Here is a 545,818-nt window from a genome sequence, read left to right as displayed (position 1 = left end):
GGCATCTGCCATTGCTGAGGCATGAGAAGGAAAACAAAGCAGCCAGGGAAGCTCAAACTGGGTGGGCCCACTGCAGCTCACCAAGGCCTGCTGCCTCTGTAGACTCCAGCTCTGGGGGCAGGGCATAGCTGAACAAAAGGCAGCGGAAACTTCTGCAGACTTAAACGTCCCTGCATGACAGCTTTGAAGAGAGCAGTGGTTCTCCCAGCATGGTGTTTGAGCTCTGAGAATAGACAGACTGACTCCTCAAGTGAGTTCCTGACCCCCGTGTAGCCTAACTGGGAGACACCTCCCAGTAGGGGCCGACTGACACCTCGTACATGTGGGTGCCCCTCTGGGACGATGTTTCCAGAGGAAGGATCAGGCAGCAATATTTGCTGTTCTGCAATATTTGCTGTTCTGCAGCCTCCACTGGCAAACAGGATCTGAAGTGGACTTCCAGCCAAATCCAACAGACCTCCAACTGAAGGACCTGACTGATAGAAGGAAAACTAACAAACAGAAAAAAATAGCATCAACATCAACAAAAAGGATATCCACACCAAAACCTCATCTGTAGGTCACCAACATCAAAGACCAAATGCAGATAAAATGACAAAGATGGAGAGAAACCAGAGCAGAAATGCTGAAAATTCTAAAAATCAGAATGCCTCTTCTCCTCCAAAGGATCACAGCTCCTCACCAGCAACAGAACAAAGCTGGACGGAGAATGACTTTGATGAGTTGACACAAATAGGCTTCAGAAGGTCAGTGATAACAAACTTCTCCGAGCCAAAGGAGGATGTTTGAACCCATCATAAGGAAGCTAAAAACCTTGAAAAAAAGATTAGATGAATGGCTAACTAGAATAAACAGTGTAGAGAAGACCTTAAATGATGTGATGCAGCTGAAAACCATGGCACAAGAACTACGTGATGCATGCACAAACTTCAATAGCCAATTTGATCAAGTGGAAGAAATGGTATCAGTAATTGAAGATCAAATTAATGAAAAAGAGTGAGAAGAGGACTTCAGAGAAAAAAGAGTAAAAAGACACAAACAAAGTCTCCAAGAAATAGGGGACTATGTGATATGTTTGATTGATGTACCTGAAAGTGACGGGGAAAATGGAACCAAGTTGGAAAACAGTCTGCAGGATATTATCCAGGAGAACTTCCCCAACGTAGCAAGGCAGGGCAATGTTCAAATTCAGGAAATACACAGAACACCACAAAGATACTCCTCAGGAAGAGCAACCCCAAGACACGTAACTCTCAGATTCACCAAGGTTGAAACGTAGGAAAAAATGTTAAGGGCAACCAGAGAGGAAGGTCGGGGTACCCAAAAAGGGAAGCCCATCAGACTAACAGCGGATCTCTCAGCAGAAACTCTACAAGCCAGAAGAGAGTGGGGCCAATATTTAACATTCTTAAAGAAAAGAATTTTCAACCCAGAATTTCATATCCAGCCAAACTAAGCTTCATAAGTGAAGGAGAAATAAAATCCTTTACAGACAAGCAAATGCTGAGAGATTTTTGTCACCACCAGGCCTGCCTTGCAAGAGCTCCTGAAGGAAGCACTAAACATGGAAAGGAACAACCAGTACCAGCCACTGCAAAAACATGCCAAATTGTAAAGAACATACATGCTAGGAAGAAACTGTATCAAATAAGGGGCAAAATAACCAGCTAACATCATAATGACAGGATCAAACTCACACATAACAATATTAACTTAAATGTAAATAGGCTAAATACCCCAATTAAAAGGCACAGACTGGCAAATTGGATGAAGAGTCAAGACCTATCAGGGTGCTGTATTCAGAAGACCCATCTCACATGCAGAGACACATATTGGCTCAAGATAAAGGAAGGGAGGAAGACCTACCAAGCAAATGGAAAGCAAAAAAAGCAGGGGTTGCAATCCTAGTCTCTGATAAAACAGACTTTAAACCAACAAAGATTAAAAGAGACAAAGAAGGCCATTACATAATGGTAAAGGGATCAATTCAACAAGAAGAGCTAACTATCCTAAATATATATGCACCCAATACAGAAGCACTCAGATTCATAAAGCAAGTCCGTAGTGACCGACAAAGAGATTTAGACTCCCACACAATAATAATGGGAGACTTTAACACCCACTATCAATATTAGACAGACCAACGAGACAGAAAGTAAACAAGAATATCCAGGACTTGAACTCAGCTCTGCACCAAGTGGACCTAATAGACATCTACAGAACTCTCCACCCCAAAACAACAGACTGTACATTCTTCTTAGCATCACATCACACTTATTCCAAAATTGACCACATAGTTGGAAGTAAAGCACTCCTCGGCAAATGTAAAAGAACAGAAATCACCACAAACTGTCTCTCAGAACACAGTGCAAACAAATTAGAACCCAGGATTGAGAAATTAACTCAAAACTGCACAACTACATGGAAACTGAACAACCTGATTCTGAGTGACTACTGGGTAAATAACGAAATGAAGGCAGAAATAAAGATGTTCTTTGAAACCAATAAGAACAAAGACACAACATACCAGAATTTCTGGGACACATTTAAAGCAGTGTGTAGAGGGAAATGCATAGCACTAAATGCCCACAAGAGAAAGGAGGAAAGATCTAAAATCAACACCCTAACATCACAACTAAAAGAACTAGAGAAACAAGAGCAAACACATTCAAAAGCTAGCACAAGGCAAGAAATAACTAAGATCAGAGCAGAACTGAAGGAAATAGAGACACAGAAAACCCTTTAAAAAATCAATGAATCCAGGAGCTGGTTTTTTGAAAAGATCAACAAAATTGATAGACCACTAGCAAGACTAATAAAGAAGAAAAGAGAGAAGAATCAAATAGATGCAATAAAAAATGATAAAGGGGATATCACCACTGATCCAACAGAAATACAAACTACCATCAGAGAATATTATAAATACCTCTACGCAAATAAACTAGACAATCTAGAAGAAATGGATAAATTCCTGGACAAATACACCCTCTCAAGACTAAACCAGGAAGAAATTGAATCTCTGAATAGACCAATAACAGGCTCTGAAATTGAGGCAATAATTAATAGCCTACCAACGAAAAATAGTCCAGGACCAGATGGATTCACAGCCAAATTCTACCAGAGGTACAAAAAGGAGCTGGTACCATTCCTTCTGAAACTATTCCAATCAATAGAAAAAGAGGGAATCCTCCCTAACTCATTTTATGAGGCCAGAATCATTCTGATACCAAAGCCTGGCAGAGACACAACAAAAAAAGAGAATTTTAGACCAATATCCCTGATGAACATTGATGCAAAAATGTTCAATAAAATACTGGCAAACCGAATCCAGCAGCACATCAAAGAGCTTATCCACCACGATCAAGTGGGCTTCATCCCTGGGATGCATGGCTGGTTCAACATATGCAAATCAATAAACATAATCCATCGCATAAACAGAACCAATGACAAAAACCACATGATTATCTCAATAGATGCAGAAAAGTCATTCGACAAAATTCAACAGCCTTCATGCTAAAAATTCTCAATAAATTAGGTATTGATGGGACATATCTCAAAATAATAAGAGCTATTTATGGCAAACCCACAGCCAATATCATACTGATGGGCAAAAAGTGGAAGCATTCCATTTGAAAACTGGCACAAGATAGGGATGCCCTCTCTCACCACTCCTATTCAACGTAGTATTGGAAGTTCTGGCCAGCGTAATCAGGCAAGAGAAAAAAATAAAGTATATTCAATTAGGAAAAGAGGAAGTCAAATTGTCCCTGTTTTCAGATGACATGATTCTATATTTAGAAAATCCCATTGTCTAAGCCCAAAATCTCCTTAAGCTGATAAGCAACTTCAGCAAAGTCTCAGGATACAAAATCAATGTGCAAAAATCACAAGCGTTCCTATACACCAATAACAGACAAACAGAGAGCCAAATCATGAGTGAACTCCCATTCACAATTGCTACAAACAGAATAAAATACTTACAAATTCAACTTACAAGGGATGTGAAGGACCTCTTCAAGGAGAACTACAAAACACTGCTCAAGGAAATAAAAGAGGACACAAACAAATGGAAAAACATTCCGTGCTCATGGATAGGAAGAATCAACATCATGAAAATGGCCATACTGCCCAAAGTAATTAATAGATTCAATGCTATCCCCATCAAGTTACCATTAACTTTCTTCACAGAATTAGGAAAAACTACTTTAAATTTCATATGGAACCCAAAAAGAGCCCATATAGTCAAAGCAATCCTAGGCAAAAAGAACAAAGCTGGAGGCATCACACTACCTGCCCTCAACCTATACTACAAGGCTACAGTAACCAGCATGGTACCGGTATCAAAACAAATATATAGACCAATGGAACAGAACAGAGACCTCAGAAATAACATCACACATCTACAACCATCTGATCTTTGACTAACCTGACAAAAACAAGAAATGGAAAAAGGATTCCCTATTTAATAAATGGTGCTGGGAAAACTGGCTAGCCATATGCAGAAAACTGAAACTGAACCCCTTCCTTACACCTTATACAAAAATTAACTCAAGGTGGATTAAGGATTTAAACATAAGACCTAAAACCATAAAAACCCTAGAAGAAAACCTAGGCAACACCATTCAGGACATAGGCATGGGCAAATACTTCATGACTAAAACACCAAAAGCAATGGCAACAAAAGCCAAAATTGACAAATGGGATCTAATCAAGCTAAAGAGCTTCTGCACAGCAAAAGAAACTATCATCAAAGTGAACAGGTAACCTACAGATTAGGAGAAAATGTTTGCAATCTATTCATCTGACAAAGGGCTAATATCCAGAATCTACAAGGGACTCAAACAAATTTACAAGAAAAAAACAAACATCCCCAACAAAAGTGGGCAAACAATATGAAGAGACACTTCTCAAAAGAGGACATTTATGCAGCCAAAAATCATGTGAAAAAAGTTCATCATCAGTGGGTCATCAGAGAAATGCAAATCAAAACCACGATGAGATACCATCTCATGCCAGTTAGAATGGTGATCATTAAAATGTCAGGAAACAACAGATGCTGGTAAGGGTGTGGAGAAATAGGAATGCTTTTACACTGTTGGTGGGAGTGTAAATTAGTTCAAGCATTGTGGAAGACAGTGTGGCGATTCCTCAAGGATCTAGAACCAGAAATACCATTTGACCCAGCAATCCCATTACTGGATATATACCCAAAGGATTATAAATCATTAACTATAAAGACATATGCCCACGTATGTTTTTTGCAGCACTGTTCACAATAGCAAAGACTTGGACCCAACCCAAATGACCATCAGTGATAGACTGGATAAAGAAAGTGTGGCACATATACACCATGGAATACTATGCAGCCATAAAAGAGGATGAGTTCATGTCCTTTGCAGGGACATGGATGAAGCTGGAAACCATCATTCTCAGCAAACTAACACAGGAACAGAAAACGAAACACTGCATGTTCTCAGTCATAAGTGAGAGTTGAACAATGAGAACACATGGACACAGGGAGGGGAACGTCACACACCGGGGCCTGTTGGGGGTGGCGGGCTAGGGGAAGGATAGCTTTATGAGAAATACCTAATGTAGATGATGGGTTGATGGGTGCAGCAAACCACCATGGCACGTGTATACCTATGTAACAAATCTGCACATTCTGCACATGGATCCCAGAACTTAAAGTATATAAAAATAAAAAGATACATACCTTATAAACATTTTCATTAGTGAGTGGTGATGGTGATTTCTTTTAGGCAAGCCTTGATTTCTCTTCCTATGTGATTTTTGCCTTCATCTTGACATTGCAGAAAATCATTAGTCTAATCTAAAATTATTCTTCCAATATGAATAATAGTATTCAGGTCTACTGCTCCCTCAATAGCTGAAGGACTTGGGATTTCCTAAATAATGACTTACAATGAAGGCTTTAAAGCTCAGAATATGTACTTAACAACTTTACATGAGTTTAACATGTACTGGATAGACTTACAGAGATGACATTATTCAACTGTGTTCTGAATACAGCTTGTGACTTTTATCCAAAAGATATTTTCAGAATTCAATGTCCTTCATAAAAACTGTGGTGAGAAACAAATCAGATAATCTGTGCAAGATAGACTAGAAATCATACTATAATGAAGTTGTTGATACTGTGGAAATATTAAATACAACAGTAGGCTTCACCATCAATAGTAGTAGTGGCGATACTTTTGTATTCCTATTGTTAATAATAATAACATGGCTACTTACTGAGCACTTACCGTGGACTGGGACTATGCTAAATTCATGACAGGAATTAATACAATTAATACTCACAACAACTTTTTAAGTAGGTAATACTATTATACCCATTTTAGAGGCAAAGAAACTAATGCAGAGAAAGGTTACATAACTTTCCGATTAAGGGTCATAGTGGTAAAAAATAAAGTAATATGCCATGAGAAAAGATACCTGGGTAAAGGGGCACATCAGGGAACTACTGCTGTGGGATTAGACTGTACCAGACATAACTGGTACCTGCATCAATTTCCCCTCTGCTACTCTGTGTTCAGGAAGCCATTATGCATTCTATGTGGGTTTAGACTAAGCTCTACTGCCAGCATCCTGCTTCAAACCTGGGCTTCTTATCTTTTTGCATTCTGCCCCAGCACCTTCTCCCAGGCTGTCTGAGGTCACTAGGTTCTCTTCCTAGGGCAGCAGAGAAGGTAACACTCTCAGGGGGAAACCTGCAACCAGTGGAAGATGGAACTAGTGGACAAATGCTCTGGCTGCCAGCTTTCAGGTGGCCAGAAGGCTTTCTGTACATCCCAGAGGTCCCAGGAGGATCAAGCCTTGTGGCCTACCACAGAGAGAGGTAAGATACCATAACTGGCTATTCCTCCTTCCCTGCCTCACTCTGCCTACTCTCTTACTCCTGTTTTCTGAAATACCTCCCAAATAAACTATCTCTCCTACAGGTGCTTATCCCAGGCTCTGCTTTGGAGGATCCCAAACTATGAAACATTTAACCCTTTTAACTAAATGACGTAGGATACCCAAACATACAGGTTTAATCCTTGCACTTTATCAAAATTAGGTGGCATTCTCATTATATGGTGCTGATAATTTTTAATAATTTGTTTTCTAAATCCTAGGAATGAGCAAGAGATAAGGGAATATATTGTGAGGCTCTTAAAAAAACTATTTTTAGTACTTGCTGAAATGTTTCACACTACAGAGAAAATCCTTTCACTCAACAAGATACTGATTAGATCTTCAGGTAACTGTTTCTATAGCAACACTTTACTCTGCAATACACTATTATTTTTCCAGCCCACCTTCTCAACCAGAGACTAGAGTTCATTACACATAGCCGTCTTTTCCAACTCTGCCACTCAGTGACATGCTTCCCATTTTTTAGCTGATTTCCTCAAGTTTTCTTTACTTCTTCTGTTATTTCAATCATAAATTTAATTGAAAACAATTCACTAAAGCTAGTCTGTATATTCTGTATATTGGTATAAAATGTTTAATGACATAAAAATAATAATAGCAATTTCTTAGAAACCAAATATTCAACAAATATTCTACAAATGTGTTCCAACCTACCTTTACTAGCAGAGAGGGTGAAGAATGTGACAACTCACAGGAGTGGAAGGCTCTCTAGCCAGGATGATCAATTCATACATTCATTTATTCAGTAAATATTCCTAAGCACCAAGTATATTCCAATCAAAGTGGTAACATCCAATAGGACGTTGAATATATAGGTCTAATGCTTTAGTTTCTCTTTAGAACAAATAAATAAATATTTCACCTTTTACTAAAGACATATAGGTCTGGAGCTCAGAGGAGAAATCTGGGCCAAAGATGCAAATTGTGAAAGCGACAATATATAGATGCCAACTACAGCCATAGAAAGGAGTGGCACACTGAGGGAAGTGCATAACATGAGTCAGAGCTCACAGAAAAATAAACACTTAAGGCATAGGAAACATGTTCTCCTCTTTCAGCCCTCAGTTTCTCCACCTACAAAATGGAGAAAATAATACTCCCTAGCTGATAAAGTATTCTAAGAATTAAATTAGATTATTCAATTTAAACATTCATGTAAATATTTAGCACACTGTCTAGTATAGAGAAAGGGATAAGTAAATGTTTTCTGTTCTCATCAACCTTGGGGTTGAAAACAGCATGTGTCATTATGCACAGTGGCTAATGCCTGTAATCCCAAAACTTTGGAAGGCCAAGGCAGGTGGATCAGTTCAGCTCAGGAGTTGGAGAGCAGTCTGGCCACATGACAAAACCCCATCGCTATAAAAAAGTTCAAAAATTATCTAGGCATAATGGCCTGAACCTCTAGTCCCAGCTACCTGGGAGGCTGAGGTGGGAGAATGGCTTGAGCCCAGGAGGCAGAGGCTGCAGCGAACCAAGATCATGCACTGCACTCCAGCCTGGGAGACAGAGTGAGATTCTGTCTCAAAAATAAATAAATAAATAAATAAATAAATAAATAAAAAACAGCATGTGACATCATGAAAACTAAGGAAAGAGAACATTTCAAGAAGAGAGGTGTTATTTACAATGTCAAATGTGGCTAATAATTAAGGTTCTGCATGAGTCCTGCAAGAACCTCAAAGAAACAGATTTTGTCTCCCTTAATGCCTTCCTTTAGTCCTCTGTCAATGCTGGATGCTCCTGACAACACCACTGGTACTGTGTTTCCTGGGCAGTGCAGTATCCTGACTGTAAGTGGAAAGGCAGAAGTGGAAACAGCCTCAGAATATTTACTTGGCTGATTTGACTGCCTAGTTTGCAAGGATTTCCCCTCCTCTTGCAAGTACCTTTCTCCCAGCATGTGAAATAATCCAATTAAAAGGGCCCAGAATCTAATTAAAGTGATGCACTTTAAAGTAAAGGCACTCCCATGGCCTTGTGATTGCCACAACCAGCGAGCAACTGACCCCATGTTTGACCAATAAGTGTCCTATTCCCAACAACTTAAAACTGAAGTGAGAAAGAGGAGCAGCTGCTCTTTCTGGAGGCAGGAAACTTGAGCTGTAAGATATACTTGTGTACTGTTAGCAGCTGTGAACCCTGAAAATTTGAGACCAGTCTCAGTTAATTTAGAAAGTTTATTTTGCCAAGGTTGAGGATGCACACCTGTGACACAGCATCAGGAAGTTATGACGACATGTAACCAAGGTGGTTGGGGCATGGCTCTCTTTTATACATTTTAGGGAGACATGAGACATCAACCAATATATATAATAAGTACATTAGTTTCATCCAGAAATGTGGCGGCAACTCAAAGAAAGCCCCCACCGGGGGGCTTCCAGGTCACAGGTAGGTGAGAGACAAATGTTTGCATTCTTTTGAGTCTCTGATAAGCCTTTCCAAAGGAGGCAATCAGACTATGCATCTATCTCTGTGAGCAGAGGGATGACTTTGAACAGAATGGGAGGCAGGTTTGCCTTCAGCAATTTTCAGCTTGAATTTTAGCTTCATGATTTTGGGGCCCAAGATATTTTCCTTTCACATACCCACCCCCCGACCTTTTCTTTTTTAAAAGGTTTTGGAGAAAGCATTTTAGAAGAAAATGAGTCTCTGGTCTCAGGTTTTATCTGATCTATCATGGTTACGATGGTTTATTCCTAGATGGGTTAGGTCCCAAGGTTTTTAGCAGGTTGTGAAGTCTTATGTCATATGAAGAGAAAATAGGGGGAGGAAGGGAGAAAAACAACAACAAACAAAAGAACAGTCCTACAAAAACTGATACAGGCCACATTACTCTGAAGTCCATACATTAATAGGCAAATATGAAAGTGGCATATGTATGTAAATAGGTTGCTGTTATTTTCTTCTGAAGTTTAAGTTGTCTGGCTTCAGTTCACAGGAATATAAGAAAGCACAGCTTAGTTGTGACTCCAAATTAGGAAAAATGGGTAAAAAAAGAAGGAAAAAAACATTATTTTGAAGATGTGTAGCCAAGAAAAATTAGAATTTGCTCCAAAATATAGAAAATAATAAAAACTGAAAAAAATTAGGCAAGAATAGAATCTACCAACAGGTGTACTATATTTTGAAACATAATTTTTCTCTCTCCAGTTTCCCATTTTTACTAAAGACAAATTATGATAGGACTGGTTTCCTTTATTATACTTGGCCTAATTATTTTTATACAGTGCAGCAAGAAACATAGCTTCCAAATTGGCTTTGATGGAACTTGTTCCATAAGAGGAATCTCAGATAAGACTTAAAGCTGAGCCCAACCATGGATTTGTGTCATCAAATATCTATAAGTTGGGTGAATTTCTTCTCCTCTTGAGGTTTCAAGATAAGCCTGGGGCTTCTCGGCCTATCAGAAAGTGACATTCTTTACTTACTGCATGTCAGAAACCCTGTACAGGGACTGTGCACACAAAATATGAGGCCAGTTTTTCCAAGGGCTTTATTGGCTACATAAGTCAAGTTTGATTCCTTAAATGAAAGCACACCATGTCAGTCAAAGCCTTGGTAAAATAACCAATTTATCTGAGTGTATCCTGTTACAAATGGAAACATTCTTACTGCATTTATGCAAATAACTGTATTGCCATAAGTTAAGAATATCCACAGATTGTTTCCAAATTCTGGAGAAATCAGGTAGAGAGAAAAAAATCTGCTCCAAATTTTGTTCATAGGAGTATACTAAATTGTTAAAAGCTGTGAATAGCTCAAAAGAAGTTTCAAGACTCAAAAACAACAAAACAAAGGATTAGCAATGTTTACAGCAAAAGTCAAAAAGATTGCTTTAGTCTTCTATCAGTTCAGTTTAGGCAGTTAACTCCTATTCTGTTTGATGTTCATAAACATTTCAGCTCTCCATGAGTCCTGAAAGTTTTTTTCCTCTATTCTCATGTCACCATCTCCAAAGTTATCAGAAACTTGCATTTAAGAACACTTGTTAGAGTTCTGTAGCTGATTATAGAACCATCTCATAAAGAGGACCAAAACAAGACAACAATTGTCCATGGATGATAAAAAGTTTTAGGGCAGCCATAGTCAAAGACACAATTGACAAGGAAATTTGTTACTTCTGTGGCACACAATAATTTATCATAACAATTATAATTATTACTAATAATGTAAACTAAGTTATATCAGAATTATAGGAGTTTTCCATAATTCTGGAACACATACTAATGACATTTGTACAAATACAACCCAAAGAAAACCAAACACAATTTTATATTTGACAGTGCTTCCTGTAAAATTTTTGTACCAAAAACTGCCAACTTATGTCATTTTTGGACTTTAGGGAATGTAATATCTTAAAACATTAATTAGGTCAGAAAATAATTTATAATTTAATTTTGGAAAGTTTCTCAAATATCAAAGACTTAACACATGATATCACAAAATAGGATCACAGGTCACTGTAAAATAAGTCATTCATTTAACCAATGTGATAACTCAAGGATTTAAAAAATAATGTGAAAACCTTCATTCTTTGAGAGAGGAGACTTCATTTTCCAAACAATAAGCCCTAATAAAAACAGCATGAAGGCAATTAAATTTGTTATTCAAAATTTTATGAACAATCTATAAACTTTTAATCTTGACCATAAGATGCAGCTTCCATTATATAAAATTTTTGTGTTTTTGGGGGGTGGAGACAAGATGGCCGAATAGAAACAGCTCCAGTCTACAACTCCCAGTGTAAATGACACAGAAGATGGGTGATTTCTGCATTTCCAACTAAGGTTCTGGGTTCATCTCACTGGGGAGTGTCAGAAAGTGGGTGCAGGACAGTGGGTGCAGTGCACCAAACGTGAGCTGAAGCAGGGCGAGGCATTGCCTCACCTGGGTAGTGCAAGGGGTCAGGTAATTCCCTTTCCTAGTCAAAGAAAGGGGTGACAGAGAGCACCTGGAAAATTAGGTCACTCCCACCCTAATACTGCACTTTTCCAATGGTCTTAGCAAATGGCACACCAGGAGATTATATCCCATGCCTGGCTTGGAGGGTCCTACACCAATGGAGCCTCGCTCATTGCTAGCACAGCAGTCTGAGATAAAACTGCAAGGTGGCAGCGAGGCTGTGGGAGGGGTGCCCACCATTGCTGAGGCTTGAGTAGGTAAACAAAGTGGCCAGGAAGCTCAAACTGGGTGCAGCCCACCGCAGCTCAAGGATGCCTGTAGACTCCACCTCTGGGGCAGGGCATTGCCAAACCAAAGGCAGCAGAATCCTTTGCAGACTTAAATGTTCCTGTCTGACAGCTTTGAAGAGAGTAGTGGTTCTCCCAACACGCAGCTGGAGATCTGAGAACAGGCAGACTGCCTCCTCAAGTGGGTCCCAGACCCCCGAGTAGCCTAACTGGGAGGCAACGCCCAGTAGGGGCAGACTGACACCTCACACGGCCGGGTACTCCTCTGAGACGAAAATTCCAGAGGAACGATCAGGCAGCAACATTTGCTATTCACCAATATCCGCTGTTCTTCAGCATCCGCTGCTGATACCCAGGCAAACAGGGTCTGGAGTGGACCTCCAGCAAACTCCAACAGACCTGCAGCTGAGGGTCCTGATTGTTAGAAGGAAAACTAACAAACACAAAGGACATCCACACCAAAAACCCATCTGTATGTCACCATCATCAAAGACCAAAGGTAGATAAAACCACAAAGATGGGGAAAAAATAGAGCAGAAAAACTGGAAACTCTAAAAATCAGAATGCCTCTCCTCCTCCAAAGGAACACAGCTCCTCACCAGCAATGGAACAAAGCTGGATGGAGAATGACTTTGATGAGTTGAGAGAAGAAGGCTTCAGACAATCAAACTCCTCGGAGCTAAAGGAGGAAGTTCAAACCCATGGCAAAGAAGTTAAAAACCTTGAAAAAAAATTAGATGAATGGCTAACTAGAATAACCAATGCAGAGAAGTCCTTAAAGGACCTGATGGAGCTGAAAACCAAGGCACGAGAACTATGTGATGAATGAACAAGCCTCAGTAGCCAATTCGATCAATTGGAGGAAAGGGTATCAGTTATGGAAGATCAAATGAATGAAATGAAGTGAGAAGAGAAGTTTAGAGAAAAAAGACCAAAAAGAAATGAACACAGCCTCCAAGAAAGATGGGACTATGTGAAAAGACCAAATCTACATCTGATTGGTATACCTGAAAGTGACAGAGAGAATGGAACCAAGTTGGAAAACACTCTGCAGGATATTTCCCAGGAGAACTTCCCCAATCTAGCAAGGCAGGCCAACATTCAGATTCAGAAACTACAGAGAATGCAACAAAGATACTCCTCAAGAAGAGCAACTCCAAGACACAAAATTGTCAGTTTCACCAAAGTTGAAATGAAGGAAAAAATGTTAAAGGCAGCCAGAGAGAAAGGTCAGGTTACCTACAAAGGGAAGCTCATCAGACTAACAGCTGATAACTCGGCAGAAACTCTACAAGACAGAAGAGAGTGGGGACTAATATTCAACATTCTTAAAGAAAAGAAATTTCAACACAGAATTTCATATCCAGCCAAAATAAGCTTCATAAGTGAAGGAGAAATAAAACCCTTTATGGAACAGAACAGAGCCCTCAGAAATAATGCCGCATATCTACAACTATCTGATCTTTGACAAACCTGACAAAAACAAGAAATGGGGAAAGGATTCCCTATTTAATAAATGGTGCTGGGAAAACTGGCTAGCCATATGTAGAAAGCTGAAACTGGATCCCTTCCTTACACCTTATACAAAAATCAATTCAAGATGGATTAAAGACTCAAACGTTAGACCTAAAACCATAAAAACCCTAGAAGAAAACCTAGGCATTACCATTCAGGACATAGGCATAGGCAAGGACTTCATGTCTAAAACACCAAAAGCAATGGCAACAAAAGCCAAAATTGACAATTGGGATCTAATTAAACTAAAGAGCTTCTGCACAGCAAAAGAAACTACCAACAGAGTGAACAGGAAACCTACAAAATGGGAGAAAATTTTCACAACCTACTCATCTGACAAAGGGCTAATATCCAGAATCTACAATGAACTCCAACAAATTTACAAGAAAAAAACAAACAACCCCATCAAAAAGTGGGCGAAGGATATGAACAGACACTTCTCAAAAGAAAACATTTTGCAGCCAAAAGACACATGAAAAAATGCTCACCATCACTGGCCATCAGAGAAATGCAAATCAAAACCACAATGAGATACCATCTCACACCAGTTAGAATGGCAATCATTAAAAATTCAGGAAACAACAAGTGCTGGAGAAGATGTGGAGAAATAGGAACACTTTTACACTGTTGGTGGGACTGTAAACTAGTTCAACCCTTGTGGAAGTCAGTGTGGCGATTCCTCAGGGATCTAGAACTAGAAATACCATTTGACCCAACCATCCCATTACTGGGTATATATCCAAAGGACTATAAATCATGCTGCTCTAAAAACACATGCACACATATGTTTATTGTGGCACTATTCACAATAGCAAAGACTTGGAACCAAGCCAAATGTCCAACAATGATAGACTGGATTAAGAAAATGTGGCACATATACACCATGGAATACTATGCAGCCATAAAAAATGATGAGTTCATATCCTTTGTAGGGACATGGATGAAGCTGGAAACCATCATTCTCAGCAAACTATCGCAAGGACAAAAAACCAAACACTGAATGTTCTCACTCATAGGTGGGAATTGAACAGTAAGAACACATGGACACAGGAAGGGGAACATCACACACTGGGGACTGTTGTGGGGTGGGGGGAGGGGGAGGGATAGCACTAGGAGATATACCTAATGCTAAATGATGAGTTAATGGGTGCAGCACACCAACATGGCACATGTATACATATGTAACAAACATGCACATTGTGTACATGTACCCTAAAACTTAAAGTATAATAATAATAAAATAATAATAATAATAATAAAACCTGAAACTATAAACCTACTAGAAGAAAACATAGGGGGAAAGCCTCTTGACATTGGCCTGGGCAAGTATTTTATAGATATGACATCAAAAGCACATGCAATAAAGCAAAAATAGACAAGTAGGACTTCATCAAACTAAAAATCTTCTGCATGGCAAAAGAGACAATTACCAGAGTGAAAAGGCAACCTACAGAATAGATGAAAATGTTTGCAAGCCATGTATCTGATAAGGGGTTAATATCCAAAATATACAAAAATCTCCTACATTCCAATAGTAAAAAAAAATAAATAAAGTTGACAAAGGATCTGAAGATACATTTCTCAAAAGAATACATACAAATGGCCAACAAATATATGTAAAGGTGCTTAGCTTCAATAATCATCAGATAAACGCAAATCAAAACCACAATTGTATGCTTGTTAGAATGGCTGTTATCAAAAAGACAAAAGATAAGATACTGTTGGTGAGAACATAAGTTAGCTCAGCAAATTTAGGATGCTCCTCTAATATAAGAGGAGTCTATTCTTTCAGTAGAGTAGGTTCCTCCAAAAATTAAAAATAGAACTATCTATGATAGAACAATCTCAGTTCTTCATATATATCCAAAAAAATAAAATTACTATTTCAAAGAAATATCTGCGCATTCATTGCAGCATTTTTTACAATAGCAAAAATATGGAAACAACCTAAATGTCTGTCAACATATAAATGAATAAAGAAGATGAGATTGCTGGTAACATTGACAAATAGGAACAGCCCTGTTCTTCAGCTCCCAGTGAGATCAATGAAGAAGGAAGATTATTTGTGTGCATTTCCAACTGATGTACATGGTTCATCTCATTGGGATTCATTGGACAGTGAGTGCACCCCATGGAGGGCAAGCCGAAGCAGAGTGGGACATCACTTCACCCAGGAAGTGCAAGGGGTCAGACAATTTTCTCCCCTACCCAAGAGAAGTCATGAGGGACTGAGCCTGAGGAACCATGCACTCTGGCCCAGAAACTGCACTTTTCCCATGGTCTTTCCAACCCACAGACCAGGAGATTCCCTCCAGTGTCTATCCTGCCAGGAACCTGGGTTTCAAGCACAAAACTGGGCAGCCATTTGGGCAGACACTGAACTAGATGCAGGAGTTTGTTTTTTTTTTTTTCCAAACCCCAGTGGTGCCTGGAATGCCAGTGAGACAGAACCATTCACTCCCCTAGAAAGGGGTGCTGAAGCCAGACAGTCAAGTGGTCTGGCATGATGGGTTCCACCCCCACAGAGCCCAGCAAACAAAGATACACTGGCTTGAAATTCTCGCTGCCAGCACAGCAGCAGTCCAAGACTAACCTGGGATGCTAGAGCTTGGTGGGGGGAGGGGCGTCCTCCATTGCTAAGGCTTGAGTAGGTGGTTTTACCCTCACAGTGTAAACAAAGCCACTGGGAAGTTTGAACTGGGCAGAGCCCACTGAAGCTCAGCAACGCTGCTGTGGATAGACTGCCAGATTTCTCCTCTGTGGGCAGGGCATCTCTGAAAAAAAGACAGCAGCCCCAGTCAGGGGCTTATAGATAAAACTCCCATATCCCCGGGATGGAGCACTAGGGGGAAGGGATGGCTGTGGCCACAGATTCAGCAGACTTAAACGTCCCTGCCTGATGGCCTGGAAGAGAGCAGTGGGCATCCCAGCACAGCGTTGAGCTCTGCTAAGGATCAGACTTCCTCTTCAAGTGGGTCCCTGACCCCTGTGTATCCTGACTGGGAGACACCTCCCAGCAGGGGCCAACAGACACCTCATAGAGAAGAGCACTGGCTGGCATCTGGCAGGTGCCCCTCTTAGACAAAGCTTCCAGAGGAAGGAACAGGCAGCAATCTTTGTTGTTCTGCAGCCTCCGCTGGTGATACCCAGGTGAACAGGGTCTGCAGTAGAACTCCAGCAAACTCCAGCAGACTTGCAGGAGAGGGGCCTGACTGTTAGAAGGAAAACTAAGAAAAAGAAAGGAATAGAATGTTCACTTAAAGACCCCATCCAAAGGTCACCAACATCAAAGACAAAGGCTGCAAAGGGTGCAAAAAGGCTGAAAATTCCAAAAACCAGAATGCTTCTTCTCCAAAGGATCACAACTCCTCACCAGCAAGGAAGAAAACTGGATAGAGAATGAGTTTGACAAATTGACAGAAGTAGGCTTCAGAAGGTAAGTAATAACAAACTCCTCTGAACTAAAGGAGCACGTTCTAACCCAATGCAAGGAAGCTAAGAACCTTGAACAAAGGTTAGATGAATTGCAAACTAGAATAACCAGTTTAGAGAAGAATACAAATGACCTGATGGAGCTGAAAAACACAGCATGAGAACTTCATGAAGCACACACAAGTATCAATAGCCAAATCAATAAAGTGGAAGAAAGGATATCAGAGATTGAAGACCAACTGAATAAAATAAAGCAAGAACACAAGATTAGAGAAAAAAGAATAAAAAGGGACGAACAAAGCTGCCAAGAAATATGGGACTATGTGAAAAGACCAAACCTACATTTGATTCATGTACATGAAAGTGATGGGGAGAAAGAAAACAAGTTAGAAAACACTCTTCAGGGCATTATCCAGGAAAACTTCCCCAACTTAGCAAGACAGGCCAACATTCAAATTCAGGAAATACAGAGAACACCACAAAGATAATTCTCAAGAAGAGCAACCCCAAGACACGTAATCATCAGAATCACCAAGGATGAAAGGAAGGAAAAATGTTAAGCACAGCCAGAGAGAAAGATCAGGTTACCAACAAAGCAAAGCCCATGAGACTGACAGCAGATCTCTCTGAAGGAACACTACGGGCCAGAAGAGAGTGGTGGCCAATATTCAACATTCATAAAGAAAAATGTTTTCAACCCAGAATCTCAATGTAGTGAATAGTTGGAAGTTCTGGCCAGGGCAATTAGGCAGGAGAAGGAAATAAAGGGTATTCGATTAGGAAAAGAGGAAGTCAAATTGTCTCTGTTTGCAGATGACATAATTGTATATTTAGAAAACCCCATCATCTCAGCCAAAAACTTCTGTAAGCTGATAAGAAACTTCAGCAAAGTCTCAGGATACAAAATCAATATGCAAAAATCACAAACACTCCTATACACCAATAACACACAAACAGAGAGCCAAATCATGAGTGAATTCCCATTCACAATTGCTGCTAAGAGAAGAAAATGCCTAGGAGTACAACTTACAAGGGATGTGAAGGACCTCTTCAAGTAGAACTACAAACCACCTCTCAAGGAATAAGACAGGACACAAACAAATGGAAAAACATTCCATGCTCATAGATAGGAAGAATCAATATCATGAAAATGGCCATACTGCCCAAAGTAATTAATAGATTCAATGCTATCCTCATCAAGTTACCATTGACTTTCTTCACAAAATTGGAAAAAACTACTTTAAACTTCATATGGAACCAAAAATGAGCCTGCATAGCCAAGAAAATCCTAAGCAAAAAGAACAAAGCTGAAGGCATAAGGCTACCTGACTTCAAATTATACTACAAGGCTATGGTAACCAAAACAGTATGGTACTGGTACCAAAACAGATATATAAACCAATGGAACACAACGGATACTTCAGAAATAACACCACAGATCTACAACCATCTGATCTTTGACCTACCTGACACAAACAACAGTGGGAAAAAGACTCCCTATTTAATAAATGATGTTGGGAAAATGGCTAGCCATAGACAGGAAACTGAAACTGGACCCCTTCCTTACACTTTATACAAAAATCAAATAAAGATGGATTAAAGACTTTAACGTAAGACGTAAGCCATTAAAATCCTAAAAGAAAACCTGGGCAATACCATTCAGGACATAGGCATGGGCAAAGACTTCATGTCTAAAAAACCAGAAGCAATGGCAACAGAAGGCAAAATTGGCAATGGGATCTAATTAAACTAAAGAGCTTCTGCACAGCAAAATAAACCATCCTCAGAGTGAACAGGCAACATAGAGAATGGGAGATATTTTTTGTAATCTATCCATCTGACAAAGGGCTAATATCCAGAATCTACAAAGAACTTAAATAGATTTATAAGAAGAAAAAAAACCATCAAAAAAGTGGGCAGAGTATATGAACAGATACTTCTCAAAAGAAGACACTTATGCGACCAACAATTATATGAAAAAATGCTCATCATCATTGGTCATCAGAGAAATGCAAATGAAAACCACAATGAGATACCATCTCACGCCAGTTAGAATGGCAATCATTAAAAAGTCAGGAAACAACAGATGCTGGAGGAAACGTAGAGAAACAGGAATGCCTTTACACTGTTGGTGGGAGTGTAAATTAGTTCAAGCATTGTGGAAGACAGTGTGGCGATTCCTCAAGGATCTAGAACTAGAAATACCGTTTGACCCAGCAATCCCATTACTAGGTATATACCCAAAGGATTATAAATTATTCTACTATAAAGACACATGGACACATATGTTTATTGTAGCACTATTCACAATAGCAAAGACTTGGAACCACCCCAAATGTCAATCAATAATAGGCTGGATAAAGAAAATGTGGCACATATACACCCTGGAATACTATGCAGCCAAAAAAAGGATGAGTTTATGTCCTTTGCAGGGACATGGATGAAGCCGGAAACCGTCATTCTCTGCAAACTATCACAAGAACAGAATGCCAAACATCACATGTTCTCACTCATAAGTGGGAGTTGAACAATGGAAACACATGGACACATGTAGGGGAACATCACACACCAGGGCTTGTCATGGGTTGGGAGGCTAGGGGAGGGATAGCATTAGTAGAAATGCCTAATGTAGGTGACAGGTTGATGGGTGCAGCAAACCATCATGGCACGTTGTGTACATATGTAACACAACTACACTTTCTGGACATGTACCCCAGAACTTAAAGTATAATAAACAATAAAAATAAATGGATAAAGAAAATGTGGTGGGTGTATACACACACACACACATATACACAATGAAATATTATTCATCTTTTTTTGTGACAACATGGATGAGCCTAGAGGACCTTATACTGAATAAATTAAGCCAGGCACAGAAAGAAAAATACTATATGATCTCACTTATACGTGGAATTTTAAATAATCAATCTCACATAAGCAGAGAGTAGAATAGTGGTTGCCAAGGGCTAGAGGAGGGAGTAATAAGGTGATATTGGTCAAAGGGAACTAAGTTTCAGTTATGCCAGTTGAATAATTTCTGGAGATCTAATGTACAGCATGGTGACTGTAGTCAACAATACAGTGTTGTATATTTGAAATTCACTAAGAGGGTAGATCTTAAGTGTTCTCTTCCAATAAAAAAGAAGAAAAGAAAATCTTAGCTATGTGAGGTGATTGTACTAGATTGTATTAGTCCATTTTGCATTGTGATAAAGGAATACCTGAAGCTAAGTAATTTATATTATTTAAAAAAGAGGCTTATTTGGCTTACAGCTCTGCCAACTGCATAAAAAGCACCACCATCTGCCTCTGGTGAGGGCCTCAGGAGCTTACAATCATGATAGAAGGTGATGGGGCAACAGGCATGTCACATGGTGACAGAGGGAGCAAGAGAGATGCCATACTCTTTTAAACGGCCAGCTCTTGAGTGAACTAATAGAATCAGAACTCACTCATTATCATGGGAAGGGCACCAAGCCATTCATGAGGGATCCACCCTCATAATCCAAACACCTCCCACTAGGCCCCACCTCCAACAATGGGGATCACATCTAAACATGAGATTTGGAGGGGGACAAACATGCAAGCTACATCAGTGATGCATATGTTAATTAGCTTATGATCATTTCACAATGTACACATATATCAAAATTTCAAGTTGCATACCTTAAATATATACCATTTTATTTGTCAATTATACCTCAAAATCTGGGGGGGAAAAGCATCTTAGATTTGATAAATAATGTAGTAATTAATCCTGCTTGGACCTACACCCAAAATAAGGGTTTTTAACCACCGCATCTCAAGTTTATATCTTAGAAATTCACATGAAGAGTTGAGAGTATGGAGCAGACCCATTCTCAGCCACCTAGAAGTTGTGGTCCATCTTACACAAGGAGGAAAGAGCCTCCCAAAGACTCTCTAGGCCCATCTTCTAATGCAGCAGCTTCCTCCCACATGTGAGTTCCAGTGATTTACAGGTTCTCCCATTTCACCAACCAGATGAATCACTGCCCTCAAGGAGTGAGGCAAGCCAAGGGGTGAAGAGAATGAAGAAGGATACCTCCCTAAAACATTCTAAAAGATAAAATCAAAAGAAAAACATTTCCATTCCATGCTATAAAGTAGGTATTGCTGAGAGAAAAGAAATAGCACTCACTGTAAAGATCATACTCAACATCAAGAAATTATTTCCTTGGAGTTCCTAATTGAGATGAGTGACAGGAAATGATCCCAGTGTAAAGAAGTCATATTTAATCAGAAAAAAATATTGGAAAAGGGCAAAGAATAACAAGAACCTGGGCAGGAGTCATTGTCAAACTGCCCTTTATGGGTCAGATGATTAATTGCCAAATATTTATGTAGCAAATTCTGAGCATTCAGGTGTTCTGAAAGCCCATAGAATACAAAATTAAAGACATATTCACTATGGGAAAAGCATAAAGAAGTCACGGATTAAGGCAAGTATTTCCCATTTAAAGAAGTATAAATAAAAAAGTATAAAGAAAGTGTTTAATAGCACAATATTGATAGTATGATACCAAACAAAATTTTGCCCTTAAGGGATATCATTCATCATGTTATTATTTTTAAAGTTATTTTTATTTAGTTTGTACATTAATACATATATTTTAGGAATAATTTGTGATATGACTCCATTTGTTTAGTCTTTAAAGTCACATTTTAATAAGGTATCACTGTACTGCACAGATCATCTTTTAACTAAGATCTAAACGTTCATCTTTGCTTATCAAATTAATTATGGTATAAAAATAAACTCCTTATTGTTGAAATATATGTGCATAAGGACTTGATATGATCTTTTAAGAAGTAAAGTAACTACTTCAAGGTAAAAATACACAAAGTAGTCAGATAGTAAGTTCTTAATAAGTAACTGTTGAGTTGAATACATCTACCATGAAAACATTGATAAGATTTATGATCACCTAAGACATATGAATAAAAATTGAAGCATTATAACAAAAATTGACAGCCAAAATGTTTGGGTGCCTCTTAAATCTGATTCTCAGGCCAACAATTATATTAAAATGGCTCTTGCAGAAGAGAGCAAAGGACTCTTTATACATCTTTTTAATATATAAATAGCCTGCTATTGACAGCTCTGTATTACTGAAACTCTCCTCCTCTGCTTTCTCCAATTACTGTCTCCTAGTTCCTCTCCTATTTTACAAATAATTTGCAATTTTGTCTTAGGCCAACTTCTATATATTACTCTACAAACTCTTTCTGAGCCACTTCTTCATTCTTCAAGGTTTCAATGCTCTCCTACATGATAATGACTCTCAAAGACCAACCTCTTTCCCAAGCCCTCCATATCTCCAACTACCTATCAGATGTCTTACATACATAGTAACACATCTAAAACACAGTGTCTTGCTGTCTAGTCTGCTCCTCTCCCCACCTGTATCATCCACTGGCTCTTTATTCTGTTTAGCAAAAACTAAAGATGACCTTTACTTCTCCCATTTTAACCCCTAGAAAAAAACTTTTTCATTCTCTGAGTTTAGAAAAGGGAAAGATAGAGTATATTTTGGTCAAAGGAAGAAGTAATATTAGAATCAGTTTTAAACTCATTCCAATCAATCAGTGACAACCTTACTTCAGAAACCACACTTCCAAAAGTAGGGCATTCAGTGACAGCTTCTCAAAGTCACCAATCAATGACAGCTTCACTCCAGTAACCATGCCTACCTGGCTAACAGTCAACCAATCTCAAAAATTCCTACCAATAAGAAGTTCACAATTCATGCTCTCCATGCTTCCTTAAAAGCCATTTGCTTGCTTAGAAAGACTGTATACAAGCACAGCAACCTCTTCTTTAACAAGTAACAAATTAATCTTTTTGTTTTAAGTACTAAATGGTGGATTCTTCCTTTGACCCCCCAATTCAGTCTCTAACCTCCATTAATTCTACTCACAAACTATTTCTCAGTTTCTTCTCCATTACTCCCCATTTATTGTTCAGTCTATATGCTATCCAATCTCCCTCCCAATATTTACCTTAAATACAATTTGTGAATGTGGTTCCTTTCCTTAAATTCACTCAGTGTTCTGTTATTGTATATATAAAACACTCACCTCCTTTCTAATATCACCATCTCTTTTTACTTTTTAATGTCACTTACAGTTACAGTCTCTGCCTCTCCAAAATGCCCTTCTCCATTTAGGTAAATTATTTTCATCATCCAAAATCCATTCATTTTTTTCACTTCTATGGATGTTTTAACCCCCTAGACAAACAATTTCCCTACATCTGTGCTCCCATTCTTCTATATGTCTTTGTTTCTTTTTGTTTGTTTGTTTGACCCAGTCTATATTTCTTTGTTTCTTTTTGGTTGGTCTGTTGTTGGTTTATTTGAACCAGTATCTCCCCATGCCTCTACCCTCCAGCCTCTGGCAACTATCATTGTACTCTTTGCTTCTATGCTTTTGACTTCCTCCGTGTCTCCATTAAAGCACTTGTCACATTGGTTTGAAGTAACTTGTTGATAAAACTGTCTCTTCCACATTCTCCATTGCTTCAGAATCCAGCCCAGAATAGGCTCTCAGTAAATGAATGACTAAGCTAGAACTGAAAAATTAATTTTTATAAGTGTAGCCTCTTGATTTTCCTTCTTTCATAAGAAACTTCCTTCTTTTCATAAGAACTTTTTGAAACTATGGGAATATTCAAGAAAAGCTATTTAAGGCTATTTAAATATTCAAGAAAGACTATTTAAGGATATTTAAATTAAATCTATAAAATCTTTTTTGAATCTTACAATTTTAACTATCACTTTGATGACAGAAGTCTTCCATTTAAGGAAAAAATTATTTTACCGATAATGTAACATGAATTCAATGAATAAAAATAGTTTACTTCATTTGAAAGCCTGGGTCATCTAAATGTAAGTCCAGAAGCTCTTTGAATCATGAGAAGGCTACATTTAAAGTTCTTTTTCATCAATTCTTAATTTGAGAATTTTTGTTTGTTTATTGGCTGTTTTTTTTCCCCCAATATGGAGTTTTGCTCTGTTGCCCAGGCTAGAGTCCAGTGCCACAATCTTGGCTCAATGCAACCTCCAGCTTCCAGGTTCAAGTGATTCTCCTGACTCAGACTCCCAAGTGGCTGGGATTACAGGTGCCCTCAACCATGCCTAGCTAGCTTTTGTATTTTTATTAGAGATGAGGCTTCACCATGTCAACCAGCCTGGTCTTGAACTCCTAGCCTCAAATGATCCACCTGCCTCAACCTCCCAAAGTGCTGGGATTACAGGAGTAAGCCACCATGCCCGATGAGAATGTTTTTAATATAGTCTGAGTGCAAATTAATTATCAACTAAAATTTCAAGTATTTAAGTTTTTTACCTTATTTTTTTGTCAGATTTTTTTATAAGATTTTGTTTTCGCAAAACAGCCTTAACACTCCAAGTTAGCCACCTGATTGTTTACTCTAATTCTAAAGCCAACTTCATCTATTCATGATTTGGAAACAACACTGTTGAATAAATAATTCAGGGTTGGTTCTTCCTAAAGATAAAGGGTGACATTGTCATCACAGACCTGCCAGCCTGGGAAAGCTCAACTTAATTTTTGGAAAAAATAGAGATCCCATTGTGCAGGCACACAAAAGTGGCTCAACAATTTAACAACAACTAAAACAATTCAGTAGAGACAAACCAAGTTGTAAGATTGCATGTCCCTCATAGCTCAGAGAAAAATAATTTTATGAGAGAAATGAGAACAATTAGTCCTGAATATATAGTGTTCAAGGATCCCTGCTGTCATACCAGTCAATACCCTCAAACTAAAGGAAAAAAAAAACTTAATAAGAAAAAGATAAAAAGAAAATAAATAGCCAAAATGACTAGAGTCTAAATTTACCAATATTGTATTTAAAAAGGTAGCAATAATTGAAAGTGGGGGAAAAGAGGGAGGTGGAGGATAGAATGGAAACTTTTCTTTTTAATTATTATGAAGGTAGTACTGATTTTAATTTTTAAATATAAAAGCTGAGATCCTCCAACATGTAAATGTTGGCCCCAATGACATAAAGTTAAATTTGAGTCCTAATCAAATGTTTCACTACAGATTCTGTGTTGTATATTGTGTTTTCAAAAATGGCCACAGCAATATTTCCAAGGCTACATGCTGTCTCAGAACATTGCTACTTTCCCTGAATCTGGGTAGAAATTTGTAATTGCCTCAATGAATAGGATGCAACAAAAATGATGCAGCATGACTCTTGAGGCCTAGCTATTGTAAGGAACCCCAAACTAGCACCACAGAGAGATCACATGAAGAGGCACACATGGAGAGGAGCTGAGGTCCCAGGACAACAGCCAGCATTAAATATGAAAATTGGAATATCAAGCACAGTCATATTAGTTCTCTACTGCTGCACAAGAAACTATCCCCAAATTTTATTTCATACAGCTTCTATGGTTCAGGAATCCAGGGATGCCTTAGCTGGGTGGTTCTAGTTCAGAGTCTGTCTTGAAGTTGCAATCAAGATGTCAGTTGGGGTTCAATCATCTGAACTCTTGACTGGAGCTGAAGGATTTTCTTCCAATGTGGCATACTCACATGCCTAACAAATTAGTGCTAGATGTGGCAGGGGGCTTTTAATTCCTTACATGTGTATCTCTCTCCACAGAACTTCTTGTGTATCCTCACAACACCACATTTGACTTGCTCTGGGTAAATGATTCAAGAAGGAGCAAGGTGGAAGTTTCGATGTCTTTATGAATTATCCTCAGAAGGCATGCTTTGTCATTTTTACAATATCTTGTTAATTAAACTGGCCTTCCTATTCAGTGTTGGAGGGAACTGCCCAAGGACATGAATATCAAGACTCAAGAATCGTGGGGGGTCATTTCAGAAACTGGCTATGACAGAGGTTTAACATCCGAGTAATAGGAATCCTTGCAAAAGAGACAAGAGGAAGTAAATAGTCAGAGAAATAATACAAGAAAACAAAATACAAGGAAATTTTCCAAAACTGAAAACAAAGACTTTACAGATTGAAATGACCCACCAACCACCCAAAATAATAGAGGGAAAATTTTAGAACACTGAAAACAAAAACAAGCTTTCAGGGGAAGGAAAAAATATCACCTACAAAGGATCAGGAAACACAACAGCTTCATATTGATCAATGGCAACACCGAAAACTAAAAGGAATTGTGATCAAAATTATCAAGGAAAATTATTTCAACCTGTAATCCTATACCTAGTCAAACTGTCAAAATAAATGTAAAGTAAAATAAAGGCATTCAAATTCTTTAAAAAATTGTCTCCATTGCACTCTTTCTCAGAAAACTACCGCAAGAGGTATCTCTACTAAAATGAGGGATTAAAATAGGAAAGAGCATTGTGGAGATACACAAAATAATAGCAAAACAAGCAAAAGGATTCCCAAGGACAATGGCAAAAGAAGATCTCAGATGAAACTCTATCAGACATAGAGGAGATGTGAATTGGGGGAGAGACGGGGAGAAGAGCATTAAAGCTTCATTTTCTACTGTGAGAAACCAATAGATAGTGTCTAAAAAGTTAAAGAAGTAGTAATATAAATATGTTTCTTAGATACATGGAGGTAAATAGTAAAATAAGAATCATCTTAAGGAGGTGAAAAGTATAGTAGCTTTTGAAGAAAGGGAATAATGGGGAGGAAATGAGCTTGCTGTTACTTATAAGAATTGTGAAATTATTTGATTCTTTAAATTACGAATATACAGTCATGCACTACATAATAACATTTCAGTCAACAACAGATGACATATACAGCAGGGGCCTCATAAGATGATAGTGGAGCATATATAAAAACCTGATCTATTGCACTTGATTTTGGCATCACATATCAAGTAGGGGAAATGATTGATATTTAGTAATGATGCTGGAAATTTGGTTTTCCAGATAAAAATATATGTATAAATAAAAATATATATACCACCTAGGCTAATGTAAGTACATTCTATCATGTTCAACAATGACAAAATCTCCACGTGACACATTTCTCAGAATGTAGCCTCATTGTTAAGCAATTCAAAACAGTATAAAACTGATAATGTTCTTAATAACTGGTAATTTTAAGAGACAGAGATATTAAGAAGAGATGGCCCCTTTTCTATCTCTAGTTATCTTGGATTTTAAGCATACATGTAAAGATATAACATATACTATGCCAAAGATTCTAGACTTCTTTTTTAAAAATTATAATGGGATGAAGACTTGATGGACTGGTAGAGAAAGGAAAGGGGGAAAAAAAAGTTCAAAATCCTAACTTTAAAAGGTCTGTTATTCACAAGATAAACATGTCAAGCTATTTATCCAGAAGGAAAGAAAAGCAATTTATGTTTGTAATTATAGCTATAAACTTAGCTATTCCCTTAGCCAATGAAAATCACAGTGTTCAGATATTAATTAAAATTCTTTTAAATTTCTTCATGAATGATTTTGCATATCTAAAAGTATAATTTAAATATTTCTCACTGCACCATTCTGTTCTTCATTGACTTGAAATTATTTAAGTACAACTCAATTTTCCACTGCTACATTTTTCCACTGCATGGAAGGTAAGGCCAGAAGACAATTAATCAAAGCTGGTAAATTAATGCCTTGCCATCAGATTCACTTTAACTATACTAAATGTTTCACATATTATAATATTCCATTATTACTTTATGTACTCACTAGTTTCCTGGTTCTCTAATTAGTGAAATATCAGCCAGGTTTTTATTTTGCCATCAAAATGTTTGCCTATTTAGTTCATAATCTTGTTACTTTGCACACAAAGCTAACAAATAGGTATAGTTCATATTTTTCTCTCAAATTTCTGGCGAAAAAAGTGTGCTTTTATTAGAATTGTTAGCAAGGCGAATTTTCTTTTAGTTGATTTTGTGTCTTTTGACAGTTTAATGTGAAATCAGTCTTCTCAGAATGGAGGACAGAATAAATCTGAAGAGATTCATTGAAAATATTTGGTTAATTTTTAATTAACTACTATATCTATCACATCATACATACCAAATGTATCAGTCAAGTTGGATTCCACTTGTAATACTGGTGTAAGAAATAATGACAGTTAATCATCTAACATATAATAATCTGGAGACAGTTGGTTCTAGATTTAGTACAATGGTTCAGCAATGTCATTAAGGGACTTTCACTGTGGTATCTTCGATGTGTTGGTTTTTAGGCTTTTAGACTTTAACACCTGTAGACTGTCAACTCAGAGTTCCAAAATTGCTGCTACAGATTGAAACATCACATTCTTAAACCAACATCATGAGCAGGAGATAAAGGATAAATGGATGAATCATAAAAGAAAATTTTTTCTCAACAACCCCAAGCTGACTTTCCTTCATGCCAAGTCACATGACAACACAGCTTCAAGGAAAGCTTGGCATATGTCAGTGGAATTTCCACAATTGTTTAGATGAATTGTGATTTATCTTCTAGGGCTATGCATTAGTTTCCTATTGCTAGTGTAACAAATTACCATGAATGTAGTGAACTAAAACAACACAAAGTTATTGGCTGACAATTTTGGAAGTCAAAGTCCAAAATGAGTTTCACAGGACTGAAATCAAGGTGTTGCAAGGGCTGAGTTTCTTCCGAAGGCTCTAGTGGAGAATTTCCTTGTGTGTTCCATCTTTTAGAGGCTGCCTGCATTTCTAGGCTCATGATCCCTTTTTCACTTTGCTCTAACCTCTGCTTCCATCATCATATCTCCTCTGACTCTCTTGCCTCCTGTTTTCTCTTAAAAAGACTTTTGCAATTACATTGGGTCTACCCAGATAATCCACAATTATCTCCCAATTTCAAGATCCTTAATCACATCTGTAAAGACCCTTTTGTCATAAACAAAAACATATTCACAAGTTCCCAGGACTAGAAAGTGGTGGTCTTGATGGGGGATGTGGGGGTGGGGAGAGGCAAGTGAGCATTATTCTGCCTACCACAAGCTGATCACATTGCAAATCAAAAAAATAAAGATATTCTGTTATCAAGGCAAAAGACTATTGGATAAAAAACTATCAGTGTCTGCAACCCTTCACCTATACTATACTCATCCCTTATCATGATCATTTCTCTCCTCTACAACAGTGTTAGATAGAAAAGAATAATAAGCATTCCGCTTGTATTTAGTTATGAATAAATATTATCTTCCAGATGCTATCATGGAATATAATTTCATTGCAGCACAGCTACAAGTCAAAAGTCAGACTTTCAAATGTGTTATTTGATAGTGCTATCATAAATGTATTAAAATGTATAGAAGCACATTGGCTAGCAAGATGGCTGAATGGAAACAGCTCCAGTCTGCAGCTCCCAGTGAGATCAACGCAGAAGGTGGGTGATTTCTGCATTTCCAACTGAGGTACCCAGCTCATCTTATTGGGACTGGTTAGAGAGTGGGTGCAACCCACAGAGGGCAAGCGGAAGTAGGGTGGGGCATGACCTCACCCATGAAGTTCAAGACATCAGGGAACTCCCTCCCCTAGCCAAGAAAATCCATGAAGGACTATGCTGTAAGAAACAGTACACTCTGGCCCAGATACTACACTTTTCCCAAGGTCTTCAAAACCCGCAGACCAGGAGATTCCCTTGGGTGCCTGTGCCACCAGCCCCTGAGTTTCAAGCAAAAAACTGGGTGGCTTTTTGGGCAGATACTGAGCTAGCTGCATGAGTTCTTTTCATACCCCAGTGGCACCTGGAATGCCAGCAGGAGAGAACTGTTCATTCCCCTGGAAAGGGGGCTGAAGCCAGGGAGCCAAGAGGTCTAGCTCAGTGGATCCCACCCCCTTGGAGCCCAGCAAGCTAAGATCCACTGACTTGAAATTCTCACTGCCAGCACAGCAGTCTGAAATTGACCTGGGACACTTGAGCTTGGTTGGGGGAGTAGTGTCCACCATTACTGAGGCTTGAGTAGGGGGCTGTCCTTTCACAGTGTAAACAAATTCCCTGGGAATTTTGACTCAGGTTGAGGCCACCGCAGCTAAGCAAAGCCACTGTAGCCAGACTGCCTCTCTAGATTCCTCCTCTCTGGGCAGGGGATTTCTGAAAAAAGAGGTAGCAGCCCCAGTCAGAGGCTTATAGATAAAACCCCATCTGTCTGGGACAGAGCACCTGGGGGAAGTGATGGCTGTGGGCACAGCTTCAGCAAACTTGAATGCCCCTGTCTGCTGGCTCTGAAGAGAGCAGCAAACCTCCCAGCACAGCATTCAACCTCTGCTATGAAACAGATGGACTCCTCAAGTGGATCCCTGACCCCTACACCTCCTAACTGGGAGACACCTCCCAGCAGGGGTCAACAGACACCTCATACAGGAGAACTCCAGCTGGCATCTGGCAGGTGCCCATCTGAGACAAAGCTTCCAGAGGGAGGAACAGGCATTGCTGATCTGCAGCCTCTGCTGGTGATACCCAGGCAAACAGCGTCTGGAGTGGACCTCCAGCAAACTCCAGCAGACCTGCAGCAGAGGGTCCTGACTGTTAGAAGGAAAACTAACAAAAAGAAAAGAATAGCATTAACATAAGCAAAAAGGACATCCACTCAGAAGCCCCATTCGATGATCACCAACATCAAAGACCAAAGGTACATAAATCCATGAAGATGAGAAAAAACCAGAGCAAAAAGGCTGAAAATTCCAAAAACAAGAACACCTCTTCTCTTCCTAAGGATCACAACTCCTCGCCAGCAAGAAAACAAAACTGGACAGAGAATGAGTTTGATGAATTGAAAGAAGTAGGCTTCAGAGGGTGGGTAATAACAAACTCTTTATTCTTCTTTAGAACAAGCTAAAGAAGCATGTTCTAACCTAATGCAAGGAAGCTAAGAACCTTGAAAAAAAGTTATGTGAATTGCTAACTAGAATAACCATTTTAGAGAAGAACATAAATGACCTGATGGAGCTGACAAACACAGCACGAGAACTTTGTGAAGTGTACACAAGTATCAACAGCCAAATCAATCAAGTGGAAGAAAGGATATCAGAGATTGAAAATCAACTTAATGAAAAAAAGTGTGAAGACAAGATTAGAGAAAAGAGAATGAAAGAACAAACAAAGCCTCCAAAAAATATGGGACTATGTAAAAAGACCAAACCTACATTTGATTGTTATACCTGAAAGTAAGGGGGAGAATGGACAAAGTTGGAAGACACTCTTCAGGATATTATCCAGGAGAACTTCACCAACCTAGCAAGACAGACCAACATTCAAATTCAGGAAATACAGAGAACACCACAAAGATACTCCTCAAGAAGAGCAACCCCAAGACACATAATTGTCCAATTAACCAATGTTGAAATGAAGGAAAAAATGTTAAGGGCAGTCAGAGAGAAAGGTTGGGTTGTCCACAAAAGGAAGCCCATCAGACTAACAGCGGATCTTTTGGCAGAAGAATACAAGCAAGAACACAGCGGGGGACAATATTCAACATCCTTAAAGAAAAGAATTTTCAACCCAGAATTTCATATCCAGACAAACTAAGCTTCATAAAGGAAGGAGAAATAAAATCCTTTACAGACAAGCAAATGCTGAGAGATTTTGTCACCACCAGGCCCATCTTACAAGAGCCCCTGAAGGAAGCACTAAACATGGAAAGAAACAATCGGTACCAGCCACTGCAAAAACATACCAAATTGTAAAGACCATTGACACTATGAAGAAACTGCATCAACTAATGGGCAAAATAACCAGCTAGCATCATAATGACAGGATCAAACACACACATAACAATATTAACCTTAAATGTAAATGTGCTAAATGCCCCAATTAAAAGACACAGACTAGAAAATTAGACAGAGTCAAGACCCATCCATGTGCTGTATTCAGGAGACACATCTCATGTGCAAAGACACACATAGGCTTAAAATGAAGGAATGGAGGAATATTTATGAGGCAAATGGAAATAAAAAAAAAGCAGGGGTTGCAATCCTAGTCTCTGATAAAACAGACTTTAAACAAACAAAGATCAAAAGAAACAAAGAAGAGCATTATATAATGGTAAAGGGATTAGTGCAACAAGAAAAGCTAACTATCCAAAAAATATGTGTACCCAATACAGAAGCACCCAGATTCATAAAGAAAGTTCTTAGAAACCTAAAAAGAGACTTAGACTCCCACACAATAACAGTGGGAGACCTTAACACCCCACTGTCAATATTAGACAGATCGACGAGACAGAATATTAACAGAATGTTCAGGATTTGAACTGAGCTCTGGACCAAGCAGACCTAATAGACATCTACAGAACTCTCCACCTGAATTCAACAGAATATGCATTGTTCTCAGCACCACATTGCACTTATTCTAAAATTGACCACATAATTGAAATAAAAAAACACCTCAGCAAATGCAAAAGAATGAAAATCATAACAGTCTCTCAGACCACAGTGCAATCAAATTAGTACTCAGAATTAAGAAACTCACAACTGCATGGAAACTGAACAGCCTGCTCCTGAATCACTACTGGGTAAATAATGAAATTAAGGCATAAATAAAGATGTTCTTTGAAACCAATGAAAACACAGACAAAACATACCAGAATCTCTGGGAAACAGCTAAAGCAGTGTTTAGAGAGAAATTTATAGCACTAAACGCCCACAGGGGAAAGCAGAAAAAATCTAAAATTGACACCCTAACATCACAACTGAAAGAACTAGAGAAGCAAATGCAAACAAATTCAAAAGCTAGCAGAATACAAAAAATAACTAAGATCAGAGTAGAACTAAAGGAGACAGAGACATGAAAAACCCTTCAAAAGAAATCAATGAATCCAGCAGTTGGTGTTTTGAAAAGATCAACAAAATAGATAGACCAGCCTAATAAAGAAGGATGGAGAGAAGAATCAAATACACACAATAAAAAATGACATAGGGAATATCACCACTGATCCTACAGAAATACAAACCTCCCATCAGAGAATACTATAAACACCTCTATGCAAATAAACTAAAAAATCTAGAAGAAATGGATAAACTCCTGGACACACACCCGCTCCCAAGTCTAAACCAGGAATAAGTCAAATCCGTGAATAGGCCAATAGCAAGTTCTGAAATTGAGGAAGCAATTAATAGCCTAACAACAAAAAAAAAGTCTGAGACCAGAGAGATTAACAGCTGAATTCTACCAGCAGTACAGAGAGGAGCTGGTACCACTCCTTCTAAAACTATTCCAAAAAAATAGAAAAAAAATAGACTCCTCCATAACTGATTTTATGAGGCCAGCATCATCCAGACACAAAAACCTGGCAGAGATATGAAAACAACAAGGAAATTTCAGGCCAATATACCTGATGAATATTGATGTGAAAATCCTTAATAAAATATTGGCAAACTGAATCGACTAGCATATTGAAAAGCTTATGCACAACGATCAAGTTCGCTTCATTGCTGGGATGCAAGTCTGGTTCAACATATGCAAATCAAAAAATGTAATCCATCACATAAACAGAACCAATGACAAAAACCACATGATTATCTCAGTAGATGCAGAAAAGACGTTCCATAAAATTCAACACCCCTTCATGCTAAAAATCCTCAATAAACTGGGTATGTATGAAATGTATCTCAAAAAAATAAAAGCTATTTATGACAAACTCACAGCCAATATTATACTGAATGGACAAAAGCTGGAAGCATTCCCTTTGAAAACTGGCACAACACAAGGATGCCCTCTTTCACCACTCCTATTCAACATAGTATTGGAAGTTCTGGCCAGGGCAATCAGGCAAGAAAAAGAAATAAAGGGTATTCAAATAGAAAGAAAGGAAGTCAAATTGTCTCTGTTTACATTACAGATGACAGGATTGTATATTTAGAAAACCCCATCATCTCAGCCCAGAATCTCCTTAAGCAGATAAGCAACTTCAACAAAGTCTCAGAATACAAAATCAATATGCAAAAATTACAAGCATTCCTATACACCAATAATAGACAAACAGCCAAATCATGAGTGAACCCCCATTCACAATTGCTACAAACAGAATAAAATACCTAGGAATACAACTTACAAAAGATGTGAAGGACCTCTTCAAGGAGAACTACAAACCACTGCTCAAGGAAATAAGAGAGAACACAAACAAATGGAAAAATATTCCATGCTCATGGATAGGAAAAATCAATATCCTGAAAATGGCCATAATGCCCAAAGTAATTTATAGATTCAGTGCTATCCCCATCAAGCTACCATTGACTTTCTTCACAGAATTAGAAGAAACTAATTTAAAGTTCATATGGAACCAAAAAAGAGTCCTCATAGCCAAGACAATCCTAAGCAAAAAGATCAAAGCTGGAGGCATCATGCTACCTGACTTCAAATTATACTACAAGGCTACAGTAACCAGAACAGCATGGCACTGGTGCCAAAACAGATATAAGACCAATGGAACAGAACGGATACCCCAGAAATAACATCACACATCTACAACTATCTGATCTTTGACAAACTTGACAAAAACATTCAATGGGGAAATTATTCCCTATTAATAAATGGTGTTGGGAGAACTGGCTATCCATATGCAGAAAACTGAAACTGGACACCTTCCTTACATCTTATACAAAAATCAACTGTAGATGGATTAAAGACTTAAATGTCAAACCTAAAACCATAAAAACCCTAGAAGAAAATCTAAGCAATACCATTCAGGGCATAGGCATGGGCAAAGACTTCAAGACTAAAACACCAAAAGCAATGGCAACAGAGGCAAAATTGACAAATGGGATCTAATTAAACTGAAGAGCATCTGCACAGCAAAAGAAACTATCATCAGAGTGAACACGCAACCTACAGAATGGGAGAAAAGTTTTGCAATCTATCCATCTGACAAAGGGCTAATATCCAGAATCTAGAAAGAAGTTAAACAGATTTACAAGAGAAAAACAAATATCCTCTTTAAAAAGTGGGCAGAGTATATGAACAGACACTTCTCAAAAGAAGACATTTATGTGGCCAACAAATATACGAAAAAAAGCTCATTATCACTGGTCATTAGAGAAATGTAAATCAAAACCACAATGAGATACTATTTCACATCAGTTAGAATGTCAATCATTAAAAAGTCAGGAAACAACAGATGCTGGAGAGGATGTGGAGAAATAGGCATGCTTTTACACTGTTGGTGAGAGTGTAAATTGGTTCAACCATTTTGGAAGACAGTGTGGCAATTCCTCAAGGATCTAGAACCAGATATACCATTTGACCCAGCAATCCCATTACTGGGTATATATTCAAAGGATTATAAATCATTCTACTATAAAGGTACATGCACATGTATGTTTATTGTGGCACTGTTCACAATAGCAAAGACTTGGTACCAACCCAAATGCCCATTACTGATAGACTGGATAAAGAAAATGTGGCACATATACACTATGGAATACTATGCAGCCATAAAAAGGATGAGCTCATGTTCTTTGCAGGGACATGGATGAAGATAGAAAACATCATTTTTTGCAAACTAACACAAGAACAGAAAACCAAACACCGCCTTGTTTTCACTCACAGGTGGGAGTTGAACAATGAGTACACATGAACACAGGGAGGGGAACATCACACACTGGGGCTTGTCAGAGGGTGTGGGGCTAGGGGAGGGATAACATTAGGAGAAATTCCTAACGTAGATGATAGGTTGATGGGTGCAGCAAACCACCATGGCACGTGTATACCTATGTAACAAACCTGCACGTTCTGCACATGTGTCCCAGAACTTAAAGTTATATGTATATATATACATATACATATATACATATATATATGTATATATATATATGTGAGCTGAGATCATGCCACTGCACTGTAGCCTGGGTGACAAAGTGACACTGTCTCAAAAAAAGAAAAAAAATTACAAAATTTAACACCCTTTTTATGATAGAAACACTCAACAAACTAGGAATAGAAGGAAGCTATCTCAATATAATACAAGCCTATGTGTGTATATATATATATATATATATATATATAGAGAGAGAGAGAGAGAGAGAGAGAGAGAGATAAATGAAAATAAAGAAAACAAGCCAGGTGCAGTGACTCATGCCTGTAATCCCAGCACTTTGGGAGTCCAAGGCAGGTGGTTTGCTTAAGCCCAGGAGTTCAAGACCAGCCTGGGCAACGTGACAAAAGGCCTTCTCTACAAAAACATACAAAAATTAGTTGGGTGTGGTGGAACATGCCTGTAGTCCCAGCTAGTTGGAAGGCTGAGGCGGCATGATCACCAAAGCCCAGTGAGTTTGAGGCTGCAGTGAGCAGTGATTGCACCACTGCACTCCAGTTTGGAAAGAAAAGAAAGGAAGGAAGGAAGGAAGGAAGGAAGGAAGGAAGGAAGGAAGGAAGGAAGGAAGGAAGGAAGGGAGAGAGAGAGAGAGAGAGAAAGAAAAGAAAAGAGAAAAGAAAAGAAAGAGAGAGAAGAAGGAAGGAAGGGAGGGAGGGAGGGAGAGAGGGAGGGAGGAAAGAAGGAAGGACCAAAACTTATGTAACACAGCAAAAACAGTGCTAAAAGAGGAATTTATGACTATAAATGCTTACATTAAAAAAGAAAGATCTGAAATAAAAAACCTAACTTTACAATTTAAGAGACCAGAAAAAGAAGAAAAAGTAAACTCAAAGCTATCAGAAGGAAGGTAATAATAAAGAATAGAGCATAGATAAACAAAATAGAGAATGGAAAAATAATTGAAAATCAACAAAACTGAAAGTTGGCTCTTTAAAAAAAAAAAAAAGACAAAACTTTCACTGTATGGACTAGAAAAAAAAAGTAAGCCAAAATTACTAAAATAAGAAATGATAGAAAGGAGATTACTATTCATTCTACAGAAATAAAATGGAATATGAGAGTACTATGGACAACTGTATGAGAACAAATTGGATAACCTAAATGAAATGAACAAGTCCCTGGAAACAAAACCTACCAACTAAGCAATGAAGAAACAAAAAAATCTGAATAGCTCTATAAATAGTAAGAAAATTGAATCAGTAATCAATTACCTCTTAACAAAGAAAGGTCATGAACCTAATGGCTTCACTGGTAAATTATAGCAAACATTAAAGAACTGATGCCAGTCTTTCTCAAGATTTTTCAAAAAAATTGAAGAGAAGAAAATAATCCTCTTTTTAAGAGGCCAGCATTAATCTAACACCAAAGCCAGACAAAGACACTATAAGAAAACTACAGATATCCCATGTAAACATTGATGCAAAAATCACCAACAAAATGCTAGCAAACCAAATTGAGCATATTAAAAGGATTGTACACTCTAATCAAGCGAAATTTATTTCTTGAACGAAAGGATGGTTCAACATATGAAAATTGATCAGTGTAATAATCACATCAACAAAAAGAAGGGAAAAAAACACATAATCTCAAAGCAGAAAAATTACAAAATTGGCCAGGTGCAGTAGTTCACGCCTGTAATCCCAGCACTTTGGGAGGCCGAAACAGGTGGATCACGAAGTCAGGAGATCAAGACCATCCTGGCTAACATGGTGAAACCCCGTCTCTACAAAAATTACAAAAAATTTCCCCGGGCGTGCTGGCGGGCGCCTGTAGTCCCAGCTACTCTGGAGGCTGAGGCAGGAGAATGGTGTGAACCTGGGAGGCGGAGCTTGCAGTGAGCCGAGATCACACCACTGCACTGTAGCCTGGGCGACAAAGTGACACTCTGTCTCAAAAAAAGAAAGAAAATTACAAAATTTAACACCCTTTTTATGATAGAAACACTCAACAAACTAGGAATAGAAGGAAGCTATCTCAATATAATACAAGCCTATGTTAAAAACATACAGCAAAGCAAGGGTGTCACTTTCACCACTTCTTCAACATAACAATGGAAGTCCTAGCCAGAGCAAGTAAGCAAGATAAATAAAAGTCATCCAAATCAGAAAGGAAACAAAATTATCTCTGTTCATGGATGATAGAATCTTACATGTAGAAAGACCCAAAGATTCAACAAAAAAATTTTAGAACTAATTAAATTAATTCAGCAAAGTAGTAGAATACAGAGAGAACACACCAAAATCTGTGTGTTACAAATTCTATACAGTAACAATGAACAATTTGAAAAGGAAATTAAGAAAACAATTCTATTTCCAGTAGCATCAAAAAGAATAAAGTACTTCAAAATTAACTTAACCAAGAAAGTCAAGGACTGTAAAATATTTCCAAAGAAATTAAAGGAAATATAAATAAATGGAACAACATCCTATGTTCATGAATTGGAAGACTAAATATTGTTAAGATCTCAATACTACCATAGCAATCTACAATTTTAGTACAATCTCTATCAAAATCCCAATGACTTTTTGGCAGAAATAGAAAAATCCATTCTAAAATTTATGAATAATTTCAAGGGGCTGTGAATAGCCTAAACAATCATGTAGAAGAACAAACCCAGAGGATTTACCTGAGTTCAAAACTTACTACAAAGCTACGGTAATTAAAAGTGTATGTCTACCAATGGGTCAGTAAAAAAAGAAAAGAAAAAGAAAAAAGAAACAATGTAATATTGGCATAAAGATAGATATGTAGACCAATCAAATAGAAGAGGATACCCAGAAATAAACTCTCACATTTAAGGTCTAATGATTTTCACAAGGGTGCCAAGACCATTCAAGAGAGAAAAGACATTCTTTTCAACAAACGCTGCTTAGAAAACTGGATATCCACTTGCAAAAGAATGAGGTTGCACTTTTACCTAATATCATATACAAAAAATAACTCAAAATTGATCAAAGACTGAAATGTAACACCTAAAACTATAAACTCTTAGAAAAAACCATAAGACAAAAGCTTCATGGCATTGGATTTGGCAACAATTTCTTGGATATGACACCAAAAGCACAGGAAACTAAAGAAAAAATAGGCAAAACTCTTGAACTTTTTTTTCAATTTTAGGACTACATTTTAATAGAATGTGAATCTAAACTCCACATTTACAACAAGAAAACCCTTAAAATTATTGATTGATTCAAAATGCTTTTATGGAAAAAATGATTTGTAACAAAAACTCGGTACTGGGTGCAAAGGCTCCACAGGTTTTTTTGTGCTTTGGGGTTTTTAGTTGTTGTTTTGTTTTGTTTTTTATTTTGTTTTGTTTTGCTGTTTTTTAACAAAAGTTCCAGTGACAGGACCAAGAACAAGGGGCTCGGATATCGACAAGAGCAGGCATTTTCTCTTCCTCTACTTCAAGGGAGGTCAGGAGAAAACGGCTTGCATAGCTTCGTCAAACACTATTTTGAGGCCTGGTTGAACACTCCAGGTATTTTACAGTACCTAAACCCTGCCGTTAGGTGATGGAAGTCTGCTTCTTCTTCTTCAGTGTTTCAGTCTTGTATTTCTCTCACTAAGATCAAGTTTAGTTCCCACAAGGATGATGGGAGTGTTGTGACAATGGTGCTGCACTTCAGGACACCACTTGGCATGGACATTTTCTAATGACGCAGGACTCACAAGGGAAAAGCAAATTAAGAATTCATCTGTTTGTGGATAGGAACGGGGGTGGGGGTCATAATCTGTCCACCTGTGTAATCTTCTTGTCCACTTGTATCTCATACACCCAGATTCACCGGTTTCCCATTTAACATAACACTGGCATAGTGATTGTCAAAGACAATAGGGATATATTCTCCAGGTTGTATAGCTGATCACTGATGAGTTGGTAAGTTTTCCCTACAGCTCCATCTCCCACCACCACATACTTGATGGCCTACATCTCGGCCGCTGGTTGGGCTGCCTACGGCAGAAATAGTGGGCTCAGGGTGCTGCGGGTGGGGCACAGATGCAGGCTACCAGCACTGGATGCCTGGCCACTATTGGCAATGCCTCACCCTCCACCAGCTGGAAGCAGAAGCCCAGCAGCTTCCGTCAGACAAAGCTGAGGGAAACTGCCCAAGAATAATTTTAAATGTCTTTAAATCAAAAGACTATATTAACAAAGTAAAAGGGCAATGTACACAATGAGAGGAAATATTTGCAACTCGTGTATCTAATATGAGATTAATATCCAGAATATATAGAGAACTCCTAAAACTCAACAGCAATAAAAGAAAACAAATAACCTTATTCAAAAATAGACAAAGGATTTGCATGGACATTTCTCCAAAGGAGACACACAAATAGCAAAGATATTCAACGTCATTAATCATTAGGGAAATGCAAGTCAAAACTGCAAGATAACACTTCACTTCCATTAGGGTTGTTAATATTAAAAAGAAAAAGAAAATAACAAATATTAGTAAGGAAGTGGAAAAGTTGAAACCCTTGTGCGCTGCTGCTCAGAAAGTAAAATAGTACAGCCACTGTGGAAAACAGCATGGCAATAACTTTGAAAAATCAAAAACAGAGTTACCATGTAATCCAGTGAATCCATTTCTGGCTATATACTCAAAAAAATGAAAGCAGGGACTTTGAGAGATATTTGTACCCCCATGTTAATAGCAGCATTATTCTAAATAGCTAAAACATAGAAATGACCCAAGTGTTTATTGAGTACTAAATGGATAAGCAAAATGTGGTACATGCATACAATTGAATATTATTCAGCCTCAAGGAGGTAAATGCTAATACATGCTACAACTTGGATGCACCTTGAGGACATTATGCTATGTGAAATAAGCCAGATACAAAGAGACAAATACTTTATGATTCCCCTTATAGGAGGTGTCTAGAGTAGTCAAATTCATAGATACAGAAAAAATAGTAGTTGCCATGAGGCAGAAATTTAAAATAATAATAATAATAAGTACTGCATTTATTCACTCCAAGAAAAGTAAAAGCTAAGGCCCAGAATGTGGCAAGGCAAAGGTTAAAAAAAAAGAACAAGTTTTCCTTCACCTAGCAGCTCATTTCAAGGACAGTTAGATGATAACTCTGTTGGAATAGCCAAGGCCAAAAAAATAGGCTGCAGACACACCCCCTCCCTTCCAGAGCAAGGCTGAAAGAAAATAAAGAGAAAGGTTCTTTTATGGTACTCTTTTTCCAGGCTTCTTAAGCATGAATAGCATGATTAGGTTTTACAAATATCTGTATTTAGCCAGCTCTTGTTTTTCTTTTAATGCAGCTACAAGGCCACAGGCTAGGTCACAAGTTAATGTTATGCTATAGATTATGTGACCTATTACTGTATGATTAACTGCTTTTATTTTGCTACTGCTTTTATTTTGCTTCTGTAAGGCTGCTTATAAAAACCCCACTCTGTCTTTGTTCAGGGATCAGCTTTTGGACGTGAATCCTCTGAGCCAGTGTGTGCCTAAAATAAACAAATCCTCCTGTACTCGGTATTGGTCTCACCATTCCTCAGTTTACAACATTTTTGGTGACCACGAAGTGAATGGAGACAGCAGGCTTACTGTCTCCTTTGCCTCTGGGGTTGGAGCACGGGCCTCAGGAAACCTGTGACCCCAGGCACCACCGGGAGGACTTCAGCCCAGAAGGGAGATCAGCTCTCCCCTGACCCAGTGCCCCTACCCAGCAGCACCATGGAACCTAAAGAGAGACTACAGGATGAATTCAAAAACAGCGTGCTTCAGGAACTGCGGTAAGGTTTTGGAGGCCTAAGGCAGGACCCATCCCTTGGACAGAAGGGGAGCCTGATCACCTCCTGGGGTGTGCTGAATAGTTTGACCCACAGGGGCTGGGGGTGATGAGAGTGACTCACCAATTCAGATGAAACTCACACCCCACCGACACAGGACACGAGAGTGGCTCACTAAGTCAGCTAGTAATCTGGAGGTGGTGAGAGTGGCGTGCCACCCCAACTGGGAACTAGAGGTGGCAAGAGTGGCTCTCCACCCCAACTGGGAACTGGAGGTGGCAAGAGTGGCTTGCCACCCCAACTGCAAAACTAGAGGGGGCAAGAGTGGCTCACCACCCCGATTGCAAACATGAGAACTAAAAGTGTGTGAAAGTGTGTGAATGCAGGGACCTAATTAGGCTCATCAGCTGCAAAGTGGGGAGTCACAGATCTTAATGTGGACTGTGTGCTCCAAGAAAGTGTGGGGCTGACTAAGACTAGTGGAAATCTGCATACAGCTAATAGGAGCTGCCCTACAGGTCAGAGTTGTAGTAGGAATAAGAACCTCTCCAAAGTCAAGCAGCATCTGAAAAATCCCATAATAGGAGACGGTGTAACCGGCCAAAACGAGAGGGTGAGTGTGCAAGAGTGAATGTGCTGTGTCGTAAAAGGAGGAATGGGAGGAAAGTCATCAAAACATCAAAACTTACTCTACTAGAGTGCATGTTACGGAACCTTAAGAAAGGTTTTGCAGGGGATTATACAGTTAAGTTAACCCCTAAGAGGTTGAGAACTCTCTGTGAATTAGAATGGCCCACTTTTGGTGTTGGATGGCCGACCGAAGGAACTATAGACAAGGAACAATTGGCCATGTATTTAAGGTGGTGGCAGGGGTCAGAGGACAGCCAGTGTACCCAGATAAATTCCTTTATGTTGACTCATGGTTAAATACAATACAGACAAAACTGGCATAGATCCAGCCCTGTTTAATGGCTTATAGCAAAAAAGCCAAAAGTGAAAGTAAGAGCAGCTTTGCCAGCAGACACAGAGTTAAAGGGAGAATCCTAGAGAGAGCAAGAGAAGCCAGTTTTACAGGAGCCTCCAGAGGTAACAGAAATTCTTTCTCCATACGTCCCAGCCTACCCCCCTTTTACCAAGACCAACAGCCCCCCAGGAAACAGATTCAGGAGCTAACACCCCCCAGATCTCACCTCGAAAGGGAGGATCAGAGCCCCGAGAGGCCACGGAAAGAAGTCAAGAGAGTCAAGTGGGCCGTCTCAGATCTGGCTGTGCTCAAGCTATGCAAATGCCTCTCAGGAAGATGCAAGGACTTATCTGTTATGATGACCAGGATCCCACCTGGGACCCAGAGGATGCAACTCAGCTCCAGCATTTGCAGAGTTAGCTAGAGGCACTTCTGCAGGGGCTAAGAGTTGGTAGAAGGAAAGCAATTAATATAAGGAAGATTTCAGAAGTGCTTCAGGGAGCTGACGAGAGCCTAAGTCAGTTTTATGAGGTATTCTGTGAAGCATTCTGGCTTTACACCCCATTTAACTCTGCTGAACATCAGCATATGGTAAATACTTCATTTGTAGGGCAAGCCCAGGGTGACATCAAGCAGAAGTTGCAGGCATGAATACCACCCAGTCTATAAAAGTGGCCACAAAGGTGTATGTTAACTGTGACCAGGGAACAAAATGGGAAAGAGCAAAAGCAACAAGCACAGCAGCTAGGCATGCCAAGGGTTAAGTCCCTCTCCCCAGCCCAGCTTTATCTGGAAAAAGAGGGGCCTGGGAACCGACGCCAGGAGAAGAGCAAGGAAGAAGGAAAGGAGAAAGTAAGAGTAAGTGTGAGAAAGGAAAGAAGAAAGTAAAAGGGAAATCAGAAAGAAACAGGAGAGACAGATGGCAGTGTGCAGGGGCAGGGCCCGTGCCAATGCCCAGCCCCACTGGCTGGCTGCAGGAGCAGGAGAACTCAGGAAGGAAAAAGGAAAGTAAATTGAAGGCTTAAGAAAAAGGTCAATTGTTGGCAACAGCTATTATAGAAAGAGAGATTAGCAATGTGAAAGAACACAGTGGACACAGACATAGAGGTGGAAGAAGTCAAGTTAGGCAAGGATTCAAGAGCAGGACAAGGCTAGAAAGAGATTAATGTGTGAGATGAAAAAAGAAAGGACACTGGAAGGATGAATGTTCAGAAGGCAATGAGGGAAATGGCCAAGGCCACGAGACAAAGAGGCCATTGGCCAAGGGCTGCCACACCTTGGAGAAACCAAATACTGATCTGATCAGGCTGGCAGAAGCTGAAGGATGTAAGGACTTGGACAGACCGAGCACCTTCTCATTAGGCTTTCAGGAGCCCACAGTCACATTAGAAGTTAAAAGCAGCAGGATTCTGCTATATCTGGATTCCAGTTTCTCACTGATGGCTAAGCCACTAGATGGAGTTACAAAAGAGGAGAAAAAGAACCCCTCCTCTGGGAAACTGAACAGGAGGAGGAGCCATGCCTTGTGAAAACTTGCTTATAGACTTTACAGAACTGCCCCGTGCCAGCTACTGGTACATGCTAGTGCTTGATTGCACCTTTTCAGGGCAGGTTGAAGCTTTCCCCACCAGGACAGAAAAAGTACAAGAAGTGACTAAAGTACGGTTAAAAAACATTATCCCCAGGTTTGGACTGCCTCTAACTTTATATTCAGACAATGGGCCAGCATTTGTAGCTGAAATAGTGCAAAATTTAACAAGACTGTTAAAAATAAAATGAAAGTTACATACAGCGTATCAGCTGCAAAGTTCAGGAAAAGGTAGAACGTATGAACTGGACACTCAAGCAGCTACTGAAGAAATATTGCCAGGAAATTCATTAGAGATAGCATCAGGTTTTTGCCTATGGTCCTCCTCCGAGTCAGGTGCACCCCCACCAAATAAACTGGGTATTTGCTCTATAAGATTTTGTTTGGTCAGCCACCCCCAAATCATAGCTCAAATTAAAGGTGACCCCCAGGAACTAGGGAAATTAGCCTTAAGAAAGCAAATGCAGGCTTTAGGAATAACCATACAAAGTGTTCATAATTAGGTACATGAAAATGCGTGTAAGCCTCACATCCCTTTAAATCTGGTGACTCTGTTCAGGTTAAAAAGTAGAATCTAATTTCTCTACAATCCACATAGGATGGGCCCTATATTTTAACCTTGTCCACTCCCCACTCCCACTGCTGTTAAAGTTGCAGGTGTTGTGTCTTGGATCCACCACAGTCAGCTAAAACCAGCAGCTCAGGACAAGTGAACCAGCTAGCAGGACCCAGATCACCCAACCTGGCTGATCCTGAGATGAGACCAAGCTGCTGCTGAGGGTGAAAGCCCTGCTCTGGTCACTCCGGAGGCTGACCAGTCTATACACAGCTGAAACTTAAGGAAACAACAAGCTCTGTTGTAGACACACACCAGAAGCTGACTAGTCTATGCACAGCCGAAGCTTAAGGACTCATCAAGCAAGTAATGTAGTTAGAAATCTTCTTAGGACTAGTGGTATTCCCGTATACTAACTGTTTTACTAATGTTCTGTCACTATGCTCAACCTTTATCCCAGGTAAGGACCTCTTTTGTCCTTGCTGGATATGAATATAGTGTACATTGTTTTGTCATTGTCACCCCACTTAACCATGCTAGAAGAAACACCTACAGAAGGGTGTCCCCAACAGAATCAGGGGGATGGAGCCAAGATGGTCGAATAGGAACAGCTCCAGTCTACAGCTCCCAGCATGAGCGATGCAGAAAACGGGTGAGTTCTGCATTTCCATCTGAAGTACTGGGTTCATCTCACTAGGGAGTGCCAGACAGTGGGCGCAGGACAGTGGGTGCAGTGCAGCACGTGCGAGCTGAAGGAGGGCGAGGCATTGCCTCACTCGGGAAGTGCAAGGGGTCAGGGAGTTCCCTTTCCTAGTCAAAGAAAGGGGTGACAGACAGCACCTGGAAAATCAGGTCACTCCCACCCCAATACTGCCCTTTTCCGATGGGCTTATAAAACGGCGCACCAGGAGATTATATCCCGCAACTGGCTTAGAGGGTCCTATGCCCACAGAGTCTCGCTGATTGCTAGCACAGCAGTCTGAGATCAAACTGCAAGGTGGCAGTGAGGCCGGGGGAGAGGTGCCCGCCATTGCCCAGGCTTGCTTAGGTAAACAAAGCAGCTGGGAAGCTCGAACTGGGTGGAGCCCACCACAGCTCAAGGAGGCCTGCCTGCATCTGTAGGCTGCACCTCTGGGGGCAGGGCACAAACAAAAAGACAGCAGTAACCGCCGCAGACTTAAATGTCCCTGTCTGACAGCTTTGAACAGAGCAGTGGTTTTCCCAGCACGCAGCTGGAGATCTGAGAATGGGCAGACTGCCTCCTTAAGTGGGTCCCTGACCCCTGACCCCCGAGCAGCCTAAATGGGAGGCACCCCCCAGTAGGGGCAGACTGACACCTCACACGGCCGGGTACTCCTCCGAGACAAAATTTCCAGAGGAACAATCAAACAGCAGCATTCTCGGTTCACGAAAATCTGCTGTTCTGCAGCCACCTCTGCTGGTACCCAGGCAAACAGGGTCTAGAGTGGACCTCTAGAAAACGCCAACAGACCTGCAGCTGGGGGTCCTGTCTGTTAGAAGGAAAAATAAGAAACAGAAAGGACATCCACACTAAAAACCCATCTGCACATCACCATCATCAAAGACCAAAACTAGACAAAACCACAAAGATGGGGAAAAAACAGAGCAGAAAAACTGGAAACTCTAAAAAGCAGAGTGCCTCTCCTCCTCCAAAGGAACGAAGCTCCTCACCAGCAACGGAACAAAGCTGGATGGAGAATGACTTTGACGAGTTGAGAGAAGAAGGCTTCAGACAATCAAACTACTCTCAGCTACAAGAGGAAATTCAAACCAAAGGCAAAGAAGTTGAAAACATTGAAAAAATTTAGAAGAACTTATAACTACAATAACCAATACAGAGAAGGACTTAAAGGAGCTGATGGAGCTGAAAGCCAAGGCTCGAGAACTACGTGAAGAATGCTGAAGCCTCAGGAGCCAATGCGATCAACTGGAAGAAAGCATATCAGTGATGGAAGATGAAATGAAGTGAGAAGGGAAGTTTAGAGAAAAAAGAATTAAAAAAATGAACAAAGCCTCCAAGAAATAGGGGACTACGTGAAAAGACCAAATCTACGTCTGACTGGTGTACCTGAAAGTGACAGGGAGAATGGAACCAAGTTGGAAAACACTCTGCAGGATATTATCCAGGAGAACTTCCCCAATCTAGCAAGGCAGGCCAACGTTTAGATTCAGGAAATACGGAGAACGCCACAAAGATACTCCTCGAAAAGAGCAACACCAAGACACATAATTGTCAGATTCACCAAAGTTGAAATGAAGGAAAAAATATTAAGGGCAGCCAGAGAGAAAGGTCGGGTTACCCACAAAGGGAAATCCATCAGACTAAGAGCGGATCTCTCGGCAGAAACTCTACAAACCAGAAGAGAGTGGGGGCCAATATTCAACATTCTTAATCAAAAGAATTTTCAACCCAGAATGTCATATCCAGCCAAACTCAGCTTCATAAGTGAAAGAGAAATAAAATACTTTACAGACAAGCAAATGCTGAGAGATTTTGTCACAACCAGGCCTGCCCTAAAAGAGCTCCTGAAGGAAGCACTAAACATGGAAAGGAACAACCAGCACCAGCCACTGGAAAATCATAGCAAATTGTAAAGACCAGCGAGGCTAGGAAGAAACTGCATCAATTATTGAGCAAAATAACCAGCTAACATCATAATGACAGGATCAAATTCATACATAACAATATTAACTTTAAATGTAAATGGACTAAAGGCTCCAATTAAAAGACACAGAATGGCAAATTGGATAAAGAATCAAGACCCATCAGTGTGCTGTATTCAGGAAACCCATCTCACATGCAGAGACACACATAGGCTCAAAATAAAAGTATGGAGGCAGATCTACCAAGCAAATCGAAAACAAAAAAAGGCAGGGGTTGCAATCCTACTCTCGGATAAAACAGACTTTAAACCAACAAAGATCAAAAGAGACAAAGAAGGCCATTACATAATGGTAAAGGGATCAATTCAACAAGAAGAGCTAACTATCCTAAATATATATGCAGCCAATACAGGAGCACCCAGATTCATAAAGCAAGTCCTGAGTGACCTACAAAGAGACTTAGACTCCCACACAATAATATTGGGAGACTTTAACACCCCACTGTCAGCATTAGACAGAACAACGAGACAGAAAGTTAACAAGGATACCCAGGAATTCAATGCAGCTCTGCACCAAGCAGACCTAATAGACATCAACAGAACTCTCCACCCCAAATCAACAGAATATACATTTTTTTCAGCACCACATCACACCTATTCCAAAATTGACCACATAGTTGGAAGTAAAGCACTCCTCAGCAAATGTAAAAGATCAGAAATTATAACAAACCGTCTCTCAGACCACAGTGCAATCAAACTAGAACTCAGGATTAAGAAACTCACTCAAAACCGCTCAACTACATGGAAACTGAACAACCTGCACCTGAATGACTACTGGGTATATAACGAAATGAAGGCAAAAATACAGATGTTCTTTGAAACCAACGAGAACAAAGACACAACATACCAGAATCTCTGGGACACATTCAAAGCAGTGTGTAGAGGGAAATTTATAGCACTAAATGCCCACAAGAGAAAGCAGGAAAGATCCAAAATTGACACCCTAACATCACAATTAAAAGAACTAGAAAAGCAAGAGCAAACACAATCCGAAGCTAGCAGAAGGCAAGAAATAACTAAAATCAGAGCAGAACTGAAGGACATAGAAACACAAAAAAACTCTTCAAAAAATTAATGAATCCAGCAGCTGGTTTTGTGAAAGTATCAACAAAATTGATAGACTGCTAGCAAGACAAATAAAGAAGAAAAGAGAGAAGAATCAAATACACGCAATAAAAAATGATAAAGGGGATATCACCACCAATCCCCCAGAAATACAAACTACCATCAGAGAATAATATAAAGACCTCTACTCAAATAAACTAGAAAATCTAGAAGAAATGGATAAATTCCTCGACACATACAACCTCCCAAGACTAAATCAGGAAGAAGTTGAATCTCTGAAAAGACCAATAATGGGATCTGAAATTGTGGCAATAATCAATAGCTTACCAACCAAAAAGAATCCAGGACCAGATGGATTCACAGCCGAATTCTACGAGAGGTACAAGGAGGAACTGGTACCATTCCTTCTGAAACTATTCCACTGAATAGAAAAAGAGGGAATCCTCCCTAACTCATTTTATGAGGCCAGCATCATCCTGATACCAAAGCCTGGCAGAGACACAACCAAAAAAGGGAATTTTAGACCAATATCCTTGATGAACATTGATGCAAAAATCCTCAATAAAATACTGGCAAACCAAATCTAGCAGCACATCAAAAAGCTTATCCACCATGATCAAGTGGGCTTCATCCCTGGGATGCAAGGCTGGTTCAATATAGGCAAATCAACAAATGTAATCCAGCATATAAACAGAACCAAAGATGAAAACCACATGATTATCTCAATAGAAGAAGAAAAGGCCTTTGACAAAATTCAGCAACCCTTCATGCTAAAGACTCTCAATAAACTAAGCATTGATGGAACATATCTGAAAATAATAAGAGCTATCTATGACAAACCCACAGCCAATGTCATACTGAATGGGCAAAAACTGGAAGCATTCCCTTTGAAAACTGGCACAAGGCAGGGATGCCCTCTCTCACCACTCCTATTCAACATAGTGTTGGAAGTTCTGGCCAGGGCAATTAGGCAGGAGAAGGAAATAAAGGGTATTCAATTAGGAAAAGGGGAAGTCAAATTGTCCCTGTTTGCAGATGACATGATTGTATATCTAGAAAACCCCATTGTCTCAGCCCAAAATCTCCTTAAGCTGCTAAGCAACTTCAGCAAAGTCTCAGGATACAAAATCAATGTACAAAAATCACAAGCATTCTTATACACCAATAACAGACAAACAAAGAGCCAAATCATGAGTGAAATTCCATTCACAATTGCTTCAAAGAAAATAAAATACCTAGGAATCCAACTTACAAGGGATGTGAAGGACCTCTCCAAGGAGAACTACAGACTACTGCTCAATGAAATAAAAGAGGAGACAAACAAATGGAAGAACATTCCATGCTCATGGGTAGGAAGAATCAATATCGTGAAAATGGCCATACTGCCCAAGGTACTTTACAGATTCAATGCCATCCCCATCAAGCTACCAATGACTTTCTTCACAGAATTGGAAAAAACTACTTAAAAGTTCATATGGAACCAAAAAAGAGCCCGCATCACCAAGTCACTCCTAAGCCAAAAGAAAAAAGCTGGAGGCATCATGCTACCTGACTTCGAACTATACTACAAGACTACAGTAACCAAAACAGCATGGTACTGGTACCAAAACAGAGCTATAGATCAATGGAACAGAACAGAGACCTCAGAAATAATGCTGCATGTCTACAACTATCTGATCTTTGACAAACCTGAGAAAAACAAGCAATCGGGAAAGGATTCCCTATTTAATAAATGGTGCTGGGAAAACTGGCTAGCCATACGTAGAAAGCTGAAACTGGATCCCTTCCTTACACCTTATACAAAAATTAATTCAAGATGGATTAAACACTTAAACATTAGACCTAAAACCATAAAAACCCTAGAAGAAAACCTAGGCATTACCATTCAGGACATAGGCATGGGCAAGGACTTCATGTCTAAAACACCAAAAGCAATGGCAACAAAAGCCAAAATTGACAAATGGGATCTCATTAAACTAAAGAGCTTCTGCACAGCAAAAGAAACTACCATCAGAGTCAACAGGAAACCTACAAAATGGGAGAAAATTTTTGCAACCTACTCATCTGACAAAGGGCTAATATCCAGAATCTACAATGAACTCCAACAAATTTACAAGAAAAAAACAAACAACCCCATCAAAAAGTAGGTGAAGGACATGAACAGACACTTCTCAAAAGAAGACATTTATGCAGCCAAAAGACACATGAAAAAATGCTCACCATCACTGGCCATCAGAGAAATGCAAATCAAAGCCACAATGAGATACCATCTCACACCAGTTACAATGGCAATCATTAAAAAGTCAGGAAACAACAGGTGCTGGAGAGGATATGGAGAAATAGGAACACTTTTACACTGTTGGTGGGACTGTAAACTAGTTCAACCATTGTGGAAGTCAGTGTGGTGATTGCTCAAGGATCTAGAACTAGAAATACCATTTGACCCAGCCATCCCATTACTGGGTATATACCCAAAGGACTATAAATCATGCTGCTATAAAGACACATGCACATGTATGTTTATTGTGGCACTATTCACAATAGCAAATACTTGGAACCAACCCAAAAGTCCATCAATGATAGACTGGATTAAGAAAATGTGGCACATATACACCATGGAATACTATGCAGCCATAAAAAATAATGAGTTCATGTCCTTTGTAGGGACATGGATGAAATTGGAAATCATCATTCTCAGTAAACTATCGCAAGAACAAAAAACCAAACACCGTATATTCTCACTCATAGGTGGGAATTGAACAATGAGAACACATGGACACAGGAAGGGGAACATCACACTCTGGGGACTGTTGTGGGGTGGGGGGAGGGGTGAGGGATAGCTTTAGGAGATATACCTAATGCTAAATGACGAGTTAATGGGTGCAGCACACCAGCATGACACATGTATACATATGTAACTAACCTGCACATTGTGCACATGTATCCTAAAACTTAAAGTATAATAATAATAATAGTAATATAAAACCATTAAATAAAAAAAAGAAAAAGAGGAAAAAAGAAAAAAAAAAGAAGGGTGTCCCCACTGTAACATACTACTTGGTCAGGGAACAATATAACTAGAACCCTATTGTACTATACTTATTATGAGTGTACAAGGACTCACTTAGGAGCTTGTACTTATAATCAGACCACCTATTCAATTTGTGACCCAGGAAATGGCCAGCCTTATATATGTTATGACCCTAAGTCTTTACCTGGGACTTAATTTGAGATTCATACCAAGTCAAAAGAAGGAAGTCTTGTAAGTCAAACCCAAGCCTCTCTTTCCAGAGTGGGGAGCTATATCCATATACTTTGATATTTGTCAGTTAACATCCATGAACCAAACGCATCTCACAATCTCTGGTCCTACAAGGTATTATACAAATTGCCAGTACAAAATTGTATGTGCACCCCCTGTTTATCCTTCCAAGGCCCTAGCAATAGCTTACCCGAACTGCACAACGCAGTTCACTGACACATCATCACCAAGGCCAAGCCAATCTTGCTCATCAGAGTAGCAGCAAAACCGAATTGTAAGACAAGCACTTGCAATCCTGTAAATCTTACTATCTTAAAGCCAGATGTACCTATATGGACTACAGGTTACTTCATGGCATTACAAAGCTATGGTCAAAAAGCTAAAATAACTATATATTCTAAACAGGACTCAAACCAACCAGTCAGCCCAGCAACAATTATGGGTCTTTAAGTCATTCTTTGAGCATATAAACCAGAAGTTACCAGAGCCTCCTCCTTTAGCCAAAAACCTATTTATTCAGCTGGTTGAAAACATTGTCAGCAGCCTAGGCATTTGCTCATGTTATGTTTGTGGAAGGACTAACATAGGAGACCAATGGCCTTGGGAAGCAAAAAAGTTAATGCCTCAAGATAACTTTACTCTGAGTGACTCTTTCCCCAAACAGATGCCCACAAGTTCAAGCGTCTGGCTCTTAAAAACTTCTATTATTAGAAGATACTTTGTTGCTCGCTGAGGAAAGGCTTTTACAGACCCAGTAGGAGAAATAACCTGCTTAGGATGGCAATATTACAATGAAACATTAAGGAAAACTTTGTGGCAGGGCACAGATGACTACAGAGCACCTTATCCAAATCTGTTCTCCCGTTTCTCTTCTCTAAACCACACTTGGTATCAACTTGAATCTCCAAATACTTGGCAAGCAACCCCCAGTCTTTATTGGATCTGTGGGCTATGGGCATATCAACAGTTGCCAGTTAAATGGGCAGGGGCCTGTGTGCTTAGAACAATTAGACCATCTTTATTCCTACTCCCACTGCAATAGAGAAAAACTTTAGGGGATCCTGTGTATGATGAACTTAGAAGAAGAAACAAAAGAGATGCAGACATAAAGAGAGATATAAAAATAGGATATTAAAAAGACACAGATGAGCCCCCTGAAAAAATAATTCAATACTATGGGCCAGCTACCTGGGCACAAGATGGATCATAGGGATACCGCACTCCTATTTACATGCTTCACCACGTCATAAGGTTGCAGGCAGTACTTGAAATAATCACTAATGAAGCAGCAAATGCATTAGATTTACTGGCCCAGCAAACCACAAAAATGAGAAACACTATCTATCAGAACAGATTAGCTTTATAGACTACATCCTAGCCCAGGAAGGAGGAGTATGTGGAAAGTTCAATCTAACTAATTGTTGTCTGGAAATCAATGACAATGGAAAAGCAATTATGTAAATAACTGCAAGAATGAGAAAATTAGCCCATGTTCCAGTTCAAACCTGGAAAATGTGGTCCCCAGATTCTCTCTTTGTAGGCCAGTTTTCATTTTTCAGAAGGTCCAAGACTTTAATAGGAGTGGTTCTGGCCATACTAGGAAGTTGCCTAATACTCCCTTGTCTCTTCCTTCTCTTTGTTAGAAGCATTCAATCAACTATAGAGACAATAGTAGCTAGGCAAACTACCACTCAGCTAATGGCTCTGCTTAAATATCAACCTTTGTCTAAAGAAGAAAACTTGTCTCTTCAGGCAGAACTAAGTAATAGTGATACCTCCTATTAAACTTCTTTTATAAAAGGCACCAAAGAGGGGAAACTGAGGCAGATATTTAAAATAATAATAAGTACTGCATTTATTCACTCCAAGAAAAGTAAAAGCTAAGGCCCAGAATGTGGCAAAGCAAAGGTTAAAAAGAAAAGAACAAGTTTTTCTCTGCCTAGCAGCTCACTTCAAGGACAGTTAGAAGATAATGCAGTCCAAATAGCCAAGGCCAAAAAAGTAGGCTCCAGACACACTCCTCCCTTCCAGAGCAAGGTTGAAAGAAAATAAAGAGAAAGACAGGTTCTTTTACTGTTACTCTTTTCCCAGGCTTCTTAAGCATGATTAGCATGATTATGTTTTACAAATGTCTGTATTTAGCCAGTTCTTGTTTTTCTTTTAATGCAGCTACAAGGCCACAGTCTAGGTCACAAGTTAATGTTATGCTATAGATTATGTGACCTATTACTGTATGATTAACTGCTTTTATTTTGCTACTGCTTTTATTTTGCTTCTGTAAGGCCGCTTATAAAAACCCCACTCTGTCTTTGTTCAGGGATCAGCTTTTGGATGTGAATCCTCTGAGCTGATGCATACCTAAAATAAACAAATCCTCCTATACTCTGTATTGGTCTCTCTATTCCTCAGTTTACCACAACAGCCATGACCTGGGGGAAGGGTAAATGGGGAGTTATTGTTAAATAAATGTATTGTTTTAGTTTTGTAAGATGAAAAGCATTCTGGAAATGGATCATGGTGATGAAGGTTGTACAAAAATATGAATGTACTTAATACCACCGAATGTACACTTAAAATGATTAACAAAATACATACTGTGTAATACATATTTTACCACAACAAAAACTTGGAAACAAAGGTGGCTGGCAAGATGGCCAACTAGGAACAGCTCCAGTCTGCAGCTCCCAGTGAGATCAATGCAGAAGGTGGGTGACTTCTGCATTTCCAACGGAGAAATCCAGCTCATCTCATTGCGACTGGTTAGACAATGGGTGCAGCCCACGGAGGGTGAGCAGAAACAGGGTGGGTTGTCACCTCACCCAGGAAGCACAAGTGGTTGGGGAACTCCCTCCCTTAGCCAAGGGGAGCTGTCAGGGACTGTACCACGAGGAACGGTGCACTCTGGCCCAGATACTACAATTTTCCCATGATCTTTGCAACCCGTAGACCAGAAGATTCCCTTGGGTGCCTATGCCACCAGGGCCCAGGGTTTCAAGTACAAAATTGGGTGGCCATTTGGACAGACACCAAGCTAGCTGCAGGAGTTTGTTTATTTTTTTCTCATATCCCAGTAGCACTTGGAACACTAGTGAGACAGAACTGTTCACTCCCCTGCAAAGGAGGCTGAAGCCAGAGAGCCAAGTGGTCTAGCTAAGTGGATCCCAGCCTCATGGAGCCTACCAACATAAGATCCACTGGCTTGAAATTCTCACTGACAGCACAGCAGTCTGTCAGTGAAGTCGAACTGGGATACTCAAGCTTGGTGGGGGAAGGGGCATCCACCATTAATGAGGCTTCAGTAGGCATTTCTTCCTCTCCCATTATAAACAAAGACTCCCGAAAGTTCAAACTGGGCAGAGCCCACCACAGCTTGGCAAAGTTGCTGTAGCCAGACTGCTTCTCTAGATTGCTCCTCTCTGGGAAGAGCATCTCTGAAAAAAAAGGTGGCAGCCCCAGTCAAAGGCTTATAGATCAAACTCCCAACTCTCTGGGAATGAGCAGCTTGGGGAAGGGGTGGATGTGGGCACAGTTTCAGCAGACTTAAACATCCCTGCCCGCTGGCTCTGAAGAGAACAGCAGAGCTCCTAGCACAGTCCTTGAGCTCTGCTAAGGGACAGACTGCCTCCTCAAGTAGGTCCCTGACCCATCTGCCTCCTGACTGGGAGACACCTCCAAGCAGGGGTCGACAGGCACCTCATACAGGAGAGCTCCAGCTGGCATCTGGCAATTGCCCCTCTGGGCACAAAGCTTTCAGAGGAAGAAACAGGCAGAAAGCTTTGCTATTCTGCCGCCTCTGCTGGTGATACCCAGGAAAACAGAATCTGGAATGGACCTCCAGCAACCTACAGCAGATATGCAACACAGGGGTCTGACTGTTAGAAGAAAACCAAAAAACAGAAAGGTATAGCATCAACATCAACAAAGAGGATATCCACACAGAAACCCCATCCAAAAGTCAGCAACATCAAAGACCAAAGGTAGATAAATGCATGAAGATGAGGAAAAACCAACGCAAAAGGACGGAAATTTTCAAAAATCAGATTTCCTCTTCTCTTCCAAAGGATCACAACTCCTCACCAGAAAGGAAACAAAACTGGACAGAGAACGAGTTTGATAAATTGAAATATGTAGGCTTCAGAAGGTGGAAAATAACAAATTCCTCCGAGTTAAAGAAACATGTTCTAAGCCAATGCAAGGAAGCTAAGAACCTTGAAAAAAAGTGACAGGAATTGCTAACTATAACACCCAGTTTAGAGAAGAACATAAATGACCCCATGGAAATGAAAAACACAGCATGAGAACTTCGTGAAGCATACACAAGTATCAATAGCTGAATCAATCCAGCAAAAAAAAAAAAGATATCAGAGATTGAAGACCAACTTAATGAAATAAAGTGTGAAGACAAGATTAGGGAAAAAAGAATAAAAAGGAACGAACAAAGCCTCCAAGAAATATGGAATGATGTGACAAGACCAAACCTACATTTGATTGGTGTACCTGAAAGTGACAGACAGAAGAAAACCAAGTTGGAAAACACTCTTCAAGATGTTATCCAGGAGAACTTCCCCAACCTAGTAAGAAAGGCCAACATTCAAATTCAGGAAATACAGAGAGCACTACAAAGATACTCCTCAAGCGAGCAAACCCAAGACACATAATTATCAGATTCACCAAGGTTGAAATGAAGAAAATAATGTTAAGGGCAGCCAGAGAGAAAGGTCGAGTTACCCACAAAGGGAAGCCCATCAAACAAAGGGGGATCTCTGCAGAAATGCTGCAAGCCAGAACACAGTGGGGGCCAATATTCAACAACCTTAAAGAAAAGAATTTTCAACCCAGAATTTCATATCCAGACAAACTAAACTTCATAAGAAAAGGAGAAATGAAATCCTTTACAGAGAAGCAAATGCTGAGAGATTTTGTCATAAGCATCCCTGCCATACAAGAGCTCCTGAAGGAAGCACTAATGTGGAAAAGAAAAACCAGTACTAGCCCCTGCAAAAACATGCCAAATTGTAAACACCACCGACACTATGAAGAAACTGCATCAACTAACAGGCAAAATAACCAGCTAGCATCATAATGACAGGTCAAATTCACATATAACAATATTAACCTTAAATGTAAATGGACTAAATGCTCCAATTAAAAGACACAGAATGGCAAATTGGATAAAGAGTCAAGACCCATCAGTGTGCTGTATTCAGGAAACCCATCTCACGTGCAGAGACACACATAGGCTCAAAATAAAGGGATGGAGGAAGATCTACAAATGGAAAACAAAGAAAAGGGAGGGTTGCAATCTCAGTCTCAGATAAAAAAGACTTTAAACCAACAAAGATCAAAAGAGACAAAGAAGGCCATTACATAATGGTAAAGGGATCAATTCAACAAGAAGAGTTAACTATCCTAAATATATATGCACACAATACAGGAGCAACCAGATTCATAAAGCAAGTCCTTAGAGACCTACAAAGAGACTTAGACTCCCACACAATAATAATGGGACACTTTAAAACCCCACTATCAACATTAGACAGATCAACGAGACAGAAAGTTAGCAAGGATATCCAGGAATTGAATTCAGATCTGCACCAAGCAGACCTAATAGACATCTACAGAACTCTCCACCCCAAATCAACAGAATATACATTCTTCTCAGCACCACACCACACTTATTCCAAAATTGACCACATAGTTGGAAGTAAAGCACTCTTCAGCAAATGTAAAAGAACAGAAATTATAACAAACTGTCTCTCAGATCACAGAGCAATCAAACTAGAATTCAGGATCAAGAAACTCACTCAAAACCACTCAACTAATGGAAAGTCAACAACCTGCTCCTGAATGACTACTGGGTACATAACAAAATGAAGGCAGAAATAAAGACGTTCTTTGAAACCAATGAGAACAAAGACACAACATACCAGAATCTCTGGGACACATTCAAAGCAGTGTGTAGAGGGAAATTTATAGCACTAAATGCCCACAAGAGAAAGCAGGAAAGATCCAAAATTGACACCCTAACATCACAATTAAAAGAACTAGAGAAGCAAGAGTAAGCACATTCCAAAGCTAGCAGAAGGCAAGAAATAACCAAGATCAGAGCAGAACTGAAGGAAATAGAGACACAAAAAAACCTTCAAAAAATCAATGAATCCAGGAGCTGGTTTTTTAAAATGATCAATAAAATTGATAGACCACTAGCAAGACTAATAAAGAATAAAAGACAAGAGAATCAAATAGATGCAATAAAATATGATAAAGAAGATATCACCACCAATCCCCCAGAAATACAAACTACCATCAGAGAACACTACAAACACCTCTATGCAAATAAACTAGAAAATCTAGAAGAAATGGATAGATTCCTCAACACATACAACCTCCCAAGACTAAACCAGGAAGTTGAATCTCTGAATAGACCAATAACAGGCTCTGAAATTGAAGCAATAATTAATAGCTTACCAACCAAAAAAAGTCCAGGACCAAATGGATTCACAGCCGAATTCTACAAGAGGTACAAGGAGGAGCTGGTACCACTCCTTCTGAAACTATTCCAATCAATAGAAAAAGAGGGAATCCTCCGTAACTCATTTTATGAGGCCAGCATCATCCTGATACCAAAGCCTGGCACAGAAACAACAAAAAAAGAGAATTTTAGACCAATATCCTTGATGAACATTGATGCAAAAAACCTCAGTAAAATACTGGCAAACCAAATCCAGCAGCACATCAAAAAGCTTATCCACCATGATCAAGTGGGCTTCATCCCTGGGATGCAAGGATGGTTCAACATACGAAAATCAATAAACGTAATCCAGCATAGAAACAGAACCAAAGATAAAAACCACATGATTATCTCAACAGATGAAGAAAAGGCCTTCGACAAAAACTCAACAACTCTTCATGCTAAAAACTCTTAATAAATTAGGTATTGATGGGATGCATCTCAAAATAATAAGAGCTATCTATGACAACCCCACAGCCAATATCATACTGAATGGGCAAAAACTGGAAGCATTCCCTTTGAAAACTGGCACAAGGCAGGGATGCCCTCTCTCACCACTCCTATTCAACATAGGAAGTTCTGGCCAGGGCAATCAGGCAGGAGAAGGAAATAAAGGTATTCAATTAGGAAAAGAGGAAGTCAAATTGTCCCTGTTTACAGATGACATGATTGTATATCTAGAAAACCCCATCTTCTCAGCCCAAAATATCCTTAAGCTGATAAGCAACTTCAGCAAAGTCTCAGGATACAAAATCAATGTACAAAAATCACAAGCATTCTTACACACCAATAACAGACAAACAGAGAGCAAAATCATGAGTGAACTCCCATTCACAATTGCTTCAAAGAGAATAAAATACCTAGGAATCCAACTTACAAGGGATGTGAAGGACCTCTTCAAGGAGAATTACAAACCACTGCTCAATGAAATAAAAGAGGATACAAACAAATGGAAGAACATTCCATGCTCATGGGTAGGAAGAATCAATATCGTGAAAATGGCCATACTGCTCAAGGTAATTCACAGATTCAATGCCATCCCCATCAAGCTACTGATGACTTTCTTCACAGAATTGGAAAAAACTACTTTAAAGTTCATATGGAACCAAAAAAGAGCCCGCATTGCCAAGTCAATTCTAAGCCAAAAGAACAAAGCTGGAGGCACCACAATACCAGATTTCAAACTATACTACAAGGCTACAGTAATCAAAACAACATGATACTGGTACGAAAACAGAGATATAGATCAATGGAACAGAACAGAGACCTCAGAAAGAATGCCACATATTTACAACCATCTGATCTTTGACAAACCTGAGAAAAACAAGCAATGGGGAAAGGATTCTCTATTTAATAAATGGTGCTGGGAAAACTGGCTAGCCATATGTAGAAAGCTGAAACTGGTTCCCTTCCTTACACCTTATACAAAAATTAATTCAAGATGGATTAAAGACTTACATGTTAGACCTAAAACCATAAAAACCCTAGAAGAAAACCTAGGCAATACCATTCAATCAGGACATAGGCATGGGCAAGGACTTCATGTCTAAAACACCAAAAGCAATGGCAACAAAAGACAAAATTGACAAATGGGATCTAATTAAACTAAAGAGCTTCTGCACAGCAAAACAAACTACCATCAGAGTGAGCAGGCAACCTACAGAATGGAGGAAAATTTTTGCAATCTACTCATCTGACAAAGGGCTAATATCCAGAATCTATGATGAACTCCAACAAATTTACAAGAAAAAAACAAACAACACATCAAAAAGTGGGCGAAGGACATGAACAGACACTTCTCAAAAGAAGACATTTATGCAGCCAAAAAACACATGAAAAAATACTCACCATCACTGGCCATCAGAGAAATGTAAATCAAAACCACAGTGAGATACCATCTCATACCAGTTAGAATGGCAATCATTAAAAAGTCAGGAAACAACAGGTGCTGGAGAGGATGTGGAGAAATAGGAACACTTTTACACTGTTGGTGGGACTGTAAACTAGTTCAACCATTGTGGAAGTTGGTGTGGCAATACCTCAGGGATCTAGAACTAGAAATACCATGTGACCCAGCCATCCCATTACTGGATATATACCCAAAGGATTATAAATCATGCTGCTATAAAGACACATACACATGTATGTTTATTGCAGAACTATTTACAGTAGCAAAGACTTGGAACCAACCCAAATGTCCAACAATGATAGACTGGATTAAGAAAATGTGGCACATATACACCATGGAATACTATGCAGCCATAAAAAATAATGAGTTCGTGTCCTTTGTAGGGACATGGATGAAGCTGGAAACCATTCTAAGCAAACTATCACAAGGATAAAAAACCAAACACCACATGTTCTCACTCATAGGTGGTAACTGAACAATGAGAACACATGGACACAGGAAAGGGAACATCACACACCGAGGCCTGTTGTGGGGTGGTGGTATGGGGGAGGGATAGCATTAGGAGATATGCCTAATATTAAATGATGAGTTAATGGGTGCAGCACACCAACATGGCACAAGTATACATATGTTACTAACCTGCACATTGTGCACATGTACCCTAAAACTTAAAGTATAATTAAAAAAAAAAGAATAAGTCTGGCCATATGATATGATTTGGCTATGTCCCCATCCAAATCTCATCTTGAAATTCCACATATTGTGGGAGGATCCAGGTGGGAGGTAATTGAATCATGGGGGAAGGCCTCTCCCATCCTGTTCTCATGATAGTAAGTCTCTCGAGATCTGATGATTATTATAAGTGGGAGTTTCCCTGCACAATCTCTCTTGTCTTCTGCCATGTGAGAGGTGCCTTTCATCTTCCACCATGATTGTGAGGCTTCCCCAGCCATGTGGAACTGTAAGTCCAATAAACCTCTTTCTTGGAGCTGCTTCAGAGATGGCAAAATAGGAATAGCTCCAGTCTACAGCTCCCAGCAAAATCAATGCAGAAGATTGGTGATTTCTGCATTTCCAACCGAGTTACCTGGTTCATCTCATTGGAACTGGTTGGACAGTGGGTGCAGCCCACAGAGAGTGAGCTGAAGAAGGGTGGGGTGTTGCCTCATCCAAGAAGTGCAAGGGATTGGGGGATTTCATTTTCCTAGCCAAAGGAAGCCGTGAGTGACTGTACCTGGAGGAATGGTAAACTCCTGCCCAAATACTGCACCTTTTCCACAGTCTTCACAACCAGCAGACCAGGAGATTCCCTCCCATGCCTGGTGTGGCAGGTCCCATGCCCATGGAACCTTGCCCCTTGCTTGCGCAGCACTCTGAGTTTGACCTACGATTCTGGAGCTTGGTGAGGAAAGGGGCGTCCACTATTGCTGAGGCTTGGGTAGGCAGTTTTATGCTCCCAGTGTAAAAAAAGCAGCAGGAAAGCTTGAACTGGGCGGAACCCACCACAGTTCAGCAAGGCCTACTTCCTCTCGAGATTCCACCTCTGGGGGCAGGGCATATTGGAACAAATGGCAGCAGACAGTTTCTGCAGACTTAAACTTCCCTGCCTGACAGCTCTGAAGAAAGCAGTTGTTCTCCCAGCATGGCGTTCAAGACCCGATAATGGACAGACTGCCACCTCAAATGGATCCCTGACACCTGTGTAGCCTGATTGGAGGACACCTCCCAGTAGGGGCCAACAGACACCTCATACAGGTGGGTGCCCCTCTAGGACAAAGCTTCCAGAGGAAAGATCAGGCAGCAATATTTGCTGTTCTGCAGCCTCCGTTGGTGATACCCAGACAAACAGGGTCTGGAGTGGACCTCCAGCAAACTCCAACAGATCTGCAGCTGAGAGTCCTGTCTGTTAGAAGGAAAACCAACAAACAGAAAGGAATAGTATCAACATCAACAAAAAGGACATCCAAACGAAAACACCCTCCATAGGTCACCAACATCAAAGACCAAAGGTAGACAAAAGCACAAAGATGAGGAGAAACCAGAGCAGAAAGGCTGAAAATTCCAAAAACCAGAACACCTCTTCTCCTCCAAAGAAACACAACACCTTGCCAGCAATGGAACAAAACTGGATGGAATATGAGTTTGACGAGTTGACAGAAGTAGGCTTCAGAAGGTTGGTAATAACAAATTTCTCCAGGATAAAGGAGCATGTTCTAACCCATCATAATGAAGCTAAAAACCTTGGAAAAAGGTTAAAGGAATAACTAACCAGAATAACCAGTTTAGAAGAGCTTAAATGAACAATGGAGATGAAAACCACAGTAGGAGAACTTCTTAAAGCATACAGAAGCTTCAATAGCCAATTCGATCAAGCAGAAGAAAGGATATCAGTGATTGAAGATCAACTTGATGAAATAAAGTAAGAAGACAAGATTAGAGAAAAAAAGAGTGAAAAGACATGAACAAAACCTTCAAAAAATAGGGGACTATGTGAAAAGACCAAATCTACATTTGATTGGTGTACCTGAAAGTTAAGGGGAGCATAGAACCAAGTTACAAAATGCTCTTCAATATATTATCCAGGAGAACTTCCCAACCTAGCTAGGCAGGCCAACATTCAAATTCAGGAAATACAGAGAACACCACAAAGATACTCCTCAAAAAGAGTAACCCCAACATACATAATCATCAGATTCACCAAGGTTGAAGTGAAGGAAAAAATATTAAGGGCAGCCAGAGAGAAAGGTAGGATTACCCACAAAGGGAAGCCCATCAGACTAACAGTGGATCTCTCTGCAGAAACCCTACAAGCCAGAACACAGTGGAGGCCAATATTCAACATTAAAAAAGAAAACAATTTTCAACCCAGAATTTTATATCCAGCCAAACAAAGCTTCATAAGTGAAAGAGAAATACATTATTTACAGACAAGCAAATGCTGAGAGATTTTGTCACCACCAAGCCTGCCTTACAAGAGCTCCTGAAGGAAGCACTAAACATGGAAAGAAACAACTGGTACCAGCCAATACAAAAACATGCCAAGTTGTAAAGACCATTAATGCTATGAAGAAACTGCATCAACTAATGGGCAAAATAACCAGATAGCATCATAATGACAGAACCTAATTCACACATAACAATATTAACCTTAAATGCAAATTGGCTAAATGCCCCAATTGAAAGACACAGACTGGCAAATTGTATAAAGAGTCAAGACCTATCAGAGTGCTGTATTCAAGAGACCCATCTGTGCAAAGACACACGTAGGCTCAAAATAAAGGGATGGAAGATCTACCAAGCAAATGGAGAGCAAACAAAAGCAGGGTTTGCAATCCTGGTGTCTGATAAAACAGACTTCAAACCAAAAAGATCAAAAGAGAAAAAAAAAAGGCCATTACATATTGGTAAATGGATCAATTCAACAAGAAGAGTTAACTATCCTAAATATATATGCACAAAATACAGGAGCACCCAGATTCATAAAGCAAGTTCTTAGAGACCTACAAAGAGACTTAAACTCCCACCCAATAATAATGGGAGACTTTAACACTCCACTGTCAATATTAGACAGATCAATGAGACAGAATATTAACAAAGATATCCAGGACTTGAACTCAGCTCTGGACCAAGTGGACCTAATAGACATCTACAGAACTCTCCACCCCAAATCAATAGAATATAAATTCTAATCAGCAGCCCATCATATTTATTCTAAAATTGACCACATAATGGGAAGTAAAACACTCCTCAGCAAATGTAAAAGAACAGAAATAACAACGAACTGTCTCTAAGACCACAGTGCAATCAAACTAGAACTCAGGATTAAGAAACTCACTCAAAACCACACCACTACATGGAAACTGAACAACCTGCTCCTGAATGACTACTGGGTAAATAACGAAATGAAGGCAGAAATAAAGATGTTCTTTGAAACCAACAAGAACAAAGACACAACATACCAGAATCTCTGGGACACATTTAAAGCAGTGTGTAGAGGGAAATTTATAGCACTAAATGCCCACAAGAGAAGGCAGGAAAGATCTAAAATTGATATCCTAACATCACTATTAAAAGAACTACAGAAGCAAGACCAAACATATTCAAAAGCTAGCAGAAGGCAAGAAATAACTAAGATCAGAGCAGAACTGAAGGAGATAGAGACACAAAGAAAAAACCCTTCAAAAAATCAATGAATCCAGGAGCTGGTTTTTTGAAAAGATCAACAAAATAGATAGTCTGCTAGCAAAACTAATAAAGAAGAGAAGAGAGAAGAATCAAATAGATGTAATAAAATATAATAAAGGGGATATCACCACTGATCCCACAGAAATACAAACACACATCAGAGAATACTATAAACACCTCCACAAAAATAAACTAGAAAATCTAGAAGAAATGGATAAATTCCTCCCAAGGCTAAACCACCCACCCAAGATTAAACCAGGTACAAAGAGGAGCCGGTACCACTCCTTCTGAAAGTATTCTAATCAATAGAAAAAGAGGGTATCCTCCCTATCTCATTTTATGAGGTCAGCATCATCCTGATACAAAAGCCTGGCAGAGACACCACAAAAAAAGAGAATTTTAGGCCAATATCCTTGATGAACCTTGATGCAAAAAGCTCAATAAAATACTGCAAACCAAATCCAGCAGGACATCAAAAAGCTTATCCACCATGATCAAGTTGGCTTCATCCCTGGGATGCAAGGCTGGTTCAACATATGAAAATCAATAAATGTAACCCATCACATAAACAGAACCAATGGCAAAAACCATGATTATCTCAATAGATGCAGAAAAGGCCTTTGACAAAATTCAACAGCCTTTCATGCTAAAAACTCTCCATAAACTGGGTATTGATGGAACGTATCTCAAAATAATAAGAGCTATTTATGACAAACCCACAGCCAATATCATACTGAATGGGCAAAAACTGGAAGCATTCCCTTTGAAAACTGGCACAACACAAGGATGTACCCTCTCACCACTCCTACTCAATGTAGTGAATAGTTGGAAGTTCTGGCCAGGGCAATCAGGCAAGAGAAAGAAATAAGGGGTATTAATAAGGAAAAGAAGAAGTTAAATTGTCTCTGTTTGCAGATGACATGACTGTATATTTAGAAAACCCCATTGTCTCAGCCCAAAATCTCCTTAAGCTGATAAGCAATTTCAGCAAAGTCCCAAGATACAAAATCAATGTGCAAAAATTACAAGCATTCCTATACACCAAGAACAGAGAGCCAAATCATGAGTGAACTCCCATTCACAATTACTACAAATAGAAGAAAACACCTAGGGATCCAACTTAAAAGAGATGTGAAGGATCTCTTCTAGGAGAACTACAAACCACTGCTAAACTAAATAAAAAGAGGACACATACAAACGGAAAAACATTCCATGCTCATGGATAGGAAGAATCAATATTGTGAAAATGGCCAAACTGCCCAAGGTAATCTAGAGATTCAATGCTATCCCCATTAAGCTACCACTGACTCTTCACAGAATTGGAAAAAACTACTTTAAATTTCATATGGAACCAAAAAAAGAGCCTGCATAGCCACGACAATCCTAAGCAAAAAGAAAAAAGCTGGAAGCATCATGCTACCTGACTTCAAACTATACTACAAGGCTACAGTAACCAAAACAGCACGATAATGGCACCAAAACAGATATATAGACAAATGGAACAGAACAGAGACCTCAGAAATGACACTACACATCTAAAAGTATCTCATCTTTGACAAACCTGACAAAAACAAGCAATGGGGAAAGGATTCCCTATTTAATAAATGGTGCTGGGAAAACGGGTTAGCCATATGTAGAAAGCTGAAACTGGATCCCTTCCTTACACCTTACACAAAAATTAACTCACAATGGATTAAAGATTTAAATGTTAGACCTAAAACCATAAAAACCCTAGAAGAAAACCTGGGCAATACCATTCAGGACATAGGCATTGGCAAAGACTTCATGACTAAAACACCAAAAGCAATGGCAACAAAAGCCAAAATTGACAAACGGGATCTAATTAAGTTAAAGAGATTCTGCACAGTAAAAGAATATATCTTCAGAGTGAACAGGCCACCTACATAATGGGAGAAAATGTTTGCAATCTATCCATCTGACAAAGGGCTGATATCCAGAATCTACAAAGAACTTAAACAAATTTACAAGAAAAAAATCAAACAACAGGCAACCTACATAATGGGAGAAAATGTTTGCAATCTATCCATCTGACAAAGGGCTAATATCCAGAATCTACAAAGAACTTAAAAAGATTTACAAGAAACAAACAACCCCATCAAAATGTGGGCAAAGGATAAGAACAGACACTTCTCAAAAGAAGACATTTATGCAGCCAACAGACATTTGAAAAAATGCTCATCATCACTGGCGATCAGAGAAATGCAAACAAAACCACAATGAGATACCATCTCATGCCAGTTAGAATGGCGATCATTAAAAAGTCAGGAAACAACAGATGCTAGAGAGGATGTGGAGAAATAGGAATGCTTTTACACTGTTGGTGGGAGTGTAAATTAGTTCAAGCACTGTGGAAGACAGTGTGGTGATTCCTCAAGGATCTAGAGCCAGAAATACCATTTGACCCAGCAATCCCATTACTGGGTTTATACCCAAAGGATTATAAATCATGCTACTATAAAGACACATGCACACGTACGTTTATTGTGGCACTATTCACAATAGCAAAGATTTGGAACCTACCCAAATGTCTATCAATGATAGACTGGATAAAGAAAATGTGGCACATTTACACCATGAAATACTATGCAGCCATAAAAAAGGATGAGTTCACGTCCTTTGTAGGGACCCGGGTGAATCTGGAAACCATCATTCTCAGCAAAATATCACAAGGACAGAAAACCAAACACTGCATGTTCTCAGTCATAAGTGGGAGTTGAACAATGAGAACACATGGGTATAGGGAAAGGAACATCACACACTGGGGCCTGTTGGAGGGTGGGGGGCTGGGGGAGGGATAGCATTAGGAGAAATACCTAATGTAAATGATGAGTTGATGGGGGCAGCAAACCAACATGGCACATGTATACTTATGTAACAAACCAGCACTTTGTGCACATGTACCCTAGAACTTAAAGTATAATAATAATAATAATAATAAAAGCTCTTTCTTTTGTAAATTGCCCAATCTCAGGCATATCTTTATCAGCAGCATGAAAAGGGACTAATACACCATGTTTTGGTAGAGAAGCTGTGTTGTGCTGGGGCATCATTTTTGCCCCTGATCAGCTCAGCCTCTCCAATGCCCAAAGGCTGGAACAGCTAAGTCACCCAAATAGCAAAGATGGCGGCCTACCCCCCCCACCCCCACCCCACAGGGAGCACTGTCCCAGGGAGAATTCAGCTCTCTGTTGACTGAAGAACACACATGGAGGTGGCTGGAGGCCCTGGTTGGGAGGACCCCACCCAGTGGGACTGGGGACCCACTTAAAGAAGGAGTCTGGCCACATTTTGGTTGAGGAGCTGTGCTGTGTTGAGGGATCCATTCAGCCCTGGATTGACTTGAACTTTCCAGAGCCCAATGGCTGAAACAACTAAGTTGCTCAAACAACAAACAAGGCAGCCCGTCTCTCCCTCTGGGAGTGCCATCCCAGTAGCGATTCAAATCTCTGTCAGCTGGAGATCATGAGTGCAATTGGCTGGAGGCCCAAGTTCAAAATTCCCCCCCACCCAGTGAGGAGGGACAGTATATCTGCTTTAAGTATCTGCCTAAAGCAGCAGTCTGGCCATGTTTTAGTAGAGAAACTGTCCTGTGCTGGGGGATCCCTTCTGCCCTCAGTCAGCTTGGACTCTCCAAAGCCTGAAGGGTGGAATGGCTAAGGTGGCCAAATGGCAAAGATGGCAGCCTGCCCCACACCCTGGTAGCTTATTCTTAGGGAGCTGCAATGCTGCTACAATTGGCTGGTTGAAATTGCAAGCCTGTAGGCCTTATCTTGTGAGGTGCTGTGGAACTGGTGCCTGCAGGCTGTCACTGCTCAGCCTCCTGGATTCAGCCTCTTTCCTAGGGGTATGTATGGGGGTGTAATCTCCCATTTTGCCAAAGCTGCAGCTACTTTTGACAGAAATCCCGAGTATCTAAGTCTCCAGGATCTCCACGCATGCCTGGGTGCCTGCTCTGCTGAGAATCCACGTAGCTCTGTCTGTCAGACTGGAGGCTCTGATGGAGTGGGTTCGCAAGATCTCCTGTTACAAAGATTCATGGGAGAAGCATGGTTTCCTGAGGTTGCACATTCACTCACCACTTTCCTGGTTGGTGGAGGTTCCCCGGCTTCATGTTGCTCTCAGGTGAGCCATTGTTCTGTCTTGCTTTTCTATGTTTCCCGTGGGTCAAGTTGTTTCCTTGATTAGTCCCAATGCGAGTACCTGGATGTTTCAGTTGAAGGTGTTGTATTTACTCACCCTTTCTGTTCCTCTCTGTGAGAGCCACACACTAGCTGCTTCTAGTCAGCCATCTTGGCCACTTCCTTCGTGTCTCCTTTTTTCTTTCTGATTTTCTTTATTTGAGTCTTCTCTCTTTTTTCTTAATCTAGCTAATGGTTTGTCAATTTTGTTTATCTTTTCAAACATCCAACATTTTTTCTAATTTTTTGTATTATTTTATTCTCAATTTCATTTATTTATTCTCTAATCTTTATTATTTTTGCCTTCTCCTAATTTGGGTTTTGGTTTGTTCTTGCTTTTCTAGTTCTTTGAGATGCATCATTAGGCCGTTTATTTAAAATCTTTCTACTTTTTTGATGTAGGTATTTCTTTTTTATTTATTTATTTATTTATTTATTTATTTCTGTACCTTAACTGATTTTGGAGATCATTTCTATCTGCACATATAGAGATTATCTTTTTTTTATTTTATTTTTTTTACTGATCATTCTTGGGTGTTTCTCCCAGAGGGGGATTTGGCAGGGTCATAGGACAATAGTGGAGGGAAGATCAGCAGATAAACAAGTGAACAAAGGTCTCTGGTTTTCCTAGGCAGAGGACCCTGCGGCCTACCGCAGTGTTTGTGTCCCTGGGTACTTGAGATTAGGGAGTGGTGATGACTCTTAACGAGCATGCTGCCTTCAAGCATCTGTTTAACAAAGCACATCTTGCACCGCCCTTAATCCATTTAACCCTGAGTGGACACAGCACATGTTTCAGAGAGCACAGGGTTGGGGGTAAGGTCATAGATCAACAGGATCCCAAGGCAGACGAATTTTTCTTAGTACAGAACAAAATGAAAAGTCTCCCATGTCTACTTCTTTCTACACAGACACAGCAACCATCCGATTTCTCAATCTTTTCTGCACCTTTCCCCCTTTTCTATTCCACAAAACCGCCATTGTCATCATGGCCCGTTCTCAATGAGCTGTTGGGTACACCTCCCAGACGGGGTGGTGGCAGGGCAGAGGGGCTCCTCACTTCCCAGTAGGGGCGGCTGGGCAGAGGTGCCCCTCACCTCCCAGATGGGGTGGCTGGCCGGGCGGGGGGCTGACCCCCCCACCTCCCTCCCAGACGGGGCGGCTGGCCGGACGGGGGGCTGACCCCCCCACCTCCCTCCCGGACGGAGCAGCTGGCCGGGCGGGGGACTGACCCCCCACCTCCCTCCCAGATGGGGCGGCTTGCCGGGGGGGGGGTATTGACCCCCCATCTCCCTCCCGGATGGGGTGGCTGGCTGGGTGGGGGGCTGACCCTCCCACCTCCCTCCCAGACGGGGCAGCTGGCCAGGTGGGGGCTGACCCCCACCTCCCTCCCAGACGGGGTGGCTGCCGGGCGGAGACGCTCCTCACTTCCCAAATGGGGTGGCTGCCAGGCGGAGGGGCTCCTCACTTCTCAGATGGGGTGGCTGCCGGGCGGAGGGGCTCCTCACTTCTCAGATGGGGTGGTTGCCAGGCGGAGGGTCTCCTCACTTCTCAGACGGGGCAGCCGGGCAGAGACGCTCCTCATCTCACAGACGGGGTCGCGGCCGGGCAGAGGTGCTCCTCACATCCCAGATGGGGCGGGGGGCAGAGGCACTCCCCACATCTCAGACAATGGGCGGTGGGGCGGAGACGCTCCTCACTTCCTACATGGGATGGCAGCCGGGAAGAGGTGCTCCTCACTTCCTAGATGGGATGGCGGCTGGGCAGAGATGCTCCTCACTTTCCAGACTGGGCAGCCAGGCAGAGGGGCTCCTCACATCCCAGACGGGGTGGTGGCCGGGCAGAGGCTGCAATCTCGGCACTTTGGGAGGCCAAGGCAGGCGGCTGGGAGGTGGAGGTTGTAGCGAGCCGAGATCACGCCACTGCACTCCAGCCTGGGCACAATTGAGCACTGAGTGAACAAGACTCCATCTGCAATCCCGGCACCTCAGGAGGCTGAGGCTGGCGGATCACTCACGGTTAGGAGCTGGAGACCAGCCCAGCCAACCCAGCGAAACCCTGTCTCCACCAAAAAAATACAAAAACCAGTCAGTCGTGGTGGCGCGCGCCTGCAATCGCAGGCACTCGGCAGACTGAGGCAGGAGAATCAGGCAGGGAGGTTGCAGTGAGCCGAGACGGCAGCAGTACAGTCCAGCTTCCGCTCGGCATCAGAGGGAGACTGTGGAAAGAGAGGGAGAGGGAGACTGTGGGGAGAGGGAGAGGGAGAGGGAGAGGGAGAGGGAGAGGGAGAGCTGATGTAGGTATTTCTTGTTATGCACTTCTCTCTTAGTACTACTTTTGCTGTATCCCATAGCTTTTAATATGTTATATTTTCATTTTCATTTCTTTCAAAATTTTTTAATTTCCTTCTTAATTTCTTCATTGGCCCAGTGGTCATTCAGGAGCACATTGTTTATTCTCCATGTATTTGTACAGTTTCCATAGTTTTTCTTGTTACTGATTTCTAGTTTTATGCCCCTGTGATCTGAGAAGATACTTGATAGAATTTTGATATTTTAAAATGTGTTAAGGCCACTTATTTGTTTTTATTTTATTTTAGGTTCAAGGGTACATGTCCAGGTTTGTTATATAGGTAAATTGCATGTCATGGGGGTTTGGTGTACAGATTGTTTCATCACCCAGGTAATAAACATAGTACCTGATAGGTACTTGTTCAGTTCTCATCCTTCTCCCACCCTCCACTCTCACATAAGCCCCAGTGTCTGTTGTTCCCTTCTTTGTGTCCATATATACTCAATGGTTAGCTCCTACTATAAGTGAAAACAGGCAGTATCTTTGTTTTCTGTTCGTGTGTTAGTTTGCTTAGGATAATGGCCTCCAGCTCCATCCATGTTGTTGCAAAGGACATGATCTCATTCTTTTTGATGACTGCATAGTATTCTGGGGTGTGTATGTACCACATTTTCTTTATCCAGTCAATTGTTGATGGACATTTAGGTTGATCTTATGTCTTTGGAATTGTGAATAGTGCTGTGATGGATATATACATGCATGTATCTTTATGGTATAGCAATTTATATTTCTTTAGGTATATACCCAATAATGGGATCACTGAGTCAAATGGTAATACTGCTTTGAGTTCTTTGAAAAATCACCAAACTAAAAAAGAAAAAAAGAAAAAAGAAAAATCACCAAACTTCCTTCCTCAGTGGCTGAACTGACTTACATTTCCACCAGCATTGTATAAGTGTTCCTGTTTCTCTGCAACCTCACCAGTATCTGTTGTTTTTTGACTTTTTGATAATAGCCATTCTGATTGATGTGAGATGGTATCTCATTGTGGTTTGATTTGCATTCCTCTAATGATTAGTGATGCTGAGAATTTTTCCATATGCTTGTTGAAGCTACTTGTTTGGTGGCCTTACATATAATCTATCCTTGAGAATGTTCTATATGCTGCTGAGCAGAATGTGTTCTGCAGCCATTGGATGAAATGTTTGTAAATATCTATTGGGTCTATTTGGCCTGAAGTGCAGTTTAAATCCAATATTTTTTTGTTGATTTTCTAGATGATCTGTCCACTGCTGATAATGGGGTACTGAAGTCCCCAACTAGTATTATTTTGGAGTCTACTGCTCTTCTTAGATATGCTTGTTTTATCTATCTGAGTGTTCTCATGTGGATACATACATATTTAAAATTATTATATCCTCTTGCTGAAGTTATCCCTTTATCAATATATAATATTCTTGTCCTTTTTACTATTTTTGACCTAAATTCTGTTTTATCTGCTACAAATATAGCTACTGCTACTCACTTTTGGTTTCTGTTTGCATGGAATCTTTTTCTATCCCTTCATATTCAGCCTATATGTGTCTTTAAAGGTGAAGTGATATAGGCAGCATATAGTTAGGTTTTTTAATTATTTCAGCCTGTCTATATCTTGTAAGTGAGGAATTTATTCCATTTTCATTCAAAGTTACTATTGATAGATAAGGACTTATTTCTGTCATTTTGTTAACTGTTTTTCACTGTTTTATATATCTTTTGCTTCTTTCATCCTCTTTTATAGTTTATCACTGTCATTGGATGGTTCTCTATAGTGGTAACCTTTGGCTACTTTCTCTTTCTCATCTGTGTATCTGCTCTAAGAGTGAGTATTTTTGTGTGTGTGTTTGCATCATGGTAGATATTGTCCTTTTGCTCCCCCAATTAGAATTCTGTATTAGAGTTATCTAGAGGGACAGAACTAATGGAATACATACATATATATATGAGCTTATTAAGTATTAACTCACATGATCACAAGGTCCCAAAATAGGCCATCTGCAGGTGGAGGAGCAAGGAGAGCCAGTCTGAGATCCAAAACTGAAGAACTTGGAGTTCAATGTTCAAGAGCAGGAAGCATCCAGCACAGCAGAAGGGTGTAGGCTGGGAGGGTAGGCCAGCCTCTCTTTTCACATTTTTCTGCCTGATTCTTATATTGTAGCCATGCTGGCAGCTGATTAGATGGTGTCCACCCAGATTAAGGATGGGTCTGGCTTTCCCAGCCCACTAACACAAATGTTAATCTCCTTTAGCAACACCCTCACAAACACACCCAGGATCAATAATTTGTATTTTTCAATCCAGTCAAGTTGACACTCAGTATTGACCGTCACAGATTCTCTTAAGAATTCCTGGGGGGTGGAGCCAAGATGGTCAAATAGGAAAAGCTCCAGTCTACAGCTCCCAGAGTGAGCGACCCAGAAGATGGGTGATTTCTGCATTTCCAACTGAGGTACCAGGTTCATCTCACTAGGGAGTGCTGGACAGTGGGTGCAGGATAGTGGGTGCAGTGCACTGTGCATGACCCAAAGCAGGGTGAGGCATCACCTCACCCGGGAAGTGCAAGGGGTCAAGGAATTCTCTTTCCTAGTCAAAGAAAAGGGTGACAGATGGCACCTGGAAAATCGGGTCACTCCCACCCTATTACTGTGCTTTTCCAATGGATTTAACAAATGCATACCAGGAGATTATATACCGCCCCTGGCTTGGAGGGTGCTACACCCACAGAGACTCGCTCATTGCTAGCACAGCAGTCTGAGATCAAATGGCAAGGCAGCAGCGAGGCTGGGGGAGGGGCACCCACCATTGCTGAGGCTTGGGTAGGTAAACAAAGCAGCCTGGAGGCTCAAACTGGGTGGAGCCCACCACAGCTCAAGGAGGCCTGCCTGCCTCTGTAGGCTCCACCTCTGGGGGCAGGGCACAAACAGAAGGCAGCAGTAACCTCTGCAGACTTAAATGTCCCTGTCTGACAGCTTTGAAGAGACTAGTGGTTCTCCCAGCATGCAGCTTGAGATCTGAGAATGGAAAGACTGCCTCCTCAAGTGGGTCCCTGACCCCCGAGGAGCCTAACTGGGAGACAAACTCTAGTAGGGGCGGACTGACACCACACGGCCGGGTAATCCTCTGACACAAAACTTCCAGAGGAACGATCAGTCAGCAGCATTTTCAGTTCACCAATATCCGCTGTTCTGCAGCCACCGCTGCTGATACTGAGGCAGATAGGGTCTGAAGTGGACCTCCAGCAAACTCCAACAGACCTGCAGCTGAGGGTCCTGACCGTTAGAAGGAAATCTAACAAACAGAAAGGACATCCACACCAACAACCCATCTGTACGTCACCATCTTCAAACACCAAAGGTAGAGAAAACCACAAAGATGGGGAAAAAACAGAGCAGAAAAACCAGAAACTCTAAAAATCAGAGTGTCTCTCCTCCTGCAAAGGAACACAGCTCCTCAGCAGCAATGGAACAAAGCTGGATGGAGAATGACTTTGAGGAGTTGAGAGAAGAAGGCTTCAGAAGACCAACTACGCCGAGCTAAAGGAGGAAGTTCAAACCAATGACAAAGAAGTTAAAAACTTTGAAAAAAAGTTAGACGAATGGCTAACTAGAATAACCAATGCAGAGAAGTCCTTAAAGGACCTCATGGAGCTGAAAACCACAGCACGAGAACTACATGACAAATGCACAAGCCTCAGTAGCCGATGCGATAAACTGAAAGAAAGGGTATTAGCGATGGAAGATGAAATGAATGAAATGAAGTCAGAAGAGAAGTTTAGAGAAAAAAGAAAAAAAAGAAACCAACAAAGCCTCCAAGAGATAAGTGACTATGTGAAAAGACCAAATCTACGTCTGACTAGTGTACCTGAAAGTGACGGGCAGAATGGAACCAAGTTGGAAAACAGTCTGCAGGATATTATCCAAGAGAACTTTCCCAATCTAGCAAGGCGGGCCAATATTCAAATTCAAGAAATACAGAGAACGCCACAAAGATAATCCTCAAGAAGAGCAACTCCAAGACACATAATTGTCAGATTCATCAAAGTTGAAATGAAGGAAAAAATGATAAGGGCAGCCAGAGAGAAGGATCGGGTTACCCACAAAGGGAAGCCAATCAGACTAACAGCTGATCTCTCAGAAGAAACTCTACAAGCCAGAAGAGAGTGGGGACCAACATTCAACATTCTTAAAGAAAAGAATTTTCAAACCAGGATTTCATATCCAGCCAAACTATGATTCATAAGTGAAGGAGAAGTAAAATCCTTTACAGACAAGCAAATGCTGAGAGATTTTTGTCACCACCAGGCCTGCCCTGAAAGAGCTCCTAAAGGAAGCACTACACAAGTAAAGGAACAACCGGTACCAGCCACTGCAAAAACATGCCAAATTGTAAAGACCATCAAGGCTAGGAAGAAACTGCATTAACTAACGAGCAAAATAACTAGCTAACATCATAATGATAGGATCAAATTCACATATAACAATATTAACCTTAAATGTAAGTAAGCTAAATGCTCCAATTAAAAGACACAGAATGGCAAATTGGATAAAGAGTCAAGACCCACCAGTGTGCTGTATTCAGGAAACCCATCTCACATGCAGAGACACACATAGGCTCAAAATAAAGGGATGGAGGAAGATCTACCAAGCAAATGGAAAACAAAAAAAGGCAGAGGTTGCAATCCTACTCTCAGATAAAACAGACTTTAAACCAACAAAGATCAAAAGAGACAAAGAAGGCCATTACATAATGGTAAAGGGATAAATTCAACGAGATGAGCTACCTATCCTAAATATATATGCACCCAATACAGGAGCACCCAGATTCATAAAACAAGTCCTTAGTGACCTACAAAGAGACTTAGACTCCCACACAATAATGATGGGAGACTTTAACACCCCACTGTCAACATTAGACAGACCAACGAGACAGATATTTAACAAGGATATCCAGGAATTGAATTCAGCTCTGCACCAAGCAGACCTAATAGACATCTACAGAACTCTCCACCCCAAAACAACAGAATATACACTTTTTTCAGCACCACACCACACCTATTCGAAAACTGACCACATAGTTGGAAATGAAGCACTCTTCAGCAAATGTAAAAAACAGAAATTACAACAAACTGTCTCTCAGACCACAGTGCAATCAAACTAGAATTCAGGATTAAGAAACTCACTCAAAACCGCTCAACTACACGGAAACTGAACAACCTGCTCCTGAATGACTACTGGGTACATAATGAACTAAAGGTAGAAATAAAGATGTTCTTTGAAACCAATGAGAACAAAGACACAACATACCAGAATCTCTGGGACACATTCAAAGCAGTGTGTAGAGGGAAATTTATGGCACTAAATGCCCACAGGAGAAAGCAGAAAAGATCCAAAATTGACACCCTAACATCACAATTAAAAGAACTAGAAAAGCAAGAGCAAACACATTCAAAAGCTAGCAGAAGGCAAGAAATAACTAAGATCAGAGCAGAACTGAAGGAAATAGAGACACAAAAAACCCTTCAAAAAATCAATGAATCCATGAGCTGGTTTCTTGAAAAGAGCAACAAAATTCATAGACCGCTAGCAAGACTAATAAAGAGGAAAAGAGAGAAGAATCAAATAGACACGATAAAAAATGACAAAGGGGATATCACCACCGATCCCACAGAAATACAAACTACCATCAGAGAATACTATAAACACCTCTATGCAAATAAACTAGATATTCTAGAAGAAATGGATAAATTCCTGGACATATACACCCTCCCAAGACTAAACCAGGAAGAAGTTGAATCTCTGAATAGACCAATAACAGGATCTGAAATTGTGGCAATAATCAATAGCTTACCAACCAAAAAAAGTCCAGGAACAGGCGGATTCACAGCCTAATTCTACCAGAGGTACAAGGGGTAACTGGTACCATTCCTTCTGAAACTATTTCAATCAATAGAAAAAAAGGGAATCCTCCCTAACTCATTTTATGAGGCCAGCATCATCCTGATACCAAAGCCTGGCAGAGACACAACAAAAAAAAGAGAATTTTAGACCAATATCCTTGATGAACAGTGATGCAAAAAAACTCAGTAAAATACTGGCAAACCAAATCCAGCAGCACATCAAAAAGCTTATCCACCATGATCAAATGGGCTTCATCCCTGGGATGCATGGCTGGTTCAACATACAAAAATCAATAAACGTAATCCAGCATATAAATGGAACCAAAGACAAAAACCACATGATTATCTCAATAGAGGAAGAAAAGTCCTTTGAAAAAATTCAACAACGCTTCATGCTAAAAACTCTCAAAAAATTAGGTATTGATGGGACGTATCTGAAAATAATAAGAGCTATCTATGACAAACCCACAGCCAATATCATAATGAATGGACAAAAACTGGAAGCATTCCCTTTGAAAACTGGCACAAGACAGGGATGCCCCCTCTCACCACTCCTATTCAACATAGCGTTGGAAGTTCTGGCCAGGTAAATCAGGCAGGAGAAGGAAATAAAGGGCATTCAATTAGGAAAAAAGGAAGTCAAATTGTCCCTGTTTGCAGATGACATGATTGTATATCTAGAAAACCCCATTGTCTCAGCCCAAAAATCTCCTTAAGCTGATAAGCAACTTCAGCAAAGTCTCAGGATACAAAATCAATGTGCAAAAATCACAAGCATTCTTATACACCAAAAACACACAGAGAGCCAAATCATGAGTGAACTCCCATTCACAATTGCTTCAAAGAGAATAAAATACCTAGGAATCCAACTTACAAGGGATGTGAAGGACTTCTTCAAGGAGAACTACAAACCACTGCTCAGTGAAATAAAAGAGGATACAAATAAATGGAAGAACATTCCATGCTCATGGGTAGGAAGAATCAATATCGTGAAAATGGCCATACTGCCCAAGGTAATTTATACATTCAATGCCATCCCCATCAAGCTACCAATGACTTTCCTCACAGAATTGGAAAAAGTACTTTAAAGTTCATATGGAACCAAAAAGGAACCCGCATTGCCAAGTCAATCCTAAGCCAAAAGAACAAAGCTGGAGGCATCACGCTACCTGACTTCAAAGTACACTACAAGGCTACAGTAACCAAAACAGCATGGTACTAGTACCAAAACAGAGATATAGATCAATGGAACAGAACAGAGCCCTCAGAAATAATGCTGCATATCTACAACTATCTGATCTTTGACAAACCTGAGAAAAACAAGCAATTGGGAAAGGATTCCCTATTTAATAAATGGTGCTGGGAAAACTGGCTAGCCATATGTAGAAAGCTGAAACTGGAGCCCTTCCTTACAGCTTATACAAAAATTAATTCAAGATGGATTAAAGACTTACATGTTAGACCTAAAACCATAAAAACCCTAGAAGAAAACCTAGGCAATACCATTCAGGACATAGGCATGGGCAAGGACTTCATGTCTAAAACACCAAAAACAATGGCAACAAAAGCCAAAATTGACAAATGGGATCTCATTAAACTAAAGAGCTTCTGCACAGGAAAAGAAACTACCATCAGAGTGAACAGGCAACGTACAGAATGGGAGAAAATTTTTGGCATGTTCTCATCTGACAAAGGGCTAGTATCCAGAATCTACAATGCACTCCAACAAATTTACAAGAAAAAAACAAACAACCCCATCAAAAAATGGGCAAAGGATATGAACAGACACTTCTCAAAAGAAGACATTTATGAAGCCAAAAAGCACATGAAAAAATGCTCATCATCACTGGCCATCGGAGAAATGCAAATCAAAACCACAATGAGATACCATCTCACACCAGTTAGAATGGTGATCATTAAAAAGTCAGGAAACAACAGATGCTGGAGAGGATGTGGAGAAATAGGAACACTTTTACACTGTTGGTTGGACTCTAAACTCGTTCAACCATTGTGGAAGTCAGTTTGGTGATTCCTCAGGGATCTAGAACTAGAAATACCATTTGACCCAGCCATCCCATTACTGGGTATATACCCAAAGGATTATAAATCATGTTGCTGTAAAGACACATGCACATGTATGTTTATTGTGGCACTATTCACAATAGCAAAGACTTGGAACCAACCCAAATATCCATCAATGATAGACTGGATTAAGAAAATGTGGCACATATACACCATGGAATACTATGCAGCCATAAAAAATGATGAGTTCATGTCCTTTGTAGGGACATGGATGAAGCTGGAAACCATCATTCTCAGCAAACTATCGCAAGGACAAAAAACCAAACACCGCATGTTCTCACTCATAGGTAGGAATTGAACAATGAGAACACATGGACACAGGAAGGGGAACATCACACAGCAGGGACAGTTGTGGGGTGGGGGGAGTGGGGAGGGATAGTATTAGGAGAGATACCTAATGGTAAATGACGAGTTAATGGGTGCAGCACACCAACATGGCACATGTATGCATATGTAACAAACCTGCACATTGTGCACATGTACCCTAAAACTTAAAGTATAACAATAATAAAATTAAGAAAAAAAAGAATTCCTTATAAGACCAGTCAAGTAGTAACAAATTCTCTTCATTTTTGCTTGTCTAGAAAAGACTTTATTTCCCTTCTTTTATGAAGGATAACTGTTCTGGGCATAGTATTTTTGCTGGAAGTTTCTTTCAGCACTTTGAATATATCATACCATTCCTTACAGAACTAAAATGTTTCTGCTGAGAAATTCACTGCTAGTCTAATAGAGATTCCCTTATATGTGATTGAACACTTTTCTTTTGCTATGTTTAGAACTGTCTCTTTGTCTATGATTTTTGCCAGTTTGACTACAATGTACCTTAGAGAAGACTTCTAGGATTTGAACTAATTGAAGTTTTTTCAGCTTGCTGTATCTAGATGTCTATATCTCTTTAAGACTTGGGAAGTGTTCAGCTATTTTTTTTTTTTTTGAGACAGTCTCACTCTGTTGCCTGGGCTGGTGTGCAGTGGCATGTTCTCTGCTCACTGCAACCTCCACCTCCTGGGTTCAAGCGATTGTCCTGCCTCAGCCTCCCAACTAGCTGGGATTGCAGGTGCCCGCCACCATGCCTGGCTAATTTTTGTATTTTTAGTAGAGATGGGTTTTCACCATGTTGGCCAGGCTGGTCTCAAACTCCTGGCCTCAAGTGATCTGCCTGCCTCAGTCTCCCAATGTGCTGGTATTACAGGCATGAGCCACTGTGACCAGCCAGCTATTATTTTTTAAAGAGTGTTTTTTATATCTTTGCCCATCTTGCCTTCCAGAACGCCCTGAATTCAAAAATGTGGTCACTTTATGGTATCCTATATGTTATGTAAGCTTTCTTCATTCTTTTTTATGGGTTTTTTTTTTTTTTTTTGTCTAACTGGGTTATTTCAGAATACATCTTAAAGTTCAGAAATTTTTCTGCTGAAGCTCTTGATATATTATTTTAATTTTGTTCATTGAATTCTTCATTTTCAGGATCTCTGTCTTGTTCTTTTTTATTATATCTATTTCTTGTTGAATTTCTCATTCAGATCATCAATTCTGTTTCTGCTTTGTATTATTTATCTGTGTTTTCTTGTATCTCACTGAGTTTCTTTAATATCATTATTATTTTTCAGGTATTTTATAGATTTCCTTTTCCTTAAGATTTCTTTCTTTGGAATAATTGCATTCTTTGGAGGTATGATCTTTCCTTGCTTTTTCATGGTTTTTGTGTGTCATTACATTGATATCTATGCATATTGTGTGACAGTTGTTTCTTTCCTTTTTGTTTTTTGTTTTTGTTTTTGTTTTACTTTTGAGACAGTATCTCACTCTGTGCCCCAGGCTGGAGTGCAGTGGCACAATATCAGCTCAGCGCTACCTCCACCTCCCAGTCTCAAGCAAATCTCCCACCTGAGCCTCACAAGTAGCTGGGACTATAGGCATGGGCCATCACACCCAGCTAATTTTTATATTTTTTCATAGAGATGGGGCTTTGCCATGTCATTCAGGCTGGTCTCGAGCTTCTGAACTCAAGTGATCCACCTGTCTCAACCTCCCAAACTGCTGAAATTAGAGGCATGAGCCATCATGCCCAGTCCTGTTTCTTCCACTTTTATGTAATAGCCTTTGTAGGGAAAGACTTTTTCCTATAGATGTAATTATAGTGTTGGGTGGATAGAGTGCTTTGGCTTTGATTCTGGATGGATGCAGTTTAGTCTCTGTATTATTTCATTGGCTATAATCAGCCTCAGTGGTGTCCATGAGATCTCCAGTGGCTTAGGCTGCAGCTGTTAGTGGAGACTGTAATAAGGTTTTGCTAGGGAGAGGGATTCCAGACAGGCCAGCCCTTGGGCAGCAGTGATGGCAACAATGGTCTGGTCGTGCCATTCCTTGGACCTCCTGTGCAGTGTACATGGGAACTAGTGGTAGTTAATCCAGGCAGGCCAGTCCCTGGGCCTCAAGGCAGTTTGCTTGTGTATTGACCATTGCAGTGATGGGCAGAATGAGCAGGTGGATCCTAAAGCCCCTGGATGATATTCATAGCATCAATAGTAGTAGTAGGGGCATCAGGCAAACCCTTGGATCCTTGAGTGGCACATGTGAGCACCAGCAGTGGCAGCTGTGGACTGGATAGGCCAATCTCCAGGACCCCAGGAATCATATGCAGGTGGGTACCAGCAGCAGTGACAGTGGCAAGCTGGGTGGGTCAGTCCCCAGGCCCTCAGGAAATGCATGCGGCCAGTGGTAGAAGATGTTACATGACCATCCTCAGGCCCCCAGAAGGCATGTGCAGGCCCTGGCACCAACAGGTGGAGTGGATTCTCCCCAGGTCCCTGGATGGCACACTTGAATATCAGTGGCAGTGATGGTGGTGGGGTAGGCCTGTCCTCAGGCCTCTGGATGACACATGTATATACTGGCAGTGGCAGTATATGGGGTGGACATGCCCTTAGGACCCCCAATGGTGCACGTGGATACCAGCTGCAGCAGGCAGGGTAGGCGAATCCCCATCCCTGGAAAATATTCTCAGGAACTAGCAATAGTGACATTGAGGGGACAAGCCTTTCCTCAGGCCACCAGGTGGTGTGCGCAAGAGCTAGTACACCTCACACGGGCCTGTGGTAGGCCCTGGGACAGTTCCTGGGAGGGCTGTTCCCCAGGAACCCTGAAGGACCATGCAGGTGCACAGTGGCCCTTCTGCTGGAGGGAGTCTAGTTTCTATCAGAGTCCACAGCCCAGGCAGGCAGCACTCAGACTCTTAGGAGCACACACCTTTGCTCCCTTAGTCCCAGGGTTGGCATCTCTGGTGCACTGCGCCACCCATTTCCTGGGATGTAGAATACTGCATAGGCTAGAGTGCTGGGAATCCAGCCGCATCACTGAGTCCAGCCAATGTCATGACACTTCAGCCCTCTGGGTGGACATGGGTTGGGGGTGGTCAGCATGGTTCCAGGGATGTGGCAATATCAGAACTATTGGGACTCGGGAGAATGCAGTCTGGTGAGGGCTGGGCTCCTAAAATGGCTCTGTGCTGTAGCTGCTTGTGTCTCAGGGGATGTGTGGGACCCAGGGCAAACTCCCTCTCTGGAACAATGCCATCACATGGACTCCAGGCAGTTCCCCATACTAGTTTCAGGGCCTGTAAGGGCCAAGGGTATCTCCCATGGCTAGGATTTCAGGAGTCTACCTACAGTGGGGATGTGGACTGTTGGGAATCTCTAGCTTACCTTTCCCCACAATGGGGAGTCCCTCCTGGCTTCAAGCCAATCTCAGCCAGGCCAGCTGCTTTGCTTTTTTCTCCTTCCATGCCTCAGAGGGTCCCTGTCCCTTCCCTCCTGAATTCCAGTATTCTTCAATGCTCTATTGGACATGTGATTATCTATTCATGCTTAATTTCTCTTTGTGGAGGAGGCAAGTGCCAGGCATCTCTAGTAAGCCATCTTGAAGCCCCCATCTCGTCTTCTACTTTTGACATAAATAAAGAAGTAACTTGTCAGATAAAATGACTGATTTTTAAGAAAGAACAATAATACAACTATTTCTTAAAGAACTACCTTGATTGAATAATGAATATTCCTGCTTGAGTCCAACACTGTTTATTCCATTATCAAAAATAAAGTTATACATAGGGAATGTCACTTTTACCACAGCATAGAAAGTTTATCACTACCATAATTTGTGACAAGAAATAGTGACTCAACTTCTCTTCAACTTAAAATCTGGGCCTGAACACAGGGTCAGATGCATAACAGATATCAAGTAATATATATGGAATGTTTTAGTTTCCAAGATGGCTGACTGGAAGCATTTCCAGCATGCCTCATCCACTTAGATGAACCAAAATAATGTGTAGACAATCATATTTTGAATATATTATTCAAGATAAAACATAGGAGTTAAACAGAAAAGTGAAAGGAAACTTTAAAATCTAGGAAAAAGAAGGAAAACAGACAGCCCACATGGCTAGGAAAATCTAGGAACCAGAAGTGAATGCCAATACAGGACAGGGTAAGTGCTTTCTGCAATCTACTTTTCCATGAATCCAGGCCACAGGAGAGTACCTTGACTCACCCAGTCCCTGAATCTAAGTTAGGAAGCAGAAGGGAGATTACCAGAGGGAACTGCACAGGAAGTGTCACATGCCTTTTTGAGACCTAACCAGCTACTGTAAGATGTCATTCCTGACCCTAGCTCTTCACAAATTGCACATGGTCCTGGGATCCTGGGAGCCAGTGGTATCACTGTTAGCTGTTAAAAAAAAATCTGGAAGCATTTGCAGAACTGTGGCTTCAGTGGGAGTTGGGATCCCACAACAAGGTCTGAAAAGGGAACATGGGGTGGGCTCCAGCTACTGGTGCTGGAACCAGGCAACTCGCCCCCTGGGACCTATGCAGGAGGACAGTCTCTGCATAGGCTTGGTGTTGGGCTGGGCAGCAGCTCCTATGGTGCAAACTCCTGGGATTAACTGAATAGCTGTGTTGGCTGAGACAACCAATATGGGGAAGGGAAATTCACCAGGACTAAGGCATGAGGGTGACACAAGTCCCACTTCTGCCAATCAAAGCTTTGGCTGCTGGGACCACACTCCCCCTCCCCATGCTAAGACCTCAGTACAGCAGCTATGGTCCCTCACCCAAGCATTTCATCAAGGCTGATGTATACACTCACTACTGAAGGGCCTGAGCACAACATTGCCCACTTCATTGTCCAGCCTTGCCATGCCCTTCACAAGACAGAGCACGGAATCCAGGCTTCTAGATGTTCCACAACACAATTTGCCACCTGGGATGCCCAAGCACTTTTCCTGAGGAACAAAAATGAGCATAAACATTATACCACTACCACCACAGCTGGATCTTGCCTAAAAGTGCCATCTACTGGTCTGGAGATCAACTCATACAGTCCATTGCAATCACTGCTGCTAACACAAGAGCACAGCACTCAAGACTTTGAGGAACACATCACAATCACTGCTACTGCCATTGCCCATAAACAGGCTGCTCAGAAGCCTATGGTTGATTTTCTGCTGTCCCATCCCATATACTGCTAACAACTGACATCAGAGAAAGTCATCCAGAGGCCCAACCACAGCCTGCTTGAATTGCAAACACACATGCCAGCATATGCTGCTCCAGGTAGTAAGGATAAACACATTAACCCACCACTCCTACCACTAAAACCTGAAGATGGACACATCTAGCATTCCAGTCCCTGATAATTTTACCACAGCCCCACAAACAAATATACTGTAACACATAAAGGAAAACACAGATTGGACTAACACTATTTATAGCCTAAGAAATCATACAGACTCTTCACCACTGTATGCACTCAGAAGAAAAATCAAAGACTTCCACCAAACAAACCCTATAGTCACAAGTTTAAGAAAAAAAGTCTCCTTCCCAAAAAAAGTAAATTCAAAAATAAGAAGAAGCTACTTTTTCTCCTAATGCACAAAAATCAATGTTAAAAAAAACAGGAAACATGCAAAAGCAAGGTAATATAACATCTTCAAAGAAACACAATAATTCTTCCACACCATATCCTAACCCAAAAGAAATCCTCAGTATGCCACATAAAGAATTCAAAATCTTTTTCTTTTTTTCTTTTTTTGTTAATAATTCAAAATACTGATTTTAAAGAAGCTCATTGAGATGCAAGACAAACCTGAAAAACAAAGAACTCAAAAAATCAGTCTAGGAAGTGAACAAGAAATTTACCAAGGAGATAGATTTTTTTTTTTAAAGAACCAAACAAAAACAGTGGAACTGAAAAACTCACTGAAGGAAATACCAAATACATTATTTAAAAGCTTTAATGATAATAGGCTAAATCAAGCAGAAAAAAACTTTTTCAGAAGTTAAACATAGGTCTTTTTAAAAAAACTTTTATTTTAGATTTAGGGATACATGTACAGATTTGTCATATAAGTAAATCACATGTCATAGGTGCTTGGTGTACAGATTATTTTGTCAACCAGGTAAGAGATATAGTACTCAATAGGTAGTTTTTTTTTATCTTCACTCTCCTCCGACTCTTCACCCTCAAGTAGGCCCCAGTGTCTTTTGTTCCCTTCTTCATGCCCATGTGTACTCAATATTTATCCCACTTATAAGTGAGAACATGTAGTATTTTGTTTTCCGTTCCTGTGTTAGTTTGCTTAGGATAATGGTCTCCAGCTTTATCCATGTTGCTGCAAAGAACATGATTTTATTCCTTTTTGTAACTGCAGAGTATTCAGTGGTATATATGTACCACATTTTCTTTATCTAGTCTACCATTGATGAGAATTTACATTGACTCCAAAAAAAAAAAAAAACAGATCTTTCGAAAAAAATCAAGTGAGACAAAAATAAAAAAGAAGAAAGAATAAGCAAAGACTACCCAAGAAAAGAGGAGAGAAGACCCAAGTAAAACTAGAGATGAAAAAGGAGACATTACAATTGATACCTATGCCAAAACCAGACAAGGACACAACAAAAAAAAATCCAGACCAATATCCCTGATGAATATATAAGCATAAATATTCAACAAAATACTAGCAAACTAAATTCAATAGCACATCAAGAAGATAATACACTACAATCAAGTGGGTTTTATATTATGGATGCAAGGATAGTTATGCATATGCAAATAAACAAATGTAATACATCTCAATATGATCATTTCAATAGATGCATAAAAAGCTTATGATAAAACTCAACGTACATTTATAATAAATACCCTCAACAAACTAGGAATAGAATGAACATACCTCAAGATATTAAAGGCTATAAAATCACAAAACCTCAGTTAGCATCATACTGAAAGGGAGAAAGCTGAAGGCATTTTCTCTAAGAACCAGAAGAAGACAAGGACACCCACGCTTATTCAACATAGTAGTAGAAGAACTTAGATAAGCAATTAGGCAAAAGAAAGAAATAAAAGGCACCCAAATTGGAAATTAGGAGGTCAAATTATCACTGTTCGCTGATGATACAATCTTATAGCTACAAAAAGCTAAGGACTCCACCAAAAATATTTTGGACTTGATGAATGAATTCAGTAAAGTTTCAGGATAAAAAATTGATGTACAAAAATAGTAGTGCTTTTATGCACCAATAATAATCTAGACAATAATGAAATTAAGAAGGCAATCCCATTTACATAACAAAAAAAATACCTAGGAATACATTTAATCAAAGAGGCAAAAGATCTCTACAAGGAAAACTACAAAATACTGATGAAATAAATTGTAGACGACACAAAGAAATGAGAAAAAATCCCATGCTAATTAATTGAAAGAATTAATATTATTAAAATGACAATACTTCCCAAAGCAATCCTTTTTTATTATTATTACTGTTATGCTTTAAGTTTTAGGGTACATGTGCATAATGTGCAGGTTGGTTACATATGTATACATGTGCCATGTTGGTGTGCTGCACCCATTAACTCATCATTTACCATTAGGTATCTCTCCTAATGCTATCCCTCCCTGCTCCTCCCAACCCACAACAGTCCCCGGTGTGTGATGTTCCCCTTCCAGTGTCCGTGTGTTCTCATTGTTCAATTTCCACTTATGAGTGAGAACATGTGGTGTTTGGTTTTTGTCCTTGCGATAGTTTGCTGAGAATGATGGTTTCCAGCTTCATCCATGTCCCTACAAAGGACATGAACTCATCATTTTTTATGGCTGCATAGTATTCCATGGTGTATATCTGCCACATTTTCTTAATCCAGTCTATCACTGGTGGACATTTGGGTTGGTTCCAAGTCTTTGCTATTGTGAATAGTGCCACAATAAACATACCTGTGCATGTGTCTTTACAGCAGCATGATTTATAATCCTTTGGGTATATACCCAGTAATGGGATGACTGGGTCAAATGGTATTTCTAGTTCTAGATCTGTGAGGAATTTCCACACTGACTTCCACAATGCTTGAACTAGTTTACAATCCAATCAACAGTGCAAAAGTGTTCCTATTTCTCCACATTCTCTCCAGCACCTATTGTTTCCTGACTTTTTAATGATCACCATTCTAACTGGTGTGAGATGGTATCTCATTGTGGTTTTGATTTGCATTTCTCTGATGGCCAGTGATGATGAGCATTTTTTCATGTGTTTTTCGGCTGCATAAATGTCTTCTTTTGAGAAGTGTTTGTTCATATCCTTCGCCCACTTTTTGATGGGGTTGTTTGTTTTTTTCTTGTAAATTTGTTGGAGTTCATTGTAGATTCTGGATACTAGCCCTTTGTCAGATGAGTATGTGGCAAAAATTTTCTCCCATTCTATAGGTTCCCTGTCCACTCTGATGGTAGTTTCCTTTGCTGTGCAGAAGCTCTTTAGTTTAATGAGATCCCATTTGTCAATTTTGGCTTTTGTTGCCATTGCTTTTGGTGTTTTAGACATGAAGTCCTTGCCCATGCCTATGTCCTGAATGGTATTGCATAGGTTTTCTTCTAGGGTTTTTATGGTTTTAGGTGTAACATGTAAGTCTTTAATCCATCTCGAATTAGTTTTTGTATAAGCTGTAAGGAAGGGATCCAGTTTCAGCTTTCTACATATGGCTAGTCAGTTTTCCCAGCAGCATTTATTAAATAGGGAATCCTTTCCCAATTGCTTGTTTTTGTCAGGTTTGTCAAAGATCAGATAGTTTTAGATATGCAGCATTATTTCTGAGGTCTCTGTTCTGTTCCATTGGTCTATAGCTCTCTTTTGGTACAAGTACCATGCTGTTTTGGTTACTGCAGCCTTGTAGTATAGTTTGAAGTCAGGTAGTGTGGTGCCTCCAGCTTTTTTCTTTTGGCTTAGGATTGACTTGGCAATGCAGGCTCTTTTTGGTTCCACATGAACTTTAAAGTAGTTTTTTCCAATTCTGTGAAGAAAGTCATTGGTAGCTTGATGTGGATGGCATTGACTCTATAAATTACCTTGGGCAGTATGGCCATTTTCACAATATTGATTCTTCCTACCCATGAGCATGGAATGTTCTTCCATTTGTTTGTATCCTCTTTTATTTCATTGAGCAGTGGTTTTTAGTTCTTGAAGAGGTCCTTCACATCTCTGGTAAGTTGGATTCCTAGGTATTTTATTCTCTTTGAAGCAATTGGGAATGGGAGTTCACTCATGATTTGGCTGTTTGTATGTTATTGGTGTATAAGAATGCTTGTGATTTTTGCACATTGATTTTGTATCCTGAGACTTTGCTGAAGTTGCTTATCAGCTTAAGGAGATTTTGGGCTGAGACAATGGGGTTTTCTAGATACGCAATCATGTCATCTGCAAACAGGGACAATTTGCCTTCCTCTTTTCCTAATTGAATGCCCTTTATTTCCTTCTCCTGCCTGATTGCCCTGGTCAGAACTTCCAACACTATGTTGAATAGGAGTGGTGAGAGAGGACATCCCTGTCTTGTGCCAGTCTTCAAAGGGAATGCTTCCAGTTTTTGCCCATTCAGTATGATATTGGCTGTGGGTTTGTCATAGATAGCTCTTATTATTTTCAGATACGTCCCATCAATACCTAATTTATTGAGAGTTTTTAGCATGAAGGTTTCTGAATTTTGTCAAAGGACTTTTCTGCATCTATTGAGATAATCATGCGGTTTTTGTCTTTGGTTCTGTTTATATGCTGGATTATGTTTATTGATTTTCATATGTTGAACCAGCCTTGCATCCCAGGGATGAAGCCCACTTGATCACGGTGGATAAGCTTTTTGATGTGCTGCTGGATTTGGTTTGCCGGTATTTTATTGAGGATTTTTGCATCAATGTTCATCAAGGATATTGGTCTAAAATTCTTTTTTGTTGTTGTTGTGTCTCTGCCAGGCTTTGGTATCAGGATGATGCTGGCCTTATAAAATGAGTTGGGGAGGATTCCCTCTTTTTCTATTGATTGGAATAGTTTCAGAAGGAGTGGTACCAGCTCCTCCTTGTACCTCTGGTAGAATTCAGCTGTGAATCCATCAGGTCCTGGACTTTTTTTGGTTGGTAAGCTATTAATTATTGCCTCAATTTCAGAGCCTGTAATTCGTTTATTCAGAGATTCAACTTCTTGCTGGATTAGTCTTGGGAGGGTGTATGTGTCGAGGAATTTATCCATTTCTTCTAGATTTTCTAGTTTATTTGTGTAGAGGTGTTTATAGTATTCTCTGATGGTAGTTTGTATTTCCATGGGATCGATGGTGATATCCCCTTTGTCATTTTTTATTGCATCTATTTGATTCTTCTCTCTTTTCTTCTTTATTAGTCTTGCTAGCAGTCTATCAATTTTGTTGCTCTTTTCAAGAAACCAGCTCATGGATTCATTGATTTTTTTGAAGGGTTTTTTCATCTCTATTTCCTTCAGTTCTGCTCTGATCTTAGTTATTTCTTGCCTTCTGCTAGCTTTTGAATGTGTTTGCTCTTGCTTCTCTAGTTCTTTTAACTGTGATGTTAGCATGTCCATTTTAGATCTTTCCTGCTTTCTCTAGTGGGCATTTAGTGCTATAAATTTCCCTCTACATACTGCATTGAATGTGTCCCAGAGATTCTGGTATGCTGTGTCTTTGTTCTCGTTGGTTTCGAAGAACATCCTTATTTCTGCCTTCTTTTCGTTATGTACCCAGTAGTCACTCAGGAGCAGGTTGTTTAGTTTCCATGTAGTTGAGCAGTTTTGAATGAGTTTCTTAATCCTGAATTCTAGTTTGATTGCACTGTGGTCTGAGAGACAGTTTGTTATAATTTCTGTTCTTTACATTTGCTGAGGAGTGCTTTACTTCCAACTGTGTGGTCAATTTTGGAATAGGTGTGATATGGTGCTGAAAAGAATGTATATTCTGTTGATTTGGGGTGGAGAGTTCTGTAGATGTCTATTAGGTCTGCTTGGTGCAGAGCTGAGTTCAATTCCTGGATATCCTTGTTAACTTTCTGTCTCGGTGATCTGTCTAATGTTGACAGTGGGGTGTTAAAGTCTTCCATTATTATTGTATGGGAGTCTAAGTCTCTTTGTAGGTCACTAAAGACTTGTTTTGTGAATCTGGGTGCTCCTGTATTGGGTGCATATATATTTAGGATAGTTAGCTCTTCTTGTTGTACTGATCCCTTTACCATTATGTAATGGTGTTGTCTCTTTTGATGTTTGTTGGTTTAAAGTCTGTTTTATCCGAGAGTAGGATTGCAACTCCTGCCTTTTTTTGTTTTCCATTTGCTTGGTAGATCTGCCTCCATCCCTTTATTTTGAGCCTATGTGTGTCTCTGCATGTGAGATGGGTTTCCTGAATACAGCACACTGATGGGTCTTGACTCTTTATCCAATTTGCCATTCTGGGTCTTTTAACTGGAGGATTTAGCCCAATTACACTTAAGGTTAATATTGTTATGTGTGAAATTGATCCTGTCACTATGAGGTTAGCTGGTTATTTTGCTCATTAGTTGATGCAGTTTATTCCTAGGCTTGATGGTCTTTACAATTTGGTATGTTTTTGTAGTGGCTGGTACCGGTTGTTTCTTTCCATGTTTAGTGCTTCCTTCAGGAGCTCTTTTAGGGCAGGCTTGGTTGTGCCAAAATCTGTCAGCATTTGCTTGTCTGCAAATTATTTTATTTCTCCTTCACTTATGAAGCTTAGTTTGGCTGTATATGAAATTCTGGGTTGAAAATTCTTTTCTTTAAGAATGTTGAATATTGGCCTTCACTCTCTTCTGGCTAGTAGAGTTTCTTCTGAGAGATCAGCTGTTAATCTGATGGGCTTCCCCTTGTGGGTAACCCGACCCTTCTCTCTGGATGCCCTTAACATTTTTTCCTTCATTTCAACTTTGGTGAATCTGACAATTATGTGTTTTTGGAGTTGCTCTTCTCGAGGATTATCTTTGTGGCGTTCTCTGTATTTCCTGAATTTGAATGTTGGCCTGCCTTGCTAGATTGGGGAAGTTCTCCTAGATAATATCCTGCAGACTGTTTTCCTACTTGTTTCCATTCTCCCTGTCACTTTCAGGTACACCAATCAGACGTGGATTTGGTCTTTTCACATAGTCCCATATTTCTTGGAGGCTTTGTTGGTTTCTTTATATTTTTTTGCTCTAAACTTCTCTTCTCACTTCATTTCATTCCTTTCATCTTCCATCACTGATACCCTTTCTTCCAGTTTATCGCATCAGCTATTGAGCCTTCTGCATTTGTCATGTAGTTCTCATGCTGTGGTTTTCAGCTCCATGAGGTTCTTTAAGGACTTCTCTGCATCGGTTATTCTAGTTAGCCATTCGTCTAATTTTTTTTCAAGGTTTTTAACTTCTTTGTCATTGGTTTGAACTTCCTCCTTTAGCTCAGAGTAGTTTGGTCTTCTGAAACCTTCTTCTCTCAACTCCTCAAAGTCATTCTCCATCCAGCTTTGTTCCATTGCTGCTGAGGAGCTGCGTTCCTTTGCAGGAGGAGAGGCACTCTGATTTTTAGAGTTTCTGGTTTTTCTGCTCTGTTTTTTCCCCATCTTTGTGGTTTTCTCTACCTTTGGTCTTTGAAGATGGTGACGTACAGATGGGTTGTTGGTGTGGATGTCCTTTCTGTTTCTTAGATTTCCTTCTAACGGTCAGGACCTTCAGCTGCAGGTCTGTTGGAGTTTGCTGGAAGTCCACTCCAGACCCTATTTGCCTCAGTATCAGCAGCGGTGGCTGCAGTACAGCAGATATTGGTGAACCGCAAATGCTGCTGCCTGATCATTCCTCTGGAAGTTTTGTGTCAGAGGAGTACCCAGTCGTGTGAAGTGTCAGTCTGCCCCTACTGGGCAGTGTCTCCCAGTTAGGCTACTCGGGGGTCAGGGACCCACTTGAGGAGGCAGTCTGCCCATTCTCAGATCTCAAGCTGTGTGCTGGGAGAACCGCTACTCTCTTCAAAGCTGTCAGAGACAGACATTTAAGTCTGCAGAGGTTACTGCTGCCTTTTGTTTGTCTGTGCCCTGCCCCCAGAGGTGGAGCCTACAGAGGCAGGCAGGCCTCCTTGAGCTGTGGTGGGCTCCACTGAGTTCGAGCTTCCAGGCTGCTTTGTTTACCTACTCAAGCCTCAGCAATGGTGGGTGCCCCTCCCCCAGCCTCACTGCTGCCTTGCAGTTTGATTTCAGACTGCTGTGCTAGCAATGAGCGAGCCTCTGTTGGCATAGGGCTCTCCGAGCCAGGTGCAGGATATAATCTCCTGGTGTGCCGTTTGTTAAGCCCATTGGAAGAGCACAGTATTAGTGTGGGAGTGCCCCAATTTTCCAAGTGCCGTCTGTCACCCCTTTCTTTGACTAGGAAAGGGAATTCCCTGACCCCTTGCACTTCCTGGGTGAGGCGATGCCTCACCCTGCTGTGGCTCATGCATGGTGCGCTGCACCCAGTGTCCTGCACCCACTGTCCAGCACTCCCCAGTGATATGAACCTGGTACCTCAGTTGGAAATACATAAATCACCTGTCTTCTGCATCGCTCACCTGCCCAAAGCAATCTACAGATTAAATGCAGTTCCTATCAGAACATCAACCTCATTTGTCATATAATCAGAAAAAACCATCTTAAAATGTATATGGAACACAAAATGAACCCAAATAACCCAAGCAATCCTAAGCAAGAACAAAGCTGGGGGCATCACAATACCTCACTTCAAATTATATCATAAGGCCATAGTAACCAAAACAACATGATGCTGGTATAAAAATAGACACATAGATCACTGCAACAGAATGAAGAACCCAGAAACAAAACCACATATTTATAGCCAACTGACCATTGACAAAGCTGACAAGAACATACATTATGAAAAGATCTCCTTTTTAATTTTAATAAATAGTGCTATCAAAATGGTATTGCCATATGCAGAAAAATGAAATTAGACCTGTATCTGTCATTATTTACAAAAATTAACTCAAGGTGAATTAAAGTCTTAAATATAATAATGAAAGCTATAAAAGTACAAGAAGAAAACCTAGGCAAAGCTCTTCTGGACATTAGCCTAGGCAAAGAATTTATGACTAAAACCTTAAAAGCACAGACAATAAAAACAAAAGAAACAAATGGAACATAATTAAACTAAAAACTTCTGCACAGCAAAAGATATAATCAACAGAGGGAGCAGACAACATGCAAAATAGAAGAAAATATTTGCAAACTATGCATCCAACAAGAAACTGATACACATAATTTACAAAGCTCTCAAACAACTACAAAAACAACCACCAAAAAAACACCAATTAATCCCATTAAAAAGTGGGCAAAAGACATGAATAGACATTTTTCAAAAGAAGACATACAAATGGTCAGAAGGTGTATGAAAAAATTCCCAGCATCACTAATTATCAGAGAAATGCAAACCAAAACCACAGTGTATTATCATCTTAGCCCAGTGAGAATGGCTATTACTTTTTTAACTTTTATTTTAGGTTTGCAATACATGTGAAGCTTTGTTGCACAGGTAAACTCACGTCATGGTGGTTTGTTATACAGACTATTTTAGCACCTGAGTATTAAGCCCAGTACCCAATAGTCATATTTTCTGCTCCTCTCCCTTCTCCCACCCTCTACCCTCAAGTAAACCACAGTATCTGTTGTTTCCTTCTTTGTGTTCATGGGTTATTATCTAGCTCCCACTTATAAGTGAGAACATGTGGTATTTGGTTTTCTGATCCTGACTTAGTTTGCTAAGGATAATAGCCTCCAGCTCCAACCATGTTCCCACACAAAAAAAATTCTTTCTTTTTTATGGCTGCATAGTATTCCATGGTGTGTATATACTACATTTTCTTCATCAAATCTGTCATTGATGGGCATTTAGGTTGATTCCATGTATTTGCTATTGTGAATAGTGCTGCAATGAACAGTCATGTGCATGTGTCTTTGTGGTAGAATTGTTTATATTCCTCTGGATATATACCCAGTAATGGAATTGCAGAGTCAAATGACAGTTCTGCTTTAACTCTTTTAGGAATCATCACACTGCTTTCCACAGTGGCTGAACTAATTTACATTCCCACCAACAGTGTATGAAAATTCCCTTTTCTCTGAAACATTGCTAGCATCTGTTATTTTTTGACTTTTTAATAATAGCCATTCTGACTGATGTAAGATGGTATCTCATTGTTGCTTTGATTTGCATCAGAATGGCTATTACTAAAAAGATAGAAAATAACAGACATTGACAAGGGTGCAGAGAAAAGGAAATTCTTGTACACTGTTGGTAGGAGTGTAGATTACTACAATCTTTATGGAAATATGTAGATTAGTATAATCTCTATGGAAAACAGTATGGATATTTTGCAAGAATTAAAAATAGAATTACCATTCAATTCAGGAATCTCACTACTGAATATCTACCCAAAGGAAAAGAAATCAATTTATCAATAAGATACCTGCACCTGTATGTTTATCACAGCACTATTCACAATAACAAAGATATGTAATCAACCTAAGTGTCCATCAACAAATGGATAAAGAAAATGTGGTGTATATATACATAATGAAATACTATTTGGTAATAAAAAAGAATGAAATCATGTCATTTGCAGCAACACGGATGGAATTGGAGGTCATTATCTTAAGTAAAACTAGCCAGACACAATATCATGTGTTCTCACTCATAAATGGCTGCTAAAAAATGTGTACACATGGATGTAGAGAGTGGAATGATAGAAAATGGAGACTCAGAAGGGTGAGGTGGGAGTGAGGCAGAGGATGAGAAATTACTTAATGGATACAATGTATATTATTCAGATAATGGATACCCAAAAAGCCCTGACCTGACCATTATGTGATCTATGTATGCAAAGAAATTGCACTTGTACTTTATAAATTTAATAAATTTTTTGAAAACACATAAAAAATTAATACATATTAAAGTAAATAATAAATGGACAAACACATTTAGATCAAAACACTAAAGTTTTAATACCATATAAGCTTCCTGGCCTGTTAGCTAAGATCAAGTGTAGTATCTGTTCTTATCAGTTTAAATACCATATAAGATTATATATAATGGTGTCAAGTAGTTGGTGATAATTCCTTATAGTTACATAGTGCCTTATCACTAATATAAGTATTTCACAAATACTCAAATACTGTTTGATACATTCAATGAAGCATATTATGCTCACAGATGAGAAAATGGAGGACTTGAAAAATTAACCCTATCAACCCAGGACACACAGTTAACAAATTACAAGCCAGGAGTCTCATTAATTAAAGTGACTGTGCATCCTGGTTTGCCTTGAAGATTTTCAGTTTATGCCTATTACTGCAAAATAATTAACAAACTCATTTTTCCATTCAAAAGTGTCCAACATGGACAATAACTTAAGTGGCCATCCTATACTTTGATCATCTCCTAGTAAGTCTACCAGACTTTCTTCTACAGGAGCTCAGAAAAGAGAGTGATGCCTGTGAGTAGAGATGGCCAAAGAAGACTTTACCAAGGAAGAACTCAAGAAGGAACCTGGGAAACAATAAAAATTAAGAAAAATGGAGAACAATGAGGAAGGCATATCAGAAAGAAGAACTGGAGTGAACAAAAACTATAAGCTAAGAGTCTTAAATGTACTATGAAATCCACAGAAGAATTTCAAGCAAGAAAGCAATATAAGCAGATTTGTGTTTTTTTAAAAACATCCTAGCAGCAACATAGAGAATGAAATCAAAGATGTAAAAATGGAGACAAAGTAACCCAGATATAATGGGAAGAACGTCTGGAGTATCTTCAGATGTATTTTCTCAGCTATATATTCCCACCTTTAGAATTACTGACATCCATTTTTCCATGGGGTAAGGAGATACCAGTTAGGGCAAAGGGACACTATTCAACTTTGTTGAGTCTCAAAGCTGTCTTCTTTTCTTAGTTCTCACAAAATAATAGTATTTACTTAAAAATAGAAGGTTTCTAAATTTAAACACAAAATAAAAATATCCTTTTACATAGGTAAACCAAAATCTACAAGTCTGAACATTGAGGTTTACAATAAGAGACAGGAAATAGGAATTCAGTATATGAAATACATGAAGGCTTGGTCAGGCAGGAAGAAGTAGAAAGGCATATACAAAAAAAAGTGGAAGAAGAAAGAGATATGCAAAAGTTGAATGCTTAGAGAGAAGGATGCCATAAGGAAGAATTTAAGTACCTTGGAGCTAATGGCCTGTTTTGCAGGTTTAGCCTAGAAGAGTCTGTAAGACCATCAGAGAAAATCCCACATCCAGCACCAAACCATATCTACCAAGCCTAGGGATAATTTGCATAGTATGGCCAAAGGAGAGGATCCAGACTGATAGCTAGGGCTGTTATTGCTGGTTCTCTACAGCTTGGCTGTGGTGGGGGAAGATCCAGAAGTTCCCACGAGTCCCCAAGAGAACAAACAGCCAAAATAATAATAATAATAATAATAATAATAATAATAATAATAATAATGAAGAAGCACAGGCTGAAGCTTGGAAGTAGGTGGCTAATCCTGATGCCTGAGGCAATATCCAGAGCTGTAAGCAATGAATGCCAGTACACAAAGACAAAGTGGGATAATTTGCTCAAGAAAACTCAGTGAGGTCAGAAGACAATCTGTATCAGACAAAGAACAACACAACTCAACCAAAGCCAGTAATGATCCAGAGGAAGTTTTGAACCTTTGTGCATAGATCCAAGTTTCTCTTTCTTTTACCTTTACATGGTCATAAAAAATCCACCATATGCACTGATATGGTTAGGCTTTGTGTTCCCACTCAAATCTCATCTTCAATTGTAATCCCCAGGTGTTGAGGAAGGAATCTGGTGGGAGGTGATTGAATAATGTAGGTAGTTTCCTCCATGCTGTTCTTCTGATAGTGAGTGGGTTCTCTCTCTCTCTCTCTCTCCCACCTGCCACCATGTAAGATGTGTCTGCTTTCCCTTCCACCATGATTGTAAGTTTCCTGAGGCCTCCCCAGCCATGCAGAACTGTGAATCAATTAAACCTCCTTCCTTTATAAACTACCCAGCCTCAGGGAAGTTCTTTATAGCAGTGTGAGAATGGGATAATACAGAGAATTAGTACTGATATAGACATGAGGCAGAGAAATTATGGGCAGAAGAGGGCGGATCCCTGATAAAGGCCCCACCATCAAGTCAAAAAGCCTGAGACTGTGGCCCAAAGTGAGAACTTGGATCTCTGTTTTCCTGCTTGAATGTTACCTTTTCCAAAACCTCTCATGGCCCCACTCCATCCCATTCTGTGCCTATAAAAACCCCAGACCCAGCCAGCAGAGGTAGGAGAAGCAGCTGGACATTGGAGACTACAGCTGAACATCAGACAGAAGTGGAACATCAGACCAGAGGGACAGCTTGATGGCATAACTTCAAAGAAGGATCCAGCCAAAGTGGGTGAGGCTTCAGGAGATTACCTTCCCACCTCCTCCCCTTTTCAGCTCCCCTTCCTGCTGAGAGCCACTTTCCTTAACAATAAAATCCCCCACATTTACCAATCTTCAATTTATTCATGTGCCCTCCTTTCTCCTGGATTCTGAGCAAGATCTCAGGAACCACAAGTGTAGACACAAAAACACTGTCACACTTGCCTTTTGCCTTCCCTTGCAGAAGGCAGCTACCTCATGCAAAATGGCAGAGGGCCCACTGAGCCATTAACTCTTAAGCTGTCTGCAGACAGCAGAGCTAAAAAAAGCATGTAACACTTCCTCTGCGGTTTCAGGCACCCCCACTGTAGATGCTGCAGTGGGGCCAGCATGAATTTGGCTCCTGCCAGTGCCTAAAAGCACTCACTCCAGCTCTGCACTCACTTACCTGCATGCCCCTTCCCACAAGGGGCAGAACACAGCAGGTTCAAGTGAATGAAGTTTGCTCCTGCCAGTGTCAGAGTGTCTGGCTAACTTCAGCTCTCATGTACTCCAGTTCCTGCCTCATTTGCTCATGTGCTCCCTCCTGAGAAGAGTTTAGAGCTATGGACTGAGTAAATGGGATGCCCTTGTCATGAGTCCCATGAAGGGGTCAGAAAAATATCCTGCTTCAGTACCAGTAGAGTGGGGTACCACTAAAGATAGCATGAAAATGTGGAAGCGACTTTGGAAGTGGGTAACAGGCAGATGTTGGAACAGTATGGAGGGCTCAGGAGACGACAGAAAAATGTGGGAAAGTCTCGAACTTCTTAGAGACTTGTTGAATGGTTTTGACCAAATTGCTGATCGCGATATGGACAATTAGGTCCAGGCTGAGGTAGTCTCAAATGGAGATGAGGAACTCATTGGGAACTAGAGCAAAGGTTACTCTTGCTATGCTTTAGCAAAGAGACTGGTGGCATTCTGCCCCTGCCCTAGAGATCTGTGGAACTTTGAACTTGAGAGAGATTGTTACCAGTGGAAGAAATCCGAGTTACCCCAGGTTACCAGTGGCCTGCCCACGTGGGTCTGTAGCAACTTCAGTCCTTAACACCTCAGAAGAAACAATTCAACTGAGATGCATAAAGCAGAAAAAGAGACTGAGGCAAGTTCCAGAGCAGGAATGGAAGTTTATTTTAAAAGGCCTTGGAATAGAAAGAAAGGAAAATTCACTTGAAAGAGACCCAAGCAGTTGCCTGAAGCTCCAAGAGAGAAAAGAGAGCAAAAGAAGACAGCCAAAAAAAGGGCCTTTAGCCTTAATCCTAGGACTTCATAGGCTCACCACTTTCCCATGATTCTTCCCTTAGGGTGGGCTTTCTGCATGCCCAGTACTTTCCTTACCCTTTGGAACTGAGCACACACAATGTGTTTACAGAGTTATACTCATGCCCATCTGAGGATTTCTTCCCTTTTCTGGTGGAATGTGCCCCTGGAAGACCATACTTCACCATTTTGTCCCTTAACACGCATGCCCAGGAACTTGCTTCTCCCTGGGGGCCAGCATTCTATTAACATTTTGATGTTAACAGGTGCGGGCCATCAAGAAATGGCTTCTCCCTGGTGCTGCCAAAGTATCATTTTTAGAGTGGAAATGTGGTAATTTCTGAACCATCACCTGACATTTCTAGTGGGTAGGGGGAGAGCCCTCCCTGCCCCACTCATCCCTAACTACCTGTAAAAAGATGGTCTAAAATTGGAACTTATGTTTAAAAGGGAAGCAGAGCATAAAAGTTTGGAAAATTTGCAGTCTGATCACATGGTAGAAAATAAAAACCCATCTTCTGGGGAGAAATTGGTATTAGTCAGGGTTCTCTAGAGGGACAGAACTAATAGGATACATATACATATATAGGGAAGTTTATTAAGTATTAACTCACATGATCACAAGGTCCCACAATAGGTCGTCTGCAAGCTGAGGAGCAAGGAGAGTCAAGGAGTGGTAACATTTGGCTACTTTCTCTTTCTCATCTGTGTATCTGCTCTAATAGTATATGCTTTTGTGTGTTTGCATCACGGTAGATATTATCCTTTTGCTTCCTCAATTAGGACTCCCTATTAGGGTTCTCTAGAGGGACAGAACTAAAGGAATATATATGTGTGTGTGTGTGTGTGTGTGTGTGTGTGTGTGTGTGTGTAAAGTATTAACTCACACAATCATGAGGTCCCACAATAGGCCATCTGCAGGCTGAGGAGCAAGTAGAGCAAGTCTGAGTTCCAAAACTGAAGAATTTGGAGTTCAATGTTCGAAGGTAGGAAGCATCCAGCATGGGAGAAAGATGTAAGCTGGGAGGCTAGGCCAGTCTCATTTTTCTGCCTGCTTATATTCTAGCCACACTGGCAGCTGACTAGATGGTGCCCACCCAGATTAAGGGTGGGCCTGCCTTTCCCAGCCCACTGGCTCAAATATTAATCTCCTTTGGCAGCACCCTCACAGACAGACCCAGGATCAATACTTTGCATCCTTCAATCCAATCAAGTTGACACTCAGTATTAACCATCACAGAATTCAAGCTGACTGCAGAAATTTGCCTGAGTAATGAGTTAATAGCCAAGACAATGGAGAAAATGTCTCCAGGGCATGACAGAGACCTTCACAGCAGCCCCTCCCATCACAGATCTGGAGGCCTAGAAGGAAAAAATGGTTTCATGGGCTGGGCCCAGGGCCCCACTGCTGTGTGCAACCTCAAGACTTAGTACCCTGCCTCCCTGCATCCCAGCTTCTCCAGCTCCAGCCATGGCTAAAAGGATCCATGGTACAGCTCAGGCTGTTGCTTCAGAGGGTGCAAGCCCCTAGCCTTGGAAGGTTCAACAGTTGAGCCTGCAGGTACACAGACGTCAAGAATTCAGGTTTGGGAAGCTCTGCCTGGATTTTAAAGGATGTATGGAAACACTTGATGTCCAGGCAGAAGTCTGCTGCAGGGGTGGAGCCCTCATTGAGGACCTCTGCTAGGGCAGTTTGGAAGGGAAATGTGGCATTGGAGCCCCCACACAGGGTCCCCACTGGGACACTGCCTAGTGGAACTGTAAGAAGAGGGCCACTGTCCTCCAGACCCCAGAAAGGTAGATCCACTGACACCTTACACTGTATATTTGGAAAAGCCACAGGCACTCAACAGCCCGTGAGGGACCTGCCGAAGGCCATGGGAGTCCACCCCTTGCATCAGTGTGCCCCAGATTTGAGACATATAGTCAAAGGAGATAATTTCAGAGCTTTAGGGCTTAATGACTGCCTTCTGGATTTCAGACTTGCATGAGGTCTGTGGCCCCTTTGTTTTGGCCAATTTCTCTCATTTGGAATGGGAACATTTACCCAATGCCTGTACCCACATTGTATCTAGAAGTAACTAACTTGCTTTTGATTTTACAGGATCATAGGTAAAATGAACTTGCCTTGTCTCAGATAAGTCTTTGGACTTGGACTTTTGGGTTAATGTTGGAATGAATTAAGACTTTGGGGGACTGTTGAGGAGGCTTGAAATGTAAAAGGAACATGGGGCCGGGTGTGGTGGCTCATGCCTGTAATCCCAGCACTTTGGGAGGTTGAGGTAGCTGGATCACGAGGTCAGGAGTTCAAGACCAGCAGCCTGGCCAACACAGTGAAATCTCGTCTCTACTAAAAATACAAAAAATTAGCCAGGCATAGTGGTGTGTCCCTGTAATCTCAGCTACTCAGGAGGCTGAGGCAGGAGAATCACTTGAACCCAGGAGGAAGAGGTTGCAGTGAGCCAAGATTGTACCACTGCACTCCAGCCTGGGTGACAGAGTGAGACTCTATCTCAAAAAAAAAAAAAAAAAAGAAGAAGAAAAAAGAAAAAGGGACATGGGATTTGGGAGGGCCAAAGGGTGGAATGATATGGTTAGGCTCTATGTCTCCACCCAAATCTCATATTGAATTGTAATCCCCAGGTGTTGAGGGAAGAACTTGGTGTGAGGTGATTGGATCATGAGGGCAGTTTCCCTCATGCTGTTCTCATAATAGTGAGTGATTTCTCATGAGATCTGGTGGTTTTATAAGGGGCTCTTCCCCTTTCTCTCTCTCTCTCTCTCTCTCTCTCTGTGTCTCTCTCATCTATCACCATGTAAGACCTCCTTCTTCTTCCACCATGATTATAAGTTTCCTGAGGCCTCTCAAGCCATGTGTAACTGTGAGTCAATTAAACCTCTTTATAAATTACCCAGTCTCAGGGAAGTTCTTTATAGGAGTGCGAAAATGGGCTAATACATATACATACACCAGTTTAGCAAGGAATAAGGGAAAAAAGAAAGAACCCAGAAAGTCTAATGACTTACCTAAAAGAGACTATTTTAAAACCCTTCCCCCCTCCAAAACTTTTTTAAACAAGAAGAAACTGAATCACCTTTAACTGAGAAGTTTAAGTTATAATTTCCATATTAGTGGGATAGAGGCTTAATAGAAATAACTGTTACACTATCTGATACACATAAAGTCCTGTTCATTTTAACCCCAAACTCTGGTAGAATGAAGAATATTCAAGAATTTAATTGGATACAGGAAATGTGGAAAAGAGAGAATTCTAGATGGTTTCAAGGTTTCAAACGTGTATTTTTTACTTGATACTGGTTTACTGTGTTAATCACTGCGTGCCCTGACCTCTATCAGAGCTCACCATTCAGTGGAGCTGCTATATATGAATCTCCAGATAGGCTGCGAAGGAAGTGGGGAAGGCATATAATTTATGTTCCCCCACCAAATTTACCATCTCTTTGAGGGTTACTCCCCACATAAAACTCTTGCCCAAGGTGGACACTATAGGTTAATTGGGAAAAATCTGGAATGAGGCTTCAGTAATGAATCAGATATAACAATAACTAAACTAAAAAATCTAACTACAAGAGGCAAGTGAATATCTAGAACTGGGAGAATTCAATGCGTTCTGAGTCTATGTGGTAGATGCCAGCTTGGTGACCCTCTCTACCTTCATCCCTTCAACAAAAAAGTTTTTGCCTAAATATCTACTGTCCTTGAATTCTCAAAACTCCCTTTTTTACCTGCTGTAGGTTTGCCTTGCATGCACTGACTTTCTATTAAGGACCCACTACCTGTCTTTACAACGTTAATGGGAGATCTTACCTACAGGGGTGTGTCCATACTTTATAATCTCGACCAGCTAATTAATGTCAGAATATATCACAATCCACCTTATATCTATACAAGCCATAGATGCATACAATACCAAAGAACAGAAATAGTTTCTTTATAGTGTGCTGATTCAAAGCAGAGAAAAGGAAGCATAAATTTTTGCTGTTTTTGAGACAGTCTCACTTTGTAATCCAAGCTGGAGTGCAGGGTGCAATCATGGCTCACTGCAGCCTCAATCTCCCAGGCTCAAGCAATCCGCCCACCTTAGCCATCCAAGTAGCTGGGACTACAGGTACTTACCACCACATCCAGCTAATTTTTTTCATTTTCTGCAGAGACAGGGTCTCACTATGTTGCCCAGGCTGGTTTCAAACTCCTGGACTTAAGTAATCCTCCTGCTGTGCCTTTCCAAAGTGCTGGGATTATAGGCATGAGCCACTGCACCCACCCTGGGAAAGATAGCTCTTCTCAGGCATGTTAAGAAGAATAAGACACAAAGACGGCTGGGCGCGGTGGCTCACGCCTGTAATCTTAGCAGTTTGGGAGGCCAAGGCGGGCGGATCACGAGGTCAGGAAATCGAGACCATCCTGGCTAGCACGGTGAAACCCCATCTCTACTAAAAATACAAAAAATTAGCCGGGCCTGGTGGCGGGCGCCTGTAGTCCCAGCTACTGCGGAGGCTGAGGTGAGAGAATGGCGTGAACCCGAAAGGCGGAGCTTGCAGTGAGCCGAGATCACGCCACTGCACTCCAGCCTGGGCAACAGAGTGAGACTACGTCTCAAAAAGAAAAAAAAGGAAGAAAGAGAAGAAGAAGAAGAAGAAGGAGAAGGAGAAGGAGAAGGAGAAGGAGAAGAAGAAGAAGAAACAAAGACTTGAGACACCAATTGAGGTAAAAGACGATCCAAGTTCATGAAGAAAAATGTGACCAAATTTTGAAATAGAACTAGGTATTTATTAAGGTGGTGTCAAGTTGAACATGCTAACCAGGTTTCTTATTCATGTGTTTGATCAAGCAAACTGGAATCACTGTGAACTGAGAGAAGTAGGTGTAGGTATGTGAGGTGGTGCACTTCTGACTGTCTTATTCTGCATCTTCCCAAACACACAGCTGTGGCCTGAGAGCAGATGGAGAACTTCAGAACGTAATATTCATTATAAAAGGTTGATCTGTGCCCTCTTCATTTTTTCTGCCTTCAAACAAGAATCACAATATAATGCCCCACAGACCTTAAGAGAAGAAAATCACAGACAATAACTGCATTCAGGTTGATCATAGGAACAGAGGCAAATTCCACCACATTTACATTAGACATTAATCATTTTAACTGCATAATGTCATTTGATGTAATTTTTCTTGTATGGTGGTCTGTTTGCCATTCAACCAAAAGATAATTTACATTAAATTACCCCCTAGAGGTGGTCAGAAAAAGAAACTGAGTTGTCAAGAAATAGTAAAGTCCAAATGAAACACTAGTAAATAGAAAATGCAGAAATGGATAATATAATCTTTACTATTTACATATTCCCCTTTTTCTGAGCCAAGAATGAATGTAGGATTTTCTAATCATCTATTCTAAGTGTCTACTCAAATTGCTGAAATACAGTTTTTTTTTAACCTGTACAAAAAAAAGAATTTCCTTCTGGTAAATGTATATGGCTTAGCAATTCCCTACAAATGAGATCACAGAGCATAAATACAGACAAAAATACTTTTAAGAACGTTTGATTTTCCCAGAAATAACTAACAATTTCTAAATGTGCATTTGATTTAACAACCTGTTATATTGGTTTGATTTTTTTTTATTGCAATGAGGATATCAAACATGGTTTGATTTTGTTGATGTTGTTGTTACAGGTTTTAAAATTCTGTTTCTATATCATTAAGAAACTTTCTTGTGTCACTTGACTATACCCACTGACCTCATTAAAAAAAATGGCTTTAAATCAAGGAAAACAGGAAAGATCCAGAAAAGGTGTTGATGCCCTGCTTTGTATGACATGCATAATGCAGCTGGAATTTTCCATTCCCATATAAAAGCCCAATGCTATCCTCACACCCTAGTGAGAGTTCTAAGGGAAAGGAAAGAACCAGTTTAATAATTACTGAAAGCAGTGAGCCCACCATGCTGTTCATGACAATTGAGTACAGGAAGTAGCCTGCAGAGGAAAATGGGTTTGGCTCGATTGCCTTTATCAATATTTTCAATCAAACAGCAGTTTCATGTTCTTAGATAGATAGATAGATAGATAGACAGACAGACAGACAGACAGACAGACAGACAGATGCCGGGTATGAAACAGGAGTTTGAAAGCTCAAACTAAAATAAAAAGTGATTCAGAGAAAGCAGCACAAAGCTGATTTGAACATGATGAATATTTAGAATCTAGAAAAAAAAATAAGCCTCAGAGTTAATGAGCTGGGAAAAAGGAACAAACTGGTAATTGACCATCGTTGGGATAATGATTAATGTATATAAAAATGTGAATAAGAGAAAACTATTCTCTTCTTTTAAGGCAAAATGATTTCCTTATGCTTAAAATGAGGCCCCTAAAATTAACCACTTAAGGAACAACACTTTTTTTTGAGACAGAGTCTCACTGTGTCACCCAGGCTGTAGTACAGTGGCATGATCATAGCTCATTGCAGCCTCCAAAACCCAGGCTCCAGCCATTCTCCCACCTCTACCTCCCAAGTAGCAGAACCACAGGCCCATGCCACCACATCTAGCTAATTTTTTATTTGTTTGTGGAGTTGGGGGTCTCTTTATGTTGCCCAAGATGGTCTCAAGTTCCTGGACTCAAGTGATCCTCCCACCTCGGCCTCCCAAAGTGCTGGGTTTATAGGTGCAAGCCACCACACCTAGCCACAACACTTCTTTAAACATAAAAAACTCCTACACATTAATTAAGGTTTGTATTCTATTGTGTTTCTACACAAGTATGTCAGACACCTTAATAAATTTGTAAGATCAATTGCTTACCTGCATAGTCTGAATCTGTCAGTTGGTGTCACATGACTAACACACATCATTTAGTACAACTATAAGAAACATGCAAGTAAAACACCATGAATAATTTTAAATGAAAGGTACATTCTGAAAATAATTATTCAATTTAGATAACTTCAAATTACAAAGAACACAAATTAATGCATTTTCTTACATCTTTTCAACTTCTAGATTTTGCTCAGATTAGGATTTGATAAACTGCAAAAGCTTTCAGTACTCCTATTTTATCTGAGGCCTTATTAATAGCCTAATTGTGAATTGTTTAAGGGATACCTGGAAACCCATCCTAATAAAGATTTCTTTGCAAATTTCTTCCATTATTCCTGAGAACTCCTCAATACGAAGCTGCTACTTTGACTTTACAAAGGTTTTTTGAGCTTCACTACAATGACAAAATATTTGTGGTTTTTTTAAAAACAAAGGATCATTTTACACTCATGCTACATGTCAGTGGCAGTTTTGACCTGGTATTCTATTCCATATCATGTCTGACCCGGGCTAATGGAACAGTTTTCATCTCAAACATTGCCAGTTACTGTGGCAGAGAAGAAAAAGTTCTAGAGGGCCCCACCCTGCCTATTAAATGCCCTGACCTCAAAATGAGACACATATTTCTGTTCACAACTCATCACATGGCCCTATCCAGCCATAAAAGAGTCAAGAAAGGCAATCCCACCCAGGGGGGAAGAAATGTAAATATTTGAGGAAAAACATTTATGACTCCTAGAGATGCATCATCAGTTTTTTGCTATTACAAACAATTCTGCAAAGAATAACCTTGTACATCTATCATTTTGCAAGTATATCTGTAAAATGAATTCCTAAAAACGGGATTGACCCACCTAATGCTGTACCTACTTGTAATTTTGTCGAAGTTGCTATATATAGAAATCTCAACAATCTATTTAAAATTTGACTTGTAAAACTTCAAATTATGCACGAAATTTTTTGAATAACTTAAATAAATCTCAATTTATAAGCTGTATACAGAAATAACTGTATTATGTTGCCATTTATGAAAAATATCACAGGAGTACTGGAATGGACACTATGAGTTAGAGTTGTTCAGAGCTGGGAGGGATTACATCCAGCTAAAATTATTCAACAAGGATTCATGCAGGAAGTCAGGCCTTAAGGGATACATCATTCTCTACCTTACATCCCCTGATATTCCTTTCCCTAAATACCTATACCTATTAAGAACAAGGACTTTAAAGCCAGAGCACCTGAATTTAAATCTCAGCTCCACCACTTACTAGACTCATCTTTGGCAATTTACTTATACTCTGATTTACCACCATATTCTTTCATAAATCCTTGAAATTTTTCTTTGGTAATCTTAAATTATTGCTTTCTATGCCATCTTGTAATGGAAACCAGTGTTACAAATAGCCGTAGCCAATCTCTGACTTTCTCAGCTACCTGAAGTCCAACAAATAGCTGACTTCATGGTCACCCCCTTACTTGCTTATGATTGGAAGGGTGATTATTTCACAGGCTTGGAATGACTAGTGAATAAATAGCCAGAGTCATTTTTAATGAAGGGCTTCCAGTTCTGCAGAAACTATAAAATTAAACTTCCATCCTCTCAAAAATAAACTATTTAACTTGTAAGGTCCAGGACCTCAGCCCCGAAAGCCATTTTTTGGCCACAGTGCAAAAGTCAGATGTTAGAGCTATCAGTAACTTTACACCTGATATCAAAAGATAGGCTGTGTAGGGTAAAACACCGACAGTCTGTTAAAGCCTACGAGCTGATACATGTTGTATAACTCAGATACTTCACTTTATGTTAAGAACAAATATGTTTTTACTTAAAGGATTGATATTGGAACTTGGTGTTTTCTTCATTTTATATGGGTGTGTGCACAGATGTGTGTGTACATATGTGTGTATACATATATATGTCTTTTTAAAATATATGCATATAAAACATGTCTTTTTTAATATGTTTCTCCTTTTGAGAGTCTAAAAAGTGATTTAATTAAATTGAATTTCTTACTGACATAAAGAAATTTATTTATCAAATTTCATAGATATAGAGCACATAAAATTACCCTTAAACAGATTGATACATAGAAATAATCACTTTAGTTTGGTGCTATTTTATCTGAACTCATAAATAATATCAATATTCCAACTTAAAGTAGTTTGAGATTTTTCCTCCTAGTAAACCTTATTATTATTTTTAAAATTTCTTTTATGTTTATTTCCATGTTTATGTCAGTCAGGAAACAGAAAGCAAACCAGCAATTTGAACAGGAAAAATATACAGAATTGTTAACTAGTATGTATTGGTTATCTATCGCTGTTACAAATTGTCCCAAAATTAAGCAGCCTAAAACAACAGACATTTATTTATCTCACACTTTCTGTCTGTCAGGACCCTGGGAGAGGCTCAGCTAAGTGGATCTGGATCAGAGTCTCTCATGAGGTTACCTCATGAGGTGAACTTGTTCAAGGAAAACAAACCCACATAGTCTACAGAAGAGGCACAAGATCAGTGGTTGCTTCCTAGTTCCTCAACAGCTGGGCCACACACAGAGCCAGGCTTCATAGGCCCCAGTTCCCCAGATGTGACCTTTCTGCCATATATAACCCTGCAGGGAGAGAAGTCGAATCCAGTCTTTGCTCCCATCACCTTTTCCTCAGAACACAACCCCTTCCAGGTGATGTGCCTTACCCAGGCAGCACACAATTTAAGTGAGCAAGCTTTCATCCACAAAAGAATGTAAATTAGTACAATGTCTATGGAAAACAGCATGGAAATTTCACAAGGAACTAAAAATAGAACTATCATTCAACCCAGCAATCCCAGTGCTGGGTATCTACCCAAAGGAAAAAAAATCAGTGTATCAGAAAGCTACCTGCACTCATTGTTTGTCACAGCACTATTCACAATAGCAAAGATACAGGATCAACTTAAGTGTCCATCAATGGATGATTAGAAAAGAAAATGTGGTATATACACACAATGGAATATTATTCAGCCAAAAAAAATGAAACCATGTTTTTTGTAGCAACATGGATAGAACTATTAATAAAAGTAATTGTGTTAAGTGAAACAAGCTAGACACAGAAAGTGCAATATCACATGTTCTCACTCATGAGTGGGTACTAAAAATGTGTATATGTGGATGTAGAAAGTGAAATGACAGACAACGGAGACTTGGAAAGGGGAGGGAGTGGGCTGGGGGTAGATGATGGGAAATTACTTAATGGGTACAATATATGTTATTCAGGTGATGGATATTCTAAAAGTCCTTACTTGACCACTACACAATCTATGCATGTAACAAAATTGCATTTGTACCCCATAAATTTGTGCAAATTTTAACAAGTTATGTGAATGCAGGCAATTCTCTTTTTTTCTTATTTTCATCGGTGTAAACATCTGGAGAGACAATCCTTTATTGTATGATACTGTTCTTGAATTACATGACATTAGCATACTGGTCCCTCCTCCACAAAATTCCAGTAACACCCTCAATCATTGTGTTAAGCACAAAAGTCTCCATTAATTTTCAGTCTATCCCCCACAGGAGGCAGTACTGCCTCACTGAGAGCCATTATTCCAGAGTTTAGTAAGAGGGAACCCAATACAGCCTTAGGGGCTTAAGAAAGACTGGTGTATAGTTATATCTAAACTGAGCCAGTAGGAATTGAGCATGTGCTAACAGGACCAAATGGTACAAAGGGTTGAAGATAAAAGATTGCACAGCATATTCATGGTGCTGCATATATTTCAGTATCGCTGGGACATTAAGTCATAGTAATATTTACTCTGCTACAAAAAAAAAAAAAATGTAGAAAAAGAATCAGGCCAGAAAGTCAAGTTTGACTGGTACATAAGGAAGAAGTTTCCGACCGCCTTCCAAAAATTGGCACATAATATTAAGCCATAAAAAGCAATGTTGCACAATTCTCAACTTTAAAATTTTATAAGAGGACATCAACAAGAAACTGACCTTTCAGATTTAAAAATTATTTGAGCTTCTCATTGAATTAAAACAGCAGAGAGTGGCCAGTCAAAGTTAATATTAGCATCTTTCTTCCTATCTCAGATGGCATTAGACTCACCACCTCTCTCATCTCTAGGGTGAAAGTTCTCTGCTCTTTTCATTAAGGCTGCTCTCTGAACCTCAGACTGTAGACAAGAGTTCACAAACTGTCAGCTTGCTGCATCTGACCCACAGACAGTTTTGCTCTCCCCATAGTGTTACCTACTCTGTGCAGGTTTTTAAACTTTAATTAGTTGCCAACACATAAAAAGCTGGATTTCCAGCTTCTGGGGATATCAGAAGATCTGGCAACAGTAGGTCTGCATGTCAGCAGTCAGCCAGAGCTGAGGAGGAGCTGGACATGTTAGACAGGGCACACGCACTCCAGCATTCCACACACCAGCCCCCAACCTCCCACTAATACTCAACACTAGATCTGGTATAGGTTGTCATTCCTCATCTGATTATGCAGTGTTTTTCTTACACCTTGTGTAGTGGGTTGAATAGTAGCCCTCAAAAAGATATGTCCATGTCCAGTTTCTAGAACTTGCAGATTATCCTCTTTGGTAAAAGAATCTCTGCATATGTAACTTAAGTGAGAGCTCAATCTTGAGATGAAGAGATAGCCTGAATTATCCAGGTGAGCCCTAAATTCAATGTTGAATGTCCTTATAAAAGAGAGACACACAGAAGAGACAGGCAGAAAAGGAGAAGACAGACAGAGGACCAGTGATATGAAGACAGGGGCAGAGACCGGAGTAAGGTGGCCGCATGCCAAGGAAGGCAGGAACTGGCTGTAAGCCACCAGAAGTGGAAGAGACAAGGAAGGATTTTTCCCCTAGAGCCTTGGAAGCCTGTGAGGGAGTACAGCCCTGCTGACACATTTATTTTGGACTTCTGGCCTCCAGAATTGTCAGAGTACATTTCTATTATTTTAAGTCATTTAACATGTGGTGCTTTGTTATAGCATCCCCAGGATGTCTCATAGATAATGGCAGAAGTTAGAACTAATGATAAAAAATGTGAATGACAAGCACCTAATTGAAATTTAAAAGTATAGATAATACATCCAAAAGAATTAATTTAGTAAGAGAAAAAATGGAAGAGATGTGACCCAAGTGATAGGCATAAGGAATATCCATTACTAGGAAATATAGGAAGATAATGAGGATATGGCCAAGGACTGGGGAAATAAGAGAATACAGTCATTTTTGTTGAGTGCTGACACAGTACAGAATGGGAATGAAAACAGCATGTAAATGTGTTCCAGTGTGATCAATATGTTCAAGATGTATTAACTACTCATCTCAAGAATTTGCCACCAAAAGGAAAAAAAAAACTCAAGATGTCTGAAAATGGCAGTAGTTTAGCAGGGATGAGTGGTATGTTTGCTTTGGCTTCTTGTTTTGTTTTGAAATTTCTCTTTCTTTTTTAAATATAGGGAAAATATGGTTGAAGGGAGCAAAAAAATTTTCCTGCCTCTCTATTCTATTTTTTATTATGAGAGTTTACGATAAATATTGATAAATGTAAGACTAATAATTGAATTATGACTATAAAAATAATAGATTTTATTATACCTTTCAAATTATTGGTATACAGTTAGTGCAATTGGTAATAGTTATTAGCAAATGTGTCACTGAATTGAATGTGTCATTATTTACCAATTCAACATTATATATTATTTGCCTATTACATTCACTGATATAAATGCCAATAGACATTCAAAGGCAGTTAAACTGAGCTGTATAATTTTTACTTACTACCTATAATTAGGGAAAATATCCACATAGTACATAATATCCTTTGTTCCTCAAGGCAGAAAATACTATGGAAAGATTTGGAAAAGAACTATCACTTCTAGCTAGTACTGAAGTTATAAAAGTACATTAATCACTGAATCATAATTTAGCATTTACAGGTATTAACTTTAATTTTAATAGCAATGCATGTATATTTGACATCAGTAATAATAGCTAACACCTACTAAGTTTTCACTACGTGTTGGGCCACACACAAATTAAATCATTTAATCCTTCATAATAATTCTGACAGGTAGGTATAATTATCATTCCCATTTTACAGATGAGGAACTTAAAGCACAGAGAAGTCAGGTGTATTACCTAAGTCAGAAAGCTAAATCCAGGCAGTCTGGCTACAGAGTCTGCACAAACAGCCACAAATATCTAAAATGCAAATCTTAAATGGAAATATAATAACTTTCATTTACTCAAATACAACAGCTGTATATAGATCCAGGCACTGGAATTTCCATGTTATCTGATATGACCAAGTGACTGGGATATCAGAATTAAAATATGCATTGAAATTAGAATACATGAAATGAAGTCACAGTTATTTTAATGTGTTTATAATTCATTACTTTTTTAATATGTTGACAACTCACATTTTTATATAAAGAAACCAAGAAGAGTTTCAAAGAAATAGAACCCCCATGAATATAGTGTATTAAGACATGTATTTAATTACACTGTAGATTCAACACTCAATGCCCAGCAATAATATATTATCAGAATTTACCGTACATGGGTTACCCGTAAAATGGGTTCCTGTTCATTGGTGACAGTAAACATATCACTGCATCCAAATACACACACACGGAGAGAGAAAGATAGAAATCTATTGATCTTGCATAATTATATAAATTTATTTCTCATGGAGGAAAATATAGTGTGCATGGAAAGGCTTCCACTGTATTTGATGAGATTTAAATTCTGCCAACTGACAAGCATTCACAGTTCAGGAGACTCATTAATTCAGCCTGAGGGTAGGATTTGGCTCTGTGTATTTTAAATAGCATCCCAAGGGATTATTGTCCTCATAAATGTACAGTGTGAGAGCAATTTTAACTTTGTAATTGTATCTAGCATGTGGTGATCCATTATTATCCTCTGAAAGCAGGCATCTGCTACTTAGCTTTTAAGACTTTTGACAAAACTGATTACAAAATTGTGAACATTAATATAATAGCTTTTATCAAACATTCAAATAATTGCAATTACTAAGATTAATGCTACAGCTAATAGCAATTAGCAGTAAAATAAATACTAAAACAGAAAGAGGAGGAATGTCACAGTTTGTAAGACCAATTAGCTGTCAAGTCTACTGATTCTGCTTTTACCACCTCTATCACAATCCTGCTTCCCTCTCCATTCCCTCTGCCACCTCTCTCACTCAGAGTCCAGCACCTCAAAACTGCCCATTTGGAAAAGTATACTGGTCACATAATTAACTCCTGTAACATACCACCTACATACCACCTCTCCTTGCTGCAATCCATTCATACATAATTCCCAGTGACCTTCCAGACCCCCCCTGCTCCAATTATGTTACTCTCCTACATAAACCCTTCCCCATTGCTTACAGAATGAACACCATGTTCTCCAGTAATCGTACAAGTACTCCAAAGACTGACCCTAATAGAAATCACAACCTTGTTTTCCACACTTGCTCTTCCCTTGTCCTTCAATTAAAACAACTTCCTCTTCTCCACATGCACTCTAAGCTTTCCATCTCTAAATCTTGCTTATAATAACATATTATTCAGAATGTCTTTTCCTCTCCATCTCTGAAGTGCCTCCTTTGTATAAACCCAACTCAAATTTGACCTTCTGAAAGACTTCCTTGAGATCACCATATAATACTATTTTTTGCCCCTAAACACTCATAGCATTTTACATCTGGCTTTCCTACAAAAATTTGCCACTTTCTATTTTGTATTATTATTTACATATAAAAATAACCTACTCCAAAGATGAGAAATTTTATCTTATACATGCCTTAACCCCATAAATGTTTATTGAGTACCAACTATCTCTCTGACAGACACAGTTATTGGTGCTGAAGACACTATAACAAAACATACAATTTCCAACCTATGGAGCTTAGAGATGAGTACTATGAAAAAATTAAAACAAGGTAATTGGATAGAGAGTTAGCTGGGTAATTACATGTCTATTTTAAATAGGAGAACAGAATGCAGAAACCTCAAAAACGAGGGGACCCTGAATGCAAACATCTGAGGTCTGAGAAGAGAGAATCAGAATCACAGAAGTCTCTGAGGCAGAATTAAGCTTGGCATGTTTGAGAATGGAAGAGTGTCAGTGTGGCTGGACTACAGTGAGCAAAGGGAAGAGTGGTGGGGATGAAGACTAAGGTGAGCAAGGGCAAGTCACAGAGGCCATAGAGAGGATTTGGGATGTTATTCAAAGCATGATGGAAGCCAATTAAGGCTTTAGCTGAAGAGTGATATAATCTGGTTTAGATACTTTATTTATTACTTCCATTTGTCCTGTGTGCAAAACTGTGTGCACACAAGACTAGGGAGAAACCCAGTCTCTGGCTTGGCCAAGGTTTAAATTAATAAAAATGAAGATGAAAATAAGTTGTCAGATTTAGGATGTATTTTAGAAACCCAACTGATAATTTGCCAACTAATTGGATGCAGAGAGTAAGAGGGAGACTCAAGAACACCTCTAAGATTTTTACCCTGATCAATGGGATAGGTGAAAGTACATTAATGGAGATTGAGAATCCTGGTGGAGGTACAAGTTTAGGGGTACTGAAGAGTGCTTTTGGACATGTGAATTCTTAGAAGCCTACTAGATTCTCCAAATGGAGACATAAAACATAATTGAATACAAAAGTCAGGAGTTCAGGAGAGGGCTGAGCTAAAGATACAAATTTGATAGACATGAGCATTTAAAAAAAACTGCATGAAAATACTAAAGATAGGCTGTCCTGCCTATGGAATAGCCATTCTTTGATCCCTTTACTTTCTTAATAAACTTGGTTTCACCTTACTCTATGGACTTCCCCCAAATTCTTTCTTGTGTGAGGTCCAAAAACTCTCTGTTGGGGTCTAGATCAGACCCTTTTCCAGTAACATCTTCCTGATGAACCACAAAGGGATTATACTAAAGAGACCCCCCAACCCCAAGGAAATTGACTGCAGCACCAATTAGCCAACAATTGGTGACACTTTGGGACACAATTTGAGACACTGGTTTTCCTACCAAGGCTTTTAGATAAAAACACACTTTTAAGGAATCAAATTTTACTCATAGAGCCGATCAAATCCTGTTTGGAAAACTGGCCTCATATTTTGTCTACATAGTCCCTGTACAGCAGTGGTCACCAACAATTTTGGCACCAGTGATCGGTTTCATGGAAGACTACTTTTTCACTGGGGTGGGGTGTGGGGGTTCACGATGATTCAAGCACATTAAATTTTTTGTGCAATTTATTTCTATTGTTATTACATTGTAACATATAATATCATGAAATAATTATACAACTCACCATAATGTAGAATCAGTGGGAGCCCTGAGCTTGTTTTCCTGCAACCAGACAGTCTCATCTAGGGATGATGGGAGACACTGACAGATCATCAGGCATTGGATTCTCATAAGGAGCATGCAACCTAGATCCCTCATATGTGCAGTTCACAATAAGGCTCACAATTCTATGAGAGTCTAATGCCACCACTCGTCTGACAAGAGGCAGAGCTCAGGCAGTAATGCAAGTGATGGGGAGCAACAGTAAATAAACATGAAGCTTTGCACACATGCTCACCACTCACCACCTACTGTGCAGCCCAATTCCTAACAGTCCACAGACTGGTATCAGTCCATGGCCCAGGGGTTGGGAACCCCAGCTGTATAGAGTTCTTGACCTGCAACTGACCCTGCTTATTCCTTTGAACCAACCAGTGAACTTTGGTTTCAGCTCAGAACAAACAAGAGGGATGGATATCACCTTTGGTCAGAACTCAGAGTTATAGATGGCCCTCACCATATTGATGCTTTCAGAATGAGCTCCTCTCTACACTGAATACAAGATACCCTAATAGGCAGAAATATCATCACCTCTATTCAGTCTGAAGAAGTTATAGAAGATGGATCTTCATCCTTCTGCAACCCTTAGAATTAAGGGTCCCCTTGTAAAAGGGAGGGGGGAATATGTCCGAGGCATTCCATCCAGAGTGACTCCATCTTGAATAGGGGCTGTGTTTTAGTCGAGTCTCACACTGCTATAAAGACATACCTGAAACTGGGTCATTTATAAAGAAAAGAGATTTAATTGACTCACAGTTCTGCATGGCTGGGGAGGCCTCAGGAAAATTACAATCATGGTGGAAGGTGAAGGGGAAGAAAGGCACGTCTTCACATGGCCAGAGCAGGAGGAAGAGAGAGTGAAGGGGAAAGTTCTACACACTTTCAAACAACCATATCTCATGAGCGCTCACTCACTATCATAAAAACAGCAAGGGGAAAATCCACCCCCAAAATCCAGTCACCTCCCACCAGGTACCTCCCCCAACATTGAAAATTACAATTTGACATGAAATTTGGGTGGGGATACAGAGCCAAACCATATTAGTCTGGATAAAATAAGCCTGAGACCTACTGGGCTGCATTCCCAGGAGGTTAGGCATTCTTAGTCACAGAATGAAATAGGAGGTCAGTACAAGATATAAGTCACAAAGACTTTGCTGACAAAACAGGATGTAGTAAAGAAGCCTGCCAAAACCCGCCAAAACTAAGATGTCAATGAAAGTGACCTAGTCATCCTCACTACTCATTATATGCTAATTATAATGCATTAGCATGCTAAAAGACACTCCCACCCACACTATGACAGTTTACAAATTCCATGGAAATGTCAGGAAGTTAACCTTTATGGTCTAAAAAGAAGAGGAACCCTCAGTTCTAGGAATTACCCACACTTTTCCTGGAAAACTCATGAATAATCCACCACTATGATCAAAAAATAAGTATACCCAGTCAAGCCGCCCATGCTGCTGCTCTGGCTATGGAGTACCCATTCTTTTATTTCTTTACTTTCTTAATAAACTTGCTTTCATTTTAAAAATAAAAAGAAAGAAAGAAGGAGGCTGGGCACGATAGCTCATACCTGTAATCCCAGCACTTTGAGAGGCCAAGGCAGGCGAATCACCTCCAGGTCAGGTGTTTGAGACCAGCCTGGCCAACATGGTGAAACCTCGTCTCTACTAAAAATACAGAAATTAGCCAGGTATGGTGACACATGCCTGTAATTCCAGCTACACAAGAGGCTGAGGCAGGAGAATCACTTGAACACAGGAGGTTCAGGAGGTTGAGGTTGCAGTGAGCCAACATCATGCCACTACACTCCATTCTGGGCAAGAGAATGAGACCCTGTCTAAAAAAAAAAAAAAGGGAGAGAGAAAAGAGAATACTAAAGATAGAGTATAGCTACATAAAGAAGGTAGGGCACTCCAACATTTAAAGAAGAACAACCAGCAAAGAAAACTGAAAAGAGTGGCCAAGAAGGTGGCAATAACACTAGGAGAGTGAGAGACCGCAGGCACCAAATGAGAAAAGTGTTTCAGAGAACAGAGGAGGAGATAGTGATTAACTGAATAAAATGCTGCTAAGAAGTTAAATAACCTAGACAGAAAGAGACCATTAGCAGTACCACCTTGTATTCATCAGGGTTTTCTAGAGAAACAGAGCCAATATGACATATATAGATATACAGAAATAGATTTATAATGAGGGATTGGCTCAAATGATTATGGAGGCTGAGAAGTCCCACAATCTGCTATCAACACACTGGAGGCCCAGGAAAGCCAGTTCTACTCAAAGCCAAAAGGCTGAAGAACCAATGGAGCCAATAATATAAATCCCAGTATGAGTCTGAAGGCCCATAAACCAGAAGCATCTATGTCTGAGAATTGGAAAAAATGAATGGTTCAGCTCAAACAGAAAGGGTAAATTTGTCCTTCCTCCACATTTTGTTCTAGGCAGGCCCTTAATGGATTGGATGATGACCAACCATATTTGTGAGGGTAGATCTGCTTTACTTATTAGACTAATTTAAATGCTAATCTCTTCTGGAAACATCTTTGCAGACATGCCCAGAAATAATTTTCTGCCAGCTATCTGGGTATTCCTTAGCCCAGTCAAGTTGACATATAAAATTAACCAACACACACTCTTAGAACTAAGCAAGGAGCTTTTGGCAAGTTCCACTCTGATACTCCTTCAGCTGTCTATGGGGCAAGGATTCCACAAGGCCAAAGGGAGGTATCAATCAGAACCTACATCCTTCAAGATTATATATGCATACCCAGAACTCCCTGTCTCAACAACCTCAAGCCACTTTCAAGCCGGCTTGAGCCTTGTTATTGTCTGAATGTTTGTGTCCCCCAAAATTCATATGTTAAAACCTAATTCCTAATGCAGTAGTATTAAGAAATGAGGTCTTTGGAAGGTGATTAAGCCACATGGATGGAGCCCTCATGAATGGGATGAATTCCCTTAGAAAAAAGACCCATGGTTTCTTGTTCATCCCTTCTGTCATATGAGTACATAGCAAGAAGGAACAATCTTAGAAGCAGAGAGGGCTATTTCTTACCAGACATCAATCTGCTAGTGTCTTGATTTTGGACTTCACAGCCTCCAGAACTGTGAGCAATAAATTTCTGTTATTTATAAATTAAGTAGATTAAGAACATTTGTTATAGCAGCCTGAAAGGACCAAAATGGGCCTCATCCTCAGGTCTGTTTTGACAGGTGACTGAGCTGGTGTACACATCTGTTGGCTTAAGGGGTAACCAAAGGACAATTGATTTCATGGGGTGAGGTCACAGTTGTGATGCCTGAGCTGGGGAGTCCATTCTTGTGCATGCAAGGCTGTTTCAAGATTGTCTCTTTTCCCCAGGGCTTCCATAACAAATTACCACAAACTTGGTGGCTTACAACAACAAAAATTTATTTTCTCAAATTTCTGGAGACCAAAAGTTCAAAATTAGGGTATTGGCAGGGTTGATTCCTTCTGAAGGCTCTGAGGGAAGATCTATTTGCTATGTTTTAAATATCTGTGCCATGCAAAACTCACATTGAAACTTACTCTCCACCAGGCATGGTAGCTTATGCCTGTAATCCCAGCACTTTGGGAGCCTGTGGCAAGAGGGCCACTTGAGATAAGCAGTTCAAGACCAGACTGGCAATATAGTGAGACCCCATCTCTACAAAAAAAATTAAATGGCCAAGTGTGGTGGCCTACACCTGTAGTTCCAGCTACTCAGGAGGTTGAGGTGGGATGATTGCTTAAGCTTTGGAGATAAAGATTTCAGTGAACCATGATCATGGCACTGCACTCCAGCCTGGGTTACAAAGCAAGACCCTTACTCAAAGAAAAGGAAAGGAAAAAGAGAAGAAAAGGAAGAGAAAAGAAAAGAAACTTAATCCCCAGTGTTGCATTTTTGAGAAGTGAACATTTAAGTGGTTGGGTCATGAAGGCTCTGCCCACATGAGTGGATTAATTCATTCGTGGATTACTGGGTGTATTCATTTGTTTTCACACTGCTATAAAGATCCTACCTGAGACTGGGTAATTTATTTTTAAAAAGAGGTTTAATTGACTCACAGTTCCACATGACTGGAGAGGTCTCAGAAAACTGACAATTATGGCAGGAGGCAAGGAGGAAGCAAGGCATGTCTTACACAGCTGCAGGCAAGAGAAAGAGAGAGAGAGAGAGGGCAAAAGAAACATACCACACTTTAAAGCCATCTGCTCTTGTGAGAACTCACTGACTATCATGAGAACAGCATGGAGGGAAACACCCCAATAATCCAATTACCTCCCACCATGTTCTTCCCTCAACATGTGGAAATTACAATTTGATATGAGATTTTGGTGGGAACACAGAGCCAAACCATATCAATGGGTTAATGGATTAATGGATTATCATAGCAATGGGACTGATGGCTTCATTTTTAAAAGCAAGAGAGACCTGAACTATCACACTTAGCCCCCTTACCATGTGATGTCCTGCACCATCTCTGGACACTGAAGAGATTCCCCATCAACCAGAAGGACATCAACAGAGATGGCCACTCAACTTTAGACTTCTCTGCCTCTATAACTGTAAGAGATGAATTCCTCTTTATAAATTACCCAGTTTCCAGTAGTCTGTTATAAGCAATAGAAAATGAACTAAGACACTGTTCTATGGCTATGTCCCAGCTTCTGATGCTTCCAGCAATCCTCAGCATTTCTTGTATAATAGATACATAACCCCAATTTCTGCCTCTGCCTTCACATGTCCTTCTTGCCATGTCACTGTGTCATATCTCCCTCTCTTTCTCTTGTAAGAACAGCAGTCATTGGATTTATGGCCCACCCATGATCCAGGATGATCTCATCTAAGATCCTTAATTTACTTACATCCACAAAGACCCTAATCCCAAATAAGATCACATTCACAAGTGCCAAGAGCTAAGACTTGGACATATCTTTTGAAGGAATACCATTCAACCTAATACAAAGTGCAAGATACAGATACAAAATACAAGATATCAAGAGAAGAGAATAAATTATAGGCCAGGTGTCAGGAGATATTTGTCTTATGCTGCCACATTGTAGCAAGAAACTCTGAAGAGTTTGAGATTTCAAAATTCAAACCTGACCATCTAGGTCATTGTGATATTGTGGCATATGCTTATTTGGTCTTCGTGCCTGGGCATATATCTTCTAAAATCCTTGAACCCCCTGAAAAATGAGAGTGTGTTTTTTATGTTCATGAGGTGGTTAGTGCCAGTGGGAAGGGAGCATATAACCTCAGAATGAAGGTCAATGGCTAAAAAGATCGAGGCTTGATTAGGCATAACAACTTTCATGCCCCCCTAAAACCTTAGGGGAGGTGAGAAGGGATAAAAGTTGAGCTGGTCAACACAGAGGGACTGAATAGAAACAGCCCCGTTCTGCAGCTCCCAGCATGATTGATGCAGAAGACGGTTGATTTCTGCATTTCCAACTGAGGTACCTGATTCATCTCACTGGGACTTGTTGGACAGTGGGTGCAGCCCATAGAGGGCAAGCCGAAGCAGGGCAGGGTGGCGCCTCACCTGGGAAGCACAAGGGGTTTGGGGATTTCCCTATCCTAGCAAAGGGAAGCTGACGGACTACCTGGAAAAACAGGACACTCCTGCCCAAATGCTATGCTTTTCCCAAGGTCATAGGAACTGGCAGACAAGGTGATTCTCTACTGTGCCTGGCTTCATGGCTCCCACACCCACGGACCCTTGTTCACTGTTAGTGCAGCAGTCTGAGATCGATCTGCAAGATGGCAGCCTGGCTGGGGGTGGGGCATCCACCATTGCTGAGGCTTGAGTAGGTAAACAAAGCAGCCTGGAAGCTCGAACTGGGCAGAGCCCACCGCAGCTCAACAAGGCCTACTGCCTCTAGATTCCACCTCTGTGGGCAGGGCATAGCTGAACAAAAGGCAGCAGACAACTTCTGCAGACTTAAACATCCCTGTCTGACAGCTCTGAAGAGAGCAGTGGTTCTCCCAGCATGGGGTTTGAGCTCTGAGAATGGACAGACTTCCTCCAAGTGGGTCCCTGGCCCCAGTGTAGCCTAACTGGGAGACACCTCCCAGTAGGGCCCAACAGACACCTCATATAGGCAGCTGCCCCTCTGGGATGAAGCTTCCAGAGGAAGGATCAGGCAGCAATATTTGCTGTTCTGTAGTATTTGCTGTTCTGCAGCCTCCACTGGTGATAGCCAGGCAAACAGGGTCTGGATTGGAACTCCAGCAAACTCCAACAGACCTGCAGCTGAGGGACCTGACTGTTAGAATAAAAACTAACAAACGGAAAGGAATAGCATCAACATCAACAAAAAGGTCATCTACACCAAAACCCCATCTGTAGGTCACCAACGTCAAAGATCTCAGATAGATAAAACCACGAAGATGGGGAGAAAACAGAGCAGAAAAGCTGAAAATTCTAAATATCAGAGCACCTCCTCTCCTCCAAAGGATCGCAGCTCCTCACCAGCAACGGAACAAAGCTGGATGGAGAATGACCTTGACAAGTTGACAGAAGTAGGCTTCAGAAGGTTGGTAATCACAAACTTCTCTGAGCTAAAGGAGCATGTTCCAACCCAATACAAGGAAGCTAAAAACCTTGAAAAAAGATTAGACGAATGGCTAACTAGAATAAACAGTGTAGAGAAGAACTTAAATGATGTGATGGAGCTGAAAATCATGGCACAAAAACTTCGTGATGCATGCACAAGCTTCAGTAGCCAATTTGGTCAAGTGGAAGAAAGGGTATCAGTGATGGAAGATCAAATTAATGAAATAAAGCAAGAAAACAAGATTAGAGAAAAAAGAGTAAAAAGAAATAAATAAGGCCTCCAAAAAATATGGGACTATGTGAAAAGACCAAATCTACATTTGATCGGTGTACCTGAAAGTGATAGGGAGAATGGAAACGGGTTGAAAAACAGTCTTCAGGATATTACCCAGGAGAACATCCCCAAATTACCAAGGCAGGCCAACATTCAAATTTAGGAAATACACAGAACACCAAAAAGATACTACTCAAGAAGAGCAATCCCAAGACACATAATTGTCAGATTCACCAAGGTTGAAATGAAGAAAAAGTGTTAAGGGCAGTGAGAGAGACAGGTAGAGTTACCCACAAAAGGAAGCCCATCAGACTAACAGCAGATCTCTCTGCAGAAACCCCACAAGCCAGAAGAGAGTGGGGGCCAATATTCAACATTCTGAAAGAAAACAATTTTCAACCCAGAATTTCATATCCAGTTAAACTAAGCTTCATAAGTGAAGGAGAAATAAAGTCCTTTACAGACAAGAAAATGCTGAGGGATTTTTGTCATCACCAGGCCAGCCTTACAAGAGCTCCTGAAGGAAGCACTAAACATGAAAAAGAAACAACTGCTACCAGCCACTGCAAAAACAAGCCAAATTGTAAAGAGCATCGATGCTATGAAGAAACTGGATAAATTAACGGGAAAAATAACCAGCGAACATCACAATGACAGGATCAAATTCACACATAACAATATTAACGTTAAATGTAATGGGTTAAATGACCCAATTAAAAGACACAGACTGGCAAATTGGATAAAGACTCAAGACCCATCAGTGTGCTGTATTCAGGAGACCCATCTCACGTGCAAAGATGCACATAGGTTCAAAATAAGGGGATGGAGGAAGATCTACCAAGAAAATGGAAAGCAAAAAAAAGAAGGGGTTGCAATCCTAGTCTCTGATAAAACAGATCTTAAACCAACAAAGATCAAAAGAGACAAAGAAGGCCATTACATAATGGTGAAGGGATCAATTCAACAAGAAGAGCTAACTATCCTAAATATACATGCAACCAATACAGGAGCACCCAGATTCATAAAGCAAGCTCTTAGAGACCTAGAAACAGCCTTAGACTCACACACAATAATAGTGGGAGACTTTAACACCCCACTGTCAACATTAGACAGATCAATGAGACAGAAGTTTAACAAGGATATCCAGGACCTGAACTCAGCTCTGCACAAAGCAGACCTAATAGACATTTACAGAACTCTCCACCCAAAATCAACAGAATATACACTCTAATCAGCATCACATCACACTTATTCAAAATTGACCACATAATTGGAAGTAAAGCACTCCTCAGCAAATGTAAAAGAACAGAAATCACAACAAACTGTCTCTCAGACCACAGTGATATCAAATTAGAACTCACGATCAAGAAACTCACTCAAAACCACACACAACTACATGAAAACTGAACAACTTGCTCCTGAGTGACCACCGGGTAAATAACGAAATTAAGGCAGAAATAAAGATGTTCTTTGAAAGCAAAGAGAACAAGACACAACGTACCAGAATCTCTGGGACACATTTAAAGCAGTGTGTAGCGGGAAATTTATAGCATTAAATGCCCACAAGAGAAAGCAGAAAAGATCTAAAATTGACACCCTAACATCATAATTAAACGAACTACAGAAGCAAGAGCAAACAAATTCAAAAGCAGGCAGAAGGCAAGACATAACTAAGATCAGAGCAGAACTGAAAGAGATAGAGATGCAAAAAACCCTTCAAAAAATAAATGAATCTAGGAGCTGGGTTTTTGAAAAAATCAACAAAATTGATAGGCTGCTAGCAAGACTAATAAAGAAGAATAGAGAGAAGAATCAAATGGATGCAATAAAAAATGATAAAGGGGATATCACCACCGATCCCACAGAAATACAAACTACCATCAGAGAATAATATAAACACCTCTATGCAAATAAACTAGAAAATCTAGCAGAAATGGATAAATTCCTGGACATGTACACCCTCTCAAGACTAAACCAGGATGAAGTTGAATCTCTGAATAGACCAATAACAGGCTCTGAAATTGAGGCAATAATTAATAGCCTACCAACCAAAAAAAGTCCAGGACCAGATGGATTCACAGCCGAATTCTACCAGAGGTAGAAAGAGGAGCTGGTGCCATTCCTTCTGAAACTATTCCAATCAATAGAAAAAGAGGGAATCCTCCCTAACTCATTTTTTGAGGCCAGCATCATCCTGATACCAAAGTCTGGCAGAGACACACACAAAAAGAGAATTTTAGAACAATATCCCTGATGAACATCGATGTGAAAATCCTCAATAAAATACTGGCAAACCCAATAAAGCAGCACATCAAAAAGCTTATCCAACATGATCAAGTCAGCTTCATCTCTGGGATGCAAGGCTGGTTCAACATATGCAAATTAATAAATGTAATCCATCACATAAACAGAACCAATCATAAAAACCACAACATTATCTCAATAGATGCAGAAAAGGCATTTGATAAAATTCAACAGCCCTTCATGCTAAAAACTCTCAATAAACTAGGTATTGATGGAATGTATCTCAAAATAATAAAAGCTATTAATGACAAACCCACAGCCAATATCACACTGAATGGGCAAAAACTGGAAGCATTCCCTTTGATAACCAGCACAAGAGAGGGATGCCCTCTGTCACCAATCCTATTCAACATAGTGTTGGAAGTTCTGGCCAGGGCAATCAGGCAAGAAAGAAAAAAAGGGTATTCAATTAGGAAAAGAGGAAGTCAAATTGTCCCTGTTTGCAGATGACATGATTGTATATTTAGAAAACCCCATCATCTCAGCCTAAAATCTCCTTAAGCTGATAAAAACTTCAGTAAAGTCTCAGGATACAAAATCAATGTGCAAAAATCACAAGCATTCCTATACATTAACAGACAAACAGAGAACCAAATTATGAGTGAACTCCATTCACAGAAACTGCTACAAAGAGAATAAAATACCTACGAATCCAGCTTACAAGGGATGTGAAGGACCTCTTCAAGGAGAACTACAAACCACTCCTCAATGAAATAAAAGAGGACACAAACAAATGTAAGAACATTCTATGCTCATGGATAGGAAGAATCAGTATCATGAAAATGGCCATACTGTCCAAAGTAATTTATAGATTCAATGCTATCCCCATCAAGCTACCAATGACTTTCTTCACAGAATTGGAAAAAGCTACTTTATAGCTCATATGGAACCAAAAATGAGCCTGCATTGCCAAGACAATTCTAAGCCAAAAGAACACAGCTGGAGGCATCACACTACCTGACTTCAAACTATACTACAAGCCTACAGTAACCAAAACGGCATGGTACTGGTACCAAAACAGATATATAGACCAATGGAACAGAACAGAAGCCTCAGAAATAACACCACACATCTACAACCATCTGATCTTCAACAAACCTGACAAAAATAAGAAATGGGGAAAGGATTCCCTATTTAATAAATGGTGCTGGGAAAACTGGCTAGCCATATGTAGAAAGCTGAAATTGTATCCCTTCCTTACACCTTATACAAAAATTAATTCAAGATGGATTAAAGACGTAAATGTTAGACCTAAAACCATAAAAACCCTAGAAGAAAACCTATGCAATACCATTCAGGACATAGGCATGGGCAAGGACTTCATGACTAAAACACCAAAAGCAATGGCAACAAAAGCCAAAATAGACAAATGGGATCTAATTAAACTAAAGAGCTTCTGCATGGCAAAAGAAACTACCATGAGAGTGAACAGGCAAGCTACAGAATGGGAAAAAAAATTTGCAATCTACCCATCTGACAAAGGGCTAATATGCAGAATCTACAAAGAACACACACAAATTTACAAGAAAAAAACAAACAACCCCATCAAAAAGTGGGCAGAGGATATGAACAGACACCTCTCAAAAGAAGACATCTATGCAGCCAACAGACACATGAAAAAATACTCATCATCACTGGTCAATCCCATTACTGGGTATAAACCCATAGGATTATAAATCATGCTACTATGAAAACACATGCACATATGTTTATTGTGGCACTATTCACAATAGCAAAGACTTGGAACCAACCCAAATGTCCATCAATGATAGACTGGATAAAGAAAATATGGCACATATACACCATGGAATACTATTCAGCCATAAAAAAGGATGAGTTCATTTCCTTTGCAGGGACATGGATAAAGCTGGAAACCACCATTGTCAGCAAACTATCACAAGGACAGAAAACCAAACACTCCATGTTCTTACTCATAGGTGGGAAAGGAACAATGAGATCACGTGGACACAGGGTGGGGAACATCACACACTAGGGCCTGTCAGGGTGTGGGGGGTTGGGGGAGAGATAGCATTAGAGAAATCCCTAATCTAAATGATCAGTTGATGGTTGCAGCAAACCAACATGGCACAGGTATACCTATGTATCAAACCTGCACATTTTACACATGTACCCTAGAACTTAGAGTATAATAACAATAATAAAAAAGTTGAGCTGATCACCAATAGCCAATGATTTAATCAATCTTACCTGCATAATAAAGTCTCCATAAAAACCCTAAAAAACTGAGTTTGGATGAGCTTCCAGATAGCTGGCACCCAGAAAAAGGATGAAAGCTCTGGGCTCCTTTCCTCATGATTTGTCCTATTTATCTCCTCTGGATATTCATCTGGATCATTTATTAATAACCATGTAAACATAAGTAAAGTGTTTCCCTGAGTTCTGTAAGCCACTCTAGCAAATTAATCAAACCTGAGGAGGGGGGTCTTTGGAACGCCAATCTACAGCCAGTCTGGTAGAAGTATGGGTGACAACCTACTACAGTTGTCCCTTGGCATTCAAAGGAGATAGGTTTCAGGACACCCACGGATGCCAAAATCCAAATCCAAGGAAGCTTAAGCTTCTTTTTTTTTTTTTTTTTTTTTTTTTTTAGAGGACTAGTTTTACCTGATGAATGGGACACAAAGTAGTTTTTTTGGGTTTTTGTTTTGTTTTGTTTTGTTTTTGTATTTATTGATCATTCTTGGGTGTTTCTCACAGAGGGGGATTTGGCAGGGTCATAGGACAATAGCGGAGGGAAGGTCAACAGATAAACAAGTGAACAAGGGTCTCTGGTTTTCCTAGGCAGAGGACCCTGCGGCTTTCCGCAGTGTTTGTGTCCCTGGGTACTTGAGATTAGGGAGTGGTGATGACTCTTAACGAGCATGCTGCCTTCAAGCATCTGTTTAACAAAGCACATCTTGCACCGCCCTTAATCCATTTAACCCTGAGTGGACACAGCACATGTTTCAGAGAGCACGGGGTTGGGGGTAAGGTTATAGATTGACAGCATCCCAAGGCAGAAGAATTTTTCTTAGTACAGAACAAAATGGAGTCTCCTATGTCTACTTCTTTCTACACAGACACAGCAACAATCTGATTTCTCTATCTTTTCCCCACATTTCCCCCTTTTCTATTCGACAAAACCGCCACCATCATCATGGCCCGTTCTCAATGAGCTGTTGGGTACACCTCCCAGACGGGGTGGCGGCCAGGCAGAGGGGCTCCTCACTTCCCAGAAGGGGCGGCCGGGCAGAGGCGCCCCCCACCTCCCGGACGGGGAGGCTGGCCGGGCGTGGGCTGCCCCCCACCTCCCTCCTGGATGGGGCGGCTGGCCAGGTGAGCTTAAGTTTCTTATATAAAATTGTGGAGTATTTGCATATAAACTATACACATCCTCCCATATACTGTAAATCATCTCTAGACAAATCTAGAGATGATCATCTCTACACTAATAGTAATAGTAATAGCAATCTAGAGAGATTGTATAATATCTAATACAATATAAATACTAGGTTAATAACTGTTTACTGTGTTGGTTTTTATTTGTATTTTTATTATTGTGTTTTGTATGCTTTTATTGTTTTTTTTTTAATATTTTTGACCCCTGGTTGATTGAACCCTCAGACGTGGAACCTGAGATATGGAAGGCCAATTGTACTTGCAATTGACATCTGAAGCGAGAGCAGTCTTGTGGAACTGAGCCCCTAACCTCTGGGATTTAACATTATCCACAAATAATGTCAGAATTGAATTGAATTATAGAGCACCCAGCTGGTGTCCACTGGAGAACTAGTTGGTCTGCAGGGAAAGACCCCACACACATCTGGTGTTAGAAGTGTTGTGTTAAGTGGAGCATGAGTAAAAGTAGGAAAAACACTTCGAGCTTTTTTTCAATACCATATAGTGAACATAAAGTTATGTTTGTTAAGGTAAAAAAATTGACACATTTTATTAAACAGTCTAAAAGCTTGATTTCTAACTTCTAAACACTTGGTAACATGTTTTATAGCTCTCCATTTGAACTCTTGCCTTAAGCACTGCAAAAAGTTAGGGGTGGGTGTAACCATTCAGAAATATGAAAGTTATCAGTGACCTGAAAAACAGCAGTCCAACTTGAGTGGGTTGGTGAAAGGCGGTAAGGTGAGAAAGTACAGGATCTGACCAGAAACTGTGTTTTCATATAGCTAACCATGAAAGAGAGAAGATAGATAAGAAGTTAGTAGGAAGGGGATGTAAAGACAAGAAAGGTATTTTGTTTTGTTTTGTTTTGAAATGTTTGGTTTTAGATGGGAAATGTAATATATTTTTATATTTATGAGGATAATCTGGTAGAGAGAAACAAATTCATGATGAATGGGAGAATAATTACGAAGTCCTTGGAGGGTGGAGCAAGATGGTCAAATAGAAGCTTTCACTGATAATCCTCCTTGCAGGAACACCAAATTTAACAACTATCTACACAAAAAAGCACCTTCATAAGAACCAAAAGTCAAGTGACCACTCATACTACATGGTGTCAATTTCATATTGCTGAAAGAGGCACAGAAGAGGGTAGGAAAGACGGTCTTGGATCACTGATGCCACCCCTCCCCCATCCCATGACAGCAGCCACCTAACACAGGGAGATAGCTTGAATGCTTAGGGGACAGAGAGCACAGCAACTGTGGATCTTTGTGTTCAAATCAGTGCTGCCCTCACATAGCAGAAAGAAAAACCATGGGGTGGTGGGGGGCGGGGGGCAGAGACCACAAAAAAGACAAAGAAAAATAAACAAAAAAGAAAAAATAAACAGAAAAAACATGCTGAACTCAGCCAATGCTTGCTCATGGAGAGAGTATTTAGGCCAGCCCTAGCCAAAGGTGAATTGTCCATCCCAGCTGCTGGAACCTGAGTTTCAGCAAGCCTCAACACCATGGGCTAAAGGGCTCTGGGTTACTAAACAAACTTCAAAGGAAATCTAGGACACAAGAACTGCAATTCCTAGGCAAGTCCTAGTATTCTGCTGGGCTTGATGCAAGTAGACTTGGGGGACACATGAACTAGTGAGATACCAGTGGGGGAAACTAAGGGAATGCTTGCACTATCCCATCCCAAACCCCAGGCAGTGTGACTCACAGCAATGAAAGTGACTTCTTCCTTCTGCTTGAGGAGAGCAGAGGAAAGAGTAAAGAAGACTTTGTCTTGTATATTATACACCAGCTCAGCCACAGTAGAATAGGGCATTGAACAGAATCATGAGGCCTCCCATTCCAGGCCCTGGGTCCTGAATGACTTGTCTAGACACAGCCTGCACAAGAAGGGAACTCACTGCCTTGAAGGGAAGAACCAAGTCCTGGCAGAATTTTTCACCTGCTGAATAAGGAGCCCTTGGACCCTGAATAACCAGCAGTGATACCCAGATGGTACATGTAACGAGCCTTGAGTGAGACTCTGAGACATGCTGGCTTCAGGTGAGACCCAACACATTCCCAGCTGTGATGGCTATGGTGAAAGACTCCTAATTGAGAACAGCAGAGGGAAAAGTAAAGGAGATTTTGTCTTGCCATTTAGGTACCTGCTCATCCACAGTGGGAAAGAACACCAAGCAGGCTCTTGGGGTCCTTGGTTCCAGGCCTTGGCTCTTGGATGGCATTTCTGGACTTACTGTAGGCCAAAGTGGGGACCACTTCTCTGAAGCGTAAGTCCTAGGCCTGGCAACATTCACCACAAGCTGACTGAAGAGCCCTTGAGCCTTAAGTGAACATCAGCGATAGCCTGGCAGTACTCTCCATGGCCATGTCATTGTGGTTGCCATGAAGACAGGTTCCCCTGCCTATGGAAAAAGAAGGGAATATTGGGAAGGACTTTGTCTTGTGGCTTGAGTGACAGCTTAGTCACAGTATAATAGAGCATCAGGTAGATTTCTAAGGCTTTTGAATCCAGTCCCTGGCTCCTGAATGGCACTTCTGAACCTGCCTGGGTCCTAGGGAACTTGCCACTCTGAAGGGAAAGACACAAGCCTGGATGATCTCACCACCTGCTGATAGTAGAGTGCTAGGGCCCTGAGCAAACATAGGCAATAACCAGGTAGTGGTTACAACAGGCCTTGGGTGGCACCCAGTGCAGTCCCAGTGGTAGTGGCCACAGGAGTGCTAACTTTCTTCCCCAGCTCCAGGTGGCTCAGCAGAGAGAGAGACTCTGTTTGCTTGGGAGAAAGTAAGAGAAGAGAACAAGAGTTTCTGCCTGGTAATCCAGAGAGTTCTTTCAGATCTTCTCTAAGGCCACCAAGGTGGTACCTCTACGAAACTACAAGAACCAAAGTATTACTAGGCTTTGGGTACCCAACTAACATAGATACGACTTAGAGCTCAACACCTGAGTCTGTTTGAATACTTGGAAAGCCTTCCCAAGAAGGATGGATACAAAGAAGCCCAGACTGCAAAGACTACAATAAATACCTAATTATTCCATGCTTATACAGCAACAAACATTCACAAGCATCACAATCATCCAGAAAAACCATAACTTCATCAAATGTACTAAATAAGGCACCAGAGACCAATCCTGGAAAAACAGAAATATGCGAACTTTCAGACAAGGAATTTAAAATAGCTATTTTGAGGAAACTCAAAGAAATTCAAGATAACACAGAGAAGGAATTCAGAATTATATCAAATAAATTTAACAAATAGATTGATATAATTAAAAAGAATCAAGCAGAAACTCTGGAGTTGAGGCTAGTCCAAAGGTAGTAAGTTATCTAAATTGTTCACAGTTATACAACTGTTCACAGATTGAATTCCCTGTTCTGCTCTTTCCTGCCTTCTCACTACTGTACTTGCCTAGGCTTTAAAAATTAATCTTAAAAAGTGGATCCTGGAGTTGAAAAATTCAACTGATATACTGAAGAATGCATCAGAGTCTCTTAGTAAAAGACTAGATCAAGCAGAAATAAGAATTAGTGAGCTTGAAGGTAGGCTATTTGAAAATATACAGTAAGAGGAGACAAAAGAAAAAGAATAAAAAAGAATAAAGCATGTCTACAAAATCTAGAAAACAGACTGAAAGGCCAAATATAAGAGTTATTGGTCTTAAAGAGGAAGTAGAGAGAGAGAGATCAGGTGGAAAGTTTATTCAAAGGGATAATAACACAGAAGTTTCCAAACCTAGAGAAAGATATCAATATCTAAGTACGAGAAGGTTTTAGAACACAAAAATAGATCAAATCCAAACAACATTACCCCAAGACATTTAATAATCAAACTCACAAAGGCCAAAGATAGAGAAAGGATGCAAAAAGTAGTGAGGGAAAAGAAAGAAATAACATACAAAGGAGCTCCAGTACATCTGGCAGCAGACTTTTCAGTGGAAACCTTACAGGAGAGAGTGGCATGGTGTATATAAAGTGCTAAAGGAAAAAAAATTTACCCTAGGGGAGTATATCCAGCGAAAATATCCTTCAAACATGAAGTAGAAATAAAAACTCTCCAAACCAAAGCTGAGAGATGTCATCAACACCAGGCCTGTCCCTCAAGAGATGTTAAGGGGAGTATTTCAATCAGAAAGAAAAGAAGGTTAATAAGGAATAAAAAAAAATCATCTGAAGGTACAAAATTCACTGGTAATAGTAAGTTCACAGAAAAACACAGAATATTATAACACTGTAATTGTGGTGTGTGAACTACTCTTATCCTAAGTAGAAGGACTAAAAAATAAACCAATTGAAAACAGTAACTACAATAAATTTTCAAGAAATAGTACAATAAGATATAAATAGAAACAACAAAAAGTTAAACAGAAGAGGACAAAGTTTAAGTACAGAGGTTTTCTTTTATTGCTGTTGTTGTTGTTTGGAGATGGAGTCTCACTCTGTCACCCAGGCTGGAATGCAGTGACCCCATCCCAGCTCACTGCAACCTCCACCTCCCAGCTTCAAGTGATTCTCCTGCCTCAGCCTCCCAAGTAGCTAGGATTACAGGCATGTGCCACCATGCCCAGCTAATTTTTGCATTTTTTTAATAGAGACGGGGTTTCACCATGTTGTCCAGGCTGGTCTCAAACTCCTTACCTCGGGTGATCCACTCGCCTCGGCCTCCCAAAATTCTGGAATTGCAGGCATGAGCCACTGTGCCCAGCCAAAATGCAAAGTTTTTATTCATTTTCTTTTTGTGTGTATGCAGTGTAAAGTAGTCATCAGTTTGAAGTAATGGGTTATAAGATAGTACATGCAAGCCTCACGGTAAGCTCAAATCAAAAAAATATGCAATGGATACACAAAAACTAAAAAGCAAGAAATTAAATCATACCACCTGATACGGTTAGGCTTTGTGTCACCATCCAAATCTCATCTTGAATTATAATTCCTATAATCCCCACATGACAAGGGAGACACCACGTGGACACAATTGGATCATGAGGGAGGTTTTGCCCATGCTGTTCTCGATAGTGAGTGCATTTTCACCAGATATGATGATTTTATAGTGTTTGATAGTTCCTCCTGCATTCATTTTCCTTCCTACCACCTTGTGAAAAAGGTGTCTTGCTTCCCCTTCACCTTCTGCCATGACTGTAAGTTTCCTGAGGTCTCCCCAGCCATACTGAACTGTGAGTCAATTAAAACTCTTTCCTTTATAAATTTCCCAGTCTTGGGCAGTTCTTAACAGCAGTGTGAAAACAGACTAATACACCACCAGAGAAAATCATCTTAACTAAAAGGAAGACAAGAAGAAAGAAAAGAAGGAAGAGAAGACCACAAAACAACCAGAAAATAACAAAATGACAAAAGTATATCCTTACTTATAAATAATAATATTGAATGCAGTAGAGTAAACTCTACAATCAAAAGGCACAAAGTGGCTAAATGGATTTTAAAAATACCCAACAATCTGCTGCTGAAAAGAAATACATTTCACCAATAAAGGCACACATAGACTAAAAATAAAAAGATGAAAAAAAGATATTCCATGCCAATGGAAACAAAAAGAGGCAGGAGTAGCTATATTTATATCAGACAAAAATAGATTTAGAGACAAAAACTATAAGAAAAAACAAAGAAGGTCATTATATAATGATAAAGGGGTCAATTTAGCAAGAGGATATAACAATTGTAACTATATATGGACCAGATATATAAAGGAAATATTATTAGAGCTAAAGAGAGAAATAGACTCCCATACAATACTAGCAGGAGACTTCAACACCACATTTTCAGCATTGGATAGATCTTTCAGGCAGAAAATCAACAAAGAAACATGAAACATTCTGCACTATAGACCAAATGAACCTAGTAGATATTTACAGAACATTTTCTCCCATTGCTGCAGAATACCACATTCTTCTCACCACATGTATCATTCTCCAGGATAAGCCATAGGTTAGATCACAAAACAAGTCTTAATAAAAGAAAAGAAATAATATCAAGTATCTTCTGACCACAATGGAATAAAACTAGACATTAATAGCAAGAGGAATGTTAGAAACTATACAAACACATAGAAATTAAACAACATGCTCCTGAATGAACAGTGGGTCAATGAAGAAATTAAAAAGGAGATTTTAAAATTTCTTGAAAGAAATGATGGTGGAAACACAGCATACCAAAACCTGTGAGATTAGTACAGCAAAAGCAGCACCAAGAGGGAAGTTTATAGCAATAAGCAACCTATATAAAAAAAAACACTACAAATAAGTAACCTAATGATGCATCTTAAAAAACAATAAAAGAACCAAACCTAAAATTAGCAGAAAAAATAATATGACAGCAGAAATAAATAAAATTGAAATGAAGCAAACAATACAAAGATCAATGAACCAAAAAGCCATTTTTTTGAAAATATAAAACAAAATTGATAAGCCTTTAGATAGACTAAGAAAAAGAGAGACAAGATCCAAATAAATTAAATCAGAAATAAAAAAGAGACATTGTATCTGATACCACAGAAATTCAAGGGATCATTAGTGATTTTTATGAGTAGCCATTGGCTAATAAATTGGAAAATCAAGAAGAAATTAATAAATCTCTAGATACATACAATCCCGATTGAGCCATTAAGAAATCCAAAGCCTGAACAGACCAATAACAAGTAACAGGATGAAAGCCATAATAAAAAGTCTCCCAGCAAAGAAAAGCCTGGAACCCAGTGGCTTCACTGCTGAATTCTACAAAACATTTGATGAAGAATTAATGTCAATCCTATTCAAACTGTTCTGAAAAACAGAGGAAGAGGAAATATATCTAAACTCATTCTAAGAGGCCAGTATTACCCTGATACTAAAACCAGACAAAGAACAACAACAAAAAAAACACTACAGGCCAATATCCCTGATGAACATTGATGCAAAAATCCTCAACAAAATACTAGCAAACTGAATTCAACAACACATTAAGAAGAGCATTCATCATGATCATGTGGGATTTATCCCAGGGATGCGAGGATGGTTCAACATATGCAAATCAACCAATGTGATACATCATATCAACAGAATGAAGGACAAAAGATGTATGATCATTACAATTGATGCTGAAAAGGCATTTGATAAAATTCAACATCCCTTTATGATAAACCCTCAAAAATCTGGTATGGAAAGAACAGGCCGGGCACAGTGGCTCATGCCTGTAATCCCAGCACTTTGGGAGGCCAAGGTGGGCAGATGACAAGGTCAGAAGACCGAGACCATCCTGGCCAACATGGTGAAACCCCATCTCTACTAAAGATACAAAAATTAGCCAGGCGTGGTGGCATGCACCTGTAGTCCCAGCTACTCTGGAGGCTGAGGCAAGAGAATCACTTGACCCCGGGAGGTGGAGGCTGCGATGAGCCAAGATCATGCCACTGCACTCCAGCGTGGGCGACAGAGCAAGACTCTGTCTCAAAAAAGAAAAAAAAGAAAGAACATATGTGAACATAATAAAAACCATATATGACAGACCCACAGCTAGTATCATACTCAATGGGGGAAAACTGAAAGCCTTTCCTCTAAGATCTGGAGTCCAAAAAGAATGCCCACTTTCAACACTGTTATTCAACATAGTACTGGAAGTCCTAGCTAAAGCAACAGACAAAATAAAGAAATAAAGTGCATTCACATTGTAAAGAAGGAAGTCAAATTATCCTTGTTTGCAGATGATATGATCTTCTATTTGAAAAAACCCAAAGACTCCACCAAAAAGCTATTAGAACTGACAGAGGACAGAACAATATGGCTGACTAGATGCAGCCAGGCAGAACAACTGCCACTGAGAACTGAGATTACTGGTGCACTTGTAACAGATCTTCAGAGGGAAGGCACCAAGAGTAGATGAAGGGAAGACATAGAAGCTGAAATGGAAGGGGAGGAACTGGGAACCATGCACAGGGCTACTGAGCATGAGGACTTTTTCCAGGCCCCCAGTGACTCTAGGGAAATGGGAGCATTGAACTGGCAAAGAGCAATGTGCTCTCACAAAGGGCATCTGGAAGCCCAGCAGGAGGCAACCCTTGACCACCACAAACACTCAAGCTGGCAGGGAGAGCTGTTTAGAGAAGTGGTAGCACAGCAAGCCAGCTAATGTGTAGCCCAAAGAGTTTGGTGTAGGAGTGTCTGCAGTGGAGCATGGCCAGAAACAGCCATCTCCCTAGGTTCAGCTTGCTCCCATAGGAGACTTTAGCCCTCGAAAAACTGTAGGGCCTGAACTTTGCATGGCAGTCTTGCCTGTCAGACTGGGCCAGTCCAACCTGAGCCCCCCTTGGTCTGCTGTCCTCCCCCAGGACTTCAGCCCGGCAACACCTGCTTGCAGTGCAGCCTTGGATGCCCTGGAGATCTGCATCATAGCTTCTGCACTGGCAGACCATGCTTGACCAGCAGAAAGCTCCAGCAGAGCAGCCCCCGCAGCCATGCACAGACTGCCCACCCCCTCCCCACACTGCAGGTTCCCCTGATCCCAGAGCAATCTTGCACATCACTTTGCCAGCACATGTGTGTATAGGCAGATTTTGCTTTCCTTGACCCACTAAGACACACGTGTGCATACAACATGCCCTGCCACTGCTGCAGCAGAAGTGCAACCTCATTCCCCCTTGCCCACCAAGCACCATTACAGTCAGAGCCTTAGTGGGCCCTGAATCTGCCAGCACCTAGTCCTTGTATCAACACTACTGCAGGAGTGAAATTAGGCATGAAGAACAGTGAACCCTCCCTCACCCTGTGCAATCATCCCTTACTGCAGTGCACAGAGAATGCACACAGACTTGCACCCACCACCGTCCTGCCTCCATGCAAACACCACCACCAGTGTGACCATACACATGGTTGCACTCCCCAACCCCTCTGAGCCTTATTGCCTCAACCACTGTGGTGAATGCCCATATAAAGGCAGGCATCTCAGCATGTACTAGCACCCTGCTACAGCAGATGAATGTGCACCCCGCCGTGCTGCCACTGCTGCTGCTGCTGGCATGCATAAATGAGGACAGATCCTGCTCTCACTGCACTATAAAATGCTTTGGCTGACACCACACCATCACCTCAGCCCAAAATTAATGTGCAAAAATCACAAGCATTCCTACACACCAATAACAGACAAACAGAGAGCCAAATCATGAGTGGATTCCCATTCACAATTTCTACAAAGAGATTAAAATAGCTAGAAATACAATCCAAAAGCTTTTTAATAAACTTTTACTCCTGCTTTAAAACTTGTGTCCACCTCTCCTTTCACCTTATGCTCCTCAGTCGAATTATTTCTTCTGAGAAGCCAAGAATTGAGGTTGCTGCACACCGTGTGGATAACTACCACCACTAACAAGGGTACTCCTGTTGAGGAGGTGAAGAAGACTGAAATCTAACTCAAATTCCAGACACCAAACCCTGCAGGAAGTGCCCAGAGGGAGGGGCTAGCACTGTAGGGGATAATGGTAGCATATTAAAAGAGGTTTTTTCACTAGAAAAAAAAAATTAAAATTTATGTGGAACCAAAAAAGAGCCCACATAGCCAAAGTAAAACTAAGCAAAAAAAAAAAAAAAAAAAAAATCTGGAGGCATCACATTACCTGACTTCAAACTATACTATAAATCTATAGTCACCAAAACAGCATGGTACTGGTATAAAAAAAGACACATAGAACAATGGAAGAGAATAGAGAACCCAGAAAATAAGCCAAATACTTACAGCCAAATGATCTTCAACAAAGCAAACAAAAACATAAAGTGAGGAAAGGACACCCTATTCAACAAATGCCCTATTCAACAAATGGTGCTAGGATATTGGCAAGCCACATGTAGAAGAATGCACCTGGACTGTCATCTCTCACCTTATACAAAAATCAACTCAAGATGAATCAAGGATTTAAATCTAAGATCTGAAACCATAAAAACTGTAGAAGATAACATTGGAAAAACACTTCTAGACATTAGCTTAGGCAAAGACTTCATGACCAAGAACCCAAAAGCAAATGCAGCAAAAGCCAAGATAAATAGATAGGATTTAATTAAACTTAAAAGCTTCTGCACAGCAAAAGAAACAATCAGCAGAGTAAACAGACAACACACAGAGTGGGAGAAAATTTTCACAATCTATGCATCTAACAAAGGACTAATATCCAGAATCTGTAATACAAGGAACTCCAACAAATTAGCAAGAAATAAAAAACAAAAATCCCATCAAAAAGTGGGCTAAGGACATAAATAAACAATTCTCAAAAGAAGATATACAAATGGCCAACAAACATATGAAAAATGCTCAACATCAGTAATAATCAGGGAAATGCAAATCAAAACCACAATGTGATACCATCTTACTCCCATAAAAATGTCCATAATCAAAAAGTAATAGATGTTGGCAGGGATGTGGTGAAAAAGAAACACTTTTACACTGCTGGTGGGAATGTAAACCAGTACAACCACTATGGGAAACACTGTGGAGATTCCTTAAAGAACTAAAAATAGAACTACCATTTGATCCAGCAATCCCACTACTGGTTATACACCCAGAGGAAAAGAAGTCATTATAAAAAAAAGTACTTGCACACACATGTTTACAACAGCAGAATTTAACAATTGCAAAAATCTGAAACCAGCCCAAATGCCCATCAAGCAAGTGGATAAAGAAACTGTGGTATATACATACCATGGAATACTATTCACCCACAAAAATGAATGAAATAATGGCATTTGCAGCAACCCGGATGGAATTGGAAGTAATTTGGGAATGGAAAACCAAACATCATATGCTCTCACTCATAAGTGGGAGCTAAGCTATGAGGATCCAAAGGCATAAGAATGATGCAATGGACTTTGGGGACTCAGGGGAAAAGATAGGAAGGGGATAAGGGATAAAAGGCTACCAGCTGGGTACTGTGTATACTGCCCAGGCGATGGGTGCACCAAAATCTCAGAAATCACCACTAAATAACTTATTCATGTAAGAAAACACCACCCATTCCCCCCAAAACCTATGAAAATAAAAAAAATTTAAAAAAGTTTTAAAAAGAGGTTCTTTCAACATAGACATCCAGAGGATTAACTTTCTATAGACTTTCTATCCAGCCCAATGAGAAAAATTTGAAAACAGATGTGACCAGAGAAGAGAATACACCTGAGGTTTATCTATCAGCTTTCCATTCCGTAGACCCAGGACAACCCACTTCCTGCAGGCTGATAAGCTGGTGAAGTTCAACCTTATAATATTAGGAGACTCAGAGAAGTAGCACTTTTGAATGTCAAGGTTGATTTCCCTCCAGTTACTTCTCAATCCATATGGGGACAACCATGTACTTATCAGATATGTAAATGTTTATTTTATCAAATAACTATTCCTAGAGCAATTGTAATGGAATACAGTTAATAATCCTTACAATATCCACTACAAAATGGAAAAGAAGGAATAAAGGAAAAAAAAGTTATTACCACCAAAAGAATATTGATCATATTTTAATTTTATGGGAGAAAATATTTGCAAACTACCCATCTGACAAGGGATTAATAATCAGAATATATAAGGAGCTCAAACCACTCTATAGGAAAAAATCAAATAACGGGATCAAAAAATAGGGAAAAGATTTGAACAGACATTTCTCAAAAGAAGATATACAAATGGCAAACAGGCATATGAAAAGGTGTTCAACATAATTGATAGTTAACGGAGTTTAAATGTGCTCACATAGCACGGTCCACCCTGACAGTCATGAATTATATGTACTTACAAAGGCATCTGATTTCTACTTATCTTATTTTCTTCTCACTTTTTCTTTTTTTATTATATTTTAAGTTCTGGGGTACATGTGCAGAAGGTACAGTTTTATTACATAGGTATACGTGGGTCACGGTGCTTTGCTGCACCCATCAACCCATCACCTACATTAGGTATGTCTCCTAATGTTATCCTCTCCTCACTTTTTCTAATGGAATCTTAGATCCAACAGAAAAAAAAAAAAAAACAGCTACTTCATAAGGCAAAAGAGAATTTGTCTAGTATGTTCTGAAATAATGCGTGCCCTTAAATTTAGGGTCTAGAACAGTAGGACTCCGTAGCCCAGAAATTCCCTAATTCCTCTATGATCAACACCACAGAAAGGTGAGAAGGAAAGGGAGTTGCTACTCTGCCATATCATTCTTTCATAAGATTGTACAGGGCCCCAAGGGTCAGACTGGGCCTTTTGCTGATAGCAATGTGAGTCAGGCCACAACAAAACCAATGTGTGCATGTATATTCAAATTGGAGTTCTTTTGTTTTGGGGTTTCAGGTTTTTTTTGTAGAGACAGGGTCTCCCTATGTTGCCCAGGCTGCTCTTGAACTCCTGGCCTCAAGCAATCCTCCCACCTCACCCATCCAAAGTGATTATAGGCATGAGTCCATGAGCACATACTGAAATTATCAATCAATCCAAAAAAAAATCATCACTATCTCTCTGTTTTATACAAAAAGGAAATGATGCTTCCACTGTGCTCTCCCTGCAAAATTATACCTATGTTCTTGCCTTTTAGCAGGATGTTGAGAGGTCCCAGAGAAAAATTACACTTCGCTGAGGACTGCTCCAACTCCATAATCTCACCACCAATCTCCTACTATCTTTCAGCACCTTTCCATACTTCTCTTGGGAGCTAATCCAAAACTTCTCTACTTTTACCAAACCTTCTTTCCCTTCATTCTTAGGTAATCAGTTTACTTTCTACCCAGAAAAAAAAAAAAAAAAAGAAGGAAATTCCATTAAGTATTCCTTCCATCTCCCATTGTCATTTATTCCCACACCCATTTTCCTTCTTAATTCACTAGAAGGTTCCCTCCTACAGCCCAGAGATAATCTCATCGCCTTTGTTCTAGATGAGATTGAGTTCTTCCTACCTCTATAGATATAAGGAGGAAGCTATGGAATAATTTCCGTAACTCTCTCCTCTACTACATTCCTACCTCTCCCTTCTACTGGCTCTGTCACTTAAGCATATAAATATACTCAAGTCTCTCACCTCCTTCCCACCCACTCAGGAACTCATCACATATCCAATGGGAAAAGAAAAAAATTCCTCTACCCCAGAATTTGCAGATTAGAGTCCATAGTCTTCAGAGGCTTCCTGAAATTATATTTAAAGTTATATTATTATATGTATGCATTCTATAGAAAAAGAACTTAACGGCTTTTCTCAGAGTCTCAAAGTCTCAAATGAGCTAGTAATCTAAAAATGGTAATGAGCTGTGCTAGATCTCTCTAAAATGCAAACCTGCTTGTATCACTCCCCCAATTAAAATAATTCAATATCAGCTTTAAGTTACAATCCAAACACTTGATCTGACACCTGCCCAACTTTCTCAAACATTTATGATGTGCCCAAATTTCACTACTAGTAAATGGCAGAACCAGAATTCAAACCTCTCTGCAAATCCAAAGCCCATGTCTTAAGTAAAGTGACTTACAGAAAACCTGACTTACATTTGTTTGAAATCATCCACTAAATAGAATTGATTCTTCAGAAATAAACAGAAGACATTTCATCAGCCTCATCAGGGATGGGAAGTCAAAGCTTTGACTATGAAGTCAGGCACCTTCTATCCCCAGGGGGCTAGACAGGCTGATTTGTGTTTCTAAATATAAGTCTTTTTCTGAATTTTGAAGTGTTTTTTGATGAGCCCTCAAAATCTGTTGTAGGAGAAGGTGGAGAATGAACACTTGGCACTTTGAGGGATTAAAAAAGAAAATTTCTTGCATAAAACTAAATACGCATACACACACATGCACACACACACACTAATATAAGAAAAACTGGTGAAGTCTGAATATGATAGGTTAATTGTATCAATGTCAATATCATGGTTGTGATATTATACTATAGTTTTACAGGAAGTTACCATAGGGAGAAAGCAGGGAATGGTACACGAGATCTCCTTCTCATATATTTCAACTGCCTGTGAATCTAAAATTATCTCAAAATACAAAGTATAATTAAAAAGAAAAGGGAAGGCAGTCTCCCAACACCAATACCCAGGGTAGATCTCAGGGAACATAAATGGGAATTATGTTCTCAGATTCTCCACCAAGCAAGGGTTGGAACCTGCTCTAGCATCATACCTCTTATGTAACAAGACCTTAGAAAGAAATAGCTCTGTGAGGTGCCTGAAATCGGTAGGCACCAAGAGGTGTGATCTTGAGCACCAGGGTGTAGACCCCTGCAGCATGGAGTTTTATTTGATCTGCCTCGTTTGAGGAGCTCTCCACATCAGATTATAAGCTGATGTGAAAGGTATATAGGAACTCCCTGTGCTCTTTGCGATGATAGTGGTTTGAATACAGTCACCCAAGAGTTCCTGTCCATCCAGAACCTCAAAACTTGGCCTTATTTGGGAATAAATTAAGGATGTTAAGACAAGATCATCCTGAATTTAGGAATCATCTAAATCTAATGACGGATATCCTTATAAGAAGAGGAGACCACACCACGAAACACAAAGAGAAGGCACCTGCTGTGGTATGAATGTTCATGTCTGCCCAACATTTATATGTTGAAACACAATCCCCAGTACAATATTATTAAGTGGAGCCTTTTGGAGGTGATTAGGGAATGAGGGTAGAGCCACCATGAATGGAATTAGTGTTCTTAAAAAGAGGCTGGAGGGAACATGTTCACCCCTTCTACCATGTGAGGACCCAGCAAGAAGTGGCCATTCATGAGGATGGGACCTCAACAGCCACTATCTGCTGGCACCTTGATGTTGGATTTCCCAGCCTCCAGAACCATAAGCAATAAATTCCTGTTATTTATAAGTTACCCAGTCTAAAGCATTTTGTTATAGCAGCCCAAACATACTAACATAGTGGCTATGTAAAGTTGGAGAGAGAGATTGGAGTTATATTGTCACAAGCTGAGGAACACCAGGAGGCACTAGAAACTGGAAGAAGAAAGAAACAATTCTCCCCGAGAGCCTTCAGAGGAAGCATAGTGCTGGCAACACCTTGATTTAGGACATCTGGCCTCCAAAACGATGAAAAGAATAAATTCTTTTCATCGTTGTTTTGTGGTGGTGGTGTTGTTTTCTGAGATGGAGTCTTGCTCTGTCGCCCAGGCTGGAGTGCAGTGGTACCATCTCGGTTCCTTGCTACCTCTGCCTCCCAGGTTCAGCAATTCTCCTGCCTCAGCCTCTGGCTCACTGCTACCTCTGCCTCCCAGGTTCAGCAATTCTCCTGCTTCAGCCTCCCAAGTAGCTGGGATTAAAAACTCATGCCACCACACAGGGCTAATTTTTGTATTTTTAGTACAGACAGGGTTTCACCATCTTGGCCAGGCTGTCTTGAACTCCTGACCTTGTGATCCACAGGCTTTGGCCTCCCAAAGTGCTGGGATTAGAGGTGTGAGCCACTGCACCAGGCCTAAATTCCTGTTTTTTTAAGCCACCAAGTTTGTGGTAATTTGTTGAGATTGTCCCAGAAAACTAATACAACTTTTTTATAAATCTAAAATTATTTCAAAATAAACAGTTTTTTAAAAACCTAATGTAAGGTCTGATAAGGCATCAGCACAAAGGGCAAGTCCTGCAGAGATGAACGTCAGAGCAGAAGGAGGCCTTACATTATGGGTGTGGTAACAAAAAAAGATAGAGGCAGGACCTGACCCAGCTACACAGATGGACCCTGCGAAGAAGGTGTGGAGTGTCACAAGTCCAGTTGTGCTCCCAGAAGCAGTGGAACTAGATGGTTTGAGCTAGTGAGACTAGAACTCAGGGACTAAAAACTCAGGAGGTGGACAAGGCTTTGGTAGCAGGAGATGCCAACATTCATTACATGATGCCCACCCAATGTCAGACTCCGAACAGTTTACCTGTGATATATCAATACTCTGGAGTGTCTGTAAGAATAAGGCCCAGGCTGATGAGGGGCTGACTGGACCTAGAGTCTTCTCAAGGCCCAGAAGCAGTCCAGTTGAGCAGGGATTCAGGACAGAGCTCCAGACAGACCAAAGGAAAGGAAACAATTGCGAAGGCAAAATCAGCAGAAAGGCACGCTTGGAATCTGGACCAAAGGCCTTGGGAAGGGGCACAGGAGTAGAGAGGGGAGTTTGGAAATACTGTACCTCTTGGGCTACACATTTCTTTAACAAATACTTACTGAGTACCTTTTTCTGTGTGTTTTGTATGCCAAACTAAATAAGATACAGTTCTTGCCCCCAAGGATTTCAGACACTCAGTTCAATCTCAAGTTTCAGGGTTGTGGGAAAATACATCAGACTTTCAGTCTTTCTGCAGTTTGGTTACTCCAAATGCAAACCCACTGATATTTGTAACACAATTTTTCTTAACTGAGAAACAATTCCCTCCCCTGTTCATATTCTCTCTGTTAAGTGATAGAGAGACTTTGTAAATGAGAAGGAAAAAACAATCTTGTATCATTCAAATGTGTGACTTGCACATTTTGCAGTATTTTTTCTCTCTCTTTCTCTCTCTCTCTCTCTCTTTCCCTCTCCCTCTCTCTCTTTTTTCTTCTCTCTCACACACACACACGTACACACACACACACACACAGAGTCAGGCAGAAATAATATGCTATTGCCAAAAACGTACAATAGATTTATCTAATCTTTAAAACACTACAGAAAGAAAAATATTCACTGCCAATAATCTTTTTATTAGTCAAATCCAGGTTTTCTATTTAGAGGTATTTTTCATTTGCAAGTCATCTCTATTTAAGGAATGTTCCCAATAAAGAAATGTGTCCCTTAGTCCCATGTGCTGATTCTGAGTTCCTTGAGATCAGAGATTACAGCTTATTTTTAATGACTAGACCTAGACTCTTAACCAAAGAAATCTTTGAATCCTTTGAACTTCTGAAAGTGTGTGCAAATGTTTGAATGAATGTTCATTTTTCTGGCAGAAGGGTCTGTAACTTTCATCATATTCTCAAAGACTTTAATTAAAAACATTCAAGTAGCTTGGAATCCCATACTACAATTTAATGAATGTTTGCTGAGCCAACTAATTACTAATTTATTTATGTATTCTGTCAATGCCCTCTACCTAGGAACCACCAGCAACACACTTTTAGCTGAACAAGTTGGGTTTATTATTTGTGGCAGAGAGGGGGAATATATACCCTGGGTAACTGAAAGATGTCTAAGAGAGGGGTAGAAAGAACAAATTATATATTTGGACTTTGCTGGGGTGACAAGAGAGAGTCAATGATTGAGTATATCAATCTTAGACTATGGGAAAGAAGACTAGCACAAAGAAAAAACTGTAACTGGCATAGAAATAGCATTTAATTTTTGAGAAAGGAGTGTTTTGTGGATATTTGTGGGTGGCACAATGACCTTGTTTTTGCCTCTACTTAGACAATATTATGATAGTATTATGAAGTGGCCTTGTTTTGTCTCATTTTACCATGGTTTCAGCATAACTTGTCTGAGATTAGTGTTCTGTGAGACTGATTATGTCTAATAGGAGGCTAACATGGCCTCCCTGTGAGTGCAAGTCCAGCATCTGGATGTCAGGGGCTGCTCTTTTTTTTTTCTCAATTCCCAACAGTGGGAAGATTTTCTGCAAGGTAAAGTACTCAGTATGGTGTTAGTAAAGCTTATAAATTTACTGATTTAAACATTGCTATTGAAATCTAGGGTAGATCTTACTCCTGCAAGAATGCCCATAATTTAAAAGTCAAAAAACAGATGTTGGCATGGATGTGGTGAAAAGGGAACAATTTTACACTACTGGTGGGAATGTAAACTAGTAAAATCACTATGAAAAACAGTATGGAGATTCCTTAAAGAACTAAAACTAGAACTACCATTTGATCCAGCCATCCCACCACTGTGTATCTACCCAAAGGAAAAGAAGTTATTATATGAAAAGGACACATGCACACACATGTTATAGCAGCACAATTCACAATGGCAAAAATATGGAACCAACCTAAGTGCCCATCAACCAACAAGTGGATAAAGAAAATGTTGTGTATATATACATCATAGAATACAACTCAGCCACAAAAAGGAATGAAATAATGTCTTTTGCAGCAACTTGGCTAGAGCTGGAGGCCATTATTCTAAGTGAACTAACTCAGGAATGGAAAACCAAATATTACATATTCTGACTTATAAGTGGGAGCTAAGCTATGAGCACACAAAGGCATAAAAATAATATGAAATTTGAGGACTCCAGGGGAAAGGGTGGGAGGTTGGATAAGGGATAAAAGACAATATATTGAATACAGTTTGCACGGCTTGCATGATGGATGCACCAAACTCTCAGAAATGACCACTAAAGAACTTATCCATATACCCAAAAATCACTTGTATCCCAAAAACTATTGAAATAAAATAAAAATGTAGGGGCAGACTGACACCTCACACGGCCGGGTACTCCTCTGAGACAAAACTTCCAGAGGAACGATCAGAGAGCAGCATTCGCGGTTCACGAAAATCCGTGATTCTGCAGACACCGCTGCTGATACCCAGGCAAACAGGGTCTGGAGTGGACCTCTAGCAAACTCCAACAGACCTGCAGCTGAGGGTCCTGTCTGTTAGAAGGAAAACTAACAAACAGAAAGGACATCCACAAAAAACCCATCTGTACATCACGATCATCAAAAGTAGATAAAACCACAAAGATGGGGAAAAAACACAGCAGAAGAACTGGGAACTCTAAAAAGCAGAGAGCCTCTCCTCCTCCAATGGAACACAGCTCCTCACCAGCAATGGAACAAAGCTGGACAGAGAATGACTTTGACGAGTTGAGAGAAGAAGGCTTCAGACGATCAAACTACTCCAAGCTACAGGAGGAAATTCAAACCAAAGGCAAAGAAGTTGAAAACTTTGAAACAAATTTAGACGAATGTATAACTAGAATAACCAATACAGAGAGGTGCTTAAAGGAGCTGATGGATCTGAAAGCCAAGGCTCGAGAACTACGTGAAGAATACAGAAGCCTCAGGAGCCGATGCAATCAACTGGAAGAAAGGGTATCAGTGATGGAAGATGAAATGAATGAAATGAAGTGAGAAGGGAAGTTTAGAGAAAAAAAATAAAAAGAAATGAGCAAAGCCTCCAAGAAATATGGGACTATGTGAAAAGACCAAATCTGCTCTGACTGGTATATCTGAAAGTGACGGGGAGAATGGAACCAAATTGGAAAACACTCTCCAGGATATTATCCAGGAGAACTTCCCCAATCTAGCAAGGCAGGCCAAAATTCAAATTCAGCAAATACAGAGAACGCCACAAAGATATTCCTCGAGAAGAGCAACTCCAAGAAACATAATTGTCAGATTCACCAAAGTAGAAATGAAGGAAAAAATGTTAAGGGCAGCCAGAGAGAAAGGTCGGGTTACCCACAAATGGAAGCCCATCAGACTAACAGCGGAACTCTCAGCAGAAACTCTACTATCCAGAAGAGTGTGGGGGCCAATATTCAGCATTATTAAAGAAAAGAATTTTTCAACCCAGAATTTCATATCCAGCCAAACTAGGCTTCATAAGTGAAGGAGAAATAAAATACTTTACAAACAAGCAAATGCTGAGAGATTTCATCACCACCAGGCCTGCCCTAAAAGAGCTCCTGAAGGAAGCACTAAACATGGAAAGGAACAACTGCTACCAGCCGCTGCAAAATCATGCCAAAATGTAAACACCATCGAGACTACGAAGAAACTGCATCAACTAACAAGCAAAATAACCAGCTAACATCATCATGACAGGATCAAATTCACACATAACAATATTAACTTTAAATGTAAATGGACTAAATGCTCCAATTAGAAGACACAGACTGGCAAATTGGATAAAGAGTCAAGACCCATCAGTGTGCTGTATCCAGGAGACCCATCTCACATGCAGAGACACACATAGGCTCAAAATAAAAGGATGGAGGAAAATCTACCAAGCAAATGGGAACCAAAAAAAGGCAGGGGTTGCAATCCTAGTCTCTGATAAAACAGACTTTAAACGAACAAAGATCAAAAGAGACAAAGAAGGCCATTACATAATGGTAAAGGGATCAATACAACAAGAAGAGCTAACTATCCTAAATATATATGCGCCCAATACAGGAGCACCCAGATTCATAAAGCAAGTCCTGATGACCTACAAAGAGACTTAGACTCCCACACAATAATAATGGGAGACTTTAACACCTCACTGTCAACATTAGACAGATCAACGAGACAGAAAGTTAACAAGGATATCCAGGAATTGAACTCAGCTCTGCACCAAGTGGACCTAATAGACATCTGCAGAACTCTCCACCCCAAATCAACAGAATATACATTCTTTTCAGCACCACATCACACCTATTACAAAATTGACCACATAATTGGAAGTAAAGCTCTCCTCAGCAAATGTAAAAGATCAGAAATTATAACAAACTGTCTCTCAGACCACAGTGCAATCAAACTAGAACTCAGGATTAAGAAACTAACTCAAAACCACTCAACTACATGGAAACTGAACAACCTGCTCCTGAATGACTCCTGGGTACATAACAAAATGAGGGCAGAAATAAAGATGTTCTTTGAAACCAATGAGAACAAAGACACAACATACCAGAATCTCTGGGACATATTCAAAGCAGTGTGTAGAGGGAAATTTACAGCACTAAATGCCCACAAGAGAAAGCAGGAAAGATCTAAAATTGACACCCTAACATCACAATTAAAAGAACTAGAAAAGCAAGAGCAAACACATTCAAAAGCTAGCAGAAGGCAAGAAATAACTAAAATCAGAGCAGAACTGAAGGAAATAGACACACAAAAAACCCTTCAAAAAATTAATGAATCCACGAGCTGGTTTTTTGAAGGGATCAACAAAATTGATAGACTGCTAGCAAGACTAATAAAGAAGAAAAGAGAGAAGAATCAAATAGATGCAATAAAAAATGATAAAGGGGATATCACCACCGATCCCACAGAAATACAAACTACCATCAGAGAATACTACAAACACCTCTACACAAATAAACTAAAAAATCTAGAAGAAATGGATAAATTCCTCGACACATACACCCTCCCAAGACTAAACCAGGAAGAAGTTGAATCTCTGAATACACCAATAACAGGATTTGAAATTGTGGCAATAATCAATAGCTTACCAACCAAAAAGAGTCCAGGACCAGATGGATTCACAGCCAAATTCTACGAGAGGTACAAGGAGGAACTGGTACCATTCCTTCTGAAACTATTCCAATCAATAGAAAAAGAGGGAATCCTCCCTAACTCATTTTATGAGGCCAGCATCATCCTGATAACAAAGCCTGGCAGAGACACAACCAAAAAAGAGAATTTTAGACCAATATCCTTGATGAACATTGATGCAAAAATCCTCAATAAAATACTGGCAAACCAAATCCAGCAGCACATCAAAAAGCTTACCCACCATGATCAAGTGGGCTTCATCCCTGGGATGCAAGGCTGGTTCAATATATGCAAATCAATAAATGTAATCCAGCATATAAACAGAACCAAAGACAAAAACCACATGATTATCTCAATAGATGCAGAAAAGGCCATTGACAAAATTCAGCAACACTTCATGCTAAAAACTCTCAATAAATTAGGTATTGATGGGACGTATGTCAAAATAATAAGAGCTATCTATGACAAACCCACAGCCAATGTCATACTGAATGGGCAAAAACTGGAAGCATTCCCTTTGAAAACTGGCACAAGACAGGGATGCCCTCTCTCACCACTCTTATTCAACATAGTGTTGGAAGTTCTGGCCAGGGCAATTAGGCAGGAGAAGGAAATAAAGGGTATTCAATTAGGAAAAGAGGAAGGCAAATTGTCCCTGTTTGCAGATGACATGATTGTATATTTAGAAAACCCCATTGTCTCAGCCCAAAATCTCCTTAAGCTGATAAGCAACTTCAGCAAAGTCTCAGGATACAAAATCAATGTACAAAAATCACAAGCATTCATATACACCAATAACAGACAGAGAGCCAAATCATGAGTGAACTCCCATTCACAATTGCTTCAAAGAAAATAAAATACCTAGGAATGCAACTTACAAGGGACGTGAAGGACCTCTTCAAGAAGAACTACAACCACTGCTCAATGAAATAAAAGAGGACACAAAGAAATGGAAGAATATTCCATGCTCATGGGTAGGAAGAATCAATATCATGAAAATGGCCATACTGCCCAAGGTAATTTATAGATTCAATGCCATCCCCATCAAGCTACCAATGACTTTCTTCACAGAATTGGAAAAAAATACTTTAAAGTTCATATGGAACCAAAAAAGAGCCTGCATGGCCAAGTCAACCCTAAGCCAAAAGAACAAAGCTGGAAGCATCACACTACCTGACTTCAAACTATACTACAAGGCTACAGTAACCAAAACAGCATGGTACTGGTACCAAAACAGAGATATAGATCAATGGAACAGAACAGAGCCCTCAGAAATAATGCCACATATCTACAACTATCTGATCTTTGACAAACCTGAGAAAAACAAGCAATGTGGAAAGGATTCCCTATTTAATAAATGGTGCTGGGAAAACTGGCTAGCCACATGTAGAAAGCTGAAACTGGATCCCTTCCTTACACCTTATACAAAAATTAATTCAAGGTGGATTAAAGACTTACATGTTAGACCTAAAATCATAAAAACCCTGGAAGAAAACCTAGGCATTACCATTCAGGACATAGGCATGGGCAAGGACTTCATGTCTGAAACACCAAAAGCAATGGCAACAAAAGCCAAAATTGACAAATGGGATCTCATTAAACTAAAGAGCTTCTGCACAGGAAAAGAAACTACCATCAGAGTGAACAGGCACCCTACAAAATGGGAGAAAATTTTCACAACCTCCTCATCTGACAAAGGGCTAATATCCAGAATCTACAATGAACTCAAACAAATTTACAAGAAAAAAACTAACAACCCCATCAAAAAGTGGGCAAAGCATATGAACAGACACCTCTCAAAAGAAGACATTTATGCAGCCAAAAGACACATGAAAAAATGCTCATCATCACTGGCCATCAGAGAAATGCAAATCAAAACCACAATGAGATACCATCTCACACCAGTTAGAATGGCAATCATTAAAAAGTCAGGAAACAACAGGTGCTCGAGAGGATGTGGAGAAATAGAAGCACTTTTACACTGTTGGTGGGACTGTAAACTAGTTCAACCATTGTGGAAGTCAGTGTGGCGATTCCTCAGGGATCTAGAACTAGAAATACCATTTGACCCAGCCATCCCATTACTGGGATGAATTATAATACCCAAAGGATTATAAATCATGCTGCTCTAAAGACACATGCACACGTATGTTTATTGCGGCACTATTCACAATAGCAAAGACTTGGAACCAACCCAAATGTCCAACAATGATAGACTGGATTAAGAAAATGTGGCACATATACACCATGGAATACTATGCAGACATAAAAAATGATGAGTTCCCGTCCTTTGTAGGGACATGGATGAAATTGGAAATCATCATTCTCAATAAACTATCCCAAGGACAAAAAACCAAACACCACGTGTTCTCACTCATAGGTGGGAATTGAACAATGAGAACACATGGACACAGGAAGGGGAATATCACACTCTGGGGACTGTTGTGGGGTGGGGGGAGGGGGGAGGGATAGCATTAGGAGATATGCTAAATGACGAGTTAATGGGTGCGGCACACCAGCATGGCACACGTATACATATGTAACTAACCTGCACATTGTGCACATGTACCCTAAAACTTAAAGTATAGTAATAATAAAATTTAAAAAAACAGTTTACTGAAGTTGAAATTCAATGTGTAGGTCTAAATTTTATTTCAATTTTAATTCCTCCAGAATTGATGCCTGAAATAAAACTTGCTTTGAAAATGGAGCTTGAGTGCCCTCTTGTGATGGAATAGGCACTTAAATTTATTGGTAAATATTTTTCAGTTGCATATGAAATAATTTGAACCAAATCATTTAGCAAACACAAAATGCCCTCTATTGCTAGGCCAATTTATGTCAGTACATTTTAGTGAGGGAAAGACAAGTACCTGAAAACTTGGTTAGTATTAATAGACAATATGAATAATTCACAATAAAATGCTGTTCCTTTTACGGTACTGGTAACTCAAACAAAAACTTTGTAAAATAGAGTCTCTTTCAACTCATCATCAATTAATTGTCTAGCAAGTGCTCTCCATTCCTGCTTTGAAACATAGACTCACAAAACAAGAGGAAGTCTTGGGACCAAGCAGGTAGGCTCTGATGTGCTTCCACTCCCTAGCTCCCACTGAATGAAGTGCCCGTTTTCGAAGCATCAATCGTTTGATCCTGAACTATTTATGTCAATTGTACTTGTTTTAAATTTGTCTAATTAAATAACATACAGATGAATTATTCATTGAAAAAGAAAGAAAATGTTGTTAAAGAAAACTAAGTTGGATTCTTTGGGATGACTTCAGGAAAAGATAATTGGAGAAAAAGACTTTCTTTTGAAACTACACAGACAAGAAAACTATAAAATATAGAAAATAAAGTAATAAAAACTTCAAAAAATTCTAAACCTAAAAGCCTCACATCAGCAAACTGCTTAAAAATAATTTTTAATAAAAGCCTTCACCGGCCGGTCAAGGTGGCTCACGCCTGTAATCCCAGCAATTTGGGAGGCCGAGGCAGGTGGATCACCCGGGGTCAGGAGTTTGAGACTAGCCTGACCAACATAGTGAAACCCCATCTCTATTAAAAATACAAAATTAGCCGGGCATGATGTCACATGACTGTAATCACAGCTGCTTGGAAAGTGGAGGCAGGAGAATCGCTTGAACCCTGGAGGTGAAAGTTGCAGTAAGCCAAGATCACATCATTGCACTCCAGCCTGGGCAACAAGAGCAAAACTCCATCTAAGAAAAAAAAAAAGGCTTCACTCTCTATCAAAAGATTGGTAAAATATTCATTTATATATTTTATTCTAAAGTAAAACATTTTAGGTACTTATTGTCTTTTGAAGGATTCTCCACTTAATGAACTTTTTTGATTCACTAACACTAAAGGGTTTTTTCTTTAGATGCTCATTTTTTATATACATGTATATTTAGATAAAAACTTCTGTGGAATGTATATATGGTCTGATTCTAAAATGAACTTGGGTCTATATGACCTGAAATACAAAGTCTGTCTGTGGTTAAAAATCAAATCATAACATCTGGCATTATCTGGGAATATTTGTGTAAACTTTTGACCCTTAAAAGTACACTGCTCTTACACTGCTGACCTCAATATATGGTATAAAAGCTTTATTCTGACAACTGCCTGGAATTCTCACAAAAGGAGGGCAGAAAATTTGGGTATATTAATCTTTAAGTAAACCCAAATGACTTATCTGCAAGTCTGAGCATAGTTTTTCATGGTGACAAGACCAAATATAGAATCAGATAAGAGGGCTTCTACTTCACTTTTTACATTGTTTTTAATTATCCAGAAAATGATGAATATAATAAGCCCAAATTGCTGTAAATGGCCAATATTTCTCTGAAATACATTTATTTTAAAATTTTTGAGCACCTACAATGTACTCCTTCTGTTTTTCCCTTGAATTTACACATGAGCCTCAGTAACAGTCACATCTATTATCAGATTTTAGTAAACAAATTTCCTACTTTGGACTTCATAAGAATTGTTAAAAGATAAAATTACAACAAATATGGTTTTATAGATCCTATGGCTTTTATTTGTGATTCTAGAATCAGGCAGCAGTCTGGACAAAAATGGTTCAAACTGTTCTGCCCCATCACATGTGCAGGTTATATTTACAGCCATAGAAAAGTAAGTGATATACAGAAAATGAAAATGAGGTACAGTGACATCTAGATTAGTTAGAATTCAGTGTTCACCTGAATTCAACTTCATTTTTACAGATGGCTGCCTATGATTGACTGAAACTCAACTGCTGTGATTGGCTGAGACTCAGCTACTTTTTACAAGAGTGGATTACAGTCTGTTGACACAAGTTAGATTGCAGTTTACTCTATATGGAGAAACCTTTAGGACAAACGTAAAATATGCACAGAGGCAGTTTATTTGCATAGAGGTGTTTATAGTATTCTCTGACGGTAGTTTGTATTTCTGTGGGATCAGTGGTGATATCCCCTTTATCATTTTTTATTGCATCTGTTTGATTCTTCTCTCTTTTCTTCTTAATTAGTCTTGCTAGCAGTCTATCAATTTTGTTGATCTTTTCAAAAAACCAGCTCCTGGATTCATTGATTTTTTGAAGGGTTTTTTGTGTCTCTATCTCCTTCAGTTCTGCTCTGTTCTTAGTTATTTCTTGCCTTCTGCTAGCTTTTGAATGTGTTTGCTCTTGCTTCTCTAGTTCTTTTAATTGTGATGTTAGGGTGTCAATTTTAGATCTTTCCTGCTTTCTCTTGTGGGCATTTAGTGCTGTAAATTTCCCTCTACACACTGCTATAAATGTGTCCCAGAGATTCTGGTATGTTGTGTCTTTGTTCTCGTTGGTTTCAAAGAACATGTTTATTTCTGCCTTCATTTTGTTATGTACCCAGTAGTCATTCGGGAGCAGGTTGTTCAGTTTCCATGTAGTCGAGTGGTTTTGAGTGAGTTTCTTAATCCTGAGTTCTAGTTTGATTGCACTGTGGTCTGAGAGACAGTTTGTTATAATTTCTGATCTTTTACATTTGCTGAGGAGAGCTTTACTTCCAACTATGTGGTCAATTTTGGAATAAGTGCGATGTGGTGCTGAGAAGAATGTATATTCTGTTGATTTGGGGTGGAGAGTTCCATAGATGTCTATTAGGTCCACTTGGTGCTGAGTTCAATTCCTGGATATCCTTTTTAACTTTCTGTCTCATTGATCTGTCCCATGTTGACAGTGGGGTGTTAAAGTCTCCCATTATTATTGGGTGGGAGTCTAATTCTCTTTGTAGGTCTCTAAGGACTTGCTTTATGTATCTGGGTGCTCCTGTATTAGGTGCATATATATTTAGGATAGTTAGCTCTTCTTGTTGAATTGATCCCTTTACCATTATGTAATGGCCTTCTTTGTCTCTTTTGATCTTTGTTTGTTTAAAGTCTGTTTTATCCGAGAGTAGGATTGCAACCCCTGCCTTTTTTTGGTTTTCCATTTGCTTGACAGATCTTCCTCCATCCCTTTATTTTGAGCCTATGTGTGTCTCTGCACATGAGATGGGTCTCCTGAATACAGCACACTGATGGGTCTTGATCCTTCATCCAATTTGCCAGACTGTGTCTTTTAATTGGAGCATTTAGCCCATTTACATTTAAGGTCAATATTGTTACGTGTGAATTTGATCCTGTCATTATGATGTTAGCTGGTTATTTTGCTCATTAGTTGATGCAGTTTCTTCCTAGCATCGATGGTCTTTACAATTTGGCATGATTTTGCAGTGGCCGGTACCAGTTGTTCCTTTCCATGTTTAGTGCTTCCTTCAGGAGCTCTTTTAGGGCAGGCCTGGTTGTGACAAAATCTCTCAGCATTTGCTTGTCTGTAAAGAATTTTATTTCTCCTTCACTTATGAAGCTTAGTTTGGCTGGATATGAAATTCTGGGTTGAAAATTCTTTTCTTTAAGAATGTTGAATATTGGCCCCCACTCTCTTCTGGCTTGTAGAGTTTCTGCCAAGAGATCTGCTGTTAGGCTGCTGGGCCTCCCTTTGTGGGTAACCCGACCTTTCTCTCTCACTGACCTTAACATTTTTTCCTTCATTTCACCCTTGGTGAATCTGACAATTATGTGTCTTGGAGTTGCTGTTTTCGAGGACTATCTTTGTGGACTTCTGTGTGTTTCCTGAATTTGAATGTTGGCCTGCGTTGCTAGGTTGGGGAAGTTCTGGATAATATCCTGCAGAATGTTTTCCAACTTGGTTCCATTCTTCCCATCACTTTCAGGTACACCAATCAAACATAGGTTTGGTCTTTTCACATAGTCCCATATTTCTTGGGGCTTTGTTCATTTCTTTTTACTCTTTTTTCTCTAAACTTGTCTTCTCGCTTTTTTCATTAATTTGACCCGCAATCACTGATATCCTTTCTTCCACTTGATTGAATTGGCTATTGAAGCTTGTGCATGTGTCACGAAGTTCTCATGCCATGGTTATCAGCTCCATCAGGTAATTTAAGGTTATCTCTACACTGTTTATTCTAGTTAGCCATTAGTCTAACCTTTTTTCAAGGTTTTTACCTTCCTTGCGACAGTTAGAACATGCTCCTTTAGTTTGGAGAAGTGTGTTATTACCGACCTTCTGAAGCCTACTTCTGTCAACTCATCAAAATCATTCCCCATCCAGCTTTGTTCCACTGCTGGCGAGGAGCTATGATCCTTTGGAGGAGAAGAGGCACTCGGTTTTTAGAATTTTCAGCTTTTCTGCTCTGGTTTCTCCCCATATTTGTGGTTTTATCTACTTTTGGTCTTTGATGTTGGTGATCTACACATGGGGTTTTGTTGCAGATGTCCTTTTTGTTGATGTTGATACTATTCCTTTCTGTTTGTTAGTTTTTCTTCTAACAGTCAGGTCCCTCAGCTGCAGGTCTGTTGGAGTTTGCTGGTAGTCCACTCCAGACCTTGTTTGCCTGGGTATCACCAGCGGAGGCTGCAGAACAGCAAATATTGCTGCCTGATCCTTCCTCTGGAAGCTTCATCCCAGAGGGGCACCCACCTGTATGAGGTGTCTGTCGGCCCCTACTGGGAAGTGTTTCCCAGTTAGGCTACAATGGGGTCAGGGACCCACTTGAGGAGGCAGTCTGTCTGTTCCCAAAGCTCAAACACCATGCTGGGAGAACCACTGCTCTCTTCAGAGCTGTCACACAGGGGCGTTTAAGTCTGCAGAAGTTTCTGCTGCCTTTTGTTCAGGTATGCCCTGCCCATGGATGTAGAGTCTATAGAGGCAGTAGGCCTTGCTGAGCTGCGGTGGGCTCCATCTAGTTCAAGCTTCCTGGCCGCTTTGTTTACCTGCTCAAGCCTCAGTAATGGCAGACATGCCTCCCTCCGCCAGGCTGCAGCCTCACAAGTTGATCTCAGACTGCTGCACTAGCAGTGAGCAAGCCTCCATGGGCATGGGACCCACTGAGCCAGGCACAGGAAAGAATCTCCTGGTCTGCTGGTTGCTAAGACCATAGGAAAAGTGCAGTATTTGTGCAGGAGTGTCCCGTTTTCCCAGGTACAGTCTGTCACGGGTTCCCTTGGCTAGGAAATGGTAATCCCCTGACCCCTTGCACTTCCCAGGTAGGCGATGCCCCACCCTGCTTTGGCTCACCCTCCATGGGCTACACCCACTATCCAACCAGTCCCAATGAGATGAACCAGGTACCTCAGTTGGAAATGCAGAAATCACCCATCTTCTTCATCGATCTTGCTGGGAGCTGTAGACCAGAGCTGTTCCTATTCAGCCATCTTGGAATGGTGACAAAAAGTTTTTAATTAGCAATAACTGCACCTCGGATAAACCTCACTAGCTACACTACTGCCACTGTGCAAAGCTAATGACTCATTCATAATAACTATGCTTGAATTGCTCCTTAAAACTAGCCAAGGACAGGATTTATAGCTTTATGATCTCATATATCTAGGAGATAACAAGCTCATTTGATATTAAATCTAGGTTTAAAAATGCACACTTATAATGTAAATGCTGACAATTTTGAAGACATTTCTGTTTTTATTTTATCAACATTTTTAAAAACTAGCTTTACTTACTGAAGGTTATCTCAGCTCACAAGAACTAAAAGCCATTTGAGTTAGTTTTTATTTTTGTGAGAGAATATTTTATATTAGCACTTTTTTTACTTTAAGCTGAATAGAACTCTTTATAAATTTTGGCAATATCATCTGAGGTGGAAAAATATCACACAAATACAACATACACACACATACAGACATATATAAAAATACAGGCAGAAGCAGATCATATAGCCTTCATTAAAACTTTTCATTTTCCCAGTTTCCAAATAGTTTACCTTCCCCTTTCAGACTGTAAGTCTTTTAGTTACATCTTCCATTGCCCTAAGCAATCGCTATCCCAACAACCCAAAATTTTTACTTCCAAAGGGATGACTCTTAGGTGAAACAAGGTAGGAAATTTACATCTTAAAGGCACAGAACTTAAACACCATTATTTGCCGGCACAAAGATCTAAGTAGGAAACCTTGTTAAGACAAAATTGTCAAAGGTGAGACTTGTTATATAAACTTAAGCCAATGCCTTTTCCATTGTAAGCGTTTCTAGTGACATTCTCTCCTTTCTAGCTCTCTCTCTCTTCCTGGTGCAGAGAGGGACACAGTCCTACAAAGGGAGATTTCTTTTATAGTTGTAAATTTCTTACAAAGAATTTCAAAATAGCTAGCTAAATTCCCATAAAGGTGTATTTTGGAGACTGGTTTAGTTTGATAGGTGGTCTTTAAACTTAGCTTTGTTTCTTAACTAGATAACTGACTCCAGGGCCAAGAATACATTCCCTATGCCTAGAGTTAGCATGGATAACTCTGAAAAAGAAGCCAATTCACTTGATTTGTCCTTCATAAATACTTTATCCAGCTTTCTTTTTGACTTCATGGTGGGAGAGTAACCAGGAGAAAAAGTTGGCAGATTTAATATTTCTTTTCTTTTTTTTTTTTTTTTTTTTTGAGATGGAGTTTCACTCTCTCACCCAGCTGGAGTACAGTGACATGATCTTGGCTCACTGAAGCCTCCGCCTCCTGGGTTCAAGTGATTCTCCTGCCTCGCCTCCTGAGTAGCTGAGACTACAGGAGTGTGCCACCATGCCTGGCTGATTTTGTTTTTTGTTTTTTTTGTTTTTGTTTTTTTTAGTAGAAATGGAGTTTCACCATGTTGGCCAGGCTGGTCTCAAACTTTTGACCTCAAGTGATCTCAGCCTCCCAAAGTGCTGGGATTACAGGAGTGAGGCACCACACCCAACAAAAGAGAGTAATTTTTGTCATAAAGTAGAGTAGTTGTTTCGAGATGAAAAATAAGAAAATATAGGGCAAAAATTGAATGGATAAGAAAGTTGTAAAACATTTGTGAAAAATGAATCTTGTGAAAGAATTTTTATGTGCAATCAAACTGGCTAAGATTATGAAAAAAGTTCTAAGTTTTTTCTAAAAAATGAGAATTAATATCAAAAGTACACTGATGCAAAACTAGAATTTGGTTCTGTATGTTAAAACAAGGTTTTCTTGGAATATTGATCTGCTCTTAATAGAAAATAGTGAAAGGTTTTTCTTTACCTTTTAGGTAATTGGCTAGGAAAAAAAGATTTTGTGTTTTATCAAGATAATTTCTTGTGCTTTGTGCTGTCTTTTATCAGTTCTTTGATATTTGTTTAAAAAGTGAGTCTTCTCAATATCAAAAGAATGAGGTTTTTGCTCACAACTCTGTAACTATTACTGGTGGAAGGTATCTGTGTTACTGGTGGTAAATCCATATGGGTCTGCAGCAACCTCAATTCTTGCCTCCTTAGAAGAAAGAATTCGACTGAAGGCCATAAGGCAAAAAAAGAGAGCAAGGTGTGGATGTTTTGTTTTAAAAAGCTTTAGAACAGGAAAGAAAGGAAAGTACGCTTGGAAGAGACCCAAGAGGGCAACTTGAAGGACAAGTGCCCTGTTTATCTGTGATCCTAGGATTTTACAGGCTGTCCTTTCCCATGAGTCTTCCCTTAGCGGGGGCTGCCCTCATGCACAGTGCCCTATTTAGCCTTGGAAAGTGAGCACATGCAGTGTGCTTAGGAAGTTTTATGCATGCCCATCTCAGGGTTTCCTCCTTTTTCTGGTGTCGTACCCTTGAAAGGTCATAATCCACCATTTGTCTTTTAATGTGCATGCCCAGGAAGTTGCTTCTCTGTGGCACTTGCATTCAATTAATACTTTAGCACAACAGGTGTAAACCATCAGAAAATGGCCTCTCCCTGGTGCCAGCTGCCAGTTTATCACTTTTAGACAGACAATGTGATAATTGTCAAACCATCACCCAAAATTCCTAGTGAGTGGGAAAGCCCTGTCTGCCTAACTACCTGTAACATAAACTTCTATATTTGCCATAAAAATCTGATAGTGTCACTCTGATTAAATAAACAACTATAATAAATGTTTTTCAACTTTTAACATTTTGGACAAACTTCCCAAAATTAAATCCTAAATTAAGTCTTTTTTGACCTGAAATTAACTTCAGGACTTTCCAGTTCAGCCCCCGGAAAACACTGAACATTTACAATTTTAAAAGAGCATGTTAATCCGTCTTGTTTGATATGTTATATGAGAAGTATTGTCAAAAAAAAAAAGTGATGCACTTGTAGTCCTGATACTCAGAAGTCTGAGGCAGAAGGATCACTTGAGCCCAGAAGTTCAAAGCTGCCGTGAGCTATTCACAATAGCAAAGACTTGGAACCAACCTAAATGTCCATCAATGATAGACTAGATTAAGAAAATGTGGCACATATACACCATGGAATACTATGCGGCCACAAAAAAGGATGAATTCACGTCATTTGCAGGGACATGGATGAAGCTCGAAACCATCATTCTCAGCAAACTATCACAAGGACAGAAAACCAAACACTGCATGTTCTCACTCATAGGTGGAAATTGAACAATGAGATCACTTGGACACAGGACGGGGAACATCACACACCAGGGCCTGTCGGGGGTGGGGGGTGCTGGGGGAGGGATAGCACTAGGAGAAATACCTAATGTAATGTAAATGACGAGTTGATGGGTGCAGCAAACCAACATGGCACATGTATACCTATGTATCAAAACTGTACATTGTGCACATGTACCCTAGAACTTAAAGTATAATAAAAAAATAAAATAAAATAAAAAGAAGAATTATGGATTTTTCTGAGTTTTTTATTTGAAATTTTGCTGGTTCTTTGGTTTTCCAGGAAACATTTTTCCTTTTAAGCTATCTATAGATCACAGCTATATGGTAAAGTATAAGTATACTCTTGTGAATAAAATTGAAATATTTACTTTTTCTCTCGACATGATCCCTCCAGAATTCAGAAACTACTCATGAATGTTCTTATTTTTATGGCAATACAGTTATTTGTACAAGTTCAAAAAGAACTCATTCTCTTTATAACAGGATACAACTGGAAATATTGGTTTGGTTTCCTATCCTTGAGAGGCTTTTGCAAGTTCTCTCTGAAATTTCTTATCCAAAGTTCCAGCAAAGCAAACTTTAAAAGAGCCTATGTGGTGAATCACTATTCCGGCTGTACTTAAGTAAATAATCAGGCCAAGTTTGATTCAGCTCAAACAAATTAGTTTTACTTTGATTATCTTTGGTAGAAATGGGGGTGACTGCTAAGAGAAAAATTATGTTTCAGAAAAAAAACTAGCCTGACCAACATGGAGAAACCTCATCTCTACTAAAAATAAAAAATTAGCCAGGTGTGGTGGTGCACACCTGTAGTCCCAGCTACTTAGGAGGCTAAGGCTGGAGAATCGTTTGAATCCTGAAGGCAAAAGCTGCGGTGAGCCAAGATGTGCCATTGCACTCCACCCTGGGCAACAAAAGTGAAACTGTGTCTCAAAAAAAATTTAAAAAGAAAAGAAAAAAGAAAAACTATACTATACCTTTTATTGGACTGTAGACCTGTCCATTGTTTCTGAGTTTTTATCATCTACCTGTAGACTAAACTGGATCCTAAATTTTTCTAGTTTCCTTTAATATCTGGCTACAACTCTTAAGTTTTCCTTGCTGTGCCTAGCTTTTTCTCTTGGCAGAATAATGCTGTAGTTGAAATTTTGCAATCTGTGGGTAACTTGACAAAAATGTTGGATTTGTCATGCCAAATTAAGTTAGGGAATATTAGATAACAGAATTGCAACCTACTAGCTGAACAGAGAAGAATCTGTGCAGTTGCTAACATTTCTTGCTGCATATGAATAAATAGAACAAACAGGCTACTTGCCTAAAATAGGTAGATTTCCTATCTGGTTCATTCTTTGATCTATTTGATTGCAGTTAGCTTGATTCATGTGGACCCTGACTAAGGGGCATACTCTAAACTCTTAGTATTATCCTCCTTATAGTCATATAGTAGTATCCCTGATGCACTATATCCTCTCTAAAAGTCTTAAACATCTATGTGCAACCATTTGTTCAATACTAAATGGTCTCTTTCCAGCTGGAATAATGAAAACTCCAAAAAAATGCACAATAATAAGGACATCATAACCTACGAATGATGTGCTAGGACTGAAAACCAAAAATGATTGTGACTAAGAGTATCACTGGTACCTTAAGTTTTTGTCACACTCTCACCTTGGTGACCAAAAGGGGGAACTATTAAATAAAAGTTACAGGAGGCCATTGGATTGGACTGAGCTCATACACTATGCCCAGTAGACAAAACCAAAATGGGGTTACTTATGCTTAAGTTCCGTGCCACAAAGACACTTAGATCTTTATATGAGCTTTGAAGAAATCAGAAGAGAGAGAGATAATAGCCAAATCTCCAAACAGGCCCATTTTAGCCAGCATATTAAGGAAGTCTTCTTTGCTTTAACCTTTACAGGAAAAGTAACTTTGAAATGACCAGTCCACTTTTTGTTTTCTGTTTCTGCTTTTCTCCATTCTTTTCTGTCTATAAGACCAACCTCTTCTGTTAGGCTATCAGAATACTCATCCTAATTTATAAAATAAGGTGTTGTCCAATTCTAGAATCACAAATAAAACAAATTAAGATATTTAAATTTGTTATAATTTTGTCTTTTGATAGTGTCTGTACATATAAATGCTCAAATTATATTCAGTGTATTTTTTAAAAAAGAAGACTTGTTCTAGAAAACTCCACTCTCCACATCCAATTGACTCCCAGTGAAAAATCTAGCGCCCTCAAACCAGATTTTTTAACATAGCTAGCATAATAATTACATAATCATTCTCTGTTCCTATCAAATGGTCCTAATGGGTGTGAATATTTGAATTAGTCTGTATTAGTTCATTCTCACATTGCTATAAAGGGAGCCTCTAGATTTTTAGAATATCCATTTGTTTTCTGAACATCAACATTTCTCAGAAGAAAAATCTGAGAAAACATAGTAAACCACAGAGGAAATCTCAATACAGAATCACCATACTGAGAGAGAAACACTGTTCACTCTTGGATGATGTATTAGTTAGGGTTCTCCAGAGGGCCAGAACTAATAGGATATATGCATTTATGAAAGGGAGTTTACTAAGAATAATAGGCTGACAGTTCTACAAGCTTAAGAAACATGACCAGGAGTCCTCAGGAAACTTACAATGATGGCAGAAGGGGAAGGGGAGGCAAGTACATCTTACCATGGTGGAGCAGAAGAGAGAGCAAAAGGAGAAGCGCAACACACTTTTAAACCATCAGATCACATGAGAATTCACTCAATCTTATGAGAACAACAAGGGAGAAATCCGCCCCCATGATTCTATCACCTTCCACCAGGCCCCTCCTCCAATTTGACATGAGATTTGGGCAGGGACCCAAATTCAAACCATATCATTCTGCCCCAGACCCTCCCGAATCTCATGTCTTTCTGACATTGCAAAATACAATTATCCCTTCTCAATAGGCCCCCAGTTTTAACTCATTTCAGCATTTACTCACAAGTTCACAGTCCAAAGTCTCATCTGAGACAAAGTAAGTCCCTTCTGCCTATGAGCCTGTAAAATCAAAAACAAGTTAGTTACTTCAAATATACAATGGGGATACAGGAATTGGGTAAATGCTCCTGTTCCAAATGGGAGAAATTTGCCAAAACAAAGGGGTTACAGGCCCCATGAAAGTCCAAAATCCTGCAGGCCAATCATTTAATCTTAAAGTTTCAAAATGATCTCCTTTGATGCCATGTCTCACCTCCAGGGCATGCTGATGCAAGGGGTGGGCTCCCATGGCCTTGGGCAGCTCTGATCCTGTGGCTCTGCAGGGTACAGTCCTCCCAGCTGCTTTCACAGGCTGGGGTTGAGTTCTTGTAGCTTTTCCAGGCACATGGTGCAAGCTGTCAATGGATCTAACATTTTGGGCCTGAAGGACAGTGCCCTCTTCTCACAGCTCCACTAGGCAGTGCCCCAGTGGGGACTCTGTGTGGAGGCTCCAACTCCATATTTCCTCTCCACACTGCCCTAGTAGAGGTCATCCCTGAGGGCCTCACCCCTGCAGCAGACTTCTGCCTCGACATCCAGGTGTTTCCATAAAACCTCTAAAATCTAGGTGGTGGCTTCCAAACCTCAACTCCTGCCTTCTGCGCAACCACAGGCCCAACACCACGTGGAAGCCACCAAGGCTTGAGGCTAGCACCCTCTGAAGCAATGGCCTGAGTTGTACCTTGACCCCTTTTCACCACAGCTGGAGCAGGAGCAGCTGACATGCAGGATGCCATGTCCCAAGGCTGCATAGAGCAGCTGGACCATGGGCCTGGCCCACAAAACCATTTTTTCCTACTAGCCTCAGGGTTTATGATAGGAGAGGCTGCCACTAAAGTTCTCCGGCATGCCCTGGAGACATTTTCCTCATTGTCTTGGTTACTAACATTGGCTTCTTTTTACATATGCAAATTTCTATAGCCAGCTTAAATTTCTCCCCAGAAAATGGATTTTTTCTTCTCCACCACATTGCCAGGCTGCAAATTTTCCAAACTTTTATGCTCTGCTTCCCTTGTAAATATAAGTTCCAGTTTCAGAAAATCTCTCTGATTATGCTTATGGGCATACACTTTTAGAAACAACCAGGTCTCATCTTGAAAGCTGTGATGTTTAGAAATTTCTTCTGCCAGGTGCCCCGAATCATCTGTCTCAAGTATAAAGTTCCACAGTCTCTAGGGCAGGAGCAAAATGCCACCAGTGTCTTTGCTAAAGCATAGCAAGAGTAAACTCCAGTTCCAAGTAAGTTCCTCATCTCCATCTGAGACTATCTCAGTCAGAACTTCATTGTCCATATCACTGTCAGCATTTTGGTCAAAACCATGCAACAAGTCCCTAGGAAGTTCCAAACTTTTCCTCATCTTCCTGCCTTCTTCTGAGCTGTCCATACTGTTCCAACCTCTGCCCGTTACTCAATCCCAAAGTTGCTTTCACATTTTCAGGTATCTTTATAGCAATGCCCCACTTTCCTGGTACCAATTTTCTGTATTAGTTAGTTTTCACAATGCTATAAAGAACTACATGAGACTGGGTAATTTATGAAGAAAATAGGTTTAATTGACTCACACTTCCACAGGCTTAACAGGAAGCATGACTGGGAGGCCTTGGGAAATGTACAATCATGGCAGAAGGTGAAGGGGAAGCAACCATGTCTTACCATGGTGGAGCAGGAGAATGAAGGTGAAGTGCCACACACTTTTAAATCATCAAATCTCATGAGAATTCACTCACTATCAAGACAACAGCAAGGGGAAAATCCTCCCCCATGATCCAATCACCTCCTACCAGGCTGTTCCTCCAATTCAACATGAGATTTGGGCAGGGTCACAAATCCAAACCTTATCAGAGCCTGTGAGGAGCCTTTTGCCCTGGCAACAAGATTGGTATAAAACTTTAATGTTGCGGCTGGGTGCAGTAGCTTATGCCTGTAATCCCAGCACTTTGGGAGGCTAAGGTGAGTAGATCACTTGAGGTCAGGAGTTTGAGACCAGCCTGGCCAACATGGTGAAACCCCATCTCTACTAAAAATACAAAAATTAGCTGGGAATGGTGGACCACATCTGTAGTCCAAGCTACTTGACAGTCTGAGGCGAGAGAATCACTTGAACCCAGGAAGTGGAGGTTGCAGTGAGCCGAGATCATGCACTGCACTCCAGCCTTGGTGACAGAGCAAGGCTCTGTCTCCATCTATGACAAAACCAAGGCCAACACAATACTGAATGGGGAAAAGTTGAAAGCATTCCCCCTGAGAATGGGAACAGGACAAGGATGCCCACTCTCACTACTCCTTTTCAACATAGTACTGGAAGTCTTAGCCGGAACAATCAGACAACAGAAAGAAATAAAGGGCATCCAAATTGGTAAAGAGAAAGTCAAACTGTCAATTTTTGCTGACAATATGATTGTTTACCTCGAAAACCCTAAGGGCTCCTCCAGAAATCTCCTAGAACTGCCAAACGAATTCAGCAAAGTTTCCAGATAGAAGATTAATGTACACAAATCAGTAGTTCTCCTATACCCCAACAGCGACCAAGCAGACAATCAAATCAAGAATTCAACCCCTTTTACAATAGCTGTAAAAAAAGTAAAATACTTAAGAATATACCTAACAAAAGAGTTGAAAGACATCTACAAGAAAAACTACAAAATACTGCTGAAAGAAATCATAGATGACACAAAAAATGGAAACACATCCCATACTTATGGATGGGTAGAATCAATATTGTGAAAATAACCAAACTGCCAAAAGCAATCTACAAAGTCAACACAATCCCCATCAAAATACCACCATCATTTTTCACAGAGTTAGAAAAAACAATTCTAAAATTCATATGGAACCAAAAAGGAGCCCACACAGCCAAGGCAAGACTAAGCAAAAAGAACAAATCTGGAGGCATCACACTACCTGATTTCAAACTATACTATAAGGCCATCATCACCAAAACAGCATGGTACTGGAATAAAAATAGGCACATAGGCCAATGGAACAGAATAGAGAACCCAGAAATAAACCCAAATACTTACAGCCAACTGATCGTTGACAAAGCAAACAAAAACAAAGTGGGAAAGGACACCTATTTCAACAAACAGTGTTGGGATAATTGGCTAGCCACATGTGGGAGAATTAAACTGGATTCTCTTCTCTCACCTTATGCAAAAATCAACTCAAGATGGATTAAGGACTTAAACCTAAGATCTGAAACTATAAAAGTTATAGAAGATAACATTGGAAAAACCCTTCTAGACATTGGCTTAGGCAAAGATTTCATGACCAAAAACTCAAAACCAATCACAATAAAAACAAAGATAAATAGCTGGGACCTAATTAAACTGAAGAGATTTTGCATGGCAGAAAAAACAGCAGAGTAAACAGACAACCCACAGAGTGGGAGAAAAACTTCACAATCTATATATCTGACAACAGACTAATATCCAGAATCTACAATGAACTCAAATAAATCAGTAAGAAAAAAAATAATCAATCCCATCAAAAAGTGGGCTAAGGACATGAATAGACAATTCTCAAAAGAAGATATACAAATGGCCAACAAACATATGAAAAAATGCTCAACATCACTAATGATTAAGGAAATACAAATCAAGACCACAATGCAGTACCACCATACTCCTGTAAGAATGACCATAATCAAAGAATTAAAAAACAGTAGATGTTGGCATGGAATGGCCATAATCAAAGAATTAAAAAACAGTAGATGTTGGCATGGATGCAATCAGGGAACACTTCTACACTGGTAGTGGGAACGTAAACTAGTACAGCTGCTATGGAAATCAGTGTGGAGATTCCTTAAAGAACTAAAAGTAGAACTACCATTTGATCCACTAATCCCACTACTGGGTATCTATCCAGAGGAAAAGAAATCATTATTTGAAAAAGATACTTGCACACACATGTTTATAGCAGCACCATTCACAATAGCAAAATCGTGGAACCAACCCAAATGCCCATCAATCAGCAAGTGGATGAAGAAATGTGAAATACACACACACACACACACACACACACACACACACACACACACGCTGGAATACTACTCAGCCATAAAAAGGAATGAACTAACAGCATTTGCAATGACCCGGATCAGATTAGAGACTATTATTCTAAGTGAAGTAACTCAGGAATGGAAAACCAAACAACGTATGTTCTCACTGATATGTGGGAGCTAAGCTATGAGGACACAAAGGCATAAGAATGATATAGTAGACTTTGGGGATTTGGGGGAAAGAGAGGGAGTGGGGGCAAGGGATAAAAGACAACAAATAGGGTGCAGCATATACTGCTCGGGTGATGGGTACACCAGAATCTCACAAATCTCCACTAAATAACTTAATCATGTAACCAAATACCACCTGTACCCCAATAACTTATGGAAAAATAAAATTAAAAAAATTTTTAATGTTGCTCCTAACAATTTTTATAAGTTTTTTTTATCATAACCCTTTGACTCTCATTAAATTTTTCCAACCCCTGGGCTTTGTTAACTTCCTAGCACTGATATTTTTACATTAGCATATTCTATATATTCTGATACTGCCATAAAATAGCCTCCCAGTAGTTAACCCAGCTGGAAAGACAGAATTGCACAGGCTGTTATTAGAATAGAGCAGAGAATTTGAGGAGCACTGCATTGCCCTCTAAGGGGTGAGAATTCAAGACCAGGGGCTATGGCTTACGGAGACCTTAAAGAAAAACAATAGTCTTGCTTGACTATTCCAGGAATCCAGACACTAGAAACCAATATAAACCAGAGAGAGAAAAAAAAATGTAGGAGGACCTTTCTAAAAGGATACCAAACACACATCAGGGAATTGATCCAAGCCGTTATAAAGAACAAAGTGGAGTTCTCAAAAGTGAGAATAGAAGATTAGAGTTGAACAAGTAAAGTTAATTGGATCAATGGAATATCTGTGGCCTGAAGCCACCTTATTAAATTTAAAGGGGCTTCACCCTAGGGAGCAGTTCTGGGCCTGACAAAATAGTGCTAAGCTTGAGGGTGTTTATACATATCAGTAATTGGTCTGGATTGGCTTTGATTTTCCTGCTTCTCCTTTCGTTTATCTCTGTAGTTGAAATGTCTGCATTCCTTTATTCTCACTTAATTAAGAGGGATTAATTTGGTCATTTTACCAGGCCCAGTTTCATTTTAAACAGGCTTTGATCTAATGGGCTCAGTCTTGGCTTAAAGTTGTTACAGAAGTGGAGTAAGGCACAGCACAGCAGAAATTAGAGACCAAGATGGCAGCCTAACAGAGAAACACAGCCAGGGAAACAGATGAGAAGCAGCCTAGAAAAAGAGATTGAAACAAAGGCCTAAGGAGTCGGAAAAACAATATTCAGTCCTCTTCATCATACTCATCCTAGCATCCAGAGTGGGAAGCCAGGGAGCTAGGTGAAAATGGAAGGTCAGTGGGACCATGGTAGAGAAAACAGATTCAAGCAACAGACGCCAAAGAGCTCTCCAATAACCCAAGCATTGGAATCACTGAAAAATGTCTCAAACAGTGTTATCTGCCATCTGCCCAGAATGTTTTTACCCCCACAAATCCATAGGACTTACCCTCCCACTTCCTTCAGACCTTGACTAAATATGTCCTTCACAGCAAAGACTTCCCTGGTCATCCTATCTAAAATGTAAACACTTTCACACAAACACAAAAACACTCCCTATTCTCTTTCCCAACTTTCTTTTCTTCTTAGTTCTCATCAGTATCTAACATACCTTATATTTCCCTTTATCCTTTGTTCTTGCCCATTAAAATGTAAATTCTATGACAGAGATTTTTGTCTGTTCATTGCTGTGTTTCCAACACCTAGAACAGTGTTAGACATATATTGTTAGTTGATATTTAATAAATATTTGTTAAATAAATGTTGAAGACTTTGTAAGCTAATCATGGCAATAACATCTTAAAAATTATTAGAATTACCAGAACACAATTTATGCATTTTGACAAAAACTCTCCCTTTTGACCAAAACTTTAGTCAGTCTCTTTTGTGTCCTCTGACCATGCCTGATCTTGGGCTACCCTCTCTGTCCTTGTTGAATTCAGTTTGAGCAGGAATACTACTAAGTCAGTTTTTGTATCTGACCACCCTCTATATCTTGTAATACAGGCCTGCCTCCAGCCATAATCCCTATCAAGTCAGTTTAGCCAAAAACCTCTTATCCTTGATGTTTCCTCTGAGTAATTTTCCAATCCCTGACCCCCCAACTCTGCTTCTTAGTTATGAAACTCCACCTGTTCTTGTTGAAGTCAGAGTTGAGTCAAATCTCTTCCCCTCACTGCAAGACCCCATTGGCATGTTCCCTACACCTATCTCCATGGCCCCCTTGAATAAAGTCCTCCTTGCCATCTCTGTTTTTTTTTTTTTCTTTAACAGAGTCTCACTCTGTCACCCAGGCTGGAGTACAGCGGCATGATCTCAGCTCATTGCAACCTCCACCTCTCAGGTTCAAGCGATTCTCATGCCTCAGCCTCCCAAGTATCTGGGACTGCAGGTGTGTGCCACCATCCTGGCTAATTTTTGTATTTTTTAGTAGAGACGGGGTTTCACCATGCTGGTCAGGCCAGTCGTGAACTCCTAACCTCAAGTGATCCACCCGCCTCAGCTTCCCAAAGTGCTGAGATTATAGGTGTGAGCCGCTGCACCCAGCCCACCTTAACAATCTTTAACAAGTATCATAAATAATTTTTAGCACTCCTTTTTGGGGGAAGAAAAGGAAGGGATAGTTCTGAAAATACTCATTTGATAGAGGGTATTATGAATCTTCGAATTTGAAAGAGACTTTGGAAATCAACCAGTTGGAAATTATGCCAACTATCCTAATTATATCAATAGGAAACTGGTTAAATAAATTACAGTATATCCTTATAACCAAATACTGTGTAGCTATTGAATTTAAAAATGAGGAAGCTATACACTGTTACAAAAAAAAACTTGAGGTATGCTATTAAGAGAAAACAGCAAAGTGCAGAAAAATATGTATTATCTTAGTCAATTTGGGCTGCTATAACAGAATACCACAGATTGGGTGACTTCAATAATAAACACTTACTTCTCACAGCTCTGCAGGTGGAGAAGTACAAGAGGAAGGCTCCAGCAGATGCAGTGTCTAGTGAGAGCACTCGTCCTGTTTGCAGATGGCTCTTTCTCTCTCTCTCTCTCTCTCTCTCCCCCTCTCTCCCTCCCTCCCTCTCTCTCTCTCATCTTTCCACCAACCATGTGAAGATACAATGAGAAGATACCAAGGATAAGGGATTTTCCCTAAACTGACTGTCCAAACTGGATTCCACAAGGACCAAGAGGGAAGATCAAGGCTGGACCTAATCAAGCAGAGGACCTGTAAGAAATAAATGTTTGTTGTTTAAAACACCCAGTCTATGGTATTCTGTTATAGCAACCCAAACTGACATAGATACCTCCCAATGGCCTCACCTACTAATACTATTATATAAGGGGTTAGGATTTCAACAAATGGATTTGGGGGAAGTCAAACATTTAGCTTATAATATACATATAAATATTACTTTTGTGTAAAATGGAGTGAAAACAAGCATGTGTATTTGTATATGCTTGTACAGGCATAAACAAACTTAAAAATATTTTCACACGTGGTAAAATATAGATCTAAATAAAGAAACTTTATTAAATATAGATCTAAATAAAGAAACTTTTGAGGATACATAAGAAACTAAGAAGGAAGGGAGTAAAGTAGGAACTAGAGAAATGAGAGACAAACATAGAAAAAGACTTTGAATTTTATGATATTTTACTTTTTGATGTTTGAAACATGTGAACAAATTACCTTTTTCTAAAACATGTAAAGCCCTAACTTCTCTGTGGCATTCAAGACTACTTGCCCAACATCTCCATTGAGATTTCTAATAGGCTTCCCAAAGATGACATGTTCAAAACAGAATATTTGAGATCTCCCCTCAAAGCTGCTTCTCTCCTGGTCTTCTATAACACAGTAAACACCACTACCAACTACTTTGTTGCTCAAGTTCAAACTCTGAGAATTATCCTTAATCCCTCTTTCTCCTACCTCCATGAATTTTTAAGCAAATCCTTCTGTTTCTACCATCACGATAGAGCCCTAATATATCCACTTCTTACCATCTCTACTATTATTGCTTCAGTCCCAGTCACTGTCATCTCTAACTATTGCAATAATCTAAGAAGTGTTACTCAAAGTGAGACCCACAGACAAGAACTGTTTGTTTCTAGTCCATGACAACATAAGAAACTTGAAAATCAACTACTTTGCTAAGCGCAATGTTTAGGTCAGCTGAAATTTATTTTCCTTTTCTTTTTCTTTTCTTTTCCCTTTTTTTCTTTTCTTTTTGAGACAGATTCTCACTCTGTAGCCCAGGCTGGAGTGCAGTGGCATGATCTTGGCTCACTACAGCCTCTGCCTCCCGGGTTCTGGCAATTCTCCTGCCTCAGCCTCCCGGGTAGATTACATGCATGCACCACTACGCGGGGCTAATTTTTGTATTTTTAGTAGAGACATGGTTTCACCATGTTGGCCATGCTGGTCTTGAGCTCCGGACCTCAGGTGATCCTCCCGCATTGGCCTCCCAAAGTGCTAGGATTACAGGGGTGAGCCACCATGCCCAGCCTTTTCTTTTTTTTTTCTTTTTTTTTCTTTTAAACAGGATCTTGTTCTGTCACCCAGGCTGGAGTACAGTGGCATGATCATAGCTCACTGCAACCTTGAACTCCTGGACTCAAGCAATCATCCTCCCTCAGCCTCCCAAGTAACTAGAACTATAGGCAAGTGCCATGACACCTGGCTATTTTTCTAATTTTTTGTAGAGATGGGAACTTGCTATGTTGCCCAGGTTAGTCTTGAACTCCTGGCCTAAAGCAATCTTCCCATTTTGGTCTCCAAAGGTGCTTGGATTACAAGCATGAGCCACTGCACCCAGCCCAGCTAACATACTTTTTTCATAGCAAGCTTTCTTGATGAAACAAGGAATAAATCCTTTTGTATTCTGAGAAAGCTCTTTATCTCTTTGCAGACCAGCACTTTAAGTAGCACCATTACCGGTCTCACTGTTTCCATTCTCACTGATTTATACATATAACCATTCTTTATATGATAGTCAAAAAATATGTTTAAAATTAGTCACATCATGGCTGGTCATAAACTATGTTAACAGTTTTAGAATAGTAACAACACCAATATTTTCTCACAATTTGGATCATTTTACCTCTTTCATTATAAGTCATGGAGTGCAAAGCTTTTTAACAATGGGAGTTTTAATGACTCAGGAAGGAAAACTCATAGGAAAACTCTATCTGTCCATATTTACCATTGGATTTACATCCTCTTAAATATCAGTTTTGGATGGTTTGTGTGCGGCCAGGCACAGGAGGCTCTGCCGTTGGGAGCAATGAGACCTTCCAGCTCCCTGGGGCTGACCTTCCCGCCGCCTCTCATGTACTTGTCTGGTGGGGGTTTGTGTTGATCAGAAGTGAATTCATAGTTGGTCTACCATGAATTGGAAGGTTCTCGAACACGTGCACCTGCTGCTGTATATCTTGGCAGCAAAAACATTAATTCTCTGCCTGGCATTTGCTGGAGTGAAAATATACCAAAGAAAAAGGTTGGAAGCAAAACAGCAAAAACTGGAGGCTGAAAGGAAGAAGCAATCAGAGAAAAAAGATAACTGAATATTCTGCAATGTAAATGTCAGCTTGAGTGGACTCCGGCTGAGAAGAAAGAGAAGAAATACTTAATTATTGAATAATGTGTCAGAGGATAAAGTCCCAACCTAGACATTTCACTTAAAATACTGTGAATTTATATGTGCTTTTAAAAGAACCAGTATTGGCTAGGCATGGTGGCTCACGCCTGTAATCCCAGCACTTTGGGAGGCTGAGGAGGGCAGAACGCTTGAGGTCGGGAGCTCGAGACCAGCTTGGCCAACATGGTGAAACCCCGTATCTACTAAAAATACAAAAATTAGCCAGTGTAGTGGTGCACGTCTGTAATCCCAGCTACTCAGGAGGCTGAGGCAGGAGAATTGCTTGAACCCAGGAGGTGGAGGTTGCAGTGAGCCTAGATCATGCCACTGGCCTGTTACTCCAGCCTGGGCAGCAGAGCAAGACTCTGTCTCAAAAAACATTTTTTTAATTTAAATTTTAAAAAATAATAATAAAAGAATCAGTATTTTGTTTACTAAAATAAAATACCTTTGTAAAAAAAAATATCAATTTTGTTTCTCTAATTAAGGTGCATGGTACTATGCTTCAGTGATTTGATTTGGGTCATGGACTTCATTCAAATTGTGTATCTTAATAATAATTTCAGTACTGACTCATTTAGAATGAAAATCTGCCACTACCAAATATTTCCTTGGTATATAATCCTTGTTCTGCTTGATGTTGAGTTAGCAGTTTTATAAAACAGTCAGTTTTTTAGAGTTCTTAGAAATCTTACCCAGTTCAATGGCATAACATTAAGGTTATTCAAAAACTGTATTTATCAGAATTCTTTCCATCCTTACTTGTCATGAGTTTCCTTGAAGAAGAAGCAACTTTGGACTATAGTTGATTGCAAATGCTTTTAGAGAAGAATCAAAACCACTCTCTATGGATGACAAAGACTTAGGATGACCATGGTTAAAATATGATGAGTTCATTATAATCAGCAATTGGTCAGAAAATTTAGTTATTTCTGTGTCATACAACATTTCAACATAATAACCAATATTGTGATTGACAACATATCAGATTTCTAGGAATCCCATACGATTTTTAGAACATTCATATAAATAATACACCCATAGATATAACTCAAAAAGTCCAGTATCACTTATTATTTGACAATGCTTCCCCTATAACACAACACTTAATATAAGCCTAATTAATATCTTTACAAGATGAGAGACACTTCCTTTGTAGCTTTTCATGGGCCCAACTGAAAAATCCCAAAGTTAATTTCAGGTAATTTTTTTTTTTTTTTTTTTTTTTTTTTTGAGACAGAGCCTTGCTTAGCCACCCAGGCTGGAGTTCAGTGACGCAATCTTGGCTCACTGCAACCACCATCTCCCAGGTTCAAGTGATTCTTCTGTCTCAGCCTCCTGAGTAGCTGGCATTACAGGCACCCGCCATCATGCTTGGCTAATTTTTGTATTTTAGTACAGATGGGGTACAGGTAAATGTTTAAAAAGACTTAAGAGTTTGCTCTTAAAAAGCTTGTCAAAATATCAAAGTTTAAGACACCTGATAAAAATAGAATTACAGGTTGGTCAAGCACAGTGGCTCACGCCTATAACCCCAGCACTTTGGGAGGCCGAGGTGGGTGGATCATCTGAGGTCAGGAGTTCGAGACCAGCCTGGCCAACATGGTGAAACCCCATCTCTACTAAAAATACAAAAAAATTAGCCAGGCATGGTGGTGGGCGTCTGTAATCCCAGCTACTTGGGAGGCTGAGGCAGGAGAATCGCTTGAACCCGGGAGGCAGAGGTTGCAGTGAGCCAAGATCACACTATTATACTCCAGCCTGGGCGACAAGAGCAAAACTCCATCTCAAAAAAAAAAAAAATAGAATTACAGGTCACTGTGAAATAATAGTTACTCATTTAACCAGAGTGATAATGAAAAGACTTTAAAAGGCAAACACTCTGTAATCCCAGTGCCTTGGTGGGCTGAGGTGGGAGAATCCCTTGAGGCCAGGAGTTCAAGACCAGCCTAAGCAATATGGCAACATGCTGTCTCTAAAAAAAAAAAAGAAAAGAAAAAAAAAAAAGAAAAATTAGCCATGCACAGTGGCATATCCCTGTAGTCCTAAATACTTGGGAGGCAGGAGAATTGCTTGTGCCTAGGAGTTCAAGGCTGCACTTAACTATGATCACACCACTGTGCTCTAGCCTGGGCAACAGAGAAAGACCCTATCACTAAAAACAAACAAAAAAACAAACCAGGGCAACATGGCAAAACCTCATCTCTACAAAAAAATTAAAAATTATCCAGGCATGGTGGCACACACCTGTAGTCTTAGCTAGATGGGAGGTTAAGGTGAAAAGATCACCTGAGCCCAGGAGGTTGAGGCTGCTAGTGAGCCATGATCATGCCACTGCAATCCAGCCTAGGTGACAGAGCAAGACTCTGTCTCAAAAAGAAAAGAAAAAGGCAAACACAGGGTTATATATTTCTTTTAAAAAATGCCTACTTGTAGAAAAACGTGAGCTCTTTAATAGAGAGGACTCAATTTTCTTAAGTAATCAAAGGCTTAATAAAGGCAACATAAAACACAGGAACTATTATGATAAAACACATACTTTTTTCCTAGACCAATTACCTGAAAGGTAAAGAAAAACCTTTCATTATTTGCCATTAAGAGCAGCTCAATACTCCAAGAAAAATCTTGTTTTAATAGAGAGAACCAAATTCTAGTTTTGTATCAATGTATACCTTTGAAATTAATGTTCAATTTAAGGAAAACTTAGAAAACTTCTCTTCTAACTTTAGCCAATGTGATCACACTTAAAATTTATTTTATAAGATTAACCTTCCACAAGCCTTCTACAGTCTTTTTTCTTTCTAGTTTTGGAACAGCCAGTCATTCTACTTTGGTACAAAAATTACCTTTTTTTCCCTTAACCAAAAACACATCTTACTTTCATCACCTAAGGAGTTATTTTATTTTATTTTATTTTATTTTCTAATTCTTTTTCTTTTTTTTTTATTATACTTTAAGTTTTAGGGTACATGTGCACATTGTGCAGGTTAGTTACATACGTATACATGTGCCATGCTGGTGCGCTGCACCCACTAACTCGTCATCTAGCATTAGGTATATCTCCCAATGCTATCCCTCCCCCCTCCCCCCACCCCACCACAGTCCCCAGCGTGTGATATTCCCCTTCCTGTGTCCATGTGATCTCATTGTTCAATTCCCACCTATGAGTGAGAATATGCGGTGTTTGGTTTTTTGTTCTTGCGATAGTTTACTGAGAATGATGATTTCCAATTTCATCCATGTCCACCAGCTAACATCATAATGACAGGATCAAATTCACACATAACAATAGGAGTTATTTTAATTGCCATATGTTAATTAGAAATTTTTCAATTTTGCTAACCTTTTGCAGCATTTTTTTTGGAGTCTCACTCTGTTGCCCAGGCTAGAGTACAGCGGCATGATCTCGGCTCACTACAACCTCCACCTCCCAGGTTCAAGTGATTCTCCTGCATCAGCTACCCGAGTAGCTGGGACTACAGGTGTTGGCCACCATGTCCAGCTAATTTTCATATTTTTAGTAGAGATGGGGTTTCACCATGTTGGCCAGGCTGGTCTTGAACTCCTGACCTCAAGGGATCCACCTACCTCGACCTCCCAAAGTGCTGGGGTTACAGACATGAGCCACTGCAACCAGCCTTGATTTTCTTTTTCTTATCCATACCACTGTCATCCTCTTCATCTGAAGCCATATCTTCAATCTTGGGCTTTTCTTCATCATCTTTTTCTTTTTCTTTCTCACCTTTCTCTTCCTCAACCTCATCATTAGTGATTTATTTCTCTTATTCCTTTTCCAAATAAAAGGTAATAGAATAGCCTATGAACTTCAAGTCCTTCTTTACTATTTCTTTGACGCAACTCTCTTATAAGTACTCTGTCTGGTCTTCTTTAAGGCAGAGGATCACTTTGGTACCACTACCAATGAGCTCAACATGGTCAGCATATACAGTAAAGGAATACCTGGCAGAAGATTCCCAGGCTTACTGTTCATCATCATTGTGCTTTATGATCACAACCACTCTATCAGTCACCAGATAGGCAGAATAAAAGTAAACACCAAACTATTTGCCTAATCATGAAGATGTCTGCACCAGCCTGAAGAGCCTCCATAAATGCTTTATGACAGAACTTGTTAATAGTTCCCAAATTATTTGTGAGATCAGCCTTGGTCATGCCAATGCCTCATCATTGGTGATTTCCTTCTCTTGTTCAAAGTCAGGCTGTTTTCATGAGGGTTGGGGGGATGTCCATGTTCAGCTGTTTACCACTGTCTAACTTGAAGAATTCTGTCATACTCTCAGAAAATCTTGTCTAAGGTATCAGAAGCATTAGGATCAACTTTCAAAGGAAAATCTTCTTACAGGTATAGAAGGTATTCTGCTCTGGGGAGTTTTCTGTTTTTTGCATAGGAATACCATAGCTTTACCAATGTACAGCTATTAAGGCCACAGTTCTAAATAAATAAATGAAACACATGATAAATTTCACAAAACTACAGTGAGGTCTTGTCAAGATAGCAGAGTCCAGTAGGTTCTTTGAGAAACAATTCTGTAGGTGTGGGAAGACTCACCTCCACCACAGATTTCTTAGATAAACTTAAATAAGCTATTTGCCTTTTCCATGCCTATCTTCCCATTTTTAATGGAAAAAAAAAACTATGCATTTTTCACTGTACAATATTAATCATCCCCATCAGCCTGCTTTTCCCCTTTAAATGTTGAAGGCTTCACAATCATCTTTGGAGAAAGGCACGGAACACAGACTATTCCTGTCATTCCATGTTCTTTTTCCTGAACGTTGTTCTTAATTAATCTTGGCAAAATAAACTTCTAAATTGACTGAGACTTGGCTTAGATACTTCTTGGTTTACAAACTCGTGACCACAAAGGGACTATGAGTAGAGGTGACCCTGACTTTTGACAAATCTCATATCAGTACTTGGTACCAGATTGAGCTATCTTTATTGTTCAAATCAATAGGACAATTTGCTGAAGTCCAGGAGCACTCCCTCCAGAGAATCCCTGATCTCCCAAAATTTTGAGTCTAAAGTTCATTTTGCCATACAATTCCTTTTCTGGAGTTTTACTCACTTCCAACAAGGCAGGTGAGTTTTCTTGCTTCCATGAAGAGGGAAAGCAGGCAACTCTTATTTGGAGTTTCAGCTCACTTCTAACAGGGAAGACAAGTTTTAGTTTTTTCTTGCTTCTAGGATGGTAGAGAGTAGTCTTCAGCTTGAGCTCCATTCCTAGGTAAGTAGCTGAATTGGAGTTTTGTCTTGGGAATTCTCCTTAATGACTAAAATTTACGATTAACAAACAGCTGGTCTTAATTTCTTCTTACCATTAGAAAGCCCAGTAATTTTATAAATTGTGCAATTGTTTGTTTTGCTTAACTTTTTTGGTTTTTTTTTTGTTCCTGTTTTTGTTGTTTTTGTTGTTTTGATCTTTTTCCCCTTAGGTTTGATTAACTATACCTGACTTGGTCAAATCTGAAGGAAAGTTCCAAATTATGGGGAACAAGGCCTCAATTGTAGAGACATGGTTTCAGTATGCTGCCCAGGCTGACTCAAACTCCTGGGCTCAAGCAATCCACCCACTTCAGCCTCTCAAAGTGCCGGGATTCTAGACAATTCCCAAAGAAGATATACAAATGGCCAACAAGCATATGGAGAAATGCTCAACATCACTAATTACCAGGGAAATGCAGATCAAAACCACAATGCGATACCATGTTATACCTGCAAGAATGACCATAATCAAAAAATTAATAGACATTGTCATGGATGTGGTGAAAAGGGAACATTTTCACACTGCTGGTCAGAATGGAAACTGCTACAACCACTGTGGAAAACAGCATGGAGATTCCTTAAAGAACTAAAAGTAGATCTATTATTTGTTCCAGCAATTCCACTATTGGGTATCTACCCAGAGGAAAAGAAGTCACTATATAAAAAGGACACTTGCACACGCATGTTTATAGCAGCACAATTCACAACTGCAAAAATATGAAACCAATTCAAATGTCCGTCAAGCAACGAGTCTGTAAAGAAAATGTGGTTATATATATATATATATACACACACACACACACACACACACACACACACACACCATGGAATACTACTCAGCCATAAAAAAGAATGAAATAATGGCATTCACAGCAACCTGGATGGAATTGGAGGCCATTATTCTAAATTAAGTCATTCAGGAAAGGAAAATCAAGCATCATATGTTCTCACTTATAAGTGGAAGCTAAGCTATGAGGATATAAAGGCATAAGAATGACACAACGGACTTTGGAGACTCAGGTGAAAGGGTGGGAGGGGGGTGAGAAATAAAAGACTATACATTAAGTACAGTGTACACTGCTCAGGTGATGCGTGCACCAAAATCTCAGAAATCACCACTAAAGAACTTATCCATGTAACAAAAAACCACCTGTATCCCCAAAACTATTGAAATTTTAAAAAAAGAAAAAGAAAAAAAGCTTAATGGTTAAAAGCTTACGAGTTAATGGGTGCAGCACACCAACATGGCACATGTATGCATATGTAACAAACCTGCACGTTGTGCACATGTACCCTAGAACTTAAAGTATAATAAAAATATATATAAAATAAAAATAAAAAAATTTAAAAAGCTAATATCCAAGATGTATACACATATATGTATACATGTCATACATATATACATGTATATAAAAATATATATATTTATAAATATATGTATACATATATAGACATATATGCATATATAAATATATATATAAGAGCCCTCTATGCTTTCCTTCACTCCTAGAATCTTTTTTTTCTGAGAAAGTTTTTTTTTCTTCTCCAGTCAATTGAATTCTGTTTTCTCCATTTACTTATGCCTGTCTCTCTTTTCTTTTGCCATTCTCTGCTGCATGAGGGACCTAAAGTTTCTAACAGCCTAGGATTCCTTAAAGAAAACAGAGATGGTAACAGATTCCTTTTTGAAAAGAAACCTCCGTTTTTCCTTATAGAACCCCAAGAGTATAAACAGACAAGTTGCTCTTAGATCTTAAACTTCTTGCTTTTGTACTCTGTTACCTGATTTCTTTTTTTCTTTTTTTTTTTTTTTTTTTTTTTGCAATGGAGTTTCACTTTATCGCCCAGGCTGGAGTACAATGGAGTGATCTCAGCTCACTGCAACTTCCGCCTCCCAGGTTCAAGCGATTATCCTACTTCAGACTCCCGAGTAGCTGGGATTACAGGCATGTACCACCACACCTGGCTAATTTTTGTATTTTTAGTAGAGATGTGGTTTCACCATGTTAGCCAGGTTGGTCTCAAACTCCTGACCTCAGGTGATCCACCTACCTTGGCCTCCCAAAGTACCGGGATTACAGGTGTGAGCCACCACACCAGGCCCTGATTTCTTTTTTGAATGAAATAATTATTACAACAGGAGCTACTCTTAAGTGTTTAAGATAAGGGTGGGGTTTAGACAGATAAAAAAGTCTTTGTAACAAAGTTCACTATAAAATCATTACATGACCTAATTCCATGTTATCGCTATCATTTTGGATAATCAGGATTCAGTGTTAGCTCTGCCGAGAGCTCAAAGATGCATCTAAAAGATAGAGGCTAAAGGCTAAATTTAAAACTACCCATGTAAATACAGTTGGTCTCCTTATGCAATCCTATGGTAGATTTCTATAATTTTATGATTGACTTGGCATCCATTTTTAATCTCCACTGGCATACCAGACTCTCTCTCTCTATCTCTTTCTCTCTGTCTCTGTATCTTGAGAAGTAAATTTTGCCGTGATCTTCACCAAGGACTTATTCATTTAGTATACAAACTTAGGGATATCTAGATGACAATTGCCTAGGGTAATGAAAGAGGTTATCAAGAAATTGGAAATCTAAAATAGGAAAAAAAAAGGAAGTCTTATAAGTCTATAAGATTGGCTTCTATCTGCATGTCTAATGTGTATATGAATTTATGTGTCATGTATATAATGTTTCACTACCAAAAATATATAAAAGAGTTCTGATTAATTGGCATTAAAAAACTTAAATAAACTCTGTATCAGAAAAATAGAAATTTTGAGCCCAAACGCTTTTTCAAGTTCATGTGACTTAAGTAAATTCTTAATAAATAAGCTGGTTTGGGCCAGCAGCAGTGGCTAATGACTGCAATCCCAGCACTTTGGGAGGCTGAAGTGGGCAGGTCACCTCAGGTCAGGAGTTTGAGACCAGCCTGGCCAACATGGTGAAAGCTTGTCTCTACTAAAAAATACAAAAACTAGCCAGGCGTGGTGGCATGTGCCTGTAGTCCCAGCTACTCAGGAGGCTGAGGCAGGAGAATCACTTGAACCTGGGAGGCAGAAGTTGCAGTGAGCCAAGATCGTGCCACTGCACCCCAGACTGGGTGGCAGAGGGAGACTCTGTCTCAATAAATAAATAAATAAACAAATAAATAAGCTGGTTTGAAATTATTGGTAAAATAAAATTAGAAATGGCTTCAGAATAGTCAACATATGTTATTGTTTAGATTTACTGGTCAAGCAGTCTAATATTTATCTCTGCTAGACATTATAAGTGTCAGAATTTAGCATGAGGGTTATAAAGCTTGCAGCCCAAGAGAAAATTATCTTTGTGTATTTTTAATAAATAAGAAATTTAATATTGTTGATTTACTAGAAACAACTAAATCCTGAGTTACTGACAAAAAAAAAAATTCACTTAATCTTAAAGTTCTTATTTAAGAAAAAGCCTGATATTCACCAGCTATTAAAATGGTTAACAGGGAAATAACTTCAAATGATGACTATCACAATTTTCATAAGTAATCTAGTTAAACTATTTTTAATTAATTAGATAAATGTAATGGAATAAATTCTTGTAAATAAACTTGCCATATAAGTTAGAATCTAGTTATATTGAATTAAACAACTGACATTCATTAAATATCTGCATTATTTTAAATTTTTAAAATGACTTTATAGGAAAACATTTTCTTTAAAAAAAGTGTTCTTATTTAAAGAAAAATTATTTTTGTCTAATTCAAAGGTTATTTAAAGCTTATTTATGAAAATGTGCAAAAGAAACTAGTAAATAAGAGTGATGTAAAGGAAGTTATAAATATAAAGAGATTTTTTTGGTAAGAAAAGTTAAAAGGAAAATAATTTTATACAAAAAAGAATCTTGCAAATTTTTGCCCTAAAATAAAATGACTGGTTATTTAGAAAAGAGGGATGTTTAGAATAAAACAGGCAAGTCCAAGCACATTGTAAATGGTTTGTGTAAGTTGTAATAAAGTTTGTAAAAAGAGAACTTGTGATTTAAAAAACTTGATCAAGTTGCTTATAATTAAAAGGAAATTATTTATAATATTTATATAAATTTATGCAAATAAATTTGTATGAATTATTTGTAATAGTCCTTCTAGAGATTGGACTTAGATATTAAAAATACACTAATACACTAAGAATTGGTTAGAACAACAAAATTTTCTTAAGGTATTAATTTACTCTTAATAAAATTAGAAGAGATTTTAATTTTGTACTTGTTTTTCTTTTTTGAGGCAGGGTTTCACTCAGTCACCCAGGCTGGAGTTCAGTGGCACAATCTCAGCTCACAACAGCCTTGACCTCCGGGCTTATGTGATTCTCTCACCTCAGCCACCTGAGTCGCTGGGACTACAGGCATGTGCCACCACACTCAGCTAATTTTTTGTATTTTTAGTAGAGAGGGCATTTGCCATGTTGCCCAGGATGGTCTTGAACTCCTGGACTCAAGTGATCCACCCAACTTAGCCTCCGAAAGTGCTGGGATTACAGGCGTGAGCAACTGTGCCTGGCCTTAATTTTGTTTTTAACCCAAAAGTTCAACTTTTATTGTGCCTCACTGTTTTCAGCTTTATGTCCCCTTTGAGAAGGCCTGAAGTAATACCTCTTTCTTCAACTTCTTCATCAGCTGTTGTAACTTTTTTCCTCAGGTTCCAACTGCTGTTGTTGCCTGATGCTAAAAATGTTTTACATTAAAAGTCTAAAGAAAATGTTTTCTTCCAATATAAAATTCTGTGCTTTGGCTTTCAACTTTTCTATAAAACTGAAAAATTTCACTTATGACCCAGAGTACATTCTTCCTATGTCTAACTAATTCAAGTACTATTTTCATTAGTTTTGACTTCCAAGTTATCTAAATGGACTCCTCATAGGGAAAACCAATCATATTTCAGAAGGACTTTTTTGCCTTTTGGTAACTGACCTAACAAACGGATTTTATGTTTTATCAAAATAATTCCTGTGTAATTGTGATTGTTTTGGTTTGTTTACGAAAATTGAAATTAAAATTTTTTAAAGTAAGATTATTACATATATGTAACTTTTAAAGTCCTTGTGGTGATAAGTTACAGGGCTTTGACTCTTGGATCTAAAAACAGTACCAAGTTCTGCTGAATCTTAAACATTGACAGTAGTTAAAGCCTCATCTTCTGACCCAGGAGAAGTTGACAGTCAGAATAAACTGTGTACATGAGACACAGGGCCAGAAATTAAAACTATTCAGCCCCTCTAGGCCAGGGACTATCAGGGAAGAGGTGAACACAGGAGATTGTAAGGGCCAATTTTGAGAGATAAATTAGTTCAGAGTCTATCTATAAATTAAGTATTAATATCAAAGGCACACTGATGCAAGACTAGTATCTGAGCTCCTGTGTGAGCTTAAAAAGGGTTTCTTGGAATATTAACACATTTTTTAATTATAAAAGTTTATAAAAAGGTTTATGGCTGGGCACAGTGGCTCACATCTGTAATCCCAGCACTTTGGGAAGGCAACAAAGGTGGGAGGATCACTTGAGCCCACGAGTTCAAGACCAGCCTGGGCAACATGACAAAACCCCATCTCTACAAAACAAAAAACAAAAAACAAAAAAATTTATCTAGGTGTGGTGGCACATGCCTGTAGTCCCAGCTACCCAGGAGGCTGAGGCAGGGGTATCACTTTAGCCTGGGAGGATGAGGCTGCAGTGAGCCATGATCATGCCACTGCACTCCAATCTGGGCAATAGAGACTCTATCTCAAAATAAAATTTAAAAAAAATTAAAAATTAAAAAAGTAAAGGTTTATTAAAATTAAATCCTGGGGCTGGGTGCAGTGGCTCATGCCTGTAATCCCAGCACTTTGAGAGGCCGAGGCGGGTGGATTACCTGAGGTCAGGAGTTCGAGACCAGCCTGGCCAACGTGGTGAAACCCCATCTACTAAAAATACAAAAATTAGCCAGGTGTGGTGGCGGGCGTCTGTAATCCCAGCTACTCAGAAGGCTGAGGCAGGAGAATCGCTTGAACCCGGGAGGCAGAGGTTGCAGTGAGCCAAGATTATGCCATTGCACTCCAGCCTAGGGGACAAGAGGGAGACTTCATCTCAAAAAAAAAAATTAAATCCTATGATCAAGATGCTCACAATTTTATAGATTTGTTTATCAGATTTGAGAGGCAGATTTAATTGGCCTCATGCTGTCTTAATCAGGCTTATGATTTGGGAAATTAAGTCTCCTCTCTGAAGAATAAAAGTTTTTGCCTTTGTTAAATCTTTGAGTTTTCATTTTGGCTAACTAAATGATAACTTGAAATATCATTATAGTGATGTGGATTCTATTTTGTAATATCAAGTGTTTTAAACCTTTGACATTTAACAAACTTTCCAAAATCAAATTCAAAATAAGTTTGTTTTACCTGATTAACCCTTTTAGATATTAGATCCTCCAATGTCCAAAAGAGACATATTTGGCTGTTTGATATATTAAAATCATGTAAGAAGCATTGCCAAATGTAAAATGACATTTAGCTTTCTCTGAGTTATATTCATTTAAAAATTTTATTAGTATGTTACAAAATTATATAAAATTTGTATAATTCTGATATGTCTCAGTATATATTATCAGTAATAATTATAATTGGTATGTTAAATTGTTGTGTGCCACAGAGATGACCAGATTTCCTTGTCAATTGTGTCTTTAACTGTGGCTGTCCAAAAACTTTTGTCATTCACAGACAATTGTCTTGTTTCAATCCTTTTCAAAAAGCAGTTTATAATCAGCCATGGGACTCCAATGGGTACTCTTAAATGCAGATCTCTGGTACTTTGAAAATTGTGCCATTAAAATAGAAAAGGACAAAACAAAAACAATTTCCAGGACTCTCATAGAAAGCTAATATATTCATAAAAACTGCTGGCCCAATATTGGGGAAAACAAAAATAGCATGGACTAAACTAACAAAAGACCAAGAGAGTATTTTTATAATTTTTTTCTTAAAATGCTGCTGATCCTTTCTTTTCTGTTTTCTAAAGTCAAGAAAACTTTTTACTTTTGAGACATTTATAGCTTTTAGCAATTGGGTAAAGTAATACTCTTGTGAGAAGAATCTGGATCATATTTCTTTCTCTCTACCTGATTTCTTTAGAATTTGGAAGCCATTTGTGATTATCCTTAACTTATGGCATTATAGTTATTTGCATACGTGCAATAAGAATCTGTTTTGTTTTGTTTTGTTTTGTTTTGTTTTTTTGTAACAGGACACAATTGGAGGCTATTTTACCAAGGCTTTCACTGCAATGGCATGTTTTCAAATATAAACAGACTGCTTTAAGGAATCAAAATTGATTTATAGAGCCAATGAAACACCCCTGGGAAAACTGGCCTCATACTTTGTCTACACAGTCCCTATATAGGGTTCCTAGCCTGTAGCAAGTAAAGAATGTCACTTTCTGACAGGCCCAAGCACCCCAAGTTATCTTGGGACCTTGAGAGAAGAATTTACCCAACTCATACAGGTATTTTCAGGCACAAATAAATCTGTGGCTTGGCTCAAAGCTTTAAAAAATCTAATTTGAGATTTCTGTAAAGTTCCATCAAAGCCAATTTAAAAAGAGCCTATGTGACAAATAATTGTTCTTGCTACACCTTATGCAAATAATCAGGCCAAGTATAATAAGACTAAAACTTATACTGCAACAAATTGGTTCTACTGTAATTTTGTCTTAAAATAGGGATGGAGAGAGAAAAATCATGATTCAAACTATAGTATGACTTATTAGATTCTAGCCTTGAGTAAATTTTTTTATTTTTATTATTATTTAGAATTGAGACCAAATTCTAAAGTTTTTCCTGGCTCTGAGACTCCAAAATAATGGGGTTTTTTTCTTTTTTCTTTTCCCTTTTTTTCCTATTTTTTTTCCTCATCTCAAATTACTAAAAATTAAGCTATGCTTTCCTTAAAGCCTTGTAAACTGAAGCTGGACAATTTAAACTTCAGAAGAAAATAACAGCAACCTATTTTTACACATAAACCATTTTTATGCCTGCCTATTGATGTATGAGCTTCCGAGTAATATGACCTATATCACTTTTCCAGGATTGTTCTTCCTTTTTTTGTTTGTTTACAGTTGTCTTTCTCTCTTCCTGTCCCTATTTTTTTCTTCATAAGACATGAGGCTTCATAACCTGCTAAAAATGAGCTTTCCTAACAGTGTGGGACCTATTTGTCTGGGAATAAACTGTCCTAGCCACAAGAGATCAGACAAAACCCAAGACCAGAAACTCATTTTCTTCTAAAATACTGCCTCTGAAAGATTTCTAAAAAGAAGAGGAGGAAGAAATATAAAAGAAAAATAAAAACTTGGGATTCCAATTTTCTATGCCAAAAGGAAAAAAATGATCTGAAAGCTGACTCATGCCAGAAGCTGCCTTTCCTTTTGTTCTTAAGCAGATATCTACAGATAAAAGGTTTTAAAATTTTTCCACAGGTAGCTATTCTATGTTCACTTTATCTTAGGTAAAGTGCCTGGGCATGAGATGAAAACTTGACTATTCCCCTACCTAATCCTTTTCTCTTGCAACAGGTGGATTCAGTAATGTGATCATACCTTCCATTTTTACCCACCAACCTGTTTTACCCCTTTAAATACGAAAGCCCTCAAAATCATCTTTGGAGAAAGGCACAGGCCACAGACTGTTTCTCTCATTTCATGTTTTCTCCCAGTCATTGTCCTTATCCTTGGCGAAATAAATGTCTAAATTGATTGAGACCTGTCTCAGATACTTTTTGGGTTACATTGTAAAAGTGTTAATCGTTTTAAAAATTTTCCTGAAATACCTGGGTAAAATGAAGTGATATTAAAATAATTGTTTAGTTGTAACTTCCCAATGTATATTGTGTCAACAGGTAGATTATTATAGACTTCTCTTTCCTTCCACACATTTATAAACGTCAAGCCACAGCCCTTTTCATGGAGCTGGAAGATTTTAGTGAGACACAGTTTACCATTGTACCTCCAGCTCTGTTCACTCTTCTTTCTGGACTTTACCCCATCTGGCCATGCTTTTTTCTTCCAGATGTTCATTTTAGCTTTCATCTCACCACTTATTTTGTACTGCATATGTTATCCCTTGCTTTTCCAAATCTGCTGCCACTGAAAAGAATTGTTCTAAATCTGGCCTGGGACAGAACTTTTTACGTGATGTAATTGACAACTTATTTCTGGGAAGAAATGACAATGCCTGATAAAATGATTAAGCAATTTTCAGATAAAGTTTAATGAAATTAAGACTTATTCTAGGAAAGTCAGGTTAGGTAAGAGTGGATATGAATACAAACAGGAAGTTATTGGTGAAGAGCAGTTCTGTGATGACATAAAGCAGCAGCCAAAATACAGTGGGTTGAGAAATTCAAAATAAGTAAGGAATTGGAGACCATGAAGGTAGGTTTCTGTTTCAAGAATCTTGGTTGGGAAAGGCAGGAGAAAGGGAAGGGATAGCCATTTTATAAGGATGATGAACACTTGATCATGTTTATATGTAGAAGGAATGGAGAGTTGTAACTATCTGTTAGATAAAAGCTTTTGCCTCTCATTACATGTAAGATGGCATGTTCTGATTTGGTTTCACTTCTTTAGGTAAGCAATATAAATTTAGGAATGGAGAAAAGCTTATTTTCGTTACCTAATATTAGAGAGTATAGTATATAGCAAGATCTCCTATATTCATTTACCCAGTAGACTAAACTATGGATCTTGATAAAAATTAAGATTTCAGGACTTTGTGCCAGACCCACTAACCCAAAATGTCTAAGAAAGAGGCCTAGACACATGTATACATATGTAACTAACCTGCACATTGTGCACATGTACCCTAAAACTTAAAGTATAATAATAATAATAATTAATTAATTAATTAATTAAAAAAAAGAAAGAGGCCTAGAAATCTGCATAACATGTACCTTATGAGCAAACAAAGTTGGGAAAAAAATGTTGCACTGATGAAAAGCACAGGCTCTGTAATCAGAAAAATCTTGGTTGAAAATCTTCTCCATCACTATATGACCTTGTATAAATTATTCTATCCCCTCAGTGGTTGTTGAATGAACAAGATGATATAATACAAGTAAAGTGTTGTTAAATAAATGTTATAGGAGGCCATTGGTTTGGACTAAGCTCCTACACTACGCCCAACAAACCAAACCAAACCAAAATGGGATTACTTATGCTGAAGTTTCATGCCACCAAGCTACTAAGAGTTTTATATGACCTTCCAAGACATCGAGAGAGAGATAATAGCCAAATCTCCAAGCAGGACTGTTTTAGCCAGTATGATAAGGAACTCCCCTTTGCTTTAACCTTTACAAGAAAAGTAACTTTGAAATGACCGATCACTTTTTGTTTTCTGTTTCTGCTTTCTTCAATTTATTTCTACCTATAAAACCAGCCTCTTCTGCTCAGCTCATCGGAACTCTCATCCTATTTTACAGAATAAAATATTGCCCAATTCTAGAATTACAGATAAAAACCAAGAAAGATATTTGAGTTTGTTGCAGTTTTGTCTTTTGACAGTCCTGGTAGCTATAAAAAGGGACCTTAAGAACATAGTTGGCAACTCACAAGACCTCTTGAGAGATGCAGGAAAGACACTGTTTACCCCTTTTGAGGTCCCCTGTCTTCCTCACGGAGTCCTTAGGGCTGTAAGTTCCTGTAAGGTTGGACTCTGCTCTTTTTGGATTCAGCTCCCTGATATTATTGGCTTTTGAATACAGGGTTAGTTTGTCCTGTAAGAGAGCATTTGACCTTGGGGTAACAAGTATTAGTTTGTGCTCTAAGAGGCAACTTGACTTTTGGGTTTCTGGTGGCCAATGAGATACCAGCCCAGGCTAGTCTCAAACTCCTGGACTCAGGTGATCCACCCTTCTCAACCTCCCAATGTTCTGGGATTGCAGACATGAGCCACTACCACTGGCCTCAGTTTTTCTTTTTGTTGTTGTTGTTTTTTTTTGTTTTGAGACGGAGTCTCGCTCTGTTGCCCAAGCTGGCGTGCAGTGGCGCAATCTCGGCTCACTGCAAGCTCCGCCTGCCGGGTTCACGCCATTCTCCTGCCTCTGCCTCCGGAGTAGCTGGGACTACAGGCGCCTGCCACCACGCCCGGCTAATTTTTTGTATTTTTAGTAGAGACGGGGTTTCACCATGTTAGCCAGGATGGTCTCGATCTCCTGACCTTGTGATCTGCCCGCCTCGGCCCCCAAAAGTGCTGGGATTACAGGCGTGAGCCACCACGCCCGGCCCAGTTTTTCTTATCAATTAGTCACTTAAGCTTTTCATTTGTGTTTTGTAGTCTTTTGAAAGAGACAATAAAAACATTTTTGAAATATTTTAGAAGCTTCTGCACAATAATGGGCATCTCTGGGTGGGCCTAATCCAGGAGCCCTCATTTTATTTTAGGTTTTTTTTTTTAGAGAGAGGGTCTTACTCTGTTACCCAGGCTGGAGTGCAGTGGCATGATCATAGCTCACTGTAATCTTGAACTCCTGGGCTCAAGTGATCCTTCTGCCTCAGCCTCCCAAGTAGAGATAATTTTTTGTAGAGAAGGGGTCTTGCTATGTTGCCCAGTCCTGGCCTCAAGTGATCCTCTTGCTTTGGCCTCCAAAAGCATTGAAATTAGAGGTGTGAACTACCATGCCCAGCCAGGAGCCTCCATTTTTAAATGTACATCTTAAAGTGTAGTGTTGTTAAATGGCCATGATAATTCTAAATTATATTTAGTAAGATTTCACCATTTTTGTAAGTGTATGTAGCTTCTGGGAGCTAATATTCGTAGATGTAAAAGGCAGGCATAGACAGAGTACTTAGTTTAGAAATTAATGATTCATTTTTTTACCTTGAATCTTGGATCTCTCAGAGCTGAAATAAAAGCCTAAGAGGGAAATGCCATAGGGTTGGGTTGTATAATGCTTTCACAGCGTACCTTGCTACACAGACATTTTCTCGAGACTGGGAGCTTAATGTCAACTAGCCCATTCTGTGAACACCTTATCCTTTCACAGAAGCCTTGTTTTTTTTTTTCAGTAGCAACACTCTGGAAGCTCTTAACTGCCTTACCAGTGCCCACTAGACAAGCCTTGGCTTTGGCTCTAACATCCCCTTGAACAACTTAGCCAATGGCTTTACAGTTTCTGTCTGACTCAGTCAGACATCTGAGACCTCTCTTACCTAAATGCCCAAGGAGAAATGAAGAGGGTAGAACCCAATTACCTGTGATTCTGAAAGCTCACAGTTCATCCCTTGCAGTAATAACCACTTACTGCCACTGCTATCATTTTTTTTTTATTACACTTTAAGTTTTAGGGTACATGTGCACAATGTGCAGGTTAGTTACATATGTATACATGTGCCATGCTGGTGTGCTGCACCCATTAACTTGTCATTTAGCATTAGGTATATCTCCTAATGCTATCCCTCCCCCCTCCCCCCACCCCCCAACAGTCCCCGGAGTGTGATGTTCCCCTTCCTGTGTCCATGTGTTCTCATTGTTCAATTCCCACCTATGAGTGAGAACATGCAGTGTTTGGTTTTTTGTCCTTGCAATAGTTTACTGAGAATGATGATTTCCAATTTCATCCATGTTCCTACAAAGGACATGAACTCATCATTTTTTAGGGCTGCATAGTATTCCATGGTGTATATGTGCCACAATTTCTTAATCCAGTCTATCATTGTTGGACATTTGGGTTGCTTCCAAGTCTTTGCTATTGTGAATAGTGCATTTTAAAAACTGTAGCTCTTGACTGGGTAAGGTGGCTCAAGCCTGTAATCACAGCACTTTCAGAGGCTGAGGCAGGCAGATGGCTTGAGCCAGGGAGTTCGAGATCAGTTTAGGCAACATGACGAAACCCTGTTTCTACAAAAAATACAAAAACTGGCCGAGTGTAGTGGCTTACCCCTGTAGTCCCAGCTACTCAGGAGGCTGAGGCTGGAGAATCCCTTGAGCCTGGGAAGCAGAGGTTGCAATGAGCCCAGATTGCACCACTGCACTCCAGCCTGAGTGACAGAGTGAGACCCTTTCTCAAACAACAGCAACAACGATGACAACAACAACAACAAACCAATAAAACACTTTAGCTATTGCCAGTATCTACAAAGAACTCAAACACTTCTCAAAAGAAGACATTTACGCAGCCAAAAGACACATGAAAAAATGCTCATCATCACTGGCCATCAGAGAAATTCAAATCAAAACCACAATGAGATGCCATCTCACACCAGTTAGAATGGCAATCATTAAAAAGTCAGGAAACAACAGGTGCTGGAGAGGATGTGGAGAAATAGGAACACTTTTACACTGTTGGTGGGACTGTAAACTAGTTCAACCATTGTGGAAGACAGTGTGGCGATTCTTCAAGGATCTAGAACTAGAAATACCATTTGACCCAGCCATCCCATTACTGGGTATATACCCAAAGGATTATAAATCATGCTGCTATAAAGACACAATGCACACGTGTGTTTATTGTGGCACTATTCACAATAGCAAAGATTTGGAACCAACCCAAATGTCCATCAATGATAGACTGGATTAAGAAAATGTGGCACAAATACACCATGGAATACTGTGCAGCCATAAAAAGTGATGAGTTCATGTCATTTGTAGGGACATGGATGAAGCTGGAAACCATCATTCTCAGCAAACTATCGCAAGGACAAAAAACCAAACACCGCATGTTCTCACTCATAGGTGGGAATTGAACAATGAGAACACTTGGACACAGGAAGGAGAACATCACACACCGGGGCCTGTCGTGGGGTGGGGGGAGGGGGGAGGGATAGCATTAGGAGATATACCTAATGTAAATGACGAGTTAATGGGTGCAGCACACCAACATGGCACATGTATACATATGTAACAAACCTGCATGTTGTGCACATGTACCCTAGAACTTAAAGTATAATTAAAAAATTAAATAAGAAAAAAAAAGGTGCTCAACATCACTGATCATCAGAGAAATGCAAATCAAAACTAAAATGAGATGTCATCTCACCCCAGTTAAAATGGCTTATATCCAAAAGACAGGCAGTAACAAATGCTGGCAAGGATGAGGAGAAAAGGGTACTCTTGTACACTGTTAGTGAGAATGTAAATTAGCACAACTATGGAGAACAGTTTAGTGGTTCCCCAAAAGACTAAAAATTTAGCTACCATATGATTCAGCAATCCCACTGCTGGGTATATATCCAAAAGAAAGGAAGTCAGTATATCAGAGAGACATCTCCACTCCTATGTTTGTTGCAGCACTGTTTACAATACCTAAGATCTGGAAGCAAGCTAAGTGTCCATCAACAGATGAATGGATAAAGAAATGTGGTACATATATACAATGGAGTACTATACAGCCATAAAAAAGAATGAGATCCTGTCATTTGCAACTGATAGTGACAGAAGAGAGACAAATTATTAGGCAGACAAGAATGGGTCTGGTGAAACCTGACCTTCAAGTCAAAGACAGCCTGAAGCCTGAAAACCAAGCTGCTAGTTCCAGGTGGAGTCCATGACCAGAGTAAGAACTTCCTCAATGCCTTTTAGTCAATCAAATGGTGCTTTTTCCACGTCCACCCATGGATCAATCAGCATGTACTCCCCCATTCTGAGCCCATAAAAACTCCAGACTCAGCCTCACAGAGGGCTACTGGCTTTCAGCTCCCCTCTCACACGGAGGGCTACCAACTTCAGGTCCCCTCTCATTGACGAGAGCTTTTCTGTCACTCAGTACAATTATTCTTTTCCTTGTTCACTCTCCATTGTCTGTGTACCTCATTCCTTTTGGTCTCAGGACAAGAACCCAGAAGGACTGGGTGCAAAAAGAGCTATAACACTGTAACCCTCCCTCCTGCTCACTGAGCAATGAGGAAGAAAAAAAACACTGGGAATCACATGCCCTGCTTGCCGAGCTGCTGGTGATGGAACCGAAAAAGCTGTGACACGCCCCCATACACTGAAGCTGTGGGTGGCAGGAACAAACGAGAGCTGTACCACTTCCTGGGGGTCTGAACTCTAAAGCTCCCTGGGGGCTCAGACCTTGGGACTCCCTGAGCAAAACCTGTAACACCACTTGGGGCTCCACAGTTGCTGACATCTCTGAGTTTTTGGGCAATGCCACATCCCCCTTGTCCGGACACTGGCAAGCAAGGCGGAAGCCAGTCGTGGCACACCAGACCAGTTCAAAGCTGCGGCAGGTGCAAGATCCAGGCTGGTAGTGCAGCCTGAGTGCAGCCTGCCAGGCTGAGCGGGAAGGGTGAGCCCAGCAGGCCCCAGTAAAGTTCTGGCAGGGGTGCCACCAGCCACAGAGATTTCCAGCTGGTGAAGCAGCACTGAAAGAATCCTGTGTCACAACAACATGGATGGAACTAGAGATCATCATGTTACATTAAATAAGACAAACATTGCATGTTCTCACTTATTTGTGGGATCTAAAAATCAAAACATTTGAACTCATGGATTTAGAGAATAGAAGGTTGGTTACCAGAGCCTGGGAAGGGTAGTGGGGGTTGCAGGGGGGTGGGGATGTTTAATGGGTACAAAAAAATAGAAAGAATAAATAAGACCTAGTATTTAATAGCACAACAGGATGACTATAGTCAATAATAACTTAATTGTACAGTTTAAAAATAAAGAGTGAAACTGGATGTTTGTAACTCAAAGGATAAATGCTTGAGGAAATGGATACCCCATTCTCCATGATGTGCTTATTTCACATTCCACTACTGTATCAAAACATCTCATGTACCCCATAAATGTATACACTTACTATGTACCCACAAAATTTAAAATAAATAAAACAATGTTTTTAAAAACCACATTGAGGCCAGGCATGGTGGCTCACGCCTATAATCCCAGCACTTTGGGAGGCCGAGGCGGGTGGATCACCTGAGGTCAGGAGTTCAAGACCAGCCTGGCCAACATGGTGAAATCCTGTCAATACTAAAAATACAAAAATTAGCTGGGAGTGGTGACGGGCGCGTATAATCCCAGCTACTCAGGAGGCTGACACAGGAGAATCACTTGAACCTGGGAGGCAGAGGTTGCAGTGAGCCAAGATCGCACCACTGTACTCCAGCCTGGGCAACAAGAGCAAAACTCTGTCTCAAACACACACACACACATTGAGCAGCACAGTCACAACAGAGACAAAGGAAAGAGAAAAGTGAAAATAGGGGAAGGAAGCAGAACTTAGGGAGCTCAAGAAATAACCCATTATATTTTTAACACTTTGCAAACATAATAAAAGAAGGAACTGCTGAGCTAAGAATTTAGAAAACCCATCCTGCAACAGCCTCCTTTTAAAAGTCAGGTAAATTAATTTTATATAAAAATGAGCAACGTAAAAGTGATCAAAGACAAATTCCACACATGCAAATTACTATAAGAAGAAACGAAAAGGCTGAGTGCGGTGGCTCATGCCTGTAATCCTAGCACTTTGGGAGGCCGAGGCAGGTGGATTGCTTGAGTCCAGGAGTTTGAGACCAGCCTGGCCAACATGGGGAAACTCGTCTCTACAAAACAATACAAAAATTAGCCAGGCATGGTGGTGTGCACCTGTAAGTCCCAGTTACTTGGGGGGCTGAGGTAGGAGGATCACTTGAACTTGGGAGGTTGGGGCTGCAGTGAGTCAAGATCGCATCACTGCACTCCAGCCTGGGTGACAAAATGAGACCCTGTCTCAAAAGAAAAGAAGTAGAATACCGCACCTATAAATGTTGGAAACACACAAAACAGTTAAAAACTATAGATTAGTATTTCAAAATGAGCTAAAATATAGTACAGTATGAAAAAACAATGGGTTAAAAAAAGCTCATAAATGAGATGATAAAACTCTGGAGAGAATTACAAATTAAAAAAAAAATTCAGAAACAAAGACCAAACTAGAAGGAACACAAGAGTGAACAAAAATCAGATTGTGACTTTAGACAAATAAGTGGATAGGATAGCATTTTTTTAAATAAAAAAGATATTAACAATGAAATAAAAATGATTCCATATAAAGTGACATGTAGATAATAGTAACAGCATCCATTATACCTATAAGAAGGAATTACCAAAGAACAAAACTGAAACAGAGAACAGAAAAAAATAACAAAATCTACCATTTGAGAAAACTTTCTTGAAATAGAAAAAAGATTTGGAATACATAATGAGGGGGCATAATAGCTGAGAAAAATCGACCCTGAATTTCTAGTATCAAGAAGTACTCTAGTAAAATTATTAGGTTGTTAAAAAAGATGAAAAAAAATTATTTAGGCACCTAAGACAAAAATAAAAAGTAACTCATAGGCCAGGCATGGTGGCTCACACCTGTAATCCTAGCACTTTGGGAGGCCGAGGCGGGCAGATCACCTGACGTCAGGAGTTCGAGACCAGCCTCACCAACATTGAGAAACCCCTCTCTACTAAAAATACAAAAATTAGTCAACCCCGTCTCTACTAAAAATACAAAAATTAGCCAGGCATAGTGGCACATGCCTATGATCCCAGCTACTTGGTAGGCTGAGGCAGGAGAATGGCTTGAACCTGGGAGGTGGAGGTTGCGGTGAGCTGAGATAGCACCATTGCACTCCAGCCTGGGCAATAAGAGCAAAACTCCATCTCAAAAAAAAAAAAAAAAAAAGTAATTCACATGGGGAAAAAATTCAGATCGTCATTATACTTATCTTTTTAGAGTTTTTTTGTTTGTTTGTTTGCTTAGAGACAGGGTCTCGCTATGTTCCCCAGGCTGGAATGTTGTGGTGTAATCATGGCTCACTGCAGCCTCCAGCTCCTGGGCTCAAGCAGTCCTCCCACCTTGGCCTCCTAAGGCACTGGGATTACAGACTTCACTAGGAATGCTTTATTCCAGAAGAAAACAAAGTAGCATGATTAAGAAGGAAGGAAAATATGACCCAAGGACTTTATACACATCCAAATTGACTTTCAAAAGTAAATGCCATAGGTAAACTATCATAAAAATGCAAGAATTCACAGAATATTGTTCACATGCATCTGTCCTGTGGAATCTACTACAGAATGAGCTCCAGATAACATAACGACTAGAGAAATATTGACATAATTGTTGGTCAACATTAAATATTTATGTACTTGTAGAACTAAGATTAGATGAGAATTATAAAAGCATATTGTATGCAAGGATTATATATGCATTAACATTGTTGATACAGTGCAATTGTGCTATACATCTATTTTTTAAAAGTGGGGAAGATGAAGAAAGTATATACAAAAATGATTTAGCTGTTTTCAGTAATTACATGAGCGGTGGTGGTATTGGCATTATTGTTCTGAGACTGTTGTATGTATAATGTGGAATAAAACAAATGTGTAATTATGAGATATTATAATTATGTCATTCCCAATACTCTTGAGAACGAAGATTATTCTTGCTGTGGAAAGGAGATACAGATGCAAAGTAAAAAAGGTAAAAATCATGTAATCCTGAATTTAAATTGGAAGTATCAATATAATCTCATGAGGTAGTTTATTATGTGTGTATACACACACACATATACATATATACATATTATATTAGTTGGCTTTGGCTGCTATAACTAAATACCATAGACTGGGTGGCTTAAACAGGAGAAATTTATTTCAGGAGCCAGGTGTGGTGGCTCACACTTGTAATCCCAGTACTTTGGGAAGCCAAGGCAGGATGATCGCTTGAAGCCAGGAATTTGAGACCAGCCTGGGCAACATAGCAAGACCCTGTCTCTACAAAAAAAATTCATTTCTCACAGTTCTGGAGGCTGACATCCAAGATAAAAATGCCATCAGGGTTGGTTTCTCGTGAGTCTTGTCTCCTTGGCTTGTAGACAGTGCCTCCTCCACTCTGTGTCCTCACATGGCCTCCTCTCTGTGTGTGCAAATGAAGAGAGAGAACTCTGGTGTCTCTTCCTCTTCTTATAAGTACACTAGTTCAATTAGACTAGAGTCCCACACTTATGACCTCCTTAAAGGCCCTGTCTCCAAATATTGCCACATTGGGGGTTAGGTTTTCAGCATATGAATTCGTGGGGGGACATAACTCAGCTCATAACATGTATGTGTGTGTGTGTGTGTGTGTGTGTATCCTAGTTCTGTCCATAGAAAATAGCTAGAAACAAAAACTAGCCTAGTAGCATCTGGGTTGTAACCTTGAAGCACCATGTTCCACTAAAAGAAAGCAGGATTTCTTAGAGAACTACTAACTTTAGTTCTGGGCAGGAAATGAGGAGCCCAGAACATCTTGTCAGACCCAATAGCCATAAAACTACAAAGACTACTATGGTGTGGAAAAATGATTCAGAAGCCAACTTGAAGAGGCTCCCTTGGCCATAGGTGGGCATCTATGAATTATAACTGTGTGGATGGAGGCACATGAAAATATACTTAAATCCATTATTTCATAGTAATACTAAAAACAAAAATTATGATAGGGAACCAGCTAATTGTTCTGAAAACTGGTAAACATAGGAAAAGGATTGAGTACAGTATTTACTCTGCTTTCCTGTACCAATTTTGCCACAGGATAACCAAACTAAGATTAAAGAAAATACTTTATTGAAGTATTGCAGCAAATAAATTAAGAAGAAATAATTGATTTAGAGATCATAGTTTTGAAATTCCTAAAGAATTAAATTCATAGACATTGAGATTCAAAGTCAGCTAGAATCAAGAAAGACAGCCAGAAGAGAGGACACAAACAAATGGAAAAACATTCCATGCTCATGGATAGGAAGAATCAATATTGTAAAAATGGCCATACTGCCCAAAGTAATTTATAGATTCAATGCTATCCCCATCAAGCTACCACTGATTTTCTTCACAGGATTGGAAAAAACTCCTTTAAAAGTTATATGGAATCAAAAAAGAGCCCACATAGCCAAGACAATCCTAAGCAAAAAGAACAAAGCTGGAGCCATCATGCTACCTGACTTCAAACTATACTACAAGGCTACAGTAACCAAAACAGCATGGTACCAGTACCAACACAGATATATAGACAATAGGAACAGAACAGAGGCCTCAGAAATAACACCACACATCTACATCTACAACCATCTGATCTTTAACAAACCTGACAAAAACAAGAAATGGAGAAAAGATTCCTATTTAATAAATGGTGTTGGGAAAACTGGCTAGCCATATGCAGAAAACTGAAACTGGACCCCTTCCTTACACCTTATACAAAAATTAACTCAAGGTAGATTAGAGACCTAAATGTAAGACCTAAAACCATAAAAAAGCTAGAAAAAAAACCTAGGCAATACCATTTAGGATATAGGCATGGGCAAAGACTTTATGTCTAGAACACCAAAAGCAATGGCAACAAAAGCCAAAATTGACAAATGGGATCTAATTAAACTACAGAGCTTCTGCACAGCAAAATAAACTATCTTCAGAGTGAAAAGGCCACCTACAGAATGGGAGAAAATGTTTGCAATCTATCCATCTGATAAAGGGCTAATATCCAGAATCTACAATGAACTCAAACAAATTTACAAGAAAAAAACAAAAAAACCCATCAAAAAGTGGGCAAAGGTTATGAACAGACACTTCTCAAAAGAAGACATTGATGCAGCCAACAAACATGAAAAAAAGCTTATCATCACTGGTCACTAGAGAAATGCAAATCAAAACCACAATGAGATACAATCTCATGCCAGTTAGAATTAAGATCATTAAAAAGTCAGGAAACAACAGGTGCTGGAGAGGATGTGGAGAAATAGGAACACTCTTACACTGTTGGTGGGAGTGTAAATTAGTTCAACCATTGTGGAAGACAGTGTGGTGATTCCTCAAGGATCTAAAACTAAAAATACCATTAGACCCAGCAATCCCATTACTTGTTATATACCCAAAGGATTATAAATCATTATACTATAAAGACACATGTACACGTATGTTTATTGCTGCACTATTCACAATAGCAAAGACTTGGAACCAACCCAAATGTCCATCAATGATAGACTGGATTAAGAAAATGTGGCACATATACACGATGGAATACTATGCAACCATAAAAAGGATGAGTTCGTGTCCTTTGCAGGCACATGGATAGAGCTGGAAACCATCATTCTCAGCAAACTAACACAGGAACAGAAAACCAAACACTGCATGTTCTCACTCATAAGTAGGAGCTGAACAATGCGAACACATGGACACAGGGAGGGGAATATCACACACCGGGGCCAGTTGCGGGGTGGGGGGCTAGGGGAGGGATAGCATTAGGAGAAATACCTAATGTAGATGACGGGTTGATGGGTGCAGCAAACCACCATGGCCCGTGCATGCCTATGTAACAAAACTGCACATTCTGCACATGTACCGCAGAACTTAAAGTATAATAAAAAAAACAAAGACAGCCAGATATTATGTGTCTCCTGAATCACAGTTAGATTATATAATCAATGTACTGAAAGTATAGAAGATTGAAGAATGTGTTAAAATATTATAAGGCTCGGTATGGTGGCTCAGAATTAAATTCATAGGCATTGAGTTTCAAGTCAGCTAGCATCAATAGACAGCCAGACATTATGTGTCTCCTGAATCACAATAAGATTATAGATTCAGTGCACTGAAAGTACAGAAGACTGAAGAATGTGTTAAAATATTACGAGGCTGGGCATGGTGGCTCACACCTGTAATCCCAGCACTTCAGGAGGCTGAGGTGGGCAGATCACTTGAGTCCAGAAGTTCGAGACCAGCCTGGCTAACATGGCAGTAGGGACAGTAGCCTGTCCCTACTAAAATACAAAAATTAGCCAGGCGTGGGTGGTGCAAACCTGTAATTGCCATTACTTTGGAGGCTGAGGCACCAGATTCACTTGAACCCAGGAGGCAGAGGTTGCAGTAAACCAAGATTGCACCACTGCACTCCAGCCGGCGTGACAGAGCGATTCTATCTCAAAAAAAATATATAGGCTGGGTGCAGTGGCTCACTCCTGTAATCCCAGCACTTTGGGAGGCCAAGGCAGGTGGATCAATTGAGGTCAGGAGTTCGAGACCAGCCTGGCCAATATGGTGAAACCCCATCTCTACTAAAAATACAAAAATTAGCCAGAAGTGGTGGCACACACCTATAGTCCCAGCTACTTGGTAGGCTGAGGCACAAGAATCACTTGAACCCGGGAGGCAGAGGTTGCAGTGAGCCAAGATTGTGCCACTACACTCCAGCCTGGGTGACAAAGCAAGACTCTGTCTCAAAAATAAATAAATACATATTTAAATAAATATTATGAACATAAAATCTGTAAACTCAAAACTGTAAGAAGCAATAAATCAAATGACTCAATTTCTTCAACAGATAAAATATGAGGGGAAACAAAAAAAGAAGATGAAGGAGGCAGAGCCCTCATGGCTTAGTCACTTCCCCCAAGTCTCCACCTCTTAACATACCACATTAGGGATTAAGTTTCAACACATGAATTTTGGGGAGTGATACAGCTTGGCTGTGTCCCCACCCAAATCTCAACTTGAATTGTATCTCCCAGAATTCCCACATGTTGTGGGAGGGACCCAAGGACTCAGAGGGAGGTAATTGAATCATGGGGGCTGGTCTTTCCCATGCTATTCTTGTGATAGTGAATAAGTCTCATGAGATCTGATGGGTTTATCAGGAGGTTCCGCTTTTTCTTCTTCCTCATTTTCTCTTGCTGCTGCCATGTAAGAAGTGCCTTTCACCTCCCACCATGATTCTGAGGCCTCCCCAGCCATGTGGAACTGTAAGTCCAATTAAACCTCTTTTTCTTCCTAGTCTCAGGTGTGTCTTTATCAGCAGGATGAAAACAGACTAATACAGGGGGACACCAACATTCAAACCACAGCAGGCAGGAAAGGGTTTGTGATTGCACTGAGGTACACAGAGAGCACCTCGGCTGCCTGCCAAATTATTTATCTCGGCCTAGGTAGGAGTCACAAGAATGCTCAACTTTTAATAATTCATTAATGCATACATTGATTGTATACAATTTTCTGTCTCTAATATGTTAGGCAATAAAAAAGATTTAAAATAAAAATAAATGTTTAAATGTAAATCATATTAGGCTGTTCCTGTGCCTGAAACTTTCCAATAACTTTCCATCACAATCTGAACAAAATCAAAATTCCTTCCTTCCAGCTGGACACGGTGGCTCACGCCTATAATCCTAGCACTTTGGGAGGCTGAGGCAGGTAGATCACCTGAGGTCGAGAGTTTCAGACCAGCCTGACCAACATGGAGAAACCCCGTCTCTAATAAAAATACAAGCCTGCAGTCCTAGCTACACGGGAGGTTGAGGCAGGAGAACTGCTTGAACCTGGGAGACAGAGGCTGCAGTGAGCCAAGATCGCACCACTGCACTCCAGCCTGGGCGACAGAGTGAGGTTCCATCTCAAAAAAAAAAAAATTCCTTTCTTCCAATCTCATATTCTTCCATTCTCCGTTTTGTTTTGTTTTGTTTTGTTTTGTTTTAATAGAAAGAGGGTCTCACTGTGTTGCCCAGGCTGGTCTTGAACTCCTGGTGATGGCAGCAGTGACCCATCTGGAGTGGCTGCTGTGAAGATGCCTCTGCAGCAGGGGAGGCATGACCAGGACTGCACACTCCACAGAACCGGCAGGTGCCAGGAAAAGACAAGAGCCCTGCCCCCTAACAAGTTGGCAGGATGGGAGCCCCTCGCTCCTGGGTGCAGCTGTGGCTGCCCAGTGATGGCTCCAGACCTGAGCATCCCTGCACTCAAGGGCTCAGGAAACCCACCTGCCCCCACAGGCTCGGAAGTGCCTGCTCCTGCTCTCTGGCCTCTCCCACTCCCTGTACCTGCTCCAGAGCAGAGCTAAGTGTGACTGAGCCCAGGTGCTGTCACAACCTGGCTGGGTGTGCACACTCAGGGCCAGGCTGACACACCAGCTCCCTGCCACCTAGGTCCCCTCCTGACTTTGGGCACTGACGTGCACAGGAGGGAGGCTGAGTGGGGGCTGAGGGCAGCTCAGTGTGGGCCTGCAAGTGCCCCTTGGCACGAATGGCCTGGGCACAGTGGATGGCATGTTGATGGCAGCAGGAGGCAGACAGGCTCCTAAGCAGAAAGGGGTAGATCCCCAGTGAAACCCCACCTTCAAGCCAGGAACAAAGTGGTGCTTTTTCTGGGCCTGCCCATGGCTGCCCATGGACCAATCAGCATGCACGTCTTCCCTTCTGAGCCCATAAAAACCACAGACTCTTCCAGATTTAAGTAGACATTGGGACTACCAGCAGCAGGAAGGAGCTGCAGGTCTCCTCAACCCATCGGGACAACCTACCTGAAGAAAGGAGCTACCCAGTGTGGGTCTCCTCTCTGCTGAGAGCTGGACACTTGTCAGGACAACTTGCCTGTACAAAGGAGCTACCCACTGTGGGCCTCCTCTCCACTCAGAGCTGGACACTCATCAGGACAACCTGCCTGCGGAAAGGAGCTACCCATCTTGGGTCTCCTGAGAGCTGTTCTGTCACTCAATGAAGCTTCTCTCCACCTTGCTCACCCTCCAGTTGTCCACATACCTCATTCTTCCTGGAGTTGGGACAAGAACTCAGGACCAGCCAAATGGTGGGACTGAAAGAGCTGTAACACAAACAGGGCTGAAACATGTACCCTCATTTGCCACGTTGCAGGTGACAAGAAGGAAAGAAAAGCTGCAGCCCCTCAGGGAGCTCAGACCTAGGGGCTCCCCAGGCCGGAACTGTGACATCCTCTTTTGGGCTTTGCAGCTCCTGGCATCTCCAAGCTTCTGAGCACCACCATGTTCCCCTCATCCAGGCGTGGTGCCTGCAGTGGAAGCTGCATGCAGTAGTCTGGTCCAGATGCAGACTCACACGGAGTCGGCACCATGTCAGTGCCTGGAACTGCCTGCCCCACCGCAGCAGCCAGCATGCCTGGCTGTGTGCAGTGGCTGGACCCCATGCTCACCGGCCCACACCTCCCTGGCTGCTCCGTGCCTGGCTCACCCTTGGCAGGTGTGGGATCCGGGCCAATAGCACAAGCCAAGCACAAACTGCCAGGCCAAGTGGGCCAAAAGAGCCCAGCGGGCACAAGCAATACTCAGGCAGAAGGCACTGCCAGCCACAGAGGTTTCCAGCTGGCAAAGCAACACCCCAAGGATCCCATGACACTGGCCTCAAGCAATCCTCCTGCCTCAGCCTCCCAAATTGCTGGGATTATAGGCATGAGGACTGTACCTGGCCATTCTTTGCCTTTTTAAAGGTACTGCAGTCACATTAGCTTTCTTTCTGTTTCTTGAGTAAGCTAACTTTATTTTACATTAACTCTTCCCTCTGTCTGGGGACTTCACATGTGTCTTTTGTTTAGAGCAATTTTACCCCACATCTTATAAGAAGAGGGCTTCTGTGCTCCCTCGAATCCATTATCTGTTATATCTTCCTATTTTATATTTTTCGTAGTACTTATCATTATCTGAAATTACCTTCCTTAATTATTTACTTTTTCTGTCTTCCACTAAAACAAAAGCATTATGAGAGCAACGACTTGTCTGACCAACTCACTGTTGTAACCCCTGCTCCTAGAACAGTGCCTGGCACACAAAAGGTACTCAGTGAATTAAATCACTCAGAGACAGTGTGTACTATAAGAAGAGAAAAGAACCAAGAACATACCATAGGAAATGCCTACATTTAAGAAAGAGATAGACAAAGAGAAGGAAGCTAAGAGACCATCCAAACCAAGAGGTGGCCCAGGAGCCAGAGAGTAAACTGATGATTCCTTATATTATTTACTGTTAATAATGAACTTGTCCCTTGGACCATGTATTAGTCCATTCTCACACTGCTATTAAAAAATACCTGAGACTGGGTAATTTATTTTTTAAAATAAGTTTTTTTGTTTTGTTTTGTTTTTCTGAGACAGGGCCTCCCTCTGTCGCCCAGGCTGGAGTGCAGTGGTGCAATCTTGGCTCACTGCAACCTCCACCTCACAGGTTCAAGTGATTCTCCTGCCTCGGCCTCCCAAGTAGCTGGGATTACAGGTGCCCACCACCATGCCTGGTTAATTTTTTGTGTGTGTATTTTTTAGCAGAGACGGGGTTTCACCATGTTGGCCAGGCTGGTCTCAAACTCCCAACCTCAAGTGACCCACCCACCTCGACCTCCCAAAGTGCTAGGATTACAAGCGTGAGCCACCACACCCAGCCTGAAAAATAAGTTTAATTGGCTATTAGTTCTTCAGGCTGTACAGGAAGCAAAGCAGCTTCTACCCCTGGGGAGGCCTCAGGGTGCAAGGTGAAGGGGAAATAGTCATGTGTTACATGGATGGAGCAGGAAGAGAGAGAAGAGGGAGGGGCTGCACACTTTTAAATAACCAGATTTCCCAAGAACTCACTATCATGATGACAGGCCCAAGGGGGATAGTGTTAAACCATGAGAAACTGCCTCCATGATCCAATAACCTCCCACCAGGCCCCACCTCCAACACTGAGGATTACAAATGAACATGAAATTTGGATGGGGACACAGATCCAAACCATATCAGACCTGATGTTTGATATTTGTCCAATGCTACTGACTTCTGGACTTCCCCTTCCCCAATTACCTCTTGAACTGAGAGGTTTCCAGCTGTCCAGGAAAAGCTGATTCAGCCCATCTCCCTCAGAACCCACCTTTGGGTCAACCCTTAGGACAAAGTTGACAGCAACAGAAAAGTCTATTCAAGAAAACTTATGGTCATTGTGAAATGCACCTGACTCATCTCAAAGAACACATGACTTAAGATAGAGGACCAGCTTCAGAAAAGCTGCATCAGGTAGCAGAAGTTTCAGTAATGCTAGCAATCACCTTGGATTAACAACCTAATCTCTTCCCTAGTGTTCTGATAAGACTGACATTCTTGTATAAACAAATAGAATGGGTAAGGAGATCCCCCAGCTGAGTGCTATGTTACAGGAGGAGGCTTAAAGCAGATTTGATTATTAAAGAAATGAAACAATGTGACACTCTTTGTATGCCAACATTTTGGACTAAAATTCCTAACCATCACAGACATTAGATAAAAGAATTTAAAGGAACTCAATAAGAATACAACACTTGATTTCCAGAGTTTTGAAAGAGTTAAGAATAACAGACAAAGGCTAAATTTCCCAGTAGAGGCAAGTAATTGAAGAAAGAATAGCAAATAGCAATAAAATAAATCATATGTATTGATTAAGGCTCTTCAGAGAAACAGAACTAACAAAAGTATGTGTGTGTGTGTGTGTGTGTGTGTGTGTGTGTGTGTGTGTGTAGGAGGGAAGAGAGAACATGGTAAAATACATACATATATGTCAGTGTGCCTACACAGATACACACATGTACATTGCTGAACCATTTCCCACATATTATACATAGAAATAAAACAAATATATGATAAGTATATATATTTGTTTGAACCATTTGAAAGTGAGATACAGACATCATGAAGTGAGGTTTAGACATCACCTCTAAATATTTCTTTTTCTTTTTTGAGATGGAGTCTCACTCTGTTACAAGGCTGGAGTGCAGTGGCACGATCTCAGCTCACTGCAACCTCCACCTCCCTGGTTCAAGTGATTCTCTTGCCTCAGCCTCCCAAGTAACTGGGACTACAGGCACATGCCACCACGCCCAGCTAATTTTTGTATTTTTAGCAGAGACAGGATTTCACCATGTAGGCCAGGATGGTCTTGATCTCTTGACCTTGTGATCCACCCACCTTGGCCTCCCAAAGTGCTGGGATTACAGGCGTGAGCACCGCGCCCGGCCAACATCACCTCTAAATATTTCAACATATATGTTCTAACATTCTCCACTAGGCTGGGTGAGGTGGCTCAGGCCTCTAATCCCAGCACTTTGCAGGGCTGAGGCGGGCAGATCACTTGAGCTCAGGTGTTCAAGACCAGCCTGGGCAACATGGCAAAACCCTGTCTCTACAGAAAATACAAAAATTAGCCAAGTATGGTGGTTTATGCCTGTGGTCCCTGCTACTCAGGAGGTTGAGGTGGGAGGATCACTTGAGCCCAGGAGGTCGAGGTTGCAGTGGGCATGATGACACCACTCAGTGCACTTCAGCCTAGGCAACAGAGTGAGACCCTGTTTCAAAAAGGAAGGAAGAAGGAAGGAAGGAAGGAAGGAAGGGGGGGAGGGAGGGAGGGAGGGAGGGAGGCAGGGAGGCAGGCAGGAGGGAAAATACACTGTAAAACAACTTATTTGGAAAAGAGTTTCAGTAAATCCAAAGATTCATTAACAATACCAACAGACTTTATGTACACACTGCATTCCTGGGGGGATCAAATATCAGCTATAATTTATACTTTTGAGGCCATTAGAAAGCCTCTGTGAATTAAGATAGACTAAAGAGACACAACAACAAAATACAGTGAATGAAGCTTGGTAAATTCTGGCCAAAAAACATTAGTTAAAAAGACATTTTGTAGACAATTGAGAAACATGAATTTGAACGAGATATTATACAGTATTATAATTTTCTTAAATGTGTTAATATTATTGTTTATAGAGGAGAATCTTGTTTTCTTTTTTTTTTCTTTTTTTAAGAGAAGGCAAAGTTGCACTGGCATGATCTCAGCTCACTGCAGCCTCGAACTCCTGGGCTCAGGCGATCCTCCTGCTTCAGCCTCTTAATTAACTGGGATTACAGGTGTGAGCCACCATGTCCAGCTCACATGTTCTGTTCTTATACATAAGCATCTTCTAGAAAGAAATTCTGAGTTTCCTTCTATTTAACAACCCTCGTTGTATAATCATTTGACAAAGTTGACAAGCTCTAATCATTCACACAACATAAGCTAGGAAAATTCTCTTAATGACAGGCCATTAAGTCACATTTCTGAGCTGAAGGCTCCTTGATCCATTGCCTTGACATAGTACATACAAGTTCCTCCATGTACCTGAAATAAGCCATCCAGAACATAACAGGAAAATAAGCACCAGTGTGACAAGTGTAAAGTGAAAAATATATCTTTAGGAAGCCACACACTATAACCCATTCCCAACTCTATTGTAAATTTTGTAAAGAAATTAACTATCCACAGTCAGGCGTGGTGGCTCACGCCTGTAATCCTTGTACTTTGGGAGGCCGAGGCAGGTGGATCACGAGGTCAGGAAATCTAGATCATCTTGGCTAACATGGTGAAATCCCATCTTTACTAAAAATGCAAAAAATTAGCTGGGCATGGTGGCACGCGCCTGTAGTCCCAGCTACTTGGGAGGCTGAGGCAAGAGAATTGCTTGAACCCAGGAGGCAGAGGTTGCAGTGAGCCAAGATCACACCACTGCACTCCAGCCTGGGTGACAGAGCAAGGCTCCATCGCAAAAAACAAACAAGCAAAAAAAGGAAATTAACTAAACATTCATGACATTTGGTACATGATAGCTTATAATTCTTTTTAATTATAAAGTACTTACAAAATATAGATAGTCATCACAATGGCTGCATGATAAAAATGGCTGGCAAAACTTTTAACTGTATTGAAAAATTACTGAAGATGGCCAAATAGGAACAGCTCCAGTCTACAGCTCTCAGCGTGAGCAACGCAGAAGACGGGTGATTTCTGCATTTCCAACTGAGGTACTGGGGTTCATCTCACTGGGGCTTGTTGGACAGTGGGTGCAGGACAGTGGCTGCAGCCCACCGAACGTGAGCCAAAGCAGGGTGAGGCATCGCCTCACCCGGGAAGCACAAGGGGTCAGGGAATTCCCCTTCCTAGCCAAGGCAAGCTGTGACAGACGGCACCTGGAAAATCAGGTCACTCCCACCCTAATACTGCACTTTTCCTATGGTCTTAGCAAACGGCACACCAGGAGATTATATTCCGTGCATGGCTTGGAGGGTCCCAAGCCCACAGAGTCTCGCTCATTGCTAGCACAGCAGACTGAGATCGAACTGCAAGGCTGCAGCAAGGCTGGCAGAGGGGTGCCCGCCATTGCTGACACTTGAGTAGGTAAACAAAGCGGCTGGGAAGCTTGAACTGGGTGGATCCCACCGCAGCTCAAGGAGGCCTGCCTGCCTCTGCAGACTCCACCTTTGTGGGCAGGGCAGCAGAAACCTCTGCAGACTTAAATGTCCCTGTCTGACAGCTTTGAAGAGAGTAGTGGTTCTCCCAGCACAGAGTTTGAGAACTGAGAATGGACAGACTGCCTCCTCAAGTGGGTCCCTGACCCCTGAGTAGCCTAACTGGAAGGCACCCCCCAGTAGGGGCATACTGACACCTCACACGGCCAGGTACCCCTCTGAGATGAAGCTTCCAGAGGAATGATCAGGCAGCAACATTTGCTGTTCAGCAATATTCGCTGTTCTGAAGCCTCCACAGCTGATTCCCAGGCAAACAGGGTCTGGAGTGGACCTCCAGCAAACTCCAACAGACCTGCAGCTGAGGGTCCTGACTGTTACAAGGAAAACTAACAAGCACAAAGGACATCCACACCAAAACCCCATCTGTACGTCACCATCATCAAAGACCAAAGGAAAATAAAACCACAAAGATGGGGAAAAAGCAGAGGAGAAAAGCTGAAAATTCCAAAAATCAGAGCACTTCTCCTCCTCCAAAGGAAACTAGCTCCTTGCCAGCAACAGAACAAAGCTGGATGGAGAATGACTTTGACAAGTTGAGAGAAGAAGGCTTCAGATGCTCAAACTTCTCCGAGCTAAAGGAGGAAGTTTGAACCCATCACAAAGAAGCTAAAAACCTTGAAAAAAGATTAGATGAATGGCTAACTAGAATAAACAGTGTAGAGAAGTCCTTAAATGACCTGATGGAGCTGAAAACCATGGCACAAGAAGTACGTGACGAATGCACAAGCTTCAGTAGCCAATTCAATCAACTGGAAGAAAGGCTATCAGTGATTGAAGATCAAATGAATGAAATGAAGCGAGAAGAGAAGTTTAGAGAAAAAAGAGTAAAAAGAAATGAACAAAGCCTCCAAGAAATATGGGACTATGTGAAGAGACCAAATCTATGTCTGATTGGTGTACCTGAAAGTGATGGGGAGAATGGAACCAAGATGGAAAACACTCTGCAGCATATTATCAGAATATTCAGAACTTCCCCAACCTAGCAAGGCAGGCCAACATTCAAATTCAGGAAATACAAAGAATGCCACAAAGATGCTCCTCGAGAAGAGCAACTCCAAGACACATAATTTTCAAATTCACCAAAGTTGAAATGAAGGAAAAAATATTAAGGCAGCCAGAGAGAAAGGTCAGGTTACCCACAAAGGGAAGCCCATCAGACTAACAGCAGATCTCTCAGCAGAAACTCTACAAGCCAGAAGAGAGTGGGGGCCAATATTCAACATTCTTAAAGAAAAGAATTTTCAACCCAGAATTTCATATCCAGCCAAACTAAGCTTCATAAGTGAAGGAGAAATAAAATTCTTTACAGACAAGCAAATGCTGAGAGATTTTTTCACCACCAAGCCTGCCCTACAAGAGCTCCTGAAGGAAGCACTAAACATGGAAAGGAACAACTGGTACCAGCCACTGCCAAATTGTAAAGACCATCAAGGCTAGGAAGAAACCGCATCAACTAACGAGCAAAATAACCAGCTAACATCATAATGACAGGATCAAATTCACACTTAACAATATTAACCTTAAATGTAAATAGGCTAAATGCTCCAATTAAAACACACAGGCTGGCAAATTGGATAAAGAGCCAAGACCCATCTGTGTGCTGTATTCAGGAGACCCATCTCACATGCAGAGACACACAAAGGCTCAAAATAAAGGGATGGAGGAAGATCTATCAAGCAAATGGAAAACAAAAAAAGGCAGGGGTTGCAATCCTAGTCTCTGATAAAACAGACTTTAAACGAACAAAGATCAAAAGAGACAAAGAAGGCCATTACATAATGGTAAAGGGATCAATTCAACAAGAACAGCTACCTATCCTACATATATATGCACCCAATACAGGAGCACCCAGATTCATAAAGCAAGTCCTTAGACACTTACAAAGAGACTTAGACTCCCATACAATAATAATGGGAGACTTTAACACCCCACTGTCAATATTAGACAGATCGAGACAGAAAGTTAACAAGGATATCCAGGAATTGAACTCAGCTCTGCACCAAGCAGACCTAATAGACATCTACAGAACTCTCCACCCCAAATCAACAGAATATACATTCTTCTCAGCTCCACACCGCACTTATACCAAAATTGACCACATAGTTGGAAGTAAAGCTCTCCTCAGCAAATGTAAAAGAACAAAAATCATAACAAACTGTCTCTCAGACCACAGTGCAATCAAACTAGAACTCAAGATTAAGAAACTCACTCAAAACCGCTCAACTACATGGAAACTGAACAACCTGCTCCTGAATAACTACTGGGTACATAACGAAATGAAGGCAGAAATAAAGATGTTCTTTGAAACAAACAAGAACAAAGACACAACATACCAGAACCTCTGGGACACATTCAAAGCAGTGTGTAGAGGGAAATTTATAACACTAAATGCCCACAAGAGAAAGCAGGGAAGATCTAAAATTGACACCCTAACATCACAATTAAAAGAACTAGAGAAGCAAAAGCAAACACATTCAAAAGCTAGCAGAAGTCAAAAAATAACTAAGATCAGAGCAGAACTGAAGGAGAACCTTCAAAAAATCAATGAATCCAGGAGCTGGTATCTTGAAAAGATCAACAAAATTGATAGACTGCTAGCAAGACTAATAAAGAAGAAAAGAGAGAAGAATCAAATAGGTGCAATAAAAAATGATAAAGGGGATATCATCACCGATCCCACAGAAATACAAACTACCATCAGAGGATACTATAAACACCTCTACACAAATAAACTAGAAAATCTAGAAGAAATGGATAAATTCCTCGACACATACACCCTCCCAAGACTAAACCAGGAAGAAGTTGAATCCCTGAATAGACAAACAACAGGCTCTAAAATTGAGGCAATAATTAATAGCCTACCAACCAAAAAGAGTCCAGGACCAGACAGATTCACAGCTGAATTCTACCAGAGGTACAAGGAGGATCTGGTACCATTCCTTCTGAAACTATTCCAATCAATAGAAAAAGAGGGAATCCACCCTAACTCATTTTATGAGGCCAGCATCATCCTGATAACAAAGGCTGACAGAGACACAACAAAAAAAGAGAATTTTAGACCAATATCCCTGATGAACATCGATGTAAAAATCCTCAATAAAATACTGGCAAACCGAACCCAGCACCACATCAAAAAGCTAATCCACCATGATCAAGTGGCCTTTATCCCTGGGATGCAAGGATGGTTCAACATATGCAAATTGATAAATGTAATCCAGCATATAAACAGAACCAAAGACAAAAAACACATGGTTATCTCAATAGATGCAGAAAAGGCCTTTGAAAAAATTCAGCAACCCTTCATGCTAAAAACTCTCAATAAATTAGGTATTGATATAACATATCTCAAAATAATAAGCTATTTATGACAAACCCACAGCCATTATCATACTGAATGGGCAAAAACTGGAAGCATTCCCTTTGAAAACTGGCACAAGACAGGGATGCCCTCTCTCACCACTCCTATTCAACATAGTGTTGGAAGTTCTGGCCAAGGAAATCAGGCAGGAGAAAGAAATAAAGGATAATCAATCAGGAAAAGAGGAAGTGAAATTGTCCCTGTTTGCAGATGACATGATTGTATATTTAGAAAACCCCATCATCTCAGCCCAAAATATCCTTAAGCTGATAAGCAACTTCAGCAAAGTCTCAGGATACAAAATCAATGTACAAAAATCACAAGCATTCTTGTACACCAATAACAGACAAACAGAGAGCCAAATCATGAGTGAAATCCCATTCACAATTGCTTCAAAGAGAATAAAATACCTAGGAATCCAACTTACAAGGGACGTGAAGGACCTCTTCAAGGAGAACTACAAACCACCACTCAATGAAACAAAAGAGGATACAAACAAATGGAAGAACATTCCATGCTCATGGGTAGGAAGAATCAATATTGTGAAAATCGCCATACTGCCCAAGGTAATTTATAGATTCAATGCCATCCCCATCAAGCTACTGATGACTTTCTTCACAGAATTGGAAAAAACTACTTTATAGCTCATATGGAACCAAAAAAGAGCCCGCATTGCCAAGACAAGCCAAAAGAACAAAGCTGGTGGCATCAGGCTACCTGACTTCAAACTATACTACAAGGCTACAGTAACCAAAACAGCATGGTACAGGTACCAAAACAGAGATATAGACCAATGGAACAGAACAGAGCCCTCAGAAATAATACCACACATCTACAACCATCTGATCTTTGACAAACCTGACAAAAACAAGAAATGGGGAAATGATTCCCTATTTAATAAATGGTGCTGGGAAAACAGGCTAGCCATATGTAGAAAGCTGAAACTGGATCCCTTCCTTACACCTTATACAAAAATTAATTCGAGATGGATTAAAGACTTATATGTTAGACCTAAAACCACAAAAACCCTAGAAGAAAACCTATGCAATACCATTCAGAACATAGGCATGGGCAAGGACTTCATGTCTAAAACACCAAAAGCTATAGCAACAGAAGCCAAAATTGACAAATGGGATCTAATTAAACTAAAGAGCTTCTGCACAGCAAAAGAAACTACCATCAGAGTGAACAGGCAACCTACAGAATGGGAGAAAATTTTGGCAATCTACTCATCTGACAAAGGGCTAATATCCAGAATCTACAAAGAACTCAAACAAATTTACAAGAAAAAAACAACCCCATCAAAAAGTGGGCGAAGGATATGAACAGACACTTCTCAAAAGACATTTATGCAGCCAAAAAACACATGAAAAAATGCTCATCATCACTGGCCATCAGAGAAGTGCAAATCAAAACCACAGTGAGATACCATCTCACACCAGTTAGAATGGCAATCATTAAAAAATCAGGAAACAACAGATGCTGGAGAGGATGTGGAGAAATAGGAACACTTTCACACTGTTGGTGAGACTGTAAAGTAGTTCAACCATTGTGGAAGACAGTGTGGTGATTCCTCAAGGTTCTAGAACTAGAAATACCATTTGACCCAGCCATCCCATTACTGGGTATATACCCAAAGGATTATAAATCATGCTGCTATAAAGACACATGGACACATATGTTTATTGCGGCACTATTCACAATAGCAAAGATTTGGAACCAACCCAAATGTCCATCAAAGATTGACTGGATTAAGAAAATGTGGCACATATACACCATGGAATACTATGCAGCCATAAAAAAGGATGAGTTCATGTCCTTTGTAGGGACATGGATGAAGCTGGAAACCATCATTCTCAGCAAACTATCACAAGAACAAGAAACCAAACACCGCATGCTCTCACTCATAGGTGGGAATTGAACAATGAGAACACTTGGACACAGGAGGGGGAACATAACCCACCGGGGCCTGTCATGGGGTAGGGGGAGGGGGGAGGGATAGCATTAGGAGATATACCTAATGTAAATGACGAGTTAATGGGTGCAGCACACCAACATGGCACATGTATACATATGTAACAAACCTGCACATTGTGCACATGTACCCTAGAACTTAAAGTATAATAATAAAAAAAAGGAAAGAAAGGTAAAACCAGAAAAAAAGAAAGAAAAAAAAGATAAATTACTTTAATAAAATACATAACTATGGCCGTGACTTCCTCTTAAAACATCTTTGAGCAATCTATAATAACTGTTTGTTATCTGTTTGTCTTTTAAAGAATTGTGAAACTATCTAAACCAGAGCTCAGCTCAAAATACATAACACATGGTCATATATTGTAAAGCTAAGGGGTGAAAGGGTCAATGTAACATCATTTGCAAACCTTATTTCAGGGATTTAAAATTCTAGGATGTATGTCACAGAAGTTAGAAACAACATCTAACAGCAATTGTATAAAATTTACCAACAAGTTATAGAATTCAACAAGGTATAAAATTGGATTACTATAAGCATTCTCAGCCAGTTTCTAAGCAAGCATTTGCTTGCAGCCGTTCTAATCAGTGCTTAAGAATGATCTGAACATTTTATTTAACACTGCCTATAATTGACTTGTGAGAAGCTGCAGTAGAATGGACAGATGTAAGGTGCTACCCAAGGACATACTGAAAGATAGCTTTCCTTCAGACAATGTTGCATAACACTGGAGGATGGGGTTAAAAATATATGTATCAACCATGAGGTCAAGCTGGTATACAGAAACCGAAAAGATTAACTCAAATTGGCCAAGGTGACAAGACAAGAATATTCTTTATTATGTATATGAGTGCATGTATGCTTTTAAGGGTACTTAAAACTAGTTCATCAGGTAAATATTAGTTAGATTCCCAACAGAAAACATGGATAATTTGAGAAAAGTTCAATAAAGAGGCTATTTACAAGGTGAGTAAGGTGTAGGGAAAAAAGAGAATAGTATCTCTGTTAGCCTTTACTTTCTGTCTTAAAGAAATATTTAGTAATAGTATCCTGGGCCTCGGTGAGCTTTACTTCTGGGCCTGAAGGTGCAAGGGAAAGGGGGAAAGGTATGAGATGGCCACCTTGACAGAAACTTCCCTTCAATGGATGTCAACAGCAACTCCCTCCTCCCTCTAATCTCCTGCTGCGGCTCCCTATTAGCCCAAACCAATGGGAAGCCAGAGGACAAGGGAACTCATTAGTGCTGTTCATCTAGGTCAGCTTCCTGTAGCATAAAACACTGTGGAAAATGTTGAGGAGTTGATCTTGAATGAGAAATGTAAGATAATTAGCATAGCTGATTTTTTTTTTCTTGTATGGGGTAAAGTGGGATTAATTTATCCCTTTGCACCACGGATGAGCTTCAAGGGGTCTAAGAATTAGTAGAAACAGATTGTCAGAGACTGTTATAGTAATGGCTCTGATGCATTATACCTTTCAGTATTCACACCATTCAGTATCCATATCCTGTGTATCCCTCTTCCATACTGACTGATTTCTGGGGGAACCTGATTTCTACTAAGGAATGGCTAAATGCCAGTGCCACAGGAATCAATCAAGTTCAAATGCTATGCCTACAACCTTGTTCTCTCCACCTCACAGCTCAGCTGTTCTCTCTTCCTCTCAGAGTGTTGACTTAATTCTCAAATGGAATAGATTCTTCTCTCATGGTTACAAGAAGGTTGCAGCACTCTCAGATTTCACATCCTCCATGTTTAATGCACAATAGGAAAAAGAAAGTTTCTTTTTTCCAATAATTAGGCAAAAATGTCCAGTCTAACTCTCACAGTGAGTTGTGTTCATCACAGCAGACCAATTACTGTAGCCAAGTGGTGGGGTTTGTTGAGTGGTTAAGTCAATCAGGGCCTACCTGAGGGATTAGGGTAAGTAGATCCAAATAATATAAGCTGAGAATAAATGAAGGGTAAATCCACACTAAAAAAAAAAAAAAAATGAGACAATTTGAAAGAAGGGAGAATCACTGTGTAAGCTAGGTGACCAAAAATGATGAATTTCTACTACAAATCCCAAATTTGTTCACCCTTCACCTTTCTTCCAAATTCCAGGCTTGTATATTCAACGGCATATTTGGTATTTAATATTGGATATCTCCAGACATTTCAAACTTTAAATGTCCCAAAATGAATCACCCACGGAACTCAGATCTGGAGGTGGAGAAGTGCTTCTTTTGCTTTTTATTGTGGCTCCCAAACCTTATCCTAACTCTCCTCCTATAAAGCCCCATAATCTTTTATGCAGACCAGGATATTTTAGCACTAGCTTCTTCTCATTGCTGTCATCTGCCAACTCCCTAGGCTATAATCTTCACAGTGCTGATGACTCTAGCACCTGTCTTATAGTCTACTTGTACCAATACTCCTATCAACATAAGTATGTTGTCAACATTCAGTGATGATCCACCTAACAACTTGACTCTCAGTTTCTCAACCTCCAATGATTCTTCCTTCCAATGATCGATTTACCACTCTATCTCAACCATCCACTCACTCCCATGGTAATACTTTGATTCTTGTCTTTAACAACTATACTACCTCCAAAATCCCAAATTCCAGAACCTTATTCTCTAGCCCGCCCATGTCCTATCACTTCTAGTCTTTGCACAGAAGCTCTTCTTTGATCTTAATAAAATTTTCAGTCCAGGAACACCATCCCTTTTTCACTATAAAGCATTCCCTTACCCACCTTATATTTTTGTTCACCGCTAAAATCATTTCCTTGCAAAAGCCGTTAACTCCTCCAGCCCTTTCTTTCTTCCTTTTCTTACCTGACAAAGCTTTGACCCTAATTAATCCCACATACTCCACACCTGCACCCAAGTGTCTGAATACCTCTAGAAAAAGAAAGCTTACAATTTTACTCACATTACATTTATGGCCATAAATCTCATGGGCACTCCAGACTGCCCGTCAATCCTACTTTACTTCCCTAGTCTGCCTGCTTTTCTCTTCTGCATAATAACAATTTCACATTTCTTTTCTCTTTCCTTTCTTTTGCCAACTTTCCTTTCTCAGTTGATGACCTTGCCTCATAATCATTTAAGAAAATACAAATGATTGAGGACCTCTATTTTCTGTACTTATAAATCCTGCTATCAAGCAACACTTGTTGCCTACCATCAGGAGCAGCAGCATCAGGATGTCAACCCACTATGTGATTTGCAGGTATTGGAGTCACTAAGAAAGACATGACTCACACAGGCACTGAAAGGAACAATGCTTTACTCACCTAGAGAAGAGAGCAAGATGAGTTTCAATAGTGTGCATTGGTCCGCCATGGCAGCAGGTCTTGCCTGACAGCTGACATAGGGTAATAGTCTTCACACATCCCTCTTGTGCTACAGGCAAAGGACCCTGTTCCCTTCTCACTGGGAACAGATAGAGCAGTAGGGCTGGCCAGGTGTCATATAATGTACATTCTTTAAGTAGGATAAAGAAGTACAGATGACACCCAGAATAGGGAAAGATACTCCCAAATAAGGAGATATGCCCAGCATAGGTCCTAGGGCCCCTTATCTCCATATAAAAATATCTTCCAGACCTGAGGCATACTTTCATGCAGCCATGCAAGGGTCAACAGGCTGTGCACAACTGTCTTTCCCAACAGTCCAACCCCTAATCCATACTTGGATGCTGACATAGCAGGTAACGCACATCAAATTTGGTAGGACCACTAACCTGGCCAGGATTTGGAGGTGAAGTTGGTTCTTGTGGGGCCTCTGGACAACTCATTATGGGTGTAGTTTATCTCAGAGACTCCCTGTCATTTTGAGACAGCATTCCATCTGGGTTACTACAGAAACAGGCACTTGGGCTTAACCAGGCACTTACCCAGGAACCCCAAGTGCCTGGATCAAGCCAAATAAAGAGATTAAAACGAGTCCAAGGAAACTGTGAGTGTATAGATGTTAACTGTCTTCCTGAGTGTGGATCTTCTCCAGCTCAGTTTTTACCCTCCCTGAATTATTGATACATACACAGCAAGACGTGTTGGCAATAACATAAAAACACCCTATTCTGCCAGCAAATAATCAAGGATATTCAGTTGCCCATCACCACCTTGGCTAGTGAATTCAGTGAGTTTTGTTGGTCTTGGATGGCTTGGAGAAGGTTCGAGTCACTGTGCACTGGCCAGGCCACTACAATGGGAGTGTGGGATGAAAGGGATTTCATCGTGGGGTGGCAAATCCTGCATACTTTGAGCTCACCACTTCTCACCACAACTGTGCTGATTCTCATCAGTGTTGTCATGCCAGGCAAAGCAGGAATGAGAAGAGGAAAGATTAATATTCCTAACCCATCCCCTCTGCATAAACCTCCTGAGGCCAAAGACACTCTTTTTCAATGACCTGGGATGACACTTACTCAAATATAGCTACCAAGGCTCTTTGTGTCCTGAGGCTACAATTTTCATGAGGATCCACTATCCCATTGCTTAACCCTAACCTTTCAGCCCTAATCATCCAACTCAGGGAAGAAGGTCACATCCTGAACAAATTTGACATGCCCTAAAATACTGTCCACCTATATGGAGGAATTGGGAGTTCCAAACACAACCAGGGGAATCCTAGTGTCCTGACAGTCTATCACTCCTTCCCTCATCTCCACAGAATCCACAAGAGGGAGGCACCTGAAGGTAGCATTGCCTTCAGGTCTGAATCAGAGACCCTACTGGTGGTGCCACTGCAACACAGACCACAAACCACCCCTGAGTAGTGTGTTCCAGTGGGAAAAAAGAAAAAGAATGGTTGGGTATACTGAGATTGGGATTTCAGAGGCACAGCCTAATCAGGCATCTGCCTAGTTCTCCACCCACTCCAAACTCAGTATTTTCTGAGACAGGGTCTCACTCTGTCACCAAGGCTGGAGTGCAGTGGCATGATCATGGCTCACTGCAGCCTCCACCTCCTGGGTTCAAGCGATCCTCCCCCTCAGCCTCCTGAGTAGTTGGAACCACAGGTGTTAGCAACTGCATCTGACCTCAGTATTTTCTAATATGCATTGAAGTGCCATGTTTCATTGGCATTATTTGAGTCACCCACGTTATCATTTTACTATCCTACATTTTGCTTGAGAGTGATAGGGAGCATAAAAGGTTCATCTCTCCTTTCTAGTTTGCAAACTGTTACCACAGTTTTTGTTTCCACATAGGGGAGCCTTTTGTGGTCTAATTCTTCATCCATTAGGCACTGGACTCTATGATTAGCCCATTTGTGAGGCCCATGAGTCTGCAAATACATAGGAGGGATTTGCTGTTGGAATGGCCTGTACAGACATCATTGTTGTATAAAGTTCAACCCATTAGACAGTGTTCTTATCTGGTCTCAGAAGGTGGCCATCCTTGAGGCAGATAGCCACAGTGTCCCATTGGACTTCAGTTTCAAGGATCTATCTGTGAACCAAGCCATACCATCTGCTGGAACATCTTTTAACTGTGAGACCCATTTAGTTAAGATTGGGAAGGAAGGATCCCCTTTGGGTCATTAGTCTCCTCCAGCAAAATAGATATTTGTTTATGGAGTTGATTAACCCTTTGGGCCCCCAATCAGGCTCCCTCTTAGATATATCATTTTTATCTAATGACAGAGCTTTGCTGAGCTTGTTTTATTAACAGAATTAGTGAGTACCCATATAAGGATGGGCAGCTTAGGTTTTAAGGTCACATACAGCACTTCAATGGTCAGATTATTTGTTTCCATCAGGTCCCAAAAGCAGGCTAATAGATGCCATTTAAAGGGGGTGTAACTGGCTGCCTCAGGTAATTTATAAGTTTAAAACCCAAGAGATCAATACATCCAAGTAACAGTATCTTGTTATCACAGGTTCAATCTCAGTAGGAGTAAGTGAGATCTGTAGTTCTGACAGGCTTCCTTGGCCCTACTGGCAGGACCCATATCATTGCATGTTGTATGACCTTTAGAGCCTGTTGTTATTGGGGGCTCTAAAGCCACCTTTAAATGATCCACGGATCATTTAAAGGTGGCCACTTTTTGAGTAATCTTGATTAAAGGGACCAAAAGAATACCCAGACATGGTACATGCTGTTTCTAATATCCAAACAGGCCCATTAGCTTTTGAGCTCCTTTCTTATTTATGAGTGCTATCAAGGACAGTAATTTTTTTTTTTACTTAAAAAGAATACTCTGATTACCAGCCAGGTGGCTCCTAGGAACTCCAATTGTTGAGCCTTGGACTTGAGGGCTCAGTCTACATGCCATGGTGTCTATGAGCTTAGGTAGGGCCTGGTCAACCTGTTTGTTTCAGTCAGGCCAGCAATGAAGATGTCATTATCACAGTGAATGACAAATATATCTGAGGGTAACTGTGCTTGTTACAGATCTAGCCCTACCTATTGGTGGCATTTTGCAGGAAAATTGATGTATCCCTGTGGAACTACAGTGAAAGTGTATTGTAGGTCATTTATGTGAATACAAATTGGTCCTGATATTTATCCTACAAAGGAATCCAGAAGGCGGCCTTGGCCAGATCAATAATGTGTTGGTCTCTGTGTAGGCCACCATTGCCTAAGTGATAGTAATGATGTCAGGTAACACAGGAGCCAAGGGTGGCACCTAAGCATATAATCTTTGGTAGTCTACTGTCAACCTCCAGGATCCTGAGGCCTTTTGTACAGTCCAGACTTGGCTGTTACAGTGAAATAAAGTGATGCATAACTTCTGCCTGCAGCAAGTTTTATATCAACAGGGTCATGTCCCTTCATTTACCTGTTATGTAGTACTGTTTTTGTAGAATAACCTGCTGGGGCTTGGATAACTTTGGTTGTAGGTGGGAGCTGACATATCTCACTGTTATGGCTTAAATCCTTTGTTGTGAGGGAGCATATCTCCTGAAGTGGCAGCGATGCTGCAAGTAACCAAAACGTCAATACCTGTAATACATTGTGCCCAAAATGGCCCAAAGGGCCCTACCCAAAAGCATATGAATCTGTCTCCATCAGTTTACCCTTACTCCTTCAGAGTCCCAGGATTATTGCCATCTGGGAAAAGTTTGGATTTGCAGCCAGGTGTGGTGGTTCAGGTCTGTAATCCCAGCACTTTAGGAGGCCGAGGCAGGTGCATCACCTGAGGTCAAGAGTTCAAGACCAGCCTGACCAATATGGTGAAACCCTGTCTCTACTAAAAATATAAAAATTAGCCGGGCATGGTGGCATGCACCTGTAGTCCCAGCTACTCAGGAGGCTGAGACAGGAGAATTGCTTGAACCGGGAGGCAGAGGTTGCAGTGAGCAGAGATCGCACCACTGCACTCCAGCCTGAGTGACAGAGCAAGACTCCATATCAAAAAAAAAAGTTTAGATTTGCTTTTTATTTTTTATTTTTTTTAATCTTGGCAGGAGCATAGGGCTCTGGTCCCCAGTGGGGACCTAGAGACCTTAGTTTTATCCCCCTTAGTTCTATTTTTGTTGAAAAAATTAAGGTCAGGGTCAGGTGCAATGGCTCACTCCTGTAATCCCAGCACTTTGGGAGGCCAAGGTGGGTGGATCACTTGAGGTCAGGAGTTCAAGACAAGGCTGGCCAGCATGGTGAAACCCCAACTCTACTAAAAATACAAAATCAGCCAGGCATGGTGGCGGGCACCTGTAATCCCAGCTACTTGGGAGGCTGAGGCAGGAGAATCTCTTGAACCTGGGAGGTGGAGGTTGCAGTGAGCCAATATCATGCCACTGCACTTCAGCCTGGGTGACACAGGGAGACTCCATCTCAAAAAGTTAATTAATTAATTAAGGTCAGGGTATAGGTGAGTACAATCATACCTACTCCCTGTCTGACTCACTCTATTCACTGTCAACATTGTCTTCCTGATTGTCCTGTTCAGGGCACAGAGAAGTCATAGTCCCCATATTCAGGGACTTGACACTATACAGGATTCTAAATCTTTTCAATCTCATGAGCCCACACTTTTGTTTTTATGGCTAAGATTAGGATCCTAACCTCTAATTTAGTGACACTTCTCTCCGCCTGATAGCATTGGCCAAGATCTTCTACAGGGATCCCATCAATCTTTCTTTCATCTATCCCCCGGGCTTTTTTTTTGTTTTGAGATGGAGTTTCACTCAGGTTGGAGTGCAATGCCGCAATCTCGTTTCACTCCAACCTCCACCTCCCAGGTGCAAGTGATTCTCCTGCCTCAGCCTCTGGAGTTGCTGGGATTACAGGCATGCGCCACCACACCCGGCTAATTTTGTATGTTTAGTAAAGATGGGGTTTTGCCATGTTGGTCGGGCTGGTCTCGAACTCCTGACCTCAGATGATCCGCCCATCTCGGTCTCCTAAAGTGCTGGGATTACAGGCATGAGCCACCGCTCCCAGCCTTGTCTATCCCTCGTTTTAACAATGAAAGCCATATTATTCTGTGGGTCAGCCCTGTTCTCTCTGTTTTTTCCCTTTGACATCCATTGGTTTCCTCTTTTGGTCCTCTGGACATTGCTTCCTATTGTTGAGAACTCCATTCAGCTCAAGTTGTTGGAAACCACCGAAACCATTTTGTTTTTATCCCAAAGCTGGACACTCAGTGGAGTTTTTCCATTGCTTCCCCATGATCATTTCAGGAAACAACAGTAGGGATAATGGGGTCTTCAGGTTTGGGGAGACCTCTGTCACATGAAGGCTTCCACTGCATCATCCATATGCTGGGAGCAGGGTCACACAGTCAGGTATGACTTTTTCCTTAAGAGTGATTTTGGCTTTATGGATGGCTTTCGAGTGGATTTTAGGAAGTCCCCCACAGTTGGGAAGACCATTATCAAGATCTTTTCAACCTAGATCAAGAGCAGCTAGGACTCATCTCTATCCCTGTCCTGTTGGTTGTCCTGTTCAATGTAAGCAAAATAATGTTGCAGCAGGGGGTCAGTGGTTAGCTTACCTATACTGAGCCACTCAGTATGAGACACTAAAGCGTACAACACCACCTCATCAAACAAGTAACTACCAAAGCCACCTAGGACTCCCCTGGCCTCTGCCCATGTCTGTTTTTCAGTCTTATTTCATTTTCAAGGAAGGTACTCATTTTAAGTTTCATTTTCAGCAACACCATCGATGATTACGTGATACTGAAAACAGGTCTTACTTGGGACTTGTAAGTGACCAGAGCAGGAGGAGTTTCCTGTGTGGGGGCCTTTGATTCCCCTCAGGCATTTTCTGCAACCCCTGGGACACAGTGAGAGTCGGCAGATGGTTTGGGAGTGTAAAGTTGGCTAGCCAGAGCCAAGGTATAGTTATCCTATATTTTTCATAGGGCCCACCTCTTGCATTTCTACCCTCATCCATTGTACCAGTTTATTCTTGTTAACAGGGAGAATGTCAACTCCCATGTACCCCCCCATGCAACCAGAGGGAAGCCAGCAGCTCAGTCAGCCCATCATCCCCTCAGGGAGCTGGCACCATCCTGAGATGGCTGGACTGGCAGACCCTGCTTGCTGTGCCAAATTGTCGAGCAAGTAACACCTGTTGTCTACCGTAAGGAGGAGCAGTCCGAGGATGTCATCCCACTGCATGGTTTGCAGGTGACAGGATCACCAGGAAAGACAATTCACAGAGGTACTGGATAGAACAACACTTTACTCACATAGAGAAGAGACAGAGCAAGATTAGCTTCGATTTGAGTATGGTACCCCGCAGTGGGTCTTGCCAGGCAGCTGACACAGCATAATGGTCTCTATGCATCCTACCTGGGCTGTGGGCAAAGAAACCCCTTCCTTTCCAACTAGGAATAGGTAATAGTACTGGGATTGGCCAGGTGCTGTGTGCTGCACATACTTTAAGCAGAACAAAGAACAAAGAAGTACACATCAAGCCCGGAACATGGAAAGATACTACCAAATAAGGTGACATGTCCAACTCAGGATGTAAGGACTCCTTATCTCAACGAAAAAAAGTCTTCTAGGCCCATGTCACAAGGCACACTCATGTGGCCATGCATGGGTGGACAGGCTGCACATGATAGCCTTTCCCAATACCTGCCTTCTCTTTCAACAAATGAAACAGATGAAGTGTCCCTATTCCAATCAAAGATCTCCATTTGTATTCTGGAAAGGATCTCCTCTTGGCTTCTCAAGGGCTTGGCTCCTATAACTTTTGCCTCTTTGTCCTGCATCATAAATACTGTCCCTCTATTAAATAACTCCCATGAACATATATACTCTAGTATTTCCTATTTACAAAGGAGTGCCTTGTCCTTACATCCCTCTCTACCTAGTGACCTATTTCTGCCTTCTTACCTCAATCTCTTCAAGTAGACTTCCATCATCATGATTCCACTGAGACTGTGTTTACAAGATCACCAGTGATCTTCATGTTGCCAAATCCAGTGGTCATTTCTGTTCTTACTTGATCTTTCAGAAACATTGAACCCAATTCACCTACCTCTTCCTAAAATTTTTTACTTCATTTGTGAGGTATCATATTCTCCAGTTTTCCCAAGGCGTCTCCTTTGTTTGCTCTTCCTTTTCTACTAGAACTCTAAACTTTGCAGTGTTTCAGTGTCCTGTCCTGGGCTTCTTCCTCTTCTGTATTTATATTTTCTCTGATGATCTCACTCATGTCAGGCTTTAAATTCCTTATTCATGCCAATGACACTCAAGCCCTGACCTCTCTTCTGAACTTCAGACTCAAGAACCAACCTGCCTCCTTAATGTTTCCACATACACAAGATATTTTCCCTAATTTAACTCTTTAACTTTACTATTTCTTGGAGTATTCGTAAGATTTACAGTTGGCTGTCCTACCATGGAACCTAGAATTTACTGGCCAGATCAGATATTGGGGAAAAATTTAAAAAGAATATTAGACTAAGAGATACAATTCCTTTGTTTCTCAATTGTCATATAATTTGTTAATTCTTTTTTAAGGCTATTTTTCTGTTTTGGAATAAGGTAATTATGCCTGCAATACTTAACTTCTTATACATGTTTCTCCCATGATTTAACCAAAATCTTTGTGTACTTTTTTCTTATAATTTTGTAACCAGATCTTTATATTGACTATCTTTTTAAGGCTGTCTACTGTAAGCTACTTGCACACACTATAGTACTAATTCTAATTCTAGGCCACCACCATTGGCTCTTTTTTCCTTTTCTCTCCACACTCATCTGTTCACATAGCTTCAATCATCCCTTCTACATTAGTGTTTGCCAATGGTCCTCCTCTAGTGCTGATTCTTCTCTGCCTTCAGGTCCACATTTCTGATGGTCCATTGGACAACCATAACCAACCAATGTTCCACCCAAAAATTAACACAACCAAAATGGAATTATCTTATTTTCCTTGCTCCCAAACCAGTAACTAGCTGCCATTCTCTAAGCCACCTGGGCTCCACTCCACTTCCTCTCTTCTCCTCTCTTCTTCACTCCTCTCTTCTCTCTTCCTCTCATCATCACATCCTTCATTTCTTACTTCAGCACAGCTACATAATGCCGTGGTGACATGATTATGCATTTAAGGTCAGAAACACTTGGGAACATTAGTTAACTGAGATCTCCATGCCTCACTTTGCTCATTTCTAATATAAAGTTAAAAATACACACCAGAATTGTCTTGAAGAGTACATGATCTAACACATACAAGAACCTAACAGCATATAACAAGTGCTCACCATATGTTGTACCCTTCCCTACCTTGCATTTTCATGGTCAAAATTATAATGGTGTCCCTCACAATATCTCATTTCTAAACTTTGTAAAAAGTTGGGTGGACACTTTTACTTTTTACTAAACTACAAATTCCTTCAAGGTTGATTTTTGTATATTCACATTAGATTTATCTGAAGCACAGTGCATGCACCAGGGGTTCAGTGAACATTTCTTCAAAAAAATGACTGAAGTGATTATCTTATCAGGAAGTTTGTTATAGAATATAAGAATTTATTTTCAGTATAATGAAGACTTCCAAGACACTTTTAATTTCAGTATTGATATTTATTAAGCCACTTCAAATATTTGGTAGTAATTCGCTTGACTGTTTTAGGTATGGGAGCAATAACTGATGGCTTCATCCCTCAGTTCATCTTTGTTTCCTGAAGAGATAAACATCTTAAAGGAGTTGTGTACTGACTTTATAGTCATTGACCACGTTCACAGGAAGGCACTGTTGTCAATTATCAGGCTCTGAGTTAATTTCATTTTTGCATTGCCCTTGTTACAGTTATTAGTTTTTGAATCAAAAGTAATTCGGGGCTCAGCAAGATGGCCCATGTCTGTAATCCCAACACTTTGGGAGGTCCAGGTGGAAGGATTGCTTGAGGCCAGGAGTTTGAGACCAGCCTGGTCAACAGAGCAAGACCCTGTTTCAACCAAAAAAAAAAAAAATTGGTCAGGTGTGGTAGTACACACCTGTAGTCCCAGCTACTTGGGAGGCTGAGGCAGAAGGATCACTTGAGCTAAGGAGTTCCAGGCTGCAGTGAGCTGTGATCACACTACTACACTCCAGCCTGAGTGAGCAAGACCCTGTCCGTATAAAAAAGAATAATAATAACATGGAAGGTTTTTTTTAAAAAAGGATTGGACTGTATATCACATATGTAGTACCTCTCTTACCCTAAGACTGTGGTTCTCAAACATCTATATGAATCACCCTACACGTGTGCTGTCCAATGCAGCGGCCAGCCACATGTGACAACTGAGCACTTGAAAAGTACAGACCACGCATGCACGTAAATGTTCATTGCAGCACTATCCACAATAGCAAAGATATGAAATCAACCTAAATGCCCATCAATGACAGATTGAATAAAGAAAATGTGGTACATATATACCATGGAATACTATACAGCCATAAAAAAGAATGAGATCATGTCTTTTGCAGGAACATGGATGGACCTGCAGCCATCATCCTTAGCAAACTAATCCAGGAATAGAAAACCAAATACTGCGTGTTCTCACTTATAAGTGGGAGCTAAATGATGGGAACTCATGAATACAAAAAAGGGAACTACAGACACTAGGGCCTCCTTGAGGGTGGAGGGTTGGAGGATGGAAGGGAGCAGAAAAAATAACTACTGGGTACTAGGCATAATACGTGGGTGACAAAATAATCTGTATAAAAAAATCCCTGTGATACGAGTTTACCTATATATAGCAAACCTGTGCATGTGTCCGCGAACCTAAAAGTTAAAAAGTAATAAATGTACAGACCAAATTGAGATGTAAGTAAAAAATACACACCTGATTTCATTTACTGCATACAAAAAACAAATGGAAAATATTTCAATGATTTTTACATTGTTTCTATGTCAAAATAAAAAACTTTGATTATATTTGGGTTAAATAAAATAGATTAGAACTAATTTCATTTTTCTTTCCTTTTTTCTTTTTTTTTTTTTTTTGAGACAGGGTCTGGCTCTGTTACCAAGGCTGGAAGGCAGAGGCACAATCTCAGTGCACAAGCTCACTGCAACCTCTGCCTCCTGGGCTCAAGCTATGTTCTCACCTCAGCCACCACACCCGGCTAATTTTTTATTTTTGATTTTTTTTTTTGTAGAGACAGAGTTTTGCCATGTTGCCCAGGCTGGTCCCAAATTCCTGAGCTCAAGCAATCCACCCGTTTTGGCTTCCCAAAGTGCTGGGCTTACAGGCATGAACCACCACGCCCGGCCCATCTGATCCTTTTTACATTTTAAAAATGTGTGGCCTGGCGTGGTGGTTCACGCCTGTAATCTCAACACTTTGGGAGGCCGAGGCGGGCGGACTACGAGGTCAGGATATCGAGACCATCCTGGTTAACATGGTGAAACCCCGACTCTACTAAAAATGCAAAAAAAAAAAATTAGCCGGGCGTGGTGGCGGGCGCCTGTAGTCCCAGTTACTCAGGAGGCTGAGGCAGGAGAATGGCGTGAACCCGGGAGGCAGAGCTTGCAGTGAACCGAAATCGAGCCACTGCACTCCAGCCTGGGTGACAGAGTGAGACTCTCAAAAAAAAAAAAAAAAAAAAAAATATATATATATATATATATGGCTACTAGTACATTTTTAATTACGTGTGTAGCTTGCATTTGTGGTTCATATTATATTCCAATTGGACAGTATTGCCTCTAATGCTTGTTTAAAATGTGGATTTTTGGGTCCCACTTTTGAACATTATGCTTTCAAGGTTCCAGGTTCGGGCCCAGAAATTTGATATTTTTTAACTTACCAGATTTTAACTGGTAAGTCAGGGTAAGGAATCACTGTTTTATATGGCTTTTGACCAGGTGATGTTTGTGGTCTTCAGAATGGCAGAAACTCTATCTCTACGAAAAATACAGAAAAATTACAGGGCGTGATGGCGCGTGCTTGTAGTCCCACATGGTTGGTGGGCTGAGGCAGAAGGATCACTTGATCCCGAGATTGCAGTGAACAGAGATAGAGCCACTGCACTCCAGCCTGGGTCACAAAGTGAGACCTTGTCTGGAAAAAAAAAGTCATCTATATGTACTGATATGGAAAGATGTTTATGATATTTACAAGACGGACAAACAAGTTGCAGAACATATAGATCCCATTTGTATGTGAAAAACGAAGTACATATATTTGCATTTGCATAGGAAGTCTCAAAAACTGTTAACAGTGGTATTGCTGAAGAGTACAACTAGGGAGAAGATTCCCAGGCATGTGGAAAGATACTTTCACTTTGCTTTTTTTGTTAACTCTTTTTAAAAATTTTTTTAATACAATAGAGACAGGGTCTTGGGCTCAATCCTCCCACCTCAGCCTCCAAAAGTGCTCTAATTACAGACATAAGCCACCACACCCGGCCTACTTTGCTTCTTATATCCTTTTGTACTGTATTGTTTGTTTTACTATTTACTATGAGCAATATGCAAATTTATGTAAGACATTACAAAGTAATACAAAAACCGACAAAATGCCCGGCCCAGTCAATACTTCATCATATAGGTTCCTGTTAGAGAAAAGTGCTTTTCACTACTATCTTTGAATGTGAAGTTTGATCTTCATTCTAATTTTCTAAAAAGCCACCGAATGTATTTGTTCATTCATTCATTCATTTAACCATTACCGACAACCTACTTAATGCTAGGCACTGTTCTAAGAAAAAATAAACAGCAGAGCACGAAATCAGATGTGTTGCTCCCACACTCTAGCAGAATCGGACCGTAATCAAATGCACACATAAACAACTTTAATAAGTAGTGCTTTGAAATATAGAAGTGAAGAACGACCTGAATTTTCAAATACTGAAATGTTCAAATGTCGTGTGCACACACACACACGCAGACATATTCACTCGAACATGCTAATTAATCAAAGCACTGCTTTTGAATTTTGTGTTTGTCGTCTGGATAAAGTATTCAGGGATACTTCTCAAATTAATCTTTCTCTCGTTTTCAATATAACTAATTGAGTACAAAGAAGTTAAAAATTAGCAAAGCATTTCAGCTGTGTGACCTTAGGCAAATTACCTGGCTGTTTTAAGCCTCAGTTTTCTCCTCTGCGAAATGGAGTATTGAACCTCACGTTCGCTGTTTGAGGGAGACTTGTATGGTCACGTTTAGTGTAACCGGATGCCTGGCACGAGGAAGCGTGAGGAGGAATGGATCCCCATGGGGCCTTGATGCCCGCCCTGAGGCCCTGCAGGGCCGCACGCCGGGGCTGTTCTCACGTGGCGCTTTCCGCTTTTTCACCCAAGCGTTTCTGCCAGCCAACTGCCCTTTCCCGGAGTGCTGCGGCCAGGGCTCGCCCGCTCCTCCGGCGGCCTCCGCTGGGGGCCCACTACAGCCCAGCGCCAGCCAGCCAGCCAGCCCAGCTTCTCGAATCGGTCCTAAGCTGAGGCCGCCCTGCGCTGCAAAACTTGTGTCCACTCTCGGACCCAATCTGTCCTGGACGGACTTGGCTCGTGGCAGGCGAAAGCGTCGTTTCCAACTGCAGCTGTTTGAATTCTGGCGCCACACCCGCGCCACGTAGGGCCAAGTCGGCCGCCAGACTCGTAAGAGACGCTTCGCAGTGCGCCTGCGGGCGCGCGCCGGGAAATGGCCGGGCGCGCGGCCGGCCTGCGGCGCGCTCCACAACGCGGAACGGGCCTCAGAAGAGCCACCGCGCGCGCTCCCGCTAATTCGCGACCACACCCCTGTCTACTTCCATGTCCAATAGGTGCGAGAGGGCGGGACGGCCTCGTTCTGACTCCGGGAGGCTATATAAGGAGCTACTGGCTGCGCACTTCGGTCTTTTACGTCGGCCTTCGCGAGCGTCTGGGCGGGTGGTAGGTGAGTGGGTATTGCGGGCTAGTATCCGAGCAAAAGATGGTGGCGCAGGCCGAGTTAAGAGCTTTAATCCTGTGAAGACATCTTAGTGAAGAGTTTAGAGTGCTGAGAGTTGAAAGCTTGCACGTGGGAAACGTGCGGCCGGACTGCCACATGTACTGAGGTTGAGTCGTGACGGCCACAGGCTCCGAGTTTTGGCGTGAGGAACCGCTGATCGGCCACGGGCGCCGAACTTGCTGGCCTCCGGCATGTGCCTGAGCGGCGGCGGAAAAACCACCTTAATTGGGGCGGAGGGTTAGTTTTAACAGCAAAGGGCCTTTACTAAAATGGCGAAGGCCTTCCGTCGGCGTTGTTTTAAAATGGGAAGCCTCGACCCTGTATTGAAACTGAGCTGTTCGAAGGCGGCGTTGTGTGCAATTCGGATTAATGAAGGGGAAGGGTTTTGTGTGGAAAAACGCCTTGGAGTGTGACATTTCTGCGAGAATGCTTAAATACCGATTTCCCGCAGGAACAATGGCGCTGTCTTCAGTGGCACAGTGGAGCAGCTCTGAAGATGCAAAGGTAAGAGCTTAGTTAAGCTTAGTTTCCAAACTAAAGGAGTAAACCTGTTGATTTACAGGAATAGGAACTGTTGCATCGTTTGAAATTTACTTTTTTTTGTTAGATACACGAAAAAACTTCCAGAACATCTGGGAGAATATTTAATGGAAAATCGCTTGGTTAAAACCTGACACTTTTAACAGGTATGTGTTGTTTTAGTACTTTATGATTGAGCATAGCATTTAATCCACACCTAGACTAAATCAAATTTTTTTTGTCAGTGAACAGCGTTCTGAGTGTGGACGAGTAGCCAGTGAAGATAATGAATGTCGAATGTGACTGACTAGCAGCTTCATTTTGAAGTAGGTTGTATGGCTTAAAAGTTCTGTAGTATTTGTACTATAATACTTGCCTTTTAGCATTACCTTGGTTTGTAGTCAGTGTCACAGAAGTGCAGTTTAATGTATTATGTGTACATATACAAGGTCTGATTGGTCTAATCAATGATGAAACCTATCCCGAAGCTGATAACCTGAAGAAAAATAAGTACGGATTCGGCTTCTGAGATTAAGACCAGTAATTCAGAGGTGGAGTAAATTTTGTTGCCGTGATTTTATAACAGTTGTGTTATAAAATCCTGGGTTTTTTTTTTTTCTGCCAACAGTGAGGGTCGCTGTCTGCCCATTGATAGAGGCCAGATTGTCTTGGAAGTTCCAAAGTTGCAACGATTTCTGTAAGTGGAGTTTTTCTGTTTGCTTAGAGATCAGTGAATATTGTGTCCTTGGTCTTATCTGTGATGATCTTATCCCGAACCTGAACTTCTGTTGAAAAAAAAAAACTTTTACGGATCTGGCTTCTGAGATGGACCGTTATAAGGACAATATTTTTTTTTAATACTTTTAATGCTTTTACATATGTTGTAATGTTTGTAGTCTTGTAAGAATCTCGTGTTTTTCCTTTTCTAGGGCTAGTGCCACGAGGTTTACTTGACTGTTGTGTGAAAAGCTGATAAGAAAACCATCCAGAAAAAAGCTCTTCGTTTTACAAACATGAAAATAAAACATGTAATTTTGGATTATGTTCCTTTTTGTTATTACTTTTAAATAGGTCCTGAAATAACATGGGGAGCATTAAATGGAAAATCCACTAACCAGCCTTGTAATCAAATTACTGTGAGTGAATGTTTCGGGTTTGTGCAGGGTACAATGTAAGGGTTTTTGGATCAGTGTAAGAGTGGAGAGACAGGAATTAGAAGTAATTGTTACTAAGCAAATCATGGAATATTTAGTTTTGATGTAACTATAATTTTGAAAGCCTGGATGCTTAAGTTGAGAAATGGGGGAATGAGATACAGAAAATAAGGAGCACAATAGAATAATAATAGCAGTTTATTAAGTATGGTCATGAGGGAAGGTTACTGATAAAACAATCTGGTAAAGACATTCAGGCTTGCTAAAATCTAGGAAGAGGTCATTTGGCAGGATGGGTTACATAATGCTATCTGATACTACCAAATAAAATGAGAGAGAAGCCTTAGGCATGTAACGTTTGGAGATAGAAAATGTACCTTCACTATGAAGGTAGTGTGTGTAAGATGGCAGTTGAAAGCATTGCTTGTGTTTATGTTTATACCCTTGATCTCTGATGCCCTTACCTACCGTACTTAAAACTCTGTTAATCATTGTCTTTCTCCCCCTCCCACAACTTCTGCATAAAATTTTAAGATCTGTGTTTCATTAGTTCAAGAGTGCCTAGAATAGGGCCAGGCACTGTTATACAGTATGTGGTAAAAGACTATTGAGATTCCAGTTTTCAAGGAAGAGTGCCATTACCGTTTTGTTAAAGCTGGCAAACAAGACAAAGTTGTGAAATAGACTGGTTGCTTTGGAGCCCTCTGACCGCTTTTCCTGTAGCTCCTTCTACCTCCCTTGCCTCCCAATAGATTTTTTAATATGTCACATTATCTATCGAAATTAGTACTCCACATTTATATGCACTGGCTTGTGCTAGGCTCTGCCAAGACTCCTGAAATAAAACCGTTTTGTCAACAGTGGCACAAGATGCCAAGGAAAAGTCAAGCTATGAAGGATTCTTGAAAATAGAACAAGTGGATTTGAGTCTAAACCAGCACAGATGTTGGGACAATAGGCCTAAGAAATAACTGAGCAAAGACAGTATGGTTCAGAGTCTGAGACAAATATTGAGGATTTGGGTACCAACAGGGTGGATAGGTGTAGGACAGAAAACTGATGTTATAAATACCCTTAAGATTCTTGAGCAAGGAAGTTACAAATGTAAGACTATTCCTGTAATGAGAGTCAGATCCAAAAAGGTTTAATTTGAATGGAATTGAACTTGAAAGTTCAGTTTCAATTACTGACTCCTTGATGGCAATTTCTAATCACACAGGAGGCTGTTAGTCTGTCATAGCCTCCTAAAATCTCAGGCGATATTGGTTAAGATCAGTTTCCTAAGTTTACCCTCCAGAGCATAGCTGCTGCTTGGGACCAGGTGCAGTGACTCATGCCTGTAATCCCAGCACTCTGCTTGAGCCCAGGAAGAGACCAGCCTGGAAACAGCAAGTTGTCATCTCTATAAATAAGTAAAACTGGGTGTGGTAACATGCGCTTGTTCCAGCTACTCGGGAGGCTGAGATAGGAGGATCACTTGAACCTAGGAGGTTGAAGCTACAATCAGCCATGATTGCACCTCTGTCTTCTATCCTGGGCAACAGACCAGGCTAAAAAAAAAAAAAATCCTTAAGGAGCTTGACTATAATAGACTGGGATATGCTTGATTCTGATTGGTTTCAGAAGTTGAAAGATAATTTACGTGTCTGACTTTAGTGACTTCAGCCAACAGGAATTTTTCCTCTGCCTTACACCAGGCTTCCAGGTAATCTTAAAATACAGTAAGCTCAAACCTACCATTTGGTGCTTTCTAAAATTAGTTCTATTGCCAGAAACCCAATATCCACTGTGCTTGGCTCCCCAGTCAAGTGTCCTGTGAACTAACATCAATCCTCACTGCCCTGTGTATATGAAAGAGCTTTCAGCTGTTTTCATGGTTTTTCTAACAGTTCCCCAGTTGGGATTAGAGCCTTTGTTTGAATCAGCCTACTAGAATAACCTGCTTATCTTTTGCCAGTCCTTTAATAGGAGTGGGACCCTCCTTCCTGCCTTTTCAAAAGCTTGGTTCTGGATCCAAACAATACTTATAGTACTTAGTTATAGGTATATATTAGTATACATGACTTAACTGTCTGAATATTGCCACTGCCTCTGATCTTACTCCATCCTGTAGAGTAACATCTTGTAGAGAGCATCTTGGGGCAGAAGAGGATACATTTTCAGTATGAGAACCAGACTCCTTGTCTTACTCTCATGAGTCCTGGTCTCCTCCTGGTACTACTATTCCACTGCTGAGGTCTCAGCATGCCATATAGCTGAGTTTGTCAGAGTTAATGAGGGTTTAATCAGAATCCCAAATCAAGTACAGTCCAGTCCAACCTATTTGAGAACTTTATCTTTCTTGTTACTTCATTTATTATAGTTCACTTCAAAAGAGCAATGGAAAAGGCACTTCAGAATATGCAAAAAATGTATCATTTGAAGGCAATAATTTACAAATATGCATTACTTCACTGAGATCAGGAAACTTTTGTCCTTGCCTCCTGTAGTGAATATAACTGATGTACAAAAATGTGTACATTTAAAAAGTATACAATTTGATGGGTTTTTCATAGGAATATACTCATGAAACCATCAACATAATCAAGATAATGACTATATCCATCACTCCCAAAAATATTCTATTGTTGGCTTGATTTTGAACATGTTAAGTTTAAATAGCACATGTTATTCAAATTGGGATTTTTGAGTAGGCAGTTAGATATAGAGGTCCACAGTTCAGAGGAGAGGTCTGACTAAAATAAAATTGGGAGTTAACATATGGAAGGCATATTTAAAGCCATAAGATTAGATGAGATCACCAATAGAGAAAAAAGTCCAAGAGTTGAACCCTGTGGCCTTTCAGGATTAGGACATTCCAGGTTTATTCAAATCCTAGAGAATAATTTGTGCCAAGGGACAAAAATCAGGACGCAGGAATCTGCTGCCAAGTTCAAGGGCCATATTTGTTAGGAACAGAAACTAAGTAGAAAACCAAGGATGCCTGGAATGAAATGAGCCAAGAAAAAAGGATAAGAACCAAGCAAAACTTGCTGGAAATTGCCTTGGATTTAATATAGACCATTGGTCAACATGAAAACTGAAGATAGTGTCTGATCATGACTTTGCAAAGTAACAGACGAAGTGATCTTCAGGAGAGAATAAGATGAGGAATTTAGGAAGTATGATAAGGCTTTTTCATCAGACACTGCAGATTGGGAGAAAATGGAGCTGACCATGGACAAGTTATAAATTTGCCTAGCATTGATAAAGTATCAGCTGAGGCTGAAAACCACCAATTTTAACAAAAATCAGCATATTTCTTCAGTATTGTGTGGTGCTTATCTCCTTGGGAGCAGAAAGCAGAGACTGGATTAATCCAAAATCAGGGATAAACTGACCAGGAGGAGCAGAGGAATAATGGGCCAAGAGTACTGAGGATGCAAGTAAAAGTGCTCAAATTACTGTATTGACCTTGTAATCCCAAGCTGATCGGGGAAGGAAAAAAAAAAAACAGGAGAGGGCTGGAAAATTGTCACAGGTAATGACAGAGGATCAGATGTGCTATAGAAATGTGCTGTTGAAAATGGTAGACTAAGCCCCTCTCCAATTATACTGTGGAATGAGCCGTATAACATGTTGTGATTATTGGTTTCTCCCTTCTGGACCTGGAGTGTCAGTTCTTCTAAAGCAGAGACTTCCCTTTAATCTCTGTTTAAACTTGGTGCCTAGGACAATGTAATGGCATCCATAAAATATCTAATGGAATGGAGTTTAACATGTTTTTTAGGGTGGAACTGGTGGTGTGATTTAAATTCTCCAAAAGAGAAATGAGAAAAGTTGGAAGCTGTTGTGGCCTGACTTTATACCCCCAAAATTCATATTTTGAATACCCCAAAAAGAAGTATAATGTAAGTCCAGAATCATTACTGGTGATGACGTTCAAAAGTCAGAATTGAGATATACCCCAAAGAACACACCTTGCTATTGCCCTAGAGAAGTTTAATGTGTTTTATGCCTATGTTCCTATTGATGCAGTTAAAGTGACCAACTATTAGCAACAAACCCCAAATTGTCCTTTGTACAAAAATAGTTGATTAGGCCAGGTGCAGTAGCTCATACCTGTAAACTCCCAGTACTTTGGGAGGCCAAAGTGGGAAGTTCGCTTGAAGCCAGGAATTTGAGACCAGTGGGCAACATAGCAAGCCCGTCTCTACAAAGTGTTAAAAAATTAGCTGGGCTACTTGGAGGATCTGGCTACGTGGTGGCTGAGATGGGAGGATTGCTTGAGCCCAGGAGTTCAAGACCGCAGTGAGCTATGATTGTGCCACTGCACTCTAGCTGGGCAAGAGTGAGACCCTTTCTCAAAAAAAAAAAAAGAAAAAGTTATTTAAAGTTATTTGCACTGTGTCTTTATTATGCTTATATCCATATTTTTCATAACTGAAGGCCATACCATCAATAAAAACACATTGAGTACATTAAAAATATGGATATGAGCAGTAACAAAAATATAGGCCAAATAACATCATTATTATTATCATCATTAATTATTTTAGAGACAGGTTCTCACTCTGTCACCCAGGCTGGAATGCAGTGGCCTAATCATAGCTCACTGCCACCTTGAACTCTTGGGCTCAAGGGATCCTCCCACTCAGCCTCCCAAATAACCAGGAGATCCTCTAGCATGTGCCACCAAGCTCAGCTGATTTGTATTACTTTTTATAGGGATGGGGTGTCACTATGTTTCCCAGGCTGCTCTTAAACTCCTGACCTCAAGTGATCCTTCCACCTTGGCCTCCAAAAGTGCTGAGATTACAAATGTGAGTCTCCTCACCAAGATGCTTTTTTTTTTTTTTTTAAGCAGTGAAATGAGAGCTCACTGTGTAGCCCAAGCTGGTCTTGAACTCCAGACCTCAAGTGGTCTTCCTGCCTCAGCCTCCTGAGTAGCTGGGATTATTGATGTGAGTGGCCACACCTATACCAAATAATTTTAATCAACCACTTTTTTTTTTTTTTTTAAGACAGAGTCGTGCTCTGTCGCCAGGCTGGAGTGCAGTGGTGCCATCTCAGCTCACTGCAACCTCTGCCTCCCGGGTTCAAGTGATTCTCCTGCCTCAGCCTCCTGAGTAGCTGGGACTACAGGCGCATGCCACTACGCCCAACTAATTTTTGTATTTTTAGTAGAGACAGGGTTTCACCATGTTGGCCAGGATGGTCTTGATCTCTTGACCTCGTGATCTGCCCACCTCAGGCTCCCAAAGTGTTGGGATTACAGGCGTGAGCCACCGCACCCGGCCCTAACCTGTACTTTTGTATAAAAGTAGTTGATTAAGGCCGGGCACGGTGGTTCACACCTGTAATCCCAGCACTTTGGGAGGCCAAGGTGGGCAGATCACTTGAGGTCAGGAGTTCGAGACCAACTTGGCCAACATGGTGAAACCCCGTCTCTACTAAAAACACAAAAATTAGTCGGGTGTGGTGGCACGCACCTGTAATCCCAGCTACTTGGGAGGCTGAAGCAGGAGAATTGCTTGAACCCAGGAGGCAGATGTTGCAGTGAGCCAAGATTGTGCCACTGGACTCCAGCCTGGGTGACAGAGCAAGACTCCGTCTCAAAAAACAAAATAAATAACAAAAGTACAGTTTGGGAATTGTTGCTAATAGTTGATTAGTTTAATTGCTTCAATGAGAACATAAAGCATTAAACACAGTAAACTACTCTGGAGCAATAGTAAGGTGTACTCCTTGAGATACATCGTAATTCTGACTTGAATTTCATTGCTGATGGAGATTCTGAGTTTATGTTACATTTCTTTTTCGAAAGTGAATGTACACTGACTAGCCCTTAAAAAAAAGAAAAAAAGCAGCCGGGCGTGGTGGCACACGCCTGTAATCCCAGCACTTTGGGAGGCCAAGGCGGGCATTATCACTTGAGGTCAGGAGTTCAAGACCAGCTTGGCCAACATGGTGAAACCCCATCTCTACTAAAAATACAAAAATTAGTCTGGCTTGATGGTACACACCTGTAATCCCAGCTACTCCGGAGGCTGAGGCAGGAGAATCGCTTGAGCCCAGGAGTTGAAGACCAGCCTAGGCACAGCAAGACCCCATCTCAAGAGAAAGAAAGAGAGAGAGAGAGAAAGGGAGGAAGGGAGAGAAAAAGAGAAAGGAAGGAAGAGAGGGAAGGAGGGAAGGAGGGAGGGAGGGACACAAACATTGTTCTGAGTTTGGCCTCATGCCCAGAAACGTCAGGATAGTTTTGAAATTCATGGACTTGTCCCCACATATTGATGTAGCTCACTTTCTTGAAGGATATTGCTTGCTTTCAATTCAATCTGTTCCTCAGGAGATTGAACCATACTGATAGACTAAGTGTGTGATGATTCAGAAATATACCAAGGTTTGCATTCATTTGTTCATTGAGCAAATATCCTGAATGCCTACCATGTATAGGTACTATCCTAGGCACTAAAGATACAGTAGTGAACCAAACAAAAACCTCTGCCCTTGTGGAGCTTACATTGTAGGAAGAGGAGAAGGACATTATATAATAAATAAATTATAAGCTATGTTAAAAAATGAGAAATGACACAGAAAAAATAGAATATGAGACATTGGGAGTGGGTTTGGGGAGATAATTAGTGTTGCAGTTTCAAATGGGGATTCTCTCATCTGAGAGGCAATTGAAGTAAATGGGGTTGACAGAATAGGCTTCAATGAAAAGTTGAGATTAATTAAGCAGAGATTTAGATATGTGCATAGCTCAATCTCTCACCTAACAGAGGGTGAGAGATTGATCTGTGCATATATCTGGGAAAAGGGCATTTCCATAGCAGTGGCCCATAGGAAGGAGCATGCATAGTGAGAAAGGAAGCAAGGCCTGCAGCTTATGTAGGGCTTAATGGGTCATTGAAAGGATTTCATTCTTAGTCAAATGGGAACCACTGTGAAAGAAAACACAGAAACTCCAAGTATGATTCATACACATCAAAATCTATGAACCCTACCCCTAGGGCCCAGATTGTGGCCTCTAAATACCACTTACCACTAAAAGGAAACAGATCTGAGACAGGAAATGTACAAGATGAGCTTGTTGTACGTTGCTATAACAGGTAGCAAGACTGCTGGAGTTGTGTTAGAAGAACTCAGGAGGCCAAGCACGGTGGCTCACGCCTGTAATCCCAGCAAGGATTACAAAACAGGCAGATCACTTCAGGTCAGGAGTTTGAGACCAGCCTGGCCAACGTGGTGAAACCCCATCTCTACTAAAAATACAAAAATTAGCTGGGCATGGCGACGGGTGCCTGTAATCCCAGCTACTCAGGAGGCTGAGACAGGAGAATTGCTTGAACCCGGGAAGCGGAGGTTGCAGTGAGCTGAGATCTCGCCACTGCACTCCAGCCTGGGTGACAGAGGGAGATCCATCTCAAAAAAAAAAGGAACTCAGGAGTAAACTTGGAGAGTCTCTCACTTTCCAAAGATAGAAAATTTGACTATTATTGAGGTGTAATAGAGAAAAAATAGAGAAAAAGACATGTCTTCAAATCTATGAATTCAGAATGATACTTTAAAAAACTGAATTTAATATAAGTGTTAAAGGATGCTAATCATCAGTTTCAGAACTGCAAATAAAGGGACTTTCCAATACCAACTGTACTGACATAACCAAATAAAAGGTGATAAAAAGTTTGTCTTTATTGATATATTCCAGTTAACAATGAAAAAAGATTGGCATAATTAGAAGATCATCATTTTGCAACATTCTAATGAATTAATGTATAGGCAATAAATATCAATGACTGCTAACATCCAAAAAAGAGGTGATAAGATATTATATGTCCCTGAAGAAAGAATTTGCCTCTGCCTATTTCAGACTCTTGTCTGAAAACAACAAAAATGAATATGAATTTGATAAAGCCTCTGGATATAATTACTAATTTATAGATTACAAAGACATATGTTAAACTACATTACAAAGATACAATCAGCAAAATCCAGACTATGGAAAACTCTACAAATGATTTCTATAACAAATAAATTGCAAGGAAAGAAACCAACCAAACGAGATGAATGGGTAACCTACAAATCAAGAAACTGAAAAGATATATCAACATTCTCAATGTTTGCATCCCAGTTGGATTCTCATTCAATATTGTTTTAAAAAATGAATTTATGAGATATATGTTTAAACACAGGCTATTTCATGTATTAAAAAATAATTGGGACTTTGTTAGATGTGATAATGGCATTGTGGCTCTTTTTGTTGTTCAAGAGGCTGTATCTTTTAGACAAATATACTGAGTTATTTATGGATGAAATGATTTGATGTCTGAGATTTGTTGCAAAATAATACAGAAAACAAAGGAAGTGGTTGAAGGGTAGAGATGAAACAAGATTAGCCTGAAGTTGATAATTGTTAATGTTGGATGATGGGCTCTTTGGAGTTTATTATACTCTTTCTCTATTTTTGTACATGTTTGAAATTTATAGAATAAAATTTTTTTAATCTGTGAATTTTTTAAGTTGATTTAATTTCTAACAAAAGATATTGTGTTTCTTCATAATTTGGTTTTATTGTGTTGTGGCTAGTGCTGTAACAGAACAGGGCCGTTTCCTGCTGCCAGAAACGTAGCCCACCTGTCCATATAGATATATAATGTCTTCATGATTCCACAGTGCTCTCATATGTTCTCTTTGTGATTAAATTCAGGGTATTCCAGTCAGAGCATATGCTTTAGAGATACTTTACATGCATTAAATGAAATAATGCAGGCCAGATGAGGTGGCTCATGCCTATAATTCCAGCACTCTGGGAGGCCGAGGTGGGCAGATCACCAAATGTCAGGAGTTCAAGTCCAGCCTGGCCAACATGGTGAAACCCCATCTCTACTAAAAATCTAAAAATACAAAAAATAGCCAGGCGTGGTGGCAGGTGCCAGTAATCCCAGCTACTCGGGAGGCTGAGGCAGGAGAAACACTTGAACCCAGGAGGTGGAGGTTGCAGTGAGCCTAGATCGCGCCATTGCACTTCAATCTGGGTGACAGATGGAGACTACATATATAAAAAAAAAAAAAAGGAAGAACAAGAAAAGAAATGATGCATATAAAATGTTTAATATAGCGCTTGTCATTATGCATTAGCTATAACTGTTAATAAAATTGGGTGTTTCTATGCATATCAGTAAACACAACATTGTGAGCCACTACGTTCGAATAAGTTAAGTCTATCAGATACCTTCAGTTAAAAAAATATGTGACCTGCAAAGTCAGGAGTTTGAGACCAGCCTGACCAACATGGTGAAACCCCATCTCTACTAAAAATACAAAAATTAGCCAGGCTTTGTGGCAGGCTTCTATAATCCCAGCTACTCAGGAGGCTGAGGAAGGAGAATCGCTCGAACCCAGGAGGCGGAGGTTGCAGTGAGTGAAGATTGCACCACTGCACTCCAGCCTGGGCCACAGAGTGAAGACTCCATCTCAAAAAAAACAAAATACAAACAAACAAAAACAACAAAAAAACCAGCACGGCAGGGAGTGGTGGCTCACACTTATAATTCCAGCACTTTGGGAGGCCAAGACACACAGATGACTTGAGCCCAGGAGCCTCCCAAGTAGCTGCAACTAGCAGGTGCATGCCACCACACACAACTGGCTTTTTTTTTTTTTTCCTTTTTTTGTGGAGACAGGGTCTCTCTCTATTACCCAGATTGGTCTCAAATTCCTGGACTCAAGTGATCCTCTCACCTCAGCCTCCCAAAGTGCTGGAGTGCTCCCACTGCACTTGACAAGGTGAAGAACTTACAGCTGGAGAGTTTAATGCCAGCAAAGGATGGTTTGAGATATATGTGTATATATATGTGTCTATATATATACGTACAAGCCTGTACAGTATGTTATTGTACTGAATACTATGACAAGTGTAAAACAATAGTAACTATATATGTATCTAAACATAAAAAAGATACAGTAAAAATAGTGCATTGTAATCTTATGGAACCGCTATCATGTATGAAGTCCATCTTTGGCCAGAAAAGGTAATTATACTGTGCATGATTGTAATTTAAGTAATTTTCATCTCTAGATTACTTATAATACCTAATACAATGTGGCCAGGCACGGTGGCTCACGCCTGTAATCCCACTACTTTGGGAGGCCAAGGCAGACAAATTGCTTGAGTCCGGAAGTTCGAGACTAGCTTGGGCGACATGGTGAAACCCCATCTCTACAAATATAAAAATAAGGCCGGTGCAGTGGCTCATGCCTGTAATCCCAGCACTTTGGGAGGCCAACGATGTCAGGAGTGTGAGACCAGCCTCGCTGACGTGGTAAAACCCTGTCTCTACTAAAAATACAACGAATAGCTGGGCATGGTGGCGGGCACCTGTAATCCCAGCTACTCGGGAGGCTGAGGCAGGAGAATTGTTTGAACCCAGGAGTCAGAGGTTGCAGTGAGCTGAGACTGCACCATTGCACTATAGCCTGGGTGACAGGGCGAGACTCTGTCTCAAATAAAATAAAAATAAAAAATTAGCCAGGCATGGTGGCATGCACCTGTAATCCCAGCTACTCAGGAGGCTGATGTGGGAGAATCGCTTGAGCCCTGGAGGCAGAGGTTGCAGTGATCCAAGATCACACCACTCCACTGCAGCTGCTGGGTGATAGAGCAAGACCTGGTCTCTGGTCTCAAAAAAAAAAAAAAAAAAAAAAAAAAAAAAAAAAAACTAATACATACAATGTAAATGCTATGTTGTAAATAGTTGCTGTATTTTTATTTGTCATTTCTTATTGTTGTACTGTTATTTTTAATTGTTCTTTTCCTAATATTTTTGTTTTGCAGTTAGTTGAATCCATGGACATGAAACCCACAGATATAGAGGGTTGGCCCGGTGCAGTGGCTCACGCCTGTAATCCCAGCACTTTGGGAGGCCAAGGCGGGTGGATCACCTGAGGTCAGAAGCTTGAGACCAGCCTGGCCAACATGGTAAAACCCCATCTCTACTAATAATACAAAACAATTTGCTGGGCATGGTGGTGCACGCTTGTAATCCAAGCTACTCCAGAGGCTGAGGCAGAAGAATCGCTTGAATCCGAGAGGCAAAGGTTGCAGTGAGCCCAGATCACACCACTGCTCTCCAACCTGGGCAACAAGAGCAAAACTCCGTCAAAAAAAAAAGATACAGGGTCAACTGTACACATTAAACACTTCTATCAACTAGTGATGTCAGTCTTGTCCATTGTATTATTGCCTATCTTACTAAACAGTCATATTTCAGGAAGTACAATATACTCAAAAACTAAGTTAATGTTCTTTGTAGATTTATGGTTAATGGATGATTCATATAATAGAAACTTAAATTTATTTGACCATTCTATTTAATATAGAATAAATACAACTAGCCAGGCATGGTGGCTCATGTCTATAATGCCAGCACTTGGGGAGGCCAAGGTGGGAGGCTCACTTGAGCATAGGAATTCAAGGCCAGCCTGGGCAACACAATGTGAGACCCGTCTCTATGAAAATTTTAAAAATTAGCCAAGCATGGTAACACAAGTCTGTGGTCCCAGCTACTTGGGAGGCTGAGGCGCGAGAAGTCCAGGAGGTCAACGCTGCAGTGAGCTGTGTGTGTGCCACTGCATCCTAGCCTGGGCAACAGAGCAAGACCCTGTCTCAAAAATAAAGAATAAATACAACCTATTAAGCTTGAGAGATCCAGTGAAATCCAAATAAGAGAAACTGTGTCCTACACAGTTTTCTGTTAACCATTTTCTTGGTATTTAAATTATTTATCAAATTTTAACTTCAATAAAAAATTATTCTGGAGAACACATACCTCTAGAGTAAGTAAAGTATACACTTTCAATTTTTAGACATGAGGTTTTGAGGTGTTTGACTGTATCTAATTTCCTAAAGGCTCTATTTTTTAACCTACAAAAATTATAAAAAGATATATAAAAGATATGAAATGTAAAAATAAGGAAGATATGAAGATTAAAATAACCTATAATCCCACCACTCAGAGGTAACTGTTATACAATTTTTGATGTATTATTCTATGCAGATATAAATTTTAATAAAATTTGAATTATATACAGTTTGTCATCCTGATTCCTTTCATTTAATATTCTTTTTTAAAAAATATTTATTTATTTTAGACACAGGATCTTGCTATGTAACCCAGGCTGGCCTCGAACTCCAGTGTTCAAGCAATTCTTGGCTTCAACCTCCCCAATAAATCGGACTACAGGCGAGGGCCACCACACCCAGCTCATTTAATTTCTATCATGACAATTTTCAACATTATTAAAAATTCTACTCATTCTTTTCATTGGCAATATTGAGAGCATTTTTTTTTATTCTTTTTTTTTTTTTTTTTTGAGACAGAGTCTCACTCTGTTGCCAGGCTGGAGTGCAGTGGCGCGATCTCGGCTCACTGCAACCTGTACCTCCCGGGTTCAAGCAATTCTCCTGTCTCAGCTTCCCGAGTAGCTGGGACTACAGGCACGCGCCACTATGCCCAGCTAATTTTTGTATTTTTGGTAGAGACAGGGTTTCACTATGTTGGCCAGGATAGTCTCAATCTTTTGACCTTGAGATCTGCCTACCTTGGCCTCCCAAAGTGCTGGGATTACAGGCATGAGCCACTGTGCCTGGATTATTTTTTAATTTTTTTTTTTTGAGACAGAGTCTCACTTGGTTGCCCAGGCTGCAGTGCGCACTACCACGCCCAGCTAATTTTTGTATTTTTAGTAGAAATGGGGTTTCACCATGTTGGCCAGACTGGTCTCGAACTCCTGACCTCAAGTGATCCACCTGCCTTGGCCTCCCAAAGTGCTACAATTACAGGTGTGAGCCACTGCGCCTGGCTGCATTTTATTTTTGTAGATATTAAACGGTTATTTAATCAATTTTAGAAATTTAGGTTGCCTTTAATTTTATCCTGATGACAAAGTTTATAGCAATAAATAGTCCAAATGTTTAATGGTACACTGGTTATCTCTGGACAGTAGAATAATCTCTAGCTAGTGGGTTTATATTACCATTAAAAAATTAAACCTCTCTGGTAATCTATCCTCTCATATCCATTTGCAGCCATTCTAGTCTACACTACCCCCCAACATGGCCCTCTCTCTCTCAATCCTTCCATTGCACAGTCTACAGGGATAAGAAACTACCCCTATATCCTCCACCATTTTTTTTGGGTGCATGCATTTCTTCCACGTCCTTGCCCTAATTAAAATCTGATTCTTCCTTCCTTAGGGTACTGCTTTCTCTTGCTGCAGCTTGCTTCCTCCCTCAGGTATGAAGTTAAGGTTAGTATCTTCCTTGCTCCGTACTGCCACTTTTTTTTTTTTTTTTTTGAGACAGAGTCTCACTCTGTCACCCAGGCTGGAGGGCAGTGTCACAATCTCGGCTCACTGCAACGTCCGGCTCCCAGGTTCAAGCGATTCTTATGCCTCAGCCTCCCTAGTAGCTGGGATTACAGATGCATGTCACCACACCCAGCCAATGTATGTATTTTTATTTATTTTTTATTTTATTTTATTTTTTTGAGATGGAGTCTTGCCCTGTTGCCCAGGCTGGAGTGCAGTGGAACGCTCTCGGCTCACTGCAGCCTCCACCTCCCAGGTTCAAGCGATTCTCTGCCTTAGCATCCCAAGTAGCTGGGATTACAGGCGTGTGCCACCACGCCCAGCTAATTTTTGTATTTTTAGTAGAAATGGGGTTTCACCATGTTGGCTAGGCTGGTCTTGAACTCCTGACCTCAAGCGATCCACCTGCCTCTGCCTCCCAAAGTGCTGCAATTACAGGCGTGAGACACCATGCCCAGCCTAATTTATATACTTTTAGTAGAGACAAGGTTTCACCATGTTGGCCAGGCTAGTGTTGAACTCCTGGCCTCAAGTGATCTGCCCGCCTCAGCCTCCCAAAGTGCTGGGATTACAGGCGTGAGCCACCGTGTCCGGCCTCCCTACTGCCACTTCTTAACAATTACTCCTCCATCTTTATGTAAAACCCCCTGATCTTTTCATGTTCATGGCCACTTGGCCTGTCACCTTTTGTCTTACTTCGAGGCTATCATTTTCTTACTTTGTGGTTACTGCCCCTTATTAATTTTGAAGAGTTTGGGACCAGGTTCATGGCTCTATTCTGTAATATCTATTTCTAATATTTACATGTCAATGTCCATACAATTTGGTTTATCAGTTCTTTGACTTCCTCCACTTTCTCCCTCCACTTCAGTCCTTTTTACCTGGGATTCCACTGTCCCATAGAGAACCATGGATAAAATTCAAGAAGTCTATGAACTTGGACAGGGGAAAATATGTATACTTTTACTAAACACTAACTGAAATTTAGCATTTCTTTCAATAACAAATGTAAACTGTACACCACAATAGTACTAGCAATATCTATGGGTTTGTCACCAATAGAAAGCACAGCTATTTTTTTTTCCAAAGAGTCATCTGCATCCCCATGTTTATTGCAGCACTATTCACAATAGCTAAGATATGAAATCATCCTAGGTGTCCAACAACAGATAAATGGGTAAATAAAATTTAGGCTGGACACAGTGACTCACACTTGCAATCCCAGCACTTTGGGAAGCTGAAGCAGGAGAATTGCTTGAGCCAAGGAGTTCAAAACCAGCCTGGGCAACATAGAAAGATTCCATCTCTATGAAAAATTTAAAAAATTAGCTAAGTACAGTAGTGTGTGCCTGTAGTCCCAGTTCCTTGGGAGGCTGAGGTGGGAGGATCACTTGAGCCCAGGAGATTGAGGCTGCAATGAGCCATGCAGTGAGCCATGATAGCACCACTGCACTCCAACCTGAGCAACAGAGCAAGACCCTGTCTCAAAAAGAAAAAAAATGGAAAATGTGGTGTGTATATATACACAATGGGCTACTATTCAGTCATAAAAAAGATGACATCATGTCATTTGCAGTAACATGAATGGAACTGGAAGACACTATGTTAAGTGAAATAAGCCAGGAACAGAAAGTTAAACACCACATGTTCTCACTCATGTGGAAACTAAAAAAAGTTGATCTTGCCAGGCATGGTGGCTCACGCCTGTAATCCCAGCACTTTGGGAGGCCGAGGTGGGTAGAACACCTGAGGTCAGGAGTTCGAGACCAGCCTGGCCAACATGGTGAAACCCTGTCTCTACTAAAAACACGAAAATTAGCTGGATGTGGTGGTGGGTGCCTGTAATCCCAGCTACTCAAGAGGCTGAGGCAGGAGAATTGCTTGAACCCAGGAGGCGGAGGTTGCAGTGAGCCAAGATTGCGCCATTGTACTCCAGCCAGGGGGACAAGAGTGAGACTTTGTCTCAAAAAAAAAAAAAAAAAAAGTTGATCTCATAGAAGTAAAATGTAGAACGAAGGATACTAGAGATTAGCAGGGGTATGGGAGATGGGAAGGTAGGGAGAGATTTGTTAAAGGATTTAAAATTAAGGCCAGGTGTGGTGGCTTATGCCTATAATCCCAGCACTTTGGGAGGCCGAGGTGGGCGGATCACCTGAGGTCAGGAGTTCAAGACCAGACTGACCAACATGGAGAAACCCCGTCTCTCCTAAAAATACAAAAAACTAACTGGGCATGGTGGTGCATGCCTGTAATTCCAGCTACTCGGGAGGCTGAGGCAGGAGAATCGCTTGAACCCGGGAGGCGGAGGTTGCCATGAGCCGAGATTGCGCCACTACACTCCAGCCTGGGCAACAAAAGCGAAACTCCATCTCAAAAAAAAAAAAAAGGCATATAAAATTATAGCTGGGTAGGAGGAATAAGTTCTAGTGTTCTACACCACTGTGGGATGACTATAGTTAACAATAATACATACTTTCAGGTAACATGAAGGAGGATATTGAATGTTCCTAACACAAAGAAATGATAAATGTTTGAGATGGTGGATGTACTAATTGCCCTGATCTGATGACTATACATTATATATATTGAAACATCAGTATGTACCCCATGAATATGTACAATTATATGTCAACTTAAACACATTTAAAAGTAAAAAAAAAAAAATCCAAAACACGCAAGGAACTGAGCCAGCACGAATAAGAATTAGCAAAATCTTCAAACCTCAAGACCAGACTCACAAGGACTTCAGATACAGAAATTTTAAATAAAAATTATAAAATGAGTATGTTAAAATGTTTAAAGAAATAAAGGAAGGCATTGGTATATGATACAGAAATAAAAGACCATCAAAAATAATTTGGATGACATGAAAACAATCAAATAGACATTCTGGAAATAAAACATATATAATGGACAGGAGTGAATGTCCCTAGGCTCCTGACCTCTCTGCATTTGCAAGTAGTCTGAGCCAGAAAACGCTGAAAGACCTCAGAAGCCAAGTGGAAGCCCCACAGTGAAGCCAGGAGGGCCTTCATTTCAGACTCAGCAGCTGCCCACGGTGGTGGCTGACACACTGCTGTAGCATGTGTGCTGCCTGAACACTCACTGGCCACCCCCACAGCCCAGAGCACTGGCATCATCTGTACTATCGGCCTAGTTTCCTGATTGGTGGAAATGTTGATGATTAAGTCTGGAATTAATATGGCTTGTCTGAACTTACGAGTACCACGCAGAGACCATCAGGAATGTGTGCACAACTATGGAAAGCCTTGCTTCTGACCCCAATCTCTAGCGGCTAGTTGCTGTGGCTCTGGACACTAACGGGCCTGAGATCTGAACTGGGCTCACACAGAGCAGTGTCCCCATGGAGGTGGAGCTGAAGAAGGGAGCCACCTTCAGATCACACTGGATAATGCCTACATGGAAAACTTATGATGAGAACTTCCTGTAGCTGGACTACAAGAACATTTGTAAGGTAGTGGAAAGGGGCAGCAAGATCTATAGATTTAATAACTTATTTCTCTGCAGTTGGAGCAGAAAGGTACTGACCTCCTGGTGATAGCAATGGAAAATTATGGCTCCTTGGGCAGCAAAAAGGGTGTAGACCTTCCTGGTGACTGTGGACCTGCTTGCCATGTCAGAAAAGGACATCCAGGATCTGAAGTTTGGGGTAGAATGGGATGTGGATATGGTGTTTGCCTCTTTCATCCATGTGGCATCTAATGTCCATGAAATTAGAAAGGCAATTATTGCAAACTGGAGCAAGGTGCCCACTTGCCCACCAGAGTTAGGCTCTTACCTTCCCAGAGGAACTGAGACCCACAGCTATTTTTATATATCTTACAGTTCAGATCAGATACAAATATGTAAACCTCTACATTATTTCTATGTAGAAATTATGATACTCTTTAAGCCTGTCACAGATTTTGTTATTTAATGCAAAGAAGCACATATATTACTATGGGACACTTTTGGTTTGTTTAAATATTTTGATAGTTGTATTTTAATGTAAAGGGTTTCATTTGTAATCTTATACAGATGGTCCCCAACTTACAATGGTTCAACTTATGATTTTTCATCTTTACAACGGCATGAAAGCAATACATTTTCAGTAGAAACTGTAGGTCAAATACTCATACAACCATTCTGTTTTTCACTTTACTGCAGTATTTAATAAACATATGAGATATTCAAGATTTTAACTTTGCGTTAGATGATTCTGTCTAATTATAAGATAAAGTAAGTGTTCTGAGCACATTTAAGGTAGACTAAGAAAACTATGATGTTCAGTAGGTTAGTTATATTAAATGCATTTTCAACTTACAGTATTTTCAATGGGGTTTATTGGAACGTAACCTCATTGTAAATTGAAGAGCATCTTTTATGCATTTTTAAATATGTTTTGAGAAGGGGTCAATAGGCTTCACCAGACTGGCAAAGTGTCTATGGCATGAAAAGTTAAGGACCTCTGCATTTCATATCAAATCCTACTTGTTTTTAACTTCCCTTCCTATCCAGCCTAATTTCGAGGTTTATTGGTGGCCCTCTCGTGCAATATTCCCAACTTCCTTACCCTGTCTTCTTTCCTGGGCAACTACTGAAATCACTTTTGCAAAAATTATAACAATGAGAGAAATCTAACATAACTGACTCTATCTTGCTTCTAACTTCACAAGGCCTAACTACTCTTGCTCATTCCCAGGCATAGTTCAAGCTAACTATGGGAAGACTTTAGTTTATAGTTTAAAGCAAGGATGACAGCAGTCCCTTCTTAAAACTAACCCTTATTGTTCAGGAACCAAAACTACCTCCCTAAAGCTAATGAAAGTCCACAAGGTTAGAATTATGGGAGTGGCCTGAATTCTGTGAAGATGTAGATACAGTTAAACGATAACAAGCCATTGTTCCCTAGCTTGCTTTTCTATAATTGTTTACTCTTCAGGAGTTACAGAGCTGGAGGTCACAAGATTTGTAACCCTAATTGCTCCTATAAATAACATTACTATTGTAAAATCTAAGACTGGTCTTTGAGATATTTTTCAGACTTTGGCATCCTGGCAGATGCTAACTGTACCTGTGACCCATGCCAAAGAACTGACTCTGTGGGTCCTGTGATTCCCTGACACCCCCCATGCAGAAACTGATTCAGGGCACAAAGACAATTTCAATGTCCCTATGATTTCATCCCTAACCAATCAGCAGTATTCATTCCCTAAACCCAGTCCACCAAATTATCTTTCAAAACCCTAGCCTCTGAGTTCTCGGGGAGTCAGATTTGAGAAATATCTCCTATCCTTCCATTCAGTTGCCTTGCTATAATTAAACTCTCTGCTGCAACACTGCTATCTCATTGTATTGGCTTTTCTGTGCAGTGGGCAAGAAGAACCCATTAGTCTGTAACACTACCTGGAAAAACCCCAGCTATGGATTGATTCAACCAGTTGCCTTTCCCAATAACATGCCAGTATTACTGAGCCTTGCTGCCTAAATCACATGGCAGCACAGACTTATGCCACCATAAATTTATAGTCTCCAACTCAACCGGGCTCTCAATACTACAGGCAATTCTTATTTCCCTTATCAGTTTTCTTTTTTTTTCTTTTTTCTTTTTTTTTTTTTTGAGACGGAGTATCACTCTGTCACCCAGGCTGGAGTGCAATGGCATGGTCTCGGCTCACTGCAACCTCCACCTCCCAGGTTCAGTGATTCTCCCACCTCAGCCTCCTGAGTAGCTGGGACTACAGGCACGTGCCAACACACCTGGCTAATTTTTGTATTTTTAGTAGAGACAGGGTTTCACCATGTTGGTCAGGCTGGTCTAGAACTCCTGACCTCGTGATACATCTGTGTCAGCCTCCTAAAGTGCTGGGATTACAAGCATGAGCCACCGTGCCCAGCCACTTTGTCAGTTTTCGTTCCTCAGACTTCCTTTCTCCTCCACATCTCTTCACTCCTTTCTCCCCTATCCCAATTCTTTCCTCACCTAAAAATATGATTTTACCTCCTTCATGGAGAATTTTGATGTTGTCAGATGACACAATTTCCTTACACCAGCTTTCATTTGTATCCACTGTTTTTCATTCCCTCTCACTACAATAGTATGGTGTCCTCTGGAGTAAGGCAAATTTCTCCTCCAGCGTTCTGAATCACATTCATTCATTCAACAAATACAGAATTTACTAGTTTGTTATAGGTTGAATTATGTCTTCCCAAAAAAGATATGTTGAAGTCTTAATCCCTAGTACCACAGAATGGAAATAGGATCATTGCAGATGTAGTGAGTTAAAATGAGGTGATGCTGGAGTAGGGTGGGTCCTAATCCAATATGACTGCAGTCTTTATAACAGAGGGCCATAAAAAAGACAGAGACACAGAAAGAATATCATGTGATGATAAAGGTGGAGGTTGGAGTTATGCAGCTGCAAGCCAAGGAATGCCATGGATTGCCTGAATACCACCAGAAGCTGAGAAGAGACAAGAAAGGTTTCAGAGGGAGCATGGCTCTACCAACTTTGATTTCAGACTTCTACTCTCCAGGACTGTGAGATTAGTAGGACAGAGTGTTCAGATGTAAATGGACAAAAAGCCCTTTTTGGATAGGGTGGAATTCAGGGTGGGAAAAGAAGGGGAGCAGGCTTGAAGTTATGTGCCTACATTGAATTCTGAGTCCAAGAATTCTAAATTGGAACCTGAATCTTTGAGGTCACTATGAAGTTATATAAGTTGAGGTAGAAGGGTAGAAACCTTTTTTTTTTTTTTTTTTGAGACGGAATCTCTCTGTCATCCAGGCTGGAGTGCAACGGTGCCATCTCGGCTCACTGCAACCTCCCCCTCCCAGGTTCAAGCAATTCTCCCACCTCAGCCTACTGAGTAGCTGGGATTACAAGCACCTGCCATAATGCCCAGCAAATATTTTGTATTTTTGTAGAGATGGGGTTTCACCATGTTAGCCAGGCTGGTCTTGAACTCCTGACTCAGGTGAACCACCTTACTCGGCCTCCCAAAGTGCTAGGATTACTGCTGTGAGCCACCACGCCCGGCCAGAACACATTTTATTTATTGGTTTGTTAGATTGGTCTACGGTTTTAAATAGACTTAAGGGTATGTAGGCTTCCATTTGCACTCTTGCCCCACGCTCTCCAAATGTTGGGGGCAAATATGTGGAGCTTCATCCAACTTGAGGAAGGGGCATCTTTTTTGGATAAAGTCACTTTCCACTGCCCCTTCCAGCCTTCAAGGCCTGGTCTTCACAATCTCTAAGCTATATCTGCCTAAAGAGAATACTTATTTCTAATTCACACAAAGGCTCAGTGTAGTCTAGTAGAAGACAGACAGAATTTTTTAAAAGTAAAAGTGAACATGCAATAGAAAATACAAAAGAGCTTTGGACATAGTAAAAGTATTCGCATGAAATATAGTTCTTATATACATATACATGAAATGTGTAAGCTGGTGGTATTATGAAATATATCTTTTTCTTTTAGTCATGGTCAAAAAAGTGCGAAAGCCTCAGCTCCAGGTGGTGTGCAAGGGTTTCCTAATATGACGGTATATTACCTCTCCAATATCACATCTTGCAAGAAGTTCTCCTTCCCCAGCCCTGCCTTTTGCCCACTCTGCATTCTGACTACAATGAACGTTTTTCCATTTCTAGAAGCCCCCATATTTATCTTACCCCTCTGCTTTGACACATGTTGTTCCTTCAGCCTGGATTCCTCTTTCCCTACCTCTTCACCTAGATAATGCCTATTCAGACTTGAGGTCCCAGTACAGACTGCCTTAATTGAAAGCAAACATCTGTTTGGTATGGCAAACATGCAGCAGATTTCTGCAGGAGGAGTCTAGCAGGTAACAGTGCTGAGAAATTTGTGTTCCTCTATGCTAGTCTTAGGCATTTATAATTTGATGATAGAATTGCAATAATAATTAAATTGTTTTTAGAGATGGAACTCACTCTTTTCCCCAGGCTAGAGTGCAGTTCGAGATCATAGCTCACTGCAGCCTGGAATTTCTGGGCTCCAGAGACCCTCCTGTCTCAGCCTTCCGAGTAGCTGAGATTATAGGTGCTAGCCACTGTTCCTGGCAATAATTTAAGTTAAAAAAATAAAATATCAGGTTTTATTTTTGTGTTCTAGAAGTTTATTTTATCATTATGATACTCATATTTGGCCTTGGTCTTGTTGAATGTTGATTTTAATGCTCAGCTTTTGTTATTCAGCCCAAATAAATGTTTATTGCAATTCTATTTTGATCTTTAATTTTTTGTTTAATCCAAAATATACTTAGAATAATTTATTTTAATTTTTGTTTTAAAATCAAATTGGGCCCGGCTCAGTGGCTCACGCCTGTAATCTCAGAACTCTGAGAGGCCGCGGCGGGCAGGTCATGAAGTCAAGAGATGGAGACCATCCTGGCCAACATGGCGAAACCCCATCTCTACTAAAAAATACAAAAATTAGCTGGGCGTGGTGGCACGTGCCTGTAGTCCCAGCTACTTGGGAGGCTGAAAAGAATCACTTGAACCCGGAGGCGGAGGTTGAAGTGAGCCGAGATCCAGCCACTGCACTCCAGCCTGACGACAGAGCGAGATTCCGTCTCAAATAAATAAATAAATACATAAATAAATAAATAAAATCCAATTAAATATTCTAACTGGGGCATAGTTTTTGACTAACCTTTTGTGGTTAATTTGTAGAGGTATGAAATTGAATTCAGAAGATTTAGGCTATTCAATTTTGCATTTTAAAATTTGTTGGCTGCGAGCGGTGGCTCACGCCTGTAATCCCAGCACTTTGAGAGGCCGAGGCGGGTGGATCACCTGAGGTAAGGAGTTCAAGACCAGCCTGACCAACATGGTGAATCCCCGTCTCTACTAAAAATACACAGAATTAGCCGGGTGTGGTGGCGGGCGCCTATAATCCCAGCTGCTCGAGAGGCTGAGGCAGGAAAATCGCTTGAACCCGGGAGGCGGAGGTTGCAGTGAGCCAAGATGGCGCCATTGCACTCCAGCCTGGGCAACAACAGCAAAACTCCATCTCAAAAAAAAAAAAAGAAAAAAAAATTTGTTGCAGGTTTTTTTTGTGACCTAGAGCATGATTTTTGTCAGTATTCTTTTTTTTTTTTTTTTTTTTTGAGACAGCGTCTCGCTCTGTCACCCAGGCTGGAGTGCAATGGCGTGATCTCGGCTCACTGCAACCTCCGCCTCCCAGGTTCAAGGGATTCTCCCGCCTCAGCCTCCCGAGTAGCTGGGACAACAGGCACCCGCCACCATGCTCAGGTAATTTTTATACTTTTAATAGAGACGGGGTTTCACCATGTTGGCCAGGATGGTCTCGATCTCTTGACCTTGTGATCCACCCGCCTTGGCCTCCCAGAGTGCTGGGATTACAGGCGTGAGCCACCGCGCCCGGCCTTTTGTCAGTATTCTTTAAATGCTTGAAAAGTTGTACTTTCTGTAAAGTACCAAGTTCAACATATATATAAAATACTACTTTAAACTAATTAAATTACTTAATATTATTGTCCTTCTTTATTTATTGTCAGCCTTAGCCTAGTAAAATGCAGTATTAAAATCTCCTATGGCACTTTTATTTCCTTTTCATGCAGTTTTATTTCTTCCCATCCCTAAGGCTATATTTTCCTTCTGCCCAGTAACTACCCTTTCTGTACTTTAACACTTGTACGTCTTTTCCAGTTATAGAGTGGGTTTTGAGCATTTTTAGACTTTGGGGTTTGTATTTGTACTCTTTTCCCTAACCAACATTTACACAAAGTAAATACACACACGATTGAATCAGTTTAGCAACTGATTTAATATTGTAAAAGTTCTATTCATTTATTTATATGAAAATTCCTCTATATAAAATTGCCAATTTAACAATAAATTTAAATAATTGTCAAGATCATGAAAAAGGAGGTAGATCAAAATATGCTTATATAACAGAAATACTCAAAGACTTTTATTATGGAATTGTTTCTAATGGATTAAAAAAAAAACCAATCCAACCAGTAATAGTATGGCTATAGAAATTATGAAACTTCTATAAAGTAAAATTCTATGCAACTATTGAAAATTGAAGTATATGAAGTATGAAGTATACTGACAAGAGAACGTGCCCAAATATACATATTAGGTGAAAAAGCTAGTTATAGTCATAAGATGACATGTATGATATGAAACCATTCTTGTTAAACATGTGAAAATAATATTAATATCTAGAGAGAAAGAAACTGAAAGAAATACACATATTTTTATATAGTAGCTCTATTTGGCAATGAGATTACAGGACATTTTTACTTCTATTTTATATGTTTATATAATGGTTGAATTTTTTATTGGAGCATGTATTATCTTTTATAACAAAAAATATAGAAAATAAAAGTAGGACTACAGATATACAAGTTAGTAATCTGATAAACTATATGATTGTCCTTGTCTTCTTGGAGAAATCTGTGATTGAGTTATCTAGAACTTTTATTTCCTCATATGCTTCTTGCTGGCTTTTCATCTCTTCACTAATCTCTATGCAAATACAGGGAGAGAAGAACTAGTCACATTTTATCAGCTGAGTTGAAAAAATAGACACAATAATGCAATTAATTTATATAAGTGGTTAAGTCTCAAGTGGCTCTATTCTAATTGGGTCCTTTTGTGCTAGATTAAAGACCTCAATCTAGCCAAATAAAGGGAGGGAGTATTATTTATTTTAAGGAAACATGTTAAGTAGAACTTTCTGCAAAGATTGGAAAAGTTCTACATTGATGTGTTCATCTCAAGTCACATGTAGCTACTGGGCACTTGACATGTAGCTAGTGTGGCTGAGGAACTGAATTTTAGACTTTGTTTTATGTTATTTCTTTAAGGCGGAGGCTCGCCCTGTTGCCCAGGCTGGAGTGCAGTGGCTCGATTTCGGCTCACTGCAAGCTCTGCCTCCCGGGTTCACGCCATTCTCCTGCCTCAGCCTCGTGAGTAGCTGGGACTACAGGCGCCTACCACCACGACTGGCTAATTTTTGTATTTTTAGTAGAGATGGGATTTCACCGTGTTAGCCAGGATGATCTCGATCTCCTGACCTCGTGATCCACCCGCCTCGGCCTCCCAAAGAGCTGGGATTACAGGCGTGAGCCACCATGCCTGGCCGACTTTATTCTATTTTAATTAATGTAAGTGGCCACATGTAGCTAGTTGCTATGGTTTTGGACATTTTCATTCTAGTTTAGAAGAAACTGAAGAAACAACAAAATGCAATGTGTGAACTTGGTTAAATGTAGTGAGAAGCACATGCAGAAGTGCTGGTAGGTTTTCATCTTCATCTTGCTCTCCCCTGGTCTGTAGCCAGTTCTTTTACCCAATTGTGAACCAACAGCGACCACAGGCCTGCCACCAGCCACAAAACAGCCTTTTTTTTTTTTTTTTTTTTTTTTGAGACAAAAATCTCGTCCTGGAGTGCAGTGGTACAATCTCAGCTCACGGCAGATTTGACCTCCTGGGCTCAAGTGATCCTACCTCAGCCTCCCAAGTAGCTGAGACTACAGGTGCGCACCACTTTGCCCTGCTAATTTTTGTAGAGATGGGGGTTTCACCATGTTGCCTAGGCTGGTCTTGAACTCCTGGGCTCAAGCGATCTGCTGGCCTCAGCCTTCCAAAGTCCCAGGATTACAGGTGTGAGCCACCATGCCTGGCGAAGAACAGCCTTCTAGATAGTTCCTTTTCATGGTCTCACTCCAGGAACGAGACATGGCTGGCTTCCAGATTGTCCTGTAAGCTCTCCCCATTCACCCAGCCTTGTGAAGGACTGGTTAGTGACACTGCTCATTCTCCAAGTCTCCCTTTTGGATCATTACTTTCTCAGCTTCTCTCATCTCATATAAATTCTTATTCCTGTAATAAAACCTTTATTTCATAATACTTATAGTGATTTTGCTTCCCTGATTGTTTCCTCACTGACACAAACTTGAAATCTGTTACTCTCCCTTCCTTTCCAGCTCAGTCAGTGTTACAAACAACCACCCAATTGCTCCCTTACTCCCTACTTTCAGTCCATCATTAAATCTTTGGCAAACTATATTTGAAAATACACTGTGAATATGCCCACTTCTATTTCCTTCACAACACCTTTAGTCCAAGTAACTGCCACCCCTCATCTGGTGCCACTTCTGTCCTCAACCTCCAATAACTATTCAGTTTCTAAAGTTCTAAATACTAATTTTATTTCATCTTATGTTTATTTATTTATTTTTTGAGATGAAGTCTCACTCTTATTGCACAGGCTGGAGTGCAGTGGCACAATCTCGGCTCACTGCAACCTCTGCCTCCCTAGTTCAAGTGGTTCTCATGACTCAGCCTCTCCTGTAGCTGGGATTACAGGCGCACACTACCGTACCCGGCTAATTTTTGTAGTTTTAGTAGAGACGAGGTTTCCCCATGGCTGGTCTTGAACTCCTTGCCTCAAGTGATCCATCTGCCTCAGCCACCCAAAGTGCTGGGATTACAGGTGTGAGCCACCACACCTTGCCCTAAACACTAATTTTAAATATTTGAAATCTTTCAATGACTTCCCTGTATAATCTGGCTTCCTGCTAACTTCTCCAAATTCATCCTGGGCCCTGCTTATTTATAGTTTCTGTTGTCTTATAACTTAGTTTGACATGACCTCTCATAGCCCCAGCTCTAACTCCCTCCTCATGACACTGATTCTACCTTTGGTTTTTTTTCTATAGGAATCTTCTGGTGCCAGATGCTGGTCCAATTAGTTGTGGCAAGGCAAGGATGAGTGGGTGTTGCAGAGTAAGACAGCCTAGGCTGCTCCCTTAGCAGGAGCTTTGGGTGGAGTCACCCTGGAAAAGAGCTTTCAGATACACCATGATGGACATGTTCAGTGAAAACAACTATCACAATAGTTTTCTTTTTTTGTGCAATGAATCATCTTGAAATCTGAACAACGAAAGATTGCTCTTATTCTGGAACTCCATTCAGATTAGGATGGGAATACCTGGATAAAAACCATTGTTTGGGTTTACATTATCCCTGTTCTTTTTGTAGTTACTGGTATATACTCTGTGGCTTCTGGTAATTTAATCCATCACCTTCTATCATAAAAGTGAAAAGTAAAAAAGCTAAAATGACACTGGGTTTCTAATCTTTACAAAAAAAAAAAAAAAAAGCTAAAACCAATACCAAGAATGTTTAACATTTCTAGTATATTTAAAACATCAGGCCCGGCGTGGTGGCTCACGCCTGTAATCCCAACACTTTGGGAGGCCGAGGCGGGTGTATCACCTGAGGTTGGGAGTTCGAGGCTAGCCTGACCAACATGGAGAAACCCTGTCTCTACTAAAAATACAAAAAAATCAGCCAGATGTGGTGGTGCATGCCTGTAATCCCATCTACTCGGGAGGCTGAGGCAGGAGAATCACTTGAACCCAGGAGGCAGAGGTTGTGGCGGGCCAAGATCGTGCCATTGCACTCCAGCCTGGGCAACGAGTGAAATTCCATCTCCCAAAAAAAAAAAAAATCAGCCTTCTTTTAATGAATAAACAATTATTTTAGTTCACTGTTAGATTTACAGAAAAATAAGAAGGTACAGAATTTCCGTTTACCCTCTCACCAACACCTCCTCCACCCCCTAATTTCCTCTATTATTAACAAATTGCATTAGTCCTGTATATTTCTTCATTTGTTACAATTGACAAATCAATACTAACACATTATTATTAACTAAAGTGTATAGTTTACATTAAGGTTCACTATTTGTGTTTTACATTTTATGGGTTTTGACAAATATATAATGACATGTCTTCATCATTACGGCATCAAATAGAGTAATTTCACAACCCTAAAAATCCCATGTTCAATGTATTCATTTCTCCTTCCCTTCCCCCGAGCTCCTGGCAATCACTGATTTTTTTTTTTTTTTTTTCTGAGACGGAGTCTCACTCTGTTGCCCAGGCTGGAGTACAGTGGCACGATCTCGGCTCATGGCAACCTCCGCCTCCCGGGTTCATGCCATTCTCCTGCCTCAGCCTCCCGAGTAGCTGCGACTACAGGCGCCAGCCACCACGCCCGGCTAATTTTTTGTATTTTTTAGTAGAGATGGGGTTTCACCACGTTAGCCAGGATGGTCTCGATCTCCTGACCTCGTTATTACCCCGCCTCGGCCTCCCAAAGTGCTGGGATTACAAGCATGAGCCACCATGCCCAGCCTAACCACTGATCTTTTTACTGTCTCTATAGTTTTTGTCTTTTCCAGAATGTCATATAATTGTAATCATATAGTATGTAGCCTTTTCTGATTGGCTTCTTTCACTTAGCAATAAGTACTTAAGATTCCTCCATGTCTTTTTGTGGCTTTGTAGGTCATTTCTTTAGAGTGCCAAATAATATTCCATTCTATAAACTTCTGAGTCCGACTTAATAGGGCAGAGATGGACCTAGGCACAAGGGTCTTTAAAGAATTATTTAGGTGATTTTAATGTGTGGACCAAAACAAAAACCACCGATCTATCAATACAATACTGAGTTCTTAAACCTAAACATTTTTACACGATGTCTTATCTACGTTAATAATACAAACAAAAAAAGGGTTTATTTAAAGACAGCTGCCACATTTGTGTAACACTTCAAAAGGATCTATAACACTTCAAAAGGAACACTTCAAATGGAATAATACTCCATTTACTAAACAACAATAATATTTTGTTTATTAAAATAAAACAAACTAATAAAAAATATTAGTTTGTTTATTCATTCACCTATTGAAGGACATCTTGGTTGCTTCCAAGTTTTAGCAACTGTGAATAAAGCTACTGTAAACATTGGTGTGCAGGTTTTGGGATAGACATGTTTTTAACACATTTGAGTAAATACCAAAGAGTGTGATTGCTGGATTGTATGACAAAAGTATGTTTAGTTTTGCAAAAAGCTGCCAAACTGTCTTCCAAAGTGACTGTATCATTTTGCATTCCCACCAGCAAAGAATGTGAGTTCCTGTTGCTCCACATCCTCATCAGCATTTAGTGTTGTCAGTGGTTTGGATTTTGGCCGTTCTAATAGGTATATAATAGTATCTCACTGTTTTTTTAAAAAATTCATATATAATATTTGTACATATTTATAGGGTACATGTGGTATTTTGATACATGCTACAATGTGTAATGATCAACTCAGGGTATTTAGGATATCCATCACCTTGAACATTTATCATTTATTTGTGTTGGGAACATTTCAAATCCAGTAATTTTGAGATATACAACATATTGTTAACTATAGTCACCCTCCTGTGCTATTGAACCCTAGAATTTATTCCATCTAACTGTATGTTTGTACCAATTAATGAACCTCTCTTCAACACGCCTCCTTCCCCTCAGACTTTGGTAACTATCACTCTGTTCTCTACCTTCACGAGATGAACTTTTTAAACTCCCACATATGAATGAGAACATATGATATTTCTCTTTCTGTGTCTGGCTTATTTCACTTAGCATAACGGTCTCCAGATTCCATTTATCTTGCTGCAAATGACAGAATTTCGTTCTTTTTTATGTCTGAATAATATTCCATTGTGATATATACCACATTTTCTGTTATCCATTCATCCATCAATGAACACTTGGGTTAATTTCATATCTTGGCTATTTTCTCACTGTTTTAATTTGCAAGTCCCTGATGACATATGATATTCAGCATGTTTTCATATGCTTATTTACCATTTGTACATCCTCTTTGGTGGGCTATGTGTTTAGATTTTTTGCCCATTAAATTTTTTTTTTTGCCAGGCATGGTGGCTCATGCTTTTAATCCCAGCATTTTGGGAGGCTGAGGCGGGTGGATCACTGAGGTCAGGAGTTCTAGACCAGCCTGTCCAAAATGGTGAAACTCTGTCTCTACTGAAAATACAAAAATTAGCCAGACCTGGTGGCAGAAGCCTGTAATCCCAGCTACTCAGGAGGCTGAGGCACGAGAATTGCTTGAACCCAGGAGGTGGAGGTTGCAGTGAGCCAAGATTATGCCACTGCATGCCAGCCTGGGTGACAGAGCAAGACTCCTTCTCAAAACAAAACAAAACAAAACAAAAAAAACAAAACATTTTTTTTTTGTTTTTTATTTGCCTAACACTTGATATCAACGTTTTTGCCAATTTTTCAATTAGGTTGTGTGTTTTCTTATTGTTGAGTTTTAAGAATTCTTTGTATATTTTATTGAATAACAGCCTTTTATCAGATATGTGTTTTGCAAAGATTATTTTTTTTCCCTAGTCTGCGGCTTGTCTTTTCATTCTCTAGACAGTGTCTTTCTTGGAACAAAAGTTTTTAATTTTTGATAGGGCAGGCTTTTTATTACTATGAAAATAAGATGTGAGAGATAGTGCCGCCGGGCGCGGTGGCTCACGCCTATAATCCCAGCACTTTGGGAGGCTGCGACGGGCGGATCATGAGGTCAGGAGATTGAGACCATCCTGGCTAACACGGTGAAACCCCGTCTCTACTAAAAATACAAAAAAATTAGCTGGGCGTGGTGGCGGGCACCTGTAGTCCCAGCTACTCCGGAGGCTGAGGCAGGAGAATGGCGTGAACCTGGGAGGCGGAGCTTGCAGTGAGCCGAGATTGCACCACCGTACTCTAGCCTGGGCAACAGAGCAAGACTCCATCTCAAAAAAAAAGATGTGAGAGATAGTGCAAAAATTTTCTTGATTACTAGAAAGATTAGGTTGAATGGCTTCCATGGTCTCTTTCAACACTAGCTTTTTATGGTTCTATGGAAAAAGTAATGGTGTGCTGTGAATTTTTACCCTGTGAATTGAAGGGTTCCCTGGCCCATTATAAAATTAATATATGTTAATGGCAGGAAGTTTAGAAAATGCAGTAAAGAAGAGAAGAAAATATGCAAAAAACAAAACAAAACAAACAAACAAACAAAAAACAGTGTGGCAGTGTGGCATTGACTGGGTGGAAGAATTTTGGATAAGTAAAAAATCCAAACAGGCCTGCCTACATTCCTCTCTTTCATTAGTTGCCAACTCAACAGGGCTGCATCTTCTCACTGTTTCAAAGCTTACATGGACGAAAAGACAGCAATGAAACTAATGAATACTCTGTCGGGAGCAGTGGGTCACGCCTGTAATCCCAGCACTTTGGGAGGCCGAGGAGGGTGGATTACCTGAGGTCAGGAGTTCGAGACCAGCCTGGCCAACATGGTGAAACTCTGTCTCTACTAAAAACACAAAAATTAGCTTGGTGTGGTGGTGGGTGCTTGTAATCCCAGCTACTCGTGAGGCTGAGGCAGGAGACTCGCTTGAATCCAGGAGGTGGAGGTTGCAGTGTGCTGAGATCCCGCCACTGCACTCCAGCCCGGGCAACAGTGTGAGACTCCGTCTCAAAAACAAAAAACCAAAAAACGAGCCCTGGCGCAGTGGCTCACGCCTGTAATCCCAGCACTTTGGGAGGCTGAGGCGGGCTGATCATGAGGTCAGGAGTTCGAGACCAGCCTGGCAAACATAGTGAAACTCCCAACTCTACTAAAAATACAAAAGAATTAGCCGGCCATGGTGGCGGGCGCCTGTAATCCCAGGTATTTGGGAGGCTGAGGCAAGGAGAATCACTTGAACCTGGGAGGCGGAGGTTGCAGTGAGCCGAGATCACGTACTGCATTCCAGCCCGGGCGACAGTGCGAGACTCCGTCTCAAATAAAAAGAAATGCCAGAATCAAGGGAAGGCCAGGCTGAAGCCATAAAGTGGCTGAGATGAGCTGGGGAGACAGGTGGGACAGATCTTAGAGAGCTTTGTTGATCTAGTTAAGGATTTTGGCTGTTGTTCTAAGTGTAATTGGAAGCTAATGAAGGGTTTTAAGCAGACACGCCATAGGATCTTACTTGCAATTAAGATAGAGAAGGTCAAGGGAGGGAGAGAGCCTACACAGGAGACAGAGAGTCATACAGAAAGACAGATGACTTGGGCTTTGAACAGATTAGGACAGCTGTAAGAGTGGATGAATCAGGAGGCTATGCCATTAGTACAGGTGGTAGATGATGGTGGCTTTGCCTGGGTGGTTGCAACATAGAGATAAATGGAGATATATTTGGGAGACAGAATTGATAGGACTTGATTAACTGATATGGCAGTGTAGAGAAGGAAGTGCCTTGAATGATCCGCTCCAGCAATTCATGTGGGGGATGTTAATTGAGATGGGAACTCTGTAGACGGAAGACTGGGGGAAGATCACGTGCTCAGTTTCTTGAAATGCCCATCTGGAGTGCCAGAAAGCCCACATAAACATTGAGGGCGTGGCTAGAGAAAGGAATTAGATGTCAGAGAACAGCTAGAGATTTTAATTTGGGAGCTTTGCCCAGGTTAAGGCACTTTAAAAAATTTTTTTTAATACCCAGGAAGGTCTAAACAAAGTGTTACATGTTTCAGACTCATTTTTATTCTTTTTTTTTTTGAGACGGAGTCTCGCTCTGTCGTCCTGGCTGGAGTGCAGTGGCGCGATCTCCGCTCACTGCAAGCTCCGCCTCCCGGGTTAACGCCATTCTCCTGCCTCAGCCTCCAGGGTAGCTGGGACTACAGGCGCCCGCCACCACGCCTGGCTAATTTTTTTGTATTTTTAGTAGAGACGGGGTTTCACCGTGTTAGCCAGGATGGTCTCGATCTCCTGACCTTGTGATCCGCCCGCCTCGGCCTTCCAAAGTGCTGGGATTACAGGCGTGAGCCACCGCGCCCGGCCAATTTTTATTCTTGTTTAATCCATGGTATGACTCTTATTTTCATAGTTTTCTATTAAACATTTTGTTTTTCATGTATATCATTAACCACGACCTCTGCATTGTGAACAAAAATCCCTATGGCTGAAGCAGCTGAATATCACATATGTTTGATAGTAAGGAATCTGGGGTGGTGGAGATCTCAAATCCTTACTAAACAGGTTGGCTATGTGGTGCTTTGGCTAAAACATACTTCATATCTGATCCAAGTAGCTATGAAAATAATCTAGCATTTTATGTGCTTGTGCACTTTGAAGAGTGTTTATCTAACTTTTCCTCAAACCACTGATTTGTTATCATAGCACAGAGCTCATCTGGGGAACCAGTAAGCTCTTAAAAATAAGCTTTTTAATCAAAAGGACATTGTTTCTATTTTTCATTACAGCTGCCCTGGATAAAATTAGTATCCATATCGCGTCTGTAATTCAAATGCCTTTGTCTTGTCTTTCTTGTACCTAGTAAACGATTATAAAGGAAACGTCATTTCACAGAAGATTTAGTTGCCAAGGTTTTTTTTAAAAGAAACACAGACATTTTTCTCAAAGTTGTTCTAACCACGCAGCTTTGTGCTGTTTCAAGTTGCTCAAACTGTGCCAGGAGGAAGCCCTTAACTGCTTAAAAGGCCAGGGACTGAAACGGAGTATTGCACAACCCTTCACCACCGGGCGGTTTCGCTTCCAAATCTGGCCTTCGTGTCATCCCAAGGCAGGAGCCGCTCCTCGCTCCACTGGAGCCAGCCCCGTTCCCCCTTCAAAAGCAGCCGGGGTTTCCGCGTCCAAGCCTGGGGCGCCCCTCCCTTCGCCGAAGGTTCCCGTGAAAGCGGAGCCGCGCGGCTGCGAGGAGGGCCCACTGTCCAGTTGGGGAGATCGAGTCTCCAAGGGCGACTCTCGCACTCGAGTACCGCCAGTCCGGCGGACCAAAGGTCCGCGGGTCTCCGCGCCGCTCCCCTCCCCCTTGGCCCCATTGTCTGCCTCGCCCCGCCCCGGGGGACACGTGCGCCTGCAGCTTCCCGAGGAGGAGAGCGCGGGGCGGTGGCAGCGGCGTGGACACCGCCTGGAACGGCTACGCGGCCGCGGAGCCGGGGGCGGGGGCCGGGCGCGCACAGACCGGTGGGTGCCCTCCGGGAAGCGGCAGTCGCACTCAGCGCCCACAGCACTCTGCCCCGCCAGCCCCGGACCGGGCAGGGATGGGGCGGGCGGGAGCTCGGTGGGGGTGGCGTGCGCATGGTGTCGCGGGGAGGGGGTGGGGTGGGGCGGGGTGGGGAGATGCCAGTCTCCTGACAAAGGAAAACGAGTGGGACACGCTGAGCCGGCCCGCCCCGCCTGGAGGGGAGAGGGAGGGGGAGTGTCGGGAGGGGAAGGGGCGGGCCTTTCATTCAGTCTCGGCCCCTCGGCCGCCACCGTCGGAGCGGAAGGGCGGGGTCTTGTGCCTCCCCCACCCCCAACCCAAGGGGTGAGGAGCGGGGAAGGCGGCGCGGCGTGGGGGCGGAGCCCGCGGGCGCGCGTCCCGAGGCGTAGGCTACGTTGTCACGTCAGCGCGGGAGAGAGAAAGAGAGGAGCCGACTCGGCAGGGACTGGGGGACCGGGCCGAGAGTGCGAGCGAGCGAGGGAGGGAGTGAGGGAGCGTGCGAGCCAGAAGGGGAAAGGCGGCCACTCGTGCCTGAGCGACCGCAGAGGGGAGTGGGAGCAGTGGGGTAAAGGAGCGGGGGGCGGGAATAAGAAAGGCCGAGAGAAGGCGGACAGAGGCTAGTGGTGGTGGTGGTGGTAGGGGGAGAAGGAGGAGCTGGAGGAGGGCAGGGGCTGAGGGAGTGAGTGAAGCGGACGCGCGAGGGAGGGGAGGGAAGGGAAGGGAAGGGAAGGGGGGGTCACGCGGGGGCGCGCGCGCGCACCGGGAGCGCGCTCGGAGGCGAGTGGAACTGGATCGGGTTTGCTGCCAGCGGCGTGAGCTTCGGCCGCCATTTTACAACAGCTCCACTCGCGCCGGACACAGGGAGCAGCGAGCACGCGTTTCCCGCAACCCGATACCATCGGACAGGATTTCTCCGCCTCAGCCCAACGGGGAGGTAACGACTGCCAGAACCTGGGTGTGGGAGGGGAGCTCCATGACATTGTGGAGTGAGCTGGGGGAGGGTGGCGCGGGTAGAAACCGGCTTTTCTGGAAAATGGATTCCAATGGGGAGAAGAGCACGTTGACTGGGGCTGCCTGGGAGTAGGCCGCGGCCCGCGCCGCCACTTCCTCCTTTCCATGTGCTGCTGCGGTTCGGGCTTTGTCTGCGGCGCTTTGGGAGGAGGCGCCTCCACGGTCCCGTGGCCCGCACGGACCGCGAGCGGCTTCAGAGTTGGTGCTGTCGTGGCGGTCGCCGCGGCGCGGGAGTGGGCGGAGAGGAGTGGGTCTTGTCCTGCAGCCGTGCGGCGAGCTTGGGCGGTGCTCACGGTCCCGCGGGCGTTGAGCCGTCCGCTGAACGCCCTCACGCTGCTGGGTTGCCGGGCAGGCGTCGCAGTCACTGCACGGAAGGGTAAGGGGTGGGGACCTGCACAGCGCGCCACGGGTCACGTCTCGGCCGGGCGGGCGGCCGGGGGTCGTCGGCGCCCGGGGAGCGCCAGGGGCGGAGAGCCATGTGTCACGGCGGAGACGGCGGCGCTGGGGGGCGGGGAGAGCCTGTGGCCTGGCGCCGCCGGTGCCTCGGTGTTCAGGGGAGAGATTGTGCTGCTGCAGCTTTCTGGGGGCTCCGACCGCGGCTTCGGGTTGATGTTGGGAACCAGTGATGGTCGTCTTGGTTTGGGATTCGTTGGGTTGCCGTTGAAGGAAGTTGTAGGACATTGGAAGGCGCAGAGCACGTGTTTCTAATGGGCTCCTGGCGGCCGCAGTGGTGAGACTGCCGCTCTGGGTGCGGAGTCAGGGGCGGGCTTTGGGGTGCGGGGTTAAAGGGTGGAGAAATTGGGTGGTGGGAAGGTGGCTTGTATGAGCGCTTTGTTCTTCGCTGGCTGTTGTTACCGATCTATAAGCGGCAGGCGGGAAAAGCGCGCACTTTGGGGGTTTATCTTTGAGAGAGAGGAGCCCAGTTTTGCTTTCTCCACACACACCTCATTTTCCGAACGGGCACAGCTGCATGTGGCACGCTGGCTCGTACCCGTGCTGATTGGGCTCTATTTGTAATATGGTTTTTCCTAGGGAGTGTTAGCAGGTGAGTCAGGGGTGGTGCTGAGGAAGAATATGGTGAATCGGTCCTTCTGTGCCCTGTGCTCCAAATCTGGCTTGTCAGGCGATAGTGACTGTAAGGCTTTTTTAAAGGGAGGTATAGGCTAGCTGGTGTAGTAAATGGTAGAGAAAGTAAAGATGGGGCTCTCATATTGTCTTGTATTCTTTTTGAAGATCCTAGTTTAATTTTGCTTATTGCGTTTGAACAGATCTCTGGAAACATGGCTACAGAACATGTTAATGGAAATGGTACTGAAGAGCCCATGGATACTACTTCTGCAGTTATCCATTCAGAAAATTTTCAGACATTGCTTGATGCTGGTTTACCACAGAAAGTTGCTGAAAAACTAGATGAAATTTACGTTGCAGGTAAGAACTAACACTTGCAAAATTACATTATGAAATTTTTCTATTGGATTTCTGGCTTTGAGCTAAAATAGCAACTTTTTGTGGTTTCCAATAAGTGTGGGTACTGGAGTTTTGCTTGTTGTGATAGTTGGTTAATTTAAGTTTGAAGTAGAGGTTAAGATGTATAGAGGGAGGGAAGAAGAGAAGGTTAGGAGCTAAAGGCTGGCTTGCATGCTGGCCTGATGGATAAGTATATGATAGTAGCAACAGCTGCTAAATGTTGGGAACAGGCCATGTGACTTTTTTGAGTATTTTTATAGTAGGATTCTTCTTAAATAACTTGGTAACTGTAGACTTGTTTTCTTGTCTTTCTGGTGCGGCTGTTAACTTTTTCTGGTGGTATTTGAAATTGAGTAGAGGTTCAGTTGTCATGCTTGGTACTTTGTTGGTTGATTCTAGGATTCGTAAGTCTGTATACTGTAAAAATACCGTAGTGTTCAGAGTTATCAGACTTTGGAGATAAAAGATGTAAAAGAAGTTAGCTGATTATTGTAAGTGTGGTTGGTAGGGCATATTTAGTTCAGGATTCAGTTCAGAGTGGCTGAAGTGTGTGTTTTTTTTTTTTCAGGTATAGATGAGGGGAGTAGAAGAATTGTAAAGGCACACATGTACCTGTATTGCCAACATAGTCTTCTCTAAAAAATCTTTTCTAAAAATATTAAAAGCTGATAACTTTTATTTTTTTCAGGGCTAGTTGCACATAGTGATTTAGATGAAAGAGCTATTGAAGCTTTAAAAGAATTCAATGAAGACGGTGCATTGGCAGTTCTTCAACAGTTTAAAGACAGTGATCTCTCTCATGTTCAGGTAATGTTAATGTCAATGTGAAAATTAAAAAATTTGAGTAGTTTTGATACTATCTGCTGAATTTTATTAGACTCAGATATGGTTATTGTTAAATATTAATGGAACATTTTTTTGCAGAACAAAAGTGCCTTTTTATGTGGAGTCATGAAGACTTACAGGCAGAGAGAAAAACAAGGGACCAAAGTAGCAGATTCTAGTAAAGGACCAGATGAGGCAAAAATTAAGGTATGTCTTTCTATACTCCCTTTAGTTTTAAAGTCATTTTAACTGTTTCCTAATTTTGGTAAATATTCCTTGGGTATGAAATGGATGTATGTTAGATGTTGAGATAATTCATCAATCTTTCCTAATTCCTTTTTTTAAGTTTTTTTAAACTATTTGTTTCTAAAGCAATTTGCTGTGAAGTTTATCATGTTATCCAGCTACTGATGTTTAAATCTGTTCTATTGGTAGTCCTAGTATAAAGAAACACACCCATGATACCTCTAGAATATTTTTTGAAAAGCTGCAAAGCCAGCTTATTGACAGTTGAAATACTGATGGAGAATGTACATTTGGCAACTGGCTTTTTTTTTTAGGAGTCTCAAACCCCAATGAATTTAGAATGTTAACCCTGCTGCCCTCCACTTCCATCAGTATGGATTATTAGACTATTTCTCAAAGCAGCTTTGACAATAAGATTGTTTAGTGTGGGTATGTAGATGAGAAACTGAGGCTAGGAGGAGGAGGCTTTTTTTTTGGTTTAAAATCATGGTGAATGGCTTCAAATTCAGCTTGGTTTTGATATTTATATTGGTGAGTTTTCTAATTTATAGACAATGTGGTGATTGTATTACTTTTTAACCTGGTGTGCTTTGTAGTGTGCCAGTGCTCTTGAGCCAAGCGTATGGTTTAAGAAAATCAGTTAAGGGTATAGGCCTTGAGCATTGTTGTAGTGGTGTGGAAACAGGGAAAGCCTAGAATATGGAAAAGGTTGGTATATGGAGTTAGCTGTTTAAGACAACCATGAATTGGAGGCTTTCACAGATCTAGCTGTGAGTGAATTGAGTTTGATCTGTAAATCTAGTTTTTCCATAAAAGTGGAGTATAGTTGTCTCCATTGTAATTCAGTTGTAATCAAGTTTGCATTGGTGAGCTAGAACTAAAGTTTTTAAACTTTTAGTTTGTGACTTTTAGCTTTCAGTTTTTTTTGCAAGGGGGTGGCTTAATTTTTTGTTTGTTTGTTTGTTTGTTTTTGGGAGACAGAGTCTTACTCTGTCACCCAGGCTGGAGTGCAGTGGCGTGATCTTGGCTCACTGCAACCTCCACCTCGCGGGTTCGAGCAATTCTCCTGCCTCAGCCTCCCGAGTAGCTGGGACTACCGGTGGGTGCCACCAGGCCCAGCTGATTTTTGTATTTTTAGCAGAGGTGAGGTTTCACCATGTTGACCGGGATGGTCTCAATCTCTTGACCTCGTGACCCACCCACCTTGGCCTCCCAAAGTCCTGAGATTACAGGTGTGAGCCACCATGCCTGGCTGCTTACAGTTTCAATGAGAGCTAAGTTGTGGTAAAAAGGCATAGAGACATTTTTAGAGGAAGTTTGACAGAGGGAATAAGTTTTTCCTTTTTGTTTTTATGGATTGACAAAAAGTGTTATTTGGGTCTTAACTATTAAGGTTAAAAAATCCGTTTATAGCATAGGGATTACATGTGAGAAAATGGAAAGATGAGCTATTACTCATTTAGTTTATGTTATAGATGTGAGCAAGTTTATGAATGTTTTTATTAATTACAGTATTTTTCATAAACAGTTAGTGTCCTTTGAGTAGAAAATGTTAAAAATCTGTCCAGTAATTTTCAGAGACTGAGGTGACCCTAGATTATGCATTTTGATAAATTTTGTCAGATAGCTAGGATTAGTCTGTTTTTATTTCAGAATGTCCTAGCTAATAAAATTGGTTTTGTTTAGAAAACCACTTTTGTGCTTTGTGGTTGAGACAGTGGAGAAGGGGAATAATTCTTGACTTTTTCCTTCAGATAATGGAGGAGTGTACCTTTTTTTTTTTTTTTTTTTTTTTTTTTTTGAGATGGGGTCTTGCTCTGTCATCCAGGCTGGAGTGCAGTGGCGCGATCTCCGCTCACTGCAACCTCCGCCCCTCCAGGTTTAAGCGTTTAAGCAGTTCTCTGCCTCAGCCTCCTGAGTAGCTGGCATTACAGGCGCGTGCCACCACGCCTGGCTAATTTTTTGTATTTTTAGTAGAGACAGGGTTTCACCATCTTGGCCAGGCTGGTCTTGAGCTCCTGATGTCCTGATCCACCCGCCTTGGCCTCCCAAAGTGCTGGGATTACAGGTGTGAGCCACTGCACCCAGCCTATACTTCTTTCTATACTTTGCCTAGAATAAGGAATAAACACCTAATGCTCTGAGTAAATATGAGTTGTGTAAATTTTAACAGTTACTTTTTGGGAGTTAAAATGTAGAGGTTATGTAACGTTGCAGTTTCATAAAGTTTTTAAAAGTCGTTTTGGCTGTTACTTTTTTCTGAAGGACCCATGCTATCCCATGAAATATGGCACGTAAATGTCAAATAATAATAGGAGATTTTTTTTCCCTGTAGCTCCCAAGTTTCTAGACTTGGTATGGGAAGTGTAATTTCTTCTGAGGTTGGCACAATGCCCAGAATGGCAGTATGTACCTAGGAGTGGGGTTTATAGGGAATTTATTGGGTGAGAGATCCAGATTTGAAAGATGCTCAACCAAATTAGGTACAATCATTTTTTAAGATGGTATTAACATAGTAATACATCCTGTCTTGAAAGTTGCTGATGGATTGGTCTTAACTTTTTGTTGTCCATTAAGCACACTATTCAGTAATTAAGTGGAGACTAGAAAGTAATTTGAACAGGACCCTGGACTTCTGATAATAATTTAGGAGTATAACAAGTACACATTTAAGGGGAAATTTTAAAACAGACATCACAAACCTGTTTTTATAAGGGAACATGCCAAGATAATTGGAAAGATTTGAGCAAGATGGATGTTAACTGCTAAATATATGGGTGTGGTCTAGTGAATTAAATGTATTAATGACGTTTGAACTTTTCAAGGCACTCTTGGAAAGAACAGGCTACACACTTGATGTGACCACTGGACAGAGGAAGTATGGAGGACCACCTCCAGATTCCGTTTATTCAGGTCAGCAGCCTTCTGTTGGCACTGAGGTAAAGCAACTAAAAACTTGTACCTTTTGTAGTAAAAGCACAGGTATCTGGTTTCCTAAAGCAATTCTCCATGGTTTTTACTTAATATTTAATTTACAGATATTTGTGGGAAAGATCCCAAGAGATCTATTTGAGGATGAACTTGTTCCATTATTTGAGAAAGCTGGACCTATATGGGATCTTCGTCTAATGATGGATCCACTCACTGGTCTCAATAGAGGTTATGCGTTTGTCACTTTTTGTACAAAAGAAGCAGCTCAGGAGGCTGTTAAACTGGTAAGTTGTCCTTTTTTCCCCTTCAGTTTTCACGTTCACTGTCTTTAATATCAAGTTTTTTTCTTAGTGTGCCTAAGAGTTTACCAAACATTTTTTGAAGTACTGATTTAGGCAGGTTTTTTTTTTCCCACATCACTGTGCAAGCATTGTAGTGTTATTCTTTGCATGTATAGTTGATAGGATTCAGCATCTAAAAGGCGGCATGGTAGAATTCCTAGCAATTGGTTCTTATAAACATCTGGCTTAGTGACGTTTTTGTGTGTTTGTTTAAATTTATAGGAATGTGAAAAGATTAAGAAAAGTAACTGTGGTAAGAGCTCTCATACTTCCTGGCCATACCTGAGCCATCTCTTTTTCTTAAATAATTCACAAAAGACATTGTGATACATTTCTAGTTGATGAAACAAAAGATTTTATGGTGAGTGGCAATGTTTGATTTAAAAATACCAGATGTTAGGTAAGGACCTGGTAATCTTTCCAACTTTTTTAAAAAGGAAATTTTTCTTTTTTCTTTTCTTTTTTTTTTGAGACCAAGTTTCTCTCTCTTGCCCAGGCTGAAGTGGCATGATTTCGGCTCACTGCAACCTCCACCCCTCAGGTTCAAGTGATTCTCCTGCCTCAGCCTCCCGAGTAGCTAGGATTATAGGCGCCTGCCACCACGCTCAGGCTAATTTTTATATTTTTAGTAGAGATGGGGTTTCGCCATGTTGGCCAGGCTGGTCTCGAACTCCTGACCTCCGGTGATCCACTCGCTTCGGCCTCCCAAAGTCCTGGGATTTTAGACGTGAGCCACCACGCCTGGCTAGAAAGAAATTTTAATATTTTAAATTATAGTTTATGTAAGTCCTTTAAACTAGTTTTATTAAGTTCTGTGACAGAAGTGGTTTCTGCATTTTATAGTTGAAGAGTTGGGGGCTAATTTAAACCCATAGAATGTATCAAGCAACACGACTGGGGAGAACTTTTGTACAAGATAGCTCACTATGCCATGTTTGTTAAATTTGCTTTATCTGGCTTACGTATCCTGTGGGTAATTCCAGACAAACTTAAAATCTTCAGACTCATTTTTTTTTCCCTCCCTCCTGAGTTTTACCCCTTCCTTTACCATGAGGTTTATCACTTTAAGCAAGCCTTAAAGAGAAAAATAAAACTCATAAGTCTTCCTTTTCTTTTTTTTTTTTTTTTTTTTTTTGGGAGATAGAATCTCACTCTGTCACCTAGACAGCAGGAGTGCCATGGTGCGATCTTGGCTCACTGCAACCTCCGCCTCCCAGGTTCAAGCGATTCTCCTGCCTCAGCCTCTCCGGTAGCTGGGATTACAGGCATTTATCACCACACCTGGCTAAATTTTGTATTTTTAGTAGAGACAGGGTTTCACCATGTTGGCCAGGCTGGTCATGAACTCTTGACCTCAGAAGATATGCCTGCCTCAGCCCCGCAAAGTGCTGGGATTGCAGACGTGTGCCACTGCACCCGGCCAAGTCTTCCTTTTCTATGTTGTGTGAATATTCCCCACTGGTTTGCATAATTGAGTATGATGGAAGTTAAACAGTACAAAATTATGTTACTTGAAAGAATATAAGCCTTTACAAAGAGAATTTGAGAATTTAGATATTTTCAAATCATGTCTGATTTTTCTCTTCATAAAAGAGTGCTTTGTGTTTTAGAGGGAATTCAGATTTACTGGTAACCTTTGAGTTGTCAAAATTTTAGTTTCAGCAGTTCAATTTGAGGGGAGGGGCATTTTAGAGCTCTAGAAAGAGGTACCTTAGAAATCCTTTAGTTTGTTTTTATGATTTGTTTTTTGAGACAAAGTCTCTGTCACCCACGCTGGAGTGTGTGGGCATGATCTTGGCTCACTGTAATCTCTGCCTCCTGGGCTCAGGCAATTCTCCTGCCTCAGCCACCCGAGTAGCTGGGATAATAGGCGCGTACCACCACACCTGACTAATTTTTGTATATTTGGTAGAGATGGGGTTATGTTGGCCAGGCCGGTCTTGAACTCCAGACCTCAAGTAATCTGCCCGCCTTGGCCTCCCAAAGTGCTGGGATGACAGGCATGAGCCACTGTGCCTGGCAGGTTGGTCTTGAACTCATGGTCTCAAGCAGTCCTCCTACCTCGGCTTCCCAAAGTGCAAGGATTACTGGCATGAGCCACCTTGCCTGTCCCAAAATCCTTTAATCTCCTATAAAAGAGTAGAATATTTTTGCCAAGTAGCAATAAAGTAGCAGTAAGTGAAAATGCAGAATGATCCAGTAAGCAATGAGGTATCATAACTACAGAAAGCTAATACAGTGGGCTCTCTCTACTGTGGGTCCTGCATTCACAGTTTCAGCTAGCTGAGGATTGAAGATACTCCCAAAAAACCCAATAAAAAAAAAAAACAACACACCAGTGTATGAGAGAATGTTCGTAGGTTATGTGCAAACACTATGCTATTTAAGAGAGTTGAGCATTCATGGATTTTGGTATGGGTTCCTGGAATCAGTCCCCCGTATGTGCTGAGGGACCACTGCAGAATTTAGCTAGTGGTGTCATCCATTTTTTAACATTATGAAAAAGAATCATTAAACTGACATCGTAGGTTACCTAATTCTTGCCGTCAAAATGTACCAATTATGGTAGGTGACCACTATAACTTATTTATAGATGTTTTCCAGAAACTTTACAGTAAAGATACATCATTAGAGGAAGATGGTTTATAATCCATTAGTAACAGTGATTTCGAGTGCCAGTAGACACTAGGAAATGTTTCCATTTGTACAATTGCCTTGTTTAATAAATACGTTAAATTATAAAATTGCATTGCTGTAGGTTGCTTAGAATATAGTCTTATTAATATAGTTTTTAAATATAATGGAGAAACTTCTATAGATAAGCATTCTTTTTGATTGGCGTAGGAATTAACCCTTGTCCTAAAACTTTCTACATTTCTTTCTGGGTTTCTCTGTTGTGATTTGAATCCTTTTCTGGGGGCATAATTATTTTGTACTATCTAATTAATAGGAGACTTTGCATTTTGTTGTCTTTTAAAAGATACTTTTGGCAGGGTGTGGTTGCTCACACCTGTAGTCCCAGCACTTTGGTAGGCTGAGGTGCAAGGATTGATTGAAACCAGCCTGGGAAACATAGACCCCATCTGTACCAAAAAGTAACAGATTAGCCAGGCAGCGTGCACCTGTGGTCCCAGGAGGTCAAGGCTGCAATGACCTGTGATCATGCCACTGCACTCCAGCCTGGGCAACAGAGACCCTGTCTCAAAAAACCAAAAAGGGGGAAAAAAAAAATTTCCAATGGTAGGTATTGGTATACAGCCAGTAGGATATATTGGTCATACCATCATTTGCTTTTTTTGACTTTTTAGTAAGTTTTTTTGAAACGGAGTCTCCCTCTGTTGCCCAGGCTGGGGTGCAGTGGTGTGATCTCAACTCACTGCAACCTCTGCCTTCTGGGTTCAAGTGATTCTTCTGTTTCAGCCCCCTGAGTAGCTGGGATTACAGGTGCACACCACCATGCCCTACTGATTTTTGTATTTTTAGTAGAGATGGGGTTTCACCCTGTTGGCCAGGCTGGTCTCAAACTCCTGACCCCAGTCTCGGCCTCGGCTTCCCAAAGTGCTGGGAGTACAGGTGTGAGCCACCACACCCAGCCTACTTTTAAGTAAATTGTTTATTTTATTTATTTATTTATTTATTTATTTATTTGTTTTTGAGATGGAGTCTCACTCTGTTGCCCAGGCTGGAGTGCAGTGGTGCAATCTCGGCTCACTGCAAGCTCTGCCTCCCGGGTTCACGCCATTCTCCTGCCTCAGCCTCCTGAGTAGCTGGTACTACAGGCACCCACCACCACACCCAGCTAATTTTTTTTGTATTTTTTTAGTAGAGACAGGGTTTCACCGTGTTAGCCAGGATGGTCTCGATCTCTTGACCTTGTGATTCACCCGCCTTGGCTTCCCAAAGTGCTGGGATTACAGGTGTGAGCCACCGCGCCCGGCCTTAAGTAAACGGTTTTAATTATTATTACTGTTTTCGGAGACAGGTTGTCACTCTGTTGCCCTTGCTGGAGTGCAGTGTCATGATCAATGCTCACTAACCTTGAACTCCCGGGCTTACGTGATCCTCCTGCCTCAGCTTCCTCAGCAGCTAGGACTATGAGGGCACCACCTTGCTAGGCTAATTTTTAAACTTGTAGAGGTGGTGTCTCACTATGTTGTCCAGGCTAGTCTTGAACTCTTGGCCTCAAGCAGTCTTACTGCCTTGGCTTCCCAAATTGCTGGGATTACAGGCATGAGCCACTGCGCCTGGCCATTGTTTACTTTTTTTTTAAAAGGATGCTTTACTGTGGGTAGGATCTGGTAGATTTGCTTTAGCACAACAAAGAACTAGATTTTAGAGAAAGTGAAGTAATTGAAACATTCTAGAGAAAATACAAATCTCAAGTTTTTTTGGATGTTTTTTGCCACTTTGTATTCATTTGCGGACATGAATACCCCTTTCCTAAGTATGTTCCTCAAGGGCGCATACTTTGGAAGCTATCTCTACTGTGTTACATTTTGAGATTCTACTTGTTACAGTTCTATCCAAAGTGAGTTTTTAATTGAAGTGTCATTCTAGTTATATATAACTAAATGTTGGGAAAGTGCCTCATGCCTCCTTTGCATTATTTATAGATCAGACAAGATTGAAGCACCTCTGTTTCTCTTTTGAGTGTCTGGAGGAATACCTTAGGTTGAAATAGTTTTAGGTATTTGGCATTGTCTTTTAATACTGATACAGCAATGAATAGTTTCTCTAGGTTAAATAGTACTGTAGACTTTATATTTGTATGTGGACTTATAAAAATGGGTTAATTGATGTTAACAGTTGAAGAGGCATGAAGTTAATTGAAAGCAACTTCAAGTTTCTTAAATGACCCTGATTCTAGCCAACATCTACCTTCATTTTGGGGAATGAAAAAAATCCATTTGTAAATGATGATAATCTAGCTAGGGAAGCATGATCTAAACTTGTGAAAAGGTGATTAATAGCTACTACTTGAGTGCTTGTTAAGGGACAGGAGCTTTGTTAGATGCTACGTTATCACCTTTAAATTCAGCCTCAACAACCCTTTCTGCCAGGTAGTAGAAAGAAATAGACTTGCCTGAGGCCATACAGCTAAACATCCCAGCCCTAGTTTGATGCCAGGTTTCTTTAGCTGAGGTCCCTATTGTTAGACATAACAATTTAAGCCAACTGTACAAGTTACGTCACCAGGTAGCCTGATAACTTTAAATTATGTAGTGGTTTAGGTAGTGTTAAAAGAGTTAAGGAAGTAGGTCCTATCTGTTGCCAAAATATTTTAGCATCTAACACTTTTTATCTTCTTCGCTGCTACTACCCTAGTTAGTCTAAGGTACCATTTGTACCATTCAGACTACTGAAGAAACTTAGCTAGTCTCACTGCCTTCTGTTGCCCTTTATATTTGGCAACATCAATTAGATCACAGCATTCCTGTGCTGAAAAATGACTTACAAACAAGGCCCTATCCAGACAAGTTCCTTCTTACCTCTTTCCCCACTCTTCCTTTTAATTACCCTTTTAGCCATGTTTCGCCTTCTTTAAGCCATGGCCTTTTTTTTTTTTTTTTGGAGACACAGTCATGCTTTGTCACCCAGGCTGGAGGGCAGTGGTGCGATCACAGCTCACTGCACCCTCTGCCTCCTGGGTTCAAGCAGTTCTGCCTCAGCCACTGAGTAGCTGGGATTACAGGTGTGTGCCACCACGCCTGGCTGATTTTTGTATTTTTAGTAGAGATGGCGTTTTGCCATGTTGGCCAGGCTGGTCTCGAACTCCTGACCCCAAGTGATTTGCCCGCCTCAGCCTCCCAAAGTACTGGGATTACAGGCGTGAGCCACCGTGCCCAGCCAAGCCATGGCCATTATCATTTTAAGGCTGCCTTCTGCTGTTCTGCTTTCGTAGGGGTTGAAAGCAGCCCATTTATGACTGATGCTTTCTTTTCAGGTAGGGTGACATTGAGCACCTTACCACCCAGTTGCCCCCATGACAGTATTCTAAGAATGATAAAATAGATTTTGCTTGGATGAGCTTGTAATTATTTTTTGACTTTGTAAATTATTTACATGTCTTTTCCCATTAGAATATGTATATATTTTTCCTTTTTCCCTAACATTTAGAACTGTGCCCCATTATGTAGTAGGTGTTGGATAAATAACCTGACTTGCTGACCAGTGCTCTCTAATATTCTTATGTAACTCATGGACCATTTGCTGTTTTAATAGCCTCCATTTACAATTCTGTGCTACTTACTGCCCTGTGATTAAGGTAAATTAGTAGGTGATGATGCTTTCTTCCCTTACCTACCTAGGGGTTGTTTGGAAATAGACATGTTGATTTAAAGACCATGAAGAAGGGCAGGCAGGTGTGTTTATGTATTTGTGTGGTATGTTGCTGGAATTGGAGCCCAAGGCTGGTGATGCTGCAATTCCATGACAATCTTAAATAACGGAAATATCCTGATGAAATGCTAATAATGTCTATGTACAAGCATTGGAATAGATGAAATCTGTTTGCACGTTACGATTTTTTTTGTTTGTTTGTTTGTTTTTGAGATGGAGTCTCGCTCTGTTGCCCAGGCTGGAGTGCAGTGGCACGATCTCGGCTCATTGCAAGCTCCACCTCCTGGGTTCACGCCATTCTCCTGACTCAGCCTCCGAGTAGCTGGGACTACAGGCGCCTGCCACCACACCCGGCTAATTTTTTTGTATTTTTAGTAGAGACGGGGTTTCACCGTGTTAGCCAGGATGGTCTCTATCTCCTGACCTCGTGATCCGCCTGTCTCAGCCTCCCAAAGTGCTGGGATTACAGACGTGAGCCACAGTGCCCGGCCCACAAGTTATTTTAATAGCTCTGATGGTTCTGATGGTTTTAGTCACCAGATTGGTTATGTATACTGTCATGATGTGTATACAGCTTTTTTTTTTTTTTGAGACAAATCCTCACTCTCAACGAGGCTGGAGCACAGCGGCGCTATCTCAGCTCACTGCAACCTCTGTCTCCTGGGTTCAGGAGATTCTGCTGCCTCGGCCTCCCGAGTAGCTGGGACTACAGGAGCCCGCCACCATGCCTGACTAATTTTGTTTTGTTTTGATATGAATCTCGCCTTGTTGCCCAGGCTGGATTGCAGTGGCATGATCTCGGCTCACTGCAGCCTCCGCCTCCCAGGTTCAAGCGATTCTTCTGCCTCAGCCTCCCGAGTAGCTGGGACTACAGGTGAGCACCACCACGCCTGGCTAATTTTTGTGTTTTTAGTAGAGATGGGGTTTCACCATATTGGCCAGGCTGGTCTCAAATTCTTGACCTCGTGATCCGCCCACATCGGCCTCCCAAAATGCTGGGATTACAGGCATGAGCCACCGCACCCGGCCCTTTTTTTTTTTTTTTTTTTTTTTTGTATTTTTAGTTTGTTGACCAGGCTGGTCTCAAACTCCAAACCTTCAGTGATCCATTTGCTTCGGCCTCATGAACAGCCATTTTGATGAATGTAGTTGACAAGGTAGGTTCAGAGATATTTTAATAATAATTTAGCAAATAGTGTGTTTAGCATGAAAACTTTTACTTCAGATATACAGGTTCTTAGAGAGTTTATAGAACATGAAAGACTACTGTTACAGTGGAATCCAGTGGTGCAAAGCGTAAAGGAAGGATGAAGGGAGACTGGATTAGGGTTGTCAGAGAAGGCTTTGCAATAAAGAGGTTTGAGCAGCACAGTGAAGAAAAAAGGTGAATCTAGTTGAAGCAGTGTTTTGTGGAAATAAAACTTGTAATAAAGTCAGTGCCAGGAGTTAGTTCATACTGGGCTAAGCTGCATAGCACCCCCCACCCCCTTTTTGAGCCCTGATGTGGGTGGCATGTTGTAAGTGGCTGAATAATGAAGATTATTTGAATAAAGACAATAAAGGCCAGGAGGAGGGTGGCAGCAATAGAAAGGAGAAAGATCGGAGATTTTGGAAAGAGAAATGAAAGGCCATAGTGGTATGCTGTAGGTTGTATTCTAGTTTTTATCAAGAATTGAAAGTGTAGTTGGACTGTTCATGATACGTTTGGTAACTTGAATCTCCATTCAGTGATAAATGCCTTGGATGACCGTCAGGATCTGAAAAACTTTTGATAGCCTGAGATAGAAAGTTTATATCTACCAAGATGGAATTGACTAAAGTTAAGTATTTACACTAGTTTAACAAGCTGTGGTGTCAGTAATGTGTGGTTGCCAAATAACCTAGGGTAACACAGACAATATGTAAGAGTGGTATGGTGTCTAGAAGTGGAAAATTAGTAATAAGCTCCAGTTTATTCTAGACTCCTGTTTCAGTCTGCGTTTACAGTATTGTGTTAGAATGTCACTCTTCAGTGACACTTGTCAGTATTTCTTGGAGGTACTTTAGTTTGCCATTATCAGGGAAGCAATGATTAGCCAAGCATAGAAAACAACTGAGTCATGTGCTTGTGTGCCAGGTATATGAAATGCTGTCATTTGGGGGAAAGAAATAGGTTTATTTAAGGAAGTAGATTTTGGCTTATTGTAAAGAAGACTTTATAATTAAGAAATCTTTAGGCCAGGTGCGGTGGATCATGCCTGTGATCCCAGCATTTTGGGAGGCTGAGGCGGGCGGATCACCCGAGGCCAGGAGTTCGAGACCAGCCTGGCCAACATGGTGAAACCCTGTCTCTACTAAAAATACAAAAATTAGCCGGGTGTGGTGGCACACGCCTGTGGTCCCAGCTACTAGGGAGGCTGAGGCAGGAGAATCACTTGAAACCGGGAGGTGGAGGTTGCAGTTAGCTGAAGTCGCGTCACTGTACTCCATCCTGGGTGTCAGAGTGAGACTCGGTCTCAAAAAGAAAAAAAAAAGAAATCTTCAATGTGGAAGGCTTTGGAGGTAGGGGCTTTGCTGAGAAGAGTTAGGACTAAGCAGCCTCTTCTGGATCAGATTCCAAATTTGACATTGCTGAATTTCTGGGAATTTGGTGACTATGAGGGAAGGACTTAAAAGTGACTTAAAATTTTGAGACTTGATGACAGGAACGTTCCAGACTGTACTACTGTTTTGGTGTTCTTAAAAACTGAAACCTCACATTGATTAATGATCATAATTAATCTTCATTTTCTATTTGGTTCATCTCAGCTGTGGTACTGAGCTTGAAGGCTAGATTTTTACAACTAACAAGATTCAGGGCCAACCTTTCTAGAGTAGGAAAGATAAGACTTTTTGTGTGTGTGTGCTCGTTTTTTTATACCACTGTAGTGTCCTGATACACTTCTTGAGTTAGGGTTTACTAGTATTAAATTAGAATCTCTTATTCACATTTGTTTTTTGTATTACACCATTCACCATATAACTCACTGTTACCCATCTTGCTGGGATAAGTGTTTTTTTGTTTTTGTTTTTTTTTAGGTGATAGAGTGGCATTAGTGTAAGAAAGGTTAAGCAATTCAAATACACGTACAAAAAAAGCATGCGTAATCCGTAGATGGGGTGTTGCTTCCGGAAATGTTAATTTCTAGGTACTACTTTTGTTATAGTTGTACCCAGAGTCTCCTTACTTTGTTCGCTTAATGACTTATTTTCATTGGAGAGCCAGTTGACTCTCTGTGTTACCTGTAATACAATTGTTCCAAGTTTTTTTTTTTTTTTTTTGTAGAGATGGAGTCTTGCTCTGTTGCCCAGGCTGGAGTGCAGTGGCGCGATCTGGGCTCACTGCAACCCCTGCCGCCCAGTTTCAAGTGATTCTCCTGCCTCAGCCTCCCGAGTAGCTGGGATTACAGGTGCCTGCCACCACTCCCGGCTAATTTCTTTTGTGTTTTAGTAGAGACGGCGTTTCACTGTGTTGCCCAGGCTGGTCTCGAACTCCTGAGCTTAGGCAATTCGCCCGCCTCAGCCTCCCAAAATGCTAGGAGTACAGGCATGAGCCACCGCGCCTGGCCCAAGTTTTTTAATTGAAAAAATGTGGGTAGGGAGGAATCAGCAGTTTATTTTATAGATCCTGCTAAATCTTTGTGTTATTTATGTTGTTCAGAGACCACATCCATCCTTTGTACTTTCTACCTACCATGCCTTGGCTAACTTGATTAGCATCAGGGCTAGTGATGATGGGTAAGAAGGAAAAAAATGGTGTTTCTGTAGATAATAATGGAAACAGTTATTAATAATTTGAAGCAGCATTGTTAATGTTGATGGTTAATGGAAGTGTTGCCTATGTTACAGATTAGCTGTCTTCTCTATATTTCTTTGATTATTGTTGCCTTGATGGAATGTTTCCATTCTCTGTTGTCTTGCCTTTGCCTCCTACATTTCTTATAAGGATTTTGGTTCCTCTCAATGGTGTATTTTCTTGGTAGAACTAAGAATTCAAGTTTCTGTTAGAAGTTTTTTTAGAATTAGGTATTTTCTTATAGTTAATAGCTCCTGATTTTAGAACATTTGGAAAATACCAGTTCCCCCCCTCATTATACCAAAATCTGTCACCCCCAAAATCACTCCTGTTTTTGCCTTTACACACTTGGTATTTCTTTCCACCTTTTTCTGGTATTTTAATTGTTTTTGTTAATTACTAGAATTACTGATTGCATGACCAATTTGAAAACCACTGATTTGTTGCTAAGGCTGGCTACTTGATGCTAGATTATAAGAATCCAGGGAATGTACATATTTTAAAGTAATTTATTGTGTTCTTAGTTTAATTTTACTTGCAAAATAAGGCATTATAATCTACTTGTCCATAATTCTGTGCAATGATGGATTCAGCCATAGCTCTGCTACATTCAGGTAACATGTTTCTGCTGTTAAAAGATTATTAGTCTGGTAGAAGAGAAAGACATGAATGCTATATGAGAAAACAAAGTATATGGCAGGAGTTTTTAACCTCAGCACTGCTGATCTTTTAGACTAGATAATTCTTTGTGACAGGCTGTCTTCTGAATTGTTAGATGTGTATCAGCATCCTTCTGTCTACCCAGTAGATACCAGCAGCAAGTCCCCACTTCTTTCCAAGTTGTGACAATCAAGAATGTCAAATGACTTCTGGGGGGCAAAATCACTCCTGTTGAGAACTGTTGGTCTGTGTTAACATGGAGGAGTATTTTGTTGACCCTTTTAGGATTTATGTATTGTAGTATTGGGTGGTTGAACTTAATTTACAGGTATCCAGAGGAGCTTGTATGGTAGAAGTTTCAGGGAAGGAAGGCAATTTCTTCAGAGCCATAGGAGTATAAAAATTGCATGTGGCCCAGCATGGTGGGTCACACCTGTAATCCCAGCACTTTGGGAGGCCGAGGCGAGTGGATCACAAGATCAGGAGTTTGAGACCAGCCTGGCCAACATGGTGAAACCCCGTCTCTACTAAAAATACAAAAAATAGCCGGGCATGGTGGCAGGCGCCTGTAATCACAGCTACTCGGGAGGTAGAGGGAGGAGAATTGCTTGAACCCAGGAGGCGGAGGTTGCAGTGAGCCGAGATAGTGCCACTGCTGCACTCCTGCCTGGGGGACAGAGCAAGACTCTGTCTCAGAAAAGACAAAAAAAAAAAAACCCTGTATGTTTAAGAGTTGATATAAAAAGGTATTTGAGAGAGAGAGGAGAAAGTAGCAGGAGTCATCTTTTTACTTTTTTTAATGTTGTGTCTCTGGCATAAATGTAGAGAAATAGAAGTAAACCTGGGATCAGGAGGGCCACACACTTGAATAGCCTGTACAGAATAGTGGGGTAGAAAGCAATAAATTTTTCTGAACTGGAGGTATGGTATTTGAACTTTATTAAATTTTGATTTTCTGGAGATGGGGAAGGGACAGGGAGGACTCAACTTTCTGACTTACATGTTTTCTTCTGTTATACCCGGTGTACCTAGCAAGGATGGGCATAATAGAAGAATGGTTTCTTTTGCTGTAAGGTATTTCTATAAAGTTGTATGGAAATTGATGTTGGTTCTTTAGTTTGTGTAGCTCCACGTGTAGAATAGATTTTGAGGTTAGGTGTGGGAGGATTAATCAATAATTATTGCCGCTGCTGCCGCCATTATTAGTAACAAATTTTGAGGTGTGGTTTTAACTAACCCATATAATCCACTTTTCTAGATTACTTGGATACTTTTGCACTTGGGTTTGTAAATAATACTAATTGGTGGATTTGTCACTTTGACATGTTGCTTTTTGCCTCTGCTTTCTGATAATCTGGGATATGGTTACTCGAAAATTCAATTTACTTTTTACTGTAGTTTTAAAGTTGTTTCTGTATATTTTTGCCATGACAAATCTACTTCTCTTTCTCCTTCATAATTTGTTATATGCATAATGAAAATGAAATGGGGAAAAAGTACAGTTGGATTTAGAAATAAAAGCTGTTTTTTTAGGCTTAAATATTTGAAGCCTGAAATTTCTTATTACAACTTTTGATAAGAGGAAGGGAAGATGGAAAAATAGATTTAGGTGCTGGTTAACAGAACGGCAGAGATCTTGCTGATCTTGGGATCAGTTTTCCTTGTATGAGAATAACTGGTTGATGGGATGAACTTAAGTAAAAGTTAAGTTTTTGAGGAACTGGCAGTTTTTGAATTTAAGCTGCTGCAGATCTGATTTCTAATTAATCAAGTAAAGGATTTAATAACCTTTTATTTGCATTAAATTGGTTCATGAACTTGTCCAATGGGTCTTGTTAATATAATCTGTTCCTCATAATTCCCTTGTATGGGAATTAAGGTAAACTACTTTTTAAAGGATGATTTGCTCTTGTGTATCTTTTATAATTAACTGTTCTAGTTGTATAAGTAATTTAAAAACATGATGCACTTTTTCCCCTTTCAGTATAATAATCATGAAATTCGTTCTGGAAAACATATTGGTGTCTGCATCTCAGTTGCCAACAATAGGCTTTTTGTGGGCTCTATTCCTAAGAGTAAAACCAAGGAACAGATTCTTGAAGAATTTAGCAAAGTAACAGGTAAGTTGGATTTATTTGGAATGAGGTGCAGCTTTTAATAATGAAGATTAATAGCATATTTCTGTGCGTCATGCATTGTTCTAAATACATTTATTGACTCATCGAATCCTCACTACAACTTTTGAAGTGTAGGTAACCCCATTTTTCAGATAAGAAGAACAGGCATTCAGGGATTTGGGAAATAACTTGCCAAACGTTGTACAAGTTAGTAGGGAATACAGCTAGGGTTTGAATTCATTCTGCAAAATCATTGTTCTTCCTATGTTTTGGAAGATCGTATTTCTTTGTGTGTTCTTTCTCTAGGTGTTAGTTGATGTTCTTAGTAGAATTGTTTGAATAATGATTTGATGTTCTTGAAATTACAGGAGTAGTAAGTATTGCCGTAGCAGAGTGTTTTTTTTTTTTTTTTTTTTTGGAGACAGTCTTGCTTTGTTGCCCAGGCTGGAGTGTGCTGGTGTGATCTTGGCTCCCTGCAGCCTCTGCCTCCCAGATTCAAGGGATTCTCTTGCCTCAGCCTCCTGAGTAGCTGGGATTACAGGCGCGCACCACCACACCTGGCTAATTTTTGCGTCTTTTGTAGAGGTGGGGTTTCACCATATTGGCCAGGCTGGTCTTGTACTCCTGACCTCAAGTGATCTGCTTGCCTCGGCCTCCCAGAGTGTTGCGATTACAGGTATGAGCCACCGTGCCTGGCCCATAAACAGAGTTTATATATTGTCAACATGGTAAAAAAATTTTTTGAACTGTAACAACTTTTAAGTGACAGGTTGCTTTTAGAAAATATTTTGGTCTGCCAACAGTGTCTAACAAATTATCAGCCTGTTATCAACTTTCAGGACATTGGAAATTTTTATGCAGTACTTATAACTTCTATTTTATTTGAAATAAAGCCATTGATATCTAAGGCCAGAAAAGTGCCATTAAAAATAATTTTAGTGTTTGCATAATAAGAAAAATAGCCATATTTGATCTATACTGCCATTTTCTTAGAACAATTATATGAAAATTTTTATCTGCCTCTCTGATCTAATTAGTGAAAACAAAAGTAGTCCTTACCTCTAAAAAGAGCACATGTTCTTTTCTGGAGATTTCTGTGTTGAAAAACTTGGAAACAGATTAGGAAAATAATCCGGACCTAGTTTTTGATAGTCTTTTATAAAGATGTCTAGTGAAGGAAAGAGATGATTTTTCATTTTGATATTTAAGTAGTATCTTAGATAAATCCTTTGATCCACTTGTATTTGCTAGTTATTTCATCTAATTTTCCTGGAATGGTTGCTTACTTGCAGAGGGTCTTACAGACGTCATTTTATACCACCAACCGGATGACAAGAAAAAAAACAGAGGCTTTTGCTTTCTTGAATATGAAGATCACAAAACAGCTGCCCAGGCAAGGCGTAGGTTAATGAGTGGTAAAGTCAAGGTCTGGGGGAATGTTGGAACTGTTGAATGGGCTGATCCTATAGAAGATCCTGATCCTGAGGTTATGGCAAAGGTAATGATAGTCAAGTTAAAAATATTTTTTGAGGGATTAATGGGAGAAGGGCCGGGGTTGGGGTGGGGGGAACATAAAATGAACAGTATACATTTTTTTATTTTTTGAGACAAGAGTCTCTTGTTTCCCATGTTTCCCAGGCTGGAGTGCCATGGTGCCATCTTGGTTCACTGCAACCTCCGCCTCCCGGGTTCAAGTGATTCTCCTGCCTCCCAAGTAGCTGGAATTACAGGCTCCCACCACCACACCTGGCTAATTTTTGTGTTTTTTTTAGTAGAGCTGGGGTTTCACCATGTTGGTCAGACTGGTCTCGAACTCCTGACCTCGGGATCCACCTACCTCGGCCTTCCAAAGTGCTGGGATTTAGAGGCGTGAGGCTATTGCACCTGGCCCTGGACACATTTTTTTTTAAACCATATTTTTAGAGTTGGGAGAAATGTTCTTTACTACGGGACTAGGCAGTGCGCACTGGAAATACCATGTGCCTGCAAAGTGAAAATAGAAATTGATGCGTGGATACTTAGCCATAATTGTATAGCCATCACAATCTTGTAATGAAGTCGCCTACATGCTGTAGACAGTTGACTTCCATTTTGTGTGTTTTTTAAGAGCAATTTGAGTTTTTGAGAATGGCACCATTAGTTTACATGGTTTTGGGGTTAAAAGTCTTACTACTAAAAACAGTAAATTATACTGGCCGCAGCAGAGGTGCTTGCAGTTACATTTAGCCATTATTAGGTATCCTGACTTCAGCAGTCAGTGGAGACATTGTATAAGAATAAACATCCCTTGAGTCAACACTTTATTACACACTGGTGCAGTAATTTGCAGTTATTTGTTCTATCCTTTGTTCTCTTTTTTTTTTTTTTTTTTTAAGTGACAGGGTCTAGATCTGTGGCCCAGGGCTAGAGTTCAGGGGCATGATCATAGCTGACTGTAGCCCCAAGCTCAAGAGATCTTCTCACCTCAGCCTCCCAAGTAGCTAGAACTACAGGTGTGTACTACCACACCTGGCTAATTTTTTTAAAAAATTTTGTAGAGGCAGAGTTAATCTCCCTGTGCTGCCCAGGCCGGTCTTACAATTCTTAGCCTTAAGCAATCCTGCTTCCCAAAATGCTGGGATTACAGGCATGAGCCACCATGCCCCAGTTATCCTTTGTCTTTTAAGAATTCCCTCTTTGTTACTTACAGGTTAGGTGTCAGACACCACTAGTTGAGTTAAATTGAGGGTAATATGAACTGCCAGGGAGCTATGAATATTATTGAAGGATAAGTGGTCTTAGAGAAGAGAAAATAGTTAGGATTCATTTTTCCTCTGGCCTATAAATTCTCATTGGGTTAGCACTTTAGATTAACACATTCAGATGGTATTCAAGTTATTTTAGGAGGAAGTGATAATGTTAGTGAAGAGGTTAAATTTTGTAATTTTACTTTGAGAAGCTTTCAGGATTGAGAACAGTTTGTCTTACTAATATTTTGAACAGTCCTTCCCCCTTTAAGATTTCAAAAGCAGGTCCTAATTAGTTTTGGCCACTCTTGTTAAGTGTTAAACATTCAATAACTCTCTTAGAGGGCATGGTATTTACTTTGTTAGGAAAAATTATCTTTTTTATTGCAAAATAATTACTAATTGGTAATTATTACTGATGTAGCCTGTAGTCTGCATTTTCTTTTTCATAGACTTCATTAGAGCAGTTTTAGGTTTACAGCAGAAAGCACAGAATTGCCATATGACTTCTGCCCCCTACACAGGCACAGCCTTCCTCACTACCAGTATCCTGCACTGGAATAGTACATTTGTTAAAATTGATGGACGTAGATTGATTACCTAAAGTCCATAGTTTACATGAGGTCTCACTCTAGATGTATGTTCTGTGGGTTTGGAGAAATGTATAACCGTGTTTCCATCATAGTATTATACAGAATAGTTTCACTGCCCTAAAAATCCTCTGTCCTGTGCTTAGTCATCCCTCCCCATTCAACCACTGGCAGTCACTGTCTCCATAGTTTTGCCTTCTCAGAATGTTACATAGTTGGAACCATACATTATGTAACCTTCACATTGGCTTCTTTCTCTTAGTAATACATATTTAAAGTTCTTCTATGTCATTTTGTGGCTTTTAACTAGTTTCTATCAGTTATAATATTCCTTCTGTATGTGCCACAATTGTCCATTCTCCCATTGAAGAACATCTTGGTTTCTTCCAATTTTTGGAAATTTTTTTGTTTTTCTTTTGAGACAGAGTCTCGCTGTGTTACCCAGGATGGAGTGCAGTGGCACGATCTCGGCTTACTGCAACCTCTGCCTCTTGGGTTCAACCATTTCTCATGCTTCAGCCTCCCGAGTAGCTGGAACCATAGTTGCGTACCATCGCACCCGGCTAATCTTTGTATTTTTGTAGAGACGGGGTGTTACTGTGTTGGCCAGGCTGGTCTCGAGCTCCTGACCTCAGGTGATCTGCCCGCCTCAGCCTCCCAAATTGCTGGGATTACGGGTGTGAGCCACTGCGTCTGGCAAATTTTTGGCAGTTACAAATAAAGCTGCTATTAACATCTCTCTCTAAGTTTTTGTGTGCATGTAAGTTTTCAACTCTGGGTAAATAAGGAGCAGGATTGCTGGGTCATATGGAAGTGTGTGTTTAGTTTTGTAAGAAATCGCCAAACTGTCTTTCAAAGGGGCTATACCCTTTTGCATTCCCACCAGCAATGAATGAGAGTTTCTATTGCTCTGCATTCTTACCTGCATTTATAGTGTGTTGGATTTTGGCCATTCTAATAGTTTTGACTTGCGGTTTCCGAATGACAGATTATATTGAGCATCTTCATGAGATTCTTTGCCATCTGTATATCTTTTTTGGCAAAGCATCTATTTCAGGTCTTTCAACATGATCCAGCAGTTCTGCTGCTTGATATTTACCCAAGGAGTTGAAAACTTTTTTTTTTTTTATATTCTGACATTCTTCTAATGGATTGTGATTTGAGTTAACTTTGTAGGGTGGGGTGGTGGTATCTTAGAAATGGAACTCTTTGGAAATAATACAGGGGGGTATTTTCTTCCCCCTAGGTAAAAGTGCTGTTTGTACGCAACCTTGCCAATACTGTAACAGAAGAGATTTTAGAAAAGGCATTTAGTCAGTTTGGGAAACTGGAACGAGTGAAGAAGTTAAAAGATTATGCGTTCATTCATTTTGATGAGCGAGATGGTGCTGTCAAGGTAAATATGGTGGAATTACAGGCATCTAAATCAGACTAACAAATTTAGTCATTTTAGAATCTCAAAATAGTTTTACAAATTGGAGGAGACTTTGGAAGTCCATGGAATCCATTCAAACTAAAACCTTTTGGTTTTAGTGATGTTGGCAGTTTTCTAAGTAAAAATGAAAAATAATTGAATATCTGCATCTTTAAATAAAATTATTTGACTGCCTGCATGGGGCTTTCTCTTGTCCTTCCCACATTAATGATAAATGATATTCCAACTTTAAATGAATCATAATTGTATGAAAGTCCTATTTTTATATTGACTTATCTAATTTTTTAAGGCTATGGAAGAAATGAATGGCAAAGACTTGGAGGGAGAAAATATTGAAATTGTTTTTGCCAAGCCACCAGATCAGAAAAGGAAAGAAAGAAAAGCTCAGAGGCAAGCAGCAAAAAATCAAATGTGAGTGAAATTTGTATACTTAAAAATTGTATAAATTTTAATATTTATACACTAATTGGAAAATAACAGGTGTTGATCAGACTTGTTAAATGCATAACATCTCTTTAAAGAAGACTTGAACGTTTGAGAGTCATAGGGAAACACCAGTGATCTAAGTGTTTATTGAACTCTTACTATGAACCATATTTGTGAAAATAATCAGAATTGTAAATAACTGGAATTTTGGTAAATTGGCAAGATGAAAAATCTGTCTAGCTTTTTTTTTGTTTTGTATTGGGTGACAGAGTCTCACTTTGTCACTCAGGCTGGAGTGCAGTGGCACTCTTTCGGCTCACTGGAACCTCCACCTCCCGGGTTCAAGAGATTCTCCTGCCTCAGTCTTCTGAGTAGCTGGGTTACAGGCGCCACCATGCCTGGTAATTTTTGTGTTTTTTTTTTTAGTAGGGGTGGGGTTTCGTCATGTTGGCCAGGTTGGTCTCAAACTCCTGACCTCAGGTGATCCGCCCACCTCTGCCTCCCAAAGTGCTGGGATTACAGCTGTGAGCCACCATGCCTGGCCTATCTCACATATTTTCTTTGTATTTTACAGAATGTTCTTCTGAAAATGTCTTAAATATTAGCTGTCCAAATATCTTAATACATTTTGTTAAAGGGTGGAGAGTTTTTTCTCTGAGAGATAGGAAATACTAAATCTCTATTCATGATAGACTGTTTCTTCACCAGTAGTGCTCATTGCCACCCCAAAAATTTCATGTTCGATGGATGGATTTTGAAAATGAAATGAGTATTAAAATTATAACACAGTAGTGCAATAAGAAAACAAGTAGGTGTGTAATGAGTTATACTAATTAGGGAGACCTTTTTAGAGAATCTGTAAATAGGTATCTGCTTAAGACTGAAGGAAACTTAGTTGGGTAAGAATTGAAGTTAGCTCCTAAAAAGTTAGTTACTGATTTCCTAGAAGAGGGGTAATTGTTCTTGAATGTGAGAGCAATAATCACTGTCAATACTATTCAAGGTTAATTTTCTGTTGATTGCCCTGTTTGGAATTTAAAGGAAGAGGATGCTTCTACATATTTCTGTTACTTCATAATCAGGGAATTGATCAAGTTCTAGTTTCTGCAGTTAATTGTCCAGTTGGACAAGTTGGCAAGCTCTGAACCTCAATTTCTTCAGTTCTAAAATGGGATCAGACAAAATTATGTAATAGCTCTGGATTATGTGATTATCCAAGTGACCCATGCTTGTTCTGGGACCAAAGAAAATATACTTTGTAGGTTTGATGATAGTGTAAATGAAGGAAGACTACAAAAAGAGTTAGTTTTAATGCTCTATATTTCAAACACCTGGATATACTAAACAGTGTAAAATAACTTCTTTTTATTTCTTTCAGAAGACGATATATGGTTAATTTATTAAAGTAGAATGTAAGTATAGGAGATTATATTAGATAATGTGATTAGAGCAGTTACATTTGGTACTTGATAGAGGGAGATACTAAATAGAAGGTGGAGGATGTCAGTATATCTGTTAATATTTGAAAAGGAGTACAAACTAAAAGGGATGATTGCATGTTACTTTCGTACTTTAACTTGCTACAGTCTTTTTTTTTTTTTTTTTAAGTTTTAACTAAGCACGTATTCCTACATAATTCTCACTGTATTCCTGTGAGTTAGGTACTCTATCCCTTAGTTTGAAATGAGGAAACTGAGGCTCAGAAGTCAACTTCCTTGGGGTCATTCACATAGTAAGTAGTGGAGTTGGATTTGAACTAAGGTAGTCTAGTCTCCCATAATTTTCCCTCTTAACCACTATACCAGGATTTCTCATCTCTGTCCTCCTGACATTTTGGGCTGGATAATTCTTGGTCTTGGGGGCTGCCCTGTGCGTTGTAGGACTTTTAGCAGCATCCTTGGCCTCTTCCTGCTAGATGCCAGTAGCACCCCCTTTCTCAGTTATGACCGTCTAAAATGTCCCCCTGGAAAGAGGTGGTGGCAAAATTATCCCTGGTGAGAACTATTTAGAAATAGAAAAGGATGATCTTTCCATCATTTCCTCAAAACAATAAACCAGCAGAGCACATAAAAGGTCTAAGGACCTAGTGAACCGGAATAACATTTTTACGTTAGTCAGTTGGAACAGGGGCCTTTAATAATTCAGGATAAAATAAGGCCGGGCGTGGTGGCTCATGCCTGTAATCCCACCACTTTGGGAGGCTGAGGTGGGCAGATCACTCTAGGCCGAGGTGGGTGGATCATTCGAGGTTAGGAGTTCGAGACCAGCCTGGCCAACATGGTGAAACCCCATCTCTACTAAAAATAAAAATTGGCTAGGTATGGTGGCACATGCCTATAGTCCCAGCTACTCGAGAGGCTGTGGCAGGAGAATCACTTGAACCCAGGAGGTGGAGGTTGCAGTGAGGTGAGATTGCGCCACTGCATTGCAGCCTGGGTGACAGAGCAAGACTGTGTCTCAAATAAATAAATAAATAAAATAACATAACAGGTACGGAATAAAAAACACGAGTAAATTATTCCTTCAAGAGGGATTAATTTCCATATTTCATGGGATTATTGGGCTCAAAATAATCACTAAGTTTTAAGGAATTGTATAAAATTGTACTGTAGGGAACATGAGTTGGAATATTGTAACTTCGTTTAGTCCTTTTACATAGTATGTAAGCATATGCTGATTTGTGTGGTTGCTTTCTAATCACTTTGACAACTAAAGTTATACCTGTTTAGTGGTTAAAGTTCAGCACTATAGTTACGGTGTAGTTTATTTTTGGGAAAGTAGCAGATCTTTTAAATTTTACTTGGATAGCATTATTGTAGAAACAGGAAAACTTTAAGGTCTTTATGCTAATTTACTGTAGTAAACTTTGAACTTCACACATTTTGGTTGTGTGCTTGTCCTACTTGCCATTTTGCTTTTGTAATAAATGTTCTTCAAGTATATTGGAATAGAATCTTAGCAGAAATGCAATTCAAAGTGACAAATTTTTTTTTGAGTCAGAGTCTCGCTCTGTCACCCAGGCTGGAGTGCAGTGATGTGACCTTGGCTTACTGCAGCCTCCGCCACCTGGGTTCAAGCGATTCACCTGCTTCACTCAGCCTCCCGCATAGCTGGGATTACAGGCATGACCGCTCCCAGCCCTAAAGTGGCAAATTTGACAGCTAAATCAATTGTAAAAATTCTGTAACAGGTTTATTGGGAGATTTTGAAGATCATGAAGAAATAAATAAGGTTCATAACTAGAGATTTGTGGTATTTTGGGATGCCTATATTGTCATCCTGATCCTCTGATCATTACTACTACTAAAACTTAATCTAGTACAAATAATTCTGTATTAAAGTTATGTGAATTATGCGAAGTAAACTCTGGATTTAAACTGTTACAAATGGCTAAATGCCTACTTGTTAACTAAGTAATTTGATTTAAACTCTAATCTCTGTCTCTTTTTTAATAGGTATGACGATTACTACTATTATGGTCCACCTCATATGCCCCCTCCAACAAGAGGTCGAGGGCGTGGAGGTAGAGGTGGTTATGGATATCCTCCAGATTATTATGGATATGAAGATTATTATGATTATTATGGTTATGATTACCATAACTATCGTGGTGGATATGAAGATCCATACTATGGTTATGAAGATTTTCAAGTTGGAGCTAGAGGAAGGGGTGGTAGAGGAGCAAGGGGTGCTGCTCCATCCAGAGGTCGTGGGGCTGCTCCTCCCCGCGGTAGAGCCGGTTATTCACAGAGAGGAGGTCCTGGATCAGCAAGAGGCGTTCGAGGTGCGAGAGGAGGTGCCCAACAACAAAGAGGCCGCGGGGTACGTGGTGCGAGGGGTGGCCGCGGTGGAAATGTAGGAGGAAAGCGCAAAGCTGATGGGTACAACCAGCCAGATTCCAAGCGGCGCCAGACCAATAATCAGAACTGGGGCTCCCAACCCATTGCTCAGCAACCGCTCCAAGGTGGTGATCATTCTGGTAACTATGGTTACAAATCTGAAAACCAGGAGTTTTATCAGGATACTTTTGGGCAACAGTGGAAGTAGAAACAGTAGGGCCTCTGTAAAATTGGAGACTGATAGGTTGATCAGAAACTCACCCTAAATCTGAACGGGTGCCGCTATAATTTGTGACATCTGGCAAGATTTCCCTTTATGTATATATTTTAACAATCCGCTTGGACACGAACAAAGCCACACTTCTAACTGCTTCTGGCGAACTGATTTTATTTTTAATTTTTTTCAATAAAGATATTCTTAGATACTGAAAGAAATAGTTAATGAGTTTGCATTTGTGCTTGAGAAAATTTGGCTCAAGTCCATTTGGCTGTAGTGTCAACGATGTTTCCAGTAGTGTTTAGATTTGGTGTCTTCAAAGGTAGTTGATTAAAACCAAGTGTGTCTTTAATATCTTGTATCAGAATAACTTTGTATGTTACCAACTTAAATTGCTAGAATAAGGTAAATTGATACACAACTGCTATTTTTAATTTAGAACTTTGACCTAATTTGGGTTTTCAAAACCATTTTGGCTACTTGTATTCTTTATGCTGTTGTTTATTTCAATAAAAAATTCACACCTAAATGTATACTTACTAAAATTGTGTTTACAATTCGTTTTTCACAAAATTTCCTGCAAATTTGGTTCAAATTGTATAGCATGTCAAGGCCAATTAAAGGGTTTTGTGCCTTGTTAATTCTTGTGTGGAATATGTCTGCACATTACACAACACTGATTTATTGCAGTTTTCTGCTTCTGGTTTAAAGTGCTATTTTACAACAGACTTCATGTTCCCATCAAAAATAAAAAGATAATACATGTAGTAAGTTTAAGTTGGTAAGTATTTTAGAGTTCTTAATTGTGATGAATGAACTGTATAAAAGGACAAATTCAGGTAGTCTCAAAGGGTTTGCAGGTCACACTGACAAGTCCACTTTCAGTTGCCTAAAGTTTATCCTAACTAACCTAAAACTCAGATTGAGTATATTGCCCTCTTGACTGTTTTGCACACCATGGGACTAGAAAGCAGCAAAGAAACTCTAGTGTGAAAACAATGGGAATAGGTTTGGGTAATTTGTGAGTTGCACTCTAAATAATCACTGTACTTACCTAATTAAAAATAAAACAGCTTTACAGTTAGTTTTGGGTAAGCAAATATATATCTGAAGGATAAAATTTACCTCACAGACTGGTTTGTATTAAAGATCTAATAGTTTGGATTTTTGTTTCACATTTTAGTCTTGTTTTGGCCATATGGTCTATACTTCTAACAGTAATGATGGGAAAATGTTAGAGTTTTGGGGGACAGACTCTAGGTCAACAGTGAAAAGGTTTAACAGCCACTCCCCACTTCTGAACCTCCATCACCCTTGAATTTAAAGGTATTATACCTGACAATAAAGTTACATGTGAAAAATACATGACTTGAAAGACAAACTTTCTTAAAAATGTCACTAAATTTCAAATCTCAAGGTCAAACAAGTCTGAGATGTTTGCTTTCAGCATATTTTATGATTACTTCATGTCTCAAAAATGGGAATTACTTGCAAGTTAATGGGTAACTTTAAGGTGTGACTTCATTTAGGTTTCCTGTTAGTCTTTTTTTTTTTTTAAATAAAATCAGTTTGTGAACAAAATGGGGTTTTCAAACCTCAGTCCAGCCTCCTCACTCAAAGGGGCAAAAAAGCAACCAAAAACCTCAAAGCAAGTAAAAAACAAGCAAAAAGAAGTTCATAGTTATTAAAGGCAACTTTTTTGGCTAGACAGTATATTTAGAATTACCATGTTAAGGCTTGTCTTTTTAATGTTATCATTATGTATGTACACATTATTAATTTAAGATGATTTATCTAACTGATTCCTTTTGTTACCTGGCTAGCAGGGAAAAGGGGTCGAGGCCGGTCCTGACCTGTTACAATGAAGACTGACTTGCTATGTGGGATTACACCAGAAGCTTGCAGTGGAGTAATGGTAAGGAAATCAAGCAACCTTAAATATGTCGGCTGTATAGGAGCATATTCTATTGCAGAAGACCTTCCTATGAAGATCATGGAATCAAATACGGGACATTGAACTAATACTTGGACTTTGATATGAATTTCTTTAACAATTTTCTCTGCAGTGCAAGTTATTAAACTAAAGCTACTCTATTTTCAAAATGTGTTCCAACAGAAATCCTTCATAACTCCTAGCATGGTATCTTAATAAAGAATAAAGTTCTTTTAAAAATCTGCTCTAAGTAGATTTTTCCCCTTTTTTAAATTAAGGATCCCAACAGTGGTATTTTGAAATATTCTCTTGAATTTGTGCATTTAAATTTTATTGCAGTGGTATAGATGAATGCCACTGATGGTATCCTTAAATTTTATTTCTGCTCACCAAGGTTAATCATGATTGTCTATATCTTTTTTATAGTGATCACTTTTGAATTGTGTTCAGATATGCAGTTTCAGGTGTAATCATCAGAGCTGGTTAGTCAGGCATTCCAGATAGTGGTTCTTTTCAGAACCTTTTTAAAAGGGTTGGTTAACTACCTCAGTAGCAGAGGATTGAACTATACCCTGTCTGTACTGTACATAGAAAATCTTTGTAGATAAAAGCAAGGCTTGTTAAATATGATATGAGGGTAAGATTTTAATATACCAAATGTAACATTCTTAGTTGCCTTTAGTTTCAGAGGCTTGTAAGACTTCCTCATGACCATCATAACAGGCCTTGCTTTTGTCGTATTTTGTGGCTGAAAAAGCAGCCTTGCTTCTTCAGATATTGTAGTTATTTGGATGTATAATAGTTTAGCAAGATGTTACTTTTGTAAGACATCAGATGTTCAAAAAAGTGCATCCGAACTTGTACTAAATACTGCAGTGTCCCTTTATAAAAAGTCAGACTAAAACTGACAATTGTACAGCGAAGCCTGACATTTGGATATTTTGAAGTTTTTTCATAAATCATAGAAATTAGTATATGGCTGTAGTTTAGCTTTTTAGGTAAAAGGTATGTTTCATTAGTGCATTTCTTCCTGCTGATCACTGTAAACATGTGAATCAGCTTTCCATTTCTTATGCAGGTCATGATAACTTGTAGAGTAGAGTACAATCATTTGTGCTATGTTTTTAATTTTCTAAAGCACCTTGATGACAGTGAGTGTCCAGTGGTGAAGCATCCTCTATTGAACCACCCTCAAAAATTTTTTTGCCAAGTCCTAAGTTGATAGCTTAAAGTAAAAAGTGAAAATTATAGTTTCATTAGGACTTGGTGTAAAGAAATCCCCTCCCCCCTTCCCCAAAGGGATACTGCAGTTATATCACATACCCAATAGGCACCACGATGAAGATCAGAGCTTATACTTAATTAAGGTTTTATACACACCAGTTCCCCAGTAAATGCAAATTTAACAAGAAAATCAGACATGTCATATGTTCAAAATGCTCATGGCAAACAATCATTTTGCATTCCTGCAAATAAAATTGTTTTATACTGTAAGCTGGAGGCGAGTGTAACTTATTTTTGTAATAAAGTTTTTATTTTTTTTATGTGTCATTAATATAAATGTGTGTTAGTGTAGAAATCTTCTGGTTTAAAAACTTAGAATTGCACACATTTCAGTATGTTTATTTGTACTTACATAATTTTAGAATAGTGGTTGCCAATAGCCTGTATGTTTCACATTAATTGGTTTTTTGTTATCTAAATAAATCATTTTAGTATGTTGTATGTCAGTTACTGGGATAGCTGGGACATAGAGTGTAATTTAAAATTTGTCAATAAGTATTCATTGGAATATATGTAAATGTGCCTTGCCGGTTATTGAAACTTATCTACAAAATGAGTATGGGGTGACAAAAATTAGTTCCTGGTGCTTAATGAAACTTTCTGCCACTGATTTTATATATTACCCCGTGCTTTTTTAAAGTACATCTCTCTCAAAACTTAGTGTAAGTTTGAGGGCTACACAAAACATTTACATTTCATTCTAACATAATGAATATAATAGGTTGTGGAAAGTGGGTAAACTAAATGTAGCCTTCAGTAAAATTGAATCTCAGTGTAATCCTTGGTGCTGGCATTTCTCAGTTCCGAGGAGTTAAATGATCCCATCTAAGAGGTCATTGCCATGCCTATTGGCACTTTACTGTCATAGCATTTTTAAGGGACACTGTCAAGGTGTTTAAGTTCTCAGAATTACTTGTTGGGATTTTAGGACAGGTTTGTTTACTTAAAGTAAGAACTGCATTGTCAAAGTTGAAAGAGGAACACTTTTGTGAGTTCACAAATGTGTTCTTAAGAAAACATTAAAATATGGAGCTCTGGGTTTTCAAGACTATTTGGCATTCTTAATTTGGGGACTTGGGAGGGAAACTGATAAAAAGAAATTGAAGAATTGATGGTTATACTTAAAGAAGGGTAATGTAAACAGTGGTGATGAAATATATACACATCAAGTGAAATTACTTGACAGTGTTCATTTGAATGACTTTGAATTCAAGCCATTATAATTACTTTTAAAATTAAATATCATTTGCACTGTTCTGATAATGGGTGCAGTTTTTGAGCAATATAATCAGAGCTAAATATGCATGTAGTGATTAGTGATGTGAACAATTAACGTTCTGAGAAGAAATACTAACTGTGGTATTTTCAAACTTAAATTTCTGTAGTAAAATCAGTATCAAAGTCTTATCAGATCAAGGAAAAACAGGCAATGCATATAAACATACTTTTGAATGTTGTGTGGCCTATAAAGCAATAATGCAATTTATATGGAATGTCATGGGATATGAGAAATGGAAATGCAAAAATAACTAATCCTTTAGTAAAAATGTCAACATGTTAAAGGGGGAATGTTAACTAATGTAGGTTATTGCTATTTGTGATTTGTTTATGGGTTCTTGGCTTTGACAGCTTCAAAGAATGGACAGTGATAAGTTAAAAGAAATTTTGTATATTGTCAAGGAAAGGGTCTTAAATCCGAGTCAAGTCCCTTCCTTGGGGTAAAAAATGTATTCTTAAAGCATTCTGATGTTAAAAAGAAAACTTAAGTTATCTAACCAAAACAGACGCAAGATTTTGTTTCTGCAGACTACTTGGCAATCAAAAGTGATCATAAATTTAGGTTATCAGTTTTCAGAAAGTTGCTTTGTGAGAAAATTTTGTTAGATATATTCTCCCAAGCATGCTTTTTGTGGAAGGTTTTCAGCCATTGCCACTGAATCAGATGTTAAAAATGAAGGGAAAATTGAGTGTGCACACACACAACTGTTGTACACTCATGATTGCAGTTTTTAGCTTAAGAAACTTTTCTACCAGTTACTGTGAATCTGACTTAAAATGTAAAGTTTCCTCATGATAAAATAGGAACAACATAGAAATGGATTGATGGGGTGATCTGAGTTATTGTATATAAAAGTTTTTAAAGAATAGAATGAACATCAAGCTAGATAGGCAAAAATTGACACATTCAGAACAGCTTTTTTGACTGCGAAGCCAAAAGTTGTCAGAAACAGCAAAAGATCCCTTATTATTACAGAGTATTTTACGTAGTCTCTATTTTAAGGAGAGAAATTAAATAGAAGGGCTTCATGCATTTAGGGGAGGGTGCTAAAACTTCTCAAGTTCGTCAAACTTACAGGAATACCCACCATGATCATTTTCTCTCTAATTATGTATACCACAAAATTTTCATCTGGCCATAGGAATTCACTGGTGGGTGTAAAATTAATGACTAAAGAAATTAAGTGACAAATACATAAAAGAAACAGACTTGTGGGGATATTGTTTTAAGGTGTATTAATTACTCAGTGATGATACCACTCAATAGGGCATGCCACTACTTTTCTTAAGATGCTAATTATGAAGCAGTGCTCACAGGCATTTTTTAACTAGCAAATTAGTAGATGGACTTTTGGGGTCTGTCACTTTTTAAAAGTATTTAAGACTTAAATTCTATTAGCACCACAGTCTGCCTTCAGTAATACACCTAAAATATTTTTCAGGACCAGAAGCATTCAGTTTGAAAATTTGCAGATGCAAACCAGTATTATTACTAACGCTCTGGGTCAAAGATTAGGTTTTTAATATTAACAGTAGTCTGGTAAATATTTAGAAGTCTGGCATTGAGAAACAAAAGCTTGTACCTGACTAGTATTTTTATTTAAAAAAATTAGTTCTGTTAGCTTATTTAAATTGTGTTTTATTTATCCGTAGAATTTATATTTATTTCATTCCTTTCATCTCACTGAAAACTGTCTGCAGGCCCTTTGATTTGGATTAGATGTGTGAAGTACTGTCTTTTGCCAAAAACCTCAAATTACCTGTTCTTTTCAACGTAGTGGGTTTGTGCTTGTTTGGAGATCAGTTCAAAAACTATCTGTACTATCTGTACTGCCTCTGATGTTAAGATTTTATGTATAGCATAAGGAAGCTAGCTCTGACTATATTTTCCTAAGAATAAAGACCTATTTTTGTAGCATGTCTTAGGATCTCCAGGAGTCCAAGAATTATTGTGGGTGTCCTCCAATTCATCACTCTTCACTTAACAGCTTTTAAGTAGACACTTGGAATCTTTAGAGGTCTGTCGCCCTTTGATTATCCATACATTCGAAGTAACTAGCCAATGGTGAAAAATTCCTCAAGATATCCTCAGTTGCAATCACATTACTGGAAGATGAATAGAATAAATGTATTAGGCTGGTCTTAATTTTTGATGGAAATATTCTGTTGTCCCGTACTTGCCATTGGATTTGATAAAGTTAGTGGTAATTTGGAAAGAATCGGGGACTTGCCAATATATTTGTGGGTTTTAGCTTATACCCCTAGGATTTCTTGGTTGCGGGACGAGCAGTTTTGGCCACTTCCATCAGGACAAGACTTTTTAGGTCACTTAGTGCAGGTTTTAGTTTCTATTTTGGATTAACAACATTTATATTGATTATCGAAAAGAAGCTTTCATCATTTCAGAACAGTCCTGGAAGTTTGACTTTGAGTGTGGGAGAAGTCCTAATAAACCATTTTGGAAATTAGTGTCTCCAAGTGTTACAGCTTCCTAAAATGGGTTTCTAACACAGTGGGATCAAAATAAGGTTATTTTAGGATAATATACTGTAAACTTAATTGACTGTCTGATTTTCTACTTTGTCTATAAAGTGGCTTACAACAGGTTCTAATCTAGAAAGGAGTTATAAAGGTTATCTGTAATGTTTATGAATTGTCATTTCTTGCCTTCTTTTAGGCTTTCAGCTGTATTCTGAAAAGGAGATTGTTGTGACAAACTCAACTTGTTTTGGAGAGAATTTTAGGAAACCTAAGGGATTTGGCGTTTTATATCATTTTTGATGTGCAGTTTTTGAGTTTTCAGGGCAGAAGGGCAAAGTATTTGGTGTGGACAAGTTGTTACCACAGATTAAAGAATAAGACCAGGGCTTGCTGACAATAAGAAATTTGTTAAAGAGTTTTGTAGGTTCCATATGGTAAAATTAGGTCTTGTAATTATAGAAACACCATGATATACAAGAAGAGTTCCAGCATACCTGTTATGGCTCGTTAATAGTGTTAACTTTAAGTTGAAATGTGAATAACATGGCATTTGTGTTACATGAGTACTGCATCATTTAAACACAAATTTGCTAAAGCTAGGTGCATCTGTATACTAAAACCCTTATGACATCATTTTTAAGAGAATATCTTTAATATGTCAGTATTTATGTTAATTGGTTGCTTTAATTGGAAGACTCAGGAATTAGGCCTCCAGTTGCTTTTAGTTTAACACGTCATGAAAAATTAGAAAAGCATATGTACAAATTGTATTTCTCAGTTTTATTTAATATTTGGAATATACTTAGAGGAAAACCAGAAATAAACAATGTTAAAGGTCATCTATAAAAATGGCAGAATACACTTTTCATTTCCACTCTAGAGCCACATGTATACAGTGTAGTTTTGGCAAATTTCATTCATACCTCTACCTCCTTTGCTGTTTTCCTTGAAATAGTAAAAATTCACATGAATTTGCAGAAATTAAGTTCTTAGGAGTTCTTCAACAGTATTAAAGACAGGTTCTGTTCCCTTTTGGTTTCCTGCCTAACTACAGGTACAGTTAAACATGGAATTAAAAGACAGCCTTTATTGTAAAATTGTCATGTAACAGATCCTAGTTGATCTCTGGTTTCCTGGAGATTTATTTAGCATTTGGGAGAGGATCAACAAAGGGGCACAGCAAGCAGATACTGTAGTTAGTATTATTTTTCCCTTTTTTGCTTACTGTCTATCGATTAGTCTTTAAATTACTAGTACATTTTATGATAAATTTCTTTGATTTATTTTACCTCCTTTTAGAATGGAAGCTCCTCGAAGGGCAGGGAAATCTGAGTAGGCAGGCATTTAAAAATATTTAAAATGTTCAGTTGGGTGGAAGTTTAGTTTTATTTGCCAAATTAGGCTTGTGACATGAGAATTTGACAAAGGGGATCAAATATTTCGAACCATTTAATTTATGGCATGGAAAGCTTTTAAAAATGATCACAAAGTGCTAATGATTTAAGTAAATTAAGATGAAGATCCACATTTAAATTATCAACGTGACACTTTAAAAAATTATAAAATTGTCTTAAGTTGAGGGAACAGTTGGCCTAGTGACTTACAGATTTTTTTATATGTTAAAATAACCCTATGTGTAAGTGACTGTTTTCCTTATTTGAAATTAAGAGGAAAAGGGTGCTCATAAGTCATCTTTAGCAGTGAACTTAACAGAATCCAGTGGATCAGTTTTCCTTTATGCTGATGTGTAGTTTAATTTGTGCTGCTGAACAAGACAGTATCAATTTATAAGCCCCCTATCTATAAGTTCTTTATGAGGTGAGGAGGGGGTACTTCAAGATGGAACTGTTTTGCTAATGAGGGTCTGGTTGGTTTTGAGTCTAAAGTTTTTATAAGGTTCTTTTGCATAGCAATTTGAAGGTGAGGGAATAATGATACTTGAGAAAAAGCATGAAGCCTAGATAACTAAAAATGAGGTGTTGAAAGCACCTGTTTCCGAGGGTAGTGTATATTGCTTACTCTATCTTAAAGTAACTTAGAGAAATGGTTACATACATATGAATAGCCTTATATTTACCTACCAATTGATAGGTAGCTGAAATTCAATAACCTGAATAGTGAGGCTCTGAATTTAACGTATTATTTCACTATACTATATATACCTCCTAATATCAGTAGTGTGAGTAAAAGTGGTATTTATGTTATGCTTAGTTGATGTTTTAACTTGATTTTTTAAAATCTAGAAGGACCTTTCCATGGAGTCCACTCCCAGATATCTCCTCCTCTCTTTAGTTCTCTCTTAAAATTTATTTTATTTTTTTAAGAGATAACGGTTGGCCGGGCATGGTGGCTCATGCCTGTAATCCCAGCACTTTGGGAGGCCCAGGGAACGGATCACCTGAGGTCAGGAGTTTCAGACCAGCCTGGTGTCTGGCCAACATAGTGAAACCCTCTCTCTACTAAAAATAATAATAAAAAAAAAGTCCGGAGAGTCAGGAGAATTGCTTGAACCTGGGAGGCAGGTTCAACCTGGGAGGCAGAGGCTGAGATGGCGCCACTGCACTCCAGCCTGGGCAACAGAGTAAGACTCCGTCTCAAAGGAAAAAAAAAAAAAAAGGTCTTGCTCTGTTATCCAGGCTGGAAATCTGTGGCACTGTCATTCATAGCTCACTGCAGCCTCAAACTCCTGGGCTCAAGCAGTCCTCCTGCCTCAGCCTCCCAAAGTCCTGGGATTACAGGCATGAGCCACTGTGCCTGGTCTCTTGGTTACGTTTATTACTTGAAATACACTTAAGTCTCTACTTATATGAATTTTAGAATCTGATTCTCATAAGATAAGGAAATAGTACACTGAGTAGTTTTCTTTTCCTTCATTTTCCACTTCCTGTTAGGTATCCTTCCTTTCTTACAGTCAGGATTATAAGATTTTACAACTGATTACCTTATACTTGCCTCTAGACTGAAGAGAGGCAAAACAACATATATAATGTACTTGCCCATCCTTGTCCATCACAGCAGTTTATTTTATATATGCACAGTCTTGCTCACTCTTGAATGCTAGAAAATTTTAAGTTACCAGTTTCTTATATGGTGCATTGAAATATTAGTTCACATCAGTTTTCTCTTTGTGCTTCTGATTTCCTCAGACGTTTGGTGATTCTTCATATTTATCAAAGAAGGATATTAGGAAAACTGGTGTTGACTTGTCTCCTGACATGGCTTACTGCACGTTCTGTGTGTGTGAGAAAATGAGGACTAATAGCCTTTATTTTTAGCTTTCGTGGGAGTAGTGAGGCAAGTAGGGTACCCTCTCCAGTGTCAGAAGAGTTTTCAATTGCAGGAATTTTGACTGCTCTCAGGTTACTCAGGAAAAGAAAACTTTGAGAGGGAGGTAGACCCTAAAAGCAATTTTACCACTGTCAAGTCTCAGCCCTTTCACTCCTACAAACTAGGAGGTCTTGCTTTTTCCTTCCCACTCATCCCCCCCCCATGGAAAGTGGCTCCTGCTGTTTGTAGCAAAATTAATATGAGCCTCATTTCTTCATCTTTTGTATGAAGGAATATGAATTTATCTTTTGTATCTAAATTGTGCAACTTAGTATAAAAGGTGCTAGTTTTAAAATAGAACTGGTAGTAAAACACAGTAGCATGGTGCCACCTCCTGAATTAGGAGAAATCTTAATCTGTATTATCACTTCCATATCACTGCTCATTTAAAATATATTGTCTTGGAAAAGTAAGTCTTACTTGGAAAGAGAACAGGTACATAGAGGACATTTTGTGACTAAGGATGCAAATTTAGTGACATTCTTAATTGGGAAAAGCATATTATTTTGGAAGACCTTTTTTGTTTTGTTGTTTTTGAGACAGGGTCTCTGTTGCCCAGGCTGGAGGGCAGTGGTGCAATCATGGCTCACTGCAGCCTTAACCTCCCCGGCTCAAGCACTCCTTCCACTTCAGTCTCCTAGTAGCTGGGACCATGGATGTGTGCCACCATCCCTGGCTAATTTTTATTTCTTTCGAGACGGGAGTTTCGCTCTTGTTTCCTAGGCTGGAGTGCAATGGCATGATCTCAGCTCACTGCAACCTCTGCCTCCTGGGTTCAAGTGATTCTCCCAACTCAGCCTCCTGAGGAGCTGGGATTAGAGGCGCCTGCCAACCATACCCAGCTAATTTTTTTATTTTTAGTAGAGTTGGGGTTTCACCATGTTGGCCAGGCTGGTCTTGAACTCCTGATCTCAGGTGATCCACCCGCCTCTGCCTCCCAGAGTGCTGGGATTATAGGTGTGAGCCACCGTGCCCGGCCAATTTTTTTATTTTTTGGAGAGATGAAGTCTCCCTATGTTGCTGAGGCTGGCCTCAAACTAGGCTCAAGTGATCCTCCTGCCTTGCCTCCCAGTGTGTTGGGGTTACAGGTGTGAGCCACTGTTAACCTGGCCTGAAAGGCCTTTTTGGAAATAGGTTCAGAAAATGTTTTCACATTTAGTTTCTGAACATTTAAAACTAAACCAATGAGAATTTTTTCCCCCATTATATTTAACAGTTTGTCTTTCTGTCTTGTTATTTTCAGCAAGGCAAAATTTTTGGCAGGTAATGAAACTTCATTCCTTATTGTGGCAGGGATCTCAAACCTACTTTCCAGATTTGATGTTCTGGGGTTTGATGAAAATCCATGTTAATTTACTTCTGGAATATATTCTATACTTCTGTCAACTCTGGTGATTAGGGAGTTTGATTTTCTACATAAAGACAAATCAAACTTCTTGAGTCACTTTGGCTTCAAGGTATCAAAACAGTTCTTAATTAGGTTTTGTGATATTAAATATTGGCTGATACCAAGGAAGAAACTGACTTGAAAGGTTTCTGGTACCAACAATCTTGGCTAATTTTTTTTTTTTTTTTTTTTTTTGAGACGGAGTCTCGCTCTGTCAACAGACTGGGGTGCAATGGTGAGATCTCGCCTCATTGCAGCCTCTGCCTCCTGGGTTCAAGTGATTCTCTTGCCTCAGCCTCCCAAGTAGCTGGACTACTGCTCAGCTAATTTTTGTATTTTTAGTAGAGATGGGGTTTCACCATGTTGGCCAGGCTGGTCTCGAATTCCTGACCTCAGGCCATCAGCCTGCCTCAGCCTTCCAAAGTGCTGGGATTACAGGCATGAACCACTGTGCCCAGCCTAATTTTGGCTAATTTTTCAGTGGTAACAGTATCTGGCCAGTCACACATAAAAATGTACATACATTCATATATATATATACACACATAATAGGAAACTAAAGAGGGAAATAAATCTTCAGTAGACCTAGATCTTTTAGTTAAAATTTATGGACATAAAATGCTCTTAATTTCTTAACCTTCGTGTCTTTTATTCATACGGCTTTCCCATTCTAACAAGCCTCATCTGGCTTGTATATTTATTTTCCACATATACTTACAAAGGTATAGGTTGGTGAAGTAAAATGCTGTCTGTGCATTAATGTAGTTTCCTCATTTCAACGACTTAGGTAGTCTTTTCAGGAGTTCTGGATGAGACACTGAAAATCTGTTAGTCATTGGGCCATTTAATGGAAGCAGCTACGTATAAACATTTAGCCTCTCTGAGCCTGAGTTTTCTTGTAAAAAGATATTTTTCCAGCTCTCAATTATATCCTATGAATACAGGATTTATAGGATCGTGTCTTTTTTTTTTTTTTTTTTTTTTTTTTTGGGAAAATTCTGCCTAGAGGACTTTTGACGTTATTTCATTCATGCTTTTATGTGGAGATTTATTTTCACAAAAGAATAAATGTTGCATTAAAAAGTAGACTTACTTCACCCTGTAATACCTTACATGTATGAACATTTGGTACATTATTTTTGTGATAGCTCTTTGAGGGAAAGACGGTAAATATGACTCTTGAAAGTTGAGGAAGCTAACACTGAAGCATATATTTTCTTATATTCTGAGGAGGAAAACTATCAAGCTCTCATTAGTCCACAAAGCATTATTCCAAGTTATTCCCAAATTTCCCTAAATTACCATGTTAATGCATGAATTGGGAGTTAACCTGAATCACATAGATGTTAGCTAATACATGAATCTACTTTTGTGGGAGTAACTCCATTTTAAAAAGTTTTAGAATAGGTGTTCATTTATTCTAAGTTTCTTAGTTTTGAAATTCTAGTCAAAATTCTCAATGCTAATAGATGAATGAACCTGATAAGTAAATACAAAACAGTCTAACTGCTAAACCAACCTCCTAGATTTTATTTATGTTAATAATTGTTCTCTAACAATTACAGGACCACCATATAGTCCAAAATAGCATCGGTGTTCTGATTACCAGTGACTCCCCAAGTAAACTGTCTTTAGGCTGAAAGTCCACATATTTAATTATCAGTAAAGCATCTTATTGCACCTTTTCTAGTGAGCTTGGTGGTTTTGGAATGATACCTCTTTTAAGTACAGTCTCTGTTGTACTCAGGCTGGAGTGCAGTGGCGCTATCTTGGCTCACTGCAACCTCCGCCTCCCGGTTTCAGGTGATTCTCCCACCTTAGTCTCCCAAGTAGCTGGGATTACAGCCACCACGCCTGGCTAATTTTTCGTATTTTAAATAGAAACTAGGTTTCACCATATTGGCCAGGCTGGTCTCAACTCCCGCCTCAGGTGATCACCTGCCCGCCTCGGCCTCCTAAAGTGCTGTGATTACAGGCATGAGCCACTGCGCCCGGCCTCCTCTCTTTTCAAGAGTTGTTCACAGGATACCAGTGTCCCCATATGAAAATTATATATTTTAAAGATTTAACCCCTATGGCATTTATTACATTCACTTAACCTTGAAAAATCTTGGCAATTTGCCAAGTTATCTCATCATCTATCCTTACCTATTCTTATTTTCCTTTTTCCCTGTATACGTGTTTCCTTGATCACATCTACATTACAGTCCCATATCACATCTGTGTGGACTCCTCTTTTAGTGTCAGGGCTTGCTTGATGTCTGTTACTTGCAGTTCTGCATTTCAGCTGTCTCCTGAACACATTCAAGTGCTCTTCTCCATCAGCAACTGTCTCATTAATTTCTCACTTCATATCCAGTCACATTTGATCATTTACTTGAAGAGGCCTGAAATATCCTCTCTATCCAGGTACTACCAGTCCTTTAGGAAGTTCAGATCGATCTGGCATAACTCCTTATAAATAAGTTAAACTACTAAGTGGCACATTTAATTTTGCTGGTTCTCTACATCTAGCTCCAGAGTCTACGACAGTATTGAATGAAATGAAATGCAAACCACATATGTAATTTAAAGTTTTATAGTTTGGCCCCAGTTCATCCTTCTAGTGTAATTTTCCATTAATACTGTCTAAAGAAACTGCCCGCCTTGTGTTTCTTTGGCTCATCTCACAGCTTCTGATGTCTTGAATTCTGCCCCATTTTCTTCAACCAAAATAGGTTAAAATCATCTTACTATAGGCACATTAGAACTACCAACATCTTATCCCTGAGGAACAAGTACAGTTTGGAGAACATTAAGATAAAAGTCTTGGCTTTGCCTTCTGGGGCAAATAAGGTTATTAGCTGATTTTTCTTCTTTTCTTGGTTTTGTTTTTTTGAGACGGAGTCTGGCTCTGTCACCCAGACTGGAGTGCAATGGTGCAATCTCGGCAGACTGCAACCTCTGCCTCCTGGGTTCAAGCGATCTTCAGCCTCAGCCTCATGAGTAGCTGGGATTATAGGCACGTGCCACCATGCCCGGCTAATTTTTGCATTTTTTAGTAGAGACAGTTTTGCCATGTTGGCCAGGCTGGTCTGAAACGCCTGACCTCAAGTGATCCGCTCGCCTCAGCCTTCCAAAGTGCTGTGATTACAGGCATGTGCCACTGTGCCCAGCCTTTATTGTGGTATAGGTTTGTGATACAAAAAATTTATCAGCCTCTGCTTAAAGGTAACTTCAGGAGCAAAAGTATACTTTTATTATTTTTTTTGAGACAGGTCTTGCTCTGTTGCCCAGGCTGGGTTGAAGTGGCACCATCTCGGCTCTCTGCAGCCTCGACCTCTGGGGCTCAAGGGATCCTCCCACCTCAGCCTGGGACCACAGGTGTTTGCCACCACACCCGGCTAATTTTTTTTTTGTTTTTGTGAGGCGGAGTCTTGCTCTGTCGCCCAGGCTGAAGTGCAGTGGCATGATATTAGCTCACTGCAACCTCCGCCTCCTGAGTTAAAATGATTCTCCTGCCTCAGCCTCTCGAGTAGCTGGGAATGTAGGCACGCACCAGCATGCCTGGCTAATTTTTGTATTTTTAGGAAAGATGAGGTTTCACCATGTTGCCCAGGCTGGTCTGGAACTCCTGACCTCAAGTGATCTGCCCGTCTCAGCCTCCCAAAATGCTGGGATTACAGGCATGCGCCACTGTGCTTGGCCCCTAATTTTTGTTGTTGATTTTTTTCATGTAGAGAGGTTTCACCATGTTGCCTAGGCTGAAAGCCACAGTTTTAAAACATCTGATGTCATTTGAAAATCTGATATTTCTATGCTTTGCAATAGCAGGAACCTTCAGAATCATTTAAATTATTGCTGCTACCCTTACAATTTTTTTGGCAGTGTGTATCTGGTAATTACAATCTTCTTTCCTCCACCATGGTAAGTAATAGTTTCTTATGTTGCTTTACATAGTAGAAAACACGATGGAACTTGGCAGAGGCTGAAGAGTAAATAGATTTAAACCAATTTAAAAAATAATTATGTTAACATTTGAAAACTCAGTACTTGCAAGGGACTATCTAGATAGGGATAATTTGTCCTAGGTGTCTTAACTGTGAAGCAGCTTAAATGCCCCACAAAAATTGCTCTAGTTCTGCCATCAGTGTTTCTGTGAGCATTCTTAAAGCTTTCTTTTTAGCCACAAGAAATAACTGAAAGCTGATGTTTTTAACTATAAGCATTTTTTGTTGTTTTTAACTAAAAATAGAAGTGATAGAACTGTTCTCTGAACATCTGGGGACAGCAGAGTTCTTAATTGTCTTGAGTACTTAAGAATATATCTTGAATTGTTTCACAAAATTGACTAGGACATAATGCTAAAAATTCAGACTGTTTTAGAATCTTGTGTTCATATGAGTTAAAGAAAAATTCAAATAGTAACTGTCTTTGAATATATAAGGGAAATTTTACAATAAAAATTTTCAAAATTATTATTCAAGATTTATACTTAGATATATTACGTTGAGTTTATTTTCTGGAATCAGCTTGCCAAAAGAGGAAAAGTTTATTTTTAGTGAAGGTAAAAATTGATTTTAATTATTTGGTAGCAACCCTTACTAGTAGAATAAGAGCTGAAGTACCAATATTAGTGATTTTCACTGTTCTGAACCAAGCCTGGTTGCATGGTGGTTTTTAGGACAACAGTGAAGAGCTTTAATTTTTATGTTTTGGGAAATAGCTTGTGAGAGGTAAGAAGGATTGCAAAGTTTTTCCAAAATATTTTATGAAGTTAGTGAAGTCAGTTGAAATGTGTATTTAAACATTTGAAGGGATACAGTTAACATTTTTTTAATGAGAGGAAACCATTGTCTGTAGTTCAGAAATAAGATGGAGTGTTTTACTTATTTAAGGGGTAATTTAAAAAGTAAACAAAAGCATTGGCCTACAAGAGAAAGGTGATGTTGGATTATAAGTGCTTTTTCTAATCGTTAATATTAATCAACAGGTGAGTATATTTTCCGTTTCCAAGCAGTTATTAATTTACATTTTCTCAAATTATAAGTAGCTTCCTGCTTCTCCAAAAGTGAGGCTTAAGAGGATGGCTATTTCATCATAAATTAGAAAAACGACTACAAATATGAAATGGTTAATTTTTTGGTACTAAGATAATGAGACCATCCAGAATTTTATGATCAAAACATGGCTTTTACCCAGGGAGTATCTGTAGTTGAGCCACTGGCTCTATAACATTGTTAGTTCTTTGTATTTTCCCAATGGAGGTTTTACCTCATGGCCATAAAAATAAAAGAGGGTTGAATGTGAAAATAACTGCATTTTGAACATCTCAGACCCTCCACTCATAAAAATTACTTAATGTTCCTCTTCCTTGAATTACATATTTTCCATTGTAATAAATTCCTGTTTTGAAAACCAAGGAAAGGAACATTTTTTGAAGAAAGCAGTTCAGTGGCCTCTTTAACAGGTTTATCAAGAGGTTGATATGTAGGGATAGGTTGTGGGGGAGAAGAGGGTGCTATGAAATGTAAAATTAAGGATGTAAAAATAACATTAGGGATGCCACAAAAGGTGAAATATAAACCATGATCATTTGAGACAAGGGAAAAACAGGGCTTTGAAAATGCCTGTCATGTGATAGGAGGCATCTGTAAGGGAGAGACTGAAATGGCTCCCAGGGGTAGTATATCCATCCTCTTCCCGATATACCTGTGCCATACAAATAATGACCCTCAACACGTTAAAATGTGGTTTACATTAAGGGTCATCAGAGTTTAGGCCTAATTTCTGCAATTCAGGTATTCATCATTACCTTGCAAACTTACTGTACCAACATAAAAAGCATTTTGCTGGTGTGGCGGGGAGAATCAGGTTAAATTAAGTAGAAGCATTTTGGAAACTTTGCCTAGTACTTCATGACTTTTGAAAATTATAAGTGAAAACAGAGATAAGTCCTATTCTTCGCTCACATTATTTCCCACAGGCCTTTCCAGATCCTTATAGCTAAAAATTTCCCTTTTGCCATTAACTGTCATTAAAAAAAAAAAAAAAGATTACAGTCTTTATGTATAAAACCGCTGCCCTTTATAACATTTTATGTGACTTGTTTGCTTCACTAGATTGTAAGCCTTTGGAGGTCAGAAAAAAATGCATCTAAATGTATCTGCCACCACATCTAGCACAGTGCCTTACACTTATTTGCTATTCAATAAATATATTCATTAAAATAATGGACATATTACTGGATTGCAGTTTAATGTCTATGAGCCCTTTAAATGCATTATCAAATTTTTAACTTTTTATAGTTTGTCAGTGTACACCTAGCACATATGTGACCTTTGTAGCATTTATAAAAGATTTACACATTTAATTGTACTGGCTCTCCACAGCTAGCAGAGTCTATAACAGTACAGTGTAGTAGAAATATAATGCAAGCTACATATGTAATTTTAAGGTTTCTAGCTACATTAAAGTAAAAATACTTTAAGGCAATTATTTCCAAAACATTTAATATGTAATTGCCTTAAAACTAATTTTAATTTACATTTAATACAGTTTTCATGGTAAGTCTTTGAAATGTGACAGGTACTTTACACATCACAACAAACCACATTTCAAGTGCTCCCTGGCCACATGTGGCTACTGACTATTGTATTGGACAGTGCAGATGTAGAACTTTAGCGTAGGCAGTCAGCCTTTCTGGACCTCAGTTTTCCTAGAAATCAGGTATTTAATATGTCATTTTCATTTTAGATTGTCGTAATCCAAATAAAAGCTAATTGGTTTAGCTCATTATTGTCATGTTCATAAAGCCATAAAATTTGAAAAAAAAATTTTGTCTTAAGCATTGTACAGAGATATTTAAGAGGCACTTTCCAACTTTCCACCCATTTTAGCCCCCACCCCCCACCTGTTTTATGAAAATAGCTCTGTTTTAGAGTTGAGGTAGGAGTGAGATAGATCAAGTTAATCTTGCTAACATGTTGCTAGTAGGAGATAGAGCTAGTTTCAGAACCAGGGTTGGTTGATTGTGGATATTCCATATAACCTCTCCAAAGTTCAGAACTTAACAAGGTTGGGGAAAAAATTTCGAGCTCTGTGCGTGTAAAGGTGGGTTCTAGACCATAGGCTAAAGACATGTAATGAAATAAAGGTTATTTCCTTAGATGAGGTCCGTAGTGACAGAAATTGAATTATGTTTCATGCTTTAGGTGTGGAAATTCTCTGCCATAAAGAATTTCCTTATGGCTGAAGTTTATTATATTTTTTTTCCTTTTCTAATCATAAGAGCAATTTGGAAATTTAAATTATCTATTGTCCAGTTAACTTATTCTAATTGCCTCTAAGAAATCAGATGGGAAAGAAGTCTTTTAATTGGATGTTGTAGTGATGTCTGTTTTGAACAGAACTCAAAACATTTTGTCTTTAAAATATACTGGCTCTTGGTGAAAAGAGTAATTTCAAAATAAGGCTTTAAAAGGAAGCAAAAGTTTTAAACAAAAGGCAACATAATTTACCAGGCAGGTTAATAACTTACATTATTTGTCATGAGATTAGTTTTTTAAAAGGTAATTTACAAAAGTGTAAAGCACTCAAGTCCATAGGAGGCACTTGATACATGTAGATCCACTCAACATACACCTATTTTAGTATTAACAGATAAAGATACTTAAAAACTGCCAAAGTGAAATTAATAAATGTTTAAATATGTACCTAGAAATATTAAAAAATGGTAAGCTTTCCAATGATGTTACACTGTAGTCTTTTAAATGGTTTAGTCACAAACAGAAAAGTGTATTTGTGATGTTTAGACAATAATAGCTAATCGTGAGGATCAGTGAAATTGTTTACTTTTATACACCACTGTGGAGTTGGTACCACCATTCTACAAAGCAGTTTGACTGTATCAAGAATGTTTGTTTTTACCCTTTGACCCAGTAATTGTATTAAAGTTGATTCTAAATAATTAGAAATGTGCATAGGTTTATCATCAAGGATGGTAATATCAATGGACTTTAGTGGTTAGCAATAATGGAACAGGATGGTACATTCTGATAAAGGATAATAATGCATCATTAAAGATCCATGTTTTTGTAATACGGGAAAATATTCATGAAACTACATACATCATTAAAAAACATTTGTTTCCCCACTTTGAAGGATAAGATCCTAGGAAAGAGAGATGACAGGCACAGGCTCTGTCTTTAGAACGTGTTCAAATTCCGGCTTTGTTAGTTTTATGATCCTAAGTTCCTTTCTGTCTCAGTAATTTGCCTGTATAATGATTGAAACTATAGTACTGTACCTACACCATGGGGTGAATGCATGAAGGTCAAATGAAAGTGCTTAGTGTCTGTACCGCCTAAGTAAATTTTCGCGATAATAGTCTTCCTGCATCTCTCACTGTAGCGGACAATACAGAAAAAAAAATTTAGAAATGTGATGAATTAGTAAAGGGAAAACCCCATGAGACTCTATAAGAGGGATTTTACCTAATCTGCCAACCTGCCTCTTCCAAGCACTCGGATTTTGGTTGGGCTCCCGGAGCCGGCGTGAATTGAGCTCTACCCTTGCCCGTGAGCGCGCAAAAGAGATTTTGTTGGTGGGGTGGCGGCCTGATGAGTTGTAGTCTTTATTCTAGGGCTGTTTTACTCGCCACCCCCCCAGCCCCCAACACACCCCTTTTAAAATACCGACTCAAAGGCGTCCTCCTATCCCCCTCTCCCTTAGGCGTCACGCAAAGCTCGGACCTGCTCCCACCCGGAGCCGAGTGTACGGTGAGGCGCGGAGCGTTGCGGGGTCGGGGAAGCGCTACCACCCGCTCCATCCCTCTGCGGGTTCGTGTCACGAAGACTACAGTTCCCAGCGGGCTCCACGAGCTCCGGTTGCCCCTCAGGCAGCGCCCGGCGGCTACGGGGGTGCTGTAGTTTCTTCCGGGCTCCCTACAACCTTCTTCCCTCTCCTCCGCAATACAGGCAGTTACTGGGTGCTGGGGCTGTCCTTTGATTTCCGGAAATGGCCGGTCGCCAGTGTTGTCAGAGTTTCCACGGAAGACTGCGCGCTACTCCGGCCAGGAGGGCGGAGCGGCGAGACGCTAGAGGCTTTGCGCTGGGTGACGACTTCGGGCACGTTCTACGGCCGTTCCTCTGGTCGGCTGGGGACCGCGGCCGCGCACGCGCGGCGGGGGGCGTGGGGCTGGGCCCAGCCGGACGCGACCTCAGCCTGCGGCGGCTAACTGCCGGTAGGCGTCTGTGTGCGCCGCCAAGTCGGTGGGGCGGGGACGCGAGGTGTGGATGGGGGGTCGCCTTGACCTCTGCCTCAGCCAGTAGCGCAGTCTCGGCCTCGCCGTTACGGAGATGGTGCCCTGGGTGCGGACGATGGGGCAGAAGCTGAAGCAGCGGCTGCGACTGGACGTGGGACGCGAGATCTGCCGCCAGTACCCGCTGTTCTGCTTCCTGCTGCTCTGTCTCAGCGCCGCCTCCCTGCTTCTTAACAGGTAACGCCGCAGCGCGGAGCCTGGGCGGCGGCTTTTCTCCGAAGGTGCAGACGCCCGGCCCGTGCTGCTTAACCGTGCGGAGGCCGCGTAGCTGCGGGACTGGGGACCAGTGGGGAGAGCGAGCTCCGCAGAGGAGCGGCCTCGGGGAGCACGGCGGAGCGTCGAGGCCGGAAGCACAGGCCGGTGGGGTGGGGTTGATTGCCTCCTTTCCCGAGGCTTCGTCTCCTGAGCTACCTTTTTCTCATCCATTTCTCAAAACGAGTTCTTCATCTTCGTTGCTTTTCAAAAGTGAAATCCGTGTGTCGGCTCAAATTGAGACTGTACACAGGCAGTCAAGTCAGCTGACGGAGGAGTGTTCAAGGTCCAGTTCGTAGCCGCAATTTTAGGCAGAATCCGCACACCTGCAGCGCGTTCTTCCATCTCCCCACCTCCCACCCCCTCAGCTTGCAGCTGAAGCTTTTCCCGCAGTATTGTTGAATAAAACAGACGATCATAAAGATTTGTTGGACAGAAATCAGAAAGCAAAGTGGTACCCGTCCCAACATCCTTAGAATTTTTTATTTTTGAGACGGAGTCTCGCTCTGTCACCCAGGCTGGAGTGCAGTGGTGCGGTCTCGGCTCACCGCAAGCTCCTCCTCCCGGGTTCACGCCATTCTCCTGCCTCAGCCTCCCGAGTAGCTGGGGCTACAGGCGCCCGCCACCACGCCACCACGCTACCACGCTAATTTTTTTGTATTTTTTTTTTTTTTTTTTAGTAGAGACGGGGTTTCACCGTTTTAGCCAGGATGGTCTCGATCTCCTGACCTCGTGAGCCGCCTGCCTCGGCCTCCCGAAGTGCTGGGATTACAGGCGTGAGCCACCGCACCCGGCCACATCCCTATAATATTCTTAAGAGGACTTGATGCCACCCTCCCCAAAAAAACCTGAAATATTCCGAAAGGTTAAAATTGATAAATTCAATTGACATTTTGAAATCAGAAGATTCTGCCCCCGAAATAAACTTGTTTTACTTCATTTTACTATTTCAAGAAATTGTTGCGATGCAATAGGTAGTAGAGGAGACTTTTCCATTAAAATTAACACCAGATTTGCTTTTGGTGGAAAGAAATCTGAGATAGTTCTCATTGACAGCATCCGCAAGCTGTTTTCTCTGATGTTTTGAACAGGCAACCATTCTTACTCTTTATCTTAAGGTAGTTGATTCCCAAGGATAGCAACAGGGAGGAATGCGCAAGGAATTTGGTAACTTCATTTTTCTCTGGTGTAACCATTATTTGTGACTATGTTGAAGTTAGATTTCTTCCCTAAAAGTGGCCTTGCTTTCTTGTTGATTCTTGGTTTAAATATTATTGAGCTTAAATAGTAGTTGATGTTTTACTGAGAAGTGTGCTCTGTGATGGTGAGATGTTTGAACTGTAGGAGTGTGGGAGAAGTGGGATCCTTAACAGAGGGAACACTAATTATTATTTGCTTTCTGTCATCTGGAAGGTATTCCAAGCTAGACTAACAGGTTTAGTATGAAAGAAATGTAAGCTTCATATGATTTTTATTTTTATTTTTATTTTTGAGACGGAGTCTCACTCTCTTGCCCAGGCTGGAGTGCAGTGATGCGGTCTCGGCTCACTGCAACAGCCACCTTCCAGGTTCAAGTGATTCTCATGCCTCAGCCTGCAGAATAGCTGGGACTACAGGTGGGCACCACCATGCCCGGCTACTTTTTTTACATTTTTAATAGAGACGGGGGTTTCACCATGTTGGCCAGGCTGGTCTCGAACTCCTGATCTCAAGTGATCCACCTACCTCAGCCTCCCAAAGTGCTGGGATTACAGGCGTGAGCGACTGCACGCAGCCCATATGATTAACTTTTGTCCATGGATTCTTACCTACCTCTTTTGGGAACTGGGTCAGTTTAGGTTTCTAAGGTAGGAGAGCCATCTAGTAGGAGCAGGTTAAACTAGATTTCTGAGGTCATCTACTTATGGTCATAACATTTAGTGTTGTGTGTTATTAAAAAGTCATAGGATGCCATCTGATCTGTATACCATCTAACCTGTACCCTGTATTTCTTTTATGCAGAGAAGGTAGGAAATACAGGTAAATGTTACCTGAGTGGTTGGGTTTATGAGTGAAGCTGTTTTTGCATATGTTTTGGTGTTTTCCATTTGTTACTGCTGTAGTCAGCAAAAGTGATTTTAAACACTAGAACTGTCTTGAATAAAACCATGATTATGTATCCCTTTTCCAGGAAAAATCTTTTGGAAGGTGCCAGATGGTGTATGTAGCATGCTTTTCAGTGTATATGTGTGATTAAAAAAAAAAAAACTTATGTGTGTATTCACGTACACACACACACACACAGATGATAAGAGTATCTCTGAAATGTTGTTATACAAGAAAACATGGGCCCTTCTGAGATGGGGTATACTAGGTACATCTATTCTGAAATAAAAAATAATTTTATATGAAGTTGATCCTTGAACAGTGCAGAGATTAGGGCCACTGACCCCTATGAAGTCAGAAATCCGAGTGGAATACCATGGGATCCATACAAAGTACCACTAATGATACTGGGAGTACTCCCAAGAAGCAGAGAAAAGTAATGACATTACAGAAAAAGTGAAATGCTTGGTATGTACTATGGATTGAGGTTTGCAGCTGTGATTGCCTGCCATTTCAAGATAAATAAATTGAGTGTAAGGACCATTGTGAAAAAAGAAAAGGAAATTCATGAAGCTGTTGCTGCAGCTATGCCAGCAGGTGTGAAAACTTCGTACTTTTTGCAAAGTACCTTTTCATGTTTTATTGAAAATTTAGCTTTTATGTGGGGGCAGAATTGCTATGAGAAAGGCATACATATAAACTAATGCTATTCAAAAACAAGTGAAGTCATTGTATAACAGCTTAAAGCAGAAGGAAGGAGAAGGATCTAAAACTGGGTAATTTAATGCCAGCAAAGGATAGTTTGATAATTTTAGGAAGAGATCTGGCTTAAAAAATGTCAAGAGAACCGGAGAAAAAGCCTCTGCTGACCAACAGGCAGAAGATGAGTTCCCAAACACCATTCAGAAAATCATTGAGGAGAAAGTATTAAATATATCTTCCTGAGTGGGTGTTTTTTTGTAAAAGCAAGTTTATTAAGAAAGCAAAAGAATAAAAGAATGGCTACACCATAGGCAGAGCAGCCCTGAACAAGCTTTTAATGCTGATGAAAGTGACCTGTTTTGGAAAAAATGTCACAAAGGACATTTATTAGTAAGGAAGAGAAATGAGCACCAGGATTTAAGGCAGGAAGGTGTACGCAAATTCTTCTATTTTATGGATATGCAGTTGGGTTCCTTGTCTATGAAGTGTCTAACCCCCGAGCTTTGAAGGAAAAAGATAAGTACCAGCTGCTAGTCTTGTGGTTGTATAAGGAGGCCTGGACAACAAGAATCATTCTTTCTGGATTAATTTCATTGATGCTTTGTCCCTGAAGTCAGAAAGTACCTTGCCAGCAGGGATTGCCTTTAAAAATTCTTTTGATACTGGACTATGCCCCTGGCCACCCAGAACCCCATGAGTTCAACATCGAAGCTGTGGAAGTGGTCTACTTGTCCCCAGACATAATGTCTCTAATTCAGCCTCTAAATCCAGGGGTTCATAAAGAACTTTAAGGCATTACACATGGTACTCTATGGAAAGGATTGTCAGTGCTGTGGAAGAGAACTCCAATAGAGAGAACATCATGAAAGTTTGGAAGGATTACACCATTGAAGATGCAGTCATTGTTATAGAAAAAGCCGTAAAAGCCATCAGACTTGAAACAATAAATTACTAGTGGAGAAACTATGCCCAGGTGTTGTGCGTGACCTCACAGGATTTACACCAGAGCCAATCAAGGAAATCATGAAAGAGATTGTGGATATGACAAAAAAGGTCTTTCAGCATAAGGATCTTACAGAAATTCAAGAGCCAGTAGACATCACACCAGAGGAATTAACATAATATAACTTGATAAAGATGAGTGCTTTGGAACCAGTGCTAGACAGTGAGGAAGAAGACTTTGAAGAAACAGTGCCAGGGGCCAAATGCAGTGGCTCATGCCTGTAATGCCAGCATTTTGGGAGGCCAAGGTGGATGGCTCACTTGAGCCCAGGAGTTCAAGCCTGGGTAACACGGTGAAACCCTGTCTCTACAAAAAATACAAAAAATTTAGCTGGATGTGGAGGTACACGTCTGTAGTCCCAGCTACATGGGGGGCTGAGGTGGGGAAGATCAGTTGAGCCTGGGATGCAGTGAGCCATGATGGCACCACTGCACTCCAGCTGGGATGACAGAGTGAGACTCTATCTCAAAAAAAAAAAAAAAAAAAAAGTGGTGCCAGAACACAAATTGACAGTAGACAATATGGCAGAAGGTTTTCAATTATCAAGACTGCTTTTCACTTCTTTTATCACATGGACCCTTCTTTGATACTGGCACTGAATCTAAAGCAAATGGTAGAAGAAAGATCAGTACTATATAAAAATGTTTTTAGAGAAATGAAACGGCAAAAAGTCGGGCAGAAATCATGATGTACTTCTATAAAGTCGAGTGTGCCTGCCACTTCTGCATCCCCTTCTACCTCTTTCACCCCTGCAATTCCTCAGACAGCAAGACCAACCCCTCCTCTTCAGCCTACCCAGTGTGAAGACAATGAAGATGAAGACCTTTGTGATAATCCACTTCCACTTAATAGTAAATATATTTTCTCTTCCTTATGATATTCTTAATAGCATGTTGTTTTCTCTAGCTTACATCATTGTAAGAATACAGTATATAATACATATACAAAATAAGTACTAACCAACTATTACTGTATTGGTAAGGCTTTTGGTCAACAGTAAACTATTAGGAGTTAAGTTTTGGGGGAGTAAAAAGTTGTATGTGAATTGTTGACTGCGGGGAGACCAATGTATATTGTCTTTATCTGATTTAGGAATTAAAATTATATTAGCCCATTTATTTATTTATTTATTTATTTAGAGACGGAGTCTCGCTCTTTGCTCAGGCCAGACTGCAGTGGCGCTATCTTGGCTCACTGCAAGCTCCGCCTCCCGGGTTCATGCCATTCTCCTGCCTCAGCCTCCCAAGTAGCTGGGACTACAGGCGCCCGCCACCGCGCCCGGCTAATTTTTTTTTTGTATTTTTAGTAGAGACGGGGTTTCACCGTGTTAGTCAGGATGGTCTCGGTCTCCTGACCTTGTGATCTGCCTGCCTCGGCCTCCCAAAGTGCTGGGATTACAGGCGTGAGCCACCGAGCCTGGCCTTATTTATTTTTTTGAGACAGTCTCAGTCCATCACCCAGGCTAGACAGTGGCATGATCTTGGCTCACTGCAACCTCCACCTCATGGGCTCAAGCAGTCCTCCCACTTCAGCCTCCCAGTAGCTGGGACTATATATAGGCTGAGCTAATTTTTTAAGTTTTTTTGTGTACAGACGAGGTTTCACTATATTGCCTAGGCTGGTCTCAAACTCCTGACCTCAGGAGATCCACTTGCCTCTGCCTCCTAAAGTGCTGGGATTACAGGTGTGAGCTGTTGTGCCTGGCCTAGCCCTTTAAATGAGCAGTTTCCACACACACCCTGCCCCCCGCTCCTCCCCTGCTGAAGCAGTTTGTATAAGGTATGTATCTGTTTCATGAAAGTTTGGTAAAACCATTTGGGCCAGGGGCCTTTTATTGGCAACCAGGATTCTAATTACTATTTTAATTTCTTTAATGATAATTGCTCTATTCAAATTCTCTAATTTTTCACTTACTAGTTGTTGCATTTTTATCTTTTAAACAATTTATTTAAGGCGGGGTTTGGTGGCTCACGCCTGTAATTCTAGCACTTTGGGAGGCCAAGGTGGGAGGATCACTTGAGCCCAGAAGTTCGAGACCAGCCTGGGCAACATGGCGGAACCCCGTCTCTCCAAACAAGTAGTTGGTCATGGTGGTGTGTGCCTGTAGTCCCAGCTACCCAGGAGGCTGAGGTGGGAGGATCACTTACTTGTGCCTAAGAGGTTGAGGCTGCAGTAAGCTCTGATCATGCTACTACATTCCAGCCTGGGATGACAGAGCGAGACTCTGTCTCAAAAAAATTTTTTAAAAGTTATTTTATATAGATTTTCCATGTATTAATATATAGTTGTTCATAGTCTTATTTTTTATTTCAGTATAGCTATGGTTACTTTTTTCATTCTGTGTTTTGTATATTTGTATCCTTGATCTGTCTTGCTAGAGGTTTGTCTTTTTAATTAACTTTTGATATTGAAAATTTCCAAGCATACATAAGAGAGTGTAAAAAACTTGCAAGCACCCATTACTCAACTTTAACAACTATCCATATTTTGCCATATTTTTTTTTTTGCCTTATCTTTTTAAGAAATGTCTTATAGAGTGGGTGAGGTGGCCCATGCCTGTAATTCTTGCTCTCTGGGAGGTGGAGGTGGGAGGATCACTTGAGGCCAGGAGTTGGAGATGAACCTGGGCAACATAGAAAAACACTGTCTCTCTCTCTTTCTTTTTTTTGAGATGGAGTCTCACTTTGTCACCTAGGCTGGAGTGCAGTGGCGTGATCTTGGCTCATTGCAATCTCCACTTCTTCAGTTCAAGGAATTCTTGTGCCTCATCCTCCCAGGTAGCTGGGATTACAGGCATCCACCATCATGCCTGGCTAATTTTTGTGTTTTTAGTGGAGACTCCCAACATGGGGTTTTGCCATGTTGGCCAGGCTGGTCTCAAACTCCTGACCTCAAGTGATCTGCCCACCTCGGCCTCCCAAATTGCTGAAATTATGCACCTGGCCAGAAAGACCCTGTCTGTACCAAAAAAAGAAAAAAAAGTAGCGAGCCTATGGTCCTAGCTAACTCGGGAGGCTGAGGTGGGAGGATTCCTGGAGCCAAGAGTTCAAGGCTACAGTGAAATATGATTGTGCCCCGACACTCCAGCCTGGGTGACAGTGCAAGACCATGTCTCTATAAAAGATAGAAATAAAAAAAAAATCACTTCCATACAAAACTATAATATTACAAAATTAACAATAATTGGTTAATATCATCTAATAACTACTCCATAATAAAAATTTTCCCTATTGGGTAAAAATATATAGTGCAGTTGTTCTAATTGGTATCTAAACAAGTTGTACTCCTATTTGGTTCCTACATCTCAAGCTTTTCTAAATGTCTTGTAATCTAGAATAAGGGTTGACACATTTTTTTCTGTAAAGTGTTAGGTAGTAAATATTTTAGGCTTTGTATACCATGCTAAGTCTCTGTTGCTTATTCTTCTTTCTAAAAAACCCTTTAAAAATGTAAAACCTTTCTTAGTATGAGGGGCATACAAAAACAGGTATACTTTTGTCCACAGGCCATCATTTGTCAACTGCTGATCTGGAAGATCCCTCCTCACCATTTTTTTCTCCTTGCCATTGACTTGTTGAGGAAACTGGATCATTTGTTCACATTCTGGATTTTGTTGTGGTTTCCTTGTAGTGTCTTGTATTTTAATCCTCACATTTGTATTTTTGGTAGTCACAGTGTTTGATCTATAGGCTCAATTAGATTTAGTTTTTTTTTTTTTTTTTTCCTGTTGCGGGGAGTGGTGCAAGAAGACTTTAGTGATGCCATGTACATTCCATTGCATCACATCAGTGGATATGTAAGATAGGATTGCTTCACTTTTAATGGGTTCAGTTAATGTCCACCGATACTGTGTCCAACAAACTTACTCTTTGGTTTTACCATTTATTTATTTCTTGAATCAGTTACTTAATTATGGGTTACAACATGGTTATTCTCGAATTCTCTCATTTCTTCTGTATTTTTAAGTTTGATTCTTTTTTGTAGAATTGCTTTACTCCATCCGTTAGGTCTATTTAGTTATTCTGATAGATAGTTCAAATTGGAAAAGTAGGATAAATGCTTACTCTTTATCAATTTTTAGAGTAATAATTGGTACCCTACTAACCTCCATTAGTATCCAGTTAGAAGTTTGGTTGTTTTATTAATTTTTTCAAAGAACTAGCTTATATTTTGTTAATTTGTCATTGTTGTCTATTTTGTTGATTTCTGCTCTTGACTATTTCCTTCCTTTTCATGTGTTTGGATTTATTGTTTTTCCCCCCAAGTTTCTGAATGCTTAGCTTATTGGTTTTCAGTGTTTTTGTTGTTGTTGTTGTTTGTTTTTTTTTAATTATACTTTAAGTTCTGGGATACATGTGCAGAACATGTGGGTTTGTTACATAGGTATACATGTGCCATGGTGGTTTGCTGCACCCTCAATCCATCATCTACATTAGGTATTTCTCCTAATGCTATCCCTCCCCCAGTCCCCCACTCCCCAGCAGGTCCTGGTTTGTGATATTCCCCTCCCCTGTGTCTATGTGTTCTCATTGTTCAACTCCCACTTATGAGTAAGAACATGCAGTGTTTGGTTTTCTGTTCCTGTGTTAGTTTGCTGAAAATGATGGTTTCCAGCTTCATCCATGTTCCTGAAAAGGACATGAACTCATCCTTTTTTATGGCTGCCTAGTATTTCATGGTGATAGTATTTCCAGTCTATCACTGATGGGCATTTCGGTTGGTTCCAAGTCTCTGCTATTGTGTATAGTGCTGCAATACACAAACGTGTGCATGTGTCTTTATAGCAGAATGATTTATAATTCTTTGGGTATATACCCAGTAATGGGATTGCTGGGTCAAATGGTATTTCTGGTTCTAGATCCTTAAGGAATCACCACACTGTCTTCCACAATGGTGGAACTAATTTACACTCCCACCAACAGTGTAAAAGTGTTCCTGTTTCTCCACATCCTCTCCAGCACCTGTTGTTTCCTGACTTTTTAATGATCACCATTCTAACTAGCATGAAATGGTATCTCATTGTGGTTTTGATTTGCATTTCTCTAATGACCCGTGATGATGAGCTTTTTTTCATATGTTTGTTGGCTGCATAAATGTCTTCTTTTGAGAAGGATCTGTTTGTATCCTTCGCCCACTTTTTGATGGGGTTGTTTGTTTTTTTCTTGTAAATTTGTTTAACTTCCTTGTAGATTCTGGATATTAGCCCTTTCTCAGATGGATAGATTGCAGAAATTTTCTCCCATGCTGTAGGTTGCCTGTTCACTCTGATGATAGTTTCTTTTGCTGTGCAGAAGCTCTTTAGTTTAACTAGATCCCATTTGTCAATTTTGGCTTTGTTGCCATTGCTTTTGGTGTTTTAGTCGTGAAGTCTTTGCCCATGCCTGTGTCCTAAATGGTATTGCCTAGGTTTTATTCTAGGGTTTTTATGGTTTTGGGTCTTACGTTTAAGTGTTTAATCCATCTTTATTTGATTTTTGTATAAGGTGTAAGGAGGGGGTCCAGTTTCAGTTTTCTGCATATGGCTAGCCAGTTTTCCCAACACCATTTATTAAATAGGGAATCCTTTCTTCATTGCTTGTTTTTGTCAGGTTTGTCAAAGATCAGATGGTTGTAGATGTGTGGTGTTATTTCTGAGGCTTCTGTTCTGTTCCATTGGTCTATATATCTGTTTTGGTACCAGTACCTTGCTGTTTTGGTTACTGTAGCCTTGTAGTATAGTTTGAAGCCAGGCAGTTTGATGCCTCCAACTGTGTTCTTTTAGCTTAGGATTGTCTGGCTATATAGGCTCTTTTTTGTTTCCATATGAAATTTAAAGTATTTTTTTTTCTAATTCTGTTAAGAAAGTCAATGGTAGCTTGATGGGGATAGGACTGAATCTATAAATTACTTTGGGCAGTATGGCCATTTTCACGATATTGATTCTTCCTATCCATGAGCATGGAATGTTTTTGCATTTGTTTGTGTCCTCTCGTATTTCCTTGAGCAGTGGTTTGTAGTTCTCTTTGAAGAGGTACTTCACATCCCTTGTAAATTGTATTCCTAGGTATTTTATTCTCTTTGTAGCAGTTGTGAATGGGAGTTCACTCATGATTTGACTGTTAGTCTGTTATTGGTGTATAGTAATGCTTGTGATTTTTGCCATTGATTTTGTATCCTGAGACTTTGCTGAAGTTGCTTATCAGCTTAAGTTGATTTTGGGCTGAGATGATGGGGTTTTCTAAATATACAATCATGTCATCTGCAAACAGAGACAGTTTGACTTCCTCTCTTCCTATTTGAATACGCTTTATTTCTTTCTTTTGCCTGATTGCCCTGGCCAGAACTTACAATACTGTGTTGAATAGGAGTGGTGAGAGAGGGGATCCTTGTGTTGTGTCAGTTTTCAAAGGGAATGCTTTTTGCCCATTCAGTATGATAATGGCTGTGGGTTTGTCATAAATAACTCTTATTATTTTGAGATAGATTCCATGAATACCTAGTTTATTGATAGTTTTTAGCATGAAGGGGTGTTGAATTTTATTGAAGGCCTTTTCTGCATCTATTGAGATAATCATGTGGTTTTTGTGATTGGTTCTGTTTATGTGATGGATTATGTTTATTGATTTGTGTATGTTGAACCAGCCTTGCATTCCAGGGATGAAGCCGACTTGATCATGGTGGATGTGCTGGATTCGGTTTGCCAGTATTTTTTTGAGGATTTTCGCATCGATGTTCATCAGGGATATTGGCCTGAAATTTTCTTTTTTTGTTGTGTCTCTGCCAGGTTTTGGTGTCAGGATGATGCTGGACTCATAAAATGAGTTTGGGAGGAGTTCCTCTTTTTCTGTTGTTTGGAATAGTTTCAGAAGGAATGGTACCAGCTCCTCTTTGTACCTTTGGTAGAATTTGGCTGTGAATCCTTCTGGTCCTGGGCTTTTTTTGGTTGGTAGGCTATTAATTACTGCCTCAATTTCAGAACTTGTTATTGGCCTATTCAGGGATTCAACTTCTTCCTGGTTTAGTCTTGAGAGGGTGTCCAGGAATTTATCCATTTCTTCTAGATTTTCTAGTTTATTTCAGTAGATGTGTTTATAGTATTCTCTGATAGTAGTTTGTGTTTTTGTGAGATCAGTGATGATATCCCCTTTATCATTTTTTATTGTGTCTATTTGATTCTTCTCTCTCTTCTTTATTAGTCTGGCTAGTGGTCTATTTTGCTAATCTTTTCAAAAAAAAAAATCGGCTCCTGGATCCATTGCTTTTTTGAAGGTTTTTTTTGTGTGTGTCTCTATCTCCTTCAGTTCTCGTTTTCAGTGTTCTTTATGTCTGATGAATATAGGGTTTTTCCTTTTTCTTTCAGATTGAAGAACTACCTTTAACATTTCTTGTACAGTAGGTCTGGTGTTCATGAAATCCCTCAGCTTTTGTTTGCCTGGGAAAGTCCTTATTTCTCCTTCATGTTTGAAGGGTATTTTTGCTGGATATACTACTCTAGGGTGAAAGTTTTTTTCCTTCAGCGCTTTAAATATGTCATGCACTTTATATCCTATGTCTCTCCTGACCTGTAAGGTTTCCACTGAAAAATCTGGTGCCAGATGCGTTGGAGCTCCATTGTATGTCATTTGTTTCTTTTTTCTTGGTGCTTTTAGGATCCTTTCTTGGTATCCTTGACCTTTGGGAGTTTAATTATTACATTTCTTCAGGTAGTCATCCTTAGGTTAAATCTGCTTGGTGTTCCTAATCTTCTTGTACTTGAACATTGATACCTTTCTCTAGGTTTGGGATGTTCTCTGTTATTATCCCTTTGAATAAACTTTCTATCCTGATCTGTCTCTCTGCCTCCTCTTTAAGGCCAGTAACTCTTAGATTTGCCCTTTCAAGGCTATTTTTTCAATCTTTTAGTTGTGTTTTGTTATTTTGTTCTTTTGTCTTTTCTGTGTATTTTCAAATAGCCTGTCTTCAAGCTTAGTAATTCTTTCTATTACTTGATCACTTCTACTATTAAGAGACTCTAATGCATTCTTCTATATGTCAGTTGCATTTTTGAACTCCAGAATTTTTGCTTAATTCTTTTAATTATTTCAGCTTCTTTGTTAAATTTATCTGATAGGATTCTTTATTCCTTCTCTGTGTTATCTTGAATTTCTTTGAGTTTTCTTAATACAGCTATTTTGAATTCTCCATCTGAAAGGTCACATATCTTTGTTTCTCCAGGATTGGTCCCTCGTGCTTTATTTAGTTTGTTTGGTGAGCCATGTTTCCCTTCATGGTCTTGATGCTTGTGGATGTTTTTCAGTGTCTGGGTATTGAAGAGTTATTTATTGTAGTGTTTGCATTCTGGGCTTGTTTGTTTCCTGTCCTTGGGAAGCCTTTCCTGGTATTCGAAGGGATTTGGGTATCATCTATGTTTTTGGTCAATGCAGCCATATTTGCATTAAGGGGTACTGCAAGCCTAGTAACGCTGTGGTTCTTGCAGACTTACAGAGGTACCTCCTTGGTGGTGTTGGATAAAATCTGGAAGAATTCTCTGGATTACCAGGTAGAGTCTCCTGTTCTCTTCTCCCACTTTCCTCCAATCAAATGGAGTCTCTCTCTGTGCTGAGCTTCCTGGAGCTGGGGGAGGGGTGACACAAATAACCCTTTGGCCACCAGGAGTAGGAGTGTGCTGAGTCAGACCTGAAGCCAGCACAGGCGCTGGGTCTCATCCAAGGCCCACTGTAACCACTATCTGGCTACTGACTATGTTAGGGCTCTATAATCAGCAGGTGGTGAAGCCAGCCAGGCTTGTGTCCTTCCCTTCAGGGTGGCAAGTTCCCCTGGATATGGGGTGGTTCCAGAGATGCCATCCAGGAGCCAGGACCAGGAGTTGGAAACCTTAGAAATCTACCTGGTGTTTTATTCTACTGTGGCTGAGCTGGCACCTATACCACAAGACAAAATCCTTACCACTCTTCCTTTTCCCCAGGCAAAAGAGCCTCTCTCCGTGTCAACTACCACCATAAGCCCATGGGAGTGCTGCTAGACTCTATCAATCTAACTACTACTGTCAATGTTTACTTAAGCCCAAGGCCTCCTTAGTCAGCTTGTGGTGAATGGTGCCAGGCCTGCAACTCACCTTTCAGGGCAATGCACTCCCCTTTGGCCCAGGGTAGGTCTAGAAATGGCATCTAAGAGCCAAGGCCTGGAATTGGGGACCCCAAAAGCCCTCTTGGTCCTCTACCCCACTGGCCAAGCCGGTACCTGAGCTGTAAGACGACATCCCCTTTACCTTTTCTTCTGCTTTTTTGAAGCAGAAGAAGTCTCTCTTTGTAGCCATCAGAGCAGTGAATGTGCTAGACACACCTGAGGCCGGCATACCTCAGTCTTACCCAAGACCTACTGTGTGAATACCTGGTTACTGCTGCTGTTTTATTCAGTCCAAAGTCTCTTTAGTCAGCAGACGATGAATCCTGCCAGGATGGGTCCTTCCTTTAAAGGCAGTGGGTTTCCTTCTGGCCCAGGGTGTGTCTAGAAATGTTGTCTGGGAGCTAGGGCCTGGAATGAGGGCCTCATTACTCTGCCCAGTTCCCTGTCTTCCTGTCCCTGAGATGGTATCTAAGTTGAAAGACAGAGTTATCTTTACTTTCCCCTCTCCTCTCCTCAAGCAGAGGGAAAGGGTCTCTTTCGGACCTGCAAGCTGCACTGCCTGGGACTTGGAGAGGGGTTTCACAAGCCTTCCCTTAGCTGCCTTGGTAAACAAAATAACCATAAGGAGAGAGAGAGGCAGAACAAGATCGCCAGATAGAAGGCTCTCATCATCCTCCCCACAGGATGTCTCACTAGTTCACATGCCCTCCAAGTCCACTGGCTTTGAGCCCCAGCACAGTAGTAGGACTTGCCTAGGCGTTACAGTCCTTGTGGCCTAGACTGCCTTTCAAGTTTACTTAAGACCTTTCAAGTTTATTTAAGAACTCAGAGCACTTTAACCTGTGGTGTCAAGGATTGCTGAAACTCAGGTTTGGACTACTGGGATGAGCAGTTGCCCTCTGGCCAGGACATGTGTAAATGACCTCTTTTTGGGCATCGGCTAAGTTCTTCCTGGTGTTGGCAGCACTGAGTTTCAGTGCAAATTCTCACAATCACTGTGTTGTCCCTCTCTCAAGCCGTGTGCTTTCCTTTGACATGTGGCCACTTCTGGGGGCTGCAGAAAGGGTATTGGCAATTTCAGAATTGCCTTTGCTACCCTCTTCCATGCCTCTTTCAGCAATATGAAGTTAAAATCATGTACTGTGATCAGTCACCTGGTTTTTGATTCTTATGAAGGTTTTTTTTGTTTAGATAGTTGTTAAATTTGGTGTTCCTGTGGGGAGGATGATGAGAGCCTTCTATTTGGCTATCTTGTTCTGCCTCTCTCTCTCCTTATGGTTCTTTTGTTTACTTTTTTTGCTTTTTGCTTGGCTGTCATTTCAGTTATCTCTGTAGTGAACAGGTATTTTTCTTGCCCATGCCCGGCACCTGGCTCTTGTCTTCTTTGGGGTTGGTCACTTGGGTGATGATGGCCAGGCCATCCTTGGGTATGTGGCATGCCAGCTGTTTACCTCTGAAATCTTTTTTTTTTTAGACGGAGTCCCATTCTGTCACCCAGGCTGGAGTATAGTGGCGTGATCTCGGCTCACTGCAACTTCTGCCTCCTGGGTTCAAATGATTCTTCTGCCTCAGCCTCCTGAGTAGCTGGGATTACAGGCACACACCACCATGCCCGGCTAATTTTTTTGTACTTTTAGTAGAGACGTGGTTTCATCATGTTGGCCAGGCTGGTCTCGAACTCCTGAGCTCAGGTGATCCGCCCGCCTCAGCCTTCCAAAGTGCTAAGATTACAGGCGTGACCCACTGCGCCCGGCTACCTCTGAAATCTTAAGAATCAAATATGTCACTTACTCACCAGTGTCAACTTCTTTCATTTAGTCAGTCACACTGTCCCTGCTTCTTGACATTTCAGTCTCCTGACCCTGCTTTCTTTCTGTATGTTGTCCCTCTTCTGTTGTTAGTTTACTTTCTGATGCAGTTTAGAGCCAGTCTAGCTTAGACAGATAGCTTGGTCCATCAGTCATTTCATGCAGTCTATTTCTAGTATCTTTAACTCCATCCCTTCCATTCTACTCGCCTGTCAGAATCCAAATCTGGGATCATTGATGCTGTTTGCTTTTTTTAGGTTCATATTCTGAAAACTGAATGCTGCTGGAAAAGATCCCACAACTGAAAGTTCATTGTCTTCAGCCTCAGTAATGTCCAGCAGTTCCCCAGGATACCCCCCTCTTCCCTTCTCTGTGGCAACTGTGTCAGAATTTCCCCAGTCTTCTAGAACCTCTGTTATTTACTCTCTGTCATGCTACCTTTGTCATTTACTCTCAGGATCTCCTGTTCTATATAAAAGCCATTATATGGCTTTTAATTCTTGTTACCAAATCTACAAATGTAACTGCATATTCATCCTTCTATGCATCCTGTGTGGTGTTGGGAAAGAGACATTTCTCTCATTTATAACTGTTTCTTCCATGTAGATTCTGAATCCTAACAACTCCTACCTTCTGTAAGATAGTATTTACGCATTATTTCTTTTTTTGTACTTCTTTCCCTCTTGCCTCCTTTTCTCCTATATCACCATTTAAATGTGATCAGGTTTTTAATCAAAAACCTTAACTTACTCTCCCCCTCCAGTTACTGTGTTAGCTCTCCTTTTATTTAGAAAGAGAATTATCTACATTTACCAATCCCACTTCCTCACCTCCATCTCACTCCTCAATCCGTTGTAGCCTTTTGCCATTCTAAAATTGTTTTTGCCTGGTTAATCAGTGCCTCTTTTATTGTGAAAACTAATGGACACCTCTCAATTTTTATTTTACAAACATTTGGTCATGTTGTCCACTTCATTTCTGTAGTATTTTTTTTTCTGTTTGTTTGTTCGTTTGTGTTTGACCTTGCCAGTTTTTATGACTCGACCCTTGGTTTTCTTTCCAATTCTTCTAATTACTTGATTCCTTTATAGATTTCTTTTCCTCTGCCTGGTTCTTAAATATCTTATGCTCATTTCTTTTTTAACTCTGTAGATTCTCCCTGGGTCATGTCATTTATTCCTATGGCTTCAGTGATATTTATGTTGATAATTTCTAAACCTTTATCCTTAGCCCATATTCTCTCCAGAGATTGAGACTACCCAATATTTAGGTGCTTGTGGAACATTTCTGTGTAGCGTGTTTTAAAATATCTGAAACTTAACATGCCCAAAGAGAACTGATTTTTTATTTTTCTCTTCTGCTTGCTTTTATGTATTTATTTATTTAGACGGAGTCTCGCTCTGTCACCCAGCCGGAGTGCAGTGGCGTGATCTCAGCTTACTGCAGCCTCCACCTCCCAGGTTCAAGCAATTCTCCTGCCTCACCTTCCCTAGTAGCTGGGATTACAGGCATGCGCCACCATGCCCAGCCAATTTTTATTTTTATTTTTAGTAGAGATGCGGTTTCACCATGTTGGCCAGGCTGGTCTCAAACTCCTGACCTCAAGTGATCTGCCTGCCTTGGCCTCCCAGAGTGTTAGGATTACAGTTATGAGCTACTGTACCTGGCTCCTTCTGCTCACATCTAATCAACTACTTAATCCTCTTGATTTTTCCTCCCAGTGTCTCACAAAATAATTCACTTTTTAAGATCTCTAAGTCTCTTCCCTAGTTTAGGCCATCACTGACTCTCATAGATTACTGCAACAGTTTTCTAACTAGGCTGTGTGTTTCCAGTCTAGGCCATTCTCCATATTTCATCCAGAATGGTCTTCCTATTATTTAATCTAATGATATCCTTCTGAAAACTCTTGAAAATTTTTTAAAATCTTCTTAAATCTCTTAATTGTCTCATAGGTATTACTCAGGACTCTTGATGGTAGATAACAGAAACTCAGCTCACACTAGGTTTAACAAAGGGCAAGCCTTGGAAGGTTTTGTAAGTGCAGAAATAACTGGAGTGTAGCTGGGCCCCAGAAACACATGGAAGCAGGATTTGGAATACTGCCAATACTTTCTTCCCCTTCCTTTTTCTCCTCTCTGAATTCTGGCATCATTCTCTTCTCACTCCGCTTTCCTTTAAGTGACAAAGCATATGGCTGTCAGTTTTATTACAGCTTCACATTTCTACTATCATGAGATGAATGAGACTGGTTGGACCCCAGTTCATGCAGTTTACTCTGTCAGTTCGTGCAATTTACTGTGTTTCAAATGCCTGTTACTCACTAGGTTGTCTCAGATGGTGTCCATCCCTGAACCAGTCAGCTGTAGGTAGGGAAGAAGATGCTATGATTGGCCTATTTTGTTGTTGTTGTCATCGTTTTGTCTATTCTTAATCCAGTCTTGAGTGAGGGAGATAGAATCTTAGGGAGATAAAAGCTCTTATTCCCATTTGAACTTCATGAATAGAGTGTAAAGAAAGAACACTTTGCAGAAGGGATTGTAGTCTCTACTGAGTCTACAAATTATTAGATCCCTACAGTGCATTTTCTTGTAAGATAATACGGGCAGTCCCTGGTTTCTCTGGTAGTGAGGGTCTGTAAAAATGATTGTGCAAGCAGAAACTGTGCAAAATGGTTTCAGTCAATGGGAAAATTACGATTGAGTTTTAAAAAATTTTGTCAAGACATTGAAAACTCTCATTGTCAGTTATAATAGTATAGGGAAATGAAAAAAATAGTAAAGTGAGTAGTACACTGTAATTTTAAACATTAGAAACATTGAGAATTAAAGTGTTATATTTCTTTGTAAAAAACATATTAAGAGTAACTTAAACAGTGTTTGTCTTCTTCTCATCCGATAACATGGGATATGGAGCGAATATCTTTTTCATGCATAGGTGAATTACCATACTCCTAAGTTTGGATCAACTTTCAATGTTTTATCCAATGTTGTGAAATCTCCAAAAGTTCCTTTGCTGGTGTCACTTCTTCTGGGACATTTTCATCCTTGTGCCATAACCACTCTTCTCATTGTTGTCAAAAAGTTCACTACCTTTGTCTGGCTGCATAGAATCTGTTGAACAGCAGCATTGTCATCATTCCCACAGTCAGCTATTTCTTCTGTACTTCATTTACATTTGATTTGAATTTTACTTCTTGCATTACCACTGTTCATTTCTTTGTTTCTCTTTAATATTTGTGGGCCAAAGTCCATGTTTGTAAAGTGTATTGCAGATTTATTATTGGGAGACAGGGAGGTAACACAACTCCATGGTTTCCTGTCTGTGCATGCACTAAAGAATAACAATGTGCAGTGAGTGACCAGTCACTGACAGAACTGATGTGATTGGTCCCTGATCATGATGCACATCTGTTATTTATATAGTGATTTGTGGACTGATGAGTTAGCAGAGTTTGTACTTTATACAGTTACTCACAGTTAATAAATAATACTGTGGTCATTGGCATTTGAACTGTGTTGTGGGGGACTGGTGTTATTTAGCACAATCATGGTATCTGAAATTTTTGCATATCAGAACTGTGCAATGTGAGGACTACCTGTATTAAGACACACATTGCCCATTATATCACACTATATTATTTGGCTTCTGCTTTTGCTTTTAGATTCATCTTAAGGCCTTCTTCCTTGGAAGTGTGCTCACACAGACCTAAGCCCATGTGTTTCTCTCAAGTTTGAATTCCCCTGCCTCTTCTCCAGTCTCCCATACCTCTATCCTATCCTCTTCTGTTTATTTGTTCCTACTTACCCTTTAAGTTTTTCTGTAGATATTGCTTTCTCTGAAAAAACTTTTCTGTTCTTTTCAAATTTGGGTTAATCAGCCTGTGGTATTCCCATATCACACAGACTTTCTGTCGTAATATCACATGTGTGATCACATAGTATTGTGCTTATTTTTACTTACGTATCACCACTACTAGACTGTGTTTTCCATGCAGGTAGAGACTATGCAGTGCAGTTCCTCACTGTATTCCCAGGGCCTACCTCTGTCTATAACAAAATAGGTACTTAGTAAAATTTTTTTGATGTAGTGAAAAATAATCAGAATTTTGTTGGGATATGAATACTACAATATCATCAGAAGGTATTCTGGAAGAATGTAGTATAGACTAGTTAAACATAGGTACCAATTATGAAATATTGATCATTTATGCTTCCTTATCCTTTAAATGAAATATGTATTTGATAGCATACATCTTATGATTCTTGTATTTAATACATTACAAAAAATTAATCATAATTTGAAAAATTGCTTCAATCTGATATTGTAGGTGCTTAATGAATGCTTGTTAAGTCAGTGAAGCGGTAACTTAGAATTAGGCATTTTCTTTGGTTGTAATAATTATTTTCATTTATTTTTAAGGTATATTCATATTTTAATGATCTTCTGGTCATTTGTTGCTGGAGTTGTCACATTCTACTGCTCACTAGGACCTGATTCTCTCTTACCAAATATATTCTTCACAATAAAATACAAACCCAAGGTAAAATTATGTGTTCTTATTGTTAAGAATCAATGTATATGAGCCTAAGCTGTTTATTATTTGAAAGCCTGCTAAAGCAGTATATTTTTTTAATTTACAAAATTTGTTTTCTTTCAATTTCTTCTCTTTTTTTTTTTTGTTTTTTTTAGGTACTCTGCTAAAAGCAGTGATTTTATTATAAAATGATTTTATTATTATAAAAAAATCCATCCAATTTTATTTAATAATGGAAGTCTATTAGAAAATTTTCAAAATAAGATTTGTATATGTGTATGCTTTTAAGGTATACAATTCTCTTAGAGGAGCTATAAAAAGAAAATATGGTACAAAAGTTTCAGAAAGTTGGAATCCACAATTTTAGGGTGTCCTCTATTAACCGTGAGGACAATAAATTAAATCACAGGTTCTCAAAGCTGGTTGTACAGTAAATCTCCTGGGGAATTAAAAAATACAGATTCCTGGGGTGTACTACCAGATTTTGATTGAATAGTTCTGGGTTAGAGCCTTGTAATCAGTACTTGTTAGAAGCTTTCCAGCTGATTCTGAGGCACAGACTGAGGAAGTTCTGGGTTAAATGATCTAATCCTATTAAATTCTTAAATGTTTGTGTGCTTCATAGAAACAGAGATATAATTAGGCAGTTTATATAACCAAAGTAATTTATTTCTGAAATTTAATGAAGGGTGGTAATGTGGTGAGTCTATCTCTGTAAAGCAAGGTTCTGGTCTGTAGATTAGGGTTTAGTGGGATATCTTTTCCTTTTCCTTTTTATTTTTTTGACATGGAGTCTTGCTCTGTCACCCAGGTTGGAGTGCGGTGGCGCCATTTTGGTTCACTGCAACCTCTGCCTCTCAGGTTCAAGTGATTCTTCTGCCTCAGCCTTCCATGTAACTGAGATTACAGGCACACGCCACCAGGCCCAGCTAATTTTTGTATTTTTAGTAGAGACGGGGTTTTGCTGTGTTGGCCAGGCTGGTCTCGAACTCCTGACCTCAGGTGATCCACTTGCCTCGGCCTACCAAAGTGTTAGGATTACAGGCGTGAGCCACTGCGCCTGGCCTAGTGGGATATCTTTAAGGCTTAATAATTCTTTAAGTTGGTGTAGTATCTTGTCTTGGGTTTGTTGGTATTTCTACTCAGAGGAAACACAACTGAACGTGGTGCCCCATATTTGATCAGGAACTGTAATAGTTACCTCGTACCTTTGTCATTGAATTCAAGATTTTGGAGAAAGAGAAAATAGTTTTTTCTTATTATGCCTTTGCAGTAGAGTGTCACTTTCTTTTTTCTTTCTTCCTTTTTTTGAGACAGGCTAGAGTTGCACAGGCTAGAGTGCAGTGGCAGGATCACGGCTTACTGCAGCCTCAAACTCCTGAGCTCAGGTGATCCTCCCACCTCAGCCTCCTGGGTAGCTGGGATTATAGGCATGTGCCACCACACCTGTCTAATTTTTGAATTTTTTTTGTAGAGACAGGGTTTTACCATGTTTCCCAGGCTGGCCTCAAACTCCTGGGCTCAAGCCATCCACTCACCGCGGTCTCCCAGAGTGCTAGGATTATAGGTGTGAGCCACTGTGCTTGGCCAAATTATCACTTTCAAATATAGACTGAATTTTTTTTAAGTGATCATAACAATTGATTTTAACTTTAAGCTTGGAAATTTGGCTTAGGTATTATAAGGCATTTCATGTGGTATTTTTTTCTCTGATGGTTTAGTTTAGCCAGTATTATGTATTACAAAGAAAGATTTCACTGTTAAAGTAGACAAAAAATGTTCTTTGAATTTATACATTGATTTTAAAAACTTCTGAAAAGTTGATTCTTTTAAATAAAGATGTTATGTAAAGATGGATCTCCCCACCACCTCTCATTTTCCTTTTTTAGCAGTTAGGACTTCAGGAATTATTTCCTCAAGGTCATAGCTGTGCTGTTTGTGGTAAAGTGAAATGTAAACGACATAGGTAAGTTAAATATTTTTTTATTTGTTGATCCTTCTAATTACATTTGGATTTCAAGTGATTTAGTTGTATAATTTTTCTTTAGGCCTTCTTTGCTACTTGAAAACTACCAGCCATGGCTAGACCTGAAAATTTCTTCCAAGGTTGATGCATCTCTCTCAGAGGTAACTGATTTAATTAATATTATTAACAGAAAATGTTAAATGCCTGTGGAAAAATTTTCCAGAATTTTTAATCAAAAAATTTAATCATGGAGCATCTTAATACATGTCACTTAAATCAGTTCTGAGGCAGTTGATTATTGCAGACTAAACAACTTGAGTAGTAAGCTAGAAATGTTTTTGAATCTCATGTTTAATTTAGACATTTTCAGCTAAGGAAAGCACTGGTTTACCCGAAACAGTCATAAAGATGAAAACAGTCATCTTTATGATAGCGCAGCAGAAATATCATTTTGTAATTCCAAAAGGAACCCTGGACTGCAAGGAGCAAATCAATATATAGCTTACTGAATTATGACCCCAGTTTTGACACTAACTGAAGGGTAGAGTAGGGAATGGGATATTTTTCAGTATTTCTGCATAATACAGGAATGGAAAGCATGTTCTCTTATCTTTGTTATAGTCAGATTTCATGTGTATCTTTTTGGTAACATGTTTTAGTTGTTTTAAAGACTTGTCTTCTCAGTGGATTTGACAAAACACTCAAGTCCTTGAAGGCAAGGAATGGAGTCTCATTTGTTCCTAGCACCAAGTATCAGGTCACGTATATTGTTGGTAGCTGATCAAAGTGTATTGAATCAAATTGGATGTTAATTAGTTGAAGAATAGCATCTGAATCCCGCTTAATTGTTCTTTATCCCATTTTGTATCCTGCATAAAAGCCCATTAAAATTTGGCATTTTTTTCTTTGCCTCTCTAAGGCCTTTTTTTTTTTTTTTTGAGATGGAGTCTTGCTCTGCCACCCAGGCCGGAGTGCAGTGGTGCGATCTCACCTCATTGCAACCTCTGCCTCCCGGGTTCAAGCGATTCTCCTGCGTCAGCCTCCCGAGTAGCTGGGACTGCAGGCGTGCACCACCACGCCCGCCTAATTTTTTTTCTTTTGTCATTTTAGTAGAGACGGGGTTTCACATGTTAGCCAGGACGTGGTCTTGATCTCCTGACCTCGTGATCCACCCACGTCGGCCTCCCAAAGTGCTGGGTTTACAGGCGTGAGCCACCATGCCGGGCCTCTAAGGCCTTTTTCATCTTCAAGATACCCTGATTTAAGACTTCTGTCTAATATGGTAGCTCCTAGCCACATGTGGCTATTAATAAACACTTGAAATGTGCTAGTCCAAGTTGACATGTGTTCTGTGTATAAAATATATAGTGGATTTTGAAGATTTTGTAAGAAGACTTAGTAAGAAAAGACTTAGAAAAAAGGAATGTAAAGTTTCTTTTTTTTTTGAGACGGAATCTCGCTCTGTCACCCAGGCTGGAGTGCAGTGGCATAATCTTGGCTCACTGCAACCTCCGCCTCCCGAGTTCAAACGATTCTCTTGCCTCAGCCTCCCAAGTAGCTGGGACTACAAGCGCACACCACCACGCCCAGCTAATTTTTGTATTTTTAGTAGAGACAGGGTTTCACCATATTGGCCAGGCTGGTCTCGAACTCCTGACCTTGTGATCCACCTGCCTCGACCTCCCAAAGTGTTGGTAGTATAGGAGTCAGCCACTGCGCCTGGACAAGTATCTCATTTTTTATATTGATTACATGTTGAAATGATAATATTTTGGATGTGTTGGGTTAAATAAAATATAAAATTAATTTCACCTGTTTCTTTTTACTTTGTAAAAAATGTAGCTACTAGAAAATTTAAAATTAATGGGTAACTTACATTATATTTCTGTTGGAGAGTGCGAAGTTGAGGTCTGTTGAAGAAAACTTCTAACAAGAGTATTATTTGTGTCTTTGACATGTCATTCATTCATAAAAATGAAAGGACTTGTATAAAACCCTTGGTCCAGTACCTGGCACATACTGGTGCTCAGTAAATATTAGCTCTCACATTTAAAAACATATTTTGATATCTTATAGGTAGGAACTGGGCTAGGCCCTAGTGATTAAAAGTGAAGATATGGTCCCTTTCTACCAGGAACTTTAGTCTAGAAGTAGAGGCAGGCATATAAACAGGTAATCACAATATAATTTAATGCAGGCAATAATGGAAAAAAATTAAGGTATATAGAATTAGTATAGAGGAGAAGTTCATAACTATTGAGAGGGAAATCAGATCGGAGAACTAGAGGTTTGCCAGACTAATAGTGTGGGAAAGGGTATTTCAGGATTTGAGTAGAGCTTTCAAAAGGAAAGAGAGGCTTGAAACAAGGTGGGATGTTCAGCAAACTGGAGAGTAAAATGTGAGGGAGGATGTGGGCAATGAGGAAACAATATTCTAGTAGCTAATATTTAATGATTTACTTACTGTATATTAGGCATTGTGCTAAGCTCATTCTTTATTTCATGTAATCTATGTATAACCTATGAAGTGGGTACTATTATTGATAATTTTACCAAAGGTAAATGAAATTTAGAATTTTAATAATTTTCTCAAGTTTCATATTTGGTTGATTACAGAACTCAATAAAAAACTCAGGTCTGGTTAAGTTCTTAATCAGGATTTTATGTGGCCCTTTAGAAATGAGACTATCAAATGACTTTAAGGGCTATGCTGATGGAGCTTAGATTAATTGATTCTGGAAGTCAGTGATTTTCTTGAATTTTCACATGTGACTCATAGGGTACACTGGGAGTGAAAAGGAAGTGATGCAGCTGCTGCATGCCAGCAGGTCCCCTTCAAAATCAGTGCAATTTATACCTTTCTTATTTTCATATATTCAGGTTTGATATGTTGAGGATTTCATGCAAGAGGATGATGTGGTCAAATGTATGTTTTAGGTTACTTTGGCAACTCTATTTAGGATGGAAGGGAGTGAGCTTGGAAGCAGGGAGTTGAGAGGCCATTGCTGCAGTATAAGGGGTAAGAAAATGAGTACCCGCTGGGCGTGTTGGCTCACGCCTGTAATCCCAGCACTTTGGGAGGCCGAGGTGGGCGGATCACCTAAGGTCGGGAGTTCGAGACCAGCCTGACCAACATGGAGAAACCCCATCTCTAGTAAAAATGCAAAATTAGCTGGTTGTGGTGGCACATGCCTATAATCCCAGCTACTTGGGAGGCTGAGGCAGAATTGCTTAAACCCTGGAGGTGGAGGTTGAGGTGAGCCAAGATTGCGCTATTGCACTCCAGCCCGGGCAAGAAGAGTGAAACTCCGCCTCAAAAAAAAAAAAAAAAGAAAAGAAAAGCACTACTTAGGATATAAAATCAGTAGGACTTGGTGATTGGCTGGATGTGGGAAATAAAGGAAGAAGAAATGTTTAATGATAACTCGTTCTAGTCTGTTCTCTCTATCCTATTCATTGTTATCCCTGTTTATATGTATTTTCATTTCCCAACACATATAAACAATGCTTAGTTTTTGTACTAAAATGTCTAAATTATTGTTCACTTAATATTTAAACTAGAGAATTCACAAACTTTATTATTGCTGCCAGAGAAAATATATGATCTGATTTTGGAAGCATTAGATTAGATATGTCGTTTTGTTCCCTCCCTACTGCATTTGTAAGTTACTGCCCAATGTTGCAACTCCTTGTAAAAATTATGACATACTGCGACACCCAAATCCAAGAAATGGAAGATTTAACACCCAGGGTTTGTTTTATTTTGTTTTGTTACTTTTTCACTTATATAACTTATGTACTGATTTGAGTGTACAGGTAAAATTTTCGCAAAGCGAACATATGTGTGTAACCAGCATTCAGATCAGGAAACAAAACGTTACCGGCATCCCAGAACTCCCCTTTATGTTCCTCTCTAGCCACTATACTCCCTTCAGAGGTAACCACTAACACCTAATTTTGACCCCTTACATAAATCTTAGCTGCTTGTTTCTTCACTGTATTCTGAAAATACTGACTTATAAAGTTAGGAATGGAAAGGACTAACTTGCTCTGTTTCTTCTTTCCATAGCACGTTTTTGGTTCAGTTAAGCTTCAGAGTCAGGAACAATTTATTTAACTTTTTGTTTGATTATGGGAATATTTAGAAATATGTGCATGTCATTCTAATAATAAGTTTTTCTATTTGTGGAATTTTTATGATTTTCCAAGTGTTTTCTCATATGTTTTCTTTGATCCTCATTCACATAAGGATGAAATATACATTTTGTCATGTGAAAGTATTATATTACTGTCGTTATTTGTTTTTTGTTTTTTTGAGACAGAGTCTCACTCTGTCGCCCAGGCTGGTGTACAGTGGCAACATCTTGGCTCACTGTAACCTCTGCCTCTCAGGCTCAAGCGATACTCCTGCCTCAGCCCCCCAAATAGCTGGGAATACAGGTACACGTCACTACACCCAGCTTATTGTTCTGTTTTTTGTAGATACAGGGTTTCATCATGTTACCCAGGCTGGTCTCAAACTCGTGAGCTAAAGCCATCCACCTGCCTTGACCTCCCAAAGTGCTGGGATTACAGGTGTGAGCCACTGCTCACCGCCTACTGTCACTATTTGTGATAATAAAATTGTTTCTTGGTAATGTTACATATTCCCAAATGGTACCATTTATTTTCCAAAAACTAATTAATTTTATTTTTCTTTAAAAAATAATTGTTTATGCAGGTTCTTGAATTAGTGTTGGAAAACTTTGTTTATCCGTGGTACAGGTATGTTCTTTCTATAAGATCTTTTTTTCTGTGATACAGTGAATACTATTAAGTTAAGCATGCTAATGACATGTTTTTCATGTAGACCAGGATTTCTCAACTTTGTCATTGTTGACCTTTTAGCCAAAATAATTATTTGTTTTGGGGGCAGTACTGTGCATTACATGATAATTAGCACCCCTGACCTCTCCCATTAGATACTAGTAACAGACATCTCTGCCACCAGTTGTGACCAATAAAAATGTCTTCAGAGGTTGCCAGATATGACCTGGAAGGCATAATTGGCCCTAGTTAAGAACCACTGATGTAGGCATCAGTCAATTAATAATTTGGTGATAGTAAAGAGGAAGAAAACTTAGGCTGTGTTTTGAAAGAAAAGTAACTTGTAGAATTCCTTATCACTCCTAAATGTAGTGATTTAATAATTTTGTATACAGTTTTCACATTTGAAATAATTGTACCTTTTGGAGGGGAATCTGTATTCACATATTTCATTAAATTGAAAGATAGCTTCAGTACTTTTCCTGGAGAATTAATGGTTTTTTTTTCCCCAAGTACCTTTGTTTTTGGTGTATGCCATGTACGTGCAAGGGCCTTGTGCTTTTGAAGATACAGAAAATACTTTAGATTTGACAGAAATCTATTTTGAAATTAGAGAGATCCAACTTATATCATTTAATAAATACATATTTTCTTAAATAAGCATCATGTGTTTAATATATATTTGAACACTTATACCTCCATGGCTTATACATATGATGTTTAATGACATCTACCCTGATTTTATATTGATTCAGTATATTTTGAATTTTCTTTTCTTTCTTTTTTTTTTCTTTGAGATGGAGTCTTACTCTGTTGCCTAGGCTGGAGTGCAGTGGCGCGACCTCAGCTCACTGCAACCTCCACCTCCCAGGTTCAAGCAATCCTCCCACCTCAGCCTCCCAAGAAGCTGGGATTACAGGCGTGCACCACAATGCTTGGCTAATTTTTGTATTTTTAGTAGAGATGGGGTTTCCCCATGTTGGTCAGGCTGGTCTCAAACTCCCGACTTCAAGTGATCCACCCACCTCGGCCTCCCAAAGTGTTGGGATTATAGGTGTGAGCCACCATGCCTGGCCGAATTTCTAATTAAAAAAAAAAAAATGCTACTAGTTGAATTCACCCAGAGTGTTTAAGACAAATTTAATATCGTTTCTATGCCATATTTTCCTGGAGAGCTATGTAAATTTACATTTGGTTCTGTGTTAAATATCTGGCATTTGCCATTTAACTAAAGCTGATGGTGAGGCCTTTTGTAAAATGAATCCTTTTGTGAAGACTCCCTTACCTTCTCCCATCTCTCATTACGACACTTTCGACATAAAATCTAGTTGTATTTCTAAGTGTGAAAGTATACTTTCTTCTCAGTTGTAGCTATTGATGCTGTAATATCCCCTTCTGTAGGGTTAACAGTGGGAAGCATGGTTGATACAATTATCTTTCCTATTCTGCCAAGAAAGTTAACAACACCGTCTTTGAGTTCAAGATATCATCATTCTTTCTTTTCTTGCCTTTGATTAGGGAAGTGTTCTAATTCTAGGGCCCTCCAAACATCAGGAAAATGAAAGTAACTCCTCAGTTGAAGGTTGTCAGAATTTCTGTTTTACAAAATGTCTGAGTTTCAGTTCATTTAATTTCTTTTTCAAATAGAGCACACATTTTTTTGTTTTAACTTTTAGAATTTATTTTATAAGTATTTTAAACTATTTAAAAATTTTGTATTAATTCTATTGCTTCTCCAAAATTATTCATTGTTTTATTTCTTTGAACTTTCTTTGGTGTTGCTTAGAACATAATCTCAGTATTGTAAAAATAAGACTGTAGTCGTGTATGTCTGCAAGGAAATATATGTTACAATTTAGTTAATAGTGATTATGTCTTGATGCTAGAATTATGGTAGATGTTTGTTTTATTTTTTGTACATGTCTTTTTTTCTGCAATGAAATGTATTATTTGTAAATGAAAAAAGAAAGTAGCTTAAGTAAACAGAAAAAAGGAAAATTTTCCCTTGGATTGTAGAAGGTGAAACTGTATTTCTCTGAACTTCTGAATATTTGTTTTTCTCCTTATTGAAGGGATGTGACAGATGATGAATCCTTTGTTGATGAACTGAGAATAACATTACGTTTTTTTGCATCTGTCTTAATAAGAAGGATTCACAAGGTATATATTTTTAATGAGAAATTTGGGAATTTGGGGCTTTATCATTTAATGAAAGAGATTTAAAACAATTTTTTGTGAGTACATGGCAAATGTACATATTTGTGGGGTACATGAGATACTTTGATACAGGCATGTAGTAAGTAATAATCACATCATGGAAAATGGGGTATCTATCCCTCAAGCATTTATCATTTGTGTTACAAACAATCCAAATATACTCAGTTACTTTTAAATGTACAATTAAATTTTTGACTATACTCACCCTGCTCTATCAAATATTAGGTCTTACTCTTTCTAAGTGTATCTTTTAGAAGATTATTTGAAACAATTTTTTTTTTTTTTTTAGACAGAGTTTTGCTCTGTCGCCCAGGCTGGAGTACAGTGGCATGATCTCAGCTCACTGCAACCTCCGCCTCCCAGGTTCAAGTGATTCTCCTGCCTCAGCCTCTCGAGTAGCTGGGACTACAGGAATATGCCACCACGCCCGGCTAATTTTTTGTATTTTTAGTAGAGACAGGGTTTCACCGTGTTAGCCAGGATGGTCTCGATCTCCTGACATTGTGATCCGCCCACCTCTTCCTCCCAAAGTGCTAGGATTACAGGTGTGAGCCACTGCGCCCGGCCTTAAACCTTATTTTTACTTTATCCTATACCATGTGTATTTGCTTTGTCTTCATTTTTTTAGGTTAAAAAATTAGTGAATAATTTTTGATCCATCGATCAGTTTTGCTTTCTTTCATTTTAATGCTTAGTTATCTTGGTTTGTAGAAATTAGAAATGAAAAGACAGCTATAGAAAAAAGTCATGTTCTGGCCATCAGAGAAATGCAAATCAAAACAACAATGAGGTACCATCTCACACCAGTTAGAATGGCAATTATTAAAAAGTCAGGCAACAACAGGTGCTGGAGAGGATGTGGAGAAATAGAAACACTTTTACACTGCTGGTGGGACTGTAAACTAGTTCAACCATTGTGGAAGACAGTGTGGCGATTCCTCAAGGATCTAGAACTAGAAATACCATTTGACCCAGCCATCCCATTACTGGGTATATACCCAAAGGATTATAAATCATGCTGCTCTAAAGACACATGCACACATATGTTTATTGCGGCACTATTCACAATAGCAAAGACTTGGAACCAACCCAAATGTCCATCAGTGATAGACTGGATTAAGAAAATGTGGCACAAATACACCATGGAATACTATGCAGCCATAAAAAAGGATGAGTTCATGTCCTTTGTAGGGACATGGATGAAGCTGGAAACCATCATTCTCAGCAAACTATCATGAGGACAGATAACCAAACACCGCATGTTCTTACTCATAGGTGGGAATTGAAGAATGAGAACATTTGGACACAGGGTGGGGAACATCACACACCAGGACCTGTCATGGGGTGGGGGAAGGGGGGAGGGATAGTATTAGGAGATATACCTAATGTAAATGACTAGTTAACGGGTGCAGCACACCAACATGGCACATGTATACATATGTAACAAACCTGCACATTGTGCACATGTACCCTAGAACTTTAAGTATAATAATAATAAAAAAGAAAAAAGTCATGTTCCAGTTAGATGGATTTATTGAGTAAATGGCAATGATTATGATCTACTTTAAAAAATATTTTTCTCAGCCAGGCGCGGTGGCTCACGCCTGTAATCCCAGCACTTTGGGAGGCCTAGGTGGGCGGACCACTCGAGGTCAGGAGTTCAAGACCAGCCTGGCCAACATGGTGAAACTCTGTCTCTACTAAAAATACAAAAAATTAGCCAGGCATGGGGGCGGGCATCTGTAATACCAGCTACTCAGGAGGCCAAGGCAGGAGAATTGCTTTAACCTGGGAGGTGGAGGTTGTAATGAGCCGAGATCGTGCCATTGCATTCCAGCCTGGGCAACAAGAGCGAAACTCTATCTCAAAAAGCAAAAAAACAAATATTTTTCTCGAGCTGTATTTTGTGCATATTTGTATCATTGCCTATATATATTTGTAGTATATTGTCTGTAGACACACACACTTTTCTACTGCTTTGTCAGTTCAGTATTGACATATTGAACGTATTGAGAATTTATTAATATATAATATCTCTGCCACTAGTAATAAAATAAAGATTAATCTTGTTAAATTACTCTATACCTATCTGAGAAGTGAACAATATAGTCAACTGCTAGAGAAAAGATATGCAAAAAACGTACAGTAGTTCACAAAAAAAAGATACAAAATGGCCAATGAACACTTGAAAGTATGTTGTCTCACAGCAAATAAATATGTTTTTAATGAGATATTATTCTTTTACTTATCAGACTGGGAAAGGTAAAAAAGAGTGTTAATATCTAGTAATGGTGATGTATGGAAAACAAGTTCAAATTCAAATTGGTATAGTTCTCACATTTGAGGGCAGTTTGGTAATCTTTATTAAGACTTAAAAAAATCTATACTCCAGGCCATGCACCGTGGCTCATGCCTGTAATCTGAGGTGGCTGAGATGGGCAGATCACTGGAGGTCGGGAGTTCGAGATCAGCCTGGCCAACATGGTGAAACCTCATCTCTACTAAAACTACAAAGAAATTAGCCTGGTGTAATCGTGCACACCTGTAATCCCAGCTACTTGAGAGGCTGAGGCAGGAGAATCGCTTGAACCTGGGCGGTGGAAGTTACAGTGAGCCGAGATCACACCACTGCACTTCAAGTGCTTGGGCAACAGAGCGAGACTCTGTCTCAAAAAAAAAAAAAAAAAAAAAAGCCCAAAAAGTATGTTCAAAGATTTATTGCAGTATAATTTATAAAAAGTAAAACTGAAAAGAAAAATTGATGTCTACTAAGATTGTTAATTGAGTAAATATAATACATCCTAATTACAGAATTCTACACGGCCATGAACAATCATTTTGTAGAATAATACTTATTTTCAAGGGAAAATATTTATCTTAAATAGTCAAGTAAAGGGGATGCTCATATGCTGCTGGTGGGAATGCAAATGAGTTGAGCCACTGTGGAAAGCAGTTTGGAGATTTCTGAAAGAACTTAGAACAGAATTCAAAGGAATATAAATTGTAGACATGGAATCAACCTAGATACCCAGCAGTAGTGGACTGGATAAAGAAAATGTGGTACATATACTCCATGGAATACCACGCAGCCATAAAAAAGAATGAAATCATGTTCTTTGCAGCAACATGGATGTAGCTGGTCCTAAGTGAATTAACACAGGAACATAAAATCAAATATTGCATGTTCTCATTTATAAGTAGGAGCTAAACATTGGGTACACGTGGACATAAAGAAGGAAGCAATAGACATGGTGACCTACTTGAGGGTGGAGAGTGGGAGGAGGATTAGGATAAAAAAACTGCTTATGGGTACTGTGCTCATTACTTGGGTGACGAAATAATTTGTACACCAAACCCCCATGACATGCAGTTTACTCATGTAATGAGCCTGCACATGTACTTCCTGAACCTAACATAAAAGTTGGAAAGAAAAAGGAAAAAAAAAAAAACAAAAAAGAAACAGGCAAATGAACAGGCTGGAAACTAATATGTGTGGTATTTTTCTACTTTGAAAACAAAGTTCATATATTAAAGCTTGCTAATACATATATTAAGGACATATACCTCCTTATCACTGTTAACTCTTAGTGTGGTGGTGGGCTGATGCTGATTTTTTTTCCCATGCACTTCTTTATATTTGTCTTTTTCTATTGCATGTAGCTTTTGTCACTTTTGAAAATAGTTGATAAACAGTCACCACATTGTTTAACAGACAGTCTAGGGAAATTGACTCATAATATTTAAGTGGAATGAAAGAGTAAGAAATATCAATTGGTTGATGACAAACCATTTAAGTTATACTTTGGAATAAGTAAAAATTGATTTATCAAAATTAATTTTGATTGCCATATTACGGTTAGCTAATAAACGTTAGTTAATTGAACAGTTCTTCTGTGTTAACCTTTTCCCTTTTCTTTTTTTTTTTTTGAGACAGGGTTTCACTTTATTGCCCAGACTGGAGTGCAGTGGTGTGATCTCGGCTCACTGCAACCTGTGCCTTCCAGGCTCAAGCGATTCTCCTACCTCAGCCTCCCGAGTAGCTGGGATTACAGGCTTATAGGCGTGTGCCACTACCGCCTCACTAATTCTTTTTTTGTATTTTTAGTAGAGATGGGATTTCACCATGTTGGCCAGGCTGGTCTCGAACTCCTGACCTCAAATGATTCCCCTGCTTCAGCTTCCCAAAATGCTGGGATTACAGATGTGAGCCACCGTGCCCAGCCTTTTTTTTTTTTTTTTTTAAGATGGAGTCTCACTGTGTCACCCAGGCTGGAGTGCAGTGGTGCCATCTCGGCTCACTGCAATCTCCACCTCCCAGGTTCAAGCGATTCTCCTGCCTCAGCCTCTGGAGTAGCTAGGATTACAGGTGCCCGCCACCATGCCTGGCTAATTTTTGTATTTTTAGTAGAGACAGAGTTTCACTATGTTGGCCAGCCTGGTCTCGAACTCCTGACTTCAAGTGATTCACCCACCTCGGTCTCCCAAAGTGCTGGGATTACAGGTGTGAGCCACTGTGCCAGGCCTATGTTAGGCTTTGGATTAGCTTAGTGGATTCTAAATTAATAGCACCTCATACTTGGAGTGGTTTATAGATATATATGTATGTAGTTTGTTAATAGTTTTATTGAGATATAATTTACATACCATGTAATTCACCCATTTGAAGTATATGATTTGATGGTTTTTAGCATATTCAGTTGTACAACCATCCCCATAGTCAATTTTAGAACATTTTCATCACCCAGAAAGAGACCTTGTACCCTCTAGCCATAAACATCACCTCTTCTATCCCTTCATCCATAGCCAACCACAAATCTACTTTGTATATCTATGGATTTGGATGTCTATTCTGAACATTTCATATACATGGAATCATACAATATGTGGCCTTTTGTGACTGGTTTCTTTTACTCAGCATAATGTTCTCAAGGTTTATCCATATTATGTTGTAGCATGTATCAATATTTCATTCTTTTTATGGCTAATATTCCATTGTGTGAATGTACTACATTTTGTTTATCCATTCATCAGTTGATGGATATTTGTATTGTTTCTACCTTTTGTCTGTTATGTACCTGTTAGCATTTGTATACAAGTTTTTTTTTGTCGGATATATATTTTCACTTATCTTGGGTATATACATAGGAGTACAATTGCTGGATCAAAAACTCTATGTCTAACACTTTGAGTAACTGCCAGACTATTTTCCAAAGTGGCTCCACCATTTACATTCCCATCAGCAGTGTATGAGGATCTCAATTTCTCCACATCCTTGCCAGAACTATTTATAATCTCACTCTTTTATTCTAACCATCCTAGTATATGTGACATGATATTCCATGGTGGCTTTGAATTGCATATCCCTGATGCCAATAATGTTGAGAACTTTTATGCTTATTTGCCATTTGTCTGCCTTCTTTGAAGAAATGTCCATTCAAATTCCTTACCTGCATTTTAACTGGGTTATTTTTTTATTACTGAGTTGTAAAAGTTACTTATATGGATACATGTCCTTTATCAGATAAATGATTTGCAAAATATTTTCTTCAATTTTCTGAATTATACTGTGGCTCTTATCTGCGTCACTATCCTGGAAGATAAATGGGTCATTATTATATTCATTTTATAGAAAGGTATTAACTTTGTCAAAGTGTTAGCAAATGTTAATGGGCAAAAGATTAGGCCTTGGTCATCTTATTCCTTCTACAATGTTCTGTTCATGATTCTGTTGCCTGCATAATGTAAATTGGAAGTTTGGGAATAATGAAAACAAAGAATCATTTAGGGTCTACAATTTTTTAAAAATCAAAGTTTAGTGACAAACCCATTATTTTACCATTTTAATTCTGACCTGAATTCCCTAAAGTGGAACTTACAAATAAAAATCTTACTGAGTATTCTCAGAAAACAAGATTTTACAAAATGTTTGAAAACTATAACATCTTGTTTATTTGATAAATATGAGAGTAATTTATAAGCGAGTACCAAGTGGCCAAGGGCAAATGAAGAGTGATGTTATTTTCAATGAGGTATAATACTAGCAAAAATATCGCCTCTTACTGAACATGTTTGATCTGGGTTTTATCAGCAAATCATTAAAATTTGGGGGTTTATGATCCATCATACTTACTAGATTTATCACCCTGGGATTTTGTTCCCTTAATATGGAATTTAAAAAGAATTGAAAAATTAACACTGTTGTGATGGAATTTTCTCATGCCTTTGATAAAGGAAATATATAATATATTAAGTTTTATGGTGGAAGACGGGCCTGTTGAAGTCTAATAAATATGCTTTTTGTTGATTTATTTATAATTTATTTTTAGTTTTTTTTTTTTCCTGTTTTCTGCATGTGCATATAAGCCCTCAGCCCTCCCTCACTAACCTACCATGATCACTGCAGCTTCTAGCCTTTAGGTTGAAAAATCTTGGTGGGGAATGATGAAACTTAATTTTATTCTAAAATAGGGTGTTTCCATATATCTTGAAACCAGGATTCATGCTGGGCATGGTGGCTAATGCCTTTAATCCCAGCACTTTGGGAGGCTGTTGGGAGGCTGAGGTGGGTGGATTACTTGAGTCCAGGTGTTGGAGACCAGCCTGGGCAACATGGCGAAACCCCGTTTCTACTAAAAACTACAAAAAACTAGCTGGGCGTGGTGGCATGCGCCTGTATTCCCAGCTACCCAGGAGGCTGAGGTGGGAGAATCACCTGAGCCCGGGAGACTGAGACTGCAGTGAGATGGTGCCACTGCTCTCCAGGCTGGGCAGCTGCTGTGAGACCCTGTCTCAAAAAACAACAAAAACCCAAAAAACAAACCAGGATTTATCTCATAAGCTGAATGAAGAAGTTCATTTTCAACTAATTTCTTACTAATCACAAATGTACAGCATCAAAGGGATAATAAGTTACTGGAGTTTTCCTTGAACGCATTTAATACAAAGAACACGTAAAGAAGCTAGGAGTAAAGATACTATTTTGTGGGAAAGATTTAGTATTTAAGGTATACATATTAAGATTAATTTTCAGTACTGTGGGTAAAAAAATTATCTAATGTTACAGTTAGTATGATGCAGGAATATAAAGTGTTATTTTTGAAAGATTCTGAATACTTCTAATTTTTAAGATATATTCCAATATCATAATTGTAGTGTACCTGCCATTGTAACTTAGTGATAATTATTTTAAAAGTTTTAATCTTGAATTTTTCTAGGTGGATATTCCATCTATTATAACCAAGAAACTATTAAAAGCAGCAATGAAGCATATAGAAGTGATAGTTAAAGCCAGACAGAAAGGTAATACAGTTTTCTACTACAGTTTGAGTAATTTTGTTTTTATACACCAATTTTCACCCGAAATATCTAAATATGAGTACTGATTAATTAACTTACATATTCACAGTTGATGCGAGAGTATTCTCTTAAACTGAAATGTCTTTCAGTAGTTTGTTAATGTGTGAAAACTTGAGAGCCTTTAAAAATTAAAATAAAAGTTAACTTTACTGCTGACACTCTTAATCAGTTTTGAATGGTAATCTATTTCTCTGAAGTATCTTTCATTTCTCTTCACCCTTTCTCCTTAATGGTTTCAATGGTTTTGACCTATTCTAGCCCATCCTTTATATTGCTACAAGGTTGCTTTTATGATATGACAAGTCTCATGTTGTCTTTCTACTAAAAAAAACAAATTTAGTGACTGTCATAGCATCTAAACTGTGTATTTAAATCCTTTTCTATCTAGTCAGATATTAGATCTAGTCTTGTCTTTCACTATATTATGCTTTGGCCAGGATGACCTGCTTGCTGCTTCTCATGTATGTTCTGTCCTTTTTCCTGTCATGATTTGCACATAGCATATGTTCATTAAATGTTTTCCCTTCTTTCCTTTCCTCCTTTCCTTCTTACCATATCCTGCAGGATCTTTTCTGAGTGAATGAGTGGAATCCTCATTTGAGACTTTTCATGCTCTAAGATCAAGCTCTAAAATGTTTCTTTTTAACAAAACTACTTCTATGCGCTGTACTTAGTTCATGAAACTGAGATTTTCCTTGTATTCGCATTTGGTATTCTTTTTTGTCAGTGGTTTCTGAAGTATGTTCTGCAGAGTACCACTCTACACACATGACCATATGACCAGAAGAGGTTTCACGGTCATATTTTTTGTTTATTGTATTCCCCTTGTAGAAATTCCCATAGGTAGGAGTACACCAAAAGCTTTGGGTAGTCCTACAGCAGTGAAATAGCTTTAACTTTAACCTATCATGTTCCAAATTCATTTGAGCATGGAACCATTTTTTCCCCCCACATAGTATCAATTATTTTAATCAAAAAGCATTTTGGGAAATTATGCTATAGGTAGATTTGAAGTTAAATGAAATTATTAGTTTATTTGCCCTTTGATATGAATAGTTCCTCAGATATGAGAATTATTTTAAATTATATATTTAAAAATTATTCTGTGTTCATCTTATAACAAGTAAAAATAATTTTACTTTCAACATAGTTTAAAAAAAGGTTGAGGGTGAGCATGGTGGCTCATGCCTGTAATCCCAGCACTTTGGGAGGCTGAGGTGGGCAGCTCACTTGAGGTCAGGAGTTCGAGACCAGCCTGGCCAACATGGTGAAACCCATGTCTACTAAAAATACAAAAATTAGCCAGGTGTGGTGGTGCTACTCAGGAGGCTGAGGCCGGAGAATGACTTGAACCCAGGAGGCGGAGGTTGTGGTGGGCAGAAATCATGCCACTGCACTCCAGCCTGGGTGATAGAGCAAGACTCCATCTCAAAAAAAAAAAAAAAAGATGAATGTGAAAGAGTTTGAGTACGCATAACTTTCTTTTTCTTTTTAAATTAAAAACAAATTTTTTTTCTTTCAGAGATGAGGTCTCACTGTGTTGCTCAGGCTGGTTTCAACATCTTGGGCACAAGCAATCTGCCTGCCTCGGCCTCCCAAAGTGCTGAGATTACAGGTGTGAGCCACTGTGCCTAGCCAAGTACACATAACTTAATTGTTGTGTTGTAAAGGCTACTTTACTGTCAGAAGAACGTATAGGAAAAGTATTTTTCTTTAAATCAGTAGATTTTATGTTTTAGAGCAATTTTGCATTCACAGAAGAATTATTGAGCAGAAAGTACAGTGAGTTCTCATGTACTCTCACCTTTTCCTAGTATTAACATCTTACATTACTTGATACATTTGTTATAATCAATGTACCAATATTGATACATCATTATTAACTAAAGTCTGTAGTTTAGATTTTTGGTGTTTTTTTTTTTTATTTTTTGAGACGCAGTTTCGCTCTAGTTGCCCAGTCTGGAGACCAATGGCACAATCTCAGCTCACTGCAACCTCCACTTCCCAGGTTCAAGTGAGTCTCCTGCCTCAGCCTCCCGAGTAGCTGGGATTACAGGCATGCACCACCACGCTTGGCTATTTTGTATTTTTAGTAGAGATGAGGTTTCACCATGTTGACCAGGCTGGTCTCGAATTCCTGACCTCAGCTGATCCACACGCCTTGGCCTCCCAAAATGCTGAGATTACAGGCATGAGCCACCGTGCCTGGCCTCGTTAGGTTTTACTCTTTACATTGTGCATTCTATGGATTTTGACAAATGTATAATCATGTATTCATCATTACAGTAGCATACTGAATAGTTTCACTGCCCTAAAAATCCCCTGTGCTTTCTCTGTTCATCCTTCTTTCCTCTGGGAATCCCTGGCAACCACTGATCTTTTTACTGTCTCTACAGTTTTGACGTTTCCAGAATGTTATATAGTTGGAATCATACAGTATGTTTCAGATGGATTTCTTTCACTTAGCAATATACATTTAACCTCTATCTTTTCATAGCTTGATAACCCATTTCTTTTTACTACTCAGTTATTTTCCATTGTACGGATATACCGCACTTTGTTTATCCATTCACCAATTGAAGGACATCTTGGTCCAATTTTTGGCAATTATAAATAATGCTGTTATAAGCATTTGTAGGTTTTTGTGCGGGGGAAGTATTTTTAATACAGTTTTAATTTTGTTCTAAAGACAAAGACAAGAAGCCTCTCAGACTATGAATAAATGGAATCATCTTTTAACTTTTAGTAGAATTGATGAGTTTAGTAAAATCCCCAAATTGCTTTGTCTCTATGAGAGTGACGTTGTATATATATCACATTGGTAATCCCAGCACTTCGGAAGGCTGAAGCTGGAGGATCACTTGAGCCTAGGAGTTTGACACAAGCCTGGGCAACATAGTGATACCCTGTCTCTACAAAAAAATAAAAAAATTAGCCGAGTGTGGTGGCATGTGCCTGTAAGTCCTAGCTACTTGGGAGGCTGAAGCAGGAGGATTTCTAGAGCCCAGGAGTTTGAGACTGCAGTGAGCTATGATCACCCAATTACACTCCAGCCTGGGCAACAGAGCAAGACCCTGTCTGAAAAAAAGAAGAAAGAAAAAAGGAGAATGATATATATATAAACAAATTTGATTAAAATTTATCATTGAATTTTTGTGAGAGGGGTTGCTTATTTGCTACTATTCATGTAAAAAATCATCCTCAATTATAAAGTCACCCTAAAATGCTAGATTGCATTCATTAATAACATTGTAATCATCATAATTAATGAAGTCCATAGAAGTAAAGGCTCAGAGAATTAGGAGGGCTCTTATTTTATCCCAAGATCCCAGTGTTCTAAATATCATGATAGTAAATTAGACTTATAAAAAAAGTTTTCAAATTTTTGATTTTTCATTTAATGTATAAATTTGTTTTCTAAGTTCTTTGGCTCTACATGTGAGCATAATTCAGGAAGTAAAGTTTCATTTCTTCATCCATAGTTGTCTTTACTGTCTTGGCATTCTCTGCTTAATCTTCTTGAGAATAGGCGTTATATAGAAGTTGTCTATGTAAGTACTTCCATGGCTCTTAGAAATGTTGAATATATATATGTGTGTGTATATATATACACATGTGTGTATATGAAATATATGAATATATGTGTATATTCAACATTTATATACATATGTATAGCTACATATATATATATATATAAACTTAAATTGGATAATGATTGTGTGGGATCTTACTCCAGACTTTCAACCTGAAGATATCTCTTTATCATGGATTTTGTGGACCTTTCCTTTTGTGTTCTGAAAACTGCCAACTGATTAGGCATTAAATATACTGGTGATCAGTGGAGATTAATCCATGCTCTGTATTCCAGCACTCTGTTTTGCTTATATTCCCCGTTAAGGTGTTTTCCCCCACTTTAAAATATTTTGCCTGCTTCCTTTAATTTCTTATCACCTTGGATTTTAAAAATCCCTTATGTCTGACAGGTGCTGAGTAGATTCCAATCTGGTGATTTAATTTATATATTATGTGTGAATGCTTAATCACACCAAATATTGTAATTACTTTTCTATATTACATTATGACTTTTCAGTGTTAATAACTGTTTACTGATACAGATTCTTTTTTTTTTTTTGGAGACGGAGTCTTGCTCTGTCGCCGAGGCTGGAGTGCAGTGGCGCGATTTCGGCTCACTGCAAGCTCCGCCTCCCGGGTTCACGCCATTCTCCTGCCTCAGCCTCCCGAGTAGCTGGGACTACAGGCGCCTGCCATCACGCCTGGCTAATTTTTTTTGTATTTTTAGTAGAGACGGGGTTTCACCGTGTTAGCCAGGATGGTCTCGATCTCCTGACCTCATGATCCGTCCGCCTCGGCCTCCTAAGGTGCTGGGATTACAGGCGTGAGCCACGGGCGCCTGGCCTGATACAGATTCTAAGGCTGAAAGGGATTGTTTCATTTGTTCAAAATCTTATCAATAAAGAAGCAGAGCTGGGACTTAGCACAGCTTACTGTGCTAAGATACTGTGCAGAGATTTCTGACTTTTATGCTCACGATAGAAATTTCTAAAAGACCCATGCCCCAAATTCTAATGGAGAAAAGCTTGGCAAATAATTTAAAATGCGTTTTTTATAAAAACTATGTTCTTTGCTAATCCCGCTTTAAACCCACAAATGCAGATAGCCTTGATTTACCTTCTTAGTACTGTTGCCAAACTGAACTCGGGTCTGCTTGCCCAGTGTGCAGAAAAAAAGCAAGCACTGACACTGGGATTTTCAGCAAGGGAACGTGAGGCATTTATTGCTAACAAGGAGAACAGGCAGCTAATGCTTACGACCTGAATTCCCCAGTGGCATACAAGCAAGGGTTTTTAGACTTGGGGTAAATTTCATGAAAGCAAAATTACATGTAAAATTGTAAGTCAGTACATGAAGGGTTATACATGGGTTGACTCAGAAAGCGGGGATATCTTGAAGTGAGTGAGGGCTTACAAGTGACAGGTGGATTCAAAGAGTCTTTGGTTTGCATTGGTTAAGAAAGCAAGGCTTTGTCTAAAAACCTGGGGTTAGCAGAAAGGAATGTTAAGGCTTGGCCTGTGGGTGTAACTCTCTCCAGGCCCCTCAGGAAGAAATTTAGAACAAAGAACGGTGGTTAGAGTTCAGTCCTCAATTCCTCCTTGAGGTCTACGTGACAGTGGTTGGCATTTTCTATCTAATGGGGGTCCAGGTTTCTGAAAAATAATTCAAAGATATATGTTATAATTTTATCTTTAGTTTCTGTAGGGAACCAAACATCTTGTGACTCTGGCTTACTTGGGGCAATTGTTTATGTTATTATTTTCTTGTTTAGCAGGTTATTCACTCACTTTCCTAATTGCTGGTTGTAGGGCTAGCTTAGGTGCCTGCAATTTCCCTTGGGACTCATAAGTTTTTTCTTTATTTTCATGCTGGGGGTCCTAGCAGGCCCCTAAGAGGGATTGCTGCTCCATCTCAGTACTCACACTGTTGCAATGCATATAATGCCTTTTTTTGTGTATGAATATGCTTGCATTCTATTTCAATAAAAACAGAAGGAAATAGTTCTAAAATAAATGCTATTGAATTAGGGTTAAGATTCCCCCAGCACTTTGGGAGGCCGAGGCGGGCGGATCACGAGGTCAGGAGATCGAGACCATCCCGGCTAAAACGGTGAAACCCCGTCTCTACTAAAAATACAAAAAATTAGCCGGGTGTAGTGGCGGGCGCCTGTAGTCCCAGCTACTTGGGAGGCTGAGGCAGGAGAATGGCGTGAACCCGGGAGGCGGAGCTTGCAGTGAGCCGAGATCCCGCCACTGCACTCCAGCCTGGGCGACAGAGCGAGACTCCGTCTCAAAAAAAAAAAAAAAAAAAAAAGATTCCCAACACAGACTCCATGATTTGAAAACTCTGCACAGAATGCAGAAAGGGAAAAGCATCACTTGCCTTTCCACTTAGTCTTTTGAGGTCTATAAAAAGGAGACAATACTATTAATTTTACATTTGAAAATACTAGTTATTGCCAGGTCTAAAAGAAAACTTTGCTAACATAACTTTTGTCATCAGTATTTATTAAGAAATCTATCCTTTCATGGGTTTCTACTTTAAATAGTTTTATATTTCCTATGTCCTCTGCATGGGGCAGAAGATCCAGAGCTTAACCAGTGAAGCCATATTCTATTGTGAACACAAGTTCTCTGAAAAGGAATTTGAGAGTAAAGAGACTTTGTTTCAGGGAACAGTTTGCAAACCAGGAAAACATAGCCTTCAGTGTGAAACAAGGCTGCATTCCAGAGAACAAAGAGAGAGTTCTGGTTTCATAGCAAAAGTTCCTTCCCAGGTTCTCAATCAGGCCTGTTTATGCAGATGAAGGATTAAAATCTGATTGGTCAGTGCAGCTGAGTTCTGATTGGTTGATACAGCTGAATGCTGATTGGCTGGGACAGGTGAGCTTATATTGGTTGGTTTAGGTGAGCCCTGATTGGTTGGTTTCCAGGCCCCAAACCAGGAATCTGACAGATGTTTCTTTAAATGGCTTCTAGTGGGAGGGAGTTTCCAGCCACAGTTCATCTTGGCTCCCAACAGCAGGAACTGGTTTTGCTTGATTGTAGAAAGGGAGGTCGTATGAAAAAGTTTCATAGCATCTTTCTGAGAACACAGAGTATATAACTGCTTCCTCACGAGCTATGGTGGCCTGGATCTATTTTAAATTTCAGTTTCTCAGCTAGGGGGAGTCCATTTTGTCTGAGGGCTGAGGGCATATTTTGATAGTGTACGTGCTTTAAAAGGTTACTTGGATGTGAAAGCAGATGCAATTAAAGAATTCTGAGGCCAGGCGCAGTGGCTCATGCCTGTAATCCCAGCACTTTGCGAGGCCGAAGTGGGTGGATCACATGAAGTCAGGAGTTCCAGACCAGCCTGGCCAACATGGTGAAACCCTGTCTCTACAAAAAATATAAAAATTAGCTGGAGGTGGTGGCCGGTGCCTGTAATCCCAGCTACTTGGGAGGCTGAGGCAGAATTGCTTGAACCTGGGAGGTGGAGGTAGCAGTGAACTGAGATCATGCCATTGCGTTCCAGCCTGGGGGATAAGAGAGAAACTCTGCCTCAAAAAAAAAAAAGAATTTTGAGGCCTATAATCCCAGCAATTTGGGAGGCCGGAGTGAGCAGATTGCTTCAGTTCAGAAGTTTGAGACCAGCCTGGGCAACATGACAAAACCCCATCTCCACAAAAAATACAAAAATTAGCCGGGCACAGGAGTACCCGCCTGTGGGCCCAGCTACTCTGGAGGCTCAAGTCGGAGGATCACTTGAGCCAAGGAGGTCGAGGCTACAGTGAGCTGAGATCACACCAGTGCATATCTCCAGCCTGGGTGACGGAGCGAGACCTTGTCTCAAAATAATAATGATAATAATAATAATTTTGAGTAAGATAGTTTTTGCTTTTGGAGAGGAGAAAGAAGATACAGGATTTGGCAACAAAAGCCTTATGTGTGCTAGAAGTTGTAAAAGTTGTTTTCTCTAATTTTTTCCACTTAATCATTTGCTATTATTTTATATAACTTGTAGAGGCGTAAGTTTAAATTCTTGTTTGCAAAGGGTCCATTTATCAATTTATTGCAAACTAAGCAGGCTTCTAATAAAGAATGCACATTGAAAAGAGGCTAGGAAAGGAATGACTTCGTTACATATTTTTTTGGGAAACATCTCCATTCACTGCAACCTTGCAACCTCCGCCTCCTGGGTTCAAGCAATTCTGCCTCAGCCTCTTGAGTAGCTGGGACTACAGTCGTGTGCCCCCATGCCTGGCTAATTTTATATTTTTTGTAGAGATGGGATTGTGCCATGTTGGCCAGGCTGGTCTTGAACTCCTGGCCTCAAGCGATTTGCCTGCCTCGGCCTCACAAAATGCTGGGATTACAGGCATGAGCCACCACGCCCAGCCCATGCTCTTCTATTTGTTAGTGGAAATGACCGAAATTATTTAATGTCACTTAACTTGTTTCAATATTTATCTTTAATCTCTATAGTAAAAAATACAGAGTTTTTACAGCAAGCTGCTTTAGAAGAATATGGTCCAGAGCTTCATGTTGCTTTGAGAAGTCGAAGAGATGAATTGCACTATTTAAGGAAACTTACTGAACTGCTTTTTCCTTATATTTTGCCTCCTAAAGCAACAGACTGCAGGTATAAAAAGACTAGACAATATAATAGTATTTGCATAACATGCCATATGTATATTGCTATTTTTGGTTATGATAGGCATATGCTAAAATTTGAGGTTAGCCTATGAATAGCTTTTCATTTGAAAAAATTTATTAAGTTATTAATATATAATTTATTAATTATGGTCTTAAAATGCCAATTTAAGTGCTATTTGTGGTGTGTTGTGTAGCTTAGAATTTTTCTTTAAAACTGATCTTGGACATAAAATATAAATATGAATAAAATTAATTTTTTATGCCATTATATTTTATTTCATTGGTGTTCCCCTTTAAAGACATGCACATTATAACTATAATAGGCAGAAACATTTGAACAAACTATATAGATGAGTTTATGTTTCAAGGTATCCAGCTGGGAAAAAGAATTGGAGGTCATCTAGTCTGTTCTCCCTTTTTCTGGCTGGAGCATGTTTAGATTATTCCATAAGTTACCTTGTTACTCTTACCCTAATAACCCTTAGAGGAGTAACCATGGCTTATTTTTAGTGATATTTAAAGTGATGTACTTTAAATACTACTTTTTGTTTAAAATTTTTATGTGGTTCTTAAAAATATTTTAATATTTTGATTACATGATTTTTATACTAGACTAGTTTATAATAGTAAATATGATTATAAGGTAATTACATTAAACATTAATTTAAATATATAATAAACATTTAAGTATTCTTAGATAGAAAGTATTTTCTTTCTTTCTTTTTTTTTTTTAATTATTTTTGAGACAGAGTCTTGCTCTGTTGCCCAGGCTAGAGTTCAGTGGTGTGATCTCGGCTCACTGCAACCTCTGCCTGCCGGATTCAAGCGATTCTCCTGCATCAGCCTCCCTATTAGCTGGGATTACAGGCATGCACCATCATGCCCAGCTAATTTTTGTATTTTTAGTAGAGACGGGGTTTCATCATGTTGGCCAGGCTGGTCTTGAACTCCTGACCTTGTGATCCCCCTGCCTCGGCCACCCAAAGTTCTGAGATTACAGGCGTGAGCCACCCCACCCGGCCGATAGAGAGTTTTTCCTAATGTCCCCCAAGTTCCTCCTGTTAAGGGAATACTTTTTCTTCTCTTAAGTAATATTCTATTTTAGCCAAGTAAGAACTCTAACTCTTTGCTATTCAACGTGTGTTCTGCAAACCAGTAGCATGAACATTGGTTGAGAGTTTGTTAGAAATGCAGACTTTTAGGGCCTAACCAAGACCTACTGAATTATAGTCTCCATTTTAACAAGATCCTTACGTAATTCACATGCACTTGAAAGTTAAGAACTAATATAAATCACTAAATATAAACAATTATTATTATTTCTTTTTCCAGATCTCTGACCTTACTTATAAGAGAGATTCTGTCTGGCTCTGTGTTCCTTCCTTCTTTGGATTTCCTAGCTGATCCAGTAAGACTTAAGATTTTTTTTTAAATTGTTACAAATTACACTTAATATAACATTTAGTATCTTAAACATTTTTATGTATATAGTCAGTGATACTGAAAACATTCATATTGTTGTGCAACCATCCCCATTCCCCATCTCCAGAACTCTTCATCTTATGAAATTGAAACTCTGCATCTGTTAACAATAACTCCTCATTCCTTCCTCCCTCCAGCCCCCCCTGGCAACCACCATTCTGCTTTCTGTCTCCATGAATTTGACTACTCTGGGTACCACATATAAGTGGAATCATAAGTATTAGTCTTTTTGTGACTGGCTTATTTCACTTAGCATAGTGTCTTCAAGGTTCATCCATGTTGTAGCATGTGTCAGAATTTCCTTCCTTTTCAAGGCTGAGTAATATTTCATTGTATGTGTATAACATGTTTTGCTTATCTGTTCATCCATTGATGGACACTTTGGATGCTTCTACCTTTGATCCAGTGAGATTTTGAAGAAACAAGAATGATTTAGAAATATTTTAAATGCCAAAATCAGAATAGCTTTTATTTGCCCATTTTCACAAAGGTTAAGAACCTGTTTTGTAGATGTAAAAAAACTCCTGCTGTAATACATATGTGCAGATTTTTTGCTACTGCTCCATTTATTTTTTCATTTTTCTAGAAACTTACATAATATGATACAAGTTATGAGAATTCTGGGGAGAATACAGTAGTGGAATTATTTTGACTTATGTTTATTATTTTCCACTAGGATACTGTGAATCATTTGCTTATCATCTTCATAGATGACAGTCCAGTGAGTATTGAATATATTAGAAAACACTTCAGATTGCATTGAATTTTGATTTTGTATGTCAAATCAAGTGGGAATTTTACTGAGTTAATAATTCTCTTTCTTTCAAAGCCTGAAAAAGCAACTGAACCGGCTTCTCCTTTGGTTCCATTCTTGCAGAAATTTGCAGAACCTAGAAATAAAAAGCCATCTGTAAGAATTTTCAGCAATAACACCTTTTTGATATAAACAATTTTAGAACTCATTTATATAGCTTAAACTTAATCTTTCTCTTATATCAAGGTGCTGAAGTTAGAATTGAAGCAAATCAGAGAGCAACAAGATCTTTTATTTCGTTTTATGAACTTTCTGAAACAAGAAGGCGCAGTGCACGTGTTGCAGTTTTGTTTGACTGTGGGTGAGGCTTACCTGTGTATTTTACGAAAGTAATTTTTAAACCTTTTAATGTATTTGAATATTTTAAATCAGATCTGATGTTGTGGTACCCATCTATCATTGTACTAAATTTCATATACTCGATTTCCTTTTTTTTTTTTTTTTTTTGTTTGAGGCGGAATTTCACTCTCGTTGCCCAGGCTGGAGTGCAATGGTGTGATCTTGGCTCACTGCAACCTCCGCCTCCTGGGTTCAAGCGATTCTCCTGCCTCAGTCTCCCAAGTAGCTGGGATTACAGGCATGTGCCAGCACCCCAGCTAATTTTGTATTTTTAGTAGAGATGGGGTTTCTCCATGTTGGTCAGGCTGGTCTTGAATTCCCGACCTCAGGTGATCCACCCACCTCGGCCTCCCAAAGTGCTGGGGTTACAGGCGTGAGCCACCGCGCCCGGCCATATACTTGATTTTCTAAGAGCATATGTGGGTTTCTCTCAAGTGCCCACTTCTTTCCAGATTGGGAAATAATCTGTCACTAACTTCATTCAAATCCTAGTAGCAGAAAAAAAAAATACTAAAAGTACAGTATAATGAAAATATATTAAAAACCCAAACTGTAGCCCATGTCAATATCACTTTTTCACAGTTTTTGTAAAGGATTGTTTTGACTAAATTATCAAATATAAGAATACCTCATTTTAATTATAAGCTCTGTAGCATTATAGATTATTGGATTTATAAGAAACTTTATAGACTGAAAATATTGTTTTTAATGCATTTAATTTCTTTTTAAAATATAACTTTAAAAATGAGGTATAATTTATATAGTGAAACACATGGAATTTAAATGTATAGTTTGATCAGTTTTGCATGTGTGTACATCCACGTAACCTGCATCTTTATCAAGATCTAGAACATTTATTTCCATCAGCCCAGAAAATTCCCTTAGGATCCTTCCCAAGAGATCCACTCTTTCCCCTACTCCTGCCAAAGCAATCACTGGTCTCATTTCTCTCAGCACAGATTAGTTTTGCCTGTATAATTTTTTTTATATAAATTGAATCACATAATATGTACTCCTTTGTGCCTAGCTTCCTTCACTCAGGATAATGCTTTTTAAAGTTCATGTATGTTTTTGTCTAAATAAGTAGTTTGGGCAAGGCGCAGTGGCTCATGCTTACAATCCCAGCACTTCGGGAGGCCGAGGCAGGTGGATCACTTGAAGTCAGGAGTTCGAGACCAACCTGGGCAACATAGTGAAACCCTGTCTCGACAAAAATACAAAAATTAGCTGGGCGTGTTGGCTCATGCCTGTAATCGCAGCTACTCAGGAGGCTGAGGCAGGAGAATTGTTTGAACTTGAGAGGTGGAGGTTGCAGTGAGCCGAGATCATGCCACTGCACTCCAGCCTGGGTGACAGAGTGAGACTCTGTCTCAAAAATAAATAAATAAATATGTAGTTTGTTCTTTGCTGAGTGGTATTCCATTGTATGAATGCATATATCTTTTAAACTTCATTATTAGGTGCAGACACATTTAAGATTGTTATATCTTCTTAATGAATTTATTCTTTTATCATTATAAAATGCTCCTCTTTTATCTTTGGTAATTTTTAGTCTTGAAGTCTGCTTTGTCTGATGTTAATATAGCCACATCATCTTTCTTTATATTTGAGTGTTCATTTGTATATCTTTTTCTATCTGATTGAAATGTTTAATGTATTTCTAGTAAGCAGCACATAGTTTCTCTCACTTTAAAAAAACCTAATTTAGTAATCTTTGCTTTTTAATTGGTATCTGTAGTACATTTACACGTGATATATTTATTATGTGTTTATTGTTAGGCCTTACATCTTGGTGTTTGTTTTATATTTGTCCTGTATATTCTTTGCCTTTCTTTTTCTCCTTTGCTGCCTTTCTTGAGGTTATTTTTTAGTATTTTATCTTTCCTATTTTTTTGAGTGTGTTCTGTTACTTTTTTGATTGATCAGAGATTTTCTTTTTCATTTATCATAGTCCTAATTTAAAAACATTTTACTGCTTCAGGAGCAGTGTAAGAACCTCAGTGTACCTCAGAGCATCCTCTCCTGCCTATTGTGCTCCTGTTGTCATGTATTTTAATTCTGCATAGGCTATAAAACCACAGTACATTATTTCTTCACTAGTCATCAGGCTTCTACACATGTGTGGAATGCACACACACATTCATTTTTAAAGGTTCTTACAATTATTGGCATATTTACTGTCCCGGTGCTCTTCATTTCTTTCTGCAGAACCAGGTTTCTAATATTGTTTCTTTCTGCTGAAAGAAATCATTTTCACAGTTCTTAAAATACAAATATGCTGGAGATAAATTTTCTTAGCTTTTGTGTGTCTGAAAAGATGGCATGATCATGGCTCACGAAATACAGCCTCAACTTCCTGAGCTCATTCATCCTCTTGCCTCAGCCTCCGAAGTAGCTGGGACTACAGGTGAACACCACCATGCCTGGCTAATTTCTTTGTAGAGACTGAGTCTCACTATGTTCCCTAGGCTGGTCTTGAACTCCTGGGCTCAAGCGATCCTCCTGCCTCAGCCTCCCAAAGTGCTGGGATTACAGGCATGAGCCACCACACCTGACCTTTAATCAATTTTGAAAATTCCTGGCTGTCTTTTCAAATATCCTGCCCCATTTTCTCTTCTTTAACAACTCCAGTTATATGCATGTTAACTCATACAGGAATGGCAATTATATTCTGTTGCCTCACAAATCTTATATCCTGTATTCCAGCTTTTTTTTTTTAACTCCCTTTTTTCCCCTTTATGTTTCAGTTTGAATGATTAAGAAGTAAAAGGTAAACTCCTTATTAACACATCCTGAAATAAAAAGAAAAAGCAATTGGTATTTTGGCTATCATAATACTACCATCTTTTATTTTGGAATAAACATTCATTTGTTCAAACTCAGTTCTGCCACTAGTTTGCAGCGTTCATGATAGAAATATTGTTTAAAAACATTGATTGGGACTAAAAAAAGTCTTCATTTTTATTTTTATTTAGTAAATCAGATCTCAAAATAATAAAAGACTTTTGGTATAATAAATTCAATATTCTTTAAGGAAACTATTAGAAGTGTGTTTAGTGTTTTGAATTTTAGCAAAATTTGTATTGGTATTTATGTATTTACATATTTTCTATTAATGTATAAAAACTGGTTGATTGCATTTCTCTTTTATTGAGTAGTTATTTTATTCTCAAATATTTTTTAAAAACTTAGATGAATTAGATTGCTTCTAATTGCTGCTGTTAGTATTGGCTACAATTAGAATGGGACTGAAGCTTTTATGAATAATTATATATTAAAATTATTTTTTCTTATTCATTCCCTCATTTGTTAGAGGAATTTAATGATAGAATTTTACGACCAGAATTATCAAATGATGAAATGCTGTCTCTTCATGAAGAATTGCAGAAGATTTATAAAACATACTGTTTGGATGAAAGTATTGACAAAATTAGATTTGATCCCTTCATTGTAGAAGAGATTCAAAGAAGTAAGTCAAAGACGATAAGAATGACTTATTTAGCACTCTTACAGTTTTTCCATTTATTTTCTGTTTATTATTGCAGTGGCTAGCTGCAGTACATGGGCAGCTATTATTCTATTTTACTAATGAGATGAAAGCTTTAAAGAAAAAACTTATTTATACTTTATGTATTTGTCAGAACTAGAGCTTGGTTGGTCTAATTTCTCAATCTAGTGTGTTTCAGTGGAGTTTCAGTAAAACGTTTTAGAACTGTATATATTTATGCTATTTATAAATAATTTCTACAGTAGAATTTTTTTAATAGTTGCTGAAGGCCCATACATAGATGTTGTGAAACTTCAAACTATGAGATGTCTTTTTGAAGCATATGAACATGTTCTTTCCCTTTTGGAGAATGTATTTACTCCTATGTTCTGCCATAGTGATGAGGTAAGTCAAAATATTAACCTTGTTTGAGGATTTTTATACATAATTTAATAGTAGCTTTGATATCATTAGATGAGTGATTCAAATAACAAAATAAATAGAAAAATAAGACAAGATTACTGGGCACAGTTGCTCACGCCTATAATCCCAGCACTTTGGAAGGCTGAGATGGCTGAATCAATTGAGTTCAGGCATTCAAGACCAACCTGGCCAACATGGTGAAACTCCATCTCTACTAAAAATAGAAAAAATTAGCTGGGTGTGGTGGCACATGCCTGTAATCTCAGTTACTCAGGAGGCTGAGGCAGGAGAATAGCTTGAACCCAGAAGGCCAAGGTTGCAGTAAGCTGAGATCACACCACTACAACTCAAGCCTGGGCCATAGAGCAAGACTCCGTCTCAGTAGAAAACAGAACAAAAAAACCAAGATTAAGAAAGTAAATATTCTTTTTCGCTATGTAATTAAGTGAAGATTAAAAAATAATTGCAAAGGCCGGGTGTGGTGGCTCAGGCCTATAATCCCAGCACTTTGGGAGGCCGAGGCGGGCGGATCACAAGGTCAGGAGATCAAGACTGTCCCGGCTAACACATTGAAACCCCTTCTCTACTAAAAATACAAAAAACTAGCTGGGCGTGGTGGCGGGCACCTGTAGTCCCAGCTACTTGGGAGGCTGAGGCAGGAGAATGGCATCAACCCGGGAGGCGGAGCTTGCAGTGAGCCGAGATCGCACCACTGCACTCCAGCCTGGGCAACAAAGCGAGACTCTGTCTCAAAATAAATAAATAAATGAATAAATAAAATAATAATTGCAAAAACAATTATCAATACCAAAACCTGTTTATATTTGTGTAAGTAGATAGATTGGGACCAAATAGGTCTGCCTGGTTTGCCATATGCCTGAGTGGCTTTGTAGTACTGCAGTGACGCAGAAATCTCATTGTATACACGTTATTTACAAACCTGTGGAAATCATCTGCATTTGCAATATTTTCATCCTTACCCTAGTTGACCATGTCTGTATTCACTTGATTGAGATAGCTTTTTTTTTTTCCCAAAACTGGAAAGTAGTAAACTAAGGTAACATGTTTTAATGTTAATTGTAAGTGTAATAAATGATAATTATTATTTGTTATTTTAAAGTATTTCAGACAACTTTTAAGAGGTGCAGAATCACCAACACGCAATTCAAAATTGAACAGGTAGGTTGTATGTTTTGTTTTTGAACTTGCTGATGCCAGTCATTCTATGATAGCATCATTGTCTTTATTAGCTATTTTTCTGAATGAATATGTGGTTCCATTGTTATATGAGTTCACAAGGCATTTTACTAGTGAATTGTAGAACTGTATTCTATATGGTGATCTGAAAATGCCTGAAATTCTTTTAGAAAAATTTTAACAAGATACATAATGTGGCCTTGTTAATCTCATAATGAATATATATTAGTTTTGATTACCAGCTTTATTGGAGACTAGGGACTGAATGCATAAGTGGCATCCACAGATAACTCAGAATTAAACGTTTTAGAGAAAACTTTTTTTTAAGAGTGCTTACTGGGTACAAAAGTGGAGGGATGTTTATTTCTTTCTTTTTTTTGGCTCTGGAAATCTAAGTGTACAGTTAAATGACCTAAAGAAAGGTAATAGAAGAGAAAATCTTTATCCATTTATAAACTGGATAATTAGTGTTCTAATTTGTGTTTGCAAGGTTACATGTACAAAATTGATACAGACATCAAATCTATAAATCTATTCTGTAGATTTATAGATTTGCTCTCAACACCTTCCAATAATAAAATGTAGACATAAAATATATGAATAAATATATGTTTTAAGTCACTTAATAGCAAATCAACAAAGCTATTCTGAATTTCCAATGAAAGAATGTTAATGGCCGGGCACGGTGGCTCACGCCTGTAATCCCAGCACTTTGTGAGGCCGAGACGTGGGGATCACTTGAGGTCAGGAGTTTGAGACCAGTCTGGCCAACGTGGTGAAACCCCATCTCTAATAAAAATACAAAAATTAGCTGGGCGTGGTGGCACATGCCTGTAATTCCAGCTACTTGGGAGGCGAAGCAGAAGAATTGTTCGAGCCCAGGAGGTGGAGGTTGCAATGAGCCAAGATCGTGCTACTGCACTCCAGCCTGGGTGACAGAGCCAGACTGTTTCAAAAAAAAAAAAAAAAAGTTAAGAAACTCTTTTAACTTATTATATATAAGGTAAATGAATCATTTCATTTACCTTTCATTTTCATTTCTGATCATTTCATTTACCTAATATGTGTACAAAATTGACACAAACATCTAGACACCTTCCAATTTGAGCAAGTATCTAATAAACATAAATAAATTGGATATGTACTACAAAGAGAAAAGTAGATAAGTCAAGAAATGGGGCAATGTTTTAGATAGTTAGTACAAGGGAAAATGTGAAAACCTTAGCCACGAGGAGAATATATTGTATTTCTTGACGTAACCAAGTGTTATGGGAATAGATGTTTTTTTGAATGTTGAATATTAATTCTGATTTAATGCCTCAGTAGAAGTAGTATACATGTAATAACTTTTCTGAAAGGTAGAAATGCCTTTAGGATTATTTGCAAAAATACCACTTTGTAACTTTTTCCTAAAAATTTATGTTACAGCCGTGAAACTTAGACGTTATTTAACAAAAATCATATTCATGCTATTTAAAATAGCGTTCTTTGCCCAGGCCACATGCCTTTTCTTGCATTTGAATTCTTTTCCAAGGAGTTTCCTCAAATGTACTGGCATACTTGAGAAGCAGGTAGAATTTATCCCTGTTTATAGACATAAGATGTTTGGAGTTTCATACCAGGACGTGGAGCTAATGACATGCCCTTTTCTAGGACCATTTAAGGGGAAGTGGTTCTGTGACCTTAAAAGCCTGCTTTGGTAGATGGCCGGGCGTGATGGCTCACGCCTGTAATCCCAACAATTTGGGAGGCCGAGGCAGGCAGATCACCTCAGGTCAGGAGTTCAACACCAGCCTGGCCAACATGGTGAAACCCTGTCTCTGCTAAAAATACAAAAATTAGTCAAGTGCGATGGAACACACCTGTGATCCCAGCTACTTGGGAGACTGAGGCAGGAGAATCACTTAAACCCAGGAGGCAGAGGTTACAGTGAGCTGAGACTGCACCACTGCACTCCAGCCTGGGCAACTAAGACTCCGCCTCAATTAAAATAAAATAAAATAAAATAAAATAAAATAAAATAAAATAAAAAGCTTGCTTCGTGGTTAAATCTAAGTCAAGGTCATAACTTCAGAGATGAAAAGCCTTCTTGGCTACTTTTAGAACACTTGATTATTTTCAGCATATTAAGGTACTAATTTTGTTGGCTTTAAAATATAAAAAAGACAGGTTATATGGGTTCTTTTCATTCTGGATACTGATTATGACTTTTTAAAGTATGTTTTTCTTTATGGTGATCTGATTTTAATAGTTAACTATCAGTCTTGTCAGGACTCTGCTTCTGTGATACTTAATGATTTATTTACCTATATATAATAAGTTAAAAGAGTTTCTTAACATTCTTTCATTGGAAATTTAGAATAGCTTTGTTAATTTGCTATTACATGACTTAAATTACATAAAATATGTATTCATATATTTTATGTCTACATTTTATATTTTCAAAGTAAAATTCTAATGCATATTATTTATCATGTTCTCTGTTTCATTGTATACTTAAAGTACAACTTTTGTTTTTTAATATTTAGAGATCTTTTGTTAACTGTGCTTCTTAGCTTAAAACATATTTTTTTACTCAACCTAAAAACGTGAAGCATAAATGATTCTGTCTAACATGAACACAAGTTTAATGTTGGAAAATATGGGTTTGTTTTTTGTGCCATGCCAGGTTTTTGGTGGCTCAGTCTCTGCATACTTTCCACTGCATGAAAGAAATGGTATGCCTAAGGACAAAGAAAAGACAGAATTATTTCTGGATATTTAATTTCTAAGAACCTTTTTTAATTATGTAGAAAAAAGTCAGTTATTTCCTGATATATTTAATTTTTTTCCATGTCACCCAAGAGAAAACATATTTAATTTTTAAGAACCGTTTTTAGTAATGTAGACTTCATCCAAACACAAAAGACAGCTATGTGCGTTTATCTTACCTTTATCACCTTATTCATGAAGATTTCTTCCCTTTGCAAAAATGAATGTTATACACCTGTGTAACTTCTGAAGCTTTTAAATTTTGTTTTGTGTTCTAAAATGAAGTTTATATAATATCTGGGCTTTCTTTCTTTCCTCTCCTTATATTATTTCACATACCTGTTATTGCAGAGGTAGCCTAAGTTTGGATGATTTTCGGTAAGTCTTGAGCATGTGATTCTTTTCAGTATTAAATGTTTTTAGAAAGTACATTGTGAACAACCTAATACAAATAAAAAGGAAAAAAATGGAACACTGTGGTATTAACTGCCATTATATCCTAGTTATTTAGGATAATCTTTTAAAATGAATACCTACTTTTATTCTACATACCTCCTTTTTGAAATAGCATGATATGCCATCATAAAATAAAAATGTCCTGATACTTTAAAGATATTTTCATTGTTTAATTTGTCAGTATCTTGTATTTTAAGGCTGTTGACTCATTTTTGTTCTTGTTGATTTTGCTAAATTAATTTTAGAACTATGTTTAAAGAACTTTTTTTAAAATAAGTATGATGTTTCTGTATTTCTGGGCATAATAATCATAAGTGAGAGTTTTTAGATTTCAACAACCCCCATTGTTTTATAGTATCCATGTTGTAGAGACTGGAATAAACTATCTAGAGTCTAGAGATTTTAAAAATATTTTGTTAACATTTTTATGTCTTGGGAAATGTTTTTTAAATCAAGGACAATTGTGTCTACAATTCTGGATTAAAAAAAACCCTAATTGTATGTTTGTTTAGATAAAATAATCTAGTTTAAGTACCCCTTTTACTGCTTACTACTTATTATTAGTGTTTTTCCAGAAGTTTGATTTACTTCTTGGATGTGTGTAAAATACACATTACTACATATTGGTGTATTTGAAACTTGATTAATTTTCTTTCTGTAATTGTATTATTTCAGTAGATAACTTAATTTTTCTCATAGGAGTAATAGCTATACACTTAAGCATTCAAAACAAACTTTCTCAGGTTTTAAAGTAGTTATTTTTATTTGGATATCGGTTGTAAGAGCAGTATTACATAGTGAACGTGACTTTATTTTATTTTATATATATTTTCTTGATGGAGCCTCACTCTGTTGCCCAGGCTGGAGTGCAGTGGTGCAATCTTGCGGGTCCAAGTGATTCTTCTGTGTCAGCCTTCCTAGTAGCTGGGATTACAGGTGCCTGCCACCTCGCCCGGCTAATTTTTGTATTTTTAGTACAGACGCAGTTTCGCCATGTTGGCCAGGCTGGTCTCGAACTCTTGACCTCAGGTCATCTGCCTGCCTTGGCCTTCCAAAGTGCTGGGATTACAAGTGTGAGCCACTGTGCCTGGCCTTGAGCATGACTTTTAAATTGGATAAAAGTTACGGTTTTAATTGCTGAAACATTGGGTAGCAGGCTAACGGACATTTTTGCTACTTTTGGCTTATTTGTCTTGTTGCTTTTCAGCTATTTCTGCTTTCAGAAATTCAGCTTAAAAAAATGGCAAAACCAACATTTAATATTTATGGCAGAGCAGACTGCTTCCTTGGGCTACATTTGCTTTTATCCCTGTGCTCATTGCTAACCTTTCCCTTTGGCACTATTCTTTTTCTTAAAGTTCCATCTGAAAATGAAGTACTGAGAAAGTAATAGTTTAATGTTTTTTTTTTCTGTCGCATAATTTTAGTCCAGTTACTCTAAAGGGATGTTTTTGGTTTTGAACAGATCTTAAGCATTTTTTAATCTATTTTGAAATATTGCAATAAGAACTATATTCCACTAGGGGGCTCTCATCTTTTAAAAATTCTAATCCTGTTAATATTTTGAAGTTAATACTAGGTAAATTTTGAGTGTTTATAAATAAATATTGTCCCATTTATTCATCCACCAAATTTAAACTTTAAATACTGTGTCATTTTTGACTTCTGAGATGTTGATACTTAATCCGTGTATGAAAACTCCAAAAGTTATGTTAGCTATACCTTTAGTTTATCATTTTCAAAACTGTTTTTCTTTTTTTTAATAATGGTTTTCAATAAACTAGACTGTTGTGATAATTTGCTATGTACTTGATACATTTTTGTTTAATATTCAGGAACACACAGAAAAGGGGAGAATCATTTGGAATCAGCAGAATAGGTAGCAAAATTAAAGGAGTATTCAAAAGTACCACAATGGAGGGAGCTATGTTGCCTAATTATGGTGTAGCTGAAGGTGAAGATGATTTTGTAAGTAAAATGTATCAATTTGATTTATTTATAACTTCAGACTTACTATGACATAAAAATTAGATATACTCATTATTTTCCTTTTTTTGGAGAATCTGTGTATTCTGTTTAATACTTTACCTTTATCTTCTTACTTCAGACTTCCTTTGTATTTCTCATTCTTTCATTAGTTGTGATAGTTTCATGACGTGAATCTAATTTTTAAAATTCCTGAGAACTGTGTTATTGCTTATTAAGGCAGAATAGTTCCTGTTAAGCTGAGATACTTCTAATAGTCAAGCAGTTTACCGTCTTTTGGTTAAGCTTCAAATTCTGATGTTACCTTTTTCCCACCATGTACTCCAGGTATACAGAGTTGCTAATAGATGCTCTAACTCCTTGCTTACTTAAACTACAGTCTGTTGACAAGCAGCATTGGCATTACCTGGAAGCTTGTATAAATACAGAATCTCAGGCACTATCCTAGACTTACTGAATCAATTTGCATTTTAACAAGATTTCCAGTTGACTTATATAAACATTTTACTTACCATCCTATTTTATTTCTCTGTATTTTTGTCCTGCTTGAAATGCCCTTCATTTGTGTATTGACCTAGAAAATTCATAGGCATCCTTCAAAATGCAACTGTTCCCCATAAACCTTTACCCAAATCCCCAAGTTGAACTGAACATTTCCTCCTTTTGTGTCCCTATTATATCGTATGTTAAAGCTTATACCATAATGTATTTCAAGTTACGTGTTATGATTGTCTTTCCTATCACATAGTCCCATAAAGGCAAGTATTGTCTCATTTGTACTTTTTATTTTTATTGAATAGAGATCTTGGATTCTCATTTTGCCTTTTAATGACCCTGGGCACTGGGGATGAAAAGATGATTAAGACGTAGACCTCGGCTTTAAGAAATTCACTAACGTGGGTATAAAAGGGGTGTTTAGTACTGATTGGATTGATGATGACCAAGAAGGAGGAAAGGTGGGGTGACAGGAGTAAACCCTTTTCTTTACCCCTTCCTTTTGACCTTTGTCCCATTGCCTTCATGTAAGGGTCACTGATTCTTCATAATAATTTAAATGGAATAAAATCTTATTTAAACCTTTTTTTATTAATTCAAATAAAGCCGTTTTTTTATGCCTTTATTTTTTCCCTGTAAGTGTGGGTAGTAATTTTTTTTTTTTTTTTTTTTTTGAGACGGAGTCTTGCTCTGTCACCCAGGCTGGAGTGCAATGGCACGATCTCAGCTCACTGCAACCTCCGCCTCCCGGGCTCCTGCCTCAGCCTCCTGAGTAGCTGGGGTTGCAGGCGCCCGCCACCATGCCCAGCTAATTTTTGTGGTTTTTTTTGGTAAGGATGGGGTTTCACCATGTTGGCCAGGCTGGTCTTGAACTCCTGACCTCGTGATCCACCCACCTGTAGTCCCAAAGTGTTGAGACTACAGGCGTGAACCACTGCACCCAGCCTTGGTGTGGGTAGTTTTATGCTGGGTGTGGTGGCTCATATTTGTAATCTCAGTACTTTGGGAAACTGAGGCAGGAGGATTGCTTGAGCCAAGGAGTTCAAGACCAGCCTGGGCAACATGGTGAGACCCTGTCTTTACAAAAATTAAAAAATTAGCTGGGTGTGATGGTGCCCAACTGTAGTCGTAGCTACTTGGGAGGATTAGTTGAGCTCAGGAGGTCAAGGCTGCAGTGAGCCATGTTTGTGTCACTGTACTACAGCCTGGGTAACAGAATAAAAGCCTGTCTCAAAAAAAAAAAAAAAAAAGTATGGATAGAAGAAAGTAGATCAGAGAAAGTCTTTTTCAAAATAATGTTTATGTTTTCTAATTTTAAGCATATTCTCAGTTTTTTAATAATATAGAACAGTGGAAAAAATTTAAATGCCACGTACGTGCATATCTACCACCCAGAAACCGCTTCTATTAATAGTTTGGTGATTTTCTTTAAAAAAAAAAAAAAAAACTTTCCCTTTTCACCCCTGTAGACTACATTTTATATATAGTTTGCTATCTTTTCTCTATTCGATATTATAACAAAAGTATTTAACCGTGTTATTATGAACTTTTAAAACATAATTTTTTGTGGAAGAAGATGTATTTTTTATTTTTTGCCTTCCCAATTGCTTGATACACAAGTTGTACTTTAGCTTTAGGAATAGGAGGCTATCTTTAAAAAGCTGAGAGAGTTTGCTTTGTTTTATAGTGACCCAAGGAAGAAGGAAATTCTTGATTGGGATTAAAGATAGTAGTAACAGAAAGTTGGAGAAGCAGGCAAACTAATGTTTAATACTATCAAGGGAAAACTCAGGGACAGTAAGGTGCTAACGCAGACTAAGATGATGCCATTTAGAATTTAGAAGACACTGTGCTAGTTCTAAGCCGTGGGACCTTGGGGAATCCTCTTTGTCTTGTTTAGGAAGTTGAGGGAAAAGAGAAGTTTCCAGTTTCACTGCCGAGTGATCCTAAATTGGTTTGTGATCCTAAGATGGACATTTAGGATGTCTTATTGGAGACTTAGGAGACATTATCTTGAACTCCTGACCTCAGGTGATCCACCCACCTTGGCCTCCCAAAGTGCTGGGATTACAGGTGAAAGCCAATGCGCCCAGCCTGACATTATCTTTCAGAACCCTTGTTGTGATCATTTGGCAGCAGTGCCTACTTGCTCTGTGTTTCCCAGGCTAGTCTCAAACTCCTGGGCCCAAGCAATCCTCCCACCTCAGCTTCTGAAAGTGTTGGGATTATAGGCGCTGTCCCCGGCCTATTATATTTTCATATACAGATGATGTAAGAAAACTTGGAGTTGATGCTAGTAACTTGTTAGTTTTTAACTTTTTACCTTTACTTTTTCAGTAGAAAATTTAATATCACCTAGCTTTCAGGGTCTTAAAAATTATCAATTGATATGGGCATATTACTTTATACTTGTATCTCATATGCTGTAGTTCTAAAGGTATTGGGAATATTAAATTCATCCTGGTAATTTTTTTCCAGATTGAAGAAGGTATTGTTGTAATGGAAGATGATTCTCCAGTGGAGGCTGTGAGCACACCTAATACTCCCCGAAACCTTGCTGCATGGAAAATTAGCATTCCATATGTAGACTTTTTTGAGGATCCCTCCTCTGAAAGGAAGGAGAAAAAAGAAAGAATTCCTGTGTTTTGTATTGATGTTGAAAGAAATGATAGAAGAGCAGGTAGGAAGCTTTCTGAGCACCTTTCTTAAAAGATGCCCATGAATGAGTCTGTTGTTATCAGGTATGATAAACATTTTGCCACTTCTAACTAACAAATATGGCTGCATATCCAAAAGAGAAGTGTCCAGAACAGAAAATTGAAAGAAAGCTTAGGATGTCCTAGGTTATCTTCATAGCAGTAACTAATTAACTAATTCAATCAACACTTATTGAGTGATGCCTGCTAGACACCTGACAGTCCATCAGGCATTCAATGCAATGTTCTTTTAATGGTTTTGTTGCCATCATTAGCCATTGCACTTACTTAATTATCATTAATCCATATAGCACTGTATCAGGTATTATTCTAGTTTAATTAAGACAGCGTTTTCTCTCACCCATTTTGTGGGCTAATTAGAATTGATGAAAATATGGCCAGGCATGGTGGCTCACGCCTGTAATCTCAGTACTTTGGGAGGCCAAGGCAGGTGGATTACCTGAGGTCAGGAGTTTGAGACCCGCCTGGCCCACATGGCGAAACCCTATATCTACTAAAAATACAAAAATTAGCCACACGTCTTGGTGCGTGCCTGTAGTCCCGGCTACTCTGGAGGCTGAGGCATGAAGATCGCTTCAACCTGGGAGGCGGAGGTTGCAGTGAGTCGAGATCGTGTGACTGCACTCCAGCCTGGGAGAAAGAGTGAAACCCTGTCTCCAAAAAAAAAAGAACTGATGAAAATATGGTTAAAACTTTACAAGCTTCTTCATGTTTTGACATATTTTTTCTTTCGGTTATGTCAGGTATAGACTGTAATAGAGACCGGGTTTAACAGTATCTGTATGTAGCAGGATAAACAGTCACCACTTTAAAGTCCTACTTGTAACTTGATAAAAAGAAATCAAATTAAAAAATAAAATAGTCACCACTTTGCACTTTTTCCAAGAAGTGGGGCAGTGAGTGTAACGAAAAGCACCACATTTAGAGAATGATGAGCAGAAAATAAAGTTGAGCTCAGGAAGAGGGAGTTATGAGGAAAGAAGGAAAAAAAGTGGCAATGTTAGAAAGTGGTTTTGAGAGGATAACTAAGTAGTAGTGTGAAGATCAGTGCTAATTATTCTTACTTATTTTTCAAAAAGTATTAGGTTTTCTGATTTTCCTCAGAAGTTGATCCTGTTTCAAGAACATGAGACATAGGAATTGGGAGGGAAGAATGCCCAGAGTAGCTAGTTATAATTTTTCCTGTCATAATTAAATATCAGGCAGCATCTTCTGTCCAGGTCTTAGACCATACTGCCTGATTTTGCTGGAGTTGCTGTTCAGTCTTAGTAGTTGCTGTTCTTTCAGCATTCTGACAGGTGGACAGCTAAACCATTGTCAATAATAGAGTCAGATTTCCATATCAAACTTAGTTTTGTTTGGAATATACTTTTGTTTTTGCTTTAAGACAACTATTTTTAATTTTTATGCTTTATCTTAAAAGGTTAATCATTTAACATAAATTATAATAGTTCATGGCTCAGTAATTCAAAAATAAAAACCAAAAAATCTTAAAACTTTTATTTTATTTTTTAATTTAATTTTTTTTCTTTTTGAGAGAGGGTCTTGCTTTGTTGCCCAAGCTGGTGTGCAGTGGCATGACTGTGGCTCACTACAGCCTCAACTTCCCGGGTTCAAGTGATCCTCCCACTTCAGCCTCCTGAGTAGCTGGGACTATAGGTGCATGTCACCACGCCCAGCTAATTTTAAAATTTTTTTGTAGAGAAAAGGTCTCACTATGTTGCTGAGGCTGGTCTCAAACTCCTGGGCTCAAAGCGGTCTTCCTGCCTTGGCCTCCTAGAGTACTAGGATTACAGGTGTGAGTCACTGTGCTGGGCCAAAAGCTTGTATTTTAAAGATAATTTTTGTCAACAGTGCTGCAGACTTCTACTGTCAATGTAATGTGCTCTTAGAAACCATGATTATGAGGGAGAAAAAAAGTATATCATTTAGTATATTGATTTTATACGGATAACAAAATAACAATTTCAGCATTAAAAACCTAGCCTAAATATGCTATGGATCTTTTAAGACCAGTGTTGAAGAAAACTACGATTTGCTTTATATGTTGTGATCAGGTTGGTTTTTTCTAAATAGAAAGAAGTGTTGTTTTGGATGATTGTGGTATTGGTTCACTCGATCTACTGCATTCTCAAATCTATGGTAGATTGATGTTAGATGTTAACAATAACAGTTAACATTTATGAGGTATTTACTCTGTGCTATGCACTGTACAGAAGTGCTTTATGTGGATTATTTTATGTGATAGACACAATTATTGTTATTCTACATCTAAGCACTGTAAGATACAGTGGTGTTATTTGTTCAAGGCCACATGGTAAATGGGGGTGGGGTTAACTGGGATTAGAACAGGCAGTCTGATTCCAGACTTACTCTTTAAACCATTACTATGTGCTGCCCAATTTAGTAGCCACTAGCTGCATGTGGTAATTAAAATCAAATTAAATTGTATTAAAATTTCAGTTCTTTAGTTGCATTAGCTGCCTCTCAAGTACTCAGTGGCAACATGTGGCTAGTAGCTACTATATTAATGCAGATCCATGGAGCATCTTCGTAACTGCAGAAAGTTCTATTGGATAGTACTGCTCTATACTATATTAAATTAGGACAATATGGTAAATATTTGAGAAACCCCAAATCAATAAAAAAAACTTATGAAATACATCATTTTGGTGATATTTTAAAAATAATCATAATTGCATGATATTTTAAAGTTTCTGTCAGCTCTGATTCTGTTATAGAAAAAGTATATTTGAGATAACTTCATAAATAGATGAAATTTATCAGTCACTTCTAGGTAACTAAAATATGGGATAAAATGTGTTAATAATGTTATGCCAAAAATAACAAATTACAACTGTGGAATAATGTCCAGCTTTGTATTCTTTTTTCTTTTTCTTTCTTTTTTTTTTTTTTTGAGACAGAGTCTCGCTCTGTTGCCCAGGCTGGAGTGCAATGGCGCAATCTCGGCTCGCTGCAACCTCTGCCTCTTGGGTTCAAGCGATTCTCCTGCCTTAGCCTCCTGAGTAGCTGGGACTACAGGTGCCTGCCACCACACCTGGCTAATTTTTGTATTTTTAGTAGAAGCGGGATTTCACCATGTTGGCAAGACTGGCCTCGAACTCCTGACCTCAAATGATCCACCCACCTTGGCCTCCCAAAGTGCTGGGATTATAGGCGTGAGCCACCGTGTCTAGCCAGCTTTGTATTCTTAATGTTTTAAATATGGCATTCTTTTAGGTTTTGAAATTATTTGTTACTCAGTGTGTGTGTACTCAATTTACAGTTGGACACGAGCCTGAACATTGGTCTGTCTATAGAAGATATCTTGAATTCTATGTACTTGAATCAAAACTAACAGAATTTCATGGTATGTTATTCTTTTTGGATAAAACATTACATTTCAGCATTAGCATTCTTTAAAACTATGACACCAGATTAATTTTTTTATTTTAAGTAATTGAAATACAAGAAATACAACATTGATGCTTGTGTATACTTTCATTGATAACGGAAATGTACTGTTTATCTTATTTTTATTTATCTGTATATTTAAAGTTCTTGCAATGTACATTTATGCTTTTTTTAAATAAAATCAAAATTTAAAAATAGCTATTTTAAAACTATATTTTAGAAAGGGTTCTCTATTTACTCTTTTTCGTTCTTCCTGTCTCATCAATGTATTTATTTTGGTTAATATCAAGGATATAGTTATAAAGAATTTCCAGCTATTTTTTTTTGTATTTAGCTTGGTGAATTTTATTTGTGTGTTCTAAATCTTTTTATTTTAGAAAAGCTCTGTAGAGTGTCCCCTGATCCAAATTCAGGTTGGTTTTTATTGAGAAGGGTAAGGAACGTTCCTGTCCCTGCTGTAAGAGCAAAGCCTGTGATAAGGATGATTATTATAGGAAGATAAAGAATATAAGGTCCCACTCCATATTTTTGCATAGATTTTGAGTTTGTACTTGTGTTCAAATGGTTTTATCTTTCTCTCTACCAATCTGGTGCAGTACCATCCTCGTTCTTTCTCTGAAAACTACTTTTTTTGTTTAAGGCTGAGAGAAGACAATTTATCTCCATACTTTTCTTTTTTGATGCTAAAATTTCTAAAGCCAGCCCTATCTGAGAAAGCACATTCATGCTTGCTTCCTTCCTTCCTTCCTTCCCTTGTTTCCTTCCTTCATTTCCTTGTTTCCTTCCTTTCTTTCTTCCTTCGTTTCCTTGTTTCCTTCCTTTCTTCTTCGTTTCCTTGTTTCCTTCCTTCATTTCCTTATTTCCTTCCTTCCTTCATTTCCTTGTTTCCCTCTTGTTGCTCAGGCTGCAGTGCAGTGGCACGATGTTGGCTCACCACAGAGATCTTGGCAACCTCTGCCTCCTGGGTTCAAGTGATTCTCCTGCCTCAGACTCCCGAGTAGCTGGGATTATAGGCATGTGCCACCACACCTAGCTAATTTTGTATTTTTAGTAGAGACAGGGTTTCATCATGTTGGTGGCCTTTTTTTTTTTTTTCTGAGGTGAGTCTCACTCTGTCACCCAGGCTATAGTGCAGTGGTGTGCTCTCAACTCCCAGCAACCTCCACCTCTCAGGTTCCAGCGATTCTCCTGCCTCAGCCTCCTAAGTAGCTGGGATTACAGGCATTTACCACCACGCCTGGCTAATTTTTTTGTATTTTTAGTAGAGATGGGGTTTTATATCACGTTAGTCTTGAACTTCTGACCTCAAGTGATCTGCTCGCTGTGGCCTCTCAAAGTGCTGGGCTTACAGGTGTGAACCACTGCACCCAGCCTACATTGTGATTTTAAGCCATTTATATAGCATTGACAAGATGCTATCTTTTTTCCCTGTGAGAAATTAGTTATTTCTTTAGTAAGGTTTTGTCTAGTAGAATCTCACCAATTTCAAAAAAATCTCATAATAATTTTTTGAAGCTGTTTTACTAGGATAGAAAGCCAAAAAATCTGTGTCAAACAGTGATTGTTACAAGAGTAATATTTTGTTTATCAGTAGACTCAAGTTCTTTGGTCTGGACTTCTGACTTGAAGCTCTCTGGTTTTGTGAAGATTTTCAAAGAGTAATGTCACATCTGTACAAGGCAGTATTGCTAATCTGAATGTGCCATAGTAAATTTTAAAACCTAATTTAAGGTTTTAAAAATAGTAGCAGAACACAGTAATAACTATAATATATACTAATTTCAGGTGCATTTCCTGATGCCCAGCTTCCTTCTAAGAGGATCATTGGCCCCAAAAATTATGAATTCTTAAAGTCAAAGAGGGAAGAGTTCCAAGAATATCTACAGGTATAACATCAACTGTATTAATTCCAAATGTTGCTAATCATAGCATTCTCTAATTTGTCTCTTTTTCTCTTGTGTATATGTTCTTTGGTTTATAAATACCTGTCCATGTAGATTTTAATTTAGAAAATATTTTTCCTTGTGAATTTTAGAATGAATTTTTGTCAAAAGTATATTACTTACCCTCCCTCCAAATTGAATGAAATGCAAGATATTTTCTTAGGGGAAGAAAAATCTTTACTTAGTTTTAGGCTAGTTACAACTTTGTATAGGACATTAAAAAAAGGAACTTGGTGTAAAAGATTAGATGCATTTGAAGAATACTGGATAGTATTCTTAGAATATTTGTTACTGTTTGTTCTGTTTTCTGTTTGATTTTTGTGTTTAGCTTTTTCTGAACTTTGGAGTCTTCTCTCCTATGTTATTCCTCAGTCCCTTTTCTTTTGGGTTTATAGATATTTTTCCAATTTCCTGGGATCAACTCTACTATTTGCTACGTGGAGTTGAATTCCATTTTTCTCAGTGTGTGCACGTTACATTATGTTAAAATGTATGGGTGTATTATTTAAATACATGGTACAGTCATCATAAAAGTTACTTGAGACATCAGGCTCTCCAAGACTAATAAACATCTTTCTTTATCAAGTGCTTACAAGGGAGGATACTTTCAATTTGTTAAAAAAATACTTTATTTGGGCATGGAATTTTATATTTTTTAAGAATTTTTCATTCAGTTAAATTTGGATGCTTCCTAGCCAAAAAGAAAGACTTTTAAATTAAAAATACTCAGCAGTATAAAGGAGTATTTACACTTTATTTCCTGTCTCTGAACTGTTGAATGCTTTCAACCCTAAGTTGAAAAAAAAATATATATATATAGGTATCTTCTGTATAAATTTTTGGTGATATGAAAATTGAAATATGAAATAATAATTAACTACTGCAAGGATGTTTGGTTAAAACACAAAGCTATGTTTTTGTTGATACTATTAACTCATTATTTGAACCAGCTAATTATTTCTACAAACTAGAGTACTTCACTCTGGAAGAAATATTTTCTTGTAATATGGATTTAAATTAAATTTTTAATGTAGATTTCTGCTTATAAAGTTTTGTGACTTTCATAGTTAGGAAACTATTAAGACTGGGTTAATTTTGGCTTTTAAAAGTCTTTTTTTAATTTTTTTTATTTTTTGAGACAGAGTTTTGCTCTTGTCATCTAGGCTGGAGCGCAACGGCACGATCTCAGCTCACTGCAACCTCCACCTCCCGAGTTCAACCGATTCTCCAGCCTCGGCCTCCCAAGTAGCTGGGATTACAGGCACCCACTGCCACTCCTGGCTAATTTTTGTATTTTTAGTACAGACGGGGTTTTGCCATGTTGGCTAGGCTGGTCTCGAACTCCTGACCTCAGGTGATCCACTGTATCAGCTTCCCAAAGTGCTGGGATTACAGGCATGAGCCACCGCACCCAGCCCATGTTATCTTATTAGAAAACAGTGTTGCAGGAAGAACAGACAACAGATTTTTCAAGTTATTTCACATTTCCCCATCTAGTTTTCTGCAAAACCCTTTATGCCGACTTTTAAAAATTTATCAGGACAGCTGTATCATGCTATCATTTTTTTCTATAGTTGAGAAACTGGAAATAATAGTAGCTAATGTTTAGTTTTACTTCCTGTGTGTCAGATACTGTGCTAAATGCTTTATATAACAATACTATAGGTAGTGTCATTATTCTCATTTTATAAGTTAGGAAACTGACTCTTGGGCAATTTAGGAACTTTTCTAGTGGCACTTAGCTAGCATGTGGAAGAGCCAGGATTCGAACCCATTCATATCTGACTATAAAGGCCAAGGTCTTACCTACTATCCTATATTCTTCCCTCTAAAAATGCAGTTGCTTTGTTATTATTTTAAATATAAAGTAGCTTTTGGGGATTTAAAATTTAAAGAAATTAAAATACAGTTTTGACTACTCCTCTAGATTTCTAAACTGTGTTTTCCGTTTTTTTTGTTCATTCAAGAAACTTCTGCAGCATCCAGAACTGAGTAATAGTCAACTTCTGGCAGACTTTCTTTCCCCTAATGGTGGGGAAACACAATTTCTTGATAAGATACTACCAGATGTAAATCTTGGTAAGTCAATTTAAAGAATCATTATAAGATAATAAGCTGAAAAGAATCAGCATTTTCAGATTAACTTAGAAAAATATATAGTATAGCCTATGGTAAACTCCGAGGGCCCTTATTTCTGCATTTAGAGATAAATTGTCAGATGCTGACCTTAATCTGTCCATTTTGAGTTCTGATTATTTAAGCAGTCACTTCTAGCCATTTGTCATCACAGAAAATTACATTAGTCAATGTATTTATAAATTTATTTTGTTAAATTTAAATATAAGAAAAGTAGAGATGGTATTTTTAGCATATGCGAATCAGTGTTTTCATCATACAGTATATGAATAGCTGTGTTATTTGAAATTTGTCATTAAATATCTCAAAAAGACTAGATCTGTTAACATTTAACTTAGTTTAAGACAGTTGCATTTTTCCACGTCTTTAAGTTATATCATGCTCTTCCTCATTTTGTATTATAAAGCATTACAAATATTCCTTAAAACCTAATTTTTGGGTCACTTGTAGTAGTTATTTAGGTAAGTAAACTTTGTATAAACTAGCTTTTAATTAACTTGAATTAATCTGTCATTCTGAGCAAATTTCATTTCATGGTACTTCTGTACATGAATTTTATTTAAAGTTTAATTGTTGGCTATAAAACTGGCATAGAATGTACACATGAGATTGTGGAAATATTTCTGCTTTGAATATCATTGTTAATTTGTTTTGAATTTTTCATTAGTAACAGAAAAATAATTTAGTTTCTTGATCTTTAATTTCAAAGTAACTTTATAATTAGTAAAACCATTTTGCAGTTAGTAGATTGCCTTATTTCTACTAGTACTATTGTAAAGGAAATTAAGATGTGTGAGAAAGCTTATATTTGGTCTATTTTTTAAAATATTAATTTTTATTATGACAGATATAGAATCTGTAGTCAAAGCACAGTCTGCTGGGATACTGAAGACCTTATTATATTTTTACTATTAGAGATTGAAGTTAGTATTTCCTGAAGATCATGTTTCAGAAAGTGTTTTTGTGTTGTAATACTTGAGCACTTAATTTCAGCTATCACTTTTGGATGAATTATTTATTATAGTTTGTCTAAATAGCAACAAGTTCAGCAGAAATCCAGATAGATCATCTTCTCTAACCACTAATATAGTACATACATTACAAGTACATGTATAAAAAATAGAAATATAACAAAGGATTCAATTAAATAAATGGTAGTCTGAAATTTTCCAAAGAATCATCCCATAAACCCCTGGCATGCCTCCATTCTGTTTTAAAAACTGTTCCTTAATTACTGTTCCACCTGCTGGTTATCAGTGACTGGATTTTTTTTTTTTTTTTTTCTGTGATGGAATCTTGCTCTGTCACCCAGGCTGGAGTGCAGTGGTGTGATTTTGGCTCACTGCAGCCTCCACCTCCCAGGTTCAAGCGATTCTCCTGCCTTAGCCTCCCAAGTAGCTGGGATTACAGGTGCCCACCATGACACCCAGCTAATTTTTTTGTAGTTTTAGTAGAGATGGGGTTTCACCACGTTGGCCAGGCTGGTCTTGAGCTCCTGACCTCAGGTAATCCATCTGCCTTGGCCTCCCAAAGTGCTGAGATTACAGGCGTGAGTGAGCACCATGCCTGGCCAGTGATCTCATTGTTAACAGAGACATCTCACTCCTCAGTCTTCTTGACCTCCTCTGCAGCATTCTTCCCTTTAGAAATTCTTTGCCTTTGGCATTCATTATTGCATATTATTCTCTTAACTGTTTCAGTCCTATCACTACATTTTCATCCTACACAATCCTCCTTTATCTCTATACACATAAATATAGGTGTTTTCTAAGCTCTGTCCTCAATTTTCCTCTTGCCAGTCTCCACAGAACCTATTATTTTAATCTTTACCTATATATAAATGTTTCTCTTTTTCTTTCTTTCTTTCTTTCTTTCTTTTTTGAGATGGAGTCTTGGTCTGTCGCTGTCGCCCAGGCTGGAGTGCAGTGGTGCCATCTTGGCTCACTGCAACCTCCGCCTCCCGGGTTCAAGCAGTTCTCCTGCCTCAGCCTCCCTAGTAGCTGGGACTACAGGCACACGCCACCTAGCCCAGCTAGTTTTTGTATTTTTAGTAGAGACTGGTTTCACCATGTTGGCTAGGATGGTCTCGATCTCTTGACCTCGTGATCTGCCTGCCTAAATGTAGTCTGACCTTTAGTTGTACCTTTCTAATACCCAGTTGGACGTCACCATCTGATCTATCATCTTTTCAGAACCAACGTGTAATTCTGTTAATGATACTACAGTCATTTCAGCCATGCTTGAAATTTTACCATTACCTCTTAGATTTTCTCTCCCATGCTCTCACTACACATCTTTTTTTTTTGGAGATGGAGTCTCTCTGTCACCCAGGCTGGAGTGCGGTGGCGTGATCTCAGCTCACTGCAACTTCTGCCTTCTGGGCTCAGGCATTCCTCCCACCTCAGCCTCCTGAGAACTACAGGTGTGCACCACCACACCCAGATAATTTTTGTATTTTTAGTAGAGATGGGGTTTCACCGTGTTGCTCACGCTGGTCTTGAACTAAGTTCAAGTGATCCGTCTGCCTCAGCCTCCCAAAGTGCTGGGATTACAGGTGTGAGTCACCATGCCCTGCCTTACACATGTTTTTAGTTCCCAGATTCTGTACGTTTTTCCTATTTGGTGTCTAACTCATGTCTTCCTCTTCATTCCCTTTACTGTTTCCTTAGTTCAGTTTTCATTGCCTCTTATTTGAACTGTACTAAGTTTCCTATCTAGTCTCCTGGATTCCCATCCTCCTCCTGCTCTCTATCAGTTTATCTTATGTAACATAGCCACGTTAATCTTCCTAAAGTACACGTTTGACCATATCTAAAATCCTTTGGTTTTTCTGTCTTTGTTAACTTAGGAAATCTTTATTGTTTAATATGGAACCCTCTGAAAATCACTGTGTGCTTTGATACCAATATAACTTACCGGTATTATTTCTTACTACTTCCTTTCATACTTTAGCAAAATTGAATCCCCTATATTCTTTTGCTCCAATGCCTTTGTTTATACTCTTTTCTTCTACTTTAAATGCCCTTCCATATTACCCATTTTTGAAGATCCAGCTGAAAGAAAGGGACGGCTGGTTCTTCTTAGGGAAACAGGGAAGCCTTTCTTAGGAAGGTATCATTTGTCTAATCTTGAAAGATTAATAGAAATCGGCAGGAGATAGATAAGGAGATCATTCCAGTTGGAGGGACTGGCATGTACAAGAGGCATGAAAGAGGGAATCAGCTGGTAATGTTTGGAGTATCTTGAAGGTACAGTACATGCAAGAGAGTGAGACTAGAAAGATAAGTTATGGCCGAATGTGTCATGATAAGGAATTTGGACTTGATCATCTAAGCAGGGGGAAAGAGACACTGATAGATTTTAAACAATGAAACCTAATCAGATTTAGGTTTCAGAAATCCAACTCTAGCAGCAGTTTAAAGGATGATGCTAAAGGTACTTAGAATCAGTATCTGGGAATAAACCTAGTAGAGTATGTGTATGCATGACCATTATAGAGAAAATTGTAAACTTTTATTGAGAGATATTAAAGAAGACCCAAGAAAATAGAAATCGTATTCATTGTTTAGAAACCGCAATATTGTAAAGATGTAAATTTATCCCCAAGTTGATTTCTAGCTATAATACAGTCCCAATCCAAATCAAACAGGTTGTGTATGTGTGTATACCTTGAAGCTGAATCTATAATTTATATAAACACGCATAGGACCAAGTAGGTAACACACTTTAGAAGAAGAACAAGGTTGGAGAGCCCTATCATATGTCTTGACTTATAACACCAAATCAGTAGACCCATGGAACAGAACAGAGATCCCCAAACTGATCTATACGTCTGTGGACACTTGATTTGTGAGCATGGCTCTGCAGAATGGGGAAGGAGTCAGCTTTTCAAGAAATGCTACTGGGACATTGGGTATACATTTGAACTCCTACGAAGTAGCCACATTTAAGTAGACTAAAGTCCTATATAGAAACCTGTAAAGGTATTAGAAAATAGCAGAGATAAATCCATGTGTTCATAGTCAACTAAATTTGACAGAGGTGTCAAGAACCTACATGGGGGAAAGGACACCTGTTTCAATAAATAGTGCTGGGAAAACTGGATATCCATATGCAGAAGAATGAAACTAGACCACTATCAATCACATAATAAAAAAATCAAACTCATAGTGGATTAAAGACTTAAATGTAAGACCCCAAATTATAAAACTACTAGAAGAAAATGAGGGGAGGATGCTTCTCGACTTTAGTCTAGGCAAAGATCTTATGGCTAAGACTTCAAAAGCATAGGCAACAAAACAAAAATAGACAAATGGGGCTAGATTAAACTGTTAGGTTGGTGCAAAAGTAATTGTGGCTTTTGCCTTTTTTTCTTTTAAACAGCAAAAATCTCTCTTTTGCACCAATCTAATAAAAGGCTTCTACACAGCAAAGGAAACAAGCAGCAGAGTGAAGAGACAACCTGTAGAATGGGAGGAAATATTTATGGATATTTTACCTGTATGTTTTGCAACTATTTAACCTGTACAAGGGGAGAGAATATTTGCAAATATTGCAAATTCAGTTAGAAGACAATACAGTAGAAAAATGGACAGAAGAAAAATAATTTCACCAGCCTGGGCAACGTAAGTGAGACTCTGTCTCTACGAAAAAAAAACAACAAAAAAGTAGCTGGGTATGGTGGTGTGCATGTGTAATCCTGGTTGTTCCAGAAGCTGAGGCGGGAGGATCACTTGAGCCCAGAAAGTTCGAGGTTACAGTGAGCTATGAGCACACCACTGTGCTCCATCCTGAGTGACAGAGTGAGACCCTTTCTCTAAAAACAAAAGAAAAAACACTTCACAAAAGAGGAAATCAATATATGGTCAATAAATACATGGAAAGGTGCCTAATTTTATTAATAGGGAAACTCAAATTAGAATCATGTTTGGGAAACACCGCATTCACCAAAGTTTTTAAAAGTCTGATTATACTAAGTGCTAAATATTGGTGCAGATGTAAAGGAACAGGAACTCTTACACACTGTTAGTAGGACTATAAATTGAAAAACTACTTGGAAAAATTGTTTGGTATAAAAACTGAAGGACCCAGCAGTTCCTCTCTCAGATATATACTTTGGAGAATCTATCCATGTTTAAGAACGTTCATAGTAGAGTTCTTTGTATAGCCCAAACTAGAAACAGCACAAATGTTCATCAGCAATTGAATGGACAGATAAACTGTGGTAAAGTCATAACGTTGAATACCCATATCATGAGGCTACTAGCAACAATGTGGATGAACTTTTAAAAATGTTGAATGAAAGAAACAAAACATGAAAGAATATATACAGTCTGATTCTTTTTACATAAACATCAAAACAGACCAAACTAGTGTAAGCTGGAAAAGTTTGAATAAAATTGTTAAAAAATCGTTGGGCGTGGTGGCTCACACCTGTAGTCCCAGCAATTTGGGAGGCTGAGGCAGATGGATCACTTGAACTTAGAAGTTCAAGACCAGTGTGAGCAACATGGTGAAACCCTGTCTCTACTAAAAACACAAAAATTAGCTGGGCATGGTGGTGGGCGCCTGTAGTCCCAGCTACTCAAGAGGCTGAGGCAGGAGAATTGCTTGAACCTGGGAAGTGGAGGTTACAGTGAGCCGAGATTGCACCACTGCACTCCAGCCTGGGCAACAGAGCAAAACTCCATCTAAAAAAAAAAAAAGGTAAAAAATAATATAGCATTGACTAGTTGCAGTGGCTCACACCTGTAATCCCAGCATTTTAGGAGGCCGAGGTGGGTGGATCACTTGAGGTCAGGAGTTCAAGACCAGCCTGGCCAACATGGTGAATCCTTGTCTCTACTAAAAATACAAAAATTAGCTGGGCGTGGTGGCGTGCACCTATAATCCCAGCTACTTGGGTGGCCTAGGCAGGAGAATTGCTTGAAACTGGCAAGTGGAGGGAGCCGAGATCATGCCACTGCACTCCAGCCTGGGCGACAGAGTGAGACTACATCTCTACTACTATTACTACTACTACTACTGCTACTACTACTACTACTACTACTACTGTATAAAAGCAATATTTCTAAATATATTTTATTTTTTATTCATTTGTATTCATTATGGTTTTTAGAGACAGAGTCTCACACTATTGCCTAGGCTGGAGTGCAGTGGCACAATCATAGTTTTTTTTTGTTTTGTTTTGTTTTGTTTTTTGAGACGGAGTCTCACTCTGTCACCCAGCTGGAGTTCAGTGGCACGATCTCAGTTCACTGCAACCTCCATCTCCCGGGTTCAAGCGATTCTCCTGCCTTGGTCTCCTTAGTAGCTGGGATAACAGGCGTGTGCCACCACGTCCGGCTAATTTTTGTATTTTTAGAAGAGACGGGGTTTCACCATGTTGGTCAGGCTGGTCTCGAACTCCTGACCTCGGGATCCGCCCGCCTCGGCCTCCCAAAGTGCTGGGATTACAGGCGTGAGCCACCACGCCCAGCCAACACAATCATAGTTCACTGCAGCCTCAAATCCTGGGCTCAAGTGATCCTTCCTGCCTCAGCCTCCCAAAGTAGCTAAGACTACAGGTACACACCAGCACACCTGGCTAATTTTTAAATATCTGTAGAGATGGGATCTCGCTTTGTTGCCCAAGCTGGTCTTGAACTCCTCAATTGATCTTTCCACCTTAGGTTCCCAAATTGTTGGACTTACAGGCGTGGAGCCACCCTGACTAGCCTCTAAATATATTTTATATGATGTAATCTGAAGTAATGTATATGGAACTAAATCAGTGAGTTAAATAATGCAAGTAGACATTTGGCTTCTGTCTATACCCACACCCCCACCCAAATCAATACATTTATTTGAGTCAAAATATTTAGTGTTTGTGTATCTTTTTATTGGGGGAAAAAAGTGAGGACAAAATATTTGGTTATATATGGCATTTAGGAGATTGGGTATTCCTGGTTACTGACTAGGTTTGATTGAAGAAGAAATGATCAGGGATGATCCAAGTTTCTATTTAAATAACTGGATGAATGCTGTTACTTGTTGGAATAGGGGATACATTAAGAGCAGTTTTGAACTTACTGAGTTTATAGAATCCAGTTGAAGTTTTATAAAGCAGGAGAGTCCAGGAGACAGGCAGAGATTAGAGATTTGAATTTTATTTGAAATCAGATTGAGCAAATAATTTGGCTCAGTAAGAACACATAGAAGACAGAAAAGCATAGGATGAAACCATATAATTTAAAGAACTTGGGAACATTCTAAGGAGGGGGTGTTATGAGAACCAGAAATACCAGAAATAGCCAAATGGGAAGGTTGGGTGGTTTGCCTGTCACAAAACAGTATTTTTATTCTTTATTATTAATGTCCCCTTCTATTGCCATAAATCTACTTTTTTCTGATTTGTTCAGAAAGCAGTTTAAGTTGTATTTATCAATTTTGATTGATTTTTAAGTCATTTCTAAATGCTGGAGAAAATCTCAAGATGTTTGATGTTTCAAATTAAGGGAAGCTGGAGATCAAGAAGTAATTTTGGCAAACATAGGATTTAGAATAGAAATTCTTAATCTAAAATTCAGAATATAAACTACTGAAATAGTTTTAAATATTGAGGCAGTTCTTAAAACTTTTTTTTGACTGACCTTTGCATATCTTTAGATACCATTATATATTCACTGTTACTGAAAACCCTTTGAAAATATTTCTTATAGAAATTTTCACAAAAGTAGACAAAATTATGTAATAAACTTCTTACTCAACGTTGTTATCAACCCTTGGCTTGTTCCATCCCTTCTCCCACCACTTACCTCACTGGATTTTTTTAAAGTAAATCCCAAATATTCTATCTATAAATATTTCAGAATACCATATTTATTGAAAATTTCCATGGAGTGTGAAATGGTCAATCATAAATACTTTTACAGTTTTAACTTGGCTATTTCGTATTTAAAATTACCTGGTTAAGTATTCATGTGAGCAATTATGAAGAGTTTTATGCCTTCCTAAAATAATGTTTTACTTTTAATTGCAGGGAAAATTATAAAATCTGTTCCTGGAAAACTAATGAAAGAGGTGAGTAACTGATTTATGTGTGTTCTATAACATGATAATCATAAACATATTTAAATATTGATAAATTTTGCTGGATTATGTACTAAAAATTACCTTTATTTTTTATTTTCTTACAATAATCTATCACCACAGAAAGGTCAGCATTTGGAACCTTTTATCATGAATTTCATTAATTCTTGTGAGTCTCCAAAGCCTAAACCAAGTAGACCAGAACTGACCATTCTCAGCCCTACTTCAGAAAACAACAAGAAGGTACTGCACATTGCATTAAAGAACTATTAAGTTTTAAGTTGCCCTACTTGAGATTACTTTTTCATTGTCGAGAGAATGAATACTTTGTTAATGAAATGGATTGAGCTATACATTTCCTTTATGTGGAAATCAGTTGAACGGTATACAGAGGGTATTGTGTGTAATTACTTGGTTCTTTGCTTTAATGTGGTAAATGTTTCTCTGGATACTATATTTGCAAACTGATGCCACTTCTGTATTTGGGGATTTTTAAAAGTGGTTTTCTTAGGTTATATGTCACCAACTTTCAATAATAAGAAATTAATTGCTATACTGTGTTTATGTTTATTGGATGGCATTACCTAACTTTCATGGCTTATAAAGTATTTTATCCATTCATTAAACAAACATTTTATTACATGCCTACGATTGAGTGCTAGGCACTGGGAATATAAGGATACATTCCTTGTCCTCAAGAAGGTGTTTAGTGCCAAGGTGTAGTGCCCAGCATGGGGAGCTATGGAAGCTCAGAGGACCTCTATCTTTTATTTTTGTTAATACTCTGAATGGTATCTTTAATATTATTAATGTTTTCATTTTATAACTTGTATATATAGATAGAAAATTTTTATTTAGTCGTCTTGCTAGACTTAACATTAGTTTTAGTAATATCTGGTAATTCTTTTATATTGACACAATTGTTGCAGATGATTGCAGTTTTGTTTTATTCCTGACTAGGACTGCTATATAGAAAGGAAATTGTTTAATTATTTCACCATCGAATAGTGTGGTGTAGCTCTTTTTGTATTAATAGATAACCTTTATAAGATTAAGGAAGTTGCCAGGTGCAGTGGCTCACATCTGTAATCCCAGCACTTCGGGAGGCCAAGGTGGATGGATCACTTGAGGTCAGGAGTTTGAGACCAGCCTGGCCACCTTGGTGAAACCCTGCCTCTACTGAAAATACAAAAATTAGTCAAGCGTGGTGGTGGGTGCCTGTAATCCTAGCTACTCGGGAGGCCGAGGCAGGAGAGTCGCTTGAACCTGGGAGGTGGAGGTTGCAGTGAGCTGAGATCGCGCCACTGCACTTCAGCCTGGGGGACAGAGCAAGACTCTGTCTCCAAAAAAAAAAAAAAAAAAAAAAGATTAAGGAAGTTTACATTCATGTTTATGGGTAGAATATAGCCTATAATTTTTCTTTCTCATTCTGTCCTTGTTAGGTTTTGGTATCAAAGTTTTATTAGCATTTTTTATTTTTGGTAGACTTTTTATAAATATTTGATAGAGTTGGTAAAGTCATCTAGGCCTCCAGTTTTGTTTGTAGGAAGATTTTTTATAACCAATTTAATTTCTTTAACAATTACAAAATTCTTCAGGTTTATTACTTCATGAGTCATGAAGGTTACAAAATATAACCTATTGAACTCATGCTAGGAATGCTAGGAATTTGTCAGGGAGAAAAATAAGAGAAGAGCTTATAACATGTAAAGGTGTTTATTAAAATATTGTTTACATAAGTGAAAAATTGGAAACAACATGAAATTCTAACATTGTAGGAATGATTATTTTAAGGAACATCTATTCAAGGAGTGTTTTGCAGCAGATGAAATTGTGCTTATGAAAACTATAAAGCAACATAAAGATATTTGATATGGTGCTAAATGAAAAAGTAGGATGTGATATTTTTTGAACCTCATTGATTTGTGGCTATGTATATAGAGAGTACAAGTTAATATACAAAAGTTTAATAGTAACACTATTAGGTGGTTGAGTTTTAATTTAAAAGTTTAAATGCCCCTTTGCTCTGTGTCACTTTATTTAGCCTTAGTGATTATTGTCAACAGATGTAATAAACTGTATATCTCTTTATTATTTCAACTTTTATTTTAGATTTCTGCTTAAAAATAATGCAAACCGTGCTGAAAATACAGAGGGAAAACAAAATTGAGTTGTTTTTCCCGTTTTCCAGACTTACTATATAATATCACTGTTTTTTAGTGAAAAAAAAAATTACACTGAAAATTTAAAAGAGTAGAGGGAATAATATATCAGAAGGGAGAGCCCTTTTCCTATTTTTTGGGTTGGGGAAAAATGTTTTAAGTATGTGTCTGTGTTAATAATATCTGACATAAGAGCCAATAGAATATATGGTCTTTGTTCTCAGGATACTTTTCTAGGAGGCTTTTAAAAAATTCATCTTCAGGTAAAATCGAATATACTTTCCTCCACAGTCTCCTTACTTCTCTTCCCTCTCCCCTCCCCTCTTTCTCCCTTTTCACAGAGTCTCACTCTGTCACCCAGGCTGGAGTGCAGTGGTGCAATCTCTGGCTCACTGCAACCATTAATTCTTAATATCTTGTTTTAGTTCCCCCCCACCCCAACATTGATTAGGCCTTTGTGGGCTTTGAATATTGTCCAAATAAATTTCACCTAACGCTGGATTTTTACCTCTACTTATAGTGATTTATAATCTTTAAATCATGTTAGTGTTTTTTTTTTTTTTTTTTTTTTTTTGACGGTCTTGCTCTGTCACCCAGGCTGGAGTGCAGTGGCACGATTTCGGCTCACTGTTACCTCTGGCTCCCAGGTTCAAACTATTCTCCTGCCTCAGTCTCCCAAGTAGCTGGGACTACAGGCACGCATCACTACACCTGGCTAATTTTTTTGTATTTTTAGTAGAGATGGGGTTTCACCATGTTGGACAAGCCGATTTCAAACTTGCGAGCTCAGGTGATCTGCCTGCCTCCGTCTTCCAAAGTGCTGAGATTACAGGCGTGAGCCACTGCGCCTGGCCTAAATCATGTTAGTTTTAAAGTTAGCTATCAATAATATATTTGTACATCTTTTTATGTTACTTTGCTTTTGTGGTATGTAAAAACAAAGGGGTCTTTAATGGATAATGAATTATCTACTGTAACTAAAATGAATATTTTAGTTTTTATGTAATATTTTTGGGGAACATGTATTTTTTATTGCAATTCGGGGCATAAATGGGGAATTTTAGAAGCATATATTAACCTATCTAATATTCTGTTTTGATTGGAAAAAGTTTAAATGCCTTTGCTGTGTGACACTTAATCCTTATTGATTATCGTCAGCAGATGTAATAAACTATATATCTCTTTATTATTCCAACTTTTATTTTAGCTTTTCAATGATCTGTTTAAAAATAATGCAAACCGTGCTGAAAATACAGAGAGAAAGCAAAATCAGAATTATTTTATGGAGGTGATGACTGTAGAAGGAGTCTATGATTACCTGATGTATGTAGGTAAGATCTAAGTGGTTTAAGACTTGTTTTTCATTCATCTTACTTCTTCTGTGATGCAAATAATGATCTTGAGTATTGCCCCATCATAACTGTCTTTTTAATTGAAGATACCTTTTATAATAATTCAATACGATTGGCCTTGATCATATTAAAGTTGCTAGTGTTTACAAATAAAATATTGACCATGGTCATTTGTGTTTTCTACATTGGCAAATTTCAAAAATACCAATTCATCTGGAACAATGAGGTATCCCATTTGATCCTTTCTCAGGACGGGTAGTTTTCCAGGTTCCTGACTGGCTTCATCATCTCTTAATGGGAACTCGAATCCTCTTTAAAAACACCCTGGAAATGTATACTGATTACTATCTTCAGTGTAAACTAGAACAGCTATTTCAGGAGCACCGTTTGGTCTCACTCATAACACTTCTCAGAGGTTTGTATTTTCTAATGTGTTTGTTTCATATTTTGTGTACTCTATGATTTTAATTGAATCTAAAGAGGAAGAAATCTTGTTTTGCTTTGGTTTATTAGTATTTCTACTATGAGGAAATCCTTTGTGTATAAATAGATGAAAATTCCAGAAATATTTCTTTTTACTCTTTTTTAGATGCTATATTCTGTGAAAACACTGAACCTCGCTCTCTCCAAGATAAGCAAAAAGGAGCAAAACAGACTTTTGAAGAAATGATGAATTACATTCCAGGTGTAATATTTAAGAAGTAACTTAATTTCATATAGATTAGCAGTCCGTTGAGGTCACAATGTATAGTAATTATTGAAGCTAATTTTTTACTGTGAGTTTTCATTTTACAAATAGTTGCAAAGATCAGTTAAAATTAACACACTAGTTAAATAATTCTTTCAGATGTTAGCACTAAGACTAAGATATTAGGACTTTAAGGCAAGGCTGTTTCTACTCACATAATAGCCAGATTCATTCAAAAATAACTTATAGTCAGACTGGTCAAAGTGACATGTGGGACAATTGAAGGCCTGTGTCCACGACACCATAAGAATAGCTCACTAGTGTGTATGATAAAAGATCAGAATTCATTCATTCCAAATTTATTGAGCACCTTCCATATTCCAGGCACTATGCAAAATGCAAGGCATATAAAAAATGCACTTGAGTAGGTCAGTCTAGCAGGAAGACAGGCATATAGACAAAACATACATGTGATAATAGAGGCATTTTCAAGTTACAGAGATATCACAAAGGAGGAGGATGGTCACCTCCTCTGTAAAGTTGGTAGGTTTGGGCCACTAAGGAAATGAGTGGTAGTAACCTCTTAACTGTGACGGGAAATAACAAGGAAGAAATGTCAAGGGATCAAAGCAGGTGATTCTTAGTTTAGAACATTTTGAATGAGAAGTGCCTATAAATTACTCAGGAGGAAGTGTCTGTTAAACACTTAGACACCGAGGTTCAAAAGTTGGAGAAAAGGTGGTATAGGATAGATTAGTAGAGATATGGGAGCCATGTGTGAGTAGATACTAAAGCATAGGGAGAAAGTATGGAGTAAGAAGAGAAAAGGGTGACTTCCAGTTTCTGGTCTGGCACATAAGAACCTGGCCATCATCACTCCATCCTAGTAACAAGCAAAAACCTGAATGAACTAAAAAAACTAAACAACTCTTAGATTCACCAGAGAGTGAGGTCATACGGCAAGCCACTGCCCCCCAAGGTTGGAGAGAATCATAGCTAGCTGCAGCAGAAACCCGTGAACTCAAAACCCCTGGAGAAGCCAGTGCTGAGCTAGGGAAACCTGAACTATAACTGACAAATTGCTACAGCCTTTTAAATCTCTTTTTAAGAGATTAAAAACTCCAGGGGAACCAAGTCATGGGGTTACCCATCCACATTTTTTTTTTTTTTTTTTTGAGACAGAGCCCCACTGTGTCACCAAGGCTGGAGTGAAATGACACGATCTCTGCTCACTGCAACCTCCGCCTCCTGGGTTCAAGCAATTCTACTGTCTCAGCCTCCCGAGTAGCTGGGACTACAGTCCTGCACCACCACGCCTGGCTAATTTTTGTATTTTTAGTGGAGATGGGGTTTCCCCTTGTTGGTCAGGCTGGTCTCGAACTCCTGACCTCAGGTGATCCACCCGCCTCGGCCTTCAAAAGTGCTGGGGTTACAGGCGTGAGCCACCGTGCCCAGCCCATCCACACTTTTTTTGTGAGTTTTACCTCCAGGGCCTTGACCAAGATCCCACAGTGAATATTGGAGAAAAATCCCCATGTGCTTCTGGCAAGGGGGCCAGAAGGGAACCATTTTGAAATACATCAGTCAGGGCATTCTGTTCTTGACAAGGCCCTACCCTCAGTAGAAAGTGACCAGAGCCTGACTGACCTGATGGAAGGGAAAGAACCAACTCTAGCCAGCCCTGGCCTTCCACATGGAAGAAGGGAAATACCCAACTCCAATACACTCTAGCCATCTTGTCCTGTGCAAGGGGGTCAGGGGGGCCTGAGAAGCATGTGTGAAGTTCACAGTTCAGTGGTACAAGCTCACTAAAAGATTGAGACCCCCTCCTAGGACTATAGAACCCTTCCTCTCCCTCCATATTTTATCACCACATTACTAAAGGCCTGTTTGCAGCAGTTCCTCTTAACTTGTGTGTCATGTCCAGTTATCAAGAAAAAAATTACAAGACATATTAAAGGCAAGAAAAAACAGTTTGACGAGAAAGAGCAAGTATCAGAACCAGAGTCAGATATGGCAGGGATGTTAGAATTATACACCAAGTGGGATTTATCCCAGGTATTCAAGGCTGGTTCAGCATTCATTCAAAAGTCAATTAAGGTAGTCCATCATCACATCAGCAGGCTAAAGAAGAAAAATCATGATCATAGCAGTAGATGCAGAAAAAGCATTTGACAAAATCTAACACCCACTTATGATCTCAGCAAACTAGGAAGAGAGGGGAACATCCTCAACTTGATAAAGAATATCTACAAAAACACCTATAGCTAACATCACACTTGATGAAAAACTTAAAAGCTATCCCACTAAGATGAGGAACAAGGCATGCTCTCACTACTGCTTTCAACATTGTACTCGAAGTCCTAGTTAGTGCAGTAAGACAAGAAAAGGAAATAAAGAGCATAGTGATTGGGAAGAAAGAAATAAAACTGTCTTTGTTCACAGATGACATGATTGTCTATGTAGAATATCCAAAAATTGACAAAAATGCTCCTGGAAATAATAAGCAATTTTACCAGGGTGGTAGGATATAAGGTTAATACACAAAATTCAGTTACTTTTCGTGTATATCATCAGTGAGCAAGTGGTATTTGAAATTAAAAAAAATACTATTTGCATTAGCACCCCCAAAAGTGGAATACTTGGGTAGTAATCTAACAAAACATGCACAAGATTTATATGAGAAAAATTGTAAAACTTTAATTAAAGAAATCAAAGAACTAAATAAATGGAGAGAGATTTTATGTGGATAGAAATATTCTGTTTTCAAGATGTCCGTTCTTCTGAACTTCGTCTATAGATTCAATGCAGTCCCAATCCAAATCCCAGTAAGTTGTTTTGTGGGTATTGACAAACATTTTAAAGTTTATATGGAGAGGCAAAAAGACCCAGAATAGCCAACTCAATATTGATTGAGAACAACAAAGTCACAGGATTGACACTACCTTTCTTCAAGGCATACTATAAAGCTACAGTAATCAAGAAAGTGTGATATTAGCAAAAGAACAGACTTACAGCAACTGTTCTTATTAGCAAAGGAACAGTTTACAGCAAAACTGTAAAACTTAGAGGATAACATGGGAGAAAATGTAGATGACCTTCTGTTTGGCGATGACTTCTTAGTTGCAACACCAAAGGCATGAACCATAGACGAAATAATTGATAATCTTTACTTCATTAAAATTAAAAATTTTGCTTTGTGAAAGACACTATAAAGAATGAAAAGAGAAGCCACAGACTGGGAGAAAATATTTGCAAAAGACGTATCAGATAAAGGACTGTTACCAAAAATGTACAAAGAAATCCTGAAACTCAACAATAAGAACACAAACAACCTGATTTTAAAATTGGCCAAATATCTTGACACCTTACCAAAGAAGATTACACACAAGCATATGAAAAGATGTTCTACATCATATGTCATCAAGGAAATGCACATTTAAAACAATGAGATACCACCACACACCTGTTAGAATGGCCCAGATCCAGAACACCAACACCACCATTTGCTGGTGAACATGTGGAATTCTCATTCATTGCTGGTGGGCATGCAAAATGGTGTAGCCACTTTGGAAGACAGGTGAGCAGTTTCTTACAAAACTAAGCACACTCTTACCATGAGATCTGGCAATTATGTTTCTTGATATTTACCCAAAGCAGTTGAAAACATGTCCACCCAGAAACCTGCACATGAATGTTTATAGCAACTTCAGAATTGCCAAAACTTGGAAGCAACCAAGGTGTTCTTTATTTAGGTGAATGGATAAATAAACTCATACTTCTAGACAATGGGATATTATTCAGTGCTATAAAGGAATGAGCTGTCACATCATGAAAAGTCATGGAGGAGCCTGAAATTCATCTTACTAAGAGAAAGAAGCCAATCTGAAAAGACTGCATACTGTATATTTTCAACTATCTGCTGTTTTGGAAAAGGCAAAACTAAGAAGACAGTGGATTGGAGGGGAGGGAGGGATGAATAGGCAGAGCAGAGAGGATTTTTTGGGGCAGTGAAACTACTCTATAATGATGGTTACATATCATCATCTATTTGTCCAGACCCACAGAACGTACAACACCAAGAACGAACTCCAATGTAAATTATGGACTCTGGGTAATAATGATGTACCAATGTGTGTTATCAGTTGTAACAAATGTACACTCTTGTTGGGGATGTTGATAGTCGGGGAGACAAGACAGGGAACATATGCGAAATCTCTTCCTTCTGCTCAGTTTCATTGTGAACACAAAACTACTTTAAAAAGTAAAGTTTATTTTAAAAAGAGGAGGTCTTAGGACAGAACCTTAGAGAATTCTTAATATTGAGGAACTAGCCTTAGAATAGTTCTGCTCTTCCTTGTGAAAATAATTAACTTAAATATCTGCTCTGAATATAAAACTGAACATAAGCTGTTTTTGAGTAAATTTTCTGTAGGCAAATGATGAAATAATTTTTTTTTACCTGTTTTCTGATATAATGACCCTTAGCATTCATACTTTCAACAGTCTCAGCTTTGATACTCAGAAACAACATGGAGAGCCAGAGAATATAGTAATTTGTTATTTTGCTGAGGCACAAATTCAAACCACATTCACTTTAAGACTCCCGTTTGGGAGAGTAACTTAGCTCTTGAGCAAGCTTACCATTCCTTTGTGTTATCCTCTGCTCCTCATCTCTTACTTAGTGACACCTGAAGGATGTGAAAGAATTACGTATATTTGTTCATTAGTTTCATGCATATTAATTGGGAAATTCCATGTAGTATTGGTGAGTTTGAGGATTAACAAAGATTTGTATTGGGCCACATATCTTGAAAATACCAAGGATGTACTATGCCTATTGTAAATTAAATTTGGCTTTGTCTCCTAGCATTAGAATTTTTTATGACCAACACTAGGAGTTTAGTTATGATAGGGGAAAAAGGATAAATATTTGAGTACCTTGTTTATATAAGAATAACTTCTTTTTTTTCTGCTTAGGGAAGCATTCAGTGGAGATCTTAATAAGGATTGACTTTTCTTGGTAACAGAATTGATATCAGTGGTACATGACATCTATGCAGCCAGACACAAATCTGAACTCGTTGGACCCTAAATAAGTGTTTAAATATTTGTTATATTTCCCAAAATGATTGGTTTGTAAGATGGTTAATAGTAACTTATGCAAAAGTCCAGAAATTAGGTGTTCTTATTCACTGAGAAAAGTCTGCCTTAAAAATTAAACTTTTTTTTTCTGATATTAAGAGCACTATGAAAATATATAGAATAAAAAGTAGAAGCTATCTTCTGCCCACTGGGTAGAAGTCGGCTTATCCTACATTGGGTGTTAATCCTTACATTTTTCCATGCATTTCTATACATGTATGTACAGATGTACAAACATCATTTTAGGGTTTAATTTGTTTTGTTTTCCCTTAGTGGGGTAATACAATAAGTATTATTTTCCAACTAGCAGATTTTTTTTTTTTTTTTTTTTACTGCAGCATTTCTCAGAGTTTGCATTATGCCTTGTGCATTGTGAATCTCCAAAAATGGGATACATGATACTGCATTTGTCAACTTGACCATAGAAACCTCTTATCCAGGAGCCTCTTATAGAAACACTGGTTTGGGGAGTATTGATTTGCAGTTTTTGCCTAGTATCTGGGAAACAGGGTGGTGATTTTGCTTTATGATCCAGTTAATGGTGAGTCACTTTATAATATAAAATTATTTCACATTTGGCCTTTTTGTTTAGATCTGTTAGTCAAGTGTATTGGTGAAGAAACCAAGTATGAAAGCATCAGACTTCTGTTTGATGGCTTACAGCAACCAGTACTCAACAAGCAGGTAAAGCTCATTAAAGCTCGTAAACTCATGCTGGCTAGGTTTGGTGAACGACGTAGTAAGGTGTCTGGTAACTCATTAGTTGTATAAATGACACTATACTAAACCAAGGCAATATAATTTTAAACATTCAGATAGAAAAAAAGTTTTATTTGAGTTACTCTTTTTGTTTCAGTTTTTTCTAAATAAGATGAATTATTTTGATTTAAAATTAATATATAGTAATTGTAGAAAATTTGGCATAGAAAATTCATGAAATACAGTAAAAAATTAAAAATGGATAATTCCATTATTCAAGTCACATAGAATAACCAGTTAACATTTTTATGTTTATGGTTTATGTAAACTATGTATAAGCTTTATATATTCTGTTGAGATCTCAATACAGTTGTGATTTTGTGTTCTTGTTTTTCTAAAAATTCAAATATTTAACATAAAAATGAATTAATGAGGCATAATGAAAGTGTCCTCATGCAAACACATGTGTACTTATTACCTATTTTGAGAATAGAACATTATTGATACTACTGAGGCTACTTTTGTGCTTGTTTTATATTATCAGTCCCATTCCCTGCCTTCCCACTTAGAGGTAACCACAATCTTTAATTTTGTGTGTATCATTTTTATGGTTTTTGTGTTTAGTGCCTTAACATTTATTATTATTATTTTTTGGTGCTTTAGCTGACTTATGTTTTATTGGACATTGTGATACAGGAACTGTTTCCAGAGCTCAATAAGGTAACTGAAAAGCAGTAATTTTATTCATGATTTTCTTAATGGTATGCTGACATTTATTTTAATTAGGGACATAAATGTAAGAAAACCCTTGTCTCTGTTCTCTGTGGTTCTTTAAAAAATTAACCTCAGCAAATTGCCTTTTGTATTTTCTTTATTAAACATGCCCAAACAATTCTGGGGGACAGCTATTGAATAGCTTCTGCTTTGACTTCATCCCTTTTTAATTACAAGCAGATAGGGACCCTATATAGTCTTTCCAGGGGAAGAAGTGAGTGTAAGTCCTAGCACTAGAATAGGCCAAGCTCAGTGTTATCGTCTGCACCATTGTATGCTGTGTAAGTCAGAAACTAGAGTATTTTTGAAGCAAGTTTTATGTAAACCCAAGCACAAAATGAACTAAAATTAGAGCATGGTCATATTATTACTATGTTGAATCTTGAGGATTTTGAGTTTTGAGCAAAGGTTTAAGTCATTATTTTCTGTCTTATTTTTTGACTAATCCTTTTGGTTGGATGAAACAACTGTTGTTCAGTGCTGTGGTATTGAAATGAAGTGTGACTTTTGTAGAGTAGAGGAAACCAGATTTGGGCTATTTACTTATTATAAACTTTCAAGTTGACTGGGCACGGTGGCTCACGCCTGTAATCCCAGCACCTTGGGAGGCCAAGGCGGGGGGATCACGAGGTCAGGGGATCAAGACTATCCTAGCTAACACGGTGAAACCCTGTCTCTACTAAAAATAGAAAAAGTTATCTCGGTTTGGTGGCAAGTGCCTGTAATCCCACCTACTCGGGAGGCTGACACAGGAGAATCGCTTAAACCTGGGAGGAGGAGGTTGCAGTGAGCCGAGATCATGCCATTAGACTCCAGCCTGGGTGACAGAGTGAGACTCCATCTAAAAAAAAAAAAAAATTTTCAAGTTATTGTGATATTAAGTGCATATTAAAACAGAGTGGCAGTTACAGACTTTGTATCTTTAATTTTCATGGGAATCAACAACAGGAAACCTTTAGCTCTGTTTGAGACTTCATAACAGAGCTGTCATTAAACGTTGCCTTTTTTCTCATATCTAGAACATAGATATTTCTCACTCCATATGCCAGCCAATTTATTTTGGTTTACAATATATATGTCTTAGGTTAGAATTTTAATACACTAGAGCTGTTAGGCAATTTACAAATGAACCTGTGTCTTGTCTTCTATTAAATGGATTTATTTTTACTTTAGGTACAAAAGGAAGTTACCTCTGTGACATCTTGGATGTAAACACTTGGATTTGGTATAGAATAACCCATTGAAATTTCTGCTGTGCGAGGGTGGTAGAAATTTACTTTTTTGGGTATATTCTTATATATATTATGTACATCGCTGTCTGAAATTTTAGTTATTTTTTGTTTTTAATAAAGACTAACACAAACTTAATGATTAAAAGTGATTGAGTCTCATAGTCTTTCATTTGCTAGCTGTGATCCAAATTTTATTAGAACATAAGTCACTTGTTATTGCCATTTTTAAAAGAGAAAATTCATAATGATGTTATGGCAAACAGATAAGACTGATAAACTTCGTATTGTATAGCTTTGAAAATAATTATGCCTAGTATGGAGAAACAGGAATAAGATCTGATTTTCTTAGAGTTAATATATTTTAGTAGATTGGTTTTCCTTTTTTTTATTTTGTACATAGTTAACTGTGTATCTATAAATAAAGCATCCTATATGAGTTTTTAATAATAAACAAGGGATTTGTCCTTATTCTTTCTGGGTGTCTGACGGGTTGTAGCCCTGTTCAGTTTGAAAACTGAATACTTACAGATACTCGTGATTGTGTGGTTGCCTCTAAGTTTCACTGAATTGTCTGTAACTATCAATATATTCCCAAAGCTCATACAAACAATTTAGGCAAGTAGATTTTTGGTTTTTGTTGTCTGTTATCTCTTCAAAAGAAAAATGTAGAATTACTTATACTTCTTGAAAGTTAACTTAAAAGATTATTTTTAAAGAATCAGTGTTTCAAAATTTTTGCAATTCCTTACCATGTCGTGCAGTTATCCTTGAAACAAGTTTGTCAAGATTGAGCATTTTGCATTAGGTTATTGGCTCTAGTGTTTATTCAGAGTATTTATTGAGCATCATCCATGTATTAGACACTAAGCTGGGTAATGTGAGAACACTGAATATAATTTAGAAAACTAACAAATTTAATTATACCATTCATTAATTTTTCTGAAGATTTCAAAAAATGATTGTTAGGTGTTACAAATTTTTTTGAAAGATTTTCTTAGCAGTTCTATTATATTTTTAAATACTTGAAAGTTCTAGGATATGTGAGTTTCCATGAATCAATGGTTTAATACCAAGCCCTAATAAACAGTTACTGATTTCTCAGGGGCAGGTGGGAAATTGATCAAACGATTCACATTTAAATCCATAGCATTTTGAATGTTATTATTTAAAATGTTATAGGTAAACTGGAAAAATAAAATACTTTACAGACTTTTTTATGTCATCCTTACCTATTCTCCTTTAAATTGTGATATTCTCTTTATTAAGATAAGAAAAAATTTGTGGGTGTATCATGTCTACTCGAGTTGCCATAACAAAACACTACGCAATGGGTGGCTTACACCACAGAAATGTGCTTCTCACAGTTACGGAGGCTGGGAAGTCTAAGATCAAGGTGCCAGCAAATTAGGTTCCATACTGAGGCCTATTCTCTTGGCTTGTAGGTGGCTGGCTTCTCGATATGTGCTCACATGACCTCTTGTGCACATGTGGAGAGGTAAAAATAAATCTCATTCTTTCTTCCTCTTCTTAAAAGGCCACCAATCCTGTTGAATTACGGTCTGACTCTTCAGACTTCATTTAACCTAAATTACCTCCTAAAGGCTCTATCTTCAAATATAGTCATATTGGGATTTATGGTTTCAGCATATGAATTTTAGGAGGATATAGTTCAATCCATAACAGTAGGTGAGCTCTATTTAAAGAAGATGTTATGTATAAAAGACTGAAGAAACAAATGAGTCTGTACATATAAAATTAATAAATCACATTGTGAAAGGGGAAAGGAATTAAAATACAATCCCTATTTAATTTGCCAGGCATTTTATATATATCATCACAGCAACTCTGAGGTAGTGTTTCTTCTATTTTATAGGTGAGGACATGGGGGCTTGAAAGAGTGGTAAAATTAGAATTTGAACTTAATATCTCTAGTCTGCATGTTCTTGTCAATGTTGCACCATGAAAGGAACTTGTTTTCAGATGTAGTCACTCTCTGGATCCCTTTAAAAAGTATGCTTCCTGATTTATTTCAAAAATTTACTTTGCACATTCCTTTCTATTCATTTTTGTGTGTGTCCTCTAGTGTATGAGCTTCATGAAGAACACATTTTTAAATGTGTTTACATAAACAGAGCTGTCAGTTTTTCTGGTTAGGGGAGATACAATGCAGTTAAATATATGAGAAAACACTTTGAAATTTATAAAGAACATTGTAAGATTGTGTTAAAACTATTAAATTTTTTTTTCTTCAACTTTTAAGTTCTGCGGTACATGTGCAGGATGTTTGGGTTTGTTACATAGGTAAACGTGTGCCATGGTGGTTTGCGGCACAGATCAACCCATCACCTAGGTATTAAGCCCAGCATCCATTAGCTATTCTTCCTGATGCTCTCCCTTTCCCTGCCACCTCCTGGCCCCCAACCACAGGCCCCGGTGTATGTTTTCCCTGCCATGTGTCCATGTGTTTTCCTTGTTCAGCTCCCACTTGTGAGAACATGCAGTATTTGGTTTTTTCTTCCTGCGTTAGTTTGCTGAGGATAATAGTTGCATATTAGAAGATTCTGTGAAGTGATTGAAAGCATTTAAATTACCATTTATTGACTTCCTAAAAAATGTTATATTTTTACAATAGAAGTATAAACAGAAGTCTAATTTGCCCACTGTTGTTCTTAGCAGACTGTATAATGACATAGGTACCAGTTATAATTTCAGATACAATCAACATGAGAGTAAAAAATGACTGACTGAATGAAGAAACAAATGAGTATGTCTTCTTAGTCCACTGTACAATAGTACTCCTTTATTTTTCCTGATGCTCTCCCTTCCCCTGCAGTTTTGCTTTCCAAGGTTTCAGTTACCCAAGGTCAACCAAGGTCTGAAAATAGGTGAGTACAGTATAAATATTTTGAAAGACCCCACTCACATAACTTTTGTTACAGTATGTCATTGTAATCGTTCTATTTTGTTAATCTCTTACTGTGCCTAATTTTACATGAAATTTTATAGGTATGTATAGGAAAAAACAGTATAGTCATGCGCTTCATAATGATGTTTTAGTCAATGATGGATTGCATATATGACAGTGGCCCCATAAGATTGTAATGGAGCTGGAAAATTCCTGTTGCTTGGTGATGTAGCCAACTAAATGTCATAGCACAACATTTGTGGTGATGCTAGTGCAAACTAAACCTACCATATTTCCAGTCACATAAAATTCATAATAAACCACTGTGTTACTGGCTTATATATTTACTGTACTTTTTAGCATTACTTTAGAGTGTACTCCTTCTACTTATAAAAAAAGAGTTGACTATAAAACAGCTCGAGATAGGTTTTTCAGGAGGAATTCCAGAAGAAAGCATTGTTATCTTAAGAGAGGACAGCCCCATGCACGTTACTGCCCCTGAATACCTTCAGTGGCATAAGATGTGGAGGTGGAAGACAGTGATATTGATGATCCTGTCCCTTTGTAGGCTTACGCTAGTGTGTATGTGTCTTAGTTTTTTGTTTTTTAAACTTTTATGAGACAGGGTCTCTCTTTGTTATCCAGGCTGGAGTGCAGAGGCGTGATTGCAGCTCACTGCAGCCTCAAACTCCTGGGCTCAAGGGATCTTCCTGCCTCAACCTCCCAAGTAGGCAGATTCCCAGGTGTGAGGCTGAGGTGGGAAGATCCCTTGAACTCAGGAGTTTGAAACCAGCCTGGGAAACACAGTGACACCCTTTCTCTGCAAAAAAAGAGGAAAATTAACCGGACATGGTGCCACATCGCTGTAGTCCCAGCTACTCATGAGGCTGAGGTGAGAGGATTACTTGAGCCTGGGAGGTCGAGGCTTCAGTGAGCAGTGATTGTGCCATTGCACTCTACCTTGGGCAACAGAGTGAGACCCTCTCTCTAAAGAAATTAATTAAAGAAAAATAAATTTAAAATTAGAAAAAAAGCTTATAGTATAAAATATAGTAAAAGAAAATACTTTTGTACAGCTGTACAATGTGTTTGTGTTTCAGGCTAGGTATTATTACAAAAGCGTCAAAAAGTTAATGCTACTCTCACTCATTTGCATGTTGTGGGCTTTCCTGAATAGGATGGGGATGGGTAGAATTTTAAGCAGTGATCAGATAATCAAGGGACCAGCAGCCTGCGTTATCAGTGCTGTAGTTCTAGAGAACAGCAGTTACTGAAGTTACATTACTAGTTTGTTCCTTATCACTTCTATTCTCCAGTAGTAGATGGGATCTCTTTCACAAAGAGATAGTTTTACCTAGAGATAGATTTTTCTTTTTTTTTTTCTTTTGAGACAGTCTCACTCTGTTGCTCAGGCTGGAGTGCAGTGGCATGATCTCGGCTCACTGCAGCCTCTGCCTCCTGGGTTCAAGCGATTCTCCTGCCTCAGCCCTCTGAGTAGCTGGGACTACAGGCACCCGCTACCACCCATGGGTAATTTTTGTATTTTTAGTAGAGACAGGGATTCACCATGTTGGTCAGGATGGTCTCAAACTCCTGACCTTGTGATCTGCTCATCTCGGCCTCCCAAAGTGCTGGGATTATAGGCATGAGCCACCCTGCCTGGCCTCAGAGATAGATTTTCATTGAGGAATAAGGCAAGGCTAGATGAAGAAGACTTAAGCAGATTAATGGTACATCTATGTTGTAAATGAGCAGGAATGATGCTATTTGTATTTCTTAGTGTGACACAAAATTTGTGATCACATAATCACAGTTTCACAATGTGATGAGTTATTGAAATTTTCAGGAGCACTGTTTGTATTAATGCTAATAATATAAAGTCTGTGCATTGTGATTTTACCAGTAAAATAAAACATATGTTTATCCTTCAAATGTATAGCCTTCCTTACTTCATCTGTGGAGTTTAGAGCTGAACAAAGAATCAACATCCAATTAAGAACATCAAGCTCAGTTAAAAATTTGATTAGTCATATTTATTTATTGCTATAAAATAATACTTTGAAATATTTTAGGGGCTGATTTCATTACTCACATGCTTACAGATTATTTAATGATTTGTCTTACCGAAAAAAAGGTTATTTTGTTTACTTCTCTGGCATTTTTGACTTTCATGGAAGTCTGGATATCTCACAAGTGAATATACATTATTGGAGGGGGAAGGTTAAAGTGTAGTTTTTAAGAAAGACTTAGAAGGTACTTTTTTTTGTTTTTAACGTTATTTTTTTACATGTTTTTGTACATGAATTCATATTCATTTTCATAGGGGCCGTTTTTGGGTAATTTATAAAGAAAAGGGGTTTAGTTGGCTCATGATTATGCAGACGGTTCAGGAAGTATGGTGATGGCATCTGCTTTGCTTCTGGGGAGGTCTCAAGAAACTTATAATCATGACTGAAGGCAAAGGGGGAGCAGACACATCACATGGCCAGAGCAGGAGCAAGAGAGAGAGAGCAGGGAGTTGCCACACACTTTGAAAAGACCAGTTTTTATGAGAACTTACTGTCACTAGAACAGTACCAAGGGGATGGTACTAAACCGTTTATGAGAAATCTACCTCCATAATCTAGTGACCTCCTACTAGGCCCCACCTCCAATGCTCAGGATTATAATTCAACATGAGATTTGGGTGGGGACACATATCCAAACTGTATCAGAAACCAAAAGGCTGGAGTTCATTCCTCAGTCAGCCTTCTATCTTTATAAATTTGGACTTGAACCAGGCTCAGCAATTTAGATGTTCCCATCTCTATGTAGGCAACAAACCAAGGCACAAGAATAGTCTAATGTCCTGGGTTTTAGCTGTGAACCCAGCAGCTCTCCAGCCTTAGTCTGGGACCTGCAGCAACAGGGCTGTGTACTAAGACTGTTCTTGTGGTGGGATTTTAGCCATGCCTCACTTACCTTGCTGTCCATTTTCTGGGATAGCTTTCCAAGTTGCTTGATTTGGGGAGCAAGCTAATACCCTTCTGATAATGTCTCTGTTTACAGAATATATTTTTTTCCAACCAAGTATCCTAATGAATAATGAGCCTAGTATAATTTTCACTGTTGTAACTAATATGCCAGCCATCCTTGTCATGGATTAGAGTTAATTATTTTTAGATTCTAGCTAGCTTATTTGTTAACAATGTCTTTCATGATGTATTTAATTTAGGTTCTTAGAGGCCTCAGAGGCACTACTCACTAGAAATTTGAGATCCTCCCAATTTATTATAAAACTCCAAAGCTCCTTTTTGATTGCATTGGATAACAAAACTGGTTCCTTTTGCTGTATAGGAGCTAAAGGAGCTTAAAATGTCTTCTATTTTATCAGCAAAAAACAAAAAAAAAACAACACCATGAATTATAACCTCTCATTTACAAAGTATATAGGACACAGAGCTGCAGGTTGCCCCAGGGCTGCTGCAGCTGATTATGGAGTTGTACTGAGGACTGGTAATCAGTTGAATTGTGTCCTCCAAAGAGATCTTGAAGTCCTGTCGGGGGGACTTCCATCCTAACCCCCCAGTAACTAAGAATGTGACCTTATCTGGAAAGAGGTTTTTGCAGACAATTAAGATGAAGTCATTATAGAGCGGGCACTAATCCTGTATTATTGATGGCCTTATAAAAGGGAGATTTGGACACAAATATAATCATGTAAAAAAAGAGGATGTAAAGACATGGAGAGAATACCATATATAAGCCAAGGATGCCTTAGGCTAGAGGCTACCTGGTGCTAGGAAAGAGGCATGGAAGAGTTTCTCTGTCACTGCCCTCAGAAGAAACCAACACTGCCAGCTTGACCACAGACTTCTAGCCTCCAGAACTGTTAGATTATACATTTCTGTCATTTAAGCCAACCAGTTTGTGGTACTTTATTGTGGTGGCCCCAGGAAACGAATACAGGAACATTTACCTAATCTTGGCAAGCAGTTATGGCTTCTTGCCAAACCAAACATCCATAGGACTACATACTCACAGAGGTAGCAACTTCTTCTGAAGGACACCTATTAGCAGCCTAAACTTTCCTCTAAGAAACCCAGCCTACTCTTGTGTCAGACTGCTGAAGGCAGCTACTTATATAGCCTGAATGTTTATTTTCCCCCAAACTCTGTATGTTGAAACCTGATCATGAATGTGATGATGTTGGAGTTTGGGCCTTTGGGAGGTGATTGAATCATGAGGGTGCTGAATGGGGTTAGTGCTTCCTATAAATGAGGCCCCAAAGTCACCTGGCCTCTTCCATCTTCTGATGACACAGTCAGTTGGTGCCGTCTATGAATCAGGAGGCAGGCCCTCACCAGACACCTGCTAGTGCCTTGCTTTTGGATTCCCCAGCCTCCACAACTGTGAGAAATAAAATTTCTGTTATTTATAAGCTACCCATTCTATTGTATTTTGCTATAGCAGCCTGATATCGTTTGGCTGTATCCCCACCCAAATCTCATCTTGAATTGTAGCTCCCATAATCCCCATGTGTCTTGGGAGGGATCCGGTGGGAGGTAATTGAATCATGGGGGTGGGTTTTTCCCATGCTGTTCTTGTGATAGTGAAAGTCTCATGAGACCTCACGGTTAAATAAAGGGCAGTTCCCCTGCATATGCTCTCTTCTCTGCTGTTATGTAAGATGTGCCTTGGCCCCTCCTTCACCTCCTGCCATGATAGGCCTTCTCAGCCACATGGAACTGTGAGTCCATTAAACCTCTTTTTCTTTACAAATTACCCAGTCTTGGGTATGTCTTTATTAGCACCGTGAGAATGGACTAATACAGTAAATTGGTACCAGTAGAGTGGGTTACTGCTATTAAGATACCTGAAAATGTGGAAGTGACTTTGGAACTGGGTAACAGGCAGAGGTTGGAACAGTCTGGAGGGCTCAGAAGAAGACAGGAAGATGTGGGAAAGTTTGGAGCTTTCTAGAGACTTGTTGAATGGTTTTCACCAAAAAGTCCAGGCTGAGGAGGTCTCAGATAGAGATGAGGAACTTACTGGGAACCAGAGCAAAGGTGATTCTAGCTATGCTTTAGCAAAGAGACTGGTGGCATTTTGCCCCTGCCCTAAAGATCTGTGGAACTTTGGACTTGAGAGAGATGATTTACGATATCTGGCAAAAGAAATTTCTAGATGGTAAAGCATTCAAGAAGAAGCAGAACATAAAAGTTTGGAAGATTTGTGCTCACTTCAGTGGCACATATACAAAAAAAAAAAATTGAAAGATTTGTAGCCTGACGATGCAATAGAAAAGAAAAACCCATTTTTGCGGGGAGAAGTTCAGGCCTGCTGCTGAAATGCACATAGGTAAGGAGAAGCCAAATGCTGATCATCAAGACAATGGGGAAAATGTCTCCAGGGCATGTCAGAGACCTTCATGGCAGCCCCTCCCATCATAGGCCCAGAGGCCTAGAAGGGAAAAATAGCTCCCTGGGCAAGGTCCAGGCACCCCCTGCTGTGTCCAGCCTAGGGACTTGGTGCCCTGCATCCCAGCTGCTTTAGCTCCAACCGTGGCTAAAGGGGGCCAAGTTGCAGCTTGGGCTATGCCTTCAGAGGGTGCAAACCCCAAGCCTTGGCAGCTTCCATGTGGTGTTGAGCCTGCAGGTGCACAGAAATCAAGAATCAAGATTTGGGAACCACCTCCTAGATTTCAGAGGATGTATGGAAATGCCTGGATGTCCAGGCAGAAGTTTACTGTGGTGGCAGGGCCCTCATGGAGAGCCTCTGCTAGGGCAGTGTTGAATGGAAATGTGGGGTTGGATCCCACATACACAGTTCCCACTGGGGCACTACCTAATGGAGCTATGAGAAGAGGGCCCACTGGGGCACTGCCTAATGGAGCCATGAGAAGAGGAGCTGTTAGAAGGGGGCTGTGAGAATGGTAGATTCACCAACAGCTTGTACCATGTGCCTGGAAAAGCCACAGGCAGTCAACGCCAGCTCATGAAAGCAACCAGGAGGCCAGGGGCGGGGTGGGGGCGTCTATACCCTGAAAAGCCACAGTGACGTAGCTGCTCAAGACTGTGGGAACCCACCTCTTGCATCAGCATGACCTGGATGTGAGACGTGGAGTCAAAGAAGATCATTTTGTAGCTTTAAGATTTGACTGCCCTGCTGGATTTTGGACTTGCATGGGGCCTGTAGCCCCTTTGTTTTGGCCAATTTCTCCCATTTGGAATGGCTGTGTTTACCCAATGCCTGTACTCCCGTTGTATCTAGGAAGTAACTAGCTTGCTTTTGATTTTACAAGCTCATAGGTGGAAGGGATTTGCCTTGTCTCAGATGAGACTTTGGAATGTGGGCTTTTGAGTTAATGCTGGAATGAGTTAAAACTTTGGGGTACTGTTGGGAAGGCATGATTGGTTTTGAAATGTGAGGACATGATATGTGGGAGGGGCCAGGGACAGAATGATATGGTTTGGCTGTGTCCCCACCCAAATCTCATCTTGAATTGTAGCTCCCATAATCCCCACGTGTCATGGGAGGGACCTGGTGGGAGGTAATTGAATCATGGGGACAGGTCTTCCCCATGCCGTTCTTTTGATAGTGAATAAGTCTCATGAGATGGTTTCATAAAGGGCAGTTACCCTCCATGCATTCTGTTGCCTGCCTCCATGTAAGATGTGCCTTTGCTCCTTCTCCGCCTTCTGCCATGATTGTGAGGCTTCCCCAGCCATGTGGAACTGAAAGTCCATTAAACCTCTTTTTCTTTATAAATCACCCAGTCTCGGGTATGTCTTTATTAGCAGCATGAGAACGGACTAATACATAGCCCAAACAAAGACAGCTAACGTGGTTTAACGTGTCTGACTGATTGAGGTATAACGAAACCAACTCATTGTGTTATTAGTGTACTTGAGGAAGATCTTAGGCACACAGCCAGTACAGGCAAATTAAAATCCTCAACATTAACTTGGAAGTGTTTATTTGTAGGAATCAGTACTGGCCTCAAAACCATTTTTATATCAGATTCTGTATATCAAAGCCACCAAATTTAGTAGTCTTCCTTAAAATACCACTCACTTTTCTCTCCTACTTAAAAATTGGATGCATTTTTCTTCTCATTTTAGGGGTGTGAGGGGCTATGGAGGGTTATCAGATGGTAAGTGGCTTATGATCAAGAGAAATGATACCAGTGAAAATCTGTCAGAGTTTTCCTTCAGTCATATTGTCTTTAGTTGGCAGGTGTTTGAATGAGAGAAGAAATAACTATCAAAGACCAAAGAGCTTATCTTCAATTTTATTGTTGGGAATCTACAATTGCAAAGTGGTTCAAAGTCATTTCTTATACCACTTCACAATACACACACAGATTTAGGAAACTTAAAAAAAGTTCTTTAAAAAATTCTAATAGGATTTACCCTATTTTACTGGCCAAGTGTAAAAAATAAACCCTAAATGTGACTTTCTCTAATTTTCCTTGTACAATCTTATTGACATTTTTTATAGCTAATCCATATATGCATAGAACCGAGGCTATTATTTTGCTGCAACAACTTTTATAAAAAGGTTATGAAGTTTAAAAGTATATTTTGTATCAAGAGTACTTAATATTTGTAAACACTAAGAAACAAACATACTTCCTATCAAAACCTCTAGCTGCCATTTGCACACTGTTTTTAAGGTGAAGCCTCCCATTTCTTGAATTACTTATGCAGAGCTGAGCAGGCTCATGTGGTTCCACTCCCACGTTAAGTATTTGTTCTTTGGGCATAGGTCATTTCATCAGCATGGGTATTTTCTGACCACCCACTCAGAGGGTCCCACTTTCCAGCAGAAGTTCTCATATCTGGGCTTAAGAATGATTTACAGTGACTGTTCAGATTTGGAGGCAGAGCGACTTAAAAAATGTATACCTCTTCCTAAAGTCATTTATTTTCTTCGAGAACTCTGGACATTCCATAACTGGGTGTGTAGTATGAGTAGAATGAATTCAGTGCTAGCCTCTTGCTGGAGAGGGACAAGTGCAGGTTTAGAATTACAGCTTATGTTAGAAGGTTCTCTTCTCATGATACCTTCATGTTAGAAGAAAGAGGACAGAGGCAGAGCTGATGGAATCTCATAAAATAACAGCTAATGCCGTGTGTCAGGCACTATGCTTAACAAGTATCTGTTTAACATGTGTAAATGCTCTTTAGCTCTTGCTTTTCTATAATATAAAACAGTCCTGGAGTCCTGTTCTTCCCCTTCCTTTCTCTCGTGTCCTTTGACTGTCTTTTGCAGCCTCTGGCCTTTCTCATTATCTACTACAGCTTGCTACCTGACTCATCAAAGGCACATGGGTGTTGCAAGAGAGGATGGTATCCTGTGTTTATACCATTAAACTTGCTATTATAACAGGAGCTATAAAGTGAAAAAATAGAGACAAGAAATAAAGCAGAGATTTGTCATCCATGAGCTTGGGGCTATTGATAATTATGAAGAGAGGAGATATTAAGTATTCTGAACAGTAACTTGATATAGTTGAGAATGCTGGACTTGAGTTCAAAAGACCTAGGTCTAGGTCTTGGATCTGTCAGCATTAGCTGTATGGTCAAGTCAACCCTTTTTGAGCTTCAGTTTTTTCATCTGACAGGTGGGAAAAACATCTCTCTTTCCTACCAAAAATAAGTTGTGGATATCAAATGAGACAGTGTGCTTAAAACTTCCTTGTGAATGATAAAATTTTATGTAAACATAAGCTGTTTGATGGATTAGAAATGGATATGAAGAAGAAAAATATGGTTTAAAATTGTTAGTAAAATTTCATTAAAATTTGGACACGTAAACTTAACATAGTTGGCTTTCTCCTTATAGGGCCCTATGTTAATTTTTTTTCTAACTCACTAGGTTGCTGACCCTGAGTAATCATGTCTGTCTCTTCATTTTATAATGCTCTAACCTTCAGCTTCTAGGAGCCTGTAAAGATGGTTTTTGCTGTCACAAAGCCAGGTCCTAAAAGGCAGATTTGAATCTCACTTGAAAAAATGCAGTTTCACACATTAAAGGCAAGGAGAATTTTTGGCTATTGGTATAAAACAAAGATCACTGCCCAAAGTGAAAGAAATATTAAAGAAAAGCTTCCATGGCAGTGACTTCCTGTGGAAAACTTGATCCGACCTTCAACTGCTGGATAAATTACTTTCATTTTGGAGATATATGTAGAAACCACGTTGATATCTTGGTCACCTAGAAAAACATATACATTATTTTAACTACAGAAAAGGTAATTATCAATCAACAGTAAGGTAGTCCTTTGTAATTATAAAAGGGAAGCAATTTCATAAGCAGGGGTAAAGTGTCACAGAAGACAAGAACGCTAGTGATCATAAGTACAAAGAATTTGATTGCTTTTTCATGCTCCAGATGTAAAATGTGTCTGTTGTTCAATATTGGGTAATTGGGGGAAGTAGAGTTGCCTCAGCTCTGTGATGACTCTAGAAAGAGGTCATTGACATCATAGCCTTTGAACCACTCCAGAACAAGGGCATTAGGGAACTGGGTCAAGAGCAATTAGTTGAGAGATAAAACTGGCTTCCTTTTGTTTGCCTGCCCAATAATTATTTTCATGTAATTGATGATGGGACTTGGGGGATTTCCTTTACCAAAGAGAGGAGAGGATAAATGCTAATTGCCTATAGCTACAACAAACCCATGTTTGTTGGGAACCCATGTTCTGTTGGGAACCCAACAGAATTTTATTTTAAAAATATCACTCCAGTACTTAAGAACCCTTCTCTCTTCAGTGGTTTTCACCTCTGGGTGTACACTAGAATCACTGAAAAAGAGTTTAGCCCCAATCCAGTTAACTTAGAATCTCTTAAGAGCTGCGGCCGAGCCATTGGTATTTAATTTAAAATGCTCCTGAAGTGATTCTAATGTATAACCAGTGTTGAGAACGCTTAGGTCCAGGGCTTCCTTAGCCTTCTGCATGAGCTCCTCTCTCTAACATCCTTCAGTCTAGGCTTGAGTGGTGGACAGCTGATGGCTATCAGCCTCTTTGTCTCATGGGGCTTTTACGCCTGCCCTTCCATCTTCTGTCACGGAAGGGACAGAAGAAGCCAGCACCTTTCCTCCCAGGAAGGGCTGCCTCCTTTGGTCTGGTCCTGCCCTCCACGCTCCTTGGAATAAGTAGCTAAAATGACAGGTCCAGCATGATAAGACTGAGGAAGATCCTGGTGGAACTACCCAGAGATGCCAAGAAGCTGCTTGTGTGTCTTGTAAGCATGCTGGTCTCTGCCCTAGGAAGAGGAAGGGGAAGTGTGTCCTATGTCAGTGGTCTGTATGCACATAATGTGACTCTCAACAGAATTTCTAAAAGTGAGGCTGGCATATAATGTCCCTCAATGCTGCCAGAAGTACCAACTGACATCAAGTATGGTTATTCCTATGATTTGTACCACCAACCCACTGTGCTGAAAGGGCGGCGCTCACCCCATCCACTTCTACCTGACTGATTCACACAGAAACTTCTTCAAGAAAGAAAATTTAAATGATTTAATGTGATGGTTTTCCATATCCTAAAATTCCAGAGGTGTGATATTTCTGTTAATGCAAAACTCACTTATATTTCACAATTTAAATAGCTGCTTAGATGTAGTTAAAAGAATTTTAAAACATTTTTGATTTACAAATGTTTTGTCTCTGGGGTTGGATGAAGGCATGTGTGTGCTCGGGGATTGACAGGGTACATATTCCTCTCTGCTGTGCTGTGCTGCTGCTTTCCAACAAGCAAAGCAGGAGGGAGTCAGCAATACAGGGAGTCACTTTGCCCTCCTGGCACCACTAGTAGCTCCCCTTCTTGGCCCAATTTTGTTGTTCTTTAGAGAAAGGAAGAGACAGTCATGCTTACCAGAGTCATGTCTTAATAATTCATCTTTTATCATCTGGAACCCATCTCCACCATTGGCCAGGAAGTTTGGGAGGATCACCTTATATACCTCGTCCATTTTGAGAGGGTCATAACTGGGCACTCGACACTTGGTGCAAAGAACATCTAATTTGACTACTCTGTCTCCAGGTTTTCGGGAAAGATCATACACCACATGGATTCCTAGAAAAGAAATGAATCTGTTTTCACCAGATCCAAAGGGAGATTTCTGTTTCCTAAGGAATTTTGGCCAAACTCTACAATTGGGGCATGGGGCTGTGGTTTTTCCTTTGGTTTAAACCTGAGTGAAATTTTGTCAAGAGAATTGTGACATTGCAGCCACCCTTTATCCTTGAGTCCTTACAGGACATATGAGAACCACTGGAAGGAAAACCAGCTCTGGACCAGAATAGGCAAAGGGTGACTCTACATGGACAAAACCACATCTTTTTCTGTTTTTCCCTTAAAATGCTGAATTGGTCTACTAAATTGATTCAATGGCCTTAGAAAGTGAGAAACAGATCAGAGGCAGAGAGCATTTTACAATTTTGAAGACCATTAAATGGTAATCATTTGGGATTTGGTGACTTCCACAAGGCATAGAGCTATGCAGTGCTTTGCTAGAGCATCAGAAAACTGCTTTTCCCTCAACTCCCTTCTGGGAAAATGGAGGATGTTTGGGTTGCCCCATAGGCATTAGGACAGGGCCCCACTGCCTTCTGTAGCCCTTCAGTCTCAACAGCAATGTGTTCTGCAGAGGAAAACTCAGGAAAGCAATTCTATCTGTCAAGCGGGACCACAACCTAAGGTTAAAAAAATGAGGCCAGATTATGATTTCCAGGTAAAATAAGATTGCTTTTAAAGGATTAATTCACTGGACTGTGGAATTATTAACAAAAGTGTTTCAGAAGCCCTTGGCAATTTAGGAAGCATTTATTTCCATTCAACTTTCACTGCAGTCCATGAGATAAACAGGAAAGGTTTTCTCCCTGTGCCCAGAGGGGTTGAGAACTTGCCCCAGGTCACAGTGGGACTAGAACCAGGTGTTCAGGTATGTCTGTGCAGTAGGCTGCTCCTTCCAGGAATCATCCTGGTTAATACAGATTGGACAGCATTCCTTTAAATCTTGGCATGGTTCCAGGCAACGATGAGTAGAACAGAGGAGAGGATTTAAAAAAAAAATAATTGAATGCTTAAATAAGATTTTATTAGAAACTAGACCTCAAAGCAGGTGACCTGCTTAGAGGGCCCATCTGATGTCCAAATCAGACTTGGCAAATACTGCTTATTGCCAGGGCTTTGGGGCTTTGGGGCTTTGACCCCAACCTAATCTTAGTGGCTCTGAGAGTCCACAGCCATTAAAGGGTAAGGTATTGGTGTTGGGTCGGGAAAAATCCAAACCAGTTTGACCACAGGAATTTTGGTGAAGGGGAAGCTGAGCCAACCAGCAGGAAATGCCATGTCACTTTGGATGGGCCAGCCCTACAGGATGGGTGACTTACCGCCCACCTGCAGGAACTCTCCAGTGGACTGGCCGTAGCGGTGCACGCTATGCTCAAAGGCCTTCTTCAGGGTGGAACCTTTTAACTGGACTAGGTCAAATGTGCCTCCAAAGGGCAATACAGCAGCCAGGTTCTCCCAGGTAATTGTGCCTGAGGGTAGTCACAGATGAGGCAAGAAGGAAAATAGCTTGAGAAAATGCTTACACCATGACCAGTTTCCCTCAGCGCTGGGGGAAGAAATGAGGGGGACATGGGAAGCTTATAGAGCATCATTAGCTATGTCTAAGTGGTTCCTGACACTGAGGAAGGGAATGAGTTTAGGAGGCCTCTGGCCCTGCACTCCACCACTGGGCAAGATGGCGGGAGCTCACAAATGGCTGTGCCTCAGAAGTTCACCATGCTCAGTCTTAGATCTGCTAGCTTGGGGCTGGATCTCCAGTAGTTTGTTTTGCATTGTTCCGTTCCTCCAGACAAACAATGTGCCCCTGCAACCTGTCCCTGTTGTCTGACAATGGGATGCGTTTGGGGCCTTATACTGATACTGATTGGTTTTCACAGTAAATCAGGGAGGGCTACAAGAGTGTCTTGAGTATTTGTGTAGTTGATTTGTTTTGCCATATGATATAATCTTGGATATCTGTAAATATACTAAGGTAACATTTTAATCCAGTGGTATGTCTTTTTCAGGACAGAAGATTGGTGATTTTGTCTCTTTTCAGATGCCAAGGTGGTGACTGTTGTTATTTTGCATAAATCAGAAACAACTAGTATAGCTTTGTAAGTCAGAAATTCAGACCAAGTTTGAGTTCCACTAACCTTACCTGCAGCTTCTGTGTGTGAATACATATAAGAACACACAAGCTTGTGTGTGTCCTTCAGGCTAGGTTTTAGACTTTAATAATGGCTAACCCTAATTTAAAGGACTGACATTCTGGTACATGGCTGGCAGCAGAGATGAACTGAGGCTGCACATGGGTGTGTTCAGGGCAAGAACCATAACAGAAAAGGAGATCAGAGAGAGAACATGACACACTGAGGAGCTGGGCCTGGGAGCATACCATTGTTGCGTTCATCAATGGGCGACCGGATACCACCTCCATTTAAAATGCACATGGATACGTGGTTCCAGAACATTTCATCCGTGTGTCTCAGGTTGTTGTTAATCTGCAACAGTAGCACAGATTTACACTAGTTACTCTGGCTCTTCTTCCTTAGGATCAGCTCCAGGAATCTGGTTAGCTCTAGTGAGGAAATAAAGCTGCTTTTCACCTGCTGCTGTGTTCCCAGGGATCTCTCAACTATAATTAGAACTAATTTTATGCTCCCAGAAGTAAAAATATACTGTTACCAGTCCATGTCAAACTCTTATTTCCCCCTCCTAAAACTCCCATACTGTCAGGCCAGGTGGCCTTAGCAAAATGGTCTCTCGGTTGTAGCCCTGGTGTCGGGACTGGGCCTCCCATGCAAGGTGGCCTGCAGAGTCACTCCTGCACAGGCTTCTCCAGGGCAGGCCATGCCCTCTGCCTGATTCTGAGGGCTTGGCCCTAGAGCCTGCTCAACACCAGACCTCATGCCAAAGAGAACCTGGCCTCCACGTCTATGTCTGCAGCTGATTCCCAAGTTGGCAATTTTGGAAAGACAGAGACAGCCTTTTGAAGCTGGGGAGAATCACATCCATTCTTACTTTTATTTTACAAAATATATGTTTAGTTATAAGAAATAAAATGAATATATTCTCATTTAGGAGACAAAAAGCCGAAAAAAAAAAAAAAAAAAGGCCAGGCATAGTGGCTCACACCTGTAAATCCCAGCACTTTGGGAGGCTGTGGCAGGTGGATCACCTAAGGTCAGGAGTTCGAGACCAGTCTAGCCAACATGGTGAAACCCCGTCTCTACTAAAGATACAAAAATTAGCTGGGTGTGGTAGTGGACACCTCTAATCCCAGCTACTTGGGAGGCTGAAGCAGGAGAATCGCTTGAACCCAAGGGACGGAGGTTGCAGTGAGCTGAGATCATGCCACTGCACTCCAGCCTGGGCGACAGAGCAAGACTCAGTCTCAATAAATAAATAAATTAATTAATTAAATAAATAAATAAATAAAAAGCAAAAGCTCTCCTTTGTCCTAGCCTCTTTAACAGAGTGGATAAGCACTGCCAACAGCCTGGGTTGTTTCCCTCCAGACTTCTCTTAACATTTATATACCAGCTTCTCCTTAACTACTTCTCTGGCATTGACTGCATGATGCTGAGGAGACATCATGAGTCTGGTCTTGGCATGAGCATGATTGTTGTCATTTACACGGCAAACATTTATCGAGTGCAGTTGTATCCTGGGCACTGGGCAATGCATGCCAAGCACTGACAGAAATGACTTCCCTGGGTGCAGGCTGTGAGCCCATGGAAGTAGTAGTCCGACATAGGAGACCTTGGCTCAGTAAGGCCCCCAGAGAGCTACCATGGCCATTCCGCCTGGTGACAAGTAGACGGGCTTGTTCTTCATACCTGGTCTTGCTCAGCCATAGGACTTGTTATTACCATTAAAACTGTGTGTTGTCTTTCTGTGCCTGTGAAAGAGGTTCCTGTCACACAAGGCCAGGGTTCTCTGGAGTCAAGTGAACAGATGAGTGAAAAACAGTCTGGCCAAACAGATATGCTTTTATCTATTATGTTGATATCTCCAGGGTAGCAGAGTTTGTGCATTTGCATCATCTTACAAAAGGAAAGCAACATCCAAAATTCAGACATCTAAGAACACCTTAAAATAAAGGTTTTAGTTCTTGTAAAGCAGTATGTTGGTGGTTACCTGATCTCCTTCCAGCACCTTAAGAAGGTACTGAGTATGAAGCTACATCAGGCTTTTGTTTAGGCACTAATGTTTTATTTATTTTTCATATTTATTTAATTTTAGAGACAGAGTCTCGCTCTTTTGCCCAGGCTGGAGTGCACTGGTGCAATTATAGCTCACTGCAGCCTCCTGGGCTCAAGCCATCTTCCCACCTAAGCCTCCCGAGTAGCTGGGACTATAGGCACATGCCACCACCCTGGCTAAAAATGTTTTGAAATCCCTCATTCTGTAGCTATCGATCTATCCCTTCTCGCATCCTTCCTTCCTCTTCCCTCTTCCTTTCCTTCCTCCCTAGCATATGTCCACTCCTGCTGATGACTTACCATTGCATCACAAATCAGGTTGCCCATGTTGCATTCTCTAAAGCGGCATGATTGAGAGGAGCCATCCAGATAGACAATTGTTTTCCCTAATTCCTGGGTAGAATAATTATCCAATTTTATCCTCCATTTGTTAATGTCTGCTTTTATGCTTGGATCTAGAAGAAAGAAAAGAAGGTACCCTACAATTAAATCTCACACTGGGCTAAATTCTGGAAAAGGAATGAAACATCATCTATCTTACTTGCTGTGAGAACATATTTGTTTACCATATTTGTGTGCATTTTGGTTTTGACCATGAAATTTCCTTAGGAACTTCTATTTTGTTTCCTGGTAATAAGACCTGGAATGCATCTTAATTTAAGAATATTCTGAACATCTACCAGCTCATCACATCTGTATGAGCTACCCATTGGCCCACCTGGGACAGCATTAGTGGTGGCGGTAGGAGCTCTGAAAGGCCCAGGGGCAGTTATAAAAGGCCTGCTGAGGTACAGCTGGGCTATCGCTGTCAGTGTGGTCCTGGGCCCCTTTCCCATCTGGCTACTGAGAGGGCTGTGTTGTGACTACAGGCTCACCTGGGTGCTGTGCACCTCATCTTCCTGACATGATCATAGTCAACAGAAAAGGGAAAGTGAGAGACAAGCACAGGAGTGTGTTCTGTACACATATGAAAATCAATGATATAAAAATGTATTTTTACTCTGAGACTCATGTAGGGAGACGCCCTGAAACTATTGCTACGGAATAAAAGATGAAATGCTCCTGATTATTGTAAATACAAAATTGCATGCAGGATTGTGTAAAGACAATGCCAGGTTGGACTGCCACAATGAGCCAACAGCACGTGATGTGCTTCCCCCTGCAGAGAGCCTACAAATGGACGTGCAGTCAGGGAGGTTTCCCATCACCAAGATTCCTATCCCAGAAAAGCAGATGTTCATAGCTCTGGGAATGGAATGTGACCCTTGTGGGGAGCCTATAAACGGACGCATGGGGGGGGCCTGTCCATATGGATAAGATAGGGCTATAAACACGCTCATCTTGCCGCCGCTCTTCTAGGCCTCTTTAGGGTTAAGGCGTACTCCCCTCTGAGAATTTCTGGTCTAACTGGTTATCTAGCTTCATGTCCTGTTTCCATGGATTATTTGTAACCAGTTTTTGTTGCAATTGTTACTGCTGATTAATATCTTGCTAATCATAGGTTATGGAAAGACTGTGTTTCTGTTCTAAGGCTCTGTTAGAAATTACTGACGCACACACTATATTGTAAATTCTTATCTCATACTGTACTTCTACATACAAATGTACTGTACTTCTACATACAAATGTTATGTTAAAGAATTACTTCATCCCCATGTGACCATCTCACCTCATAATCAAATGACCCTAAATCCCTCACTAACGTACCCCTGCCCTCACTAAACTTAATAATAAATGCTGGTATATCCAGTGCATTGTTGGCACCGCAGGACCAGAAGGCAGTGACCCCCCTGGACCCAGCTTTCACTATCTTGTGTGTGTCTATTATTTCTCAACCTGCCAATCTGCCTAGGAACAAAGAGAGAGCCCCATTGCATTGCGGGCTGCTGGCCAGATCCCGCAATAGACTCAGACATATAAATAAGGTACTCCCTCATTTGATAAAGAAACTGAGGCCCATGAGATTGGGCAACTTGCCTAAGGCACACTGCCTCTAGTTGGGGGGCCAGGACTTGAGCCCCGCTCTGCCCAATTAGAACCCCTTTAGTTCAGTTATCTCTCCTGTAAACACAAGCTGAGAGTGGCTTTGGCATGTCAGGATCAAGATTTTAAAAGGCAGAGGAAGCAGTGATGTATGGAATCTGATGCTGAGAAGACTTGAAGAAGCAAGTGGGGCTTTTGGCATTTGGGTGTGTTTTAAATCTATCCATGAAGAGGGCAAACTCAAGGAAGAAACTAAATTCTTCAACAGTATTATAGTCTTTTCCTGAAACATTAAAGGAAAAAAATGGGAAGGAGCAAAATATCCAGCCATCTAAATTTTAGATTGGTGGAACATTCCCCTGAACTTCACTTACCTTCAGGAATGCTGCTGTTTAGAAGAATGGGATTTCCATGGGAAGAGATGACGTTTCCTCTTTCATCAAACTCGATCTTCAGATAGCCTAGGTATTTGCCAAAAGCATAGGCCTGGACTACAGGAACCTTCCGCCCATCATCAGAAGTGACTATGAATGGGTACTTCCCAGCAGGCACCTCTTTGGAAGGTGGATTGCCTGAAATAAAAGAGCCACAGCTGATCAAGTCAGCCCTTGTACATACATGGCTGGCTGTAGGCCAGCGGGCTACTGGCTGGATGACAGAGTTTTAAATTGATGATTTGCCATCTGTTGCTCTACATAGCTAGTCTTTCAGAGCCCTATCTGGGCATTTGCCCATTTCCAAATGCCCTTTTGGTACATGAATCCTACCATTCTCAACTCAGCAGTCATTTACCAAGCTCTTCCTAAGACCCGGGCATTGTGCTTGTGCTGTGGGGCACACAAAGATGGAACGCCGTGAAGAGTATCCTCCAGGTTCACTGTGGCTCCATTCTCACTAGCCAGGTGGATTAGCCAAGCCACTTTACCATACTGTAGTTCAGTTTCCTTGCCTATAAGGTGGGCGAAATCCATTTTAAACAATCCCTATTTTACAGGGCAGCTGAGAGGATTAAATATCTAAACTCCCTAGCTGGGGTGCCTGGCACATTGTAGGTGCTCAATAAATATACAATAAGGGTGTATTTTTTCCCTTATAAGGGAATAGCAATCTCTAGAAACCCCAGACATATACTTCGGAGCTTAAAATCTTTAGTAGAAGATGCAGAGATGACAAAGAGCTGTTCTTGGCGTTTGCTGCTAAATTCTGCATCCCTTCAGGTGTCTTTTAGAAGAGCCACATTCACCTTGAGGGCCAACCAGCAGGCACACTCCTGACCCCAGCCAGCCCTCACACTGGTCAGGTTCTGCAGGCCTCTGTCTCAAAGGGGAGATGTGGGAGCTGCTCATCACCCAGAGGCTAGGAGGCCCACCACTGCCTGGAGTAGTGGAGAGTATGCAGGAGGGTGGAGAGTGTCGCCATACAGGGAGTAGGCAGCCCAGCCTTTAATCACTTAGCACATTTAAGTTCCTTAACTGTAGACCTGCTTCAGGCACTCTGTGGCTTATATCTTACCTCCAAGGAGACAATGGCACAGTTCAGCTGTTTCAAATTAGAGACTATGGGACAGATTCATTTGACCCCATTACTGTTTCTAGCATCTCCCTCATCACACCCATGGCTAGTCGTTCCTATTAGATATTTACAGAGGGTCCAGAGAACTTCAGCACATGTTGATTACACACATGGACCTGTTACGAGAATCGGCCATGAGCCAGGCCCTGGGCTTAATCTCATTTAGTCCTCCAAGCTTCCCATGGGGCAGGTCCTCTATTATCTGTACTCTGCAGACAAGAAAATTGATTGTCATAGACAGAGTACCCACGGTCACACAGCTGGTATGTGATGAGGGTTGGGAGGAGGCAGACTGAAAACCCAGGCTGTGAGGTACTGGAGCTTATGTTTTCTCCACTACCCACAAGCCTACCATGTATTTTTTTTCCCCTAAAGTCTGCAAGCTGGTTGTGAAAGGACACTTAACAAATCAAATGCAAACCCAGGATTTGCATCTTTGTGTCCCAAGCTCTTTCTGGGCTTCTCTTTTCACATAAGACAAGCTGGGTAGCATGTTATGAAGAATCCAATCCTGCCATGCTCCTATGTCAAGAGCAGCCCCCCTTTCAGCTCAATAACCACAGGGCAGAAGCACTGCAAATACCAACGCTTCACAAGCAGGAAATAGTTGTTGCCAATAGTAACATCCAATTTTCTTGCTGTCACTGGGGAAAAAAAAGAAAAAGGTCTTGGAACTTTACTTTTACAGAAGCATCCAACTTGAGATCCAGTGAAAGCCTTTGTTCCATCTCCATCTGTAGCGGATGCAGATGTTGTCTGTGACAGTGGCAGATAACGTGATAATGGAAGACCAGCATGGAAGGTTAACATCCTACTCAGCCTCATTCTGCTATGTGTTGGTCCTCCTTTGGGCAAACCTGGTGCCTGGTTTTTATTTCAGGGGACCAGGTAGTTATGGCAGCCTCTGTCAGTTCCTCTGATCATAGATGCTGGGGCGGTGCAGTTCCCCAAATGTCCACAAGGTGGCGGAGAACGCCCCGCCCAGGGAGAGAAAGCACTAGTTGCAGATATCAGGAGTCTGTCAGTTTCCTGGAAACCCAAGAGCTAGGCAAGCCTGATCTTTTTTTGGCCTTTATCTTTCTGCCTTCCGTAGAAATATCTGAGCTTAAAAAGAATGTAAAAGTTAGGAATCCAGTAATCCGGTCAGATGCCTCAGTATGCACTACTATGCAAATAGGAGCCAGCAATCTCAGCTCCAGAAAACATTCATTCATTTGGAAAGACCTTCATGATCCTTTTGTCATTGGCATATTAAATGAGCTTAATCAGGAACAAGAAGGAAGATGCTATCCATGCAGCTGGGGCGATAGCTGGTCTAGTTTGGCTAATCTCTGCCTCCTCCACAGCTGAGCCCTTTCTGCTCCCCTTCAACTCGGCAGTCCCAGGAAACCACTGACACAGAAACCAGTCCAGGGCTTCACATTTTCCACACCATTCCATGCCGTTCAGCCGAAGATGTTCGTGCCCAGAATATTTTTTCCACAAAGAGCTACACATCTGTCTTTAGAAACCTGACTTGTCATCTTGGCAGGAAGGAAGATGTTCACCAGAACTCTATTCCAGTCATCTAGCCGAGAATTCATCCAGGAACCAAACCCAATGGGGCTGTGGAGTTGTGGACTGACATCTGGAGTTTATAAAGCCTGCATTTTCCAGCATGGTGTGGGTGCTTGAAGGAACCTCAAAGGACTCTGTCCTGGGAACCAAGGACTGTGGTGAACCTAAGTGTGGGTCTGGACAATTGCCCTTCTCGTGTCACATGGTAATAGAAGTGCCAGGAAGCAGCCTTTTCTTTCTCTTTCTTTTTTTTTCTTTCTTCCACCTTCCCTCCCTCCCTTTTTTCCTTTTTTCCCTCCTTCCTTCCTCTTTTTTCTTTCTTTCTTCCTTTTCTCTCTTTCAACAGGGTCTCATTCTGTTGCCCAGGCTAGAGTTCAGTGGTCTCCAATTCCTGGGCTCAAGCAGTCCTCTCGCCTTGGCCTCCAAAAGTGCTGGGCTTATAGGCATGAGCCACGCACCTGGCCTGATGTGGTTTTCAATGGACTGAAGTATAGAATGTTGTAAGGCAGTCCATGCTATGATTTTAACACAAGAACTGGTTTAAGAATTCCTGAATTGGGACAACATAAGAGGACTGGATAAAAAGGATTGGTAATTAGGTTATTTCAAATGATTGCTTCTAAGGGATTTGACTCTTTCTTTTAAATTACTTAGAAGTGTACACTCCTTGGATGCTCCTTTTATCTGTCTACTTCTCTACACTTCCTCAAGCAAGCTAGTCTTGACCACTACTATCTTGTGCCTAGGTTACTGTGACAGCTTCCTAGTCTCTGTAGGTCTCTTCTATGCTTCTTTCTACTCCAGTCTCCACACAGCAGCCTGAGTGATCTTTCTAAAACATAAATATGATCATGCACTTCCTGGTTTTAGATATTTCAAAAACATTAACAGTTTTAACATGAATATCATAACCTATAAGACCCACATGATGTGGCCCTTTCTTATCACGCCAGCTTCATCTGGAACATTCAGTCTGCCCTTCAGCATTCTTAGCCTCTTCCCATTCCTAGACCACACCCACGTGCCCAGGAACCTTATGGAGTAAAGAGCTTCTGAAGCCAGAGGGCTACATGTGAATTAGTTACATCTTTTTACTTCTTGTTTATTCATCTGTAAAGTGGAAAAAAAGCAAAAGCACCTACCTTACAGAGTTATTGTGGAGATTAAAGAAGTTAATGCAGCAAGTGAAGCCTGACTCGACTCAAGGGAAATGCTTAATAAAGATTAACAGTGATTATTGACCATGTTAACTCCTGGACATCTTTCTGATCTTGGCCCTAATGTTAGTCCATCAGGGAACACTCACTGATGATCCTCTAGACTTGGCCAAGTCCTCCTTTTATACGCTTTCACAGCATCTTGTACTTTTCCTTTCATACCATGCTTTGTAATTATATATAATATGATTTATTTGCATAATTATGTATTTTTAAAAAATCTGATCAGGGCCAGTATCTCTTTCAAGACATTTAGTTCCATGAGGGCAGGGGCAGCTGTGTCTCTAGAATTTGCCTAGCATGTGGTAGGTGCTAGATAAATGTTTGTTGAATGACAACTTAAGGAGTTTAGCAAACACTTTTCTAGGGATCATACATGATTATGATGCTTTCCATGTGGTGGAATCATGTAGAAGCCAGCGATGCCTGAGTGCCAGCCCTTTACCCCAGGTCCCCTCAATTCAGTGTCCTCAACTATGCAGCTGGGTGGGAGCTAATGAAGAGGAACCTGAACTGGGAGTTGGGATACAGGAGAATGGGTTTTGCTACTAGGTCAGTTTCAGTCTGGTTTCTGGACCATAGGAGAGACATTTAGTCCCTGGGGCCTAATTTTATTTTCTAAATTTGTAAAACCAAAGATTTGATTAGTGGTTTAAATCAATAGTTTGTTTGTTTGTTTGTTTGTTTGTTTAAGCTATTAGTATCTTTAACACACAAGAAATCCTTTGTGGCAAGGCAAGCCAATAAATAGGAAAGCTGAGTTCCTCAGGCTGCACCCTGGTAGAGCTGGAACCCAGGACTAGGTTCCTGCCACCAGAGCCCCTCCGAGCACAGCACAGAAACTGCTGGCCTAGAAGTCCCCTGCACCCAGTCCCTCCAGCTCTCCAGTCAGGCCTGGCTGCTGTCTCTGCTTCTGCTAGTCTAGGAGCACCTTCAGGTGACCAGGACAGAGCACGCTCTCCAGTCATCACAGCCCATTCAAAAGGTGTCCAGCAACCAGAGGAGCAACCACTGTCTCTTCAGTCATCTCTGTACCAAACCATGATGCACAAGCTGTCATGTCAACTTTAGGGAATTTGAGGGGTCAGGTACTGTTATCTATGCCCAGACTATGTCACTCTGCACATGCTTCAATTTACTGCTCAAATTCTTGCCTCTGGCCTTTCAGTGATGACCCAGGAAGTCTAAAGAGATTATGCATCTTCCGGTAGTATACAGAGTGGGCACAAAGCCCTCATGAAATCCAATCCAGGCTATCTGCTTGTACCCAAGCCTGATAGGCTGGGCAAAGCAGGGAACCCTGTAGGTAGGGACAGTTCACCACACATTTAGTCACTCATTCAACAGATCTTCACGGAGCTCCAGTGAGTGCCCAGCATTTTGGATCTCCACCACCTAGCAAGACCAGGCCCATGGTCTGGTGCGTCATCTTTTGTAATGGCTGCTCCATGAATACAGGGTAGGGAAAGCGAGCAAATACTTAGCTTTCTGCCAGCCTCTTCTCTTCACATGGAATCTGGCCATCTCCATGGCTCAGCATCATTCCAGATACTAGGATTCCTATTCACTTCTTACATTATAGAACAGGCTTCTATAAAGCAATGTTTAAAAATAAGAAAACAAAAATAATCGAAACACAGCTACCTTCTGGTTCTATCACTATGGCCTGTTTAAAATGCAGTGGCCAAAAGAATGGGGTGGAGAGAGAGAGAGAGACTAATTTTCATCTTGGCATGCCCGTGTAGTTCCATTACTGGTGTTCTTTTCAGAAGTAATGACTTTATTTCTTGAGATTAAAAAGGAGGTAACTGTGACCATACATTGATATACTCCTGATATATAAATATTTGGCCAGAGGTCTTCCTACAAAGGTTGTCTACTGCTGTGTGAAAGGCTGTGTGTAGTTGGTGAGTGGTCTGAATGCCCAGTTCCCTTGAGTCATTCCTTCCCATCATGCTGGTGTGCAATGTAGTGTGGAGTACTTCAGATAAAGCTTAGAACCTGGAGGTCATCTGGAATGGAAGGCCAAAGCTCTGGTTCCAAATCATGACAGAGTACTTGGAGAGTGTCTTACAGATGAGCAGTCATGAATTCCTAGCCATAAATGTTTCTTGGCCTGGGGGAAACATATACTGAGGACAAGAGAAATGAGTGAAGAATACCTAGGCTGTTTGGGTTAAACCACTGCATTCCTGGTTTCTTATCGTTTAAGAGTAAGAAGATACATTTAGTCATTTTGTGAATTTAGCTTAGATTCTCAAATTTAGGATATCTTTTTTTTTATTTAACAAAAATATGTATTACAGTTCAAGTTTAGGATTAGTAGTTAATTTTATAGGGTTTACAGGGACTTTAAAAATTTGTTATAAAAATAAAACTAGCATTACAGAATATTTGGCAAATGCAGAAGAAAAAAATTATTCATAGTCCTACCGCCTTATGACCAATATAATTTCTGTGAATTAATATGTATGAGAAGCAAGGAGGGGAAATTGGTGTTGGAATACATTTTAAGGAGAAGCCATTTTGTTCAGTGAAATACCTGTATTAGAGTTCTTCAGATAGGATATATCCTACTGGTTTCTATTTCTCTAGCTCTCTCTCTCTTTCTCTCTCTCAATACTATATATATAGAGAGATAATACATGAGCAGAACTGGGCCCTAGAACATAGTAGGTCTAAGATAAATATGTCAGTTCTCTAATATTCTTTCTATATATATATATAAATATATTTAACAGATCATATATGTCTAATATAGACATATTTATATATTTTGTTCATATATTATCTCACTTAATCTCCACAACTCTCTAAGGTAGCCATATCACTGTCACCATTTTAAAAAAAGAAAGCTGATGCTCAGAGTGGTTGAGTAACTTGTCCAAAGTCAGACAGCTAGTGGTGGCTAAGCCTGAGAGGAAACCAGTTCTTAGAGTTTAAAGCACTTTCGAAAACCCCATGCCACTTCCCAGTGAAAGCTGGAGAAATGAGATCCTTTGCAGAAGACCATCAAGCAGCAAAGTTAAGGAAACACAAACTTCAGTCCTGGTAAGAGATTCGTACCTATGAGTGGGCTTAAGACTTCACAGTAGCTGGCCATCACCTTTCCTTATAATTCTACCCTGCCAAATGACCTTGGACTGCCATTCGTTCTGTAGTCATTCTTTTTAGATTTTGGTTTCGGATAGTCTCACTTCATCTTGGAAAGCAGTTTCATGAGACAGCTAAAATGGATCAGTGTTATGTGGCTGCAAAAATTACAAACCAGAAGGCTCTGGCTTTGCTCTGTAAAGGAAGCAGGTGCTCAGGCTGGGCCATGGCCAGAAGTTTACTGAAAGGACCCAAGTGGGTGACCACCAGTACAAATAAGTTCTTGTGCTTACCACATTCAAACAGACCAGGAAAGCAAAATCCTTTTTTTTTTTTTTTTTGAGACAAGGTCTCTCTCTGTCACACTGGCTGGAGTGCAGTGGCGTAATCATAGCTCACTGCAGCCTCAAACTCCTGGGCTCAAGTGATGCTCCTGCCTCAGCCTCCCAAAGCACTGGAATTGCAAACACTGGGATTGCCAACATGCCCAACCACACTCAGTCAGGAAATTACCTTTGAAGCTACCACCCACACCTCTGCCCCTTGGCTGATTCTCCCACATCACTTAATAAACACAGATGTCAGCAGTTCTTATCAAATGCCCAAAGGAAATGGTTCTTTGTTGAGGAGTGTTTCCCTGTCTTGTGAATGTTGTAAGTAATAAGATTGTTTTCTCGTTCTAAAAGGCAAGATTATCTCAACTGCAAGGATGAAAATTAATGGAGAGATGAATAATGATTGTAAACACCAACAACAGTCTCCCACCCTCTTTACTTATTCCTATTACAGCAGGGATGCATCCATCCCATCAGACTATGCACCAGCCTGATGGCAGCATGAAGAAAACACAGCAGGTGCTTGTAGTCTGTCTTAGTTATAATTATATTGCAAGCTCCATTTGTTTTAAGAGCAAAATTCTGTGGTCATTAAAATTATTTCTTTAGATACATGAAAAGTTTTGAATTTTATATTCAATATGTGTGCCTAAATCCAGAAGCAATGGAAATTAGATACTTAATTAAAAAAAAAACTGATCAATCAAATAAAGAAATCTTACTTTTTAAAGAAGTTGCACTTGTTAACGTTCATTTAACAATACCAGACACCTGCCTTCCATGTGTCAGCCGCGACACAGTCAAGGGTGTAATGGACACTTCCAGGCTAGCAAGGAGAGAAGTGAAGCCTGCTGGACTGGGAGGGAAAGAGGAATTCAAAAGACTTGAGCTTTCATAAGTCTGAAGGTGAGCTCTAAAAAAAATAAGGGAGTGAGAAAGATTTATGGATAGGAGGCCTGTGATAAGAGAGTTGGAGAGTGGAGGCAGGGAAATACTAGGTAGAAAAGGGTGGGGTCCCTGGCAATGGCTCCACCCTCAAGCCTGGACCCGTGGCCCAAAGTGAGAACTTTATATCCCCATTTTGCTGCCTGAATGTTGCCTTTTCCAAAATCACCCTGGCCCGCCCTGCCCCCCATCCTGTCCCCATAAAAACCCCAGGATCCACTGGCAGTGGAATGGCAGAGAAGGAGAGAAGAGAAGAAGCTTGACACTGGTGAAAAGCAGCTTGACTTCAGAGGGATGGCTTGACGGTAGGACCTCGGAGAAGAGTTCAGCTGGGGATGGCCTAACTCCAGGGGGAGACACCTTCCCACTCCATCCCCTTTCCAGCTCCCCATCCCACTGAGAGCCATTTTCATCAGCAATAAAGTTCTCCACATTCACCATCTTCAATTTGTTCGTGCAAGCTGATCCTTCCTGGTTGCTGAACAAGAGTTCAGGATACAGAGGGCTGTCACACTGAGCTGTTAAAACACTTAAGCTGTCCATGGACAGCAAAGCTAAAAGAGCACACTGTAACACATGCCCTCTGCGGCTCCAGGGGTCACAGATACTCACCTAGATGCTGCTGCGGGGCCGCACAGAGTTCTACTCCTGCCAGCACCCAGAAGCACTTGTCCCACCCTCTGCACCCACTCACCTATGTGCTCTCCCTCCCATGAGGAGTTGAGAGCTGCAGGATGAGTAAACAAGACAACCCCTTCATGAGTCCCACGAAGGGGTCAAGGGAACTATCCCATTTCAGTTTTGGACATGGAGAAATTCTGGAGATAATCAAGTCTCAGCCTGTGGCCCCAGAAGTGAAGTTGCTGAAATGGAGTGGAGGTGTCAGTCACTGGATTGAGGAGATCAAGGGACTCTGAACTTGGGGTATTGGATCAACTACCCACATGGACACTCTGCCAGGTGAAGGCAGGAGCTGGAGTGGAGCAGAAGATAGGAAATTGGATACTAAATTCTCAGTGACGTGGGACATTGCTTGGAGGTGATTAGATGAGAGTGATAAGACAGGGGACAGAAGGTCTGAGCCTCAAAGGAGTTAGAGGAATAATTAAGTTCATATCAGTAGCCTAATGAAAGTATGAGGTATTCTACCAAATTTTTTTTTATTTCCCCAAATCCTGAAAAGTAAGCTTTCAGGCTCTATGTATGGATGATTTTCTAGGTAACAGGATGTTAGAATGGGAGGGATGACAGAATTAACAATTCAAATCCCTTTAACTTGCGGCTATAGAAACTGGTGCTTATATTCACCCAAGGCCATAGCTAGCCAGATTGATTTGCAGAATCCAAAACTCACTTAAAATACTGGGAGGCAAACAGAGAAACAGCATCTTTGGAGTCCCTTCAAGGACAGCACAGAGAATAGAGTCCCCTGTTGTACCTGCTGCAGGTTTCAACCTGCACTGATTTTACTACTTTTTTCTCTAAAGGAAGCAACATGGACCAGTTCGTGACTCTAGGATTTAACTTCTTTAGAGAAAGCGTTTGCATTTTAGCTCTTATCTTTGTAACTTTATCATTTTGTAAGCCTTGTAGAGGGAAGTTCCCTTCTCTTCACTCTGATGTTAGACTGGTCAGCCAATGCTAGGGTTAGCTGCATATGCATGGTACTTGGAAAGGAAAGAAACTGGAATAACTTTCAACATTTGGAAGGGATCCATTCATGCACTGTTTTAGTCATGCCTTATTTGAAGCTGAGTTTTAAAAAAATATGAGCAAGCTACAATACAATAAAATTAATATAATGGGTGGTAACCAGCATTTAAAAACTCAAATAACAGAACAGAAAATATGAGGGTGCAATCCACGAGCTTTGGAAAGGTTTTCTTCCATGTGTGTTTGTATATTGGATACTGTGCGTGCAGAAATGGTTCTCAGTAAGATTTAAAATTCCAAGGGATGTATTATTTTAACTGTATTTTTATTAACTAATCATATTTATCAGATTCATTATTTTAATGTCATTCTAATTCCATAAAATTATTCAGCAGAGTTGTTTTCTTAAGGCCAGGAAAGTTTATTTAAACAGGCAATATGCCTCATCCCTATTGTGTCCTGGAATTACCTTTAATGTTTTTGCTGTTGTTGCTGTTGTTGAGACAGGGTTTTCACTCTGTCACTCAGACTGGAGTTCAGTGGAGTGATCATAGCTCACTGCATCCTCAACCTCCCCGATTCAAGCAATTCTCCCACCTCAGCCTCCTGAGTAGGTGGGACTACAGGCATATGCCCCTACACTTGGCTAATTTTTAAAAATTTTTTTTGTAGATATGGGGGTCTCCCTATCTTGCCCAGGCCGGTCTCGAACTCCTGGGCTCAAGCAATTCTTCTGCCTCAGCCTCCCAAAATTCTGGGATTATAGGCATGAGCTGCTGTGCCCAGCCACCTTTAATTGTTAAGTTCACTCATCAAAACGATGAGTATGAAAAGTGAAGATTTTCATCAGAACAAGTTTAATCTTGGTAAGCAATCATGAAATGTGAAGTAAATGACTAAGTATTAGTTATCTCAGTTTTCTCAGAGACTGTAATTATTTACTTCAGGATTTACAGATAAGCAAACTCTAATTTTTATCCTCAAATCTTTCTTTCATCCAGTCCTTCATCATTAACTAAATTTATCTACTTAGCAAAGGCACATACAGTTGGCTGTCTCTAACTGTGGGTTTTGCATTGTTGGATTCAGCCAGCCATGAACAAAAAGTTATTTTCTAAAAAAGGATGGTTTTATCTGTACTGAACATATATTTTTTCTTGTCTTTGCTCCCTAAACAATACAGTATAACAACTATTTACATATCATTTACATTGTATCAAGTATTATAAGTAATCTAGAGATGACTTAAAATATATGCGAGGATGTGCACAGGTCATATGCAAATGCTACACCATTTATATAAGGGACTTGAGCATCCATGGATTTTGGTATCCACAGGGAGTTCTAGAACCAATCCCCCACAGATACTAAGGCATGACTGTACTGTTATGGGAACAAAGGACAGGCTACAGAAATAATGGGAAGCTGGGCATGGTCTCCCAATCTTTTCAGGTCTATCAGGGCACACTCACTGATGGACACAAACCACAGGCTATGAATGACTAATTGTTGCTGTAAGACAGCATTGATTAAGATGGTGTAAAGACAAGTCAAGGGGAACACAGGAATGTTCACATCTGAATGAAGGGATGAAACTCCTTTGAGTGTTCATGCATTATTTTGGTCACGTCCCATTTAAAGCTGAGTTTTTAGAAACATGGATTAACTACAGTACAAGAAAATCAATTCAATGAGTGGTAGCTGGCATTAAGTGAATAAAACAGTAAAACAGAAAAGTTGGGGTGCATTCCATGTGCTTTGTGAAAGTTTTCTTTCACTTGTATGTGTTTGCACATACAAGTGCTTTTGCATGTTCGTATGTGAACGCACACACACATATATGTTTGTGTGTTTTGGCTCCCTGTCTAAAATGTTCTTCTTACTACGGGTCATAGTTTAAACTTTTTGAAACCATTATTCTAAAGGAAGAAGGGGGAGGAGACATATCTAGCTCCCACTGTGTGTCCAAGGGTGCTGACACTGCCTCAGTGAAAAGCTAAGGTTTGGGTTTTCACAGGTCTTATCCAGTGAGCCAGCACATAACTAAAATAAGAACAGCTAACATACTAGGCCCTGTGCTAAGGCCATTTACCTATACATTCATTACACATATTAAATCACAGTGACCCCTTATAATAGGTACTGTTGTTATCACCTTCATTCCACAGATGAGGGTAATCAGGCATTGAAAGGACCCCACCATTAGTGGTAGAGTCAGAAGGACTTTGTTGAGTCTTCACCCCTACCCAGTGCTTCCCAGTGACCTGCTCCAATTATTTCCTCGTCTTGGCTCTCTTAGTTCATTTAACCCTCATGGAGTTGTTGAAACTCTTTGATTGCAATGTTATCCATGCTAACAATGTCCAGTGCTAGTCGTCATCCTCATCACATTTATGGATTGTCTGCTATGTGCCTGGGGCTGTTCTTGACATCTTATATACATCTTTTCCCATGGAACAATATTTATCATTCTTATGAGTAATGTAAGTGCCTAATCTATTTTAGTCTTATCTGTCAAAAAAAAAAGCCCTACTACTGGTCATAACCCATAAATTGATTTCACAACCTGTCAGTTTAACTCAGTTTGAAATTATTCCTTAGCCTGTGTTTACCAAGAAGTAAAATATCTGTGAAGGAATTTAATTAGCACACATTCATACTGGTATTTTCTTAAGTGAAGGCCAACTTTAGTTTGTGAGTTATGATTTTGACTGACATATTTTTATAAGCAGGCAACCTCCATGACGCTGCATACCAGAATATAGCTATTTATAGTTTATAAACTGCTTTCACATATTTTTACATCTCATATAATTTTCACAGTAACGTGGAACTTTGAGCATGATCATCCCCTATTTTGAAGCTAAGCTAGCAGATTCAGAGGTGCTAAGTGACCTGCTCAAAGTCATTCAAGTGAATTAGGAATGGGGACTTTTGACCCAATATTGTGTTTCTTTCCTTTTTATAATTTATATTTTGCTTTCCGATTGCAAAAGTAACATGCATTCATTATTTGAAAATACTCCAAAGTACTAGAAAGAAAATAAAAATTACTTTCTTAGTGATAATCCCTTTTAATGTTTTTGGGTATTTCCTACTTATTGTTTGGGGTATTTTGAGTTTCGCTTTTATCAAAATAGCATGGTCTTTGACAGCCCACATAAGGATGGTAGAAGCAGGAGCCTCTTCAAGGGGAGGGCTGTTCCCACGCCAAAGCCTTCTTTGCGAATGCTGATAGAAGAACTGTTTACCAGCCTCTTCTTCCTTTCCTTGGGAATACTTCAAAGATCTATGCAGTGCAAGGTGGGGGAAGTGGGAAAGGTGGAACCAGATTCAAAAGTTTTGGGACATTATAGGTTTAAAGTGGAAAAATCATAAAAGAGTTATTCTGATGAAAACTACTTAACACCAATTTGAGAGAGAAAAAAAGAGAGTGGTGGGGGTAGTCAGGTAGTGGGTAGGAAGAGTGCATGCTCTCCTGAGGACCCAGGGTCATGTGGCTTCCAGGATACTTATATTCCTAGTCTGCAGCAGAGTTAGGACTCACACTCGAGGTCCAGCCTCTGCTACCTGTGCAACCTACAAATCAAATCCACCTTGAGTTATAAAGGTCCTTATTTACATTATTTTGTTTATGCTTAAAGTTTTTATATGACATGTTGCTTTTTGATAAGAATCTATCATAAATGACTTGGTTGGGGCTCAATAGTCTTTTTGTTTTTCATATGTATGGTATATATATGTTTTATACATATTTTATGTCTTATATATTTATTATATACATAAATATATGGAATTGACTTATAATCATGAAATCAATAAATTCTTAGTAATGTTTGTAAGATTTGCACATGTTCCCATTTAATGTATATTACATATATATTATAGATCATATAATATACATTACATATTAAATAGCAGTAAAAAGAGTAATAACAGTTACAAAGGCAAAAGAGACACAGTGCTTATCTGGACATCCTGGCCCATGCAATCCTTTTGAAACAATTACCTGTGTAAAGAAATGTGTTGGAGTGTCCTCCCACCACGACGTCCACACCCCTCACTTTCTGAGCGATGAGTTTATCCATTTCAAAACCCGAATGTCCCAGTGCAATAATTTTGTTCACATTTAGAGTTTTTAACTTATCTACTTCAGGTTGTAATGCAGTGATTTCATCTTCAAACACTAAATTTGTCCCTAAGGAACAAAATAAATAAAATGGATATTTATTAACAATTTTTATTATATTACTTAATATACATATTAACATGCAAAGGTTAAACACCTTAATTTACTAAAGCTCAAGAGTCAGTAAAACCAAAACATATTTATTCATTAAATACAAAACCCCTAAGAAGTAAATAAAAATTCAAATCAATATCCTCATTACATTCACTTTATGTTGTATTAGTTTAAGGTTGTGGATATTGTTTTGCTTGAACTTGGTTGCAAACTGTGAGGAGGCTTCAGATATTGTTTTATATATTTGTACATCTCAACTTCCACAATACCAATGCAGAAAATGCCTAAGCACGTAAGCATGATACACAAAAGAGTATTAGCAACTCCAAGACGTTCGTTGGAAACTTGGGATAATCAGTGTTCAAACTTAAAACTGTCAGCAAGTAGTCCTTGAATGCCTATTTTAATATGGCAGTTGATAACTTTGTCATGTTCTCTTTAATGCCAGCAGGCCAGGCACAGTGGCTCACGCTTGTAATCTCAGTACTTTGGGAGGCTGCAGCAGGCAGATCACTTGATGCCAGGAGTTTGAGACCAGCCCAGGCAAAATGGCGAAACCCTGTCTCTACTAAAAATACAAAAATTATTCAGGCGTGGAGGCACATGCCAGGTACTTGGAAGGCTGAGGCAGGAGAATGTCTTGAACCTGCCAGGCGGAGGCTGCAATGAGCCGAGACCATACCACTGCACTCCAGCCTGGGCAACAAGAGCAAGACTCTGCCTCAAAAAATATATAAATATATAAATAATGCCAGCATTAGAGCATTATTGAGCTCTGTGTTAATCATGAGGGCCTCATCTAAATGTTGCTGGCACTGGGATTGTGTACATTCTTCCCTGGGTGCTTATTACTGCACATAGTGGTAACAAACGATAGCCTTTTGTTATCAGTAGTCAAGCATGGCTCTCACTGTGCAACCCAGGTTCTCTGTGTGCAGCAAGGCAACTGGTTCCTCCAACTGGCTCTGTTAGCCACATTTGAGGAAGCTTTGAGGTTTTATGGCTATCACTGGCATGAAGATGACTGCAAATACAGACATGCTGCCCTGAAGTCATGTCTGGTACTCTGTGACTAGGGAGTCCTCCAGTAGATCCAGACGTTCTTACACTGATTTCTAAGAACTAACACTAAACAAGGGAAGGAGGGTGGGAGAATGACATTTCATTAAAAGCTTTCAAAATGCAGGAGTCTGCAAACTCCAGTTTGAAAAGTACTAATCCAAAGAGTAACAAGATTATTAGAAATGCATCCCTTGTTCCACTGTGAGGTTTAGGAATGTCTGTGTGCTTCAGCAGGGGAACTCCTGAATCCTTAACATTAGCCAACTCCACAAGTGCAAATTACCATGGAAGATAATTCATGGCTGACATCATAGCCAGGGAGGCCCCAGAATGACAACCTAATAATTAGCAGCTCACAGATGTGTTGGACAGGCAAGGCTGTCTGTAACTCATAGGCAATGTTGAAAAATCAAGAGTTGTAGTTTTGCCACTGTTGTCTATTATGAGAACATCAAGGACAATCTGCTTCCTGTTGGTTGCCCCAAGAAGCCCAGGGCTCCCCGTTGACCCTCAGTGCTATGTTGCCTTCTATGTGAGCCTTTCCTTGAGCATCTCTTTGAAACAACAAGGTATACCTTCCCCCCTGCTGCACTTGCCATTCCCCTCCTGCTTAATTCTTCTCCACAGCCTTAGCACCTTCTGACATACCAAACCATTTACTCATTTATTGATTCCCCCACTGAATATGTAAGCTCCAGTGGGCAACTTTTTTTTTTTTGGTCAGTATCCCTGGTGCCTAAAACAGTGCCTGGCACACAGACAGGTACCCAGGGGAATGACTAAATGTCGAGAGTATGCTACCATCTTTTGCTTAAGGTATGGCTGCCAAGAAGGAAAAAAAATTCAGAGAAATGCCTCTGAGGACAAAGGAATGTATTCCTCTATTATATCAGAAACCTCACAGGACCAGGCATCCCATATATACAAAGCATGGCTTATATTTCAAGATGTCATGAGGAGAGTTGTATTTCAGGTATTTAATGATCTAGCTAAAATAAATTAGATTAAATGTGCTAGAAATACAGGTTATAACCCTGTGGGTGCCCAGGCCACTAGGACTGGGAGAACTGGGCTTGATTAGGGTCAAAGAACTGTAGGAAGAACCCACACCAGGCCGCTGGGCCTGTAGTCTTGGAAGAAGCAGTGCTCCTGGAAACATTCTATTCCACCCCATCCCTTTCCCCCCACACTGGGCCCTGCAAAATGCAGCCCTCTCTTCCAGCAGCTGCTGGAAACAGCAGTGTCACTTTTGATCCCCTCTCTGTTACAGCCTGGTAAAGGGCTGGTCAGAGTCCCAGCTGGGGCAGTTTGATTTCTGGAGCTGCTGTGCCTTTCCACCAAGACCTGCACCTCCTACCTCCTTATGGGTGCCTTTTAAAGAAGAGACAATGCTTTCCTCCAAATCACACCTGAACTTCTCAGCCCTACAATCTAGCCCTGATCCAACTTTCTAGCTTTTCCTAGTCAGAACCCATGCTCCAGGAAATGGAACTATCTGCTGTTCTGTGACTGTGGCCCCTATACCTTCCTGCTCTCATGTATTCATCCCAGCAATGCTTCCTGAGGACTTATCATATGCCAGGCACTGTGCACAGTCATTGGGCAATAGTGAGACAGCAGAGGTTTCTGTCCTCATGGAGCCTGCATCCTAGCTTGTGACTCTGACCTCACTTCTGGAATGTCCTGTGCCCCAGGGATGTTTTACACAGCTCTCAAGGGGACCAAGGAGGTTCTTCAGCAAGTAAACCTGACCCCAGGGTGGGGTTGGGGGGTTCTTTAGCAAGTTCTCTCACTCTTCTCACTGACCACTCCAGCCCCAGCCGCTCCACCCTGCCTCCAGCTCTGCCTCTATGCCAGCTGCAGGACCCGCTTGCTGCTCTCAGCAAACACAGCTGACTTTTCTGTTGTTGTTTCCAATGGCCTGGACTTATTTATTTTATAACAACAACAACAGTAAATATATATTTTTGAATTGTCAATTATATGTCCTTTATCAGTTAGTTCTTAATGAAAACTCATGTTTCTAGATAACCCTGGCTCCTATTTTCCCTTTTTTTCTTCAAATATGGAAACACATTTAATTTGGATAATTTAAAGAAAATGTCATTTTTGTTCTCATTGCCAAAATATTCCAAAAAGTTTTCTTATAAAAGTGCCTCAAAATAGTTTCTTGAAGGGTCTTAAGATTATATATGTGTGTGTGTCTTATATGTATGTATGTATATGTGTCATATATGTATGTGTGTGTCTTAAGATTATATATATTATATATACATATGTGTATATATGTCTATAAATGTATATACATACACTTATATATATCCATATATATCATAAGACCACTATATATATTTCCCAGAAAGTCAGATACAAGAATGTCATTAAAACGAGATGAATAATGAAAAGCGAGAAAGGTGAGTTAGCTGGACATGTAATAATCATCCTAGAAAAGGAGCAATAAGGTAAATTGAGGTAAAACTCTGGCTCTGTGCTCATGGCTCCACAGGAGAAGGGCAGTGAGTTTTGAGGCTCTCATTCTCTAGTAAATGAAACTGTACTGTTTAGCACTGGCTATACATTGTCTCCTCTTCCCATTTTGAAAGCACTGAATTAGACAAAGATACTGTTTTTGTCAACAAAGAAGTTCACTGAGCAGAAGAGGACATCTCTTTAAGAAGTACCTTGGAACAACAGCATAGAATTTACCAGATTGCTTTTATCAGTGTTATTCTAGTGCACTATTTACCCAGTTGTTCCTACTTTTATCTACAGTCCATAAATATAATGCCAAGCTGTGATTTAGGGCATCTATTTTCAAGCATTGAGTGCTATAAAAGTAGAAAATACCTGGATTTGAGAGAAAAGGGGTTTCTTTGGAAGTGTATCCAACGATTCCCACAACTTCATCACCAACAGGAAGAACTTTATATGGCAAATAAAGTCCTGATATTTGAGATGCTAGTGGCCCCTTTGCTTTAATGTTTGCACTCAGAATTGGAAATTTGGCCTCTTTGAGGAGTGGCTCGATCAGTCCTTCCACACCATTATCAAATTCATGATTTCCCAGTGCCTAGATAAAACAGAAAAGAGAAAAAGAATTAGGTGCTTTAAAAACATAACATTAGTCCAGTATTTCTCAAAACTGACTAAGCTCTATGAGACATATTGCATGATTTTGTGTCCTCCTCACCTGGGTCAGGCCCAGGGACATTCAGATCATCACATTGCTTGAGAATTGCTACCCAGGTGTCACACCACCTAATAAAGGTGGTTTGCCAATGTGCATACGCAACACCTGGAGAGCTGGCCAGGGGTCCACTGTCCCACCATCTCAGATTGGGGGCAGGTTTGAATGTTCACATTTACCAGCCTCTGCCCAATTTTTCCATGTTGTTTTTCTCTCATAAACCCACATTTCAGACCCCATGATTCAAGCCGCGATCTGCTGGAGAGAATGATTAACATCAGCAGGACTTTAGCAAAAGGCAACCTGAAATGTATGGTTGGCAGAGACCAAAGGCCTCCTTCCTCATTTCACCTCCTAGGTCATCATTCACCTAGGTTGCCACAATTGCTTCTTCCCAAGCACTCCTGTGGTCCTCTAATTCTTCTGGGAAAATGAAGTTCCTCAATAGCAGGCAGGAGCTAGCATCTCCATATGTTCCAGTGTGGCTCTGGCTTCCTCCTCCAGTCAGCTCTGGGCACCCTTTGCTCCAGTCCCAGCAGTTTCACATCTGGGGAAGAACTCCATGGTGAAATGATTAGGTGACCTTCAGCGGGTTCTGTACCTGCTCCCAGCGCAGGGCTTCAGGAGGAGCAGGGATGGTGACAAGCAATCCTTGTTTCCCACCTTCTTATCTCTCTCCCATTCCTCACTGGTTGAGGAGTGGCTGCTGGGTACAAAACCACCCATTGTCTGTCATTTTGCAGCTCCCCGTAGTGAGTTGGGGGCTGGGGGGGAGTGGAGGGAATCCATGCAGAGGCCCCACTGACAAAGCATGACATGTCAGCTGGCTTCCCAGAAAACCTTCCTCTCCTTCCTCCATTGGCCTCCTGGATACACCCATCTCCTTGGGCCCCCTACCCTACCTGCTCTGGCTGCCAAGGCTGGTTTGCTAACTTAGTACTTAAACCAGCAAATCTCAGACTTGCTAAATACCACATCCAGTTTCGTTTCACTTTGTGGGTCATCTAGGAACAGGCATGAAGTACTGGCTGGTGACCCGTCCATTTAAATGAGGGCCTGTGCACTCTCTTACAGCCTCACCCTCTTCCTTCCTTGCTCATTCCATACTCTGTAATGGCATGTTAGCAGGATCTTTCTTTTATATCAGTCTCCTGACTATATGAGTGCTCCTGGGCCACCAGGCCCTGCCACCTCTCCTGCTCAGTGCTGTCCCCCTCCTTGGCACGCAGGCATTCACTGAGTACCTGTGCCTGCAAGGGTTGTGTATACATCCTCATGTGAATGTGTTTGTGCAGAGAAAGCACAATGTGTTTATATTCCTACATACTTGTCTCCCCTATTAAATTCAGAATTTCTAAATTTGCCTTTTCCCCCATCTCTGATGATCTCATTTTTACCTCTTCCTGTTATCTAATTAACTTTCCTCTTAAAAGCTGATCTGGTCTTACAGGTTGTTGCAGGCTTGGGTAATTGTTATTTTTTCCTTCTATTCTTAGAATGTTATGATTTTTTTCCTATGGTGAAATAAGTCTCCCTTGTTATAGTACAATCACTTTCTTGCTTAACTATAAAATTATTTTGTTTTTAATGAATGTTTCTACAGTTCTTCAAGAAAGACTATCCAACTTGTTAGCCACCTTGCAGTTTAACAGCAACATTATATTCCTAGCACTTGGCAATAACTGAAGTTATAGTTTTCATTTATTTGTTTGATGCCTTCTCCACCTCCCCATCCTAACTTGAGCCTAATCCTCCTGAAAGTAGTGACTTTGACTGTCTTTTCACCTCTCTTGCCCCATGGGGAGAGGAGCCCCTTATTCATGGTGCTCAATGTGGTGGGATGGACTGAGTAAATGATCTCATTCCTACTCATACCTTCAACTGTAAACCGAAAATCTCCAGCCCTGACTTTTCTCCTGACGTCTAGATCTGTATGTCAACTGCCATGTGTCATTTCCTCCCAATGTCTCAAAAGTGTCCCAAGCTTACCAGGCTCAAAGCCTCTTCCCTGTGACTCACTGTCTTGGCCCAGGATGCCACCATATACCCAGTCAATAAAGCCAGAAGCCCTGGTGCGGTGGAGTCCCACCCTCTTCCCTCTCCCTCACCATCACGTCCTCTGGCATCCCTCTCCCTTACCTAAATGCTCCAGTTTCCATCCACCTATTGTTGCTGCCTTAGTGTGCTCCTGGACTACCACAGCCTCCTAACTGGGTTTCCAGCTATTCTCATTTCTTTTGCTAAACTATTCTTTATATTGCTGCCAGAAAAACTTTTCTCAAATGCAAACCTGACCTTGGCACTCTCTGCCTTAGGTCTCTACAGAAGCACAGCCTTTATGATAGAAGTAAACACCCTAAGCAGGGTCCAGGGGGCTCTTAGGGATCTGGTTTTGCCTTCCCCTCCAGCCTCATTCCTGACACCCACCCCATAAAGTGTGAGGAAACAAGGCAGGGGTAGCTCCCTCCCAGGCTCCGTCCGCTCCTCAGCAGTGACCCAGGGCACATCTCAGAACCGCAGTTTCCTCTGGAATGGCAGTGAATGAATAAAATAAAAGCAGTTAAGGAAATGAGCCAGTATTGAGTCAGCACTTGCCACATGCCAGCGTCATGGAAAGTGAGTTAGTAAAGAGTACAGAAAATCTGATTTCATGCTGTGAGGGTGGTACTCTTACTGCACTCATTTTACTGATGAGAAAATCTGAGATCTAGAGAAGTTAAATGAACTGTTGAAGATCACACAATTTGTAAGGGGGAGCTGGGACTAGAACCACTTCGGTTTGATTCCAAAGTTCTTAACCTCTGTGCTTGGCTGTATATTTGCATAAAGCCTAGCATACACAAAGCACTAAAAAAAAAAAAAAAAAAAAAAAAAATTCCTAACTACTTGCACAGCAAATGTATCCCTTGCACTACCACAGTGCAAGTAGTTAGTACTACCATGGCAGGGATTCACTGTTGAATGAATAAATGAATGAATGAAAGAATTACTAACAAGTTTCTTTCTTCTATACATAGCTAACTTTTCCACAGAAATTAATGCAGACAAATTCCTTTGTAAATACTTATTTTCTTTAGAAACTTGTATTTTCATTTGACTTCCTTCTACCAGTTTTTCTTCTATTGCACTTACGAGAACTCAGTGATTCCTAAGCTCTTCAGGATCATGCTACTCACCTCAGTACACCAAGTTCCCACCACACCGAGGCATACTGCAGGCACTCAAAAAATCTTGTAAATGCATTGATCTAGTTTATTCGTTTCTATTATTTTTGATTAATAACATGAAAACATCTCAGGAAAAGACTGCCCAAGAGAAGAACATAGAGCAGAGAAATACAGGGGATCATAACAGAGCAGATAATCTTATTCCACCTTTTTTGGTCCTCTCTGAAAGTTCCCATGTAACTTTCCTTATGTGTTCCTGTACATTTTTTGTAGCTAAACTGTTACTTGCCACTTATTGTTTAACCATCAGTTTAGGTATGTGATTTCTATGACCCTAAATCAGATCTTTTTTTTATTTGTATAAATGTATGGGGTACCTAAATCATGTTCTGATGCTCTTTCTCTCTTGTTCTGTTGCTTTCCAAACATTTCATTACTAAGATTGAGCTCATTCATTCACGAACCCTATTCCTTCACTAATTCTATCCCTATGACATCTTGTATATGTTTACTAAAAACACTAAACTTCACCAAATGCACTTTTCTGTAATTTAAGAGAGCAAAGCCCAGCAAAATGATCTTCAGTATCTCCAACAGCAAAATCATAGAAATACAATGTGAGCATCTGGTCCACCCCCAGCTCCTCACCCCCACCACTTTCTTTATGTAGGAGAAAACCTAAAACACTATTTTTAAAAAAAGAATTGATGATCTTATATGAAAGAAACTTTCCACACTCACACAGAACAATTAACAAACTCTCAAAAAAATTGTTTCATTCACAAACAAGTGCCAGTAAGGTATTAGTAGAAATATAAAGGTAACTTGTAAATTAAAACACAGAAATGAAAACAAGAAAACCTGGGCAATTGTCCAGAGAGGGCTACTGGAGTGCCAGGCTGTGAATTGTGAAGCTGCTGGCTAAGCTTTTCACCTGTTTCCAAGCAACTTGGTTTCTCACTTTACAACGAAGACATTGCTTAACTACTTTTTACCAAGTTTGTTTCAAATCCTGACTTCTGAAAAGTTTTAATGGTTCACGCACCAAATCATACCAAAATGGAGCCCATTTAAAAGCAGCAGGTGGAGTGAGTAGTTTTATTAATCATTCAGTAATCATCTGCTGGGCACTGGTGCCAGAGCTCACCTGGTGTCACAGAGAACATAGGGTCAATCTGATGTGTGAACAGACAGACACAGTGGACAGATGGTTAGAGACATGTGTGCAAGGTACAGCTGATACACCAGAGACAGACGTCTGCAGTAGAGGTGTTATGGAGAGACCTCAAAGATGTCACACCTTGAACTGTGTCATAAGCAGCTCATGGCATCCAGGTGATTTGGTGCTCCTGGAACTGAGGGCACCTGAAAATCTGGCAGAAAAAAAAATGATGCTGCTAAGAGCATCGCTGGGAGATCAGGGAGGGTCTGTATGGTGTCCAAGGAGTCAGGGCTTTCATTTTGAGGGAAGTGGGAAGCCTTGAAGAGAAAGTAGGGCTGGAGGCAGTCCGGGGGTGCTTGGAAAGCTCAGTCTGGCAGCCTGCAGTGAATGGATGGGAGTTGTGTGAGCCTGGTGGTGAAGAGACTGGCAGGAAGACACCTCTCCCTCAGGGGAGAGGTGACACAGCAAGTGGGGCTGTGGGAATGTGGTGGGGAGGTGACACTGAGGGGACAGTGCAGGAGTGGAAGCCACAGGAATATTCAGCTGGCTGGGCATGAGGGCACGGGCAGGAGAGAGGATGGGGCTTCTGGTGTTTCACTGCTCCTCCGTGCATTTCCAACAGGAACCATATGCATCCTCACAAGTACCTCACTCACAGCGTCACTGGAGCTAAGCGCCCTTCTCTGCTGGTGGTTGGCCTGGCAGGATAGGGAGGAGTGGGGAGCTAAGGGGAGATTGGGGGCAGAAGGAGCAGTTACCCCCAGTCTCTCTAGACAACTCCACAAAGTGTCTCTTGAAACAGAAGAGAGAGGGGTGCCAGGCCTCTACCCCTCCTGTCCCCTCCCATCTCCCAATGTCTTAACTCACTTTGCCTGGTTTCAAGCTGGGGCAGGACGGAAATGGGTGTGGGAGTTGGGGTGTCATCTCAACCTTTGGAAAAAGCCTAACTAACTGTTAACTCTTGGAATAAAAACTCTGCTGCAGGTTGAGGCAAACTAACCAACAATGCTGTACCAGTGGCTCGTCAGAGCTGGGCCATGGTGATCTCCTCACAGCTTTATATATCTGGAGACACCCATTTCCCAGTTAAGAAAGCAGCCTCTGTCTCAGGTGCAACCTAACTGCCTCTTGGCCTGTGAGGCATTTTTAGCCTTCAGGGCTTTGTGGCTCGCTTGCTTTTTGTGGTTCAATTTCCTGCTAAAGTTATCACTGTGGCTGTTGTGTTCATTTGTCAGAGGCTTTCAAAACAGAAGTCTTTACTATTTTGGTACTCCAGGCCAGAAAGACTGTGTTTTGTAACCTTTTTTCCATTACAACACACATAGAAAGTGATGAGACTTGGACAGAATTCAAGGTCACATGGATGGGGCTGCCAGGGGCAATGGGATAAGGGGCTGAAGGACCAAAAACTCCAGCCTCAGGATTTAACTCTGTCTCTTTCTCCCTCCCTCCAATTATTTATTTGTTCATTCATTCAGTAAATATTTACCAAAGATTTCTCCTGTGTTAGATACATTTTAAGTGGTTATAGGGATCAACTAATGCATATTATTTAATTATTTAATAACAGGGAGAGGGACTGCTTTGATCAATCAATTCTAACTGGGGAGATCAGGAAGTGGGAGATTTCTCTATAAAAATAAAATGTTCCAGAATAGTAAGAGGCCTTAATGGAAGACCGCAGGATATCCACTGACCTCTGTGTTTCCTCCTGCAGACAATGCAGGCCAACGTCCTGCAGGCCAGGGTCAAGTCTGAGGCCTCCATCCTGGTTCCTGTGTTAACCACCATCTCTGACCTGCTCTCACACCACGTGTTTTCATTCCTCTTGCTCTCACCCCAGGAGTGTTCTCATGATTTCTTTCATTCACCCATTTTCTCAATACCAACGGCAGCATTCATTTACAGGTGAAAAGAGTAAATGGAGAAGTGGCAGCTCTTCCTTGGAAGAGCTTTGGGAAAAAAAAACATAGAAGTTGGCACATGGCCTCAGGACAGTGTGGTCATGCAGCAGAGTTTCAGTGTGACTGCTAAATTCAGTTGCAGATTCCATCCACATTGTGTGTGGGTAAAATGTGATAAAGAGAAAAGTCAGAAGGATTCTTCCCTCTTTATCTAAAAGTATTACCTCTACCATTTGTTACTTGCTAAAGATATATTTTATTGTTGTGAAAAAACCAATAAATAGATTCCATGCTTATTATTATATTAGTACAGGATGGAAAATAATTTTATCTTGAGCGCCATCTCTAGTTGATTGACAGTAACTCCTTGCAGTATGGGGATAAGGAGGGTTCTGAGGCTCAGTCCAAACACAGTGGGAAAGGCTGACTAAATCAATTGACTTCTCTCTTCTTAGGGACAAGTTTTTCTTAGCATCTGCCATGGACAGGGTAAGGGCTAGGGGAGGGTCACATAATGATATCATGCATTTGTTTGCATTTCAACTTGGGTGAGTACCCGTTTAATTTAGTTTCTAAGAGATGATAATTGAATGTTATTTTGAATTCTTTTTAGCATATGAATAGAGATATTATTACTTCATAATTACCTGAAGTAATTTCCAAATAAGGTCATTGTATATTCCCAAAGGGAAGGTAGTTTTTGGCCTGTATAGAGAATTCATGTGAATTACAAGCCAAACTTTATACACAAGCTTTCTCTCATGCCTAACTAATTGCAAGGTATTTTTAATAATCAAAACAAGAAACTTGGATTCAGAATATCTTCATTCTTTGATCGTTGATTCATATGACCTTCTGGGTCTTATTCTTAGTGAACAGGGTTTACCCAAAGCCACTGGACTTTTATAAGCTATCCACATCAAATGTAAATATTGACAAATACCCCCAGAAGGTGTTAAAAATACCAGACTGTATCCCACAGGGTTCATTTAACAATAACAACAGGATTTTGAGTCACAGAAGAATAAAATCTCCTTTGGTTCTTCACATTTTCATTTGGTTTTGGCTTTAAACATCAGGCAAAATTCCAGGTATTTGGGTTTCAAAAATACTGGGCTGGGCTAGGCTAGGAAATGGAAACTAGAGGGATGAGGCAGTAAAAATGTTCCAAGTGATGACAAGAGGCTGAAACATGTCAGAAGGGAAACAAAGAAATGTTAGACGGTAAAACAAAGGATAGCAGAGTTTCTTTAAAAGCAGTGTAGGATGCATGATGCAGAAGAAAAGAATTTTTTTGTTCCACATAAATAAATTTTAATAATGTCAAAAAGCCATTTGTCAGAGGTTTGCAGCACATTTATTTAGCTAGTCACTTACACGCTAGCTCATTCGTTAAGGGCTGAGGTTGCAGGAAGCCCTATAATTGAAGAGCTAAAGAGACAGCCTAGGCTGGGCATGGTGGCTCATGCCTGTAATCCCAGCATTTTGGGAGGCAAGAAGGGATGATTGCTTGAGCCCAGGAGTTTGAGACCAGCCTAGGCAACATTGGGAGACTCTCTCTCTCTCTGTCTCTCTTTTTTAAAGAGAGACAGCCTGATTTACTATATGACGGGGCTCAGTTGCCAATCACTCAACATCATCCAGGGAGGATTACAAATTACATTTGTTTTGGTTGATAGGTTTCTGGCATTGTTGCCCACTTCTGATGTTGGGTTGGCTTCCATCCCTGCAGTCCTGGGCCAAGGAATGTTGGCCACAGCAGGTGAATGTGGCATCACACTGAATAGCAGGAAACACCCTGGGGTTCAACCCAGCTGCAACTGGGTTTGGTTGTTGAAAGAATGTATGAATGAGCAAGTACCAAATAGACAGCATTCTACTTGTTTGGGGAGGGGGGACGTACAAACTCTCCATACGTGCAAAATAGGCACATCAACATTCAGAATTAACTGCCCAACTAATTGAGGTCCAGGAAGGTTCAACTATATCTCTGAGGGGCTAGAGGGCTCCAGCTAATATTTGGATTATATATAGAACTAATTATTCAAGTGAGGGAAAAGAAGTGTCAAAAGAATGTTCAAATTCCGATTATGTGGCTGAGGAAAATAAACACTGGAGAGTACAGAGCATTCAGATGTATTTGTGAGTGATGTGCAGAAAGCCGCCAATATGATGTTGATTTGTTTGGTTCTCTCCAATTTTCAGTTAAGAAAACAACAGATGCTATTAATAGTACGAGGACAAGATGAGCTGAGAAACTACCTTTACTTCCTCCCTCCCCTGCCTGAAGCTGGTCATCCAGCACCTCTCTGCTCTGGAATTTAGACTGAAAAAGAGGAAGCAGAGGCCTGAGGCCACAGCCCCAGGATGGGAGTGGTGCTGTTCCTGTCTCTGAGGTTGGGGATCCACAACCCCCTAGACATTCACAACTTCTGACACCTGAGCTTTAGGAATAATTACTTTTTTGGTTGTTGTTGCCTTTTTAAAAGTGTCATTGCAAACAGAATCTCTCTTTCAAGCTTCCCAAACTAGTATTGCTAATTTTTCTTTCCTCAAGAAAGGCTTCATGACTGAAGATAAAGTAATTGTGACAGTTTCCTTTAACATAAGAGTCCTTGTAAGCACTTGTCTCTCTTCTTAGGGACAAGTTTTTATGGGAGAAGAAACATGCTTACTGCTGATTTCGGCTTAGATGCTAAATATGAGGGTCTGATGTGTCTTCTTCTACAGACCAGATCTTTAGCTCAAGAATCCCCATGCATGGGTGTTAGAATTTCAGTCACTTTTGCTTTGCTGTTTAACCTCTCTCCTTTATAGATCTTACCCAGTCCCTCTGTGTAGTTAAGAGGAACTCGAATGGCCATTATCCACTCTGCTATCTTCTGAAGAGTAATTTTCACCCTAGCAGGTCCTGATCGCTATCCTCAGCACTTAGCAGAGAGCCTGGCATGTAGTAATGCTGAATGAAGATTTGCAGATTGAATGAATAAATGAGCCCCAAAGACTCAGGCTCAAAACTGGGCTCATACTCTTCCCATTCCCCAGGCCATCATTTCTGTTACTACCAGAGTAACATCCCGCGAGCATCCTGGAAACCTCTTCACCTGCAAACAGTGGCCAAATGGAAGCACCTGAAAGACCTACGCTATCTCTCCACAAGGAAATAGCTGCCAAAAAATAAATAAATAACTGTGAAGGAGAAATTAGAGAGTTGTCATGCAAACTTAGACTTGTCCAGAGACAAACCAAGTGATGTAGGCAGATTAGAAGCAAGAGAGAGGGGTGGGGAGGAGCTGAGGTGCTGAGAAGTAACATGCAGTAGACCACCCTCTCCAATTCCCCCATTTTATAGATAAGGAAACCACTGCCAAATTCACACAGCTAGTAAGTGGAAGAGCCAAGAAGTAAAATCTGGGTGTTCTGACGTCCCATCCAAATCTCTTTCCACTGCTCCTGTCTGCCACAGCCCTGTACAGTCCAATGGTGCCCAGTAAGTCCAGGAAAAGTCTTCAGACTGCATTTCAGGGCTTGAGGTAGCAGGCCTCAGCTGTCAGCGGTAAGCGGAAGTAGAAGAATCCAGCCTCTGTGTGGAAGCATTAAAACCTGCTGACTCTCCCATTGCCTGGTGCTTGAACCCTCATAATCATCTTTTGATTACACCCTCTCCTGAGCCACCCCTGCAAAGAGAAGGCAAGTACAGCCGGCACTTACTAGGGGCTGGCCCTGTGCTAAGCACATTATGTGCACTACTATCTCTTGTAAACCCCACAGCACCCTAGGGGTGGAGACAACAATCACATACCTCACACATGTGGAAATGGAGGTTTCATGAGATTAAATAACCTGCTCCCAGTCCACAGATTCTAAGTGGTAGGAAGGGGACTTGATCCCAGTCTCACCCCCACGTTTACTCCCTTAGCCCTATACCTACCAGACAGAATGCCTTTTGCAGCTGGTTCCCGTGGATTTGGTCTCCTCAATTACCAGAGTTCAGGTGTTATCATCTCACACTTGGACTGCTGCCTGGCCTCTTTCCTCACCCTCTTCTCTCTTGTCTTCTCCCTCCCACCCTTTTCTGCTCATCTTCCAAAACCGTGATTTCCCTATGTAGCTGGGAGGGTTTTTCCTCACATCAACCAATTCCCCAATTCTGTGTGGACACCAACTTGGTGTCCAACAATTCAGATGCATTCTGACATTCTCTACCTGGACTTAGCATCAGATCCCACAAGTGAGAAGGCTCAAATGCACAAGACTGCCCCCACTTCAGACACCAGTCGAGAGTCCTGGGCCACCTGTATTCCCAACCAACTAGTTATAAATTGGAGGTTCCCATGACCCTATCCTTGGGATTGATAATTGGCTAGAACGAGTCACAGAACTTGGAAAGCACTTTACTGGCTTATTATAAAGCATACGACTAGGGAACAAGCAAGTGAAGAGATGCACAGGGCAAGGCATGGGAGTGGATGGGCAAAGCTTCCATGCCCACTCCATGTGCACCACCTTCCCAGCACCTCAATATGTTCACCAACTTGGAAGCTCTCTGAATCTGGTTGTTTAGGGGTCTTCATGAAGGTTTATCGTGAAGGCATGATTGATTAATTCACTGGCTGTTGGAGACCGAACTCAATCTGTAGCCCATCTACCCTCTAGAAGTGGGAGAGGTAGGGCTGAAAGTTCTAACCCTCTAGTCATAAATTAGTCTTTCTGGCGACCAGCCCCCTTCCCGAAGCTATCTAAGGGCCCCCAGCCATAGATCATCTCATTAGCATACAAAAGCACAAACACACACATACACACAAACTGCTTTTTCTACTGTCACACTGAACACAGAATACTTCTGTGACCAGATGTGTGTGGGATTTCCCCCAGACACCAAACAGTACTCCAGAAAACACAAACTGAGTGTCCTATAATTGAATTCAATTCTGATACTATCTCAAGACATTGTCAGATCCCATAGGTTAAGGGCTCAATCCTACAAGACTGCCCTGACTTCAGGCTGATCACAAGCCTGAGGTTGTGCTTCTGGCTGAATGGCTATAAATCAGGGGTTTCCATTACTTCCTCCTTGGCTTCAATTAACTTGCTAGGACAGCTTACAGAACTCACTCATTGGTTTATTATAAAGGCTATACAAAGGATATAGATGAACAGCCAAGTGAAGAATGGATAGGCCAAGATATGGGGGCAATGCGGAGCTTTCATGCCCTACCTGGGTGTGCACCCTCCAGGAACCTCCAAATGCTCAGCAACTAAAAAGCTCCTCACATCTTGTTCAAGAGTTTTTGTAGAGCTGAATCTCCAGTCCCACCCTCCTTTCCTGGACTTTGGTGGGTGGTACCGAAAGTTCCAACTCTTTGATCCCCTAATCTCTTGGACTTGCTGGTGACTGGTTCCATCTTGAAGCTATCTAGGGATCTCACCCTAAGTCTGCAGGAGCATAAACCCAGGTATTATCATGGGGTTTATTATGAATCACAAAGGACATTTCTATTACTTAGGAAATTTCTAGGGTTTTAGGAACTCTGTGACAGGTACTGGGGACAAGGACCAAATATTTATTTTTTATTATACCACAGTGGTCTTCTACGCAGAAACCACATGGCTGCCCATGGCAACATAACTCAAACTTCTCAGGTGGCCTTTAGAGTTTACACAACCTCTTCTGCCATGATTCCTGCTACCTCACTCTGGTCCAACCTGGTCCATTGTGTAGATTCCTGCCTCTACACCTTTGCCCCATCCTCCTGTCCCTTCACTGAATCAAAACATTTCACTGTAGGGCTCCAGTTGTTCAAATATGTATGGGACCTCAGAGGTAAGCTGGTTCAAACTTCTATTTTATAGATGAGGAACTGGTGATGCTGAGAAGTGAATTGCATAGCCACAGATTGTAGATTTATCTCTTAAAAGGCAGAGAGAACCGTGGTGATCTCTGAATTTCCAGTGAGGAGTGTTAAAGGTGATAAGCTTTAAATTAGCAAACTATTAGGCAAACTTTCAAAAGCACAAGCCACAAGGAAAAAAAGATTAATTCAATTACAAGAAATGAAGAATTTCTGTTCAATGAAAGATACCATGGACAAAATTAATAGACCTAATATCATCATAATATATTTGCAATGTCTAAAATTGATCACAGATCAAAACCTATAACTCCTGAAAGTCAAAAAATATAAAGCTAACCCAATTTAAAAAATACCAAAGAATATGAATAAGCAATTAGAGAAGAGGAAGCTTAAAAAGTTAACAAACATATCAAAAAATGTCCAAACTCACTAGTTATTAGAAAAGTACATGATAAAGCAGCAATGTGTATTTTACACCTACAATAAAGCTGGATACTGCCATGATATATAGGTAAAATATAGAAATTTACATGTCCTGTTTGGGGATGGGAGTAGGTGGAAGAGAATGGAGGATGTCAGTCATTGAGGAAACCAGTCTTGTAGTACTCAAAGTATGCCCTGTGGCCAGCAATTCTGCTCCTGGGTAGAAATCATCTGGTGAGACCATCCAGGAAGATATCTGGAGCAGCATTATTTGTGGAGGCAGGGTGTTAGACGCCATCTCCAAACCCATCAGCCAGGGAGCAGATGGGTAAAATACGTGGAGATGGGTAAAATACACAGAGCACAATTCACAGTGATGTATAGGTATAAGGGCATCTAGGGCAACATGGACAAATCATAAAAACAATAAGTTCAGGACAAAAGTAAGAAACAGAAAGGGCTAAATAACAGGACTGGGTATGCCATTATAAAATATAAGCACACAAAGGTTTTGAAAGTGCATGTAGAAACAAAACTATATGCAGTCCATCAAACACATTAGAATGTTGTCTATGTGGGAGGTGGAGGGTGGCGAACAAAGGACCATCTATCTGACTAACCTGTCCCCTGGGTGAGTTAAAGGCGGGGGCCATGGTTCCCACCCTGGCTGCTGCCTCCCCCATTTAGGAGCAATTGGCTAGGGCTAAGGCTGCAGCCTTATGGGCAGGAAGTGGGCTCAGCAGCCAGGGCCTCAGAAGCAGCAGCCAAGCAGAGAAAAGGCACCTTTCTAGGGGACCCTAGAGACCTGCTCAAAGCTACCTTCCCCACAGCCTGTCTTGGTGAGAATCTCACCTCTGGAGGTGGATACCTTCAGTTTTGTGCTGTGGGGAGATTTCATAAGTCTGCTCAATGAGTAACTATAGCAAAAATAGTTTAGGCAATGGTACTTAGGTAAGATGGTAGAGGGCAGGCAGGTGGTAGACTGTGCCAGGCTGTGAGAATCAGATAATCTGATGCACAACCCAAACCTTCCCTTCCTCACAATTCCCCTCCTCCCCACCCAGGGCACATGAAACTCACTTTCAGTGAGCACCAGCAGGGATTATCTCATGTATTCCTCACAAAACCTCTGCAAGATGGGGGTTATCACTCCTGTTTTACAGCTAAGGAACATGAAGCTCAGAGAAAGTAACCAGGCCAAGCGCATACTGTCAGTGCTTCCATGCTGTCTTCCTCGTGCCTCAGGGGACAACAGTCCTTCCACTGAGACAGCTACACTAACTGGAGAGTTTTGCCATCCTCTTCCCAGTTTTCTGCCTAGTAGTGGTTCCAGGGGGTCTCCAGGATTGCCCTGGGTCCTCTACAGCAATCAGGATTACTCCAGTAGGTCTAGAAAGTGTACACCTCCTTGGAAGTTCCTGCTCGAGGGGACTCCTGTGTTTTAGCTGGATTCTAGGAAATTCCTCTTTGTCCTCCATATGCTTCAGTCCTTTTATGTGGCTCCTTTGAACTAGGTCCAGTCTCCAGGAAACTGGAGATGCCCCTCCACAACTGTTTTCCACCCTGATTTGAATCCCCAGTGTCCTAGGAATCAATATGCGGTGAGTGGTTACAGTGGAGGAACGTTTATACCACAACAGCAATAAATTCTCTGAGGGTTAGTATAATATAAACAATTGACAGTGAAACATCTGTGCAATACTGGAGTACAGCAGAGCTTTAGCACATGCTTTAGCACTACAGAACTGGGATTTTATGCACGTCAAATCATGTTTGACACACCCCCAAACTGCACAGAGTAAGTCCTGAGGACACAGCCATCTAACCTTGCCATGTGATCCGCTCCCAATCTTTACCCCCTGCCAACATTACGTAAGTAGCCTATTTTTCCTCAGAACCCAATTCAATTTTCTTGAGCAAAATTTGAAAGAAAGTAATTTCATCCAACAAAAAGGATTCTGAACAAACACAGAAGAGATAGGCTGTAACTTACAGCAGTTTACTCAGGCCTCACCTAGATGTCCTGTCATAAACATTTGATACCATGATTAACACCAGGAGCTCAACTAGACTTACAAGAGGGAAATATTATTAGGGAAAACTAGGAATTCTTCATTCTTATTTTTCCACTAAAAAGGGTTCACACAATTGTGGAGAAAAGAGTGTCACAAAAAGTAAAGTTTACAAAGTCGTGGTTTATATGCAAAATAAAACAAACACATGTAAGTTTATTCTACCCTTCTGGGAGGAAGTGGAGACACAGGGTAGCAACAACTCAATTCTACAAATATTTATTTTGTCATTACTGAGTGCAAAGTATCAGGGAAGTGTAGCTGTGGAATACCAATGCTTAAGAGACCACAGAGTTCTTGAAACCCACGATTCTTCTTCAAATCCAGATGTGTGTGAGCCCCACCTCATCAACTCTGAAGGCTGAAGGATCAGCTGGAATTTCTGCTGCAGGGTGTCCCTGATAAGCTCAAAAGCATCAGAACGGAGGGAGCTTTCTCCCCTTCTCTCATCTCATTAAAATGAGCTTTCTTGTTGTGGGGGGTTGGGGAGGGACCTTTAAAACCAAACAATGGTGCCCTCTTATCATCTTTTCCTGTCCTCCTTTCTCCAAGTTTCCAGAGGGGAAAATAAAACCAAACAAACCCCTCAGCATTGTGCTCTCCTGACCTCTAAGCTCTTCTCATATAAAGTGTACTGTTAGCCTTCTGTATCCCAGCCTAATCACACTTCCCTTTCCCTTCCACACTTGTGGACTTCACAGATTTCTCTGGACGTTTCTCTGGAGATTTCTCAGTTCTTCCTCTTCCAAAGCTCTTTTTTCTTCTCCCAAGTTTCTCCACAGTCTTGCTGAATCCCTTTACTCAAGGCTTTTACACAGGGTTAAATTTGGGTGGTGGTTTTATTTTTTTTTTAACCACCATATATACATCTTGGTTGTACTTATTTATTACTGTGCAACCACCTCTGCTCCCTTTCTAGAATTTAGTGCAATAGAAAAGGCATTACCTTTAACCTAACATTTGGGACTTTGAACTAAACTTTTGCACATGTTTTAAGAGCCCATTATCTCTTAAGTTGGACTCTTCCTAAATCTCTGCCGCCAAACCTACTTTATTGAAATCCTTTGAAACCCAAGTCTTTCCACATTTTGGCTCTCTCTGAAGTTTCTTTCTTTCTTTCTCTTTCTTTCTTTCTTTCCTTTTCTTAACCCTATATTATAGTGTCTGGTAATAACAACATATATAGACACCACACTATGTGTCTGGTAATAATATAGAGACCACACTATGTGCACTATGTACAATTATAATCCTTATTTTTATACAGGATAGAACTGAGGCAAGAAAGAGTAAATAACTTGCTCAAGGTCACATAGAAGGTAATTGAACAGAGAATCTACCCCAAAGCTGTGAGCTTAATTACTCTCAAGCTCCGGGGTCAAAGAGATCTGGTGTCCATTCTTATCACGTCTCCCTTTTTGCGGGGATGGTGCCTGTTAATTTATTCAGCTTCTTCGACGCGGTTTCCCTTTCAATAAGATTGAGATAAAGCATTTTTCGAAAGATCTAGATTGAGATAAAGCATTCTTTGAAAGATCTAGCAGTAAATGAGAGCTGCGTGAGGGATCCGATTCAGTCCCTAGCTCTGGATAACTGTCAGTGCTTCTACGCACCCCACCTTAAGCCCCTCGCAGGCAGGACTGGGTCCTGCTCCTCTAAATACTCCCATCTCATAGTGGGGGCGCAATAACGTCCGTTTAAGACGAATCGTCCAAGGGACTTCTATGCATCCAGCTGGCACACTGGCCGGAGTCTCACTTTATCCCCACATCTCTCCGCGCCCTGGACCTAGGCTTGCCACACTCTGCCATCCGCTGCTTTTCCAGCCCGGCTCCTCTCTCAGTCCGGGACTACTATCCCGGGCGCGGGCTCGGGTCTTACCATGGCATCGTAGCGCAGGGCGTTCATGAAGTGCGCCACCTCGGCGCCCTTGTACACGGTGAACCAGATAGTGCCCTGGTACTGGTCGCCGGCGTCCAGCAGCAGCACGTTGGGTTCGGCGCGGCGGATCTGCTGAACCTTGGTGAAGAGCCGAGCCACGCCACCCATGCAGCGGCTGGCGTTGACGCACTTGCTGGAGTCCTCGCTGGTCTGCTCCAGCCGGCTGTGCACGTCGTTGGTGTGCAAAATCGTAAGCTCCCAGGCGCCAGCCGCAGGCCACAGCACCGCGCCCAGGGCGAGGAGTAGCGTCGCGGGCGCCCGCGCGGCTCGGGGACACATAGCTGTGGCGCGTGAACTGGGTGCGAAAGCGGGCGAGCCGGGCGAGTGCCGGCGAGTAGGGGCGAGCAGCTAGGGCCGGGGCTCGGTGCCCCGGCTGGAGGGGCGGGGCCCGGGTCAAGGCCGGGGCGGGTCCTTCTTCAGCCTGGAGGCCGGCTTGGCGGCCAGGCGCAAGTTCGCGACGTCACCCGATCCGACCCTGGTACCCGGAGCGGCCCTGGCGCGGCTGTCGGCTGGCACCAGCTCCCTGCAGGAAGAGTGGAGAGGTTGTTCCCGGCGGGGAGCGGGTACCGGCCGCATCCCGGCCGGACCAGGGAGCCTGGGCGCCGGCAGTTCGGCTGCTGGTGCGCCGCTCTTTCGGGGGCGCGAGGAAGGAATTGGAGGGGTCCGCCCCGCGCCTGGGTCCTCTCTGAGTCTCGCCTCATTCGAGGCACGGGTTTTTCTACAAAAGGAATGTATGGTTTGTGGTTGCGCTAGCTCATCACTTCAAAGAACCAAAGAAGGAAAAGAGAGGGGGCGGGAAGAAAGATGAGCGAGCTGAGGGGCAGAGAGGAGGAGTAAAGAGAGGCCGGGCAGAGGAGCTCCTTGCAGTTTCGGGCTGTGAGAGCCGAAGCTCACTGAGATGTGACGCTTCCTGTTGGGTTGAGAACGCACGAAGTCTACGATGCTTAGACAAAAAAATCTCAGAAACTAAGAAATCATTCGAATCCAGTTCCTTGTTTATTCACAATTAAAACCTTAGTGATAAAACAGAGGCGACGCGCGGACAGCTCCTGGAAGCAGAAACACGATTGGGGTAAAATCCGGCAGCTATCAGGACGGGAAGGGATGCTGCCCTTCTTTGCTTTTCTGGTCTTATTTTATTTTATTTTATTTTTATTTTGTCGCGTGTGCTTTCGGTGTCGCAGTGAAGTCATAGCCAAATACAATGTTAGGAAGATTTTCCTCTATGTTTTCTCCTAAGAGTTTTATAATTTAAACTCTTAGACCTTTAATCCATTTTGAGTTAATTTTCATATGTGGTATGAGTCCACATTTACTCTTTTTCATGTGGATATCCAGTTTTCTTAGTACCATTTGTTGAAAAGACATTCTGTGCCCGTTTTTAAGACATTGACCTGAGGTTCGGAGATTGTAAATCATTTGCCAAGAAAGGCCATGCAGTTTGGGAGCAGCAGTGCCTGGGGCTACAGAAGACCCTTGCTTCTGGGACACCCTCTAATGTCATGCTTTGCAAGGTTTTGCTCTGTCCCTCTTTGAGCACCTGCTAGAAGCAGGTAAAAGAACTGGTAGTTTTGCTGTTTTAACTTAAAAAAAGAATGATTTTAGACTTACAGAAAAGTTGCAAAGGTAATAAAGGGAGTTCCCACATACCCATCACCCATATTGCCTTATGTTAACAGCTTATATAACCAATGAAACTAAAAACTTAACAGTGATACGAAACTATTAACTGTGTTACTGATTTTATTTTAATTTCACCAACTGTTCCACTAATGTCCGTTTTCTATTCCAGGACCCAATTCAGGATACCATATTGCAGTTAGTTTTCCTGTGTTCTTAGCCTCCTCTAATCTGTGACAGTTTCTCAGTCAGTTGTCTTCAAAAACCTTGACACTTTTGAACAGTACTGGTTTCTGTATACTATCCCTCAGTTTGGGTTTGTCTGATGTTTTCTCATGATTGGACTGAAGCTGTGGATGTTTAGGAAGAATGCTACAGAGATTATGTGCCTTTCTCATTGCCTGGTATCTGTGGGTACACGGTATCAACATGACCTATCACTGATCACTGGGGAACTGATCATTTGTTGTTTCTTGTCTTTTAAACCTAAGCCACTGCAATAGTTTCTGAAATTCCTGTTCTGGGGATGCTACCAGATTTCTGCTTCAATATCATTTCCATGCCATTTGTTTTCATATACATCTAAAATGGCCTTTGATTGTTTATTGCACCAAGTTCAAGCTTCGCAAACTGGCATTTTGAAGTCTCATTTTATCCAGCCAACTTTACCTTCCACTGTTCCTCACACATTCCCTTTGTCCTCATTTCTTCTCTCCAAACCACCATTTCCAGTCTGTCCTTAGGCCAAGGCCCGGGGTTCCTTTAATTTCTTGTTCAAGTCAACATGAAGTTCCTTTGACTTCTTCACACAGCAGTGAGTTTTTCTCTTTTCTAAATTTCTGGTCAGTTCCTACAATCTCACTTTAATGTGGTTTTACTTTTTTTCTCCAGGTGTTTAATGTGTGTTTTTGGTCTTCTCCCCAAGCAATGGAAACAGAGTTGCTGCTTCAGTGGTAGTAGTACTTGCAATTCAAGTAACACTAACTTAAAATCTACTTTAGACACAGTGGGCGATAGTATGAAAGAACCAAGAAGGATTTCGGCTGTCCTGGAGCTGATAATGCTGCAAACAAGGTGAGGGTGCATACAGTAAGTAGCTGCAAAGCCATGAGGATCATAGAAAATTTCCCAAGTCCATGAGGAAAGAAAAATATACAGGCAAAAATTTACATACAAATCAGGGCTTTATTTATTGTTTCATCAGTTGATTAGACTTAAGAAAGTAATGAAGAAAATGTCAAAATAATGCAGAATAAACTTAAAAGTGTGTGGTGCTAATATCCATTACATTGGGAATAGCCCCCCAAATTGAGAAAATATTATTTCAGTACATATTAGAAAACTATTTTCTGACTCAGGAAAAATCTCACTCACATCATTGATGAACAATATATCTAGTGCTAAAACTAGGTTTTAATTTAATGACTATAGCCTGTACTACACTCATTATATAATAGGGTGACAAATACTTTAATAATAGATTACATATTACATCCAATAACAATACGTTATTGATTTATTAGAAAATAAATGGGTATATAACTCCATTTGTCAAATCAGTTCAGCCGGAACCATAGGTTGGCTATGGATTGCAAAAGTTCTGCAAAAATCAATGAAAGCAGTCTGTAGGAACCAATAGTAAAATTTACAAATAGTAAATTGTGTGTAACAATCTTTTATATCAGAAAAATTTATAATAAATATGTATGTATATAAATGCATGCGTTTTTCTTTAAGAGTCAGTTGTTGAACATTTACCAGCACACCACTGGAGCTATCTAATGGATAATATATATTTAAGTTTCTTTTGTGATGAGAACCTATTTTATATCTTATCACAAAGTCTTTAATAAAATATCAATTTTTCTTTAAATTTGCTGAGATAGATTTATTTAGGTGGGCTGAATTAAAAATCTGAGACCTGCTTTTAGGTGAATGCGGGGTGAAAACAGGGACCGGCCAGGCGCGGTGGCTCACACCTGTAATCCCAGCACTTCGGGAGGCCGAGGCGGGTGGATGACCTGAAGTCAGGAGTTTGAAACCAGCCTGGCCAATATGGTGAAACCCCATGTCTACTAAAAATACACAAAATTAGCCAGGTGTGGTGGCGGGCGCCTGGAGTCCTAGCTACTTGGGAGGCTGAGGCAGGAGAATCTCTTGAACCCTTGGAGGCAGAGGTTGCAGTGAGCTGAGATCACGCCGTTGCACTCCAGCCTGGGCAACAAGAGCAAAACTCTGTCTCAAAAAAGAAAAAAAAGAAAGAAAACAGAGGGACCTTGTCATAGGCATCCTGGCACATTTGGATTATGCTGTTAAATGACTATTAATATTTCATCTTATTGGTAAGAAAACTTAATGTGATATTTAACCTGGCTGAATAATTTGCTTAAGATCATTCATGTCCAAGTAAGTGGCAGTCAGGTTTTGAGCACAATTGAATTCCAATACTCAGGTTACATTGTTAAGTCTTCACAAAAGCATGAAGGGTAAATATTATTATCTGCTCCCCACCCCCACTTTTTCTGTGGTGAGAACGCTTAAAATCTACTCACATAGTGATTTTCAAGTATGCAATACATTGTTATTAACTATAGTCACCAAATTATACAGTAGATCTCTTGAATCTATTCTTCCTATCTAGCTGAAATTTTATATTCTTTGATCAGCCTCTCCAGTAACCCTTCAGGCAGCCCCTGGTAACCACCATTCTACTCTCCACATTTTTGCTTTATCCATTCATCCATTGATGGACAGTTAGGTGGATTCCAAAGCTTGACTATTGTGATAATGCTGCAATATCATTCTCCTTTTATGGGTAATAAAATGGAGCTTCAACATGTTAAATTAATTGCTCAAAGTTCCACAAGTGGGCAGGATTTTTTTTTGTCTTTTTATATTTGTAACTCTATTTCACATAAAGGCTCTCTGTCCACTCAAAAGGTTTACCTCTTGCTGTCTGCCACCTGTTATGCCCAAGGAGTAGTTCTTGGTCTGGGGACTTCTGAGAAGGCTACAAAAGCTCAGAATCCTTTCTTGCAACTTTGCCGTGATCTCTTTGTGGCCATAGGAGGACCATCAGTCTATATTGGCCTCTTTAATAAGCCACAAATAATAAGAGTGGTTTAGATTCGAGTCAATCCAGGACACAGAATGTATGTTTTCAGAGGCTGCACATAGAATGCACAGGGGATGAGGAAACTGGCCTCTTGCACAGTCACTGACTCTGACATCTAAGCTCAGACATGCCTCTTTCTCCAGCACTCTGGGACGACAGAGGTTCAATGTGCGGCTTCTCTGTCACAATCTACTACTCAGCTGCTCACAGCAGAAGTACAAGCAGAATCTTTCTCCCCTTCCCCATTAGAACTTGGTCCCTTCACGCAGTGGACTTCCTCCCTCCCACCAGATTCCCAGAAGCAACATGGAGTCTGAGTCTCTCTCCTCCATGTGGGATGCTTCCTTCCCATAGGCAGCAGGACCTGGGAGTTTCCTGGGGCAGATCCTCTCTGTCCCTGGGTAGATGACTTTTAAAATACCATTATTGCTTTCCAATCCCCTTCTACTCTGTTGTGTAGTTCCATATTGCTGGATCCTGAGTCCAAAGGATTAAATTACATCACTTTGTTAGATCCCACCAAATTAGCTACCTTCTAAAACCAAGAAGAATTAAAGGAAAAGTTTTCAACTATATTAAGAATTGATATTTCCATGGATATTGTATTTTTTTTAACTTAAATTATGGGAAAAGCATAAACAACTATATTACTTTCTTCAGGAAGAGGATTAGTAAAAGATACTCAGTTCAAAGGAAGTTAAGAATTTTAGTAGGAGCATGGACCTGCTCCAGCTAGATTGTAAATATCAATATAAACTACTTCCTTTATAAGAAAAACGGTTTAGCTCTTCCATTGAAGTAGCCCAAGAGTGGCTGGGCACGGTGGCTTACGCCTGTAATCCCAGCACTTTGAGAGGCTGAGGCGGGTGGATCACCTGAGGTCAGGAGTTTGAGACCAGCCTGACCAATATGGTGAAACCCCATCTCTAGTAAAAATACAAAAACTAGCTGGGCATGGTGGTGGGCGCCTGTAATCCCAGCTATTTGGGAGGCTGAGGTAAGGGTATTGGTTGAACCCCGGAGGCAGAGGTTGCAGTGAGCTGAGATCGCGCCACTGCACTCCAGCCTGCGCAACAGAGTGAGACTCCATCTCAAAAAGAAAAAAAAAAAAGAAAGAAAAAGCTCAAGAGCAATGTGACCCCATGACACAGCTTAATGCTCACTACTATAGTAATATTATTTTCCACTAACGGGAACCAGGATCCTTAGAGAAATGACTAATTTGATATTTGAGGTTACCTCCCATCAGGGTCACAAACAAGAATGTAGGCAGCTTCCCAACCTAAATCACTGCTAATAAGATGATGAAGTTATCTGTTATAAAACAAGCAGCAAGTGGTTTTCCAGTTGCTATGATGAGAAACTCAGATTGTCAGCAATCTCATGAGATTGCCCATGATAATTCCAACACTTGAAGGGCACATTGCTGTCACTTTCAAAGATTCACTGCTATTCCAACTTGCTTTTCAGAAAAACTGTGAGTGGCCAGGCCATACTGTTTTCTACGATAACACATCCTTTTGAGCTCAGAGGTACTTAGGTTTTCTGTGCAATGGCTCTTTTTACAATCCAGTGAAGCCTATGGGCCCTTTTTAGAATAATATTCTCAAATGCATAAAATGAAATAAGTTGAATTACAAGGAAAGCTAGGTATAGTGAAATAAAGTTATCAAAATATTTTTAAAATTTGTGATATAGTAATATATACATTCTTTATTAGTAAATTAAAAAACAAAAACATTTAAAATTTTGCCTAAGTAAGCAAAATTTTATTTTTGAAAGACATTAATATGAAAGCAGTAGTTGCTTAGCTTGAATAAGAGAATTAAACTATGAGGTGATCTTTGACAAAGCAATATGTGTCATGTTGGCTATCTGATGAATTTTGATCTTTTTTTTTTTTTGGATGGCCACAAATGCTGACAATCCCAAGTCACAAACTATATTGTTGTGACTGGAATTAAAGTTTCGACAGCTCACTTTACAAGGCCAAGACAGGCAGATTTCTTTCAAAGAATATCACAATTTTTTAGTTAAATTTCAGTTGTAGTCAAATTTTTATCCAAATATCAATGACTTCATCTTTGGCTAGGTCAGTATTTTCAACATAGTTAACCAATATTTTCTTTCAATGTTTAGTGCTTTTTAGTTTAGTGTCTTGGTGACCTGGGATATGCAAATATCTCATCAACAGAAGATCTCCAATATAGTGTTGGCTAGAAATTATAATAGGGCTGGGTGCAGTGGCTCAAGCCTGTAATCCCAGCACTTTGGGAGGCTGAAGTAGGCAGATCATCTGAGGTCAGGAGTTCTAGATCAGCCTGGCCAACATGGTGAAACCCCGTCTCTACTAAAAATACAAAAAAGTTAGCTGGATGTGGTGGCAGGCACCTGTAATCCCAGCTACTTGGGAGACTGAAGCAGGAGAATCGCTTGAACCTGGGAGGCAGAGGTTGCAGTGAGCTGAGACTGCACCATTGCACTCCAGCCTGGGCAACAGGAACGAAACTCCATCATGAAAAAAAAAAAAAGATAGGGCTGGGTGCAGTGGCTCACGCCTGTAATTCCAGCACTTTGGGAGGCCGAGGCAGACGGATCACAAGGTCAGGAGTGGTGGCATGCCCCCGTATTCCCACTACTCAGGAGGCTGAGGCAGGATAATCACTTGGACCTGGGAGGTGGAGGTTGCAGTGAGCTAAGATTGTGCCATTGCACTCCAGCCTGGGTGACAGAATGAGACTCTGTCTCAAAAAAAAGATAAAAAAGAAATTAGAATAGTAGATATATTTATGTTATTCTCAGACTTAGGTGAAAACCATTCACTATTTTCACATTAATATGGTTTGGGTATGTGTTCCCTACAAATCTCATGTTGAAACGTAATCCCCAGTGTTGTTGGAGGTGAGGCCTGGTGGGAGGTGATTGGCTCATGGGGGCAGATCCCTCATAAATGGCTTGGTGCTGTCCTTGCAATAATGAGTGCATTTTCACTCTATGAGTTCACATGGATTTGGTTGTTTAAAAGTGTATGGAATCCTTACCTGCTGCTGCTCTCACCATGTGATGCGTTAGTTCCCACTTTGCCTTCTGCCTTGAGTAAAAACTCCTTGAGGCCTCACCAAAAGCTAAGCAGATGCTGATGTCATGCTTCCTGTATAGCCTGCAGGACTGTGAGCCAGTGAAGCCAGGCTTTAGGCAGAATTATAGTTAGGTATTGAACATGGTGCACTGGCGCAATTTGATCCACTTCCCTGTAGCTGCTAACTAACTTGAGAGTCATGTAGCAAACTGACCACCTGCTCCCACATTGTTCCTATAGATAGAATCTCTGGAACTGGATTTTTTTTTTTTTTTTTTTTTTTTGAGATGGAGTCTCACTCTGTCACCCAGGCTGGAGTGCAGTGGTGTAATCTCCACTCACTGCAATCTCTGCCTCCCTAGTTCAAGTGATTCTCCTGCCTCAGCCTCCCAAGTAGCTGGGATTACAGGTGCCCGCCACCACGCCTGGCTACTTTTTGTATTTTTAGTAGAGACAGAGTTTCACCATGTCAGCCAGGCTGGTCTTGAACTCCTGACCTCAGGTGATCTGCCTGCCTTGGCTTTGGGATTACAGGCCTGAGCCACCGCACCTGGCCGATACTGGACATTTTAACCCAATAATTGCTTAAGGTGTTTTTTGATATCCTGAATTCCAGCAGAATGGCTGATGCCAGCTGGTCTGAAGACCCAGAGTGTAACTGACTCAGGACAGGAATGTAGTCTCTTAATCTACCTGCCCTATGACTTCACCTCTCACTTCTTGACCAATTAGCAATCAGTACATTTTAGTCTGTCACCTGTCCAGGTCCCTTAAAAGTCCCATCTCCCTATCTTCTGGAGATGTGGATTTGATGTTTCCTCCTGTCTCCTTATTTGGCTGTTTTATGATAATTAAACTCTTTGCTGCAACTCCTGTTGTTTTGGTATATTGGTCTGTCACTGTGCAATAAGCAGTCGAATGCAGTGGTCCTATAACACCTTTGCCAAATTAAGGAAGTTCTCTTCTATTTCCAGCTTGCTGAGAGGTTTTGATAATGTTTATTTCCTAGAAAAGAGAAATCTGTAAAATACCCAGAAAACTTCAGAAGTCTATCAAAAGTTCTATCTGTCTAGATGACATTAAAATTGAACTATGGATTTATAATCATTTCCTTTCTGATATAAACTGTATCCTCTGGCATTGATTAGATAAAAGGATCAATAAAATATTAGAAAATTAAATAAATGTATAAAAAGAATCATACTCTACGACTAAATGAGATTTAGCACAGGTATTCAAGGCTGGTTCAACATTTATTCAAAAATCAATTAATGTAGTCCATCATATCAACAAGCTAAAGAATACAAATTTTAATTTTGTTTATATTAATTTTTGCTCTATCCTTATTTTCAGAGACTGTGTACACAAAGAATAAAAATTCTATGATCATAACAATAGATACAGAAAAAGTATTTGCCAAAACCCAAAACCCACTCATAATAAATAATCTCAGCCAATGAGGAATAGAGAACTTCCTCAACTTGTTAAAACCATCTATATGTAAACCCAGCACTTTGGGAGGCAGAGGCGGGGTGATCTCTTGAGGTCAAGATTTCGAGACCAGCTTGACCAACGTGGTGAAACCCCGTCTCTATGAAAAAATACAAAAATTAGCTGGGCATGGTGGCGCATACCTATAATCCCAGATACTCAGGAGGCTGAGGCAGGAGAACCGCTTGAACCTGGGAGGCGGAGGTTGCAGTGAGTTGAGATCGTGCCACTGCACTCCAGCCTAGGCAACAACAGCGAAACTCCATCTCCAGAAAAAAAAAAAATCTATAAAATAACCTACAGCTAACATCATACTTACTTGTGAGAAACTTGAAGCTTTCCCACTAAGATCAGAAAGAAGGCAAAGATATTTCCTTTCACCATTGCTTTTCAACATTGTCACAAACAAGAATGTAGGCACTGGAAGTCCTAGCTCATGCAGTAAGAAAAGAACAGGAAATAAAATGTATAACGATTGTGAAGGGAGAAATAAAACTGTCTTTATTCACAGATGGAGTCATTGTCTATGTATAACATCCAAAAGAATTGACACAAACACTCCTGGTATTAGCAAGCAATTATAGCAGGGTTGTAGGATGGGATATAAAACTAACACACAAAATATCAATCACTTTTTTATATACCAGCAATGAACAAGTGGAATTTGAAATGAAAAGCAGTGCCATTTACATTGGCCCGCCCTAAAAATAAAATACTTAGGTATAAATCTAAAAAAATGTATAGCAGATCTATATGAGAAAGCTAGAAAACCCTGATAAAAAAAAATCAAAGAAGAACTAAGTAAATAGATATGTCATATTCGTGGATATGAAGACAGTATTTTCCGGATGTCAGTTCTTCTCCACTCTTCCCAAAATTCAACACAATCCCCCTAAATTCTCAGCAAGTTATTTTGTGGAGGTTGACAAACTGATTCTAAAGGTTATATGGAGGGGCAAAAAGATCCAGAATAGCCAATGCAATATTGAATGAGAACAAAGTTAGAGAACTGATACTACGTGACTTCAGCAGTTACTATAAACTGCAGTAGTCAAGACAATGTGGTACTGAAAGGAGAAAAGACAAATAGATCAATGCAATTAAACAGGGAGTCCAGAAACAAACCAACATAAATATAGTCAACTGATTCTTGACAAATGAGCAAAGGCAGTACAATGGAGAAAAGGTCGTCTTTTCAGCAAATGGTGCTAGAACATCCACATGCAAAATAAAAAATAAAAAAATAAAAACAATCTAGACACACATCTTACAGATTTTATACCTTTCCCAACAATTAACTCAAAATTGATCATTGACCTAACTATAAAAATAACACTATACAGCTCCTAGAAAATAATATAGGAGAATACGATCTTGAGTATAATGATGACATTTTAGATACAATGCCAAAGGCATGAAGCATTAAATAAAGGATTGGAAAACTGGGCTTCATTAAAGTTAAAACTACTGCTCTTCCAAGTACATTGTCAAGACAGTGAGTAGACAAGAAACAGACAGGGAGAAAATATTTCTGAATGATATATCTGATAAAGGACTATTACCCCAAATATACAAAGAGCTCTTGAAACTCAACAGTAAGAAAACAAACAACCTGATTAAAAAATGGGCAAAAGATCCAAGGTAATTTATAGATTCAATGCCATCCCCATGAAGCTACCAATGACTTTCTTCACAGAATTGGAAAAAACTACTTTAAAGTTCATGTGGAACCAAAGAAGAGCCCGCATTGCCAAGTCAATCCTAAGCCAAAAGAACAAAGCTGGAGGCATCACGCTACCTGACTTCAAACTATACTACAAGGCTACAGTAACCAAAACAGCATGGTACTGGTACCAAAACAGAGATATAGACCAATGGAACAGAACAGAGCCCTCAGAAATAATGCCGCATATCTACAACTATCTGATTTTTGACAAACCTGACAAAAACAAGCAATGGGGAAAGAATTCCCTATTGATGCTGGGAAAACTGGCTAGCCATATGTACAAAGCTGAAACTGGATCCCTTCCTTACATCTTATACAAAAATTAATTCAAGATGGATTAAAGACTTTCATGTTAGACCTAAAACCATAAAAACCCTAGAAGAAAACCTAGGCAATACCATTCAGGACAAAGGCATGGGCAAGGACTTCATGTCTAAAATAGCAAAAGCAACGGCAACACAAGCCAGAATTGACAAATGGGATCTAATTAAACTAAAGAGCTTCTGCAGAGCAAAAGAAACTACCATCACAGTGAACAGGCAATCTACAGAATGGGAGAAAATTTTTGCAACCTACTCATCTGACAAAGGGCTAATATCCAGAATCTACAATGAACTCAAACAAATTTACAAGAAAAAAACAAACAACTCCATCAAAATGTGGGCAAAGGATATGAACAGACACTTCTCAAAAGAAGACATTTAGGCAGCCAAAAAACACATGAAAAAATGCTCATCATCACTGGCCATCAGAGAAATGCAAATCAAAACCATAATGAGATACCATCTCACACCACTTAGAATGGTGATCATTAAAAAGTCAGGAAACAACAGGTGCTGGAGAGGATGTGGAGAAATAGAAACACTTTTACACTGTTGGTGGGACTGTAAACTAGTTCAACCATTGTGGAAGTCAGTGTGGCGATTCCTCAGGGATCTAGAACTAGAAATACCATTTGACCCAGCCATCCCATTACTGGGTATATACCCAAAGGATTATAAATCATGCTGCTCTAAAGACACATGCACACGTATGTTTATTGTGGCACTATTCACAATAGCAAAGACTTGGAACCAACCCAAATGTCCAACAATGGTAGACTGGATTAAGAAAATGTGGCACATATACACCATGGAATACTATGCAGCCATAAAAAATGATGAGCTCATGTCCTTTGTAGGGACAAGGATGAAACTGGAAACCATCATTCTCAGCAAACTATCGCAAGGACAAAAAACCAAACACTGCATGTTCTCACTCATAGATGGGAATTGAACAATGAGAACACATGGACACAGGAAAGGGAATATCACACACTGGGACCTGTTTTGAGGTGGGGGCAGGGGGGAGGGATAGCATTAGGAGATATACCTAATGCTAAATGACTAGTTAATGGGTGCAGCACACCAACATGACACATGTATACATATGTAACAAACCTGCACATTGTGCACATGTACCCTAAAACTTAAAGTATAATAATAAAAAAAACAAACAAAAAAATGGGCAAAATATCTAACAGATACCTTACTAAAGAAGACATCCACATTGCAAGTAAGCATATGAAAAGACACTCCCCATCACATGTCATCAGGGAAATGGAAATTAAAACAATGAGATACTGTTAATGGAAAGGGGTCCCAATCCAGACCCCAAGAGAGAGTTCTTGGCTCTCGCACAAGAAAGAATTCAGGGCGAGTCCATAGAGTAAAGTGAAAGCAAGTTTATTAAGAAAGTAAAAGAAGAAAGAATGGCTACTTCATAGGCAGGGCAACCAGGAGGGCTGCTGGTTGCCCATTTTTATGGATATTTCTTGATTATATGCTAAAGAAGGGGTGGATTATTCATGCCTCCCCTTTTTAGACTGTATAGGGTAACTTCCTGACGTTGCCATGGCATTTGTAAACTGTCATGGTGCTGGTGGGAGTGTAGTCGTGAGGATGATCAGAAGTCACTCTCATTGCCATCTTAGTTTTGGTGGGATTTGCCGGCTTCTTTACTGCATCTGTTTTATCAGAAAGGTTCTTATGACCTGTATCTCGTGCCAACCTCCTATCTCAGACTGTGACTTAGAATGCCTAACTGTCTGGGAATGCAGCCCAGCGGATCTTACCCTTATTTTACACAGCCCCTATTCACGATGGAGTTGCTCTGGTTCAAATGCCTCTGACAATACCACTACACACCTTTTAGAATGGTCAAAATCCAGAACACTGACAACACCAAGTGCTGGTGAGGGTGTAGAGCAACAGGTACTCTCATTCATTACTGGTGGGAATAAAAAATGATATAGCCATTCTGGAAGACAGTCTGGCATTTCTTACAAAAATAAACATATCCTTACCATACAATCCAGCAACTGCTCACCTTGGTATTTACTCAATATGTTAAAAACCTATGTCCACACAAAAACCTGTGGATGAACTGTTTAGAGCAGTTTTATTCATAATTGCCAAAACTTGGAAGCAAACTAGATGTCCTTTATTAGGTAAATGAATAAACTGTGGTCCATCCAGACAATGGTATATTGAAATATTATTTAGTGCTAAAAAGAAATGAGCTATCAAGAAATGAAAAGACATGGAAGAAACTTAAATGCATATTACTAATGAAAGAAGCTAATCTGAAAAGGCTACCTACTCTATGATATATATATGACATTTTGGAAAAGGCAAACTTGGAGACAGTAAAAGGATAAGTGGTTGCCAGAGGTTTGGAGCAAAGAAGGAATGAACATGTGGAGCACAGATGATTTTTAGGGCTGTGAAACTACTTGTATGATACTGTTACAGGAAATGAGGCCTGACCCAGATCCCAAAAGAGGGTTCTTGGATTTCACACAAGAAAGAATCCAAGGAGAGTCTGTAAAGTGAAAGCAAGTTTATTAGGAAAGTAAAGGAATAAAAGAATGGCTATTCCACAGAAAGAGGAGTCCCGAGGGCTGCTATTTGCCTATTTTTATGGTTATTTCTTGATAATATGCTAAACAAAGGGTAGAATATTCTCCTTGTTTAAAAAATATAAAAGATTAATTTTTTTCATGTAATTATAAAAAACTGACAGGTAATACAACCAAAGGATAATTTTTTTTTTTCAGAGCGAAACAAGAATGAGTTTTCTTTTTCTCTTAGAAAAAGTATAACTTCTACTTATAGTTTTTCTCTCTTTTATGGTTTTCTTTCTTAGTGGTAGAGAAGCACTCTCTATGATGTTCTCATTTTCTGACAAAATTTTTTCAAAATGGAGTAATTCAGAGATCTGCTTCTGATAAGGGTATTGACTCTATGGCTATGGAAAAACTTCAGGATACCAGGAGTCTTCCTTATTAGGGCTTGTCTGTATAGGGAGCAATGAATGATAATGACCTGAGGAGGGTTTTTTTTTTCGTGAAAGTAAGAAAACAGGATATGTGACAAATCTCACATGTGCTCCATTTGCACAGAGTACAAAGTATTTCTTTCCAGGCAAAATTGTGTTTGGCATTGTTTTTCTGCTTTCTTTCTTAAAAAACATTTTCAACTTAATTAAGGGGCACAAACATACAGTTAGATAGAAGTGGTACAGGACAGGGTTCCCAGTCCAGACCCCAAGAGAGGCTTCTTGGATCTTGTGCAAGAAAGAATTGAGGGCAAGTCCGCGGTGCAAAGAGAAAGCAAGTTTATTAAGAAAGTAAAGGAATAAATGAATGGCTCCTCCATAGACAGAGCAGCCCCAAGGGCTGCTGGTTACCCATTTTTATGGTTATTTTTTGATGATATACTAAACAGGAGTGGATTATTCATGCTTCCCCTTTTGAGTCCATATAGGATAACTTCCTGATGTTGCCACAGCATTTGTAAACTGTCATGGCGCTGGTGGGAGTGTAGCAGTGAGGACGACCAGAGGTCACTCTCATTGCCGTTTTGATTTTGGTGGATTTTGGCTTGCTCCTTTACTGCAACCTGTTTTATCAGCAAGGTCTTTAGGACTTGCATTTTGTGCTGACCTCCTATCTCATCCTGTGACTTAGAATGCCTTAACCGTCTGGGAATGCATCTCCCAGTAGTTTCAGCCTCATTTTACCCAGCTCCTATTAAAATGGAGTTGCTTTGGTTCAAATGCCTTGACAGAAGCTATAAGTTATGGTATTCCATAGTACAGTAGGGAAATTCTAGTTAATAATTTATTGTATATTTAAAAAAAGCAAGAGGAGAAGATTTAAGTGTTCTCAACACAAGTACAATGTTTGAGATAATGGATATTCCAATTACCCTGATTTGATCATTACACACTGTACACAAGTATCAAACTATGACATGTGCCCCCAAAATATGTATATATCAATAAAAAAGGAAATAAAATTTCAAAATATTGACAGCATTTGTAACTTCTAAAAAGGACTAAAAAATATAAGAATTATTTTTTGATGTCAACAGCAAGAACATAGTGAACAAAACAAGGAGTTGGCTATTTAAGGAGATGGCCTGCAATTTCTCTTTTTTTTTTTTTTTTTTTTTTTTTTTTGAGACGGAGTCTCGCTCTGTCGCCCAGGTGGGACTGCGGACTGCAGTGGCGCAATCTCGGCTCACTGCAAGCTCCGCTTCCCGGGTTCACGCCATTCTCCTGCCTCAGCCTCCCGAGTAGCTGGGACTACAGGCGCCCGCCACCGCGCCCGGCTAATTTTTTTTTGTATTTTTAGTAGAGACGGGGTTTCACCTTGTTAGCCAGGATGGTCTCGATCTCCTGACCTCATGATCCACCCGCCTCGGCCTCCCAAAGTGCTGGGATTACAGGCGTGAGCCACCGCGCCCGGCCGGCCTGCAATTTCAATCAGTTGTGTAGTAAAGGGGAACATCTACATTGCCAATTTTTCAATGATATGCTTCAAAATGTTAAAAAGAAATATCATTTCTTCAGAGAAGACACACACAAATGGAAGAATATCCCATGCTCATGGATAGGAAGAATCAATATCATTAAAATGGCCATACTGCCCAAAGCAATTTACAGATTCAATGCTATTCTTATCAAACTACCAACTATATTCTTCACAGAACTAGAAAAAACTATTTTAAAATTCATATGGAACCAAAAAAAGGGCCCAGATAGACAAAGCAACCATAAGCAAAAATAACAAAGCTGGAGTCATCATGTTACTCAACTTCAAACTATATTACAAGGTTACAGTAACCAAAACAGGATGGTACTATTACAAAAACAGGCATATCAATCAATGGAACAGAATAGAGAGCCCAAAAATAAGGCCACACATCTGATATTCAACAAAGCTGACAAAAACAAGCAATGGGGAAAAGACCCCGTTTTCAATAAATGATGCTGGGATTACTGGCTACGCATATGCAGCAGATTGACGTGGGACCCATTCCTTACACAATATATAAAAATCAACTCAAGATGGATTAAAGACTCAAATATAAAGCCTAAAACTATACAAACTCCAGAAGACAATGTAGGCAATACAATCCTGAACATAGGAACAGGCAAAGATTTCATGACAACGACACCAAAGGCAATTGAAACAAAAGTAAAAATTGACAAATGAGGTCTAATTAAACTTAAGAGCATCTGCACAGAAAAATAAAATATCAACAGAGTAAACAGGAACCTAGAGAATGAGAGAAAATATTTGCAAACTATGCATCTGACAAAGATCTAATATCCAGCATTTATAAGGAACTTAAACAAATTTACAAGATAAAAACAAACAACCCTATTAAGAAGTGGCCAAGGGACATGAACAGACACTTTTCAAAAGAAGCCAACAAATATATGAATAAAAGTTCAATATCACTGTTCATTAGAGAAATGAAAATCAAAACCACAATGGGATATCATCTCACACCAGTCAGAATGGCCATTATTAAAAAGTCAAAAACTAACAGATGCTGGCAAGGTTGTGGAGAAAATGAAACACTTATACACTGTTGGTGGGAGTGTAAATTAGTTCTAACATTGTGAAATGCAGTATGGTGATTCCTCAGAGAGCTGAAAGCAGAACTACCATTCGACCCAGCAATTCCATTACTGGGTATATATCCAGAGGAATATAAATCATTCTACCATAAAGACTCATGTAGGCAAATGTTCATTGCAGCACCATTCCCACTAGCAAAGACATGGAATCAAACTAAAAGTCCATCAATGACAGATTGGATGAAGAAAATGTGGTACATATACATCATGGAATACTATGCAGCCATAAAAAGAATGCAATCATGTCTTTTGTGGGAACATGGATGGAGCTTGAGGCCATATCCTTAGCAAACTAATGCAGGAACAGAAAGCCAAATACCGCATGTCCTCAGTTATAAGTGGGAGATAAATGATGAACCCATGAACACAAAGAAGGGAACAACATACACTAGGGTCTACTTGAGGGTGGAAGGTGGGAGGAGGGAGATGATCAGGAAAGAGAATTAACAGGTGCTAGGCTTAATACCTGGGTGATGAAATAACATGTATAATACAACCCCATGACATGAGTTTACCTATATAGCAAACCTTCACATGTATCCCTGAACCTAAAATAAAAGTTAAAAAAAATCATTTCTTAAACATATCACATAATTGGCAAAGAGCCATTTCTAGCCTTTTTCCCAGTAGAAATAGGGGGATTTCAGAAACCTTACATCATTTTCCTGGTGTGTTGTAGAAGAGGTTAGAGGCCAGAGAATCACAGTGTGCTTTGTTATCCTAAGGATATGTGGGCCGCACTGCCTAGCAATTTAGAAGTCTTTGTAATAGACTCAACAGTTATTTAAAAAGAAATTTATAGGTTAGCCTGCCCTAAAGCTGTTGCAGAAAAATGAGGATTCCATTTGTTCTGGAAACAATTATCAGAAGTACAGAGCTCCAAAGATGAAGCTTTTTTTCTCATATTTCTATATTAATAATCATTAACAGTCCAATTTGCATTTTAAGCAAGCTACCTTTTATTCTGTAACACCCCCCTTTTTCCACCAGAAAACTAGAAATTTGAAAGAATATAACCACTTGTGGAAAAATCATAGCTATATATTTGTATCTACTACATTTTGAAGAAAAGGTAACTGCCCCATGAGTTCTTCCTGCCCACTGCAAAAACAAAATAAATTCAGAGACCATGGCATTGCAATATAGTTTAACTGACATGAGGCCAGCCATCCCACATGGGAGACAGAGTTGTTACCCAAATCAATCTCCCAGAAAATTTGGAGGCTAGGGTTTTTCAAGGATAGTTTAGTGGGCCAGGGAGTTGGCTTCTGAGTGAGGCCACAGGACCAGCTGGCAGGAGTTGGTGGGTCCGAGTGGACACATAGGTCATCAGAAATGCAAACACCTGAAAAGACATCTCAAAAGGCCAATCTTAGGGTCTACAATAGTGATGTTATCTGCAAGAGTAATTGGGGGAGTTGCAAGTCTTGTGACCTCTGGGATAATGGCTAGTAGTTGTTTATAACTACTCCTTAGCAGAATTCAGGCCCCTCACACTCTAACCTGGTGGCCTTTCATTAGCTTTACAAAGGCAGTTTAGTTTTGGGGAAGGGCTGTTATCATCTAAACTATAAAGGTCTCCCAAAATTAGCTTGGTCTAAGCCCAAGAATGACCAAGAGCAGTTTGGAGGTTAAAGGCAAGATGGGGGTTACTTAGATCAGATCTCTTTCACTGTCATAATTTTCTCACTGTTATAATTTTTGCAAAGGCAGTTTCAAAAAGTATACATGTAACACATACTTTTTTAAGCTATAGAAAATATGAGGAGAGGTAAGCCCTGTGGTCAACACCTTACTTTCATTGTTTTATTTAATTCTCACAGCAGCGTTTTCAAAGTTGAGGATGCACAGAGGAGAAAATCCTTTGCCTAGTTCAGCATATCCGGATCTGTCTGGCTCTCTAATCTCATTGGGTCAAACTTTAACACATTTTTATCTCTTTTGACTGGGAGGAAGCACGTATTAGAAACAGCACACTGTCTGAGACCTTGGGCAAGAGTCTTGGTTCCTCTGTGGTATAATTCCTCATTCTATGTCAGAAGAGACAATATAATAATCTACTCTCCCAAACTTGCAAAACAGTTTCCAAAGAGATTGCTCTCTGGTGATACAATGATGGATTGGGCAGGCCTGGAAAAGATGCTTCGTCGAACAACAGTGGGCAGGAGCTGGGTATGCAGATGCCCCTGTCCATAGAATGATGGACTGGGAAGTACTGGAAGTAGTGGTAGGTACTAATGGCATTCAAGGAACATTTTTGTGGGGAGCTGAGCAGCCTGTTCATTCCCATAAAAGGGAACCCAGCTGATATGTAAGGAAGACTGACATTACCATGCCTGAGTTTCCCCCTTCCCTTTGCAGAATAATTCACACGTATCTTTTTTTTTTAATACTTTAAGTTCTGGGTTACATGTGCAGAACGTGCAATTTTGTTACATAGGTATACACGTGCCCTTGTGGTTTGCTGCACCCATCAACCCATCACATACATTAGGTATTTCTCCTAATGTTATTCCTCCCCTAGTCCCCCACCCACTGACCAGCCCCAGCATGTGATGTTCCCCTCCCTGTGTCCATGTGTTCTCATTGTTCAACTCCTACTTATGAGTGAGAACATATGGTGTTTAGCTTTTTAATCTTGTGATAGTTTGCTGAGAATGATGGTTTCCAGCTTCAACCATGTCCCTGCAAAGGACATGAACTCACCTTTTTTTTATGGCTGCATAGTATTCCATGGTGTATATGTGCCACATTTTCTTAATCCAGTCTGTCACTGATGGACATTTGGGTTGGTTCCAAGTCTTTGCTATTGTGAATAGTGCTGCAATAAACATATGTGTGCATGAATTAACATATATCTTTAAGGGCAGCCAGCATCAATCATATCTTTTCCATGTGCCTGGCATTGTATAACTATTAAATCTCATTTAATTATCTCAACAATCCTATGATGTAGAGTAAGTACTTTTTAAATCTCTATATTACGGAAGGTACAATCAAAGATTTGAGTGCATGTCTTGCTCAAGTTCACAGAACTGGTAGGTGAATAAATCACCTTGTTTTAATTATGAACCCATCTGTAGTACTCCCATAGGCTTCCGTGTATTTTTACAAAATTGTGGAGCTCTTGATTTCCCATAGCTGAGAGAAGCTAAAGGACAAGCTTTAAAATAGGTCAGCAACATAATCCCATTTTCATGAGAATTACTAATATAAGATTAACCTGATTTTATCGTCTCAGCCCTGTAACCTTCAACCTGTCCCAGACCATTGTGCCTGAGAATCTGGGCCTTCAAAAGAGACAGAAATGTTACTCAGCACTCAACGGTAACTCTATTTTTAAATAATAGCTTAATTGAGATGTAATTAAAATCTATAAAATTTACCTTTTTTAAGTGTACAATTCAGTTGTTTTTAATATATCCACAAAGATGTACAACTATCACCAAGTCAATTTTATAACATTTTTGTCACCCCCCTAAAGAAACCCCCATTAGTGGTCACTCTCAATTTCTCCCCATCTTCTCCAGACCTAGGAAATCACCAATCTATTTTCTGTCTTCATGAATTTCCCTATTCTGGAAATTGAATATAAGTAGATTCATACTATATGCAGTTCTTTGTGACTAACTCCTTTCACTTAGCATAATATTTTCATGGTTCATCCAGGTTATAGTGTGTATCAGTACTGCATTCCTTCTTATGGGTGCGTAATATTCCGTTGTATGAATATAAAACATTGTATTTATTCATCCATCAATTGATTGACATTTGGATTATTTTCACTTCTTGCCTGTTATGAATAATGCTGTTATGAAATTCTAGGAAAGGTTTCTGTGTGAACATATGTTTTCAATTCTCTCTAGGAGCGGAATGACTGATTTATGTAGAAACTCGATGTTTCTACATCTTAAGGAATTGCCAAATTGTTTTGCAAAGTACTAGTGGTTATGAAGTGATATCTCATTGGTTATAATTTGCATTTCTCTAACAGCTAATTATTTGGGCATCTTTTTATGTACTTATTAGCCATTTGTATATCTTGGAGAAATGGCTACTAAATCCTTTTTGTATTTCTAAAACTGAGTTATTTATGTTTTTGTTGTTGAGTTGTAAGAGTTGTTTATGTAGTCTGGATACAAACTCCTTATAAGATACATGATTTGCAAATATTTTCTCTCATTATGTGGATTGTCTTTTCACTTTCTTGGTAGGATCCCTTAAGCACAAAAGCTTTTAATATTATAAAAAGTGGTGTCATATCCAGGAAACCATTGCTTGGTCCTAAGACATAAATATTTACTCCTATATTTTCTTCTGAGAATTTCATCAACACTTGTTATTTTTCGTGTGTTTGATAATAGCCATTCTAATATGTATGAGATGATGCATCTTTGTGGTTTTAATTTGTATTTCTCTGATATTGAACATTTTTTCATATTCTTGTTGGCTGTTCATATATCTTCTTTTGAGAAATGTCTATTTAAATTCTTTGCCCATTTTAAATAGGGTTATTTCTATTTTTTGCTATTGAGCTTGTTATTTTTTTAAATATGGGCATTTTGAGTAATAAATTTCCCTCTAAACACTGCCTTCAATGTATCCCATGAGTCATGGTGGTTTTTTATTTTTTTAATTTTCATTAATCTTAAAGTACTTTCTAATTTCCCTTGGGATTTCTTCTTTAATCCATTGGGTTTTTTTGTTTGTTTTTGTTTTTTTTTTTAGCAGTGTGTTGCTTAATTTCCACATATTTGTGAATTACCTAAATTTTGTTCATTGGTTAATTTCTAATTTTATTCCATTGTAGTTGGAGGACATTCTTTATATGATGTAAATCCTTTTTAATTTATGGAGGCTGGTTTTGTGGCCCAACATGTCGTCTATCCTGAAGAATGTTCCATGTGCCCTTGGAAAGACTGTATATTCTGTTGTTGAGTGGAGTGTTATTTAGATGTCTGCTGGGTTTACTTAAAGTGTTGTTTAAGCCTTTTATTTTCTTCTTGATCTTCTGTCTCCTTGTTCAATCGATTATTAAAAGTGAGGTATTGAAGTTTCCGATTGTTGTTATTGAATTGACTATTTCTCTTTGCAATTCTGTCAGTTTTTACTTCGTGTATTTTTAGATTTTGTTGTTATATGTATACATGTTTATAATTGTTTTTCTTATTTCTGATGAATTTATTCTTTTATCATTATAAAATGTTCTTCTTCTTAAAGTCTACTTTGTCCGATATTAATATAGCAACTCCAGCTCTCTTTTGGTAACTTTATGCATTTTATTCCCTTCACCATCCTTGTATTTTCTTGCTTTGGTTCTTGAAATTTGTTTTTCTTTTCCGCTGCACCCCGCTCCCTTGGAGTGCTGCTCAGGCTGCACCCCGCTCGCTCTGAGCTCTGGGCTCCTGCTATGCTAATGCCGCCATCGTCTGCCTTCAGCCACCATCATGATTTATCTACTGGGACCTCATCAGCCATGATGAGATGTTCTCCCACATTTACAAAATCCGGGAGACTGCGGATGGGCTGTGCCTGGAGGTGGAGGGGAAATTGGTAAGTAGGACAGAGGGTAACATTGATGACTTGCTCATTGGTGGAAATGCCTCCGCTGAAGGCACTGAAAGCGAAGGTACCAAAAGCACAGTAATCACTGGTATCCTTACTGTCATGAACCATCACCTGCAGGAAACAAGCTTCACAAAAGAAGCCTACAAGAAGTATAATACACCAAAGATTACATGAAATCAACCAAAGGCAAACTTGAAGAACAGAGACCAGAAAGAGTAAAACCTTTTATGACAGGGGCTGCAGAACAAATCAAACACATCCTTGCTAATTTCAAAAGCTACCACTTCTTTATTGGTGAAAACATGAATCCAGATGGCATGGTTGCTCCACAGGACTACCGTGAGGTTGGTGTAACCCATGTGGGATTTCCTTTAAGGATGGCTTAGAAATGGAAAAAAAATTAACAAATTTGGCAATGACTGGATCTATTACCTGTCATCATAACTGGCTTCTGCTTGTCAGCCACACAACACCAGGACTTAAGACAAATGGGACTGATGTCATCTTGAGCTCTTCATTTATTTTGACCATGATTTATTTGGAGTGGAGGCATTGTTTTTAAGAAAAACATGTCATGTAGGTTGTCTAAAAAAAAAGAAAGAAACGTTTTTGAATCTAAAGTATATGTTGACATTTTTGGCCAGTTCCCTGCCATCCTGTGCTCCCTAGTTCCCTGGGCTCTCTCCTTGCTTGCCTTCTTGCTCTGCCATAACCTGCTCTGAAGAAACACCCACCATTTCCCCCAGCAAATCGGCTGGCCTGTGGAGGAGGGTGACATGCAGCTGTGCCTTGCCCAGCTCTCTGAGCATGCCATGGCTCCAACCTGAGGGTCTGTGAGAAGTGCAGGCTACAACTTGTACAATGCCTATGATTAGACAATACCACCTATAGAGAAAGCACTCATGAAAATAGACATTCAGGTAGCTCTTCCTTCTCTGGGTGTTAGGAAGAGTAGTTCCATGGTCTGGCTTGGCTGCAAAACATTTTATTGATGTAGGAGCTGGTGTCATAGATGAAAATTATAGAGGAAATGTTGGTGTTGCACTATTTAATTTTGGCAAAGTTTGAAGTCAAAAACAGTGATCAAATTGCACAGTTCAGTGCTGAATGGATTTTTTTATCTAGAAATAGAAGTTCAAGCTTCGGATGACACTGAAAGGTGTTCAGGAGATTTTGGTTCCACTAGAAATAATGAAAATTTATGCCAAGAATAGAAAATGAGAAATTATACATTTTTCTTAAAAATTGGCCAGGCGCAGTGGCTCATGCCTGTAATCCCAGCACTTTGGGAGGCCGAGGCAGGCAGATCACAAGGTCAAGAGTTGGAGACAAGCCTGACCAACATGCTGAAACCCCATCTCTACTAAAAACAAAAAAAATTAGCCAGGTGTGGTGGTGTGTGCCTGTAATTCCAGCTACTCAGAAGGCTGAGGCAGGAGAATTGCTTGAACCTGGGACGCGGGGGTTGTAGTGAGCAGAGACCGAGGCACTGCACTGCAGCCTGGACAACAGAGGGAGACCCCGTCTCAAAAAAATAATAATAATAAAATAAAATAAAGAATTTTTGCTTAAAAAAAGTATATATTTTGTAGACAGCATGTGGCTGGAACATGTTTTTTAATCTATTTTCCAATCTCTGCCTTTTGATTGGAATTTTAATCCATTTACATTTAATGTCATAACTGATATGAAAATATTTATATCTGCCACTTTACAATTTGTGTTATATATTTCTCTTATGCCCTTTTTTGCTCCTCCAGCCCTTCATTATTGCCTTCTTTTCTGTTACATATATATTTTTTATTGTATCATTTTAGTTCCCCTTCTTTTTTTATTTCACTATGTTTTTGACTTATTTTCTTAGTGAGTGCCCTGGAGATTATAATTAACAATTATAACAAGCACTTTGGATTAATACCAATTTAATGTCAATAATACACAAAAACTTTGCCACTATATGTTTGTTCTATCACCCCATTTTCCATTTTTGTGTTACCATTGTTACATAAATTACATCTTTATACATTATAGGCTCATCTAATTATTACTTTATGCAGTCATATTTTATTTTTATTTCATTTATTTATTTAATTTCCATTTTATTTTAGATTCAACAGGTACATATGCAGGTTTGTTACGAGGGTATATTGTATGATGCTGAGGCTTGGGCTTCCACTGATCCCAGCACTCAGATAGTGATCCCAACTTCCAATAGGAAGTTTTTCACCCCTCTCCCTCTCTCTCCCTTATAGTAGTCCCCGGTGTTTATTGTTCCAAACTCTATGTCTAGATTTAGCTCCCACTTATGAGTGAGAACATGTGATATTTGGTTTTCTGCTCCTGCGTTAATTTGCTTAGTACGATGGCCTCCATCTGCATTCACGTTGCTGCAAAGAACATGATTTCATTCTTTTTTATGGCTACATGGTATTCCATAGTGTATATGCACAATACTTTCTTTGTCCAATCCACAGTTGGTGGGCACCTAGGTTGTTTTCCTGTTTTTGCTATTTTGAATAGTGCTGTAAGGAACATAGAAGTATATGTGACTTTTTGGTAGAACAATTTGGGTATATACACAGGAATGGGATTTCTAGGTCAAATGGTCACTGTTTTAGCTCTTTGAGAAATTTCCAGGGTGCTTTCCATAGTGGCTGAACTAATTTACATTCTCACCAACAGTGTTTAAGTGTTCTCGTTTCTTCACAGCCTCACCAATGTCTGTTATTTTTTGAATTTTTAATAACAGCCATTCTGACTAGTGTGAGATGGTATCTTACTGTGGTTTTGATTTGCATTTCTCTGATGATTAACAATGTTAAGGATTTTTTCATACGTTTGTTGGCCACTTTTATGTCTTTTTTGAGAAGTGTCTGTCCTTTGCTCACTTTTTAATGGGGTTATTTGTTTTTGTCCTGTTGATTTATTTAAGTTTCTTGTAGATTATGGATATTAGACCTTTGCTGGATACATAGTTTACGAATGTTTTCTCCCGTTCTGTAGGTTGTTTACTCTGTTTTGAGTTCCATTTGCTGTGCAGAAGCTCTTTGGTTTAATTTGTTCCCATCCACCAGTTTTTGTTTTTCTTGTAATTGCTTTTGAGGATTTGGTCATAAATTATTTGCCACAACTGATGTTGAGAAGGGCATTTCCTAGGTTTTCTTCTAGGACTTTTATAATTTGAGATCTAACATTTAATTATTTCATCCATCTTGAGTTAATTTTTGTGTATGGTGATAGGTATGGGCCTAGTTTTTTCTGCATATGGTTAGCCAGTTTTCCCAGCACCATTGATTGACTAGAAGTCCTTTCCCCATTGCCTATTTTTGTGAACTTTGATGAATATCAGTTGGTTATAGGTTGATTATGATAAGTGAGCACCCTTTGATTCCTGTTTTTTTAATAAAAAAAAAATTGGCTGGGCACTGTGGCTCAGTTGTGTAATCCTAGTGCTTTGGGAGGCTGAGGTAGGAGGAGTACTTGAACCCAGGAGTTTGAGACCAGCTTGGGTAACATAGTAATACTCTATGTCTAAAAAAGAAAAAAAATATATTAACTGCCTGTGGTGGCACCTGCTTATAGTCCCAGCTACTCAGCTTCTCTTGAGTACTTCTCCTGAGTAGCTGGGACTACAAGGTCCCAGCTGAGATGGGAGGCTGCAGTGAGCTTTGATCCTGTCACTGCATTCCAGTGTGGACAACAGAGCAAGACCCTGTCCCCTCACCTTACCCTCAAAATAACTGATTTTTGATTTTTTAAGAAAATCATTTATTGAAGTGATTAACTATTTTTCCTTTTTGACATTTTAACTTGATGTTTTGCTAATATTGAACAAACTTTGCATTCCCAGACTAAAGTGTCTTTAATCATGGGATTGTGGTATTTTAAAATATTGTTTGACTTTATTTTCCAATATTTTATTTAGGATTTTTGTATCAATATTTATGAGTGAACCTGGGATATAGTTTTCTGTTAAGTTTTAGAATCAGTGTTACATGGTTTTATACAAATAATTGGAAATCTTTCCACCTTTTTCCTCTGGAAAATTTAACAAACATTTAAATATTTATTCCTTGAAGGTTTGAAAGACTTCATCTGGAAAATGCTCTAATCCTTGTACTTTGGAGGATATTTAGTCTTAGGTAACTTGAAAAATATTTTCCAGGGTTATAAATTTTTGTAGATTGTCTGCTTACTCGAGTTTTTTTTTTTTTTAATTTGTATCCTTCTCAAAAGCTATAAAATTTTTTTTTCTGGATTTTCAAACTTATTAACAAGGAGTTTAAATTACCTCACTATTGGTAATCATTTTTACTTTCTCATTCTTAATTGTTCTTTTATTTTACAATTTTATCATAGTGATATCAAAGGATGTGATTTAAACTATTTGCTGTAGGATGTTCCTTTCTTTTTCTTTTCTTTTCTTTTTCTTTTCTTTTCTTTTTTTTCTTTTTTTTTAGACAGAGTCTCCTCTGTTTCTCAGGCTGGAGTGCAGTGGCGCAGTTTCAGGTCACTGCAACCTCCACTTCCCGGGCTCAAGGGATCCTCCCACCTCAGCCTCCCAGGTAGCTGGGACTATAGGCTTGCGCCACAACACCCAGCTAATTTTTTACATTTTTGGTAGAGCTGAGGTTTCGTCATGTTGCCCACGTGGGTCTTGAATTCCTGAGCTCAAGAGATCCACCCTCCTCAGCCTCCCAAAGTATTGAGATTACAAGCATGAGCCACTGCACCTGGCCCAGGATGCTCCTTTTTGACATTAAGTCAGCTGAATGGCTTGGGAAGCAGGCCATGTTCTTTCAAGTGTGTACCCTTTCTTAACCAATGCAGTCTAGAGGCTTGCTTGAAAATGTGATCCCAAGACCACCAGCACTGACCTGGCCAGGGAGCTTGTTAGAGATGTAGAATTTCAGGTCCCACCCCAGACTTACAGTCACAACCTACATATTTAGCAAGATCTACTAGTGATCCATGTGTACATTAAAATTCTGGAGAATTTCATACTTTAAATCATAACATTTAATTTGATTGTGAATGTCTTCCACATCACATGTTATTTCTTAATGTTGCACTTTTAAAATAAATGAAATCCATCTTTCATTATAATCTAGCAAAAAGCAAGTTTTTAAAGTTAAGACACTGAATACCAGTGTAAAATTGCCACCACTTTTCTGAGGACCTAATTACAGCTGGGACTGGCTCCTAACCACATTCTGATTTCATCCTTTCTTCCATATACCCTCCCTTCTACTGCTTACTAACTTTTAGAATTAGGACCTGAGGATTTTGGCTCTGCAGACTAGGCAGACAAGGTCACACCCCCACTGAACTGCAAAATCAAGGTAATAACAATGTTTTTGTCTGTATGTTTTTCTGTGATGCTCTGGTTTGAGCTCAAGCCACGAAGCAGTGATGCCAGCCCTTGTGCTGAACATCAATGGCAAGAAACAAGCAGTGCATTCTTTCTTCCTCGCAGCACAGCAACTCCAGGAAACCAGAGGAAAGGAGGGCAGGGAAAGACCAGCAAGCTGGTAGCCACAGAGGAGCTTGAAAGGTTAGGATTGGGCACAAGTCAAGCTAGTGTATGCATCTCAGGAATTAGGGCTTTGCGGAAGTAATTCATAAAAATATATTACATTCTCATCATGCCAGACCAATGACCTTTCTCAAGTAAATTGTCTTACATCTAAAAACATGGCAAGTATTCTGGATTTCCTGGCTGTTGCGTTTCATTTTTGTGCATAATAACTCTGGAACTATCTCTGGCAGAGGGGAATTTCCAAACAAGCAAGAAGTGGATAAACCATGGCAGCTCATTCTTGTAGGGCCTATCAGGTTACCCAGGAAGGCAACTTCATCATGTCCAGGATCAGTAGTACCTTCAGCAAACGTGTAGCTCACTTAGCTCAGAAAAAAATGCTGATCCTTGGTCCAGCCAATAACCTGGATGAGACCGAATCCTCATATTGGTGAAGCTTGACACAAACAATCTACTCAATTGGCATGTGTGTAAGAAATTGGCAATGCCTGTTCCACAAACATCTGCAAAATTTTGAGAGGAGGTTTTGACTAACTTAACTCCTTTAAGCTCTTACCAACTAGGTGTTTTTTAGGTTGCTTTACGATCAGACCTTCCTGGAATCAGGGGATTGCTTTGGTCTGGATTAGATCTCCTGTATCGCACATGCCACTAAATGGACCCCCGAGATGACATTTCAGATCCTGGATCAGGCCCCATTGTATATAGCTCTCCTCTTCCTCTCTCCCATTCTTCTGTTCCTTTCCTCTTTTGTCTTCCACCTCTCTCTCTATTTCATTACCCCCACAGACTTATATTTGGGATCCCCAGAGCATTGCATCAGTTATCCAGTAGACATCTATTATGTATCAGACATAATGCTGGATCACTGTTATCTTGGATGGTCAGAGGAAAAAACTTTCTAAGGCAGGCGAAACTTGAACAATAATAAGCTAAGATAGTCTTATTGAAGTTTCTTGAAGCAAAACAAACAAATGTTGCTGAGGTCTGGACTAATTCCTCCGGGACTTATTGTTCCTCCTTCTTTTACATTCTTTCTAGTCCAAAGTGAAATATTAGATTTGTAGAATAGATTTTGATTATATTTAGAATTTTCTCAATATAATAAATATAGAATAAATAGTTATGAACATTCTTTCAAGTATTAGTAATTTTCACTGCAAATTGAAGATCTAAACTTAAATTCCCAAGCATGTATTAATTCATTTGAACTTCTCATATTGGTTCACAAAGAAAGCATCCTCTCTAAAATTCCAGATGTGTAATTGACCCTACTGTTTCCTCTTATCTAAATAAGGTATACTGAAGTTGTGAGCTGTTTGCTACATTAAAATATTGGAGGTAAAGGACTATGTTTTAGTTGAATATCTTCTTATTAGGACCTGGAACTAGTGTCAAATTAGAGCCGTTATGTTCTTCCCCTAAGGACCCTCCAGAAACAAGAGTGAATATTACAGGGGAACCAGTGCAACATTGGCCAATGATTTCATTATCAGTAGGAGCTGGGAAGAGTTTTCCCAAAAGTCAGTGGTCAGTTTAGGCCTTTCTGCATAAGTCTTGGCACAACCTCTGTATCCTAGAAATTGGAGTCAAGTTGGAAAGCCTTCCTTCTCCTTGTCCTTGCTTCTTTTGACTCTTGCTTTTATGGCTTCTTCTTTGTCAACTGATTTACTTCTGCATGTACAGACCTCACTTCACTTTCCCAAGAGAAGGCCAGAAGTTCCAACCCTCTGGCTTTTGTCTTAGGTTCACAGCTGTTTTTCCTATCCTTGTCCTCTGCTCAGGTTGTCTCACTCCTGACACAGTTGGATGTGGTTGTTTAGGTTAATGTCTACTAATACCGTCACTCTATTTTGATTGCATTTAGTATTCTTTCTGTCTCTGAGGTCATCAGGAGAACAAACAATCTTTGGTAAGTCATTTCATTTTTCTTATTTTACTGGCATCATAATAAAATCAGGAAAATCCTTTCTGATGACAAATTCGGTTGGAGATAAATCTTAGAGCCATCGAATAGATGGTGTGATGAAGCATCACTGCTATCATCTGAATGCTTGTGCCCTTCCCCACCTCCAAAGTCATATGTTAAAATCTAATCTCCAATGCAATAGCATCAAGAGGTGGGGCCTTTAGGAGGTGATTTGGTCAGGAGGGCTCCACAAGGGATACGTGCTCATATAAAAGAGGTCTGAGGGAGCTTATTTGCCTCTTCCTCTATGTGAGGATGCATAGAGAAGGTGCCATAACTGAAGTGAAGAGTGAGTCCTCACCACACACCAAATCTTCTGGTGCCTTGATCTTGGATGGACATGCTAGCCTCCAGAACCATGAGAAATAAGTTTCTATTATTTATAACTTGCCCAGTCTGTGGTATTTGGTTATGGTAGCAGGAATGGACTAAGACAGTCACAAAAGTTAACTTTTTCACTTGTGCAGTTTTGGAGCTCTCTGCTTATGTAGGTTTGTCTTCTGTGTGGTGACCCTGTGGTTGGTTGTCCCCACCTAGAATTCGTAGCAATATTTTCACCTCTTGGCCAGGTAGATCATTCTCTGTTTAGTTAACCTATTCTCTCACTATGTCTGGATTTTAATGTACTCATTAGTGAGTAACAAAGGAAAAATCCTTGTTGATTCTAATTGGAAAACATGATTAAACCTGTCTCTCAAAATCAAGCCTCTTTTTCCTTTAGGTCCTACAGTGCTGCTGTGCTCATGGCACCTGCTGACCAAGGGCTGAGGTGACAGGGTTGGTCAGTGTAAACTCTGATGACCCAGGACATTTTTAGGGCCCAAGAACTTGGAAAATTTTTTTAGATAGCTCAGAAGCAAATGTTCTGCTCTCCCAGGCCTCTTTGTTCCTCCATGCTTATGATGCCTAGTGTTGCTTTTTCCCCTTTTAAGTTTTCCTGAATAACATTATTGCTTTTCGTTAGTGCACTCCTCCCTACTTTGACCAGCTCCTCCCCACTGGCTGAAAAATGTTTCACATTTTCCTGAGGTCAGCTCCTGGCTGACTGGCCAGGAACCTCAACAGCAGAAAGCACCCAAACAGCCTTTCACTAAAAGGGAAAACTTTTAGTGAAAGGGGAACTGAAGTTTTAAAGCTGAGTGCAAATAGAGACTGACCACAAAATTCTTGTTGCTGTAGGTGTGGCACTTCACTTGTTTTCCTGAGTGTGAGTGTGTGTGTGTGTGTGTGTGTGTGTGAGAGAGAGAGTGAGAGATAGAGTTTAACGTATCTGTGTTTAGTATCTTTTATCCTCTATTTGTATTCATTTACTCATTCATTCTCATCCTCTCTCTTTTACATGGCCTCAGAATAATTTTTTCCTGTTATTTTCATCATTAAAACACAATCAGAACTGATGGTCAGGTGGTCCTCAGTGGCACAGCTATCATGACTGTTAAATATAGAAATACTTCTGTACCTGACAGCAAGTAACTGTTGCCACAAGTCCCACCTGAGTGCTCCTCTGATGCCAAGGGATCCCCTAGCCCTCCTCACAGTCCAGCTTCTGAAGGGCTCATATGCGGCATAGTGAGAGGAGTGTCCTCCAGGATCCTGCTTTGGCGCACCATCTGCCTGCACCCACCCACTCTTAGGTGGTGCCCTCTGTGCTGTACTAGTTATCACATATTTGGATCTTCACCTCCTGCTAATAACAATATTAACCCAGACTGTATGGCTATTTAGCCAATCTTAGTTCTGGAATTCAGCCAAGATTCAGGAAGAAAACAGAAGAAATCCCAGAACCATAAGAATAGATTTCACAAAGTCCAAGCATTGTGCTCATACATGTTCCTCATAAGGAAGGACACTGGGACAACTTAGAGACAAAATTCTTTTTTTCTGAAAGAGAACGAATACAACATAAACCTGTAATTATGAAACTTTATCTTGAAGCACTGCTCATCCATGGCAATGGAAGATGGTGTGGGAGGCAATGACAAGCATGCATGTGGGATATCAGGATGTTTGGGAGGGAAGTGGTTTGATTTGGGGAATACGCAGTTGGTCTTTGAAAGTATGACAACAGTGGAGGGAGGATTTATTTTCTGGGACTGCATTGAAATGGAAGGAATTCCTGAGACTGATGAGTCAGTCATTACTATGGGTTCCTCTGGAAGGACCTAAGTCCTTAGCACTTCTGGTTCTCCTGAATTTGGAGTCTGGGTGAAATGGCTCCAGCAGGCCAGGGGTTAGTCCTCTGCCTGTGAGGCCTATTGGAAGTGAAGGATACAGTAGCTACAAGATTACAGAGAACTGGTCAAAGGGACTCAGGGGAATCTGAGTTGAAAATCAGTGTGGCTCCTGCAGGGGCCTCCGGCAAGTTAGCTAACTTAAGTGTGCTTTGGTTTTCTCCTCTGTAAATGGAGAATAAAATATGTCCCTACTGCAGTACCTGCACCCACCCCATCCCCCTCCTTTTTTTTTTTTTTTTTTTTTGCAATTTAAATCTCTGTGGTTGGCCCTGACAAATGTCAGTAATGATTTTTGCTCAGAGAACTAGAAATAAAGTGGCACCTGGGAAAAAGAAACATCCTAAGGGCATATAGCCATGAGATACCCTGGAGCCCCACATGCTCTCTGACCAAGCCTGGCTGAATTGTCTTTCTTAAATTTTTTAAATTAAAAAAAGTTTTTAAATGCTTGAAAAAAAATTGGAAAAAAAAACACCCAGAAAAATTAACATCCATATACTGCTCTCCTAGATTTAAAGCTAGCAGCATCTTCACACACACACACACACACTCACTCACTCACACATTTCCTTTCATAAGCCATCTGAAAGTAGTATGCAGGCATCATGACACATCACTCCCATATAATGTTCTTATTCAACAATCACAATTGAATAGGGATATTTCACATCTAAGGAACATTAATTCAAAAATACCCAACACATAGTCAATAAATAAATTTACTAAATTGTTTTCAGAATGTCATTAGAGTCAAGGTTAATGCATTACATTTGCCTGCTATGTTTCTTTCATAGCCTTTAGTCTAGAGCAGCTTTCCCTTCTCCCTCTGTTCTTTCTCATGGAACCTTTTAAGTGTCCAAGCCAGGTACCTTGCAAAGCACTCCATGGATTCCAGTCACTGTTTCCTGGTAAGATTGCATTTCTGAGCCAGCTTTTCTATCTATGGTGCTGTGGGTCATGGGGTTGGCTTTGATGCTGTGGCCTGAGGATCTTCCTAGGTATTTGGGGTTAGACTTAGAGAACAAAGAGCAAATTTTGTATAGGTTTGAAGACTCAAACTTATTAATACGTCTCTGAAGGACTCTAGGTTTATTCAGTCCTTACTCACCACCACCTTAACTTATACAAAATCAGTCAGACTCGCTACAGAATGACCTCTGAGATCATTTCTAAAATTCACAGCAGAAAAGGAACTGAAGTGTTTGATTCATTTTTCTTCTGCACTGATGATGTGGGCTAACTCTCAAGGCACCAAAAGTAAAATAGAGGTTGATTGTAGACTTGGAAGAAGAGGATTTGTTGTTTCTGTCTTGAGTATTTATGAAGAAATCTCCTCAGCCTCCAGCTTCCCCATAACAGACTGACCAGGCTATAAATTGGGCTAAGACTTTGAAGTGTGAAATGTTGGGGGGTGGGTAGACAGAAAAATGGGCTATCATTGCCACAAGCCACCCAGCACTCAGACAGCTCCTCTCATTTCTCAAGAAATCTATAATCATGGAGCGAGAAGAGATCATTTTGGAGATGATGAAATGGAGGCTCAGAGAGACAGAGATTTGTTCAATGCCACCCAGTTCGTTGGTGGGCATGACATTAAAGCCTGTGTCTTAAATTCAGCCCAGTGATTTGTCTATGATCCACAATGATGGAATCTTTAGATTTTGTATTTAAATGCCTGAAGAAACAGTTTTGAAATGACTAGTGCTGAGGAAGAAAAGAACACAATCAATCCAGGAGATACAAGAGACTCGTAAAACAGTTAAAATCAGAACAGAGTGTTCCATTGTCATATTCTTGAATCTGAAGGAATGGCAATGTGCTGTTCTGTGTGAAAGGGCAGAGCACTTTGCTTCTTGAAAACTCTTTCCTTTCTGACCTGACAAAAATCAGTTTATTCTGACCTTCAGAGTTTGAGTCAAGATACCATGTGTGGGGATGAGTAACATTTTCTTGGTTTTTCATAATGGATTGTTTATCTTTTAAGTTGCAAACAGTTCATTTTTTGAACTATATCTGTTTTACTGGCATTTTCCTTCTGAAGCAATTTTGCAAAAATCTCTTTCTTCCTCCTCCACAGGCATATAAATACCCTTTGCAATTACCACGTGTCTGACTTTACCTGTTTATTACAGAGGGAGCTTTCAGAAGTTCCAATTATACATCAAATTCATGGCCTAGATTGTACTTTGATCCTAAAAGTATAATTTAAGATAATTTTTGTCAAACAGTTACACAAATTATTGTGGTCTTAATTATTATTTTTTGTACATAAAATATATTTGTTTAGCTAGGTCCCCTTTTTAAGAAAATGTATTATTGGTGCCCCATAGAAGAAAGAAAAGAAAGAAAGGAAGAAGAAAGGAAAAGAAAACTTACCATCAGCCACCACCTGCTCTTAGTTAGAGTTCAGTTTTTTTTTCTGGGTTGTGAATTTCTCAATATTTTTTGAATGTTTATAAAAATCTCCAGAAGCAGTATAGGAAGGAAGAGTCAGTGAGATGCACACCTGTATCAGTCAGATGTTTTGGCTGTAAGTAGCAGAAACAGACAAAAAAGAGACCCCTAGTTTGCTTCAAATAATAAAGAAATTTATTGGTCTACATAATGAGAAGTCTAAAAATGGGGTGGCCTTCAGGGTGCATTGATCTTGCAACTCAGCATCATTAAGAACTCAGGTTATTTCCATCTCTCCATTCTGTTAATCACAGTATAATCTTTGTTCTGAGACTGGTTGTTTTGGGGGTCAAAATATGTTTGTCAGCAGCAATGGAAGCTGCAGGAGTTCTTGTTCAGATTTAACTTCAAGGAGAGATAATCTCTTCCTATGGTTTTCTCTAGTGTCAGGAAAATTTCCCAGAAGATCCCAGAACAAACCTCCGCATACTGTATTTACCTAAATCAAGTTACTTGCCCATTACTGAACCCATTCCTGTCATAAATACCATGCTTAGACCTAGTATATAACGTTGTCCCCAGGAAGCAAACTCTGGGACAATTTGTGTGCAGGAGGTTAATTGGCCAGTACCCTCCTATCAACACTTGTGGAGGAATAAAGGAAGTGGGACTGGACAAAGGAAGGCGTTAAACTAAAGACTTAGTCAGTTCCACAGGGAATCCTGGCCTTTCAGAGTGGTCTTTCCTTGCATTAATTCTGCCCCAGCTTTATGCTCGGCTTTGAACAGTCACTGAATGTGAGCTGACTCCAGGGATACGGTGTGGTCTTGGGTAAGGTAGCCTTTGGCTTGGCTCTCCAGGGTAATGCCTAGAGAGGGGCTCAGCTGAGACCCATTAGTTACCAACACTTTTAGCATGGAGGCATTGTTGGGGAATGAGTATTTCAGACCTAAGGTGAAGGCATCTGAGAAGTACACCACAGCATACATTACATTTCACCTCTTGAGTCATTTGGATCTGCAGTCTTTGTATGTCTTCTGGGAATAGCTCCTCTAGAATTCTTAGTGATCTGTGTTCCTGGAGCTTACAAAAGTAAGGTTAGCAGTCAGGATGAATGACTGCCCCTGTGAGGGTTGAAGGATGAAACAAAGTCAACCTGCTACCAAGTGGCTGGTTCCTTTCTTCAGAGGATGGTGCTACTGCCCCTCTACCTGCAGTCATAGGCAGATGCGGAAGAATAGAAAAATTTCAAGTAGCACCAAACTAGCAGTTAGTTTACAATATTTTTCCTCCAGGATCTCCAGCTGGCTCTCAACATGGTCAAAATCTAGAAGTACCACTGTGGAACAGAAAGAAAGTCAAGGAAATACATTTAGCTCTGGCTTGAGGAACTCTTAAAAGAGAACTCTTGGCTGGGCACGGTGGTTCATGCCTGTAATCTCAGCATTTTGGGAAGTCAAGGTGGGTGCATCACTTGAGGCCAGGAGTTCAAGACCAGCCTGGGCAACATGGTAAAACTCTGTCTATACTAAAAATACAAAAACTTAGCTGGGCCTGGTGGTGGCGCATGCCTATAATCCAAGCTAGTTGGGAGGCTGAGGCAAGAGAATCACTTGAACTCAGGATGTGGAGGTTGCAGTGAGTCAAGATTGTGCCACTGCACTCCAGCCTGGGCAACAGAGCAAGACTCTGTCTCAAAAAAAAAAAAAAAAAAGAATTCTAAAGATCAGAAAGAGTAGAGAGGGATTTACCTGAGTTTCCCCCCCCACCCCTCCTTTTTCTCCATTCTCTTTTATCCCAGCCCTACACAACCTTATGGGGATGGCGGTGTTCATCATGGAAAACTACATGAATTAAAACTCTAAGGGAGGGGAGCCTTCATTTTTCATTTGGTGGAGCTGCAGTTCCAACCTCCAACCCTCTTTATAATGTCCCCTCTCTCCCTTGTCATTTGGTCCCCAAATGTAGCTCAACCACAGAAGTGGGTGGATTTTTGCTGATGGACTGAACACAAGAAGACCCAGGGAACTAGAAACTACTAGGAAGATAGCAGAGAGGGAAGTGCACAGGAAATGGATCACATAAAACTGTTTATTAACATCTGTACTGATCTCCAACCTGCCTATAGGTGGATCTGCTTCTAATTAGCATTCAAAAAATGATGAGAACTGAGCCACCAGATAGACTTCTTCCTAGGGCCCAGACAGATCCCTGGGTAACATTCTCCACAAAATTGATCTCTATAGCACTTAAAGCCTTTGAAACCTGAACTGACATTGTAATCACAGCACCCAGAAAGTGGGCTGGAACCTAACCAGGCAAGTGCCTGCTAAAACCCAAATATCAACATTCTCTTCTGGGATTTAAACATGATTCACAGTCTTATAAAGTAATATTCAAAATATCCAGGATACATACTCTTGTTTCTCTTCCAATTGTATAAATCTTTTGCTTTTTACAAAAGATCCAGGTTACAATCCAAAATTACTTGGCATACAAAGACATACTCTTGTTTCTCTTCCAATTGTATAAATCTTTTGCTTTTTACAAAAGATCCAGGATACAATCCAAAATTACTTGGCATACAAAGAACCATGAAATTCTCAACTTGTGCAAGAATGGATGCTAATGATGAGACAATACAAATGTTGGACTTATTTGACAAAGAGTTTAAAATGACTATCATACAAATGGCCAAAAAAGCAATTGTGAACACTTTTGGAATGAAGTTACAATAGAAATAGAAGATATAAAAATAATCAAATGGAAAGTTTAGAACTGAAAAACATAGTACCTAAAATTAAAAATTCACTGGAAAGACTCACTAGCAGGATGAAGACAACATAGGAAAGAAATAGTGAACTTGATAGATCAATGAAAGGTCATCCAATCTCAACAACAGAGAGAAAAAAATATGTAAAAAAAGAACAGAATCTCATGGTCCTGTGGAATAACAACAAAAGGTCTAATATTTGTGTCATGAGTTTTCTGTAAGGAAAGAAGAAAGAATGTGGTACTGAAAAGAAGATTTGACGAAATAGTGGCTAAAAACTTCATTCATTTTGAGAAAGACGTATATGTACATAGTCAAGAAGTGGAGTAAACTCCAAATAGGATAAAATCAAGGAAATGCATGCCCAACACACCATACTCAAGTTTCTGAAACACTAAAGACAAGGAAAAATTCTTGACACATCCAGAGAGAAACAATACAAAATCTACAGGAGAACAATGATTTGATGACAAGTAACACAACATTTTCAAGTGCTGAAAAAAAAAACTGTTACCTCAGAATTTCATATAAGGGAAAATAGCTTTCAGAAATGAAAGTTAAATAAAATATGGGTAAAGAAACATGAAGACCCAGTTTTAACCCAGCAGTCCTGCTCTAAAAGAAGTGCTAAAGTTGGTACCAATGTTATTAAAAGAAAATAAGAAAAGAATAGCTAAAGGGAGATCTTTAGACAGAAGTGAAATAATTCTAGAAAGAAATGGGAACTTCAAGAATGAAGAGGGTGACAGAATGGGGAATGTTCAAGTAAATATAACAGACTATTCTTTTCCTCTCTAGTGCTTAAAATGTTTTATGGTTGAAAGCAAAAGTATAACATTGATGAAGTTTTCAGTACATATAGATGTGATATTTAAGACAACTCTAACATAAAGAAGGAAAGGTGAGACTTTATGGTGTTAAGTTTTCTGTTTTTAGATAGATGTGAAAAGTTAAGTATATATTTTGTAATTCCTAGAGCAACCACTAAAAAAAATTATGTGAACATATACTGTTAAAATCACAATAGATATATGAGAATAGGATAGGCATGCTGGCTCAAGCCTGTAATCCTAGCACTTTGGGAAGCCAAGGTGGGAGGATTGCTAGAGCCCAGGAGTTTGAGACCAGCCTGGGCAACATAGTGAGACTCCATCTCTACAAAAAATAAAATAATATAAATTAGCTAGGTGTTGGCGTGCACGTGTAGTCCCAGCTACTCAGGAGGCTGAGGTGGGAGGATCACTTGAGCCCAGGTTCAAGGCTGCACTGATCCATGATCACACCACCATACTCCAGCATGGGTTACAGAGCAAGATCCTGTTTCCAAGTCCCGCTCTCCAACCCAAAAAAGTTAAAACAACACAAACAAGCAAAAAGAATAGGATGAAAGAGATACCCAATAATCCCTTCAAAAAGGCAGAAAAGGGTGAAGAGAATGAGAGAAATGAAAAACAGAAGAAACAAACAGAAAACAATAATCAAATGGTAAACATAAATCCAAACATATAAAAATTTTACTAAATGTAAGTCATTTTAATACACCAATTAATAAACAGAGATTGTTAGAAGGAATAAAAAACACGTCTTAACCATATGCTGTTTGCAAGAAACTTACTTCAAATGTAATAAAATAGTTAAAAGTTAAAGAATGAGAAAAGATATGCCATGCAAAAACTAATAAAAAGGAAGCTGGAGTGATTTTATTATTGTCAAAGTATACTTCAGAGGAAAGAGATGAAAAGGGACATTAGATATTGATTACATAAAGATAAAATGGTCAATTCACCTAGAAGACATAAAAATTATAAATGTGTATGTCCTAATAGCAGGGCTTCGAAATACCTGAAACAAAAACTGACAGAGGTAAAGAAAAGAAACAGAAACAGACAAATCTGAAATTATAGTTGGAGAGATGAACACTCCTCATCCAGGAATAGATTGAACCAACAGGTAGAGAATCAGCAAGAATATAGAACTAAATATCACCATCAACCAACTGAATCTAATTGACATTTATAAACACTCTATCCAACAGCAGAATATGGATTATTTTTAAGTGCATATAGAATATTCTGCAAGGAAGACCATATTCTGGGTCATAAATATTAACAATTTAATTAAAATTATGCTAAACATATTCTTTTACAAAATAAAGTGGATGCCGGGTGCGGTGGCTCACGCCTGTAATCCCAGCACTTTGGGAGGCCAAGGTGGGTTGATCACAAGGTCAGGAGTTCGAGGCCAGCCTGGCCAAGATGGTGAAACCTCGTCTCTACTAAAAATACAAAAATTAGCCAGGTGCAGTGGCAGGCATCTATAATCCCAGCTACTAGGGAGGCTGAGGCAGGAGAATCACTTGAACCTGGGAGGCGGAGGGTGTAGTGAGCCGAGATCATGCCACTGTACTCTAGCCTGGGCAACAGAGTGAGACTCCATCTCAAAAAAAAAAAAAAAAAAAAAGTGGAGAGACATACTGTGCTCATGGATTGGAAGATTCAACACAGAAAAGATATCAATTCTCTCCTAATTGATCTATAGGCACTATACCAAAGAGAGTACAAAGATAGAAATAAGCACATGGAAAGATGTTCTGCCTCATTAGCCCTTGGGAAATGCAAATTAAACTACAATAGATACCACTATACACCTATTAGAATGGCTAAAATTAAAAATACTGATAATAGCAAGTGCCATAAAAAATGTGGAACAATTAGAACTCATACGCTGTGGGGCTGGGCGCAGTGGCTTATGCTTGTAATCCCAGCACTTTGGGAGGCCAAGGCGGGCGGATCACCTAAGGTCAGGAGTTCAAGACCAGCCTGGTCCACATGGTGAAACCCCATCTCTACTAAAAATACAAAAATTAGCTGGGCGTGGTGGCAAGTAAAAAAAACCAAAACAAACAAACAAAAAAAGAACTCATATGTTGTGGGAAGAAAATGGGTTTCACAATTTCTTATAAAGTTAAGCATACACTTAAAATTCAACAGTTCCTTTCCTGCGTATTTACTCTAGAGAAAAGTACACAAATATAAATAGCAGCTCTATTCATAATTGCTAAAATCTGAAAACAACTCAGATGTCCTTCAATGGGTGAATGGATAAACTTCAGTACATTTATACAATGGAAACGACCCAGCAATATTAAAGAATAGACTATTGATCCAATGAACGATTTCGGTGGCTCTCAAAGGCATTACACTGAGTTAAAGGTACTGGTCTCAAAAATGTTACATACCACACTTTGGGAGGCCGAGGCAGGCGGATCACGAGGTCAGGAGATCGAGACCACAGTGAAACCCCGTCTCTACTAAAAATACAAAAAATTAGCCGGGCGCGGTGGCGGGCGCCTGTAGTCCCAGCTACTCGGGAGGCTGAGGCAGTAGAATGGCGTGAACCCAGGAGGCGGAGCTTGAAGTGAGGGGAGATCACGCCACTGCACTCCAGCCTGGGCGACAGAGCGAGACTCCGTCTCAAAAAAAAAAAAAAAAGTTACATACCAGATGGTTCCATTTATATGACATTCTCGAAATGACAAACCTAGCTGGACACGGTGGCTCATGCCTGTAATCCCAGCACTTTGGGAGGCCAAGGTAGGCAGATTGCTTGAGCTCAGGAGTTTGAGACCAGCCTGGGGAACATGGTGAAACCCAGTTTCTACTAAAAAATACAAAAAAATTAGCCAGGCCTGGTGGCATGTGCCTGTATTCTCATTTACTGGGGAGGCTGAGATGGGAGGATCACCTGAGGCTGAGAGAGGTCGAGGTTGCAGTGAGCCGTGATTGTACCACAGCCTGGTTGACAGAGCGAGACCCCGTCTCAAAAAAAGATCAGAAAAGAAAAGAGAAAACCATGGTGATGGAGAATAGATTCATGATTGTTAAGGGAAAAAGGTTGGGAAAGCGTGTGACTATAAAAAGATAGTATGAGGGCATTTTGGTGCTGATGGAACTGTCTTGTATAGTGATTGAGACGGTGGCAACATCTTGGAATCTACTTGGAATCTACTTGGAATATGGAAGGGTAGGGAAGGAGATGGTTTTTTTTTTTTTTTGCTGTTGTTATAATCATTTGCAAGGAAAAAACCTTGTAAAGTCAATTTATTAAGTTCAATGATGAAAGTTATCAGAAGAATATTCTCCTGAAAATTATTTTTTCTAAGGAAAAAATAAAACCCCAGCTCCCTCAGAGTAGCCACAGATGCTGAGGCATTCAGTCTCTGCAGACCTTCTTTCTCATACCTGCATCTCTCCCCTTAAAACCTGCCTCAACAGAGGTTGCAGTGAGCCATGATTGTGCCATTGCACTCCAGCCTGGGCAACAAGAGCAAAACTCTTGTCTCAAAACAAAAACAAAACAAAACAAAATGAAAAAAAAAAAAAAAAAGCCTGCCTCGTAAGTTCCCTAAAGCCTCTCCCAAGATCTGGAGCAAGTTCCCAAACTTGTTGGGGACTAGGGATGAGAGGTGATAATTGGTATAAGAGATATGAGTTGAGTGAATCCTCAAAGAATAAGTGGATCTGAGAGAGATGAAAAGAACAGGGAAGGGTGGGAAGGGGACCGTGTGAGCCGTATCAGGGAATGAGGGACATAGGATATGTGGGAGAAGCAACAGCTCCTCAGTGCTCTGGAGGATAAAATGTGAGCCCAGGAGTGGTGAAAGATGACACCAGCATGGCAAGCAGGGGCCAGAGCAAGGACCTTCCCCTGCCCTGTTAAGAGGTTTGCATTTTAAGAGGTAGCATTTCCACCATTGCCAGTTAGAAGCCCAGGAGCATTTGAAACTTCTGAGAAGCAAAATGATGTGGTCTGATTTGAACTTGAGTATCTAACCCAAATTTCCCTGGCCTCTCCAGCCTGGAGCACAGATGACTTAGTGATTGTATGAAGAGTTAGGAGACTTTCCTTCTGCCTTCATTTAGGCAACATTCATCGAACCACTATGTTTCTGAAAGTGTTCTAAGTGCTATAAATAAATAAATGATAGACCCTGCTCTAGTGGGGAAAGCATACAATAAACAAGCAAACAAATCCATGAAGCATTTTCAGGTAGAGAAGAGTTGCCCCAGTATGTAGCAAATGACGGTGGGCTTGAGAACCAGGGTGCTGGTTGTAGCGATGCAGCAGAGCCAACTGGGTCACTTGTCTTCTGCCCTGGGAACATGTCATGTCAACCTGTGCTGGCTAGGGGCAAAACCTCACACCTATCATGGTTATTTCTGGAAGACTCTGTGCCCACAAGAGCAGCATTAGCCAATGTAGGTGATCTGTAGGAGAGGGCTCAACTTGCAAGAGAAACATAAAATCCTCCCTCTATAAATATTTCTTCTCTTTTAAGTTCTTCCTCAGCCTCACCCACCAGGATGAGGTGATGACAGACTGGAATTGTATGGTCAAATGGGAAGTCACCAAAGCAGGGAGAGAAAAGAACACCATGGGCAGGAGAACACAGGAGCCACAGTTGCTGAGGCCTCAGGGATCACGTCAAGTTTGAAGAAGGGGAGCGAGTTCAAGATGTTTATGCTTTGCTAAGATTTTGGGGAGCAGTATGAGCAGAGGTAATTTTAGATACATCCTCTGATGGCAGGGTGGAGAATGATTTGAATTTCAGAGACACTGAAAACAGGGAGGCCAGTTAGGAAACTGGGGCAGTAGCAAGGAATGGAGGAGATCCAGGAGGGAAAAGATGAATGGAAATAAATGGAGGATTGAAGTCCCCATGTCTGTATGGGGTGGAAGGGAAGGTCCTATGGGAGTGAGGAAATGAGATGGATGAAAGTTAGGAGTTTGCCAGAGTGGGATATTGGGTATCTTACAGAAAACTCATGAGGAGGAAGAGTCCTGAGTAGTGGAAGATGAAAGATGTGGTTTTCAAGGTGGGAACCAAAGATGATGATGATGATGATGATGATGATGATGATGTGTGTGTCTGTGTGTGAGAGAGAGACACTTGCTTTTAGTACCACCAAGACGAAAGGCATGCTGGAAAATGAGATCATCACTTAGAACATGATCTGGCACGTAGAGGATAGTAAATCAACAAATATTCAACAAACATTTGTCAAATGAATAAATGAAGTGCTGGATCTCACATACCTACCTTTGGTAGAAGTTGTTGTGTTGACAGAACAGGCTGCAAGTCGCAGGCTGTGTCTGATCTTGTTTAATATGGGCAGAGAGGCTCTCTGATCCAGGTGCGGGCTGTCTCACGCCACTGAAATGTTTCCTACCCTCAGGGATGTGGCCTCAGGGGTTCCATCTCCTGTGGAATCCATTAGTTGCCCCTGTCCTTCCCATGTGCTTGTAGAGCACATCATTTGTCCCATCCACACAGTGTGTATCATGGGCTGACACATTCTCTAACTTGTTTTTCTAGGACTCAAAGGACTGGAAAAAAGCAAAATGGTCTGTGAAACCTGGGGCTTGCCCTGCTTGTAGGTGTATCACACAGTCCTGCTATAATTAAAGGGGCATTTGCATTTGCACATTTTTGCTGTGTCAGTCAGGGCCCCAGACAGAAACAGAATAGGATAACTTAAGAAGGGTTTAATCACTCCTTGCCTTTTCCTACAATGGCTAAAACCCCAAATCACAGGCAATAATGGGTAATGCATAAATGAACATATCACAGTCAGTGTCAGGGGGACTCTTAAGGTATTTCTATGCAAGGGAATATTATGCTGTCATTATGTTTCAAAAAAGTTTTTAATGTCATGGGAAAATAAGTATGATCTATTACACAAAAAAGCCCAAAGTTTCTATTTAATTTTGATCCCAAATTAAAAAGAGGTAGGCTAGGCTTTGCACAATAAACAGGCATTGTTTTAGAATTAAAAAGGAACAACATAGAAAAAAAGGTCTGAGCAAGAAGGGCCCAGGCTTGGGTTTTCCCCTTAGTACATTTTTATCAGCATTCTAGCCAGGATGAGATTAGGAAGTTGTCACCGGGGCTCTTTGGAAGTGATGAAGCTCCAGATGACATGGGACATGCTGAAGGTGGTTCCTAAGCTGGGTTTCGATCTAGAGTAGGGGGAGAATGAGGATGGGGCATGGCTCATGTGTGTGTAGGCTGTAACCCTCTGAGGGGAGAGGAGCCCTACCTGGCTCGCTACAGGGTGCTCCCTGCCTCTCAGAGGCACCCTGGGTCAGTGGTGCTGTGAGGTGCATTTTCATATTCCCCACAAAGGGGCTGAATGGGCTGGTGGTTTCTCTGTGAAGGAGTTTCTTGCTGAAGAGAACAAGTGGATAAAGTTGTGTTGGAGTGGGCAGTTCAGGTGGAGAAAGGCCAGAAAGCAGGAGGGATTTTGGAGGTTGTCTGCACAGAGCAGGGCTTCCCCAGCCCCCAGATTTCCCCAAGTCAGAATCAGGGTTGGCCCACAGAGGAGACATTGTCTGGTTAGAGTTGGGGCAGTTGTCCATCCTGGACTTTGCACAGGCATATCAAGTATTAACTTATTAAAACAAACACGCCCTTAGAAAAAGGAAGTTTTCAAACGTTAAACCACTTGGCTTTTAGCCTCACCTTTCTTCTGATTTGAGGCAAAGATGTGTGTGGTTTTTCCCTTAACAATAACTGATGTTTGTTTTTCTCTGCAAAGCTTTGTGGCTCCCCAGATCAGCTCTGTTTATTTTGAATTCATAGCCACAAGCTTGAATTGGACTGAAAAAACATTGAGTGCAATGACATTTTATAAATTAGCATCTGGAGGGATGTATTGTTTTATCTTAGAGAAACAAATGAAATTTCCTCTTGTAACTTGGTGTGAGTTTTCTCTGTGCCCAATCAAGACTGACACCTGTGATTCCCTTCCATCAACTCGGAAGCACAAATGAGCTCCTGTGTTCTGGTTTCTGAGAGCCCTTCAGCTAGGTTTGCAGTAAGATCTCTCTGGGCTGATACAAGCAAAAGACAGAGTGAAGTAACTGAGTTTATAGGATCCACTCAGATTATACTGTGACTCAGCTTCATTGCCCATCATTTTTAGGTCTAAGATTCATACAAATTCCGGAAGATTGAATGAAAATCCTGCCTCCGTCTGGGAGTATTATTTATTTGCATAGCATAGACAGGCCTCACACCCGATTTCCTGAAGCACTGCCAGCCAGCTTGACTCACCGCCCCCACAGTGATGCCCGATTCTTCCATCAAGGCTGGAACACAGGAGCAAATAGCTTGAACATACAAGGATTATATTGTTCCTTCTCTTAAAGTTACCTCTGTCATGCGCGTCCGTGTGAAGATACCACCAAACAGGCTTTGTGTGAGCAACAAGACTGTTTATTTCACTTGGGTGCAGGCGGGCTGAGTCCGAAAAGAGAGTCAGCCAAGTGTGGGATTATCATCAGTTCTTACATGTTTGGGGATAGGCGGTGGAGTTAGGAGCAATGTTTTGTGGGCAGGGGGTGGATCTCACAAAGTACATTCTCAAGCATGGGGAGAATTACAAAGAACTTTCTTAAGGGTGGGGGAGATTACAAAGTACATTGGTCAGTTAGGGTGGGGCAGAAACAAATCACAGTGGTGGAATGTCATCAGTTAAGGCTATTTTCACTTCTTTTGTAGATCTTCAGTTGCTTCAGGCCATCTGGATGTATACGTCAGGTCACAGGGGATATGATGGCTTAGCTTGGGCTCAGAGGCCTGACAACCTCCAGATTCAGAGTTCTTAACCTCTTTTTCCTGGTACATTGATAAAAGGTGCTCTAAGGACACACAGCCTCTCTTTGTTAGGTCCCTATTATCTTTCTTTTAAAACAAAAGTGGTTTAAGGGTAACATAAGCCATGCTATTTCCTAAAGCTGGGTCCCCCCCTGCTTTGACTTCTTTGACTTCATTCACCAGCCTTAGAAGTGGTCCGCAAGATTCATTCATTTAGGCAATAGCACGTGTGTCAAAACCGTGGAGTAAGGGCTTTACATTAAGCTGATTTGCCTTTTACCTGGACAAACACCTGAGCACCAACATTACCCACCTTGAATACTAATTCATAACATAATTCATAAACAAGGTCATACCTGTTTAAAGGCTTTAAGTGTTCATTTCAAAGCCACATACAACCAGGGAGTCAGCTGAACTAACTTCATGTCTTAAGACATTCCAGAGTGCTAATTTACATACCCAGTGGTATTTCCTGAGGATGTGATTCACTCATACCCAGCAGAGAGGGAAAGAGTAACATTTGAAAACATACTTAATGAAGGGTGGGTAAAACTCTATTCTTTCTGGCAAACAGTCTTATGGTGTGAAGTGGATATTTTTACCATTTCTCTTTGTGCCAAGAGATAGAGATGATGTTTTAGGGGCTGCAACTGGAGGTGTGAGAATAGCTTGTTCCTGCCCAGGCTGAGACTTTGAGGAAAGCAGAGACTTGCTGTTCAGTGAAGTCAGGGAGGCAGGCTCTTTTTGGAGTTGGAGATGTACATTCCTTGAATGTGACGATTCACAGCTAAAGCCACGTCTCTGTGCCTTGTTACAAGGCTGGCCATGGGGGTCTAGTGAAGCAGGAAGGGGACTTGCTTCAGTGACAGGCATCTGGTCTGCTGGCCTTCTCTTTCCTTGTCAAAGGCATGACACTCTAGTCTTCTTTACCAAGGACCCTTCCCTGGCTCCTGGCTCTAGCTTTGCTTTTCCTTCACAGGCACGGTGTTTTATTCTTTTGTTTAGAAAACATTCCAGCCTGTAGGTAACCTCTGTGCCATATAACCTTTTATTTCCTATGATTAGGAAGTTTGCTGAGGAGCCAGATGCCTTGTGCTGACTTGTCTATTTTGAAAGAGGCTGCAGAAACACTCGATTCCACCTCAACCCGGAATTCAGCTTTCTTAGGTAATACACATGACGAGGCTCCAATTGTTCATGTATTCATTCCCTCCCTTGCATATTCCACCAATATTTGGTAAGTGTCAGCTACGCGCCACGTGCTTACTGAATTATTCATTTGTGTGGAGACATCTTATTCACTAGAATTCTGGAAAGGACTGGAAAGGACAAGGGCTGGCCCATGGGAGAGAAGCAGGCTGAGGACAGGGCTGGACAGGCCTTCCCAAAGTTGCTGTGCAGTGGACAGGGTGATGGCTGGGCTAGGGCTTTTGGAGACCAGGGCCCGGGTATGGGGCTGGCTCTGCAAGAAAAATAGGAGAGCTGGGCCCTGGGTTGTCCTGTGGAAAGTACCCTTACCCCCAAGGTCACTCATCTTCAACCCAACAACCATGATTATGATGTGCTCACGAGACTGGCTTTCTTCTTGTGGAAAATAAGAGGGGTAGATCTTGCTTCTGGGTTGGTGTACAGTGGAACCCCTGTACAGAAGCTAGAGCAAATGAAGGTATCTTGATGTTACATCTTTCACAGGAAGAATACAAGGCTCATTCAAGATGGTGCAATTGGGAGACTTGAGCCAGGTTCACCTAATTCTCTGTGCCTTCTCAGGACAGAGGAACTAGAGAAAGTTTCCTCCTGTAAGCAGCACAGCCCCCTGGACCATGGCCTTGGCCCCTAGAGGCTTTTTCATGCAAAGAAAACTAAGGCTGTGGTTGTAGTCACAGAAGCAGGGTTTTGTCCTGGGGCAAGATGGGGCCTGGGTTTCAGCCTCTGTGTTGTCCCCTCCTCTGGGTGACTTTGAGCACATGTTGCCTATTTCACCAGTCTGGTTCCTATTAACCATTGGTAGACACTAGTAATCAAGGATGTGGCTCCAAATGTTTCCTGTGTGTCTGCCAACCAGCTGTAAAGTTGACCTTGTCAGGAATTCTGGTTTCAGTGTCTCAAAGAACATTATCTGTTATAGTTGTAGTCTGATGGCAAATAATAACATTTAATTAGTATTCAGTATCCCCTAAGTTCTATTTACAACAGTAGGAAAGTGGATTTCAGTTCCAGGTGGGAGTCACAGGGCATTTTCCTAACCTCCAGGAAGTTCTTCCTCTAGGAAGATACTGCTAATGAAGGAAGCAAATACAAATAGTAATAACAATGAATAAAAGCAGTTGTTTATTTAGCACTTAAACTGCACTGTCAAAAGAAAACTCTCATGACACGCACACTAGGGTCCTCATTGGTAGGGAAATGGTTCTCAGTTAACTGGCAATTAAGGGGAGTCAGGCTCCCTCAGAGACTGGAAAGTCTGGGTGAGCAACTGACTCGGCCCCTTCCCTCTAGGTGTGTCTAGTCTGAAAGTCCTCCAGGCTGGGATTGTTTGGAGGGGTTCACTTTCTTTTCCTGTATGTTTCAGTTCAGTCCCCAGCTAGGCTGTAACCACTTTGAGAGCAAGGACAGAAATGACTTCCTGTTTGCCCCCGAGGAAATAGAAAAGGACCCACAAGGTGAAAGTCTGCTGTGTGTAAGGGTCTGAGTCTATTCAGTGCAATATATACTATTTTATTCCTGAAGCAGCTGTGAACATATTTTTTTTAGTGGCCACAATTTATATTTTTAAACCTTTCAAAGGTCCTCACAGTTGCTGAGGATCACTCAAAACTCCCACTTGGATAGCGCTCAGGCCTTCCTGAGTCTGCATCTGGTACTAAACTTTGTTTTTGTTTTACTCTCTTTGTGCTCTCAGGTCCTCGTCCCTCTCTCTTCTGCTTCTTAAAAATGTACACAACCAAAAGGCCTGAGCTTGCTGGTTTTCATGTGGCTTTGAAAATTCTGTTCTTGGAAGGTAGCTGTAAAACTTGGGTACTGAGAATATTTGGCGCTACTCAGGCTGTTTTATATTTGTGAATAAAATTGGTAGGAGATCACAGTTTACCTAAATAAAGCTTAGTGCCCTAATCCAGTTTTTTTTTTTTTTTGAAAGAAACATTTTAGGCAGGAACAATTAAAAATTTTAATCCCAAGGAAACTTCAGACCTTTATTTTGTCCTGAAATAAATCTCACTGGAGATTGTCATTTTTGGTTTAGTTGTCAGTCTTGAGAATATACACAATCTTCCCAGAGTTGTTCCTATTTATTAAGCCCTCTTTCTGAGTAGGGCTCTGCACTAAGCTCTGGTCAAATTTTAATGCTTCATTGAAGATTCTGAGCCTGATCTGGGAAAGTTTGCTCTAATTTAAGGTGTTAAAGACATTGCAAAACAACATGACTGGAATTGATAAGAATTAATAAGCAATTCTGGCTTCTATTACTGCTCTTACCTTTTTTATTAGTTGATTTTAGGCTAATCTTATCATTATTAATGTGGAAAAATGTAAGATGCAAAGGTTGCCATTCCCCCAAGAAATTCCTGTGTGAATTCTGTAGCCTGATTAAAAATATTACATGTTGGCATTAAAATTATGGGCCTTTACTTTTACCACCCACGGTGTTTGGGAAAAGCAGTGAGGGACAAAGAGAAGTTATTTAGAATCACAGAGTTGTTTGTACTACCCGTGGTTCTCCTGGAATAACAGCTCTGTGGAAACATAAAGTCATGGTATTTGCAGGAGTAAAGAAAACACGATAGAAGCACAGATGGAATGGTTAGTTAGGTGGAGGGTCCCGGATGTGGGCTGTGTGAGTGGTTAATTACCTGCCTTTCTTGATTGGGCTTTTGGAAAACTTGACAAATTCCAAGTTGTTTTTCCAGCCTGAGGACTGACTTACTATTTAAACCTGGACAAGTCACTCTATGTTTTGTAAAGAATATTTGAGAAATGTTTGAGAAAGCTTCTTGATAGCTATTTGCTACATTGCCTTTTGTCTTTTACAGCAATACCCAGGGATTTCGACAGTCTCCCAAACAGAACCAGGGAGCAAAATAGCCATGATCTGTATTCTAGAACATTCCAGAATTGGTCCTTAAACACTGTGTAGTAAACGGGTTAAATAGAATAGTGGTATAAAAAGAAATAGGTGTAACTCTTCCAGATATGTGACTTTGTGTTGAGAAATAAGCAGTGTTTCTGAAATATTTATTTTTTCCAGTCATTCAATACTAACTAGATTTTTATTGAACTCTACAGTAGATGGCATGGGTAACCAACCCTAAGTTCACCTGCAGCTACAGCAGAGAGCTCTAGGGTACACTGGTAGATTCCCCTCTTACCTGTCCATGGCTCTTTGTTTCTCTCCCTGCAACAAAAAGAGCTCCCTCAGCCATGTGCAGGGCTGCTGGCAATGCTGGAAATGGATGCTCCAGGGGCAACACTTAATCAATGAGGTATGAGAGTTTGTGAATAAATACTGCAGCTTCTGTATCCCTTGGTGGAACAGTTCTGAAGGATGCTTCCCATAGGGTCCTCATCTGCCCACAGTGGCCATCGACTCACTGATGCACACACTATTGGCCTTCCTCCCTTCTTTGCCTTGATCTCCCCACTTGCACTTCCTGGGATCATGTTCCCAATAAACTACCTAACCCAGGGTTGCCTTGGGGTTCGCTTTCAGAGGAACTCAGAGGCAGGCAAACTGTGACTAAGGCACCATGCTAGACCAGTGAAACTCTCAAAGATCTAGTAGTAGAGACAGAAGAGACTAAGAAAAATGGACCGCTAGCAGAACATGGCGTGTACTGTGAATGGTACGAAAATGACAGCTATAGAGGGATTCAAAGAAAGGGGAGATAGTTTCAGTTTGGAAAAAAACAGGACAATGGAATAAGAAAATTATGTGAGTCCATTGAAATTATCAGGCCCAGAGAGGCATTAAAATGAAACAGCAATCATGTCCTACTCTCCTCTTTTTTGGGCTATGTTTTCAGCTTTTGAAACTGCTTGTTATTGCCACAAGTAACTAAAAATTAACCTAATAATGCCACCCAGTACACTATAACCGGCGTTCTACAGCTTAACAATGCGTAGCCAATCAATAATGTCATTATAATGTGAATTTTTGGTAAACAACTCTGGAACTGCCTCTTCTTTCCCTTTAAAAATCCACTTGTAACTGCTGCTAATCAGAGTGTATACTCAGGGCAATTTGAAACTGTGCTCCTGGATTGCAGTCCTCAAGCTTGGCCCAGATAAACTGTCTACATTTTTTTCCCCCTTTCCTTTCCTTTTCTTTCTTTCTTTTTTTTTTTTTAACTTTTATTTCTGTTTAGGGGTACATGTGCGGGTTTGTTATATGGGTAAATTGTGTGTCACAGGGGTTTGGTGTACAGACTATTTCATCACTCAGGTGATAAGCATAGTACCTGACAGGTGGTTTTTTAATCTTCTCCCTCCTCTCACCCTTCACCCTCCACCCTCAGGTAGGCCTCAGTGTCTGTTGTGCTCTTCTTTGTGTCCATGTTCTCAATGTTTAGATCCCATTTATAAGTGAAAACCTGTGGTATTTGGTTTTCTGTTCCTGCATTAGTTTGCTTAGGATAACAGCTTGCAGCTCTATTCATGTTGCTCTAAAGGACATGATCTTGTCTCTATTTATGGCTGTATAGTATTCCATAGTTTATTTGTACCACATTTTCTTTATCTAATCTGCCATTGATAAGCACTTAGGTTGATTTCACATCTTTGCTATTGTGAATAGTGCTGCGATGAACATTTGCGTGCATGTATCTTTATGGTAGAATTATTTATATTTCTTTAGGTATATACTCAGTAACGGAATTGCTGAGTTGAATGGTACTTCTGTTTTAAGTTCTTTGGGAAACTGCCACACTGCTTTCCACAATGGCTGAACCAATTTACATTCCCACCAGCAGTGTATAAGAATTCCCTCTTCTCTACAACCTTGCCAGTACCTGTTATTTTTTTATTTTTTAATAATAGCCGTTCTGACTAATGTGAGATGGTATCTCATTGTAGTTTTGATTTGCATTCTCCAATATTTAGTTATTTTGAGCATCTTTTTCATGGCTGCATATATGTCTTTCTTTGAAAACCGTTCATATTCTTTGCCCACTTTTTAATGGGGTTGTTTTCTGCTTGTAAATTCATTTATATTCCTTATATATTCTGGATATTAGACCTTTGTCAAATGCATAGTTTGCAAATATTTTCTTCCACTCTGTAGGTTGTCTGTTTACTCCATTGATAGTTTCTTTTGCTTTGTAGAAGCTCTTTAGTTAGGCCTCATTTGTCAATTTTTGTTTCTGTTGGAATTACTTTTTGTATCTTTGTTGTGAAATCTTTGCCAGGGCCTATGTCCAGAATGATATTGCCTAGGTTATCTTCTAGGATTTTATAGTTTTGGGTTTTACATATAATTCTTTAATCCATCTTGAATTGATTTTTGTATATGATGTAAGGAAGGGGCTCCAGTTTTAATCTTCTGCATATGACTAGCCAGTTATCCCAGCACCATTTATTAAATAGGGACTGCTTTCCCCATTGCTTGTTTTTGTTGACTGTTGAAGATAAGATGGTTGTAGGTGTGTAGCATTATTTTTGCAGTCTCTATTCTGTTCCATTGGTCTATGTGTCTGTTTTTGTACCAGTACCATGCTGTTTTGATTATTATAGCCTTGTAGTATAGTTTGAAGTTGGATAACGTGATGCTTTCAACTTTGTTCTTTTTGCTGAAGATTGCTTTGGCTATTTGGGCCCTTTTTTGGTTCCATACAAATTTTAAAATTGCTTTTTCTGGCTGGGTATGGTGGCTCATGCCCTTAATCCCAACACTTTGGGAGGCTGAGGTGGGCGGATCACTTGAACCCAGGAGTTTGAGACCAGACTGGGCAACATGGTAAAACCCCATCTCTACAAAAAATACAAAAATTAGCCATTCATAGTGGTGTGTGCTTGTAGTCTAAGCTATTCAGGAGGCTGAGGTGGGAGGATTGATTTAGCTTGGGAGGTCGAGGCTGTAGCGAGCCAATTGCACCACTGTACTTCAGCCTAGGTGACAGAGTAAGAGCCTATCTCAAAAAAAATTGCTTTTGCTAATTCTGTGAAGAATGTCATTGGTAGTTGATAGGAATCGCACTGAATCTATAAATTGCTTTGGGTAGTCTGGCCATTTTAACAATGTTGATTCTTTCTATTCATGAGCACGGCATGTTTTTTCATTTGTTTGTGTCATCTCTGATTTATTTGAGAAGTGTTTTGTAATTCTTGTAGAGATCTTTCATCTCCCTGGTTAGCTGTATTCCTAGGTATTTTATTCTTTTTGTGGCTATTGTGAATGTGATTGTATTCTTGATTTGGCTCTCAGCTTGGATGTTGTTGGGGTATAGAAATGCTACTGATTTTAAACTCTCTATATTAATTTTGCCTTAGCTTCTTCCTTTTAGGTTGACAGGAAGAAGTAGGATAAAGTGAGGATCCGAAGAATGAGTTGGAATTAAATTATTTTTCTACAGAGTTGGGAAGATAGCATTGGATCTGTGGTCTGGGGCTGACAAATAGAGCCTTTATCTGGAGGGGGAGGTAGAGGGAAGGGAAACAATGTTTGCTGAAGTGAGGCTATTAGTCATACAGGTTATATAGGACTAAAGTGGGCACAATGATTGGGAACACAGTTTACACACACTATCATATTTAATCCCCAAAATAATAACCATCTGAGAAAGGTATCATCATCCATAGTTTATAGAATAGAAATCTGAGGCCAGAGAGCTTAATTGGTTGGCTCAAATTGACATAGCTAGTAAATGGCAGATATAGGATCGAAATCTATATGGGGCCAATCCTAGAAAGTGAATGTAAACACAGCTGGCTGAAAAGTGAAAGATTAAACAGTCTTCTGTTGGACTATAGCACCAAAAATGATATTCATTATTCATCTGCTGCACCCTTTTGCCGTGATCTGACTTATTATTTACCCATATCAAATCTGGGGACAATTTTAATCATGATTAAGTCTAGGATGCTGCATTATTTTGAGATGGAAAGACAGTTCATTTCTGTCTCAGTAGACACTATAAAAGGCATTAGAACTTTGATTTATATTTAGCTTAAACAAAGATAAATAGTTTGCATTTGATCAATCAATGTAGATCTTTAAAAATACTCTACCTAATATGCTAGTTTATCAATTGTTAGAGTTGATTTGATTAGGGTGATTTATTTAACTGAACTGTGCCCCCAGATCTGATCTTAGCCTAGTAACAGAAAAGAATGATGACTGTTACACATTTGGAGAGCAATTAGAGTAACTCTCCTGCTGGGGATGTGGTTGGTTCTTAAAAGCCATGTAAATTGTTAAATAAGTATTAAATAGACATGAAAGGCTAAGCCTTTCTCTTTTAATTCAGAAACTGCCAAGAAAAGAAAAAGATAAAGAGGGAAAACAATAAGTATTAAACAGGGATAATAACCAGAGGCCTTCTCTCTACTGCAGTTTGGAATTTCATGCTTCTTTAGGTTTTCAAATTATTTCCCTTTGCTTTTAAATGAATTTAATCTGGATAATAATTTGTCTACAGACCTTGCAATTCAAATGATTCTACTTAGTTTAAAAAATGAAAGAGACTTGAAACAATTCTCCAATCTCCATTGGCAAAATGGAGATGAAGGTGAAAAAAATAAAATAATAGCCAACACTTATTAAATTCTTATGTGGGCTAGCAATTCTTCTAAACAACTTTACTTAGAGGAAGCTAAGGAACAGGAAAAGTGATTTTGCCAAAAGTGGATCTGGGATGAAAGCCAGGCATTTGGGTTCAGAGTGTATGCACCAAACTTCTTTACTTTCTTGCTTCAATTGTAGTAATAAGAGCACTTAACAACTCTTCAGCTGTGCTCTCTGTGGAAGATATTATCTCCCTATTATAGACAAGGACATTGAGTCTTGGAAAAATTAACCAACCAATTAGCTCAAGATCAGACAACACAGATGAAGTAGTCTGGAATTTAGCAGAGGTCTGTGTAATTTCAAAGTCTGTGCTTTGAGTGTTTTGATGCTTAATGTTCAAGGTCAAAGGGTTTACCAAATGGGTTTACAGAAAGAAGTTTCACCTTTCTGTCCCAAGAATTGGCCTTAAAGCACAGTGCCATGGCCAGGAGACCTGGCTAACAGAGCACCTGCAGTCCCAGCGGGCAGCTTCTGTGCATTCCTGTTCAGAGGGTAGGCCAGTCTCAAAGAGATGCTGATGAGTATGGTGTTCCAGGAGGACTGGACTGCCTTGCCACTATTAAGGTCAAGTGCTAAATAAACATCTTGTGAGTTTTACACCTGAGAAATACAAATAAAATCCTAAACCCTCCAACTGACTGAATCCACCCCCTCTTAGCCAAGGAGACCCCAGAGAAGCCTTAAAAACTGAGTTTTGGCCCATTATGGGGGAGGTTGGATATGCTTCATTATACTTTCTCCCTCAGTACCTGCCATTAAACCTTCTTTCCTAAGGATTTAACAGAAACCAGCCATTTCAAAAGACTCAGTGGACTCCCCTCCATTTTTGCAGTTTTGACCCAACAATCAACCAGCATGTTTTCCTGATAAGAGACCACTAACCATGAACTGGTTTTGGCCAGTTTGTGGAGTCTATGTACTGGATGCCTCTGTGTCCTCCATTTCACCTTATAATGTGTATAGCCTAATTTTAATGCATTTAAATGTTAAGTATCCACCAAAAAGTGAACCTCGGATGTATGTGACATGCATGTTAGTTTACTATGCATGCATACATGCATGCCCTCTTTCATGAATATTTATTGCTCCTCCTGTAATCTGATGAATATGTATGCTTAGCCAACCCATTTGGCCTAAATTCCTGTGTCACCATTTCCTCTCTGCTTCTACTGGAGGTTATGCTTCCCAGGCTGTGGATTGTTACCCTGGAGGCTGCAACCTTTTATAAGAAATAAAGTTCTCCTGTCCAAATGTGGAAACCTCATAATTCTTTGGTTGACACAACTCAAGAATATTTCCTCATGGACTTGTGGCAACATTGGTTGACACGCTTCTTCATGTTCCTCATCTTCTCGAAATGTAATCGTCAAAAAAGATAAGGCCTCATCTCTCAGTTTCCTGGGAGAAAATGGGCCTAATTTCAACTCTCCCCGACTTGAAATGGCAAACCCCTACCTCTAGTTATAATGATACAATAAACTTAGGGATTTTTTCTTGAAAACATGAGTGTAATGGATTATATCCACTTTGCTCTATGAAAGATTTCTTTTCACCATTGCAATCTCTCCAGTGAATTGTTCGTGATACGCGTTACGTTCTGGTTTAATGTTTATTCAATAGTAAAATTGTTTTCTTTCTTGATTATGTTTGTGGAGAGGTTTTCTGGGCTGGGAGGGGGTTTTGCTTTTAATTATATTTCCTCAACACTACCTTAGGAAGCTTCTTCTGGGAGATTCCAAAAAGGCAAAGCTGCTTCTGGGAGAGGTCTAGGGAGCAGGGGAGGGGAAGGTACCAGACTCACCAGGAGGGCTTCTAGGATTGATAGATTTGATTAAGGCATTAATTAATTCCAAAAATATTTATTGAGTACTTACTATGTGCCTGGCCCTGTGCTAGAGTCAAAATGTCAGAGAGGTACTTTTCCTAATTATAGCCCGAAGAGAGCATAGTAATTGGAAACACACCTGCCTCCTGGGTGCTTAGGAACAGGAATTGGCTGTGGATTTCCTGCCTGGGAACCTGGGGGCTGTACAAAGAGATAAAGAATTGAAGAACCTAAGATCTCTAAAGGAGGTTTAAGTGTGTCTTGGGATTGGACCTTTAGGGAGGCTTTTAAAGAGAACTGCTTTTTCTAGACTGACATTCTTAGATAGCACAGCTCCTGTGTTGATCATCTTTGCACAGCCAGGCTGTAGCCTAGTGTCTAAGATGTAGGAGGCAGCCTATAAATGGTTGTTGATGAAATAAGTGAAAGAAAGAAAACTTTTCCCTCTGGCAAGGAAAGACTCAGATAAAATTCCCCATGACTTCTAAAGGTGCTCCTGGGCATTACTTTTCATTGTTTTTCCTGGGGATGCTGATTCCTCAGAATGTCGTTGTATTATAGTACATTCCTTAAGGGATATGGTTTTCATTTTCCTGAATGTTGCTCCTTTCTCTCATTTTACCAGCAACTTGTTACTCCCTTTCACTTTCAGACTCTTTTCTCTCTTTCCCTTCTCCTTCAGCAACTTCTCTCCCCATTGAAGTTAGAAGTAAAATGTAACAATTAATCAACCATTTTAATAGGGACTATTTTCCCTTTGGGATATAAGATAATGTCTCTTTATCACACAGGTCATCCTTCACAATGTTTTCTTGCTTTTCAGATGTGCCAGTTAACTGTATTAGTCTATTCTCACATTGCTATGAAGAAATACCATAGACTGGGTAATCTGTAAAGGAAAGAGGTTTGATTGACTCACAGTTCTGCATTGCTGGATAGGCCCCAGGAAACTTACGATCATGGCGGAAGGCAAAGGAGAAACAGGCACCTTCTTCACAGGGCATCAGGATGGAGTGAGTGCAAGCAGGGAAAATGCCAGATGCTTATAAAACCATCAGATCTCATGATAATTCACTCACTATCAGGAGAACAGCATGGGGGAAACCTCCCCTATGATCCAATCACCTCCACGTGGTCCCGCCATTGACATGTGGGGATTATGGGGATTACAATTCATGGTGAGATTTGGGTAGGGACACAGAACAAAACCATATCATTAACCATGGAGGTACATGTATTAGTCTGCCAGGACTGCCATAACAAAGTACTGCAGACTGAATGGCTTAAACAACAGAATTTTACTTTCTGAGTTCTGGAGGTTGGAAGCCCATTATCAAGAGTCCAGCAGGGTTGGTTTCCTCTGAGGCTTTTCTTCTTGGCTTGCAGATGGCCACCTTCTCCCTGTTTTCATACAACCTTCCCACTGTATCGCTCTGTGTCCTAATTTTCTCTTTTTATAAGGTCACCAGTCATATTGGATTAGGGCCCACTTTAATCGACTCATTTTAACTTAATTAGCTCTTTAGAACCCTGTCTCCAAACACAGTCACATTCTGCGGTATTGGAGGTTAGAATTTCAACATATGAATTTTAGGGCAACACAATTCAGCCCCTATCAGTATATCTTACAATTTTTTTTTTCTTTTTAAAAATCACTGGTATTTGCTAAGTGGCTGATCACTAGAATTACCTGGAGATATTTAAAAATACAGATTCCTGGCCCCTCCTTAGTAGACTCTCATTTAGTGGGTCTGAAATGGGGCTGGAAATCTTTACGTTTAAAAAATATTTTAAGACCTGGGTATGGTAGTTCACACCAATAGTCCCAGTGATTTGGGAGACTGAGATGGGAGGGTCACTTGATCCCAGGGGTTGGAGGCTGCAGTGAGCTATGATCACACCACTATACTCCAACCTGGGCAACAGAGTAAGACCATGACTCAAAATATAAAACCTTAGATAATTGAGATAATTAGTGAGGTTTGAGAACGACCCTTATAAGGAACTCCTGGCATTATTTATTACCATACTAGGGAAGATCAAATTGAATGAAACAATGGTAGTTGCTCAGAGGAACCTCAGAAAGATTACACCTAGTAAGCACCACTTTGAAACTTTACTGTTTCCTTTTATTTGGTTCCATGTGGTTTTCTGTCTTCTTCATTGCTTTTCATTTCTGCATGTATATATAAGCTCTTAAAGCATCCAACACACTTTGCTCCACATTTATAATTTAATTAGCTGTGTCTATTGGACTTAGGTTCCAAATAATTTCTGACACACATGCTCCTATCTGAAATACAAATATTTATCAGGCATTGAATGTTGTATGAGTGCAGCTGTCATGTTTGATGATGATGACATAAAGAAGAGTGCAATAAGGTCTCTCCCAAGGAGTTCAGGGACTTTCTTTGTTAGATTGTCAAAAGCATTAGCTCTTCATGCTACCATATTATTATTTGAAAGAAAATCTGATTGTTGGAAATTTGTAGTGGGATTGTTGTTCCCCTTTGCTCCATGGAAATTTATCATATTTTTTGGTTGTTTTGACTGTTATGACTGATTTACTAGTGATAACTGAACTCGGGGTCAGTTACCTCAGTTCTATGGCTCTAATGCCTGCTTTGTGGCTGCCATCTTGAGAGACTGGCATAAGTTCCCCAGCATTCTTTCCCTTAGCACAACTTAACCATGACTTAGCACATTCCAAAGGTTTAGCTAAGCATAACTGCCCCTAGATAAGTTTTAATACTTGATTGTAAACAACTTCATCAGTGTGCTTGCAGAATTACAATGAAAGTATGTTTCATTTCAATTGAAGTAAACCCAATGGCAATTGTCAAAATGGGAGATAATATTGCTGTGTGTCCTAAGAAGAGATAATTTAGGCATTTGAACATGAAATGTAATCTCTTGTTTTTTTTTAAAAAGAGATTATGCAAAGGTAAGAATGGGGATCTTTCTTTTTCTAGAAAGTCATTGATCTATGATCCCTTGAGGGTAATATAAAAAAAGTTAATTATAGATTTTAAAATTTGCTTCAGATCTGTTAGAATAAGAAAGTGAGGGAGGCAGAAACAAAGTGGAATGGATTCAGTCATTGAGAGGAGAGGCAGAGTTCAGTTTGCACTGTAAGCTTCAAAGTGTTAGCATAAGCTGTCTACTGCTCTTTGGCTTGTTATTCATTTACTTTTTCTTCCAGTCATTTCTTAAATCATTTATCAAACATTTATGGAGAATTTATCTAGAGTTATAGAGATAAATACAAAGCTATATCTATTCTTAGTCGCAGGGGCTCAAAGTCCTGGGAGAGATGGACACATCAACCAATAGTAATAGCAGGTGTGATGGGTGTATATGGAGATATGCCCAGGGTTACGAAGAGCCTGGAAAATAGATGACCAACCAGCAGGCTGGGTTAGGGTGTGGTTTCAGAGAGGAAGCACTGGACTAAGACTTGAAGAATGCATTGGAAGAGCAAATCAGGCAGAAAAGAGGACAGAGTCATTTTGCTCAGAAGAAACAGCATGTGCAAATGTGCCACAACCATTCAAAGCAAGTTGCTGCTTAAGTCTTGCCCACAACTTTTCATCTGAAAAGTGGAGTAGCTGAAGCAGCCAATGCTGGTGGTTATAATTCTTGAGGATGCAACAGTAAGAACGGTAAGAAATATTCTGCATGTCAAGGGTCTAATGAAGCCTCCTGGTTTGGGCTGGGCCAGGCACGGGGAAAGAGGTACACACCTTTTTTCAGTGTAATTTTTATTTTCAGGGACTGTTCCTGGCACCAAATAGACATTATATACATATTTATTGAATTGATTTGACAGATTTTTTTGTTTACTTATGAAGATAAGAAAGTAACAATCTCACCTCTAGTATTTCTCTTATAGAGACGTAACTGTCATTTTAAAGATGTTATTATGGGGTCGACATTCCATGTCAGTATGTTTTATATCCATGGAGCAAAGGAGAATGACAGAGCTACTGCAAACCAAAAGCAAACCCTGCCGCCCGCGCACACCCTCCCTGGTGTACCAGAATTTGTACTCAATGGTGACTCAATTGATTTTCCATTAGTAAGACATTTGATCTGTGTCATTGTTCCTCTCTTCTAGGAAAGGAAATAACCCCCGAAGCCTTTGCAACTAAGGACATGTATCCTTCAGACAAGTGTTTACTGGGCAACTTCTTCGTGCTGTAATTGAGTGTGGCCGATTGCTCACAAAGATGTTTGCAAAATCCCTCCTGTCCCCTAACTCACTTCTCCTTGCAGTGTCACTCTGCCAACTTCTCCTGTCGATTGGTGAAGACTGTTTCTCCTCCCCCTTGAATATGGGCTGGGCTTGTAACTTGCTTGACCAATAGAATGCAGAGAAATGAAATGCAGCCTTCAACATTCAAGGCTATGCTCAAGGAGTCTAACCCTGTGGATATGCTGTTGTCAAATGAGGGAGCTTCGATTAGCCTGTTGAAGACACACAGACGACCCGACAGGCAATACCAACATTCAGATATGCAAGTTATGCTGTCTTAGACCATGCTGCCCAGGTGAACTTTTAGACGACTGCAATTTGTGAGTGACTCTAGGCAAGACCAGAAGAAACTTCTAGCTAAATCTAAACCAAATGCCAACTCAGAATTGTAAGCAAATAAAACGGTTGTTGTTTAAAGACACTAACTTTTGGGGTGTTTTGCCACACCTCAATACATAACTGTTACACTAATTATTTTTCATTGTGAAATCTTCAGCGTCTTATTCTGTAATCAAACCAGAATGTCCTTGCCTTCTTAGCACTTTGCCACAGTCCAGTGGGGTGAATAGACAGCAGCTGCTCATTTATGCTCATGCTCATGTTCATAATTTGCATTTGGACTAAAAGGAGCTCTGTTCTCCAGGACAGAACTATTCTAAAGCTCTTCAGGAACAGGAACAGGAGTCCATCACAGACAGCGAAATCAAAAGCGCCCTACATAGAGGCATCCAGACTGAGAGCTGAAAGGGATCTGGGAAATCATTTAGTCTCACTCCCTCATTTTCCATTCAGACCACAGGGATGAAAGAACTTGCTGAAGTTCTCACAGCTCTGTAGTGGCACAGTCAGAACAAGGATCCCAATCTCCTAACTACTAACATAAAATGCTTTCAGCATGCAAGTTGAGCATACAATGGGACAGTTTAAATTTAAATGGTGTTTTGAGCAAGGGGAGAGTCTAATTAATTACTTCAAAGTATAATTTTGGAGTCACCAGAAAGGCGTTAAAGACAAAAAAATGCTTTGGAACCTAGGTGCTTCATATCTGAAATTGGGGCAGGTACAGGTGTATTCCTACCACTAAAGGGTCATTAGTTGGTTGGGTAGTCCTTTAGTGTTCTTGGTACTAAGCACAAAACATGGGTAAGATGGTTCAAGGCTGGTTGTGGTGGCTCATGCCTATAGCCCCAGCATTTTAGGAGGCCAAGGCTGGAGGATAGCTTGAGCCCAGGAATTCGAGACAAGCCTGGGCAATATCGCAAGACCTTGTCTCTACAAATAATAATTTCTTAAGAATTGGCTGGGCATGGTGGCACACACCTGTAGGCTATTTGAGAGGTTGAGGTGGGAGGATTGCTTTAGTGTGGGAGGCTGAGGCTGCAATGAGGTGATCACACTATGGTACTACAGCCTGAGAAACAGTGTAAGATCCTGCCTCAAAAAAAAAAAGTTTATGTTCTCAAAGTGCTCATAATCTAGTGGTAGTACAGTATTTGAGATATTAGAGCAGTTTCTCCTCCTTTTGCAACTAAGGACATGTATCTTTAAAGCAGAAGGAATGGCAGAGTCGTGTAATAAACCCTCAAGTACCATTACTTAGCTTCAACAACTATCGACACTCTACTGTTCTTGTTTCATTTATGCCTCACCTCCTTCCCATCCCCCACTTGAATATTCTCATCCTTTTTTTTTACAGTTTTTAAGATAACAATTACATAACTGAAATGCACAAATCTTAGCTGTACAGTTTTGACATATGGATACACCTGTGTAACCAATGACTGTATCACAACATAGAGCATTTCATCTCCCCAGCAAGATCCATGTGTCTTTTCCTAGTTAATGCCTCTTTATTTCTGAGATGGTTATTGCTCTGCTTTTGTTTTTCATGTTAGGCTAGTCTTGCCTGTTCTAGAATTTCATATAACTGAGAACATACAGAATGTACTCACTAGTAGTGTCTGACTTTTTCACAAAGGATAATGTCTGTGGTATTCATTCATGCTGTTGTATGCATCAGTAGTTTATTTTCTTTTTACTATTAAGTAGTGTTCTAAGGACTATTTTAATAGCATCCCACAAAGGGGGTATGATATGTTCTATTTACATTATTATTTGGTTTGTAATATTTTATATTTTCTCTTGTGATTTCTCCTTTCACTCATGAATTATTATAATAAATTTTTTAAAGTGTATTATAATATATTTAGTGAAACTGTATTATTTGATTTACTAATGTCTGGTGCTTTTGTATCTGGTGTTGTTGGTTTCTAATTTAATTACATGGTTTTCAGAGAATATACTCTGAAAGATTTTAATCTTTTGAAATTTATATATATACTTTATAGCCTAGCATATGGTATAGCTTGGTGAATGTTCTATGTGTTCATGAAAGGAATTCTGAAGCTACTGGGTATAGTTTTCTACAAATGTCAATTAGGCCAAGTTGCTTGATAATTTTTTTCAAATATTTTATATCTGTATTGATGGTTTTTCTGGATGGTCTTTCAGCTACTGAGTGAAAAATGTTAAAATCTCTAGTTTTGATTGTGGACATGTCTAATTTTTCCTTTAGTTTTATCTGTTTTTGTTTTACGTATTTTGAAGCTATTATTAGATTAATAACATTCATAATTGTTATACTTTCTTTTTTTATTTCTCTTTTGTTATTCCCATTTTTTCATTCTCTCTTATCATTAAGAAATGTCCCTGCTTATCTCTAGTGATAGTTTTTGCTTTGAAGTCTATTGTGTTCCATTGCAATATAACCATACTAGCTTCTTTGTGATTGGCGTTTTTTGAGAAATCTCCATTCTGTTTTCCATAAGGGTTACATTCCCATAAACAGTGCATAAGAGTTCCTTTTTCTTTACATTGTCACCAAAATTTGTTACTATTTGACTCTTTAGTAATTGACATTCTGACTGGAGTAAGATGATACCTCATTGTGGTTTTAATTTTCATTTCTCTGATTAGTGATGTTGAACATTTTTTTATATACCTGTTGGCCATTTGTAAGTTTTCTCTTAAAAAATGGCTATTTGTGTTCTTTGCTCACTTTTTAATAGGATTATTATTATTGTTATTGTTATTGAGTTGAGTTCCTTGCATACTCTGAATATTAATCCCCTGTCAAATAGATAGTTTGCAAATATTTTATCCCATTCAGCAGGTTGTCTGTTCATTCTATTGATCATTTGCTCTGCAAAAGCTTTTGAGTTTAAGTGAGTCCCATTTGCCTATTTTTGTTTTTCTTTGCCTGTGCCTTACTCATTTCCTTTTCGTGGAAGTATGTTCTTCAAGTAGGTTTTGTTCAGTGAGGGTCTGTGGACAGTTATGTCATTGTCTTTGTATGTCCTAAAATGCCTTTTTCCCTTTACTTTAACTTCTTGGAGTATAATTAAGCTAGATATAGAATTCTAGACTGACAATTATTTTCCCTCCTTCCTTTAAGATACTCACCTGTTGTCTCTGGCATACATTGTTGATGATGAGAAGCATTCTGTCAGTCTTCTTGTTGCTCCTTTTTAGGTAACCTGCCTTTCCTCACTGATAGCTTCCAAGGTTTCCTGTTTATTCTGGATGGTTCTCTAGTTTTAGTTTCATAATGAGGTGTATACGCAAGCCTTTGTTACTCTGTTACTATGTCGTTTAATTTTGGGTATTTTCTTTTCTTTTTTTTTTTTGAGATGGGATCTCACTCTGTCACCCAGCCTGGAGTGCAGTGGCATGATCTCGACTCACTGCAACCTCTGCCGCCCAGGTTCAAGCAATTCTCCTGCCTCAGACTCCTGAGTAGCTGGGATTACAGATGCCTGCCACCGCTCCCAGCTAATTTTTGTATTTTTATTAGAGGCGGGTTTTCACCATCTTAGCCAGGCTGGTCTTGAACTCCTGACCTCGTGATCCACCCACCTCGGCCTCCCAAAATGCTGGGATTAACAGGCATGAGTCACCATGCCTGGCCAATTTTGTGTATTTTCATATGACATCTCATAGCTTTCTTCAAATCTGAAAAATTCTCCACTATTGCCTCAAAGTTCCGTCTTCCCAATTCTCTTTAGTTTTTTCTTCTAGGGCACCTACTAAACATGTCAGGGCCTTTCATTCCAGCTGCCATGCATCTAACTTCTCTTTCATATTTTCCGTTTCTTTACTGATCTGAGCTGTGTTCTGAGTGATTTCCTCAGATCCATATTCCCATTCATGAATTATTTTTTTATCTGAGTCTATTGTTTAACCTGTTTATTGTTCTTTCTATTTTGGCTACATGTTTCACTTCTGGATGTTTCCACTTGGTTCATTTTGAAATCAATCTGTTCTTATTTATTTTGTATCTTATAAAAATTAGATTCTACATTTTCTTTTCTTTTTGTACAGTTAAAATATTCATTAAAAAATCTATTTAACAATACTCATATTTTTGGTTTCCCAGACATAAATTCTTTGTCCAAATTTCCCTTTTTATTTTGTATTTCTTCATGTGTTTCATAGTTTAGGTCTACAAGCTTATCTTCAGGAGGAGTTACCTTTAGAGGGAGTCTTGTCCATGTCCAGATATTGCGGAGGCCTCTTCATGGCAGAGGTTCACCATTGCCCTTGCCCAAGTCCTACTGAGTTCACTGATTCCAAACCATTGTTTATACTAGGCTCTTAGCTCCTGATTCCCATGGTGCATGGGCAATAAAAAGGTGGTTGATTTTGTGGTAGTGCATGATGCGGGTTCAAGATTCAAGCTTCTCAGTGTGTGGTAGGACAGCTGTTGGAATCTCTGCTTCTGAGAGCCCCAGGAAGTCAGCTTACTTTTTCCTGTAACTCTTGGCCTGCTGGAGAAAATTTCCAGGTGATGTTCATAAGATTTTCAGCACATTTTTGGGCAATTAGTGCTAAGCAGGATTCCCCTTTTCTACTCCTTGATGTATTTGGGGCCTGAGGAATCAATTCCTCTTCCACAAAGGTATGAACACACCAGCCCTTAAAATTATGTCTGGTCTAATTTCTCTCAAGGTCTGGGTGGTTTCGAAAACTGCTTATCTTTGTAATTTTGAGTCCCTTATTAATTCTTGGCATATAGAGATGTCCTTTTTTTTTTGAGCCCAACTGTGCCTTAATGTGGAACAATATGTGTATCTCCATGGGAGTGGAGATTCTCGCACCTAATCAGCTGCCTTCTTGAAAGAAGTGCTATGGGACCTTTGTTTATACTGTTTAGTTTCCCTGAAATGTCCTTCTTGCCCTTTGTATATAACCATTCCCCAGTTATATCTCTTCTTGTGATTTCAATTCAAACAAAACTGCCTCCAGGCTCCCTAAGATCAGAGATGTGTCAGTTTTTCACCATAGCATCCTACTACTATCAGAATGGCTGTCACACAGTAGGTGCTCAAAAAATATTTGTTGAGTGAATCAATGAACAAATGAGTATTTTGCTATTGTAATCAGAAGAAAATGCATATAGAAAAAATTCAGTTCTAATTTATCACAGTCCTACTTCTTGTTGTATGTTCCTACATACAACTCCTAGGAGAAGAAATAGTCCAAATGTCAAGGGCTGAGATAAACGAATAAAACTCAATGTCAGTAAATCTAAGCCCCCATTTAGAGTTTTTGTTTTTAAGTCTTTACAACTATAAAATAACTATGTAATGTTTATGACATGGTGTTATCAACATATTTTTATAATCAGATTTAATTGTGGTACTTAGGAGAATTACATGTAATTAAAATCTTACAGTTTCTAGCTCTCAAACCTGAAATCAAAGAGTGGAAACCCATTCTAGCTTGAAGCTAGGTGCCCACTAGGAAATGTGAAAGAATGAGGGAAGAGGGATTAGTCCAGATCTAGCTCATATAATAAAAACATTAACAAGTCTGTGAACATTCTTATGTGGTTCCAAAAGCCTTTTTAAAAATTAAACAGCAGGGTCAACGGGCCTAGATAAGGCACTGGTAGAGTAGATTAGTTGAAATTTAGATTTAGAGTTGCACAAAAGCAACCCGAGTTGACAAACACGTTTTACATGGAGTCATAAAAAGTTATTTTAGCTTTGTAGCAAGGAAAGATGCTGCAACCATCTCCTGGGATATACTTGACTAGTCTAACTAGGTTGTTAAGTACCCATTGCTCCAATTAAGCAATTTTGCTGAGGTAATTGGACTGAACCTTCAGGACTGCTATTCCCACCTTCTCCACTAAAATGCCCTTTTACCTTCTTCGACTGCAGTTTCTCTCAATAAGCATCGATTGAGCAGCTATTCGACGCTTAACAGAGGACTGCATCTATCTAGTGCTATGGAAGGGCAGGGTGAGAGCAGAGCTCAATTCCAGCCCTCAAAGACTTATAAGGTAGTCTGGAGATAAGCCACAGGCAGTAGCAGGATGAAAAGGTATACATTATGAACATGACAAGCACAGAGAAGCAATACAAGAGAAGCTGCAAGGCTGCTTGTGGTTATGAGCCAAGTATTTCAGATAGTGTTATGGATTTTATTACCTTGGGAGTCATACATTTCTTCCACCTTGAGATGAGACACCATTTTCTTTTCTACGTTGCATAGCACTAAGCTTAATGCCCCATCCTACAAGGATATGTTTTTCATTTCTTTAATTCTCTACCGAGAGTTTGAGATAATACGTGGAAGTGCATGGCCTCCTGTCTGGCACATAATATATCCTTAGTATATATTCGTTCATGTCTCTGAAACCTCCTTTCTTTGCATTCTTTCAAAAGTGAGGTCACTACAACTGGTGGCCCATAGCAAGGAATTTCCTGGGTAGATGAGTTGAGTTGATGTCTACAGTCCAAGAGAGAGAGAAAGGTTGAAACCCAGAAAGGAGAGGCGGTAGAACTGAGGGTCAAGTAGCAGAAAGAAAGTGAGTTTGGCGTGCAAATAACTAACTGGCAAACTGATCAGTAAACTAATGCAATTTTGTTTGTTTGTTTGTTTTGAGACAGGTTCTTGCTCTGTCGCTGAGGCTGGAGTGCAATAGTGTGATCATGGCTCACTGCAGCCTTGACCTCCTGGGCTCAGGCAATCCTCCCACCTCAGCCTCCTGAGTAGCTGGGACTAAAGGTGCTAGCCACCACACCTGACTAATTTTTGTATTTTTTGTAGAGACAGGGTTTTGCCATGTTGCCAAGGATGGTCTCAAACTCCTGGACTCAAGCAATCTGCCCATCTTGGCTTCCCAAATTACTGGGATTACAGGCGTGAACCACCGCGCCTGGCCAACTAGTGCAAATTTATAAACATCAATCACATGAGGACTATGGCATAAGTTTAAAGCCAGTGAATTAAGTTAATGGCTAGATTATGTGAAAATCAGGCTAGGATGCTTTTAGGCTACAAGTTTGTCACTGAGATTGAACCAATTAAAATAAAATCTTACCTTTAAACAAGTCTGTTGACTAAGTATGTAAATTGGAGCTTGGAGGCTTAAATGTAGAGAATTCATTTACTAATATTTCAAGGTCATGCCCAAAATAATGGTAATGTTGCTCTTTTAATTTTGTCTTTGATGTCAGTTCTCACTTACATAAAAATATTTTTAGGTAGGCCAGAACTAGAGGTCTAATGACTGTCTACCTTTGATGAGTTTCCTCTTCCTTTTCTTTTATTCTAAATTCAGGCAAAAAAATCATTTTTTCAACATATTTTAATTTCTCAAGTACCAGTTTTCTTGAATTGTTTGAAGCAATCTAAGAGTAAATGAATGAACCCAGTAAAATACAAGAAGTACAAAAATAAGTTACTTCAGTCAAGGTACTTTGTCTTTCTGGGCCTTGATTCAAACAGTGATAAAAAGAAGAGATTGGATTAGATGATACCCAAGTTTCATTCTCTCTTTTTTTTCTTTTCTTTTCTTTCTTTTTTTTTTTTTTTTTTTGAGACGGAGTCCCGCTGTTTAGCCCAGGCCGGATTGCAGTGGCGCAATCTCGGCTCACTGCAAGCTCCGCCTCCCAGGTTCACGCCATTCTCCTGCCTCAGCCTCCCGAGTAGCTGGGACTACAGGCGCCCGCCACCGCGCCCGGCTAATTTTTTGTATTTTTAGTAGAGACGGGGTTTCACCGTGTTAGCCAAAATGGTCTCGAACTCCTGACCTTGTGATCCGCCCGCCTCGGCCTCCCAAAGTGCTGGGATTACAGGCGTGAGCCACCGTGCCCAGCCTTTTTTTTTTTTTTACCTAGTCACTTTTTTTTTTCCAAACACACTTCTTTTTTTAATTTTTTTATTTTTTTTTTTAAGTTTTGGGATACACATGCAGAACATGCGGGTTTGTTACATAGGTATAGATGTGCCATAGTGGTTTGCTGCACCTATCAACCCATTATCTAGGTTTTAAGCCCCACATGCATTATGTATTTGTCCTAATGTTCTCCCTCCCCTTACTCCCAACCCCCGACAGGCCCTGGTGTGTGTTGTTCCCCTCCCTGTGTCCATATGTTCTCATTGTTCAGCTCCCACTTATGAGTGAGAACATGCGGTGTTTGGTTTTCCATTCCTGTGGTTTTCTTTTTTTTTTTTTTTAATACTGTAAGTTCTAGGGTACACGTACACAACGTGCAGGTTTGTTACATATGTATAAATGTGCCATGTTGGTGTGCTGCACCCATTAACTCGTCATTTACATTAGGTGTATCTCCTAATGCTATCCCTCCACCCTCACCCCACCCCATGACAGGCCCCAGTGTATGATGTTCCCCTTCCTGTGTCCAAGTGTTCTCATTGTTCAATTCCCACCTATGAGTGAGAACATGCAGTGTTTGGTTTTCTGTCCTTGCAATAGTTTGCTGAGAATGATGGTTTCCAGCTGCATCCATGTCCCTACAAAGGACATGAACTCATCCTTTGTTATGGCTGCATAGTATTCCATGGTGTATATGTGCCACATTTTCTTAATCCAGTCTATCATTGATGGACATTTGGGTTGGTTCCAAGTCTTTGCTATTGTGAATAGTGCTGCAAAAAACATACGTGTGCACTTGTTTTTATAGCAGCATGATTTATAATCCCTTGGGTATATACCCAGTAACGGGATGGCTGGGTCAAATGGTATTTCTGGTTCTAGATCCTTGAGGTATTGTCACACTGACTTCCACAATGGTTGAACTAGTTTACAGTCCCACCAACAGTGTAAAAGTGTTCCTATTTCTCCACATCCTCTCCAGCACCTGTTGTTTCCTGACTTTTTAATGATCGCCATTCGAACTGCTGTGAGATGGTATCTCACTGTGGTTTTGATTTGCGTTTCTCTGATGACCAGTGATGATGAGCCTTTTTTCATGTGTCTGTTGGCTGCATAAATGTCTTCTTTTGAGAAGTGTTTGAGTTCTTTGTAGATTCTGGATATTATATCTGGATATAAAAACTGGAGCAGTTTTGAGTGAGTTTCTTAATCCTGAGTTCTAGTTTGATTGCACTGTGGTCTGAAAGACAGTTTGTTATAATTTCTGTTCTTTTACATTTGCTGAGGAGTGCTTTACTTCCAACTATGTGGTCAATTTTGGAGTAAGTGTGATGCGGTGCTGAGAAGAATGTATATTCTGTTGATTTGGGGTGGAGAGTTCTGTAGATGTCTATCAGGTCTGCTTGGTGCAGAGCTGAGTTCAATTCCTGGATATCCTTTTTAACTTTCTGTCTCATTGATTTGTCTAATGTGGACAATGGGGTGTTAAAGTCTCCTATTATTATTGTGTGGGAGTCTAAGTCTCTTTGTAAGTCTCTAAGGACTTGCTTTATGAATCTGGGTGCTCTTGTATTGGGTGCATATATATTTAGGATAGTTAGCTCTTCTTGTTGAATTGATCCCTTTACCATTATGTAATGGCCTTCTTTGTCTCTTTTGATCTTTGTTGGTTTAAAGTCTGTTTTATCAGAGACTAGGATTGCAACCCCTGCCTTGTTTTGTTTTCCATTTGCTTGGTAGATCTTCCTCCATCCCTTTATTTTGAGCCTATGTGTGTCTCTGCACGTGAGATGGGTCTCCTGAATACAGCACACTGATGGGTCTTGACTCTTTATCCAATTTGCCAGTCTGTGTCTTTTAATTGGAGCATTTAGCCTATTTACATTTAAGGTTAATATTGTTATCTGTGAATTCGATCCTGTCATTATGATGTTAGCTGGTTATTTTGCTTGTTAGTTGATGCAGTTTCTTCCTAGCATCGATGGTCTTTACAATTTGGCATGTTTTTGCAGTGGCTGGTAGCTGTCGTTCCTTTCCATGTTTAGTGCTTCCTTCAGGAGCTCTTTTAGGGCAGGCCTGGTGGTGACAAAATCTCTCAGCATTTGCTTGTCTGTAAAGGATTTTATTTCTCCTTCACTTATGAAGCTTAGTTTGGTTGGATATGAAATTCTGGGTTGAAAATTCTTTTCTTTAAGAATGTTGAATATTGGCCCCCACTCTCTTCTGGCTTGTAGAGTTTCTGATGAGAGATCAGCTGTTAGTCTGATGGGCTTCCCTTTGTGGGTAACCCGACCTTTCTCTCTGGCTGCCCTTAACATTTTTTCCTTCATTTCAACTTTGGTGAATCTGACAATTATGTGTCTTGGAGTTGCTCTTCTCGAGGAGTATCTTTGTGGTGTTCTCTGTATTTCCTGAATTTGAATGTTGGCCTGCCTTGTTAGTTTGGGAAAGTTCTCCTGGATAATCTCCTGAAGAGTGTTTTCCAACTTGGTTCCATTCTACCCATCACTTTCAGGTACACCAATCAGATGTAGATTTGGTCTTTTCACATAGTCCCATATTTCTTGGAGGCTTTGTTCATTTGTTTTTATTCTTTTTTCTCTAAACTTCTCTTCTCACTTCATTTCATTAATTTGATCTTCAATCACTGATACCCTTCCTTGTAGTTGATCGAATTGGCTACTGAAGCTTGTGCATTTATCATGTAATTCTTGTGCCATAGTTTTCAGCTCCATCAGATCATTTAAGAACTTCTCTACACTGATTATTCTAGTTAGCCATTCGTCTAATCTTTTTTCATGTATTTTAGCTTCTTTGCAATGGGTTCGAACTTCCTCCTTTAGCTCGGAGAAGTTTGCTCTTCTGAAGTCTTCTTCTTTCAACTTGTCAAAGTCATTCTCCGTCCAGCTTTGCTGCGTTGCTGGTGAGGAGCTGCGTTCCTTTGGAGGGGGAGAGGTGCTCTGATTTTTAGAATTTTCAGCTTTTCTGCTCTGTTTTTTCCCCATCTTTGTGGTTTTATCTTCCTTTGGTCTTTGATGATGGTGACGTACAGATGGGGTTTTGGTGTGGATGTCCTTTCTGTTTGTTAGTTTTCCTTCTAACAGTCAGGACCCTCAGCTGCAGGTCTGTTGGAGTTTGCTGGAGGTTCACTCCAGACCCTGTTTGCCTGGGTATCAGCAGCGGAGGCTGCAGAACAGCAAATATTCCTGAACAGCAAATGTTGCTGCCTGATCGTTCCTCTGGAAGCTTCGTCTCAGAGGGGTACCCAGCTGTGTGAGGTGTCTGTCTGCCTCTACTGGGGGGTGCCTCCCAGTTAGGCTACTCTGAGGTCAGGGACCCACTTGAGGAGGCAGTCTGTCTATTCTCAGATCTCAAACTCCGTGCTTGGAGAACCACTACTCTCTTCAAAGCTGTCAGACAGGGACATTTAAGTCTGCAGAGGTTTCTGCTGCCGTTTGTTCGGCTATGCCCTGCCCGCAGAGGTGGAGTCTACAGTGGCACGCAGGCCTCCTTGAGCTGTGGTGGGCTCCATACAGTTCGAGCTTCCTGGCTGCTTTGTTTGCCTACTCAAACCTCAGCAATGGTGGGCACCCATCCCCCAGCCTCGCTGCCACTTTGCAGTTCTATCTCAGAGTGCTGTGGTAGCAATGAGCGAGGCTCCATGGGTGTGGGACCCTCCGAGCCAGGCGTGGGATATAATCTCCTTGTGTGCCATTTGCTAAGACCATTGGAAAAGCGCAGTATTAGGGTGGGAGTGACCCGAGTTTCCAGATGGTGTCTGTCACAGCTTCCCTTGGCTAGAAAAGGGAATTCCCTGACCCCTTGCGCTTCCCAGGTGAGGCAATGCCTCGCCCTGCTTCAGCTCACGCTCGGTAGGCTGCACCCACTGTCCTGCACCAACTGTCCGATAAGCCCCAGTGAGATGAACCCAGAACCTCAGGGGGAAATGCAGAAATCACCCATTTTCTGTGTCACGCTGGGAGCTGGAGACTGGAGCTGTTCCTATTTGGCTCAGGTTCATTCATCTTTAATCTTCTGCTTCAAAGAATATTTGCAGTTTGAATATAATATTTTGAGTAATAATATGTGTCATTCTTTGTTTTTTTTTTTTTTTTTTTTTTTTTTTGACACAGAGTCTTGCTCTGTCGCCCAGGCTGGAATGCATTGGCTCTATCTAGGCTCACTGCAAGCTCTGCCTCCTGGGTTCATGCCATTCTCCTGCCTCAGCCTCCTGAGTAGCTGGGACTACAGGTGCCCGCCACCATGCCCAGCTAATTTTTTTTTTCTGTTTTTAGTAGAGATGGGGTTTCATTGTGTTAGCCAGATGGTCTCGAACTCCTGACCTTGTGATCCACCCAGCTCATCCTCCCAAAGTGCTGGGATTACAGGCATGAATATGTGTCATTCTTAAAGTGATGGTCAGAACTGCATGGCTTTTGAAACTGTGATGCAGGCTGATCTCACCCATAAGCATTAATAGACAGTGGCGGTGTGATTATTAACAGCTTTGAGAACTTTATCAAAAATATCTATGATGTCTGAAATTTCTACCATTGACCTTGCCTTCATTAAGAAACATGGAAAAACTCAAACCCTGTTCCAGTAGGGCAGTGTAAATAGAGAGGAGAGTTGGAGTGAAGCAGATGATGGGCCTGGATAAATAGAGGAGGGCAGTGTCTTTCCAAGAAGAAAATTGCTGCTCATCTCCAGCCAGTTTTTGCCATGCAGAAATAGTGGTTTACAGATTTCAGTGGTCTAAGTTTTCAAGAGATGTGGGATGTCCTGATTCTCTGTGAAGTATCCTAATTTTAAAGCACTAGATCAACATTACTTGGGCCAATAAATATGTCTTCAACTTAAGTTGTCTCATGGACTGTCAGTTTGCCATGTATATTTAGGAGTAATCAGTTAAGATACTAGCTATGGACTGAAAGTTTGTGTTCCCCAAAATTCATTTGTTAGAGACTAATCTCTAGCATGATGGTATTTAGAGGTAGTAGGGCCTTTGGGAGGTGGTTAGGTCATAAAGGTGAGGCCCTCACAAATGGGATTAGCCCCCTTACCAGAAACAGATAAAAGCTTCCTTTCCCTCTCTCTCTGCTCTCCCTTAAGTGAGGATACTAGGAGAAGGTTGTCATTGGCACACTCAGAAGTGGACCCTCAGCAGACATGGGATCTGCGAGCACCTCAGTCTGGACTTCCCAGTCTTTAGAATTGTTAGAAATAATTGTTGTTTAAACCACCCAATCTATGGCACATGTGTATACATATATACACTTATACACATACACATAGTGAGACCCTGTCTCTTAAAAATTATGTATCTAGGCCGGGTGGGGTGGCTTATGCCCATAATCCCAGCACTTTGGGAGGTCGAGGTGGGTGGATCACCTGAGGTTAGGAGTTTGAGACCAGCCTAGGCAACATGGTGAAACCCCATCTCTACTAAAAATACAAAATTAGCCAGGTGTGGTGGCACATGCCTGTAATCCCAGCTAGTTGGGAGGCTGAGGCAAGAGAATCACTTGAACCTGGGAGGCAGAGGTTGTGGTGAGCCATGATCATGCCACTGCACTCCAGCCTGGGCAACAGAGTGAGACTCCATCTCAAAAAAAATTATGTATCCATAGTGTGAAGTGTTACATGCAATGCAGTGTTATACACACTACACGCTATAGATAATAAAATTTTTAAGAGATAGGGTCTCACTATGTTGCTCATACTGGACTCAAATTCCCAGGCTCAAGCCATCCTCTGCCACAGCCTCCTGAGTAGCTGGGACCAGAGTTGTGAGCCACTACACCCAGCTGTCTATGGTATATTTGTTATAGCATTCTGAACTGACCAAGACAATGCTCAAACCCTCGAGAGTGACCACATATTAACACTTTTTTGGCAATGTCAACATTATGAGATTATGAGAGGACCATTCCCATTTGTATGTGGACAGGACAGCTTGGAAGCAAAAGTCAGGGGTGGTAGTGAATGGAAGGCCTGGGCTCTGGGCGTGGAAAAGCAGGTAATTAGGGACCTTCGGAGCATGCAGGGAGTAGGTCCTTCTGTTATCTGCATGATTTCAGTGTTGTGATCCTCCAGCACAGATTTGCAGAATCCATCAGATAACTTTTCCAAACCTAAGACAGCCTGATAGATGGGAAACATATTATTATGAATATCGAATCAAGTAGATGAGCAATCTGGGTGGGGAGTTGTCAGATACCAGCATGAAATTCCCCTTGTTAAAGAGTTGCAAAAGGGTCTCAGTATGTCCGTCTGGCTACAGAAAAATTAGTAGAAAAATCTGGGCCAGGCAGTGGTGGCTCACACATGTAATTGCAGCACTTTGGGAGGCCAAGGTGAGAGGATTGCTTGAGGTCAAGAGTTCAAGACCAACCTGGGCAACATAGTGAGAACCCCCTCATCTCTACAAAAAATTTAAAAAAAATTAACTGGGTGTGGAGTCCTAGCTATGTGGGAGGCTGAGGCAGGGGGATTGCTTGAGCTCAGGAGTCTGAGGCTGCACTGAGTTATGATTGCACCATTGCCCTCCAGCCTGGGCAACAGAATAATACCACACCTTTAAAAACTAAGAAAGAGAGAAAAATAAAAATCTGTGTATTTTTGGTATTTAAAATGTGTTAATGTTTACAATAATTTAGTATACAAGTGTATCTATCCGATTAACTTTCTAATCCAACTTTTAAATATTAGTTGATTTTGGATTTATAATTTTTCTAGAAAAATGTTTTATTTTAACTTTTTTGGTACATCATAGGTGTATATATTTATTGGTTACTTAAGATGTTTTTAGATAGGCATGCAGTGCATAATAATCACATCAGGGTAAATGGGGTAGTTATCACCTCAAGTATTTATCCTTTGTATTTCAAACAATTGAATTGTACTCTTTATTTTTAAATGAACAATTAAATTATTTTTTACTATAGTCACCGTGTTGTGCTAGCAAATAATAGGTCTTATTTATTCCTTCTAACATTATTTTGTACCCATTAACCATCCCTCCTCCCTATTCCCCCTCTCCCCCAATACCATTCCCAGCCTCTGGTAACCATCTTTCTATTCTCTATCTCCATGAGTTCAATTGTTTTAATTTTTATCCCCCACAGATGAGTGAGAATATGTGAGGTTTGTCTTTCTGTGCCTGGCTGGATTTATCATTTTTCATTCAGAATTTTACTGTTTACAAATAGCATGGCAATGTTTAAAAGAACATAAGATTAACTACATTCATACATTTAATTTTATTAGACTTTACTAAAATTGAATACTTGGGAAGCATTTTGCTTGGTAGACATTTGAAGAACGCAGAAATTTGAATATATTTCTTTTGTAAATTCAGTTTAAAATATTAAAGGGAGTTAATAAATTGTGTTTACAAATGGGACCAAATGTAGATCAAAGTTTCTTTTTGTGAAAATTAAAATTTACCAAATTATAAATAGAATAATAGGGTTTTAATTTGAAAGCTTAAGAAAAAACTTTTTGAATTTGTAGTTTTAGTAAACTTAATATTAATTCTTAATAAAGTTAGACTCTAGAAAAGTCTTTTTTTTTTTGAGATGGAGTTTACTCTTCTTGCCCAGGCTGGAGTGCAATGGCGCAGTCTTGGCTCACTGCAACCTCTGCCTCCCAGGTTCAAGTGATTCTCCTGCCTCAGCCTCCTGAGTAGCTGGGATTACAGGCACCCACCACCATGCCTGGCTAATTTTTGTATTTTTAGTAGAGATGGGATTTCACCATGTTGTCCAGGCTGGTCTTGAACTCCTGACCTCAGGTGATCCACCCGCCTCAGCCTCCCAAAATGCTGGGATTACAGGCTTGAGCCACCGCACTTGGCCTAGAAAAATATTTTATGTGCTCAAAAGCTGGCCTCATTCTAAAATAAAAGTTGAAAAAAAAGAAAATAATGAAAAAAATAAATAAAATAGATTTCTATTTCTTTGAACATAAATGAAAAAAGCTGGTCTCAAGGATATAAAAGCTCACACCAACACTCTTACCTTTGCATCCTCAGAGCCTGGAACAGTGTCTGGCTCTCAGAGGCAGCTTAATTAATGTTTGCTGAGAACTGCAGCTTAGTACTGTTAAGAAACAAAATTTTAACACATTTAGTTTAAAGATCTAATTGGCCTTTACTACTGATTCATGAATCGGGCAGCATCTCATCTAAAGAACAGATGAGCATGCCATCGGATGGCAGAACAGTTGAATTTCATCAGTTAGCTTGAGCAGCAGCAAAGAATCAGCATAATACAAAGAGGATTGGTTTACAAGTTATTTCAGGTTACTTTTCTTGTAAGAGTTAAAGCAGAGGGGACTTCCTTATCATGTTGGCTAAAACTGGACCGTTTGGAGATTTGGCTATTATCTTTCTCCTGATTATTTGAAAGCCAGATAAGCAACTTAGTTTCAGTTTGGTGACTGGGAACTTTAGCATGAGTGACTCCATTTTGTGTTGATCTGTTGAGGCGTAAGGCAGGAACTCAGTCCAAATCAATGGTCTCCCATAAACTTTACTTAGGAGTACTTAGAACAGCAAAGAGGGATGCCCAAAGGTGGGGTGGGAAGATGCCTTTGGCTTGAAACTCGTGCCTGGTGTTGTCTGTGTAGCGCTTACCTAATCAGAATAATTTGGAATAAAATGAAGGACCCATTAGTCGTTTTGGTCAAAGAAAGTAACATATATCTTAAGGGAGTTATTTCAAGTGTCAGTACTTTTTCTTGACTTCTAGAGCAACTCTTTTGCCTTGTGATTCTGATGCAAATATTTGAATCGAGGTACGTGGAAGTATGTCCTAGCCAACCCAGAAGGCTGTGTGATCACTTCCCTCTAGTGGAGTCCCTGATACAGGGCCATAAAGATCATTTGATTCATGGCTTGAGAGTTTGTCTTGTTTCTTATTTTTCTTTCCTTTCCTTTCCTTTTTTTTTTTTTTTTTTCTGAGACAGAGTTTCACTTTTATTTCCCAGGCTGGAGTGCAATGGCATGATCTCGGCTCACTGCAACCTCCGCCTCCCAGATTCAAGCAGTTCTCCTGCCTCAGCCTCCCTAGTAGCTGGGATTACAGGGCCTACCACCACGCCTGGCTAATTTTTGTATTTTTAGTAGAGACGGGATTTCATCATGTTGGCCAGGCTGGTCTTGAACTTCTGACCTCAGGTGATCCACCCACTTTGGCCTCCCAAAGTACTGGGATTACAGGCATAAGCCACCGTGCCCAGCCTTCTTATTTTTCCTTAAGGTAGAACTGTTTCCCGTTTTTTTTTTTTTTTTTTTTTTTTGAGGTTGGGGAGTGTCTTTTATAATATTAACATTTTTGAAGAGCTTATCCCTTCACTTTCATCCTATTCGTTGTTTGAATCTTACCTTACAATCATTACCAGGTGATGCTAGTCTTTGTTTAAACACCTTTAGTGACTGGAAACTATTAAGATGGCTCTGTAGACAAACTGCTGTGTTCTAATCCTATCTCCCACGAGGGACCTTGGGTGACCCAATTACTCATTATCAATCTTAGAAAATATAACATTGATATATTTCTATTATCTGATGTGAACTGTAAGTCTACATTTAAATTTCTCTAATTGTCCCAATAATGCCCTTTATAGCATTTTTTTAAAAAGCCAGGATTCAGTAAAATATTTTGTGCTGTAGTTCCTTTAATCTAGTCTGTAGTTAACCTAGCTATTGTAGTTTCCTTTAATATAGAACATTTTCTCTGCTTATTTATTTTTTTCTTTCCTGACATTGATCTTTTTTTTTTTTTTTTTGAGATGGAGTCTCGTACTCTTGCCCAGGCTGGAGTGCAGTGGCGCCAACTCAGCTCACTGCAAGCTCCGCCTCCCGGGTTCACGCCATTCTCCTGCCTCAGCCTCCCAAGTAGCTGGGACTACAGGCACCCCCCACCACACCCCGCTAATTTTTTGTATTTTTAGTAGAGACGGGGTTTCACCATGTTAGCCAGGATGGTCTCCATCTCCTGACCTTGTGATCCGCCTGCCTTGGCCTCCCAAAGTGCTGGGATTGCAGGCGTGAGCCACCGTGCCTGGCTGACATTGATCTTTTTGAAGGGTCAGATTGGTGGTTTGCAGAATAACCCTCTATTTGGTTGTGTCTGAATATGACCATTTGATTTTTTTGACACCTCTGAATTCTGGGAAGTTCTTATTTCTATAGAGCTAAAATTTTGTGTCATTTTTACCTGCTGATGCTACTTTTAACTCTAAAATGAGAATAAAAGCATTCTGCAAAGTAATTATTTGTTGAAAAACGGACTGAATGAATGAATGAAAATAATGAGCTTTCAGTCAAAAAGTGAAGGTATCAGGCAAAGGACTCTTGGTGTCTGGGAACATGGAGACTTGGTCCTTTTTTGATCCAGAGTACTCACTAGGTGTCTGGCCCAGCAATCCATGTTGTTAGAAGGCAGCAATTGCATTCATAATGGGGGGGAAAAAGCAATAAACAAACTCTTTAAAAAGTGTTAGCATTTGGGGTTGGGTGTGGTGGCTCAGGTCTGTAATTTCAGCTCTTTGGGAGGCCAAGGCAGGCAGATAATTTGAGGTTTGGAGTTCAAGATCAGCCTGACCAACATGGTGAAACCCTGTCTCTACTCAAAATACAAAAAAATTAGCTGGGCATGGTGGCTCACGCCTGTAGTCCCAGCTACTTGGGAGGCTGAGGCAGGAGAACTGCTTGAACCTGGTAGGGGGGAGTTGCAGTGGGCCGAGATAGTGCCACTGCCCTCCAGCCTGGGTGAACAGAGTGAAGAGAGTGAGACTCCATCTCAGAAAAACAAAAAAGTGTTAGCATTGACATGTGTCATAATTCCCTTCCAGTTGAGACACATCCTAGCTTTGCTTGAATAAAGAGAAGAATTTTGTGTGCTACAGAAGTGAGGTGGAAATCAACCCCTATGTATGAACAAAATTTGTAATTTTAGCAACTACTAATAGTGTCATAAAGATTTAAAAAATATTTGGTCTATTAGATGTTTAGTCTTATTAAAATCAAATATGATGCATCCAAATTTACATTTACATTAAACACATAATTGCATAGTTTAGTGACTCATACTAATAGGAATATATCTGAGGATCTGGAATTCTGAATAAACGTTCTTGATAAAAATCAAATGCTTCTCACTGTGGTTTTGATTTGCATTTCTCTGATGGCCAGTGATGATGAGCATTTTTTCATGTGTCTTTTGGCTGCATAAATGTCTTCTTTTGAGAAGTGTCTGTTCATATCCTTTGCCCACTTTTTGATGGGGTTGTTTGTTTTTTTCTTGTAAATTTGTTTGAGTTCATTGTAGATTCTGGATATTAGCCCTTTGTCAGATGAGTAGGTTGTGAAAATTTTCTCCCATTTTGTAGGTTGCCTGTTCACTCTGATGGTAGTTTCTTTTGCTGTTGCAGAAGCTCTTTAGTTTAATTAGATCCCATTTGTCAATTTTGGCTTTTGTTGCCATTGCTTTTGAAACCACAATGAGATGTCATCTCACACCAGTTAGAATGTCAATCATTAAAAAGTCAGGAAACAACAGGTGCTGGAGAGGATGTGGAGAAATAGGAACACTTTTACACTGTTGGTGGGACTGTAAACTAGTTCAACCATTGTGGAAGACAGTGTGGCGATTCCTCAGGGATCTAGAACTAGAAATACCATTTGACCCAGCCATCCCATTACTGGGTATGTACCCAAAGGACTCTAAATCCTGCTGCTATAAAGACACATGGACACGTATGTTTATTGCAGCACTATTCACAATAGCAAAGACTTGGAACCAAGCCAAATGTCCAACAATGATAGACTGGATTAAGAAAATGTGGCACATATACACCATGGAATACTATGCAGCCATAAAGAATGATGAGTTCATGTCCTTTGTAGGGACATGGATGAAATTGGAAATCATCATTCTCAGTAAACTATCACAAGGACAAAAAAACCAAACACTGCATGTTCTCACTCATAGGTGGGAATTGAACAATGAGAACACATGGACACAAGAAGGGGAACATCACACTCTGGGGACTGTTTTGGGGTGGGGGGAGGGGGGAAGGATAGCATTAGGAGATATACCTAATGCTAAATGATGAGTTAATGGGTGCAGCACACCAGCATGGCACATGTATACATATGTAACCAACCTGCACATTGTGCACATGTACCCTAAAACTTAAAGTATAATAATAATAATAAAAAAAATCAAATGCTTCATAAGCTTGGCGGTGTCCCTCAGGAGCTGGGAATTAAATCAGGTTAGTACACAGTTATTTGATGCTCTGAACAAAGCTGTTAGAAAACCTAACCTCGATGTTGAGAATAAGAGTTAACCACACAGGATGACATGAAAGCAGAAGACCTAAACACCTGCTTGTTAGAAAAGGCGTCACAAAGCAGAATGTGAGCAATTTCCTAGTGAACTGTAAAGACCACAGATTTAGAAGAATGCAGAGGAAGGAGAGTTATGTGGAAGTCCAGCCCTGCCTTTAACTCTGAGAAGGTTCATTTTAACTCTTTCCACGTCTGTTAAAACAAGGGCATTGGAGTCAATAACGTCTAACATTCCTTTCAGTGTTAATGATATTTAATTGTATTATTCTGTGAGAAGTCCTTGTGAAGAAAGTATTTGATGTGAATAAGATTTGGATGGGGTGAGGAGGACTTGTAATAGGTGAAAATAATTGAGCCATCCACTTTTATCCCTCTTTAAATAAATGACACCACCACCACCATCATCTCATCATTTATTGATTACCTATAAGGTGCCTGTCTTCCTGACAAGAAAAGATGTTTTCATCCCATCAATACCTAATTTATTGACGGTTTTTAGCATGAAGCGTTGCTGAATTTTGTCAAAGGCCTTTTCTGCATCTATGGAGATAATCATGTGGTTTTTGTCTTTGGTTCTGTTTATATGCTGGATTACATTTATTGATTTGCATATATTGAACCAGCCTTGCATCCCAGGGATGAAGCCCAATTGATCATGGTGGATAAGCTTTTTGATCTGCTGCTGGATTCGGTTTGCCATTATTTTCTTGAGGATTTTTGCATCAATGTTCATCAAGAATATTGGTCTAAAATTCTCTTTTTTGGTTGTGTCTCTGCCTGGCTTTGGTATCAGGATGATGCTGTTCTCATAAAATGAGTTAGGGAGGATTCCCTCTTGTTCTATTGATTGGAATAATTTCAGAAGGAATGGTACCAGTTCCTCCTTGTACCTCTGGTAGAATTCGGCTGTGAATCCATCTGGTCCTGGACTCTTTTTGGTTGGTAAGCTATTGATTATTGCCACAATTTCAGAGCCTGTTAATGGTCTATTCAGAGATTCAATTTCTTCCTGGTTTAGTCTTGGGATGGTGTATGTGTCCAGGAATTTATCCATTTCTTCTAGATTTTCTAGTTTATTTGCGTAGAGGTGTTTGTGGTATTCTCTGATGGTAGTTTGTATTTCTGTGGGATCAGTGGTGATATCCCCTTTATCATTTTTTATTGTGTCTATTTGATTCTTCTCTCTTTTCTTCTTTGTTAGTCTTGCTACTGGTCTATCAATTTTGTTGATCCTTTCAAAAACCCAGCTCCTGGATTCATTAATTTTTTGAAGGGTTTTTTGTGTGTCTATTTCCTTCAGTTCTGCTCTGATTTTAGTTATTTCTTGCCTTCTGCTAGCTTTTGAATGTGTTTGCTCTTGCTTTTCTAGTTCTTTTAATTGTGATGTTAGGATCTCAATTTTGGATCTTTCCTGCTTTCTCTTGTGGGCATTTAGTGCTATAAATTTCCCTCTACACACTGCTTTGAATGTGTCCCAGAGATTCTGGTATGTTATGTCTTTGTTCTCATTGGTTTCAAAGAACATCTTTATTTCTGCCTTCATTTCATTATGTACCCAGTAGTCATTCAGGAGCAGGTTGTTGAGTTTCCATGTAGTTGAGTGGTTTTGAGTGAGTTTCTTAAGCCTGAGTTCTAGTTTGATTGCACTGTGGTCTGAGAGACAGTTTGTTATAATTTCTGTTCTTTTACATTTGCTGAGGAGAGCTTTACTTCCAACTATGTTGTCAATTTTGGAATAGGTGTGGTGCGGTGCTGAAAAAAATATATATTCTGTTGATTTGGGGTGGAGAGTTCTGTAGATGTCTATTAGGTCCGCTTGGTGCAGAGCTGAGTTCAATTCCTGGGTATCCTTGTTAACTTTCTGTCTCGTTGATCTGTCTAATGTTGACAGTGGGGTGTTAAAGATGGGACGTATCTCAAAATAATAAGAGCTATCTATGACAAACCCACAGCCAATATCATACTGAATGGGCAAAAACTGGAAGCATTCTCTTTGAAAACTGGCACAAGACAGGGATGCTCTCTCTCACCACTCTTATTCAACATAGTGTTGGCAGTTCTGGCCAGGGCAATTAGGCAGGAGAAGAAAATAAAGGGTATTCAATTAGGAAAAGGGGAAGTCAAATTGTCCCTGTTTGCAGATGACATGATTGTATATCTAGAAAACCCCATTGCCTCAGCCCAAAATCTCCTTAAGCTGATAAGCAACTTCAGCAAAGTCTCAGGATACAAAATCAATGTACAAAAATCACAAGCATTCTCATATACCAATAACAGACAAACAGAGAGCCAAATCATGAGTGAACTCCCATTCACAATTGCTTCAAAGAGAATAAAATACCTAGGAATCCAACTTACAAGGGACGTGAAGGACCTCTTCAAGGGGAGCTACAAACCACTGCTCAATGAAATAAAAGAGGATACAAACAAATGGAAGAACATTCCATGCTCATGGGTAGGAAGAATCAATATCGTGAAAATGGCCATACTGCCCAAGGTAATTTATAGATTCAATGCCATCCCCATCAAGCTACCAATGACTTTCTTCACAGAACTGGAAAAAATTAATTTAAAGTTCATATGGAACCAAAAAAGAGCCTGCATCGCCAAGTCAATCCTAAGCCAAAAGAACAAAGCCGGAGGCATCACACTACCTGACTTCAAACTATACTACAAGGCTACAGTAACCAAAACAGCATGGTACTGGTGCCAAAACAGAGATATAGATCAATGGAACAGAACAGAGCCCTCAGAAATAACGCCACATATCTACAACTATCTGATCTTTGACAAACCTGAGAAAAACAACCAATGGGGAAAGGATTCCCTATTTAATAAATGGTGCTGGGAAAACTGGCTAGCCATATGTAGAAAGCTGAAACTGGATCCCTTCCTTACAGCTTATACAAAAATTAATTCAAGATGGATTAAAGACTTAAACATTAGACCTAAAACCATAAAAACCCTAGAAGAAAACCTAGGCATTACCATTCAGGACATAGGCATGGGCAAGGACTTCATGACTAAAACACCAAAAGCAATGGCAACAAAAGCCAAAATTGACAAATGGGATCTAATTAAACTAAAGAGCTTCTGCACAGCAAAAGAAACTACCATCAGAGTGAACAGGCAACCTACAAAATGGGAAAAAATATTTGCAACCTACTCATCTGACAAAGGGCTAATATCCAGAATCTACAATGAACTCAAACAAATTTACAAGAAAAAAACAACCCCATCAAAAAGTGGGTGAAGGACATGAGCAGACACTTCTCAAAAGAAGACATTTATGCAGCCAAAAAACACATGAAAAAATGCTCACCATCACTGGCCATCAGAGAAATGCAAATCAAAACCACAATGAGATACCATCTCATACCAGTTAGAATGGCAATCATTAAAAAGTCAGGAAACAACAGGTGCTGGAGAGGATGTGGAGAAATAGAAACACTTTTACACTGTTGGTGGGACTGTAAACTAGTCCAACCATTGTGGAAGTCAGTGTGGCGATTCCTCAGGGATCTAGAACTAGAAATACCATTTGACCCAGCCATCCCATTACTGGGTATATACCCAAAGGACTGTAAATCATGCTGCTATAAAGACACATGCATATATATGTTTATTGTGGCACTATTCACAATAGCAAAGACTTGGAACCAACCCAAATGTCTAACAATGATAGACTGGATTAAGAAAATGTGGCACATATACACCATGGAATACTATGCAGCCATAAAAAATGATGAGTTCATGTCCTTTGTAGGGACATGGATGAAATTGGAAATCATCATTCTCAGTAAACTATCGCAAGGACAAAAAACCAAACACTGCATGTTCTCACTCATAGGTGGGAATTGAACAATGAGAACACATGGACACAAGAAGGGGAACATCACACTCTGGGGACTGTTTTGGGGAGTGGGGCGGGGGGAGGGATAGCATTAGGAGATATACCTAATGTTAAATGACGAGTTAATGGGTGCAGCACACCAGCATGGCACATGTATACATATGTAACCAACCTGCACATTGTGCACATGTATCCTAAAACTTAAAATATAATAATAATAAAATAAAATAAAATAAAATAAAAAAAGAGAAAAGATGTTTTCATTTACATCCATGTGGCTGCAGAAAAAAGCCAATCTTCTTGAGGTACCTGATATCTTGAAAGAAAATGACCAAGAAATTGGCCTATTGGACAGATCACATGGCAGCATCACAGACACAGCCACACACCAGTATGGGGGCTTGAGGTGGCCTCTCTTCTGTAGAGCGGAGCAATGATGCATCACTATATGATTCATTTCTGTAATTCAACTCCTTCCTTCCCCTTCAAAGTGAGATGGCCTGAGGGGTGTGGTTGTCTAACTGGATTTTTTGTAAGGCTGAATCCAGATTCTCACTTACAAAGTGCACATTAGAATCCTTTTGAAAATTCACCTGGTTTAAATCACTGTCAGGGCTTTCATTCTTTTCTACAATGGGGATCTCGAGATTCTACTTATCAGCACCTTAATTTGTACAGATCTTATCATCATGAACTGGGTCCCTAATGTGGTCCTTACCGAAATCTCTGCTATAGGTAGACCTCTCTGGATTAGCTGAGATCCCACTCTCTGGGCAGTTCGACACTGGATAACTAGTTGATAAAATGCTACAAATGAGCCACCAAACACTGTTTTCTCACATTCACAGTATCGTCTCTCTCTGGTTATCTCAATTCTTGAAAACATTGAGTCCCCTTGTTAATATTGTATTATTAATTAAAATATTTTATTACTAATTAAAGTATTTTATTAATATTTTATTATTAATTAAAATATTTTATTAATATTTTATTATTAATATTTCTTGGAGATGATGGTTCACTGCCACCATCATGAAGGGTTGTTACCCTTTTGCATTCTGAGCTCCTTTGAAAGAATCTGTTGATATCTATGAAATATCTTCATAACAAAAAAGTATACATATGTGCTTATTCCAGTAATTTTTATATTTCAGGGATTTTTACAGGGAAGAGTTGGTTAATGTGTATAAAACTATAGTTAGACAAAAGAAATAAGTTCTAGTATTTGATAGTATAATAGGGTGAATATAATTACAATAATTTATTATATATTTCAAATTTGCAAGAAGAGAGGATTTTGAATGTTCCTGACACAAAAAACATCTGACGTGACAGATATGCCAATGATCCTGATTTGATCATTACATATCATATACATGTATTTAAATATCACATGTACCCCACAAATATGTAAAATTATGTGTCAATTAAAAAGTAAAAAAATTCAAGGACTTATTATAAACCTTTACTGAAAACTGCCTATGAAATTAATTTTTTTGTTAAGTCTATGTCAAAAAATAATAAAATTGCATTACTATATGATTTATTTCATTAATTCAAACCCTTCCTTGCCCCTTCAAAATGAGATGGTCTCAGGGATGTAGTTGTCTAACTGGAATTTTTGTAAGGCTGAATCTAGGTTCTCACTTATAAAACACACATTAAAATCCTTTTGAAAATTCAGCCTCGATAATATAAGACACATATTATCTGAAGCAGGCTATGGTTTCTATTCTGTGTTCCATAGACTTTCAGGCATTAGGTTTTATTTTTTTTCCCATAATGTTTGTAATTGCTACTTTTACTTGCATAACTTTATCTGCCAAGTGTGTTCCAGCAGTAGGACAGGGGCCTGATATACCCATCTTTGCTCCACTCTACAGAGGAGAGGCCACCTCCAGCCCCTTCACTGGGGTGTGGCTGTGTCAGTGATGCTGCTGTGTGATCTGTCCAAAAGGCCAATTTCTTGGTCATTTTCTTTCAAGACAGCAGGTAGCTCAAGAACCTCCCAACTATGTTTTGAACTCTTGTACACAGTTCTTTAACTACCATGTCTAGCTTTTGCTTTATGTTGATAAAAAACAGATTAGGTT

The 545,818-nt window shown here is 39.9% G+C and overlaps 3 protein-coding genes, 2 long non-coding RNA genes, 2 other non-coding genes and 8 pseudogenes across 67 annotated transcripts, besides 27 other annotated features; 11 read left to right on the top strand and 4 right to left on the bottom strand.

Annotated features, from left to right (window-relative positions):
* LOC100133102 (Rac family small GTPase 2 pseudogene) lies at positions 39,244-39,799 on the bottom strand (annotated as a pseudogene).
* Positions 45,711-46,211: an enhancer, noted in NCBI's record as "H3K4me1 hESC enhancer chr6:86572250-86572750 (GRCh37/hg19 assembly coordinates)". NCBI's record gives its function as "activates a minimal SCP1, AML or CMV promoter by ChIP-STARR-seq in primed H9 embryonic stem cells {active_cell/tissue: H9 hESC(primed)}" and the evidence as "EXISTENCE:reporter gene assay evidence [ECO:0000049][PMID:30033119]".
* Positions 68,985-69,522: an enhancer, noted in NCBI's record as "NANOG-H3K27ac hESC enhancer chr6:86548939-86549476 (GRCh37/hg19 assembly coordinates)". NCBI's record gives its function as "activates a minimal SCP1, AML or CMV promoter by ChIP-STARR-seq in naive H9 embryonic stem cells {active_cell/tissue: H9 hESC(naive)}" and the evidence as "EXISTENCE:reporter gene assay evidence [ECO:0000049][PMID:30033119]".
* Positions 70,601-71,139: an enhancer, noted in NCBI's record as "H3K27ac hESC enhancer chr6:86547322-86547860 (GRCh37/hg19 assembly coordinates)". NCBI's record gives its function as "activates a minimal SCP1, AML or CMV promoter by ChIP-STARR-seq in primed H9 embryonic stem cells {active_cell/tissue: H9 hESC(primed)}" and the evidence as "EXISTENCE:reporter gene assay evidence [ECO:0000049][PMID:30033119]".
* LOC124901557 (uncharacterized) lies at positions 95,205-95,372 on the top strand (annotated as a pseudogene).
* Positions 135,291-135,924: an enhancer, noted in NCBI's record as "H3K27ac-H3K4me1 hESC enhancer chr6:86482537-86483170 (GRCh37/hg19 assembly coordinates)". NCBI's record gives its function as "activates a minimal SCP1, AML or CMV promoter by ChIP-STARR-seq in naive H9 embryonic stem cells {active_cell/tissue: H9 hESC(naive)}" and the evidence as "EXISTENCE:reporter gene assay evidence [ECO:0000049][PMID:30033119]".
* Positions 156,990-157,162, bottom strand: RNU4-72P (RNA, U4 small nuclear 72, pseudogene; annotated as a pseudogene).
* Positions 164,003-164,504: an enhancer, noted in NCBI's record as "H3K4me1 hESC enhancer chr6:86453957-86454458 (GRCh37/hg19 assembly coordinates)". NCBI's record gives its function as "activates a minimal SCP1, AML or CMV promoter by ChIP-STARR-seq in primed H9 embryonic stem cells {active_cell/tissue: H9 hESC(primed)}" and the evidence as "EXISTENCE:reporter gene assay evidence [ECO:0000049][PMID:30033119]".
* On the top strand, positions 172,675-173,534 carry SMIM11P1 (SMIM11 pseudogene 1; annotated as a pseudogene).
* On the bottom strand, positions 176,712-177,465 carry LOC100127917 (heat shock protein 90 alpha family class B member 1 pseudogene; annotated as a pseudogene).
* SNHG5 (small nucleolar RNA host gene 5) lies at positions 230,010-231,736 on the top strand. The gene is made up of 6 exons (NR_003038.2): positions 230,010-230,049; positions 230,555-230,607; positions 230,711-230,789; positions 230,868-230,948; positions 231,251-231,319; positions 231,552-231,736. It is a non-coding gene; the product is annotated as a small nucleolar RNA host gene 5 (long non-coding RNA).
* Positions 230,040-230,199: an enhancer, noted in NCBI's record as "active region_24791". NCBI's record gives its function as "activates an Ori minimal core promoter by ATAC-STARR-seq in GM12878 lymphoblastoid cells {active_cell/tissue: GM12878}" and the evidence as "EXISTENCE:reporter gene assay evidence [ECO:0000049][PMID:35858748]".
* Positions 230,370-230,429: an enhancer, noted in NCBI's record as "active region_24790". NCBI's record gives its function as "activates an Ori minimal core promoter by ATAC-STARR-seq in GM12878 lymphoblastoid cells {active_cell/tissue: GM12878}" and the evidence as "EXISTENCE:reporter gene assay evidence [ECO:0000049][PMID:35858748]".
* Positions 231,084-231,154, top strand: SNORD50B (small nucleolar RNA, C/D box 50B). Its single transcript, NR_003044.3, has one exon. It is a non-coding gene; the product is annotated as a small nucleolar RNA, C/D box 50B (small nucleolar RNA).
* On the top strand, positions 231,375-231,449 carry SNORD50A (small nucleolar RNA, C/D box 50A). The gene has a single exon (NR_002743.2). It is a non-coding gene; the product is annotated as a small nucleolar RNA, C/D box 50A (small nucleolar RNA).
* Positions 236,546-236,746: a silencer, noted in NCBI's record as "peak5939 fragment used in MPRA reporter construct". NCBI's record gives its function as "represses an SCP1 promoter by STARR-seq MPRAs in K562 erythroleukemia cells {active_cell/tissue: K562}" and the evidence as "EXISTENCE:reporter gene assay evidence [ECO:0000049][PMID:32103011]".
* Positions 239,012-239,533: an enhancer, noted in NCBI's record as "OCT4-NANOG-H3K27ac hESC enhancer chr6:86378928-86379449 (GRCh37/hg19 assembly coordinates)". NCBI's record gives its function as "activates a minimal SCP1, AML or CMV promoter by ChIP-STARR-seq in naive H9 embryonic stem cells {active_cell/tissue: H9 hESC(naive)}" and the evidence as "EXISTENCE:reporter gene assay evidence [ECO:0000049][PMID:30033119]".
* PKMP3 (pyruvate kinase M1/2 pseudogene 3) lies at positions 248,043-248,872 on the top strand (annotated as a pseudogene).
* Positions 264,778-265,797: a silencer, noted in NCBI's record as "silent region_17370". NCBI's record gives its function as "represses an Ori minimal core promoter by ATAC-STARR-seq in GM12878 lymphoblastoid cells {active_cell/tissue: GM12878}" and the evidence as "EXISTENCE:reporter gene assay evidence [ECO:0000049][PMID:35858748]".
* Positions 264,873-300,959, top strand: SYNCRIP (synaptotagmin binding cytoplasmic RNA interacting protein). Of its 16 annotated transcripts, none has more exons than NM_001439160.1 (12): positions 264,873-264,993; positions 267,292-267,451; positions 268,179-268,297; positions 268,415-268,522; positions 271,387-271,500; positions 271,600-271,776; positions 284,631-284,766; positions 286,056-286,261; positions 289,326-289,475; positions 289,804-289,925; positions 293,396-293,762; positions 295,823-300,959. In NM_001439160.1, exons 2-12 carry the CDS (start codon positions 267,304-267,306, stop codon positions 295,859-295,861), a joined length of 1,686 nt encoding a protein of 561 aa, NP_001426089.1. In that variant the 5' UTR covers positions 264,873-264,993; positions 267,292-267,303; the 3' UTR covers positions 295,862-300,959. The 16 variants fall into 16 exon arrangements, with proteins under 16 accessions (NP_001426089.1, XP_016865667.1, NP_001426090.1 ...); XM_017010178.3 differs by having other exon boundaries at positions 295,820-300,959; NM_001439161.1 differs by having other exon boundaries at positions 293,396-293,904.
* Positions 266,388-266,537: a silencer, noted in NCBI's record as "silent region_17369". NCBI's record gives its function as "represses an Ori minimal core promoter by ATAC-STARR-seq in GM12878 lymphoblastoid cells {active_cell/tissue: GM12878}" and the evidence as "EXISTENCE:reporter gene assay evidence [ECO:0000049][PMID:35858748]".
* Positions 266,758-266,807: a silencer, noted in NCBI's record as "silent region_17368". NCBI's record gives its function as "represses an Ori minimal core promoter by ATAC-STARR-seq in GM12878 lymphoblastoid cells {active_cell/tissue: GM12878}" and the evidence as "EXISTENCE:reporter gene assay evidence [ECO:0000049][PMID:35858748]".
* Positions 314,593-314,712: an enhancer, noted in NCBI's record as "active region_24789". NCBI's record gives its function as "activates an Ori minimal core promoter by ATAC-STARR-seq in GM12878 lymphoblastoid cells {active_cell/tissue: GM12878}" and the evidence as "EXISTENCE:reporter gene assay evidence [ECO:0000049][PMID:35858748]".
* Positions 314,593-315,224: a biological region, named in NCBI's record as "H3K27ac hESC enhancer GRCh37_chr6:86303237-86303820".
* Positions 314,641-315,224: an enhancer, noted in NCBI's record as "H3K27ac hESC enhancer chr6:86303237-86303820 (GRCh37/hg19 assembly coordinates)". NCBI's record gives its function as "activates a minimal SCP1, AML or CMV promoter by ChIP-STARR-seq in naive H9 embryonic stem cells {active_cell/tissue: H9 hESC(naive)}" and the evidence as "EXISTENCE:reporter gene assay evidence [ECO:0000049][PMID:30033119]".
* Positions 314,743-314,962: a silencer, noted in NCBI's record as "silent region_17367". NCBI's record gives its function as "represses an Ori minimal core promoter by ATAC-STARR-seq in GM12878 lymphoblastoid cells {active_cell/tissue: GM12878}" and the evidence as "EXISTENCE:reporter gene assay evidence [ECO:0000049][PMID:35858748]".
* On the top strand, positions 314,885-403,247 carry SNX14 (sorting nexin 14). Of its 44 annotated transcripts, NM_001350532.2 has the most exons (30): positions 314,885-315,164; positions 327,485-327,547; positions 334,365-334,485; positions 336,369-336,445; positions 336,528-336,606; positions 341,166-341,209; positions 343,324-343,411; positions 350,683-350,767; positions 358,864-359,020; positions 360,367-360,442; positions 361,193-361,237; positions 361,346-361,426; positions 361,517-361,631; positions 364,983-365,138; positions 365,437-365,561; positions 366,700-366,758; positions 369,879-369,905; positions 371,819-371,951; positions 374,943-375,144; positions 378,468-378,551; positions 380,381-380,481; positions 382,506-382,617; positions 390,695-390,735; positions 390,868-390,987; positions 394,114-394,237; positions 394,509-394,673; positions 394,848-394,943; positions 400,684-400,775; positions 401,454-401,510; positions 402,738-403,247. In NM_001350532.2, exons 1-30 carry the CDS (start codon positions 315,025-315,027, stop codon positions 402,774-402,776), a joined length of 2,904 nt encoding a protein of 967 aa, NP_001337461.1. In that variant the 5' UTR covers positions 314,885-315,024; the 3' UTR covers positions 402,777-403,247. The 44 variants fall into 44 exon arrangements, 38 of the variants coding, with proteins under 38 accessions (NP_001337461.1, NP_001337468.1, NP_001337473.1 ...); NR_146774.2 differs by lacking the exon at positions 327,485-327,547 and having other exon boundaries at positions 314,885-314,909; positions 336,372-336,445; positions 400,430-400,775; NR_146775.2 differs by lacking the exon at positions 327,485-327,547 and having other exon boundaries at positions 314,885-314,909; positions 400,430-400,775.
* Positions 315,023-315,192: an enhancer, noted in NCBI's record as "active region_24788". NCBI's record gives its function as "activates an Ori minimal core promoter by ATAC-STARR-seq in GM12878 lymphoblastoid cells {active_cell/tissue: GM12878}" and the evidence as "EXISTENCE:reporter gene assay evidence [ECO:0000049][PMID:35858748]".
* Positions 315,225-315,808: an enhancer, noted in NCBI's record as "H3K27ac-H3K4me1 hESC enhancer chr6:86302653-86303236 (GRCh37/hg19 assembly coordinates)". NCBI's record gives its function as "activates a minimal SCP1, AML or CMV promoter by ChIP-STARR-seq in naive H9 embryonic stem cells {active_cell/tissue: H9 hESC(naive)}" and the evidence as "EXISTENCE:reporter gene assay evidence [ECO:0000049][PMID:30033119]".
* Positions 315,809-316,394: an enhancer, noted in NCBI's record as "H3K4me1 hESC enhancer chr6:86302067-86302652 (GRCh37/hg19 assembly coordinates)". NCBI's record gives its function as "activates a minimal SCP1, AML or CMV promoter by ChIP-STARR-seq in naive H9 embryonic stem cells {active_cell/tissue: H9 hESC(naive)}" and the evidence as "EXISTENCE:reporter gene assay evidence [ECO:0000049][PMID:30033119]".
* Positions 354,571-355,070: an enhancer, noted in NCBI's record as "H3K4me1 hESC enhancer chr6:86263391-86263890 (GRCh37/hg19 assembly coordinates)". NCBI's record gives its function as "activates a minimal SCP1, AML or CMV promoter by ChIP-STARR-seq in primed H9 embryonic stem cells {active_cell/tissue: H9 hESC(primed)}" and the evidence as "EXISTENCE:reporter gene assay evidence [ECO:0000049][PMID:30033119]".
* Positions 355,071-355,572: an enhancer, noted in NCBI's record as "H3K4me1 hESC enhancer chr6:86262889-86263390 (GRCh37/hg19 assembly coordinates)". NCBI's record gives its function as "activates a minimal SCP1, AML or CMV promoter by ChIP-STARR-seq in primed H9 embryonic stem cells {active_cell/tissue: H9 hESC(primed)}" and the evidence as "EXISTENCE:reporter gene assay evidence [ECO:0000049][PMID:30033119]".
* Positions 357,138-357,432: an enhancer, noted in NCBI's record as "tiled region #13581; K562 Activating DNase matched - State 16:ElonW". NCBI's record gives its function as "activates a minimal TATA promoter and a strong SV40 promoter by Sharpr-MPRA in K562 cells {active_cell/tissue: K562}" and the evidence as "EXISTENCE:reporter gene assay evidence [ECO:0000049][PMID:27701403]".
* Positions 407,264-407,505: a silencer, noted in NCBI's record as "fragment chr6:86210956-86211197 (GRCh37/hg19 assembly coordinates)". NCBI's record gives its function as "represses an EF-1alpha promoter that drives an FKBP-Casp9 reporter gene in an ReSE screen in K562 erythroleukemia cells {active_cell/tissue: K562}" and the evidence as "EXISTENCE:reporter gene assay evidence [ECO:0000049][PMID:32094911]".
* On the bottom strand, positions 412,959-458,660 carry NT5E (5'-nucleotidase ecto). Of its 2 annotated transcripts, NM_002526.4 has the most exons (9): positions 458,265-458,660; positions 441,461-441,683; positions 437,318-437,506; positions 423,311-423,508; positions 421,254-421,408; positions 419,144-419,249; positions 418,086-418,235; positions 416,566-416,766; positions 412,959-414,902 (listed from the first exon to the last, which is right to left on the bottom strand). In NM_002526.4, the coding sequence occupies exons 1-9, from the start codon at positions 458,601-458,603 to the stop codon at positions 414,739-414,741; spliced, it is 1,725 nt and encodes a 574-aa protein (NP_002517.1). In that variant the 5' UTR covers positions 458,604-458,660; the 3' UTR covers positions 412,959-414,738. The 2 variants fall into 2 exon arrangements, with proteins under 2 accessions (NP_002517.1, NP_001191742.1); NM_001204813.2 differs by lacking the exon at positions 418,086-418,235.
* Positions 442,910-442,999: an enhancer, noted in NCBI's record as "active region_24787". NCBI's record gives its function as "activates an Ori minimal core promoter by ATAC-STARR-seq in GM12878 lymphoblastoid cells {active_cell/tissue: GM12878}" and the evidence as "EXISTENCE:reporter gene assay evidence [ECO:0000049][PMID:35858748]".
* Positions 458,598-458,867: a silencer, noted in NCBI's record as "silent region_17366". NCBI's record gives its function as "represses an Ori minimal core promoter by ATAC-STARR-seq in GM12878 lymphoblastoid cells {active_cell/tissue: GM12878}" and the evidence as "EXISTENCE:reporter gene assay evidence [ECO:0000049][PMID:35858748]".
* Positions 480,663-481,492, top strand: TPT1P6 (TPT1 pseudogene 6; annotated as a pseudogene).
* Positions 481,550-482,141, top strand: DUTP5 (deoxyuridine triphosphatase pseudogene 5; annotated as a pseudogene).
* LINC02535 (long intergenic non-protein coding RNA 2535) lies at positions 503,941-521,524 on the top strand. 2 transcript variants are annotated; one of them, NR_134633.1, is made up of 4 exons: positions 503,941-504,066; positions 504,369-504,488; positions 505,530-505,631; positions 519,186-521,524. It is a non-coding gene; the product is annotated as a long intergenic non-protein coding RNA 2535 (long non-coding RNA). The 2 variants fall into 2 exon arrangements; NR_134634.1 differs by lacking the exons at positions 503,941-504,066; positions 504,369-504,488; positions 505,530-505,631 and adding an exon at positions 518,557-518,730.
* Positions 504,822-505,614: an enhancer, noted in NCBI's record as "NANOG-H3K27ac hESC enhancer chr6:86112847-86113639 (GRCh37/hg19 assembly coordinates)". NCBI's record gives its function as "activates a minimal SCP1, AML or CMV promoter by ChIP-STARR-seq in primed H9 embryonic stem cells {active_cell/tissue: H9 hESC(primed)}" and the evidence as "EXISTENCE:reporter gene assay evidence [ECO:0000049][PMID:30033119]".
* Positions 544,132-544,211: a silencer, noted in NCBI's record as "silent region_17365". NCBI's record gives its function as "represses an Ori minimal core promoter by ATAC-STARR-seq in GM12878 lymphoblastoid cells {active_cell/tissue: GM12878}" and the evidence as "EXISTENCE:reporter gene assay evidence [ECO:0000049][PMID:35858748]".

This window comes from Homo sapiens, chromosome 6, assembly GCF_000001405.40.
Source record: "Homo sapiens chromosome 6, GRCh38.p14 Primary Assembly".
In the NCBI taxonomy this organism is placed as follows: domain Eukaryota; kingdom Metazoa; phylum Chordata; class Mammalia; order Primates; family Hominidae; genus Homo; species Homo sapiens.
This window is presented reverse-complemented; position numbering and strand designations above follow the sequence as displayed.

Coding starts and splice junctions, on each gene's coding strand:
- SYNCRIP (XM_005248637.3), top strand. CDS start 267,304: ATGGCTACAGAACATGTTAATGGAAATGGTACTGAAGAGCCCATGGAT. Junction 271,777..284,630: donor CTCAGGAGGCTGTTAAACTG/GTAAGTTGTCCT, acceptor TTCCCCTTTCAG/TATAATAATCATGAAATTCG. Junction 289,476..289,803: donor AGCGAGATGGTGCTGTCAAG/GTAAATATGGTG, acceptor TAATTTTTTAAG/GCTATGGAAGAAATGAATGG.
- SNX14 (NM_001350532.2), top strand. CDS start 315,025: ATGGTGCCCTGGGTGCGGACGATGGGGCAGAAGCTGAAGCAGCGGCTG. Junction 361,238..361,345: donor TCTTCATAGATGACAGTCCA/GTGAGTATTGAA, acceptor TTTCTTTCAAAG/CCTGAAAAAGCAACTGAACC. Junction 378,552..380,380: donor AAAACTAACAGAATTTCATG/GTATGTTATTCT, acceptor TACTAATTTCAG/GTGCATTTCCTGATGCCCAG.
- NT5E (NM_002526.4), bottom strand. CDS start 458,603: ATGTGTCCCCGAGCCGCGCGGGCGCCCGCGACGCTACTCCTCGCCCTG. Junction 423,509..437,317: donor CAACACATTTCTTTACACAG/GTAATTGTTTCA, acceptor CTTTTATTTCAG/GCAATCCACCTTCCAAAGAG. Junction 418,236..419,143: donor CATTGATGAACGCAACAATG/GTATGCTCCCAG, acceptor GACTACCCTCAG/GCACAATTACCTGGGAGAAC.